This window comes from Ambystoma mexicanum, chromosome 1q, assembly GCF_040938575.1.
Source record: "Ambystoma mexicanum isolate Mex_15411 chromosome 1q, UKY_AmexF1_1, whole genome shotgun sequence".
NCBI lineage: Eukaryota > Metazoa > Chordata > Amphibia > Caudata > Ambystomatidae > Ambystoma > Ambystoma mexicanum.
This window is the reverse complement of record NC_090922.1, coordinates 1430425314-1431002029: the sequence shown is the minus strand read 5'-3', so window position 1 is coordinate 1431002029 and position 576716 is coordinate 1430425314. Positions and strand designations below refer to the sequence as shown.

General features: G+C 46.7%; 1 protein-coding gene across 1 annotated transcript; it reads right to left on the bottom strand.

Moving 5' to 3' along the window:
* Nucleotides 1-185112: 185112 nt before the first annotated feature.
* Nucleotides 185113-502123, bottom strand: ATP6V0B (ATPase H+ transporting V0 subunit b). Its single transcript, XM_069642304.1, has 8 exons — nt 501896-502123; nt 480085-480133; nt 429086-429169; nt 364036-364113; nt 346790-346859; nt 312950-313001; nt 269325-269515; nt 185113-189113 (listed from the first exon to the last, which is right to left on the bottom strand). The coding sequence occupies exons 1-8, from the start codon at nt 501960-501962 to the stop codon at nt 189087-189089; spliced, it is 618 nt and encodes a 205-aa protein (XP_069498405.1). The 5' UTR covers nt 501963-502123; the 3' UTR covers nt 185113-189086.
* Between the last annotated feature and the right edge of the window lie 74593 nt (nt 502124-576716).

Genomic DNA, 576716 nt, shown 5'->3' with positions numbered 1-576716 from the left:
CCATGGAAGCATCCAATGATAGGTCTCCTTGGAAGGGGCGCATCACAGGGGCCTCAGTCTCTGCCTTGTGGCACCAGCAGAGCTGTGCCTCTGGAGCAAACGTCCCCCATGCTGCGACCCTTGGGTAATTTCTATAATCTCAGGCTTCCTAAGTGCCAATGAAAGAGATCTGACTAAGCCGCTGACGAAATGGCACAGTTGGACAATAATGCCAAGGGGTAGGAATAATTAAGATGGGAAGAAAATGTTGTCATTAAATGCCAGTGCTTAATCGACGACAGAACGAGAAAGCGCTGGGCCTCAGTCGGCCATCTGCGTTTTGTTGGAAGACCATAGCTGATAGATGGCTAATGGCTTCAACACGCTCAGCTCCTTTACTGCATTTTTCACAATGGATTAGTATTAAAGTCTGTTTATGCAAATGGGTACATTTCTTCCTGGAGTGTAGGAACTTCCTACCTCCATAAATGCATGCAGACAAAAATGATTACAGATTGCTTCAACAGCATGAAGTTGCAATCATCACTCCTTTGAAAAGATTTTGTAATCAACATTATGGTCTATTCACTTACCTGGATTACAGAGACGAACTGTGCACATGCTCAATGATCAGTAGCATTTGGTCAGGTTTACCTTGCTGGAGCTGGAAATGTGTTCCTTCTGTTTTTTTGTTCCTTGAATGGAAATGGACAGCATCTCTGCCCACCTACATCTAATATAGTCATTTTACCACTCTTTGGAGTGCAATTTACAGAACCTGTCATCAGGATTTGTTATCTCAGCCAACACACTATATGCTCTTTGCTATGATGCCATAAAGTGCACCTCAGTCAGCCACCACACACGTATTTATTTATTTTTTCCCCATCATCAATATGCCTAAAAAAAAACTGACTGCACATTTCTACTCTCTCCACTGTGTGGCGGTAGATGCAAATTGCACTGCCAATGAACAAAGTTTAGCTATACACAATACATCATCCATTGTCCTGCAGTGTAGGCATGAATGTCATCCCCAATATGGTGCTTGGGCCATAGTGGCATACTGTGTTTAGCAGCGTAGTTAGTGTACAAATTGATTACTATGAATATGTTCATGAATCAAATATTTAACTGTGGAGGGAGAGGGTAGAGTCACTCTACTGCTAAATTCACACCACTCCACCAGTCCTTTACTGCTAGATTTTTTCATATGTCCAGTTCCTGTGCCATGCATGGTCAGTCAGTTGGATGTGTTGTCTCAGGCGTGACTGATTTTGCAGTGATGACCTTTCAGCATACATTGTAATGCTGATTATGGATCCCTATTGATAGGGAATCATGGGGGTTCCTCCTGCAGAGTGCATGGTACCTCATTGAGGATGTATGGCCTCTTGACTCTTGCAATGAGTAGATTTAAACCTTTTAGACAAGCAATTCCTGTGTACCATGGATGCAAAAGCCAAGTAACCCTGACTATTGAGGCACCAAGCCGTGGCTGCCATGCTCAAACCTGCACTCAATGAAACATACTCCAGCTTTTGGACTCATTCTGATTCCCAACCCCCACTCCACTGGGCCTTTAAAGGACCTATTCGAGAAACATTCTTTCTTTGTGCATTGTTACTCGTGAGTTACTTAACCATGCTATCCTTTCCAGTTACCTGTGGCTGCAAAATGACTAAAGGTACTGGGCCAGAAGTTAACACCAAGGGGAAGGAGCGTTTTCTGTCCTTGGTATACATTAAATAAATCCAGCAATAGCTCTTACTCTTCAGAATCTCCCTCACTCATTCTGATATCTATTACCACATTGGGGAAAGTGCACCAATAGAAGAGGAGAATTAAGCATCAAGACGAGTAAGCGCTGTAATGTAATCTAGATGTGTGAGTGCAGTAATGTACTTTATATTGGAAAAATGCCTTGCCAAGTTCTGAATGCTAACATTATCTGTTACTGTACTGTTAGACGTCTGTGATAGATCACTAATTCGCTTCTTCAAGAAAATAATGAAAGAATCGTTTGGCAGCTAAAATCTATACTATCCTCACTTTAAAGGATTACAGTACAAAATTAAGCAATATTCTGTGCTCGATGAGCTCTGGTTTGAAATGAGCATAATAACATATAACGTATAAATCAGGCTTTATTGGGTTTGTTGCACAATAAACGATGCTGTGCAGTAGGTCACTTTCTTTAGGTCAATGTACACAACAAGATAAATATAGTGTATAAGATATGGCTTATAAAAAAACAGCATATCGAATCATGGCAAACAGCACATTATGGTGGAAGGCCTGTAACGTGAGGTTTGTGTGCAGTGTACAATAAAGTAATGTTGTGTTTTTGGAATGTGCATAGTTCTCACTTATGATTTGTGACATGAACAAAAAGGAGTTTGTGCATAAAAAAAACACTGGTCCCAACAGGTGTGTAATTCACAGGCAAGAATTTTTCTCTGAACAAACATACCTCGTGTTGAGGTTTTCAGAAGGATTGTGTTTTGGAAGAGATGGTACCTGCCTAGTGAATTACAGACAAAAAGCGTCCTTGTCTGAGGGAGGGGCACTTCCAAGCATGTCCAAAACCTCTAGTCATGACACATGGATCCCCCAACTGAGAAGGTTTTGAGTTGTCCATAACTGTTCAGTGTTCTCTGATGCCCTGGGCAAGGAACCTTTTTACATGCAGCAGCAGTGCCTCACAGGCAAATGTAATTGGTTGGTTATAACGCGCTTAATACCAAGAGGTTTCTAAGCACGGACCCCGGGATTGAACCTGTGTTGCTCTGCATCATCTTGCATCCAAAGCGAGCGCCTTGCCCCTGAGCTATCCTCCTGAGACGATGTGGGCTTTGAAAGATTTTCATTTCAAAGATAATCATCTCTTAAAGGATGATGGATACAATTGGGGGTCATTACGACCCTGGCGCTAAGGGGTTAATGGCGCCGTAAAAGGCTGCGGCGCCGTTAACCCCTTAGCTCCTAATTACGAGGTCCCTTTGCGGGACCCGACCTTAACGGCTGGTCTGGACCGTAATTACCGCCTTCCCCAGTCCCATTGAGCCCTATGGGACAAAAATGGGAATGGGGAAGGGCCAATGTTCAACGGGGAATTACCGCCCCACCAACCTTGGAATGGGGGTGGTAATTCCCCATTCAACATTGGCGGACTCGTTACAATACCGGCAGCACCCATGGTGCTAATAGCGCCATGAGTTACTGCCAGTATTGTAATGAGGGCCAATGTCCTTGAAAGAGAAAATTGAATGTAAATTGCTGGTGCTGCATGTAAAACCGTTACCTGGAAAGAATCTTTCACGAAAACGTTCTCTGTCAAAAACCTCTAAAATTCACTTAGTCAAAAAGTAATTTTGATAGACACAGAGAAATGTACTGGGTTTGGTGTATTTCCCGAGAAAATAAATAATTAAACAAAGCAGAAAAGGAAGAGCATCAGACAACCCAAACAAACGAATCAAAAGTACTTATGAAGGGGGCAGATGTTAAAAATGAGTGAAAAACTCGATTATATTATAAATCAAATTATTATAAGGACATTATTTCTAAAACAAATGCATGAAATAGAAAAGGAAATTATCCAGGAAAGAAAGAAATGAATTCAACATAGAGAAAGACATTTGTTTTGTATTGACTCCTAGCAACAGAGCAATAATACTAACATCCATAAGTCATTTACAATCAGTTGTTAATGAATGATTTCAAAGCAGTAGAGTCTTGGCTCCCTCACCCCCAACTGGATTTATATTTATCTCCTGGCTTCCTTGCTGGTCAATCCTTAAATTCTGTACATTTAGCCTCTACCCCGTACCTCTGCCCATACTGTTCCCATGAGCTACAACTATACCAGTCTCCAAAACAAATCTGTCAACAGTTTATGAAAACATTGTAGCACATCTGGGCTTTCATGTGATATCCAGTCATTGGCAATTATTAACTTACCAATTGTAAATTATATTTTTCCTAATGGCCAGTCAGTCACAGCCATAACCATTCCTCTTACCAGAATACGGTTTAGCTTTACCTAAAATAGTAATGATATTTTGAAACATTTACAACAAGCACACTCATAAATCGGTACATGTTGACAACAGATGATCCTTCATGCGCTGTAGTTCGTGAAATGCATGACATCATGCCTCTTTCATGATGTAATGGCGGTGTAATCATAGCGGCATTTGAGAAATATACTGTTAAGTGACTTCAATTCAGCACTCTAACTAAGTCAATGCCTAGTCTGGGATGCCCAAGGGAAGCCCTTATTTATATATTTTTATGACAAGTTCATAGATCTGGATGATAAACCCTTGTATAACGCCCCTCTCTTTGAATCCCCCTGACCTCACTGAGCCAAGGAGTAGGTTTGTTTTGCAAATTAAATGATTTATTTGAAAAATTAAACAATATATATATCACACCTTTATGAATAAATTGATATTTGATAGCACACTTATGAATATAATGTTGATCAACAATGGTTAATGTTATAATTGCACACTCTTTTCAATCAGTGAGGGGTTAGTATAGAAAGGATAAGGTAGCAGAGAATACTTTTATGGTTTAAAGGAAAAGCAATGACAGAAAGAATGCAGCACAGAAATAAACTGATATGGTTTCAACCAGAGATAATATGATCACTTTTTCTTTTGATAATTCACTCCCCCCTATGCAATATAAGGAGATGGAAGGGGAGCACTCAGTTTTCAGGGATACAATCAAATGCAATACAAATTCCACTTCCCCCCTAGCAAGCTTGGAGCAACTGGTATGCTTAAAACAGGCCAAAATACTTTTGAATGTGATTTGCAATGAAGTGAAAAATATGCTAAAAATGGTTTTAATTCCCTATAGGAGATTCAGGGTAGGTGATAGCTACTTAAGATTGGTTCAGTTCAACACTATCAGTGATTCATGAGGGATTGTCAGGTTGAAAACGAATTTCAGCTGTTGCAGCAAAAGACAGCTATTTTTGACAGGTGGAGAAATTGAGTCAAATTGCAATTCGCTGCACTTTTTCGGAGTGCGTCGATCGCAATTACGGAAAAACTATAAGGAGAAGAAAGTTGGAAAGCTTAGGTTCTTAGCTTTAAAATGAAAGTTAAATCTCGCTCCTAGGACGTGTGGTTCAAGAGATACAGACAATTTAGTGGAGGTACATTCTCAGAAATAAAGTAAGATTCAAATGACAAATGACACTTTCACAGGTTTGAAATCACAGAATGGACACACAATTTCTACGCAGTTCTAAATAGGTTGAAATGGTTTGAATTTGATTATTTTAAACTAAGAGATTGGTTTTGCACAGCTCTGGCTGTATACTTACTCGCTCCTGATTTTGGAAGGAATGGGCCTCGTCACAGATCTGGTCAACAGGTTTAGCTGCGGTTCTCTCTGCTCTGCTGGTCTGGATCTCTGGTTCTGGCAAAAGTTCTTGGCACTGCACAGCGGTCTGGGCTGCGGTTCTGGATACAGCACTGCTCTCTGGGTCTGGTTCTGGCAAAAGTTCTTGGCTAGAATCAAACAGCACAGCCCGGCTGTTTTATTCTGATGTGCCCCTTGGAAGTCTGGGGTAAATCAGTTTGCAAAATTGTAAGGCCAGCTGAGAATACTTTTAGCTTGCAGTAGGCCTTCTATTTCAAAGTTCTGGAGTTTGAAGTCTGGTTTTCTAAGTGCTGGTCTCTGGATAGTGCCTGATTTGGATGTCGTCTGTCGCAAGAAAGTGGAAAGTGAATGTCCCTACCTGGGTCTCAGTGGCTCTTTTTATGTCTTTTGAGAGTGGGTGGGAAGGCTGACTTTCTATGCCCAACCCTCTGAGGATCCTGATAGGTTAAAGGATTTTCTGTGCTCCCACTGGGGAACCGAGCTGTGAGTCATCCCATGTCATGAGACATCATTTTTATGGCATACAGAAAGAACACTCCCCTTGTCACTTTGCACACAAATCTATTCTTGACTTAAACGCATATTTATCTATGTACAATTTTTCTAATATTATATATCCAGTTAACATATTTTCTGTAGCGCCAAAACCATCCGATCCCTGTCTTTGAAAGATGTTGTGTTCACTTCTGACAGAATTCTGCCCTTTTCATTCAGAACACAATCTCTAAACTTTTCCAGAATTTACACAAATGTGCTCAAGGAATATGGGCATCAGATGATGAAGTGTCAGATTTTTATCATACAGATATTTTGAGTAATACCCTATTTTCCGCTACTACCCCCAGAACATACCACAGAGTCCTAACACCTCTTAAAATGTGCACAGAAAAATCACAGGAATAATGATATTATTGATATACTTTTGACAATTTTGTACTATGAATTATCCATCTTCTTAAAATTATCCTCTGGCCCAGAGGGTTGTGGTTTCCCAAAGCACATGGGGGAATTTCTGGTTTGTCCACTTCCTCCAAGCTCATCTGGCTCACAGAGGCAGTGCCCCTCCCATTTCCTTCCAAGAGGAAGCCATCTACGACCCCCTGATTTAGCAATTGCTTGGAGCAAAGGGAAGTTCATTGTTGTGTTTCTCTGCGCCCAGGTACCCCTCCCCTGATTCAATCAGAGAAGTGGGATCTCCTTTTGGTGGGGCAGCAGAAGGCAGGCCAGGCCTGTGAATACAGTTGCTGGGCAAGTTTCAACTCCTGTCGGGGGCAGTTGCCGGGCAGAATTCAGTCCCTTTAAGCCAGGCTTCAGCCAAAGGTCACTTTTATTCCCACTTTTCTTCATTCAAATCAAACTTACAATTTTGACACATGCAGCTAGAACGCTGATTCTAAGTTCAAAACTATGACATTTAAACAGTTGCAACCTATGTGACACTCAAATGTAGGTCACTCATTTATTTTAAACATTATGATTTTAGTGGCTTTAAATCCCATTTCACTTAAGCTGCTGACAGCCACAGCTCAGCCAATTTTGTTATGAATATTATTTTAGGCTCTTCATCTTTCCAGATTTGGTATGCTCACAAGACTTCATTCTACCAGACGTCTGCTGGTGTTCAGTAAGATTTTTGAATATCTTGCAATGTTAAAATAGGCATTTTGAGCTTGCATTCAGAGAAACAAAGGTGATTTCAAAGTGCTTTTTGAGCTAACAGGCACTGCTGTTTTTCCTTTGGCACCACGTTTCACTCATGGCGCTTCTGACCCATCACGCTCGCACTGGTGGGTGGGGCGACCATTTTGGTGTGCGCAAAAACTGTACGGTTTTCCTGTATTCTGGCGCAAATGTGGGCATTTTGGCCATCTTGGATTTTCTAGCCCACAGGACCAAATGTTGCAGCATAATAACTTGAACGTGGGTCGACAAACCCCCCGCCCGACTGCACTTTGATTTCGAGTCGAGGGGGAGTCGGGTGCAAAGGAAGTTTTGATCCACGCGCTGGGATGTCCGCATCATCTTCTTCTGATTCCGCAGATGGCACAGTTCAGCATCTTTTCCTCCATCAGGGTGGATCGGTCGGTTCTCCTCGCCGGTCCAGATGGGAGTTTCGGGCGGTACCTCGGGCCCCTCGGATCTTTGCTCCCGGTCCCCGGGTCGGCCTCCTTGGTCAGTCTCCATGGTTTATCTCTCCTAGGATGACAAAGCAAAGCAGCAGAAACATATTCGTAGACATTTCCCCACCACTATTAATGGTGGGGCGAACATATACATTTGCATTCAAGAATCATAGAATTTTATAGGCTATATGTGGAATATTTTAGGGTTGGACTTGTATTACTCTGGAGCGGCCCCCTCTGGGATTGCAGAGGACTCCTCCAGTTACTGCAGAGTGTGCCTGGGATGGCAACACTTTAGCTGATTTATATGGACCCACTTGTCGTCCCCTTCCGCCAAACTGCCTTTGGGGATGCGGATCTTGTAGGCGACTGGTGAGATCTTGTCTACAATTTCCATGTAGGCAGAAATTTCCGCTGTTTGGCCTGGTTCCTTTTGAAATTATATAGATAGACCCGGTCTCCCACATTGAATGCTTTCCTAGTAGTCTTCAAATCATAATGAGTCTTCATGCTATCAGCATATCTTTCTAGGTTTCACTGAGCATAGGCAAAAGCATGTTGGAGGTGTTTCCTTAAATTTTCAACATACTCATGAGTTGTGGAGGCATTGATCAATGTCTGCTCTTGGGTCCTGTAGAGCAAATGCTGGGGAAGCACCATCCTGCGTCCAGTCATCAGCTCAAACGGTGACATTTTAGTTGCAGATGAAGGGGTAGATCTGATGGCCATTAGGACGAGGGGTAATCAGATATCCCAACTTGGCCCAGAATCTGCCACAAACTTTTTTAAGATGCTCACAATGGTTTGGTTGTAACGTTCTACTGCACCAGAAGATGCTGGCCGGTAAGCAATGTGTAGCTTCCTTTTGACCCCCAGTATTTCCCACATCTTAGTCATTACTTCGCTGGTAAAATGGCTACCTCTGTCTGACTCAATCCTTTGGGGTAGCCCAAAACGCGAAAAGATGTTGTTGATCATCAGGGCAGCTGCTGTTTCTGCCTTGCAGTTTGGGGCTGGGAGACATTCCACCCATTTAGTAAATAAGCATGTCACCGTCAACATGTACTTATTCCCCCTAGAGGAGCGAATCACGGGCCCTATGTAGTCGACTTGCAAATCTGACCATGGCAGTGTCATCCCTCTCTTTTGCAGAGGCGCACAGTGTGTGAGGGATGTTGGCTGAAATTGTGCACACACAAGTCACCCCTTCAAGTATTGGTCGAGGTCCTGCCCCATGTGTAGCCAGTATGCAACATCTCTTAAGATCTCAAGTGTTGTGTGAAACCCCCTATGACCGGCTTTGGCTGCATCATGGGCGTGACTTAACATCAGGCTTCGGAATGAGGTAGAAACCACCCACTGATCATGGCCAGCTTGGGATTTCCTTACCAGCAAACCGTTTTGGATCGGAACATTTTTGGACATTTCATCAACACCCTGAGGTCCTCTTTACCAATGTAATCGGTATCCATCAGGGGAAAGTTCTCAGGGTCCTCAATGTGTTGGTAAAACTTACCAATTATTGGATCCCCCTTCTGAGCCGTAATCAAATCAGCATCTGGGGTCTCCTTACTCCATTGTGCAGTTGAAAGATCATTGTGAGCATTTGCCTGGGACCTAGTGATAGCTGTGACCTGGATTTCCCCCAACAGGGAGTCAATCTCTATTAGATTTCCTTGGATGGCCCCGGTTTTGGCCAGCTGATCAGCTAAGTCATTTCTTGTTTTGTCTGGTCCCTCTACTTTGGAATGACCCTTGATCTTTTTCCAGTAGACGGTCATACCATTCGAGGTGACCAGATCATCGATATTTTGGATTAACTTCCCATGTTTCAAGGGTTTGTTATTAGCACATAACATGGCTCTGGTTTTACAATTAACCAGGTGCTCCACGAACCCGTTCCGTACATAATCCGAATCTGTGATTATGACCAGTTCGTGGAGTTGATGTTGGACAGCAGTGAAGATGGCTTGATGCACAGCCATCAACTCTGCCACCTGACTACTTCGGGGACCAATCTTGTACCCAGCGGAGGATTCTGGGGACTCATTCACCCATGCATTCCCAACACCGGCCGAAGTTCTTTTTCCCCGTTGTTGTCAACATGGTAAGAGCATCCATCCACATAGACAGTGGGCATTCCCTCACACTTGTCTTCTTCAAGGACTTTGTGGGGGTAATTAAGGTATGCCTCCATGTTGTCCTTGATTTTTAGAATAAACAAAACCAAAACTTCAGGGTCAGAGGTCACACAGTTCCAACATTATAACAAATATAACAGTCATTTCTCACTGCATTTCTTTTCACAAAATGTATTTTAATGACATCTGGATAATGTTGGTGGGGATAGAGCACCCAGAGGTATTTAGAAAAAACAATACATATAGGTATGATCCAGTAAGACAGGCTGGATCCCAATGCAATAACAACAACAGAAAACCGCTACTATTGGTTGATCATTTCAATTGTGCAATCACAGGAATAAACATAAACCCACATTAATGGACATATATACAAAAAGCACATTAACAATGCTTCAAATGTGTACTGTTTAAATGGTGATATCATCGACACAAAGGTGTTTCGGCCTAGAAGAGCTGTATAGTGCAGCTTTGTGAGCAGGCCTTCATCGGGACGTGTGATGGAATGGATGGTAGTCCCGGGGTCTCTAGCTATGAACAACAAATGGGAAATGGTAAGTGGAACAATGACCTCAAATAAAATGATAATTCACAAAGCTCCCATAGAATGCTTCATTAAAAAAGAAACTAGAAAACTCCCTTGTAGAGGAGCCTATATCTTACCAAAGACTTATCCAGTGCAAGGGTAAGTAAGATAATCCATCATGGGTATAGATATCTTTAGGGCATTCAATGCGCCATTGAGGGAACAAATGTTTACCTGTAACGACATATAAAGATCTGTAAGAGTTCTGTGCAGATTGTGGTGCCATGTGTGTGTGAATGGAAAAATGGGTATAATCTTACCTCAAATGGTAAGATGTGTCTTCTTGGTTCAAAATGGTGGAGACACCCACTAAGAATAGTGGTTCCTATCCCAGATTGTCCAAACGTGACAGTATCTGTGTACGAAAAACACAAATGGGTAAGGATGAAAAGAAACTCTTCAATGTGCAACATATTGGTGTGCAGGTATAGTGAGGGCAACGTACTGTGCTAGGCCCTATTTCATGGCCCAAAATCAGAGCGCATTAGGTTTTACTTACATTCGTACCTTAATGTGTTCGTCTGGGCTAGGCGAGGCGGCGGAGCGTCTCTGGACACGAACGCCGTGAAAGTGAAACTGTAGCCATGACGACCTTGTGTAATCAAACCCGTCGGTCATGTTGATTGGCTAGGCAGTGGCGCTCCCCTAGTAGGGCGTCATCCGCCCAGTAGCCAATCATAAACTGCCACGGGGGCTCGAGGGGGTGGACCCGCTAGACGAGTATGCCTGGGACGAGAATACTGTGTGCAGCTTGGCTAGCGTAGTGCGCGCTGGTTGCACGTCAGCTGCAGAGTTAAAGGAACAGCGTGCAAGCACCTAGACTTCACAGATGTAATGCCGTGAAGTAGGCAGAGTTTATGTGGTGCCACCAAATGTTGTACGGGCCTGCACAAACAGCAGAGGAGCCTAAAGTGTGGGTACAAAACGTGTGGAAGCAAATAGAACACATATCTGATCGTAATACAATGTGTATGGATCTTAATGTTGGCAATGAGTGCATGTGTTGTCACGATCTAATCAACATACAAGATTGAAACGCCTAATATGTATCGCAATGTTGCATATCGCAATGTTGTATACTCAAAGCCGTTACAGTAAAATCAAGTACGGCTCAGAATCTGCAATCAATCGAAACATGTGAATCAGTTGTGCATCAAATTTCAGAACAAGAATATATGCAGACAAACATATGCGCACGTTGACTAAAGTGCAAAATGAATATTATACAGTGCAACTTGTAACAACCAAATATATACATCATCATTGATACTGTTTGGTCATGTCTCATCATAAAACAAGTATGCAAAGCGGACAAGTTACGCTAAAGAACATGGTGATAGCAGATCATTGGAATGTCTCGGTATGGAGAACCTACATTGAAAATAAAAATGTATAAGTGAAGGGTTGATATTACCCAGCAACAAAACCTCATATATAGAACCCATGGTACCAAAGAGTGCAGGATCTGTGAAGGTCATCATGGAAGTTAAGCCGTTCATTTTAATTCGCTGGCTGTAAAAGTGTTTCCATTCTACAGATATATTTAAACCTGTTCTGACAGTGTCTAGTTTATGGACTAACTGTTGCTCGAGTCTCGTCAGAACTTTATCCCTGTCCCCTCCTCTTTTTTGTGGAGTGAGTTGCTGTATAATGGTCCAGGAAATGTCATCATTTATGTGTCCAAGTCGACTGAAATGGTCAACCAAGGGTTTGTCCAGTACCTTGTTTTTAATGCAGGATCTATGCACTGAAATTCGCTGTTTCACTGGTCTAGTGGTTTTTCCTATATATAGCAGGTAACAAGGGCATTGTATTGCATAGATCACAAACTTGCTGTTGCAGTTGATGTGGGTCTGTAAAATGTGATGGTAATCCTTGTAGTCAAAGGTTTTTGTGGGGCTGGTGTAGCGACATGCCACACAGGTACCACACCGGTGGTGTCCCACCACACACGGGAGGTCCCACAATGTATTTGGTGTCTTAGTTTCTTCGATGTAAGTATGAACCAAAGTATCCCTTAGATTCTTGTTCTTTTTGAATGCTAAAATTGGCTTTTTCTCCAGGGTACCCTTGTTTTTTATCAAATGTCAGTGTTTGTTGATTGTTTGTTTTGTAAGACTACTCAGAGGACTATATGTGGTGACACAGACCAATCTGTTCATTTCAATTTTCTCCTTCGGCATCAGGCATATGGTTCTGTCAGTATTCAATGCCCTTTTTCTTGCCTGTCTAATAGATTTCTTGGGGTATCCCCTCTCCTTCAGCCGATGTTGTAGGCTGTTGGCATGTTGCTCGTATTTTTCTTTGCTTGAACAGTTCCTTCTGATTCTTAGAAACTGGCCGTATGGAAGATTGTATCTAAGACCCTGGGGGTGATAACTCGAAAAATGCAGTAAACTATTGTGGTCGGTTGGTTTCCTGTAAAGTTCGGTTTGGAGATTGTTGCCTGATCTATAAATGTGCAGATCGAGGAAATCCACAGCCTGGTAGCTCCAATCGATGTTAAACCGGAAGTGATCATTACATTGATTCAGCCGTTGATGGAAAAGGCCCAAATCAGATTCTGTGCCAGTCCATTTGAGTAGGACATCGTCAATGTACTGTCGCCATAGGAGTATTTGTGATTTGAAGGGGTTGTGATCATTGTGTATATTGTCTGTTTCATACTGGGCCATACACAGGTTAGCAACATCAGGGGCGAAGGTAGCCCCCATGCTGACACCTTTAATTTGTTGGTATAATAGATCTTTGAAAAGAAAGAAATTCTCCGACATGGCAAGTCTGACGCATTCAAGGATGAAATCTGTGGGTGTTGTGGTCACATCAATCCTTTTGTTAAGACAAATTTTGAGAGCTTCTAGACCTTCTCTTTGTGGTATCAAAGTATAGAGAGCTTCAACATCCATTGTGGCCAAAATGCAATGTTGTGGTAATTCAAGGTCTTGTAGCATTAGTAAAATGTTGGTGGAGTCTTTGATGTAAGAGATCTTGCTCACAAACAGTTTCAGAAAAACCTGGAGGAGCGGCAGTGACCCCAGTCTCTCTGGAAGAAACACGTCGGGCCCACCATCACAACATCCTTCTACCACTTATTTCCCCGGGGGGACAATGAGGGCACCCCAAGAGACGGCCTCAACAACAAGGACAATATATGAGGACTCGGCAGTGGTACTCAAACCAGCCATGAGACAACAGATTCCTGTTTTCAACCTGTCATCCAGAATACTGACTCTGTCCGAAGAAACCCTTTTGGTAAAAGGCTTGTCTTTCGTACCATCAGCTCGAGCAAATCCTTTTCAAGCCGAAATTGAGATGAAGAGATTCTTCCGGAACATCAGACTCAAGTACTTTTTCGAAGTACACCTACCAAACCATCAAGAGACTACATCTGAGAGCAATGAAGCACCCGAGAATACTACTGGCTTCAAGCCCAAAACAGTTTTTATGTCACCACCACATACCTTACCGGCCGAGTTTGAAACTTTTGAGAATCTGGTCACTAAAACTCTGAAGGAAGGTTTGATACAAAGAAATTATCATCAGGACAATCTCACTCGAGATGAAAGAAAATCCCTAGCAGACCTCAACCAAGATCCCTGCATCACTCTGAAACCGGCTGATAAAGGAGGAGGGATTGTCATTATGGAGAAAGCCGACTACAACAAAGAATTCCTGCGCCTTCTGGCTGACAAAACATCATATAAGATCCTGGCGAGAAATCCTACCACCAGACTCCAGGAAGAGATTACCAATTTAACCAAACATGCAGAACAGGAAGGGTGGATTTGCGAGGGAGAACGTCAATTTCTAAACAAAACACACCCAAGAATCCCTGCATTTTATATTTTACCCAAAATTCACAAGAACCCAAGACAACCACCGGGAAGACCAATAGTCTCTGCATGTGACTCTCTACTAGAACCTTTATCCTTGTACACCGATTTTTTTCTGAAACCGTTTGTGAGCAAGATGCCCTCTCACATCAAAGACTCCACCAACATCATACTAATGCTACAAGACCTTGAATTACCACAACATTGCATTTTGGCCACAATGGACGTTGAAGCTCTCTATACTTCAATACCACAAAGAGAAGGTCTAGAAGCTCTCAAAATTTGTCTTAACAAAAGGATTGATGTGACCACAACACCCAAAGATTTCATCCTTGAATGCGTCAGACTTGCCATGTCGGAGAATTTCTTTCTTTTCAAAGATCTATTATACCAACAAATTAAAGGTGCCAGCATGGGGGCTACCTTCGCCCCTGATGTTGCTAACCTGTGTATGGCCCAGTATGAAACAGACCATATACACAATGATCACAACCCCTTCAAATCACAAATACTCCTATGGCGACAGTACATTGACAATGTCCTACTCAAATGGACTGGCACAGAATCTGATTTGGGCCTTTTCCATCAATGGCTGAATCAATGAAATGATCACATCCGGTTTACCATCGATTGGAGCTACCAGGCTGTGGATTTCCTCGATCTGCACATTTATAGATCAGGCAACAATCTCCAAACCGAACTTTACAGGAAACCAACTGACCGCAATAGTTTACTGCATTTCTTGAGTTATCACCCCCCAGGGTCTTAGATACAATCTTCCATACGGCCAGTTTCTAAGAATCAGACGGCACTGTTCAAGCAGAGAAAAATACGAGCAACATGCCAACAGCCTACAACATCGGCTGAAGGAGAGGGGATACCCCAAGAAATCTATTAGACAGGCAAGAAAAAGGGCATTGAATACTGACAGAACCATATGCCTGACATCGAAGGAGAAAACTGAAATGAACAGATTGGTCTGTGTCACTACATATAGTCCTCTGAGTAATCTTACCAAACAAACAATCAACAAACACTGGCATTTGATAAAAAACAAGGGTACCCTGGAGAAAAAGCCAATTTTTGCATTAAAAAAGAACAAGAATCTAAGGGATACTTTGGTTCATACTTACATCGAAGAAACTAAGACACCAAATACATTGTGGGACCTCCCGAGTGTGGTGGGACACCACCGGTGTGGTACCTGTGTGGCATGTCGCTACACCAGCCCCACAAAAACATTTGACTACAGGATTACCATCGCATTTTACAGACCCACACCAACTGCAACAGCAAGTTTGTGATATATGCAATACAATGCCCTTGTCACCTGCTATATATAGGAAAAACCACTAGACCAGTGAAACAGCGAATTTCGGAGCATAGATCCTGCATTAAAAACAAGTTACTGGACAAACCCTTGGTTGACCATTTCAGTCGACTTGGACACACAAATGATGACATTTCCTGGACCATTATACAGCAACTCACTCCACAAAAAAGAGGAGGGGACAGGGATAAAGCTCTGACGAGACTCGAGCAACAGCTAGTCCATAAACTAGACACTGTCAGAACAGGGTTAAATATATCTGTAGAATGGAAACACTTTTACAGTCAGTGAATTAAAATGAACGGCTTAACTTCCATGATAACCTTCACAGATCCTACACTCTTTGGTACCATGGGTTCTATATTTGAGGTTTCGTTGCTGGGGAATAACAACCCTTCACTTATACATTTTTATTTTCAAAGTATGTTCTCCATACCGAGACATTCCAATGACCTGCTATCACCATGTTCTTTAGCGTAACTTGTCCGCTTTGCATACTTGTCTTATGATGAGACATGACTAAACAGTATCAATGATGATGTATATATTTGGTTGTTGCAAGTTGCACTGTATACTATTCATTTCGCACTTTAGTCAACGTGCGCATATTTTTGTCTGCATATATTTTTGTTCTGAAATTTGATGCACAACTGATTCACATGTTTCGATTGATTGCAGATTGTAAGCCATACTTGATTTTACTGTAATGGCTTCGAGTATACAACATTGCGATATACAACATTGTGACACACATTAGGCGCTTCAATCTTGTATGTTGATTAGATCGTGACAACACATGCACTCATTGCCGACATTAACATCCGTACACATTTTATTACGATCAGATATATGTTCTATTTGCTTCCACAAGTTTTGTACCCGCACTTTAGGCTCCCCTGCCGTTTGTGTAGGCCCATACAACATTTGACGGCACCACATAAACTCTGCCTACTTCACGGCATTACATCTGTGAAGTCTAGGTGCTTGCACGCTGTTCCTTTAACTCTGCAGCTGACGTGCAACCAGCACGCACTACGCTAGCCAAGCTGCACACAGTATTCTCGCCCCAGGCGTATGCGTCTAGCGGGTCCGCCCCCTCGAGCCCTCGTGGCAGTTTACGATTGGCTACTGGGCGGATGACGCCCTACTAGGGGAGCGCCACCACCTAGCCAATCAACACGAACGACGGGTTTGATTACCCGAGGTCGTCATGGCTACAGTTTCACTTTCACGGCGTTCGTGTCCAGAGATGCTGCGCCGCCTCGCCTAGCCCAGACAAACACATTAAGGTACAAATGTAAGTAAAACCTAATGCGCTCTGATTTTGGGCCATGAAATAGGGCATAGCACAGTACGTTGCCCTCACTATACCTGCACACCAATATGTTGCACATGGAAGAGTTTCTTTTCGTCCTTACCCATGTGCGTTTTTCGTACACAGATACTGTCACGTTTGGACAATCTGGGATAGGAACCACTATTCTTAGTGGGTGTCTCCACCATTTTGAACCAAGAAGACACATCTTACCATTTGAGGTAAGATTTTACCAATTTTTCCATTCACTCACACATGGCACCACGATCTGTACAGAACTCTTACAGATCTTTATATGTCGTTACAGGTAAACAGTTGTTCCCTCAAAGGCGCATTGAATGCCCTAAAGATATCTATACCCATGATGGATTATCTTACTTACCCTTGCACTGGATAAGTCTTTGTTAAGATCTAGGCTCCTCTACAAGGGAGTTTTCTAGTTTCTTTTTTAATGAAGCATCCTATGGGAGCTTTGTGAATTATCATTTTATTTGAGGTCATTGTTCCACTTTGTTGTTCATAGATAGAGACCCCGGGACTACCATCCATTCCATCACACGTCCTGATGAAGGCCTGCTCACAAAGCTGCACTATACAGCTCTTCTAGGCCGAAACACCTTGGTGTCGACGATATCACCATTTAAACGGTGCACATTTCAAGCATTGTTAATGTGCTTTTTGTATATATGTCCTTTTATGTGGGTTTATGTTTATTCCTGTGACTGCACAATTGAAATGATCAACCAATAGTAGCAGTTTTCCGCTGTTGTTATTGCATTGAGATCCAGCCTGTCTTACTGGATCATACCTATATGTATTGTTTTTCCAAATATCTCTGGGTGCTCTATCCCCACCAACATTATCCATATGTCATTAAAATAAATTTTGTGAAAAAGAAATGCAGTAAGAAATGACTGTTATATTTGTTATAATGTTGGAACTGTGTGACCTCTCACCCTGAAGTTTTGGTTATGTTTATTCAAGAATACCCACCTGGGTTTTTCAGGGCTCTGCCAGGTGTCCTAATTTTCAATCTAGTCCTTGATTTTTAGACTTTCGTCCTCGAGACAGTTTTCTCTGGCACAATCATGCAAGTCAGCCAGACCTTGCGCAAGGGGACTCTTCTTGTTTTTGCCATATCTGACCTCCACAGGAAAGCCTTGCATTGACAGAATCCAGGAAGTAATTCGGGAATTACTCACATTTCCGGCCCGGATTCTGTCACTTTGGAGATATTGCAAATATCAGATAGGCTGGTGTGGAGTCTCCACTATGATGTGTTCCCCCTGGATAAACGGGCGGTAATTCTTCAATGCCCACACCGTTGCCAGGAGTGCCTTCTCACAATCGTTGAATTTTTCCTCCACAGAGGATAAAGCTTTGCTCGCATAGGAGATTACTTTATTGACCTTGTCATGCTTTTGATATAATACTGCAGTCACAGTCAAGCATGTATTAGAGAACCCTGTCTCCAAGAAAAACTCCTTGTATCTGACAGGGTAAGCTAGGCAAGGCGCTTGTGAGAGGCTTCTTTTGAGCTGTCTTACTGCCTCGGATTGTTCTGGACCCCATTCCCACTTGACCCCCCCCTTCAAGAGATGAATCAGGGGTCTGGTGATCTCTGCGTAGCCCGCAATGAACTTTCTGCTGTAATTAGTCAGTCCAAGGAGGCTCCTTAGTTCCCGCAGAGTTGTGGGGTCTTTGAGTTTCTGGAGTGCTTCCACTTTCTTTTCCTAGGGACAGAGACACTGAGGAGTAATCTCATGCCCCAAGAAATTCACACGGATTCTACACCACTGTGCTTTCTGAAAGGAAAGTTTTGCACCGGCGGCCCTCAACTGTGTCAGAACATAACGTATCTCCGCTATATGTTCCTCCACAGATGAACTTTTGATGAGGACATCATCTACATAAGCCAGGTTACCCCTCGCACCCAAGTCGGGCATGGCCTTATGTAGGAAAATGTTGAATTCATTGCCGGAGTTGAGATATCCGAAGGGAGTCCGGGTCCATGTGTACTGCTGGCCCCCAAAGGTAAAGGCCAGTTTTTATTAGTCCTCCCTACTGACAGGCACAGTCCAGTAACCATTGGTCAGGTCTATTACAGTGAATACCTGTGACCCCTGGATCTGGCCCAGCCCTTGGTCAATGTAGGGAAGAGGCCATAGGGAAGTATGGACCCCTTTGTTGAGCTCCCTAAGTTCGGCGCAGAGTCTCCACTGGCCGTTTGGCTTCAATATTCCCAGCACCGGATTATTGAAGGTGCTGTGAACTGGACGGATTATCCCCCGGGACTCAAGGTTCTTAATTATTCCAGTAAGGGACACCATTGATGCGAGAGGCAAGCAACATTGCTTCACAAACATTGGAGTCATGCCAGGGTTCGTGGGAATTGTTGTTGTGTGGATGTCGGTGCAACCACAGTCATATGAGTATACCGCAAAGAGATTTTGAAAATCCAAGAAAACTTGTTTCAACTTTTGCTTCTGTTCCAGAGTCACACAGGCATCATCTAGGTTGACTCTCTCTTCCACCATCTGCCTGAAGCCTGGAAAGACTTCTGGTTTTGCTATCTCAGCGGCCTCCTCCAGCTGGGTGGAGAAGTCCCTGGCCAGAGTGCTGATTTGGACTGAAGGCTTCAGGTGGGAAAGGCAGCCCTCATGGACCTGGAAAATCACCTCATCCCTTCTGAAGTCACAAGTCACATCTTCCTTACCATAAGGGCAGGAAGTGTACACTAGTAAGTAGTTTCCCTCATGCCGGGTAAAGATCCTGTCTGCTGTTGTATTGTCATCACTGTCACTGTCAAAACAGTCCTTGGGGATTGGTCCTAACAGTTCATTTCCTAAATCAATGGAGAAATGTCGGTCATCAACCGCCATTCCAATAATGGTGCCTGTGGCTAGAGTAATACTCTTTAAGTTGCTGTTATCCACCTCTATTGGAATGGTGTCATGTTCTATGTTGACTAATGGTGTTGCATTTACCCCTAACCCTTGCTGTTGGAGAAAAGCATTTAGATGAATATAAGCATCAGGGTTTTTCAATTTTTGTCCTCTTTTAACTTTCACTTCCAGGGAGAATTGTCGGGTCCTTTCCGGGATGGTGACTTCCTCTTTAATCTAAATTTCAACTGCATAAGGTAGCAATTGAGCCGACCTAAATGCTTTTTCTGGATCATCAAAGCCCATGGGATTATCCGCTTATCGGGACCAAGCTTTGAAGTTTATTAGGTCCAAACTAATGGCAAAGCGATTGAGAATATCACTGCCTAAGTAAAAGGCAGCAGTGACGTCTCGCACGACCCAACAATTATGGACTATGCTCTTGTTGCCAATGGAGATTTTGAGCATACACCTGCTTGGCAGGAGATGTTTGGAATTGGGTGTTTCCAGATCCATTTCCCATTTGTCTATCAGTTTGAATGTGAGAAGGGCTGGATCTTTTGGGAGTTGGCGGAACATGGCTTCGCTGATGAAGCTCTTACCGTTGTTCACACACACTCGGGCGAGAACAGAGTCCTTCCCATCATTTAACTGAACAGGGATGAACAACTGCTCTCCAATTTGCTGAATATCAGCCAGGCTCTGATCTGATTTCACATCTTTCTGGACTATTGGAGTGGGAATGTCTGATTGTGGATTAGTAAAGAATTTCAGAGTGTGTCCTTCCAGTGTGGAATACCACCTTAAACTGTAAGGAAGGTTGATTTTCAGAAATAATGAGGACCCCCAATCACCAGTCTGTTGTCCTACTGCTATTACTGTCACGTCTGGAGTTTGGTTGTTCTGGAAGTGAAATTCTACTTGGTCAGATTTTTGTTCAACCATGTGGCAGGTGCCGTTTAAACTAACATGGTTGACACTCTGTTTTAATTTTATTGGTCGGCTAGTCTGGTCCAGAGGACCTTGTTTATGCAATCTATTAGGGGTGACAACCTTCTCAGGAGGTCATTCCCTAGTAAACAAGGGGTTCCCTCTGGAGTCACTACTATGACCGGGTGTTTCACCTTGTGTCGCCCAATTTTAATGTCCAAATCCGCAGTCCCCTCGACGGGAATTTCCTTCCCGTCAAAGTTCTGAAGTTGTCCAGGAAGAGAGGTGAGAGGAATTCGGTAATTCTCCCCCCTTCCTGCATTTAGTTCATCAAAGGCCCTTTTGGACAGAAGGGTAGCTTGGGATCCAGTGTCCACCAGTGCCAGAATTGTACCCTGCCCCTGCACTTGTACCAGGGCATAGTATCTTCCCTCCTTCTCCTCAAGGGGGCACAGATAATGCACATGGTGGGCTGATTTTTTAGTTTTAGACATTGCGGGAGCAGAGATCTGGGCAGAATTCTGTGGAGAGTCATGGGAATATGCAAGAAAAAGTTGGCAACTGGAAATCAGAGCCATTGTGGGTTCCCCTGGTTCCGGTTCTGGGCTGCCCCCCCCTTTTTGGAGGCAGTCACCAGAATAGGTTTGAACCAGGGGATTTTGATGCTGTTGGTTCTGGGATGAGATGATGGGCGGCGCTAGCTCAGTCCCCACATCTACCCAGTCTGGATTTGGATCCCTTGGGACCCATTTTTCTTTGGGAGGAGTTCCCCCATCTCTGAAGGAGAAGATCCTTTTTTCAGGATCCTCTGAGGATCCCTCTCCCTCAAATCGGAAGATCTGTACCTCCTCCAGATAATGGGTCTGTTTGGGTCCCTTGTTTCTCCTACCTCATCTCTGCTCCTTGGGTGGCAGACTTTCAGGGGTAGGAGATTTTGTTTCTGGTTCCTGGGTTTCCAGGGGCTGTTTACAAGTGGGGAAGGAAGATTCCTCTAAGGCTTTACACCCCCCTTCCCCTTGTGGCTCCTCCCTGGGAACCGGTGGGTTATCGGGGTGCTGCCCCGTTATTGTTCTGGAGCACCAGGCCCAGAGTTTGGGGCATTCTGCGCCGGCATGCTCATCTGAGGGTTCTGTTGAGCCCTCAGCATGTGACCCAGATCCCGTTGCATATTTTGGACCTGGCGCTATAACTGTGAAACCCACTCAGGCTGATACGGGGTTCGGTTTTCTCCCCTGGGCTGATCCCGGGAAGGGTAGCTATCCCTTCCCGGGTTGGGAAGATTTGGGTACCCCTCAACCCTTAGCCTCCCCTCTCCCGGATTAAGTGGTCTGGGCTCAGGGAATTGGGGAAAGAAGGATGGATTATTTTGGGGTTGGAAATTGGGTGGATACCTGGGAAAAAAGTTCTGGCCAGTATTTGGGGAATTTCTGCCCTCCTGTGGGAAGTTAGGAGGGGAGTTCCCTGGGTTAGGTGCTTGGCTGGATCCCCCCCTTGGGCCGGAGGAGTCCACACATAACCCAGGATGGGTCGGTTTCCCTTGTAACGGGGACTTACATAATCAGGGGAATGAGGGATCCCATTTGTGGGACTACCTCCTTGACTCACTGTTTGTGACTGGCCCGAGGGCCTTCTGGGCTTAGAGTTATTCTGCACAGGCAAGTTTTTAGGCCCCCCATCTCTAAATCTAAAATGGCGGCAACCTTTACCTCTGCCACCTTAGCAGCAGCAGGGGTGCTGATCGGTTTGGGACTTTTCTGGGCGTTATTTTTATTTTGTATGGGCTTCTGCACCTCACAGATTTGGGTGGCCTGTTCAATGACCCAGTCTAGTGACCTTTTCTCATGAAAATCTCTCACTAGCTGGGTCATGATGTATTTGGGCAAGGCATGGAAAAAAGTGTTTACAAACTCTTTACTGTCCGTGCGCACCCTTTTGGTAGTCTGCGCAAAGGCACGCTTCAATTCCTGCACAAATTCTTGTGGGGCCTGATCCTCCCCACATTGCAAATTGTAGGCTGCCTTGCGAGCCTCTTGGGGATTTCGGTGAACAGAAAAATGTTTCAAGATGGCCGCCCTATATGTGGACCATCTTGAATGGTTTTGGTCCTCCAGCCCCACAAAGAACTGGAGTATTCTGGGGAGAATGTCCATTTTACATACTGGATGCACCTACTGCTGTCCTTCAAATGGAAAGTCTCCATCATTTGCTCGTAAAGCTCAAAGTGTTCCCAAATAGAATACTTGGTGTTCTTGTGATAAGGGGTGATGACACTCCTTATTGCCTTAATCTGTTTTAAGGGGTCCTTAAGCAAGGCCCTTTTTGCCTTATTGGCCTTTTTGGTTCAGGTAACCCTGGTCCATTCATCCTCTGACTCAGAAGCACTGCTCCCAGAGGTGCCCGTCTGATCTTGCAGGTTTTCCCAGATTCTGCAAGCCTAGGGATGGCTGGCAGAATGTGGGGACCTGGTCTCCTGTGTCCTGTGACGCTCAGAGGAGTCTTCAGATCCCTCCTTGCTGCCAGGATTTGATGGGTACCCCCCCCACTGACCTAACTGGGCAGAGGTCTTCAAGATGCCCTTAGTGGGCCTACTCTCCTGGCGTTCCCCACTAAATTGCATTGTACTTGGGTGCCCATACCCGGATGCCCGCCCATCCATTCCTGGGAGGTACTGGTCCATGAGCCCCATACTTCTGGCAGGATAGTAATCTGCCATCCCCATGGCTCTGGGCTCTTGTGCGCCAGGGGACATGAAGGTGGCAGAGTCCAGGGACTGGGAGAGATGGAGGCCTCTGGTACTGGGGCTCCTGAGGTTATGCTCAGGTGTTTCCCTTTCCCAGCGAACCTCGTCTCTATCAGCCCCTACTCCATGTTGCAATGCAAGAGCCTGTGCTTCCAGTTCCTCAACCAAGGCCTTACTAGACTCGATCAGTCTCTCCTGCATGGCTACCTGTTGCTGGAGCCTATCATTGTGCTGACAGAGAGCCGCATTCTCTCTCTGTGCTTCCTGGTTTGTCCTGGAATACTGGGCCAGTCTTTGCTGCAGGATGGTTACCTCCTGAGTCCCATCCCTACTGGCCTGCTCCTTTCTTGCCAGAGCATCTTCCACCCTCCTGGTGTGCTCCAACAAGTTTTGATGCTCTTTTTGGAGGTCACCCAGGCCCTGGAGGGCCAGGTGATTTTCTTCCATTTTTCTTTTTAAGTGGCAGACTTCCTGGCCTAAGGTGTCCCTTTCCTGACTAAGAGCCTGCATTTGTGCCGCCAGGTCGTCCCTCTGCCTTTGAAAGGCACCAGCTTTCTGGCGTTCTTCCTCAAATTCTGTCTGGGTATCCAGGTCTTTCAGAATCGGCTTGTTGCTCTCTGTCTTCTCCCAATCTAGGTGGCTTTGCAGGGTGACTGCCTGCTCTGTGCATGCCCTATTGAAGTCCAGTTGTTGCTCGAGCTTTTTCTGGCTCTGCAGTAGGGAGTCCAAACCTTCTTGGTACTCCTTCTGCAAAGCCAGAAATCTGGTATCCTGGTCAGACTTTTCCTGTTGTAGGATACCCATATCCTCTTTGATTTTAATGAGATACTGTCTACTCTCATTTTCAGACTCCTGGCTCCTGTGCAGCCTCTGCTCAGGAGAGACCAGGTCAGATTGGGCCTTCTCTAATGCCATCTGTTGCCTATTTGCCAGATCTTGGCCTTCAGCACATTTGTCCTGTATGGCTCCCATATATAAATATAAATATGCCGCTATCCTGACAATCTTGTCGTGCTCATCTTTGGCTTTAGGAGCCATATATAGTTCACTCAGGGCCACATGTAATGGACCCTGATCTCTCCATATGTCTGACCCTGTTGCAGTGATCTGGGGTGTGATTGCCTGCAACCACACCGTCTGGTCCTGTTCCGTCCATTCGCCTCTCACAAATAGCTTATGTAAGAGGTGCTCTCTGGCTATTTTGATATCTACAAGGTCGTCATTCTGGAAATTGTTTTCCTTCCTGACTTACAGAAGTTAGTATTTTATTTAGCAAAACAGACCGTCTCCTCAGAGCGTCCTTCTTTTGAGGGGGTGCTTTTACAGTGTAACACAGCATGGTGATCCAACAGGATTTATGTATCCTGTCAGTTAGCACACTGTATTAAGCTGCACAAGTGGTAGGTCTAATCCAGACATCCCGGACGAGCCCCCACTCTGTTAAGTGACTTCAATTCAGCACTCTAACTAAGTCAATGCCTAGTCTGGGATGCCCAAGGGAAGCCCTTATTTATGACAAGTTCATAGATCTGGATGATAAACCCTTTTATAGCGCCCCTCTCTTTGAATCACCCTGACCTCACTGAGCCAAGGAGTAGGTTTGTTTTGCAAATTAAAATATTTATTTGAAAAATTAAACAATATATATATCACACCTTTATGAATAAATTGATATTTGATAGCACACTTATGAATATAATGTTGATCAACAATGGTTAATGTTATAATTGCACACTCTTTTCAATCAGTGAGGGGTTAGTATAGAAAGGATAAGGTAGCAGAGAATACTTTTATGGTTTAAAGGAAAAGCAATGACAGAAAGAATGCAGCACAGAAATAAACTGATATGGTTTCAACCAGAGATAATATGATCACTTTTTCTTTTGACAATTCACTCCCCCCTATGCAATATAAGGAGATGGAAGGAGAGCACTCAGTTTTCAGGGATACAATCAAATGCAATACAAATTCCAGTTCCCCCCTAGCAAGCTTGGAGCAACTGGTTTGCTTAAAACAGGCAGAAATACTTTTAAATGTGATTTGCAGTGAAGTGAAAAATATGCCAAAAATGATTTTAATTCCCTATAGGAGATTCAGAGTAGGTGATAGCTACTTAAGATTGGTTCAGGTCAACACTATCAGTGATTCATGAGGGATTGTCAGGTTGAAAACGAATTTCAGCAGTTGCAGCAAAAGACAGCTATTTTTGACAGGTGGAGAAATTGAGTCAAATTGCAATTCGCTGCACTTTTTCTGAGTGCATCTATCGCGATTACGGAAAAACTATAAGAAGTAGAAAGTTGGAAAGCTTAGGTACTTAGCTTTAAAATGAAAGTTAAATCTCGCTCCTAGGACGTGCGGTTCAAAAGATACAGACAATTTAGTGGAGGTACATTCTCAGAAATAAAGTAAGATTCAAATGACAAATGACACTTTCACAGGTTTGAAATCACAGAATGGACACACAATTTCTATGCAGTTCTAAATAGGTTGAAATGGTTTGAACTTGATTATTTTAAACTAAGATATTTGTTTTGGACAGCTCTGGCTGGATACTCGCTCCTAATTTTGGAAGGAATGGGCCTCGTCACAGATTTGGTCAACAGGGGTTTAGCTGTGGTTCTCTCTGCTCTGCTGGTCTGGATCTCTGGTTCTGGCAAAAGTTCTTGGCACTGCACAGCAGTCTGGGCTGCGGTTCTGGATACAGCACTGCTCTCTGGGTCTGGTTCTGGCAAAAGTTCTTGGCTAGAATCAAACAGCACAGCCCGGCTGTTTCATTCTGATGTGCCCCTTGGAAGTCTGGGGTAAATCAGTTTGCAAAATTGTAAGGCCAGATGAGAATACTTTTAGCTTGCAGTAGGCCTTCTGTTTCAAAGTTCTGGAGTCTGGAGTCTGGTTTTCTAAGTTATGGTCTCTGGATAGTGCCTGAATTTGGATGTCGTCCGTCAAAGTGCTTCGCAAGAAAGTGGAAAGTGAATGTCCCTACCTGGGTCTCAGTGGCTCTTTTTATGTCTTTTGAAAGTGGGTGGGAAGGCTGACTTTCTATGCCCAACCCTCTGAGGATCCTGATAGGTTAAAGGATTTTCTGTGCTCTCACTGGGGAACCGAGCTGTGAGTCATCCCATGTCATGAGACATCATTTTTATGTCATACAGAAAGAACACTCCCCTTGTCACTTTGCACACAAATCTATTCTTGACTTAAATGCATATTTATCTATGTACAATTTTTCTAATATTATATGTCCAGTTAACATATTTTCTGTAGCGCCAAACCATCCAATCCCTGTCTTTGTAAGATGTTGTGTTCACTTCTGACAGAATTCTGCCCTTTTCATCCAGAACACAATCTCTAAACTTTTCCAGAATTTACACAAATGTGCGCAAGGAATATGGACATCAGATGATGAAGTGTCAGATTATTAACATACGGGCCCTCATTAGGACCTTGGCGGAGGACCATGGCGCTATTAGCACCATGGTCCATGGCGCTAAGCTGCCAACTCCGCCATGGTGGTTGGCGGATTTACCGCCCCATTCCGACCTTGGCGGGGCGGTAAATCCCCAATCCCCATTTACCCTTCCCCATTCCCATTTTTGGCCCCATAGGGCATAATGGGAGTGGGGAAGGCATTAATTACGCCACCGTAAATTACGGTGGCGTAATTAACAACAAGGTCCCTTAGCGCCATGGATTTTAACGCCTGCTAAAAGCAGGCGTTAAAATCAGCATGGTGCTAAGGGAACTCGTACTCAGGCGGTAAGGGGCGGCATGGTTTACGCCGGCGTAAACCCCTTACCGCCTGGGTCCTAATGAGGCCCACAGACATTTGGAGTAATACCCTATTTTCCGCTACTACCCCCCAGAACATACCACATAGTCCTAACACCTCTTAAGATGTGCACAGAAAAATCACAGGAATAATGATATTATTGACATACTTTTGACAATTCTGTACTATGAATTATCCATCTTCTTAAAATTATGCTCTGGCCCAGAGGGGTATCGTTTCCCAAAGCACATGGGGGAATTTATGGTTTGTCCACTTCCTCCAAGCTCAGCTGGCTCACAGAGGGTTAGGCCCCTCCCATTTCCTTCCAAGAGAAAGCCATTTACGACCCCCTGATTTAGCAATTGCTTGGAGCAAAGGGAAGTTCATTGTTCTTTTTCCCTGCTCCCAGGTACCCCTCCCCTCATTCAATCAGAGAGGTGTGATCTCCTTTTGGTGGGGCAGCAGAAGACAGGCCAGGCCTGTGAATACAGTTGCTGGGCAAGTTTCAACTCCTGTCGGGGGTAGTTGCCGGGCAGAATTCAGTCCCTTTAAGCCAGGCTTCAGCCAAAGCTCACTTTTGTTCCCACTTTTCTTCATTCAAATCGAACTTACAATTTTGACACATGCAGCTGGAACACTGATTCTAAGTTCAAAACTATGACATTTAAACAGCTGCAACCTATGTGACAATCAAAAGTAGGTGAAACATTACAATGTTAGTGTCTTTAAATCCCATTTCACTTAAGATGCTGACATCCACAGCTCAGCCAGTTTTGTTATGAACATTATTTTAGGCTCTTCATCTTTCCAGATTTGGTATGCACACAAGACTTCATTCTACCAGACGTCTGCTGGTGTTCAGTAGGATTTTTGAATATCTTGCAATGTTTGAAATAGGCATTTTGAGCTTGCATTCAGAGAAACAAAGGTGAATTCAAAGCGCTTTTTGAGCTAACAGGCACTGCTGTTTTTCCTTTGGCACCACGTTTCACTCATGGCGCTTCTGGCCCATCACGCTCGCACTGGTGGGGGGTGGGTGAGGTGACCATTTTGGTGTGCACAAAAACTGCACGGTTTTCCTGGATTCTGGCGCAAAGTGGGCTTTTCTGCCATCTTGGATTTTCTAGCCCACAGCACCAAATGTTGAAACATAATAACTTGAACGTGGGTCGATACACCTAACAATACCAAGTATTGTTTTGCATTTTTAGCCTTACAATTAGCAGGTATTAATTTATGATACATGCCATACCATTTCATACAATTGTGTGTCTTTAATTAGGATCTAAGTTCCTTGCACCATTTTTGTCTGATAATATTAGGATTAGTGAACCTCTGAGATATTTATTTATTTTATTTATCCTTTCGTAATGTGCTATAGGCCCATGGCCAAATGGAAGAAAGAGCAATCATTTTTTTACATTAAATTTTAATGTGCTTCAGTTCTAAATAACTTTTCATATAATTTATTTTTATTTATTTATACTTTAATGTGATATATAATGAAAGAAAATTCAAACTTTACACATAATAAACCGTGCAGTTTTTGTGCACACCAAAATGGTCACCTCACCCACCCCCCACCAGTGCGAGCGTGATGGACCAGAAGCGCCATGAGTGAAACGTGGTGCCAAAGGAAAAACAGCAGTGCCTGTTAGCTCAAAAAGCGCTTTGAGCACCACACACCGTGGGTAATAATAAGCAGCGCTCAGATACCTGAGGGTTCGTAGCGCTATATAAATGCCAAAAATAAATAAAATAAATAAAATAAGTATTCGTTAATAACAATAAAAGCAATAAATGGATAATATTCAACAAAATAAATTTAAAATGTTAAATAAACAGATAATAATATATCAAATATCAAATTAAGAATAAGCAGTATTATTATCATCTTTACCCCAAGTGCCGGGCAGACTTATACATATTGAACGATAATATACAGATTTACAGGACTACTCACATCAAGATCATATATTGAACAAAATGTATAGTATGCCAATAACAAGTCCCAAGATGGCATGAATTTTCTTCGCATTGTGGTGCTCAAATTATTCAAATCAATACGCCCAACTTTAATTCAATTTTTAGCCATATGTTATAGAGGGCTATAAACAAATGCATGTTGCAGGTGTTTGTGCAATATAGCCAAATTGACATTTCGCAAATGGTTTGAGGGTTCTGAACAAACTCGGCAAGGTATAGTGATATCGTGCTAGTTAATGTCTGGCATTCCGTAAGGAGATGTTTGGCTGTCTCCAAGCATCAGATAACTTACAAAGGCGACAAATTTGCTCAGGTACAGGAATATTTTCCCTGGCTCCCAAATTCCAATCTAAACAGAATGATAAAACGTCTGAGTCTTTTCGTAGTACAGGGGTTCAAATATGCTTGGGGCTTCATATAGGTGTACAATCTGTATTTGATAAATTGATAGCTCTTCAGAGTACTCAGATGTGCAAAGTTTTCAAGCCAATCCCAGAGGTCCACCCTTTTCCCAAGTGCGTTTTGAACTTCCTTAGTATAAGCTGCCCCTCTGTGTGTCCAACCTATGTGAGCAATAAATGTTGACATTCATTTGAATAGGGGTGAAGTGGTATGTTTTTTGACCACTTCCTGGTGTATCACAGACAATAAGGGATTTGAGCAACCACTAGTCATCTTGAGATAGAATCCGGCTCTCTTTTTGAGTACAATTGCTTTTAGTGATGGGAGACCCCTTTCTAGTCTTATCAAAGCCATTGACACTCCTGGGGACAATCCTAATATCCGACGCCAAAATGTACCTTCCATCACTTGGAGCCAAGCTAAATCAAAAGAGAGGAGGGCCTCAAGACCATAGGTGATCATGGGTACAAACACTTGGATGTAGAGGTGCTGTGTCCCCCAGAGCGCATAGCCGTCCCTGCTTGTTTGAGAATGCAGCAATCAGTGCAGTGACTTGCGCTGCCCTGATTTTCCATCCTTGTCTGCAGTACCAGTTATCGCCATTAGGCTCGATTTCAATTCCGAGGTAACGATAGGAGGGTGCATAAGGTATATTAATTTTACCCACCATCAAGTTAACTCGGGATGCTCTTTTCCCAGTGAATCTGAGCACTTTGTCTTGTCTAGGTTGATAGTCAGACCATTAAAACTAGCATATTCCCATAAAGTGGTAGCAGAGCGCCGGAGCCCACTAATGGTGTTATTAAACGATATATTCAGATAATACTAAAAGAACCTTACAAATATTAATTATCTGTAAAACAAATTAAGATTCATATCAAAGATCATGTTATTTACAATCAACATACATATAAATCAATATACAGCATCACAAAATATAACAAATTCATCTACATATACCGAATACCATAATGTAAAGTAGAAAAACACACTCAAAACCAAATTACTTAACTTCATACACAACCGTAGGACAAGTTTACCTGCCACCTACACTTGGTGTTCATCTACTTCCAATAGTTTGCTAGATTTTGAATAAGGCTGTATCTAATGCCGTATTTCCTGAATTAAGACAATAATGGCAGAATTCGGTGCTACAGATAGCATCATAATTATGCACAAATCCTGACAGCTTGCTCAAGTGTAGAATACACATTTCATTACTTGAGGTCAGCACACATGCTGTGTTGTTTCCTGTATGTTGGGTAATTTGCATATTCGCAGCATATATGCATGCGTGTGATGTGCAATTGAGGACCATTTACATTTAGCATAGGTAGTCTCATTAATAAGACAAATCTTCTAATGGCTCCCGATGGGCATATCATTAGACATCTTTCTGGTCTCAGGTAGGAGTAATAAACACTTCCATAATCAGAGAAGCTCCTAAGAGTTGCACTATGATCAACGTTTTAAATAAATAAAAAAGAGTAATAAGAAAACAAGGTAAAAATAAAACAGATGAAAGCACAATAGAAAACAGAATCAGGAACAATAAGAAACATATTAAAACTCTTAAAAAGACAAGAAGACTAAGAAAGAACAAGTAAAAGGTCACACAGGCACACAAGCTAAAACCCAATCAAGTAAAATAAAAGTTTTCAAGTCTTTCTTAAAGGATAAAAGTGAGGTTTCCAGTCGTTAATACAATGGCAACCCATTCCAAAGCGATGGGGCAATAAAATCAAAAGAACGTTTGCCATCCCTCTCCAATTTTATTCAGGGCGGAGTAAGATTATTGCGTTTATCGTAGCAAGCAATGTAAGATTGAGGTAAGCTGTATGGTGGTAAGGGAATACTGAATGGTGGACCGAGTGCAAATAGTGAGTATGCCTGGTTGGTACCCAGGAGTGGGGAGAAGGCTATCAGGCAACTCAGAATAAGGGATGAATCCTCTGCATTCTAAGCAAGCTGTACCTAGCACAGCTCTGGTGACATCACCACTACCCTCTCACCATCACTGTCTCCATATGGCTAACCCACATCACCTTCACAGACCTCTTCTGCCTCCTAGCACACCATGGCCACAACTTGCCGACTTACCTGTATCCATGTTTGAATCGGTGTCCAGTCAACTCGTCGAAAAAAAACTGGTCGACTGCAATTTGGTCGACGCAATTTGGTCGAAAACCAAATGGTCGAATTTTTTTTTTTATTTATATATTTATTTTTCGGGTTTTCGTTTAGTTAAAAAAGGGGTTTTTAGAGAAAAAAAGGGGGTTGGGGGGCGGACCCCCCCCCCCAAAAAAAAAAAAAGGGTTAAAATAAAAAAAATAAAAAATCGACCATTTGGTTTTCGACCAAATTGGTTCGACCATTTGTCTGGTCGACCAATTTTTTTCGACCAAATGTCTGGCAACCGTTTGAATCTGCATTTCTTGGCTGGCTATGGCCATGTACTCCCCTCTTCACCCTCCACATCACTCCTTGCCTATCATGCTCTTGCCAATCCTACTCCCTCCTCATTGTTAATTTCTCCTCTTCTGCATTCTCCGTCCACCCTCTGCCCACTCTTCTCTCCATTCACCTGGCACTTTGTCCATGGTCTCCCCATCCTAATTCTTTACTCACCTTCTAAATGCCATTCAGGCTGCTCCTCTCTCTCCTACCCCACCCACCACGACCACATCAACCCTATACGTTTGTGTTTACCTACTCCAGCAACTGCCATCTCTATCTCTGCTCCCCCTTTTTACATAACCATGGGTCTCTGGAGTCTCCAACCCCCTAGCAAAAAACCTCCTTCCTCATGAATCATTCTTATTCCTATCACCCCAAACTCTTTGTGATGGTTATCCCTGAAACCTGGATTCTCCCACATGAGCCTGCCACCCGGGCACCCGTTCACACTGGCTTTGCCTCTTTCTCGTACTCCCCTCATTTCTCCCAAAAAGGCAGCAATGTTGGTCTAATGATCATCAAGGACACACCATCCGCAGCTCTTCCCATCTCTGATTTCACTCTCACAATGTTTGACCATATCTCGGACCAGCTCCTGTCTCCAAGCCCTTTTATTATCCTCCTCATCTATGATCCACTCGACACCCTCAAACCTCTTGTTTTCTGATCTTGACCTCTTACTTGAAATGCTCTCAGCTGATGTCCTTGCCATCATCCTTGCCATTGCCTCAACCTCTTCAATATGTCTAAGGGCCAGCAGCTCCAACTTGACTTCAGTCCCTCTGACAACTCATTAGTCAACCTACATCCAATATTCCTACCATGCCCTGGTGGTCTCTATTTCCACAATTGATGCCTCCTCCTCCTACTACTTGCTCATTCACTTCACCATCTCTAGCCCACCACAGTTCTTCCATACTCCTAGTCTCAAATCCAGGCTTGCCCATCGCCGACACCTACAAAAACGCTTCTTCCAGGCAGACTGTCACTGACATCCTCTTTGTCGTTCCCTCTCTGGACCTTTGGATTCCCCACATGGTTTCAGTTCTCTCCCCCATTCTCTTCTTCGCCCATTAATGGTGGGGCCCGATGGGAAGTACTCTTGGCATACTTCCCATCCTCTAGGGGCATTATTAATCTCTACCAGAATGGCACTGTCATGGTCCAGGCTTCTCAGCCCAACTGCCTCCTTCTTGACAAGCGTCTTCCGTCTCTCATCAACTCCCTCCCTTCTCCTGCCACTCCTCCTTTGGCCACCCTTTCTGGCCTCACCACCACCACCAACAGGTCTACCACATACCTGTACCTCTCCTCAGAAGACATACAAAGGTAGCAACCAGATTCACTTAGCTACCCTCAACTCTCTCTCTCCTGTTAAACTCTTCTCTGAGATCTGTCACCTCCTTGAAGACTTCACCCTTGACATCCTTTCTCTCACTGAGACGTGGTTCACTGCCAGCTCTGTCACTGTTTTTGACACTCTCCTCCCAGAAGGCTACAAGATCCTCTCTAAGCCCAGGTCTAACTGGTAGGAGGGCGGAGTGGTTCTGATCTTCCCTTAATGGGTCCCCGCTACTATCATGCTCACTCAGACCTACTCTTTCTTTGAATGCCTCGTCTGCAGGCTTGTTGTCTCTCCAATCCTCTTGCTGAATCTTGCCACTATCTACAGGAACCCTGGTCTGGTCTCCGTCTTCATTTTGGAGTGGTCTGACCTCTCCTCTTCTCTTCTGATCTCCACCTTCAAGCTTCTCCTCCTCGGAGACTTCAATATTCACCTTGACTCTCCTGATGCAGCCTGTGGACTCTTCTGCAGAATCTGTGACTCTTATTCCCTCACCATTTTCCCCTCTGGTCTGATGCACTCAGTCTGACACACCATGGATTCTCACATTTTAGCAGACAGCCCCATCTCCAACCCTCTCACTACACCTCTCTCCTGATCTGACCATGGTCCCTTGTCCTCTCACATGGATCTCTTGAGTCCCCAGCTAAGCCTCTGCCCACATGGCCAGTCTCCTTCTCCGTCATTCGACCGATGACGTGAGTGTCCGTTGCTGCTTTTTCCACCACTTCATTCCCCCTCCCACTCCCACCACTTACTCTCACACTGACACAGACCTTCCTAACCTTCTCCTCTCCATCTCCAAACACCATAGACATCCTTGTCCCTGTCATGAGGATCCGCATGAAGTCTGCCTCCAAGTGCGACACCTGGTATGACTGCTCTGAAGGCAATACAGGCTCGCCATCCATTCGAAAAAGACCTATATAGAAGCCTTCATCTCTGGGGCCACTAAAAACATGGTTGAACTGTTCAAAGTCTGCAAGGAACACACCAATCCTACTGCCATGCCTGACCCTCTGCACTGCACTGGCCTCACACTCTCCTCTAAAACCCTCCCTTCTCTCTCACCCACTCTCAGACCTCCCTTAGCCCCACTCACACCTTCCCTCCTACTCTCCTCTTTCGAATGGAGAGTGTCCTCCTACGTATTGGTCATTTTACAATATCTCCATATCCAGCTTTAGCTGCTCGGGAAATAAAATTCCAACAGGGGGTGCTGCCCATCAATGTCTGTTGACTCAATGTCCCTCAAGGGCCTCCGTCTCAGTGTCAACATCATCAATGGTATATAGTGCTATGTGAGAAACCTGAAGTTGTCTCACCCGCTAGTCCCAGGTGATCTGTCATCGTGGTGGCCAGGACATGGCCATCGCTATTGGAACCAGTTCCTGGGGGTGGGCCAGTGCTGGAGGATCACCTGGGTGCGGAAGTGGGACACCGGAGGGTGAGACGCGGTATCCCTTCCCAATAACACCTTTTCCCCATCCTAACAACTCAACCTCAACTACGCCCCCCCATTTTTTCCAACACAAATACTTTCTCATGGACAGTTCACCAGGAGCGACAACGCACTAACACCAGAGCCGTATAGTTGACATGTCCCAACACAAGGGTCAGGCATTTACTGATAACTACACACACACCTGACTTCCCTTACACTTACCCACACGGATAAAAGGTGGAGCACGACAGCACACTCTGAGCAAGGCAAAACGCATGAGGAAGTAGCAATTCTGAGATTTCAGTTTAAATCGAGGAGGATGGTGGCAAGACCAGAGAGGGCAGAAAAACCTTGTCAGAGAAAAAACACTATTTCCATGAGGCCTCAAGGAAAAGAGCCATAAGACTAGGAATTACAGCTGAACAACAGTGCACTGTGTGTAGAATTGCAAGTCACCGGAGAAGATGTTTTTGTTTGTTGGTTTTGGTACATCAGGTCCTCCAAATCAAGAGACTTTGATCGTAAAGAGACTTGAGCATAGAAGGCTCTGTTGTTGGTATAATGAACTGTGACCTCGTGCTGAAGAAGCCCAAGAGTGTGTTAAGCTCGAGTGAACCGCCTTTTCCCATGCTAAACACGTGGGGAAGGGAGGCTAGTGGCCTGAACATCCTGACTTATCATTTTGTGAACATTGATTTCTTTTTGTGAACATTATCCCACACTATTTGTAACTTAGCAGTAAGGATTGGCAATAGTTATTTTCAGTATAGGCACTTCTTGTTGGACGAGACTCCACTACGACTGCATTATTATTATTTGATGGTCATGGCTTGCTCCCATCTTAGAGTTAGATAGGCGTTTTTGACACCGTTGATGAATTTCAAATGAACACCATTGAACTGTGATCACTTGTGTCTGTCTTACTTTGATACCATGCCTTCGTTACAGCGCGCAGCAAACTTTGGCTTCAGTTCCATTTTTCACGAGAGATATTGCTTTAAATAATCGATGCATTTAAGTTCCGTGTCATAAAACCTTTTGTATTTACTAAAAAAGATGACATTGTCATCAGCATCTTCAACTCCGAAATCGGGGTTAAAACAATGTTACGACTGTGGTGCAAAAAGGTCCCTTACAGACCCCCATCGAGTGTGTCTGTGGTGCTTTGGATCCAATCATTTAACATCGGAGTGTGGGTCTTGCCTATCGATGACAGCAAAAGCCCTGAAAGTGTGTAGAGGGAAGTTAGCTGCAGGTAGGTCTCATAAATCCCCTTCGACAACCACATCGAAAAAGTGATCCTCAGACGAGTTGAGAGACGACTCTCCTCATCGGAAGAAACCTAGAAGGTCCTGATCACGCAGTGGCACTCACCACTCGTCATCATCCTCACAACGGTCAAAGAAAAGGCACTGCAGATGGCCGTCTTTGTCATCGAGTTCCTCCCTGGAACTGGTCTCATGCCTGACCAAATCGGTCTCAACAGCTGAATGAGAGAGGTTCAGACTAAAAATGCTCAAAGTATCCGAGAATGCGGCCTTGATCTCCTTGAAGAAAGAAAAGAGCCATGCCCATGTTGACAAACATGACAAAAAGGCAAAGGACAAAACATTTGCACCATTGTGCCCGAGTGCCCAGGGGACAACTCCTCGGCAGTCCTTGAAGGTTCCCTCGAATATAAAAAAGACTCCTTCAAAGCCAAAACCATTGACGCCATTGGTGCCAAAAGACTCCAAGTCAATGCCTAAAATAGCCTTGATTCCACAGATGTCGAACCCCTCAATGGTGTTGAAAACTTCAACGCCATTGTCTACGCAATTAGCTAAACCCTTGAAAGATGTTGAGAAAACTTTCACCCTAATGCCTAAGAAAGACTTTAAGTCTCATTCCTCAATTCATGAGGATGATGAGCCATCTTCGGATGAATCATGTCCCTTTGGGTTACAGTATGGGACACAAAATGTTCCAGGGGCCTTAATCGCAGAGGACTCAAGAATAAAAGACCTTCATGAAACTCTGCAATCTGCAAGTGGGTTGGACACTTCCCGAGAGATAGAGTTTGGCAGACCAGATCCCTCAGACCATGCCGATGGATCTTACAGACAGCTGATGTCTAGGGTCATAGAATATCTGGGATGGAAAAAGCCTGTGCCATTTTTTGAGCAGAATAACCTCACTGAAATTTTAGATAAGTCACCCCAGGAGGACTCTATTCTTCCTTTCCATGTAGCTTTACAAATAGAGAGTTGATGCCAATTGGGAGATGCCGGAATTAATTTCAGTAGTGAACAAAAGGCTGACAATCAAGCAGTGACCCTTACTATCCAACAAAGCATCCAACTCCCGAAAGTTTGGTAGTTCAGGCTGCCACTTCTACATCCAAACAAAATGCATACCCCAACTATCCCCCTTCCCCCTCGGACAGAGATGACAAGCGTTATGATGCTTTGGCTAGAAAGGGTTTCTCTGGGAGTATGGTCCTTAAATCGGCAAATGCCACCTGTGGACTGGCCGAGTTCACTTTCACCTTATGGGATTGCATAGTGATGGCGGCTGAACATATTCCTGAAGGGGAAGAACGAGATGGCTTCTTAAACATTGTCAAGAATGGGAAAGATGCAATATGGAAATCCCTCCAGACTGGTCTTGACTCTGCTCAGTCTCAGCAGGTCTATGGCGGCTAGCACTGTAATGCAGATTTGCCTGTTTGAGAAAGTCTGGTTTTGCTCCAGATGTACAGTCCAGACATGCCCTTTGACGGCACTCATTTATTTGGCAGCAAGGCTGACGAGAGCCTGGAGGAGCTGCAGACCTCCAAAGCAGCAGCAAAATCCCTTGGTGCTGCAATCAGACATCCACAACCATCTCGCCCCACTGGTACAGCTTGGAGGGGCAGGTACTTTCGCTATTACTCCTCAGTTGGAAGAGGGAGACGACTGTCGAATCAGAGAGGTCAGAGATGATTCCCATGTGGTGGACGGGGAAGAGGTGCTAAGACTGCCCAGGCATCAGCTGCTTTACCCTCAGCCGCTGCATTAGTCGGCTCAAAACCTCTGAGGCCTTACTCCACAAAACCCTGGTGGGAGGCATAATCTCACAGCATCTGAAAGAATGGTGGGGTATTACTTCAGATGCATCGGCATTGGAAATAGTTTCCCAGGATTCTTGCCTTCCATTTCAAAAAAGGCCAAAGGATCATCCACCGGGGAACAGCTCTTTCAAAGTTCTGGATCCACTCCTTATGCAGGAAATGTTGCCCCTGCTCGAGAAGGGTGCTACAGAACCGGTATCTGTAGCGGAGAGGAACAAGGGTTGGTACTCTCCTTACATCCTAATCCCCAAGAAGTACAGAGGATTGAGACCCATCTTGGACTTAAGAGACTTGAACAAGTTCCTCAGGAAGGACAGGTTCCAGATGGTTACCCTTTTTCAGATCCTTCAGGCCCTCCAGTTCAGGACTCGATGGTATCAGTGGACCTTCAGGATGCTTACATTCATGTGCCAATCCATCACAGGCACAGAAAGTACCTGAGGTTCGCCATTGGCGGTTCTCATTATCGGTTTTGAGTTCTACCATTTGGGCTGAACTCTGCCCTAAGGGTTTTCACCAAGTTGATGGCGGTGGTGGCAGCGAGTCTCAGGAGAGGGGGGATTCATGTCTACCCCTACCTGGACGACGGTCTGATTAGCGCACATTCTCCCAAACATGCTCTGGAACATCTCTGCTCCACCTGTCACTCCCTTCACAAACTGGGCTTCTCCCCCAACTTCAAGAAGTCCTACATAATACCATCTCAAAGGCTCCAATTCTTCGGAGCTGTCCTAGATGCTTCCTTGGGAAAAGCCTTGCCACCTGAGGTGAGGGCTCAAGACATTCTGCAGATTGGTCACCAAATCTCATACTCAATTTTTTGAGTTTGCTCAGCCTCATGGCATCCTGCATTTTCCTGGTTCCAGAGGCCCGCCTGAGAATGAGATCACTTCAATGGGCCCTCAGGACTCAATGGTCACAATTCTAAGACAGGATGTCAGACCTCTTTCAGGTTCCAAGCAGAGTCGGACAGGACCTTCTATGGTGGGCCTGCGAGGACAACATTTTGAAAGGAGAACCTTTTGGGCAACCATGGCCGGAGATAACAGTAGTGACAGACGCCTCACTCACGGGGATGGGAGCCCACGCCAACGATCTGACAATCAGCAGTCGTTGGTCTCCATCGGAGTCCAAACTACACATCAATCTTTTGAAACTGAGGGCAATCAAACTAGCACTGAAGGTCTTTCTGCCCTTGGAACAGGGAGAGAATGTCCTGATAATGACAGACAACACAGTGGCAATGAACTACCTTAACAAGTGAGGAGGCGTAGGGTCACTACCACTGTGCAGAGAAGCAATGCAGCTCTGGTTCTGGCCAATTCCAGAAGGAATCTCTCTATCGACAGTTCACCTAGCTGGAGAGGAAAATACGGCGGCGGACGGTCTGAGCAGGCAGAGCAGTCTCCCACAAGTGGGTACTAGCTCAGGAAGCCCTTCGTGAGATCTTCACCATTTGGGGAACCCCTCAAGGGGATCTGTTTAAGACCAGTGTCATAGGTAATTGCAAACTATACAATACTGCTCCAGGGAATTTCCCCCAAGACGAGCTCTAGGAGACGTGTTCATAGTGGACCAGGAGTTGCCGCTCCTGTGCACGCTTCCTCCGGTCCCCGTCATTCCTCATGTGATCAGGAGGTTGAGAAAATTTGGTAAATCCATGATCCTAATTGGTCCGGATTGGGATGGATGACATGGTACCAGGATCCTCTGGACATGTCCATCAGCCCTCCAATACATCTTCCACAAAGAGAGAACCTTCTCTCGCGAGAGGAGGGTTGAGTTCTCCAACCAGAGGTCAAGACTCTCAACCTTCATGCATGGTTTCTGAGAGGTCGAGATAAAAGAATTGGGTCCTACCAGACAACCTCATGGAGATCTTGCTTTCGGCCAGAAGGCCAGCAACAAAATCCTTATACTGCTGACGTTAGAATAAATTCTGCAGCTTGTGCAGGGGTGCAAATGTGGACCCTTTTACATGCAGTACACCTATGGTGTTATCATTCTTGTTACACCTGGCCAATCTGGGACTCCAGGTTGGTACAATTAAAGGGTATCTGGCAGCGCTATCTATTTTGAAGCGCTCCTCTGAAGGGGTATCTTTCTTCAAGATTCCACTGGTTATACAGTTTTTGAAAGGATTGACCAATGTTTTTCATCAAGTCCCAGTTTGGGATCTAAACCTAGTTCTGAAATTCCTAATATGTGCTCCATTCGAGCCAATCCACTCCTGTCCTTTAACATAGTTAACCTTAAAGCCCATCCTTTTAGTGGCTTTTACATCAGCCCATATGGTGAGTGAACTTCAAGTCTTGGCCTGCAAGCCTCCTTACACAGTGTTCTTTAAGGATAGTAAAACCTATCTTCCTACAAAATTGTGTTTGAGTTTCATTTAACTCAAACAATCATTCTACCTTCTTTCTATCCACCACCTCATCCTGGGAAGGAATAGGAGAGGCTACACAGGCTTGACCCATGAATGTCTAAATTCAGACAAGACAATCAACTTTTTGTTGGTTACACAGGCCAGAGGTTGGGAATGGTGATCTCAAAACAATACGTAAATAAGTGGATCATCCTAGGAATCTAGGAATGGTACATATTAGCTGGAAAAGATACTCCTGAGGGTCTCAGAGCATATCCAGGCACATGGCTACTTCCTCTGCCTTACAGAAGTTAGTATTCATTCACGATATGTGTGCGGCTGCAACATGGTCCTCAGTCCACACTTTCACCAAACATTATAGTCTGGACTCTTCCTCAGGCCGGTAAGATGTTTTTGGGAAGGCAGTGTTACTGTAAATTCTGACTCCCTCCTCCCAAAGAACATAATGCTGCTTTAGGAGTCTATCATAAAATGAGTAATACATGGAAGGACACTATCCATTTGAAGAAAAAGTTACTTACCCATGGTAGCGTTCTTTCGACTGGATGGTCCTCCCACGTATTCCTCATTGCCCCTCCCAACCTACCCTGCAGTAGAATTTCCATGTCATTGCAGCTTACGCTCTTTTAGGGTAAGTAGCTGTCGGGCATAGGATAAACCAATACACGTAAAAACAGAACTGAAGCCAACGGTCGCTGCGTACATTATATACCATCGATGATGTCGAGACAGAGGCCCTCGAGGGACATCGAGTCGACAGGCATTGAAGCGCAGCACCGCCTGCTGGAAAAAAAAGTCTGGAACACCTAAAGCTGGATATGGAGACATCATAAGATGAGGAATACGTGGGAGGAACATCCAGTCGAAAAAGAATGTTACCATGGGGAAGTAACTTGTTCTTCATGCCCATAGCACCAGATGAGATTTCTAGACAAACCCCCACTATGAAATTCTCCTCCAAACAGGTGTTCCCTGGCACCTCCAGAACTATCAAGGACATCATTGCCTCCCTTGCGGCAACTTTGGCTGATTTCTGCAATCACTCTTTTGCCACTGGCTCCTTTCCGCTACCCTTCAAGCACTGCCTTGTGTACTTTTTCCTCAAAAAGCCTCCTGCCGACCCCTCCCACCCAACTTACTACCGCCCGCTCTCCATTACCCCCTTCTTGGGAAAGCTCTTGAAGAAGCTGGTCATCTCCCAGCTGATCCACAACACTGAGTCTGTTGGATGTCTCCATGACCACCAGTCTGGCTTCAGAGCAACCAGAGGCATGGAAACTGTTCTCCTGAATACCCGTGAAGAATTGCTCTCAAATCTTCATTCCGACTCCCCTTCTGTTCTCATCCTCGTTGATCTTTCCTCTGCCTTTAATACGGTCAATCATGCCACCCTTATAAATTGGCTCAGTGATACCCTTGGCACTGGACTGGTTGACCTCCTTCCTCTCTGACCCACCATCCCAGGTTCAACTGGGCCCTTTTCTCTCTTCCATCATACTCTTCACCTTCAGCATCCTTCAGGGCTCTATCCTCTTGCTGTAGCTCTTCAACATCACCCTTGCCCGTCGGGCCCTTTTGATCTCTGCCTTCTCTTCTCACTTCGTTTTATGCAGATGACATGGAGCTCTCCTTCATGCTTCCCGCCACTGCCTCCTCTTCTTCCTCTCTCATTCCAGACTGTCTGACTGCTATTCAGGCATGGTGCGCTGCTAACAATCTGAGATCCTTCTCATTGGGACCCCAGCTCCCTCCTTCTCTCTGGCCGCTCTCCATGGGTCACCTCCCATCACCCTCTTGTGAGGCACAAAACCTTGGAGTCATCTTCGACTCCTCTCTCTACTACTCTCCTCACATTGCGGATCTTGCCAAGAAAGGCCCACTTTCAGTTGCACTTCCTCAGAGGCATTCTCCCTCTCCTCACCTTCCCCCAGAAACCCAACGTCTCCAGAGCTATGATCCTCTCTAGGCTGGACTACTACAACAGCCTATTCCTCAATCTGCCTAAATCCTCTCTTCACCCCCATCAACTAATCCAGAACAGGACTGCAAGACTTATCCTTGGCCTCAAGCCCAGGAAGCGCATCTCTCCAGCCCTAAGATCTCTGCACTGGCTCCCTATTATTGTGAGGATCAAATTCAAGACACTCTGCATCATCCACAAGGCTTTCTGGGGCCTGGGGCCCCGGTACATCCACCTCTCTCTCCCTAAATACCTCCCTACTAGAGTCCTTCGGTCTTCTAGCTTCGAATTTCTGCAGATCAAATGCTATTCCAAGCAGAGAGTGGGGGGGTTAGATCTCAATCTTTGGCAGCAGCCTCCGTATGGAATGGCCTCCCTGCCCCTCTCAGGCTTGAGCCAGATCTCCTTAAATTCCAGAATCTACTCAAGACCATCCTTTTCTCTTCTTCTTCCTTCCCTCTCCCCCTCCCCTGGTAATGTCCCCTTCTACTGCATTTTGACTGGCTGCCTGGATCCCTCTGAGTCTAACAGGGCATAAGGCCCTCCTCGCCCAGTCTAGCCCAGAACCTCGGTCTCCTCTGACCCTCCCCCCATACCTGCACTTGCCCTGCTGGGCTCTATCTGCCTGCAATAGCCTGGTGGGACCTGCACCCCTACTGGCCCCGGTCGAGCCCCCATTCTAACACGTAGCATGTGGACCTTCATTCCCTGCACTCCCTGCATTCCCCTGGCACTTGTCCACATGGCCTCCCCATAGCACCCTCCTAGCCAAGGGGTCCCCATCCCTCGCAGCACTTGTGTGCTTTCCACTGCAACATTCACTTCCCACATTGCATTTCACTTTCCGCTCTGACCAGCTCTCCCTCCCCACACCCCCCACTCGCCTGCACTTCTTGTTACTGCACTTGCACGATCTGAATGACACAAGGCCTCGTAGGACCGTTCTTTGTTACACTTCATCTCTCCCCCCCTCCCTTTTTTGTCTTTGGGCGCCTTGAAACACCATTTTCTGTATAGGCGCTTATGAATACCCAATAAATAAATGTCATGTTTCCCCCCCTAAGACCTGCTCCGTTTACTCTTCTCTCTGTGCTGATGACTTTGCCTCCTATTTCTCCATTAAAACATACAAAATATGGGACACCTAGTCCAGCCATCAGTCTCTCCCATACCCTCCCTCGTTCTCCCATCTTCCCAACACTGCCCTCTTTATCTCAATTCTCCCGAACACCCCCCACCAAACGTCTACCCATCCTTTTCTCTGCCAAATCACAATCCGTACCAATTGACCCATTTGTAGCACACAATTGTTAAGGTACTTGGACCTACTAAAGAAACCAACTGTTGAACCCAACAACCTCTTACTCTACAAGTCTGTCTCTCTCCTTCCTTACCACTGTAAAATCATCGCACGGGTTTCCTTCAACTGCATAGTCAACTATCTCAGGGTAAACTCACTTGCTGATCAACTTCATTCTGTATTCCACTCCGAACACTCCACCAAGGCTGCACAGGTCCATGCACCCACCACTCTCACATCTTCATTCTCATTCTTCTGGACCTTTCGTCAGTTTTTTATACTGTGGATTATACCTCCATCCTTTTAATCCTTTTCTTTTGTTGGCTTCAAGAACACTGTACTCGACTATGTGTCCTAATATCTCTCTGACCGCTTCTTCTTCACTTCATGCAACCCCGACAACTCAACACACCTTCCCATGGATACCCCTCAAAGATGGGTCCGGGCCCACTGCTCTTCACCGTAGGTACCTTGTCTTTTGGCAATGTCATTTCCTTGTTTGGCTTTAATTATTACCTCTTTACTGACGATGCTCGGATGTTCTTCTCCCTCCCATCCTTAACCCAGGCAACCTCTGAATGCATAACCAACTATCTACCACCATCCCCCACTGGATGGCTCTACGTTGCATCATGCTAAACTCTTCACAGACAGGATTCATCTTTCTCTCTGCCTCCAATGCAAGCCCCACTCTGCCCTCTCCCATCTCTCTCCCCTGATCTTCCTCACTGCTTCACCCAGGGCTCGCAGCTCTCTTTGACGGTGAACCGATACGATACATGATCATCACAGCCACTGCCACAGCAGCCAGACTCCTAAACATTTCAAAAATCCACCTACACCTCACCACTCTACTGCAACCTTTATCTGCACTCTTGGGGACAGCAAACTGGAATCCTGAATGAGCCTACATCTTGGTCTGCCCCTCAACTTTTGTTCTCTCCTCAACAGCCCTACGCCCCTGAGCCCTTGGCTCAGCTACCTCCAACTCTGAGGGTCAGACGCTTCTACAGGCAGAGATTGTGGGGTTGATCTCTCTCTCTCCCCATAAGGTGCCTCCCTCTGGATGTGTCTAATGCTGCTCTCAAACTTGAGCTGGATCACATAAAGTTCCGGAAGCTGCTGCGCCGACGGGTTGCTTGGCTACACCCAGAGTCTCACTCTGTACCAGGCTCCTCTATGATCAGCCTCCCCTGCACTGCCTCCATGCCTACCGTGCACTTAGGGGCTGTACTTGTAACCTCTACAGCCCCCTGCCTTCTTGCACTTAACCAGAGCTGCACTGCCCTGGCTGCACTCACTCAGAGCATTATTTCCCTAAATGCACTGCCCTGGCAGTTCCCCCCTCTCCCTTCCTCCTGCACTTGTGCAATGTTGCACTTGCACGATCGGAATGACACAAGGCCCAGTAAGATTTTCGACCTTATTAACGGTAACATATTCACTCTTTGCATTGCTTGTATTGAATGTCTGCATTTTTGCTGACTACTTTTTCACATGACTACATTTTCCCGGGGCCATTTTAACATAGACCCAGTTGGGTGACTTATTAAAGGAGTATTCATTTGTTGGGCAGTGGGCAATAAGGCTTTGCTTACGATAGAACGTGTTATTAAGGGGCATGGAAGACAGCTTTCTTGGAACTACAGTGGCAAGCGTGACATAAACTATATAATTGGCCTGATGCAGGAAATGGCAATAAAGTCCAACATGCAAGTATGTGCGTTTCTGCTCCAAAGACTGCCTCTAATTAGAGTCTGAGCCAGATTGGGTCTCCGCAGGCAATTACAGCTGTTTTTCAGTTTTCATCTGTACTGAGCATTCGCTGGGGGTCTTTAAATGATGTAGAGAGACGGCAGGCAGAGAATGTAGGTCAGTGATTGAAGCGTTCGCCTCAGAGAGCTTTTGTCCAACCTGCGGATCACAGGTCCGAATCCACCAACTCAGCCTTCCATCTTTCTATGATGAATGGGTTGAAAGCACTGGGCAATAACAGTGACACCTATTCTATACAGCTATGTGAAGCAGCAGAACCTGACTGAGCCCGGGATCAATACAAATCTATCTATTATAATGATGTTATTAGTTTGGTAGGCAATGCTGCAGATTGACAACATTTACTGTAGGGAATTTCATGCGTGCTGGTGGGGCGGGGTGGATTGTCAGTAGGGTGGCTGACGCAGAGCTAGGTGTGGAATAATTCAGGTGCCCTGATGATAGGTTGCTGGCTGCTTTGCATAAAAACCAAGTGCATTTTGGGAACATAAGAGTACCACCAATTTATCAAACATGTCTGTGATAGTAATTCAAATTTGCATTCCTTCTGAGCACGCAATGCACACTGGGTATGGTGCTCGTTTCATCTGTTAAAATAATCACCCTAACAGTAAAATGTGTGCAAAGCATCAGACATATATACAGTTTGGAATGCCCACTTAACCAAAAGGCTTTTGTTAGATGCATTATGTGAAGTTGTTACACAAATGCACAGTCAAGAGCAGAGAGCTACCTCAAAGTGGGGAGTTTTGAGCCTCGTGTCTACAAGGTATGGGGTTCTGGCAAGGCAATTTTTGCGGAAGTGGTATACGTTTGGCTGCATTACTATTTAGGCGTGCGTTCGGACAGAATTATCGCACATGGTAATTGCCTTAGAGAAGACACTACCCCAGAGCAGAAAATGCTACACTGGCTACCAATAAATAAACAAAGGGGGAGAAGAGGCACCCTGTGGGACACCGAAGTGTATTTGCTCGATGTTAGAAAATACATCTCCCCAGCACACTTGTGAACTCCTGTTGCGCAGGAAAGTGTAAATCCACTTTGTAGATGCTCACGAGTACTCACCATCAGGCTCGGACTGGCGGCCTCGGCCCATCGGCCACTGGCCGATACGATCTGAGGACCTGGGCTGGTTTTTTGAGCCAGACCTGGGCCGTTTTTTTGAGCCCTGGGGCGTTTTTTTTTTTTTTACTAATGTAATTATTAAATACTCTGAGCGAGTCAGCGAGAGCTCAGAGCAGGGCCCTGGGCGTCTCCCTGCTGTTTCTGTAAGTCGCCTCGCCTCTGGCGGCTGCCTCACAGCTGTCAGAGGAAGCACCATGGCGCACTTTGCAACAGGGGGGCGGGCAGGGCTGTCACGCTGTGCCTGTACAGCATTGCATAATTATTCATCAAAGCAAGGTAACACGTGTTACCTTGCTTTGATAAATCATTTGCATGCAGCAATTAATGCATCTGCATTCATCATGCATTATGTGCATGATTACTTAGAGGCTCAGAGCTGCTGCTCAGCCCGCCCTCAGCTCAGAGGGCCGCGCCGCCGTGGCGGCCGTGCAGCCACTACACTGGTACTGAGTAATCGCCTCGGGCCCCTGCCGCCCCCGGCTCGCTCTGAAGTGCCTCCCGGCACCTTATCAAAACATGTTGCTTTCAACTTTGCAGGAAGTAGCAGCAACAAATGTGTTGCCCTCCTTTGTAAAGTTGAAAGCAACTTGTTACTTGTGCCTAGGGGGCTGGGCAGGGCCCTGGGGATGGGGGTGCAGCTAAGGCCGCACGCGCAGAATCAGCGTCGCCGCAGTGACATGACTCTCTGAGAGAGAGGATAGAGTTGGGCCTCCTCCAAACCCTGGGCATGATGATTTTGGGCTTGGCCACAGTGACACCGGCAGCAGGCAGCAGCCAGCCCAGTCACGGTCAGTGGGTCACGGACTGACAACACAACACAGCAGCAGCAGCAGACTGACCACCTGTCCTGAGAGCTGACCCAGGCTCAGAGTAAGACTCGACTGGAGACCGAAGTTCTTCTAACTGGACACACACACTGGACCCGAGGTAAGACATGCCATGCCAGATGCAGCCAGCCACAAATGCCTCTACTACTGTCATGTTTAACCCGTGTTACTCAGTACGTTTCCCTATGGGAGGAGTATAGAGAGAGAGAGAGTGGATTGATCAGCGTTTGTAGAGGGAGGTAAGGGTGTAATGCAGAGTGTTCATATGGGGCCTTGTAGAGGCGTATTGCAATGGGTCTACAGGAGGCCTCGTATAGAGGTCTGAATGGGGGATAGTGCAGGACATGTGTTTAAAGGTTGCTGCTGATACAAAGGACTTCCATGCCGGGGGGGGGGCTTCAGGGCACTAACCTTCTGCTAATGGAGGAGGGAACACAACATCCCCAGAGATGAAATATGTTATCTGAGTGGAGCAGAGCGGAGGTAATTTACCATTGTAAATTGTGCCTCCACCTGCAATGTAAGCGGTTTGCAGGCGCCCTGTAATTACTAAGAGAGAGGCAATTACTTTATTTGCAACCAAACTACACAGAGATAATAAGCTGGTGTACTGTGTGTGAGTATTCAGTTGGTTTTATTTATAAATATGCAATATGGGTCTCTTGGGTCCCCCGGCACACAGTCTTGTTTTGGGCCTGTGCCTGCTTGACTCTTACCCTCTTTCCCCACCCACGATACTTCCGAATGTGAATATGACAAGACTGTGAACATCTGTTCCACCCATCTCCACTTTATTACTTCTGTAGTGGTGCCACAGAGTGATGGTCTCAGGTTTACTATAAATCAATCTGTACCGGTGTAGCATTTCTTTTTCTCAGCATTTATAAACAATGTACCCTTATACCTCCAGTGTGCATAATGTGGGAGTACTAGGTTGTTTTTCCTCTACACCTTTACACCTTATCTGTCTTTCCCAAGGGATTGCTGTGGGGCTCGGGGTGTCCGGACCCTGCTGCTGAAGGGCTCTGCAGGGCAAGCGCTCTCTACCCCCAGTATGGTGCTGGTGAAGTAATGTGAGGAGGTAGGAGTCTGGTGGCAAATGCATGCTGAGCGGGAAGCCGCTCAACCCTTTATTGAAGTGTTCACATGGTGGCGCACTCTGTGACATTGCACGAGCCCTGGGCACAGGGCCGGGCTCACGTCACGTTACAACGTGGATGAAAACCATGACATTTTGGTTCTGCACCCTATACGCTGCTAAACTACGCCAGGCAAGAGACCTATAGGGCACTCCTCTGCATGCGCCATTGCAGTGCCTATATTGCAGCATAACACTTGTCGAGAGTGCATATGCGGGACTCCTATATGTGCAGCACTACTGCACTCACTTCACAGCTCAGTCAGCCCTTCTTACACGGCACACTCTAAAATATGCGGCATTACGACGCTCAAATTGCAGCACAATATTGTTTTGGCGCAAGCACTGTGGCACTCTTGAATGTGTTATTGAAGTGCCCACCTGCATCACAGTCCTTACAAGTGCTGTATCACTGGTTCAGCACCTGTGGGCACTCAAGCAGCATGTTGTTAGAATAGCCTCCTGTTTCGGGGCGATTTGCACAAGTAGCGTAACGTTCGTTCGATTATGGAGTCACTCGTGGGTGGTGGAAGCCGGATTTGATGCCAGTCAATAAGAGGTTGTTTTTGCAAGGTATGGGCTGGCATTCAGGGAGTTATGTACTGGGATGCATTACAGTGCAGTGCAGTCTTGTGATCCTCATCCTGGGCTGGGCAAATAATTGCACAGAGAGCCTGGTTGGTACTAGTTGGGTGTAACCTAGGAGACTGCGAGACAGCTCCGCTCCCCAGTGACTAGGTTTGCGGATGTGTGCTCTGACTGCTTTTGATTTCCACATGACATTCATACAGTAGTAATACACAGTACGGACTCACGAGGGCCTGCAGTCTTAGATTGGTGCCCAACTGCCACTGATAAAACATGCCGATTTTTCAGAAATTCTTCATGCCATGTTGTAGTGATAAGCTGCTAGGCGCTTGCAGTAACCTGCATTTGCACTAACCCACTGAGCTATCTTGTGTGTATTAGAGCCTATTCGAAGCGTGGAGGAAAATGCTGACATCAACCAGGACTCTCAAACTGGGTGAGCCTGCATGCTTGCAAGGGGTTAATTGCAAAGGCCTTTTTTGAAGACATAAAACATCGTGCTTTAGCAAGAGGCTCCATGCAGTTCGTGGGAGCCAGGCATTGCTTTGCCCGTCTTCGCTCTGCGAGTCAGGTGCACTGATAAGACAAGAATGCAAAGAAACAGTGCCCGAAGCCTGGGAGCCAAGACTGGCTGTTTCCAGTCTTGTAACTTTCCAAGCAAAAAACATGTTTACTGCCAGGAGGGAAGAGCCTAGAAGCTTCTCGAAGAGCTGACACGTCATGATGATTGACGTGCAGCTCCTAATAAGAGAACTATACTTGGACCAGGGAGGGGGGACTCATCCTGGACTGTTGGAAAGACGTGCGTATCAAGGACAGTGCCTGGACGACCAGCTGTGCGCTATCAGGGCCGAGGCTCCTAACATCACATCCCTGCTCTGGTGTAGGATTGTGGGGGCTTGGCCAGTCCTCCCCTCCTCTGCTGAGGAGTGCCGGGCACCAGATAGCGGCGAGGGTCCTGGATGTGATCAGATCGTATCTTCATCTACATTTCATTAGGAGCGTAAGACCAAATAATTGCATATTCATCTGTGATTGATAATTGGCATTATATAGCTTGCACTCTCTATTTCCACATTATTATAAATTGCTGCTTAGTTTTCATTAGTCATTGTAGATAATAAATGCAAGCATCATATTCTGTGTGATTGGCTTTTTTCCAGACTGAGTTCATCGTGCTTCTTAAACCTTATTTGTGTGGGAAGGTAATTAGGAGTGATTTACTTTGCACAAAGGGCTGGATCCCAGGGAGGTGCGGGTACTGTTTATCACTACATTTGGCGCTGTGAGCAGGGTTTTCGAGCACGATGCCCTTCTGGAAAAGAAATACAAAAGATGAATGCAATGGGGAAGATAGTGCACTCTGTCACATTCCAGGATGGCCGGCATCAAATGCTTGGTCGGGTGTGGCAGATATTTTGCATCGGTACTCGGCACCGATGGCATGGGACATGCTTGAAAATGATGTTTCCCCGGCGGTAATTAGTAAGTGCTTGGAGAGTTTACCGCTTGAGAAATGCAGAAAGGAGCTCAAGGCAGCAGGAAATATAGGCTGGTTATTCCTGCAGGCGCTCAGAAAGGTGCATGAGAATGAATTGCTTAAAGATGCTAAAATTAGTAAATTAACAGACGAGATATCCCTGCTCCAAGAGCAACAAATTATTATGAGAGAGACCCTTGAATCGTCCGTTAAACGGGCTGATCAGATGGAGGACAGGTGTGCCTCTTTAGCTGTGCGTGTAGCCACGCACAAGCGCAGACAGCAGCGGGGCAATCCATCAAAGATAAGGATTCGCGCGCTAATTAGGAAAGATAACTGGGACCCAAATTTATGGTCGGGTGAAGTCAGTGATAGTGAAACTGAGCAAGCACATGACTGGAATGAGTCTGTTGAAATTAGACTTGCTGAATTAAATTGGTCTGATGAAGAGGAGCTGGAATGTGCTCCAAAGAAATGTGTTTATCCAGCACGGCCATTAATCACTAACAAATCAAAGGGCCAAGCTGGCGGTGCAAATATTCAAAATACAAGGATTGTCCGTGATTATACACAGACAGAGCTTTTAGAGATTGCTAAGTTATTTAGACAGAAGCTAGGTGAAGCACTTTTGACTTGGTTCCTTCGCATCTGGGACACGGGTGCCGATAGTATCTTCTTAACCCCAGAGGAATTGTTAAAGATGGGTTCACTCACTACTAATGTGATGTTGGGACAGATAGTGCGCGGTGCGCTTGGACAGCAAGGTTCTCATTCCTTGTTTAATTGGCTTCAGACTGCCCTAATGAATCTGTATGGGAGTCCAATGGATATGGAAGAGAGTTGGGGCTGTTGGCAGTCACTAACTGAAGCAACAAACCAGCTTAGAGAGATGGGTCTGCAGTGTGCACTGTACAGTGCAAATTTTGCAGGGCCTGACATGGAGTTGTTTACAGCTGGCATGCGCGCACGTTTGTTAAGAAATGCACCGAGTCACATGAAGGGCGCATTGCTTTCATTGCTGGGTCCAGCGCAGGGCAAAGCCATTGGTGAAGTAGCACTTCTGTTAGGGCAACTAGAAGGGCTGGATGTACGCAAAGCAGCACGTCTAGTGGCTGCAAACAATGATTCAGAAAAAAAGCGTGGTAAAAATGTAAAGTCTAAAGAGAAAGCTGATACTGTTGAGATCACACGCAAACAAATGTGGGTGGACCTGCTAAAAGCAGGAATTCCAAGAGATGAGATAGATGGTAAACCCACATCTGAGCTGCTTGAGAAATGGAAAAAAATTAAAAGACAGGGACGGGAAAAAACTAAGCCCTCTGCACCCTCTGAAGAGGAGGTGTTAAAGCCCAAAGTGCGAGCAAAGGGTTACCCTGATTTGGCAAAGAACAAGTGGGAGGTCCCAGACCCCATTTTTGATTGAAGGGCTGGCTCTGTCTTTGAGGTACGGTTAATAAAGAGAACTAGCCCCAGAGACAGACGCCCTTTTGTGCCACTTACCTTGTACTTGGATGAGAAAGTAAAACATGTTTTGGCTCTATTAGACACAGGAGCTGAGGTAACCATTCTGAATGGCAATCCCAGTAAATTGTCTGGTCCCAGAGTTTTGGTCAATGGTTATGGGGGAGCAGAAACTGTTGCAAAAGCCTTTAATGTAAAAATGTCAATTGGTGAGGGATTGCCTTTCACAGCAAGTGTTTTGATTGCAGATATACCAGAGTACATCCTTGGCATGGATGTGTTGTTGGGCAAAAGTGTGACTACAGATTTAGGCGAATTTGTTTTTGGCAATCAAAAAATCCATGTGAGAGTTGTTAACCCTGTTGTGGTTGGGCATGCCAAATGGTCCCCCTTGCATTTACCTCCTCCTGCTGACCCAGTGTGTGTGAAACAGTACCGGTTGCCAGGAGGACATAAAGAGATTGGTGAAACTATTGAGTCATTGGTGAAAGCTGGCATAATGAGGCCGGCAGTCAGTCCATTCAACTCGCCGATCTGGCCTGTCCGCCGCCCGGATGGGGCATGGCGTCTGACAATTGATTACCGCATTTTGAACAAGAAGGTGCCGCCCTTAGCTACGGCGGTGCCAGACATCATTACTCTGATTGAAAACCTTACAAGAGAAGTGGGTGAATGGCATGTGGTCCTTGACCTGGCCAATGCATTTTTCTCCATTGATATTGACACTGAATCACAAGACCAATTTGCTATCACTTGGGGAGACAGACAGTTTACCTTTACTAAATTGCCCCAGGGGTATGTGCATAGTCCCACTCTGTGTCATGGATTGATTGCCAGGGACTTAAAGATGGTGCAATTGGATAATGTATTTATTGCTCATTACATTGATGACATCATGCTGACCAGTGTTGAGAAAGAACATGTAGAAAATGCTGCTGAAAAGTTGATCACACACATGCAAAATCGGGGGTGGGCCATAAATCCCAAAAAGGTACAGGGGCCTGCTCAAGAGGTGAAATTTCTAGGTGCAATCTGGTCTGGGTCAGTTAAGAAAATTCCCGACCCGGTAATTGATATAGTTCAGCAGATGGCTCCACCAGCAGATAAAAAAGAGGCACAAAGATTCATTGGGTTAATGGGGTTTTGGAGAAATCACATACCTCATTTAAGCCTGATACTGAAACCCATTTACAAAGTCACCAGAAAGAAACATGACTTTACATGGGGCCTAGAGCAACAGACTTCCTTCCAACAGGCTAAAGATGCATTGCAAAATTACATCACGCTGGGGCCCCTGACAAAAACTGATCCTTTTGAATTGGAAATTCTTGTCTACAATGACGTGGCTGTGTGGAGCTTGTGGCAAAAGCAAGGACATAAAAGAGTGCCACAGGGGTTCTGGTCAAGGAAACTCACAGATCCTATGACAAGATACACTCCTCTTGAGAAACAAGTTGCTGCAGTGTACTGGGCTCTAGTTGAAACTGAAAGAATCACAGGCGAGCAACCAGTGACAATTTGCACAGAAATTCCAATCATGGGCTGGGTGCGTGACACTGCTGCAAATGGGAAAAGTGGCAGAGCACAAGACGCCACTCATGTCAAATGGAAATGGTATTTACAGCAACGTGCGAAAGCTGGCCGCACAGGGGTTTCCAGACTGCAAGAACAAATGCTGGAGGCAGTAGATCTGGATGCGATGCCTGAACCAAACACCCATGTGGCGTTGCCAGAATCTCCCTTCAAAGTCGCACCAGCCTATGATACATTGACAGAAGAAGAACAAAAGTCTGCATGGTTCACGGACGGCACGGCAAAGTATGATAAAGGGCAAAGACACTGGCAAGCTGTCGCATTCCAGCCCCATCGAGAAACACTGCTAATGAGAGAAGGTGTGGGAGGATCAAGTCAGTATGCTGAACTGCAAGCAGTGGCCTCCGTGATTGAACAGGTGAAGGAAACAGAGACTGCATACATATACACAGACAGTTGGGCCACATATCAAGGCCTGACACATTGGGCACCGGCATGGAGAAGAGATGGTTGGCAAATCAAGAACACGCCGATCTGGGGAGGGCCAGACATCTGGGAAGAGATGTGGTGCAAAGGTGAGAGGTGCAAAATCTGCATTGGGCATGTCGATGCACACATGCCCCCTGACACCTCACTGGCTGCCCTGTTCAACAATGAAGTGGACCAAATGGCAAAGATTCGCCCAGTGACAACACCGCAAGAAGCTGAGGTGCTGCAAGGGATGGCGGATTGGGCACACCAAACCTCAGGGCATCTAGGGCAAACAGGAACTTACCAATGGGCAAAAAAGAGACAATTGCCCATTACCATGGATCAAGCCAGACAAGCTGCCTCCCAATGTTCCGTGTGCAGTGAAGTGAAGCACTACCCCCTGGAGAGGAAGCCTCAAGGCCCTTTGAGAAGAGGTGAAAGAGCTGCTAGCGTATGGCAAGTTGACTACATTGGCCCTTTACCGCCCGAGAATGGAAAGCATTATGTGTTGACCATGGTAGACACATACTCTGGACTGTTATTAGCTTATCCAGCTGCCCATGCAGATCAACGGGCTACCTTGCAAGGCATGGAATACCTCATCAGACACTATGGCATCCCGGATGAAATCCAATCAGACCAAGGCAGCCATTTTGCTGGACACAATGTGCAAGACTGGGCACTAGAGCAAGGCATAAAGTGGACACTGCACATCAGCCGATACCCAGAATCCTCTGCTTTGGTGGAACGTAGCAATGGGCTGCTCAAGCAACAAATAAAGAAGCTGACTAAGACTCACACTCTCAAGGGGTGGTCCAAACATCTGGCACATGCACTGTTTGAACTGAACAATCGTCCACTGGGAAATCGCCAGACACCCTTTGTGAGACTGACAAGTGAGAAAGTGGAATCTACAAAGACTCTTGCTGTGTGGAAAACTGACAAAGAAGCTAAGCTGCCTGTGCAAGCCACTGCAGGCAGCATTGGACTTGATCTATCTACCTGTGAAGATGGTGTTATACCGGCGGGGCAAACCAAATCCATCTCGCTGGGCATTGGCATCAAATTGCCGGCTGGCACTTATGGACGCATTGCTGCACGATCCAGCCTGGCAAAACAAGGCATTGACATATTAGGAGGTGTGATTGATCCTGATTATAGAGGGACTGTTTCGGTACTTTTACATAATGCTGGTGCATCTGCAGTACCATTAACCAAATATGACCGAATTGCACAATTGATTTGTGAACAAGCAGTTGTCCCCCTAGTAGTAGAAAGCAAGCAATCTCCAGACACTACATTGAGGGGGGAAGGAGGCTTCGGTAGCACAGGAAAAAAGGTGTGGGTGCACCATCCTAACAAAAAGCCTGAGGCTGGGGAAGTGTTAAGTCAAGGTGTTGGAAGTACTTATGTTGTACTTTTGCATAATTCTGATGTGCCTGTTTATATTCCCGCTACTAGGCTCACACCACGAACGTAGAGCAGTATGAAGGGGATGGGACTTGCCTTGCTGTGGGTGCTCCTGGCCTGCCAAACCAACGCTTTCTCTGTAAAGAGTGGGTTATTGCAAGACACTACATGGACTCTGAGAATCGCATGCACTACACCTGATGCTCCAGTCCTGCGTGATAACTACAACCGCACCGTAACCTGTGAGAAAAGTGTTACAAATGAGTATCCACATGGAACTGCAAGAGTTCTAGATTGGCACATTGTTGGACACCTTTTATCACTAACTCATATGACTGGCGCCTACGAGATTTTAGGTCCAAAAGTTTCAGTGAATGGATCAAATAATTTGTTTGATGTTTCATGTTTCTTTTGTCCCAAGAACTGCAACGAGTGTACTCGCCAAGATTTTCTGGACTATAACTTAGCCACATGTTCTTCATATAATTGTACGTTGAAACAGCCTATACCAGATGGTAGTATGGTGTTTGTATCAAAAACCAATATTGTACTTGGTAGGCATCCCACTTGGAGGATGGTGTTTTTCAAATCTCACAAAGAGGAGTTGGTAAAACTGCTAGATTTTCCAATAGTAAGACAACATTTAAATTGCAGACATGTGATGCACGCTTCCATTATTTCAGAGGTACACTTAGACATAGACTTGTCACGGGGCAATGTCTCCTTAGTACTACCAAGCTGCTATAAATGGAGTCAATTTCTATGGCCCATCACCAAATTGCGCGTAGCTAGGGGTTTAGATTCCTTGATTGCGGGTGCAGCGGGAGTGGGAACGGGGGCTTTAAATGCTTTTGACATAGAAACTGTGCGCAACAAGTTAGCCACTATGGGTTCTGATGCCAGCGGCGCTATAAAACTTCTGGCTCAGTGGGGCCCATTGATAAGTCCTACCCTGCGCAACACTGCTACAAGTATTGGCAACCATTGGAAGTGGCAGAATTTCAGCTATGAAGACATTTTCTCTGCCATAGGACAGGTCAACAAAACTGCTAAAGACACACGATGTATTTTATGGCAAACTTTGCTAAATCAGCAGGTGTTAGCTTTCCGCTCCGAATGGGGGCGACTATCTTCAACCCACTGGCACACAGAGCTACAGTTACCAGCAGACATATGGATTAAGCCGCTTGCTTTTGATTGCATGAATAACACCTGCCATGCGTTAATGCAAGTGAGTAGGACCGCTTATGCTCTAGAAATATGGTGCCCTTTTATAGTACTGCCTATGAAAATCAATGGTTCCTGGTGGGTTCCGCAAATACGAGGGGAATGGTTAGACAGCCAAAACTACACCATCCACAGTCACACCTGCATGCCCTGGGATCAGGGGTGGGTGTGTCCCCTAACTGGGAGGGTTCCGGACCCATGTATACATCCCGTAGCAGGGGAGTGCACCTGGATGCAATACCACATAAATGGGACTGACATCTTTCAGATAGATCAGCATACAGCTTGCGTAGTTACTAATCATTCCTTGCTTATTAACAATTATAGGTTATTAGGGAATCCTCAAGTATTTTGTGTAGATCAAGTTGTGACTATCCTAGACATTGTTACTCATACCCTATATTCTCTAACCCAGTGGTCTCACACTACTCTGCATGCTGAGCTCACGCATTTGCTTAACTGGACTCTATCCTATGGAGTGATTACTGCCCGGCTTCAAGCTATTAGACAATTTGCTCAAACTGCTTGGAAAGATTTCCAGACGCTAGCTACCTCAGTTATTTCTGCAGAGTACAAGCTAATAATAGACAGAAACCAATTAATCAAAACTGCTGACCATCTGCAATCAGTTACTACTCACCACTGGTGGGATATATTCACTGGATGGTCTCCCTCCTCCACTAAGCTGCTTAACATAATACTGCACCCATTGCTGTGGTTGCTGATTTCCCTAATATTCATACTTATCGTCTTCATTGGACTCTTGCGCAGAATGTCTTTCCTTTATACTAGAATGTCTGCGCTAGAGAAACGCTTAATTGGCCTACAGCACACTGTGCATGCTTCCAGATCATGGAACTGAGTCAGCATTTTCAGGCCTCACTTCGAAAGGGGTGGAATGTAGTGATAAGCTGCTAGGCGCTTGCAGTAACCTGCATTTGCACTAACCCACTGAGCTATCTTGTGTGTATTAGAGCCTATTCGAAGCGTGGAGGAAAATGCTGACATCAACCAGGACTCTCAAACTGGGTGAGCCTGCATGCTTGCAAGGGGTTAATTGCAAAGGCCTTTTTTGAAGACATAAAACATCGTGCTTTAGCAAGAGGCTCCATGCAGTTCGTGGGAGCCAGGCATTGCTTTGCCCGTCTTCGCTCTGCGAGTCAGGTGCACTGATAAGACAAGAATGCAAAGAAACAGTGCCCGAAGCCTGGGAGCCAAGACTGGCTGTTTCCAGTCTTGTAACTTTCCAAGCAAAAAACATGTTTACTGCCAGGAGGGAAGAGCCTAGAAGCTTCTCGAAGAGCTGACACGTCATGATGATTGACGTGCAGCTCCTAATAAGAGAACTATACTTGGACCAGGGAGGGGGGACTCATCCTGGACTGTTGGAAAGACGTGCGTATCAAGGACAGTGCCTGGACGACCAGCTGTGCGCTATCAGGGCCGAGGCTCCTAACATCACATCCCTGCTCTGGTGTAGGATTGTGGGGGCTTGGCCAGTCCTCCCCTCCTCTGCTGAGGAGTGCCGGGCACCAGATAGCGGCGAGGGTCCTGGATGTGATCAGATCGTATCTTCATCTACATTTCATTAGGAGCGTAAGACCAAATAATTGCATATTCATCTGTGATTGATAATTGGCATTATATAGCTTGCACTCTCTATTTCCACATTATTATAAATTGCTGCTTAGTTTTCATTAGTCATTGTAGATAATAAATGCAAGCATCATATTCTGTGTGATTGGCTTTTTTCCAGACTGAGTTCATCGTGCTTCTTAAACCTTATTTGTGTGGGAAGGTAATTAGGAGTGATTTACTTTGCACAAAGGGCTGGATCCCAGGGAGGTGCGGGTACTGTTTATCACTACACATGTATATTAGCTATTAGCTAACAAAAAAAAGTTCCATCCCAGACCCAGTGAGTGTGGGGGATGGGAACAGTAGCAGATCATATGTGCAATTTAGAATAATGCACAGTGAGGTGCATATACATACTATTCCCAGAGGAAGTGAAGCCCAGTCCTACATCTGTATTCCCAGATATTTTTGACAATGGCTCCCATAATCCCTCACCATTGTCTAAATGGCCTTTGGGTGATGGGAGTTGCAGTCCAAAACCCCTGGAGAGCCAAAGGTAGGGTTGCTGATACTGACAGGGACTGATTACTGATGGAGTCTCAACATGATATGATGATAACACATGATACGGCATTTATAAGTGTTTCTAGGTGCGACAAGACAAGGAGGGGGAAACTGAGGGAGGACAAAACAATGATGTTAATAGGTCCTGTGATATTCAGATCGCACAAGTGCAGGGAGGTGGAAGGGTAGACGTTCTGAGCAAGGGGTGGAGGGAGAAGTGCAGGTAACTCAAAAGTGCAGCCAGCGGGTGGCTCAGTGCACGTAAATCAAGTGCGTGCAGCCAACAAGAATTCCGAACAGGTCCAGTTCCCATTTGATGGCACAGTACCAGCATTAGTAATTTCAGCTAGCTTCATTCGCTTTTCTTAGTCTGATCTTGTCACATTATGCATGAGCAACAGGAATGAACCCTTCACACTGATGATGTTAAGAAAGGTCAATGTTTTATTACATACAAGATAGGAGTTGTTCCAGTACATAGTACTGCTTATTAAATGCAACTCTATTTTCATTACTGGTGGCAATGAGTAGACATGCTTTGAGTTTGGTTCTGCAAAATAAGTATTAAGCTATGTGATGATGATGTTTTTTAAAAAAAGAACAAAAGGAATGTTATCACTTTTTCAAGTGTTTACACAAAACATAACATGCAACAGTCACATGAACCCTCCATAAGTAGCATTTTCTATAAAGTCGTGAATTGACGCGATTCACGGATGATGGTTTGAGGGCTACTTTTGATTAGGCGAGGGGTGGGCCACTTTTTGAGGCGAGGGGTGGGCAACTTTTTTTTGGGTGTCCGGGCCTATCTCTTGTCCCAGTCCGACCCTGCTCACCATAGGTGGCTAAAAATCTAAAAGGTGCTTGTGGTCAAGCAATTCAAAACCAGATACAAGTCCAGCACAATTACCAACCCAGTTTTGCTTTTGTACTCAGGGGTCCTCCGATCCCACCATATAAAAGAGAGCTATTTAGGCGTGTGTTCAGACAGAATTATCGCACATGGTAATTGCCTTAGAGAAGACACTACCCCAGAGCTGAAAATGCTACATTGGCTACCAATAAATAAAGTGGGAGACAAAGAGGCACCCTGTGGGACACCGAAGTGTATTTGCTCGATGTTAGAAAATACATCTCCCCAGCACACTTGTGAACTCCTGTTGCACGAGAAAGTGCAAATCCACTTTGTAGATGCTCTCGAGTACTCACCATAGGTGGCTAAAAAATTGAAAAGGTGCTTGTGATCAAGCAAATCAAAAGCAGCTGATAATTCCAGCACAATTAACAGCCCAGTTCTGCTTTTGTACTCAGGGATGCTCCGGTCCCACCATATAAAACTCGTAATCAAAAGGAACACACAACGGGCAGGAAGCAATGCTGTTTATTGCAGCTGGGTGTGCACAAACCAAACAGAACAGTGGTCTGGAACTAACTGCTAAGGGCTGACATCTGATCTTACAGTGAACATTAGTTTTATACTACGAATACCATAGTCAACTGATCAGAAACAGTAGCAGTTTGTATGTACATGTTTTCAAAGTTCCCATGACAGTCATTGGCTGATCTATGTCATAAACCTAGTGCTAGGCATAAGTTAGTGAAACGTGATTGGAGCAAACATGTCAATAGTATCCCAAAACATCCCTCCCATGTGGCGCCACAGCGATTCTCACCCCTTCCTGGAACAGTTTGCAATTAGTAAAATAATATTTGGGCTGACCGCTGGGACTTTATTATACTGCCATTGGTCAGCACGAATGAGCACGAGACACCCTGCTTCTGGTGGGAAGGGAGACATTCTCACAGTATCTGCTGAATATTGGCCTCCGCAAACCTTGTAGTGGATACTCTGAAGGCTGCCCACCTCCCAGAGACACAAAAACGTACCACTTGATGGGTTCTCCCAGGATTGCCTCTCCGTTCAGCTTCCAATCACATAGCCAACTGCCGATAGGCACTCGTGGTCATGTGAACGGGTCTCTGATTCAGATCCTCCTCTCCACCACCGCCGAGTACCTGCAGGATTGGCATGCTGCCCCATGTGGTCACAGCTGGTTCGGTCCGCCTGTAATGTGCATCTAGAGCTATGTCTCCCGCCCCCATGGCCCGCGGGATGTTGATCATGTTTGTGGAGCAGGTTTTCCTAGCAAGGCCCATCCTTGGCGGTTTCCCAGCTAAATGTGTTTTATTTAGGATTGTTTTTCTCTATCATGTGCTAATTATACATGGGTCCCTTGGGCCGATGTACACACAATGCCTCCCTCCTCGCAGTATTGCCTGCGTGGCCTTCTCCCATGCTGTGAATGCAGTTTGTTAGTATTCCCATGTTTTACCCCCAAGAAGGTGCAATGTCCCTCCCTGCTTACTCTGGCAAGTGGCAGGTCCGCCCCCTATCTAGCGCTGAATAAGCACCTTTTTTTGTTTAAACTTTGTATTAAGGCTTCAAACAACAAACAACCGTACAATAAACAAAAAATGCATTGTGGCAGTGTTACATTGTGGGCATACCCACAGCGCAATCCCTGTACTATTTTCGGGTCGGGTGACTCTGTGCTTTACCAGCTGTCAAGAGTGCTCAACCCCAGGTGGCTCTCAATTTACTGTTGTCGGCCCTTCATAGCTGTCTACTATGGCGTTCTAATGCGGCTCCGAGAGGCACACCCATTGCCTCCCACAATCTGTGCACCCCATCACGGAGGTGTTGCTCCTTCGAGTCCTTTGTGTCAGTGCATTCCAATCCTCCACCCCAACACTCCTTTGAAGCAACCCACCCCGTAATGCTCGGTGTCATACCACGGTCTCAGCCAGTGACCAGCGTTTTAAGTCAGCCCATTATGCCTCTATTCTAGGACCAGTGTCCGTTTTCCATGCCATGGCGATTCTGCGCTTTGCCAGTAAACAGATCAAGCCTTTCATTGTGGCAAGATGCGAGTCGTGCCTGCTACCTCTAAGGTACCAAACCAGCAAGCCAAACTCTGGAGGCAAAGTGCACATTCAAATCTCTCCTTTAGCTACTTTGGACGCTATTTCTCTCCAGAATCTGCTAATCACCAGACATGTCCAAAACATATGCACCATGTCTGTTTTTCCTTTGGCGCATCACGGATATACATGTTCTCCTGTACCCCCCATCCTCATCGGCCTGTGCAGAGTTAAATAAGCTCTATGCGTGACATTCAATTGTGTGAGTCTGAATCTTACATTTCTAGAGACTCCCTTAATGTATAGCAGCGCTCTTTTCCATTCCACATCCGAAAGCTCTCTCCCCCAAATCTCTCTCCCGATTCTTACGTGCTGCTAATTCTGTTGAACCCAGGACATTTAAAACAAGGTCATATGTCCTGGAGGCCATGTGTCCTCCCTCGATCACATCATACCCCGGCAGCACATCATTCATTCTGGCACCATCCCGGAGGTCCGTCCATCGTTTCTTCATTCGTGCATGTATACCGTAATCCTTTACCGGGTCCTGAAATCTCTCCGTTTGTCCTCACTTAGTAGATAACCAACTGCTGCTATTTTCTTTGTCTTCTCATTGTTTCCTGAACCGGTCTACCATTTCTTCCCGATTATCGAGCACACCCACCAAGGGAACATTTTGAGAGTAGGAGTCAGAAACCCCCTGGACCCTCCATGTTCTGTGCCATATTGTCTATGCCCAGTTGCAGCAACAGCAAGGATCTTTTTGTTAGCAGGCCTTTCACCCATAGTGCTTCTTTCAGGAAGTGCCGGTGCAGTAGCGGCTGCAACAGCAGTCTGTCCTGTGAGGGTTTACCACCCAGCCAGCCAACCACGAATTGCAATTGCCCAGTTAGGTAATATAATTCGAAATTCAGGACTCGTATTCCTCCTCCATTGTAATCTCTCTGTAGGGTGCTTAGGGCTATTCTTTTCCTCCTACCCTCCCATATGAAATCTCGAGCCGTCGTACTCAGTTGCTGGAATAACGCTCTAGGTATGTTACAGGGTATGCTGATAAAATGGTATAGAAGGCGTGGGAGCACTACCATCTTTTTTCCAGAAACACATGGAGCTGGTGACTCCTTTCAGTACTTTTCTTATGTTATTCTGATGTGTAGCAGCAGGGTCATGCCATATGTTCACGCCTAGGTAACGAAAGGTATCCCTCATCCACCGTAGGCCCAGCTCTGGTAACTGTCTTACAGCCAGGTCCGTAGTCCTGCCAATGGGAGCAGGCAGGATTTTCTCTGTTGACCTGAATGCCTGACAAAATTGTGAATTGTTCTATGAAATCCATTAAATACTGTAGATTGTCTTCGGGCTGCCTCATGTGCGTATGGAGAGATCAGCTGCTTCGCTCCATCTATCAGCATCCCAGCTTCCGCATATGCCGCTCTAAGAAACACTGCTAATGGTTCCAATGCCAATATAAACAATATTGGTGACAATGGGCAGCCCTTTTTGGTACCCTTGTGTATTTCCCACTCTTCGGAAATCAGTCTGCCTGTTTTCACCCTGGCCCTAGGCATAGTGTAAATTAGCTTCACCCAACTCAAGAACCCGGTTCCTTTTTCCAAATCACTCACGTGTTTCATGCAACCACTCCCAATGGACCAAATTGAAGGCCTTTCTGCGTCAAATGCTACATGCTATTCGTGCTATCTACCATGTCGTGAAGCCTTCTCAGATTCCACATGCTGTTGCGTCCCGGGACATACCCAGTTTAGTCCCAGTATCAGGTAACTTATTACCTTCTTAAGCCTGCTTGCCAGGACTGCTGTCAGAATCTTGCAGTCCTAGTTCACCATGGAAAGCGGTCTGTACGAGCCACAGTGTTGCAGGGTTTTACCTTGTTTAAGGATAGGTATTATGATGGATTTACGCATGCTGCTAGGCAGCATCCCGCATTCATAAGCCTCTTCATATGTCCCTAAAAGTCTGGGTGGCAGAACATCATTATTGTATGTTTTAAGAAATTCCCCAGGGAGTGCGTCTGGTCCCAGGGGTTTGGCTGTTGGAAGTCTGCTATTACCTCTTTTACCTCTTCTGTCGTCAACGGGACATCCAGCATATATGCTTGTTTTGCCTCTAATTTAGGTAATTCTATTTGGGCTAGGGCTTCTTTGATGTCTCGGCCCCCGCTGTATTATCGGCAGAATACAAAGACTCATAGAATCTAGAGAAGACTTCATTTATCCCGTGTTGAGTTCTAATGAATACCCACGATTCATCTTTGATAGCACTAACATCTCTTGGTGTATCTCGCCTACACAGCCTGGCCAATAATCTCCCAGGTTTGTCACCCAATGCATGCAACCTCTGCGTGTATCTAGTGAAGTCAAACTTGCCCAGCCTTTCTCATGTTGCGATGCACGTCTGATGCAATTCCGCATGTTCCTCGGACTCCGTGGTGCCTTTCCCCTCCTCCCTTTCTTTCTGCGCTATAGTATCTTTGATATCTGAAAGTGTTCATTGCATGTCTTTTCTAAGGCCTCCCATTTTTCCAATCGCCACCCTGCGCATGACTACATTGAAAGCATCCCCGGGTGCCTACATCAGCAGAATTGCCAGTGTTTGTCTGGAAATACCCCTCTATCTCCTCGCGTACGTAACTGTTGAAGTCATCATCAAGTAGGGCTTCTGCTCGCAGTCGCTAGGTAGGAATTGGGGGTCTATGCGCTGTGCTCTGGCATGTCTCAACCAGCAGGGCGTGGTCTGAGATGACCCTGGCACAATCGTCTATTTCCACAAACTCTCACAAAGTCTCCGCACGTGAAAAAGTTGTCTATCCTTGTGTGTACCCCATGAGGGGCAGAGAAGTGAGAATAGCCACAAGATTCTCTGTGTCTCCCCAGACATCCACCAATTTCAAGTGGCCCAAAAGAGAGTGAAGAGCTTTGGCCGGCATTGCCTTTTTTAAAATTTCTGATCTGACCATGAGACTTCTAAGCGCTATAATTCAAACAAAATAGAGCATCCGAGACAGAGTTAAGGATTGCAAGTCAAATATTAATAAACACATATAATACACTTGAGCGGACTTCAGATTCAACCACAACCAGTTTTTCATGGAGAGTGGCGGAGTGAAGTACCTGAATGGTTCACTGTGTTACTTTTTAGACAAACTGAGCCTGCATCAGCATAGTTCATTTGTTATTCATTTGTAGAAGATAATTACACAAATATGTTTAAACCACATGCATAAAAATTCACCCAACCCTTATCTAATCTCAAGTGGGTAAAACAAACTGTGTATTTAGCAGATGTTCTTAGTATGTCAAGAGTCTTTACTTTGCTTACGGCTCAATCGTATAGTTCATCCACCAGTTCACGGTCTGTGACTTATGTTTGAGGTCATTAAACATAAACATGCTCACCCTCCATTCCAACAATGTTAATCCTATTTTAGAAAACTTTCAAAGATACCTTGTATGCATTTGATAAGAATGGAAAGGCTGAACACTTTGATTCAGTGTGTAATTAACCTCTGCATAGTGTGGTCAGCCTTTACATAGTATTTAACCAAGAGAATGAAACCATAATGAAACAGGTTTTCTTCCTGCACTAAATGGTAGAACCTGCCTTTAATCTTATTTAACCTACGTTTATCAGCGAAGGCCAAGGGACTAAAATATGCATTCCAAATGGATCCAGTCTTTTCTTGTAATAACACATTCTTGCAATGACTAAAGAAAAAGGCTACAAATACATTTCTATTTTGATTCGTTTGGTGAAATTGACAAATGCAACCTTTTTTAAATACTGCAAAAACTGGGGTTTTGATCAAACAAATTGATTAGCTTAGGGCTAAGCAAATGCACATATTTTTATTATATTCTAACAACCTATCTAATTGAGGGTTAAGTGTACAATTGAGGTCACCACCCAAGAACCATGTGGCCCACCGATAGGTAGATATCTTGAAGTGTAATGATCGGGAAAACGCAGTGGCATCATGGTTTGGGGCATAAGTGTTTACAAAACAGACTTCTCTGTTTTCCAGCAAACCAAGTCGGCCCTCTTCGTCTTTTTTCAAATCTATTAGCTGGAATGGCGCATGGGGGGCTATCCAAATGAGGACCCCTCTAGCTTATGCTGAAGATGGCGAGGCAAACATTTTCCCAAACCATTTCCGAGCAACCATTGCTTGTCTGTTCCCCATTAAATATGTTTCTTGTAACATTGCAACTTTCACCTTCATCCTATTCAAGCATGCATGCACTCACAGTCTTTGAATATAGTTGTTAAGCCCCCTGATGTTCCAAGTAACTACATTGAAATCATCTGCCTTTATTATCGGATGTTTCTCCTGGGCATACATTTTCCCATTGCCCCTCTGTTCCATCCCTGGGATCCTTGTCTCTGGGCTGCACTTCCTCCCTTGCTATCCACCTGCCCCTAGTGCTAAAGAGCCTACCCCCACTCCACACTTGCACACTGTTTTCTGCATCCAACTCCCCACGGCTGACCATGGCAACAACTACCGAACAACCATTCAGAGCTTCGAACCGATCTCCCTCCCCTCTTACTACAACACATATAATCTAATTATTTTCCTTGACTATTAACAACAGCCCAGCAGCGCATTACATACTCTGGCTCAGCCACTTTTCTCGTACCCTCTTCCCCTCGCTTGGGCATAACACGGCGCAGCTTGACGCCTTACAACTGGCATCTCAGTTCACAACAGGGGCCTGCACCAGTCAAGCATAGCCGCAGCTAGAGGGTCACCTTTTAACAGTGACCGCTATTCTCCATTATAGCTTCTGCCTTCACTATCGGAACCTTGAACTTCTGTGCAGGAACACGGAGGTTGCATTGTAATATTTGCTACACCAATAGTCTATAGCACATTTTTATTTCAATTTGGCAGCTGTGGTAGTCCTTGTACATCCATCCAGTAGTGTGTAGCAGCCGTGGTATCGAAGAAGTGTGATCTTTCAGTATGTATTATCTTCAGTTTGGTAAAGGTAGATCAGCATGTACGGCAGACTCACTCTCCTCTGTTATTCTTTGGTTGGGCTGAACATCGCACAGCGACGTTGAACCAGGGCGGTGTAATCAGGGTATATCGCCAGTTTAGATGAGCTTCTTGTGATGTTACCACCCTCTCTGGAGAAGTCCAGGATCCTTTCCCTTCCCTCATAGTTCATGATCTTGGCTATCACTGCCCTCAGTGGAGCTCCAGGAGGTGGACTTTTAGTCAGGGACCTGTGAGGCCTTTCTACAGTGAATCCCTGTGTCAGTGTGCCAGGGCCCACTTCCAGCAGCAGCATTTTTTCAATGTAAGCGGTGGGGTCTCTGCCTTCCTCCCACTCCGGAAGGCCCAGTATTCTTATGTTATTTAATTCGGCTCTTCCCTCCACGTCCTCTGTCCGATATACCACTGTTTTCACTCGTTCAAGTAAGTCCCCTACCCGCATCTGTGCACTGGCAATATTAGTCGTGTTGTCTCGTATCTGCTGTTCTGATGAAGACATTCGCTCTGCCAGTGCTCGTACATCTTGCGGTAGTAGGCCACAATGAACGCGTCAATTGTTTGCTCAAGCACAACTTTGAATGCCGCTATTGATGCTAGAATGGGGCCTTCTTGCTGCGGACTCACTTGCGCAGGCTTCGCTGCTGCATCCGAGCTCTCTTGTGGTACTGCCTGATTCCCTTCTTTGCAGCTATAAGCCTCCATCACTGTCTCTCTTCCTTTACTCTTGCTGCTCTTGCCTGGCATTTACTTGCTGTGGTTGTGGAATTGTTGTTATGGCACAATTACTTTCAGAATGCGGCTTTCATGTATCTCTCCCCAATCTTCTCCAATTGCATTCACATCTGCACTGTGTGACCCAGCCGCACCTTCGTTTTCAGTGCAATCTCTCGACTCTTGTATGTCATATGATGTCCACACTCTACATGTGACAGAACCACTGCCGCCGGCCTATAGGTTTGCACTCGCAAGATTAGCAGTTGTCCGCATGCCGATATCAGACCAGGGGCCTGCTGCTTTAATTGTGGGTTGCAGCAACCAAGACCTTCTACCGAGCTTGGGTGTTTCCAACTGCACAGGCCGTCATCTCCAGTTGTGTCCGTGCTGGCAGCCACTTCTTGCTGCACTTCTCTAACGCTTCTTGTCCATGCAGTGCACAGTCTTGGCAATTATCCTGCTGAATGTAGCAATGTGACACCCTGTCATGTACCTCATTCCAAATATGTGGTTACTGCCCTCCTACCAACCGGTTGTCTGCAATATAGCCCAATATGACGATTGGTGTTCAGGTTTAATGGGTGTCTGTTCTCTTCCAGCAGCGCCGCGAGCAGTGGGCATTAAGTATGTGACCCTTTTATTTAGGCGACCTTCCCCTATACTGCATGGAGTTTCAGTTGTGAGCGTAGTGTAAAAATTCAGTGACTCGTATTTGTAATGTTAGCCAGTTCGTATTGGAGTATTGTGCTGCCTTATCTGTTTTTTTGTTCTGTATGCACCCAGAATCACTGCCATCAACAGAAATATTTTTTTATTTTATTTTTTAACATGTGTAATGCGCACGACAGCCCAAAGGCATTGAGGCGCTGTTTACATGAAAGTGTACGTAGGCATGAGTACATTTAGGACATGCGGTTACTTGGTTACATCATATGTGCTAGGTTACAGAGTACAGCTGGGCATACAAGATGGTTTCAGTAGAGTACAAAGTGAGAGCAAGGACTGACATTTCATACAAATAGGCTGGTTTTGATGGCTTTGCAGAACGCCAGGTGGGGGTCGATTACCCTAATGTGTGAAGGTAGTGTGTTCCAGTGGGTGGCAGCGATAGCTGGGAAGCTGGAGCCCCCTCCACGCATTCTGCAGGTTTTGGGCTTGGTGATCATGTTGGTGTAGGCTAGCCTAGATGGCCTTGTAGAAGTGGGCAAGGCGATGCGCTGGGCGAGGTAGGGGGGTGCCAGATCATGGAGGCATTTATGAGTGATGGAGAGGATTTTAAAGATGATTCTCTGTTTAACAGGAAGCCAGTGAACCTGTCTCCTTAGGTCCGATAAGTGGTCCTTTTTAGGGAATCCAGTGGCAGCCCTAAGGGAGTTGTTCTGGACAAGTTGGAGTTTGGCAATGTTTTTGCTGGAAGTGCCTCCGAGGAGAGCATTACAGTAATCCAGTCTTGAGCCGATAGTGGCGCTAGCGATGGTAAGACAGTTCTGTGTGGTTAAGAAGGGTCTTACTGCGTTAAGCAGTTTTGAGTAGTATGCCGATGAGGAAGCAATGGCGTTAACCTGTCTATTCATGGTGAGATTAGAGTCTAGGTAGACTCCCAGAGTTTAAACTGTATGGGACACAGCGATGGGTATAATATCGATGGTGAAGGAGCGATAGTTCTTGTCGAGGTTGCCCAGGATGGTTGGTGACCCAATGAGCGGAAGCTCGGTTTTATCACTGTTTAGGCACAGCCACTTTTCAGCCATCCAGGCTTGGATGGTGCAGTAGATGGAGTTAAGGGTAATCCTATCTGCCTCATAGTCACCTGTGAGGGGGATGAGCACCTGGGTGTCATCAGCGTAGTTGGTATATGAGATACCCAGGGTGACAAGAAGGTTGAAGAGGGGCCTAGTAAATAGGTTGTAGAGGGTGGGCGCATTGCAGGAGCCCTGAGGCACCCCACATTTGATGTGACTAGGGGAGGAGCATGCTGAGTTGGAGAAGACTTTCATGGCCCTTTCCTGTAGAAACAAGGAGATTCATGCACAGGCATTAGGGGAGAAGTTGGCTGCGATGGAGAGGTGATGGCAGAGAGTACTGTGGTCCACGAGGTCAAACGCGGCCGATAGATTAAGGAGCAGAAGGAGCGCTGGTTTGCCGGCGTCTCTGATGTCGTCCATTTGATTTTTTGAAATAGTACACTTCTTTTTAGTATCAAACATTGCCAAAGCCTCAGCCATGTCAATTTCCCTCTTTATTCATGAAATTCATCCACCAGGCATCCCATTCGAACTCCACACCTTTCTTGAGCAAACTTTTCATTTTGGTAACTTTATCAGCAAAATTGTTCACAAATTTATGATAAAACTCTATCATACCAAGGAACGATCAAAGTTCCCCTTTTCCTTTATCGACCTCACCTTCTTAATACCTTCTAGCATCTCCTCCTGGGCTGCAGCCAATTCTCGGATATCTTGTGTCCGAAATACTCCACAATATTCTTCCCAAAAGTACATTTCTCTGATCTGAACATTATAATTCTCTCTCCCAAAATCCTCACCACCTTTCTCCCATTTTCTGCATGCTTCTCCCACACATCACCACACACCTAGAAAACACCACGCCCCTTCCATGCCCCTCAACAACTTGTCCATCACCTTTTGAAAGTCAGCAGGTGCAGACACCAAGCTGAAGGGCATTCTACAAATTTGACAGATACCCTCATGTGTAATAAATGCAGTACGTTCTTTTGATGACTGATCAAGTTGTATCTGGTGGTAGGGCGACACCATATCTAATTTGGTAAAAAAACTTGGCACTACCAATCGAAGCTAGCATCTCCGACATATTAGGCAAGGGATGTCTTTCCGCTACCACGCACTTATTAAACTCCCTCAGATTGACACATAATTTTAGTTCTCCACTGGACTTCTTCACGACAACTAAGGGAGATACTGTTATGTCTCATTACGGCTGCTGGTCATGGTGGCGTTGTGGCCGCATTCAATAAGCTGGTGCATTGTGGAATTCCAACATGCCCACTGGGATTCGCCGGGTCGGTGCAGCAGGTCTGTCCTCTACAGCCTTTGGGAGAACTCTGCCTACTTGGGGTCATGTGATGCATTATATTCTGCCGGTTCCAGTGTACCAGCACGTCGCTACTCTTGTATTAGACTCTCTGAAAGTTTGCTGCCTAGGAAAAGCCATCTTCCTATCCTTCGTACCTTTCCATGCTTACCTGTCTTTCTTGTTACAGATCTCTCAACTCTGCGGTTATGTCCGCTCCTGGTTCCCGTATCTCTCACTGGCCTGTCACCTCTCTCTGGTCCGCTTCTCCTACTCAGAAGTGCTTCATCTGCTTTCCGTCTTTGGTCACTCATCAAGACGTAAGGACGTGGTAGGGATATCCACAAGGATTACATCTTTCGTACACCTTGACCGTAGAGCTAACCCTTTGTATCCTGCAGGGAAACCGCGGCAGGAGTTTTTCCCTATCAGCCGACAACCATGTCGCCGGCACAGAAGCCTTTAGCTTCGGTTACACACGTAGTCCCATTAGTAGAGTAGGGAAGGGCAGGCTACAGTTCAGAATCAGGACTCTTCTCTCTTTCTCATTCTTCTATGTTTTTCCACCGTTTTTAGACCGTTGGAAAGAGGTCTATAGACTGATTCGAGACTTGCATGAACTAGTCCCAGGTGCTTTCCAGTTCTGCTCTTCACATTCTAATTTTATCTTTCCACATCCATACTCATCCTTTCATTCTTTCTGGCAGACGGAAGCATCCGCTCGACTCCTTGGGAGAATCCAGTCCAGTATATCTCCAGTCCATGATTCCGAAGACAGAAGAGCGACCACTACCCTCGCTCTCAAAATCCATCACAGAGTTTTTTCCCCCAGAGGGTTTCCCTGTGGGTTTTGCTTCTCTCTGAGTCCTGTCATAGTCAGGCGAAGGGGAGCAAAGTTCACAGGGGGATTTTCCCTTCATCAAGCAATGGCTATCTTTTAAGGTTAGTGGCAAACTGCATAATTACCATCTCACTTGTCACATATACCCATTCAACACTCTTTGCTGGCTCAATTATGCCCGCTTCCCTCAACCTCTTGAGCTCATTTCTCACCACATCCCTGAGAGTCATAGAAATAAGCAAAGCTTCGCCACTACTGCTCTGCTCCCCTCCTTCAGAACAATTTTGTGGACCATCCCCTTCACACATCCAATTTTCTGTGACATTCAACACTTACTTGTCCGTATTGGGGTCAAGTCTTATCTTTAAACCCTTCTGTTCCCTCCAATTCAGTAATGTCTCTCCACTCCTCGTGACATACACTTTTCCTTGCGTTTCCCTTCCCTTAAACTGCTACCTCGCCATAATCATACCACAATTATAATCACCTGGTCTCTTATCAGATGGTGTTAAGTCCTCCACCCTGCCACCCACAACACTCATACATCTTGCGTGACATGAGCAACAGCTTTGCTCCTGAGTCAGCCATCATGCGTACTACCTTCCCATTCACACATATATTGGCAAATGGGCTGACACAGCTATCTTTGCCACTGCGTATCACCAGGTTCACTGTAACAACTTCTACCCGCTCCTCCTCCTCACCAGATGACTGCCGCCTATCCTCACCCACATAGATCAATCTCTTTCCTCCTCCCAATGCATAACTCTTGCAGCAATTCGCGTAATGTCACCATCTCTTACATTTATTGCATGTCACCTTTCTACCCAGACATACTGGTGAATTTACAAAATGACTTTCAATGACACAGCGAAAACATAACCTCTCCTCCCTCTTACCACCTCTTGCTTTGCTATTTTGTTCATCCACTGCTTCAAAACCCTTTGATACTCTTTTCTTCCCCTTTTTCTTCACATTCCTATATTCTTTGCTATGATCATCCAGTCTCCATACTTAACTAGAAATAGCTCTATTCTCCTTCCTTGCTAACTTGGCTACACACTACATAGTGTGCTCAACCCTTTTTGCTATCACGATCTGCCAATGGCATGAACGGCCGTGAATTCTCGAAGAGCTTGAGGAATAGTCGTCCCTGCATACAACAAATCTTCAGTCAATCTAAACCCATCTTCGAATATCCCACGTCGCCGACGTATTTACACTTGATTCAAAAAAGAAAAAAAAAATGTCTGCCCCCTTGTGACTGTCTTTTTTTAATATAATGGAAAATATGGTTAAGAGACAAACTAGACTGCTCCAAGTCTGGTTTGTCTCTTAACCATATTTTCTCCCCTTCGCACCTGTTTCTCCTTACTTGTGACCTTCTTGGATGTGGCTTCCTTCTTTCTTACTGTCCGGGACTTGTATAGGCCTGGACGCGGGTCTTCGGAGTCCAGCGTGAGGTTTGTTGCTTTCCACTAGGAAGCGTTCAGTATCCAGGACGAGGAACCAGGAAGAAGATGAGCCAGCTCGGAAGGAGCCGAAGCACCGACTCCGAGCACCGGGTAATTCCAGGAATAGAACCACGAAAATAAGGGGAAAGGGAAAGGGAACGAAGGAGTACCAGGATGGAAGGAAACAAGGTATCAAAAAAAGGCAGCGCGAAGCGAACTTCGGAAACGCACGTCTAACTACACCAAGCAGTAGCGTTGAGACGCGCGGCGCCGCAGAGGCGTGGCCCTTTTCTAGGAAGCCGAATGTAGCGTGGAAAGGCTGGTGTGCAGCGTTTCGGAACCGTCGGCCATGTTGATAGAACACTGCGGTGCATCATGGACCATGAAGTCCAGAATGGGCGAATTCGGCGGTTCATGACAGCATGCCTCCTCCTAAACCCTGCACCTCTGGGTTTGCCTGGGTGGATCCGATGATATCTTTGTAATAAACTGAGGGCATTCATGTTTGAGACAGGTTCCCTGGTGCGCTCACTGGGAGGGTATCCTTTCCATTCGACCAGATACTGGAGTTGTCCTCATCTGTATCTGGAATCACATATCCTGGAGACCTCGAATTCAAGTTGTTTATTGATGAGCACTGGAGGTGGTCTTGGAGCAGTTTGGGTGGATTACACAAATGGTTTTAGCAAGGAAGTGTGGAAGACTGGATGAATCATTTTCCAAGAATCTGGAAGCTGGAGTCGGTAGGCTACAGGATTAATGATTTCTTTTATGGAGAAGGGTCCATAATACTTGGGGGCCAGTTTATTTTGTCTTAGAGGTCGAGGAAGAAGTTTTGAGGACAGCCAAAACTTGTCTCCCACCGCGTAAGAAGGGCTTGGTCTTCTTTTGGTGTCTGCATATCGTTTGACACCTTTTCTGGCCTTTTCTAGACATTGTGTGGCGTCTTTGTGGACGTTGATGAATGTTTCGATCCAGGAATCAACCGCAGGGACTGGTGTTGGATGAGGCAGAACAGACGTTAGAACTGAAGGATGAAATCCCTGGCTAAAAAAGAACCGGCTGGTTTTGATAGCTGAATGATCCGAATTGTTGTAAGCGAATTCAGCTACAGGAATCAGAAGCGACCAATCATCCTGGACTTTGGTGGAGAACCAGCGAAGATACTGCTCTAGGGTCTGGTTGACTCGTTCTGTTGCTCCATTGGTTTGTGGGTGGTATCCTGAGAACAACGCACGCTAGATCCCCAATATCTGACATAGTTGTTTCCAAAATTCGGATATGCATTGGGGGCCTCTGTCGGAGATGATTTTGGAAGGTAGTCCATGAAGCCTGAATATGTGTTCCAGGAAAATCCCAGCCAATTCAGATGAGGATGGTAACTTGAACAAAGGTGTAAAGTGAGCCATATGTGTAAACAGATCGATGGTAACCATTATGGTCGTGTATCCTCTTGATGGGGGGTAATTCCACGATAAAATCTGTGGCGATGATTTCCCAAGGTCGTGTTGGCATTGCTGGTTGGTGTAAGAAACCTACTGGTCTTCTGTTATCATGTTTATTCTGGTTACAGATTGCACAGGATTGGACATTGGTTCTTACGTCGTCTTTCATCCGTGGCCACCAGAACTGTCTCTGTAAAAGATGGAGGGTGGTGGTGATGCCTCGATGTCCTGAATGGAGGGTATCATGGCATAGTTTTGTAATCTTACGTCTCAGTTCTTGTATGGGTACTGCCAGCCGGGTTTCCTTGAAAAGATATCCGTCTTTCAGCTGGAGGTTTCTAGGATTGTTCCCTTCGTATTCCTTCCAGAGTTCGGAAGAAAGTGTTTTTGCACAAATGTCCTCCAGGAGAGATATAGCTTGAGCTACAATTACAGAGTCAGGAAACATCTTGGGAAAGGTCCGTGCTTCGAGAGGCTCGTAGTCAGGACGCCTGGACAAGGCATCCGCTATGATGTTATGTGTTCCAGGGAAGTGAAGAATTTGAAATTGATATTGGACAAAAAAGAAGGCCCAATGGGCCTGACGGCTGTTTCTGCACTCGAGGGATTGGAACAGTTGTAAGTTCCGATGGTCCGTACAAACTTGTACTGGGTGTTTGGCACCCAAAAGGAGATGACGCCAGTCAGTGAAGGCTTGTCGGATGACTAACAACTCCTTCTCCAGGACAGAATAATGAGTTTCACTGGGAGTCAAGGTGTGGGATAAATAAGCAACGGGATGTTCCGTCTTGTCCTCAAGGTCTTGTTTTAAGACTGCTCCGATGGCATAGTCGGATGCATCAGTCTCAACCAAGAAGGGTCGATCTATATCAGGTTGAGCTAGGATGGGAGCTCGAGTGAATTCCAGTTTCAGTTGTTGAAATGCCGACTCTTGAACCGAGGACCATTGAAACAGAGTGGCCCTCATTAGGACCCAGGCGGTAAGGGGTTTACGCCGGCGTAAACCATGGCGCCCCTTACCGCCTGAGTACGAGTTCCCTTAGCGCCATGGTGATTTTAACGCCTGCTTTTAGCAGGCGTTAAAATCCATGGCGCTAAGGGACCTTGTTGTTAATTACGCCACCGTAATTTACGGTGGCGTAATTAACGGCTTCCCCACTCCCATTATGCCCTATGGGGCCAGAAATGGGAATGGGGAAGGGTAAATGGGGATTGGGGACTTACCGCCCCGCCAACCTCGGAATGGGGCGGTAAGTCCGCCAACCCCCATGGCGGAGTTGGCAGCTTAGCGCCATGGACCATGGTGCTAATAGCGCCATGGTCCTCCGCCAAGGTCCTAATGAGGGCCAGTGTCTTTCTTTAAGAGTGTTACAATAGGGTGTACAATGTTAGAAAACGTGGGTATGAATTTTCTGTAAAAGTTAGCAAGTCCCAGGAAGGATTGAATGTGTTTCACAGTAGTAGGAACAGGCCAAGACAGGATGGAATCAACCTTGGAGGGATCCATTCCAATACCCTTGGAACTAAGGATGAACCCAAGATAATGAACAGTTGATACATGGAAAAGACATTTTTCAGGTTTGGCCAGGAGCTTATGTTCACATAAACGTTGTAAAACTGCTTTAACGTGTTCTTGATGGTTCCGAGGTTCCTTGGAGTAAATTAGTATATTGTCTATGTTTACAATGACGAAAAGGAACAGCATGTCAGAAAAGACCTGATCCATGAAGCGTTGGAATACTGCGGGGGCATTAGCGAGACCAAAGGGAATTATAAGATACTCAAAGTGGCCAAAGGGAGTTCTGAAGGCTGTTTTCCACTCATCGCCTTCCTTTATGCGAATGAGATGGTAGGCACCCCTGAGATCGCGTTTTGTGAAGATGACAGCACCCCTCACTGCCTCCAGAATGTCCGAAATAAGAGGTAATGGATAGCGGTCCTTGAGGGTGCATTGGTTGAGGCCACGGTAATCCAGACATGGTCGAAGTTCCTTGGAGTCTTTTTTAGGGACGAAGAAGAGAGAAGCACCAGCTGGAGACTTGGACAGTCGAATAGTCCCGTTTGTCAAATTGATATCCAAATATTCTCGGAGGGCTTTCTTTTCCAGTTCAGACAAAATGAACATTCTTCCAAAGGGAATCACCGCTGAAGGTTCTGTATCAATGGCGCAATCCTTAGGTCTGTGAGGTGGAACAGATTGAACAACAGCTGTTAAAAACACATCTGAGTATGTTTGGTATGCCTGAGGGATTTGGATAATGTTGGAGGCAGTTACGGACGGTTGCTTGGGTTCCTGGCGGTCTTCTGAAGGACTTGGCAATATGGCAAGAGATAAACAATGGGACATGCAATGTTCTGAACTGAGAAACAAGGATCCCGCTGCCCAAATGATGTAGGGATTGTGCTTCTGTAACCAAGGCATGCCCAAAACCAAGGGGTAATGAGCCGATTTAATGATGTCAAATTTGAGTATTTCCTGATGATTGTTTATTGACAGCAGTAAGTCCTTAGTTTGGTGGGTTATGGGTCTAGAAGACAAGGGTCTGCCATCAATGGCTTTGACAGGTTGTATTATCCCTTTGGTTTCTCGTGGGATTTGATGTTTGACAACCCAATCATGGTCTATGAAAATGCCCATGACACCACAGTCCACTAAAGCCAGGATCGGGTAGGATTATTTCTTGGAAGAAGATATGACTGTTTGTAGAATCACAAGAGTGTTCTGTCCTGGAGATTTCAAGGAGGGAATAGACGAGGAGCAAACATCATTCTCCCGAAGCTGTGCTCTGCCTAGGATTGGGAGCGGCGTTTCCCGAACGCCAAGGCGGCGCTATTGGGCATTCTCTTACTAGGGGTTTATCAGAGGCGCAATACATACACAGTCCTGTATTAATTCTACGGATACTTTCCTAGGGAGAAATAGGTCCTCGGAAGGCTCCTAGTGGCATAGGTTCAGGGTCTGAGGCTTGCGAAGCAGTTGCTTCTTTTGGACAGGGATAGCTTGTGGCTGACTTAGGAGATGTTGATTTAGATTTCCTCTTTTCCGCCTTTCTTTCCTGGATCCGGAAATCAATCATTAGGGAGAGGTCCATGAGGGCTTGAAAGGAGCTTGGGCAAGCTACTCTAGCTAATTCATCCTTTATCTCATCATTGAAACCTCTTCGAAAGAGAGTAAAGCTGGCTTCCCAGGACCTTCTTTAACTAGCTGTTTAAAGCGAGTGACATAAGTGAGCATATCCTGAGTCCCTTGTTGGAATTCAAGCAATCTTTCCTGAGCACTGTAAATGAGCTCAGGGCGATCAAACATGACCTTAAGGGCTTCCACAAACCCATCGTTATCATCCAGGAGAGCCTCACCAGCATTGACTAAGGGAGTTGCCCAGATTAAGGCATTGCCCGTGAGATGAGATATCATGAATCCTACCTTAGCTCGTGGGGTGGTATGGTTTGAAAGTGAAATGTACCAAACAAGAATCTAGGAAGGCATGTAGATTTTTTGATGATCCGTCGTATTTGTCCACTACTCTCCCTTACAGGACACTTTCCTTGGCAGCAGAGTCTCGAGACAAAACCAACTGCTTTAATGCAGCATTCTCAGCCTTAAGGTTTTGAACTTCAGTGGTTATTTCTTGCATACCTCTCATGAGGTCCTGGACTGCGGCTTCCATGTCTATCCTTGTATCAGGTTTGAGGTGTCTCAATCTGTCACAAGTCTCTCCCCTTCTCACCTGTTTCTCCTTACTTGTGACCTTCTTGGATGTGGCTTCCTTCTTTCTTACTGCCCGGGACTTGTATAGGCCTGGACGCGGGTCTTTGGAGTCCAGCGTGAGGTTTGTTGCTTTCCACTAGGAAGCGTTCAGTATCCAGGACGAGGAACCAGGAAGAAGATGAGCCAGCTCAGAAGAAGCCGAAGCGCTGACCCCGAGCACAAAGTAATTCCAGGAATAGAACCACGAAAAGAAGGGGAAAGGGAAAGGGAACGAAGGAGTACCAGGATGGAAGGAAACAAGGTATCAAAAAAGGGAGCGCAAAGCGAACTTCGGAAACGCACGTCTAACTACACCAAGCAGTAGCGTTGAGACACGTGGCGCCACGGAGGTGTGCCCTTTTCTAGGAAGCCGAACGTAGCGTGGGTCGTCCTTAAGAATGGTTACATGAAAATTGTTACATGAAGAAAGTTAGTGATTGGCTGAATTATGGTGTTGTCAGTGATTAGCCCCTTGTGTTCTGATTGGTTCATCCATGAGCCTCCAAGCCTGGGACCATCGTCGTTCCCAGCTTGCAATGTACCTGGTACTGGCAACAATGTCTGACTATGTGTCTATGGCGGACAATGGACAGGTCTTGTTACTGGCTGTTGGGTGCTCCTTTCCCATCACCGCCGGTGTACAACTTGTAACTTTGTTGTTGCAGTCTGGGTCCAAGACATGAGACCCCAGAGCTTCTCTAGTCCTTGGAGCTTGGCATCGTATCAGGTCGGCCTGGTCACGTGTTGAGGGACCGTGGCTGAGGCAGAATTACGGGGATTTTATTTGTATTTCTGCTCTTATGAGTGCTCAGCAGTGGCAGGTGTAACCTTGGTGCCGAAAGTGCGGCATGTTGATTGCAATTTCGCAGCCTTGGCTGTGGGGCTCCCGTCAGTGTTGTTCTGCATGGTCAGCACCTTGCAGCTCCATCTGAGCTTCTCCGGGCCTGGGGACTCTGGTTTGCGGCCTACCTTGGCCTAGTTTATGGGTGGCAGCATACAGTCCAAAATGCGAAGGTCGCAGGGTGCGACTTGGGTCCTTATTCATTAGTCCTTCTACAGGGTGTCATTTTCAGGGTTTTAGTAACATGAAGCATCTGCAAGCATATACACAAGCTCTTCTGGCGTCTGGCGTTTCTGCGATGCGGTAGTTGGCCTATGTGAAAAATAACAACGATGCATGTCTGTGTGTGTGCACGGTCCTCTACGTCATAGCACTGAGTATGTTCTTCGTGTGGGTTGGTGTGTGTCTGATCCAGGTGCTTGGCCGCACGTGTGTTCTTGTCCGTCGTAGCTATGTCGTCATGTCATCTCTAATGATGGCGATATTGGTTGGTGACGTCTAGCCGATTTGTTCCATATGGCCGGTCTCACCTCCACTTGGTGTCCCGCCACATGCTTTGTGTGGGGGCAGGGTGTGGCCACGGTGGATCTTGGCGTCCGGGGCAGCAGTGAGAGGGTAGAACTCATCCCGCGGTGGGTGCTTAGGTCGTGTCATCTTTGGCCATGGTCGGGACAGGAATCGGGAAAGGGATCGTCCCATTTTCCCTATTCAGTCCGCCCTCTGGTCGACTTGTCTACCACAAAAAAATTATCCATTCTTTCATCTCCTCTTACTCACCATACCTTCGTTATTCCTGCCAGGTGTCCGTATCGGTCCACGTGATTTTCAAATGACCCGTACATATATACACATCCACGACCGGGCTTGCAATAAACCCATTTTCCAACATAGCTCTTCGGGTTTCGTGGATTCTCAACTTTTATGGATGGCGGGTAAAGGTCTGCTCCCACTATCTGTTGGCGCAGCCATTCGCGTTCCTTGATGATTATATCTTAGCTTCTTCTTCCATCTTGGTATGCATGTTGGCCAGCTGTGCTACTGCTACAGATAATGTGCCGTTGTCCTCGTCGTTTGCAGGAATTAACGTGCAGCAGGAACTTCCAATTTTTGCGCAAACACCTCCTTCCATTGCTGTTAGAAGGACTAGCACAAACCTGTTCTGTAGGGCCACCAACCTTATTGCTCTCAGTGCCTATTTTATTGTGTTAAATCCGTTAACTGTGGTGTTAATCGTCATCATTAGCTCCCATCTTGTTATCTGTAGCCATTTTGCATTCGCATACGCCTGCATTCCTGGAGGTATCACGGAGGAAAAGAACATTGCTGCTCTGCTGAATAGTCTGTGCGCTGGTGGAATCTCACTCAGTGCTGTTTCTGACCTTCCCCAGAGGTAATTTCCGGTGAGTGGTTCTCCTTGTCTTTTCACTCTGGATAGTTGGTTGTCTTTAGTAGCGTCACTCTTGAGGTGCTCCCTGCTTCTTCCAGGGACCTTCTTTTTCTTTAGTTTCCTTCGTCCATCTTAGGGAAATTCTCAAGGTTGATGTGTTTTTGCGGCACCACCGAGGATGGTACGTTGATGTGTAACATAGTACATGCCCCATTCCATGACTGCGGTAAACTGTTATAAGCTTTTGCTCCACAGGCCCAATAGTGATCCAGCAGCACTGCTGTTCTTGCTCCCCCCTCAGGAATCTTTATTGTTCTTTTACACCCTTTATTTACTCCAACATCAACTTCACCATTGTGCTGATAACAAAGTGTAGGTGCTGCAATAGGTATTATCGTTATGGGCTCCTCCTCTTTGTCCAACCATGTGTCAAGACTGGATGAACTTTCACCCCACTCCTCCTCACCTGTGTCTTCCCAGAAACTCTCCTGCTTTTCTGTCTTCTTCTTAAGTCTGGTAGACTTAATTGGCTTTTCCTTTCTTTCTTTCTTATGGTGTAGATAAGGGCGAGCTCCCTCAGCGCCACCTTGGCCAGGAAGAAAACCTGGTTCAGGGGAAGGCCAAGGAGCAAGCCCCTAGATCAGGGAAAAAGATGCATCAGAAAAAACCCTGGATTTCAAGTCTTGGCACGAAGAAAAGCACCTGGAAATTCCTTGATAGTCCACGGTTGAAAGAACACTCCAGGAAGGCAACTTTGGACGGCTGATGAATATATATATTGAGTACAGTTCTCTCTGGAGTGTTTAACAGAGTAAAAGAAGTAGTACAATATTCAACAACTACGTAGATTAGTAGTGGAAGGATTCTTGATACAGCACCGGAGCTTAAATGGAATAGAGACGTGACTCCAAAAATGGGAAGCTGAACAAGGACATGAGGGGCTGCAGAAAATTCCTACAGCGCGAAAGGAAGATATGACAGAACTGGAAAGCGGGGAGCAATCAAGGTAAGAAAAAGGGTGGAGCTGCAAGGAAGGTGGAGACAAAGGTAAGTATAGCGGAATAATCAGATCGAAAGAAAAAAACCAAAGTGACTCGAACAACCCGAGTGGGGCGGTTAGAGTCTAGAGTTTGGACAGAATCCGAGCAGGGTCAAGGTAAATAGACGTTCGTAACGAATAGATCAGAAGAGGGTGAGAAAATTATGAGAAACAAATAAAAGAAAGGAAATAGAAAAGGTACGGGGGCTAGACACCGAGAAGGATGAAAGGAACAGACCAGGTTGTGAAAAGGGATAGATCGAAGGAAGCCAAACGTACCTTGTAAGAGATGAATCCGAATATGGTGGAAAAGAAAAGATCACGGAATAAACCTTGGAACAAAAGATAACTGACAAGGGGAAAAATATGCTGGAATGCAAAAAGTCACTGGAAGTACACAGAGACTACCGGTGCTAGAATCAAAGACGATACAATGCGCCGGCATTACAGAAAAGGACCTACTTATGGACAAGTGGCCATATTGGAAAGACATAGACCATTAAGATGGACTTCTAGCAGCCATATTAAGAGAGTCACCATCAGTTCCAATGCTTCCATGCCTGATGCATGACACCATGTTAGTAGCGCTGCACTCTTTGTCCACTCCTTGTAGCATTTGTTGTTTTCCTCTTGCACTGTCATTACTGATGATTTTGCTAATGTCAATATCTTGCTTCCTACAACTCTATCCGCCCATCCGTTCCTTCTATATAACTTGCCATAGACCAGTATTAGTGGCCTTTCCTAGCATCCTGGTTCACCTCCAACTTCTTTTGCGTTCCATTTGCATGGCAGGTAGTTCAGTGTTACCTCTTTTGTTTCCCCTTTGTCGGGTCCGTCTTTTATGTATTGTAGCCCTTCGGACAGCTGCCAATAGTTGTCATACATCGGAAGTGTCTTGATGAAGTTGTCTTCGTAGGGGTATGTTGACCTTGATTTCCATTAAAGTGTTGCTGTTGAAATCGTCCTTGTGTTTGAAATAATGCTAAATATAAGAGGCATTCTGCTGTTGTTGCTGGCACTTCAGTAGCGATGAATGTACTGGAGGCACTCATAGCGTATGGGATCAATGAACACACACAGCAGTTGCCCTTTGTCATGTCCTTACTAATTTTGAACATGTGTTTATACCACATGTTGTTAGAGACGTGTGCGGATTCTGTAAGATACGTGTCCACCCCAGGTACATCTATAGCAACACTATGCTTACCTCTTTTTACATTTGGTCCCCTGCTACTTGTACCACCCGACACAGTGATCCTTGCAGCTGGGGTAGGGGAAGTGTAAGTACTGGAAGTTGCAGTCACTCGTAAAGCATAGTAGTCCTGCCAGACAGCGGCAATTATCAGACCAGTGGTGAAGAATATCCCCAACATCTTTATTACAGTTGCTATAACCACTGGCATTTTTATCTTACCTGTGCTGCCGTCCTGCAGCTACTTTACTTCAGGTGGTAGTTCAATGCCCAGGCGAAAAGCTACTCCCACGCTTTCCTTACCGTCCTATCTCTCAAGGCAGGTAATGCTGTGTGGAGGTGTGGAAACGAACGTAATATTAGCATGAGAAACGCGTTATAATAAATGCGTATTCTCCTGGGCCTTATGTACTTTGGCCTTTTAATTGCGTATACAAATTTGTGTGACAGTGCTTCTGGGATGTCGTCGGTGGGTAGCATTTGCCCCTAGGCAGTGGCGTATGTTCTTTATCAAATATTTGCATACAACAATTACAATGCACGATACCTGCATGTGCGAGACAAAAGGGAAAATAGAGCATGCATGTGTTTATACAGTGTTGTGTATATTATAGATGTCCTTGTCACAGTTCTTCTTTTACTGTTGGTAGATGCCCTTAAGTTAAAGTTAATTTTCTAGTTCCAATATCAGCATTCTTAATTAAAATTATTTTATGGTTCTGGCATGGGGACGTTTTTAGTCTGTGACCTCGTGACCATGGGTTGGGCTATGGGTGGTTGTCCGTTTGTGTCCTTTGGGGTAGCTGGCGTTTGTACCGTGTCCTCGTTGTCGTTTGTCGTTGCTGAAGCGTTGGCCCTGTCGCTGTAGGGATGGGGCCAGGTTTGTGCTTTGTAGTGCTTGATGTCATGAATGTGTGTCCAAACGTCTTTGTCGGACAATTTAACAGCCCTAGGGGCCACTTGTTGGACAGTGTGAGGCCCCGTAAATCTAGGGGCGTTCCACTTCTTCTGATAGTTTGTAAGCAGTACTGTGTCTCCTTCTTTCACTGCCTACTGTCCATTTAGTTCCTGCTCCTTGTGATTTGCTGGTTCTCAATGGTTGTTCTCTGACCCGCCCTGCGTCCGGTGAATCTGTTGAGAGATAAAAGCGGCACTAGTAACCAGGGAAGAGACATACTCATACATTTCTTCACCAAAGACTGTGCTAGTTTTTTCACAATCGTACACTGCTCTTGTTGAGGGGCTGAGAGGCAGGTGCATTTGGCATCATGTCACCACCTCGTGTGGTGTGAGGTGTTGGTCCGAACCGGGTTTATTTCTCAATTCAAACAAACCCAGAGGAAGGCAGTAGAGCCAACTCTTTTTGGTTGTTTGCTGGATCTTTGATATTGCTTCTTTCAGGACGCCCTTGTAGCGTTCACAGATGCCATTGGCTTGTGGGTGGTACACACAGGTGAATTTATGTTTAATGCCACGCAAGGCAGTTATGTGCTGAAATAGCTCATTGGCGAAGTGGGGACCATGGTCTGATCTCAATACTTTGCAAACTCCCCACCTCAAGAAAACTTCCCTTATTAAAAATGTTGCTGCCCTAGATGCATCTGCATGGGAGCACGGACCAGCCTCAATCCACCTCGAGAAAGGACATACTACTACAATCACGTATCTGTATCCTTGACATATGTTGATCATATCCACGTAGTCAATGGGCAGGTGCAGGAATGGTCCTTCAGGCCGGGTTAGTGTACCTTTGATCACTTGTATAGTGTGATCGGCTGTAAATTGTTGGCAAGTGAGGCAATTGCTAATGAAGTTTGCAACGTGTGAGTTTAGCTAGGGACCGAACCATGATTCTTTTATTCGTGCTACAATTACTTCCTTTTCTGTATGAGTGGGGTGGTTTAGTTAGGCCAGGGCTGTTTTTAGTAGGGCCAGGGGTATCACAACTTTCCCTGTGCTATTCTGTCTCCATAGCGCATCTGTGGGGGACTTAGTGCATCCTCTTTTACCCCACAGTTCCTTTTCTGCCATTGGAGCTGCCGCCTGCAGTTCCATAATCTGTGTCTCTGGATTGTGTGTGTACCCATCCTTCATTATCATCTGTCTTACCCTCCCTTTATCTTTTTGTTTTTCTTGGAGGTCCCATGTCTCGCCAAAGTACGCAGCACATTTTGCATGTGTGTCTGCTGTTTCATTACCTCTTAAAAATGGATCCTCCCCATTCGTGTGTGCCTGAAACTTCACCAGTGTCACCTCGGCTGGGTATGTTATTACTTCTATTAGTTCAACCAGGAGGGGAGCATGTTGGACTGCAGTACCATCTGCTATCCTGAACCCTCTTCTGAGGCATTTTATCAATCCTGAGTGTACCGTTGAAGTGACGTACGCACTATCAGAATATATTGTAACTCTCTGTCCATTGCTTTCTTCTAAAGCTAATATTAGAGCTATCAATTCTGGTGCTCGTGCTGAATATTGTTGGGGTAGTTTAACACATCTCACCGGAACATACATCCAATCATCCCTCAATCGCACTACAGCTGCTCCTGTCCTCCTTATACCATCACTTTGGTCAATTGTTGATGACCTATCAATGTATAGTACCTCACCCACCTCTAGGGCATTTTCTTCCACCTTTCTGGTGGATGAGAAAAATTCAATTGCATGTGTACAGTCTTGTGCATAGTCTCCTTCAGACACTTCTTCTGCTATAAACTGTGCTGGATTGACATTACTGCACCTTACTATTTTCAACTCAGGTCTAGATAAAATTATTTCATACACAGTTGCTCTCTGGGTAGTCAATGTGGATTTTGGTTTGTTTAAGATCACGAAGAGGGTGTGTTCCACGTATAGTGTGGTGGAGCAACCCATAGTAATGGAAGATGATTTCTCTACTGCAAAAGATGCTGCAGCCAAGTGATGTCTGCACGGGAAGTGCCCCATCTTCACTGGGTCCAAGTGCCCGCTGTAAAATGCTATTGGTTTCTGTCCCATGCTAGTTTTCGCATAAGCACTGCTTTCATTACTGCACCATCGCAATGTGATAATGTGTAGAACTCATTATCATAGTTAGGGGTACCTAGAACTGGTGCCGTTGAAATGGCCTCTTTAAGTTCATTGAATGCATCAGTCATTTCTCTTGCCCACCCCAACTTTCTCGACCCCTCTGCATTTCTTTGAGAGCCTCTAATAGGGGTCCTATGTATGTGCTGTAGTCAAAAACCCATGCTCTGCAATAGTTGCACAGGCCAAGAAGTTCCCTTGTCGTTTGTGGCTGTGGGGTGTTTTTAATTGCTTGCGCCCTTTGTGGTGCAATGTTCCTTCCTTTCTGTGAGATGATCTGCCCTATGTATAGTACTTGCTCCTGAGAGTACTGCAGTATTTCTTTGTCAACCTTGTACCCTTTCTCAGCCAGCACTGTGAGCATCTTTACAGAGTCCCTCCTACACTTTTCCTCAGTGGTGCTGCAGATGATGATATCATCGACATATTGCAGCATCGTGCTCTCCATGTCGATGTTCCTTAGGTCCATCTGTATTGCTCTCTTAAAGATGGATGGCGACTCGCAGTATCCTTGGGTTAGTCTGTTGTGTTTCGATTTTGTGTTGCGATATGTGAAACTTGTCAAATCTTGTGAGTCAGGGTGCAGTGGTATTGAGAAGAACGCATTTTTGAGGTCGATCACAGTGAACCGTGATGCCTCTGCTGGTATCCCGCACAATATTGTGTCTGGGTTAGCTGCTATTGGGTACTCTGCCTCCACAATGTGGTTAAGTAGTCTCAAAACTTGTATGAAACACCAGGACCCTCCCTTAGCCTTGCGCACGGGGTATACCGCAGTGTTCCATGGGGATTCTGATGGTACCAATATTCCTCTTTTCACTAAGGCACTTCTTGTCTCATAAATCCCTTCATCAGTTTCTTTTGATAGTGGGTACTGCTTCACTCTAGGCAGCATTGCTCCCTTTTTTAGCTTTATTTTGACCCCTCCAATACTTTTTATGCATCCCATATCATAGGGACTAGTAGTCCATAGTGAGGCGGGTACAGCTGCTAAGTCTTCCTCGTACAAGTCTGATTGTGTTGGGATGGGCGCTTCTAGTGCCATTGCCATTTTCTGGGCCACCTCCTTGTATGTCACCCTCAACCAAATGTAGACGTTGATCTGGAACACCATCTCTCCATCTCCTACTTCATCTGAGAACAGTTCCTCGACTGACACCTGTGTCAGCCTGCATCCTTCAGCCAACACGATCACTGGCCCCCCATGCTTTCCCTTCCCCATCCTGGGCGTGAACTGCAATGTAATCTTTAGTCGCCACAATACTCTCGATGTCCACTGATATTATTGCCCCTTCTTCCTTACTAGTGGGCGTCTCTGGTCTGAAAAGTTATGCTGCCGGCCTCCTCCATATCTTACCCTCAATCCCCGTTAGCCATGCTGTTGCCATGTCTGTTCCGTATTGGCAGATCTCCCCGTCCACTGCTCTGCCCTTGCCAGTGTTTTGTTACAGTAAGCCTGAAGTATGTGTTGTGCGGTGAGCATGTGTATGCCTGGTGTTGAGCATACTGTCCCTTTGTCAGTGAAAGATATAGTCATATTCAACCTGCTCATAATGTCTCTCCTTAGTATATTTACTGGTGATTGTTTTTAGTATAGTAGTGGCAGAGATAGGTCGTGATCTCCAACAGATGAGGAGATGTTATCAGTAAAAGGAACCAGCCCTCTAACCCCAGAGAATCCTTGAGTGTGCATGGCATCTCCTGACAAGTTGAACTTCCCTTCCCTAATACAGGATCTAGTGGCCCCTGTGTCAACTAGGAAAGAAAATGTTCTGTCACCTATCGCCACCTTTATGCGTGGTTCCTCCGCAGGGTTAGGTGTTACCGACAGGCTGGGACACAACAAGGACGTCTGTGGGCTGTCCTATTGGGGGTATGATGATTGTACGTTCCCTGTGTAGGAATTGTTATCCAGTATGTTTATCTTCCCCATTTGTGTTTGTGGTATCGATATGTCCATTAGTTGTTGTATGTTGTCTTGTACTTGTGTGAGCTGCTGTACCGTTTGGATGTTTTGTTGTTGTGCTGCCGTCATTTGTTGTTGTGCTTGGTGTTGGGCTGGTTGGTGTGATACTTGCTGTTCGGTGGATGTCATGTATGTTTGCTGCTATGGTTGTTGTGGCAGTCCCCCTTGCTGTTCCATGTGTGTTTCGCCCGTCTGTTGCATTTGTGGGTGTTGGTAGTTGTTTGGTTCCCCATTGTAACCCTGTGCCCTTGCTCTCCCCACCCTGCTTGTGTCGGCCTTGCCCTGCATGTGCGTGACACGTGTCCCTCCAATCCACATGTCCAGCATGTGGGCGGCTCCCTAGCTTGCCATGCGTATCCTCCTGTGCGGTCCGAATAGCCCTGTTGTCCATATTGGTAGTATCCTCAAAACCCTCCCCCTGGCTGGTGTGGAGCTGGACCAAACCCCCTTCCTCTTGTTAACCCTCCCCTACCTCTGTAGTTGTTTGTGTAGCTGTTACCCATCTGCGTGTATCCTCCCCCATTGGTGGTGCGTACATATGTTGCACTGTGTATGGAGGCGGTGGTGGCAGTTGCTGTGTCATAATTGGTACTTGCTGAGACAGTGCTGCTAGTGGTTGTGGTTGTTGTGCAGTTGTTGGTGTCAGAGGGGCGGGGCTTGTTATTTTGACAGTTTCTTCTGAACCAGTTTTGCCTCATCTGCCTTCCTATCTTCTTCTTTCTGTTTCATCTTTTCTTGGCACAACCTACAGTGGTGGACTATCGTTAGCTGTATTTCTTTTGCTTCCATTCCCACCAATTTTTTCAACTGCCTCTGTACTGGTTCTGGGAGCCCCTGTATCAGTGTGTGGTAAAATATGGCTAATGTTTTGTCCCATGGCTCCCGCGTTTCCAGGTGCCACTTCTCCTGAATTTCCTGTATGCAATTAACAGGGTCCTCCTCCTCGCGCATTTTACGTGATGTTATTGCCCCCATGTCTGAGGTGTCTGAATATTGTACCCTCAACACTTGCCATAGCACGTGTCTGCAATTTGCAAATGGTGCCCGGTCGTGCAATGTGTCGCAGATGGTCACCCCCTGGAACCCTGCCCTCTTCCATATGTCATCTGCGGCATCACCCAAAATTGAAATCAATAACAACTTGACATCTCCAACAGCTAATTTGTGCCCTCCAGTTAGCTTCTCCATTTCGTATATCCATTTTCCGGCCCTCTGCTCAATGATGGTAGTCTGCATTTAATATTCTCTTTGTCTGCATGTTTCCATGGAACATATTGTGGCCTCGCCCCCCCTCTCTCTAATAATGGCATCTGTGTGTATTCTGTTATTTCCTCTGGCGTGCGTCAGTGTGGTGTGATGTGTGTGTTGTAACTCTCCTCCTCCATATCGGAAAATTCATCAATAAATTCAATAAGGTGTTGTGCAAGCCATGTGTCCCCTAAGCCCTTATGACCTTTCTGCTGACCCGCTTGGTTCTTGTGTGCTGTTGCCGATCCCTCCATACTGCATCCCAGGAGGTCTCTAGGTCTGTTGACATATGGCATGTGCTGGGCTGGTGGCATCATTGTTTAAGTGTCCCACCCTCTGTGATCTTTTGCCCTCCCGCCCTGCTGTTTCTTCTTCTTGTGTCCTACATTCCCATGGCAACCCGCAGCACGTGTGCGTGATGTACAATTTACTTAGCCCTTCTCCACTCCCATCACTCTGTCCTCCGCAAGATCCCTCCTCCTCCTCATCACTACAAAAGCCACCTGAGAATGTCAATTTTGTGCGTGGGCGTGTGTGTCCCATTGTTACTGTCTCCAAATCTATGTCTGCGTACTTACCTATATCCTCTGTGCTTGTGTCTACTTGTGACGCTGCTGGTGCTCCGCCACTGTGTGCATCGTTCTTACTACTGGTTATTTGGTGGCTTCCTCTTGGCCCTTTATTGCTTTGTTGGTCATCTTCACTTCCCAACTTCGCTCTTTACCTTCGGAGTTCGTTCATTATTGCGTCGCTTACCTGTCCTAACACCCTTGCGTCTCCCCGTATGGCGTCACTTACCTGTCCTAGCACCCTTGTGTCTCGGTCTTTGTCACTCCATATCCCGCCATCTTTTGCCAGTATACTCTCTATTATTCTCCCTTCCTCGTACTTACGTGCGCTTTCTGATATAATCTTTTTCTTCCATAGCGTCATTTCCTTGTCGTTCTCTTCCCGCTCTTCTTTCATCCTGATCTCCCATTGCTCCATACATGCTACTCTTTCTGAAATCTCTCATATGCGGTCCTCCTCCCTCTTCCTCTTCTCTTCCTCCTGCTGTTTTAATCCCGTTCGCGCTCCCCATCTCATCTCGCAACTTCATCTTCCTCTCCAGTTCCCTTTGCTCGAGCTGTCTAATCAGTGCGCTTTGCGCTTCCCTCAACTCTGCTAATTTTGCCTCCAGTGCCGCCACTTCTTCCTTCATCAGGCTTCCCTCTTCCCTAGTACTCACCTCACTCTCTCTCTGAGTGTGTCCTACCTCCTCCTTACCTACCTTCTGCATCACCTCCTCCTCTTTTCCGGTCACCGTCCCCCGAAGTTTCAATAACAACTGTGCTGCTATCCATTCATCTGGTCCTATACCCGCCAAGTCTATTTGGGTCCTCTTTAAGCCATCAGTGCACACCAGTGTCTGTTTGGAGTCTACTGTACTCCCTGCACCCAACCCCCTTTGGTAATGCTCTTCTGGTGCATATGGCGGTGAGCTGTATGCTGGGTTTGAGTATCCCTCAGTGGCTGTTAACTGTGGTCGTGCTGCTTCTCTTAATTCCCTCATTGGATACAACCCTTCAGTTTCTTTCTTCACCTCTTTAATCGTGGGTGTCTCTTCCTCACTCTCCTTTATTATTTCTGCAATGGGGTATGATCCTTCTGCCTCTTCCTCACTCTCCTCAGCGTTGGAAGGAGCTTTTGGTGCGCTACCCCTTTCCCCCTTGCACACCTCCTCTTTCTTTACTTCCTGCATGCACATCATCCCCGCTGTATACCCCTGAAACATTCTCCAGAGGTCAAAAACTTCTAGGTGGTCTGCTAACTTCTTCCCCTTGTATGTGTTATGTAGGAACGCTAACAGTGAATGTTGAGTTGTCATGTCAAAGCTGCCGTTGGGCAGCTACAGTATCCTAATCCTTTCATCTGTTCCTTGTGTTCATTCAATACTGTACTTTACTATTTTATCTCTATGCGGTAGTAGTGTTGCGCAGATGTGCTGGAGTGGTGTTGTTAATGTGCGGGCCCTGTAGCGGCCCCGATTCCATAATACGCTGACATTTTAAGATATGCAGAGTTGTGTACCACCGTTATCTGGCCCCTTAAATGGGGACTTCCGACTTTACGCTGTGAAGAAAGGTAGTTTTATCGTTACAATACTCTCGGGCTGTTCTCTACCGATCCCCTGCCCTTCACCGTGCTATCGCCATTCTGATACCCCTCCATTTGGAGCTAGGGTCCCCTTTGATTTGTGGCGCACGAGGTCCCCTTTGACGTGCTTGCTTTTAAGCCGGCCTGCCTTGTTAGTGCGGCCGCTAATCGGCGCCCTTCGTTACTCTTGTAACCTCTTCCTCCTTCCTGCTCTCCCACTGCCTGCACAGCGTATGTCTGTCTCTTCCCCCTCCCACTGATCGCACTGCTGCTCAGCGTGACCCGTTTGGTCGAGGACGTGCCGGCGTTCTCCGTTGCACGTCCGCCTGCCCCCTTGACCCGTCCTTAGACGCGTGCCACGCCTCCAAGTTCGCTGCCGGTGTACAATTTGTAACTTCTGTGTTGCAGTCTGGGTCCCAGACGTGAGACCCCAGAGCTTCTCTAGTCCTTGGAGCTTGGCATCGTATCAGGTCGGCCTGGTCACGTGTTGAGGGACCGTGGCTGAGGCAAAATTACGGGGATTTGATTTGTATTTCTGCTCCGAGGAGTGCTCAGCAGTGGCAGGTGTAACCTTGGCGCCGAGAGCGCGGTATGTTGATTGCAACTTCGCGGCCTTGGCTGTGGGGCTCCCGTCAGGGTTGTTCTGCATGGTCAAAACCTTGCAGCTCCGTCTGAGCTTCTCCGGGCCTGGGGACTCTGGTTTGTGGCCTATCTTGGCCTAGTTTATGGGTGGCGGCATACAGTCCATAATGCGAGGGTCGTGGGGTGCGACTTGGGTCCTTATACATTAGTCCATCTACAGGGTGTCATGTTCAGGGTTTTAGTAGCATGAAGCGCCTGCAAGCATATACACAAGCTCTTCAGGCATCTTGCGTTTCTGCGATGCAGTAGTTGGCCTATATGAAAAATAACAACGATGCATGTCTGTGAGCGTGCGTGGTCCTCTACGTCATAGCACTGAGTATGTTCTTTGTGTGGGTTGGTGTGTGTCTGATCCAGGTGCTTGGCAGCACATGCTTTCTTGTCCGTCGTGGCTATGTCGTCATGTCATCTCTAATGATGGCGATATTGGCTGGTGACGTCTAGTCAAGTTGGTCCATATGGTCGGCCTCACCTCCACTTGGTGTCCCGCCACGTGCTTTGTGTGGGGGCAGGGTGTGGCCACGGTGGATCTTAATGTCCGGGGCAGCAGTGAGTGGGTCGAAGTCATCCCGCGGTGGGTGCTTAGGTCATGACATCATTGGCCATGGTCTGGACGGGAATCGGGGAAAGGGATCGCCCCATTTTCCCTCTTCAGTGGCATCCGATGGTCTCACCTTTCTTTTATCTTGTGGAGCCACTCCCCTCACAGTTAACTCAGAGCAGGCATTAGCCCCTTTCCCCTCAGGACCCTGGACACACACGCTTATTCCCTGGTCCTGCTTCACGGTTGCTGCAGCGTTTCAAATCACTTGCTATGTCCGGCCCATTGGTATGGGCGTGTGTGTTGTGATTACTGTGCTCGCATTCCACAGCGAATGTTCTGCGTTTGTTATGCAATTAGATCAACGTCACAAATCAGCTGACACGCACTCTGGGCCGTTACTATGGCCGTGTGCGTCGTAGTCTCTGATGTGCTCGCGTTCCCTGCAGCCAAAGCGTTTACTTGCACGTTTTTCAAAAAACAACTTCGCTTTACGCTTCTCTCCCATAAACACAAGGCAGCTATTTTAAAAAAAAGCTGCTTTCATGCGCAGCTTCTATACTCTTCACTTCTCTTTGCCACGAGTGCACAGTACCAACAGTCTCACTCTCACTGCAATTAAACACACTGGGCTGGCACCACGCTCACTGCTCCTGGACTAAATCCGCCACATTCCTTCCTTTTCTGTCCGTACCGCCGACACGGTGTAGAGCTGTAACGGTCTTCTTTGTTCTCCAGGAGCCAGGTGCAAGCTCTGCAGCCTCTCCGCCCTCAGCTGCCGTTCAACAACGCTTGCTATGGTACATAAGCAGCTTTCCTCGCTCTCAAGTAAATGATTGTTCCATTTACACATAGCTCTCAACCATTTATGTCGTAAAAGGCGGGTGAAAACCCCCGATTTTATTTTAGGCGGGTGAGAGGCCCATTGAAATGAATGGGAGTACAGGAGGCTTGGCGGGTGAGAGAGCTGTTTGTCAAAAGCGTGTGAGTTGAGAGCTATGATTTACCTCTTGCTTCTTAGAAGTGCTGCCAGGGCCTCTACCGTTAATCCTCGTCGCCAATGTAAATATGGCCTCCACACGCTTTCTTGGTTGGCCTAAAATAAGTTTATTTACAAGTTACACAAGCAATAAAGACCCCAGCCTGTGCCCAGCAAAGCAAGCCAACTGGCCCTAAAACCATCAATAGCAGGACACTCCACATTCCACCCCAGGGTTCCAATCGTCCCAAGCACATTTATCACAATAATTTTGTTTCTCATGGCTTCATGGGATTATGGAGAGGAAACGATGCAGCCTGAAGACAGCCGGCAGTGCTGGTGGATCCGGAGCTGTGGGGGGCTAGGACTGCCCCCATACACACAGAACAAGGGGATATCACGCACATATTGTAAGGGGGTTGAGCAGTGACATTTCACTCATTGCTTCAGTGAAGTCCTTTTGGAAGTCTAGGTCCAAAATAAGCAATCGTGTCCATAAAATAGGAACCGGAAGTCAAGACTTCCAGGGTCTTCCACCCTGCTTAAAATGTGTCTTCCAGTTGTGGGAATAACCGTAAACATGCTGGTGGTATTTCCATTGTCCTGGAATGTCTAGTCCCCGAGTCCATCCCTTCATAATTTGTCCAGAGTGGGACGTCTACAAACCAAAGCGCTAATTCGTCTTTGGGTGTGTATCAGGCTGGCTTGAAAGACAGAAGGCAGGATCATTACTCCAGTATTCCAACTGAGCTATTCACCTGCATTTTCCTTGTCATAGAAGTCAATCACTCCCTAAACGATAAGCATATCAGAAACGCGTCCATATGTTAAGGCTTGGAATTGTATGGCTTCCTCCCCCATGACGCATAGTTTGAACCAGTGGTGGGTAACCTGTGGCCCGCCAGATGTTTTGGGCCTACAACTTCCATCACCTCTAGCCAGTATAGTCAATGGTGAGGGCTCATGGGAGTTGTAGGCGTAACACCTAGAGGGCCTCAGATGCCCTACCACCAGGGACGTCATTTGGGGGTCCCCAGAGGTCTCCCTTGCGACCTCTAAAAAAAAACTTTTTTTTTTTTTTGTAATTCCATCTCCTGGGCTGTGGCTCTTTACTTCTGAGGTGGCTGGCTTTCTTGTTCAGGCCCCTAAAAAAAAAAATACGAAAAATAAGAGCAGGAGTGCCACAAGTCTAACACTTTCAGCACTGACCCTAAATAAGAGAGAATAGGAATATCAAATAATGTGTCTTTCTGGAATTCTATACAATAAATGCTAGGCTCATTAAAGGTTTATTTCAGGCACACTTCAGGGGGTGAATCACTGATTTAGTCTGTTCATAAACGCCTCAACTCAGCCTCTCATCCTTCTGAGGTCGATAAATGAGTACCGACACAGGTTGGGTGATATTGGGTGTATATTATTTCTATATAAAGCGCATAACCGCTTAACCGTAAGTGCTATATAATAACACATCATTATCATTTGGTCCTGGACGTCTGCTTGCATTCAGAGTAATTTGGTAATATGGGCCTATACACACTGATCTTAACGATACATATGGCGATCCATTCTTGTATGAAATGTACATCACATTATAGTGATATCATAACCATATTTTTCGTATGTACAATGTGATGCCACTTCCTGTTTTGTCAACGGGTGAAAGGTCGTGTTCCATCGCTACCCGCGATATCACTTCAGGGTGGGGTCAAATGACATCACTTCCTGTGATGTCATCAGGGGGTCAAGGGTCATCCTTTCTGCTACCCCTGGCATTTTGGTGAAATGACGTCCATGCCTACCACTGGCACTATAGCAAAGATTTGGACACCTGGGAGAGACGTTCATGTATGCGACAGGTGATACCCGAGACAAAACATGCAGCACAAAAGGTAGAAGCATAGAGTTCAGATAATAGCCAAATAGGATCGGGCAATGACATTGAGCATTTGAGTATGGGAGGATTAGGGTGGTATGTTTCATGATCTTCTGAAGGAGGTCCTGTATGTTGGGTTACCAGGCTTTTATTCAGTGCCAAATCACCACCGTAGTGGTATCTGAATGCCTGGCTTGTCTGGAACAGCTACCCTAGCAGGGCACGTGGCAGAAGGAGAGGATCTGCTATACCAGGGACAGCAAGTGGGCACCGAGCTGCTATACCAAAGAAGAGGAGGAGGTGTGGGAGGGGGGCAGAGGCGCTGCCATATTAAGAAATAAGGGGAGGTAGAGAAGCAGATAAGCCATGGTGAAGGGAGACGAGTTGCTATACAAGGAATCGGGAAAGGAAAAGCAGCTGCTATACTAGGGAGCTAGGGTGGAAGGAAAGCTGCTATACCAGCAAGAAGGAGGAGAGGAAAGGATAGCATTGACTGAAGGAGTGGGGTGGTACGTCAGCGAGGAGGTGCACTATGGAAGAGGTAAGGACCTGCTGCGGCGGGGGGCTGTGGGGCTGGTAAAGGCAGTCCGAAAAGGGTCTAGCCGAGAAGGAGCTGCTATTCCAGGTGGCGAGGCAGAGGCTGCAATACAGAGCGTCCAGGAGTGAGTGAAGCGCGGCAGATCCAGGGCGGGTCGAGAGGCTCCGCTGCCAGGAAGATCTCAAGTGCATTATTGGTGGGGGGGCAGCAATCCATGGGGTGAGTGGGGCCAACAGAATGGGCTACAGCCAAGTCACCATCCTGGGATTGGCTGTTACAGGTGGTGAATCATTTGTCATATTGTTGGTAGAGAGAGGAACTGTGAGAGTTAAAAGAGCCTAGTTTTTAGGGCACCCCCTTGGCCTTTCTATGCACACAACACTCTTACCCCACATGCACCGCGGGGCTCTGCGCACGTGCAGCAGCAGCTATAGCCCTCTCTGCTGTATTTCTCATATTCATGCTGCCGCCTTTAAACAGGGCCCCCACTTTGCAGAGCAGCGCAGTGACATGATCCGTGTGTATCCAAGTGACCTTCAATTCTGTCAGTTTCAGCGGTGCTGCTGAATACCGCCAAATGAAATTGATCTGCACAGGGAAAAAGCTGCAATTATTCTGCTCCTCATCTTAAAATGGGTCAGCGATAAATCATCCCGCATCGTTTGTATTATTCAGCAAGAGAATGATATAAGATTATTATTCAGCTCTCTGAATAATACAAATAATAGCGCCCCATTTATCACTGACCCATTATTAAGAAAGCAGTGGAAGCAGGGTGACACTCTGCTCCCTTCTGCATCCGTTTATCCTGGCTTTCTGAAGACGAGCTGCCGCGCTGTGCATTTTTCCAGTCAGTCTGTTCACCATGAGTAATGGCCAGAGACGGGGGGACTTGCAACTTGTTCATAACCCCTGCTTGATAAAGGATTCGAAAAGCAGGCCGGCCTGCATTCCTGGAAACGGGAAAACGGACACTGCCTCGATGGGAAGCAGGCAGGCGTCCATCCTCTAGGCAGGGGGCTATCCCTTCCGCTCCCCTCTTGCTTGGAACCCCCGCATAGGGCCTTCCAGGGTTCATTAAAAGCGCTCTGCAATTAGATGTTTCAAATGCCTGGCACTTTATAAATTACCAATAAAATAAAATAACAATGAAAATATATAGGGAGCTGGGCGAGCCTAGGACACCCCTTCTTGGCGCTGGGTGGGATCCATAGATCGACACCTCCCAGGGTGTTCATCGCAGAGACGCTCTGACCCCCCCCCCCTCCCTTTCCCCCCTCCCCCAGTACAGTACTTGTTTGCGTGTTTGGCTCTCATCTCTCTTCAATGGTGGCTCGTTGCCATTGAAGGTTGGTAGAAGCACCAATGCTTGCTGGCGGGCTCTGGCCACAAATGCACTGGGATGGGTAGGAAAGTGTGCCATCGGCGGTCTTTACAACACACAGCCTCCTGCAGCAGCGATTGCTGTGGCGTTGGAAGCCTGCCTGCCTGCAGCAGCACCCGGACTAGACTGTGGACCGCAGTTCTAACCTGGCGTAAATCTCGCCAACTCTTACTGTAAATGCACACATTCAAAAGTACATTTTACAACTCTGGAAGTTATTTAGTATTTATCATTTTGTTTTACAAGAACACCCTGTATGTATTGCATGTGTTTATTATATATTCCTATGTTTGGGGTGCAGGAAATAAGCGTGGGTGAATGTGTCCTGTAACTTGTTTATTATTTATTATGTGTATGTATCCCTTCCTGGTTTTACAGTAGATGCTGTATGAATGGGGATATGGTATCCGCAGGGCAGGGCGGGCCAGGCAACCGCCCGGGGCGCCATGTCCCCCAGGGCACCATTAGCCCCCGCCCCCACACCAGCTCAGGGGAGTGTTTCGTTCCGACACGGGAGCGAGGCAGTTTTCATTGGAATGACCGCCCTATTCCAGTGATTAAATCTGTAACAGTGGTCGGAGCCGGGAGTTGGAAAAGAGAATGTGGCGCCCCCCCCTGGCCTCTCCCCCTGTTGACCAGGGCCGCGATGAGTGAGGGATGGGGGGGCACCAATTCGTCTAGGGCGCTGCTACCGCCAAGGCCGGCCCTGTGTATCTGTGTATACTACATACAACACAAACAGAAACAATCTACAGAGCACTTCTCCTTAGACTCCACACTCCACAACGGTATTCAGCCTAAAACTGCTTACCCCTTCCCCTTGCTGTCCATTCCTCCAGACGTCAAAACCTGGCAGCGACAGCATCCAATGGGAAAAGGCGAACGGGCAACCTGCAACTCTCATGAAGTTTTGGACAAAAATTTAGCACAAACATTTCCTTATTTTTTGATAACACCATACATGGAGCGGGCGGGAGGATCCACCTTTTTACCTCTGCGGTATGCCTAAATTCTGTACCTCGCTGAACTGTGTGCACGTTTTGCATATTCTAAATTTCTACCCCTATTCCAATTAAACAGTGCAATAAAAAAAGAAGGCCCTTTCCGATTAGAACTGGGTATACCCCTTTACTCAGCCACATACAGGTACTTAAGTCATACATTCACCTTCGCCAGACAATGGGCCTCATTACGACCCTGGCACCATTAGCACCATGGTCCATGCCGGATTCCGCCAGGGTGGATGGCGGATTTACCGCCCCATTCCAAGGTTGGCGGGGCGGTAAATTTCCATTCACCATGGCCCCTTCCCCATTCCCATTTTTGGCCCATAGGGCTCAATGGGAATGGGGAAGGCACTAATTACGGCACCGTAAACTACGGTGCCGTAATTAGCAGCAAGGTCGCTTAGCGCCTTGGGGCTTCATTACAACCCTGGCGTTAAGGGGTTAACGGCGCCGTAAAAGTAATTAGCACCAAGGTCGCTTAGCGCCTTGGACTTTGACGCCTGCAAAAAGCAGGCGTTAAAGTGTGAATCAGGCGTTAAGGGTTAACAGCGCTGACGGCGCCGTTAAACCCTTAACGCCTGACTTGTAATGAGGGCCATTGTGTGCAGAAGTTTACGTAGAGATGTCTGGCAAAGTAAGTGATGGCGAAGTGAATGCTGGCAAAGTAAACACAAACATACGTACGACTGGGCTACTTATTTAAAAGTGTATGAAGCAAAGTGCCAATGTTGTCCAATTTATTGTACATGATATTGGATGAGTAGGCTTATTGTAGGTGTTTCAGATTCTCTGCAGCGAGCGGTTTGGGAACATTTCCAGTTACATTTGCAAAATCTCTGTAGGTCGCATCAATTACTGTGTTGAAGCCCTTCCACATTGCTCAAGGCCTCATCACCATGACTTCGGTGATGAAAGCAAGCGTTCGCCGGCCTGCTGCGGCAGTGCCCAGCGGAGCTATGTTCGACTCACCCCAGCCAAAACAATTTTTTATGACCCTTTAAAAAAATTAGAGTGCTTTTGTTTTATCATCTTCAATCAATAAAAATACAAAAACAATAAAAGAAACTTGAGTACAAATATTAGTGTTAGCTTAGAGTATGGGTTGTACACTTAAGTACACTTGGAAGTGTATTTACCACTGCAGCCTGGTTAGCTGAGGACTTATGTACGCTGATTGATAAACTGGCCGGAGACACTCTCTGTGTATCGAGAAGCCGGGGTACAGTTTGACATAGTTCCTCCAGCAGTTACATAGCACAGATCTGGAACTGCTGGACAACCAACGATGTTTTGGGAATTTAGAGTGTGGGGGGAAATAATAATCAGCATGCTGTGGGGACATCACACGATCGCGGGAGTGTGTTCTCGCGAGATCGTTCCCGCTTCAGAGCTGGCAGCCCGCCAGATGAAGCGGTCGCACCACAGCGCTGCTCCTGATGAGGAGCTGAGAAAGTGAGAACTTGTAGCAGCCGTACAGCACAGCTTCTAGGGTGTAACACCAAAGCCACAGGAGGCTACACGGGGGCCCTAGAAGCTTACAGCGTGCCATCATAGTGCACACACTTCCCAAATTGGCGACAAGGATACCAAAAGCCCCACGGCCCCACCATGCAAGACGCCACACCGCCCCCGGCCTTTCTCCCTTCACCAGGGACACCAGCAATTCCATAGATGCAGTGGGAGCCCCTTTTCTCCACCTATCTGGAAGCAGTGGGCGGCATGCGGTATGCCCCCGTCAGGAAGAGGGCGATGCTGTTAAATGCATTGGGGGTTGAAGGTCAGCGCATTTTTGCCAGTTTGAAGGCAATACCTGCGGCCGATGATGACGACGACGACGACGTCTACAAGGAAGCGACTCGTCGCATTGTGAAGAGGTTCACCAATAAGGAGAATGTTGTACTGCACAGGCTGAGGTTCTACACCCGCAAACAAGAAGGGAGCGAACCTGTGGACGACTACATCACCAGGATGGGGGAGCTGGCTTCTCTTTGCGCTTTTGGCGAAAACGCAGAACAGGTCACCTGCGACATGCTCGTCGTTCACACTAACTCTAGGAAAGCGCAGGGCAAGTTCATACAAGAAAAGGAGGCCACCCTTGACAAGGCCATCCAGATTGCCAGGGCGGAGGAAGAAACCTCCAGCAGACGCAAAGAGGTGGGAAGTCACCTGCCCGTGCCCGAACTTGCGGCGCTACAATGGAGAGGGCGCAGAGACATGCAGTCCCGCGACGGCCCCAGAGATAAAGGTCCCAGGCAAAAGGAGGCACCCAAATGCTATAGATGCGCCAGCACCAAGCACATGGCGAATGATCGCGACTGCCCCACCAGGAATAAAGAGTGCTCCAAGTGCGGACGCATTGGTCACGTGGCTCCGGCATGCACGTGGCAGGAGAAAACTGTTTCCCGTGTCGATGGTGGATGCGCTTCAAGCGATGATGACGATCTACAGGACAGACCCATGGTCGTCATGGTCAACGCCCCCCATGCCAGGAGGGAAAAGCCCCACTGCACCATTAAGGTTGACGGAATGGAGACGCGCGTCATGGCAGACTCGGGATCTGACCTCACTATCCTCCCCATCAACACATATAAGGAGATGATGGGACAAGCAAAAGTAGAAATCAGAACGACCAGACAAAAACCGACGGTGTTCGGTGGTGCAACTGTCGACCTTTTAGGCTACATCAAAGCCCGGATCGATTTCAAAGGGAGGTCTACCACCTCTCACCCAAAGGCCCAGCCGTGCTGGGATGGGACGATCAACACAAACTCAGCATAAAACTAGATCCCAGCACTCCGGAACAGGTACTCATGGTCTCCTCAGGAGCAGCGCCTAATTTCAAGGAGTTGTTCCCGAACCTGTTTTCCGAGAACCCAGGGAAGGTGAGAAACTTTGTCCACAAGATTCGCCTGAAACCCAACGCGATCCCAGTGAAACACAAAGTCAGGGCAGTACCTGCCACAGCGAGACCCGCATTGGATGCCCACCTTCGGAAGATGGTCGAAGAAGGAACCATCGAGACCGTGGAATCCTCAGAGTGGCTGAGTCCAGTAGTTTTGGTCAAAAAGAAATCCAGCAACGACCTCAGGATCTGCATCGACCTAAGAAGCCTCAATCTAGAGGTAATCACGGATAGCTTTCCACTCCCCAGCATCAACGAAATTGTCCTCATGATGAAAGAGGCGGCAATCTTCTCTAAGCTGGACACACGGGATGCCTATCACCAGATTCCCATGCACAAATCCTCTCGCCCCCTTACAGCGTTCATCACTCCTTTCGGCACCTTTCAATATACCCGCATGCCATTTGGGTTGTCGTCGGCAGCATCCGCATTTCAGAGGATGATGAACTCCTTACTTAAAGGACTCACGAATGTTTCCTTCTTTCAAGATGATATCCTCGTGTATGCCAAAGACAACGAGACCCATGACAAGGCACTCAGGACAGTCTTGAGCAGGCTTCAAGAGGAGGGCATTTACCTACGCCACGAAAAATGCGTCTTCGGAGTGAGCAAGGTAGAATACCTTGGGTACTGCATCTCAAGTGACGGCGTCAGTCCCAAGAAGAACCTCATGCAGGCCATAACAGAAGCCCCGGCTCCGATGTCCAAAGAGGAACTACGCTCATCCTGGGCCTAGCGAAGTACTATGCCAAATTCGTCCCTAGATTCTCCGAGACCACGTCTCCCATGAGGGAGCTTCTGAAGAAGGGGGCAGCCTACTCTTGGGGCCCGGAACAGAATGAAGCTTTCTGTGAAATCAAAAAGAGAATTCTACACGCGCCGTGCCTGAAACCATACAACCCTGAATGGGACACCTGAATTACCACAGACGCCAGCGTGTATGGCCTGGGGGCCACCTTGACCCAGAAGAAGGGAGACACTGAGAATGTTGTGGCGTTTGCATCCAAAGCGCTGTCATCATCGGAGAAGAATTACTCCACGGTTGAGAAAGAAATGTTAGCATGCGCATGGGCCGTCGACTACTTCAGATCGTACGTATGGGTGATGAGATTCAAGCTGATCACCGACCACAAACCCCTCATTCACATGTTGAGCCCGGGCGGCACCAAGACTGCCACCCCGAGGCTGGCCAGGATCACCGCAAAGCTTCAAGAATATACAAACGAGATAGCCCACATTGCGGGTTGGAAAAACGCACAAGCGGACTGCATGTCCAGACTCATGAACCAAAGCGCCCCTGGTACCATATTCTTGGAAGATGAGTGTGTCGTAGCCTCCATCAGTGACTTGAGGAACGGCGAGTACATGGACCTGAGTGAGCGCCACTGGCAGGAGGAGTTCGAACAGGACGCTGCCCTACGGTACGTTAGTACCTGGGTTCACGAAGGATGGCCCAACGAGAGAGCGATCCCCGAAGGCCTGCGCCCCTACTGGAAAGTGAATGAGGAAATCACCACCATGAACGGTCTCATCCTCAGAGGCGATCAGATCATCCCGCCCAGCGGAATCCGCAAAGTGATACTGTGCAGAGCACACTCAGGCCACCTGGGATGCAATATGACCAGACGCAGGATACGCGACGCCTACTGGTGGCCAGGCATGGACCAGGACATAAGACAAATGGTCGAAAGGTGCCATGAGTGCACCAACAGTGACAAGCGCCTAGCCGTGAGGCAAGCCCCCATGCTGCCCACCGAAGTCCCAAAAGGGGTATGGCGAAAACTAGGTTTGGATTTCATTGGGCCCCTGGACAACATGCCCCCAGAACACAAATACGGGATAGTCATGGTCGACTACTTCTCCAAATGGGTGGAAGCTGACTTCCCTTCAGACATCACCACAAGCACAGTCATTGAAGCACTCACCGCCGCATTCCAGCGGGAAGGTCTACCAGAAGAACTCGTCACAGACAACGGAGTCCAGCTAGTCTCCCGAGAAATGGAGAAATTTCTCAAGCTCAGCAACATTCGACAGCGGAGAGCAAGCCTATACCACCCAAAGGCCAATGGCGTGGTTGAGCGGGCAAACCGCTTCATCAAAAGGGCGCTACAACTGGCTCATGCCTCGGGCCTAGACCCGTACAAGACAGTCAAGGAAGCTGTAGCAGCCCACCGCTTCACCCCCAACGCTGTCACAGGTGTTTCGCCATTCCATCTGCTGAGGGGGAGAAGGCCAGATTCCTCACTGGTACCACCCTGGCTCCATCAAGTGAGGGCTGACGAAGACGTGGACATGGATGACGTAGCATTTCGCATGCAGCGCAACAAAGAAGCCATGAAGACCCAAGGGGATTTGCGTCGAGCCGCTAGACGCACAGCAGCTAACAGAGGTGACCTGGTGAAAATACGCCTCCCCCACAAAGACACTTCGACTGGCTCCAAATACAGCAGTCCCATAGAAGTCATGGAGAGAGGGTCAAACCGCATTTGCACCAGCGACGGAAGGAAATGGAATCTAGAGAGAGTAGCCATGTACCGCAGGAAGGGAGACATGGAACAAGCACACTGGGATACCGGAGAAGACCAAGACCGCCAGGGGACATCCGAAAACCCTCACCTCTCAGAAAGAGATGCCTTGGAGCCACACCATGGCAACGAGTTCTCAAGCCCCAACTCTCCAACTACACCCAGGGAGTCAGAGCGAAGAACAAGACAAGGAGAACTCGAATCATCCGCACCTCCTCAAGAGTGCTCCAACAATCCTGCCCCATATATAGATCTAAGCAGACCTCAGAGAGAGAGAAGAAAACCCAGCAAGTTTGCAGACTTCGTCATGGAATGACCACCCATGGGGGCGTGGTCTGGTGCTCATGGAGTGAGGAGGCTGGAATCCCGAGCTCCGGCCGAGCCCGTAATCCGATCCTGACTAGCGAGTCCATCCACCAGCAAAACCGAATGCAAGCGGACTCACTTGAAGCTGGGACGATTCCCCTTCTTTCCCAGCCAAGCCCGACGAAAATCGGACGGTGGGGACGGAGTGGGAGCTCTGGCCCGGCATCCCCCCGTCCCCGAGTGCGACGCGCAAGATGGTGGCCGCGGCGCACTGACGCTGCGGACCTGAGCGGCGAAGGCGGAGCGCCATCAGCGGCCGCTCCCTCTCCTGTCGCCTGGAGGAGTTCGGCGGACCGGAGGGGGCGAGACCCGGCGAGACCCGGCGCGGAACTTCTGGAGCCCCGGGCGCCGACTGAGGACCGCGGCGCTGGGCGCTGCGGACCGTGCGAACCAGCGGCCCAGCGCCCTGCAACCCGGCCCATCCGGGCCGCGTAACAACCCGTGGAGCCCCCAGCGTAGGACGGATAAAGAGGCGGCCAAGACCTGGGGCTGGCGCTGGTGAGCCGCGTCCCTGGGCCTACCTGGGTTGCTGCCTCCCCCGCCCTGGGGCTAGCACACTGAAGCCGCGGATGACGCCCTCCACCACCAGCCTCCACTACTAACGGGGGTGACCCCGTGAGTCCTGCCTACCCGGACACACTGCGACACCGCCCCTGGCGAGACCCGGCACGGAACCTCTGGAGCTCCCGGTGCCGACTGAGGACCGCGGCGCTGGGCGCTACGGACAGTACGAACCAGCGGCCCAGAGCCCTACAACCTGGCCCATCCGGGCCGCGCAACAGCCCGTGGAGCCCCCAGCGGAGGACAGATGAAGAGGCGGCCAAGACTTGGGGCCAGCGCTGGTTCCCGTAGGCGGTGAGTCGCGTCCCTGGGCCTACCTGGGTTGCTGCCTCCCCCGCCCTGGGGCTAGCACACTGAGGCCGCGGATAACGCCCTCCACCACCAGCCTCCACAACTAACGGGGGTGACCCCGAGAGCCTTGCCTACCCGGACACACTGCGACGCCGCCCCCAGCCCGTCATCCTTGCGGAGAGCAGGCCCCCGGGGCCAACATCACGCCCAACACACCCAGGCAGGGCACGGCCCTGCACCTGGCGCCACTGACTCCAAGACATCAGGGACCCTGGGGCAGTACGAATCCCCCAGATCTAGAGGAGCACACCGCAGACACTCCTTACCACGACAACTAGGAACACCGCAGGTGGGGCCACCGGCGAAACGGACTGGCGGGGCTCACGCAGCAACCCAGCCAGAAGAGGCGTATCAGCCGATCGAACAACGCCACAATGTCCACCCTGAGGAGCAAGCCCAAGGTGGCCACAATGGACCCCTTCCTCACAACCAAGGTCCACCCATCCGCCCAATCCACCCCAAAGGGGACGGCGCCGCAGGACACTCAGGGGGAGAGCCCCGCAAACAGCCAAGTACTTGAGGCAATAGCGGCCCTAAAGGAATTCATAGACACCAAGATAGGGGAGGTAAAGGCCGATATTCAGCTCATCCGTCAAGATGCTCGCAACCTGACAGAACGCGTCACTAACATCGAATCCGCCCAGAAAGACACCATGGAGGATACGAAAGATCTTAAAGCCGAGGTGGCAGATCTCAGGAGGAGGGTGGACATACTAGAGGCTAGGTCGGAGGAGGCGGAGGGACGAGCCAGGCGAAATAACATCAGGATCCTTGGCGTCCCTGAGGGAACAGAGACTCCCGACCCAACCGCATATGTAGAATCCCTAATTCAGCAGGAGATCGGGGCCGAGAAGTTGTCACAGGGTTTTGCTATAGAGAGAGCCCATAGATCACTCCAGAAGAAGCCTCCCCCAGGCTCGTATCCCCGACCCATCATAGCGAAGGTTCTCAACTTCCGAGACAGGGAAGTGATCCTGAGATTCTCCAGGGAGGGCGGAGAGATCAACAGAAACAACTCCAAAATCACCATCTACCCGGACTATACACAGTCGGTGCAGAGGGCAAGGAACTCTTTTGTCCCAATCAAGGCCAGACTGAGGCAACTAAACCTGAAATACATGCTGCTGTATCCATCCAGACTAAAGGTTATCTACAAAGGGAGAGCGATTTTTCTTGAAACCCCGGACGCGGCCACCATGTGGATGGAACACAACAATCTGGCTGAGGCCCCCGAAGAGCCTATCCCTGACAACAGCGTCTCAGCCCGCAAAGCACGATAACCTGGAGCCAGCGCCTTTTCTCCTGATCCGCGCACAGAACTTCAATCTAGCACAATACAACGAGCATGCTGGACCTCAGCATGACATGAGAGTGCAACATGATTACGGGGCCAGCCGGGCCTCCCACACATGGACACGCAACGACAACCCCCGAAAGATCAGTGCTGGCCCGCTGCCAGCACGACCCTGCTCGCGCCGGAAACCCAGATGGGACCAGATCGCGCGACAGCACCTGAGCACTGCACCTCACCGGCAGGAGCTGGGTGCACCAGTTATAGTTATTTTGTATGTGTTACTGTTGAGACCGCCCCGCTACCCGAAACAACCCAAGTAACGAATGAGTACCTGACACTGAGAGAAGCACTCGGCCGATCCGCAGAACTAGAGCAAGCAACGGCACCCAACGACACGAGATCGAGCGCAGGAGATGCAAGGGACCGCCCAGGACAGAAACTGTACTCCAACAATGGCATCACCACTTAACATAATCACATGGAACGTCAGGGGGATGGGATCCTATGTAAGGAGAAATCGCGTCCACTCTTACCTGAGGCGCAAGAAGGTATCGATTGCTTGCTCCAGGAGACACACCTCCTGGCGGAAGCCACACACAAACTGGCAGACCACTGGGGAGGGCAGGGCAGCGGCGCATCCTACTCCAAATATGCACGGGGGGTATACACATGGATAAGCCCACACACACCATTCCACCAAATGGGAACAGAAGCAGATAAGGACGGAAGATATGTAATGGTGTGGGGCATGTTGGAGAACACACGGATATGTATAGTAAACTCATACTTCCCCCAGCACGGGGTCCCCTCCCACCTGAAACAACTATGCACCAGAATAGTGCACCACAGAGAAGACGCCTTCCTGTGGGGAGGCGACTTCAACTGTGTCATGAATGAAGAGATGGACAGGTCCAAGACGTCACAAACCACTAACAACTCTGTCTCAAGGGCACTTCGCAACGCAGTGGAAAACCTGGACCTGGTCGACATCTGGAGGGATATTCATCCAGCCGATAGGTCCTACTCATTCTTCTCATCCCCGCACGGCCTCCACACCAGGATAGATTACTTCTTCATCAACGGTGAACTTACCCCACAGGTGCACTCTGCGGACTACCTGGGCAGGTCAATCTCGGACCACTCTCCCCTGCTCATGCAACTACGCTTGCAGGGCCCCAGGCCCCCCATCCCGATGTGGCGCATGCCCACGGAGACCCTGACGGATCCTTCCTTCAAGGACACCCTAGGAGAAAAACTGGAAGAATACGTAAGAATCAACACTGGGTCAGTTGAGAAATGGAGCACGCTCTGGGAGGCAATGAAGGTAGTAACCAGAGGCGAGGTGATAGCAGAGGCAGGCGGAATCAGGAGGCAACTGAAGAGGGAACTTGAGGCCAAGGAAGAGGAGATCAGGCGACTGGAAAACAGCCCGACCCCATCCATCGAGAGGGAACCCAAGCTGGCAGAAATCAGGAACAAATGCCGACTCGCCTGGGACAGGCTGTCCAAATTCGACTTCTCCACACACACAGCTAAGGCACACAAGGAGGCGGACAAACCGGGCAGGATACTGGCCTGGTTGTGCAGGAAAGAGCAACCAAGACAAGCCCTCAAGGAAATCAAAGACGAACACGGAGTAACCCAGAGGACACAGCAGGCAATTAACGATGTCTTCTCAAACTTCTATGCTAAGCTCTATGCCCACGATGAACTGGTCCCAATAGAAGACATCCGAGACACCCTGGATGAAGTGGGTCTCCCCAAACTGAGCTCGGAGCAGCGAGAGATGCTGGGAGAAGCCATCACGAAGGAGGACATCTCGGAAGCAATCAGGTCCCTCTCTACATGCAAGACCCCCGGAACCGACGGCCTCACACCAGAATTCTATAAAGCCTACGAGGAGATCTTAGCCCCGGTTCTACATGGAGTATATGTAGAGGCATACGAGACCGGCATACTACCTGGCAGCATGAGAGAGACACTCATAATACCTATGCTTAAACCTGACAAGCCCATTGATGAGTGCGACTCGTACCGTCCCCTGGCAATGCTGAATTACGACAGCAAAATCCTTACAACCATACTGGCTAAGAGGCTGTCCAGGGTGATCAGGTCTATAATACACGAGGACCAAAACGGCTTTGTCCCGGGGCGCAACACCACAGCCAATCTGAGGAGGCTCCAGCATGTCATAGCACAATCCGCAGGGAGCAACGAAGACCTGGCTGTGCTCTCACTGGACGCCATAAAGGCGTTCGACTCAATATTCTGGGAATGGCTGATCGAGACTCTGAGGGAGTTCGGACTGGGCGAGCGCTTTATACGATGGATTAAGGTGCTCTACAACGCCCCAGTGGCGAGGGTGAAGACAGGGGGCGTGGTGTCTGGATCCTGGGACATCCAAAGGGGAACAAGGCAAGGATGCCCACTGTCACCAATGCTGTATGTCCTTGGCCTGGAACCGGTAGCGATCTACTTCAGGAAGCAGCTCTTCGACGCAGGGATCAGAACGGGTGAGACTGATAACATCATCTCGCTGTATGCAGACGACGTCCTCCTCTATCTGCGCAACCCCCGAATGAACGCACCCACAGCGCTGGACATCCTCGACAACTTCGCAACATACTCCGGGATAAGGTTCAGCAGGCGGAAATCATGCTCCTTCCCCCTGGCCGGGCTTCAGGGGAAGGAAACAGAAGAGCTACCGGACATAGGGATCCAATGGCAGACGGCAGCATTCCGCTATCTCGGACTCACCATCATGCACACGCCTGCCTCCACACACGAAAGCAACACGGAAGCAGCAATGCGAGGGGTACGCAAATCCACCAAATTCTGGTCCCGACTCCCACTCTCCGTGATGGGCAGAGCGGCCATCGTGAAGATGATAATATTGCCGAGATTCCTGTACTACTTCACCAACATAACGCACTATATACCCCCCCCTTCTTCAGAAAATTGGAATCTCTCATCAGGGACTTCCTGTGGGGCCCGGCCAGACACAGGCTTTCGCTGCACACCCTCACTCTCCCACACAAAGAGGGCGGAATCCAGTTGCCTGAATTCCAAAAATACTACCTCGCAGCGCAACTGACACACGTTGTTAAGTGGCTGTCCGACGAACCAACAGCTGAGACAGGTCTCCTTCGCCAGCTGATAGCCCCAATGCACCCCAAAGAAGTAGTATGGAACTCAAAGGTTGGGCCTCCCGACCCACCCATGCTGGTGAGGCTGGGGAGACAAGTCTGGAACACGGCACGCACGTCGCTCGACCTGGGCCAACCATACATGCCTGAAATCCCCATGCTCGCTAACGTCTGTAAGACACCCACCGATTTACCAGCAATGCGGAAATGGGAGAACTCTGGCTTATACACATGGGGGGACATGTATGAGGATGGAAGCTTCAGAGAATTTGACTCACTACAGATGAAAGAAGGGCTTGCTGCTGGACAATTTCTATGGTACCAAAGGGTGAAACAGGTCGCTAAGGAGACATGGAGCACATGGCCAGAGGAACCGGAAACCCACCCCCTAGTGCAAGAGATGCACAACTTAAGCGACGGCTGGAAACCCACGGCGAGGCTGTATGCCCAACTGAATGACAGGCGCAACCCGAGGAGCGCAATCCTGAAGGAAAGGTGGGAGGCGGACCTGGGGACAGACATCACGGAGAGCGAGTGGGACAGGGCCCTGATACACCCGAAGGAAGTGTCCCGCAACGCCAGGTTCAGGCTCATCCAGCTGAACGTCCTATATAGGACCTACATGACCCCACAGAGGGTATCCACATTCAGTAGGAAAACCCCACCAGTGTGCCCATGGTGCACCAGCGAGCATGCAGACCTAATCCACATGTTCTGGACCTGTCCCAAAACCAAGAAACTCTGGTCCGCTGTCGAGAGGACCTGCAGGGGAGCCGGATTGGAAGGGTACGAGTGGACGCCCAAGGAGTGCCTCCTAGGCACATATCCCAGACTGAGCAAAATCAAGCACACGGTGAAACTAATGGACATGGCGTGCATTCTAACAAAAAGAACGATAGCAATGGCCTGGAAATCCCCAGGAGGCCCCAGATACGAACCATGGAGCAGGGAAATGGAGAGATGGACCAGCGCTGAGACCAAAGCCTGGGAGGAGGGGAACAACCGGGGAGGCGAAGACGTGAGCGCAACACTGGAGTCCTGGAGAACATGATCTACCTGACGGATTTTAAGCCCCCTTGAGTGCATCCTCAGCCACGAACTGTCGCCCTGATGCAAACTTAATAGTCACATCCACAACAACCCTAACCCTGGGACTTTAGGAGACAACCGGATGGTGCCTGGAGCGAGGCCCGAAGCGGGGCCGGCAGGTACCCACGCAGTGGAGGGAGGCGGGACGGTCAAAGTTATGGTTCATTGTTTCTTTCTGGTTTCTTCTCTTTCTTTCCTCCCTTTTTTCCCTTTTCTCTTTTTTTTCTTTCTTCCTTTCTTTTGTTGCTGTTATGTAATGTTTATCGGGCGAACCCGCGACAAGCCGGATGTTGTTGTGCATCCATGTTTAACTGCTCTTTGTCAATATAAATGCCAATAAAAACATTTAAAAATAAATGGAATGACCACCCATCCTTTTTCCCAGCAAAGGAGGTGTGTGGGGACATCACACGATCGCGGGAGCGTGTTCGCGCGAGATCGCACATAACGTGATCTCGCGAGCTCACGCTCCGCGGAAAACGTTCCCGCTTCAGAGCTGGCAGCCCGCCAGATGAAGCGGTCGCACCACAGCGCTGCTCCTGATGAGGAGCTGAGAAAGTGAGAACTTGTAGCAGCCGTACAGCACAGCTTCTAGGGTGTAACACCACAGCCACAGGAGGCTACATGGGGGCCCTAGAAGCTTACAGCGTGCCATCATAGTGCACACACTTCCCACAGTGAATCAACTGGGGAAGTCCTGAAGTGAACTAAACAACTGTAAGTACGTGCTTGATTTGAGCTTGGACATATAACGGTCCACACCGGATGTCATTCAATAAAGTCGGTTAGAACTTACTACAGCGTCCTGTCGTCCCTTAAGGCCACAACACATGCTTTATTTTTATATTTGTATTATGACATCTTTACTGAAATGTGTACTACGGGCGGGAGGCCTTTTCTAATTTCAGACCTTTTTTACAGTTCCTCTAAATATTAAGGTTTTAATGGCTGTTTTGGTGGAGATGTTAACAACCTCCTCCTCCTCCTCCTCCTTCGGAGTGCTTACTACTGCCTATGGCATCACTTTGCACCTTTTCACATGGCACCTAAATGCTGTCCGGAGTGAACAGCTGGGGAAGGGAAAGGGAGCCAGAAGAGGACAGGTTGAGCACTTGAGAAGCCAACCGGATTAAGCTTGGACTTTACAACAACAAAAGCAACAAAATAACATTCGTACATGATACAAATAAGACTATTTCTTACTATAAAAAATAAAATCATCCTGGTATGGCAAGGGGGATTTTAAAGATAGCGCTTAACACACTGCAGGAATGGGTGACCCTTGTTTCTCTTCTTGCCTGGGGCCTATCCGAGCTGTGAGATTAGTTGCATACTGTATTGCCTATGGTACCAGTCTATTTGTTTTCATTCTGCAGTCTGTGACCAATCAAATAAAACAAATACAACGCCAACTCCATAAAAGATTTGAGTAGCGGTGGTATCAAACCCAGTTCTCGGGACGGCTTCTCAATCGGAGGCCCATGTCATATCTATCGACACAGTGCAAGTGAAGCCCGCAGATGCACCTCGACATCTCCCCAAAAGTCAACATGCACTTAGCCCAGGCAAAGCCTTTCACATGGGCAGCGCCATTTCCATCCAGAAAAGTGGAGAGGTGCAGTTACTTTCTCTTTAGGCATATCAGCGATGGCATAACGATTAGCCAGAGGAAACACGCCTTGCATAAGGGCAAAAGGTGTGTCGCATGTCAGCCGATAGTACAACTGTCCATGACGTGTACTATAGGTGTGTTGAAAGACAGATGTTCCTTTGACGTGCCACAATGAGCATTAACCTATGGTGTCTCCTCTTGTTTTGCATCTCACTGGAGAAAACCAGAAACATTCAACAAACCATTGTCCGCTTATGGGCCCATTGGGCCTTCATTAGATGATAACAAACATCTCCATAGGGGCTGTAAAAGCAAATAACACACATCACAATTGGTAATACAGGGAGTCCTGAAACACCACAGTAGTATAAACCTTCTCCATATAAGTAGACCGGCCCTGGAGTTGTACTAAGACTTACATATTGGATGCCCACAAAGTTGCAGCCAACCTCCAACAATTATTCACGTGTGGGGTCATTTTGTTGAGCATAGGGTCTCTCTCTACACTCCACTGACAAATAGGAGGATCCAAGCACATGGTACGGAAAAGATCTACAAACGCAGGATTATGCTCCACAAGTTGCTTGGATATATAACAAACACCCCAGGCAAGGTTGTGGACACTTTGCACTGCATCCCTCTGGGGCCTGATGCAGCAACGGATCCATTGTTTCACAGCCTACTCTCGCGTCTAAAATAAACACACATTCACATGTGCAGCAGCACGCCGGTTCTGGAGTGTAATACTGAAGCAGGCACCTTTTAGTCCAGATCCCACTCTAGGCTCCCCTTCTTGGAAGGAACTTTGTTCTCCCACAACAGATTTTCAGGTGACACCCCCCTTTTGAGAGGAAGCCAAACCATGATGCCTGCCGTTCTTATGAGAGAAATTGGTCGCATCACCTACGCCTGCTCCCTACTTGGGTTATCACCTAGGCCTGCTCCCTAAGGCGTGCTCCCTACTTGGGTTATCACCTAGGCCTGCTCCCTACTTGGGTTATCACCTAGGCCTGCTCCCTACTTGGGTTATCACCTAGGCATGCTCCCTACTTGGGTTATCACCTAGGCATGCTCCCTACTTGGGTTATCACCTAGGCCTGCTCCCTACTTGGGTCCCTGCTGAATAGAGGGGGCTCGGCACCTGGCCATATGAGCTGGGTAGAACCCAAGGAGCATTGATGATCCTGTGTAACAGCTTTCAAAGATTCTCATACTCATCCTCCTGGGGTTTAACAGTGCCTCCAACAAGATACCCTCATGTGAGCTGGTCTTTGTTCATTACAGTACTCATGGGTGCATGTATCCACTGGTGGTGCTCAGGTAAATTCTGGAGCCATGGAACAGACTTGCAAGGAGCCCCTTTGGGGATATCACCCACCAATTATTGTAGCATGCATGGCCTCAACAACTTGCCTGCTTCCACACGGGACCACTGAGATTCCATCAGCCCAGGTCAAGACTTCCTCCTCCCAGTAGTGACATGGCCTGAGTGGTCGGCCATGCCAGAGTCAGCCCTGGGCCTTGACCCATTTTCATCTTAATCACCTGGGTGACAAGCACACGTGGCCGGTGAGAATTGGTTGGCAAAGGGTACTACTTGTTCTCCAGTGTGCTGACTCATCCTCGAGTCGTAACCACTAACCCCTAAGATAACCAGGCTAATGCAGCTCTGGAGGCAAGCTCGGAAAACCCTGGGATAGTGAATAAATCGTTTACGGTCTATTGGGCACACAGGACCGCCAAGGCTGTGCCCCACCACGTGCCGCTCGCGAGTGTGTACAGGGACTGACAGGCTCGACCTCCAAGTGGATGCAAGATGCCGGTGCAGAGACACGTTAAGTGTATATTTGGTGTGAGGGGTGGGGCGTACAATGTATGTGGCTGGGCGAGACGAGGGAAAGGGGGACTGGGGTCTGAAACCCCTCCTCAATTAAAAGTAAATCCTGCCAATTCAGGAGAAGATGGGGATGGGCGAAGGGACTCAGTGTTGGGGGCATTGGAGGGTGGCCACTACCCACCCAAAACGGCAATTTTCAAGCCTGTTAAACGCCACACCAAATTGGCCTAATACACACTGCCTTTCTGGTATGGGGTCTTCAATTGGTGGAATTCAGACATAGAACCGAATAAATGTCTTCATGCTAATATGATTTCTCTAATAGGGACCACGTCACACCTGCCCTCCAAACTCTCCTGTTAGAATAGAACACACTTCAAAGCTCTTTGCATTACCAGCAGTGCCATTCCAGTTGGTGGAACTGGATTCATACAAGGGAAAAACATCACACTCTACCCACCCAATGAGAGCACTAAGATTCAGCAGTGATGGGACTCCTGCACTGTACTGTATTTTATGATTCATCAGAAAGGGTCCACTTTCAAAAACATCAAGGCCAAGCTTTGTAACTCACTCCCAAAGGAAATGTGCACACTTATGGACCGCCAATCTAAAAGACACTACTGACTTTACTATTTACCAAACCACAGGAACCTAGTTATAGGAAATTTCTCTCCACACTGCCCACAGTCCTAGGACCATTAGGCTGAAAATATGAGCAACCAAGAAGCCAAACAGTGAACACATAGACTGCATGCGGCAGAGATATTTCAGTGAACCCTGGCGTAGGCTCCACCATTTCCCCCCAATATGTATTATGTTGCTCTTCAAAAATGGTTTTTGCCCTAATGAGTGCAATTGTGTGAACACTCTAAAAAAGAACTCTTTTTGTATTCCTAGAATGTTCCATGAGATGTGTTTTATACTCACCAAGACCTGGCTCCTTAGTTTATTTCTGGGGATGTTTTGCTCCTAGTGGATGTGTTCCTCAGTGGCTGAGCTATAAATTGTCCTGCTCCCCTCCGGTTCCTGCACCTTAACTGCACCCAGGGACATTATGCCCAGGTTTGACATTGGTTACTTCAAACTGCTCCTGAACTTGGGCCGTGCAATGCAGTGCTTCCCAAGGAAGCCTGGTAAGTTCTGTCACTGCACATGTCTAGTAACTGGTGTTGGGTGTCTTGACCCACGTTCAAGTTATTATGCTGCAACATTTGGTGCTGTGGGCTTAGAAAATCCAAGATGGCCGAAAATCCCACATTTGCGCCAGAATCCAGGAAAACCGTGCAGTTTTGCGCACACCAAAATGGTTGCCTGACTTGCCACCCACCAGTGCAAAGAAAGATGGTTCTGTTCAAAATCTGTTTTTATTCATGTCAAAAATTGCTAAGATCATGGGCACGAAACCACCAAACAAAAACCCAACTCTGGTTGAGGGTTCTACTTTACTCTACTGCAGATCCACATCAATGCCATGTCAAGCAAGGATCATATACTATCAAGTAAAATCCTTTATTTTGAAATGTATTAATTCAAGACAGCTTCCAAAAATAGGTACAGTACCAGCATTGGACACTAACCGGCGCTAGCGGCCTAAACTCTGACAGGAGAACTGTATTTCAGTAGCTGACAAAGGAGCCTGAGCCAGCCTGGACTTCAAAGCCTTGCTGGTTAATGAAAATTCTTAACACCTGCTGTTCCCAGAAGACAGTCTGATTCAATTAACAGTCCAAGAGGCTGGGAAGCCTTCACACCTCAGAACTCCACACAAGAAGGTAGGAAATCACAGGTTTCTGTTAACCAAATGCAGAGTGGCCCCCTGGTCTGCTGACCTCAGTCAACATAATAGACTCTTTCCTTGAATAGAATATGCTGATTTGAGCTGTGACTGTAAACAGTGCTCTGGGGAAGGAGAGACATTTGATCTCTGAGTCAAGTCAAGCTTCTGGGGGCGGACCCAGACTCATATGTGAATTCAATTAAGGGCAAATGTATGTTTGCTTAAATTGCTTATAAAATCTTGTATTAAGCTCACAGAAATGTACAATTTGGGGGTCCTTAATATGAAAAATGCCCTCACGATTTGAGACCAAACCTCACTTTGTCCGGTGTTCTGGGACCGAACCCCGCTATTTATTAATATTGCAGACACAGGGTTTATGCTAGAGACATAGTAAATTACTGTAATATGCCTAGAAGGGGGGTGTACCTCTGTAAATTTAGGTAAAAGTCCAATATTGGAAAACCAACCAAAAAGCGCTGTTGTCATTTCTTAACCCAAGCTCTTAGAAACATCAGAGTTGGAACAGAGACCTACCTTAAGTAATATATGATGTGTACATGTAATTTCAACAAACTGTATCTGGGAAATATGTGTTTTGGGTAAAATTGATTTTTCTAAGTGAAACCAAAGGGGAGGATCCTCTGACCCATAAAACATACCTCATCACGATGACACTCCATTCCTTCCCCCAATCAAGGGAGAGAGGAGGACTTGGCCAATGATAAGTTGTGAGGAGCAGGCTTAGTTATGCCCACGCACAGACCCATTTTCAAAACACATAAAAAGAGACTGCTTTGAACAGGCAAGGCATTCACTTTCCACTTTCTTGTGAAGCATTTTGCGAAGCATTTTGCGAAGCATTTTGCCGGACGACTTCAAATCCAGACAAAATCCAGAGATCCAGAACCAAGCCAGAATTTAAAGCAGAGTGGCCTAGTCCACAAGCTTAATCCTTTTCAGAGGCCTCAGAATCCGGCAACCTAACCAAACTATTCAACAGCTGGGCGAGCTGTTGGATTCTTTGCCAAGAACTTCTGCCAGAACCGGTAGCAGACCCAGAAAGCAGTGCTGTATCCAGAGAGACCAGACCAAGACCAGACCGCTGTGCAGAACCACTAGCAGACCCAGACCAGACCGCGGTGAGCAGAACCAGTACCAGAAACCACCAGAAGTCCAGTCCAACCTGTTGACCAGATCCGTGACGAGGCCCATTCCTTCCAAAATTAGGAGTGAGTATCCTGAGGCCTGTGCAGAACCCATCTCTTAATTTAAAATAATCTGATTCAAAACATTTGAACCTGTCCAGAACTGCATCATAGGAATCGTGTGTTCATTCTGTCATTTCAAAGCTGTAAAAGTGTCATTTTGTCATTCTGAAGTTTACTTTAATTTCGAGAAACTACCTCCACAAAATTGTCTGTATCTTCTGATCCGTATATGCTAGGGACGAGATTTAACTTTCATTTTAAAGCGAAGATCCTATTCCTTATAGTTATTCCGTAATCGATGTGACTAACTTGCCACGAATTGAAAAATTAGCTTCTGTCAAAAATAGCCGTCTTTTGCTCGCAACTGCTGAAATCCGTTTTCCCTTTGATAATCATTCCTGAATCATTGCCAGTGTGACTTGAACTAATCTTAAATAGCTATCACCTACCCTGAGCCTCCTACAGGGAATTAAAATCATTTTTAGCATATTTTTTCCTTCTTTGCATACCACCTTTAAAAGTACTTTTTACTGTGTTTAAAACCATCCCTGTTTCTCTAAGCTTGCTGAGGGGGAACTGAAATTTGTATTGTATTGTGATTGTATTCCTGAAAACTGTGTGCTTTACTTCCATCTCCTTATATTGCATAGGGGGTGGGTAAATTGACACAAGGGGAAAAGTGAACATATTATCTCTTGTGAAACCCTATCAGTTTATTTCTGTACTGCATTTTTATTCATCATTGCATTTCCTTGAAATCATAAAAGTATTCTCAGCTACCTTACCCTCCCTATACTAACTCCTAAGTAATTAAATCAGTGTGCTAGTGTAACATCATCCATTGGTGATCACTGTCATATGCCTAAGTGTGATATCAAATATTAATTTATTCATAAAAGTGTGATATATATATATTGTTTACTTTCTCAATAAACCTTTTAAATTGCAAAACAAACCTACTTCTTGGCTCAGTGAGGTCAGGGGGATTCAAAGAGAGGGGCGTTATATAAGGGTTTATCATCCAGATTATAACTTGTAATAAAAATATATAAATAAGGGCTTCCCTTGGGCGTCCCAGACGAGGCACTGACTTAGTGGGATTGCTGAATTGAAGTCACTTAACACTGGTTGAATAACTGTCTCATGATTTCAACTTTTTTGCCCGATCCCCATTACAACTTACTAATTTGACTGCGCCCAGCAACATTATGGCAGTCTTTATTGTTTGGTACACAAAACTGAATCCTGCAAATTTGCCCTACGAATTTTCTCACAATCCCAGCATAATTTGGATCACATCATTTTCAACAACATGACACCCTACACCAAACACGACAATGCACCAAAAGCAGATGCCGGTATGAAAGAAGCAGCAGAAACATAACTACCAGTAATTATGACAGAATCCAGGGACCGTGACAAATTTAGTAGCTAGTGCTTGGCTACAGAACTCTGTGCATTTACCCTTTTCTCTTTTTAGAGTACTTGACTTCCCAGCTAGTTTGTCTGCCTTTCCTAGCCATCATGGCAGGTCCTGAATTACAGAGTACAGTCCCGCTTACTTGTCAGGGAACTCCACCCTCCTTCTCTTTCATACTCTACACAACTGAATCACAGCTCCAGGATAGCAAATAAGGGCAACTTTATGTTTTATTTTGAACTTCTATCCTTTTGGGGATTCAAACCTGTGTTCTGTTGGTAACTCTCCAGTATTGCCCCCCCCCCAATGGTGCACTATCTCACAGGTGATGGACTGTATTTGATTATTGTATTATGCTTGGAGCATAAACCCCATTGTCAAGCCACCACAAAGAAAGCATGTGCTTGTCATTCATATGGGATGAGCGTAGTAGTGGTCTAACTCTTTGCCGGGCCTTTTGGCATCACAAAGCCCCACAACCTGTTCTCATGAACTGGTCCTCCAAAGGGCGTTTGCCTACCTGCCATCCCTACAACTAACATTCTGTTTACACCACGTGCAAATCTTGCAACTGGATACAATTTGCGTGTATTTGTGCACCGCGGGTCTCTCAGAGCTTGTCTTCTCTCCTGAGGAATGTTAAAGGGATTTGTCTTGGGACTGAGCTGAACAGAACAACAGAACCACAGCTCCACAACAAGGCCATCGTTCTATTCTGTCCTTTGCATATTAGGCCCCAAAATCCAATATGGCTGCACTTCTGTCATGTTAACACACTGACCTCACTCCTTCCACAGTACCTTCCGGAGTCCATCTTCCACCTACGTCAGCACTTTCCTCACACCACACTAAAAGAAATAACATTGGCCTCATTAGGAGTGTGCTGGTCCAGTAACAACGGTGCCGGTGTGCCTACGGCACCGTTGTTACCGGACCGGCACACTCAGAGTCTGCGGGCGCCATCCATCCCAGCCGCCAGGTCTGACCTGGCGGGCGGAACGGCATTGCCCGCAAACAATCATGGAAGCACCGGCACCGTTATTGACCGTGCTGGTGCTTCCATCATCCCCACTGAGACCTATGGGACTCAATGGGAATGGGGATTAACGATTTTCTGGCACCTTACTTCCAGGAACACTGGGGTCGTAATCCCCCGGTGTTTCCGTGAAGCCAGGCGCCGGAAGAATTTACAAGTCCGGCATCAGCCTGCCAGTTTTACCAGCACTTCTACCGCCAGACTTGTAATGAGGCCCATTGTCCACAATTACCACAAACAGGGCCAATACACTGCCCTATCTATGGCCACTGCAACCACAACATTAATATTTTTATTGTGCCTTCTGTGATGCTACATGTGGCTATCTAATGTGTGTCAAAGCTAACTACACATGAAACATGCGCTTTCTGCTGTACCAAACTCATCCTGCTCGCACGATGGTCCACGCTAATACGTTTTTCTCAGCCTGAACCTTTTTTCATGGCTGGGATGCTGTACCTGGATACCAAATTCCCCTTTTAGATAATACTCCATTAACTAACCCTGTTGCCGCCTTTCTTCTATAGGCATCATTTTTGGGTACCCATGCCCACGCACATGACGTAAACTCCTCCCACACCACGTTGGGCATATTCTTCAGGAGTGTATGTCAAAAAACAACACCTCGGTATCTCCAGCTAAATCAACCCAGTGCTCTATGTAATACTCTGGGTTGGGTTGGGTGTGGTCAGGGTACCCAGGAGTTTTATAATCCCATCTATCAGTCTGAGTGAGAGGAGGAGCTCTACCCCTTGTTATTGACACCGCCATCGTTGCACTCTTCATCAGGGTCTTTGTGCAACCTCTCAGGAGCATCCAACACAAACAAAAAAGCACAAAAATCACAATGGGTACTAATAACTTAACTGCTATTTCCAACCACGACAGGGCCCACAAGCACATTGAATCAAACCAGTCAGTAGCATGTACTCCAGCTTCTATTTCCATGGCCATCCTCAAATTATGAAGGGGCCTTGTTGCATGGGTCAGGAACCCATTATCAGCACCATTTGAGGCGGTTGTATGTGCAACAAGACAATCCAATCTTCTTGCACACATACCCAGAAAATCCAGAATATATCTGTTCTGGAGGGTCATGAGTAACTCTGTCTTAATGGAATTAAGACCATGCTCCATCTGGTTTACCAACTGAAGCATCTCCCCACCTGGTGATCTTCAGCCACTTGGCATTTGCTGCAGTTTGGATAACTAGAATCAGGAGGGAGATTTTAAGAAAAAAAGGTTTTGGTGAATAACTTAAACTGGTCTGGGATCGCCTTCAATAGTCAGAAGAGTCTTGGATATATAATTTGATCTTTTCTGACTATGAAGCCTTGGCGAGCGGCAGGCACGCTTGGTAGATGGGGGCTTATTTGGTTCTGGGGGCAGCACATTTGTAGCAGTCAGATGGGCATCAGGAACTATCAGAACTGCAGGATGAAAGATGGTCAGTGATCATATGCCCTCCATGATGGCAGGAGGTACTAGTATGCATATTTTCCACCCACCAAATAGACATCAATTAACCTATATGTGCCTTCCATCAGATCAGTGATAAAGAGCATTTTATTATACCAAAAGTTAATTCCTACAGGTATAGTACCATTTCCTCAAAAACAAAAGGAATACTCGGCTGGCCTTTGTGCCTTTGCTGGGTTAGCACTTAACTCGATCCATTTTGGCACATCATTTCCCCATGTACTGCCACAGTTCTGATTGACACGTGCCACTAGAACTTCTGAGCACCCCAGTAGACCCCTGCAGCAGAGCTCACTACTCCTACCACCCATCTATCATCGGAAAACAGTGCTCCTTCCATTTTCAGCGATGGTCTTATATTACAGCTGGCTTTTTCTTTCTTCTTGGCACATTCTTCATCATCACTGTCCATTATTACTGCTTGCACCATGTGCCCTTGAGAAAAAGCGTTATACTCTGCACAAGGCCACGTGTACTAAACATTGGGCTATAAGAGACAGCCTTTCTTAGTGTAGAATTAACTTGGTACACCCATAGCATGAGGTATCAAAGAGTCTAGATAGCAGCTCTCATTTGACCTCTCCCTCCACACTTCGCACATGCGATTATGCCACATGTCATCCAACTCGAGGTGGTGCACATCCATTACAGTGTCCAGTATTACCCCTTTATATTGATTATATTCTATCTCTCCCTAAGTTTCCCTCTTGGTTCGTGTCATCCTCAAAGAAACATCTTTGTCATTTTCATTCGCATACCCCCCTTTTATATGTCCCAACCGTATAAAATAACCACACAGAAACACTCTACCTACTCCAAAAAGAAAACAACAAATACAACTTATATATATATTAGATGACGCTTGCAATGATGAACCTACAGAGGATAGAAAAAATGGAAAAATCCCGACTTCTCATCAAAATATAGAGATTGACCAATTGTAGCATCATAAGGAAACATGCTGCAATGTATACTTTAATATTACTCAGTAACTTGTGGAGCAGTGCCGGGTGCTTTCCAAACATCAGATAAGTGGACCCAGTAATGCAACTCCTTCACCCGAACTGCAATTGGCATAGCAAAGATTATAGTAAACGAGCCCTGGCAACGTTGGTCGTTCCAGCGCCAGCCGAAGTTCCTGATGAAGAGCTCGTCCCTGGGGTACAGTTGAGGCACTGGTAAGTTCATTGGCTCCACTGGCGATGCATCAGCTGCATCTTCTCTACTAGGAGCAATCTGTCAAGACAAAATCTTTATACTTTTGGTTAACTCCCTCAAGTACCCCTGAAACTCCTTTCCAAAAACCCCTGCTGCCTTGTGAGCATCTGATGCTGTGCAGGTAGGGGAAAAAGGTGTGGGCATTATTCTCCCCATCACTATCTCAGGCAGGGACAAGTGGTGATCTCTACTTGGCTGTGTTGTCAGGCTAAACAAAGCCAGAAGGAGGCAGTGCAGCCAGCCTCCCTAAAGTAGTACATATTTTTGACAGTTTACTCTACAACAGTACATTTAAGTTTTCTACAAAATCCGTTGGCCTGAGGATGATATATCAAGCACAGTTTGTGCCGTATCTCCCGCCCTCCTCCCAAGCCGCCCACCCCCCTGATTGGCTCACTGAGCCTAGTGTTTGTAGGGTCTTGGCTGAGCGATGTGAGTGCAGCACAACCTAATTCGAGGTAAAAGAATAATTGTGCTTCCCTCCTGGGCTTTTTTGTTGGCAGTGTACTTGGGGATATTGTGTTTATTTGTTTGGTTCCCCTACCCTCCCGTGCCTCCTGCTTTCTTTCCTGGCCTCCCTCCTCCACTATCTGTCCCTCCTTCCCACCCTCCTCCCAAATGATTGGCCTCCCCTCCCTTTTCTCTGACCTTCCCTGGGCAGCCTATGCCCGGAAGCCCCATGGCTAAGGGCCCCTAGGCAAAGGGTGGCTCCTACTTGGCGGCTCCGGTTAGTGTCCGCAGGGGACACCAGCTGCCACCCCCCTTCAACCTACATGCAGTTCTCCCCATTTTGTCTGACTAGGCCTTTCTCCCTCTATTCAGGATTCTCAAACTTAGGTGTGACTTCCCTACTGTCTTAAAATGTGCACTTTGTGAGCTCTTATCCTGAGGGTCGTCTTGTCCTATTACTCAACTTGCTGCCTCTCGCTGACCTGTCTTGTCTGCCTACTCTAGTGTCTCCTCCTCTCCCTTCCACCCCCTTCTCTCCCACCTACTCTATGGTGCTCTCTGTCTCTCCTATCTTTTCTAACTGCTTCTATATTGACTATCCTGCTCTCCTCACTAAATCTGGTAGGAAGAAGTTTAAATAGGATATCCTGGTCTCCAACGCAGGCCTCCCTATCGCTGACACCTACACCAGTGCCTCCTCCAGGGAAACTCTCACTGACATCCTCTTTGTTGTTCCTTCACCAGACCTATGGACCCTTCATATGGTCTCTGTGCTCTCTCATTTCTCTTCTTCTCCCATTAATGGTGGCACCCTCTGGCACGCCCTCCTGCCCTCCCTCCATTCCTCTAAGATCATCATTAATGTTTACTCTAATGGTACCGTCTTGGTCCAAGGCCCTCAGGCCAACCTCCACCTCTTTGATAGACGCTTCCTGTGCCTCATCAACTTCCTTTCTTCTCACGCTGTCCCCTCTCCCCTTTCCTTGACCACCTCACCTCCCTCTTCTGCCTCCTCCTCGGCTACCTTGCCTTCGCCTTCCCTCTCTGCCCCCTCTCGGGCTCCCTCTACACCTCCGAAGGGCGTACCTCTGACCTGTACCCCTGCCCAGAAGTCCTTCAAGGAAGGCAACCTTCTCCATATTGCCACTCTTAACTCTCGCTCTGCTGTCAAACACTCCTCTGATATATACCGCCTTCTGGAAGAACTTAACCTTGATGTCCTCGGTGTCATTGAGACATGCTTCACAGCCAGCTCTGTAACAAGTTTTGACACACTACCTGACGGCTATAAGATCCTCTCTGCACCTAGGTCCAACCGCTCTGGTCTGGGTGTAGCCCTGATCTTCCCTGAGTGGATTCCTGCCTCTGTCACTCCTACGCAGGCCTACTCCTCTTTTGAATGCCTCGTCTGCTCTGCAGGCTCTCTCTCCCCTAGCCATTCCCTTACTGTGGCTACTATCTATCGACCACCTGTTCAGGTCTCCTCCTTCCTCTCTGAGTGGGCGGCCCTCTCCTCCTCACTCCTGGCCTCAACCACTCAACTCCTCCTTGGAGACTTCAACATCCACCTTAATGCCTCCTGTCCTCCCTCTGGACTCTTTCGCGACCTCTGCGACTCTCTCTCACTTACTATTCTTCCCTTTTGCCCAACTCACTCTGCAGGGCACACTCTGGATGTCCTGATCTCCTCAGACCTTCCCCTCTCTGTCCCTCTCTCCACTCCTCTCTCCTGGAGTGATCACTGTCTCCTCTCCTCCCACCTCACCCTCCCTACCCGTCAGGTCAAGCCACTTCCATCACTGCCACCCACCTTCTCAGTCATCTGACCCATGAAGCGCTTGTCAGCTGAGGCTTTCGCTGCCACCTTCTCGCCCTCCCTCCCCCTCTGGCTGACTCTCACCTGACACAGCCCTCTCCACGCTCCACTCTGCTATCTCTGATACTCTTGATATCCTTGCCCCCGTCATGAGAATCTGCCTGAAGCCCAAAGCCAAGTGCAACCCTTGGTAGAACTCAGACCTCGTCACCCTAAAACGCAAGTACAGGGTGGCTGAGAGGAAATGGCGTGCTTCAGGTGCATCCACTGACAAACTGGCCTGCCGCCTGCTGCAAAAGCGATACCGGCTCTCTGTCCTAACCAAGAAGAGAGCCCATATGAGATTTCTAGATACGTCTGTTCCATGAAAGTCTCATCAAAACAGGTTCACCCCTGTTCCTCCAAAACTATCAAGGACCACATCGACGCCCTGGCTGATTTCTGCAATCACTCCTTCGCCACTGGAATTTTCCCACCCCCCCTGAAGCACTCTACTGTGCACCCTCTTCTTAAGAAACCCTCTGCCGACCGCTCCTGCCCGGCTATCTATCGCCCAATCTCCATCACTCCCTTCCTGGGCAATCTCCTGGAGAACCTGGCCATCTCCCAGCTTAATCTCCACACTGAACCTGTTGGTCGTCTTCAGGACCATCAGCCTGGCTTCAGAGCTGCCAGAAGCACGGAAACTGCTCTCCTGAACATCCGTGAAGACCTGCTCTCCAACCTTGACTCTAACACCCCTTGCATCCTCATCTTGCTTGATCTCTCTTCTGCCTTTGATACTGTCAACCAGGCCATCCTGCTCAACCGTCTCCGTAATAAACTGGGTATCACTGGTCAGGCTCTGGCATGGCTGACCTCTTTCCTCTCTGGCTGACCCTCTCAGGTCCAACTTGGGTCCTTCCTCTTCGCTATCTTTTTCTCCACCTGTGGAGTCCCTCAGAGGTCTAACCTCTCTCCCAGGCTGTTCAACCAATACCTGGCACTCCTTGCCCACCCCATAGCCACTCTCTGCCAAACCTTTCAGTGCTATGCGGATGACACCCAGCTCCTTTTCAGGCTACCCTCAGTCTCCTCCTCTCCTTCCGTCATCTCTGACTGTCTGTCTGCTATCCAGGGTGGTGTGCCGCCAATGACCTCTGCCTTAATGTCAGTAAGACTGATATCCTCCTCATCGGCACACCCGTTCCCTCCTTTCCTGTAGCTCTCTGGCCGGCCTCTCTTGGTCCTCTTCCTGCTTCCACCTGCAAGGATAAAAACCTAGGGGTCATCTTCAACTCCACACTCTCCTTCTCTCCCCACATCTCTGATGTCTCTAAGAAGTCACACTACCAGCTACACCTCCTCAGAGGTATTCTTCCTTTCCTCTCCTTCCCCAAGAAGCTCACTGTTTCTAGAGCTCTGGTTCTCTCTAGGCTGGACTATTGCAACAGCCTTTTTCTAAATCTGCCTGCTTCAACTCTCCGCCCTCTGCAACTTATCCAGAACAGGACTGCGAGACTTGTCCTTGGCCTCAAGCCCAGGGATCGTATCTCTCCAGGACTAAAATCTCTGCACTGGCTCCCAGTGGCTGCAAGGATTAAGTTCAAAACCCTTTGCATCGTCCACAAGGCATTATGGGGCCTGGGGCTTCAATACCTTCAACTCTCCCCAAATATTTTCCTTCTCGAGCTCTTTGCTCATCCGCCTCCAACTCCCTCAGGGTCAGTCGATTCTCCAAGCAACAAGTTGGTGGTAGATCTCTTTCTTCGGCTGGTGCCTCCCTCCGGAACAGCCTCCCTTAAACTTGAGGAGAACCATCTCCGGTTCCAGAAGCACCTTAAAACCTTTCTCTTTTCTTCTGCTTTATCTCCTCTGCTGACCTCCTGGCTGTAACCGGAACTGCACTGGCTACCTGGACACCCTCTGATCTCAGGCCCAGGTCCCTCCCCTGCCAAGCGTGACACCCCCGCACTTGGGGACTGTTTCTGTACCCCTACAGTCCCCCTTCCAGCTCTTGACACCTAATGTCTGTACTTAACCATGCACTTGCCACATGATGGCCGTCACATTACCTATTGTTATTATTTATTCCCATGTATTGCACTGTCCCTTCCCCAAATAGTGTGTTGATAACCTCTTTTGAACTAAAACTTCATATTCCTCATCAACACGGCACACCACTGCTGCATCTGTATCCCTCTTGCCAGTCTCTTCATCAATCGTCAATGACCCATCAATGAAGAGGACCTTCCCTTCTTCAAGTGCCAATACTGCAGTCATGACCTGACCATTAGAATGCGAGAACAAATACAATTATTTAGCGTAATCAAGGTGTGCCAGTATTGGTGAATTGCTTATGGCATTTCAGAGCTACTGGAAACCTGTTATCATTTCTTATGTCTAGGTGAGTGGCCCCTTTCTTCTCTGTGCTTCTTTGAGTCCCTGCAGTAGAGGCTTTGTTCAACTGGAATAGTAAAAAAAAAAAAACACGCTCTACAATATTTACACAAACACAAAAACTGTTGCATTTGTTTAACTGTAGTGGGCTGTGATTTGTTCTAGAGTGCATCTTTTCTTTCTGGGGTTACTCTTTTTTTTCCAAGTTGATTCTATTATTTATCCCAACTACACCACCTCCGACTGGCAGTATTGTATTTGGTCCTTTCCACTTTGTATCCTTTGTCTGCAAGTAGTGTAATTGAGTCTGCTCTACATAGGTCCTCTGTTGTGTTGCACACTAGGAGGTCATCTACATACTGAATGAAATTTTTTTGCACATGTATGTTGCCCAAATCTACTCTGTTGAATATACTGGGGGACTCACCGTACCCGTGAGGAAGTCTGGTGTGTTGGAAAATTTGCCTGCAACCGGTAAACACTGCTAGATATTGAGAATCAGGGTGCAATGGAATGAAAATAATGCATTTTTCAAATCAGTGAAGTATGTGGCCTCAGTACGTCTATTGCCGAGTATCAGCACTACTGGGAACTCAGCTTCAGCAATATTATTCAATGGGCATAAGTTCTGTATCATACTCCAATTTGACCCTTTTGCTTTTCTGACAGGACATATCGCTGTATAACACAGGGCTTCTGAGGGCACTATGATGTCTTGTTCCCATAACCCCACAATTGTTATATGTATTCCCTCATATCTTTCCCTGTACAATGGATACTGCCACACTCTGGTTAAAACTGCTCCTTGCTTTAACTGTATTTGTACTGCTGCTATACTCCTAAAGAGCCCTACATCATGGGGATTGTCTGTCCATAAGGTGCTGTGGACTTTTAGCAAGTCTTCCTGAAAATGTGCAAGCAACGAATATTGGACAAGGGACATGCCTATGCTAGCCTATGCTAGACCATTATATGACATGAGATACAAGTATCATCTCACCATCATTGTAAGTGTCTCCAAACAGCTGTCCATCTGACACCCCACTCAGTGGTTGTGTTGGGTCAATACACAAAATAGCAACACCAGTCAACTCCCTCTTCATCAGTCCCTATTAACACTATTTTGCAGTCAGTGATCAACACTCTCTCCAAACCCAGCAGTATGATTGTATGTGAAGCATGGTCTTGGGGAACTGCGGTCCTAAACAAAAATTCAGACAGCACTCTCAATGTTTTTTTAATATGACCGGTGCCCAACTCAACAACACTGGTGCGCTATTGGGCGCTTGGGGTTGCATCTGTTGCGATAATGGCGCCTGATATTGATTTCAGGCCCTTGCTCAGCCACCTGCACAGGGACTGTGACATACAGAGTGCTTGGAGGCATTACTCCGTACTGTTGTCGATAGGTAATCGGGCTGCCGGTCCCCTGGGATATGTACAGGGATCATACGCTTGGCTGCTCCTACGCAAAATTGTCCATTCTCACACATGACCAACACGGTTCTGATGTACCAAATCTTGGCCCCATCCCTCAAAATCCTCCTCCTCTACCCCCTCGTCCTCCCTGAAATCCCCCTCCTTCCTCGTAGGTAACTTCCCATATAACCTCAGGCATCCGGATAGCCTTGATATCCTTCTGTCCACTCGGGTACTAATCTCAGCTCTACCTGCCATCCACGCAGGTCCATAATAATCACTCCTATGTGGCACTTTCTTCTGTACTAACTTCGCTTCAGCCTCCTGCGCATTATACACCACTTCCTTCTCCTTCTCCTGACATTGCCGGCAATGGGGTACTATAATCGCCTGAATCTCTGCCCATCCCGTAACGTCGATCCCCACTACTTTATCCAAATCAATTTACACCTCTTTTGGAAATCCTTTCTTTAATATGTGATAGAATATTGCCATAGTCTTATCCCATGGTTCCCCTGTCTCCATCTTCCACATTTTTCTGAATCTGGAGTATATACTGTGCCAGTTATTCATCTTCTTTCATAGTTTGTGCCATAATTGTTTGCATGTCCTGTGTGTCGAAATAAACTGCCTTTAAGGCAGCCCAGACTTTAGCCCGACAATTGTTAAAATGTGCTCCATTGGGATTGTCATCAACCATGTGTACCCCCTGGTTAACCTGCTTTTTACCATATATCATCCACTTGATCTCCTAACAATGCGGCAAACAAGCTTTTCAACTCCTACCGCTAGTGTAATGCCTGTGTTTTTTTTTTCAAGTGCATATATCCATTTGCCCCCTCTTGCTGCGAGTGATGGCAGTGCCTTATAATTGTTCCTACCCATGTGTGGCCAGGGCACGTATTGTGTCCTGCCGGGACCTTTATGTAACAATGGAAACTGTGTTCCCACCTGCTAAGCCAGCAGCGTTTACCCCCCTCTCCTCCCCTTCACCAGGCCATGCGGCTTGGTCGCACTCTGTCTTGTACCCCACAAACCACATACTCTTGGTGTCACCCTGGACAGCATCTAATCTCTCAGTTCCCCATTCCTCCTCCTCTGCTACTTCTGCATCTACGGTCCCACGTTGTAGTTCCATCGTAATGGCCATAGTCCTTTGTTTCAAAATGTACATTCCTAATGATGATACTGTAAATTCAAATTAAAATATCACCTGCCCTCCATTCAACAGTACCTATTCGTGCCATTCACCCTTATCCCTGTTATTGCGTTACTCAAACAAGCTCTGTCTCTCCTTCAAAGCGATGTTTCTGAGTCTCGGGGTGCCCTAGTCTCCATTTATTTAACTAATTGGTCACGCGTGGCAGTCACTGCTGAGGGCTGTAGGACATTTTCATAGGTGGCGGTGGCTCTCTATCCAGGGCTGCAGGGGGCACATATTCTGAGGTGGTATAATCTGTGGCTGCTTACACGGTTTTACACCCCTTTGTGGGTGGCAGGGTTGTAGGTGTATCACAGGAGACGGGGTTACACAAGGTATGGGGATGACACACAACGCTGGTATTACAATTTCCCCCCTTCCAAATCCTCAACCATTCTCCAAAGCTCAAGAATACCCTTCCACTTCTGTCCCTTATATTTCACAGCTAAACAACCCACTCACGGTGGTACTTCATAATTTTCTCCCAGTACAGCCAGAGCGCAGTACACATGTATTCGAGTGGGGTAAGGGAACTCATAATTATGTCTAATTCTACACTCTTAATAATCTTTTATTTCCTGATGATTGAACCAACAGAACCAATCTACCCCACCCAACACTACCCACACACCCCATAACCCCCCCCTTTGTCCTACACCCCACACACTTATTACACCACTCCTCTCTTCACACAGCCACCACTCCACACTAAAACAATTCCAAAAACACCTTAAGTCAATAAGTCAATAAAACACAATTATATACACAATGGTTTAGACCCTTCCTCAGTCTTAAATGGATCCCAGGTCAGCAATATAATGGACATTCACAAAAAATTCACACTTATTAACACAATGATTTAGACCCTTCCTCTGTCCCCTTGCCTCTGGATGCAGGAATTTCCCCTCCTCACACTACCTTTTGCCGAAGCCATACCAGGTCCTTCATATACTGGACCTCTACTTTACTTGGTGTGCTGCCTTTCCACCACAATGGAGGCGATCCAGTTTCTTCTCTCTGCTCTTTTTCGCACACTATATTATCATGACGTCACCTTATCTCTCAGCAGGGGCGATCCCTCTGGCCGCCTCCATGTATAAAAAAACCCTCAATATACTGCCAAATGGCCTTTTACAATACACACACTCCAAATCAACTCACACGCTCCTCTCACTGTTTACTCCCACAAAGGTGCACTAACATCTATGCATTCTCCTGAGCTCCTCCAATACGGGGTCCCATCAACCACCTCCACAACTGGGAGCAGTGCCCCACTGCAAGGAGCAGGCAGGCCTTTTGGCAAAACGGCACCTGCAAGCCTCTTCAAGTTGTGCACAGGGTCTAGTCACTGCATATGAGGGCCGTGCCCCAGCAGGCACGGCAGGGACACCCCCGACCTCACTTAGAGTCTGGGATCATGTCAGGTCACCAATTTGGAAAGAGAATAGCAACCTAAAACCTGAACGATCAAAATAATCCAAGAGGCCAAAAGATCACTGTACCAATTTGCAAAGGACAACAAGGTTTATCACATGAAAAAGGTCTCAGACAGTCCAGCACGACCAAAATGACAGAGCTTGTCACACTCTAAGAAATTACAAGTTATATAGCGGAAAACCACAAAATCTGCATATTTAGGTTACAGTGTTATCCCACCACCCTCATTGGCTACCACCTATAGAACATGGTAAGTCCCTGGACCGATTAGACACACCTTATCTAAACCAAATCATCTAGACATGTGGGCCACAATGTCGCCACTATTGAATCTAGGTAAGGGATTTTGTTACTCAAATCTTCCCACACTAATAAATTGTAACCATCACGTGATGTGCACTCCTCTGATCCAAAAACATTCAAAGTGAACTGGCAAGGCTAACTCTGCTTTGATAAGACAATAGGCCTTAAAATTATCCAGGACGCTCCGGCGCATACAAACTGCACCCCAACTTTATACTGAATTTATTGGCATCACCTATGATCCTCCTATTCCGAGTCACAGAACATTGCAGACACAGCTCCCTCTTTCAAATCCCAGGTGCCCAGTAATGCCAAGACCAGGGCACCATTCTTGTGTCTGAATTTCAAGGGTTTATTTGCTTTGGTTATGCATGTGCTTGTAATTCATATGGGATGACCACTCCTGGGGTGAGGGCAGTGCTGCTTCAAATCTTTACCGGGCCTATTGGTATCACAAAACCCCATGCCCTGTTCTCATGAATTGGTCCATCAATGGGGGCATCCCTACCTGCCCTTCCTATAACTAACTTTCCGTTCACACTATATTCATGTGTTGCAGTTGGATACAATTAGCATTTATCTGTGCACCACAGGTCTCTAACCTCAGCTTCTCTCCTGGGGCAACGGGAAAGGAATTTGTCTTGGGAATGAGCTGAACAATGCCATAGCTCCACAACAAGGCTGTCGTGCTAGTTTGTTCTTTGCTTATTAGGGCTCAAAATCCAATGTGGCAGCACTTCTGTCATGTTAACACCCTGACCTCGCTCATTTCCATAATACCTTTCTGATTCCATCTTCCATCTACTTCAGCTCTTTCTTTGCGCAGCACTAAAAAATATAACTGTCTCCAAAGAACTGTTCAATATCCTAAGAGAACTGGAGAATCCTACTCCATCACCCAGCCCAACTAACATCACCAAAGAATGGTGCACTACCATTCAAGATGTCCTATCCTCTTCCCCTATTTAACTGCTGCAAAAGAAAATAACCTGCAAGAGCGCATTAATCACCAACAAAAAACATGAACGTATCACACCTCAAGTACCTTATGACCCAACCATACCCATGTTTAACTTCACACCAGTAACACAAGAACAAGTGAGTTCCACCATTGCCAAGCTGAAAGCGTCAAACTGTAAGGGTGACAACTTCCCTGCACACATAGTCAAAGATTGCGCTACCTCTCTCACCCCCATCATCGTCAACGTTTCCTTCAACACCAAACTAGTCCCAACCAGTATCAAAGAAGCCTGTGTCACACCTCGACTAAAAAAACACCCTTGACCCCACTGTACCCACTAATTATCGCCCACTAACCACTGTCCCATTTTTACTGAAGATCATTGATAAAATAGCCTACTCACAAATTCAAACACACATCGAACAATACCAACTCCTAGGAGCTCGCCAATCAGGCTTCAGACCCAACCACAGTACAGAAACGGCACTCCTAGATTTGAAATCCCAAATAGATACAATTAGGGACTCAGGGAAACTCTGCATGCTACTGCTACTTGTCCCGTCAGCCTCGTTTGATCTTGTAGACCATGACAAACTATGCACCTCTCTAACCAATGATTTTAACTTCTCAAACAACGCTACCCTCTGGGTCAAATCGTTCCTCTCTGTTGTCAGGGGTTTTGACCCATGTTCGAGTTATTATGCTGCAACATTTAGTGCTGTGGGCTTAGGAAATCCAAGATGGCGGAAAAGCCCACATTTGCGCCAGGATCCAGGAAGGAGTGGGTTGGGCATAGAAAGTTAGCATCCACACCCATTTTCAAAAGACATAAAAAGAGCCGCTGGAAGCCGGACAGGGACATTCATTTTCCAACCTTCAACTGAATTCCTGCGCAGCACGCTGACGGAGAACTCCAGAATCCAGAACTCCAGCGATCCAGACTAACTCCAGCCAAAAACTCCAAAGAGGTGAACTCTTCAGCAGGCCTCAAAATCTTTAGCAAACTATTCAACCGCCGGGCTGTGCGGTTTGCTGCTGGCTAAGAGTCCTGTGTATCCAGAACAGAACCAGTACCCAGAAAGCAGTGTGGTATCCAGAATCCACTTGATCCAGACCAGCAGAACCAGAGACCCAGACCAGACCGCTGTGAACAGAACCGGTGCCTGATTGACCCGCCGAGCAGAGAGAACCGCAGCTAATCTTGTTGACCGGATCCGTGACAAGGACCCAGCTAGAACTGTGAAGAACCCATCTCTTAGCTTAAAATAATCTGATTCAAAACATTTGAACCTGTTTAGAACTGCATCATAAGAAATCGTGTGTTCCTCCTGCTGATTCAAACCTTTCAAAGCGCATCTGTCATTCCGAAACTGTAATTTCATTTCTGAAAAACTACCTTTACAAAATCGTATGTATCTTTGGAATCGTGCATCCTAGGAACGAAATGTAACTTTTATTGTACAGCTAAGATTCCCAGCTTTCCAACAAGCTCTAAACCGACTTATAACAAGCTCCTTATAATGCCTCCGTAATTGCGCTCGACGCACTCGAAAAAAAGTGCCGCGATTTGACATTTTGCTTCATTTCAACCACGTGTAGAAAGATCTGTCCTTTGCTTCCATTACTGAAATCCGTTTTGAACCTGATAATCCCTCATTAATCATTGTTAGTGTGGACCTGAACTGATTTAAAGTATCTCTCACTCACCCTGAACCTCTAGAGGGAATTAAAATACATTTTAGCATATTTCACTCCCTTGCAAATCACCTGAAAGTCGTTCGCCTGTGTTTCAAAATCATCCCTGGCGCTATAAGCTTGCTAGGGGGGGAACTGAATTCGTATTGCACTGTGATTGTATTCCTGAAGACTGTGTGTGTTACTTCCATCTCCTTACATTGCATGGGGGGGGGGGAGTGAACTTGTCAGAGAAAAAGTGATCTTATTATCTTTTGCTGAAATCATATGAAGTTTATTTCTGTACTGCCTTTTATTCATCTTTGCATCTCCTTGAAACCATAAAGCATTCTCAGCTACCTTATCCTCTATACTACTCCTAAGTAATTAAACCAGTGTGCTAGTATAACATCATCCATTGTTGATCACTGTCATATGTCTAAGTGTGATATCAAATATTAATTTATTATAAAAGTGTGATATATATCTATTGTTTAATTTTTCAAATAAACCTTTTTAATTTGCAAAACAAACCTACTTCTTGGCTCAGTGGGGTCAGGGGGATTCTAAGAGAGGGGCGTTATACAAGGGTTCATCATCCAGATTATAACTTGTCATAAAAATATATAAATAAGGGCTTCCCTTGAGCAATCCCAGACAAGGCACTGATTTAGTGGGAATGCTGAATTGACATCATTTAACACTGTATACACATCTAGAGTCTCCATAGGTAAAGTAGCAGCAGATCCTATAGTAGTACCCAGAGGGGCACCACAAGGCTCCTGCCTCTCGCCAACATTATACAACACCTACACAAAACTCCTCTTCGCAGCACTAGATGACATGGGTGTCATCTACACAAACTTCGGAGATGACACCCAGATGCTTGTCCCCATTACCAGGGTCTACGACCAAGACCCCTTAACAATGAACAGAGTCTATTCTGTTATTCAAGACTGGATGGCCCTCAACAGTCTGTGTCTTAACGATGAGAAGACTGAAATTCTCATCGTGGGCTCTGCCTCAAAAATAGGCCTCTCTCCAGGCAGACTATTCAGCAATCAACATAGATGGCTCTATGATCCCAGTCCTCAAACATGTCAAAACATTAGGAGTCCACCTCGATGCCAACCTTTCTATGACCAAACATATCTCAGCACTCTCCTCATCCACTTCGTACACATCTAAACTCATAGCATTAAGCCGCCAATTTCTAACATCAACTAATTGCATCACCCTAGATAGAGCACTAATACTCTTGAAGCTGGATTACTGCAATGCACTACTGATAAGAACTTCAAACAACAATCTCGTCCAACTCCAACGCATGCAAAATAAAGCACTACGTGCTGCCTTAGGCATAAAAAAAAAGCTGATCACATCACTAACATCAGGAGAGAAGCACATTGGTTGCCCATCAAGGCAAGAATATTATTCAAAACACTATGTGTTACTCACAAATGCCTTACTAGCAAAGCCCCCATCTACCTTAACAATGCCATTAAGAAAAATAAGCCCTCCCGGGTGCCAAGATCCAATAATGACGAACTCCTAGAGATCCCCTGCTTTGGAACTCACTCACTACCCACATCAAAAAGGAAGATTCTTTTCCCAAATTCAAAAAAAGATTAAAAACGTGGCTCTTTAACAAATTTCAGCCTTCCTGTAGACATATCTACTTCCCCAGCTCTATTCAGCCTAATCCTTGGGAGGGATATCGCTTTACATGTACATACTTCCCTATCTACTTATTATCATTTCCATCTGCAACCTTCTCGCACTTTTCTCTCTCTGTATAACTATATCCAACTTCCATCTTATAATAATGTTCTCAATAACTATGCAAATGTAACTATGTATATTCCCAAGCCAATGTAACCACGCTGTGATACCCCAGGGTCTGGGCGTGTAATAAATGTAATAAAATAAAATAAATAAAACTACCACACACATGGCCTACAACCTTCCCTATCTATGACCTCTGCAACCACAACATTAAACCCTTAAGTGCAGAGGACAAGTATGCTCATCCTATCTGCACAGAAATGCATATAGCTCAGCATTTAAGGGGTGAGGATATTTGTTGCTCCTTCTGTGTTGCTACATGTGGGTATCTAATGTGTGTCAATACAACTACACATAATCCGTGCACCTTCTGTCCTGCACACACTGTGGTCCACGTTAATACGTTTTTCTCAGCCTGAACACTTTTGCCTGGCTGGGACGCTGTTCCTACATCCCAACAGTATTCAGAGATGAGGTGTTCGTTGAAGGTGCTTCATGGCCTTGGCGGGAATCCTGCTCTTGTCCATGGGGATAATGGTCCCCCTTTTCTAAACTGTGAGGTCTTCTCCAGATGTAGATCTTTTTTAGCTTGCTGAAGTTCTTTCTCTAGAACCTATGACTAACATGCTCCACCCTTGAAGATGGATATGTCCCTTCAATAGGATAGCACACTAGATGTCTGTTCCTATCTTTATGAGTTTTTGTGCAGAATCCTTGGCAGATGTCACAGTCTTTCATAGTAGATGCAGTCATGCACATCAACTTCATACACATTTTAAGGCCACAAGGAAAAGCAAAAGAAAAATCTGATGGGAATAAAGATTCCTTCTCTGCAGAAGATTTTCCCTGGAGATAGTCTGAGGACTCCTTTCAGCAGTACTTGCGGTTTGAATCTGTACATGGCCTTACAGGTAGGTCTCAAAACTCAACTGGACAGAAATTAACCAAAACAAGGTGGATGAGTTGTAAAAGGTACCTGGTTTTTCTTTACTGTAAAGTAGGAAGTGTTTAACTGAGCATTCCCTGACAGTCGACAGAGAAAATTAAAAGCATGCAAACCTATAGAAGATCAATTGCTGGAGAGATAGGCATATAATTTGCTGGCTGGGAGGTATTTTAAGTAACTTTCTTTAATAGGTGAAACTACCACCTCTTTTTAACATTATGGTACAGTGCCTCTCTGTAACCAATCATTGACCACAGTAGCAAGTTAATATGCAGCTGCCTCAGCATGTTCCCTCATTATAAGGGGCTAAACAAGATGGATAATTCACATTCCTGCTCCAGTGAGCAGGACAGTTAGGCCGTGTATAGGGGGTGACTTGGCAGGACCTCGAAAGGTAGATAAACAATTGACAGCGATGAATTTGTTTTTGGTAGGAGTTGAGAAATGTTAAAAATGTGTCTAGCCATGTCTAAAAATAAATCAGTTTTATGAGTCAGAAAAAAAGTGGATGCCAACTATGCTAATGTGGGCTTGGTGGGCATCAGATAAGCCATCCAATCATAGTACAATGAGTTTTGTTCTCTGGCTAAAAAGACCTATCGGATACATGCTCTAACAAAATAGTCATTTGCATGAGGACGTTGCATCATCCGAATAGCCAATATAAGCAGTTTGGAGGCTAAATGTTGCAGAGGGTTTTTCAAGAGTGTGTCGTGTAACCACACTTAATAAAGAATGCTGAAACAAACTCCCAGGCGCCTGTATTTCCTTTTGCTTCTGCCTTTGCCTCAGATACATTTACAGATGCCAGAAGTTTGATGGTATGGGAAGACTACCGCCTGTTCACTTGGCACCTACAGATGGGACCCAAGATTCAGGGACAAGGACCCAGGCTTCATGTTGATGTGCTGATGGACAGAGGGAGATGCCTGAAAGAGTTGACAAGGTGAGTGACAAAACTGCAGTATGATGTCATTTCTGTCAGGGGTGTCTCACCATGACCGTCAGCATGGCACACTTGGCATCTGTGAATTATGGTATGTATTATGAGGGACAGAGGCAACAGAAAATAAAACATGATCATGTACATATTAAGGGGACAGGGTTGTGGTAATTTTAAAGTAGCTGGAAATATTGTGTGAAGAGATAGCGCCTAACAAGTCCTGGCTCAAAGGAATTCCAAAAGAAGTCATCTTACACTCCAGTCAGAGTGTTTAGGCTACGTGTAAACAGGTTTACATAAGGAGACAAGTTAAATCCTATGACAGGATATGAATTAGGGGCAAGGTGAAAAAAGGTGATCACAGATTATTTTTAGTAAATGTGGAAAGTCGACTAGTCTGTCTGTCAGTATTTGTGTTAAGTTAAGGTGTTTAAAAGTAATACATGTTGTAAAGGAATTGAAACAAAGGGAAGTGGTTGGTACCAATCAAAAGAATAGATAGGCTATTTAAATTAGAGGCTTGAGCAAGCAATTGATGGGGCACGCTTATATTTGTTCTTTTGAAATGCTTGGAGGCTTTAAGGATCTGGTAAAAATATGCAGTCAATGGTGACCCTCCTCTATACTTTTAAACAAGTGAGTGAAATCAAGTAAAGTGTTAAAGACATATAAAAATTAAATACTCAAAGATAAGGCTCTTAATAGACTAAACGCTTTGAACAACAAAAATCCAACAAGCGGATTACATAAATGAAAACTAATTAACATGAACAGCGGGAGACTTTGCGGCCTTGAGTCTGACTAAAAAAGTGCACAGTAGAAACAAATTCCTTAAGAAGGGTGTGGCCCAGAAACCAACAGTAATTTCCTTTTCTGTTTGAACAAATAAAGACAGTTTTGTACATGACATGCTCTTAAATTAACAGAAGAAAGAAATATGTTCATTTTGAGAAAAAGCAGAAAGTGCATAACTGGTAAAAGCCACGCACTGGCATGCACAGTGAGATTTATGTTTCAAAACCGCAAGTGAAGGCTCCTCTTTCAAGGGATTTATTTCAAAGTTAAAGATAAAGGACTGACACAGAGCCAGGAGGTGATTAATAGTTTTAGAAAGCCATGGTTGCATGCATTTTTGAAAACATGAGATAGCCCTGCAAGTGAAGGCGGCTATGTATCAGTTTTGCACAGAGAATCAGCAAATATGCTGTTGACAATATCTTTTATAAAATCTAGCAAAATTATGAAAAATTTAGAAAAATGTATGCGCATTAACATTAAAACAGAAAAATAAATAAAAATTCTCTTCCATCCGGCGCTTCAGAGGTGAGCTGCTGCTGTTTTGACCCCCCTGGGCTGTTAATTCCAGGTGCCTTACTGTTGTGTGCCCCCCAAGACCCGCTTGCAGCATTGTGTTCCCGTTCCCCTTCTACCTATTTCCTTCTCCTTCCCCTCCAAGCCTGCCCTCCACCCGGGATTGGCTCTCTGTTCTCCCCCTGCCCGACTTAGTCGCTGGCATTGTGTTGGAGCACTTCTTCCATCTGGCGCTTCTGATGTGAGCTGCTGCTATTTTTGCTCCTCTTGGGCCCTTAATTCCTGGTGCCTTACTGTTGTGTACCACCCAGCCCCCACTTGCATCGTTGTGTTCCCGTTCCCCTTCGACCCATTTCCTTCTCCTTCCCCTCCTCCCCCTCAGACCCCCCCTTCCTCCTCGATCCTCCCAGCCCACCCTCCACCCATGATTGGCTATATCCCTGTTCTTAAACTTCACTCCCAGGGCAGCCCTCTGCCCGGCAGCCCCTGCGGCTAAGGGCTCTAGGCAAAGAGGGGCTCCTGCAGTGGCCGCTCCAGCTAGTGTCTGCAGGTGTCCGCAGGGCAACCAGTGGCCAACCATCAACCCTGCAGCGACTAAGGAAGGTAGGAGTGACATGGGTTAGGTTTAGAACCTGACCCTGCAAACCTGACCATATAGCAGCCTCTCAAACTTAGGTGTGTTTCTCCTGTATTTAAATTTGCATTGTGAAAGTATTTAAAATTGCATTGTGAAACCTAGGCCTTTTCCCCTCTATTCAGGACTCTCACACTTAGGTGTGTTTCTCCTGTATTCAAAATTGCATTGTGAAACCTAGGCCTTTTCCCCCCTCTTTTCAGGACTCTCAAAATTAGGTGCGTTTCTCCTGTTTTTAAAATTGCTTTGTGAAAGTAGTGCCATTCTGTGGCTTGCCTTCAGCAAAAGCACTCATCTAGCAAACCTTTCTACCACTAAGTCCTGTCATCTTGTCCAATTGTCAACTTGCCTCGCCTCTCTGCCCTGTCTGTTTGCACCCTTTCCTGTGTCCTTCGCTAGTGTTCTCCCCTACCCACTCCCTTCCTCTTCTCTTCTCCCCTGTCCCTGCCTACTCTAAAGGTGCTCTCTGTCTCTCCTATCTTTTCTAACTGCTTCTCTATCGACTATTCTGCTCTCCTCACTAACTCTGGTAGGAAGAAGTTTAAGAAGGAAATCCTTGTCTCCAACCCAGGCCTCCCCATCACCGACACCTATACCAATGCCTCCTCCTGGCTAACTTTCACCAACATCCTCTTTGTCATTCCCTCACCAGACCTATGGAGTCTACCTATCACCTTTGAGCTTTCTCCCTTCTCTTCCTCTCCCATTAATGGTGGCACCCGGTTGGAGGCCCTCCTGGCCTCCTTCCACTCCTCTAAGGTCATCATTAATGTGTACTTGAATAGTACTGTCTTGGTCCAAAGCCCTCAAGCCAGCCTTCTCTTCTTTGATAGACGCTTCCCGCGCCTTAGCAAATTTCCTTTCTTCTCTTGCGGTCCCCTCTCTACCCTCCACGGCTTTGTCACCTCCCCCTGCTGTCACCTCCTCTGACCTTGCCCTCTCCTCCTTCCTCTTCTGACCCCCCCACCTCCTCAGGCTGCTTCTACACCTCTGCAGGGCATACCTCTGATCTCCCTCCCCAGAAGTCTTTCAAGGACGGCAAGCTTCTCCATATTGCCTCTCTAAACTCTCTCTAAGCTGTCAAACACTCCTCTGACATCTGCAGCCTCCTGGAGGAACTTGAACTCAATCTCATGGAGACATGGTTCACGACCAGTTCCGTCACAAGCTTTGACACTCTCCTCCCTAATGGCTACAAGATCCTCTCTGCACCCAGATCCAACCGTTATATATATGTATATATATATATATATCTCGCTCTCCCTCTCTCCTTCTTTGAGACTTCAACATCCACTTGGATGGTTCTTGTCCTTCCACTGGACTCTTATGACCTCAGCGAATCTCTCTCTCGCTATTCTCCCCTCTGGCCCGACTCACTCTGCAGGGCACACTCGGGATGTTCTGATCTCTTCAGACTTTCCCCTTTCACCCCCTCTCACCACTCCTCTCTCCTGGAGTGACCACGTTCTCCTTTCCTCCCATCTCACCCTCTCTACACCTCAGGCCAAGGCAACCCCAGCACTGCTACCTACCTTCTCGGTTATACGACCCATGAAGTGTGTGTTAGTTGAGGCTTTTGCCCCCACTTTCTCACCCACCCCTTTGGCTGACTCACACCCTGACACAGCCCTTTCCACGCTCCACTCTGCTATATCTGATACTCTTGATGTTCTTGCCCCTGTCAAGAGGATCCGCTTGAAGCCCAATGCTAAGTGCAACTCTTGGTACGACTCAGACCTCGTCACCCTTAAACGCAAGTGGCATGTGGCCGAGAGGAAATGGCATGCTTCTGGTACATCCTCTGACAAACTGGCCTGCAGCGTGCTCCAAAGGCAATACCAGCTCTCTGTCTGCACTAAGAAGAGAGCCCACATGCAAGCCTGCGTCTCCGCAGCATCTAACAACTCAGCCAAACTCTTTAAAATCTGCAAGTAGATTACCAATCCTGCTGCAGTCTCTACCTCTCCACAGCCTTGGCTTCTCATTTCATCTCTAAAACTCAGGACATCGTGTCCTCTCTCTCTTCCTCTCCTCCTCCACCCTCTACTCCCTGCTCGTACTCTGGCCCTTCTTCAGCCACCTCTCCTCCCTCCTTCTCTGCCTTTCCCCTGTTCTCCTCAGATGAGGATTCTAGAAAAGTCCGATCTACAAACAAGTTCACCCCTGTTCCTCCAAAACCATCAAGGACTACATTGACACCCTGGCTCCTGCTGATTTCTGCAACAACCCCTTAGCCACTGGAGTCTTCTCCCATTCCCCCAAGCACTCCCTTGTGCACCCCCTTCTTAAAAAACCCTCTGCCGACACTTCCTGCCCTGCTAACTATGGTCCAATCTCCATCCCTCCTTTCCTGGGCAAACTCCTGGAAAAGCTGGCCATCTCCCAGCTTGATCTTCACTCTGAATATGTTGGTTGTCTCCATGACCATCAGTCTGGCTTCAGAGCTGCCAGAAGCACGGAAACTGCGCTCCTGAACATCCGTGAAGACCTGCTCTCCAACCTCCATTCCAGCACCCCCTGTATCCTCATCTTACTTGATCTCTCTTCTGCCTTTGACACGGTCAACCATGCCATACTGCTCAACCGTCTCTGTGATAACCTTGGTATCACCGAACAGTCCCTGGCTTGGCTGTCCTCCTTTCTCTCCGATCGACCCTCCCAGGTCCAACTTGGGTCCTTCCTCTCCTCCATCTCTACCTCTACCTGTGGTGTTCCCCAGGGGTCTGCCCTCTCTCGCTGGCTGGTCAACCAATACTTGGCACTTCTTGCCCACTGCATTGCCACTCTCTGCCCCAACTTTCAGTGCTATGCGGATGACACTCCGCTCATTTGCAGGCTCCCTTCATCCACTTCGTCTCCTTCTCTCATTTCGGACTGTCCACTATTCAGGAGTGGTGTGCCGCCAATGATCTGCCTTAATGCCAGTAAGACCAAGTTTCTCCTCTTCAGCACATCTGCTCCCTCCTTTCCTGTCACTCTCTGGCCAGCCTCTCTTGGCCCTCTCCCTGCTCCCACCTGTGAGGCTAAAAACCTTGGTCTCATCTTAGATGCCACACTTTCCTTCCCTCATCACATCTCCGACATCTCTAAGAAGTTATACTACCAGCTGCACCTCCTCAGAGGTATTCTTCCATCCCCAAGAAGCTCACCGTCTCCAGAGCTCTGGTTCTCCCTAGGCTGGACCACTGCAAGAGCGTTTTACTAAATCTGCCCGCCTCTACTCTCCGCCCTCTGCAACTCATGCAAAATAGAACTGCAAGATTTGTCCTTGACCTCAAGCCCAGGGATCGTATTTCTCCAGGACTGAAATCTCTGCACTGGCTCCCAGTGACAGCAATGATTATAAAGGGGCCCCTGAGGGACCCTCGCGTATGGAAACAAGGCACAATCACCACACACAAACTGATACGCCAGACACAAGGTTGTATTCCCAAAATCTAGGGTTTATTGCAAAGCAAATAGTCTCAGTTGGCCAACTGGTCCCATGCCCCGCGACGGGTCTACCAGACCTCGGGGGACGCAAGAGAGAGAAATTAGATAAAAAACAAGCATCTAGTAATCAGTAGTGTCACATTTTATACCGCCCCTATTGCATTTCCTTTGCACTAGGCACAATTTATACCGCCCCTATTGGATTTCCTTTGAACTAGGCACAATGATTGACAATGGTGATGAATATGACACCTTCAAACATTAATTTAGTAACAGTTTGCAATTTTGTAAGCCCACAGACATAAGTCTTTGTTTTAAAGAGACAATGCTTCGATTTCAGTCGCTTTTAAAATGGCCGCACCTTAGTCAAGCTTATGGCTATATATTTCTAATACTAAATGCATGAGACGGTTGGTCTTCGGCCTTCTGATCGAGGGGTGGCTATTTTTCTAGATCGACAAACCCTCCTTTTGGCTGTATGCCAAATGTCTCATCCGTACATTGCATCCTCTTCTGACCAAGTATCTGATTCGGATTCTGAATCTTGTGCATTTTTATTTTCCTCTTCATTGTCATCTATATTGATGCACATGCATTCTTTTACTGTTTTTGATTCGTCATGAGCATTTGTTTTAATAGTGCTTTTTTCTCTATCATCTAACAGGTAGGCAGTGTATGCAACAACAACATGTCATGAATATTCCTAGTACTGCTATCAGGAGCGCAAATAATTTCCATGCCCACGAATATAATAACTCCCAGAAGAAGGAGCCTATCTCCCATCCCACTTCTTGGGTATGGAGCTCAGAGCTCAAGACATGTAGCTTTTTTATAGCTTCAAAAATCGTGGGAGAGGAGTCGTTTACGAATACACATCACGCTGATCCCACAATTTTGCAAACACACGCCACAATCAACCAGGATTACATCAAGCGTCATTCTATTTTGTAGTGTCATTAACCTAATCCCTTTCTCCTCTAATGTCATGTTGTATAATATATCTGTTGTTCCATTTGTTGTTTTTTCTAAGATTCTGGATAGTTGTCGTATATTATAGGAGTTTATTGCTTGGGCCAAAAATGGTATAAATGATTTTGCTACGTCCTCTACTATTAATCTGTCTTCATTACTCCTTCGTGGCCTAGATCTATATAGTTTGGCTATGTCTGTTGTTTTTAAAAGAAATACTCTTGGGAACAAAAGTCCCAAATAACAAGTACCTCCCCAGTTTCTAGGCAACCAGGGATACGCTTTTTCCCCCCACATATAAAATATACAGGGTCACCTACATACACTGGTTCTACTTCCCTATAAAGAATCGCTGTATTCATACATCTAGTAAATGTGCCTACTGAGGAAAAAAAGGAACAGAACGTGGGCTGTAGATTACTGTATAGGAGGGAAGCACTGCATCTCCATTTCCTTCTGATCTCATACGAAATATGATTACAGATGACTTTTCCGGCATGAACAATCTATCGTGTGGCATCGGTTTGGGAGTAGCTTTTGGCATCATCATTCGTGCTCTATGAAATATGGAGCAACCTATGGGTCTCAATTATCTCCTCAAATTCATTCATGTTTGTGCTATCTAATTGACACGTTTCACTTTTATTCCATTTCCCATAATATAATGTACTCAGGATGCACTGCAGGCAGAACTCAATGTCAGTGGCTGTACGTACCAACCTATTCCTTTGCCACCATGCTGAATTGAATGCGTCATATTCATTATTTGCAGTAACGTGTTGCTTCCATAACCTCCCCTATGTTTTTCTTCCATTGGGCACAGAGTGCAAGTAATTACATGAACAGGGCTTTCAGTGGTGGAGATGTTTCTCATGGGCAAGAACATTTCTAATGGGTGCATTTCTTCTAAATACCATAATACCAATACTGTCATTATTGGGGCCAATATACTCAGACACATTATTAAGATCAGCATACAATATTTTCGACCATTTCCTTTCTGTGACTTTCTATGCGCTATGTTTAATGAATTATCAGCAATGGTGCAGGTGGAGGAGGCAAAAGCTGGTTCCGGCCTTTTTCTCTCACAGTCCTTCTTTTTCTGCAGTGTTCGTCGTGAATGTCTCTCGTCGTTGCATTCGTTGGAATGTCAATAAGTTTGATAAATGTCAACAGTCTGTTCTGCCAGTTCTTAGCCGCCTGGATTGCTACATATTGCTCAAAAGAACTCCAGAGCAGTTATCAATTGCTTTCGTACCATGTGCACCCCGTTCGTTCGTACGGGTTCAGGACACATGGATTTTATGTTAGCACCGAGGAGCCTTGTTTATTGGGCTGTCCGATTTGCAAAACCCTCACGCCACTCTCCTCTAGGCCTCCGATTCCTACTTCATCCGAGAATAGGAAACAGAAGCAACAAAAAGATCAACAGAAATGCAGGTTTGATCACTCCCTCTTCCTAGGCCGCAAATTGTGCCGCCTTGCTCCTGGTATCCTGTAATCAATGAATAGTGCGGATGCACTTCGAGACTCAAGCTCGGAGTCAGCCTGTGGCGCAATAGCAGATGATGGGGGGCGCCACAGTGATGATGCAGCTTTCGTTTCAGGCTGCGGCACAACGAAAGAGGGTGGGTGCCAAAGAGGTACACGTTCTGTGTTTGCCAGCAGTGATGCAGATTCTGCTGCGCAATGTTGGGGCACCCCTTGCCCTTCCTCTTTCACAGCAATCTTTTCAGGCTTTCTTTCAGTGTCAGGCAGATTTTGTGGCAAAGAACTGGCAACCATGTCTTTCGTTTCTCGGACCATTGTCTCTTTCTGGTCGTCTCGATCAGTCAGTTTTTCAGACAGTGGTGGGACCTTCTTGGCGTGTGTTGCGTGTATCCACGCCTTCCTCCCATCCACCCAAATTGCCCTTTGCTTAGTTAGAAGGATCAGATAGGGTCCACGCCATCTGGGTGCTAACGATGTCTTTCGCTCAAAATTCTTGATTAGCACCAAGTCTCCTGACTCCAGTGCGTGTCCCGGATCAGTGCATCTTACTGGCAATGCCTCCTGCACCTGCCGATGAATCAATTAATTAATAGATTATAATTAATACTGAGCACAGGGTATTCAAGTTCCTTTAGCTTTTTCGGCTGAGGTGCACACCAAACATTCGCTGGCCTCCCCATAATGATTTCAAAATCCTCTGCATTGTCCACAAGGCCTTCTGGGCCCTGGGGCCGCAATACCTTCAACTCCCTCTTCCTAAATATCTTTGTTCTCGAGCTCTTTGCTCATCCGTCTTCGATTTCCTCAGGGCTAGTCGCTTCTCTGAGCAGCGAGTTGGTGGTAGATCTCTTTCTTCTGCTGGGGCCTCCCTCCGTATAAGCCTCCCTGCCTCTTTGAAACTTGAGGAGAACCATCACCGGTTCCGGAAGCCCTTCTCAACCTTCCTCTTTGCTTCTGCTTTCTCTCCTCCTCTCCCCTGCTGATCTCTTGGCTGAATCCTTATCTGCACTGATTACCTGGCTACCCTCTGATCTCGGGCCCTGGTCCATCCACTGCCAGTTGCACACCTGCACTGCCCCCCTGGTAACTCTTGCACTCTGGGCGTGTTTCTGTATCCCTACAGCCCATACTAGCACTTGCCACCCAATGTTTGCACCTCCCTTGCACTTGCCACCAGCTGGCCCCACTCTTATTTATGGTCTTTATTTTTTATATCCTATGCACTGCACTGCTCCCTCCCCTTTACTCCCTGCACTTGCGCAATCTCAATGTCACCTGGCCTAGTAGCATCATTGTCTCGGTCTTCCCTGTTTCCCCTCCCTTGCCTTGCCTTGCCTTGAAACACTTGTGTACAGGCGCGTTATAAATGCCAGGTCATGAAGATATGATTGAAACGAGTGGCAAATGAGTAGGGGCAAAGCTGATGTATATATATATTTTTTTGGAACAAGTGGTTTATTCGTGTATTTTTTTGAAATATTCATATTTTATATACAAAGATGAAAGTGAGCCAGGGCTGACTCACACCCTTATGGAAATATAGTCCTGTTTCCAGAACTCAATTAATTGATTTTTGTTTTTTAAGGATTTTTGTTATGAACACATGTAATGCTTGTGGTTTTGAAGAGGGAAGCTCAGCTGTCGGTCCGTATGACAAACATTAGATGAAGAAACTGACAATTGAGTAGGTTTTGAGAACAGCATTTTTTGTAGCATGTGTGCATATTTATTCAATCCAGGATCCAGGTGCTAGAGAAGCACTGGATTGAATTATATGACATTATGGGAGAGTATGTAATTGAACTCTATTGTGAATTTACTGTTTTACACTAGAAGCTACCACCAATTATTGCACATATGGGAATTAAGGTGGTCCCATTAGGTCACCACTTAAAAGTCACAAGTCATTTCCCATTTTAGGGGTTTGTTAGTTATTTGTGGAGTTAATTTTACATACTTTCTCTGTGAAGAACACATCGGAGTACCACTAATTTGTTAATTTTATTTTAAACAAAATAGGCATTTTCATTAGTGATAAATAGGACATTTTGAAAGAACATAGATCATAAGGCATGCATGGGCCAATCACACAGACAATGAAAACTGCTTCGCTAAGAGGTTTCAGTGTGCTACAAAAAGGAAGAGCAGATGCACACAGTTTATTCTTAAAGAAATTGAAATAGAAGTGAATGAAGTATGTCAGCAGAAAGGGAATGAAAAAGGGACGCGGGATGTGGGAGAGCAAGGGGGAGGTAAAGATTTCAAATGGCTGCACAGGAGAGTGCTGTGGATGCTCAGAACAGTGACAATATAGGTAGTTGGAGAAAGAGGAGAAAGAGAGGAGGCATGGGGTATGCACCATAATACAATGCAGAGTGCTGGGGATGTTAAACATGCAGACTCAGTCATGTGCACCAAGGCCACAGCAAATTAGATCGGTTTCAAGGGGGGGGGGCAACATTTCTCCACTGCACAGTGTAGAGGCATTTGAGAGGAAAAAAAATGAATGTGCCTAAAATCACACAATTTGTGAAGTATGTTGCAGAGAATAAAAATGTAATTATGATTGCAAATTACATTAAAAAGTAGATTAACACAATAATGAATGATATTAAACTAAGCACAGTGAATATTTATGGGGAATAGCAAGAATGAATGAGACAAAACACCCTTTTGAGCAACAATGTTAAAAGTGCATGTATTGATGAAAACATTTGTATTTAGAATGGGGAAGCAGTAAGTAATGAGGGGAAGTACTCTCAAACACACCTAGGTTAAGGTTACACAAAATGTAGAGAAAAAAGCAGGATATATTTAACAGTTGTATTGAGAAGACATCAGGTCAAAAGAGTATTTTCTATAGAGCATAGAGCACATCCCACGATTAATATGATTTTCTGGAATAATGAGTGCATTATTTACATTTTGCAGGGTTTGTTTAAATGAAATATTTATGAACAAGTGCAAGCAGGCTGGGCACTGACAAGGAAAAACAAGGAAGGGTTGGCACAATTATTGAGCATGATATGGATTACTATTATGCATGATGAATTGATTTATTGGGAGAAGTAGAATTTGGAGATATGAACAGAGAAGACATTGTTCATCAGAATGGGTAACAATAGAGATAATAAGGTCAGAGTCCCTGTCATGATATGTTAATAAAAGGAGAGGGAGAGTGGCACATGCACGCGCATACTCACACACACCTGCACACACATAATATTGTCAAAGTACAGGGCAATAAATGGATCACAGGCTTAATTTACATAAAAACACATTTAGATAGAGAAGGAATTTAATACTGCAATGAGAAAATACACATATTTAGGATGCTTTTGCTTTACATTAGGAATACCAGTTAGGAACAATATGTCTTGCTGAAGCGAAATGTAAGAGTAGCTGGATTTTTTGGAGACTATAAATGGAAGAAAGATGGGGATACTCTGAATTTACGGGCTCAAGAAGAGACAAGAGAAGGGTTCGCCCAAGATAAGACATTATATCAGACGCAAGCGCCAAGACTGCAAACAGGTTCAACAGTCAGAGTGAGTGCAAATGAATTCACCACAAGGGCAATCGCAACAAAGCCCCCATGCAGACAAAGCAATACGCAAACAGAGGACAGGTGGCGAACACCAGAATAGGAGCTGCCACTGCGGTAGGAGGAAATCCTTTCACAGGAACGGGAATATGCCGATACCCACAATAGGGCAGCTCACAGGGTGACTTGATGTGTTCAGTACTATCTGTGACACCAGACCCCAAGGAAGAACATTGATGTGATGATAGGAGGCAAATCATTTCTTTTCTAGTATACACTGGGGCTACACATTCATGCATACAGAAGGGAAAGTATCCAATGTCAGGAATTGCCATGAATGCCTACGGGTTCAATGGAGCTACAAGTCGAGTTCCTTTTATGGATGCATTACCAGTCTCTATAGGAGAGTGTGACACGACTGTTCCTTGGTTATATTTGTGACAGACACCAGTTAATATTGTGGGAAGCGATTTGATGATAAAACTTAACATGACTATTTTATTCACTGACCAAGGAAGAGTGTTCCACTCCAGGAATACACTATTTAAACGTGGGTTAAATAATACTGGCGTTTACAGGGCAAGTAGCTTTGCGGGGCATTCCAGTAGAGCCAGGGGCTTTTTTGTATGAAGTGAGCATTCTACTGACATGGCTACCTGCCTTAGTGGGGAAAAAACTGAGAATACCTGATGAGTTTTTGTTCAGACCATAGTTACCTATGGACAAAGAGGGGGGGAAAGGCAATCCCTATAGAATTGGAAGCAGCCATAATACAAAGGGAAATGGTGATGCTTGAAGGAACAGATGAGCGTAGACCATGGAGGACAGTAATAACTCTCAAAGAAGGTTACAGGTTAGACTGACATTACTGCGGACGACATGTTTGGAGATGACCCAAAAGACAAAGTAGTGTTTTTTAAGAGCATCACATACTGGATAAAAACAAAAAAGAGAAATCTTGCAGCGTATGCCAATAATGCTGCAGCACCCAGCATCATTTCATGAAGACTTGGAGAAGGTGCCAAATGTCCTGCAGACTACAGGCCCTTAATGAGGTGGGTCTATTGAAAGGAATAGGGGAACAAAATAAAAGTACATACATGTAAGGGATTATAATATGCAAAGTATAAAAGTTCATTTGTTTGAACCAATTAATATAAGATTACCAATGAACAGTTAAAACCAAAAGTGCTGAAGAAGCTCCTAATCAAATGATTGACGTCAAACCAGCGGGTGAAATAAATAAGTAAATAAAAAATGATGAATGGATATTAAAACAGCAAAAACAGTTGATAAAAGGTGTACATAAAGGGTAAAAAATAACATTGGGAGACAAGGGTGATGGAGAAAGGAGTGGGTAAAATATTCAGATTTCATATAATGAGCACAACGGATGGTGTTTGTTTCAATTGATCAGTGTAGTACATTTGATGAAAATAAAATGCAATTAAGGCCAAGAAGGTATGGATGGACAAGATTGATGCAATAGTATGAGAGAACTTTTAGTAGCACTGCACAAAAGAACTTATGGGAGCAAGCAATATGAACATTGTTTGTGTTTGTATGAATACATTGTTTTATCGTTTATTTTTGCAAATTTTGAGAAAGAAAAAAAAAAAAAGCATACCAGAGCATTTCTTTTTTCCTCCTGCATGTTTTCCTTCTGTGCCCATGTTCCAGTCTGCTGCCCAAATGCTCATTCCGGGTGAGAGCCACTTCAGAAAGCCTTTCCTGGGGCCTCGTGGCTATTTAAACATGGCTGCTGTATTTTATTAACCCTAAAGGCTCCCTGTGGCCTCCAGCAGCTGCCTTTCCGCCTGCCTATTGGTTACCTGCATATCACATTGGCCTATGGTGGACCGGCAGGCTTCAGCCGGCCCACCCCTTCCAGGCCCACTTCTAAGGCCCCTGTCTACTACCGGGATGCTACATGAAGCTACTATCACACCCTGACCCCTCCCTGGGGTTGCAACCTCCCTCAGCTATGAATCTGGACTTCCAAGACTCTCTTACCTCACTCTCCATGCGTTAGATCCCTCTGTCTGCCTACCCTTTCTCCCCCCCCCCTTCATGGACCTTCACTCTCACCTCCGCCTGTTCCAACTGAACTCCCTGTATGCTCTCGAATGCTAATTTCCATACCTCATTTCTTTTCCCTATGGTGCCTTAGCATTTGCCTCTGATAATCAAACATGGGTGTGTTTCCGAAAGTAAAATTTGGGTGAGTTTCTGTAAATCAAATTTGCCGTGTTTTTCACTTTACTTTGACCCTCAATTCTAAGCTGCTAGCTGCTCCATACCAATGTTCTTGCATATTTCTCCCACTGCCTGCTCTCTCTCTACCTGCCCATGGCGTCCCTCCCCCCCCCCCATCTACTCTGCTTCTCTATCAACTATCCTTCCCTTCTCACTAAGTCTGGCAAGAAGACATTTAAAAAGGATATCTTGGCTTACAACCCAGGTCTCCCCATCACTGATACCTGCCAGACAAACCCTCACTGACTTCCTCTTTTTCGTTCTCCACCAGATCTCTGGACCCCTTATACGATCTCGGTGCTCTGTCCTGTCTCCTCTCCCATTAATGGTGGCAACCGCTGGGTAGTCCTCATGGATTCCTTCGACTCATCCAGAGTCATCATTAATGTCTACCTTAATGGCACAGTCATGGTGCAAGGCTCTCAGGCTAACCTCCTCCTCTTTGATAGGCAGTTCCCTCACCTCATCAACTTACTCTCATCTCAAGCTGTCCCCTACTCTCCTCCCTTTCCCTCCTTTTTCCCTCCTCAACCCAATCTCAAGCTCCCCCCACACCTCCACAGGGCGTATCTGGGTTGTACCCCTCCACGGAAGGTCTTTAAGACTGGCAACAGTCTTCATCTTGCCACTCTCAACTCTCACTTGGCTGTTAAACACTCCTCGGACATCTGCCACCTCCTCGAAGAACTTGACCTTGACGTCCTCGGTGTTACCGAGATGTGGTTCACAGCCAGCTATGTCAAGAGTTTTGACACTCTCCTCCCTGACGGCTACAAAGCCTCCCCGCCTCTAGATCCAACCAGCCAGGAAGGGGTGTTGCCCTGATCTTCCCCAAGTGAATTCCTGCCTCCATCATCCCCACTCAGACTTACTCCTCTTTGGAATGCCTCGTCTGCAGTCTCTCTCTCTCTCCTAGCCAGTCTTTTACTATTGCTACTCTCTACCGGCCCCCCTGGTCAAATCACATCTTTGCTCTCTGAGTGGGCACATCTCTCCTCCTCCCTTCTGGCCTCTCCAACTCAACTCTTTCTCCTTGGTGACCACAACAGCCATCTTGATTCTCCCCGTTCCTCATCTGCTCGCTTTTGTGACTCACTCTCCCTCTCTAGCCTCTCCTCCGGCCCGACTCATTCTGCTGGTCACACACTTGATGTCTTGATCTCCTCCGGCCTCCACCTCTCTACTCCCCTCACGACTCCTCACTCCTGGAGTGATCACTTCCTCATCTCCTCTCATCTTTCCATCTCTTGCCCTCAAGCCATGCCTACCCCAAGATTGCCACCCTTCTCAGGCATCCAGCCCATTAAGCGTGTGTCCGTCGAGGCTTTTGCTGCCACCTTCTGCCTACTACCTCCTCCCCGGGGGGACTCACACCCTGACACAGCCCTGTCCCTTCTCTACTCATCTATTTTTGCTACTCTTGATGCACTTGCCCCTGTCATGAGGATCTGCTTGAAGTCCAGAGCCAAGTGCAATTCTTGGAATGACTCTGGCCTAGCTACACTTAAACGTAAGAGTAGGGCGGCTGAGAGGAAATGGAGGGCTTCTTGTTCATCCTCTTGACAAACTGGCCTGCCGCCTGCTCCAAAACAATACAGACTCGCACCAAGAAGAGAGTCCACATTCATGATCTGTGAAGACCTGATCTTCAACCTTAACTTTAACATTCCCTCTGTCCTCATCCGACTTGATGTCTGCACTGCTTTCGACACGGTCAACCACATCACCCTGCTCAATCATGTCCGTGACAGCCTGGGTATCACTGATCAGGCTCTGGCCGGCTGACCTTTCCTTTCCTTTCTGATCGACCCTCCCAGGTACAACTTGGGTCCTTACTATCTTCTCTCTCTCTCTCTCTCTCTCTCTCTCTCTCTCTCTACCTGTGGTGTACCCCAGGGGTCTAACCTCTCACCCTGGCTTTTCAACCAATACCTGGCAACTCTTGCCTACTGCATTTCCATTTTCTGCTCAAACTTCCAGTGCTATGCTGATAACACCCCACTCATTTTCAGGCTTCCTTCAGCCACCTCTTCTCCTTCCCTCATCTTTGATTGCCTAACCGCCATTCAAAATTGGTGGGCTGCCAACGATCTTTGTCTAAATGCCAATAAGATCGAGATCCTCCTCATTGGCACACCTTCTCCATCCTTTCCCCTCACTCTCCCTTGGACCTCCTCCTACCCTTAGCTGCGGGGCTAAGAACCTCTGAGTTTCCTTCGTCGCACACATCTCTGATGTCTCTAAAGTCAAACTTCTTACTGCACCTCCTTAGAGGTACTATGCCTTTCCTCTCCTTCCCTCAGAAGCTCACTGTCTTCCAAGCTCTGGTTTTCTCTACGTTGGACTACTGCAACAGCCTCTTTCTAAATCTACCTGCCTCCACTCTCCACCCTTTACTACTTATCCAGAACAGGACTGCAAGACTTGTCCTCGGCCTCAAGCCCTGGGATCGTATCTCTCTAGCTCTGAAATCCCTTCCTTGGCTCCCTGTGGATGCAAGGATTACATTTAAAACCCTCTGCATTGTCCATGGGGCTGGGGGTATATCTGTCTTCGGCTGGGGCCTACCTTTGGAACAGCCTCCCGGCCACCTTGAAACTTGAGGAGAACCATCTCCAGTTCCAGAAGCACCTAAAGACCTTCTTCGCCTCCACCTTTGCACCTCTTCTCACCTGCTGATCTGTTTTCACTCTTGGCACTGTGTACCTGGCCACCATCTGTCCTTCAGGCCCACGTACCTGCTCACCCTACCTCCTTCCTGCACTGCCTCCAGGCTACCCCTGCACTGGGGCCTGTATCTGTACCCATTAAGTCCCCCTCCCACTTTTCTTCTGCACTTATCAGATATACCCTATCTGACTAATCTAGCACATGCCATTGCTGGCTGCACGTCTACTGAATCACTTTATTATTAGGAGTAAGAAGACCCACGTGAATACAGAAAAAAGGTAGTAAGGGATACAGTCCTTTCAAATAGATAGCATTTCTACCCCCCGCCCCCTTACACCACTCCAAAAATGGTGCGAGTGCAGGATAGTACATATATGAGAGTATGGCCATATCTAATGACGAAAATGAAGACATTTTTGGATAGATGGTGGAGTAACCATTCTGTCGTCCAGGTGATAATGAAAGACCAAATATGTACATTTGGCAAATGTGTAAACATTTAAGGATAGGCAAAACAGAGTCTGCTATATACCACACTTGTTTGCATTTAATAGGATCAGTGCTTGTTTTCAAATACCATGGATAGGTATGATTAGTGTAGAAGGGGACATTACATTTTTTAATTGTGTCTCAACAGAATAAATACAGCAAAAAAAGAAGAGACAGTGGTCCCACACCATCAGGAGGAGGAGGACTTCAAAAAGTACAGAGAAAACGTTCAGCATAACAGATTTAAACTAAAACAGGGCCATTACAACACTTATGACAACTCAACTAGAAGTGCACCTATGTTTATTTTTCATAAAAAGAAAGCCTTCATTTTTTATTTGGCTGAGAATGCCAAGAGATAACCTCAGCAACATCATGTTGAAAGAAAAAAAACAAAGGCCTACTTTAAAAAGGAAGTAACCAATCGCTTTGCTAGCTTATCATGACTTTGCCTCTATTTTCAATTGATGAAGACACTTTCTTTTTTTGAAAAAAAAATGCTTTGAATTTGTTATGCCCGTTTTGTCTTTTATTATTTTTATCCTAAAAAAGGAGACTGCATACACTCTGTGGTTGTGTCATAAGTACACTATATCATTTTTGGAATAAAAGCCCATGAAACAATTGGGCAACGAAAGGAGAAGGCAAATATGTATATGCTTTATGGTCTCCCGTCATAGCCACACCCCAGTATCAGCCAGTATATATGAAGCATAAGTGACGCCAAGATATGAAAAAAAGGGGAAAAAAGCAGTAATTTTAATATACTAGAAAAATTAATAATTCAGTAGTAATTGTTTTTAGGAGGAAGGAGTGTTTAAAGGAAAGACATGGTTATTATAAAGTTTAGGAGGCAGTACCGATGATAAAAATTCACTTATTTTTTTAAAAACCAAATTCAATTTTTGTATTGCAGATGGATGGGAGGTACCTGCACACCAGGTGATTGACGCCAACCGATCCTGCAAGCAGGGAGAAAATCCCATCGTGAAAAGGGTTTGAAGATCCAGCCAGATGCCTAGTTGCGCCTATACTTGAAAACTTTTCCCCATGAGACTCCCCCATCCTTGTGTTCCCCAAAAGCAATCAAATGCCACCCCAACTATTTTATGTGAATAAAGAAGATTGAGAGTTCAAGTCCTCTGGTCACAAAAAACTGTGAAACCAAAAAGATTGGCCTATGAATTAAGGGGCCCTTGAACTTGCGGCAAAGCATCCCAAAGGACAAATAAAACAAATATAAATGGACTAAACTGAGAAAGTCCTTGGACTTGGAAGAAGGAAAATAAGATGAATCGAGTGGAAGATGCGCCGATGGAAGACGAATAAGATGAAGACAAAATTAAATGTGCATGGGGAGAGGCAGGGTACAAGGAAGTGTTGTGAGGAAGGAAAACATGTATATGAACAGTCATATGTTGCACGTGGAAGGAACAGTAGAAAATGGCTGGTGGGGTCTCTCACGGAATGAGCTCTCCCAATTCTCGTGGTGGCTGAAATCACTAGTGCATGTTATTTTATATTTAATTGGGCAAAAGGGGTGGGATGCAGATAGGAGCACCAAAGTTATTGTTTGGGGATACGTACACACAAAGATTAAAAAGGAGCATGAAACATCTGTAATGGTCTTTGACAGAAAATAAATACATATTTTAGATTGGGGGAATACAATATGGTTGAAGACACTTGATTCTTTAGAAGAACAAGTTACTCTCTTACCTGGTAACGTTCTTTCGATGGGATGGTCCGACGACATATCCATATCTATGACAGTAATCACCACAGCTGTGCTGCTTCAGAAAATCTTCGGCGTCTGCGTCCTACGTCGATATGCCGCCCTCGAGGACCTCCTCCGGCGGCCAACGTCACTGGATGTTATAAGTAAGACGCACGACGCCCGTAACCTCAGTTGTAGTTTTTTTCCAGAACGTGTGCCACCAGTCTTCTGCCAGTCTGACGCACAAAGCCTTGTGGAAACGTAAGCTGCAATCGCATAAGAAATTCTGTAGCGGGGACAGTAGGGAGGGAGCGATATGGAATATGTCATCGGACCATCCCATCGAAAGAATGTTACCAGTTAAGAGAGTAACTTGTTCTTCGAGGGGATTGGGTCCTCCGACGTATTCCATATCTATGGCAGGCTCACAAAGCAGTACCAATGCAAGGAGGTGGGAAAAGAATTTAGAAAACAGAAATTTAGCATGCCCAATCAAATTGCGGAGTAAAGGACCGCCTTGCCAAACGCCAGATCCTGCCTCCGGATGGAATCGAGGGAATAGTGATGTACAAAAGTATGTCCCGAAGCCCAGGTGGCTGCATCACAGATGTTGTGAATAGGAACACCCCTCTGCAGGGCAGTAGAGGCAGCCATACCCCCTGGTAGAATGGGCCATAAGCCGACCGGTGGGTCCTTACCCGCCAAGCGGTAACACTCAGAGATAGCCAAAATAATCCAGCAAGACAAAGTCTGTTTCGTCACAGCATGTCCCAAACGCTTTCCAGCGTAACCAATAATGAGCTGATCGTCCACTCTGACCCGGGACATGAGTGAAATATAAAAGCTTAACGCTCTCCTAGGATCAAGCCTATGGAGCCTCTCCTCTTCCTTACCAGGATGTGGAGGAGGATAAAATGCCAGAACAACCACCTTCTGGCCTAAATGAAATTCCGACACCACCTTCGGAAGAAAAGAAGGACGAACTCTAAGGACAACCCTGTCCTTATGAAACACAGTGAAGGGTGGCTTAATTGAAAGTGCCTGTAACTCACTCACTCACTCTGCAAGCGGAAGTGACCGCAACTGAAAATACCGTTTTCAGAGTTAACAGTCTCAAAGGGCATTAATGCAAAGGCTCAAACGGAGCACCCATCAGAAACTTGAGAACAAGGTTCAAATCCCAACCGGGCACCTGGAAAGGTGACAGAGGGAACACAGTAGTGAGCCCTTTCAGAAACTGAGAAATTAAAGCAATTTTAAAATAGGAACACACTTCAGACGAGCGCTTAAATATGGACAGCGCCGTCAGGTAACCTTTAATGGTACCCACTTGAAGGCCCCTGTGGGCCAAAGAAAGCAAAAAAGACAGAACCATGGGCATTTCACACGCAAAAGGATCCACATTCTTAACCCTGCACCAATTGCAGAACTTCCTCCAACGGTAACGGTACAGGGACTTAGTTGCGGGCCTTCTGGCCGAAAGCAACACCTCCATCACGTCTTCAGGGAGGTCCCAATCCTTATACCTCAACCTTTCAGAAACCAAGCGTGAAGGTTGAGGGACCTGACCTCTGGATGGAGAACCGATTGTCTCGGTAGGGAAGACGACGTGGAGGACAGATGGACAAGTCGAGAAGGTCTGGGTACCACATCCTCCCGGCCCACGGCAGAGCAATGAGGATCATCCGGGAACCGCACCTCTGCAGTACTTGCAGGATGACGGGGACTGGAGGAAATGCCTACAGCAGTGGGAATGACCACTCCACCACAAACGCATCTCCTAAGGCTCCGTTTGGAGGAAATTCCCGCAAGCAGAACCTCTCGCACTTCCGGTTGACACTGGAGGCGAAGAGATCCACTTGAGGGGTCCCCAAAAGGGCGAAGATCTCCAGGAGAATCTCCTGAGCCAATTCCCACTCATGAGAGATCGCGCTCTGCCTGCTCAGAGTGTCCGCCGTCTCGTTTTCGTCTCCTGCCAGACGAACTGCCGAGATCGAAAGTTCCTGCTGGATTGCCCAGAACCAGAGCTGCATTGTCTCCCTGCACAGATGAAGTGATCCTGCCCCCCACTTTTTGTTGAGGCCACCGTGTTGTCCGTCAGGATCAGGACATTCTTTCTTCGCACAGTCAGCAGAAAAGCCTTTAGGGCTAGCCTGACGGCCCTCCGCTCCAACAGATTGATATGGAGTCTGGACTCCGACGGAGACCAACGACTGCTGACTGTCAGCTCGTTGGCATGAGCTCCCCATCCCGTGAGGGACGCATCCGACACGATCGTCACCTACGGCCAGGGCAGCCAAAATGGAGCCCTCCTCATCAGATTGCCTTCATCGGCCCACCACAGAAGGTCCCAGGCGACCGAAGACAGCACCTGAACAGGGTCCGACATCCTGCGGAGGACTGACCACTGGAGCTTGAGTGCCCACTGCAAAGATCTCATCCGCAACCTGGCCTCTGGCACCAGAAGAATGCAGGATGCCATGAGGCTAAGCCGTCTCAAGAACTCGAACGCTGGGAGAGTCTGGGCAAGTTGAAACTTGTGCACCATCTGCTGAATGTGATGAGCCCTCACATGAGCTCGACACGTCCCTGGGGAGGAAACCACTGCCCCAGGGACGTGTCGAGCACTGCTCCAATGTACTGGCGCCTCTGAGTTGGTGTCAAATGGGACTTCTTTAAGTTGAGAGAGAAGCCCAGCTTGTGGAGGGAGTGGCAGGTGACCGACAGATCATCCAGGACTTGCTCGGGAGAGCATGCCCTGATCAAACAATCGTCCAGGTAGGGGTAGACGTGAATCCCCCCCTTTCCTGAGGTGCGCTGCCACCACTACCATGAGCTTGGTGAAGACCCTCGGGGCGGAGGTCAATCCGAATGGCAGGACCCGAAACTGAAAGTGCGAGTCGGCAACCGCAAACCTCAGGTACTTCTTGTGCTTCAGATGGATCGGCACATGAAAATAAGCATTCTTGAGGTCTAGAGACACCAACCAGTCCTGAAGTTGAAGGGCCTGGAAGACTTGAGAAAGGGTAACCATCTTAAAGTTGTCCTTCCTGAGGAGTTTGTTCGAACCGCACAAGTCCATGATGGGTCTCAATCCTCCGTCTTTCTTGGAAATCAAAAAATAAGGGGCATACCATCCCTTGTTCCTCTCCGCTATAGGCACCATTTCTATGGCACCTTTCTCCAGCAGGGATTGAATTTCCTGTGCAAGGAGCGGATCCGGACTCTTCAAAGAGAGATTCCTCTGCCGGAAAGGAAGACATTAGCCATGGGTTATGATCTCCAGAACCCACACATCTTAAGTAATGGCGCGCCACTCTGCAAGATGCTGTGCCAGCCTTCCCCCCAACCGGCAAACCATGGGACATGGCCTCATGACTGAGCTGAATCAGCTGCAGCGTTGCCCGAGGGCAAAGATGCAACAGCCCGAGGGGCCTAGGCACATCGAGTACCTTATTTTCCACCTCTGGCACTCCTACGGTGGCCCCTTTGACTGGCAGCTCCTCTCGCTTTACCAAAGGATGAGTAATAATGAAAGGAACCTCCCCTCTATTGCTGTCCCCTAGGACGAAAAGGTGGAGGTTGTCGAACTGCAGCGCCCAACGACTTCACTGCAGCTTTGGAGGTCTGCAACCTCTCAAGGCTCTCGTCAGCCTTGCTGCCAAAAAGATGTTCCCCGTCAAAGGGCATGTTGAGGAGCCGGGCCTGCACATCAGGAGCAAACCCCGACTTCCGCAACCACGCAAACCTGCGTATCACGGTGCTCGCCGCCATGGACCGGCTGACGCAATCTGCTATGTCCAAACCCGACTGAACGGCCTCACACATAGCATCCTTGCCATCCTGAACCATGGCAAGGAAACCATCCCGTTCATCCCCTTCGGGAATATGTTCAGCCGCCAAGGAAACACAGTTCCACAGAGTGTACGTGAAACGAGACAAGGCACAAATGGAGTTGGCCACCTGAAGCGCCATACCCCCTGCAGAAAACACTTTCTTCACCCAGCCTTCAAAACGCTTGTCGTCCCTATCAGGAGGGATATTGTGACGACCACCCAAGCCCGAAGACGTGCGAGCAGCATCTCTCGGCTGATCACAACCGACCCCACTCGCAGGCGCGGACGGACCAGTGCCCTGCGATTCAAGAATAGCCAACATTTTCTTCCCGAAGGAAGCCCATTCCTCCAGTGTCGCATGCTTGGTGGGGTAAGCGACCCACCGACAGGCGGAGTCCTCGGATGAGGACGGGGAGGGCGACCGATGACGGCGCTTCCGGGAGTGCCTCGAAGAGGCAGAGGAGTGGCAAGACCGACTCCGGGACCGAGACCCACTGGACTTCTGACGACGACACAGAGTCGCCCCTCGAAAGCCCCGCAGACTTTGACTTCTGGGGCTTGGACACCTCACCTACCGATAACTTCTTCTTGCGCTCCTGCAAGGCTTTCGACGTGAGCGACTGGCAGTCAACACAGTCATCCATGTCATGGGCCTCCCCAAAGCACCAGAGGCAGGCGTTGTGCGAGTCTGTGACCGACATCTTGGACCCACAGTCCCCGCACTTCTTAAAGCCCGGACGCGGTGTGGAAGACGAGGTAGACATCTTTACGAAGAATGACTTCACAAACGAACAGGTTCGACGAACCGAGAAGAACAGAAACTCCAAAGAGTCAAGGCGTACCGAGATTCACGAAGCGAACACGTTCGCGGAAAAAACAGAACTGAGGCTACGGGCGTCGTGCATCCTACTTATAACATCCAGTGATGTCAGCCGTCGGAGGAGGTCCTCGAGGGCGGCGTATCGACATCATCGACGCAGGCGCCGAAGATTTTCCGAAGCAGCACAGCTGTGGTGATTACTGTCATAGATATGGAATACGTCGGAGGACCCAATCCCTTCTAAATGTCTTTTATGATACCTACAATGTTGAGATAAAGCACCACAATGAGGTGGGTGACTGAGATAGAGATGCATAGGTACACTGTTTATAGGGAGGGTGATCACTGCTTCTAGTGGTTGTATATTGAACAGTGGTCGAATAACCAGTGCAGGTGTATATAGGGGTGCCAACCGGTCAACCCTCGAATGAGTGCAGACAACACGATAGACTGATCAAATGGTTCTATTATTGCAGGAATCAGGAATATAGTGCCTTTATTTAAGGTAAACAGTGAACATGGCACTGCACATATTTGGGCTAAAATGACCCAGAAATTGAAGGGCGCTTTAAATAACACACACATACCATAAGTGTATAAAGACACATCACGAATAAGGGATACAAAGTGAGAAATGCTTAAATAAATAATAGCTCTGTAGATAAGATTCAATGACGGGCAAAATATATTTCAAAATGGATACCTCAAGCACAAAATGGCGTCCACTTCTAAGGCCAGGTGTCAAAACCCAGGATTCATGCCGACAAGTAACAGTGGATGATACATTAAGAGATTGTCTTTGGCAGCATATCGCAGTGAGATAATCGAGTCTGGGAGGTTAAACTTGGAACTTGGCAGGAAAAGCAGACAAGATTGATGATGAAGTTCGACAAGGGAAAGTTGGATACATTTATCTATTTTATTAATAATAACGGCGTACGGTACTTTATGAAGACCAATCTGAGAGGCCAACTGCATTATTTTGCATAATATAATAGAGATTATTTATTTCTCCACAGTGTAAAGTACTAACTGACTTGGCAGGACCTCAAAAGGCAGATAAAGAATTGACAGTGATGTGATGACGACATTTTATAAATGTGTCTAGCCAAGTCTAAAAGTAAGCTTATCAGTTTTGTGCGTCAGGAAAAATAGTGGATGCCAACTATGCTAATGTGGTATTGATGGGCATCAGATAAGCCATCCAATCACAGTACAGGGAGTTATTTTCTCTGGCTAAAAGGACCTATCAGATACATGCTCTAACAAAGTAGTCACTTGGATGAGGATGTTGCATCATCCAAATAGCCTATGTAAGCAGGTTGAAGGCAAAATGTTGCGGAGTGCTTTTGCAGAGTGTGTCGTGTAACCAGAGTTAATAAAAAATGCTGAGAAAGCTCCCAGGTGTCCATATTTCCTTTTGCTTCTGCCTTTGCCTCTAGGAAGTGTTCACAGATGCCAGAAGCTTGATGGGAAGAGGACCCCACCTGTTTAGCAGGATAATGGCAACTCCTGTCAGAGTCTCCCAGGTGATTGCCTTTGGAAAACCACACCCCTAGTGTTGATAGTCTTACAGGATAACTATAGCTATTACACTTTAAGGTCTTCTCTAGGAGTAACAAATCGCTTACCCTTCTGTAATGTTCTTTCAGATAGACGTTCCTCCTACAGATATTCTTTGATATCTACCTTCCAGCACAGATGCTCTTCCGAAACTGTTCCACCACCAGAGGGTGTAACCCCACGCTGGACATTATGTCAGGGCCAGCATGCATAGAAGTGCTGCGCCCCATGACCTCAGTTCCATCCTTTGTTCCTAGCAGGCCAATGCTCCGCAGAACCGAGGCATACTAGCTACCGATCAAGAGGCATGGGTTCCAGAACACAGGCCCTCTACTGCTTGATTGAATGCAATAAGGTCTGCTTCTCTGGCCCCTCATCCAGGATGTCAGTTAGCTCATACTGCACACTTGGATGTGAAGGGGGCAGACACCTCTAAGATGCCAAATACCTTCACTATCAGATGCTCAAAAGCAGCCTGTGGTGTGCCCGGGGTGGCAGCAGGGAGCATGCCCACCTCTACAGAAGTGTCCAGGCCACCTGCAAGTCAGCTACAAGGTCCTCCAAGTCCCCTCGTTCCCCCTAAAACTCCTGTGAAGTGTGTGACTTTCCAAGTGTGGAGGGGTTCTAGCCCAAAGGACTGGTCCCCCTCATCATAAATGTCCTCCAAATGGGACATAGGTTTCTCCCTCTCCACAGGAGAGCATACATCACAACTCCAGCATCGCTGGCAGCGGGCCATTATCTAAATCATCTTGTAAAGTAACCTTTAAGTACGTATTGTTGTCCCTTTTCATTCCACCACGTGGGTCAATGCATTGCCCCCCTCACCAGTCTATTCCAAAAGAAACCATGCAATTCTGTAAAAGCATGCTACTTTGGGAGGGCCCCAAATTGATTGCCCAATATGAAGGCACTTCTGTTAGAGGTGTTTGACCAACCTACAAAATACAAAAATAGCAGCGGCCTGGAAAGGGCTCCAGACCCACGTTCAGCCACTGTAGGGCACAAATAGAATTTAGAATGTGAACTTGTAAACGCCTTAGTAAACCACACTTTCCAACTGGTACCAAACTTAATAGTTGAAGATACTCCCCTGTACACCCAGTTTCGTGAGGGGGTGGCGGAGGAGTTCAAGGGTACCCCTTTGCTCACAAGCAGGCAAAGCCTAAGCCTGGTCTATTGTTTGGACTACATTGCATTGATGTCAGAGGTAACAACATTTAAGTGAATTGCAATTTGGGGATTGGGCAGAAGCAGGACGAAGCACAAGGGTGTGGGATAGCAGTGCCACTGTTGAGTGTAGAGGAGCGAAGTTCCCAAAGGGGGTTGAAAAAACACATTGAGCAAAATACTTATAGGCCATGAATAGCTTAGATAACAAGGAGAGGAAATGTGAAGAGGGAATAATTAAAAAGATTGGCAATCCGGGCAGTGCAAGTGGATCCTAGAAAGTTGTAGAAGGCGTGTGTGGCAAAGCATATTGTTAAGGGAGTCAAAAGAATAGAAGAGGAAGTACAAGAGCAGGCTAGAGTAGTCATCTACTTTTCCAAGGACCGCAGTGAAGATTAGGGTTTTGATAGAGGGATAGGTAGACCATCATGACTAATTCTGGCTGCAGTAGCTGTGATGACATTTTGTTTTAAGGCTGTCAAAGAGGATCCCTAGGCTGCATGCTTTGGTTAACAGAATTAAAAGGTCGGGAGGAAAGTAAATCTTGAGAATGAGGTAAGCTTTGGAAGTTGTCAGAAATAATTCTGCAAGGGAGAAGTTGAGCCTCATAGCAACTTAGGGCCATCCTGTGACAGAACATATCCCAAGTTGCCCAATTTCCATCTAAGATATCAAGGGTGAAAGAGGGAAAGGAGAAGGTCTGGGTTTACTCAGAAAAGAGGTGGAAAGGAGTAGTCAGAGAGACAAGAGGAAAGCAGGTTAACTTAAGTAACGTTAAAGGTTGTGGGGGAAAAGACTAGCGTAGGGAAGAGGACCCTTAGTATCCAAAGCAGGCAAGTGATCAAGAAAAATTAGGGTGGAGGCGTGGTATGAAAGTTTGAGACGTGGGTAACAGTGGATTCTGTGCAGCATTTACTGAAAATCACAGATTAGTGGGGGCGCAGAGGTGTGTGTGTGTGATCCTGGAGTTATTTGACAATACAATTAAAGACCACTCTTGTGAGGACTGGTTACGCAGATATGTCCTTCACTATCTTGTAGCAGATTTGGAGTATGCCAGTGAGTAGAAGGCGATTGTAGAGGGATAATAGAAGGTAACAGAAGCAATCTCTGTAATCGATTGGTTGGCAAAGGGTTCAACAGGAGCAAAACTAAAGCTGGCTAACCAGAGGAAGAAATTATGTGCAAAATGAGATGGAGAAGAGCTTGAAGGAATGATAGGGGGACTCAAGGGGGGCAGAGGACAGGGCCTCCCATATATTGGTGATCCTAGAAGAGATGTAGAAGGCAGCATGACCAGCAGAGAGAGGAGAGGAGATGTAGCAAAATTTTGGTGGGGCAAATATGGTGTGGTGCACAGTACTGGGAATACACATGCTTATTTTGGGTAAGAAAACTAATTTATTAAACTGGATTAAACATATATACAAATACAAAAGGCCCTGGGTCTTCACTTCGGTAGGCACACACACACACACACACTACACACCCCCCCTTCCTTGACATGAGTTCTCCTTTGTACTTTCCCCGACTGAGCATAGTCGTCAAGATATCTTGGCATTCAGTAGCCTCTTCCAAACCTTGATGTTGTGGGTGACATGTCTGTACCAACTGACAGGGAAAATCCATCACTGTCTCCTTTATTCCCACTGGAAACCTTTCTTCCACTCCCACTCCTCCTCATCATGCTTCGCTCTCTCAACATCACTCAGTCTAAGTTCCATTCCCTTCCATCCTTCTTTCTCACAGCATGTGTGAAAACTTCTTTCAGTTCAATTGGTCCGGACCACTGACAACCATTTCCTCTCAAAACTGCAGGTAGTTTGATTCAGACCCAACCTCCCACATGTGGGGAATTGAATACCTTGAAATGACTTATCTTGCAGCGCTTTGTTCTTCCTCCGTCTCTTCCCGATACCGCCCTTCACATCATCCAGCATCAATTCCATACTGGTCACATCACCCATCCAACCTGGAAATAACTTGGTGGTGGCCTTTCTCTATCTCTGCTATGTTCAAAAGGAGACACTCCAGTCGTGGTGTGTGGCGTGCCTCTATCAGCCACCCCCATCCTCTTCACAGCTTACTTCCAATCTCTCCCATTAGACCACACCAATCGAATGGCTTCCTTAAAATCACCCTATTATATCAGTCCACAACCCCATTTGTTTGGGGATGCTATATGACAGTATACCATGCATTGGCTCTCTCCCCAAGGTATTCTCCCTTGACTTGAATTGAGAACCATGATCGGTCAATATTAATTCAGGATAACTTTCAGAGCCACACAACTCTTCCAAAAACACAATCACTCTCCTAGTCGTAACATGCAGAGTCATCATTAACTCCGTCCATCTAGACAACCCATCAATATCCACAATACAATATGTCCGACATCCACCACTCCATAAAGGTCCAATCACATCAATCGCCAGTTTCTCCCATGACCTTCCTAGCCATTGGACGTTTCAGTCACAACACTATCACAATTGATACAAAGGATAAAACCCTTAATCCTTTCAATTTGGGTATCACACGCCAGCTACCAATAGTAGTTACTTATTCTACGCTTAGTCTTCATTATTCCTTGATGACCTACATAACCCAGATGTATCACCGTCTCCCTTATTCCTTCTGGTGGCACAATCTTGTCTACCCTCATGAGAATACCATTGTGAACACAATTCATCTCTAATGTTCCAGAAACCTTCCATTCCTAGTTTTTGCAGTTTCTTTATTTCATCCACCTTCCATTAAATCTTTGATGATGATCATCTTAAGATCATCTGCCATTTCTTCACACCATTCCTGCTTTGAAATTGATGGATCCGAAACTACACAAATTACATCTTGACCTTTACCATCACACTTGGCCTCTACGTTTTTTGTCATCCGCGATAAGCAACCTGCAGCATAGTTTCTTACTCCAGGAATGAACGTTACTGTGAAATACAAGTCCTGTAATCTGGACACCCATCGTCTTATTCTGCCCGATACTTTATCCAGGCCCATGGTAGAAAATACTTCAACCAGTGGTTTATGATCAGTATGCAACTCAAATCTTGTCCTCCAGACGAAGCTCTGAAATGTGTCTGCCGTCCACTTGATAGCCATAGCATCTTTCTTTATAGTCACATAAGCCTTCTCCGGTCCCTTCAATAGTTGCGATATAAATGCGATCACATGCTCTTTTACATCAAGACTCCTCCAAATCCATCATTACTTGCATCTGTTGCAATCTCTGTACATCTGTCCCTCTTTCAAGCTGGCAGTGCTGCTAATGCTCAATGTATTGAAATTCGCACTCACAATCACATGCACATTTTATTTATTCTCATCATTTCTCAAGGCAACATTGTGTTCAGCAAATCCTTGAATAAACTTTTAATAGTATCACTCAAAAAAAACTTTATATATGTATATAAATATAAATGTATATAAAACCGCTATATATGTATATCATAAGAAGCGATTAATTTCTAAGGAAAGTAGTGTAAGAACATGTGAGAATAGCAATATCTATAAATGTAATACCTTTTGAAAGTTACGTTTCTGACTGTCAGTAAATAAACCCACCTGGCCTACATATGGCAGTGAACAAAAACGAATGGGCAACACATGTGATGTCATCAATGACATTTGTGATGTCATCTTTGATGTCCTGGGTGTTAGTGTTAGCAGTGCACAGTGGTGCGGGCAGTTACGGTTGCTTAGCCTACCATATCTGGCGAATTTCAGGGGTTTTTCGGTTTTACTTTGAACCATAATGTCACGTTTGTAAAGATTTTTTAGTGAATTTCACAGGTTTTTATTGCTGCAATTTAACCATAACGTCCCCTTAAAGTTTTTGAGTGAATTTTGCGGGTTTTTAGTAGGTCCATTTAACTACAACGTAATATTAATAAAAACATTTTTTACTGAATGTCACAGATTTTCAGTAGGGCAACGTAACCATAACGTCCCTTTAAGAAGATTCTTTTGCTAAACAGTATACACCTTGCGAAGAATGCCACATGACAATATGCTGGCATACAGCACGGTGACGTGTCCCTGAATCAGTACACACTTAACAGTAAGAGCTATGCTTTGTGGACAGTGTGGAAATAGATTTTATATTGATGTAGGAATGTCCACCTTCAACATTTCCCTTACGCAGCGCCAACACGTATTGATATGCAGCAATTACCAATGCACTACACATTATATATTTTTTGCAAAAGTTCTACCTATCTGAAAATGACAATCAGCTAAAGCCATCCCTCCTCCCCAAGAAACAGCAGCACTGCTGTAATGAAGAAGCATGAGAAACAGTGCTGCTACCTTACAAATAAACACAATATTTTTCGCTGCACATCTACAGCCCATATTACCGTTTGTTGCCTCTTTGCTCATTGCCGTTCGCAAATTGCCTTATTACCTGTCGTACCAAAGAATAAAGCCACCCGTAAACAAAGTAAATATTCCGTTAAGAGCGACATTTCAGTGTAAATAAATGTAAACAAAAAAAATTGCATACACTCCATGTACTTCATATTTCTCAGTAAAATACATAGACGTAATAATCTTTGCCAGTAATAGTCTAGATTTGCAAAGCAGTAAAGTGTGCTACTAAAGAAATAGGATTACTGGTTATAATCCGGCGCGGCTTTGGCGGGTCAGATTACATAACAAAATCCTTTTTGAAGATGGCCACCATAGAAAGGGAAGGCGATTGTTTTATACATAGCCCCTCTTCCCTTTCCATGGTAGCCTGCAAAAAGCACAAGTACGTGACGCAGATCCTGTAAATAAACATACAGCGACGTACAACGTAGTAACTTACATTTTTAAATAATAGACTGGATTGTAAAAGAAAACGTTAACATTTTAGAGTTCATAAAATAGGTTTATTTAACATGAAACTGTCGGAGACCATCGGAGTAATCCCATTTTCAATGGAATGATAACTATGGTTCCAAGGGTGTCACTGCAAATATTAAAGATGAGGCACACGTTGGTCTTTTCCCATACAAAAATTATGCATTCTTGGTTAAAGCAGCTGCTTTGTTTCCACGGTGATTTCCAAGAAGGCTCCGTGACCTTCGACCTACAGCACCATAAATGATGTGATGTTGCTCCAAATAGAGAGTTAGCGTACGGGCCAAGCAGGCCTGGGCTGTCAGGGTGTACAGTGGCTTATAACGCCAGTGCTTATATGTTTCACATAATTGTGATGGACAGGCAACCGCCCACGAGCTATTGCATTAGGCGTTCAAAAAACCGTCTCAGCATCTGGAAACCACGGCACGGACAGTACGTCAAGATGTACCTGTGCGGAAAATGGAACAGAAAATACGTGTCAACCAACCTGTAGCAAAAAATTGCAAAAAAGATACAAAGAATGTGCAAAGTAATACACAAATGTAAGTGGTCAAAAATGACATTTTAGTGAAATGTAACTATTGACCATGTGTAAATATAGTAACAGGCTACAAACACTGAGATTCTGCATGTGCCGTAAGGTTAAAAACAAAAAATGGCAACTACACAGGAAGACAATGAGTTTTGAAGGCAAAACGAATGGACACGTAAAAAAAATTGCACGTTCTTTTGGTCTTGTTTGAAATCACGAGATGTAAAGTGATACACAAAGCTATATGGGCAAACATAACGTTTCAAACAAGAAATATTAACGCTAAAAAACGGTGAGTGTAGTCATACCCTGCAAACGCGGAAACTCTGCACTCTCCATTATTGGAGGAAAAATATAACAGCGCAGAATGATAATACTTCAGTTATACTGGCACAAGTAGAGTTTCGGTAATTTAAAATTAAAACGTAAAACGTGGATCAGTGTAGAGTGGTGAAAAGTAAACTTACATAATATGTACTGCCTCCATTCTTTTTCGCCAAGTCAGACACCAACGTATTCGCACCGAAGAATCTTCATGGACTGATATTGCATGTGCCTTACGAACGTTTTTAAAACATAACCTTATCAATTGCTATTTTTTTCTAACCTTTCATTCCTTGAATTGGTTCTACGTTTTCCCTTTCGTTCATGGTCAAATAACAATTGCCCCTTATACATTCACTCGGATGCGTGGGCCTATTGAACGTGCAACCAAAAAAAGCAACTCATGTGACCTTCACTCAGAAACTCAGAAGGCAAATACATTCTTACTTTGCAACAACATATTGAAATCCAATTATGAGAAACGCTACTCCCATACACCTCCAGAATCGCTGTATCCAACAAACCGTGCAGATGGCGGGCTTAGTTTTCTAAACTTAATACGCCAGTCTGACAGCAATATTATTCCAAAAACATTGTAACCAAGACGCCCTAATTTGTAGGGGTACAGTGAGCACCAACTTCCATTTAACCGTATGACTTTGGTGACAAGAAAACTCCACTTTTTCAGTTTGTGCTGCCACATCCCATCCCACCCTCCTTAAAGGTCACCTTCTGAAATAGTATTTCATAAGTGTGACAGTGCAATGCTGTCTTGTTTTATATGTATTACTGGCGATCTCTGCATACACCAAAACATGAATAAAAGATGCGGGGGCACCGAAGAAAGCGGACGTACTTCACGCTGTTCCATAACCAATCAGGGAAAGCGCCACATGTCAACGGACACAAAGTTTTCCCCCCATTCAGTCTATGGGGAAAAGAGATGTTTTGGACAACGCCCTATAACTTTCCACCCCCCTGGACCAAACATCACCAAACTTTCCAAAGAAATTCAGAGTGGCCCATAAACGTTTCTTACAAAGTTTGGGGAGCATTCGTCCATGGGGAAGCAGAGTTATAAGGCACCCAAAAAGTACACTTCCTATGGAATCAGCAACTTCACCTACCGTGGCTATGTATTATGCTGCAGTGGTTGTGCGCAGGGCCTAGAGTTTTGGGGGTATGGCCTTAGATATTTAAATGTATGGGTGTACAGTGGCTTATAACGCCAGTGCTTATAAGTTTGTTATAAGCCTACGGCCATGCACCCAAGACTCTAGGCCCTGGCCACAACCACTGCAGCATATCACACCCATGGCGGCGTACAAATTAGCAGCACACCCATACAAACAAAAATAGGAACTACAGCATGTACTCAACTGTAGTGTTAGCTAACACCACGCATGTCCATAGAACAGTTTGAAGTTGGCTGCTCACAGCACGGACTGAAGTACTATCCTTATGAGACCCCTCATTTTCAGTACTTACAAACATCCCGGACAAGGCGGGCATGGCAAATACATCACTAACACCTGCCGCCTAAACAAGCACAGTATTTCACCCATCTCTTACTCTCTGGACCTCCTCAAACACTAGAAGATCAAAACAGTTTCCGAAACAGCATTTCGCCTCTGGTTGCGACCGTCATGTCATCGGATCCAAGATGTCGAGTGCATCCACACATTCTGACGCACATCACGGCTCGCTGCAGCCAATCTGCGAAACATTGCGTGTCCGTGGTCATGACGCCACCCCCTAGCCAATCAGTATCTTGTCCGCGGAGCAAACAGGGAAGTGTGACCACGGAGCGGACATAGATATCACATTTTTTGAGACATTTTTTGGTCGTTTTAAAGGAAACTACTGGACGTATTGTCACCAAATTTACAAAAACACACTTTTGGGACCAAGCCCCTGCCCCTGCTGCAAATTCGGTGAAAACCTGTCCAGCGATTTGACTTGTAGGCATGCGCAAAGTTTTTCCCCATTCAGTCTATGGGAAAAAAGACGTTTTGGGACCCCCCCACCCCCTATAACGTTTGCCCCCCTGGACCAAACATCACCAAACTTTGCAAAAAAATTCAGAGTGGCCCATATACTTTTTTTTTGCAAAGTTTGGTGAGGATTTGTCCACGGGGAGCAGAGTTATAGGCTGCCCAAAAAGTGCTCTTCCTATGGAAACAGCAACTTAACCATAATTACACAGCCACTACTGTGGCTGCGTAATTCTGCCATACCTAAAAATGTTCTGACCTGTTGCTTGCAATTTGATGTGATCATGTGAATTTTTGCGCCAATCAAATCCTTTTTAGGTGAAATCCCTTCTTTTAATATCACATATCCCAAATATTCAATGTCCTTCCTATTGATGTTTGATTTCTCTGAGTCATTCCTACATCATGCAGCTTCTTGAGAACTTTCTCCAGTCTTCGATCATGATCCCCTTTGCTCTCAGTATACACTAAAACATCCTGAAAGGGGACACCCTCTTCTCCATCAAATATTCTATACATGATTTTCTGGAACACTGAAGCTGCAGATATAAGAGCAAATGGCATCCCTGCAATACTGAAATAGTCCGTATGGAGTAATAAATGCAGCCGGATGCCTGGATTCCTTGTGCAACTTGAGGGTAGGCTGATGTAAGGTTGAGTATCAAAAACACTTACCAAATATACAAGAGCTGATTTCAACAATTGGTCTGGTAACTGATGCTTTTCTGGAATCACATATTAGTTGAGTCCTTTAAGAACAATTCAAACTGACTTTTCCTGAACCCTTTCTTAGTACAACTAGAAGTGACACCCATTCAGATGCATCCATGCTCTCTACGATTACCTGCTCTACCAGCTTGAACTCCAGTTTTACTTTATTTCTCATTGATATTGGAATACTGCGTATTTCTTCGCAACTGGTTTACATACTTGGAGTATTATACGATGTGTGAACCTTTTTTCAAGCTGCCTCTTATCTTAACTCAGTTTGTATCTTTTCTTTACTCTTTTCTGGACTCTCAATCATAAAAACGGACTGCACCGCATTCAGATCCAGCCATACCTTTAACCACCTCTGGTGTGTCCAACTCAGGAGCAGAGACACCCTTTCTTTGAGAGATATATGGGCCCTTCGGCTTGTCCTTTCTTGAAGCCCAAGGTTGCTTTGAAGTAGCCAATCAGGTCATTTTTCGCTCCACCAGAAGCATTTGGATTGATGTCCACTTCATGCAAGTAATTTGGGACAAACATTTTCTATTCCACCTCTGGGATGAGTGTAAATTTAGCTCCCGAATCAACCATCATCATCATAGGTACACCATTCACATGAATGACGTATTTTGGATTATCTAAATCTCCTTCCTCATTTCCTACTACTGGAACACTCTCCTCACCCTACCATCCTCCTCGCTAATCCAATTCATTAAGGTATTCTTGTTTCAAAAGCATCTAGCCAGATGGCCCCTTCCACTGAAAATTCTGCAAATTAGCCTGCGCCCAGGACAGGTTGGACTATTGGCCCAGGGAGAGGTGCCATCGCAAATGTAGAATGCTCTTGTTGAAGACCACCCCTTATTGTCCACCTTGTTGAAATTCCATAGTAGAGACCTTTCTATTATCTCTACTTGTTGTGTATCTGTGTTCACTGTTGTATCTGAGCCCATGTTATCGCTGTTCCATTTCCTCCAGACACTGATTAATTACAACCACAACTGGATGGTGAGGTGTACTATCAGTGACAGCTTTGCACAATCTCCTTCACCCTGCCTTCACACATTTCTTGGTATGTTTACCCTCCTTAGATAATTTGTAGTACAGTCTCCAGAGGCAGATCATGCTCCACCCACAGTTTTTCTTGCGCTTCACTGCTGCTGCATTCTAACATAAATTGATCCCTCAATCTTCCCTCCAGTTGTTGATTAATCTTGCACACCCTTGCTAGTTTTCATAGAGCTGTAATGTACTGTTAGATACTTTTTGTATCCATTTGCCAAACGTGGATCGCTCTAGAATAGTGCTCAGTTTTTTTTCATATTGTTTGCTCATCTTTTTTTATAGACTTTTCATATTCATTCACATCCCCATAGCTGACAATTCCGGCAGGTCCTCAAATTTTCCAGGTCTGCTGGTCCCAAACAATGTTTAACACAGAGGTATTCCTCTCAACACTGTAATTTGTGCCACATACTACATTAGCATAATGCTTGAATGCTTTTAGCCATCTTTTCCATGGCAGAACAGGTTCACCAACTTCAGGCAAGACCACTGGAGGTGGGGGCACACCGTACATGACTATGTGTCCTACACCCTTTTGGGTAGCCATAGTGAGTGTGTTACAATAATAACTTGAATACAAAAATAAAATAGTCAAAAGATTGATGAAGGCTGGAAATGAGAAGATTATTATTTTTTTTAAACTAGACGAAGAGGCACTTGAGGCCTTACTCAGCCTGTAAAGTGAATTTAGGTGCCTGCCGGTGTAAACTGGCCACCCCTCACGCGAGTAACCCTCGCGTTGCTTGGTCCTTTCCTTTAATACAGCGACTGTCTCTGCAGCTCCAAAACCTCTGAAATGCACAGCCTTCGCGCTCACCCCTTGCTGGTGTCGAATTTACTGTTCGCCGTATTCCTTGTGCCGACGGTATGCAGGGCTCACTGCACTTACTCTGTTGTCACTGTCCTGGTGAGGCCCTCGTCGCCACTTGGTAGTGTGCTGCACGGTACTGGGAATTCACACACTTGCGCTTCTGGTGGTAAAAATACTAATTTATTAAACTGGATTAAAAACAAGTAAGTGGATGAGTAAAAGCTCTGCTTCTTCCTCCGTCTTCTCCCCCACAGTACTCGCACATGCATCATTCCATTCTAGAGTTCTCTTCTGTAGGCATGCACAACACTACACATGGTCATGGGGAGGAAGAATAGATATGGGGCAATGCATTTGTATGTGAAGCAACACCGGTCCGAATCCCAATACCGCGCTTAGAAACCACTTGTTGGTATTAAGCATGTTATAAAAGAACAATTCTATGCATTTTTCCATTTCGTTCCATTTACTAAAACGAATACCTGTGCAGCTTGAGATCCAAGGCTCTGGAAATACTTCATGAATGTAACTGCACAGAAGAGGAGCAAATACATAATCCCATGCATGTAAAGAAGTACCTGAAAAAAAAAGGACTGGATACGTACGATAACAGATGCGCACTACCAAACTACATCAGTCACTTTCTTTATATGACAAACCACAGGGTTTATTGCTGAGATACTTAAAACGTTTTCCCACCTCTAAATACAGAAATAACTTTCTCAGCTTTTGTTTGAATCTCATGCCAACTAGAGAAATTCTCTTTGCTAGACACAAGGAGCAACAGGTTAACAATGTATGCACACTGTGTAAAGACTCTAGCACTCAACGCTTCGACACATCATAGTCTAAGAAATCAGAAATTTGCTAAATTTTTTTATTTTTTCTTTTAGTTTATTAATAAACTTTTTGAAATACACAATTCTCTAATCAATTTCCTCATTCACAAGAAGAAAGAATAACACAACCGTTCTAGTGTCCGGCCCACAGGCTTAGATATCAAGCATGTCAATAAAATTTATCACCGAGCAAGTTAGACTGACAGAACTCCCACTCAAGATTCTGAACCACCATTCCTCCATATTTCCATTTATCGGTGCATATTTGCTCAGATGTATCGATCTTTTCGAGTTCAGTTTGAGACAGCCGATTACCAAATGTTTTATGGTCTCGATTTCTTTTAAACAGAATCTGCACCAGTTATCACAAATCAAAGGATCTTTTCGTTTTAGTAGGACTTCTTTTGTTCGTAACGCATTCATTCTTAGGTGAAGAAAACGGTCACGGTGATGTCTTGAGGGGAACTGAACAAGATATCTTGGCATCGTATTTAATTTGTTAGAAGTTGGCCCCAATTTAGGCGCCGACACCATGATTTCCAAACGCTCCATGTTACGTACCCAGGCCCATTCTTTTAGTTTATTCTTTGCGAGTTGAGGCCATTTTTATCAAGGTTTCTTTGCTTATACTGGCAGCTCGCATGATGTCGTGAATTTTTGTGGACCAGGAGGATAGAATCTGCTCAGACGGTCGCACATCATCCATCGCCAAGATCTCATAGGCAGGTTCTTTCTTCAGGAGTGTCATCTTTCTCAGTAATGCTAGTGACTTCCAAATTACTGTTGTATATAGATCATCTAGCGCAAGTTCATGCCTTATTACTGAGATTGGGAAGCAATTTGGTAGCTTCAGCACACGTCGCCAGAAGTGGCCTTCCAGTTTTGCCCACAGTTTGTAGTCAAGATTCCAACCTGCTTCTGTTCCATAGGTAACACATGGGATTACTTTTTGCAAATAGAATTGCCGAATCGGGGTTAGGGAAAATTTACCAAACAGGTTGTGGATTCGGGTTCCTTGGATAGCCAAGATATTCATACGGCAGCCTACATGTTTTGACCAACTCATCTCGCAAATAGATGCGGATATCATTATGCCTAGATATCTGATTTCCAGTACTTCCTCGAGTTTCCAATTTGCCACTTGAAGCAGTTTTTCTTTATTCCTTTATGCGTTCCAATTTTCATAATTTTTGTTTTCGTCGCATTTATACTCAAGTGATTTGCATTCATATACTGATATAATTTATGTAATAGATGTTGTAAGCCAATCTGCGTGGTATCTGCTGAGATTATGTCGTCCGCGTAAACTAAGCAGTTTATGTGAGATCCATTTATTTTCGGCGGAAAACAACGCACATCTTTCAGTGCTGATGGGATATCGGCGATGAATAACTTAAACAGGCATGTTGCTATGGGACAGCCTTGTTTTACGCCTCTTTTGGTCCTCATTTTCTCCGACAGAGTTCCGGCTTCATTCAATCTTATCTGAATGGACGTGTCTGTATGCAATGCAATGATCGGAAACAGAATCTCATCTGGGCACTTCCAATTGTTTAATTTTGTCCATAGGGTTTCCCGATCGATGCAGTCGAATGCTTGATGGAGATCTATGAATGCTATAAACAGATGAGTTTTTTTTTCTATAGCATTCAGCTTGAGTAAGTTTAACAGGGTCAAGTTGTTTTCCGTTCCAACGCCTTTTGTGAAACCAGTTTGTCTAGGATCTGTGATTCCTCTTTTATCGGCCCACTTAGTTTTTTTTGCAAAAAGTTCGCAAACACTTTGCCAATGGTGTCTAGTAGGGCGATCGGCCGATAGTTTGCCGGATCAGCTCGATCGCCCTTCTTAAATATGGGCACTATAATTGCCGAGGTCCACGAGGCCGGAATCTCTCTATGCTTTTTAATGTTGGCAAATAAGATCTCAATCAGTTTCGCCCATTCCAGTTTGTTTTGTTTAAGCATTACATTAGAAATGCCATCAGGGCCAGCGGCTCGGGAATTATTCAGTTTTCCAAGGGCCGATAAAATATCGTCCCTGGCTTCAGTGCAGTCCCAGTTTACAGACCTTAGATCACGCTGTTTGATGTCAGTTTCCACATCCCCTGCAAAGACCTTAGTGAAATGTTTATTCCACTCTGCCTCAGTGACCGCATTTGCCATTTTGATCACATTGTTGGTCGTGCAATTATTTAGAATTTGCCAAATATCTCTGCATTTGTGTGATTTCATCATGGTCAACATGACTTCGCCTCTTTCTTGGTCTCGTTGGAACTTAAATGCTTTAGCCCAGTTACGATATGTTTGTGTCCTCTTTTTTTATCAAGTTGGCACTATTACTACCACCTTGTGCTTTCAGCATACATATGTCACGTTTTAGACGCTTTTTTTCCATCGTATACTCTTGTGCTCCATTCATAGGTATGTTTTTTCGCAGAGTTTTTTTTCCACAAGTTCGATGAACTTTTCGAAGGTAACAGTGACACATAATCTACGTTGCAAAGGGACATTGGGTCTACTGCCTCTAGTTTCGCCGTGATACAGGATATCTGAGCGGTAGATAGTCGTAACCTGTTTTTTCCATTATTTAGTTCCAGGACTTGAGTCATTGCTGACTTTTTAGTTCCTGATGTAATCCTCAGATGTAATACCAACGGGTCATGGTCACTGTTTTTAGTGGGGATTATGTTCAGTTCATGAATTAGGTTCCATGCATGTTTTGAGACCCATATATAGTCTAGTACCTTTGCAGTACCCATGTTGTGCCACGTATATTTAGGTGGCCTATCTCCATCCGTTTGACCATTCACCATGTCACAATCATAGGCCTCCATGATATTCTCCCAGATGGTCCTTCTCTTCTGATTTAAGAGACTGTTGGAACAGCATTTGGTTAACGGCATGCCCTTTTCATTGAACCAGGTCAGGTTCATATCACCACATATTATAAGTATGATGTTAGACTTCTTATACATGTACTTTTCTAACAGGTTTATTACCGTAGCTGTTAGTTTCTTAGTGGTGATCATCGCTGGATTCCAATATATATTCAGTATTAGTAGTTGTTGAGGCTGTTTCCCATCATGATCTTTTTGTTGTAGCAGCGTACATTGCACAAATAAATTTGGATTTTCGCTGTTGAGCACCTTCCAATCACATCCGATTTTCAACATGGTTATCAAGCCGGCGAAAGGGCGTCCGTATGGATTTTTCCCTGCAGGATTCAGCATTGTAACATAGCCGTCTTTCACTGGCGGACATCTTAGCCATGTTTCTTGTAAGCAGATTATGAGATTATTATTCAACTCAATCGGAAAGCTTTCATAAAGATGTCGAAAGCCTCTCGTATTCCAAGAGACAAAGGAAATCAAGTTCTGTTCTTTATCAGGGACTAGCTACTTGGAGCCTTCATCATGTTTGTTGATTTTTCCAGAGCGATGCAAAGGCAATTCAATTCTCATATATTTTCTTAATTCGTTCCTTCGTTGTTCTTGAGGAGACTCCTTATATCCAAACCTGTTTGACAGATTCTTGCTATCCAATGATCTTTGACTGGCCGAGTCGGACAGAACTTCCCTTATCTCAAAGCCAAACTGCAGTATTTCGTCCTTTGCTGCCAGGATTACATTGCGTACTGCTTTGGAAGGTATATGAAGATAAACTTTGTCTGCGTATTTCTCGGACATGTATTCAATGATGGCTATATCATTGGACGTCACAATTCTCAATGCCGGCACCGAGTGTAAAAGGCGCATTACATTCTTTCTGTTCAAATTCACGTCAGGATCATCTTTATGAATGTTCGTAATTGCGATTCGTGGATTTCTATCAGTTGGTGACTCGTGGTCCCTTGATTTACTCTTCTCCACCTCGTTTAGTCTTTGTCGGGCTGTACATTTGGGGTTCAGGTTTCTGGTATTAGTACTGCTACCATATTTGCCACAAGTCGATGGATCCTCATTTGGCAGTTTAACTTTTGTCCGTGCGTCATGCATGTCTCCCCTGGATATTTTTTTGGTTCCACAAACCGACTGGGCCCGGTAAGCAGAGTCCATAGAGCGAGATTTGGTTTTTAGAATCCAAGGGTTTCTCGCCCTTTTTCCTTCGACGTCAAGGATTCATTTCGGTCAAGATTAATGGACTCATTTGATTCTAGACTAGCTATTGAGCTATTCAAAGTATTTGGATTAATTGTCACGCAATCATCCTCTATTGAATACGTTGATAAATTACAAAGATCAATTGATGAGGTTCTATTTAGGCTTTCTGCTGCTTCCGATTCTAACCTCTGACGTTTTTTTGGATTTCCCTTTTCATCTGCCACTTCTACGACATCTTTACTTGTTCTTTCGGTCCCTTTAGAAAGTATTGGTGCATTGTTTTTTTGGATTCTTGTGAAAAGATTCGGTTTGGCAGGAGACGTCAGGTTACGTATAAATTTTCTTGTTTTGTTGGTTTGTTGTCGAGGATCACAGTGATTTTTCTTTTCTTTTCGTTTCTTCGGAGTGTTACTATTTGAGACTTGCATCTTTTTGGGTTTCTCGATATTTTCTTTCCCTGTAGTTGGGTTTTTTCCCAGACCATTGAAGGTTTTTGCGGCTCCATTGAAAATCCTGAAAGAAGCACTTGGTCGTGATTGGTTAGCACATTTCTTGGTGTCTTGAGACTTAGATTCGGGCTCCAACACTCCTGGCTTAAGTTTAGACGACATAGAAGCTGGCTCAGCAGCCTCTATTATTTCTGCCTCGTTATTGGACACGACTGACTCTTTCGACCTCAATTCAGTTCTGTCAAAATCAGCTGTTCCAATGGTGTCTTTTTCTTTTGGAAGCGGTATTAAGGGAACAATTACCTGCATTATTTTGGTGCATTCATTAGTCAATGAATCCGCACATAAACTATTTGTTTTTTTTTTTTCTCTGATGACACCGCAGTAATAATTTCGAGATCATCTGTCTCTGGTGGGCGCATCATTCTCATTAGCGTGGTTGAGTACTTTAGGCAGGCAGCAATGGATGTTATCAAGTCTTTCTTTTCCTGATTTTCCTTTGCCATACCTTCGTTTACTTGCTTTTGCATCTGTAACAGCGCCGTTTTTTCAGTTTCAAGATTATTTTGCAGCTCTATGATGAGATGTTCTTGTTTAGTTAATTTGTTCAAAATGTGGGAAAGCAGCCCTCCATTTGATTGAAGCGCCTCATGTAAATTTTCGTATAATTTGGTAAACGGTAGTAAGGCAACCGACGAGGCGGCTAGCACATTATTATGTATTTGAAGGGCAGCTGCAGCCGATAGGTTTGATTTGAAGGCTGCTGCTACATCGCCATCTGAGTTTCCATCAACTGGTATTGGCAAATCCTTTTTCTTCCTTGTCACCGATTCTCCAGATCCCACCTTTTTATTAATCATAGGATTGAGATTTGTCGGGGTTCTCGGGGTCGAACCGGTAGATACAGACCTTGTCTGCGAGTTTTGGAAATTACTGTAGGCACTGTCCGCCCCTTGGGTCTCGAGCCGTGAAAGACTGTTTTTATGATAGCTTGAAACTTCATTCACGTTTCTCTGCGCCTCTCCTGGCGCCTGATGAAACGATTGTGGCGAAGAAACCGTTGTGGCGTTGTAAGGGCCGACGGAGCGGGCCTTCATGTTATGATTGTCAGAGGGCTCCATTCCATTTCTTGAGGAGCCCATGGACATCCGTTCTTTCATTGTTTCGAAGTCGACTTTCAGTCGTTCTGCGAGTCTAGCTTCACGTCCTGCTAGATCTAATACCTGAGTCGAAAATGTGTTGTGTGCAGGGGAGTTTATGTAGGAGTTTTGCAACTCGGCAGTAGCGCATTTCTCTTTCCGGATCGCTTTAGCTTTGTTTAGATTTTTCACAATTTCTGCACTTGATCTTGACTTGATTTTCGGGTTGTCCGAGGTATCTTTGGTCGGAGATCGCCCAGATCTCTCTCTCTCAGGGTTAGTGTATTCGCTTCTCGTTTCTGTCTCAAGTTGTTGGATATCGCGATTATTCGCAGGTTTCTTAGTTTCACACATTAGAGTCTCAACGGAGACCAGCGCCATTTCTCTCTCGTGCTCGATGAGTTCTAGGTCTGTCACATCGCACTCGTACATCGGCCTTACCCTTATTTCTTCAATCGTATGGTGAGAGACATTTATGAGGGGGGCAAAGACGTTTCTCTTCAATTCGATGTGCTCACTAATTATAGTGGTTGCACTAGTGGTTGCACTAGATTCAACAGGCAAGATTTCCTCCTGGCCGGTCACGGGATCAATCAGGACTGCCAGGGGCAACTCTATCGTCGATTGGGTAAGAAGTACATTCGACGGAGAAGTATCACCTGCTTCCAAGTCTAATGAGATTACTGTGGGATTGCTCACTAGCTCAGATGTTAGTTCGGGAGCTGAAGGCAGACCCCGTAGTGCGAGGTGCAAGGATTACAAAAAGCACTGTCAATACTGCCAGGCAGCGGTGGTTTAGATGGCGAGTATAGGCATGATGGGTGTGTGGAGAGGGTGAATCTCGAACTTAAGTTAGGAGTTGTTTTTCCCTCAGTGTATGGCTCACACAGCCTCTGCTGGTTCCTTTTATGACTCTCAGGGAATCTATCTGATAACCCTTCTTTAAACATGCAGTCTCTCGGAGAGGAAGTATCGGTCAATGAATTGGAATCTAAAGAGACAACCGCTTCCATTGGCTCAGGCTCGTCCAGACATAAGGACTGGGAGCCTTCCACTCTCGATAAGTCCAACTTTCCGTTGGCTTGTAATGTTTGCCTGGACATGGCACGGGTCAAGGGCCCTGGTTCTGACATAATGTCAGCTTTCTTACCTTCTCTCCGGCAAGTCATTAATCACTCTTTGATCAGCCTCGATTTTCAGCCTCAGCAGCGTTCAGCCGCGGACTGCCGCAGACTGAACTCTGCCCGAACTCCGCGCTTCGGGCGAGTTTTTAAAGTCAGTGGGGCTTCTTTTCCTTAAAGGAATAGTGGCTCGAAACACAGGACCTCCAGATCAAAGAGTGTAGCTGCAGCTCCTCACATCAACCAACCGCACCAGCGTCTGCCGCAGACTGAACTCTGCCCGAACCTTATTGAATGTAATGCGAATCTCCCTTTCCTTATTTCCGGGAATTAGTTTTTAGTTGAAGTGTATCACGGTAGTTCCAGCGTTAAGTCCCACCTACAAAATTCTCTTGCTCATGCCTCAAGCGTCGATCAAGAATGGTGGATTCAAACTGCCTCTTTCTGGGAAAGAATGTTCAGGACATGAAACATTGTTAACATGGACAGTTGTGAATTTGTTAATGGAGCTAAAATGTATCTGAAAACTGTACAGATCAAAGATATTCATGCTTTTTACTGTACATTTTATTTTGTAATGTGAAAAGTCAAAAGCATGGTTAACACAAAAAATAAAAACAATTATATGGCTCAGGGACAGCTTATGAGAATGCAGTAGGAGAATGGCTGACCAACATTGGAGGATTTAGCAGAGCTAAGAGACCTTTTGAAGGCAAGGAGGGAGCCTGTATAGGCAGTAGGGAGGAGAGCAAGCTTTGCGCAAGTGACATTAGTAGATCTGCATGGTAGAGCTCAGCTATTGCATTACTCGAGTCACTGATTGGGGCAGTGAGGTGGAGGAGCAGACAAGAGCGATGGTCAAAAGAGGTAGCTTGTGCTGTGTTGAACTCCGAGAAGAAGAGTTTGATAAAGTAAGCAGTCAGGGAGAGTGTTTGAAGGGTGTTCAGGATTTGGTCACGGAAAGGACAATGGACTCAAATTAAGATCTGGGCAAGCGAGAAGAGATGGTGAAATGAATGATCAGAGGTTGAAACGCACAAAGAGCAGTATAAAGAGGATAGGAAGATTAGGTCAAGAAAGTTGCCATGAGTGCCGGTAGGGAGATTGTGTAAACGGATTAGGGAAAGTTTTAGTGGAGTCAAATCGTTAATTAGCTTGTATCAAGTTAGTCTGGTTGAGGTCACCCATAATGGTGGGGACATCAGTTGGGAAGAGATTCAAGGAGTAAGTCACTGCGTATTCTAGATGCGCAGTAGTAGAGAACTTGAGTGGGGAAGGGGGTTGCGATTAGAGCAAGAGGTTTGACAGAAATGTGCTCACAGGACAATGGAATGAAGTCAGTTGAGGGGGGTGTCTTTGCTGAACAAAAGACCAACCCCTTTTTTTAGTTATTTCAGGAGTGAGTGAGTGAAAGTAGCAAAGTCGGTACAAGGAGCAATGTCATAAGGGGGATTCATGTGGTAGGGAGAGCAATCACATTTAGGAGGGATGGGAATCCTAGACGAGTGTGAGAAAGTACATTTTATTACAGAGACTATACATTAAAATGGCCCAGTGATGTCTGTTGGAGAAAGCAGTGCTGCGTTGTGGGGGGGCGGGAGGGGAGAGCATGAGGTAGCTAGAAGGCAATACGTGGGGTAGAAAAGGTTACACTAGGTAAGGGTACAATGAGAGAAATGCAAGGGTGTTGCATTGGGTGGTAAGGGGGAATAGGAAGAGAAGGGGGGACAAAATGAGAAGCAGCAGAACTGTATGCATTTACAAGCAGAGGGTCCAAAATAGAGAAAAACAAAGGACCAATAAGAAGGCAAACACAGCTACGTAGAGGTGATGGATGAAGGTGGGCGTGGAAGCCTGAGTGAAAGCTGGAGATGCCAGAAGGGGCTCTGGTCCGAACCCCTATCTAGACCTAAAAGGACACAACAGTTAAGACCCTTAACATGCCCACAATTAACATCAGACACCCTGGTGTCCTGTTTCTTCAGAGGAAAGGAGAGAAAGAGCAGCAGGGATGGACAGTGGATCGTCATACTCTCTAGGCATGGCAATGAACCTGGAATGTGGGAGTTGTTAGTGGGCATAATATGTTGTGTTGGGCATTTTCGATTAGTTTGTGATGCAGTCTTCAATGTTGAGATCCTCTCTATGTGCCTCATTAAGAGGTCGGACGGTTGTCACTGCCCTCATAACACCGTTCTGGCACCCGATATCCCAGTGCCACTGGGTTATTACAAGTCCCAACGGCCCGGTATGCGAGTCTGTTTGGACTCCACGGGAATCGGGACACACAAGCACCAGCATAGATGCTTCCGTGAAAAACATGCCTGCAGGGCACCAGCTCCTACAGGCATTCTCAGTCTGGCGGCACGTTGCTACCAGCACCCTTATTTCCAGTCTGCCAGACTCGGAATGAGGCCCGAGGTCTGTTGTTGAGACTTTGGGAATCTCAGATCCTGTGCATAGTGGTTAGGTTAATTCCCAAACCAGTTACAAAAACTGATGCAGAAAACTGCTTTCATCATCTTCTTGGAGTAGAATTCATGGCTTTATGGTGTATGTCTTGCACTTGTTTCAGGATTTGTCGGTTATATGCCCTATATTACCTTCATGCTGATAAGGGTAGGTCTATAGATCTCCCTCCTCTAGAAGTTGGGACACCTTTCCTGAAGCAGGTCAGCCTGGGAAATTGGTTGTTTCAAATGAAAAAGGTTGTAGCTACATACTTACGAATTGCCATGCCCCACTCACTCGTACACATGCACCCCTTCTTGTGCTTCCAGATTTCCCTAACTCAAGCAAAGGTTTCTTCTGCCACTTACAGCCCAGCCAGTTCATAAACCAATTTACTGTATGTACAACCATCCCTTGGCTTTGAAGCGGTCTTACAAATAGAGCTGTATCGGAGGATTCAATGAAAGAAATGCAAACTCCCCATCCCTCACTAGGACTAATCAATCCCACTAGGTGACCCTAATAGCTCTTACAATAGCCCCAGCCGCCCGTTTCTCCCCCTTTTCCGTGTCACTGCACTTGCACGCTCTGAATGTGACAAGGCCTAGTAGGACCACTGTTTCCATTTATTCATTGTTACTTCCATTGTTTATTTTTCTCCCTTGTTCCCTTCCCTTGTGGCGCTTTAGAACACTTATTATAAGCGCCTTATAAATGTCCAATAAATAAAGGTGATCAAGATGCAATTAGATTTGTCTCGATCACCTTGAGAACCATTAAGCAGCGAGTCTTGTAAACTTTAATTATTGGACTAATAATAACAGTGCAAGACATTAAGTTTGTTTTCTCACTACGAAGGTCAGACAGACTTGTCCAAGTGCAAGTTTCATCAGAGCTCCGCTTTTATGAATCCTCCGTGCTTCTGTGATGTAGAACCTCTAAAAAGGTGCTAGCAAGTTAGATCTCAGTGTTACTGCCACATTGTTTAACTCCAATATGCTCATAATATTGTGTGGTAATGTAGCATTTAATGGTGGATACCATCATGTTTCTAAGCACTGTTACAAAAAGCAGTCATTTTTAAATGTAATGGTACTCAATTTAAACGTCTTGAACTGCGATGGTTGAAGGGTTGACTGCTCTACAAGGATCCAAACTTGTGACAAGCAAGCTTTCCCTATGTTTGAGGTGCATGCTAATCCTGAGAGCTATCCAACCGACAAAGATAATTCACTTAAAAAAAATCAAAAAAAAAAATCAAAAAGGCTGACATTTCTGCTAATCCAGCAGCTCATTTACAGTAAAATAGAACCAGTGACAGGAGGGTCAGCGGCATTTTTATTTGAACAATGGAAGAAATACGTCTCTGAAGTTTTACAGACACAACAAAACCACACATTTTCATAACACATTGGTCCAGCAGTGCACACCCCCCTCTTCTCAGTAACTTGGTCTCCCTTTCCTGCCCCCCACCCCACACCCCTACAACCAAACAGAAGACAATTGCCATAGATCAATGCAGGCATTTAAAAACAGGGTCAGGACTAACAAACAGATCACGCGGATTGGTCAGCATTAATCCAAGAGCACATCTCCATTGAAAATCTGTCTGGGTCCTATAATATGTATATGGGTGGCAACCCATCTCTGTTGCTCTGGTCATTGTAAACTTCTAGCCAAGCTCGAACAGAATGTTAATGATCACTGAGAACTAAAACTACATCCAGTTGCTAAAAAACCTGATGTCTTATGCAAAATCAGGAGCACACTTTTCTCCAACTTCGGTTTATTGAACTGTAGAGTTACACAGAACGGGTCTTCTTAAGAAGCACTGTGTGCAACCACCCACATGTCCCCAGTCATTAAATATCATGTGTGTGTCTTAAAAAGAAGTGTGTAGCGTGGTCGCATCCGTGCAATTCAGCTACCATGTCATATACAGATTCCTTCCCAAACCATCTGTGCATATTGCATAAAGACAAAATTTCAAGTTTTAATTGCTTGCACTTGTCCTACCCCCAAAAGATAGCCTAAACAAACCTTAATAGTGTAATACTTCACATTTTTATTTAAAAGACATAATACATACTTTATAAAGATTTTTGTAGATTCACTTTTTAATCAAGCACACATTAATCCTCGCAGAGTTTCAACAATGAGGATCAATCAGAAAGTAGGAACGTTTGGTTAAGGCCGTCTAGCCTTTTTGCAACACAAGAGACTTCCCTGCAACAACCATACAAACAGCACACGTGCCACAGAACTATTTCTGCAGTGATTTCTTGCAGAGGCAGACATTAAAGCACCAGCAGTACCCAAAAAGGCAACCGATTTAAAAAATCAGAATCTATTCTCATCCTTCACGATATTTTCCCCCATTTACATGGAGTGAAACGACCTGCACATCCAAGATTTACTTGTTTAAAAAAGCAAGCAACTTACATTTGTGGATGGTAGAATAACCTATGACATCATGCCACCATTTTACACTATTGAACGATTTAGACTCATGCTGGCTGCAGGAGACGCTATAGTGGTGAATTGATAGCAGGGGTCAGCAAAAAACTGGAAAAAAGAGATATGCTTATAGCCTTGAATTATATGTAGCTAGGAAAGGACGCAAGCATGCATGCTTTCATTATATACCCGACCATGTAGGATCAGTTAATTGGAGTTCTGAAAAGTGTGTGTTCTACTTGAGCTGCCTGGCAGCAAGGCATATCTTGAAGTAAAAGAGAAAATAATCCTGCTGGGAATTCAAGTTGAAAATATTCTATGTTGGAGTGGACTGTAGTTCGTACGGTGTACCAAGTGCCAAGACCAAAGCGTCAGATTATTCATTAACAGCTAAAAGCAATTGGATGTAATGTAGTCCGTTCCAGTGAGAGGTTCTACAGTGTGAGAGATGGACACAGTGCTCAAGTAGAATGAAGAGTTTAAGAGGACAAGATCGCTGCCCGTGATACAAACCTTGGGCAACCCTTCCTCTGAAGCACATTACCAAATCTTTGTGTGCCAATGGTGTAGGTACAAGAGTCTGGGCAGGCCTACATCCAAAAAAAATACACGGATGCGGAATCTAAGAACAAAGCGGAGATTACATTTACAATAACACCATTTAAAAAAAAAAATTCCGAATGCAACTTAATCAAGTAAGGAAAGCAAAGAGATTGCTCAGAAATTATTCTAGGGATGATGGAGAATGACAAACCCCATTTAAAAAGAAATTGCAACAACTGTAGCAGGTAAACAGGCAGAAAGTGTATATTTGTGCTAAAATATTCACTCGAGTTACCTGATAAACTGCAATTCTTATAACCAGTTGAAAACTGATGTTGATAAAAGTCAACATAAGTGTGAAATCAAGTACAACAAAGACCACTTAGAGTATAGAGTACGACATGTTAATGCAAGAAGATTACTGAATAAGCAAAGAATAGGCTACCACTCAGTCACAGACATCTCTGAATATAAATTCAAAACAACCCTCTCGTTGCCATTGCCATGCCATCAATGCTTTTCAATGGAGGCAGGGTTGGCTTATCTTCCCACCCTGTCTGGTTCAGGGGCTCATTGACAAAAGTTAAGAATGGCAGTCTTATCGTGAGGACACAGGCCAACGAACACACAGTGAAACAGACAAACAACTGCCACAACAAGACAGCCATGGGAATAGCAAATTAAGATAAAGTGGAGCACTACAACAAAGAGGTTTGCAGTGACAAACGGATAGAAAATAGAATCCATGTGTTAGACACATCCACGAATTGGAGAGTGATCTGGCAAACCTGCATCTGACAATGTAAAACCTCCATCTATTCAAAGAAGGGTACAAAGCACGATGGAAAGTACATCTGAAAATGATATTCTTCCCAGAAAAAAAAATATTCAAAAACGTCAGCGAGAATAATGAATAATTCTACTTGCGCAAGACCTTCTAAAGTGTCATTAGCAAATCAATTTAAAAACTATGACTTATATCCAGCAATCATGGAAAGCTTTACACAAGCTCCAAAAATGGCCACTCAAATCCTTGATGGCAATCAGAAAAAGGAACACTTGCCCAAAATGTAATTTTAAATGTGCAAAAACTAGAGGGTCATATTTTGCGCTCTTTAAGAATCTAGTTTCTGCGGGAAAGGCAAGCCCACCATAGAATAACAGTATATTATTCCACTAACTGCTTTATATCCAAGGCAAAAAAGGGGCTTTTGTACCGTTAAAAAAGTAAGGGGTCTGGGGCCTTTGATTAGCGGTCTCTGCTGCCACTTGCGCAGGCTTTTAAGTCTGTCATTCAAGAGAGGAAGACAAAAGCTTTCTCTCCAAGCAGCAACACAGCACCATTCACTTTACAAAATAAAAAGAAATACAAAAAAATAATCTATCGAAGGCAACAGCGACTGCAGCATACCAAAGGCCAGGCTTTCATCCTTCCATCACAAAAGGCAAACCACGGCAGTCTGTTGGAGTGTGCCCATCTGCTGATAAACTAGGGGAACAAAAACATGGAAATGGCACGGGCATCACGTCCAGTGGCTCAACTGATCAATTGTGGTGTCTGCATGGATGTCTGGCAGATGCATACAATATAGAAACGATCAGAGTGGTTTCTGATCAAAATGTGTCACTAGAAATTTCAATCTCAAATGAAATTTCGGAATCAGCCAACACCTTAGGGTTTAAAGCTACTAACCCACCATGTCAGCGGAAACAATGGTTCAAGGTGGATATTGATAGGCTCACTAATTCAAACCTTGATCTCCCAAATGTCCTTGCGTCTTGGTTCAAGAGACCAGTACAAACAGCATAAAGAAATACAGCAAAGCGTTATTATCCATCTTCAGCTCTTTACCCAGACAGAAGAGGGCCGATTATGGTTCACACTGTTGGGGAGTGGGATCCTTCACCCATTGATTGTCCAGATGTACAAAACAGCTAATTAAAGTCACTCTTCAAGTTACACGACGCCATTCCTATTGCATCGGCAGTTTCCACACATGGAGGACTGGAAGTACTCCCAATTATGAAAATACCCAGACTTGATAGCCTGTAAAATCGGCCAGAGCAGTCAAAACGAAAGACGTACATTTGAAGTCAGGTTATGGCCCATGAAATACATTCCATAGTTGTCTAGTTAGGTAGTATTGCTGCTTTAACGTAACCAGTGATAAATAACATGTGCTTGTGAGGGTACTGCGGGTTTAGTCTGCAATGGGAAATATTCCACCAAGGTACATCAAGTATTACACACAAAACGGGGGTCCTGTGGCATGCCAAATAGCAAAACAAGCAAACATGAAGCACGCAACGGTGGGCCGTTCAATATTTAGAAAGTCAGGTTCTCGGACCACACAAGACCAGGTCTGTTTGTGGGGGTGGAGTGAATGAACTGCACCCCAGTTGCCAGGAGCAATTCTGGAATTCATCTGTGGAGAAACATGAAAGGGCTGAAGACACACGCTCTGTCCGACCCCGCCTCCCACAACTGGACAGCTTCTCTTCTTCCCTTCCCATGTGGGCTGTTTGGCACACAGATGCAAACCAGCATCTATAGGAATCCAAGGTTGCCGCACGCATTAGCCTAGGGCGATGACCACGTTTCAACTTTCAGTTCCAATCACGTCCCAGACTAACATTTCTACATCCCAACAGAAGTTCTGCATCACGTTATCAATTTAAAACTCCGCAAGAAAAGGCCCAAGACTCTTCACTTATTACAGCTGAAAAGGAAGCTAAAATTGACAGATATATACATATATATTATTTTCTTCTCATAAAGGCCACCAAAATGGTGCCACGGATCACACAGGATGAATACAATTATATACAGCATCTTTAGATCACTCTTCCACAATGGCAGGGGTTAAAACACAAAATAAACAGACTGACCAAAGGAAAAGAAAACAGTCAATAAATACAAGTCATCTTTCTTTTTCTGGCCCCCAAGACGAGAGGGAGGAGGGTGGACCAAAGCCTGAGTGTATCCAACCAATTGCGCATGGCTTTTCAAAGGTCTTTTTTAATCTCCCATTTTCACTTTGGACGTCTGAAAAACACAAAAAAACGAATATCAGCAGTGAGTCTCCAATCTTCAGTATATCCTATACAACAAGCAGAAACATTGAGTTTGGGATGGATTTAAGGCTTCGGCAAGCATATGTGGAAAGACGACGCTCAGTAGTGTCCTCAACTAAGTGTCCGCCTGACTGAACTAGGTCAATGAAGCTATATTGTCCGACTTATAGGCACAAGCAAAGGAAGGTTGCATAAGGAGGGCTTAGGGATCGTTTCCCTTGCAGTTGCGGGCAAGAAGGCTATTTAGCACACTGCCACAGGAGGCCGGGCGCTTGAAAAGAATATCAAGCACTGGCAATACCAACAGTTTTGGTTTTTCAGTAGGCATGGGAAAGGTACTTGCCAGGCAATGCCAGGGACTGGGCATTGATGGTAGCAGGTGCAAAATGGTATAATCTAAACAAATGCCTAATACCTACACACAAAACATTTGGCTTTGCCAATCCTATTTAGGACACGCATAGAGCTTATAAAGAATCTATATCATCACTGGGCCACCCTTAACTGCGTGATGATGTCTACGCCAATTGTGGCACAGTGAAAAGATAGATCTCTTTTGCCCCCCCCCCCCAACAATCCACACCCCACCCACTCACCTTTACCAATAGTGTGAGCCGCCAACTTCCTTGTACCCCTGCATCGTCGGTCCCTCCCACTTAAACAGGTGGTGCTGACCCTGCAGGGTCCTTTTTTTCCTGTTCCCCACTTATCGTAATAAGCGGAGGACATCCACCTCAGCCCCATCGCCCCCCCTCCCCCGACTCCCATTACTTGCGACCAAGGAGAGAGGGGGACACCCATGCTCCACTTGGGTGCAGTAATGGGAGTCAGCATTCTCTAAAATGCCGAAAGCACAGTCAGCATTTTAGAGTTGCAGTAATGGTGCAATTCCCCTATAAATAGAGTGGCTGAAGGCAGATCTGGTTAAGCCATTTTTATTACACCAGTAGAGAGTTTATAGCTCCAATTAAACCATTACCTCTCAGAAGTCTGCTTTGAAAACCAGCGGTAGGCACTTAAAGTGCTAAGTTCGATGGTAACGCTTGATTAAAGGGAGCTCTGAGTTTATGAAGCAGTGCTTTGGGTGGGGAGGGTAGAGACTGGGTGGGAATGGGCTTGGGAAGTCAAAGGATGGGTAAATAAGAAAACACCATCTACAAGCTGAGTCAGTCTCTTCATATGCCATTTCTCACTATATGTACTCTAATACAATAGTTTCGACTGATGTGGTGCAAGTGCCACCTATTGACCGAAACTAAACAGAAGGGCACAATTGCCACAGAGCAACCGACGGTCAGAAGCCAAGCAGAGGGAACCCTTTTTCACAGCCAAAGCCTTCAGATGAGTGACACAGAGCGCAGCGTTGAGTGTTCAGCTTTCAGGAGCAGGATACGGCCAGGCAGGATCCAGCGGTGGTCAAGCAAGGCAGCTGAAGGTAAGATGGGAGCACAGAGACTTCGCTGGTGTAGAGCATAAAGGGGGCTCACACGGGTGCATACCTGGTGTGACATTTGGAATCCTAAGAGACATCAGGATCCATGTCTACAGCTGTTCTTATTGCCCAGGAGGCCTGGATCCATTGGCTCTGGGAACATTTCATCATGATGCTAATAGATTCTTAAACTGCACCAGTTACCACCTTTGTGGTTTAACACCACCAAAGCTTGATCAAAAAGTGGCATACTGTAACCCCTTCAGGGTTATACAAACTTTAGTCTGGGGAGGAATGGCAGAGGGCATCAGGAGAGGAAGGATGAAGGGGGTGGGGACATAAACTGTGTACAGTAAGAAGAGATTGAGAATAGGGCTGGATATGTTGGCAGTTTATATGCATGGAACATCCATGAAACACATTCTGCAAGTAATTCGGTACGGAAAAGGGGATAATGCTTCAAGGAATAAGATGTAGGCTGGGGGCAGTTTCTATTACTACCAAGGGCTACTAAAATGAATCAGTAAATGGATATGTGACGGGCTTGAGTTGTGACTGACAGTACCCTTTAAATTCGGTATCATCGTAAGTGTCGACTGGGAGACAAACATCTGGATTGGTCAGCCAGTTGTCTGAAAGTGACAGAGTTCAGTGTGGACTGTGTACAAGGTGAATGCGCTATATACAAGGACCAGCCCTAAGAGTGGTATACTGACATGGACTAGGGGGTCAGGGTGTGAATATAAAAGAATTGTGACATCTATTGCTAGATAAAAAGGTCTACATCAGACATGTCAAAACGCATCAGCATTGTGCAGTTTTGAAGCTGGTTCCAGCAACAACAAAATAAAAATAGAATAATCACATGTTTTGGTAATTAGGGTCATTCGGAAAAAATACGTGCCTACAAGGATTACAATGACTGCAAATATGACGGGGGGGCGGGTGGGTAGATAGCAGCAGCAAGAGTTACCCAAGTGTACCAGAATATAAATAGTGGTCGATAGTGCCGCTCAGACTCTAGCCAATGCTCAAGCGGTGCTGGCCCCAAGCTACCCATGCAAAGGCAGCACACAATGCACTTGTTGCTCACAGAAACCACCAATATGCAAGTCTCCTCTTCACTTTATTGGAATACATAAAAGCATATACAGTCCGCATTGTAAATATGAATATATCTGAACATGGTTACGAACTGGGGATTGTGTGGAGTTCTTGTAGCAGAGGGGATAAGATTCACTTAGTTTTCACTACAACCACTTGAAACCAAACTCTGTCGCAGACCAGCCTGTCCGGTCCTTTCTGCTCTTTCACTCTTCTCTCCCATCTCCTCCATCTAGCTCCTATTCCATTTCTCCCGTCAGCCCTTTGATTCCTTACTACCATTCACCAGTTGTTCCTCTACCCACACCATGACTTCATTACAGCACCCACTCAACTCTCTACTTAGCATGGTATGGTACAGCACATACATGAGAAGCAAGCTGTGTTTTATATTAAATATAGGTTCGACTCTTGCAGTTTTTTGCCATCACAAACAAAATATAGAATAGTGCCCATACCTCTGATGTCCAATAGGGCCTGAATCCTACCACTCACAGTACTGGCAATATGTGCAGTCAATAGTGTACACAAGCCTTACTGCTAGCACTGAATGGCAAAGTGATATGCCAATGTGACCTCCTGAAGTGGTCTGTGCTTCCCTTACATGCGTTATCTTGCCTGGTGTACCCAGGTTTGGCATGGGCAAGCTGCTTACGTTATTCCTCTCAGCACCTTAAACCTACTCTGTGCATGGCATGGGGAGCCGATTACATGGTAGTCGTGCAAAGCAAGCAAACATTACCCTCTGTTAGTTAAGAATTGATGTAGTCACACTGTGCGGCTACACAACACTTATATACTTGGTATTAGGTAACCCAACTTTTGGTATAGGCCCATACTACACAAGTTGGCAGGGTGATGGAGAAGCCAGGCTTATCTCAAGAGGGGCAAATGTGAGCTGTAGAAATTAAATTCGCAAATCCAAGTAGCCAAGTGACACATACTATAAGATTTCAGTTATAAATAGTAATTTAACATCCATTTTTTAATACGCGTTCTTTAAAAAGGGCAAGATCTGTAACAATCAAATATACTTGAAAATACCTTTCCAGAATCAGCACAAGTTAGTGGATACTCTTTAGAGATGATTTTTTCACAAGTCAATTGGAATACAGTTTATGGAGCTGAGGCACTTCTTCGATAGTTAAAGTCTTGTAAAGTTAGAGTTTTGTAGAAATCACTTGTAGGGTCAAAAGCTGTTACACTTGTGAGAAGTATGAGTTGGAATCAACTCCAACAAAAGTAGCCAAAGCAAGTCTCAGCTGCGAAGAGCACTGCACTGAGGTAAGTACCCAAAGTCTAAACAGTACCTCTAGTTTGAAGAGTGGTCCAGCTGGATGCTGTCCTGTTGCAGCGATGCAGGTCCTGGGTTCCCGAGCCTCAATCATGGGAACAAGAGGGAGGACGTCTGGAGGACTCCAGCGGCAGCAATTGGTTTCACCACGTGGTAAACAGCACCACCACGGACCTCGGGGACCGGTTGGGCTTTCTCCACTCCTCGAGTCCTGCACTCTGGTGAGGGGACTCTAGCTCTGGTCGTCCAGCTTCTGGAGGGTCCTTAGGAGACTCCTTGAGTTTCTGGCTGGATTTCAGTGGTTTCACTCGACTAGGGATTTCTCGACCCCTGGCACTCGGTTCTTGCAGCAGCAAATAAGCAGAGCCAGTCAGGGAAGATGGTCCAGGGGAGTTCGTCTCTGGGTTAGTTGGTCCCACTAACCCAAAAGGAAGAAGTCGTCCCTTCTGGAGATTCTCTTATCGATCAGAAAAAGGAGTTGCAGCACAGCAGCAGGGCTTCACTGGGCAATTCAAAGATCTAGGAGGTTGGAGCAAGTTTTGTTCACGGTTTCTTCATCAGGTGTTTCTCCCAGTGGTCGACTGAATAGTCACAAAACTCTTGCCTTTTAAGCAGGATTCTCCCATTCATGCACCGCCTAGGCTGTCCCTCAAACAGCAAGTGGCAGTCCTAAAAGGACAGCAAGTCCGCCAGTCAGGACTGGTTGCATTCATGCACTCGTAGACTTTCCAGACACTGGAGTCAGAGGCGGATTTCAGAACTGAAGCCCGCCAAAGAAAACAAAAAGGGCTAAAACCTCGCTTGATGTGCAGAATAAACCCCAAGAAAGACCTCACAAACAGAAAATGGCGAAAAAAGACCGGAGCCATTTTGACAAAATGGTCACCCATGGGCGCCATGCTCCAGCTGAGGCAGTAGAAAAGCACAATGGTAGGAAAACTAAACCACTGCCACCAGCCATTAAAAGTAGCAAGGGTAACATAAGGGATACATTACTCACCATAATCGTATTTCTAATGCTTGTAGCTGCTTACATTCACATGCTATGCATAGGCCGACATCTAGTGGAAGCTGCGGAGTACTACAGTTGTTTTCGAAACTCGAAAAGGGACATCAACAGTGTATGCCAGTAATACTATCCCTAGTGTGATGTCCACTGTACCCATTGTTTTGTTTCTGAAAATGAGGTGCATGAAGTGTAGCGCGAGTACAGGTGTATCCAAGCAGATACATGTCAGAGAAGCTCAGAACATATATACAGCTTCTCTAAGGGGAGGCGGGGTGGGCGCATGTGAATCTAAGCAGATACAAGCATTAGAAATAAGATTACAGTGAGTAATGCATCCCTTCTAAAGCTTGTGGAATCTGCCGAGATCACATGCTATGCATAAATTAGCGGGCAGTGTTAGGAGAAGGTTCAACGGCAAATAGATGTTTTACAACTGCTTGTCCTACCTGTGTATCTGCTTTGGAATGAGTGTCAATGCAGTAGTACTCGGTGAAAGTGTGTACTGAGCTCCATGTAGCTGCTTTGCAAATGCTGTCTAAGGGGACATTTGCAATAAAAGCCAGAGTAGCTCATGTGCTCCTTGTGGAGTGAGCTCTTGGTGTGAAAGGCAGTGCCTTGTTTGATAATGAATAGCACAGTTGTATGCATCAGACTATCCATCTGGACATGGCATTTTTGGAAACGCAGTCTGCTTCTCTGCCTGGTGCTATGGAGACAAACAGTTGGTCTTAACGGCCTGGTCTTGGTTTACATAGTAAAGGACCACCCCTACTTATATCTAGTGTGTTGGGTTTTACCTCAGCTGAGCTAGTTGGGTTCTGGAAGAAAGCCGGTAGCTCAATGGATTGGTTCACGTGGAATTTGGAAATTAACTTAGGAGAGAACCTAGGATGTGTACGTAAAACCAGTTAGCCTTTGTGTATGACGAAGAAAGGGTCCTGCACCGACAATGCTTGCAATTCACTAACCCTTCTTATGGAAGCAATAGCCACTAAGAAGGCAGTCTTGTAAGTCAGGTGTTTTAAGACATATGCATAGGCTTGAATGCGGTCCCCATGAGGTTTGCGAGTACTACAGAGATCCCAGCTTGGCGGTGGGTTTGAAATTGGATGGGGGGGAAGGGAGGAGTGTGGGGGGGAGGGGAGTCTCTTTACTCCATGAATGCCTTGATGACTGGCATTTTCCACCACAATACTTTATTCTGGGAGGTGGTGTAAGCCGATAAGGTGGCCAGGTGGACCTTTATAGAGTTTAATACTAACCCTGTGTCTAGCAAGTGGAGCATATAACTTAGAATGTGGGTAGGAGTACAGCCTATGGGTTTTATTTGCTGAAACTGGCACCAAATTACACATTTCCCTGACCAGCTCATCCATAGGGCATTCCCCTTGGAGTCTGGTTGGGGTAACCTGGACACGAAGTCTGGGCATTGCGTGTTTTCTCTTGTAGCGAACAAGACTAGCGTGGGGTAACCCCACTGTGAGAAGTGTTGCCATTCGTGTTCCTCTGGTAGGGGATCTCTGCTCAGAGAGTCTGCTAGAGTGTTGAGCCCCCTGGAATGTGTTGGGAATGTGTTGGGATGATAGGAACATCCCCCATCAGAGTGCCCATTTCCATCTTTTCTGTGCCAACTTGGACAGATTTGGAGAGTGTGTGCCCCCCACTTGTTGACACAGAACATTGCAGTGGTGCCATCTGTTAGGATTTGAACCCACTGGTTCGTCAGCTGTGCTTCGAATACTTGAAGCGCCTTGAATACTGCTAGGAGTTCCGGCAGGTTCTGTCCAGTGATGCAAGCCCACAGACTGAGCTGTGTGGTGATGGTAGTGTGCCCCGGCCACCTCCCCCTTACGGAGAGTGATGCCTCTGTTGTAACAACCGCTTGCACTTCTGGGTTGTGGAAGGGTTTTCCCTTTAACAGGTTCTCCTTTGTCCACCAGCATAGATTTTGTACTAGTGTTGGCGAAACAACCACTAGATCGTCCCACTGACCGCTTGCCCAAGACCATTGTTTCGCCAACCACTCCTGCAGACGTGCGTGGGACAAGGTAAATGCAGGACGCCATCATGTCTAGTAATCGCAGTTGCTTTGCGTGCGCTCATCTGGCGACCGGCTTGATACAGAGGTACTTGCTGTAGCATGTTTTGAACCCTTTCCATAGATGGAAAGACTAACCCTGCTTCTGTGTTTAGGACAGCTCCTAGGAACGGTTTTGTTGTGTTTGTCACAAGGCTTGACTTTCTCGTTTATTGAGAAGCCCAATTGGAAGAGAAGGTTTATGGTTCTTTGCGTGTCATGTAGAATTTTTGTGGCTTTACATAAGTGTTTGCAGGGCGTAAATTTAACACTGAGCGCATAGATAGATCTTTTTTTGACACAAGGAAGCAGGTTGAATAGATACACTTGTCTACCTCCTTCGTTGGTATGATCTCTGGCGTCCTTGCTTAGCAGCGCGCCGACTTCTTCGAGAAGGACGAGTTAATCTTTGACGCAGGGGATGGTTTGATGATTTTTGGATGAGCTCCACACAACCTCCTGCTGTCGATAACGCCCACTTTTCCGTCGCGATTCCCTCCCATGCGTGGGTGAAGTGTGAGATGTACCCTCCTATTGAAGAGGCATGGGAGGGGACCTGTAGCAGGCTGTCATTGCTTAGGCGGTGTACCTTTAACTCTAGATGTGGAGGACTCCCCCCCCCCCCCCCCGGCCACGAGATTGGGGTTGCCCTCTTTGGTATCCCTGTGAGGCTTGGCCCTGGTTGTTATCCCAGGAAGAGCTCTGTCCGTAACCGGAGCCTCTCAGAGTTTTGGCCACAAAACCGAAGAAAATTGCTTCTGCCTCTATGGCCTGGTGGTTCGTCAGCTGGCCTAGAGATTTTACGGCGTCATTCTTCCTGGGCAGACTTAAATGCGTCTTCTACGACTTCGCCGACTAAGACTGCAGGTTCCACCGGCATATTAAGTAGTGTAGCCTGGGTCTCAGGTTTCACGCTGGATTGGCGTAGCCACGTGTGGCGGTTGATTATTGTGCCTTTGGCAATAATCCTGCCCACATTGTCTGCGGCATCTAGATTGTTCTTAAGAATGTAGCTCGATGTTGCCTTGCTGTCCGCTGCTACCAGGGCTAGTTGTGACATTAGAGGCTCAGGAGCATATGCTATCAGGGTAGTTATCTCGTCCCATTCGTTGCAATAACTTGCCTACAGCTTCGAATTATTGGTGATCCTTGTTTGGAAAGCTGCCGAAGTCACCACCTTTCTCCCCATTGCGTACTTTTTTTTGCTCTCCTTATATGAGGGTGCATCTGAAGAGGACAACGTTTTCCCTGCCCTTTTACAGCTTGCAGTAACCACAAGCGAATCTGGCTTGAGCTGGCCCCTGTAGAGTGGGTCAGATGGCGTTGGGCGGAAAAGTTTTTCAACCCGCAGGTTAACTGCCCGGGTCTGCTTTGGTGTCTCTGGGGAAGGCTGAATCCTTCTTTGGACAGATTGTAGAATAGGGATGAATTGGGTGGCGGCCTTCTTGTCCCCCATTGTATCTTCTACAAAGTCCTTGTCTAGCTGAGTTTCTTGGGTTTGTATACCAAAGTGTTCAGCTCCCTTGATTAACATGTCATTATGGAGAGGCAGATTGTCCATTGGCGAATCCTGCTCAATTAGGGATGCAAGGTTATACACCTCCTCCTCATCGTAATAATTATCAGTCTATTGATGGGTCTCATTATCATCCGTGTCTGTGTGAACATCATACAGATCACTATGCATTGGTTGGGCTGGACTTGGAATAGGGAGAGTATCAGGTTGCGCTTTCTTAGCTGGGGGCTGGGAGGTGGAAGCCTCAGCTGTAGGTGCGCTTTGAAAATTCTGGTATGCCTGTGTTTTTTTTCCCAAAGAAATTGGCCATTAAGGTCATCCTACTCATGATCCGGTCTATGTCTTCCGCAGTCCATGTAGCTTGAAAGCGAATGACACCAGGGTACTGAGGGGTAGAGTCCTGTCCTAGGTGTGTAGGCTGGTCCGAAGTCTGCAGCTGGCCTTTGTTCTTTAAGGCTTCTGCCAAAGAACCTTCCTCCTGTGGGACAGAGTGTTTCTCCCTACGAGTAGGGGTAGACCGGTCCTTATTAGGTTTACCCTTATGATTGGGGCTCTTGGAGGAGTGTTTCTTGGAGTTTTTGGAATTTAGCAGGCTCTCTGGGACATGTTCTTTCACTAGGTGTAATAAACTATTTTTTTTTGGAACTTACAGCCCGTTTCGACAGGTGATGTCGACGTCTGACCATGTGGTAGACTGCAGCCTAGTCTCCCCGCGTTCGGCCGATGTTTTGGGGACGGCGTCTTGCTGGTCTTTAGACTGTGGGCCTGTCATGGGGCAATAGAGACCTCGAGTGCCCAGAAGACAGGGATTCTGTAGCTCTCCCTCATGACGCCGTGTGGGTGTTTGGTCGACGATGTCGATTCCCTGCCCCGGGATGAGCGTTTAGTGTAGAGGGTTGTGCTAGTGCTTTCGCTGCCGGGTGTCACCCCTGTAACAGAGCCGCCTGTCTGTCTCTGGGGGCCAGGGGCCTGCACTTTGGAACCTAACAGTTCCCCATTGCCTTCACTGACTGGAAAGGCCGCGACACTGCTATCACTAGATTCTGCCTCCATGTCCATGGTGGCCTCGGACTGCATGGAGTGATGGGCCCAGCGTTTAGTTCTCTGGTCTCAAAGAGTTTTTGGTTTGAAGAGCTTGCAGGCTTGACAATGTTAATGGATATTTGTACTGCGCACTATCACCACCGGAGTGGTCCCCTGATGCTCTGGCGGCTCTGAAAGAGGGAGAGGGGGGCGAGTTAGTGGGAATAAGCTGGAAAAGTGCAAGAGAGCAGTGATTTCCTGTTGGCAGCCTCAGCCCGGTGGGTCCGTTGGCTGGGCTTGGGGTGTTTTACGGTCCGTAGTCATCGTGTGCTGTTGTGCACGTCTATGTGCGGTTTGTTTTGTTGTTGTAGTGAAGTTTGTGCAGATTGATGCGTATTAGGGTTGTGTTTGGTTAGAGTTTGAGCGGCGTATGCAGAGAGATGAGATTGTTAGTGGATTGGTTAGTTGGCCTTTCTGTCCTTGCAATTGTGTCTAGGTGTGACACTTGTTATCATTCACTATTCCTTCGGAGTGTGTGGCGCTTGCTAATTTCAAAATTATGTCTAGATGTGAGGAAGGTTAGTGATCACGATTCCATTCGGGTGTTGCACTTGTCATCATTCACTGTTTCATCTAAGTGTGGCGCATGCTTAACATTCACATTTCTATGTAGATGCGGCACAGACTAAATTCAAGAATTCCATCTAAGTCTGGTACATGCTAAAATTCATAATCCTGTCTAGATGTGATGTCATAATCCAACGCCCCTCATGATCGCGCGCTAGACACAAGTTGCACGCCCGCTGCTAGTCTATACACAGGAATTTTTTATTGCATGTTCGGCAACATTTAAATTGGGTTTTCTCCACGTTTAAGGGGAATGGCAGCCAGGTGAGAATGGGGAAAACAGGGGAAAATGCATTCTACAATGACCGCTCCCACTCTCTCTACTGTTAGGGCCTAGGCCCGGTGCGGCCTTCCAAGGCCGAAAAGGTCAGTCGAGTCTGGAATTCGTCCGACAGTCTTTTCCACCGCGTCGAATTAGTCGAGGTCGGTTTGGAAAAGGAACAGTAAGGAACAAGTTACTTACCTGTAACTGTTGTTCTCCAGCATGGGTCTGGCATGGATTCACAAGCTCATGAATATTCCCCGTCGTCAGGCTGGGAATCCTCGGTAAAGAAAAAACCAGTATCAGTTTCGTTTCTGATCTGTCTTTCGTAGTAATAACCAATCACTGGTCTCTGCGTCATACTGACCACAGCCAATGACTGCCCTCTACCTAAGCACCGCCTCTGGCAGCCATCTTCAGATTTGGAAGCACGTGAAGTGGCAGTATGACCAAGTGAAGAGCCGCAGAGGGGTAGGCGGGAGGGTTCGCATGTGAATCCATGCCAGACCCATGCTGGAGAACAACAGTTACAGGTAAGTAACTTGTTCCTTCTCCAGCATGGGGTCTGGCATGGATTCACATGCTCATGAATAAAGAATACATAGCAGTACACACATGCACAACCACGGGAGGTGGCAAAGGCTCAACATTAAGCATCACATCAAACTCAACATTAAGCATCTTACCTCCTCACCAGGCTCACGGGAAGAATACAGGCAACACCAAGGGTTCGTTGAGGTGGAAGTCCGACGGTACCTTGGGCATGAAGGAGGGGTGCGTCCTGAGCACTACCCTCGTGTCGTGAAAAGTCAAGTACGGGGCCTTGCAGGAAAGGGCCTGGATCTCTCCCACCCGTCGTGCGGAGGTGATGGCCACAAGAAACGCTGTTTTCCACAACAGAAACTTCAACGGGGCCGAGTGCAGAGGCTCGAACGGAGGTCCCATGAGCTTGGTCAGCACCACGTTGAGCTCCCACGCCGGGGCCGGAGCCTTCACCGGCGGGAACGATCTGAACAGTCCCTTCATGAACTCTTTCACCAGACGATGAGACCACAAGGACGTCCGCCCCGTGGTTCTGGTGTATCGGGAGATCGCAGCAAGATGAATCTTGATGGACGCGTGTGCCAGTCCAGCTTTGGCCAGCATCAGCAGGTACGGCAGTACTTGGGGAGCCGTAATCCGTAGAGGGTTAATCTTCTGTGCGTGGCACCAGACAGAGAACCTCTTCCATTTGTGTCCGTAGCATTTAAGAGTCGAGGACGCCCTGGCCTTTGCAAGAACCTCTCTGCAGTCGGCCGGTATGTCGTATCCTCCAAACTCTAGCGCTGCAGGAGCCAGGCCTGCAAGTTCAGCGATTTCGGGTCGTGGTGGAGGATGGCGCCTCCTTCCCTGGAGAGCAGATCCGCGTCCACCGGCAGCTTGATTGGCGGGGACGCTGACAAGTCCAGAAGGTCCGGGAACCATATCTGCCTCGGCCACGCAGGTGCGACGAGGATCATCCTGCACCGTGACCTCTTGAGCTGGTTGACGAGCCGGATTAGCAGTGGCAAAGGAGGGAACGCGTAGAGGAACAGGCCCTCCCAGGGGAACGAGAAAGCATCGCCCATGCTCCTCGCCTGGGGAAACCTGCTGGCGAACCTCCGGCACTTGGAGTTCGTCACCGTCGCGAACAGGTCGATCTGGGGAGTGCCCCACCGTCGGAAGAGGCGATCCACTAGATCCTGCCGTAGTTCCCACTCGTGGCACGAGCGCAGCTCCCTGCTGAGTGAGTCGGCGATGGTATTTTTTATCCCTGCCAGATGAAACGGCACCAGAAACATCCCTTGGGCGACTGCCCAATGCCACAGGTCCTGCGCTTCCTTGGACAGTGCTGGGGACCTGGTTCCGCCCCGTTTCCTGATGTAAAACATGGTGGTGGTGTTGTCGGTGAAGATCCTCACCACCTTGCCCTTGAGGGACGGAAGGAAGGACCTGAGGGCCCAAAACACTGCACGGAGCTCCAGGACGTTGATATGTAAGGATTTCTCCGTCGGGAGCCAAAGGCCTCTTGCATGCAGATTTTCGGTGTGCGCTCCCCACCCTTCCAGGGAGGCATCCTTGGTCACTGTCTCCTGGTGGGCTGGGGTCTGGAAGTCCATGCCCGCCGTCAGATGCGCGCAGGTGCCCCACCACCGGATCGCTCGTCGGAAGCTCTCGTCGAGTGTGATCCTTTCCTCAAAGCTGCCCGTCGTTTGGATCCAGCGCGCGTCCAGGAACTCCTGCAACGGGCGCATCCGGAGCCTGCACATGGGAATGAGGTAGATGCAGGAAGACATCATTCCGAGGAGGGACTTGATGGACCTCACCTTGGCCGCGTCGGCCACCAACATCCGCTGCACCTTGCCCAGGATGGTCCTGGTCCTCTCCTCCGACGGGGAGGCCAGAAGGGACATTGTGTTGAGCCTCGCTCCCAGAAACAGAGCGTCTTGCGCAGGTACCAGGTGGGATTTGGCGTAGTTCACGGAGAATCCCAGGTCCGTGAGAAGTTGGACGGTCCTTGCCGTGTGAACCACGGCAAGCTCACTTTTCTTGGCTCGGATGAGCCAGTCGTCCAGGTAGGGGTAGACGTGGATCCCTTCGCGGCGCAGCTGCACCGCCACCGGTGCGAGGCACTTGGTGAACACCCTGGGTGCCGACCGTAGTCCGAAGGGGAGGGCTTTGAACTGGTAATGACGCCCTTGGACCACAAACCTGAGGAATTTTCGGTCCCCCTTCAGGACGGGAATATGGAAGTAGGCATCCTCCAAATCCAACGACGACAGGAAGTCTCCTTCCTCCAGCTGACCCAGGATGTGCTGGAGGGTGACCATCCAGAACTTTTGCGCCTTGATGAACTTGTTCAGACGTCGCAGGTCCAGGATGGGGCGCCATCCCCCCGTCTTCTTCTTCACGAGGAAGTATCTCGAGTAAACTCCGGAGCCCCGAAGCCTCTTTGGGACGAGTTCGATGGCGCCCTTCCTGAGCATCGCCTTTACCTCCAGGAGAAGTTGAGGGACGTGCAGTTCTTTCCTGGCCACGGGGGGGACGCGCGGACACTCTTTGAAACTCGAGCGCGTGGCCCCGGGCCAAGGCGTCCAGCACCCAACGGTCGGTGGAGATGGACTCCCACACGCTGACGAAGCTCGCCAGCCGGCCTCCCACCGGGGTGCTTCGGTGGGGGCCCGACCCCACGGCCGGTTCAATCCTGCTTCGACAAGGCTTTGCCGCCTTGTCCTTGGCGACGACGGCGGGGTCTGCCAGACTTGCCTCGTCCTCTGTAGGCCTCCTGAGACGACGAGCGGGCCGCTTGACGGTAGGAGGAGAAACCGCCGCCGGAACCTTTGGAGGCGCCCTTGCCCCCGCTGCTCCGAAAGGCGTCCGTCGTTGTTGCAGAACTCCAAGGGCCCGGGCCGTCTCGGTGTCCGCTTTAATGGCCTGAAGGGAATCGTCCACTGTTTTCCCAAACAGGTTGTTCCCATCGAAGGGCATGTCCAGGACTCTGGTCTGAACGTCTTGACGGAAGTCCGTAGCCTTGAGCCATCCACGCCGCCTAAGGCAAACGCCGTTGCCCAACTGGCGGAACCCAGTGTCGGCGATGTCCGTCGCAACGGTAATGGCGTGGTCCGAAGCCACCTCACCATCCTGCAGGATCTCCAGGGCCTCTGCCCTCTTGTCGTCCGGCAAGAAGTCCAGCAGGGGAGCCAGTTTGTACCAGAGCTCCCTGTCGTATCGGGCCACGATAGCCAAGGCGTTGGCAGCTTTAATCGTCGTCGCTGCAGACGAGATGACTCTGCGTCCCATAGCGTCCAATTTCTTTCCCTCGCCGAGGCCGCACCCCCCCCCCCCCGCTTTTTTCCTGGCCGCCGCGGAGACGATGGAGTCCGGGGTAGGCTGCGCCGGGAGGCACAGGGGGGCCGTGTCCGGGACCCGGTACTTTTTCTCGTACCGGTCTCTTCTAGCTGGCGTCGTGGAAGGGTTCTTGAGGAGGGTGAGGCCCTCATCCCAAATGTCGTCCAATAGAGGCACTGCGAACACCGTCTTCCTCTTGGCCTCGCGCCGCTGATAAAGGAAACCTTCCTTCTACTCCTCAGGGCAGAGTTGGAAAAGCTCGGATGCCCTGGCGATCATGGAGTGGAACGATCCAATCTCGTCGGGCGGAGAAGCCCTGGTGGGAGGCGACGACGGTGCATCCTCGTCGTATACCTCGTCGTCCGTACCCGTCGCTGCCGTGTCAGTCCCCGTATCATCCCCTCGGGTGGACGGGGAGGAGGGCTGGAAGGGGCGCGACGGCTGAAAAGGAGGAGGAGGGTGGATCCTTCTTTTCTTGGTAGGGGGAACCCCAAAAGGTCCCGGTTCTGGGTCCCCCAACGGGAGAGGTTCCGTCGGCAACGGTAGTCTCGTCCTTATCTCTGAGCATAAGGACTGTATAGCCAACAAAATGGCCGCCGAGCGGTCTCGCGGCGCTGGCAGAGGGGAATCCGACGGGCGATCAGGGGCCCCGTCGGTACCCTCGACGATGTCGTCACCTGCGTCGGGATCCATCCCGACGGGCCGGTCTTCTTCCACGCCGAGGCCGTGGCTTAAGACTTCGACCAGCTCCTCCTCCGAGGTTGAGGCCGAATCTACGACGACGCCCTGCCCCCCCCTTTTTCTTCCCCACGGGGGGTTTCACGGGGGTCCTATCGATGGGCACAAAAGAGGACTCCCTCCGAGGTGGCAGGGAGACTCTGAGCCCCGAGGTCGCCACCACTGGCGTAGCCTCCACAGGCTGAGCCAGGGCCGCCGCGACAGACTCGATAGAGGGCTTGGCCGGATGGATTAAGGCCTTCACCACCTTAGGTGCGCTCACCGCCTTATCCTTGAGGGGGGGGGACAGTGCCTCGCTCCCCCTCCGCCTTCGAGCTCGACCGGGGCCTCTCTAGGAGCCTCGCCGGGTGCTCGGCCTTCCTCTTACCCGACCCAGAGCGTTGGCTCGTGGTTGATGGTGCCGGGGAGGGTGCGCCCAGCCTAGCGCCCGTAGAGCCCGACCGTTCGGCACTCCCGGTGCCAGCGGACTCGCGGTGCTTGGCCTTATGTTGGACCCCCGTCGCCGGGGCGTCCTCAAAGGTCTTAGAAGACCGCTCGGATTTCCTCTTCTTCTCGCCGGACGGGCTCCTCCCTTCCAGCCAGTTGGCGAGACGTTGATGGCGGTCCTTCATGGTCCGCTCCGACATGTTGCCGCAAAACGCACAGTCCTTCTCCACGAGCGTCTTGTCCTCATGTAGGCAGTAAAGACAAAAAGAGTGTTCGTCCTCCTTGAAGACGTTCTGCAGCTGGCATCCAGGGCAGACCCTGAACAGCTTTCCGGGCGTCGAGCTTCCCTTCTCCTGGGCCATGACCGGGCCTGAGAAACTTCTGGAGTCCTCCAAAAGCGTAGCTCGACGGAATCTTCACCCTTGAGGGGCGCAGACGAATCCGACACGGGTCCCCGTTGATCGGATGGAGAGTCGGTGGAGCTTGAGGCTCTTTTGACCGAAAAAATGAAGTTTTTAAGAAAAAACGTGAAAAAAATAGCACTAACGCTTGAGAGCAATAGCACAAGGATCCCAACACATGAACGTGCGGTAAAAATCTGAAGATGGCTGCCAGAGGCGGTGCTTAGGTAGAGGGCCAGTCATTGGCTGTGGTCAGTATGACGCAGAGACCAGTGATTGGTTATTACTACGAAAGAGATCAGAAACGAAACTGATACTGGTTTTTTCTTTACCGAGGATTCCCAGCCTGACGACGGGGAATATTCATGAGCATGTGAATCCATGCCAGACCCCATGCTGGAGAACTAGTCTTAATTTTTCATAAGCAAATGGTGTTAGCAGAAATAAACTCCGCGATAAACAACCCCCCCCCCACCCCACCCCCCGCCCGTTACCCCCAGTACTCCACACAAGATGGTATGGGCTGGAACTACTAAGAGAAAAAGTAAGTAAAGTCAATATCGCTTCATTATTCTTGGGAACAGTAGTTCTCGCAAGAAAAGGTACTTAAACCTTATCAGAAATGTAAACGATTTATCTGTGACACTGCACTGAAGGTGCTGTGTATCACCATACAAAATGTAGATGCCTATGGAGTTTGCCAGACTCCAAAAACTGTGGATACACAATCCAAATCAGGTCAAAACATGAGGCAGTGAGTAAAAGGTCTCACTCAAGGGTTAAAATTAACAAGTCCTAAGGTCCAGCAAAAGAGCTGGGGGTCTCCAAGGTGGGAGGAATTTAGCACTGAAATGAACATTCTCCCTAACACGCTCCATTTGAGAGACTCAGCCTTCAACCCAAAAGGGGGCAGGGCAGGTGGATGTGTGGGCACTGCTCGTCTGTCCTCTGGGGCACGATGCAGCAAGAGCACTTAATGAGGCCCATTGTCTTGGATCTCCACTAAGATTCTGGCGGACACTTGCAGTTGCTACCAGCGGGTTACCGTTGGACTTGTAAAGTTTAACCGGCGCATATTCCAAGTCTGGCTGCGACTTCACTTACGCGAGAGACAAGTTGCAGGCACAGGAGTCGGATGTTGCGGAATAGGGAAAGTGACCTTTGAACGAGTGAACCCTCAGCCACCTTTACCTCATCTTGGTGCTTATCCAGTGATTGGAGAACATTTTTCATTCCAAACGTACCTCAACGGAGGAGGACTTGCATCCTTTGTTAGATTTTTCAAGAACGTATGTCAAGCAAGAGATCTACATTCTCCTGCTACACTGACAGAGCTGATGCTGGAGGGGGGAGGGGTGAGGTTAATACTATGATCTATACATGTATTGTTCAGCATTCCAGTTAAGGGCACTTTTGAAATAAGGAAATGGGAGTACACTCTAGCAAGTGGACAAAGCAGGAGGAAAAATTTCAAAGTCCAACAAGACTTATGAGCAATAAAACGAACACCATGTTGTTAAAATCTTTGCAGTGGTTGGATAGAATAACCAACAACGTCACATTGTTCCATCAAACGATTTGAGTTACGCCCTCCTAACGTAACAATATAAAAAAATACTGACAACTCTGGAAGCAAAAGGAATCAATTAGGGTTATGTTGTAGGTGGAACAGACAGTTTTGTCGAACTACCACAGTATGTAGTACAACCTAATCTCAGAACAAATGAAAGCTGGTGCTAGAAATACCACTGGTGAGCTGACAGGGTCTGCCGGCAGCAACTTGTTTATCTATGTGCTCAGTAAGGTCTGCCATAACTTGCAAAACTATCCGTATACTTCGAAGGCTAAGAAAAGTCACCACAGCAAATTGACTTTAACCCATCCAGGTTGAAGTGATCTAAAAGTCACATTAAACAAAAACTGATCTTCACTTCCACTGATGCAACAGACAGTCCTGCAAGGATTCTACCTTCTAGGATGAGGAGCTCTGTAGAACTACATTTTAATAGAATTGGGCTCTTCATGCGCGTTTCATATTGTTTCTTCAACAAACACCTTTGCACAGATTGTTAGGGAAAATGTTCAGTTTCTGTGCTAATCCCGTTTAAACTTAGAGACCTTCAGCTCCGTTTAAACTTAGAGACCTTCAGCTCTTTTACCAGAATCTGGGATATTTTAGATTTTTAACCCACTGAATGTGTGGTACTTTTGGCCACTCGTGTATTTTTCTCTGATTGTTAACTGTTTAATGGAGTCTGGTAAACTCCATAGGCTTCTGCTTTTTGCATAGTGCACACTGCACCCTCTGTGCAGTGCCACTGAGCAGTCCCTTGGACTTCTGTTTGAATACAGTCTGTGTGCACTACAGCTCCCAAGAATAGTGGGATAGCTTTCATCTTACTTAGCTTTTCTTTTTGTGGGTCCAGCACACGCCACCCTATGTGCAGTGCTTGGAGGGGAGGGGGTACCTAGTAACTCCTTAGCTCACTTCTCATGTAACTTTGCTACACTAACTTGAATGGCTGGTAGCAGTGGTTACTTTTTACTACCTTCTGTGCAGGGTACTTGCAGGCTGATTTCTCAGCTGCAGTACAGCACCCATGGGTGACCATTTTTCCAAAAACGACCCCTGCCATCTTTTTTCATCATTTCCTGTTAGTTCCTTCTGGAATTTTACCCTGTGGTTTAACTAGCTCCGAGACCTTTGTGTGTTTTGCCTTTGGCAGGCTTCAGTCTGGAAGAGCAGGAAGTTAGGAGGAGCCCAAAACTCCAGACCTTTATTAGTAGGCATGCCTGGCCGAAACCAGTTCAGACTGGGCGGATGGCTGTCCTAGAGGACGACCACTCATCCCCTGTGTGATTGACAGCTGTATAGCTTTATGTGATATCCCAATGAATGGCACATCCCATAAAAGGTGAGGCTTTTGGGACTACAGGCAGAGTCGACCACTGGCACATAATATATGACAAAGAGCGAGCAGAGACACCAGCAGCACCTTCCAGGACTGCAGAAGCGCTTAAGCCTTGCAGCTGTGCTGAACCAGTTTTCATTTCGACAGGGAAGATCTGTGCATGACGACTTCCTCCATGGGCTGGTGGGACCAACTAGCCTCGAGACCTGCTTCATTTTGGCTCAACCCCAGACTTGCAACTTTCCTAGGCTGCAGAATCCCAGTGCCCGTGGACCCCTGATCATATTGAGTGCATGGTCTACCCAAGATCGAATACAGCTAAACCTTTGTGGGCACCTTCAGGATCGGCAGAAGCAGGACATCTTTGTCCAGAGTCCCTTCACCAGAGTCCAAGACCGAGGAAACTCTAACCAAAGCTATTCGTTTCTCTTTGGTGTTGAGAACAAGGCACCAAAACCACAAAGAAACGCTGAATCATGTGGAATCCATTGCTGTGGAGTCCCTCTACAGAGTGCTGCCACAGTAGCCAGCTGGATGTCTGCCCTTTCGTCAACACGACCAAGAACCAGAACAGGGGTCTGCATCAGGAAGGCATCCAACAAGGACCCCTTCAATTCTAAGGTAGTGTGGGGTTTAGGGAAGAACTACCTTTTGCCATGTGTAGTGCTCCCCTGCTTGGGAAGTACCATTTTAAACCCCTTTTGCATTGACCTCAACTCACCTTTGCAGGCCAGCTTGTGCTCCATTAAGTGGGCTTCCCTTGAGTTCCAATGAATTTTCAAGGAACTCCTGACTGTTCGATAAAATTTTTCTAAGAAAAACCACATCAGAACTGGAATTGTCCAACTGACTTTGGCTGTTCTGGTTTCCTAAAGGCTCTATATTGTTGACACCATCATTGCTGGGATTACAAAAAAAACTGCCTACATCCCTCTAGGAGAAACTACCTATTGAACCAGTTGAAAGTGTATTCTACATGTACTCTAACCATTTTCCCTCCTCAACACAATTTTGTAATGATGAACACAAAATAATTGTTAATACTGACCTTGATGTCACTCTGTGCTGGAACATATTTAGCATAGAAAATAATTGAATATCACTTTAAGTGTGCAAGTATTTACTATGTGCCTTGTGCTTACTGATTTCATTGTGCTACGCTATAGCTCACATTACACATCCTGAGATAAGCCTGCCAGCTCAGTCACTTTGCAAACGTGTGCAGTACAGTGAGTCTACCTAATACCAAGAGATACATCGTGTGAAGAACCACACCAGTTGTACTTTACAAAATCATAGCCAACAGATTTTACTAAGCTTCTGTTTGGAATTCAAGTTCCAGAAATCGAATATGCTCATAATAAAGTGTCTGGCCTTGCTGGAAAATGCAACAGCAAAAAAGGGGTGAGGAGAGGCATTTTAGCTGCAACTGGAAGGATGTTAGGAAACCAACTACTGAAGAAGGACTCCATGAGATGCAGTCTGTGGCATATAAAAAAGCAATTTATGTAAATAATTAAGGGGGCAAGAGGAGCCGCTACAACTATTTTTAAAACTTTAGTCCTACCGATCTGGTTTCAGGCCCAGATGCATCGCAGAAACTGCTACCACCAAGGTGATCAACAACGGCCAAACTTGCCTCCTGGTTCTCCAAGACCTCTCTGCAACATTCCACACAACAGACCACCAGACACTTTACACTCACCAACATTCTACATCGCTGCAAGAGGATCAACCAGACAGACCTCAGTTGGTTAAAGTCCTACCTTGCTAATGCAGCCGATTCATCGAAATGGATTCCTTCACATCACCAACTCTACTCATCACCTGTGGTATCCCGCAAGGATCCATCCTCTTCTTCTGCTAACACCACTGAGCACTCTGACATCCAGACCTAGCTCTGATATGGACCCTCGAGGGACAACCTGTGAAAACCCCCTTAGATTCTACATTGACAGACACCTCTCCTTCAAGGAGCACATAGCAAGTAAGGCACCAGATGTTTGGTAATAAACTCATCTGGCATAAAATCAACCCCTTCTTCCCAGCAAACATCAGATCAGCTGTCCACGCCTTGGTCCTCTGCCACCTGCATGGTGACAATATCCTTCTGGAAAGCCTTCCAGTGATTACCCTGGAACCCCCGAGATGGGCCCTATGCATGACTCAAAGGATTCAGCAAATCTGAATACATCGAGCATATACACCCATAATCTCTTCAAACTGGACTGGATACCACTGCAAGCTTATCACACCTCCAAATCCTGCTGCATCATCTACAAGGCTGTCACCTTCAAGGCCACATGCTACCGTGATGACAAACTCAGCATCCAGAAGTAAGGGCATGTGAACCCTGGCGGAGGGGGAGGGGGGATGACACAAGCCTGGAATCACTTGTTAACACAAGCCTTGCCTCTGATTCAGCATTTCAGGGAGGAGCTCAAGATCCTCCTCTTCAAAGAATGGCTCCTCCTGAAAACCTAGGACAACCCACAAACACACCCCATCCGAGACTGGGCGACTGCTTCCCTCCTATCCCAATTTCCTCCTCTGCTTGCTTGTAGATCCTTTCCTGCCAAATTGTCCACCCTCTACTCACGAGTTATACGCACCATGCTCTGCTACCTCTCACTGTACACTTCCCTTTACTACTTTTAAAGTGCACTGTTGCTTCCCAAGCTAGGACTGCTCTCAAACAATATAATAAATGGTTCAGTAGGGCCACAGTTGTTAAAACAATTGTGTGCAGTTTATTTTTCTAGTTAAGTTGTGTTATGGCATTCTGCTGGAATGGATAAGCAACCTGAAAGGGCTTATCCACCTGGAATGGGGTGGTTCATCAAGATGCTGCCACTGCTGCAGGTCTACAACATTCGTGCTCGTCCTTAAATGTAATTGAAGTACATCGACCTCAGATTTTCTATAGTGGTGTAGTTTATCCTCTGCAATTGACAGCAAAAATAGATATTCATTGTTTACAGGAATATGAATTTGCATTTCACTACATGTTTGGGTAATAATTTAGACAATTAACAAACAAGCAGCTGCTACTGTCCATTACTCCAGCCCTTTGAAAAATGTGGATGAACTAAAACGTACGTACTCCATAGCACATTCCACTTCAAACATTTCCCCAGCTCTACGCTGCATCAAGAAAAAGGATACAGGACCCTCAGCATCGCCCATCACCTATATCATGGAAAAAGCCCACTCACGTTCATAAAGCTGTTCAAGCACTACACCCCATTCAGGACAGTTACACCCAGTAATGCCACACTAGTCAGTAATGAACTTCAAGAAGAAACATCAAGGAGGATCCTCATTCTCTCGGACCATGAAACTCTGAAAACCCTTACCTAAACATTTCTGCATGAGAACCACCAATAATTGTAAAATCAGAAATTAATAAGAGCTACACAACCTAATGACCCACACCACACAAGTTGCAAGGTCCTACATGCAGAACCTGACTTCATCAAGCTATACAAACCGCTAAAGACTGATTCTTATGACACTTGTCGGATGGAGTTTCTCCCCTGCCATGCTACTCTTGAAGCCGAGCTCAATATCCCAATCCAAGGAAAGAAGTCCATATTCAAGACGCATTTAGCAACTAGACACCAAATCCACCCTTTGCCTTCCTTTCTCACTCGTCAACTAACTTTCACCATTAAAATCTTGAAACTTTAAAACCTCACTCCCCAATACACGACCCTCCAGGACTGACAGTAAACTATACTGCACCCGCTTTTCTTGCTATCAGGAAGCAAAATAACTCCTGCATCACAAACCAAAGGGGCTATATCCATATGGCTAACTTTCCAAGATCCACACTGTGCCTCTCAAGAATAGTCTACACATTGGCATACAGGTAATTGGTACATCCAAAACACAAACACTACCGGTTTTCTTGCATCTGCCTATCCCCTAGTCTATTAACATAACTCCCCTTCCCATCCCCTCTGACAGCCATGCACAGCAAGGCCAACATTGACAGGAGGGCACTGCTAATGAAGACCACTTCATATTACTGGAGGTAGTTTGGGTTTCTAAATTATTCCTTTTGTATAGCCATTCTGTTTTTTTGTTTAACGTTCTCACAAAGACAAACAACTACTTGCCTTTCAAGTACATGCAGTGACTCACTAAATTAGTCTGTAGTCAATGACCTGGTGTTAGGCAAGATTGTATGCAGTACCCTGTGGGAGGCTGCACCAGCCTTGCCCCCTTGGCAATAGTTAACCTAACCTTTAGTATAAGCATGTACTACACAAGTTGGTAGAGTGACTGAGCAGCCAGGCTCATCTGAATATGGGTCAGTGTGAGCTGTAGGGTTATTACACAAATTCATTCACAAGTATCCAAATAAACACTTCATTAAACAATTATTTAAGTCAGTTGAATATCACTGGCACATCTAGAGCACGGAGGTAGGTGTCAAAGGAAAAGGAGAAAATAAAACAATGGTTAATATATATTCTTTAACAGGTAAGTACTTTTGAGCCCTCCAATGGAAAGTAAGTTTACCTTTCCCCCAGGAAAGGGTTAAGCACAAAGTCAGAGGTAAGATGAGTCTTACAGGGAGCCAGGCCAGCCAATGTTCATTGAGCAAATGTCTACGTGAGCTGAAGCACTTCTGGTAGGTAAGTAAACCTCTTCCACAAACCTTTAGAAGTCTTTGAAGAAAATGAAATCACTCTAGTGTCACAAGCTGGGAGGCTTGTGATGGGCAAAGCTGCAAACAACTCTGCAAAGCAACCAAGATAAGTCTCAAATGAGAACTAGCAAGGTTACACAACTATTGGTAAGCAACCCCTTAGGTTTTACAGTACCTTTGATTTGAAGAAAATGGCTTCCAGCTTGCTTCCGTTCCTGTGTAGGTCTGCAGATCCTGTTGTTCCTGGGCTTCAGTCGTGGGGAGAAGAGGGAGGACCTCTGGACTCCTCCACTACGAATGGAAGGTTGGCGACAGCAATGGGCATACTTCAGATCAGCAGCACTTCACAGTTTCAGCTCCTCGCGGCTCTGCACCACTGCGGTTCTCAGATACCTTTATGGACTTTCCTTGCATCTGGGGTCCAGCACTATGTTGAGGTAGCTCAGGCTTAGTCAGTCCTGCTTCATAGGAGTCTGGAGGATCTTCCTGTAGCTCGGGTCTGACTTAAAAATGATGCACTCGATCTGGTGTCCTCTCCCTGCAGCAGCAATGGAAGTACAGCCAGCTCCGAGAGGATGTTCTGATGAGTTCGCTTTGGTGTTGATTGGTCCCACCAACCCAAGGGGAGAAGTCATCCGTTGAAGGGATTCTCTAGTCGAGGTGAATTAAGAGCTTGAGCAATGCAGGGCTTCACCGGCCAATCAACGGTCCAGGAGTTGCATCAAGCGTCTCTTCCGAGTTCTTCAGATTCCTTCGCCCAGTGGTCGATTGACTTCCAAGCAAAAAGACTTTCCTTCTATGCAGGTTTCTCCCATTCATTCGCAGCCTATCTCTCACTCTCACAGCAGGGTGGCAGAGGACAGCCAGTCGGCCAATCGCCTTTCGGTGCATTTCTGTAAGCAGGGGGATTAAACACTGGGATTGTCGGGCACCTCTCTCACTTCCTATCCTGCCAGACACGCTGGAGCCAGAGGCAGGCTTCACTGGTAAATCCTGCAAAAGACAAAACAAACAAAAAGGACCAAACCTGGTTTGGCGAGCAGAGTAAATCTCAAGAAGTACCTTTCCATAAAGAAATGGCGAAAAAAGACGACCAGCGCCATTTTGAGAAAATGGGTGTCTTACTGCAGCTGCAATTGCAGCCCGCTGTAAAAAACAAACATGGTAGGAAAAAGTAACCACTGCCACCAGCCTTTAATTGTAGAAAGGGTGACATACAAATAGTTACATTAGAAACTAGAGAAAGGGGACACTACTAAGTAACCCCTCCAGCACCCTATTGCAAGATAGTGTGTGCTGGGTCTAGAAAGTTACAAAATGTAAGCACAGTCAATTTCACTTCACTGCTCTTGGAAACAGTTCCATCAGAGAAGGTATATAAACCTTTGGGAAATCTGAATTCCCTGTGCCACTGCACTTGAAGGTGCTGTGTAACAATATAAAGATGATGCCTATGGAGTTTGTCAGACTCAAAAGTCAAAGAGTGTGAAGAAGGTCTCACTCTCTGCAAGTTAGACATTAAAAGTCCTAAAGTCCATCAAAAAGAGGTGGGGGTCTCTAAGGTAGAAGGGAATTAGCACATTTCTGAGAATTCTCCTCAACACTTGGGTCTCAGGCAGACATTAGAGTATGTTTTTGCTTCTGTTTGGCCCTGTTCTGGCAGCTACTCAACTACACTCATATGTAGATAGGTCCTCTGAGTGGAAAACAGTTTTTTAAAAAAACTCTTGTTCCTAATCTGCTAACCAGATTTTCTTTCTATCACCTTGCTGTATTTTGAGGGCTTTTTAAGGAGCTCTAGGATGCCCCTTCCCTCATCAAATAAATACCAAGCCCTGATTTGGGAAGCTTTCCAACATTCAAACAGGATTATAATGCGACGGCAAGCCAACGCTTTGGGCGCGTTTATATCACACAAACATCACACTACGTCAAATTGAAATTACAACGCTGCAATCAGAAAAACACCTAACTAGCTTACTTGTACCTGGGGTGATTTGAATAGATCGACTATATCATAATGACATCCGCATTAAATAGGTTTATTAATATAGCGGTTACTATTACCCAACTACATGGTACTTCTTTCGAAGACCTTGGAAGGATGATTCCGCATCCCATAATACTGTAAAGAACGGATGCATGGTGCAAAGCATCTTGGAAAGTTTCATGGATAGAATTTCCGAATCCTCATTTCATGACGCTGTGAAGTAGTGCCCTGAAACGGTACACCAAAGCCTAGGGAGCCAGGATGTGTAAAGCTAAAGAAGAATTATTGGACCTTTGAAGGTCAGCTTGCCTGGTCGACAATTTATCACAAATGCTGCGTTTCTGTACTATGTCCAGCCAGGGAAAGATCCATCCATGACATTTATTTGATATTGCAGGAGCAATTTAAGCAGCTAAAGATTAAAGTGCTGCAGGGCTATCAGCAGAGCCCTGCTGCGATGAGCCTGCGTGTGCCAGCCACAGAATAAAGGCAGGATGAAAACACATGCCTGGAAGGAGGCAGAGATCAAAACTGCAATAAGGGTCATTCAGAAAAAGCACCTGCTTAAAGAAGGATTAAAGGGGCTATACAAAAATGAAACCGCAAAACGATGCTTTTTGGAAAAAGGAGTTGCTGACCGTTAATGACCGCAAATTGGAAATAAGGGCAGGGTTTTAAAACTTACGAATGCACCCAGTGATTCCAGGGTCAAAGTACAGATGGGACCACCCGCCTCCCTCACAAGCACTTTGCTTTACCCATGCAAACCATTTGGCACACGAGTTTCAGAACATGTTTAGCTGCAGGTCAAACATCAAAATGTCCAACTCGTAGTTGTTTAACTGCACCTTGAATCAACAATGATCTACATATTGCAGGAGAGTGTTAAAACATTACACATGAAAATCCTGCATTCAAAGGGCGCACCGCTGGCAATGCTCTTATGCAAGAGTATGCCTCCGATTGCAAACATCAGCATATGCCCTGTAGGCTGGTGTGAGCAGTCTAAACCACCAACAGCTATTATCGGCACCATTCATACGTCCCTCTGCATTTGCGGCTACTGTAAGATTACGGATTTGTCCAGGAGTGGCTCACTGTATTTTTAGTCTGTACTCTCCTTTCCTCTATCCCGTCTGAAGCAGTCTGTCCATCGGGGACAGGATCATAGCACATTGCAGAACAGATGACATCAAAAGAAAGCTGCTGGAGGGCATATGCAGCAATGCCCTTACGCTGCAGCACCTCCCATGCACTCAGATGCCAACCAGTTCCTTTATTAGCGCAACCCTAATGGAGTATCTTTTTATTATGCGATGGCAGAGGCAAATAGATAAGGTACTAGGAGTACCGTTCTCCCCAGTGTAAGCAATTTTAATTTACTCCTAGATCACGTCCAAAAGGACCCACAAAATGGGAGGAGGAAAGACATTAACAGACATCGACATCAAGAGATCCAGATTTTTTTTAAAAAAAAGTTGCAGAGAAGCGGTCCTCAGCTTTAGCAGGAATGGTATTTTTTAAGTGCCGTATACAAGCAGCTCTTTCCAGCCCTGTACTCCTGTTCAAAACAGGTGCACATCTTTTCCTCGCAAGACTAGTACTGCGATGTCCGTTAACCATCTCATACATTTCATTTTGAAGTGCATACATGAGTGATTCATAAACTGCCAGTGTTTCAGCTACAATATGCCCTTGTTCAGCAATTGGGAGCACTGTTTAAACACTTCTGCAGCGCTAAAACAGCCAGCTATTTTTAAACTGCTCCACCAAAGGACCCCTTAATCTCTGGTTTTGACAGTGCTCGGTTACCCTTATGTTTAGATGTAGGACTAAAGTAAAGTAGTCACTTAACATTCCATCTTCGACCCAATTAAATCAATGGCAGTCTATAAACATGTAGTCAATGATGGAGGTATAAGAACGTATATAGTAAATGTCCTCCGAGGGGTGGTGAGGGGGCGGGTTCATCACCTACAATGCTGCCATTCAGTACTACCAGAGAAAAATCAGTGAGAAATTGTGCTAGCTCTTTTCCCTCATTATCAGCTCTGTCAAACACCCGGTTCCTCTTGGGTATGCCACAAGTCTTAGAGAACCCTCGTTTCAAGGGTAATGGCCACAGACTGACAGAGCTTGGCATTCCAGTCACCCGTCAGAACCAAGATTCCAGGATCTACACCTCCACTAAGTTTATTTAAATAGATCCTCAACTCTCCCAAAACACTTTCCTTTTTTTTCCCAGGGGAGAGTAAACAACAACGTAGAGCCTGAATTTTGCATTAACATCCCTCCACGCCATACACACAGTCAGCAAGGATTTCCCATTAAAACGCTATAGAAGAGGCGCTGTTGCGCATGATAGAAGATGGCCGCGTAGAGCTGGAGCTCCGTACTGGGCACATCCTTCAGTCTGAACAGACCCACTTCAACACTACGGTCTGTACCCATATTCAGCTGCCTGGTCCACGAATCCCGACGACTGCTGGCCAAGCTCCGGCCCAGCGGGAGTCTTCATTGCAGAGATATTGCGGTCTACATTCTTGCAGAGAAAGGTCCCTGGCCGGGCCCGTGGAGTGGCTCCACACGCAGCTCCTTTCTCACCACCGGAGGCCGGGGCGCTGCAGGCCCGTTTGGGGGAGGGGTGCTGCTGGCTCAAACGCACAGACGGATTGCGCGCTTCCCCTCAGAGGTGCCGCCTGGCTCATCATACTGCAACACCTCCTCGGCAGCTCCCTCACCGCCTGGGCCCCGGCTGGCTCCTGCTCATCGCTGGTAGCCCGACCCTGAAGACCTTGCCGGAGCTACAGACGCTCCTCATGCGTGGACGCTCAACCGAGATGGTCGTGGCGACGGCACTCACTGGGCCCAAAGCGCTTGTCCCTGGATCATGGTGCGGGGCGGCCAAGCCTCCAGCCTTACCCGACTTCTCCAGCGACTAAGGTAGGGCCTCCCACCGAGGCGACCCGTGGCTATACCCGAGCAAATAAGCGGGATCAGTTTGCCTAAAAGGGCTATACTGCAACCCGATGTGAGGAAGACATGTCACGCCCTTGGTTGTCTCCTCAGAGTGATCCCAAACTTTGTTGCTCGCACAACCTGGACATATGGTTCTCCTCTGTGATCCTCGGGCCATTAACCTCCACCCTGACGCCCCTGGGCAGACCTCAGTGAAGACGCATACTATCGATACACTCCTCTACTCGTGAGTCAGGTGTCCGGATACGGAGAGTGCGTGGTAATACACCTACATTGACCGGTACTCCTTCCGAGGGGTCTGTAACCATCATACACTCACCGATAGCCTTGGTGCTACATCTGGGTAGGCTCACACATGGGTCTGACCGCCACACGCACCCAGCATTTATGGACAGACCTCTCAACCTGCACTGATCCTTTAGACACTCAAGCATCTAACTGGAGGGATAACCATCGGGGCCGTGATAGCCCGTATCTATGAAAAGGATATGCCCAAGGTTTGTTTGTTAAACCAACGTTGGAAGCCACATCCCATTCTAAAACACTGTGTACTTTATCCACTGTCCCCAGTCATTCTCTTGACTCCGCTGCCACTCTCTGCGCTGGGTCTTGGGCTCTGGAGCACCTCGCTTTGCTCAGCACATGCTCACCAGCGGTGTCCTTGACCCAGCAACTTCTGTTTGACCCCTTGCGCCTTGTGTCACTCTTGTCGAGTCAAGAAACAAAGTACGATCAATATGTTTGCGAAGGCAGCACAAAAAGCGACTCAGTCCCAACTGGAGCCTGAGATGGCCGGAACATCACCCCCGGACAACGAATATTCATCCAAAATGGTTGAATACATGAGAGAGGGGTTCACTGCCCTCCACTCTTAAGCTGGACAACATGAGTGGGACGATCTGCTCGATCCAAGCACATATGGAAGAGAACGGATGGCCGGGTGACTGATGTCGAGAACAGAGTTGGCACTGCTGAAGACGATATTAGCACCCTCCGGTCTGAAGTGAGCGCTCGAACCAGAAGGGTCCAGGTGGTTAGTAGGAAGAATGATGACCTCGAATCGTGCTCTAGACGCAACAATATCTGCATTATTGGTATCCCGGAGAACAACATTGACAGCTCTATGGAGGAATACATAGAACAGCGCCTCCTGACCTTGCTGGACTCCCCCAAATTATCTCCACTATTTGCCATTGAAAGAGCCCACCGTGCCCTCACGGCTAAACCTAAACCAGGAGCGCCCCCTCCCCCACCCAATTATCGCAAGGGTACTGAACTACCGAGACAGGGATGCCCTGCTAAGTGCTGCGAGAGCCAAGGGTGAACTTCTCATAGGATCCTCCAGAATTCACCTCTACCCGGATTTTTCCACAGCCATCCAGCAGGAACGCAAAACCTTCCTTTCCGTAAAGAAGAAACTATGCGACCTAGGAGTGAAGTACTCCATGTTATACCCTGCTAAATTCAGCGTCGAGCACGCAAACCAGATTCTCTTATTTACTATCCCCGAATAAGCGAGCAAGTTCACTGAGGAACACTTCCACGGATGAATCTGCTATAATGAATACTTATGTGAACGCTCCAGCCCGAGCTCTCCAAACTCCTGCTCTCCACCACTGTCCGGTCCATACACTGCTCCCTTCACACGCTCCCTTCGGAGAGAGTCACTGGGGCTGATGCGCCCACCTTTTGGGCCGGCCCCCACTGGATACCCACTGTATCATTGGCCTAACTTTGGAGTGGCCTGGGTCACGTATCCTTATGGAACTTGATCCCTCCGGGCAGTGACTAGACTCCTCTGCTCTATGCTATGATACAAGACTGAAAGTTTTGTTTCAGTGCTCAAGTCACAATGACCTAGTCATTATCCCAGCATGAGTGCTCATGTTCGACTTGCGCTAAGGCCCCCAGGCAAAGTTGCCAATGTTTAAGAGTTAGTTTGACATTGGGATATGGTTCATTCTTCCGTTTGGGGGGAGGGATGTGGGCGGGCGCAGGGTTGATGTTACTTTGTTTGGGAGAGGGAAACTATAAAAATATGAGGAATATACAATATGTGGAACGACACAGTGCCAAAAAATTTTCTTCAAGAAATGCATGCCCTATCGCAAGGTTTTTTGAAATTCGCAAAGTCATGGGGCTTACAAAGATTCTACACTGATTACTCCACACAGAACAGGGGTGTCATGATTCTACTTCATGAGAGTGTTAAATTCCATCCTATTTCTTCCAACAAAAAAACCTCTGGGCCGTTACGTTCTGATAGATGGCAATCTGCATGAGAGGTTGTGCTCCTTAATGTGTATGGGCCCAACATATATGACCTGGAGTTCTATTCTCAACTCACTACCTTACTTGCCAGATTCCCCTTGGTTCCCATCCTTTGGGGGCAGTGATTTCAACACAATCCTCGATGTAGATTGGGACAGATCAGGTACCAGGTCCCGCCAACTCTCAAGGGCCGCTAGAGTCGTCAGAGTCCCCACCGCGGCTTGAGATATCCGACACATGGCAAATGGTACACCCCGACTCACGAATGTACTCCTATTCCTCCGTGCACGACTCACTCCAGGATAGACAGATGGCTCATATCCGACATACTTCTTAGAAACGTCACGCATATGTTAATCCTCCCTAGAACACACTCCAATCATTCACCGGTGACCATCTCTCTCGCCTAGGGCGCGGTACACAATGTGACTTGCTCATGAAGGCTAAAACCTCAGCCATTATCAGACGTAGCGTTCAGGACTGACCTGGAATAAGCAATTGATGACTACTTCGCACCGAACGCCGGATCAGTCCGCACACAGGCTACCCTTTAATCATTTAAGTCCTACATCAGGGTAATAGCTAGTGCCAAAGAGTCGGGATCCTCAAGCTTATTCATAGGGACATATCGCTAAGTGAATCTGCACTCTCCTTCCTCAAAGCCAAATATGCCCTGCATAAATCTCAGTCCATCCTTTAGAGCATCGGTACTGAATTGGACACATTTCGTGCCCATGCTGAAAGGGAGAGGACTTTTATAGACACTCCCGGTCTATTGAGACGATACAGAGAGGGCGAACGTCCTGGTCGCGTACTGGCCAGACTCCTTCACCAAGAAATGGGATCGCCACACATCCCAGCCTTTGAAAGGCCCGATGGCTCTTTGGTCCTCCTCCCGCAAGACATTAACGACCATTTTCAATCGTTCTACTCCTCCCTATATACAAATGTTGATACTGTCCCCGAGTCAGACAGACACATATCTAGATGGCCTCTCCCTATCTGTTCTCTCCAATGACACTAGCCTCGCCCTAGACATGCCCATCACTTCCGAAGAAACATCTGAGGCCATTGACACTGTTGCCTTGGGTAAAAACCCCGGGTCCGACGGCTTCCCAATTTAATTCTAGAACCAGTATAAATCACGTCTGATCCCCCACCTCTTAGCACTATGGGATGAATCCTGTACGACGGGTACACTCCCTCCCACCCTCCGCAAACCTATTATAACCGTATTACTTAAACCAGGCAAGCCTCCCACCCAATGCAGGTCCTATCGCCCTTTTTCGCTTATAAACTGCGATCTCAAGATCTACGCCAAGGTATTGGCCATACAGTTGACCACTTATATACCTCACATTATACACCCAGATCAGTCTGGATTTATCCCAGGCCTATCCACCTCTCTCAACTTGCATCGCCTCTCCATCATCATCAGCCGGATCGACCCTAGCACCCACGCCATGGCAGTAGCCCTAGATTTGCAGAAGGCTTTTGATTCAGTTTCTTGGAACTACCTAGGGCGGGTGCTTGGGAAATGCAACTTTGGACCCCGATTTCTCTTGTGGGTTAAACTGCTGTACTCAGACCAGGTAGCCAGGGTTCATACGGAGGATAGATGTTGGCCCCCCTTTTATATAGCCCGAGGCATGGACAGGGGTGTCCCTTTTCGTCACTGATCTTCGCCATCGCCATTGAACCCTTGGCAGACAGGATACAGCAGACACTCCGATGCGTGCGATAACTGGAACCACCCGATATTTCTTTATATGCAGATGACTCCCTACTCTTTGTCCGCTCCCCCGAACGTAACCTTGCCTCGATACTAGAGGACGTCACACACTTCGGACTAATGTCCGGCCTTAAGGTTAATTGTACAAAATCTACGCTTTTCCCGCTGACGCCACCCCCTCTACCTGATCTCATGGGATTCACATGGGCGCAATAGGAAATCAGGTATCTCGGAGCAGTGGTTGCTCGCAAGCAAGACAGGGTATTTGAAACCAATTACTTTAACTACTTGTTAAGAAGTCCCAAGGCTGGGCCAAACTCCCATTGTCTCTCGCGGACAAACTTGGTGTCTTAGAAATGGTAGTGCTCCCCAACTCCTTTATCGTTTTCTCAATCTTCCCCTGTGACCGGGCAGAGAATTTTTTCCATCACTGAACCGCACACTGAATTCTTATGGCCTTCTGGCGCCATACGTCTCAAATTCAACACGTTAGCTACCCCATGGAGAATGGTGGCTTTAGTGCCCCCAACTTCGAGAAATATTGGCTGGTTGCCCAAGCACAATTTGCAACGTATTGGTTCATCACCATGAATCCCCCTTCGCATATATGATTGGAGAGATGTGCAGTTGGCGATCGAGATATCTGCCCCCTAGCCTTCCCCCCCACCTCAATAGCAGTCCTCTCGACCCGGTATGCATCACATTTAAGGCACTCGCTAGAATATGGATACTCTCTGGCAGCCCCCATTCATTCCACAGCTGTCTACCTCTCTGGAATTTCCTTCCTGGGGTCCCCTGTATTCCCCTGTCAGAGACACGGAACTGGGCGGAGGCAGGTTTTGAGGCCAACCGGGATGTTTTTGAAAAGGACAGCTTCAAGTGGGTAGACTTGCTGATAGCCATACGGCAGAAGTCACCCGTCTGGCTCCAGTACTCCCTCCTTCGTCGAGTCCTAAAAAGGAGATTCCCCAGCTAACCAGTCATACAAACCCCCCCCCCCCCCACCACTCCAGACGACCGTATTTTGGCTGAAATAATGTAATGAACACCGTGACCACTAGAGGAAAAATCTCCAGGTTATATTCTCTATTACAATCTCAAACCTCCCCCACATTTGATGTGTTGAGACAATCTTGGGCCAGGGACTTGGAGCTGGAAGTGACTGATCAACGCTGGAACTGATGTCTGCCCGCTCTCTTGAAATTTCGTTCAATTCCAATTTTAAGCGGATTCAATTTAAAATTTTACATAGGTATCACTACACGCTGATTCAATTACATTGAATGTCATCGGACCACTCTCCCAGATGTCCCAAATGCAGGTCTAATGACAGCCTATATTCACATGATCTGGGCCTGTCCCTCTCTTACTCAATTCCGGTCTGAGATCTGCTCTACACACTCATCCGTCCTAGATCATGAGTTCACCCCTTCCTCACTGAAATGCCTCTTTCACGATTTCCGCGCCCCGCACCGCGACTCCCGGAAGCTTGCGGGCTTATGTAGGTTACTTGCAGTGCATTGCATCCTGATGTGTTGGCTGCTCCCCCGGGTACCCACATATGCACAGTGGCTGGCTGCCGTCACCTGGGCCTCCGATACTGAGGAGGCGTGGGCGTCTCAGCTGCCGCCAGCAACCAGACCTAGGGATGTGTGGCCCCGATTTCGCTCTTACCTCTCATCTATCTCCGCTGAGGCGGATGGCTCTTTAGCACAGTCCACTCCCAGCAACAATCCTACTTAAGGAATGGATCTGAATATCGTGTCATGTATGCTTAGCGACTAGCCATTGTTGTGATACTCTGTTTTCAACTGCTCACCTTGTATACAGTCTGCATCTGCCATTACTGAAGTTATCAAATGTTATCCACTGCTTACTCTTCGATTGTAACCTCAAGCATAATAAAGGTTGAAAAAATAAAAACTCTAGAAACCTCCCAGCCCACCTGAGCACGAATCATCATGGTCAGCCCACCTTTGTTTCTGCCTTTACCAACTTCCGCACTCAGATTAAATGAGTGGAATCCTGGAATAGTAAAGCCCTCAGTTAACCAGGTCTGCATACAATCATCAAACTGGGCCAGATATTCAATCCAGTCAGGATCCTCCCATTTTGATCCCACCCCAGCAACATTCCATGAGACTACTCTAAGGGATTTACTCACTGCACGGGTTTCCAGGTCTACGCAGCTATCTAGGTTGACCACTAAAGATTTGCATACCTACAGGGGCTACGGCAGTTGCAAACGTTATTCGTTGCTTGAGCTGATAATGACCAATTACACCTTTAGTCCCTCCAATAATATATAGTCCAGCTCACCTTTGTCTAGGTCTATAAGCAAGCAGCTTCCAATTCATAGTGGAGACTCCACTGTGAGGGCTAGATTCCACGATGCCCCTTGATGCAATTTGCTCAGAAGGCACTCTATCACCAATCGGCATGATCTCTTCAAACCATAAATCATGGCTATGGCACTGCGTGTGTTTTAAATCCAGGAAGACCTCCATTCCCTTCCATGCTAGAGCTTTCCTACATTGCAGTATGCATGCGGAAAAATGCGCGTTCAAACAAAATTATACACTGCACCAGCCACAAAATAATCAGATAGAATTAGTACTAACTTAAGTTCTAGAATGAAACATCAAGAGAAACCTAGCGTGTCTTGAATTGCTGCCACAAAGGCACGTTTGTAGGAGTTCACATGGGTTCTCCCTTTAAAAGGTCACAATCAAGTTCTGCCCCCTCCATTCCCAATGTGGGTCTTTATTTTCCTTGCCACTTTCTTGGAATCACTCTTGAGATCATGGGTCGCAGAATTAAAAGGGTTTCCATCTTGAGATTTCATGATGTGGACCGTACCATCCAAGCCCACTCTGACGCAGCTGAAGCCAGTCCTTGACCAGTCACCTTCTTTCTCCTCCCTCTTCAGAAAAACAGTCCAGCCCTCTGCGCTAAGAGTTCCTTATCAGTGTATAGACCTCTCCATGGCTTCTAAGATCAATCTGTGAGGTAGAATGCCCCGGCTGAGTTAGAGATGTTTTGCGCTGGCCTTCTCAGGCCTCTCATTCCACCCGGGTCACCCTTGTCCATATGCTCCACTCTCCACTCTCCCCTGGTGGATACTCTGATAGGGACCCATCAACTTGCTCCCGTTAAGGGAGCCAGACTGATTTGCTAACTGGGTAATACCTTGATTTGAAACCTCATTACCTCTTGGCAGCGGCTCTTATCTCCTTCCGCTCACAGTACATGACTGTTACCAGCTGGTAGTCAAAGATGTTCTTGGTGTTGCTTTACTGTAATTATAGGAGCCATAGTTATAGAAGCTGAAGAGAGGAACAGACTGCCAGAACGACTAGCACCCCCCTGCCCCACTGCAGGTCATTAGTAGATTGTGCCAAGTTATCTAGGGCTAAAGCCCCTGCCCTGTCCTCTGGGCAACTACTATATACCTCTCCAGATCCAGCCTTGCAGCTCCTCAGAGCCCACTTTACTGTAGGCTATTTTGGGTCCTCAGGACAAAGTCAGTTGCTTCTGGCGCCCTGTGATAACTGGTGTTTGTTTTGACTAGTTTAGTCGCCCAGCCTTCTGACCCTTCGGCACTTCTTGTCCTTAGCCAGGGAAGCAGGGAAACCAAAGAAAGGTTAGGGAGGTGGGAGTTCGACTCGAGATACATCTAGACAGCCTAGAAGCCTAACCAACCACGTACAGTTTCTCCGCCAGCCTCTCCACTCGGGGAGAGTTTTTTTTTTTACAATTATGTAGATAGGAAAACAGCTGTGGTGACTCCAATGCTGTTAGCGCTCAGCATTCAGTGCTCCTACTGGGAGAAAAGTTTGATGTTAATAGTTATGCCCTCATTACGTCCTGTGTCAACCAAGGGGGCGGCTTGATGGGGCCCACCACATCTCCCTCCAAGGCCAGTCAATACCCTGAGTGCCTGCGCAATCTAGCAGAGGTAAGGCAGGGTACTCATGGCATGAAATGCAACACGAGTAGTCGCATGGCAATCGCAGCACTGCTCTCATCAGGCTTTTCAGGGTTCAAGCACCCTCCGTGCTGTGCCTAAGACCCAGTCTTCAACATGCTGGTTACCGCTGCCTTGGTGCAAAACCTTGCGTTGCCAAACATCCTCCAAATTCACACTGCTGATACCAGTGATTATTTTTCTTGGCTAAAGGGTAAAATATATCACTCGCCAAGATAGAGCATGCATTTACAAGTTTATTTATTTTTGCATTTGTTACAACACGCTGAACCCGTGGGTATCCGGGTGCTTGTTACATTGTTCGATCAGGAGAAAGAAACAGCAGAAGATGGGGATGGGCGAGATATTAGGGGGTAGAGGATCTCGGGAGGATAGCTCAGCGGCAACGTGCTCTCCTTGGAAGCAAGACGACACGGAGCAACACAGGTTCGATCCCGGGTCCGCGCTTAGAAACCTCCAGGTATTAAGCACGCTATAAATAACCTATCATATCATACATGGAAGGTCAAGTATAATAGTTCCAAGTACACTAAAACGAAGTTGGTGGATGATCGAGTCTAGGAGCGTGGTGCAATGAACAGCCAGGTCTTTAGTTTATTTCTGAATGCCCAGTATGAAGGCTTTTTGTCAAGTCAATGGGGAGGTTGCTTCATAGTTTGGCGTCCACGACCGGGAAGCTCAAACCTCCAGCGTATTTGCATCTGAAGCTGGGGACTTTGACTAAGTGGCAGTTGGCAGATCTGAGGGGGCGCACAGGGGTGCGGGTTTCTGCACGGTGAGAGGTAGACTGCGGCAGTGTTGGAGGCATCTGTGCATGATGGATAAGGTTTTAAATATAATCCAATCGCGCATCGGAAGCCAGTGAGTATCTTTTCTAGCTTCTGTGATGTGGTCATGCTTGGAAAGACCTGTGGCAGCACGTAGAGCATTGATTTGGCATCTGTAATTTGCTTAGATTATGCTCAGAAGTTCCTGCAAATAGGGCATTGCAGTAATACTTCCTTTCTTCTATGCACTATCCGAATTGTCCCTGGACCTAGTATGATAGCAACCTGGTCTGTCTCCTCCCCCCTCACCAAACCCCTTCAGCACTATCTGAAATGTCGCCAGGCCTAGTATGATAGTCGCTTGTTTTGTTCCTCCCCTACCTTTCTGCACCCCTCTCCCTCACCACTTGTTTTTCTCCGGCTCTACCAGAAATGTCGTCGGGCCTAGTACAGTAGTCGCCCGTTTGTTTCCATTTACTTCCCACCCTTCCCCTCCCTTCATTATCTATGTCTTAGCTCTTGCACTGACTGACATGTCGTCAGGCCGAGTATGATAGTTAATTTCACATCCTTACTGTTCATGGCCTGTAAGAATGTAATAGTTTTTTTCCCTTATTCCCTCACTTGCCTTGAAGCGCTTTGAAACACATTGTGTATAGGCACTATATAAATAAATTATATCATATCAATCCAGCTTGGCTCCTGTGATGGATCTTGCTGTCGCAAGATGGTCTGGGGTGGAGAGGAAAGGCTTGCTGGCATTGAGCAGTTAAGCATTGTATGCAGCACATGAGGCAATGGAAGTCACTTGGCGAGAGAGAGAAAGTCAAGTGAAGGTAAACGCCCAGTGTTTTGGCTGCAGATGAGTTGGGTATCAGGTTACCATCAATGTTGAACTCGTTGTATGCTTGTTCCACGTTGTGGAGCGTGGGGTGGGAGCCACCAATGCGTCGTCATAGTTAAGGCATAGCAGGAAGCTTGCCATCCAGTTTTGGACGGTTTCATAGACTGCGTTTACTGCTGCAGCATCTTGGGTGTAGGAGTCCAACATGGGGATATGGAGTTTGATATCGTCCGCGTAGTTCATGTAGGATATGCCGAGGCAATCAAGGTGATCGAAGAGGGGTTTTGGATAATTGTTATACAGTGTGGGGGGAAGGCAGGAGCCTTGAGGGGACTAACATGTTACTGGCGTTGATGAGGTAGCAAGGTGATCAATGAAGACTCAGGAGGATCCGTCAGCCAGGAAGGATATGATCCACTCTGTGGCTGATGGTGAAAAGTTGGCTGTTGAGGAGAGGTGGTTCACAAGTGTTTGGTCGACAAGGTCAAATGCTGCAGAGTGGTCAAACATCAGGAGGGCTAATTTGCTGGCATCCTTAATAACAAAGTTGATTCTTCAAATGAAGCAGGGCAGATTCAGTTCTGTGTCAGGCGGAATCGCAACTGGCGGATACCCAGAATGAGATTTCTCTCAAGGTATTGTTGTACTTTGATGTATGTGGCTCGGTCAAGGATCTTGAGGATGAAGGGCACGGTTGTGAAGCGACGGTCGTTTGTGGGGAAGCTGGGATCTAGGGACCTTTTTTTCTTTTTTAGCAGGGCAGGACCCAGGCTTCTTTCAGGGAGGTAGGGACAGTTTGAGAAGGAGGAATTGATGCTGGTTGTGAGGGTCTCAGTGCAGTCTTTGATGTCTCCTTTGCATCAGGATGGCTTTAGACTTCCGATTGTGTTGCCAACCTCAAGTTCTGAGAGACTGTGGAAGTCAAAGAAGGGTATGGAGAGGGGTGGCGTGGGTACAATGGAAGAGTGATTGGGAGGTTTGGAGTGCATGGCTGGTTGTTTGAGGTGGATTCCTTCCTTGAGGGAGCCGATTTTCTCGTCTTGAATTTTGGAGCATGAGATTTCTGTAGTCAGGTCGAGGAGAGGGGCAGTGGGTGCCTCGAGCTCTCGCAGGATCGAGAAGAGCTCGCTAGAGCTGAATTTGGAATTGCTAATTCTCTCGTAGCAGTTTGCTTTGGCAGTGAGGATCTCTTTTGTACGCTTTGGGAAGGGCGCTGAATTGAATTTTGGTGGTGGAGTGGCCCTTTCGCCAGGCTGATTCTGCAGCATGCTTTTTGGCGCAGGTGGCATGGAGCTCAGGGATTGGTTGGGATTTGCACGGTTGAATATTGATATTTTATTTCTATCGCGCTCGTACACAAGTGTTTGAGCGCGACAAGGGAGGGGAACAGGGGAGAAGAAAACAACGATCTGAGTGGCCCAGTGACATTGAGAACGCCCAAGTGCATGGGAGAGGGGGAGGGGGAAAGTCCATGGAAGAGGGAGAAGTGGAGAGTGCGGAGCAAAGGAGAAATAGATGCATAATAAATGCAACAAACCGTGGTAGTGCAGCCAGCAATTGGCAAGTGCTGGGTTTAAGACAGCAGACAGGGTAAGTCTGATGTGCAGGAAGAAAAAAAAAAAAGGGGGTAGGGGACTGTGTGGGTACAAATACAGACCGCAGTGCAATGGGTGGCCCCGAGGCAGTGCGGGAGGGTGAGCAGGTACCTGGGCCAAGAGGACAGAGGGTGGCCAGGGGCACTGTGCCAAAAGAGAACAGATCAGCAGGGGAGAGGGGGAGCAAAGTCAGAAGCAAAGAGGAAGGTCTTGAGGTGCTTCAAGAACCGTATTGTTAGTTTACATAAAACCTTATACAACATTTCACACACAGGACATATACACTTCATTTTATAAAACAAATCTACAAATATATAAAATGAAGAAAATGCTAAAATGTCATACAATCAAAGAAAAAGATTTCATCAAAGTCAAACATTAGCATAAAATCTTTAAAATATCTCTCCCAGCCTTAATTTTTTACCTTTGTTTTCATTGCCGTTATTCTACTGTAACGACATTACACATTCAATTCTTTATTTTTTACCTCCAATTCCTCCGTTATATTTTGGAGCAGTAAATTCAATGCAAGAATTAAGGAAATATTTACCCCCCCACATACAGCGACTCCAAACCAAATTGATAGATATTTCAAAATCCCCATTGAATCCGTTTGAGGTAGAGAGCTTGTTTAGACCCAAAATGGGTACATGTTAAGACAAGGTGCTTAAGGGATTCTAACATGTCAGTCTCTCCACAGAAACGACATCTAAGACTAAGTTGGTTGGAATTAATCACCTTTTCTTTATGTATCCAGTGATGTATTCGTTCTAAAGTCGGCATCTGATTGAGTCTAAACCGCATAAATATTACTCTCGATCTATGGCAAGGGAATCTTTGTAAATAAAGGGGAATACATTCCCTTGCATGCCCGAAGTTAGCATATTCCTCATAAGTTGCATAGGACTCTACGCCATTTGCTGTATCCACCCAATCTGCCCTAAATAAAAGTCTCGACTAGTCCCGGTCGTTGGACCAGGTCATCTAAGCAAAAACCTAGAGTATCTAACAGAGAATTCATTCCATCACTGAATCCCCCGATAGATTTTACTGCCCCAGATTCAATGACCTTATTTAACAACTCATATAGGGTATTAATCGGTGGATCATTCTTTGTTCTAAATAAGGATAATTGTCTCCACAAATATCTAGCTTTGAGTGAGATAAGACATAGCTCATGTCGAATAATGGCATTAGGGATTGCCATAGATATGCCCATTACTTCTTTCCACATTTTCCCCTGGACCATGTTCAAATATGAGCTCATGTCATGGGTAGAGATGTCCAGACCATACAAAAGAACCGGCTCACATTTCGCAAGATAGAAACATCTTATTGGTAAGAGCGAAAATTTACATACCTTAACACTCAGAAATTTCATTTGAGTCTTTAATTTAGCCGCTTTTTCTACAAGACTCAATTTCCACATCTTTAGGCTAGATTTATTGGAAAACTTATAACCTAGGTATGTTATAGCCTGGACCTGTTCCACCAGCTCATCTCCCATCTTCCAGATATATGATTTGACAATTCTCTTCTTAGAAACTACAATCATTCGGGATTTTGATGCATTACGGGAAAGATTGTTTATCATTGCATATTAATAGAAAATATTCATCTTTCTACGAAGGCCGCCTGAGGTACGATCAAAAAGAATAAAATCATCCGCAAAGGCCATCCACTCGATAACCAAGCTCCCCAACCTTACCGGAGCCATGGAAGGACCCTGCCACATGTCCTCTACATCGCTAACGTACAGGTTGAAGAGCGTAGGTGCAAGTGAGCGGCCCAACTTGACCCCAACCTTAGTATCAATGGCATCGGAGAACCTATGTAACAGAGCCAAGAGTTGGACAATCTTACGTGGAAAATTCATAGCTAGCATTTTAGTCCACAATCTTGCTCCGATGACCCCGTCAAAAGCATTAGAAAGGTCCAATGATGCCATAAAAACTTCACTCCTGTTGGATTGAAGACTGAATCTCTTAAATGGGCCAAAATATTCCCATTCAGGTCTGTTCCTAAGCCTTCTCGAAAGCCAACCTGAAATTCGCCAAAGCAAGCATTCCTTCTAATCACTTTATTAAGATCTCTTAAAAGTAGAATTCCAAAGACCTTACTAGCTGCATCTAAAAGCGCTATTGGTCTATAATTCTGGGGGTTGAGAACGTCCTCTTTTTTGAATATAGGGACAATAATGCTTTGGGCCCAGGATTTAGGGATAATATGATATTTAAAGATATCAAATATGGGTTTGAGCAGCTCTGCCCACATTTCAGGGGCCGCCTTTATGACAAAAGGAGGAATACCATCAGGGCCCGGCGCTCTAGATGGTTTGAGTTTATTAATAGCCCACATAATATCCTCAATATCCCACAGACAATCACCGAACACTGGTGGACCCAAGTCCAAATCCTGTTCCCTAGAGAAGGCCGAAGGCAAGGCAAACTTTCTTATAGAAGGAGCACCACACCTGCGTTAGGATGGGACAATCAAGTCTGTCTTTTACAGGCGTAAATGTAGTATTGATAGTTGCCCAAAATATTACATCTCTGCCCTTGCAGAGGTTATGCATCATCAATTGGTGCGCTTCAAGATATTGATCCATTCTTAAGGACTTAATCAAATTTTTATGTTTTAGGATCATTTTTTTCTTTCTAAGCTGTAGTTCAGAAAAGGGAATGGGTAATTTCTTCAAGGCTTTAATTTCCCTATATTTAATACACTTAGAACTTTGGATTCTGTAGTCACCCACCCTCCCCCTTGGTTTCAGCATCTCCCTATCACTAGTCCTAATTTTATAAACACATGACAATATCATGTTATAGTAGGATCCCCCAAATCATTGGCCTCTCCCCTACTAATTTGATTCCACATTTCGGACAGGTTCTCCAAAACCAAAGTATTACATTTCATAATCATTTTCTTATTCCATGCAATCCTTCTCCCATTATTTTCAGCCTTTAGGCCCAAAAGCATAGGATTAATGTAGTTACCAGCATTGGGAATTGAAATCGAAAAACATAAGGGAATGTGGTCACCCAACCCTACCTCCATAAGTGTCAGTTTTCCACAGGCTTGCTTCCAAGTATTCAATACCTAGAAAAAGTCAATTCTGGAGCAATTACTTCCTCTTTTCCAGGTATATTTAGGTAGATTCCAATCCAAAGCATGATCTAAAAGACCCAAATCCAAATGATCAAGGTAGTTATCACACCACATACCTCTTTTAAGATTGGGGTGAAGAAATCTAGGAATCACCCCTCTTTCGTTTAACATAGAGCCCTCAGCACAGGCCGAGTTAAAGTCACCTCCTAAAATAATACGATTTCCTAACCCCTTCTCAAAACAACCTCCCAGAATTGCATCAAGAGAGTGTTCCACTACTTCAATGGTCACCTTTAGTGGGTTCCAATATAGATTCAACAGGAGGTCGGCTCTACGTTATTCTCTGATGAAAGAAAAATGCCCAAAAGCCACTCACTCCTAAAAATCACATCCCCATGCAACCCTAAGTTACGATCGATGGCAGTAATCAAGCCGCCACTAGGCCTGCCCGCCAGCCCCCTTGATGCCAATGAGGAAAAAGTGTAGAAACCTTCTATATACAACATCATAGTTTCCTGGAAAAAGTAAATACGGGGGCAGGTATAGTTTTCCCTTTTGTTGAAAAACGTATTCAAGTGTAATCCCCCACAAGAATTCCATGAAATCACATCAATATTAGAGCTGTTAGGAGCACCCATTACCCTGTCTAAGTGTCTCCAAAGTTTTAAGTGCTGGTTGCAACCATCACCAATCCTGACCACTATTAAGGAGGCTGGAAATTAAAGCCAACCTCGGACCAGAATTTTCTACTTCATTCTTACCTAATTGTGTGGTTTGTTGTGTTCGAGTATGATTCGGTTCCTTATATTGAATGAAATTATCGGCCTCTGTCATCTGCTAATGTAGATAGATCATAGCCCAAAGAGTTGAGGTTTTTTTCTTGAGCACGCACCATATCTGCTACCATCACTGAATAAAAACAGCTTACCATTCTATGGTTATTGTGATTAGGTAGAGAAATAGTGTCTATATCATCTGTTGTCATTGCACGTAATAAGGGAGTCTTTTTAAACAGATTTAAGAGATGTGTTCCGTTTAAACTAGCCTGAGAGTGTTTTATTATTGTTAATCCAACCCAAAATTTTCCCTGTATACATCTTTGAAAGGGGCTGGGCCAGAGTAGATTGCTTCTTGATGTTATCAGCAAAAGATTTACTCTATGTGTTACCTTGAGAATCCTGGATTTTAAAAGATTGTGTGTCTAGGGGGGTTTTCCCCCATATTAAGGGTTAAATTACTCCCGCTCTCAACCATAGCAATCGCCTATTAAGGGAGGGGATGCTAGAACATACTACCGGTGTTATTACTTCAGCAAAAGTAGGGAGCTTAGTTTGTTGTGTGCCTATAGTTGTTCTAGCATGTTTGGTACTGATTATTTTACCAAAAGCTGTCATCTTTGTTTGTTTGGTTTGTGGGCGCTCTTGCCCAATTTTAAATAAATTACTCTCATCCATGTTAGGGTCGATATTTTTTTCTCCCCTGGCTAAAGAGTCTTTATTTATGGGCTCGCCCTGGACCTGACTCTCTTCCCTGTTTGGGCCCTTTGGTACCCCACTATCCTCCAGCTCTTCCTGAACCGGAATGCTTCTGATTGCTTTGAGATTCGAATTTCTACCTTTAATTTTAGTGTTCGGCATATTTTTGGTTTTTTAAGCATCCTAACCTGTTTTTTGCCTTTTTACATCTACACACTGGGGATTGGGGCACCTCATTTATATCATAGTCAGAACTATTAACGGGGCCTGTTTCATCAGTATTCGTCATGGCACCTGTTTCTAAAGCTTGGTCTACTGATTTTTTCTCTCTATGTTTTGTCTTTCGTTTACATTTTTGCCCCTTTTTAGGTGGTCCTCAACAGCCAACTTTTCACCATCAGCCACAGAGTGGATCATATCCTTCCTGGCTGACGGATCCTCCTAAGTCTTCATGTTGAATAATGATCATGTCCTCACTACTAATATTCAAACGTTCCCCCTCCGTTGCTATTTCTCTCCCATGCTCCTGTGCACTAAGATTTCCCAAATCCTGTTCTTGAGTAAGCCCTTCTGTTGCCTTAGTAATAACATCCAAAAAGTCCAAAGGACTACCTGGACAACTCAATTCCTTTCCATAATTTCTATTAGTGGATTTATTACCTCCTTGGTCAGGGAAATCTAGATCCCCCCTATCCCTTTATTTGAATAGGTAGGGCGATTCCCTGTAAGCATAACTTCCAACAAAGTGGTGATCTTAGCATCCATAGTTGTTAACCTAGTATCTCGTTCCTTTCTATATTTATCAAATAGACTCTGGGATTTAATATTCTGTTCATTAATGGTTTTACCCTCCACTATGCCCTCCAGAAATGCCAGACGAGTCACAAGTTGGTTAAAAGCAGCTTGTTGCCCTACCATGGAGCCACAAAGAATCTCTTGGGACTCGCTCATGGTTTTCAAAGCCAAGTTCAAGCTAATATGTAAGTTAGATAGGAGTGCTAAGAGATAATCTCCTCTCTCCTCCCTACCTAAATCAGGTATTTCCTGTTTATCCTTAGCTACAGCGCGACTTTCCGGTACAATTTGATGGGGATCAGCTGCTCTATCCACTGTTTTAGGTCGAAAGTACCCATCCTTATCTGTTTGAGTACAACCTATTTTCCTTTGTGCGAGTATTTTTGGTATCTCTAAAACCGGAAAGATAGGTGGTTGTTGCCTATCCTCTTGTTGTTTTCCCATCGTGAAAGTATTTCTAAATTGTGAGAGTGCACCACTCGGCGCACCCTCTGATAAGCTCCTCGCCCCCTTACCTTTAGATGAGAATCTACCTACTGGTATCTCTAAATTAATTTCTTTTAGCAAAGCACCCGTAGCATCTGCCATAAGAAAAAAAGTCATCCAAATAACTCTGCCTAATAGGTTGATTAAGATTATGCTTAGAAGGAATAGGAGTCCCTTTAAATTATTCTCCCCCACCAGCAAGCTTAGTGTTCCCCAACTGGGTAGAATCGAATGTACACTGCGTCATATCCCGATTGTCCTTTCCAAAAATAAATATTGCTGGCGAGATATGGGTGGACTGCTTAGTTCCAAACGGGTATTTTCCCATATTATTTCCCATCATATTCAATGTTAATAAATCGGAACTTTGAATTTCCCTAGCTTGCATTCTCTCATTTATAATCATCTTCTGAAGAGGAGTGGATGCATGATAACGGACCACCCTTTTAGTACCAATTAAGCTTTGTTGAAGACATTCTTCGTCTTAAGTTCCTGCCTAGAATCCAACATGTCCCTATGAACCCCAGAAGCCTCTATATCTAATATATCTAAATTTCCCTCAGTGGGAGCTTCAACCTTCAAGGTTGCGGGATCAGTAGTAGGATATCCCTTCAAATCTATAGTTAAAAATGTCATTGTTTTCAACAGATACATATGAGGCAGCCATATTTTCTATATGATCTATATTAATGGGCGCCTCACAATGTATCGAAGAGCCCAATTGGACTTCTACTATCTTAGTCTCTTGACTCTCGCCAGTTTCAAACCCGCTCCTAAGTGCAGGCATAATAAAGTGATTTGATTGTAAAGTAACACCACCCCCTTTGGATAGAACAGAAAAAAAAGGAGAGTACGACTCGCAACCTCTTAAAAGTAAGAAGGGGAAAAAAGGGAAAGAAAAAAACATATATAAAATGGCTGGGAAAAGAAATCAATTAAAATTTGTATGACATTCAACAATTTTCTAAAATCAGTTTAGCATCAAGTTTAAAAAAATGTATGTATGATATGTTTGCACTGCCTGGGAACGCCCGATGGCTTGAGGAGCAGCCTTAGTCCGTCTCTCCTCCCCAATGTCCAACTAAGAGCAACACAAATCCAAACGTATTACCTCCTTATTAGCCAAGTCACAGTAGTATTTCCTGATATCAGGGCCACCCAGAGCCAAACAGCAGCGAAACAGTTCTGATAAAAGTAGAAAGCACCGCCCTTTACTCTGCAGTCGGGCTTAATGCTGCAAGGGTGGTTGTGGCTGCTCTTTGTGGTTGAGCAAAGTCACGTGCATGGCCATGTGATCGTCGGCTGGCTCCGCCTCCTCCAGGAAGCGAGTGAGCGTACCTCGGCAAGAGTCCTTAGTGACTCGCAGTGCCGAGTGAATACACCAACAAACAAACGTTTCTGCAGATGAAGCGATCCTCCTTAGCACAGCAAACTCCTCAAGTTTTAGAGTGGCAGGGAGGCTGTTCCAGAGGGAGGCCCCACCCGAAGATAGATCTTCCCCCAGCTTGTTTCTATGAAAAACGACTGACTGAGGGAGTTGGATGTAGAGGAGCGAAGAGCTTGAGAGGGGAAGTATTTGCGGAGGGATAGCTGAAGTTATTTTGGACCCAAGCCCCAGAAAGCATTGTGGACAATGCAGAGGGTTTTGAATTTAATCATTGCATCCACGGGGAGCCAATGGAGAGATTTCAGAGCTAGGGAGATAAGATCCCAGGGCTTGAGGTCAAGGCCAAGTCTTACAGTCCTGTTTTGGATTAGTTGCAGAGGGCGGAGGTTAGAGGCAGGTAGATTTAGAAAGAGGCTGTTACAATAGTCCAACCTAGAGAGAACCAGAGCTTGGGAGACCATGAGCTTCTGGGGAAGGAGAGGAAAGGCAGAATACCTGTGAGGAGGTGCAGTAGGAAGTTGGACTTTTTAGAGACAGATGTGGGGGGAGGAGGAAAGTGTGGAGTCAAAGATAACCCCCAAGGTTCGTAGCCTCACAGGTGGGGGTAGGACGACAGCAAAGGGAGGCCAGCCAGAGAGTGAGGGGAAAGGATGGTGAAGGTGTGCCGATGAGGAGGATCTCCGTCTTGCTGGCATTCAGACAAAGATCATTGGCAGCACACCAATCTTGAATGGCAGTTTGGCAATCAGATGGGAGAGGAGGTGGCAGAGGGCAGCCTGAAAATGAGTGGAGTGTCGTCGGCATAGCACTGGAAATATGAGCAGAAAATGGCAATGCAATGGGCGAGAGTTGCCAGGTATTGGTTGAAAAGCCAGGGCGAGAGGTTAGACCCCCTGGGGAACACCACAGTTACAGAGGAAGATCGATGATAGGAAAGACCCAAGTTGGACCTGGGAGGGTCGATCAGAGGAAAGAGGTTAGCCAGGCCAGAGCCTGATCGGTAATACCCAGGTTATCACGGAGATGGTTGAGAAGGATGGTATGGTTGACTGTGTCGAAGACAGAGGAGGGATCGAAGAGGATGAGGACATAGGGAATGTTAGAGTCAAGATTGGAGAGCAGATCTTCACAGATATTCGGGAGAGTAGTTTCCGTGCTCTGGCAGCTCTGAAGCCAGACTGGTGGTCATGTTTGAGCAATGTCAACCGCCTTTGCGATGGCATGGTTGTACAATGGCATGGTTGTACAAGTTCACTAGGGCTGCAAGGTTGGTTGCTGTGGTGGGTGGTTTCGCGAACAGTGGAGCTGGGCCAGGCTGTCATTGTTCAGGTTTTTGGTGCAGCGAGCCAGGCCTTCGGGTTTCGCGGAAGGGGCTAGGCAGTTTGTCGATGGGGATGTCGAAGGAAAGGATTTGATGATCGGACCACGGGCAGTGTGTGGTGGTAATGGTGGAGTTGGTGACACTGCAGTTGAAGTCGGCAACACAATCGATGAAACAACCTTGGGAGTGGGTGGGTTCAAGGGACCGTTGTATGAAGCCAACTTGGTTGACCAATGAGGCAAGGCTGGGGGCATGGGAGTCTGGGGTCATTGAGGTCTGGGTTAAGGTTTCCTAGGATTATGATTATGGCATTGGGCTTGATGCTTTCCAGGTGGTCTTCCTCAAAGGAGATGATGGGGCCGGTGGTGCAATAAATGAGGTTGAGGGAGATGGTGGCAGTGGGGGAGAATTTTGCAGCAGGGAATTGTGCTGTTGCTAACCGTTCTGATGGCGAGTGTTTTTGAAGATAAATGGAACACTGCCACCTTTATTGGGGGTTCTGTTGCTTCTTAGGATGGCGAGCGGTGCCGGCAGCTGGGAGGAGTCAAGTCTCTGTAATGGCTAGTAGGTCTAAGTCATTGATGTCAGGAGGCCATGAATTTCATGAGCTGGGACTGATCTGGCATTGATCAGTGTGCATTTGATGGGCTTGTGGGCTGGGTGCACCAAGGGGAGAGCGGGGGCATTGTGGCTGTTTTATGCAGAACCATGGGGTGGGTAGTGTTCACCTGGTGTGTAAACTGAGGAACTTGCTTCTGATGAGGATAGGAGGCGGGCAGTGGGGGTGATGCTCAATTCGCAGGACCGACTAGTGTGATGGTGACGAGTGTTTCGTGTGTATGTGAGGGGGCAAGCTAATGAGGGTGGTTTGTGTCGGGGCCATGGGAAGTTGGCAAGGGTTGAGATTGCGTGGAGGGAGGGTGGTAGAGGACGACGCGCTGTTGCACTTAACTGGTGGCCAAAGAGTAGCAAGCGTCCATGGAAAAGACGTCAGGCTGGGATTGAGTGGTGGAGAGCGTAGATTCACCCTTGTGAGGCGCCATCGTGCAGCGCCTAACACGTGCAACGCACAACATCGCACCATTAGCATGCGCGGGCTTTGCCGCAGAGGGTTCAATAGTCCGGTTTTAAAGGCAGGACAGCATAGGGTGCATGGCGTAGTCGTAGCAGGCAGTGTAATCTGCGGCGCACAGCACTGCACACTTGGCCTGCGCGAGCTTTGCCACAGAGGGTTCGGTAGTCCGGTTTTAAAGTCAAGACGGCATGTGCTGCTAGCAAACTCAAATTTACCACCCAGAGTGTTCACAGCAGAACAAAAAAAACAAATAAATTGAATAACCCATGGTTCAGCATGTAAGAAGGTGATCAGGAAAGCCATATCCTATAGAATGGAGGGTAATCAGTGTGGGCATATGTTAGACAATGAATTGCAACTTGTAATTGTACGTTATATAAAAGTATAACAGAGACATGGGCAGGACAAAATGCACTACGCATTGAAAAGGCAAGAGAAATAAGGTACAAGATACATCAGGTACTCAACAATGGCGTTTGCTCATGAGAACCTCCAATGAGAGCCCCCTCCGATGTCACCTCAAACTTTGAAAACCCAATTTTTCAACTGCTCTTTCATTTTGTTTTCACTGTTCCCATTCTAGATTGACCTTTCTGGCCTTTTCAACTACACCTTCCCTGAGCTGATCCTTGATTCACCTCCACATATGCATGTCCAATGTCATGCAAGCAGACCCCCCCCGGCCGCAAAAATCTTCACGGCCACCTACAATAAACAAATGCCCTCCAGGACCAGTTTACCCACTCTGGTGGAAACACTGTATGTTGTCTTTCTACATTGCTCTCCGCCTTCGACCACTATTGATCCTCATTTTATTGTTCACTTTAATCCCTCCACCCTCTGTTAGGACAGTTTTTCTGAAGTCCAACTAAGGGCTTAGTAAAACCATTCAACAGGCAGTACAAGATTCCACTCTTAGTACAAGGACGTACAACCAGAGTTCAGGGTAGTGTCGACAGAGCAGCCAGGAGTATCTTAGGAGGGACAGAGGCCTGTAGAATCAGTACAAATGACATTGTAATACCAATGGTCCAAAGAAACACAAACACTATGCATTGTAAAAATAAATGGTTCACTTAAATACAAGTAGGCCCAGATACGAAATGTCTGAATAAAAATTACCGACCCCATCAAAAGACCAAAAAAAAACCACGAAAAGTTCTAACTAACAAATGTTCCAACTTTTCGTGGTATGTGTTTAGGTGGGGTCAGTATGGGGCTACCCCTCTCACTACAGTGAGCACAGATTGCGGGGGACACCCTCCCAGCCCCATGCCAGAAGAAAAAAAAAAAAAAAAAAAAAAAGACAGGGGCTGCGGTGGTGTCCCCTCAACACCCTGCTCACTATACTATATATAGAGTATAGTGAGCGGGGGGTTGCGGGGGACACACCTGCAGCTGCCCCAACAAAAAAAAGAAAGAAAAAAAAAAGACCCTGCGGCGCCAGTTCACGATCATGGGTTGGTAGATGGATGTTGTGGGTGGTGGTGTTGTTTTGTTAGTGTATGTATGGATGGATGGATGGATGGATGGATGGATGGTTTTTGATTGGATGTTCGCATGGGAAATGTACAAACATTTGTAATGTGTACATTTCACATGCAAACATTTCCATCGCAGACTTTTCCGCGGCAGAAATATCACTCAGATCCGATAAATCTTGGGGGAAATAAGTACCATCACATTATATACAACCACAATTATAAAAAAACACTATGCTTGAAGGTACACAGACCAAAGCATAACCTTATTTGTGTCAAGGGTTTTGACCCATGTTGAATCCTTAGACTGGGTAGATGTGGGGATGAGCTGTCGCCGCCCACATTCACGCCAGAATCCAGGAGAACTGCGCAGTTGGCACAAGACCACTCGAAAGATACAACCTTCTTGTGGGGGGTTCCACATCACCCCTCTACTGTAAGGATGCCATCAAAACAATGTTAAGCAAGGGTCCTATACTATCAAGCAAAAGACCACTATTGAAATGCATTAATTCAAGACCGATCCCAAAAATGGATGCAATACCGATACTCGCCACTATTAGAAAGCCGGCATTTTAAAACCACCAGATTTTTGTGTAAAACTGAACAGAGGAACTCAAACCAGGCCAAGGAAAGACTTGCTAAGAGGTGGACACAATGTAAAACTATATTCTGAAATGACTTAAAGGAAGTAATTATTTAATGTATATGTAAAAATTGTAAGTTTGATTTAAACTGGGAACTAAAGTGACATTTAGCTGAATTCTGCCTGACAACTACCCCCGACAGGAGAAACCTGCTCAGCCACTCTTCCCAGGACTAGCTGCATCCTGCTTCCCCACCAAAAGGAGTTGACACCTCTCTGATTAGATTAGGGGAGGGGCACCTGCAGGAGGTTGAACAAAGCCTTGTCCTGGACTCAGGCAAATGTTATATTGGGGGGGCCGTAAAGTGGCTTCCTCTTGGGAGAAGTGGGAGGAGAAGTGCCTCTGGGAGCCACCCGAGCTGGAGGCGGGGGCAGACAGAAGCTCCCCCCCCCCCATGTGCTTTGGAACCTAAACCACACCCATCTGGGCCAGAGCATAATTTTAAAAAAGATGGATAATTCATAGTACGGACTTGTCAGAATTAAATAAGTAATATTATTCTTGTGATTTTTCTGTGCACATTTTAAGAGGTGTTAGGACCCTGCTGGGGGGTTGCTAGCGGAAAATAGGGTCTTACTACAAATGTCTGCATGTTAAAAATCTGACACTTCATCAATTAATGTCCATACTCCTTGCGCACATGTGTGTAATTTTTGGTCAATGTCCGATATTGGTAAACCAGTCAAAAAGAGAAAAATGTCATTTTTGAATGCAAGCCCCCAGGAAGATCAGAGGCGGACAAGCATGGACCATGAGGAATATATAATGTGTACATGTAATTTCTACTAATTGTGCATCTGGGAAGTATGTATTTGAATCAAATCTTGATTTGTGTGCAAATTGACCAGGGGAGGATCCTCTGACCCATAAACAGACCTCATCATGATGACAATCCATTTCCTTCCCCCAATCATGGGAGAGGGGAGAATTGGGCCAATGACAAGTAGAGAGGGGCAGGCTCAGTTATGCCACGCACACACCCACTTCCAAAACACATAAAGAGAGACTGGTGGGACAGGTAGAGACATTCAATTCCATTTGCTGCGGAGCATGCTGACCGACGACTTCACATCGAGAGATCCTACACTTAGACTTCCAAGCTAAACAGAGACTACAGAACTTTGAACCAAGAAAGCCCACTGCAAGCAAAAGTATTTGTCAGCAGGCCTCAAAATCTTTTGCAAACTATTCAACAGCCGGGCGAGCTGTTTGAATTCTTTGCCAAGAACTTTTGCCGGAACCGCAGACCAGACCCAGACCGCTGTGAGCAGAACCAGAGATCCGAATCGCTGTGAGCAGAACCGGTGCCTGATCGACCCGCCGAGCAGAGGGAACCGCTGCTGGACGTGTTGACCAGATCTGTGACGAGGCCCATTCATTTCAAAATTAGGAGTGAGTATCCGCCAGAACTGTGCAGAACCCAATCTTAGTTAAAATAATCTAATCCAAACTATTTTAACCTAAGTAGAACTGCCTCCTAGACATCGTGTCATCTGTCATTCTAAAGCTGCAAACTGTCACCTGTCATTGTGAGTTTACTTTAAATCCGAAAAACTACCTTTATTAAATCGTCCGTATCTCTAGAACCGTTTGTCCTAGGAACTTAGAATCCAACAAGCCTAGAACCGAATTCCTACTCCTTATACTTTTACTGCAATCGCGATTTAACGCACTTGCGAAATGTACCGCGATTTAGCTCAATTTCTCCACTTGTCAAAATAGCAGCTCCATTCCTTCCTTTGTTAAAATCCATTTGCAACCTGGTAATAACTCAGAGCATTGCTAAAGTGAGCCTGAACTAATACCAACAAGCCTCTCTCACCCTGAATCTCTAGAGGGAATTAAAATCAGTTAGCACATTTTCCCATCCATTGCCATCACATTTAAAAGCATTTTGAGCCTGTGTTTTAAAAAGCATACCTGTTGTCTAAGCTTGCTGGGGGGAGGGTGGACTGAATTCCGTATTGTATTTGATTGTATTCCTGAAGACTGTGTTACTTCCATCTCCTTGCATTGCATATAGGGGGGGGTGAATTGCCACCAGGGGAAAGTGAACATATCTCTTGTGAAACCATATCAGTTTATTTTCTGTACTGCATTTATTCCACCTTGCATTTCCTTGAAACCATAAAGCATTTCAGCTAACTCATCCTCTATACTACTTCTAAGTAACCAAATCAGTTTACCAGTAGAACATTATCCATTGTTGATCACTGTCATATTTTAAGTGTGATATCCAATATTAATTTATTATAAAAGTGTGATAGATATGACAATGCATTACTTACCGTAAAAGCATTTCTGATGGTTGTATCTGCTTAGATTCACATGCTGTGCATAGGTCCGACATCCAGTGGTCACTGCGGAGTATTGCATTTTGTTTTTCGTAGTCGAAAAAGGGGACGTCGATAAGGCGTGTCTGTAACACTATCCCTATAGTGACGTGCGTTGTACCCACAATCCCTCACGCGTCGAGGTCCCTCTGTTGGTATTTGTCTGCCCTGAGGGAGCCTTCTAGACGTGAGTGAGTACAGAAAAGAGAGAAATATAGAAAAGGATGTCTATGTTCCTTCCATCCGAGCGGGGAGGAAGGGTGGGCGCATGTGAATCTAAGCAGATACAACCATCAGAAATGCTTTTACGGTAAGTAATGCATTGTCTTCTGATGTTTGTTAATCTGCTTAGAATCACATGCTGTGCATAGACTAGCGAGCAGTACCCAGAGTTGGCGGTGGGTTATGAGAAGGAACAGTAGAGAAAAGATGTCTTAATACTGCCTGTCCCACCTGGGAATCAGATCTAGAGTGTGCATCTAGACAGTAGTGTTTTGTAAAGGTGTGCACAGAACTCCAGGTAGCCGCTTTGCAGATGGACTCAAGGGGAACATTTGCAATGAACGCTATGGAAGCCCCAGTGCCTCGAGTGGAATGTGCTCTTGGCTTGAAGGGTAGTTCTCTCTTAGCAAGAGTGTAACAGAGTGATGCATTGAACAATCCATCTAGATATAGTGGACTTTGAAACTGCATCTCCTTCTCTTCCTGCTGCCACAGAGACAAAGAACTGATTAGTCTTTCTCAGTGGTCTGGTTCTTTCCATGTAGAACATGACAGCTCTGCGTACATCTAGTGTATGCAGACTTTTTTCTCCCAAGCTGGAAGGGTTTTGAAAGAATGTTGGTAGTTTTATTGACTGGTTTACATGAAATTTCGAGATGAATTTTGGTGCAAACCTTGGGTGTGTGCGTAGAACCACCTTATCCTTGTGAACTGTTACAAAGGGGTCTAGTACAGAAAGAGCCTGTAGTTCACTTACTCTCCTAATGGAGGTGATAGCTATTAGGAAATCAGCCTTAAGAGTGAGGTCTTTAAGAGTTGCCTTGTGCATGGGTTCGAAAGGAGGGCCCATGAGTCTAGAAAGTACCACATTTAAGTCCCATCCGGGAGCTGGGTTAGCTATCGGAGGGTGTATTCTCTTTACCCCCTCCATGAAGGCCTTGATAACTGGTATCTTCCACCACGACACTTTAAGTTGGGAGGTGGTGTATGCAGAAAGTGCCGCTAGGTGGACTTTAATGGAATTGAAGACTAGACCTGAATCATGTAAATGCATCAAGTACAGAACAATGTTAGTGGGAGAGCAGTCAACCGGGTTGATGCTCTTACCTGTACACCAGATGACAAATCTTTTCCACTTGCTAGAATAGCAGTGGCGAGTATTAGGTTTTCTGGCTTCCCTGAGGATGTCCATACATCTCTGCGGGAGTTGTAAATGTCCAAATTCTATGATCTCAGGAGCCAGGCTGCTAAGTTCATGGTCTGAGGGCATGGATGCAGTGTCCTGCCCTTGTCTTGTGACAGCATGTTGTACGGGCCGGGAAGTTTCACTGGGGGAGATGGGGACATCTCCATCAAGTGAGCCAACCATGGCTGCCGGGCCCACATTGGGGCCACTAGTATCATGGTAACCTGCTCCTGGTGCATCTTGTGCACCACTCTGTTGAGAAGGGGAGTCGGGGGAAAGGCGTAAACAAATTTCCCTGACCATTGAATCAACAGACCGTTCCCCTTGGACTGGTTTTGGGGGTACCTGGAGGCGTAACTTTGGAATTGTGAGTTCTCCAGAGTTGCGAACAGGTCTATTTCCGGGAACCCCCATTGCGTGAAGACGTCTTAAGACGATGCCTTCGTGCAATTGCCATTCATACTCTTCGGGCAGGGGGAAGTCTCTGATGAGTTTGTCTGCTAGCAGATCGAGTTCCCCTGGTACATGTTGTGATAGTAGGAACATGTGTTTGAGAGCCCACTTCCATATATTCTGGGACAGCTTGGACAGTCCTGGAGAGTGAGTGCCCCCTTGCTTGTTGAGGTAGTACATGGCTGTGGTGCTGTCTGTGAGGACCATCACTGTCTTTCCTTGTAGGTGTTCCTGAAAGGCTTTCAGTGCTTTGAACACCGCTAGTAGTTCCAGCAGGTTTATATGCTTGGATGCTAAGCTCGGAGTCCACGCTCCGTGAGCAGTCTGATGGGATAGGTGAGCCCCCATCCTGTAAGGGATGCGTCTGTGGTTAGAGTGGCTTCCACTACGGGTGTGGCAAAAGTTTTCCCTAATAACAGGTTTTCTTTTGTCCACCACCGTAGCGAGAGAACCAAGGCCTGCGAGACTACCACTAGATCGTTCCATTGTCCGCTGGCCTGCACCACTGGCTGTAGAGCCACTCTTGCATTGGGCGCAGGCGCGCGTGAGGTACCAAATAAATACATGACACCCTCATCCCTAGCAAGCGCATTGCCTTGCGTACCGTCACCTCTCGACCTGCCACATAATGGGGGATCTGAAACAGCATGTTTTGGACCCTCTCGTTGGAGGGGAAGACGAGGCCGTCCTTTGTTTGAATTAGAGCCCCTAGGAATTGTTTGATTTGGCTGGGGTCTAAGCTGGACTTCTTTTCGTTGATGGAGAAGCCCAGTTGGGACAAAAGGTCTACGGTCTTTTTGGTATTGGAGAAGCATGTTTCGTAAGAATCCCCTGTTATGAGCCAGTCGTCGAGGTAAGGGTATACCGGGATGGATAACCTGCGAAGGTGGGCCGCTGCCACTGCCAGTACTTTCGTGAATACCCTTGGTGCAGATGCTATCCCGAAGGGTAGTACTCTGAACTGGTAGTGCTTGTTCTCTATCTTGAACCTGAGGTATTTTCTGTGCGCTGGCAACATTAAAATATGAAAGTATGCATCTTTCATGTCTAGTGTTGTCATGTAATCCCCTTGTGATAAGTGGGATTACTTCCTGCAAGGTCACCATACGAAACCTTTGGGGTTTGACAAACCTGTTCGCTGGGCGCAGATCTAATACAGGGCGCATGGTTAAGTCCTTTTTGGGTACAAGGAAGTACACTGAATAAATACCTTCTGTTACCTGAGATAGGGGTACAGCCTCTATAGCTTCTTTTTTCAGTAGCTCTTCTACTTCTTGAAGAAGAATGGTGAGGTGTTCCGGTGTCATGCGTCAGTTCCGTGGGGGTCTGTACTTCGGGGAACCGTTGAATTCGATGCAGTATCCGTGGGCTATGGTGGATAAAACCCAGCGGTCTGACGATATTTCCTCCCATGCTGATAGGAACGATGTTAGCCGGCCCCCGACCGGTGATGCATGGGAGGGGACCCGAATCTTCGGGTCATTTGTTGGTATTCGGCGTGGAACCTTTGGGGCTGGAGCCGCAACCTCTTCCTTTGCCACGGCGTTGGCCTCTTTGACTGAATTGGTTGTTACCCTGGTTAGAGGGCCAGTTGGTAGCAGAGTAAAATTGCTGTTGGTTTTGCTGGCGTTGGCCACGAAAGGAGCGTCTATTGCCATAGCCGCGTCTGTTAGGGGGCCTAGAAATTTGGTCAAGAGTCTTGACAAATTCCTTCTTCGCATGTTCTAGGGCCTCATCAACTGCTTTCCCAAACAGGTGTGTTTGTTCTAAGGGCTTATTTATCAGGGAAGCCTGGGTTTCCGGCTTAAATCCCGAATTGCGCAGCCAGACATGGCGTTTGAGAAGTATTCCCTGAACCAGGGAACGGCCAGCCATCTCTGCGGCATCTAAGGAGTTCTTTACGATGCCCTGGTTTACAAGAGTTCCCTCTGAGATGATATCTAACAGGCGTGAACGCAGGGGTTCTGGTGCGTCCTCTGCTTCGCTGCGCAGCTTGCTCCACTGTGCATCTGCGTAGCTAGCTAGTAGGGAATTGTTATTCGCAATCCTAGTTGAGAAGCTGCGGCGGTCGTGATTCTCTTCCCAAGTGCATAGAGCTTCTTGCCCTCTTTGTCAGGTGGTGCCTCACTAGTGGATAGTGGTGCCCCCGCTCTTTTTCTTGTATTAGTAACTACAAGGGAGTCCGGAATAGAATGTCCTCTGATGTACAAGGGGTCAGAGGACGAAGGGCTGAAGAGCTTTTCTATCCGAGGGTTGACCCCTCTGACTAATGCAGGATTGGAAAGGGAAGGAGTTATTCTTCTCTTTATGGAAGCCAGGAGCGGAATAGACTGACTAACAGGGGCTTTTTCTTTAATAACTTTTTCTACAAGTTTATGTCAGGAAGAGTTTCCCCTGTGTCTATTTCAAAATGCGCTGCTGCCTTGCGCAATAGTGCATTAAGGGAAGGTTGGTCATCTATGGGAGAGATGTTTCCAATAGGTGAATCCTTGGGAGGAGAAGGGTGAAAGGCATCAGGGTCTGAGTGCACAGATGGGGATTGCCAAGGCTGCACTGATGGGGATTGCCAGGGCTTCAAGGTGGCTGTATCTTCTTCAAAAACTCCTGCACTAGTGTAAGGACCTTCTTCAAACCCCTCTTCCTCATGTTCTTCCTCTCCACCCAAACCCTCCTCATCTTCTTGGAGATATTGCTCCTCTTCAGTGAGGTTATATACATCTGTAGAAATGGGAAACAGTCTAGGGATCTTGACCCTAGGGTCATCCTGGGGCCATTCTGGGGCCATTCTCCTGGTCTTTTGTGTGTGGGTGGGTTTTGGCTTCCCAAAAACCTTTCCATTTTCTCCATACAAGAATGGAGTCTTTCAAGGGTCGCATGGGGGACCCCTGAATAGTCTAGAGGGGGCAAATCAATGTTTATGCCTTCCAAACGCTTAGAACGCTCCCACAACGTCGACGAAAGGTTTCCCTCGCCCTCAGAAAAGCCCTCCGGTAGTTCAGAAGTGCCCTTAGATGAAGGGGGCAGTTCTTGGCTACTCTTGTGCTTTTTCGGCGTTTCTATATCTTTTGGTGCGGTATTCGACGTCCGTTTCGTCGTCCGCTTACGTTTGTCTTCGGAAACAATTCTCGCCAGGCTCTCGACAACGAGTTCGTCGGTAGAGGGCTCTGGTATCGACGTTGCCTGCGTTACGCGTTGTTTCTCGACGGCCGCTCTATGGAGCGTTACGTCGGATGTTTTTGAGGTAGCGCCCGTGTTTGATGAAAGCCCAATCGCTGGTCGCGGCTGCGTTTGCGGGTGGGGCTTGAGACCCTCACGGTCTAAGGTAGACGCCGGAGTGCCCTGCGTCCCCTTCGGCGCTGATAGATCCTTCATCTTCGACGAAGAAGAGCCGTGGGTTGTGTGCTTAGGCCTATGGGGTCTATGTGCGTCCTTGTCGCCGCGGTGTTCATCCCCATAAGCAGGGCGTGAGCCGAGCCCGTCGGGGCCGGGGACGGACGTCGAGGAGCGCGAGCGCTCCTTCTGGGGGTTAATGACTTACGTAACCGACGTCGAGTTATCACCCTCCTCCTCACTTTCTGTAACAGCGGCGGCGGGTGAGGAAACTGACTTCGACATAGCGTAGTCCCCCCACCTCTTAACTTTCCGTTCTTTAAGAGTTCTTGGTTTCAAGAGCTTACAGGCCGCGCAGCTGTCCTCCTTATGATCGAGGGGCAAGCAACGATTACAGAGCTTGTGTTTATCCTTCCAAGTGTATTTGCCCCTACAGCGTGGGCAAAACTTAAAAGGTGTCCTCTCCATAGCTGAGGCAATAATAACTGGTGATAACAACCCCAAGGGAAAGATAGGGGAGAAAGAAAGACATTCTCAAAGAGAAGATAAAAGTTCGAACCCCCACTCTCCCTACTGTATGTTGGCCGGCGAGGCCAGGCCACGTGTTCGGCAGCGCCGAAGGATCCCCTCCGTCTCTTCCCCTCCGTCGAAAACTTGTTCGGCGGAGAAACAGCTTCACAGCTAATGTCGAGTGGAGGGATCTTTAAGAATATAATAAGTATAATTAAGGACCGAGGTCCGTAGTAAGTATTTTGCAATGTCTCTCTAGGAGCTTCGCGTAAGGCGACCAGAAGATGGGCGGAAAAAAACAATCTGAGGGACCTCGACGCGTGAGGGATTGTGGGTACAATGCACGTCACTATAGGGATAGTGTTACAGACACGCCTTGTCGACGTCCCCTTTTTCGACTACGAAAAACAAAATGCAATACTCCGCAGTGACCTACTGGATGTCGGACCTATACACAGCATGTGATTCTAAGCAGATTAACAAACATCAGAAATATTGTTATATTTCTCAAATAAACCTTTTAAATTTGCAAAACAGACCTACTTCTTGGCTCAGTGGGGTCAGGGGGATTCTAAGAGAGGGGTGTTATATAAGGGTTGTCATCCAGGGTACATGAACTGGACCTAAAAATATATCAAAAAAGGGTTTCCCTCAGCATCCCAGACTAGGCATTGACTTAGCTGTAGTGTTGAAGTGAAGCCGCTTAACATTTGGAACACCTAAAAGTAATTCTAGAGAAGTAAAAACCAATAGTTACTTTTAGATTACCTTCAATAATCCCATGGGTAGTAGACCCCATCAGTTGTACCGTGACGCTGAGCAAGAAATAACCTAGTAATATCAACTGGACAATATACTTTTCGGATCTAGGGAAAAACAGACTCTAGGAACAGTATAAACCTATAACCCTGATTCAGGTTTACCAGATATTGTAGGGGAGTTGGACCTTGTGGTGTAATATTCAATTACAGTTGCTTTTCAGTTCACAGTCTAAGGGAAGCAATAACTAACTTATTTTAACAGTTATACTTAATGCAAGTAAAACATACACTTCTTACAGGAGCCACCAGCAACTTCAAGGTAATTGTAAACCTAAGACAATGTCTAAAATAGACCAGGGAAAGCTAAACCCAGTGTTACTCTTTCTGAGTGACTCAAGGTTATTCTAGGTAGGTAAAACCTAATGTAGACTTATTCAGGACAGGCTAACAGCACGTCAGAGGAAGCAAGACCCAGTTGGGAAACTTGCACGTTAATTTTCTGAAAGAAATAGTTAAGTGAAGCCAACAGCATTACTTAGGCGAAGAGGCACAACCAATTCACATGCGAGTAAAATAAGGAATACGTTACTTACCTCTAACTGTTCTCCATCATTCGTCTGGCATGGAGTCACATGCTCATGAATATTCCCCGTCAAGCCGGGAATCGGTAAAAGAAAAAAGTTTCACTTTGGTTTATAGGAGAAAGACAGTCTAAACAAATCACTGAGCTCTGGCACATACTGCCCCCATACAATGACTGCCCTCTCCCTAAGCCCCTCCCCTCCTCTGGCAGCCATCTTCAGATTTGGTAGCACGTAAAGTGGCAATCTGACCAAGAAGAGCCGCAGAGGGGGAGGAGGGAGTGTTCACATGTGACTCCATGGCAGACCCATGCTGGCAAATAACAGTTACAAGTAACTTATTCCTTTGGATTCACATGCTCATGAATAAAGAATACACAGCAGTACATACATACACAACCACAGGAGGTGGCAAGGGTCAACAGAAGCAATTACTCTCAACTCCTCACCAGGATCACCTTCAAGTGAACAGGTTGTGCAGCACTGCTTGGCTGACTCTGGACTCCTTCCTGGAATCCCTGTCGATGCAGTAGAATCTCGTGAATGTGTGTGTCAACCTCCACGTAGCAGCCGTGCAGATGTCCAGCAGGAGCACACCAGACCGCAACGCTGTAGTTGCAGCAATCGCTGTGGTCGAATGGGCTCTCGGACAGCCAGGCAACGAATGGTTCGCCAACCGGTGACAATGGGTGATGCAGCCAGAGAGCCACCTGGAAATGGAAGCCTTAGAGGGGGCCTTCCCATGGTTCACAGGGCCAAAGTTCACGAAAAGTTGTGACGTCTTCCAGAAACACTTTGTACAGTCCACGTAGAACTTCAGTGCTCTAGAAACATCCAGGGAGTGCAAAGTCCTCTCGGCCAGCGACAAAGGCACCAGAAAAACAGGCAACACCAAGGGCTTGTTTTGATGAAAGTCTGATGGCACCTTGGGCATAAGGAGGGGTGCATCCGCAGCACCACCCCAGTGCCATGAAAAGTCAAATAAGGTGGCTTACAGGACAGGGCCTGAATCTCACCCACTCGTCGTGCAGAAATGGTGGCCACGAGAAAAGTCGTCTTCCACGACAAGAACTTCAGCGGAACTGTCTGCATAGGTTTGAATGGAGGACCCATGAGCCTAGTCAGCACCACAATGAGTTCCCATGCCGGGGCTGGAGCCCTCGCCGGCGGGAATGAACGAAACTGTCCCTTGACAAACTCCTTAACCAGACGGTGGGACAACAATGACGACCGTTCCAGAGGTCTGGTGTAGCAGGCGATAGCTGTAAAGCGGGGCGTCTGTACTCCTGCTCGCTATATGGTAGAAAAGAGGCACAGATGACCCCAGCCAAGATTCTCTATTACGGTAGCAATGGACGAGCAATCAAGGCCTAGCTTCTCAGGAGGTAATGCAGGCTGGTTCTTAAGTACAGTATAGCCCCCACGCACCCACAAAGAAATGTCCACACACTATGTTAGTTAAAACACAGCTCTTTATATAAATAAGGTTCATGTTTTATACATAATCGCTATAACACTTTGTGCTCCGACAATTCTAAAATGGTAAATATATACAGTTCTAGGTGGTATCACTAGTACTCAGATTCCATTAAAATGCATCAACTGTACTCTGTTCAAATAGCATACGAATCAACACAGCAAAACAATATCAACCATAGACTTAGGAGTAAGACAAGTTGGTTAGACAATTGGCAGAATACTGGCCCCTACCACTAGACACAGTTCTGTATGAGGATTGCCCTCAACTGGGCAACCTGTACAGGAAGATGTACAACAAGCCCAGTCCATGTATTGTCTATTTGAATCTTATCTCCTATCAAAATTCTACTGCCCCAAAGTACCCGATTTCGAAGAGTTCTTCGGTGAGTAGTCGACAGGCCCTTCTTGAACACACTCCCTTTCAGGCAAGACACACGGGTCGTCGAGATTCGGTGAAGTAAAGGGTGAACATTGCGGCAGCAGCTCCAGTTCTTGCGGTGCTTGACGATCGGTCAAAAATGTCCTGCAAGCTGAGGCGTGCGGGGCACCTCGACGAGGAGTGTTCATAACCGCAAAGAGTTACTGAAGAACTTTGGCCCAGCATGGGCATCTAGTCGCCGGCGTCTGCTGTCTTCGGGTGGCGGGAAACCCACCGGTGGATTCTCCTTGGTCATCGACGACCTTTACTTTCTCCGGCAGGATGAAAGCGGTCGATGAGGATGAACAAGGAAGTCCTTGGATCAAATGTTCTTCTGTAAAGGAGCACTGCAGCTCCAGTCGGCGACGGCGGTCATCAACGGTGGACGGCTTTCCGGTGCTTCTCTTAGTTCTCCTCGGCTGCCCCTTCTCTGGTCGGCAGCCTTTTGTAGGTCGGTCCGGCTGCCCCTTCTCCGGTCGGCAGCCTTTCGTAGATCTGTCTACCAGGGAGCTTTGGCAAAGATCCTCTGGTGCACGATGGTCCATGTCCATCATAGCTCGGGAGGAGGTCTTACTCTCTTGGATCAGTTGCTTGAAGGGACAGCAGCTTTCAGATTAGGAAAGGACAGCAGCAGCCGTTCTTCCAGTGGGCTTCAAAGTTAAGCATCCGTTTCAATGTCAGTTTCTACTTCAGCTTATGAACGATTTCTAGTAGTCAGTGGGTCCCAGATATACTGCTGATCTCCCATTCACTCTGCTGGGTCACTCTCCGGCAACCAATCACTCAGAAGGGCAGTCAGGCAGCCAAGTATGTGCACAGTGCATTCAGGCCCTTCTCTATCCAGACACTCACAACAAATAATGTGGATTCAGACTGCCCTCTGCCATTCAGCACTACACACTGCATTCATACGAGTTTCAGGCAAGGCTGTCTCAGTCATTGTCAACCACCAGACACCCATAATATAGAATGTGTATTCATCACACTGCATTCACCCAGGTCCCACCCCACTGGCGTACTTACAACAGTCATTGGGAAGTCTCCAGCCGGTCTGGTCTGGACTTCCCCACAACACCATATATGGAACTTCCACCCAACAGCCAGTCAGGGGGAAGGGACAGAGTTAGTGCTTCCCGAGACTTCGGGAAAAGGAAGGTAACAGGCGATAGAAAGCAAGAGGCCACAGGGGCAATCTTGTTTCCCCATCAGGAATCCACCGATTCCAATGACAAGGCCTGGGCATCCCAAAATGTAGGATGCTTAGGAGACCTGTCAATTCAGCACGGAACTGCCACCATCCCGTACCCTGCTCTGTGCGCCACACAGATGCCCAAAAACATACACTAGGAGTACAGAGTGCCATAAGGGTATCCCAAGGGTCTGTTCACCAAACCAAAAGAGCTGCACCGCCATGAGTCCCACATGAACTCCTGCGCGGAAAACACGACAGAACCCACAATAAAAACCAATAAAGGACAAGGACAAGGACACAGAGGCCCTATCCCCTCCTATGCATTTCCAGCATCACAATAGCCGCCAGATGAACTCTGATGGAAGAATGGGCAACTCCTGCTTTGGCCAACGACAGCAAATAGGACAGTACCTGCAGAGCCATGACTCGCCGAGGGTCGATCCTCTGTGCACGACACCAAACCTCTTCCATTTATGTCCGTAGCGTTTTAGAGTAGACAAAGCTGTGGCCTTGGCAAGCACCTCCTTGCAATCCGCTTAGAGATCCTAACCCCTGAACTCTAACGGTGCAGGAGCCAGGCCTTCAGGTTCAGCTATCCTGGGTCATGGTGCAGAATTGCGCCTCCTTTGCTGGCTAGAAGATCGGCGACCACCGGAAGCTTGACTAGGAGGGGACACAGACATGCCAAGAAGGTCCGGATACCATATCTGCCTCGACCACGCTGGTGCGATGAGTATCATCCTGCACCGGGACTGTCTGAGTTGATTGACTAGTCAAAGAAGCAACGGAAGGAATGCATACAGAAACAGGCTGTCCCCTGGAATGAGAATGCGTCCCCCGTGCTGCCCGACTAAGGAAACATGCTGGCGAAATGCAGACACTTGTCGCTGTCGCAAACAGATCGATCTGGGGATAGCCCCATCTGCGGAGCAAGAGATCCACTTGGTCTTACCAAAGCTCTCATTCGTGGCAAGAGTGCAGCTCACTGCTGAGTGAGTAGGCAACTGTGCTCTTCACTCCTGCCAGATGAAACAGGATGAGGAACATTCCCTGGCCATATGTCCTGCGCTTCTTTGGAGAGCGCCGGGGATCTGGTGCCCCCCTGCTTCCTGATGTAAAACATTGTGGTGGTATTGTCCGAGAAGATCCGCACCACTTTGCCCTTGAGGGATTGAAGGAAAGACTTGAGGGCCCAAAATACTGCTCGCAACTCCAACACGATGTGCAACGTTTTCTCCTCCGGTAGCACAGAGCTCTTGCGTGAAGACTTCCGGTGTGAGCTCCCCATCATTCCAGGGAGGCGTCCATCGTGACTCTCCTGGTGTGGTGGGGTCTCGAAATCCGCGCCTCCGAACAGATGTGCGTGAACTCCCCACTACTTTAGTATAATACTGCCTCACACAGTTTTTGGTAGCGAGTTGAGCAGCCAGGCTCATTTTAAGAGGGAATGTGAGCTTGTAAGGGTGTTACACAGAGTTCTATAATTACAAGTATTCAGATAGACACTTATACGTCAGGCTTCTTGGTAAAACACTCAATTTATTACACAGTCTGTTACAAAAAACATTCACTAGGAGGCCATCAATACCACACAGAAATATTCTACAGTACTTTACACTATCAGGTTCAGAGACATTTAAATTACTTTGAAGTAGGAGCAAAATGGCATTCAGAGCATTTGAGGTAGGAGCAAAAAGGCATAAGTTAATAAAACGAATATTCCAGTTCTTAACAGTGCAAATAGGTTCAGTTCACCAGAGGAGTTGATTCAATGCAATAGGTAGACCAAAGTCAATGGATTAGTTTCTTGTATGGGGAAAAACGGTTCTGGTATTTAAATGGAAAAGTCTGCCACGGTTCTCGGAAGTAGTTCACGGCAGAAGGGTTAATATGTCGAGTCACAAGCTGACTAGGCCTGCAAGTTGCCAAAGTTGTACGCACTTTCACAGTGAGAGTTAAGTTATCTCTGTCAGGTTTTCATAGTACCTTGCATTGATGAAAAAGATGCAGCTGAAGACTTCTGTTCCTGCAGATCTTGCTGTTCATGAGCCTCAGTTGTGGGGACAAGAGAGGACGTCGGGGGACTCCTGCACTGCACGTGTAATGGTTACAAAGCTGACAAACTGGCAAACCTTCGATTCCGGTAGCTGTCTTAAAGCGCACAAACTGGTGTCCTTCTCCCTGGCTATTTGATTTCCTGCAGGACACTGAGGAAAATACAACCAGGTCTGAGAATGGTGTCCAGGTGGTTTACGAGTTGATTGGCCCACCAACTCAAAAGGGAGAAGTCGTCCTTGAAGGGCTTCTCTGTCGAGATGAACTTTTAGATTTGGACCTGCAGCAGGGCTTCACCGGGCGAACCCACGGTCCAGGAGTTGCAGCAGCCGTCCTCTTCCAGCTCGTCTTCAGTCCTTCCGTTCCAGTGGTCGACTCTACCTTTCAGTCCAAGAGACTCGCCTTTTAAACAGTTTTCTCCCATTCATGCCAGCCTAGCTGACACTCACCCAGCAGGGTAGCTGTCCTTGCCGGGCAGTCAGCCAGCCAATCATGCCAGAGTGCATTTGGGTCTCCTAGAAGACTAAGCACAGGGAGTTTCGGGCACCTCCCTCACTTCCTGCCCACCCCAGACACTCTGGCGCCAGAGGCGGTCTTCAGTCTTGAAGCCTGTCAAAGGCGTAGGAACAAAGGGACCAAACCTAGTTTGGCACGCAGAGACAGACTCTAGAAGGATTTTTCCAAAAAGAAAAACGGTGAAAAAAACACCGGGACCTGTTTAAACAAAGGGGGCTCAGATGCCATCTTGAAAAACATGTCTCCCACAATTCTTAGCTACCGGTGTTCGCAGTTGCAAAAAAATCATGGTAGTTCGTTGTAAAACCACTGCCACCAGTCATTTCGATAGGAAAGGGTAGCATTTGACTGCTACATGAGTTTCTAGACAGGTGATACTAGGTATCCCCTCCAGCAGCCTATTGGAAGATAGTGTGTGCTTTGTCTAGGAATTTAAAAAGACTAGTAAAGTCAATTTAACTTTACATTCTCTGGGAAACAGTTTATCCCAGAGAATGTGTTTAAACCTTGGAACAGCCGAATAGGCCTCCCTGTGTCACCACACTGAGGGTGCTGTGAGACACATGAAAAGATGATGTCTATGGAAGCGTCCAAAACTCCATAATCAAAGAACACAAGAGTAAAACACACATCAAAATACATGGAGTGGGAAAAAAGGCTCACTCTTCCCAGGCAAATAAATCAAGTCCTCAAAATCCAGCAAAGTTGCTGGGGGGCGGTCTCTAAGGTGAAGGGAAATAGCATATTTATGAGAATTCTCCCTAACAGACCTCACCTTGCCGATATTCAGGGCCAACAGCCATTGTACCTTGCCCAAGATGGCCCCTATACTCTCCTCCATAGACGCCAGGCACAACACTGTGTTGAGTAGGGATCTCAGAACCAGAGCGTCCTGCAATGGAGTCAAGCAGGACTTTGCAAAGTTCAGAGAACCCCAGATCCATCAGTAGGCGAATGGTCCTCGCCGTGTGGTCGGCGACGATCTCCTTCGAGCTGACCCAGATGAGCCAGTCGTCCAGATAATGGTAGACGTGAATCGCACTGGCGCCAGGCACTTGGTGAAGACTCTTGGTGCCAACTTCAATCCGAAGGGAAGGGCCTTTAATTGGTAGTGCTTTCCTTGAACCACGAAACGCAGGAACTTGCAGTGCCCCTTTTGAATGGGGAAGTATGCATCCTCCAGTCCAGCGACGACAGGAAGCCCCCTCTTCCAGCTGTCAGAGTACGTGCTGAAGAGTGACCATCCAGAACTTTTGGGACTTGATGTATTTGTTTAGTCGACGAAGGGCCTCCAGCCCCCGGTCTTTTTTTGACGAGGAAGTACCTTGAGTACACTCCGGAGCCCTAGAGCCTCTTTGGGACAAGTTCCATTGCGCCTTTCCTTAACATGGCCCAAACCTCCAGCAGCAGCTGAGGGACGTGGTTCTCTTGCCGGGCCACTGGTAGTATTCGGGGACACTTCCATTGTAATTCCAGGGTATGTCCGTGGGCGAGAGCATCCAGCACACAACGGTCGGTGGAGATGGACTCCCACACGCTGACCAACTTGGCTAGCCGGCCTCCCACCTGGGTGCCCAGGTTGGGGTCCCCGATGCCACGGCCGGTTCAATCCTGCTTGGACTTTGCGGGGCAAAGAGGTGGAGAGTGTACTCTTCTTGGCCAGGGGACGGGGGAGGAGTCAGGGGTGCCGCGGACACAGGAGGCATCCTAGTCTGGATCTCAGAGACCAGCGTATGCAGTGCCGAGAGGATGTCCACCAAGAGGTCTCTGGGAGATGCCTGAGGTGGGGGTGGCAGCCGAGGTGCAGGCGGAATAGGCCGCTGAGGCACCAGCTGTGCGCCCAGGACCCCGTGCTGCTCTTCGACAGAATCCTCGCCGTCAACTTAGTCGGTGTGCTCGTCGTAGGGTCCGCTACCTACGTTCCCCTCCTTCTGGATGGTTTGAAGAACGGTAAGCTCCTCTGAGGAGATATCCATACCCTAGAGGGCCACCGCACAACTCTTCCCCACCCCCCCGCTTTGATTCCAGTGGTGAAGGTCTCGGGGAGATGACACATCTTCTCCGGGGTCTTCTCTATGGGTCGGAATGCAACCAGCCTCCTGGGAGAAAGGGACACGCTGGACTTCGGAGTCACTCCCTGCTGGACTGTCTCGATGGCTTTTGCCAGAGACGCCACACCCTCGATGGAAGGCTGGGCCTTCGTCGGGTGCACCTGGACCTTCAGTCAGGGCCGGAGCCTTGTCCTGTTTGGCCTTCTCCTTGGGGAGAAGGACCGAGTCCCGCTCCCCTTGGACTTCTCAGGTAGGACGGACTTGGCCCTCCCCTTGAGCTTGACCGGATGATCAGATTTCCTCTTGGCCAAAGATCCTGACCGTTGACTGGAGACGGAGGCTGGAGATGTTGCATGCGTCCTTGCCTCCGAGTGGCTGGCGCAAGGGCGCTCCCGGTGGCAGTGGACAGTGCTTAGCATGCTGTTGGACCCCCCCGTCCCCCGCAGGAGGGGCACCCTCAAAGGTTTTAAAAGCCCACTCAGCCTTCTTGGAACTGGGAGAGGCATGCAGCTGGGACCCACCCAGAGAAGGGTGGGTTCGCCTGTAGCCACTTGTTCAGCCGCATGTGCCATTCATTCATCATGCGAGGGGCTATCTCCTGGCAAAACCCACAATCCTCCTTGTACGCCGGGCACAGGCAGTAAAGGCACTCGGAATACTTGTCGTCCGAAAAGACATTCCACAAACCGCAGCTGGCGCAAATCCTGAACAGGGGAGCTGAATCATTTTCCTCCGACATGGTCCACGCAGCGTAGGCCTGTGAATCTTCTGGAAGCCTCCACGAAGAAACTAGACGAAATCCGCCCTTGAGGGGCGCTGAAGAATCCGAAAACAGGTCACTGTTAATCGGAAGGTTGATCAATGGTGCACAAGGCATGATTGACTGAAATAGAGTAAACTCTTTCCATCCAAAAACCCAAAATGCACAGTTAAAAGCATGAGAGCTAAACCCGAGGACTCCCAAAACTTTAACGTGCTGCAAAAATCTTAAGATGGCTGCCAGATGAGGGGTTTAGGTAGAGGGCAGTCATTGGCTTGGGGGGGGGCGGGGGGGCAGTTTGACAGAGCTCAGTGATTGGTTGTTAGGAGAAAGACAGTTCAGAAATGAAACAAACTGATTTTTTCTTTACCAAGGATTCCCAGACTGACACGGAATATACATACGCATGTGAATTCATGCCAGACCCCACGCTGGAGAAATCTCACACCTGCGGCCCGGAGACACTCCTTGGTCAGCCAAAATTGTGCCTGCTGCTTTTGCACTAGTGCTGTATAGTCCGGATAGATGGTTATTCTGGCAGCATTTCTCGTTATCACCCACCCTTGAAAATGCCAAGATCTTCTCCCAATCCTTGAAGTTCATGATCTTTGCAATGGTCAGGCAAGATTGTATGCAGTACCCTTTGGGTGTACTACAATAACCCTGACCCCCTGGCAATAGCAACCCAACCTTTGGTAGCAGCCTGCACTACACAGGTTGGTGGCGCATTGAGCAGCCAGGCTACTCAAGAGGGGTCAATGTGATCTGTAGGGGAGTTACACAGGAGATTCCTAGTGACAAGTATTCAAATAAACTCTTCCACACAAGGTTTCTTGATTAAGCAATTATTAATTTGTCAGTTTGAGTAAGCCTTCTTGAGAAGGGGCAATATAATAGTAACACAACTGCACTCCAAAATACACACTCCGGGTTCTCTATATCAGTAAACACCCATTTGGGATGGCACCCAGAAACTTCTTACACCTTCAGGTGACTTCGATGGTTAGGACACTGTAGAGCAGGAGCAAAGTATACCCACTTCAACAAAGTCACCCATATTGCCTATATGTTGGGAGCCAGAGTGTGAGACACGTGTGGTACCAGTAAGAATACTGGAAGTAATGTTCCCATTGAGAAAACCATACCCCCATACGTGAAAATATGATGGCCATTTGAATGAAATCCCGGAAGCAGAGCAAATGAATGACCAAGACAAATGGTGACGTCAGAGTCGAGCTGACGTACATAGAAGAGATGCAGGGACAAGAGAATGCCGATATTCTATAAGGCATCAAGGATAAATGACAACTTGGACCAAGGTGAAGAAGCTCATACCACAGAAATGAAGATTTCAAGTTGTTTTACACGTTTACAGATGCAGAGAAACGCAAGCAAAGTATTCTTGAGGCTAGCTTTATAGTGAATAGATTGCAGCATTCGTCAATATATACATATATGTATAAGTGAGTAAAGGATGGATGTTTCCACTACATGTTATAGCAGAGCTGTTCAGGAGGCACGTACAAAACAAGGAAGACGTCAGGTCTATTAGAAAATAGTATTTTAATACATTAAAGGCTTGAAATCATGGTCTATAGTCACATGGACAGGACAATCACACCTACGCATGAGGGCAGAACATACCTTCACTCCCCTGAATTCTCCAGAGCTAAGAAAATTTCCAAGGACAAGTTCAAAGTCTTAATTGCCAGCAGACCACCGAGGTGAGGAGATGGTTTTGCTAATTGGTAGGAAGCTCCATTTTAGACTAGCTCACCTGCACCTGGAGGTCCAATCCGCGTGTTGCTAGATGTAGGTGGAAAAGTACTGACCAAGGTTAGAGTGCCAACCAATTGTAAGGGACCACGTAATTAAAGATACTATAGTTTGTAGAACCAATGGAACGTCGTATTTAGTGACGTTCATAGTGGTCATTTTGAAGGTAGGGCTTAGTTGCCCCACCTGATGTTAAGAAACCAATTACTTTCACTCACTGTCCCCTACTAGTATAGAACATATACTTAGATATCCCTTTAGACCCAATCACTTTCTTCAATAGGTTTTCGTAGTTTGCCACCTAGGATGACGTTAGTAATACGTAGGTTAACGTCAATGATGATTTTTTGCTCTATAAGATTGCTTTTTTTTTGTAATGCATTGAGAGAATTTGCGCTGAGACGTCCGTTGATGTTCTTTGTACTTCCAGTTTTAGATCATTGATATTAAAACAGTTATCCTTTTTGCCAACTACCTGAGTCGTTTCGATTATTGATGTACGAGTAAGGTCTGCATCCCCATCCATCTCCAGGGTATTGCTACTCATCTTAAAGGGCTGGAGATCACCTAGTTCAACACTGTGGACATTCATATATCACTGTTGCATTTAGGGCAATACTTGAGAGTATGTCAAAGAAACAGATTATTAGAATAAAAAAAGAGATCTCACAAATATTCTGAAGCCAGTAAGTACTTTTGTTAACCCCCAATGCAAAGTAAGTTAACCCCTTCCTGGAAGGAGGGCTAAACACACAATACAATCATGAATCCCGCAAAAGACAAAAAACGAACAAAGGGATCAAACCTGGTTTGGCGCGGAGTGTAAATCTCAAGAAGGACCTTTCCACAAAAATAATTGTGAAAAAAGACCAGGGCCATTTTGACAAAAATGGCAACCTTGGGTGCTTTACTGCAGCTGCAAACTCAACTCACGGTAAAAGCACACCACAGTAGTTTTAGGTAAACCACTGCCACCAGCCATTCGAGGAAAACGCAACATAAAAATGTTACATGAGACACTAGACAAAGAGGATACTAAGTAACCCTCCAGCAGACTATTGTAAAATAGTGTGTGCTGGGTCTAGAAAGTTACAAGTATAAGTGAAATCAATTTCACTTTACTGCTCTTGGAAACAGTAGTTTATCCAAGAGAAGGCATCTGAACCTTTGGGAAATCTGAAAAACATCTCTGCACTGAAGGTGCGCTGTGACACAATGTAAAAGATGACGCCTAGGGAGCTTGTCAGGCTCCACAACCAATAGAAAGTGTTCAAATCATATTAAAAATACGAGAGTGGGGGGATAAAAAGGGTCTCACTCTCCAGGTTAAAAATGCAAGTCCTCAAAATACAGCAAAGTTGCTGGAGGTCTCTAGGGTAGAACGGAATTAACACATTTCTGAGAACTCCCCAACTCTCGCCTACCCCCCGCCCCCTCCCAGACTAAGGAACAGGAGGCTTTATAATCCACCCCTGGATGAATCCCCTTACTCCAGTTGGTCATACTTTCTGGAGAGACCATCAGCATTTTGGTGATTACACCCTGACCTGTGTTCTATGGTAAAATCAAACCCCTGAAGGCTGATGGACCATCTTAATCTAGGATGTCCCCCCCCCCCCTTCATCTGCATTAACCATATCAAGGGTTAGTGGTCTGTTTGAATTACAAAAGTAGATCCATACAAGTATGGTCTAAACTTCTTCAAAGACCACACAACGGCAAAACATTCACGTTCTATGGTTGCCTACCTTGCTTCAGGGTCCTTCAGTTTTCTACTGATGAAACAGCTGGGGTGTTCCCTGCCTTTCTCATCCAGCTGACTCAGTACTGCACCTATACCTGTATTGGAAGCATCCGTTTGTACAATAAAGGATTGGTTGTAGTCAGGAGACTTGAGACTATGTACTTGTTCAGGCGGCGGAGGCCCATCCTGGCCCTCCAACCACCGGTCTTTTTGACAAGGAAGTAACAAGCGTACACTCCGGAGCCCCGGAACCTCTTTGGGACAAGCTCTATAGCACCCTTTCTTACCATGGCCTGCACCTCCAGCAGCAGCTGAGGGACTGTATTTTCCCAACAGGCTACCGGCTGTATACGGGGACACTTCCGCTAGAACTCTAGGGTGTGTCCGTGGGCGAGAGCATCGAGCGTCCAGCACCCATCGGTCAGTGGAGATGGTCTTCCACACGCTAAGTTCGCCAGCCAGCCTCCCACCGGGGTGCACAGGTGGGGGCCCAACTCCATGGGCGGTTCAGTCCTGTTGACTGAAAGGCGCCACCTTGGGGACGATGACTTCCAGCTCCAGACCTGGCACGGCCCTTGTAGGTCTCCTGGCCCGACGAGCGGGAGGGTTGACGGTAGAACGAAGCACCTCCTCTGAATCCTTTAGAAGAACCTTAGGATTTTCCTCCAGAAGTCCGAAAGGACAGCTGTTGCTGGAGCGTGCCCAAAGCACAAGCCATCTCAGTGTCCGCCTTGATGGCCTGAAGGGACTCGTCCACAGTCTTCCCAAACAAATTGTCCCCGTCGAATGGGAATGTCCAACACCCTCGACTCAACATCCTGGCGGAAATTAGTGGCCCTTAGCCAGCCCCGCCGATTTCGGCAAAAGCTGTTGCGCATTTGACAGAATCCCGCATTGGCAATATCCGTGGCCACTGTAATGGCGTGGTACGAGGCCACTTCGCCTTCCTGTAATATCTCCAATGCCTCCGCCCTCTTGTTGTCGGGAAGGAAGTCCAGGAGGGGTGCCATCTTGAACCAAAACTCCCTGTCGTAACGCGCCACAATGGTGAGGGTGTTAGCAGCCTGGATAGTCGTTGCTGCCGATGTGATAACTTCGCCCAATGGCATCCAATTTCTTCCCCTCACCGTCTGGTGGTGGGAGGAAGCCGCCAACGAGGAGGAGCCCGAAGACTTCTTGGCCGCCGCCGAAACCAAAGAGTCTGGCAACGGCTGGGACCGTAAGCACTTGGGCTCAGAGTCCAGCACCCTGTATTTTTCTGATAATGGTCCCTCCACGCCAATGAAGGGTTCTTCATGAGGGACAACCCCTTGTCCCAAATGTCATCCAATAGTGGATCGACAGCACGGTCTTCCTTTTTGCCGCTGGTATAGGGACGAGCTGGAATAGCTCAGAGGCCCTGGAAATCATGGTGTGGAACAAGCCTATTTCATCGGGCGGTGAATATCTGGGAGGTGGTGATGGGAGATTTCCCCCAAACTGCTGTCGTCCATGCCAGTGCATGTCATCGCCGTGTCCGTCTGATCCCTCGGGGGGAGGTTGAAGGATGGAACGGAGGAGGGGGGGGGTGAACTCCCCTCCGCTTGGATGGTGGTTCCTCCGATGGTGCTGGCGCAGTGGGTGGGGCCGCCGGCGTAAGGCATCCTTGTCCAGATCTCCGAGAACAGAGTATGCAGAGCCGTAAGAATGTCCCCAGGTGGTTGAGGTGGAGGCAACAGAGACGGGGGCGCTTGCGGCTTAGGTTGTTCCTCCGTGTCGGCACCACCCTGCTGCTCCTCAGTCTTCTCGTAGTCACCTTAGTCGTCGCCCTTCGTTGGGATCCCTCCCGTAGGGCCCGCTCTCGAAGCATCGTCCCTCCGGGAGGATGGTGAGCTCCTCCTTTGAGGAGATGTTGGTGCTCTGGAGGGCCACCGTCCCCCCCCCCTCTTCTCTGCGACCAAGGGAGAAATGATGGGTATCCTTCTCCAGCGGCTTTTCGATGGCCTGGAAAGAGGATTCCCTCCTGGCAGGCAGGGAGACTATCGGCTGTTGGGCTGTGCCCTGCGGATCCACCACTGCGGCCTTCGCGAGGGACGCCCCCACTCCTTCGATAGACGGTTGGGCCTTCGGCTGATGGATCTGAGCCTTCACGGTCTTGGCAGAGTCTGTGGCCTTCCCCTTAGGGGGAGGGTCGGGGACCCGCTCCCCTTGTCCTTCTCTGCAGGGCATTCTCCAAGAGCTTGCCCGGATGGTCCGACTTCCTCTTCTTCGGAGATCCTGAGCGTTGGCTCATGGTCGAAGGCACTGGAGATGCTGTATTCACCCTGGCCGCCGAGGAGACGTTGCAACGGCGCTCCCGGAGGCAGTGGACTTGCGATGCTTAGCCTTATATTAGGCCCCCGTGGGAGGGGCGCCCTCAAAAGGTCTTAGAAGACAGCTCTCCTTTCTTCTTCTGGGCAGGGGTGGCATGCTGCCGGGACTCATCCAGAGCAGGGGGCTTGGCCTGCAGCCACTTGTTGAGGCGCTTGCGATGATCAGTCTGCGCGCAGGGCACCATCTCCCAACAAGCCAGAAAGATCCTTCTGACTCCCAGGAAGCAGGACTGACCGCGCCTGAGCCACCTCAGAGTGCTGGACCCCAGATGCAAGGAAAGGCCATCTGAGCAGCCAAGAGTCTGCAGTGGTGTATTTGCTGAGACACGAGAAGGTGAAACAGCGAAGCGCCACTGAATAGAAGTTGGTCCTTTCTGTCGCCGACCGTCCCGTTGCAGTGCAGGAATCCTCCAGATGTCCTCACTCTTGACCTCATGACCGAGGCCCAGGAACACAGGATCTGCAGCAATGCACAGGAACAGAAGCCAGCTGGAACGGTTTTTCTTCTAACCAAAGGTTCTGTACAGTCTAAAAGAACTTACCTCTTGTGTAACCTCACTTGTTCTCAGTGGAGACTGGTCTAGGTTGCTTCTGTAGAGTTGCCCACAGCTTCTTTACCAATCAGCTTGTGGCCATACTTTTATTCTTTTTCTACAAAGACCTCTAAAACATTGTGCAAGACTTTTACCTACCTGCAAGAATTGCTTCAGCTCACCTTGACTTTTGCCCAATTGACTTTGGCCTGGCTCCCTGAATAACTCTTCTTCCCTCCGACTCTGTGTTTAGCCCTCCTTCCAGGAAGGGGTTAACTTGCTTTGTATTGGGGGTTACCAAGAGTGCTTGCCTGCTTCAGAATATTTCTAAGATATGTCTAATAATCTGTTTCTTTGACATACTCCCAAGCATTCCCCTAAATGCAACATTGATATATTAATGTCCACAGTGTCCTAACTATTGAAGTCACCCGAGGGTGTATAAAGTGTCTGTATGCCATACCAAATGGGCGTTTACTGATTTAGGGAAACTCAGAGTGTGTATTTTGAAGTGCATTTGTGTGTTATTATATTGCCCCTTCTGAAGGAGGCTTACTCAAACTGATTGTTAAATGAATAATTGTTTGATCAAGAAACCTTGTGTGTAAGATTTTAAATGAATACTTGTCACTGAATTTCTGTGCAACTCCCCTAAAGCTCACATTGACCCCTCTTGAAATAAGCCTGGCTGCTCAACATGCTACCAACCTGTGTAGTGCAGACTTATACCAAAGGTTGGGTTCCTACTGCCAGGAGTTCAGGGTTGTTGTAGTGCACCCAGTACTGCAATAAATCTTGCCTAACAGGCATCCACTCTGTCGGCGGAGCTTCGCTGTCCCCTCTCACCACCTATTCCGAGTTGGGGGCTGCAGTGCTGCAACAGTGCGATGTGTGCCAGTGCTTGCACAAGGGGATGCGCCCACTGGCTGCTTACTTGTGTGCATCTATGCACTCATTGTGCGTCATTCCTGGGCTAGTGCAGATGCAGAGTGCCGCACTTTATACAACTTAGTTCATGGCTGTCCCATTTTGTCCATGTTAACTTGCTTCGGGATCCCTCTTTGAGCTGGTTGCTTGCTCCGTTGAGGGTGAATGGACTGTGCGCTCCCACATGCCGGGTGATCTTTGTGTGCAGGTCAAGAGCACTCCGCCATTTGATATGGCCTACTGCTCTGTAGTGGACTTCGATGGGGAGCGGGTCTCTTCTGCCTTAGCTTTTCCACTTCACCCCCATGTTATGCCTTCTCTGTCCCAGTCCTGCCAGCAGGTTGGGAGGCCATGCAGAAGGCAACCGGCTTTTGTGCAATGGGCCTGCGGTCCGTACCCCCCTTCGTGGAGGTCTGTTGTCAAGCAGTCCAGACGCTCCCTTGTCCTAAAACATGGCCTCCGGCTGTATGGCAGCTCAGATTAATGATGCGGCCCACTGTGTTGCAGTATGTTGTGGCACTCACCTGTCGCCGCTCTGTCCTCCACTTCTTCGTAGGAATCCACTTCAGATCTGAGCGGCAAAAACCGTATGTTCTGATCAATGGACTGTGCCCTCCATCGTATGAGCCGTTATTAGATTGTGGATTGGGCGTCCCCTTGTGTGGCTCCCAACCTCGTGGTGGCTATCGATAATATGTAGTCCCTTCTGCCAGAAAACTCCAGGCCATGGCCCACTGCCCCCTCTGTCCGTTGTCACACTTCGTTGTCACTCTCTGCACCCGGGTGGGCATGCACCAGAGTCCCGATCTTGCGCACTCCCAGGCTGCTCAGGTGGATCTGCCATCAAAAGCTATGGGGCACTGCTTCACCCGCTGCAGGACTTACTCTGCACCTACTCTGGTTGTAATGCGGATTCCTCCCCCCCCCCCCGTGCTGGGGGCCGCGGGCACCTCCTGTTATCCTCTCAATCTCTGGCTCCTCACCTCCAACGTCCTTCGTAGCGGCGATCGGTCTCTCCTGCCCAGTCGCGGTGCGTCTGACTGCACCTGCCTCAGCTCTTCCCACGCGGTGGACTGGGTCTTCCCCAGCAACCCCAAGGTGTTGCAGGGTCGCTATGTCGCTGGCCGGGAGATCCGTCCTGCCATTAGTGCCCCTCTCCTGTGCTGGTGATGTGCGCCTCATGCGCATATGCCATCCCTGCAATGTCTCCGTGGGGGCCCATCTGCCAGATCAGCGAGTCGCGCCCCGCCATTTTGTATGGTGGCGCAGCGTTCACTCCCATTTCTCTCCTGGCTGCTGCAGTCCGATTCTCAGATTTACGGTAAACGGACCTTTACACACCATTCCTCTTTTCTGCGGTTATCGTTGCTTTTTCGTCCAGCTTGGAGCATCAATGTGTCGGATCATGTGGGAGCTCCTGGGTTCCACTCCCTATTGTATGAACGCCAAGCCACACCTGAGGCTACCCTAGTTATGGCGAACATGGAAACAAGAGATTAGCCAAAAACCAGTTAAGAAAGTGTGGAAAGCGGTCAAGGCTTAATGCCAGGAGAGTGAGTGTGGGCAGTGCCCCCCAATGGATCCACCCAGAATGCTACAATAATGCAGCTTAGTGATAAATAAAATATACAGTTATTTATTTAGGCCTTTAAGAACAGACCAGGAAATTCAACTAGCATGTAGTAACATCACTCTAAACCATATAACAGACATACATTCCAGCTGGTTCACTTACAATACACCACCAAAACACTGACAAACTGCAACAGGTAAGTACTCAGATGTAGGTAAAATGATTAGAACGAGGCAGTTTACTTAATTCCAGCACTGCCCGTAGATGTATGGGGCCCATTACCCAAAAGTCAGATTCCAATGCAAGGTTTCTAAAGGGAAGGTATTCTCTTGTATGAATGCAATGGGCTTGCAGTGGTGATTTAAAACCGCTCAAAACAATTTCAAATTTCAATAACAATGTGGCAAGTTCCACACTCTTCCAGACTCCAGGCTAAACCAGGGGCGGGATACTTGACCCAGGTTTGCCGACTAAAGGTAAGTAAGAGGAAGATAGACAAAGTGACTTGCACCCAATTGCATCCTATGGAAGATTTGTGGGGGGCAGGTACAGGTATGTTTACTTACCCCTCAGACTCAATTTCGCAGGGGTCATAGCTGGGAGCATGGACTACAGTCCTTTCGAGTAAGCAGTTTCAAGTGCTTCTTCTGATCGGGTGCAACTGCAAGATGCAAACCCAGTTGATGAAAAAATGTAGACTTTTAAGCGATGATTGCCATTTAAAGGCAGCTGGCATCCTTCCATCACGGTCAAAGAAGCAGCTCCAGGACAAGTTGCCTTGATGCTAGGAAGCCAAAATTCCAGGAGAAGGCGACTTTAGCACAAGCTGGCGACCAGTCTGGGCTCGAATGCGGAACAGCAATGGGTCTGGTGCATTAGCTGGTCAGCCTATCGGGTAGTCCAGGGACACTTCTGAAGGCTCTAGGGGCGTGCAACTTCAAGGAGACATCAAGGCTAGTTGGTAGCACTAGTCCAAGTGTCAAAGCACGGACAAGGGTCTGAGGAGCAGGGCTTCACTGGGTCAATAACCTGAAGATGCTGGTCCACTGCAGATATAGTCCTCAGGTCATCAACAGGCTGCTCTTCATCAAAGGATTCTTGGCTCCAACGTAAATCTGAATGGCTGCAGATGTTCTGCTCTTATCCAAAATTGCAAAAATCTTGTGCACAGCTATTTTAAGGTACTAGCCACATGCAGTAAAATAACATGTGCAGGAACTGTAAATATGTAACTGCTGTAGGCAAAAATAAAACAAATTTCAAATATGAAATGTTAAACACGTCAAGATATCCTAGCACTGCACTGTAAGGTGCTGAGTGCTATGTAAAATTGCAATAACTCCTAGGACAAACAAAGTTTCCCTGGAATGACAGTCAAGGTCTAGTCAGTTTCCCCATAACAAATAAGCAAAAGGAAGGCAAGCTGAACGCTTCACTTCCCTTCAAAAAGTCAGGTCAGGAAGAAAAAGAAAGTAAAAAGAATGGGGTTCCATAATATGGAGTGAAAGTTGCAAAAATAATCTTTCCTAACAAGCAGAAAATGCATATACACAGGTGATGGAGATTATGGGGCAATGCTGGAAAAACCAGATAGTAAAGAATGTAAAAATGAGCAACCAACAACTGTAGTGGAAGGAGGATGCACTGTCAATTACAGGGGCGAAGATGGGTGAAGGCAGATTGATGAGAGGGATGGGGCGGACATTTCCATGGGGTGGGACCAGAACCAGATGACAGATCCGTCTGGGATATTCTAGAAGGCCAAAAAGGCATCATATCTGAAGGTAACTGAAGGGTGTCTGAGCCAAAATAAAAGCTTATTCATTCAAAAAGGCCAGACGTTAGAAAGAACAGTGTTCAATAGGGGGCTTAATGTAAAGTGCATTAAGTGATCATTTAGGTTATTGAGCACATGGTCCCATCCAACATCTCCGATTCAGTTGACAGGCCAAGCAGGCATCCGGACCGGCAGATTGTTCAATCGTCTTCTGCATCTTTCACAATCTGCACATCATTCTGCCATGAAACTAGAAACTAAATGCAATTGAATACAAGTACACACAGACCAGGCAGGCAGAAGCATGTATAACAATGGATAGCAGTATGTACTAAGACAAGAAAAGATACCAGTTTGGAAAGGCATACCTGCAGAATGGACACAATGACACCAAACAAGCCGATGGCACTTCCAAAGATTTCTACAATCAGGATCTTCACAAATAGACTGGCATTCTGGGCATCAGCCAAGGCAGCGCCACTCCCCACAATACCAACGCACACCCCGCAGAAAAGGTTAGATAATCCCACAGTCAGGCCTGCTCCAAACATTGAGAAACCTAAAATAATAAATAAATAATCAGCTCATCTCATCAAAATTATCTTATATGATTAACAAATATTTTTGAATGCGTGGTTAAAAGCAAGCCTAATAGAAGTCAGTACTGGTGCATGACAGTGGTTGCCACTATGAAGAAAAATAAATGGATACACCTTAACAGTAGTTACAATCAACAGGCTCAGTACAATCCCAACTGCCAAGTCAGTGACTGTAACGGTGCTATAAAAAAGTGTTTTTTGCAATCTGAGCACTTTGCTAATTGCACTGCTTTCACAGTGGCAAAGTGGGGTGATTTTCAGACATGCATTACTTACCGTAAAAGCATTTGATGATTGTATCTGCTTAGATTCACATGCTGTGCATAGTCCGACATCCAGTGGTCACTGCGAAGTATTGCATTTTGTTTTTCGTCAACATAGGCGTCTGTAATACTATCCCTATAGTGACGTGCAGTGTACCCAAAAACCCTCACGCGTTGTGGTCCCTCTATTTTTTCCTCGCCCTGAGGGAGCCTTCTTAGGTGTGAGTGAGTACAGAAAAGAAAGAAAGTAATAAGACGTCTATGTTCCTTCCATCCGATCGGGGGAGGAAGGGTGGGCGCATGTGAATCTAAGCAGATACAATCATCAGAAATGCTTTTACGGTAAGTAATGCATGTCTTCTGATGTTTGTTAATCTGCTTAGAATCACATGCTGTGCATAGACTAGTGAGCAGTACCAAGAGTTGGAGGTGGGTTGTGAGAAGGAACAGTAGAGAAGGAACAAGTTACTTACCTGTAACTGTTGTTCTCCAGCATGGGTCTGGCATGGATTCACATGCTCATGAATATTCCCCGTCGTCAGGCTGGGAATCCTCGGTAAAGAAAAAACCAGTATCAGTTTCGTTTCTGATCTGTCTTTCGTAGTAATAACCAATCACTGGTCTCTGCGTCATACTGACCACAGCCAATGACTGCCCTCTACCTAAGCACCGCCTCTGGCAGCCATCTTCAGATTTGGAAGCACGTGAAGTGGCAGTATGACCAAGTGAAGAGCCGCAGAGGGGTAGGCGGGAGGGTTCGCATGTGAATCCATGCCAGACCCATGCTGGAGAACAACAGTTACAGGTAAGTAACTTGTTCCTTCTCCAGCATGGGGTCTGGCATGGATTCACATGCTCATGAATAAAGAATACATAGCAGTACACACATGCACAACCACGGGAGGTGGCAAAGGCTCAACATTAAGCATCACATCAACTCAACATTAAGCATCTTACCTCCTCACCAGGCTCACCTCAGGCGAACAGGTTGCGCAGCACTGCTTGGCCGACCCTGGACTCCTCCCTGGAATCCCGGTCGACGCAGTAGAATTTCGTGAAGGTGTGCGTCGACCTCCACGTAGCAGCCCTGCATATGTCCAGCAGGGGCACACCAGATAGGAACGCCGTGGTAGCTGCGATCGCTCTGGTGGAATGGGCTCTCGGACGGCCAGGCAGCGGTCGGTTTGCCAACCGGTGACAGTACATGATACAGCCGGAGAGCCATCTGGAAATGGAAGCCTTCGAGAGAGCCTTCCCCTGATTGACAGGTCCAAAGTTCACAAAGAGTTGTGACGTCTTCCGAAAACACTTCGTGCGGTCTACGTAGAACTTCAGCGCTCTAGCCACATCCAGCGAGTGCAAACTCCTCTCAGCCGGCGACGAAGGCGACGGGAAGAACACAGGCAACACCAAGGGTTCGTTGAGATGGAAGTCCGACGGCACCTTGGGCATGAAGGAGGGGTGCGTCCTGAGCACTACCCTCGTGTCGTGGAAAGTCAAGTACGGGGCCTTGCAGGAAAGGGCCTGGATCTCTCCCACTCGTCGTGCGGAGGTGATGGCCACAAGAAAAGCTGTTTTCCACGATAGAAACTTCAACGGGGCCGAGAGCAGAGGCTCGAACGGAGGTCCCATGAGCTTGGTCAGCACCACGTTGAGCTCCCACGCCGGGGCCGGAGCCTTCACCGGCGGGAACGATCTGAACAGTCCCTTCATGAACTCCTTCACCAGACGATGAGACCACAAGGACGTCCGCCCCGTGGTTCTGGTGTATCGGGAGATCGCAGCAAGATGAATCTTGATGGACGCGTGTGCCAGACCAGCTTTGGCCAGCGTCAGCAGGTACGGCAGTACTTGGGGAGCCGTAATCCGTAGAGGGTTAATCTTCTGTGCGTGGCACCAGACAGAGAACCTCTTCCATTTGTGTCCGTAGCATTTAAGAGTCGAGGACGCCCTGGCCTTTGCAAGAACCTCTCTGCAATCGGCCGGTATGTCGTATCCTCCAAACTCTAGCGCTGCAGGAGCCAGGCCTGCAAGTTCAGCGACTTCGGGTCGTGGTGGAGGATGGCGCCTCCTTCCCTGGAGAGTAGATCCGCGTCCGCCGGCAGCTTGATCGGCGGGGACGCTGACAAGTCCAGAAGGTCCGGGAACCATATCTGCCTCGGCCACGCAGGTGCGACGAGGATCATCCTGCACCGTGACCTCTTGAGCTGGTTGACGAGCCGGATTAGCAGAGGCAAGGGAGGGAACGCGTAGAGGAACAGGCCCTCCCAGGGGAACGAGAAAGCATCGCCCATGCTCCTCGTCTGGGGAAACCTGCTGGCGAACCTCCGGCACTTGGTGTTCGTCGCCGTCGCGAACAGGTCGATCTGGGGTGTGCCCCACCGTCGGAAGAGGCGATCCACCAGATCCTGCCGTAGTTCCCACTCGTGGCACGAGCGCAGCTCCCTGCTGAGTGAGTCGGCGATGGTGTTTTTTATCCCTGCCAGATGAAACGGCACCAGAAAAATCCCTTGGGCGACGGCCCAATGCCACAGGTCCTGCGCCTCCTTGGACAGCGCTGGGGACCTGGTTCCGCCCTGTTTCCTGATGTAAAACATGGTGGTGGTGTTGTCGGTGAAGATCCTCACCACCTTGCCCTTGAGGGACGGAAGGAAGGAAGGACCTGAGGGCCCAAAACACTGCACGGAGCTCCAGGACGTTGATATGCAGGGACTTCTCCGTCGGGAGCCAGAGTCCTCTTGCGTGCAGATTTTCGGTGTGCGCTCCCCACCCTTCCAGGGAGGCATCCGTGGTCACAGTCTCCTGGTGGGCTGGGGTCTGGAAGTCCATGCCCGCTGTCAGATGCGCGCGGGTGCCCCACCACCGTATCGCTCGTCGGAAACTCTCGTTGAGCTTGATCCTTTCCTCGAAGCTGCCCGTCGTCTGGATCCAGCGCGCATCCAGGAATTCTTGCAACGGGCGCATCCGGAGCCTGCACATGGGAATGAGGTAGATGCAGGAAGACATCATCCCGAGGAGGGACTTGATGGACCTCACCTTGGCCGCGTCGGCCACCAACATCCGTTGCACCTTGCCCAAGATGGTCCTGGTCCTCTCCTCCGACGGGGAGGCCAGAAGGGACACTGTGTCGAGCCTCGCTCCCAGAAACAGTGCGACTTGCGCGGGCACCAGGTGGGATTTGGCGTAGTTCACGGAGAATCCCAGGTCCGTGAGGAGTTGGACGGTCCTTGCCGTGTGGACCACGGCGAGCTCCCTCGTCTTGGCGCGGATGAGCCAGTCGTCCAGGTAGGGGTAGACGTGAATCCCCTCGCGGCGCAGCTGCGCCGCCACCGGTGCGAGGCACTTGGTGAATACCCTGGGTGCCGACCGTAGTCCGAAGGGAAGGGCTTTGAACTGGTAATGACGCCCTTGGACCACGAATCTGAGGAATTTTCGGTGCCCCTTTAGGATGGGAATGTGGAAGTAGGCATCCTCCAAATCCAACGACAATAGGAAGTCTCCTTCCTCCAGCTGACCCAGGACGTGCTGGAGGGTGACCATCCGGAACTTCTGCGCCTTGATGAACTTGTTCAGACGTCGCAGGTCTAGGATGGGGCGCCATCCTCCCGTCTTCTTCTTCACGAGGAAGTATCGCGAGTAGACTCCGGAGCCCCGAAGCCTCTTTGGGACGAGTTCGATGGCGCCCTTTCTGAGCATCGCCTTTACCTCCAGGAGAAGTTGAGGGACGTGAAGTTCTTTCCTGGCCACGGGGGGGACGCGCGGGCACCTTCTTTGAAACTCGAGCGCGTGGCCCCGGGCCAGGGCGTCCAGCACCCAACGGTCGGTGGAGATGGACTCCCACACGCTGACGAAGCCCGCCAGCCGGCCTCCCACCGGGGTGCTTCGGTGGGGGCCCGACCCCACGGCCGGTTCAATCCTGCTTGGACGCGGCCTTGCCGCCTTGACCTCCTTGGCGACGACGGCGGGGTCCGCTAGACTTGCCTCGTCCTCTGTAGGCCTCTTGCGACGACGAGCGGGCCGCTTGACGGTAGGAAGCGAAACCGCCGCCGGAACCTTTGGAGGCGCCCTTGCCTCCGCCGCTCCGAAAAGGCGTTCGTCGTTGCTGCAGGACTCCAAGGGCCCTGGCCGTCTCAGTATCCGCCTTGATGGCCTGAAGGGAATCGTCCACTGTCTTCCCAAACAGGTTGTTCCCGTCGAAGGGCATGTCCAGGACTCTGGTCTGGACGTCCTGCCGAAAGTCCGTAGCTTTGAGCCATCCACGACGTCGAAGGCAAACGCCGTTGCCCAGCTGGCGGAACCCAGTGTCGGCGATGTCCGTCGCCACGGTGATGGCGTGGTCCGAGGCCACCTCACCTTCCTGCAGGATCTCCAGGGCCTCCGCCCTTTTGTCGTCCGGCAGAAAATCCAGCAGGGGAGCTATCTTGTACCAGAGCTCCCTGTCGTAGCGGGCCACGATAGCCAAGGCGTTGGCCGCTTTAATCGTCGCTGCCGACGAGATGACTCTACGTCCCATAGCATCCAATTTCTTTCCCTCGCCGTCCGGCGGGGAAGTCGATGTGGAGGCCGCACCCCCCCCGCTTTCTTCCTGGCTGCCGCGGAGACGACGGAGTCCGGGGTAGGCTGCGCCCGGAGGCATAGGGGGGCCGTGTCCGGGACCCGGTACTTTTTCTCGTACCGGTCTCTTCTAGCTGGCGTCGTGGAAGGGTTCTTGAGGAGGGAAAGGCCCTCATCCCAAATGTCGTCCAACAGAGGCACTGCGAGGACCGTCTTCCTCTTGGCCTCGCGCCGCTGATAAAGGAAACCTTCCTTTTTCTTCTCCTCAGGGCAGAGTTGGAAAAGCTCGGAAGCCCTGGAGATCATGGAGTGGAAAGATCCGATCTCGTCGGGCGGAGAAGCCCTGGTGGGAGGCGACGACGGAAAATCCTCGTCGTATGCCTCGTCGTCCGTACCCGTCGCTGCCGTGTCAGTCCCCGTATCATCCCCTCGGGTGGACGGGGAGGAGGGCTGGACGGGGCGCGACGGTTGAAAAGGAGGTGGTGGATGGATCCTTCTTTTCTTGGTAGGGGGAACACCAGAAGGTCCCGGTTCTGGATCCCCCGACGGGAGAGGTTCCTCCGTCGGTAACGGTAGCCTCGTCCTTATCTCGGAGCATAAGGACTGTATGGCCAACAAAATGGCCGCCGAGTTGTCTTGCGGCGCTGGCAGAGGGGAATCCGACGGGCGAGCAGGGGCCCCGTCGGTATCCTCGACAATGTCGTCGTCACCTGCGTCGGGGTCCATTCCGACGGGCTGGCCTTCTTCCACGCCTAGGCCGTGGCTTAAGACCTCGATCAGCTCCTCTTCTGAGGTTGAGGCCGAATCTACGACGACGCCCTGCCCCCCCTTCTTCCCCACGGAGGGTTTCACGGGGGTCCTATCGATGGGCACAAAGGAAGACTCCCTCCGCGGAGGCAGGGAGATTCTGGGCCCTGAGGTCGCCACCACTGGTGTAGCCACCACAGGCTGAGCCAGGGCCGCCGCGACCGTTTCGATAGAGGGCTTGGTCGGATGGATCAAGGCCTTCACCACCTTAGGTGCGCTCACCGCCTTATCCTTGAGGGAGGGGGCACTGCCACGCTCCTCCTCTGCCTTAGAGCTCGACCGGGGCCTCTCCAGGAGCTTTGCCGGGTGCTCGGCCTTCCTCTTACCCGACCCAGAGCGTTGGCTCGTGGTTGATGGTGCCGGGGAGGGTGCGCCCTGCCTGGCGCCCGTAGAGCCCGACCGTTCGGCGCTCCCGGTGCCAGCGGACTCGCGGTGCTTGGCCTTATGTTGGGCCCCCGTCGCCGGGGCGCCCTCAAAGGTCTTAGAAGACCGCTCGGATTTCTTCTTCTTCTCGCCAGACGGGCTCTTACCCTCCAGCCAGTTGGCGAGACGTTGATGGCGGTCCTTCATGGTCCGTTCCGACATGTTGCCGCAAAACGCACAGTCCTTCTCCACGTGCGTCTTGTCCTCATGAAGGCAGTAAAGGCAGAAAGAGTGTTCGTCCTCCTTGAAGACGTTCTGCAGCTGGCATCCAGGGCAGACCCTGAACAGCTTTCCGGGCGTCGAGCTTCCCTTCTCCTGGGCCATCTCCGAGACCGGGCCTGAGAAGCTTCTGGAGTCCTCCGAAGCGTAGCTCGACGAAATCTTCACCCTTGAGGGGCACAGATGAATCCGACACGGGTCCCCGTTGATCGGATGTAGGATCGGTGGAGCTTGAGGCTCTTTTGACCGAAAGAATCGAAGTTTTTTTGTGAAAAAGCGCGAAAAATAGCACTAACGCTCGAGAGCAATAGCACGAGGATCCCAACACATGAACGTGCGGTAAAAATCTGAAGATGGCTGCCAGAGGCGGTGCTTAGGTAGAGGGCAGTCATTGGCTGTGGTCAGTATGACGCAGAGACCAGTGATTGGTTATTACTACGAAAGACAGATCAGAAACGAAACTGATACTGGTTTTTTCTTTACCGAGGATTCCCAGCCTGACGACGGGGAATATTCATGAGCATGTGAATCCATGCCAGACCCCATGCTGGAGAAAAGATGTAATACTACTTGTCCGACCTGTAAATCAGATCTAGAATGGGCATCTAGACAGTAGTGTTTTGTAAAGTTGTGTACAGAACTCCAGGTTGCCGCTTTGCAAATGGACTCCAGAGGAACATTTGCAATGAATGCTATGGAAGCCCCAGTGCCTCGAGAAGAATGTGCTCTTGGCTTGAAGGGTAGTTCTCTTAGCAAGAGAGAAACAGAGTGATGCATTGGACAATCCATATAGATATACTGGACTTTGAAACTGCATCTCCTTCTCTTCCTGCCACCACAGACAAAGAACTGATTAGTCTTTCTCAGTGGTCTAGTTCTTTCCATATAAAACATGACCACCCTGCGCACATCAAGTATGTGCAGGCTTTTTTTCTCTCAAGTTTGATGGGTTTTGAAAGAACGTTGGTAGTTCTATAGACTGGTTAACATGGAATTTAGAAATGAATTTTGGTGCAAACCTAGGATGTGTGTGTAGAACCACCTTATCCTTGTGAACTGTTACAAAGGGGTCTAGTATAGAGAGCGCTTGTAGTTCACTTACTCTCCTAATGGAGGTGATCGCTATTAGGAAAGCGGTTTTAAGAGTGAGGTTCTTAAGTGTTGCTTTATGCATGGGTTTGAAGGGGGAGCCCATGAGCCTGGTTGGTACCACGTTTAGATCCCATCCGGGAGCTGGGTTAGATATAGGGGGGGGATCCTTTTTACTCCCTCCATGAAGGCTTTAATAGCTGGAACTTTCACCATGAGACCTTATGTTGAGACGTGGTGTATGCAGGTGAGCCTGGAAAGCTTTAAGTGCTTTGAAGACCGCTAGTAGTTCCAGCAGATTTATGTGTTTGCACGCTACACTCTGAGTACAAACTCTGTGTGCAGTCTGATGGGATAGGTGAGCCCCCCATCCTGTAAGGGATGAGTCTGTGGTTAGAGTGTCTTCCACTGCGGGGGTGGCAAATGGTTTCCCTATTATGAGGTTTTCCTTCGACCACCACCGCAGCGAGAGAACCAATGCCTGCGAGACCACCACTAGATCGTCCCATTGTTCGCTGGCCTGACACAACTAGCTGTTGAGCCACTTGCATTGGGCGCATGCGCAGCCGCGCGTGAGGTACCAAATATATCTTGATGCCATCATTCCCAGTAAACGCATTGCTTTGCGTACCGTCACCTCCCGACCGGCTACATATTGAGGGATCTGAAACAGCATATTTTGGACCCTCTCGTTGGAGGGGAAGACGAGGAAGTCCTTTGTTCGAATTAGAGCCCCTAGGAATTGCTTGACCTGGCTGGGGTCTAGGCTGGACTTCTCGTTGATGGAGAAGCCCAGTTGGAACAAAAGGTCTATAGTCTTTTGGGTATTTGAGAAGCATGTCTCGTAAGAATCCCCTGTTATGAGCCAATCGTCGAGGTAAGGGTAAACTGGGATGGACAACCAGCGCAGGTGGGCCCCTGCCACTGCCAGTACTTAAATGAATACCCTTGGCGCTGACGCAGTGCCGAAGGGTAGCACTCTGAACTGGTAGTGTTTGCCCTCTATCATGAACCTGAGGTATTTTCTGTGCGCTGGCAACATTAAAATATGAAAGCATGCATCTTTCATGTCCAGTGTCGTCATGTAATCTCACTGTGAAAGCAGGGGGATTACCTCCTGTAAGGTGACCATGTGAAATTTGAGGTTTGACTAATTTGTTCGCTGGGCGCAGACCTAGTACAGGGCGCATGGTTAAGTCCTTTTTGGGTACAAGGAAGTACACTGAATAAATACCCTCTGTTACCTGTGATAGAGGCAGGACCTCTATTGTGCCTTTTTCTAGTAGCAGTTGGACTTCTTGAAGAAGGATGTTGAGGTGCTCTGGTGATAGGCGTCTTCCCCTTGGGGGTCTGTACGTAGGGGACCAATTGAATTCTATACAGTACCCGTGGGCTATAGTTGACAATACCCAACTGTCTGTTATACCCTCCCATGCTGGCAGAAAAGTATGTTAACCGGCCCGCAACTGGCAATGCATGGGAGGGGACGGGTCATTTGGTGTTGGTAGCTGGGGAGCCTCTAGGAGTGGGGCCCCAACCTCTTCCCTTGACACAACGTCGACCTCTCAGAGCGTATGGCTGCTTGTTCCTTAAGTAGAGGACCAGTTGCCTGCTGAGTATTGTTGTTGCTGTCTTTGGCCTCGAAAAAAAGTGTCTGTTGCCGTAACCTCGCTTATTGGGAGGCCTTGAGATCTGGTCTAGAGATTTAAGGGTATCAAAATCCTTAGCAGTCTCTTGCGCGTCGTCCACTGCTTTACCAAACAGGATGGAATCCTTGATTGGTTTATTGATGAGTGACGACTGGGTCTCTTGTTTAAAACCCGAGTTCCAGAGCCAGACATGACGCTTGAGAAGTATCCCCTGAACTAAAGACCGGCCAGCCGTCTCCGCAGCATCTAGTGTGTTCTTGATGATGCTTTGGTTAACCAGGGTACCTTCAGTCACAGTGGCTAACAAGCAAGTTCGTAATGGTTCAGGGACTTCGAGGTCTTGGCGTAATTTCCTCATTGGGCATCAGCATAGCTTGCCAGTAAGGTATTGTTATTGGCAATTCTGGTGGAAAAAGCTGCCGAGGCTGTGATCCTTTTTCCCAGGGCATAAAGCTTCTTTCCTTCTTTGTCTGGGGGTGCTTCGCTAGTAGATAGCGGAACCACTGTCCTTTTCCTTGTGGTGGTTACTACCAAGGAATCAGGTATTGAGTGACCCCTAATGTATAATGGGTCAGAGGGTAAGGGAGTAAACAGCTTCTCAATTCTAGGGTTGACCCCTCTAACCACGCAGGTGTTGATAACGATGGAATGAGTCGTCTCTTGACTGAGGCGAGAAGTGGAATGGCCTGGCTAGTAGGTGGTTTCTCCTTGATAATTTGTTCTACAAAATCTATTTCAGGAGTTATTTCCCCTGTATCAATCTCAAAATGTGCTGCTGCTTTCCGTAGTAGCGCATTGAAAGTAGGTTGGTCATCTATAGGTGACGAGTTTCTGACTGGTGTGGTTTGAGCGGAGGACAGGTCCAGGACGTCAGTGTCTGTCGACGCTCCTGGGGACTGCCAGGGCTGTGAGCCACCTCCATCTGGGTCTTCTTCGAAGCCCCCACCACCCATGTCTGGGTTTTCCTCAAAACCTTCTTCTAGGTTTTGTTGATCTTCCACATTAAGGAACTCCTCATCCTCTTGGAAGTGAGATTCTTCTTCAGTGAGGTCATATGTATTAATCCCCTCTTGAAGTGGGTTAAATAGTCGTGGGTATTTAGCCTTGGGGTCTTCAAGAAGTACCTCTCGATCTTTTGGGTGTTACATGTGCAGGGGTGGACATGAACCTATCCAGCTTATCCATACATGATTGGAATCTTTCTAAAGTTCATGGGGGTAACCCAGAACGGTCTGGAGGTCGAAAAGGGAAGCTCTTCCGCCTGTAGCCATCTAGCTCTTTCATATAACGTCGCGGATAAACTCCCTTCGCTTTCTGAGAATCCTTCTCATGGGCTAGGTCTTTTCTTCGACGTAGGAGGAGGGTCCTGCCTGCCTTCCAGTTGTCTCGGCATCTCCCTGGCCTTGTGAGCGAGGCTCGCCGAATCCTTGCCGGCCCGTCATTGAGCATCATTGGAGACTATTCAAGCCAAGCTCTCGACAACTAAACTGTCCATCGAGGGTTCATCTGGCATCGTGTTAGGAGGAGCCGAGGCCTTGTCGCCGACGGGTGCTCTCTTACGAGACGTGTCGTCTGCCGTTTTGGTGGTAGCGCCCTCATCTGTGGACAGCCCAGTCGCAGGTCACGGCTGCGGGAAGGGCTTACGACCCTTACGGTCGGCAGAGGCCGCCGGTAGGCCCGGCGTCTCCGTTGGCGCTAGGCCTTTCTTCGACTTTGACGAAGAAGTGCCATGGGTTGTGTGTTTATCCTTATGTTTCCTGTGTGCGTCAGTGTCGCCGTGGTGTTCATCCCCATAAGTAGGGCGTAAGCCGAACTTGTCGGGGCCGGGGACAGACGCGGAGGAGCGGGAGCACTCCCTAGAGAGGTCTACAACCTCCAATAAGGAGGTAGTGTGATCACTGCCCTCGTCACATTCGGCAGCGGCGGGTGAGGAATCGGCTCTAGACATAGCGTAGGCTGCCCACCTCTTGACCCTGCGGTCCTTTAAAGTCTTTGGGCAAAAAAGTTTACAGGCCGCACAGCCGTCCTCTTTGTGGTCGAGGGATAAGTAGCGGTAACAAAATTATGAAAAACGACCACGGGTCGAATAAATGTTATTTAGCAACTGTTCTCCAGCGAGCTCTGCATTAGTGCGACCAGATTCTGGGCGGGGAAAAAAATCTGAGGGACCTCGACGCGTGAGGGATTTTGGGTACACTGAGCGTCACTATAGGGATAGTTTTACAGACACGCCTATGTCGACATCCCCTTTTCGACTACAAAAGATCAACAAACATCAGAAAATATGTTCTACATTTATGGACACTTAATTATACAAAACTGTACACCTGGCAGAAATCTTCATGTGTCAATTCAGTAGGGCATGTCCAGTCCGCATTCTTAATTATACCCAGGTTATCAATAATCATTGTTAGGGAGAATTCTCAGAAATGTGCTAATTCCGGTCTACCTTAGAGACCCCCAGCTCTTTTGCTATGGAAGGAAACAATGGTTAATAAGTTTCTAAAACAGGTAAGCACACTTTTGAACCCGCACTGCAATGTAGATTAACCCTTTCCCAGCTATACAAGTAAAGAATGTATAACTTATTGGAGGGACAGATCAAAATACAAAGTCAAAGGTTAGAAGAGTATTGCTAAAACGTTAACAAAACACATGGTGGTGGCCAACTGTGCAAGTGAATATTCTTCAAAACAAAAGATATACGCTTTAGTATGAATTTCTAGTTGAATCGGCACATGCTGTGCACATGCCCCTAAGTTACCCATCAGAGGTAGATTGTCCGGGAGAATTCTCAGAAATGTGCCAATTCCCTTCTACCTTTAGAGACCCCCAGCTCTTTTGCTGGACTTAAGGACTTTTAATTTCTAACCTTGAGAGAATGAGCCATTTTTCTCACCCTCATGTATTTTTATTGTTATTTGGACTCTGTTTCTGTTGACTTTGAAGTCTGAAACTCCATAGGCATCATCTTTACATCGCAACACACAGCACCTTCAGTGCAGTGGCACAGGGAAGTCTTAGATTTCCCAAAGGATTAAATACCTTCTCTTGGTGAACCTACTGATTCCAAGAGCAGTGAAATTGACTTTACTTACATTTTGTAACTTTCTAGACTCAGCACACACACACTATCTTACCATAGGGTGCTGGAGGGGTTACATAGCATCCCTTTGTCTAGTTTTTCATGTAACATTTTTATGTTACCCTTTCTACAGTTAATGGCTGGTGACAGTGGTTTACTTTTTACTACCATTATGTGCATTTCCAGCAGCCTGCGTTTGCAGCTGCAGTAAAGCACCCGTGGGGTACCCATTTTGTCAAAATGGCCCGGTCTTTTTTCACCATTTCTTGTTGGAAAGGTCCTTCTTGAGATTTACTCTGCGCGCCAAACCAGGTTTGGTCCCTTTGTTAGTTTTGTCTTTGGTGGGATTCACCAGTATGTCTGGCAGGGGCAGGAAGTGAGTGAGGTGCCCGAAACGCCCTGTGCTTAATTCCCTTGGTTTTTGGAATACACCCAAAAGGTGATTGGCCGGCTGGCTGTCCAGCAAGGACAGCCACCCTGCTGTGTGATTGACAGCTAGGCTGAAATGAATGGGAGAAACCTGCATAAAAGTCAGGGCTTTTTGCCTTGGAGGGCAGTCTCGACCACTGGGCGAAGGAATCGGAAGAAGAGCTTGGAAGAGACCCCTGCTGCAACTCCTGGATCGTTGGTTTGCCCAGTGAAACCCTGCTGCTGTATTGAAGCTCCAAATGTGTTTCGACTAGAGAAGCCCTGCAATGGATGACTTCTGTACATAGGTTGGTGGGACCAATCAACCCCAAAGTGAACTTGTGGTCCCCACGACGGAGACCCAGGAACAACAGGATCTGCAGAGCTACACAGGAACAGAAGCCAGATGGAACAATTTCTTCTAACCAAAGGTATTGTAAAGTTAAGAGGCCTTGCCTCGGGAGGGGTAGTCTTACTTGTTCTCAGTTGAGACTTCTCTTGGTTGGCCCTGCAGAGTTGCTTGCAGGTTTGCCCCTCAGAAGCTTCCCAGCTTGTGGCACTTTTTATTTCTACAAACTTGTCCAAAAACATTGTGCAAGCCTTTTGCTTACCTGCCAACAAGATCTTCACTCCCCTAGACTTTGCGCGACTAACATTGGCTCTGCTGGCTCCCTAAGACTCCTACCTCTGACTTTGTGCTTTGACCTTTCCCCCGGGAAAGGGTCATTTTACTTTGCATTCGAGGGTTCAAAAAGTACTTACCAGTTCATGACCAAACTCAGTATTGCTCTAAATAGTGAAAAATCAATGTCCACAGTGTCCTAGCTATTTGAGTCACCCGAAAGTGTAGGAAGTGTCTGTGTGCCATCCCCAATGGGTATAATCTGATTTAGAGAAACAGTGTTTTGAAGTGTATTATAGGTGTTACATATAGAGGAAGGCTTATACAACTGATTGTGAAATAAATTGTTTTATCAGGAAACCTTGAGTGTAAGCATTTATTTGAATACTGGTCACTGAATCTCTAAAAACCCTACTGCTCACATTGACCCCTCTTGAGTTAAGCCTGGCAGCTCTGACACTACCAACTACAGACTTATACCAAAGGTTGGGTTACCTATTGCCAGGAGGATAAAGTTGCTGTAGTCTCCCAAAGGGCACTGCACACAATCTTGCCTAACACTCAAAAGCGGAGGTCGGCCAGGACTAATACCGAGGAGGTGGAGAATGTGAGAGCAGATTTTTGGTGCCATGTATGTAAATGGGTCACCCTTTTACACTGATGCATGGCCTGAATATGGATGTCCCAGATTTTTACTGTCAATTGAGTTACTGCTGAACAATGCTGACACCCCATAGTGTGGGGTGGTGACTCACTATCCTTGATATTGCACTGGACCAATCGAACACTACCCAGTGCGGCCTTACAGGCGCAATGTAAATGATTGGACTCGTCATGTCCAATTGGAATAGATACCCTGGGGTAGCGGAATATACCCATTATTCATCGGTACATGATACAATGTCCAGAATAGATCTATGGTTAACCTTAAACTGGGTGCTGCGGGTGTGAGCATGTATGATCCACCAGAGAAGTCATTAATCTATCCGCAGAATGGGAAGTCTTTTAGGTAACAGGTGTTTGTGGAGAACTGTTAAGTATGGCAGAGAGGGTTTGGCAGCTAAACAGGGAGGGAAGGGGGTGGGGGTTGTTACACTTCTGCCTAGGCCACATACCAATGATCATAGTAGAAAGTTGCAATGAGAAGCCTGCCACATTTACGCTGAAATAAAGGCCGCGGTGACAGATGCTAGCTGCCCTAAATTGGCCACAGGTGATTTAAGCATGGCCAGATCGGGCTGACCAGAGGTTCATGATGAACAGGACTAGTCAGAAAGCTTGCACATTAAGCCCTTGCGCTGTAGAAGGAAAACATTGTATTCGGATTAATGTGGTCAACTTTACAGTTTCTGCGTGCCTTCCAATGTCTTAGTTAACAGACTGATGCTTCGCTGCAGACAACTAACAGATACTCACACTGCAGCAGCACACAGTTCCAGATAATGCACCCAATTTGTCTGAAGTGTGGCAGTACCTTTGCTACAGCATTTAGTAATTTGGTAGCCTCTAATTTCAGAAAACTGTCTATTGAAGATCAAGGACCTACCCACTATGGGGGACACCCTGAAACTAGTGATGTATGCCTTGCTGGATACAATCTTCAGCTACTTTATGGCTTGCCATATTTATTTAATTTAGTAGACGTTTGCCTTCTCCAACTTATTTCCGAATTCTGGTGATGTTTGTTCCATCTGAGCTTTAGCTCATGAACTTTGTTATTATTCCTGTAAATGTTGATTTCGAGAGGGAATGAATGAAGGAAACGATTGAAGCAGTAATGAGTTAATTTTTTTCATTTTAGAATTTCATTTATTTTTAGTCTGTCTGCTTTATGAAACCAATAAAACTTTTAAAAAAAAATAAAAATATTCCTGTGAAAAGCAAAACAAGCTCCAAAGCCAAACTACTTTTAAATGATTTGTTAGGAGAGAAACATCGTGTGACACAATCGCACTTGTGCTAGGATGGTAAATGCAGATTTTAAAAAGGGACTTGAGCAAGGCTCATTTCTCACCTACTGGAACGTATCCAGTAACATGGTTACCGATTCCCTGCAAGGAAGCTTCTCTTACGTATTCAGGGAAAGGCAGAAGCTACCAAACACTAATACCGGGGCTGGCCGTCTGTGGGAGGACTACGTTGGGAGGACAAAGTCCAAGGAGACAGAAAAATACTGAATCCAAATAATCCTTCAACTATAACGCTTAATGACACCTATGTGACTTTGCAATGTTCCTGTATAGCTTATTGTGATGTAGAACAAGAATGAATGGGTTTTTGTGGCCAAGAACATTTACACCCCGCCCCCACCAAGTTGAGTACAGAGATGAGGAAACAGGATGGAGAAACAAAGTTGTCCAGAAGCGGTACGCCAACTCGGAGTTCTGTTCTTTGGAAAATGCCAACCAAAGCAGGGACATCTAAAACAGACAGTGCTGAACAGAAAGAGATTGAGACTGCTGCTGAATCCAACTTGTTCTGATGCTGGTTGGGACACCAAAGGCAAGCAGACTGCAAGACGCAGCACGTAGGCTGACTAGAACGGCATGCAGATAAACTGAGCAGAGAGAAGTTTGCAACATTATTGCCACAGGCAGCTGGCGCCGTCAAAAGTGGAGGAAGGCAAAACAGGAACCAAGCAGCTAACGGGACACACTCCTAGTCAGTGGGCCAAAAGCAAAGGAGACAGTGAGACAAGGAACACTGAAGCCGCCAGTGGGACAGCAGGGCACTTCAGGGCGAATGCCAGATACAGTTGACAGTGCGAGAGCGCCTAATTAAAAGGAACTGGAATAGTTAATACGAATATTGATAAGGGTCTTGAAAAGCATGATTTCCCAGATGCAAGAGTGTGAATGGAGAACGGAAAAGCCCTGGCAGGGAAGTAAACCAGGCAGTGTGCAAGTCTGGGAAACGAACCCATGTGTGATACCCTGGCAGGAGAGTAAACCAGGGGTGAGAAGAGAAGTGAAAAAGTCAGGTGTAAAAATTCCAGTCCAGTGATGACAAATATAAAAAGGGAAATCCATACTCCTTTTAAAAATAAGTAACAAAGTTGCAAATACCCTGGAAGGAGAGTACACCAGGTGTGGAAAAAGCATTAAGAAACTCAGGGGTCAAACACCCTCCTTGAAATTGAGGAACAGTGACAATCAATGGAAAAGTAAAGAAGCATACCCCTTTAAGGATAACAGTGGGAGATCATAACATTAAAAAAACTTTAAGTGAGGAGGAGTCCTCCTTGAAACGGTGAAGTAAGACATTGTATGAAAGAAGACACACAGGTGAAGAGTTGTCAGAACTCATGGAAACGGTCAGGCTTTATGCCTCCAGGAAATATTCTGGAATGCAGATTTCTTCAGTCAACCATATGGAGATCATTCAATAAATGCATCAGTAAAGTCTGAAGGGATGCACCCTAGGAGACTATAGAAGCTTTGTGCCTCAGGTGGCGAGACCCCAGTTTCTACAGTTAGCCCATGAGATTCTTCTGGCTGGTCCCTGCAGTTTTAATAAAACAAAAGGAGAGGATTTCTCTGTATTTCTACTGGCCCAAGATGGGGTCCGATGTAGATAAATTCTGTACAAGCTGTTACACTTGTCAGACTTCTGGCAATAGTGGAGCCAAGAATTTGGCACCCTTGGTAACTCTCCCAGTGGTGGGAGTTCCGTTTGAGAGGGTAGGAATTGACATCGTTGGCCCCCTTGACCCTCCTGCATCTTCAGGCAACCGATTTATATTGGTTGTGGTAGACCATGCTACAAGGTATCCTGAAGCCATACAACTATGAGGACTAACTGCTCGGTGAGTGGCTAAAGCCCTCCTTGGTATTTTTACCAGGGTTGGTTTTCCTAAGGAGGTCATCTCAGATAGGGGGACCAATTTTATGTCACTACATGCAGAAAAACTGGCGTGGCCTACACATTCTTAACAGCCTACCATCCCGAAACCAATGGATTTGTGGAGAGGTTAAACAGAACTATGAAGCGCATGATAGGTGCTTTAGAGGAGCCCCTTAGAAGAAAGTGGGACATTCTACTGCCATGCCTTCTCTTTGCTTATAGAGAGGTCCCTCAGGAAGGGGTTGGTTTCAGCCCTTTTCAGCTGCTTTATAGTCATCCAGTTAGAAGTCCATTGGCCCTAATCAAGGAAGAGTTGGAGTGCTCCTTCCCTCAAGCAAATAAATCACTTATGTGCTAGATCTCCAAAGGAGAATGGCACAAATCATGACAGAAGCTTCAGATAACTTGACAGCATGTCATGCTCTGGTCAAACACTGGCATGACCAGAAGGCCAAAACTCCAGACCAGCTTGTTCTAGTTATGGTACCTACAAGGCAGATGGCCTTACAGGACAAATGGATTGGACCCTTCAAGGTTGTGGGCAAATGTGGAGAGGTCAATTAATTTAGTGTACTTGGGCAATCCCAAGAATGCCCCAAGGGTCTTTCACACTAACCGCCTAAAGGCATATGTATCCAGACCAGAGCTAGGAGCTGTGCTCTTCGCATCTGATCAAGAGGAGGAAGATAAGAGTGAGCCTCTACCTGATCTCCTCAGGGAACAGCCTTTAGATGGAAAAAAATAGGAGTTATACTCTTCTGATCTGACTGTGCGACAACAGGAGAAGTGCAGAGTTCAGTTGAATCAGTTTGCCTCCCTGTTTTCACTAGCACAAGGCTTGACCCCTTGGGGACAGCTTGATATACTCACATGGGTTACAGAATGTCAGATCATGTAAGAACTCACATAAAGGAAGCGGTCAAGAAGATGCTTGTTCTTGGGGTAATAGAGCCATCTATAAGTCCATGGGCTAGTCCAGATGTAATAGTGAAAAAAGCAGGATCCAAAGAATTGAGAATCTGTGTGGACTATAGAGCTCTTAAAGCAGTCACCACGACTGATGCCCATCCTTTACCTAGGAAAGATGAGCTGGTGGACAAACTTGGTTCAGCCAAGTTCCTCAGAACATTTTACCCAACATCAGACTATTGGCAAATAGCTCTGACAGACCATGCCATGGAGAACACTGCATTTTATACCCTAGGAGGCTTCTACCAGTTTATGGTTATGCCTTTTGGATTCATAAATGCCCCTGCTGCATTCCAGAGGATGGTGAATCAAGTTCTGAATGGGATGGGGGTCCTCTGCATGGCATACTTGGATGACATTAGTGTTCAGCCCCACTTGGGAAGAGCATCTTGACCACCTTGTATATGCTTTGCAGGCTCTTGAACAGGCCCATGTGACCATAAAGGCAAGCACATGTCAAATTGGTCAGAGTAAATAGGTCTAATTTAGGCATGGGGTAGGAGGAGGTGTAATAAGGCCATTGTCTAGCAAGGTACAAACTATACAAGACTGGGCCTCCCCTACTACTCAAACCCAAATGAGAGCCTTCCTAGGTCTCGCTGATTACAATAGGAACTTCATTGAGAACTATGGGACTATAGATTCTCCCTTTAAATATGATCTCACCCAAATTCCCCTAAAAGGTCAGGTGGAATGAGGAGTGCAATCAAGCATTTGAAGGACTTAAGAAAGCCCTTTGTCAAGCTCCAGTCTTGAGAGCTCCTGACTACAACCAATCCTTTATTGTACAAACTGATGCTTCAATTACAGGAATAGGTGCAGTTCTGAGTCAGCTGGATGAGAAAGGCAGGGAACACCATATCTGCTTCATCAGTAGGAAACTGAAGGACTGAGACAAGGTGGGCAACAATTGAAACAGAATGTTTTGTCATTGTGTGGTCTTTGAAGAAGTTGAAACCATACCTGTATGGGTCTACTTTTGTAATTCAAACAGACCACTGTTAGTCAAGATTGTGTGCAGTACCCTTTGCGGGGCTACAATCACCTTGTCCTGGCAACAGGTAACCCATCCTTTGGTATAAGTCTGTACTGCACATTTTGATCGTGTGCATGAGAATCCAGGCTCATCTCCAGAGGGGTCAAAGTGAGCAGTAGGGTATTTACACAGAGATTCACAGTGACAAGTATTCAAATAAACATTCAAATAAACTTTTACACTCAAGGTTTCTTGATTAAACATTTATTAATTTAACAGTCAGTTATATAAGCCTTCTTCAGAACAGAGCAAAACATGTAAAACTTCAAAATATACTTCAAAACACACTTAGTTTATCTAATCAGAAGATAAACATTGGGGATGGCACACAGGCACTTTCTACACCCTCAGGTGACTAAAATAGATAGGACACTGGACATTGATTATCACTGGTACATTTAGAGCAATACGGAGTTTGGTGTAAAGGTTAGATTGGGGAATAAATCTAAAGTGAACAAATAATTCATAAACTGGTAAGTACTTTTTGAACCCTCCAATGTAAATTAACCTGGGGGGAAAGGTAAAAACACAAAGTCAGAGGTAAGAAGAGTCTCTCAGGGAGCCATGACAGCCAATTTTAGTTGAGCAAAGTCTAGGAGAGCTGAAGATCTTCTTTGCAGGTAAGTAACATTCTTGCACAATGTTTTTAGAAAAGTTTGTAGAAAGAAAATCAGTTCAAGGGCCACAAACTGGGAGGCTTGTGAGGGGCAAAGCTGCAAGCAACTCTGCAAGGGCACCCAAGACAAGTCTCAGAGAACAAGTAAGGCTACACAAGAGGCAAGTCCTCTTAACTTATAGTACCTTTGGTTAGAAGAAATGGTTCCAGCTGGCTTCTGTTCCTGTGTATCTCTGAAGATTCTGTTCCTGGGACTCAGTCGTGGGGACAAGAGGGATGACGTCTAGGCACACCTACACTGCAACTTGAAGGTCAGCGGCAGCAATGGGCAAACTTCAATTCAGCGGCACTTCTTCGGTTACTACAGCAGCAATGGAAGTACAGCCAGCTCCGACAGGATGTCCAAACGAGGTAACTTTGGATTTGATTGGTCCCACCAACGCAAGGGGAGAAAACATTCTTGCAGGGCTTCTCAAGTCGAAACGAATTCGGAGCTTCAGCACAGCAGCAGGGCTTCACCGGGCAAACCAACGGTCCAGGAGATGCAGAAGGAGTCTCATCCAAGTTCTTCTTTGGATTCCTTCGTCCAGTGGTCCCACTGCCTTCCAAGCCAAAAAGCCTCTCCTTTCATGCGGGCTTCTCCCATTTATTCCAGACTAGTTGTCAATCACAGGAGGGTGGATTTCCTTCAACGACAGCCAGCCGGCCAATCACCTTTGGGTGCATTCCTGAAACCAAGGGGATTAAACACAGGGAGTTTTGGGCACCTCCCTCACTTCCTGACCCTGGCAGACATGTTGGAGCCAGAGGCGGGCTTCATCAGTGAATCCCGCCAAAGACAAAACGAACAAAGGGACTAACCTGGTTTGGCACGCAGAGTAAATCTCAAGAAGGACCTTTCCAAAAAGAAATGGCAAAAAAAAAAAAAAAAAGACTGGGGCCTTTTTGGCAGAATGGGCACCCATGGGTGCTTTACTGCAGCTGTTAAAGCAGCCTGCTGTAAAAACTCCCAATGGTAGTAAAAAGTAAACCACTGCCACCAGACATTCATTTTAGAAAGGGCAACAAAAATGTTACATAAACTACACAGCGATTTCCCACCTCAGAGGGAGGGAGACCTTGTGTGCTGTGGGGGTTACCTTGATTGGATCAGCCCCTTGAGCCTTCGTGAGAGCCGCCGCCACCAGCTCTATCGTCGAAGACTTCGCCTGGGCCCATTGGGCTTTCTTGGGCAGATCGGCGGTCTTCTCCTCCGTCAGACTTTTCTGGCTTCTCCCGCAGGGTAGCCAGGTTGGACGATTTCCTTTGAGGAGGAGCTCCGTCACTGGCTAGCAATGGAGGCAGATGGTGATGTCGATCACGCCCAGATTGCGGGACCCACTGGCACAGCGACCCCAATGGAACCAAACCTGCAGTGCTTGGTCTGGTCTTGGGCCCCAAGGATGAGGTGCCCTCAAAGGCTGGTCCTGGGTGAGGCATGACCTTGCTCGGAGAACGGGGAAGAGGCCTTGGTGTTCAGCCACGCCACCAGTCTACTTTGCCTATCCTTCATAGTCTTCTTGGAGAAGCCAAGACCGATATCGTACTTGTGGTCCGAATGACGACAGAGGCATTGCTGGTGTTGGTCTTCCACAAACACGTTACGTCGCCAGCACTTGGTACAGGTTTTGAAGAGGGATCTTCCTTCATTCTCAGTCCTCGTCTGTTCAGCTGGGCCGATGGCCTTCTGGAAACTTCCAAGATCTTCACCCTTGAGGGGCGCTGAAATTCACCAACACACCGCCCGCTGTCAGCAGATCGAGAGAAGAGCACACTGGCTCTTTTGAACAAAAATTGAATCTTTTTTGCAAAAAAACTCGACAAACGTAGTGTAACGCTCACCTGACTCCCGCAGAGGCGCCGGTCTTGACTGGGCGAATACCGTATCTTCAAAGGTGATGTGTAACACACAGTTGGCTCTTTGGGCTGGACCTCTGTGCACTGTATGTCTGACTCGAAGAGTAAGATGTCTGCAGATAGAAAATATGGGATTAATGAACTGGGTTATTCGGTGTCTCTCTCTTCTTCCCTTTCTCTTCTCCTGTAGAACCCCAAAGGTTAACGCTCTCACCTTAGGTAAGTGAACGCCGTGCTCTCCATCTGCCTCGGGGCAGGGTGCCGTAACCAGTTTCTTCACTGGATAAGGGTGCAGGCCTCTTGACTTCAGAGGACTGCTGTCCGTCGTTTACTGCACGAACGGTAAGTTCCGAGTATTTCAAATGTCTTTAAGTCTTTTATAATGATGTCTCTTGTTTTGCAGGTTCCGGCGATGGCGGATGACGGGCCGAAGTGAGTTGAGGATGGAACCCGTGTGAGGAATAGAAGCGCCTGGAAGCACGTAAGTAAGCGCTTGTTGCCTGCTTCACGATGCGCACTAACTGTCCTTTTATCTTGCAGGTACAAGTTCGGAGCTGCTGAAGGGTGCCGGAATACCCACTGGGTTTGGCGTGGAAGGAGTATTGGCACGTGAGTATTAAAGTTACCCAATGTCTTTAAAAGCACCTTCTTTTGTCTTTCAGATGCGGGATGCAGCGCCGAAGGCCTCCGGAGCGTGCGAAGAGTTGGTAAGCTTCTGTCTTTCAGATGCCGGAATGCAGTGCGAAGACCTCCGGAGCACGCGAAGAGTAGGTAAGCCTTTGTCTTTCAGATGCCAGAATGCAGCGCGAGGCGTTGGTGACAGCCGATGGACCAGGTAAGAGATGCGCTGTCACTGAAGACCGTAGTGCTAACCTGTTCTTTCTTGTCTTCATAGGTGTTGCTGAAGACCGGATTCAGGATGGTAAGCCTTTTTCCCTTAGGCCCAGGATCAGATGCAGAAGACACGATGAGCGTTCTGCTGCAGAGGATGCAGAATAACGCAAAGCAAGATTCATCCATCGGGTGTGGTTTAAATAGCCTCCTGTAGTGCTTAGGTGTCTCCTTCCACAGCCTCGCCTAGGTAAGAAAAGAGTTCCTGCTTTCCAGAAGAGTTCCAGTGTTCTGAACCTAGGGAGTGGATCCTGCCCCACCCAACAGGAAAAGTAGTCCCAAACAGAAGAGGATCAGAGGCTCAACTGGCAGGTAAGTAAGCAGCATTGTCTGCTGCAGGTAAGTCCACCCAAGCATTATGAGCCCGGCGCTTCCAGCGCTGGGACTGGGCATATTTATGAGCCTGGTGCCACTGGCGCCAGGACAGGGTCCAAAAGGTCCCAATTGGGACTGATTGGCACTCGGAACCTCGGTTATGGGTCTGCTTCCAAGGGAGTTGGGTAATTCCTGACCTTTTGGAAGCAGAGATCATGACACGTAGAAGTAGCTCGCCGAGCAAACTCAAGGACTCCCAACACTGAAGCGTGATGTAAAAATCTGAACATGGCTGCCAGAAGAGAGGCTTAGGGAGAGGACTGCATGGGATGGGGCAGTATGACCCATAGGGCAGTGATTGGTTGTACTTGAAACGTTTTTTTTACCGAGGATTCCGAGCCTCACGGGGAATATTCATGAGCATGTGAATCCATGTCAGACCCCATGCTGGAGAATTTGTTTTTAATAAAGAATATATTTGATGCCTGCTCTCCTTAGCTAAGACAGCACTTGATCCCAAGAGACTAGCTAAAGCTGCTGACTTGTAGGTAGCCAACAGGGCCGCTCAAAAGGATTCTAGGACAACTCAGAAAAAGGATGAGGGGGAAAAAGCACAATCAAGATAGTAAAGAAAATTCTAATCCTCTATCACCTAAAGAGGGCCACACTAAACATAAGGGTCCATTTCACGGAAAGCTTATAGGGCTAGTGAAAACTCTGGGGCCAAACCAGAGGGAGGTTCACAGAATCCCCCATTCCACAAAAGCTTTGGTAAATGTGTGGTTTGTGGGTCTGGTGACCACGTGAAAGGGGGGTCCCAGATGTAGAGGCAAATCTTGAGGGGTCCACACTGTCCTTTGCCTTCACTCCAGAGGAGGGATCTCGATTGACAGGTGTTCACTTTCACCTACTAGCCAACAACCCCATTGGAGTTCAAGCTAGTGTTTTAGTGTTCTTGGGTCTGTGGGCACAACAGAATATAGAGGTGTATAACAATAACGGACAATATAATATTACAAGGACCGTATACTTGTAAATAGCCAGGACACTGGCCAGCATTATAGTGGTTGATGAAAGTTTCTTCAAACCAGAGGATGTAGCTAAGGCACCCAAAAGGTCCTACAAAACCTGCTCGAGGCCCTAACCAAATGGTTCCTATTTTGCCAGCAGTAACAGGACTAAGAATTCCCGTTAGTGTGCAATCTGAAATACCTGGTAAAGTTCTATTAGGTAATGACTTGAAAATTCTGGAGTAGTCTCCAGTACCCACAGGCCTCCAAGCAAAAAGACAGGCGCTGACAAAATTGGCCAGAGAGGCAACCTTAAGAGATTTTCAGTTTGATGTCAGGGAGGAATTCAATGCCTCAAACCAGCAGACAGGCCAACCTTCCACTTCTAGAAAGTGAAAAGACCAAGCAGAAATCTGGAGCCTCTGGAAAGAAAAAGGGTCTCAAACCCAAACCTGCTCTGAAAAGAAGGACTTCCGAGAGGACAGTCCCAGGTCACCCCAGTTACCCCATCCTCAGCTAAGGCCGAGTGGGTGGACGAACGAACTCCTGAAAACTCAGCTACTGGTGAAACAGAAATGGAGGAAATCCTTCCCTATGTGGAAGATCTGGATCCTTAGGCCATCCTAAGCTGCAGACGTTGCTTGCAGAAGGTGGCCCCCTCTAGGGCAGAGTGTTCCTCGCTAGAAGGTCAGACAACAGACAGCTTCCCAGCTGGAATGGCAAGAGCCAGGGAAGCAGAATCTAATGGGAGGATAAACTCTCTGTAGTGATGTTAGGCAAAGTTTGTATGCAGTACCCTCTGGGAACACAACAAATCTGACTACAGGTATAGCAAATCCAACCTTTGTGTAAGCTTGTACTACACAGTTTTGTTAGCTAGTTGAGCAGCCAGGCTTATCTCTAGACGGGTCAATGTGAGCTGTAGTGGAGTTACACAGAGATTTACAAATAAACGTACCCTCAAGGTTTCTTGAATAAACAATTATTAATTTATTTATCAGTCAGTTGGAATAGGCCTTCTTTAGAAGGGAGCAATATAATAGTAACACTCAATTGCACTTCATGAAGTACACACTATTAATCTCTCTAAATCAGTGGACGCCCTTTTGGGATGCCCCACAGACACTGCCTATACCCTCAAGTGACTTCAATTGCTAGGGTGCTGGGGACATTAACATGACATTCATTACTTACCGTAAAGTATTTCTGATGATTGTATCTGCTTAGATTCACATGCTGTGCATATAGTCTGACATCCAGTGGTCTCTGCTTAGTATTTCATCTGGTCTTTCGATAATCGAAAGGGAACATCGACATGGGCTTGCCTGTAACACTATCCCCAACATGACGTGTAGTGCAGTGTATCCAAAATCCCTCACGCGTCAAGGTCACTCTGATTGTATTTTTTCTGTCGTGAGGGAGCCTTTCACTACCGAGAGCGAGTACAGAAAAGACAGAAAGTAGCAAGACGTCTATGTTCCTTCCATCCGAGCAGGGGAGGAAGGGTGGGCGCATGTGAATCTAAGCAGATACAATTTTCAGAAATGCTTTTACGGTAAGTAATGCATGTCTTCTGATGCTTGTTAATCTGTTTAGAATCACATGCTGTGCATAGACTAGCGAGCAGTACCAGGAGTTGGAGGTGGGTTGTGAGAAGGAACAGTAGTGAAAAGATGTCTTCGTACTGCTGAGAGTCAGACCTAGAATGAGTGTCTAGGCAATAGTGTTTTGTAAAGGTGTGTACAGAACTCCAGGTTGCCGCTTTGCAATTGGACTACAGGGGAAGATATGCAATGAATGCTATAGAAGTCCCAGTTCCATGAGTAGAATGTGCTCTAGGCTTGAAGGGCAGTTCTCTCTTAGCAAGAGAAGAACAAGTTACTTATCAACTGGAACGTTCTTTCGACTGGATGTTCCTCCCACGTATTCCTCATCTTGTGATAAATCGGTATCTCCAGCTTCTCTGCTTCGGAAAAAAAAATTCTCCGCAGAGGGCGCTGTGTTCGAGGTCGTGACGTTGATTGTCCCTCGACGTACTCCGTACTCTGTCGACGTCACCGATGGTATAAGTAGTTCGAGCCGCGCCCGTTGCTTCAGTTCTGTTGTTTCGATGAAACATATATAGGAGGAACACCTAGGCGTGTCCCATGACCGATACACTTTACTTACGAAGAATGTAAGAAAACGTAAACTGTACTGTGGGGTAGGATGGGAGGGTCGATGAGGAATAGGTGGGAGAAACATCCAGTCGAAAGAACGTTACAGTTGGTAAGTAACTTGTTCTTCGAATGGATTGTGTCCTCCCACGTATTCCTCATCTTGTGATAGGCCCCATAGCAGTATCAATTTTTGGAGGTGGAAGTACTAATTTCAGTTTGTGGACAGAGTGCAGAACTGCTTTTGCAAATAAACCGTCGTTAGAGGAGGCAGTCTCCAAACAAGGTTTAACAAAAGTATGCATTGTTTTCCATGTTGCAGCAGCACAAATGTCTGCTGCCGGGACTCCTCTTTAGAGCCGCAGAAGTAGCCATTCCCCTTGTAGAATGGGCACGAAGCCCATCTGGTGGTTCTTTTCCTGCTAATCTGTACCATTCAACTATGGCTAATATGATCCAGCGGGAAATGGTCGGTTTTGTTACAGATAAGCCTAATTGTTGACCAGTATAACCCACAAACAGTTGGTCATCTTGTCTCAATTTAGCCATCCTAGAGATGTAAAAACTAAGAGCCCTCTTGGGATCTAATCTGTGTAATCTCTCCTCTTCTTTGCCCAGATGAGGAGGATAAAAAGTAGGTAGTACTATTTTTTGTGACAAATGGAAGTCCGAGACTACTTTTGGCAAAAACAAAAGGTTAACTTTAAGGACTACCTTATAGTATATGGTGGTTTGCATGAGAGAGCCTGAAGTTCGCTAACCCTGCGGGCTGATAGGGCCCACAAGGAGGACAGTTTTTAGAGTCAAAAGCCTCAATGGACTTGAGTGCAGAGGCTCAAAAGGTATGCAAGTCAAGAATTTTAATACTAAATTTAAGTACCAGGTTGGTACATGAAAAGGTACTGGAGGGTATACATTAGTGAGCCCCTTTAAGAATTGAATTATTAACGGTATTTTGAAATATGAAACCTCTTCCGAGGAGCGCTTGAAAATGGACAGCGCAGCAAGGTATCCTTTCATTGTTCCTATCTGGAGCCCCAGATTAGGTAGATGTAGCAGGAAGGAAAGCACCATTGGAGTGCCACACTGAAAAGGGTCCACATCCTTGTCTTTGTACCGATGTCGCTGGAATAGGTTTAGTAACTGGTGCAAAGACTTTGTTGCTGGTCTTCTGGCCGAAAGCAAGATTTCCATTACGTCATCCGGAAGATCCCAATCCTTGTATCTCAACCTCTCAGAAACCATGCGTGAAGGTTGAGTGTCTTGACCTCTGGATGGACAACCCGACCTTCCTCTTGCGAGAGAAGATCCTCTCTTTGCAGAAGACGTATTGGAGGGCAGATGGACATGTCTAGAAGGTCCACGTTCTCCTGGCCCAATCCGGGGCAATTAGGATCATGGTTATCCTGAACTTTCTCAACCTCCTGATTACTTGATGAATCACAGGGATTGGGGGAAACGGGTACAGCAGTGGAAACTTCCACTCCACTACGAATGCGTCTCCCAGAGCTCCTCTTTGAGGAAATTCCCTTGAGCAGTACTGATCGCACTTCCGGTTGATCGCAGTGGTGAACAGATCCTCTTGAGGGGTTCCAAAAAGGGCGAAGATCTCCAGAAGGACTTCCTGAGCCGGCTCCCACTCGTGAGAGACCGTGCTCTGCCTGCTCAGAGCGTCTGCCGCTGTGGTGTTCTCTCCGGCTAGGTGAATTGTCGACAGATTCCTTCTCGTATTGCCCAAAACCAGAGCTGCATTGCCTCTCTGCACAGTGGCAGTGACCCTACACCACCTCTCTTGTTGAGATAGTACATGGCCACTGTATTGTCTGTCATTATCAGGACATTCTTTCCCTGTACAGAGGGCAGAAAGGCCTTCAGAGCTAGTCTGATTGCCCTCAGCTCTAATAGGTTGATGTGTAGTTTGGACTCCGATGGAGACCAACGACCGCTGATTGTCAGATCGTCGGTGTGTGCTCCCCACCCCGTGAGTGAGGCGTCCGTCACTACCGTTATCTCCGGCCATGGTTGCCAAAAAGACTCTCCCTTGAGAATGTTGTCGCAAGCCCACCATAAACTTGCAGAAGATCTGACATATTCCCTGAGAACTGGGACCACTGAGTTCTGAGTGCCCATTGAAGGGATCTCATTCTCAACCTGGCCTCTGGTACTAGGAAAATGCAGGATGCCATGAGGCCGAGCAACCTGAGAAAATCGAAGGCCGGTAGATGTTGGGCATTCTGAAACTTCGTTACCATCTGCTGGATGTGGAGAGCTCTCACTTCGGGAGGCAAGGCTTTTCCCGATGAAGTATCCAAGACTGCTCCGATAAACTGGAGTTTCTGGGCTGGTATCATGTGGGACTTCTTGAAATTGAGGGAGAAGCCCAGTTTGTGGAGGAAGTGTCAGGTGATCGAAAGATGTTCCTGAGCTTGTTCTGAGAACTTGCTCTGATCAACTAGTCATCCAGGTAGGGATATATGTGAATACCTCCTCTCCTGAGACTTGCTGCCACAACCGCCAACAGTTTGGTGAAAACCCTTGGGGCGGAGGTCAACCCGAATGGCAGAACTCGAAACTGATAATGAGAATTGCCAATCGCAAACCTCAGGTACTCTGTGCTTTGGATGGATTGGCACATGAAAGTAAGCATCCTGAAGATCCAATGATACCAACCAATCTTGGAGTTGGAGAGCCTGAAGGATCTGAGAAAGAGTCACCATCTTGAACTTGTCCTTCCTGAGGAACTTGTTCAAGTTTCTCAAGTCCAAGATGGGTCTCAGTCCTCTGTCCTTTTTTGGGATGAGAAAATATGGGGAGTACCAACCCCTGTTCCTCTCCGCTACAGGTACCAGTTCTATGGCACCTTTCTCTAGCAGGATTAAAATTTCCTGCAACAGGAGCGGATCCAGAATTTTGGCAGAGTTGGCTCCCGGTGGATGATTGAGGCTTTTTTAGAAAGGGGAGACAGTAAACTTGGGCTACTGTTTCCAGTGCCCAAGCATCTGAGGTAATGCCTTGCCATTCCTTCAGATGGAGAGATCCTGCCTCCCACTGGTGTTTTGTGTAACAAGGTCTCAGAGGGATTTGGAGGCGGCTGCAGGAGTGGCTGAGGGTACAGATGCCGCTCCTGAGGCTGATTTTGCACCTCTTCCTCGTGCTCCACCAGGGAAGTTTCTTTTGCCCCTTTGAGAAGCCTGTCCTCTTCCTCTACCAAAAAAGAGGAGTAGTATTGAAGAGAGCGACCCCTCCAGGAAGATGAGCCGGAATAGGGTTTTAGAGGTTGGCGCAAAGAGGTGCTAAGTGATTTAGCTGCCGCTTTCGAGGTCTGAAGTTTTTCTAGGCTTTCATCAGCCTTTCTGCCAAAGAGCCTCGAGCCATCAAAGGGCCTGTTGAGGAGTCTAGCTTGCACGTCCGGTGCAAATCCAGACTTCCTCAACCAAGCAAATCTGCGTAGCACAACGCTTTCAGCCATGGATCTGCTGATACCATCAGCAGTATCTAGTCTAGACTGGAGGCATTCCCCCATTGCCTCCTTCCCGTCTTTGACTATATTCAGGAAGCCTTCCCTTTCCTCGCCTTCCGGAATATGATCAGCCGCCGCCGAAATACAGTCCCACAGGGTATGGGAAAACCTGGGTAGGGTAAAGGTGACATTTGCCGACTTAAGTGCCATACTGCCTGACGTGAAAACTTTAAAATTGACGCCTGTGCCCAGGCATCAATTTTTTTATCCTCTCTATCTGGAGGGATAGTTGGATAAGCAGTTTGTTTTGAAGTAGATGCTGCTTGAATGACTAAACTCTGGAGTCGGATGTTTATTCAAATATTCAGGATCCGTTCCAGCTGGTCTTTATTTTCTTGGAAAAGTGCTATCTGCAGCAGCAATAGTTTCTGGTTTCTCCCAGTTTTTCTCCACAGTCCTTTGAAGGGCCCTGTGAAAAGGGAGAACAGGATCTTTCTGAGGTCCCTTGACGATAATATCCGTCATGTCATCTTGTTCAAAAATGGGTGAAGTATTACCCCAACCCATGTATTCAACTACCCTGGTCATAAGACCCCTGTACCCAGCATCTGCATGCTCTGCAGGATCAGGTTTGGCGAACTCTAATTCCGGGGATGTCAACTCCACTGGCAGAATGTAGAGTATCACTCAGGTCTCTCATTCTAGATTCCTGGACAATAAGTTCTTCAGGAACTTGTCTTGTACCATAAGGAGTAATCTCGTCTTCTTCTGAAGCGGACTCTTCATAGATTGCTGACATAGATTTGAAAAGGTCTGATCTGGGCAAAGGAGTGAATCTCCTTTCTTCCTCTTCCATCTGCTTCGAAGGAAATGGCAAATCCCTCGAAGTTTCTGAGGGTGTCTTCAAAGTTTTCGAAGATGACTTCGATAATGGCGATGACGTCGAAATTATCGACGTCGAGGGCGTTGACGAAGTTGTCGAAGTCTTCAACGATGTGTTTCTTGGCCGGCACTGGAGAGGTGCTCGACTCTCGAAAATTCTTCGACGGTTTTACGTCGACTCGAGAATTTTTGTATTCCTCGCCGCTACTGGTCTTGGCCATAGCAGTCCTGGACTTCCCTTTGTCATCCAATGGAGCGACTTTAGGGGTATGGCTTTTGAGGTTCTTTCTAGGGGGTCGTGGTCGCATTCTCGAAAACCTCCATCTTTTTGCGGAATTCTTCCCACTTACTGGGAGAATCCGATTTAGTCGTACAACGAATTTCTTTGGTCGACTCTGAAGAAGATGGAGATCTATGTCTCCTCTTCTTTTTTTTTCGATGACGAAGAGTGTCTCGATCTACTCCTAGATCGAGATCTCTTCGAGTGCCTATGGCGATCCGATTCCTTTGAATTGGAGGCTTTCTTATGTCTTTTTGACGAAACCTTTTTTGAGGCCTCCCTCCCCACCGACAGTTTACCTCTCCTCTCACGAAGAGCTTTTTCGATCATCGATTGGCAGGACCCGCAGTCGTCGGTTCGGTGACTGGAACCGAGACACCAGAGACAAATCCGGTGGGTATCGGTGATCGACATCTTAGATACACAATCTGCACACTTTTTAAACCCAGTTCTGGGTGTCAAAGGTGTCGAAGATGATGACATTTTCTTCACAGAAAATAGAAGCGCGCCGTTCTCGATAGCGAAGCGATCAGAAAAACAGAACTGAAGCAACTGGCGCGGCTCGAGCTACTTATACCATCGGTGACGTCGACAGAGTACGGAGTACGTCGAGGGACAATTGACGCCACGACATCGAGCACAGCGCCCTCTGCCGAGAAATATTTTTTCCGAAGCAGCGAAGTTGGAGATAACGATTTTTCACAAGATGAGGAATACGTGGGAAGACACAATCCATTCAAAACAGAGTGTGATGCATTTGACAATCCATTTAGAGATAGTAGATTTGGAGACAGGGTCTCACTCTCTATCTGCTACCACCGAAATGAAAAACTGATTTGTCTTAGTGGTTGAGTTCTTTCCATGTAAAACATGACTGCTCTGCGTACATCTAGTGTGCGCAGGCTTCTTTCTCACATATTTGAGGGGTTCTGAAAGAACGTTGGTAGTTCTATGGGTTAATTCTCTTTACTCCCTCCATGAAATCTTTAATAACTGAGGTCTTACACCATAACACCTTTTATTGTGATGTAGTGTAGGCTGAAAGAGCAACTAAGTGAACTTTTAGAGAGTTAAAGACCAGACCTGAGTCAAGTAAATGAGTCGGGTACCAAACAATGTGTAGGAGAGCAAGCAATGGGGTCGATGCTCTTAGAGTTACACAAGATGACAAAATGCTTCCACTCACTGGAATAGCAATGTCATGTGTTTGGTTTCCTTGCCTCTCCGAGTATGTCCATACATCTTTGAGGGAGTTGCAGGTGCCCGAACTCTGACCTCAGGAGTCAGTCCACCAAGTTCAATGTTTGCGGGCATGGGTGAAATGTCTCCCCTTTGTCTTGCGACAACATGTTGTACAGGCAAGGCAGTTTCATTGGAGGAGATCGACACATCTCCATCAGATGAGCGAACCAGGGTTGGTGGGCCCACATGGGGGCACCAATATCATTGTGACTGGTTCCTGGTGCATCTTGTGCGCCATCTTGTTGAGCAGTGGAGTCGGGGGGCCATATCCCTGACCATATTATCCAGAGTCCGTTCCCCCTTCGAACGGTTCTGGGGGTACCTGGAGGCATACTCTTGGCATTGAGCGTTCTCCAGAGTTGCAAACAAGTCGATCTCTGGGAAGCCCCATTCTGCGAAAACGCTGGAGACTATGTCTTTGTGTAATCGCCATTTGTACTGCATGGGTAGTGGGAAATCTCTGCGGATAACGTCTGCCAGAAGATTATGTTCCCCTGGAACATGTGACAAACAGGAACATTGTGTTTGAGAGCCCATTTCCAAATGTTCTGAGACAGTTTGGACAGCCCTGGGAGCGAGTGCCCCCCTTGCTTGTTCAGATTGTACGTGGCTGTGGTGCCGTCTGTGAGGACCAGGAGCGTCTTTCCCTGCAGTTGTGTCTGGAAAGCTTTCAGTGTTTTGAATACTGCCAACAGTTCCAACAGGTTTATGTGGTCGGATGCTATGTTTCACGACCAAACTCTGCGCCGTCTGTTGAAGCAGGTGAGCTCCCCATCCTGTGAGAGATGCGTCTGTAGTTAGAGTGGCCCCCACTGCGGGGCTGGTGAAGGATTTCCCCTTCAAGAGGTTCTCCCTCGACCACCACCGTAGCGCGAGAACAAGGGCTGGCAAAACAACCACTAGATCTTCCCATTGTACGCTGGCCTGACACCACTGGCTGTTGAGCCACTGCTGCATTGGGCGCAAGCGCGTGTGAGGTACCAAATAAATGCATGACACCATAATTCCTAACAGTCGCATAGCTTTGCGCTACCATCAACTCTCGACTGGGTACATATTGAGGGATTTGAACAGCATGTTTTGGACTCTCTCGTTGGAGGGAAAGACAAGGCCGTCCTTTGTTCGAATTAGAGCCCCAAGGAACTGCTGGACGTGACTGGGGTCTAGGCTGGATTTCTTTGCGTTGGAGAATCCCAGACTGAATAAAAGATCTATAGTTCTTTGAGTATTTGACAGACCAGTTTCGTAGGAGTCCCTTGTTATGAGCCAGTCATCAAGGTAAGGATAAACTGGAATTGATTGCCTGCAGAGGTGTGCTGCTGCCACTGCCAGTACTTTTGTAAATGCCCTTGGTGCAGCCGAAGGGTAGTACGTTGAACTGATAGTGCTTGTCTTGTATCATGAATCTGAGGCATTTTCTGTGCGCCGGCAACATTGAAATATGAAAGTATGCATCTTTAATGTCCAATGTTGCCATGTAATCCCTGTGTGAGCATGGGAATTACCTCTTACAGCGTGACATATGAAACTTTTGGTGCTTCACAAATGTATTCGCTGGGTGCAAATCTAGTACAGGGCGCATGGTAAGATCCTTTTTGGGTTCAAGGAAGAACACTGAATAAATGCCCTTGTTTATCTGTAGAAGAGGTACGACCTATATGGCGCCCTTTTCCTGCAGGGCTTCGACTTCTTATAGCAGGATGCGCCAAGTTTCTGGTCTCCGGCGTCTTGCTCGTGGCGGTCTGGACTGGGGGTCCAGCAGAATTCTATACAGCACCCGTGGGCAACGGTCTTTAGCACCCAATGGTCTGTAGTTATTCCCTCCCATGCTTGAAGTAATGATGTTAGTCGGCCCCCGACTGGGAATGCATGGGAGGGGACCCGGAACTGCGGGTCATTTCTGGCCCGAGGCTGGGGAGCCTCGATGGGTAAAATTCCGGCCCCCTTGAGGGATATGGGCTGGTGTAGCTGCGGGTTCCTTGGGGAGGGGCTAGTTATTTCCTGAGCCATACTGATTTTGAGGGAAACGTTGGCCACAAAAGGAACGTCTATTCACGCTCCCAACTTTTGTGAAGGTCTCTGGGTGATCTGAGCCAGAGTCTATGCTCCTTTGCAGTTTTGAGGGCTTCATCCACTGCCTTTCCAAATAAATTAGTTTCCTCCACTGGTTTATTTACAAGTGAAGATTGTGTTTTTGGCTTGAGACCAGAGTTCCTTAGCCATGCATGCCTTTTCAGGAGTACACCCTGAGCCAAAGACCTTCCGGCCGTCTCTGCTGCATCCAAAGTATTTTTTAGCATGCTTTGGTTAACTTGTCTGCCTTCTACCACTGTTGAGAGCAGACAGGCTCGTAACGATTGAGGAACTCCTTGAAGGCCCTCCTCTAGCTTGGCCCATTGTGCATCAGCATAGCTGTCCAACAAAGTTGTACTGTTTGCCATGCAAATGCTGACGCCGCAGTGATCCTTTTCCCCAGAGCATAAAGTCTCTTACACTCCTTGTCAGGGGGTACCTCCCGAGTACATAGGGGGAACCTCTGCTCTTTTCCTGTAGTTGTCAACCAGTGAATCTGGAGTAGAATGACCCCTGATGTAGAGGTGGTCAGAGGGGGGAGGGTCGAAGTTGTTCTATCCTCGGATTCACTGCTCTAGTAAGTGCAAGTGTTAATAAAGAAGGGGCCAATCGCTTCTTCATTGAATTTAGGAGAGGAATGGCTTGGCTGGCAGGTGGTTTCTTTTAAAATGTCCTCCACAAAATCAGCCTCTGGAACGGCTTCCTGAGTAGCTGAAGTGTTCCGCGGCTTTCCTCAATATGACGTTTAAAGTCATTTGATCATCACCCGGAAGGCCTGTCGAGTGGGGGTGGTTGGAATGGAGTCAAAGCACAAGGCATCAGGTTACGGTGTTGGAGTAGGTGACTGCCAAGGGCGAGGATCAATGGGGTCTGGGTCTACTCCCCAACCCTCAGTGGGGTCCAAATGAACCTCCTCAGATTCGGCAAAAGGATCTTCATCTTGAGCCTGCTCCTCAGCGAGGTCAAATATTTTCCTCCTTTTCATCTTTTTCTCTGGTCCAAACAGATAAACCAGAGCGGTCCAGGGGTGGAAGGGGCTCTTTCTAGTGGATCTTCTGTCTGCAAACGTCGAGATTTCTTCTTTAATGCCGAAGAAATCCCTTCAAGAACTTCCGAAAAGTCCTTTCGGGGTACAGACGGTTGACGCGTGTCCGTCTGTAGGCCTTTCCGTAGGTTCCGGGAACAACCTCGGCTTATCGCTGGATTTAGACAAATCCTTGTGCTTGTCCTTGGGTTTCGATGAATCCTTGGACCGCTGCTCGTGATGAACTGCCGAAATGATCCTGGCGATGCTTTCGGTAATCACTTCACAATCTGGAAGTTCAAGTTCGGGCCTCTGGTTGCGCCACTACTTTCAGCAGAACTGGGGCCTTTTTGGCCGTGGATGCCTTCTTACGATGCGTCTCGGCGGATTCCTGAATATTGGGGGCAGCGCCCTTCGATTTAGAGGGCCCAGTCGCAAGGCGCTTCTGCGGTTGCGAGGTGGGCTGCCGATCCTGACGGGCGGCCTGAAGTTCTAGGTGTTACCGTTGGCGCTACGGGTCATTTCGACTGTTTCGTCGAAGATGTCCCTGGGGTTGTGTGATTAGTGTGTGACACGTGTGCATCTTCGTCGCCGGGTGTACATTCCCCATAGTAGGACCTGAGGCTTGCCTAGCGGGGCCGGGGACAGACAGAGCGAGAGTGCTCAGCCGAGAGGTCAATCGCATCCGAATCGGAGGCTTGTTCGCCACTCAGCCCCTCGTCACAATCGGCGGTTGTAGCAGCGGGAGAGCTATACTCTGCCTGTGACATTCCGTAGGCCGTCCACCGCTTAACAAGGCACTCCTTCAAAGTTTTCGGGCACAGGAGCTTTCAAGCCGCACAAACCGTCTCATTGCGATTAAGGGGCAAACAGATTAAATTTACGCTGTTTATCCTTCCAAGGGAATTTGGCCTCAAAAGAAGGACAAAACCTAAATGGAGTCCTCTCCATAGGTGAGGAAACAAAGTGACAGAGACCCAGGGAACAAAGAGGAAAGGGAAAGGCATTCTCAGAAAGGGAAATGTCCACCCCGACCCCACTCTCCCTTCTCCCTACTGTGCAGGTGGGCCAGAAGGGGCCAGAGACCTGGAAAACAGCCGCCGATGGAAGGGACAGTAGGGTAATATCTATAACTCTTAATATTTATACATAGGACCAAATGTCGAAGAAAACAATAGCAATTTCTCTGGACGAGCTCCGCATAAGGCGACCAGTATGCTGGCAGAAAAAACAATCTGAGGGACCTCGAGGCGTGAGGCATTTTGGGTACACTACACATCACGTTAGGGATAATGTTAAAGGCACGCCCATGTCGACGTCCCCATTCGATTCTCGAAAGACAAGATGCAATACTCTGCAGTGACCACTGGATGTCTGACTAAATGCACAGCATGTTATTCTAAGCAGATTAACAAGCATCAGAAATCACTGTTGCATTTAGAATCGTATAGTAATAAGTCAAAGGAAAAGGTTGTTAAGAACATACAAGAGACCATAATTATTCTTAAGCAGGCAAATACTTTTGGATCCCCCCAGGAAAAGTAATTCAGTACAATAGGCTAGCCAAAGTCAATGGGCAAACGTCTTATATAGGATGAAGCACTTCTGGTAAGTAAGTAGAAAAGTCTTAACACCATGTTTTAGAAGTCTTTGAAGAAAAGAAGAATCAAATGTAGGGCCACAAGCCGATTAGGAAGATAGAAGTAGAAGATGCAAGTAACTATAGTAAGAGTTAAGTTCTCAGACTTTTAACAGTACCTTTCTATTGAAGAAAAAGTGCAGCAGATGACTTCTGTTCCTGTGCAGCTATGCAGATCTCACTTTTCCTGGGCCTCAGTCGTGGGGACAAGAGGGAGTACTTCTGGGAACTCCTGCACTGCAATGGGACGGTCTCCGCTCGCAACCGGCAATCTTAAATTCAGTGGCTGTTCAGTGTTTCAGCTCCTCATGTCAACCGCAAAAAATAGCAACACCGTGGTTCCTGGCTGTTGAGGGTGCTCAGACTCGGTCAGTCCTGCTTCCTGGGAGTCCGGAGGATCTTCCTGGAACTCTAGGCCAGCTTAAAAGTAAGGCACACAATCTGGTGTTACTCTCCCTGGCTATACGGTTTCCAGCAGCAACTCTGGAAATTCAACCAGCTCCGAGATGGTTGTCCAGGTGGCTTACTTTGGAGTTGATTGGTCCCGCCAAGACGTCCTTGCAGGGGCTTCTCTGCTGATACGAATTTGGAGTTTCAGCACAGCAGCAGGGCTTCACTGGGCAAACCAACTTTCCAGCAGGCATCCTCTTAAGTTCTTTGGTTCCTTCGTCCAGTGGTCGACTGCCTTCCAAGCCAAAAGCCTTGCATTTTATTCAGTTCTCTCCCATTCATTCCAGCCTAGCTGTCAGTCACCCAGCAGGGTGGCTGTACTTGCCGGACAGTCAGCCGGCCAATCAACAGAGTGCATTTGGGTCTCCTAGGAGACTAAGCACAGAGAGTACCTCCCTCACTTCCTGCCTACCCCAGACAACCTGGAGCCAGAGGCAGGCTTCACTCGTGAATCCCACCAAAGGCAAAGCGAACAATGAGACCAAACCTGGTTTGGCACGCAGAGTAAATCTCAAGAAGGACCTCTCCACAAAGAAATGGCGAAAAAAGAAGACTGGGCCATTTTGGCTTAAATGGCACCCTTTGGTGCTTTACTGCAGCAGCGAACGCAACCCACTGTAAATTCACACCATGGTAGTTAAAACGAAACCACTGCCACCAGCCATTCAGTGAGGAAAGGGGAACATAAAAAATGTTACATGAGAAGATAGACTAAGGGTATACTAGGTAAACCCTCCAGCACCCCATTGTAAAATAGTGTGTGCTGGGTCTAGAAAGTTACAAATCTAAGTAAAGTTAATTTCACTTTACTGCTCTTGGAAACAGTAGTTTAACCAAGAGAAGGTATTCAAACCTTTGGGAAATCTGAAAGACTTCCCTGTGCCACTGCACTGAAGGTGCTGTGACACACAATGTAAAAGAAATCACACAAAAATACATGAGAGTGGGGGGAAAAAGGGTTTCGCTCTCTCCAGGTTGAGAAAAAAAATTCTAGCAAAGTTGCTGGGGGTTCCAAGGTGGAGGGAATTAGCACATTTATGAGAATACTCCCCAACAAGTGATCCAACAGAATCTACCCCATGGAACTTCTGGCGACCGGTAGTACCTCAGGAGATAAGATCTTTCTCTGTACTTTTACTGGCCCAAGATGGGTGCAGATGTTGAAAAACATTGTAGTAACTGCCAGGCATGCCAGACTTGTGGATCCAAGAACGTGGCACCTTTAGTATCCCTCCCAGAGTTCCTTTTGAGAGGGTGGGGGATTGACATTGTTAGCAATCGATTTATATTGCTTGTGGTAGACCATGCTACCAGGTAGCCCTGAGGCTTTACCTAGGAGGACCTCCACTGCCCAAGCAGTGGCTAAGGGTTTCCTTGGTATTTTTGACCAGGGTTGTGTTTCCTAAGGAAATCATCTCTGACAGGGGATCTAATTTTATGACCTACTACATGCAGACCATGTGGAACAACTGTAGAGTAAGTTCTCAACTGCCTACCACCTTCAAACAAATGGGTGGGTGGAGAGGTTTAACAGAACAATGAAGAGCATGATAGGTGCTTTAGAAGAACCTCAGAGAAGCAAGTGGGACCTTCTACTGCAATGCCTTCTATTTTCTTACAGAGAGGTGCCTCAAGCAGGAGGGAGTTTCAGCCCATTTGAGCTCCTCTATGGTCATCCATTCAGAGGCCCCTTGGCCCAGATTAAAGAGGGTTTGGCGAGTCCTCCATGCCTGAAGCCAGTCCGTGTCACTGACTGTGCTAGGCATCAATAGGAGGATGGTACTTTTGATGAAAGCAGCAACAGAAAACCTGAAAGCTGGTCAGGCTCTGGTCAAACATTGGCATGACCAGAAGGCCAACATGGTGGAGTTTACTCCAGGCCAGTTAATATTGGTTAAGGTTCCTACAAGGCAGAGGGCCTTACAGGACAAATGGATAGGACCGTTCAAGGTTGTAGGCAAACTTAAGGTTAACTATTTAGTTGACTTGGGCAACCCCAAGGAGGCCCCTAGGGTCTTTCACACCAACTGTCTGAAGGCCTATATCTCTAGACCAGAACTGGGAGCTACTCAAACCCAGGTGAGCGCCTTTCCTAGGTCTCACTGGGTACTACAGAAACGTCATTGAGAACTATGGGACCATAGCTTCTCCCCTGAATGTCAACCCCTCTCCAAAATTTCCCAAGGTGGTCAGGTGGAATGAGGAGTGTGCCAAGGCATTTGCAGGGCTGAAACAAGCCCTGTGAAAAGCTACAGTCTTAAGAGGTCCCGATTACAAACAATCCTTTATAGTACAAATGGATGCTTCCAACACAGGGATCGGTGCAGTCTTAAGTCAACTGGAGGAGCAAGGCAGAGAACAACCCATTTGCTTCATCAGTAGCAAACTGAAGGACTGTAAAACAAAATGGGCAACTATAGAACACAAGTGTTTTGCCATTGTATGGTCATTGAAGAAGTTTAGGCCATACTTGTATGGTTCTACTTTCCTTACTCAGACCACCAACTCTTGAGATGGTTAATACAAATGAAGGGGGAGGTGGGGGTCTGCAATTACTGAGATGGTCTCCAAGGGTTTGATTTTACCATTGAGCAGAGGTGAGGATGCAATCACCAAAATGCTGATGGTCTCTCCAGAAAGAATGAATGACTGGAACAAGAGATTATACGCCACTATGTTATGCTGCTTGTTTTTTACTTTTAGCCAATCTGTTGCCCCCATTCCCGTTATCATCTATACTGCTTTTAAAGTAATTGTTGCTTTAAGAACTTTTAAATTGATTATAATTATTTGATGTAGATGTGTAATCAAATTTGATTGAAACCTCTAGATTTTAATATTAACTGCCAGTGAATTTAGCACTCTTCGGTTGGACGTGGCAGTAGACTCCCTGCCCGTTTGACATTGCATTCTGCAAACACTGCTATTTGCTTTTGCAAATGAAATAAAACTCGAGAGTTTTAGTTATTGCAAGCTCTTATTTTGTTAACAGGGGTGAGAGCGCCAGCAGGACAGAGCAGCCAGTCTGTGTGGCAAATGTGGCATTTTGCGTAGTCACTTGCTCCCGGCACCTTAGAAGGCAGACTCCCTTCTCCTAAGGCTAAATACCCATGGACACCGTTTTGTGTAAGTATTTTTAACTATCCATTGTAACATGAGGTTTATTTGTTTTGCAGATAATTTATCTCATAGGGAAAAAGTCTTTGCGCGCTGCTGCGTCATGCCCTGAATAAAATCAGATTGTACAGTATAGGTACAGACAAAACGCAGCATCATACTAACACCACAATAGCACCACTGAGGTATGCTTTTATAAATGCTCGCTCAGCAATAAAGAATGCTATTGTACTAAACAAAACTACATCTTCTCTGGAGCTTGATCTACTCATAACAGAATCCCGTTTTACAGACAACTGTACAGCCAACTTTCACCTGCTAGTACCGGACTGCTGTCATATAAAATGGCACAATAGAGTTACTCAGAGACTTTGTCCATGGACTTTGGCTGTCCTTGACCCCTAAAGGATTCCTTCTAAACCTATTGCCTTTGGCATTGCTTGTTGCCTTACAGGTCTTAAATGTTGACCACTTTAATGTCGGGATAATTGACTGCCTGCATCCCTTTGCGAGAATCTAGGGGTAAGAATTGATGCAATCACACTGAGACAACACATCTGCTTGGTATTGGGTAACCCACCTTTTGGTATAGGTCAAGTTGGTAGTGTGACTGAGCAGCCAGGCCCATCTCAAAAAGAGATAAATGTGAGCTGTAGCATTGTACAAATGAAACCTGTAAATACAAGTAGCCAAGTAACACTTACACTCAAGGTTTCGGTTATAAATAGTTATTAAACTAACATCAATTTTTAAATAAGTGTTCTTTAAAAAAGGGAATTCATGCAACAATGTAAATACACTTTAAAATTACTTTACGGAATCAGAAAATGTTAGTGGATTATCTTTGGATATGCTTCTTACACAATTCCTACACCCTGAGCTGAAACCAATCACAAGGAAAGTAATGGCGTTTATATATCACACTAGTTCTACTTTGCAGATTGAGGTTGCAAAATAAAAAAATAAAAAAAAGGTTAAACAGGTTCTCGGTATATGCGAGGACACTAATCTAGACCAGCCTTTCCCAGCAGTAACAGTCTAAAACAAGCTACCACCTATGAGGGGAAAATCAATATCTAAGTCAATGGGCTAAAAGACTGCTGGGAGCCAGGCCAGCCAAAGTTAATTTGAAACAGTCTGTGGATCTGAGGCACCACTTAGAATCAAATTATTGCACAAAGTTAGAGAGTTTGTTAGAAAATAACTTGTAGGGTCACACACTTAAGCCTGTGAAGAGTTGGAATCAATTCTTAAGGTAAGCCACTCGAATTCCCAATTGAGAAAAGCACAGCTAAAGGACAATTAGGCAAGTACCCCAAGTCTAAAACAGTACCTCTGGTTTCAAGAAGAGTGGTCCAGCTGGATTCTGTCCTGCTACAGCGGTGCAGACCCAGTGTTCCTGAGCCTCAGTCATGGCGACAAGAGGGAGGACATCTGGAGGGCTCCTGCGGCGTTACTAGGGAGGTCGCCGGCAGCTACGGGCTCTTTTCGGTTCAGCTGCACTTTGCGGTTTCAGCGCTTAGCAAACAGCACCATCGCGGATCTCGGATACCGGTTGGGCTTCCTTCACTTCTTTGGTCCTGCACTCTGGTGAGGGGACTAGAGCTTTGGTTGTCCCGCTTCTGGAGGGACCCAAGACTCCTGGAGGTTCTTGCGGATTTCAGACGTTGCACTCGACTATGGATTACTCAACCCATGGCACTTGGCTCTTGCAGCAGCGAAGAAATCCAGCCAGTCGGGAAAGATGGTCCAGTGGAGTTTGTCTCGGGGTTTGTTGGTCGCACTAACCCAAAGGAGAGAAGTTGTTCTGTCCGGTGCTTCTCTGTCGAAATGAAAAAGGAGTTTCAGCACAGCAGCAGGGCTTCACCAGGCAATTCGCAAAGTCCAAGAAGATGCAGCAAGCTTCGTTCACGGTTTCCTTCATCGGGTCTTTCTCCCAGTGGTCAACTCTGCCTCTAGACCCAAAACCCCCTCGACTTTTAAGCAGGTTTCTCCCATTCATACACAGCCTAGGCTGTCAAAGACACAGCAGGGTGACTGTCCCGAAAGGAGAGCTAGCCGATCAGGGCTGATTGTATTCAGGCATTCCTAGAGAGAATGGACAGGGGAGTTTAAAGAACCTCCCTCACATCCTGCCCTTCCAGACACACTGGAGCCAGAGGCAGGCGTCAGGGCTGAAGCCCGCCAAAGGCAAGGCAAACAAAGGGCTCAAATCTGCATCAACGTACAGTAAAACCCAAGGAAGACCTCACAAATAGAAAATGGAGAAAAAGTCAGGGGCCATTTTGCCAAAATGATCACCCATGAGTGCTCTACTGCAGCTGAGGGTTCAGTCTGTGGTAGAAAAGCACAATGGTAGGAAAAATTAAACCACTGCCACCAACCATTTAAAGTAGTGAGGGTAACATACAAATGTTACATGATAATGTAGGATAAGGGGCTAATAGCTAACCCCCCCCCCCCAGCACTCCACATAAAATGGTGTGTGCTGGACCTACAAAGAGAAAAGGTAAAGCCAATTTCACTTTACCATTCTTGGGAACTGTAGTTCACACAAGAAAAAGTATTTAAACCTTATGAGAAATCTAAAAGGTTTTCTCTGTGACCCTGCACTGAAGGTGTTCTGTATCACCATACAAAAAGTAAAGGCCTACGAGTTCGTAAGACTCCAAAAACAGTAAAAACACCAAATGCATATCCGGTCAAATCACATGAGTGAGAAAAAGGTCTCTCACTCCAGTGTTAAAATGAAAAAGTCCCAAGTCCAGCAAAAGAGCTGGGGGTCTCCAAGGAGGGAGGAATTCAGCACTAGAATGAACATTCTCCCCAACCCTGTTCTTAAAACCTATCAGTCTGCTCTGATCTAACCACCTTTCCTTCCTGAAAAACTCAATATTGCTATACTGACCTCAAATGACATCTTCGCTGTGTGCTAGAACATATGTAACATATGAATGAATTACTCACCGGCTTTATGGCTCACTGTTTGAATGAATCCCAACTTGGGATTAATGTTACAGCCAATTACTGCTTATTAAAGAATGCTTTAAATATATTTGTATATAAATAATTAAATTAAAACTGTTTACCTGGATATTTGTATTTACTGGTTTCATTGCTCAGCTCTACAACTCACATACATTACCCCTATTAAGGTAAGCTGGCTGCTCAGTCACAGTACCAACTTGTGTAGTACATGCTCATTAAAAGGTCGGTCTAAAACCAAGGAGATGAGTCTTGTGTAGTCCCACACAAGTTTGACTGCACCAATTCTTACCAAACAATGCACATAAAAAGGAAGATCTAAATCAGATTGTAATCATGCGAGACTGCTCCATACTTCATGTGATTAAAAGATTTTAATAACAGTACATACCTGCCTGGTAGTTCTTCGTACCAATTGTCTCGGGAGTAGTTCCGTGAAAATTCTGTGGGATAATAAAGAAAATACCTGCATGAGTGGAGATAAACCAGCATAGTCATTGAGTAAAGGTTGCCACTGTGCTTTGTAGATGTCAAATTAACATTAAGGTTGTGGTTTGACTTTACTTCAACACCTGTAATGTGGACAACCTTCCCTCTTGAATTGATAAAGACTGACTCGTTGAACACCTTTAAACACCCAACAAGAATTACGTTCTACTGGACAATGCTACATGAGGACACTTGCCACAATATAGAAATCAGAATCTCAGGATGGATTGCGATTGCCAATGCTTATATACCTATAGACATCCTGTACTGACCCACACACCAACGTGCATCTAGATCTACTCTCAATTGATTGCTATGCAAATTCAATTTGCCTATCCTATAAATGCATATTTGTCCCTACTACTAGTTAACTGAAGTAGCCTATTCTACCAGAGTGTATCCAGACCCACTGTTTGCACCTTGAATTTGCCTACCATACCAATGCGTATTTCACACTACTGATAGCAAACGGAAGTAGCCGATTCTACCTCTCAAGGGCATTATGTATGCCACTGCCCTACAGCCAGTCTTACTGTGGGCCATACTGACACCAGTTCCAGTGTCCAATATTACAAGCCCTTCTAACATACCAGTTCGAGACTCTAAAACAACAAATATGGCTCCCATATTGATTGGTTCACCTACCCCACCGTCACCCAGTAATTTGGGCTAACGTCAACTACCACTTCACGTTAATCTCACCGAGGGTCTACTCTTCACTAATACACCCTGTCACACGTCCTCTAGAAACATCAAACTCCGCTCTAGACTGACTAAATTATTCGAACCACCTACCAACTCAATGACCAATATAGGCCTAGAAGGAAATGCACACACAATAAACAAACCATCATAACCAAAAATAACATTCCTTCTACTCTATCCATGCCCAAGACGACAGTCTTACCAACAAACAATACCAGCATAATAAACCACAGATTGTGTCACCGACTGATGAAGCAAAGAACCGTACTGCGCCCAATCCATTGACAGGGAATCTTGTTCCAGACCTCAAGAGAGCCTTAATAAACCTTAGATCCTTAGGAGCTCACGCCATAGAGGTAGCGGATTTAATTCAGGCAGAAAATTTGGACTTTTTAGCCATTACTGAATCATGGCTAAATGCAGCAGCAGGCCCTGCCCTTATGCTCGCTATACCCGACAACAATACCATTCTTATAGCAGACAGAATTGAGGCCCGTGGCGGAGGCGTAGCTCTCATAACCAAATCCAATCTAGCCATGAGACTTGTCCCTTCTCCTGATGTTAAATCCCTCGCCGCCAAATTACCCATTTCTGACTCCCAAACACGCACCATTCATCTAATATACAGACCTCGAGTTCCTATCGGCGCATTTAAAAAATACATTGCAAGTACTCCTGCTTGGGGATCTCAAGTGTTTCAACGAACCCAAAGACCAGCAAGCAGCAGCAGCCGCCGCCAATGTCCTCACTGAACTTTGCCTCACGCAAAGAGTGACACTACCAACTCACGACAAAGGCAGAACACTTGATTGGGTGGCAGATTACAACTGCAATGCCTCCATCACTGCCATAACCCCACAGTTATGGGCAGACCACAATCTGGTAGCATTTACATTAGCAGCTAAAATTCTCACTACCAAAACCTATTCGCTCCTCCTACCCTAACGAGAAATAAAAAGATCACTGCAGATAAACTTAATACTACCAACCCTCAACTCACTACCAGATACCACCAATCCCACTACCTTAGTTAATGAATACAATAAAACCATGACTGAAGCCTTAGACACCATTGCCGCTAAAAATGAGAAAAAGCAAACCCAGAGCACCCCAAGAACGGAAAGAAAATGCAAAAGGCATGTGGAGGCAGCTACAATCTGATGTAAACAAGATTAGAAGGGTTACACTTGAATTATGCTGATGTGCCCATTTTCTGAATTACGTTAAAGGATAGTTCCGGGACTTTTTTTTTATTGTCCCTACGGGTCGGCCATGTGTTTGTAAGCATAAATCGGTAGATCGTAGGAAACTTTCCTATGGACCTTACCCGACTTTTCGCCCATTATCGCACTCGAAATCAGCCTCCATTTTGTGATAATCCTATCATTCCGCCGCATCGACCTGGCTCACCTGCCTTTGCGGCACTAAATCAAATCCCCCGCCCCTGAAACAGACTATCAAAACATTCATATTCCCCGCCTCTATCCGTGACGTGACTGAGCTGCGTAGGCAAACGCGCCCAGGCGTCTTCTACGCGACTCCACACAGACCCCGGAAATCAACACAGATCAGCTCACAATACAGCGCACCACAATTCGGAATATGAAACTGTACTTTGAAATCAAACCGCAAGATTGTAAATGTGGTAAAGTACATTTATTTGACATCAAATGTTTAGAGAATATTCAGCGATTTGCATTTTTATTTGCTCATGTTCCAAAAAGTTCGTATTGAGGAACGCGATGGTCCTTTGCTGTACACAGGGTCTTAGAGCATCTCACAATACAGCACCACAATTCGGAATGTGAAACCGTGGTTTAAAAGCAAACGGCAAGATTGTACATTTGGCAAAGTACGTTTATTGGACATCAAATGTTTAGAGAATATTCAGCGATTTGCATTTTTCTTTGCTCTCGATCCAAATTAGTTCGTCTTGAGGGAAGCGATGTTCGTGTGCAGTACACAGGGTGTTGGTTTACGATAAAAATAAGCTCTTCGGTCGCACTGATAATCGCATGGCTGTTCCAACAACGAGGCACTAGGCCACCACAACGGTAGGTATGTTGCATCTAACCGTTAGTACCGCGTAAGGGCATACTTGTACTTGGCGATCGTCCCATAAAATGGTCAGGGTGGTAACGTTGTTCACGCGGAGAAGCAACTGGCGGCTGTAGAAGCCGTCCGCCGGTGTCTGGTACTCGTGACACAGACAGTAGTGAATGATGTACCTAAAAACATAAAAAATGAAATTAGTCTCACCATCAGATCCTTATTAAAATTATTCATTTCATAGCGAGGACAGCGCTACTGGGTGTACACAAGTGTTTAAAGGCGTGGCGAGGCATGGGGGGGGGGGGGGGAGTGGAGTACAAGGTAAGTAGCATAAAATAATAAATAAATAGGGCCAGCTGGTGGCAAGTGCAAGGTAAGTGCAGAACAAGTGCTGGGAAGGGGGGGCTGTCGGATACTGAGACAGTCCCCCAGTGCAGGGGTTGACAGGGAGGCAGTGCAGGTGGAGAGTGGAAGGGCCCAGGACCGAGGTCGCAGACAGTGGACCAGTTGTAGCAGGGGAGAGGGAGAGAGAAAGCAGAAGCAAAGAGGAAGGTTTTGAGGTGCTTCAGTAAAAGCAGATGTTTCTCCTCAAGATAGTGCGCGGTAGAAAACAATATGCCACATAGAACGAACAAGTACAACTGAACACGTCTTTAAAGCCACTGTATAGTAATGAAATTGCGGTATAAACTCATCAAAAGTTACTTACATTATATTTGCATTTTCCATTGTGTCTCCGTGTAGGGCAGACCCGAAACACCACTCCTTCTTTGCCGACGTTACTTCTTCTAATGAACGTGGCTCATCGTTTCGTTTCTGAAATTTTATTCATTATCTTTTCTTAGTCTTTCAGGATGGTCCCGGCCTGTCAAGGTCAAATCACAATAGAACCTTATATTGGGTCGTGGGCCGTTCCGCCACCCGAGCAAAACATCAAAGCAGCTGACCTTCACTTTGAGCGAGCACACATTTCTAGTTAGCTGCAGTTAGTGTAAGGGCATCTTGTCTGCGTGCCTTTTTTTTTTATTGTCCCTATGGGTCGGCCATGTGTTTGTAATACGGAAACATTCTATAATTTTTGTAAAAATGATTTATATTACTGTTTGGTTTAATTGCAATGGGCCTGCAACATGAGGAGACTCGAGAGAACAGACAATCAAATTACAATTATTTAAACCGTGATGTGTATTTCTCAATGAGCTCTGCTTTAGGTGGACATGGAACAGAGGCAATGTTGGGTGGCAATGCAGTTGTCCCCTGCATAGGTTCGTTCACCACTCCATGTATGTGCCTATCGAGGACATCTACGATAAGTCTCTCAATAAACTCATATTGCATATCCTCAAACACTGGTTTGATCACCCATTGTTTACTTCTTTTAGTGAAGGCCTTATTGTAGCGAAGCGTCCCTAAAGTTCCGGTCGTCCTACTTTGTTGACGGCCAACATTATGGTTATGTGCCAAGACCGCTAGAAGAGTCCGATTTATCATGCCTTCCATGCCAAAATGCAATCTTTTGGGCCTGTACTTTAGGCACATATTGTGGAACACCTCCAAATCTCCTGTGTGGCAGAATTCCGTGAGTCCCCTCAAATCTCTTGTTATAGTTTTATCAAATACAATCTTTTCAATGGCCTTGTGAGTGGGTGATGAAGGAATCAACCACTTCTTCTTCCGTGCCTCCTCTGTGGACAAATGGCCATGTTCACATTTGTGGAAATGCTCATTTGTCGACCATCGATGTACGTTGCTACAGTGCAACATTACTGACCGCCATTTTTCCAGTAGAATTTCCAACGACCCTTCACATGTTTTTGAGCTCCACCAAAGATGGTTGCTGATTGACTTGGACCACTGTGAAATACCTTGCATATCTTTTTTTTTCCTGCAGCCGACAATTTTTTATTGATTGTTTTTGCAAGATGCCATACGTCAAATTGGTGATTTATATTTTTGTACTCTTCTCTCATTGTCTTGGCAATTGAAACGTGTCTGTCCGTGGCTATCAGGTCGATCACCATTCCCCGCGATTGTAGTTCTTGCAATGATGCTACAAAGCCAACTTTCTCCATGGCCACTGAGGATGTACTTTGTGACACCTGCACGACCACCGAACTCACAATTTTCTTACTTTCCATGTCCTGAAAGTGGTAGGTGCAGTACTTGGCTGAAAATCCTGGGCTGTCGCACTGTCCATCACCGGCTAGCCTGAAGCGTTTGCCCGCGAATGTACTTTCCATTGACATTTTTTCCATTCTCCAAGCTTCGCTGATGGCTGGAAATAGATAATCGGTTTGGTATTTGTAGAACTGACTTTTCGCAATGAAATGGATTCCCACAAACTGAAAGAAATACTGTAACTTTTTAAAACTTGAACCACTAAAAAGTGCGGCCGCTGCACAAAGTAGATTGCCTGCTGGCAGTTGCCCCAGCATGGGTTGTGCAGACCATGCGAACGGATGATAGTGTGTACAGGTGGCATGTATTTTAAGGTTAGTGCCTCGAATTGCACGAGTCACATTAATCAATGGCTCCCCACATACTTCCCCACCAACCCAATGCCCACATTTCATCATCATAATAATATCCATCAAACAGCTATCGAATACAATGAATTTGGCCTCTTTCCTTATACTGTCACTCTGCATCCCAGCTGGTTCGGCCTGTAACGTTGAGGACATGTCACTCGCATGAAAGGTACAATCTCTGATATCGTCTTCCGCTATGCTGAGTGATATTGATGGTGTTTCATTGTCGTCCACTTCATTCTCTTCCATTGCAACATCTGTTCCTTGTCCGGAGATGGGAGAAAAAAACAATGTCTTCAACTTTCGCGCACTCTTAGTTTTTGCGGGTGTGGATTCTGTGAATTGATCTCCGACTGCATCCAAACTACCAGGAGGACATTCACTATCAATGGCTGGTGGTGGTATAGCTCCGTTGTCAATCACTTCATATTCTTCCCATTGGCACGATGCATCTCCAGTCTCAAGTCCCTGCCAAAAGGTTTGACAAGCAACATCTCTCGTTCGCTTCACTGTCTGTGTAGATCTAGTTCTTACACCCACTCGCAACTAGAGGACAGATTAGAAAAGGGATGTTCAGTTTAAACACAACTTACAGTATTGAACTATTGACAGTGAAAGACAACATAATATAGTGAACAGGACACTAACCTTCTTTTGCTTTCTTTTCTTTGAAACTTTCTTTCCTCGAACTTCAACATCTGGACGCTGTTGCTCCGACTCGTGTGTGCATGTCTCCACTTCCTCTCGCGCTGCAACGACTATATTTTCATGATAAGCACATCCATCACTCACTGAGGCTCCATCGACTCCCTGAAACATAGAACTTTCATTAGTATGTATAATAATATTGAAAACACAAAATGTACTTGGGGACCAATACCCATACGTACATCTCAATAGCAAAACACGAATGAACGCATTGTGTAGAACATTCAAACGACAATAGTTCACGCATTGTTGATCTAGTTAGATTGAACTGTCAAGATCCATACCTCGGGCTCCGCATAGACTTCCATTGATGATATTATTGAAGATGACGCTTCAGCAACTCCCTGAAACACAGTAATTGCATTAGTATGGTTTTCTATTTTGTTTAAAAGAACATAAACTTTCTGCAGGCGTCAACGGCTCATCTAAATAGACCTGCACAAATGATCAGTTGTCTAAAATAAATAATGGATATCTAAATATGATTCGATTTGCTCCATCGTTGGAAGTGTCACCACCCAGAGATCTGCATCAACTACTAGGGGTGATGTTCTTGTTGAAGAAGCTCCGTCAGCTCCCTGAAACATAGTACTTGCGTTAATAAAGAAGGAAGTATAGCGGATGTAATCACGTCATTTGATCTCGCATGATTGATCTGTCAGTATCCATACCTCGAAATGCATAAGAACATCAAGGGACGCTGTAACTGCGGTGCACACTTCTGCAAGCTGTTGCGCCGACCCGTAACTGCATGCTCCCCCTTCTTCTTGGACTAATGCTCCATCGACTCCCTGAAACATAGGACTTTCATTAGTAATGAACACAATATTGAAAAAAGAAGACACATAGGAGGGCGACGACAGAAGGACATACCAATGGCTAAAAACGAAAGAAACATTGTGTGTAACAATCACGCCTCAAGAATGCAAGATCTGATGATCTCCATCGATGGAACTGTCCGGAAACGTACCTCGAGCATCTGAGTGACATCTACGGTTGTCGTCAATGCGTTGGACTCCTCAGCATCTCCCTGAAAGACAGTACTTGCATTATTTTGGATAACAATAATTATAACTGAAAACAAAGACTAGAGGACGAGTACTGTGGTGTACCATTAGGTAAAATAATTACACGATCAATTAAAACTATTGATTTACATGCCTAAAACAAGTCAGTGTCAGAATAGCTAAGTAAGATTACCCGATAGGCGCTTGAAGTGGCTGATGACTGCAATAACGACACGGATGGAGAATCTTCCGCCTTCATATTGAGTGGATACATAAATGGGGAAATTATTGTTAGCTAATGCTACACACTACCGCAATGCCGAGAGATAAATACGTAAACTTGACTCACCAGTGGAGGGATGTGGACGAATAGAGTGGGAATAGCGGTTGAGAGCAATTTTCGCCTCGCTCGCGGTGTTTTCTTCTTTATTAGCAATGATGTGGAGTACATGTCTGGGCTAAAGTGCCTGCTGCAGATGCGGTATCGATCACCCCTCTTGTCCGCAAAGACTTCTAGGACTCTACTTTCTATCTCAGAGGCTGGATATCCGCAATATTGGACCCATTCTCTTATCTGATCTATTGTCTTAGGGAAAACATGCATTATAGTACCTTCAGATTTGTTATGGGTCTTCGAAGGGCAACCGCCAATGGAACAGGCAGGCATTATGGAAAGTTCTGAAAAGTAAAGATCAACAATTCTCTATGAATACCAATGTGTTAAAACATTAAATGACACATAAAAGGTTCAATGCAAGGTCCGTTTTGGTTCTTGGAACTATACACGTTATTCACATGCGGATAAGTATTTCAATAACTTTCAAAAAATAGAAAAAGTAATTTGACTAAACTCAGAACATGTGACTAGTTCCTTGCATGTACTGTCGTGAACGAAAAGAAAACATGGATGCAATTTGATGACTACTAGCAAATAGATATAAATTAAAAAATTGGACGCAAAATGATTATGGTACATGGACTTACCTTGACGAACAAACAGTTAGATGCAGGGATCAGAGTAGTTTCTTGTCGTAGAACAGGGAGCAGTTCACAGGTTGCAAACTGACGAGTTTGCTCAAAGTGGTCACGGAAGTTCACAGAGACGAAGAGCAGATAACCAGCACCTTCACGGGTTGACTAGCAAAGCGCAAAGAAGTTCTCATTAGAAATATGAAGTGGGTTATAAAGAATTCGAAACAGGGGTGTGTTTGTGAATGAATGACGTGTATATGTCGTGGCATTATGCGGTCTGCAGGGGGCCGTCCAGCGTGAGGGGGGATGCTTGGCAGGAGACACGGGGTCTGGAGGTAGACATGGGAACAACAAACCCATGCTCTATAGACCGCTTTGAAGTGTACATGGTCTTTGGCACCTCTTGGCCTTTATCGCTCCCTGACAGCTCCACTTGCCAGCAGCGCAAGTACCCCGGTGCGAACTGCCTTTGATAAGGCGGGGGGTGGATCGGGGCGGTGGTCGTGCAGACAAGACACAGGAAGACTCGTGAATGGAGACACACTTATGTGGATTGCAGGTGGCCGTCCAGCGTGAGGGGGGATGCTTGGCAGGAGACACGGGGTCTGGAGGTAGACATGGGAACAACAACCCATGCTCTATAGACCACTTTGAAGTGTACATGGTCTTTGGCACCTCTTGGCCTTTATCGCTCCCTGACAGCTCCACTTGCCAGCAGCGCAAGTACCCCGGTGCGAACTGCCTTTGATAGGGCGGGGGGTGGATCGGGGCGGTGGTCGTGCAGACAAGACCCGTTTGCCGCAGGGCCTCACCAAGGAGAGGCCATCTAACTGAATGTAAGAGGATGGCTGCAGGATCTACTACATGGAAGGCAGGGGGGTGAGTTTATAAATACCTCACCCTCCCAGGAGAATATACACTAGATTCATTTAAAAAATTTTAAAATATATGTTGGGCTTTATTTTAGATTTTAATTAAACATAAATAATAAACATTACACATTGTAAAGTTGAGGTTGCAGCACATCGAGGGAAAATCCGCGGTATTGTCCACTGTCACTGGGGAAATGTTGTCTAATGGCAAGTACCGCACAGGCAGGTATTACTCTCCGAACGCGGTGTCCGAGCCTCCCGTGAAGCCACCAAGTGAAGCAACGATAGGCCACCAGCCTGTACCACCTGTGAAAAAAAAAGATGCAAACTGTATTAAACTGACCAAACTTTCTTATCAATGTCGATTCAGGTAACACATGTCATTTTTCTTAGAAAAAAATTATATCTAGAAAATGCACTATATGGAACCAATTTACAGGCGTTCGAATGATATGTAAATGTAATTTTATATGTGGGAGACGACCATGAAATAGTGGTGGCATCACTGACATCACAAACAGAGTATACCTACTCGTTACTCGGATTACGCGGACGAACAGTGCCACGAAGTTCGTGCATAAGCACCATCATCATCCTCAACACTGTCCGTGAGAGGCAGGCTTCCCTGAACTCTGGCAGCTCGGTGATGCATTGCGGACTTTGCTCGCCTTCCTGCTGACTTTGCTCGCTTTCCGAAATGTAGGCCAAGCACCCGGAATTTTCACGGCAGCAGCAGTTCTCCTCCTCAGTTGGCATTAGCTCGCACCGATTGCACGTGCACCAGGTGGAGACGCCGTCCATGCGACATGGTCCAGGCTCTTCATCCGTTGACTGGTCCTCCCAACTGCCGTCCGAATCCCCATCGTTTTCGCGTGCTTGCCTTTCCAGTAGTTCCTCCTCGGTGTACTCGGGCTCGTACATATACGGCATTATTGTGGCCATTGTGCGGTAAAGATAGTAAAATAATTTACAGAGATGGTACAGGTGTTCACACGGGCTACAAGCGGCGAAGGTAGCTGACCAGAGCACTGAAACGAGTCACAGAATACTCAAAGTAACACAGAGAGAGGAATGGAATCGAAAATCTGCTGCTGTATGTTGTGAAACGGTCTGTTTATACTTATTGGGGAAAGAGGCGTCCTGCCATTTCCATGGCAACACGTCAATAGCTGAGGCGCAGCGATTGTTGACACGAGACGTGCTTGAAATGGGCAGTACGCGTCTGCTGATGTCAGGCTCAGGGGCGGGGGATTTGATTTAGTGCCGCAAAGGCAGGTGAGCCAGGTCGATGCGGCGGAATGATAGGATTATCACAAAATGGAGGCTGATTTCGAGTGCGATAATGGGCGAAAAGTCGGGTAAGGTCCATAGGAAAGTTTCCTACGATCTACCGATTTATGCTTACAAACACATGGCCGACCCGTAGGGACAATAAAAAAAAGTCCCGGAACTATCCTTTAATAAGAAACATACAAGTACTTTATTTACCACTAGATGAGTTTGAAATGACACATTATGGAAATCAGGGTGAATAAGGATAAAAGGGTTACACTCTCCCAAATAAGGGTTAAAAGACATGCATGATGGAAACCAATGTAGGAACATATTTTGTGTTTCAATACTTAAACATGTGTAAGTCCACTCATGCAATGTGGGGGTCTCTCCAATAGGCAAACTGGGATTATCCCATGACTGGATGGCAATGCTGTGAAGAATATGTGGTGCATCAAAAATACTGGGTAAAATGCGCAAGTATTTTGCAACTTAGTGTGATTTGTACAAATTGAAGTCATTTCAAGCCAAGGTGACCTTACATTTAAAAAATGTTCTGTATAGTGTTCACCATTGATTTATTTATTTTATTTTTTGTTGACTACCTACAACCTCCTACCCTTCCCCCTCCCTAAAATGGCCATTTCTATTCATTTTTTACTACATGTATGTACACACAACTGTTGGATTTTTCTTTATAACGCATATTGGCATACATAATGTTGATGAACATATATTTTGTTTTGTTATTCACGTTGTAATTTGGCAATGATTATAATAATTGCTACAAATCAGGTTTTATTTTGTCAAATGATTGTGATTGATTCTTTTGTATTTGGAATGTAGCCCTGATTTGAAAAAGACTTTATACGTCGAAACACGTGTCATCGCAAAAGGGCATTGAATATATATATAAATTAACACTGAATCAAACACACAAGGCGTGGGATCTTTTTCTTCTTAACGTAATTCAACAACTTAATTCAAGTGTAACCATTCTAATCTTGTCTTTCCAAATGGAGTAGAGGAACCAAAGACTCCATTGTTACCAATGTCAATGCAACCTGAAAATCAGAGTGAGTCATATCAATATAGAGGGCGCAGAGTTCGAACAAGCAAGTACCTCGAAATAGGTTCCTCATAACCCCAGTAAATCCTGATGTAAACAAGGCCACCCTTTTCAATATCACATCTCTTTATAAGAAAGAAATACTTTGTACCAAGCAGGAAACGTACAACAGAATCATGCAAGCCAACTCCAGTACAAAATAACTTATCCAAAAAGTGCTTGAAGCACCAATCCCTGTGCCTGATAATTGTGTGAAAGATAAAACTTGGTGTTCCAATATATTCAGAAGGTTCTGTCCAACAAGGTTACTACTCTCCAGGACAAGATTGCCAAAAAAAACCTAAAGGTAAACCTAACCAACGTGATCACACAGACTAGCACTGCCATGCCTCCACATAAACCAGCACAACATTTTAGTTTTGCAAAAGTTACAATTCTTGAGTTAAAAAAAAAAATCATCCTCTCCCTCAAACACTCGAACTGTCAGGGAGATAAATGCCCAGCCGAAATCATCAAAGATGCTGCTAAGACCTAGCACCCTTTATATCTAGGCTAATCAACATCTCATTTTCTACTGGCACCATCCCCATTAACCTTAAGGAGTCCTGGGTACTCCCACACCTCAAGAAACAGTCACTAGATCCAACCATACCCACCAATTATAGACCTATAACGACAGTGCCATTTTTACTAAAATGTTTAGATAGGGTGGCTTATCTCCAAATTCAGGATTACCTAGAGCATAACCAGCTACTAGGAGTTTGTCAATCAGGATTCAGGCCTCAACATGGTACGGAAACGGTGCTGATTGACTTCAAGGCCCAAATTGCTGGGTTTGGGGACAAAGGGAAATCAGCCTTTTTACTTCTTCTGGATCTATCAGCTGTGTTTGACTTGGTGGACCACAAGGTCCTATGTACCCACCTTGACTCAGCAGCTCACTTCGCCCAGGAGGCTATAGTCTGGATCCAATCCTTTCTACTCAACAGGTAATGGGAGTCTTCTCGCCATCAGCAGCAGCAGACCCTATTCCCATCACGTGTGGAGTGCCACAGGACTCCTGTGTCTCCCCCACAATGTAACATTTTTACCAAGCCCCTTTTTGATGATCTGGACCTTCTTGTAATCACCTACACCAACTACCACTTACTGGGGATTATGACAAGGATTTGGCCTTGGTAAACATTTATCTCATCATCCAGCATGGATGCTGTCCATGGTCTATGCCTGAATGATGACAAAACTGAGCTTATTATTCTGGGAACTACGCCCAACCTCAACAAACTTTGCCACAAATACACCACCTTTAATATCGATGGCAACACTATTAAGGTCGCTAAAGAGGTAAACACCTTAGGTTTTTATTTGGACTCCACCCTCACCTTTACCAAACAGGTTAATTCCATGGTCTCTGCCTCTGCATACACATGTAAGCTGATTAGAGCAGGCAAGCCATTCCATTCTTTAAAAAAAGCTGTACCGTTCTGGCCAGAGTTTTAATCTTGTCCAAATTGGACTATTGTAACTCCCTATACCTTGGTGCCAATAAGTACATCATCAGCAAAATTCAGATTCTTCAGAATAATGCCCTCAGAGTGGCATTGGGCTTAGCTAGGAAAGGGCATGTCTCGGAGGTAAGACAGCATAACTGGCTCTCCACCAGCGACAAAGTCCATCTTAAAATTGCCTCGTTAACCCACAAGTGCCCCTAAACAATGCTGCACACCGCTATCTCGGAGAGAATTAATAGAAGATCCCCAACCGGCCCACTTGAACTGCAAACACAAACCGCCTGATTTACCGAGATTCAAATTGACTAAAGCTGGGCAGGGAGGGAGGCACGGGGGTGGGTGGGGGACATGGGGGCAGGGGAGTAACTTCCCAGGCAAAGCTGCACAGCTTTGGGACTCTTTAACACCACCACCCCCCCTCACTGAGAGCAGACCAAGCATACCCAAATTTCAGACAGCACATCAACTGGCTCAAGAAAATGACCACTAATGCACTTTAATCAATGTCGCACTATCTCAACTATTCTTGCACTGTAAATAGACCCTATTATGCCCATTTGTTGTTGAACTTCTCTCGGTAATGATGTAATGCTATCCTGTTTATGCCTACTGTATGCATATACCCTTCACTTGTCCTCTTGACTGTATGATAACTGTGTAACCCTAAGCTGAAATAAATTCATGTATCCTCTGCACCCTGGCAAACCTTGGTCTGGCGCGCATTACAAATAAATAAACACCAATAATGAATTGTGTACTTCTTCCATTCTTTTATTTATTTATTGTGATATAGTTTAAATTATAAACTTTACACAAAGCAAAAGAAATAAATATCATAAAATTAGAATATACAGTAAAAAACAAACATGAAATATCATCTTCATGAATCCAATATAGACCATACAGTTATCTATAATACAGATATTAATATACAATTGTTCTGCCCCTGCCATTATTTAGAGAGTGTTATGTCCAGTCTGACTTCAATCCTCAGCCAGATAGTATACAATGCTGTCAACAAATGCATGCTGTTAGAATTAATACAATGATTCCAAAAAAGATCATCCTTAATATACTTTTTTTCAAAGACATATTTATACAACAGGGGTTTGAATGTGCTGGCCATCTCGGTGCATTCAGTTAGGAGATGCTTTGCCGTTTCCAACAAATCTAGTACTTTACATAAACGGCATGATCGCAAAGTAATAGCTATCTTGGCCTTTCTTCCCGTAACAGTCAGCGTAGGCAGTTGATCCAATCTAAGTAACAAGATAAACCGTCGAAGTCTGATTGATGGACATATGTTGAGGTATCTCTGTGGTTTCTTAAAATAATAAAGTCTATGTTGAACGAATTTGTAGCTTCTCAACTTCCCTAGATGCTCAAAATTTTCAATCCAGTCCCAGAGATCTATACATTTATACAGAGCCCTTTGAGCTTTCTCTGAGTAACCCCCCCTGCTTGTTTTGCCACCCAATTTCAGAATACAATGTAGTCATTTGGTCAATAGTTGTGGTACTCGATTTCTCCCTGGCCATTTCTTGATGGACTGCTGTTAGTAGTCCATTACTGGTATCACGAGTCATTTTTAAATAGATTGATGCTCGCTTCTTCAGTACGAGTGCCTTAAGAGAAATCAAGCCCAATTCTAATCTTATTATAGCTATTGGTATACAAGGGGCAAGGCCGAGGATACTACGCCAAAATTTCCCTTCGATCACCTGTAGCCAGCCTAGATCCATCTCCGATAGGGATTCTAAGCTATAGATTATGGCCGGAGAGAAAGCCTGTATATACAGCTGCCGAATACCCCACAGCGTAAAACCACATTGCTTAATGGTGAACCTGTGGAACAGGGCCGTCAATTGGGCCGCTCTAATTACGAGCACCTGTTTACAGGCCACATAATCGCCAGTTGTTTCAAAGTCTATACCCAAGTACCGATATTGGGGAACGTAGGTAATATTCACCAAACCTACCTTAAGTGATACACGATATACTCTCTTTTTTGTGTATCTCATAACCTTTGTTTTCCCCGAATTAATGCTCAGGTCATTCACCTCTGCATACTCCCAGAGGGCCGCCGCAGATCTGCGTATTCCACTGATGGTATAGTCGAAAATCACCAGATCGTCGGCATAAGCCAGGACAGGGCAGGAGGCTTTGCCAATTTTGGGCGGGCAATTGTTTACAGCGGCTATTACTTCGGGAATGCCAAACACATATAGATTGTATATTAGGGGCGCTGTAACACAGCCTTGCTTAACACCCTTATTTTGTGTGATGTTAGCAGTCGTGTGCCCTTTTTGATCTAGTTTCAATTTTACTGTATTATTTTGATGTAGTAGTCTCAGATAGTATAGAAGATCTTTCGGACAGCCCATTAGATTTCATTTCCACCATAGACTGCTTCTGGGAATAGATTCAAAGGCTGCCACAAAGTCTATGTATAAAGCATATAGAGGAGGGGCCCCCGTTCTTAAGGCTCTAGTTCGTAGGATAGCCATGATCATAATATTTTGGGAGGTCGAATAACCCTGTCTAAACCCACTCTGGAATTTGGACAATACACCAGAATCCTCAGCCCATGTTTGTAGTTCTTTTAATAATAATGAGGCAAATATTTTCCCTGTGGCATCTAGCATTGAGAGCAATCTGTAATTACTAGGGTCAAGTCTATTTCCCTTTTTAATCACAGGGATCAATATTGCCTTTTGCCAAGAACTAGGTATTTTACCAGATTTTAGAATATTCTCGAATAATGTACTCAATATGCTGGCCCAAAAGGCGGGATGCGATTTAATAACAATATTGGATAGTCCATTAGGTCCTGGTGCTTGTGATGATTTTATCTCTTATTTGATTAAAAATAGATTCATATGATATATCAAACAGAGCTACTGTTGGAGGACTATCCAATACTGGTAAGTTATTGTCCTCCGCCTTCCGGTTTTCCAAGAACTTTTCCCAGACTCTGGTTTCGATGGGATTGGTCAGTGTCCCCTTTTGTGGATCACGTGCCTCATTCAACAGGGACCAGATGTCACGAGTATTCCCTTCACATATGGTCTTCACATTTTTTTGCTCTTCTTTTGGCTTTAATAGCCGCTCTGTATCTGTTTTTAATCCCTCTGACTGTTACATAATTTCTTTCCCCATGATAGTCACCTCCGGCCAGGGTAGCAAAAACAGAGCCCCCTTCATCAGATTGCCTTCGACGGCCCACTACAGGTGGTCCTGGGCGACTGAGGGCGGCACCTGAATGGGGTCTGTCATCCTGCCGGAGGACTGAGACCACTGCATCTTGAGGGCCCACTGCAGAGATCTCATCCGCAACCTGGCCTCTGGCACCAGAAGAATGTAGGATGCCAAGAGGCCGAGCAACCTCAAGAACTCGAACGCCGGGAGACTCTGGGCGTGTTGAAACTTGTGCACCATCTGCTGAATGTGATGAGCCCTCACCTGGGGAGGAAAACACTGCCCCAGGGATCTGTCAAGCACTGCCCCAATGTACTGGAGCCGCTGTGTCGGCGTCAAATGGGACTTCAAGTTGAGGGAGAAGCCCAGCTTGTGAAGGCAGTGGCAGATGACTGACATATGAGCCAGGACTTGCTCGGGAGAGCGCGCCCTGATCAACCAATCGTCCAGGTAGGGGTAGATGTGAATCCCCCCTTTCCTGAGATACGCTGCCACCACCACCATGAGCTTGCTGAAGACCCCTCGGGGCGGAGGTCAATCCGAACGGCAGGACCCGAAACTGAAAGTGCGAGTCTAACCGCGAACCTCAGGTACTTCTTGTGCTTGGGATGGATCGGCACATGAAAGTAAGCATCCTTGAGGTCGAGAGACACCAACCAGTCCTGAAGTTGAAGGGCCTGGAGGATTTGAGAAAGAGTAACCATCTTCAACTTGCCCTTCCTGAGGAGCTTGTTCAAACCGCGCAAGTCCATGATGGGTCTCAATCCCCAGTCTTTCTTTGAAATCAAAAAATAAGGGGAATACCATCCCTTGTTCTTCTCCGCTACGGGCACCAGTTCTATGGCACCTTTCTCCAGCAGGGACTGAATTTCCTGTGCACTTCGGCCACTTCAAAGAGAGATTCCCTGGTGGATTGACGTGAGGCCTCTGCCGGAAAGGAAGATAGTAGCCGTGGGCTATAATCTCCAGAACCCACACATCTGAAGTACTGGCACGCCACTCTACAAGATGCTGCGCGCCAGCCTTCCCCCAACCGGCGAACCATGGGACATGGCCTCACGACTGAGCTGAAGTGGCTGCGGCAGTGCCGGAGGGCAAAGAGGCAACTGTCCGAGTGCCCTTGGCACCTCGAGTACCCCGTTTTCCACCTCTGGCACTCCTACGGTGGCCCCTTTGACTTGCAGCTCCTCTCGATTTACTAAAGGATGAGTAATATCAAAAGGAACCTCCCCTCCATTGCTGTCCCCTAGGACGAAAAGGTGGAGGTTGGTGAACTGAAGCGCTCAATGACTTTGCTGCATCTTTAGAGGTATGGAACCTCTCAACGCTCTCGTCAGCCTTGCTGCCAAAAAGATGTTCACCATCAAAGGGCATGTTGAGGAGCGGGCTTGCACATCAGGAGCAAACCCCGACTTCCGCAACCAAGCGAACCTGCGTATTACGGAGCTCGCCACCATGGACCGGCAGACACAATCCGCCATGTCCAGACCCGACTGAACAGACTCTCACATAGCAACCTTGCCATCCTGTACGATAGCAAGTAACCCATTCCGTTCCTCCCCTTCGGGAATATGTTCAGCCGCCAATGTAATACAGTTCCACAGAGCGTGCGTGAAACGTGACAAGGTACACACGGAGTTGGCTGCCTGTAAAGCCATACCCCCTGAAGAAAACACTTTCTTCTCCCAGCCATCAAAACACTTGTCGTTCCCATCAGGAGGGATGGTAGGGTACGACTCCAGCTTTGCTGGGGCCATGGCCGCCTGCACCACCTAACTCTCCGGAGTGCGGTGCGTGGTCAAGTAACAGGGGTCACTACTGGCTGGACGGTATTTTTGCGGCAAAGACTTGCTCACTGCCGGGAGACTCTCCGGAGCAGTCCAAGCTGCAGCCACCCTTCTTTGCAAAGCCATATGGAATGGCAGTACCGGGTTAGTTGGAGGTCCTTGGTCGAGGATGTCCGTCAGGTCATCCTGCAGAAAATCCACAGGTGGCGCAGACCACCCCAAGTAATCCGTGACCCTCGACATAAGGCGCCGGTACGAGGACTCGGCATGGGTGCCAGGCTCAGGCCGACAGAACTCCACCTCTGGAGAGGTGTCTAGACCACTGGCGTTGTGCAGTGACCGGCGTAGGTCTTCAATCGGGCTGTGGCCAGACAAAATCTAGTCAGGCACCTCCTCAGGCACCAAACCTTCCTCAGATCCCTCACCCCCCTCAGAAATAAAATCCAGAGGTCGGAAAAAGGGGACGAAAAAAAGGGACAAACTACTTCCTCGGAGGTACCGCAGGCGTCAATGTCTTCCTCAAAGACTTCACAGGCTCACGCGGTCTCGAGGGCGTCTAGGACCGGGACCTGGAATGGGAATGTCTAGAGCGACCATCCTTGTCCGACCGGGAACTCAAAGGTGCCCGGTGGTCGCGACGACCGCTCGAGCCCGAAGGCGTACGAGCAGTATCTCTAGCACGGTCATGGCCGGCGTCCTTCGACGGCGCGGACGGACCGGAGCCCTGCAATTGTAAATATCGCTATCATCTCCTTTCGGAAGGAATCCCATTCCTCAGGAGTGGAATGCTTGTTGGGACAAGCAACCCGCCGACGGGCGGAGTCCTCGGATGAGGACGGGGAAGGTGACCTGTGACAGCGCTTCCTTGAGTGCCTCGAAGAGGCAGAGGAATGGTGCGACCGACACCCCCCCGGACTCACAACGACGACGACGATGCAGAGAGTCGCCCCCTCGACTCGTCCGCAGAAGTCCAGTGGATCGCGACTTCCAGAGCTTGGCCACCGACAACTTCTTACGCTCCTGCAAGGCCTCCGATGTAAGCGACTGGCAGTCGACACAGTCATCCGTATCGTGGTCCTCCTCGAGGCACCAGAGGCAAGCGTTGTGCGTGTTAGTCAACGACATCTTGGACCCGCACACCCGACACTTCTTAAAACCTGTCCACGGGGTGGAAGAAGCCAAAGACATCATTTCAATACTCAAACAGGTTCAAAGAACCGAAAGAACAGGATTCAGTAGAACGGAGGCACGCCGAGATCTCCAAAGCGAACACGGTCGCGGAAAAAACAGAACTGAGGCTACGGGCGTCCTACTTATAACATCCGGTGACGTCAGCTCGACGGAGGCCCTCGAGGACAGCATATCGACGTCATTGATGCAGGACACAAAGATTTTCCAAAGCAGCACGGCTGTGGCGAATACTGTCATAGATATGAAATACGTTGGAGGACCCAATCCCCTCGAAGGAATGTTATGGCCGAGCCACAAGTCCAAAGGGTCAAATGCCTACTGGAACTTTTTGACGTATGGAGTCCTGAAAACAAGGCATCTATAAATTGGCAACAGACCAGGCAAAGCACATACACACTGTTCCTACATTTTAGAAATCTGAAAAATGTATTGCAAATGCTTCATTTTCTTGTATTTCTTTAAGATAAGCATGTGTTCTGAATGGCATGTGTGTTTCCTGCTAGGTTAATAACAGGTTAGTCATTTAAGCCATCTATTGTTCTGCCATTGCCGATCTGTGGACATGAGAACTGCTTCTCCACGAAAAAGCAAGGTTTTTACCTTCAATTACATTTGACCATTTTCACATGACGTGCAAACTAGAACACTGTTCTTTGTAGTCAGCAGTAAGTTAGTTTAATATTTATAATTGTCATTCCATTTTTAGGTTAACATGTATTCTCTCTTTTGAATTATGTATGTAATATAGTTGTGCAAAAAGACCATTTGTCGAATTTAAACATTGGCTTACAAATGTTGCTTTGGAAAAGGTTACATTATACAGGTGAACAGTTATGCACAATACATTTTGATTACTGAACATCTGATATATGTAACCGTTTTTAGAATTTTTGCAGATTTATTTATTTTTGAGGGAGGAATACACAAACAAAAATTGACAATGTCCCCCCTATGCCACGCCATCAATTCAAAAGTGTCTGGATTTTTAAACATTCTCCGAGTGATGTGTCGCTTCTCAAAATGATGCATATACACTCACCATTACTGCCCGATGCACCAATTCTCCAGTCTGCCATGCAACATTGTCCCTGGACATGACAGTCTCCAACATTCCCAGAAATGGCATCTAGGGTTGGCCTGGCCTTGTCTGGATAGGTAACCACCATCAGTACGTGATCAGGACCTACACATCACTGGGACAAGACTCTGCTTCAGACTACAATGCAGTCTGCATATGAGCGTTCCCGAGTAGACCTTGTACTACAGTTTGAACATCATTTCTGAATGGGAGAGATGGACTGGTAATACACATCCCAGTGCTGCAGGTAGTTCAGTAGGCAGGTAATTCAGAACGGCGTGTGTACCCAATGATTGCTGGATACCTCCTGCACAGACATCCCCACACCAGAATTGTCCTGCTGAATCCCTGCCATTTCCCCCCGGCGCCCCAACAACAAAAAGTAATAGGTTATTCGAAACAAATTAAGCCTTTGTTCCAATTTCTCTCAAACAAAATAAAATAGATGTGCCCCCCCCCCAAAAAAAGCCAGAATTTTGAAGAAAAACATCTTAAAAATTTCTCAAATCAAATAAAGTATTCAGTTTCACAACAAAACAATGTTCCCTAACAAACAAAATGAACTGCACAAGTTCAAGGCACACAGAATAAGAAAACAAAAAAGTATTCCAAGATAACAAAACATCAATTCACCCTAAAGAAAAGAAAATTCCTGTCCAACTTCTCAAAAACCTTATTCCAACTGCTGGGGTGGATCAGCCCTGCCTCGCCTTTCTGCAGCCAAACAAAACCCACAAAGACAACAGGAAGTTGCTGGTTCTTTATATAGGCTCCTGTTGGGATTGAGATGAGCCTATCCCCCCCATCCCCTAGGCACTTCCAAGTAAGGCGAACACCATATGAGGTGATACAACCTACAGGGGGGGGGGGGGGGAGTAATCAGCACTAACATACAGAGGCACTGTAGCACTTACAAAACCAATGGCCCTCGACTCCATTTTGTATTAGGCTCAAAAGGGATAAGCTGGAGGCTTGCGCTATTCAGGTTCTCTGTTCATTAGGACTGATTCCTGCAAAACAGACGGATTCTGCTGAGCCCCGTTCCCACAGAAGTCCACTTCCCCCTCATTCCTCTAGTGTTGTGAATATTTAGTATCTTTCAAAAGAATGCGCCATGCAAGAGCGTGAGACAACACCAGGCTGCGCACTGCACCTATTCATCTCCACCAAACTTCCATTACAAGGCATAAAATAAGCGGTATCGCATTGCAATTTGCGATACGATGCCGCTGGTTTGCGTTTCAAATGTAATATGTCGCAGAAACTGCGATATGATTTATGGCACCGAGCGCAGGGTTTAAAAGGCACAGATTACTGTGCCTGTTTATTTAAACTCTGCACTCAGTGCACTGACAGTGTGCAGGCAGCAGCTCCCGGGCTGGGCTAAATACATTGTTATCGATGTATAAGCCCAGCCCGGGAGCGGCATCGAAGTCATGCAGAGAAGACTTCAGCAGGAGAACCCCAGCTCCACTCACCACCTGGAAATAATATTTCTCCCGCCCGAACGGACGGGAGAAATATTTCTGCCACTTTCCAAGCACCCAGGCCTACAGTAATAACGTGGCTTGCTTGCAGAGGGCATTTTTAACTTTTTCAGTCTTATGCTTAAAAGTGCCACAAGCGCTTTAATCACGAGACTGAAAGAAAATTCAAAATGCCCTCTGCAAGCAGGCTATGTTATTACTGCAGGCTTGGGTGCTTAGAAAGTGGCAGTGAATAATATTTCTCCTGCCCGTACGGGCAGGAGATTTACTGCTACTTTCCAAGCACCCAGGCCAGCAGTAATAACGTAGCCTGCTTGCAGAGGCCATTTTGAATTTTCTTTCAGTCTCGTGATTAAAGCTTTAATCACGAGACTGAAAAGAAATGCTCTCTGCAAGCCGGCTATGTTATTACTGCAGGCCTGGGTGCTTAGAAAGTGGCTGGAAATAATATTTCTCTCGCCCGAACGGACGGGAGAAATATTATTTCTGCCCATCTCCGAGCACCCAGGCCTGCAGCATACTTGCCAACATTTGGTGGCCAAAAAGATGTAGGATTTTTCAAGTTTCAAAACTAATGCTTTGCATAACAATTACATCACAGGAAAATACAAAACATACATTGTTGGCACCAGTGGAGCGTTCTAAAATACACAACCCACCCAACAGCACAAGATGGAAAGATGTTCAAATGTTAAAAATGTATAATTCTGAAAGTAAGTTAACACCAATTACCTACCTCCACAGAAGGTAATCACACAGAGCTGGTAGGCAACGTTTGTCACTGCTCTGTAGCAGCAGCCCGGGCAATACATATTTATTCCTGCAGTGCAAGATAAATAACTGAACAACATGGAGACCGATAACCTCCTCAGTCTGATATGCAGATGATGTGCGATGGTGGCACGCTCTGCCACCTGCCTTCACTGGTGGTTCACCAAAGGTCTGTCCCGGCCAGAGTGGAGGGCAAAGTCATGTAGCCGTCAGGTCACTGGATTTGATTGAGCCCATCACTCTGCACAGAGCGTTGAACTGAAAAATGTATACAGAGCTTTTTTTATCAGATTTATTTATGTAGTCCATTCATGCAGTGAACCTTTACATTTTACACTCATTGCACGAATGTATAACTTCAGAGGTACATAGAAATGCTGTATTCTTGCTAATTGTATGTCTTGGGGTAAAACTAACTTCTGGTGGCATTTAAAATGGGAGTACAAAATTGCTAATCAAATAGGTTTATTTGCTAATCAAAAATATTTTAATTAGCAAATTCTGCTAATCAATTTTTTAAAACTAATTTATGCCTTGCATTAGGCCTCAACTCCCACCGCGCCCGGAGCCAACCCCACACCACTGACCTGACTCCCACACCTTTTCATTCCCCGATAAGCAAGCAACCCCCCTGTCTCAACACAAATCAAGTGTCCCCGAGCCCCCTGAAGATTCAAGTATGCGCGGCTGTATTTCTTTCAAGCATTAAAATATATTCCTTGTAACACAAGATACAGGGAGGAATACATTAAAGATCAAAACACTGGGTGGAGACCTTGAGTGCGGGTACTGCAGTATCAATGAGGCCCTGAATGCGTGGATCAGCATGACTGTATTCTATCCTCCCTTCCCCCTGGCGTAATTTCCTGTGTCCCCCAGATGCCTGCCACAATGAGTTACCATTAGCATGTTAAGTTTAGAAAGGAACAATGTATTAATGTGTGACCAGACCTTCACTGCGAGGATGACTGACCGCCGTGGATCCAAATTGACAGAAAAAGAGAACTAACCAATTACTGCATGGCATCCCCTATGGAGTAGGCTTAGGTGTAGGGTGCCTCCAATCAATGGCACCCATTAGTACTGTATATTATGACGTGTGTGGTGTTTTGAAGCCCCCGTTTGTAACTGATATTTGTATGCTGTACATTAAACCTAGTTATCCTTACAAGGCTATCTCCTGGCCTATTTTCCTAGCAGGTTGTCTTTATTCTGGAGTGTGCATAAAAAGGGACTTGCCATCACTCCCAAACGATTTTTCTGCCAAAGAACTTGCCTGAATCAATGCAGGAATACCAGAAGCAGACATCACAGACATGGACTGAAGCTGCTCACGGTGCCAGAATCCACATAGGGCTCCTCAATCGCATCCAAAAAAGAAAAAGGGAGAGTCATTTGTTGGGTGGGATTCCTCGGTTTGGCCAATGAGGGTTTTTGGGGCTGCCCAACCTTAAATCAGCCTTGGTGTGTATAGTAAGGCCGAGTCTTGCAACGCCTTCACTAACAAAGCATTGCTTTCCAGGTAAATCAGTGCATGGATAGACATAGCACACTTGCTCCGTCAGCGTGCGTGTGGCATGCAATAAACCATAATATACTCATTATGCAGCCTGCTGGCTACTTGTAGCTCTTTAGAACATTTGCTGTGTCACCTCCCCTCCCCCAAGGGCTCGCCTTGGCTGCAAAGTCAGGCATTGCAGCGACGGAGCAGATGGATCTTATTGATGAATTTAGAGCTTTACTGCTGACCCTTTGAAACCGTATTCATTTTAATAGCAACTTCAGGATTAAGGCAGAAGGTTGGTGTCAAGGTAAGGGGGAGCAACTACCAACAAAAGTAAATATATTTAGCCCACTTCAAAGAGGGAGATAAATAATGAAAAATAAGCATTGACAAAAAAGGTACAATGGTTTGGATTTAGAACTGTTTTTTGTGGTGGTGACTAGTTAGCACTTTAAATAAAGATTCAGCATTAAATGTACCCGACCACTGTCAGGCAAGTACTTTACTTCTGACCTATCGTCCAAGACAGCGCAGTGTAACAAAGTTGTTAATTCCTCATATGGATGGCACTAGCCCGATTCGCCTTGAAATACACAATCATTTTCTAAAAGGGTCCGAAGTTAAATCCAATCACGTTTTTTCATTAGTTCATATTTTGGCATACTTTCATCACAATTATTCCTTGTTTTAGAGCTCCAAAATCTCCCCCAAAGTGGATATTGTCATCCTTTCATGTATTAAAAATATTAGTTGGCAAGGTGCTTTAAAAATGTGCCATTTGTCGCTAAAGCCAACCAAAATTCCTTCGATAGAACCTCCAAATGCCTCATTATGTGGCATTTGACTCAGTTCATGTTTTATTAATATAACTTGCTGAATGGTCTTTTATGAGTAACAAATTATTTTTTGGGACCTAGAAATCCCATTAGTATTAAAAAAGGAAGTATTGGTGTTTTGTGGGCTTAAGAGTCTTGGGCAATGATCAAGACGGCCTCATTGATACAGAACAAAGCAAACATTTTAGACCCTTAAATATTTAGGAGTATCCCTACTGTAGCTAACATATACAGCACTGCTTGCTCCTGCAATACTGTGTGGTGGCACAGATGCATCGGGCCTGCCTCCGATTTACCTTGGAACCTCCTTGGAGCCTGTCCAAAGGGGAGCTAGCAATGTTTATTGAGTTGAGCGCTGTCTCGCGAAAGGTGGCCCATTACTTCAAGGCATGCTTGCCCGTGGAGCAAATTGGGTTCCTGAATTTCCAGGATGCCATGCTGCTGGCCCAGTTTGTAATAGCAAAAGGCAGCTCCTATAGCGATTTGATAACGCGGTTTTTTGGTGTTTTGCCCAGTAGACTAGGTGAAATGAGTTAGTGGTGCAAGCAAGGAATAGGTGCCCACTTTAGCAAATCGCCTTAAAGCCGGCATGAGGGGACAACTTTTTTCAATCTAGGCAGATACACAGTAAAGATCATGGCATGCTGGTGAGGCATGGCTAATGTTTTGCCTACACAACGCTAATATTTCAATTTAATTGCTTTTACAGTTCAGTTGCATGGGATGGTAATAAACAAAATTTTCCTTTACCAAGTGAGCAATATGCATAGACATTTTGCACTTCCAAAATTAAAGCTCTGCATGTGCAAATCCTTTCACTTCACATAAAAATATATGGAAATTATTCAGTAAGTGTATTTTTTCTGGCAAGGGACGACAGCTGCAGATGGCAGAAGTGACAGGGTGCAATGGGATAGGTGTGAGTGACAGATTGGGTAAGAAGCATTACCAGAGGAGTGCAACACAGCTATAGAAAACAGGGATCAAAATTCAAAAAAAGTGTTAAAGGATAAAAGCTAGTCTGGCAGGTAGGAAGAAAGAGGCGGACACTTGAGGGATATTATTACTGGTGTTTATTCCAATATTAAGGACACAGTCCATCTTTCCCTATTACTAGAGGGGCGTGCCTGCCTAAGAAAGTAACTTAAGGAGCTCTTCAGTCATCAAAAAGTTCCAAAAGAATACGTCCATAGTGCAAAACTAGTTCTAACTGACCCTTCCACCATCTACACTAACTTAACATAGACCAGGAGAATATCTCACCTCTCCTGGTTGTCTTATGGCAAAGTCTCTTCTTTACTCCAATATTCCCTTTAGTATATATTTAAATAGTCTCTAGCCACTTTCTTGATAAGTTCAAGAAACTTCCTTCACAATACACTTCGCTTTTATCCCCCCGCACGCCTCCTCACCTGGGTTTGCGCAGTTGGATTATCCCTCCTCCGATCTGATTTACATGATTTCACTTCACGTTCATATAATTATCTCTAGTTTGCTCCACTTTACTTTGTCACCCATGAGATACTTTCCCCTCTTTCCAGGGTATTTGTGCTCAGTTCTCAAAGACTTCTATTTTAAGCTTATTCAAGCATTAACAGTTCCACTTAAATGGCTTTATATTCAGTATTTTATTACTTTCACTGGGGCGGGTTTCTCCTTATCCATACCGATGCCCCGGAGGCTTCCCGGTTCGCCTGTTCCCCCTGCATCTGCAGGGGAATGCTAACGGGCCTGGCACTCGCATGGGTTCTCTTGTTTTCTCTTGTTTTCTCTTTGGATCTCGTGCTTCTCAATGTTGTCGCTGTCCTGCCCAGAGTCCATCTTTCTTTGAGACAGACTATCAGTGCGGGTAGCAGGGTGTCTCGTTGACTTCCCAGATGGGTGGTTTCAGCGCTTTTTGACAGGCGAATGGCCCACCATGGTGTCGTTGAGGTCATGCCAACATCGTGATTAGAACGTCATGCTCTGTGCCCAAAAACGTGGGGTCTCCAGAGTTTCCCTCTGGCATTTTGGACTTCTCTCAAAGTCATGAGCTCCACAACTCTCCTCGACTGCGCCTCCAGGAGTCATGCCGTCAGGTGATTCCCCTGCTTACACGCTTTTCTCTGTGCTTCGCCTCTCCTCAGCGTGCTCTCCATCCTCAGCCTACTCACCTCAGTTATATGTATGTCTCTCCTTAAAGAGACAGATCCTTTTCTTTGTACACATTCCTGTATTTCAGTTTGGTCTTCAGCCAAATCTCTAGATTTTATAATGTTCTTCACACTGGATAGTCCCAGATGAACAAGTTACTTACCAACTGGTAACGTTCTTTCGACTGGATGTTCCTCCAATATATTCCACATCTTTGACATGTAATGCCCACAGCTGTGTACTTCGGAAACTTTCGGCAGAGGGTGTCCTGCGTCGAGTCGATGTTCCTAAAAGGCCTCCGTCAAGGGCTATGTCACTGGATGTTATAAATAGGTCGCACAGCACCCGTAGCCTCAGTTTATGTTTTTTCCTCCATAACGTACGGCATGCACATATCCAATGCCAGCTTGACTGCACATAGCCTCAAGGGAACGTAAGCTGCAATAGCATAGGAAATTCTCCAGAGGGGCAGGGTGGGACGACAATGAGGAATAAGTTGGAGGAACATCCAGCCGAAAGAAAATTACCAGTTGATAAGTAACTTGTTCTTCGAATGGATTGTGTCCTCCAACGTATTCCACATCTTTGTTACTCCCAAAGCAGTACCAGAAAATTGAGGGGAAAAGAATTTAGCATACCCAATTAGATGGCAGAATAAAGAACCGCCTTACCAAAGGCCATATCTTGACCATGGAGCGTATCCAGAGAGTAATGTTTGACAAAGGTGTGGATAGAAGCCCATGTGGCTGCGTCAAATATTCCTAATAGGAACTCCCCGCTGCAGGGCTGTCGAAGTAGCCACACCCATCAGTGGAAGGTGCACGCAACCCTTCAGGAGGGCCCTTGCCCACCAATCAGTAACATTCCGTAATGGTGAGGATAATCCACCTGGACAAGTTGCGTTGGTAACAGCCTGGCCCAATCGGTTTTCAGCATACCCCACAAAGAGTTGATCATCTACTCTGACCCTGGACATCCTAGAAATATAAAAGCTCAGAGCTCTCCTAGGGTCCAACCTATGGAGTCGCTCCTCTTCCTTACCAGGATGAAGAGGAGGAAGGGGAGGATAGAAAGACGGAAGAACCACTTTCTGGCTTAAATGAAATTCAGACACTACATTAGGTAGAAAGGAAGGATGTACCCTCGGTACAACCCTATCCTTGTGGAACACAGTAAAGGGCGGCTTAGATGAAAGTGCCTGAAATTCACTCAATCTGCGAGCGGAAGTAAACGCAACCAAGAACACCGTCTTGAAAGACAGTCTCAAAGGACAAGAGTTCAAAGGTTCAAATGGAGCACCCATCAGTAATTTAAAGACCAAATTCAAATCCCAAACCGGCACCTGGAACGGGGATGGCGGGAACACATTAGTGAGTCCTTTAAGAAATCAAAGGAATCTTAAAATAAGAACTTTCTTCAGGCGAGCGCTTGAAGATAGATAGCGCCGCCAGGTAACCCTTAATGGTACCTACTTGAAGGCCCCGGTGGGCCCAAATAAAGCAAGAATGAACCATGGGAATGAAACACTGAAAAGTATCAACATTTTGTCCTCTGCACCAGTCGCAAAACTTATGCCAACGGTACAGGGATTTTGTTGCTGGCTGCCTGACCGAAAGCAACACCTCCATCACGTCATCCGGGAGGTCCCATTCCTTATACCTCAACCTTTCAGATACCAAGCGTGACAGAGTCCTGACCTCTGGATGGAGAACCTGACCCCCCCTCCCTCCTCCCTCCACCCTTCTTCCTCCTCCCACCCACCCACAAGAGAGCACAGATCCTCTCGGTACGGAATATGGCTTGGAGGGCAGATGGACATTTCTAGAAGGTCCAGGTACCACGCTTTCCTGGCCAAATCCGGAGGAATGAGGATCATGTGGGATCTGAACCTCTGCAACCTCCTTAACACTTGAGGAATGACTGGGACCGGAGGAAACGCGTACAGAAGTGGGAATGACCAATCCACAACAAAGGAGTCTAAGGCTCCTCTCAGAGGAAATTCCCTGGAGCAGAATCTCTCGCACTTCCCGTTGGCACTGGTTGCGAATAGATTCACTTGTGGGGTTCTCCAAAGGGCTAAAATCTCCAAAAGGACTTCCTGAGCCAACTCCCACTCGTAAGAGACTGCTCTGCCTGCTCAGAGCGTCCGCCGCCATATTCTCCTCGCCGGCCAGATGAACTGCCGAGAGTGATATTCCCTGCTGGATTGCCCGAGAACCAGAGCTGCATTGCCTCTCTGCACAACAGGAGTGACCCTACCACACCCCTTTTTTGTTGAGGTAAAACATGGCCACTGTATTGTCCGTCATGATCAGGACACTCTTCCCCCCCCCGCACAGACGGCGGAAAAGCCTTCACAGCCAGCCTGATGGCCCTCAGCTCTAACAGGTTGATGTGGAGTTTGGACTCCGACAGAGACCAACGACCGCTGGCAGTCAAATCTTCGGCATGAGCTCCCCTTCCTGTGAGGGAAGCGTCATTTACAACCGTCAACTCCGGCCACGGTTGCCAAAACGGTTCCCCAGTCGTCATGGTTCCCCTCGTTGGCCAATCACAGCAGATCCTGTGAGACCGAGAGTGGAATCTGAATGGGATCAGACATCTTGCCCGAGAATTGTGACCACTGCATCTTGAGAACCCATTGCAGGGATCCCATCCTCAGTCTGGCCTCTGGCACCAGAAAAATGCAAGATGCCATGAGGCCGAGCAACCTTAAGAATTCGAAAGCCGGGAGACTCTGGGCATGTTGAAACCTGTCCATCATCTGTCCAAGGACATGTCCAACACAGCCCCCCCATCTACTGAAGCTGTTGGGAAGGTGTCAGATGCGACTTCTCGAAATTTAGGGAGAAGCCAAGCTTGCGGAGGGAGCGGCAGATGAGACTGAGATGATCTATCGCTTGCTCGGGAGAACGCGCACACATCAGCCAGTTGTCCAGGTAGGGGGTAGACGTGAAACCCCCCCCCCTTTCGCCTGAGATACGCTGTCACCAACACCATTAGCTTGGTGAAGACCCTCGGGCGGAGGTCAACCTGAATGGCAGGACACGTAACTGAGAGTGTGAGTCGCCAGCCGCAAACCTCAGGTACTTTCTGTGCTTTGGATGAATCGGCACATGATAGTAAGCATCCTGTAGGCACAGACACCAACCAATCCTGAAGTTGAAGGGCCTGGAGGACTTGGAAAGAGTGACCATCTTGAACTTGTCCTTCCTGAGAAGTTTGTTCAACCAGATCAAGTCCAAGATGAGTCTCGATCCCCAGTCTTTCTTTGGAATCAAAGCAAATGGGGAATAACATCCCTTGTTCCTCTCCGCTACAAGCACCAGTTCTATAGCGCCTTTCTTCAGGGTCAACATTTCCTGCACAAGGAGCGGATCTGGAAGCTTCAAAGAGATTACCTGGTGGATTGTGGCGAGGCCGCTGTAGGAAGGGAAGGCAGTAGCCGTGGGCTATTGTATCCAGAACCTATGCATCCGAAGTAATACCTCACCATTCTTCGAGATGCTGAGACAGTCAGCCCCCAGCCGGCGGACAATGGGACATGGCCTCATGCTTGTTTTGAAGCGGCTGCGGCAGCGCCTGAAGGCAAGAGGCAGTTGCCCGAGCGGCACCTGCATCCCCATTTCCCAGACCACCACGGCTACGCTGACCCCTTTGACTGGCGGCTCCTCTCATTCTACCAAAGGAGGAGTGGTAAAGAAAAGAACCTCCCCTCCACTGCTGACCCCTAGGACGAAAAGGCGGAGGTTGACGCAAAGCTGCGCTCAAAGATTTCACTGCAGCTTTTGAGGTCTGCAACCTCTCAAGGTTTTCGTCAGCCTTGCCGCCAAACAAATGCGTGCCATCAAAGGGCATGTTCAAAAGACAGGCTTGCACATCCAGAGCAAAACCAGACTTCAGCAACCATGCAAATCTGCGTATAACGGTGCTCGCACCCATGGACCAGCTAACGCTGTCGGCTGTGTCCAAACCCGACTGAAGGGAGTCACACATGGCATCCTCGCCATCCTGCACGAGAGCAAGGAACCCATCCCTTTCTTCCCCTTTGGGAATATGCTCAGCAGCTAGAGAAAAAAATTCCACCGAGTGTGAAAATCTTGCCAAGCCACAAGCAGAGTTGGCCAACTTAAACGCCGTACTCCCCGCAGAAAACAACTTGCGTACCCAACCGTCGAAGCGTTTGGTGTCTATCAGGAGGGAAGATAGGCTACACCGCCTGCCTCGAGGTGGCTGTAGCCACCTGAACAACCAAACTCTCAGGAGAGGGTTGAGGAAAGGTAGCTGGGGTCGCTACCGGAAGGATGGTATTTGTTAGTTAACGATTTGTTAACTGCCGGAAGAGATTCCGGGGACTGCCAAGCAGACCCCACCCTTTTCTGCAACGTCAAATGAAAATGTATCACCGGGTCAGAGGACGGACCTTGATCCAAAATATCTGCCAAGGCATCCTGAACAAAAGCTTCAGGAGGACTGGACCAGCCAAGATACTCTGTGACCCTAGCCATCAGTCTCCTGTAGAACGACTCAGCATGAGCCCCAGGCTCAGGCCTGCCAAATTACACCTTAGGAGAAGTCCAAGCCACTGGCATCATGAAGGGATTTCCTCAACTTCCAATTGACTGTCTCCAGAAAAGACAGAAGCCACATCAGGCTCGGGGTCAAAATCGAAGTCTGACCCCTCCTCCTCCTCCTCCTACTCCTCCTACTCCTACTCCTCCTCCTCCTCCTCCAGAAGGAGGTAAAAGTCCTGCCTCCGGACAGAAGAGGGTCTGTAGTCCTTAACAAGCCTCTCAGACTTGGAAGTAGCCTTCCTTAGAGGATCCACAGTAGCAGGGATCTTCATCAGTAAATTTCAGCCTAAAGGCCCCAAGGTCGCCGAAGGCTTCGGCATCGAGAGCACCGATGGCATCAGCGTCATTAATGGCGCCGAGGGCTGGTGCAAAGGCAAAGCTTGGACATCCATCTCCGACAGACAGCGCTGACTGAGTCGACGCCGACCTAGAGCCCTTACCAGGTTTCTGCAGTCTTGCTGGGGACGAGGACCGAGACCTGGAAGCATGTCCAGTGCGACCATCCTGAGCCTTGCCCGAACGGGACCTCGAAGGTTTCCGATGAGTCGCGCCGAGGACCCGAGCCCAAAGGCGTGCAAGCCACGGAGCGAGACCGTTCCTTGCCGGCTTCTTCCGAAGGCGTGGATGGAACTGTGCGCTGGGATTGGAAAATCGCCAGCATCTGCTCCCTGAAGGCAGCTCATTCCTCCGGAGTCGAGGACTTAGTCGAACATGCCACTTTCCTCGCGGCTCCATCCTCCGAGGAAGGGGAAGGTGACCGGTGACAGCGCTTTCTGGAATGCCGAGACAAGGACGAATGGCGGGAACCACTGCGGTACCGAGATCCCCGGGACTCCTGACGCAGAGAGTCGCCCCTCGAATCGTCTGTGGACATCCGCTTAGAAGTTTTCCGGGACTTACTGGGTTTAGAAACCCTACCTACCTGAAGCTTCCCCCTTACGCTCCCGCAAGGCCTTAGCAGTCAGCAACTCGCATTTGGAACAGTCGTCAGTGTCATGACTCTCGCTCAGACATCACAAACAAATACGATGCAGGTCGGTAATCGATATCTTAGACTTGCAGTCCCGGCAAGTCTTGAAGCCAGACCGCGGAGTCAGAGGGGTTGAAGAAGACATTCACGAGGAATGACCGAGGTGCGCCGAGTCTCCGAAGAAAACACATTTGCGAAAAAATGGAACTGAGGCTACAGGCGCCGTGCGTCCTATTTATAACATCCGGTGACATCGCCCTCGGCGGAGGCCTTCGAGAGACATCGACCCGACGCCATCGATGCCCTCTGCCGAAAATGTTTCCGAAGTACACAGCTGTGGACATTATATGTCAAAGATGTGGAATACGTTGGAGGACACAATCCATTCGAAATGGTGGATGGTCTAGGGAGTTTCTCACAGGAAAGGGAGTCGTTGTCCCCCAAGGGTGAGTGTCTCCCAGTGAGGTCCTTGTGGAGAAGGCTCACCTCACTAGCCTCAAAGGAGGGGGCGGCGCCTCCTTGGGGAGAATGTATATATATATACACCTTTGATCCCTCACAGTAGCCTTTACTTTACCCAAAGTTCGATAACCAGCACAATGGTATTTACAGTCGAGGGAAATGATGCAGAAAAGGGAAAAGGCGCTGTATAGGAAATGCAATCGCTATGGCACGCCACATCCGCCAGTGGTACAAGCTATTACACAGATCACAAATGCAGACATTTCTGGGATTCATTGTAATGCATGCAATGCTGGTATTTGTGCTGTGTTCATTGAGCAGTCAGAAAATCTCATCCGACCACCACGCTTCGGTTCCAGGTATGCCTTACAGAGTGTGGCATTTGAGGCGCTGCTTGGCATAGGGTGCCAACACATGTATGTGTGAGGTATACCTGTTCCAATCAACCTGAGCATCCTACATTTGTCCATACTTTTTTCCATATCGTTGGAGACGCTTAGTGCTTCAGTTGCCACATTGCAGTACTGGCTTTCTCAAACTGCCTGACCGACACACCAAAGCGTCTTACATACTGCCTTTTCTAAAAGACAATTTTATTTTTAATCATAGGCCTGCCTAGACTGACAAATGTAATTCAGTGCCTTTCTGCCTGCCTCTCCCTTCTACCACTAATGGTGCAAACCATGTCCAGAAGTCCTTTGAGTGGAGACGTTCACTCCAGAGAAGAAAAGTTAGACCAAGTTAGACAAAGCCTTGGCAAACAGAAATCTATTCTGAATTTTGCACTAGAACTATATCACCACCATACTGTAGCTAATTTCACAAATGTGTGTGGGCAATATCAGAAGAGGGTTTGCACAATACTTGTTTTACAACAATCCGCCCCCAGTACCATACACCTCCACTCCCACTGACCCCTCCACCCCCACCCAGACCATCAATCTTTCAATCAGCTGCTCCTTCATATCTTCATATTTAAAAACCAAGTCCGACTTAAAAAGGTTTAATTAAAATGTTTTTACAAGCAGTGGAGTGGGGGCGCAAGTGAAACCTACCTCTGCCATGTTGCTGATAACGATAGCCATGATAATTCCATAGATGGCCACAGCCTCACAAAAAATAATACTGAGGAGAGAAAAGAAAGTGGGTTTTAAAAGGCTCGCACAATTACAGTTTGAAACAAGTAACCTCTCCTAGACTGGTGGCAATGCTATACAGTGTGCATACGATTCTGACCCACCACTAACACCAGAGGAAAATGCAATATTTTATTTATACATTTATATAGCACACAAAACCCAGATGTATCTAGGCGCCTACAGCCTACGAGACAGACATATTTCCACTTGATCTCTGGTGGTCAAGTGAAGGTTACAGGTTACATCTATGGTAAGCAGCTTTCCATAATTATTTACAATGAAGACATTTACAGGTCTTTAGTTTTTTTTCCAGAAGGACCAAAGGGTTGTGTCCAATCTTAGTGAGGGAGGCAGTGTTCCAAGATTGGGCAGCAATCACCGGGGAAGCTGACTCCGCCGGATTTCTGTCTCAAGAATCTGGGTGTGGATAAAAGGCTGATGAGGGACGATCGGGTGGGTCTACTGGATTGGGTTTTTGAGATTTGATTGCAGAGGTAGGCTGGGGCCTTGTTAGAGAGGCATTTATGGGTCAGTGATAGGACTTTGAATTTGATTCTGTCTTACTGCGAGCCAGTGAATGTTGTGTCGTGTTGAGGCAATGTGTTCATGTCTGGGTATGTCTAAAGTGGCTCAGATTGTGTTTTGCATAACTTGAAGCTTGCTGAGGTTTCTGGCATTAGATCCTGCATAGAGTGAGTTACAATAGTCGATCCTCGAGAGGTGAGTGCTCTGACCAGAGTAATGCAGCTGTCAGGTGAGGAACGGTCAGCTAGCTCCAATTAGTTTCAAGGTGTAAGCCGATGAGGAGATAATGGAATTGACCAGTCTTGTTAGGGATAGGGTTGAGTCAATATAGACGCCTAAGGTTTTTATTTCTGGCTACATCTATAATGTTACCATCAATGCTGAAGGATTTGTATTGTTGTGGGAGGATAAGTTTGGACTTGCTGCCTATGATGAGAAGTTCCGTCTTCTCATCATTCAGACATAACTCATTTTGCGCCATCCAAGCATGGATGAGGAGGTAGATTTTGTTGAGGGTGTCCAAGTCTGTCGTAGGAGCCTGTGATAGGTAGGAGTATTTGGGTGTTGTCCGCATAATTAGTATACGTGACACCCAAATTGTCTAGTTTTTCCAAGATTAGTTTGGTAAAGGCATTATATAGTGTGGGTGATGCACACAAGCCTTGGTGTACACCGCAGCAGACAAGTGCTAGCGTAGCAGCTGCAAAGGCTGAGAAGAGCCTCCTTGTGCGGTTGGAGAGAAACTATTTGATCCAATTTATCGCTTCTGGGGAGAAGTGGGAAGCTGTTTCGAGATGAGGGCACAAGGTATGGTGGTTGACCAAATCAAATTCAGCGGACAGGTCAAGCAGGAAGATGCATAGGTTCCCTCTGTCCTTGATTTGATCAATTTGTGTATTTAGGTTCAAGAAAGCTTATTCCGTACCGTGACCTCGGCAGAAGCCAGATTTAAGAGATTGTTTGATTCAAAAACTTTTGAATCTGTAGATAAGCTACTCCAACTAATATTTTTAGTAGGAATAGCACAGTGGTGATGGGGAGGAAATGGTTTGGGAAGTTTGGGTCTAGCATGTATTTATTTTTTTTAGAAGAGGTAAAACCCAAGCTTCTTTTCAGTCATCTGGTACTTTGCTTGCAGCAAATGAACTGTTGATGGGAGGGCAGATGTCACCTTTGCATCTTGAGGGTTTAAGTCCTTTGATAATTTTTATGATTTCTGAAGTGGTCAGAGGCGTGAACGCACATTTGTGTGTGTTTAGCTGCCTAATGTGCGGGGTATCTTCCTGGATCTGGTCCTGTTTAAGAGTTGCATTTTTCGATTTGATTTTGTAGGAGGGTAATCTTGTCCGCTAGTGCATTCTGGATGTTCGAGCACCATTGCTGGTCCTTGATGCAGTGCTCAGGAGTAGGGGCAGGTGATTCTAGCTCATGAAGAATGGTGAAGAGTTCTCTGGAACTAGAGTGGGCATTCTGGACTCTTAAGATTGTATGAATCTCCTTTGGCTTTAATGGTGGCTGCTTTATATTCCTTAGATAGGGCAAGGAAGTGGGCCTTATTTTCTGATGGCATTTTCCCCAATTGCATTCAGCCGATCTTTTTGCTGCCCGTAGGGTTTGATAGTCAGCTGAAAACTAGGGGTTAGCATGTGCCAGTGGTTTTGCTTTCCAGGTGGTTAAAGGAGCTACTTTGTCAATAGCTGCTAGAAGGGTTGTGTTGTAGAGGCTGACTAAGGAGGCAGGGTCCAACTGCTGGAGTGGAACATTAGTTAATGGGTGCAGGAGGGGTAGCAAATTATCTTTATTGATGTTTTTCTGACCGACAGAATTGATGACGTGAGTAGTGTGGGTTTGGCCGGTTTCAATGTTATAGCTATCGTGAAGAGGATGTTGTGGTCAGATCATGGACAGAGGGTATTGGCCAGGATGTCCTTGGCACAGGTAGGTCCTCCAGCCAGTCTAAGGTGTGCCCTTTTTCGTGGGTGGGGTTGGCTATGCGATGTTGGAATCCTTGCGCTGTCATTGAGCTGGCGAGGCACGGTGCATGTGCGTCAAGGGGGTAATTCAGGCCAGGGTTAAAGTCATCCATGATGATGATCTTAGATAGGGGTTTCGAGTTGGAGACAAGAAGGGTAGTAATGTCTTCAAAGGAAGAAATTGGGACAGGGGGGTCTATAAACTAAGTGGAGAGTGAGGGTGCAGGTGTGTGAGGGCAATTTTCATCGTAATTACTTCCCCTGACGGAAATGGGTGTTCTGCCGAGATCAAATGATTTTTTTTTGCAATGAAATCTAATCCTCCTCCTCCTTTAGACGTCATGCTATCTTTTCTGTAGAGAGTGTAGCCTTCTTGGATGGCTAGGGAGATGGCTGCATGAAGCCAAGGTTGTCCAACTGGTTGGATGTAATGAGGTCTGCAATGTCTAGAGCATGTGCTGAGAGTGATCTGGCATTGATAAGCGCTCCTTTCAGGTGAATCAAGGAGTCAATGTCATTGGTAGCAATGTTGCTAGATGTGGGGGTTTTCTGTTCTTTTAATTTGTTGGCTGAGGGAGAGACTCTGTCTTCGGGGGAGGTTTTAGCCCAGCTAGCTTGTAGGTGCTTTGAGTCCGAGGTTTGACAGAGGGTGTAGGCTTGCTGTTTCTGAAGGGTAGGGTGTGTGTCAGAAGCGCTTTGGTGTGCAGGTATGTACGTGATGATAGTCATTGGTTGCTCAGGGAACTAGTGCAGAGGGCATGGATGGGCAGGGGCTGAGTGCCGTGGTGTGCAGAGGTGGACCCTTTAGCTGAGTGCAAGGGCGAGAATGGAGGAGACTTAGGAAGTGCGTAGGTGGGATATTGAGTGAGTTGGGAAGAAAAGTGGACATTTGCATTCTTTGATGAGAATGGTAGCCAGGACTCCCTGACTGGGTTGTATCCATCTTCACCAGATGTGATGTGTAAGGTCAGGTACTTGGTTAATCATGTAGGATCAGCGTCCCCCATCTAAATGTTAGAGGTGGGCGAGAGCACAGAAATGGTATGCATACAATCAGCAGGGAGCAGAGGTTAGGCCAAGGCCTGGTGGCAAAGTATTTCTAGTGCAAACAATCAATAGTCAAGCATAGGCCTGGCGGCAAGGTATTACTGGTGCAAACAATCAATAGTCATGCATAATGGCGGCAAGTTATTTTGGTGCATGCAGACCGCAGGATGCAATGATCTGGCAATGACTTGGATCAGGAGTTAAGTGCATAGAGTTGTCAAATGGCAAAACAAGGTGTTACATAGGACAATGCTGTGCTTGGAGTAATGTACATGCACAGAAATAGGTTGGTTACACAGTGATGGTTGCCCTGGTTGATCATGGATGACATGGCCCGAGGGAGAACCACTGGGTTTTGGAATCGACTTTGATCCAAGTGTTGCGGGCGATATGAGTTGAGATTCAGGCGGGGTGAGAGGGTCCTTAAGCAGTTGGTTGTATGCCGGCAGTGTGTCTACCATAGGGAGCATATATCGCTGCAGGGTTCCGTTTCAGCATTCAAGGTCTCGGGATGGGCTGACACGCTCAAGATTGCGGGAAGGGCTGTGCCTGTCGGTAGAGCAGAGATTGATAGGGCACTCGTGCAGGCGCACAGGGTGAGAGACGGCAGTACAGACGTTACGTTCTTGGAGGCTCAAGTGGCTTCAGGGTAGAGGGGGCATTTAGACAGCACAGAGTGCGGCTATCACTCAACCTACTTCCCAGGCGAGCAGAGGTTTGTGGTCATGGTCATGCGGTCACCACGGACAGCCGGGGTCTTGAGTGTGGGCCTTTGGTAGGGGACCGGCGTTCGCCTGCCGTCACCCTTGAACGTGGGGGTGACCAATCACAGCAGCATCCTGCTGCAGCAATGGAGTTAGATGGGTACTCCAATTTACGATGGCGAGGCGGCCATCTTTGGAAGGCCACAAAAAGTTGATTCTCGTTGGCTCGAGAATTAAAACATGAAATCACATCAGCTGGAGCTCGTTCGCGGGATGAAAACAAGGACGGAGTGACGCCACTGCAATGATTTTTATCAGCGCGGATTCCTCGATATTCAGAAATTTCAGGATTAGCCTGCAATTCTATTGCATGAAGCCCCAGTGGGCTTACCTCTGGGTAGGATGATGTCAGGAACCCTCTGTGGTCCTCCCTTTCCTTCAGCACCAACATGCTGACCACAGCTTCCATGAGGGGTTGAGGAATGAACAAATCAAGGGCTTAAAATCACTGAAAGGTCGGAAGATGCTCTAAAAGCAGAGAGATCAGCATGCATAGTAAAATCCTCCCAGAGAAATCTGTGGTACAACGGGACCATCCTAACCAACAGTGTAGACACTGCAATCAGCAGGAACAATAATGTGAAAAACACAGTATGTTTAAGCCTAGTGGCCATGTGAGGTTAAAAGTACAAAACGATAGCTAGACTGGGCCAAGAAATCAATCTGTACATTTGATTACCAATATGGAGCAAGGAAAGTGGCTCACCTGGAAAATTGATCTATTATAGCTAAACCTCACTGTCCATTGAGGAACCCCTTCTGCCCTGTTGAACCCTGTGATGGGTGCATTTCAAAGTAAAGCCCAAGCCGTTTGATGTAAATTCTTTAGTGGTAGTTTTACTCATCCAACAATTAATTGTGCATTATCGCGTCTTAAGGTATGCTCCAATCTCACTTGTCCTTTTCTTGTTGCATTTTCTGGCTTCTAACGTCCCTGGTATGCTCATATGTTCTCCTATTCAATAACATTATCTCTACCGGCGTCTGGAAGGAACGTTAATATCAGATCGGAGAGCACGCACCGTCTTTAATTTCCCCTCCTGATGGTAGCCGTATGGTGTCCTCCGGCACCAATGTGGTCTTCAGGGTGTGTCCCTATGAAACCAGTTTGGCCCCGTTTCCGTCCACCAACCTTTCCTCAATCTCTGGTTGCTTGTGGTTCTTCCTTACCGATGCACCAGGTGAGTTGTCCCCAAGTGTAACTTTCTTCGGAATGTCGGCACCGCATGATTCCTAGTCCGAGGTGAAGGGCTCCACACCTCTTCATGTGGCTGGCAGTTCATCCGATTTGTGGGGGAGGCTATCCTTCATTTGCCCTGCCCTAGCCTTCTGCTCTGCCCCTTCTCCCATAGCTGGCCCACTCGCCGTTCATGTAGCCCCAGTGTTGGTGCAGAGGTCCTTGTCCTGGCCGCCCATCTGTGATGTCCATCCCTCCGTCTCACTGCAGAGATATCTCCTCGCAATGGCCGCCAGCAGCTGTTCGCAAGCTGGTGCTTCTTAACCTCCTCAAACATGGGCAGGACTGTACAGAGTGTTCCTAGCTATTGGCTCTGTGCAGAGACATGGCTGCCTATTCACTGGTGCCAGCGGTCCTTTTCGGAATCCTGACGTAAGGCTTGGGCTAAGTGTTGCAGCATGGTTCCTTACATAGACATTTACCTGTCAATTGAGGACGCCTTCTGTAAAGTGGTGCAAGGGATAGTGAGCTAAAACAAATCTGGTTGAGACTCCCCCCGCGACAGGCCAGTAGTGAGACTCCCAGAAACCCCTGTTTGGCATATTAAAAAGTAACGTTGGGTCTTACCCCAAGTTACTAGGGGAATCCAGACGTGGACCCTTTGCTCACTTTTCAAGAGACTCAGCTCCACCTCACTGATGAGGCCCAACCAGGTCGAAAACACATGTCTGGGGTTGCTGTTGGTACTCCTATCCAGAAGAGAATCGCCTAGCATTTAGGTACTGGACTGCCCTTGGGCAGGATAAGACTGATAGGTTGTGGATATTTCTCTTCTGCGAAAGTGATAGTGAGCTAAAAGGTCAGGTTGAGACTCCCCCCACGAACTGGGAAGCCGGCAATATAGTACACAAAATAAAATCAGTCTTTGGAAAAAGTAACATTAATTCCTTCATTAATCTAAATAGTGCAGTGAACTGATTCTGCAGGACAATTTTAAGCATGTTAAATGGTAACAGCAGACAGATATTGCAGTATGGGATTTGCTAAGTTTTAGGGAGAATGTATTTCTGTGCCACGTCCCTTTCACCTTAGAGACCCCCAGCTAATTTGCTGGAATCAGGGCTTTTTAATTTTTACTCCTGAGTGGGAGCTTTTTCTCCCTCACTCATTTGCTTTCTTGACTATGAGTTTCTATGTTCCTTACTGTTTTATGGAGTCTGGTTAACTCCATAAGCATCTGCTTTTGCATTGTGACAGCACCTTTTGTGCAGCGCCACTGACAAGTCCCCTAGACTTCTCTTAATGTTTAACTACATTTTCTTGAGTGAACTATTGTTCCCAAGAACAGTAAGATGACCTCTGTCTTAATTACCTTTGCTTTAGGAGTCCAGCACACAAGACCCTTTGTGGAGTGCTGTCCTTTACACAGCAATTCCTTTAACCCATTCCTCATGTAACATTTTGTTACACCAACTCACTTGAATGGCTGGTTGCAGTGGTTTCTTTCTTACTACCTAGAGACATGTATCTGCCAGCTGATACCTCAGCTGCAGTGCTGCACCCAAGGGTGACCAGTTTCTTAAAATAGCCCACACCGTCTTTTTTCACTATTTCTAGTTAGTTTCTTCTGGGCTTTTACTCTGTTGGCATCCGATTTGAGTGCTTTGCGTGATTTGCCTTTGGCAGGCTCAAGCCCTGAAGCCCGCATAGGCTCAGGTGCATCTGGAAAGGCAGGAAGTGAGGGACGGAGGGTACCGAAACTTCCCTGTCCTTTGTCTCAAAGGACCAAAATCACAAAGAGCTGCTGAATCGACAGAAATCCATTGCTGCCGCATCCCTCTCCTCTATAGAGTGCTGTTGGAGGAGCCCGTCAGACATACTCCCTTTAGTCACCACGACAAAGAACAGGACCAAGGGTCTACTGGATTGCATCGGGAAGTCAACCAGCTGGAACAACTTAATTTCAAAAAAGGTACTGTGGGGTTGGGGTCCTTTATCCTTCTGTCATTTGGGGTGCTTGCCATCTTTGGGAGTGTGATTTAACCCTACACTAAATTCACTTCAACTTACCTGCACTGGCCTTAAAGCTTGTGCTTTCTAAAGGGGACTCCTTGAGTTGTGTGATTTCCATTTTGAACACTATTTGAGAACAATGTTCTAAGAAGAGCATCAGAACTGCGACCTTGTCCATTGACTTTGGCTGCCATGGCTCTCTAAAGGCCTCCTTCTGAACCTCTTGGCTTTGGCAGTGCATGTTCCCATACAGGTTTTAAATGTTGAAGACTTTAATGCTGGGATAATGGACTTCCTGCATCTCTTTAGGAGAACCCAACTGTTCTTATAACCTATCCGTCTGTTCCGATCCAACTCTAAACTTTCCGTCCTTGACAAACTCAATATTGCAAAGGTGTGATACTACAGTAAGTGCCAACTCGCCCGCAGGCCTCGGAGCGCTGACAAACTAACATGAGGCACTGAGAAACTATGGACAACCATAGAATATGTCCATAGCAAACCGTCAAATAAGTGAGTTTTTAAATAAATAATAAATGCTATACTAACATCAAATGACGTCACTTCCGGGTGCTGGCACATGTTTAACGTGAATGAATTACTCATCTGCTTTATGGTTCACTTTTTCAATTGAACCTTGGGATTAATGTTACAGCTAATTACTGCTTTTTAAAGACTGCTTTCAATATCTTTGTGTTTAAATAATGTATTATATAACTAAGTGTCTAAGTGTTTAAGTGTTTAATTGGATACTTGCATTTCCTGATTTCATTGTACAGCTCTCCAGCTCACATTACCCTCTTAACATAAGCCTGGCTGGTCACTCACACTACCAACTTGTGTAGTACAGGCCTACATTAAATGGTGGGTTACCCAACACCAGGAGATCAGTCTTGTGTAGTCCCACACCAGTTGGACTGCACCAATTCTTACCCAACACTAAGCAAGCAGCATCATTCATTAATGGGAAATGGAGCAGCCCCTAACGAAGGAGAAAAGAGCGCTACATCCGGTGTTGCTACTTGGGGGGTCAGTATTAAAAGGTTGGTTATATTACTCTGTTGATGGCAGATTAGGAAGCTAGTAAACACTACAGAGGACAGAAAAACACAGCGTGTCTCCGAGAAACGCATGGTTTCAAATCTTTGGAGGTTTGCAATTAGCATATAAACTGCCCCTCTTTCTCTAAAGGGAGATAATTGGTCCCTTGCCGGTCATGGTTTTCTTTAGGTGCGCTAGTTGCAGAAATTGTGTAGGAGGGACAGAGTGGTGCGTCTCTGACTTTGTGATGTTGACTAAATGTGCAATCATTGAGGAGGGGCGTTAACCATACAAGAACATGTTTTTTGCACAGCTCATAATGCACAAATCGAAATGTCGAAATATTATTGTTTTGCCAAGCATTATATAATACACCTTACCAAGATTAAATGTTTGCATTTCCGTGGAAACCAGAAAAACTCAATTTTCTGTCCTATTGGCTGTATATGTTGTATGCTTTGCATCTGCTGGAATGGTTACTGGGAGAACACTAGAGAAGCGGTGGTGATTAAAAAATAAACCTACAGGGAGCACGACGCAGCTATTTTAGCCAGGTTTACAGAGCAGTTTATTTGTAGTAAAGGCAGGCCGGTTTTCTTTTGCCTTTAATGGCTTCAGGCCCTGCATCTTTTCCAGCTGATACACAAAGTGTTGCACCCACAATCCTCACCCGTTCCTTTACTATACATAATTTGTTAACTTCACTTGGCACATTCATTTCTTCAGCACAAGTTTGAGGAAAGGCTTCCCTCCAGCTTTTTCTAGTTTGGCAACTGCAAGCCAATTTGTATTGTGAAGCTAGTTTCAAATGGAAAGTTAGTCCAAAAATAAAAATGTGTGTGGAAAATATTAGTTTCAAATAAAAATGATTACATTCTCTTCACTGTTTCAACATGTCATAATGAAGTAATAGAAATAACTTGTACACAAGGAAAAACAGATTTTTAAAAGAAAATAGGAACTCTGGAAAATACTTTTGGAAGCAATGGAAATAAAGCACCAGACAACAAAAACGAAAAGAAAAAAAAAAGGCAGTCTAAATAACGAAGACCCTATGGTTCGAATGAAAAGAAAGACAAACCAAGAAAAAGTGTATGCACCGACTCTGATAATGTCTATATTATGCAAAACAACGCATACGGCTCTAGGATGCACCAAGAACCAGTTTTCTCCATCGTGCAAGCATGAAAGTAAACACTTTCACTCGATTCCATATATGCTGTGAAGTTTGGATGATGCCAGCATCCAGACTTTCGATGGACGCAGATTCAGAAGGCAGATCGGGATTTGACTGGCAATTTGCAGCCTTTATTGATCCGATCAATCTATCACCATGAGACTTTACATAGTCTCCATCACTAAATGCTTTATGTCGGTTTGCAAAGAGGGCTTCAGCTACTAGTTCATTCAGCAGCAATTTGAGACGAGCATCACTAACCACCTCCAATAATGGACAGCTGTGTGGAAAGTTTTGTCATGCATGAAGTGAGAACAACAATCTCTTGGGATTAGTTAGTAAATCCGAATTAATGGCGTCTCAGTTGCAGCAATGAAGTGCCAATGCAACTAGTGGCCACATTGGAGATTCGCTTCATACAACATCATACAACAAACTTGGCATTTGTATTGTGAACAACATAATCTGAACGGTGTTGCCCTCCAACAAAGAAATGACCTAGGATTGCAGGACTCCTTTTCTGTGCAAGGGAAATGGAGAAGGGTCGGAAAAGCAGAGGCAGTGGACATAGGAGTCTGGAGGATAAAGCATGCATTGTCCAAGGCCAGAGGTTAGAGGGTTTCTGAGAGGCAGGCGGTGAACCCAGTGGGGCTGGAGCACAGCCAAAAATGCAACACTAGAAATGTGGTTAGAATTGCTGGCTTGGTAAATCTTGGTATGGGGAAAACCTGAAAACCCAGATGGATGAAGGGAGTGCACAAGGACGAGGCTAGCCAGGAGTCATAGTCCAGGCTTTGGTAAGATCAAATGAATTGCTTACTGAAATCCAAACCAGGGAGGGCTTTTTGAGAAGCCAGAGCCTGTGATTAACTCTTGATCACAAATAGCCCAGGAGGGCCAACGTTTGCCAGAGCAGAGAGACCGCAGCCCAGGAGAGCCAACGTTTATTGGGGCTCAGTAATTACAGTCTAGGATTTAAAGCGCCTAACACAAGGCAAATGTTTTAAAGCGCTCAAGGAGCGAGGGAACAAAGGGGAGAAAACATCAGAGCCCTTGATTTTCGGAACGCTACAAGTCTGCACAGGCAGAGTAAATGCATAGAATACAATTAACAGTGTAAATAACAGCAAATGGGTCTGACAACGCTTCTGCATTTCTTTCAAGTGCATCGAGGCGCCACCATGCAAGGAGGGTCGACAGGGAAGATAGACGATCTTCAAGGCATAGTACGTTCAGATCATGCAAGTGCGCAGACAGGACAGGAAGGGGGTGGGGGCAAGTGCACCCAGTCCGTCAGAAACTGGGGTAAGTGCTGAGAGATGCCACTCTCGTGGGTCATTGACCAAGTGCAGTAGCAATGAGGCAAGTGCAGGCCCCGAGGCAGTGCGAAAGGTGACAGGCAAGGGTGACAGGGACCTGAGAGACCCTGAGGTACACCAGGCGGCCAGTCAGCAAGCTGTGTGGAAAAGGAGGGAGAATGGTATAGAGCGGAGAGAGAGGGAGAGAGAAGGAGGAGAAGAGGAATGTCTTCATGAGTTTCCAGGGAGAGCAGGCTCAAGGCAGAGGGCAGCAGGGAGACTATTCCAGAGGAAGGCCCCTGCTGAGGATAAAGATCTCACTCTAAATCTCTGCTTGGAGAACCGGCGCACACGCAGAAGGTTGAAGGTAGATGAGTGGACGGCTTGGGAAGGACAGTATTTAGGTAGGCATTTTTGCAGCTAGGAATGTCCCAGGCTCCAGAAAGCCTTGTGGACAATGCAGAGGGTCTTGAACTTGATCCTTGCAGCCATGGGGAGCCAGTGAAGGGATTTCACAACCCGAGAGATGCAGTCCCTGGGCTTGAGGCCAAGGAGAAGTCTTGCGGTTCACCATCAACAGCCACTGAGTGGATCCAGATCCATAATCCCAGGGAACCGTGTAACGACTTAAGGAATTAATTACAGTGGCTCTTTCAGGGACAGAAATCCTGAACACATCGGTTTTAGAATAAGCAATTATTGCTTATAACCACATACCTGCTTTAGAATGGTGTTTCAATAATCCGTTCACATGATTATGCTATTATCCAACATCTGCACTACTGAATCTAGTTCCAACACTCCTGTTATTCCATATTCCTCCCTATATATCTTTCAGGCGTTCAATCAAACCTCTTTTGTACAAATCACAGGAGTCAATCTCAATATTTGAGATCAGGGTTACTATGCATTCACTCAGCTGGCAAGACTGCACAGTGCGAAAACATTTGGACCCTGAATGAGGAGTATATGTAAGAACCCCCACCAAGCACCAACTGAAGCAACAGGTTTGGCGTTCATTGATGAACAACAAATGTTGGCATAACTAACAGTGGAGGTCATGTGAGGAAACCAGGACTTCAGGGTTTGTTTCCACTGAGGAATTCACCTTTGGAACACCCACTGGCTGGGATTGGGGAAACAAAGGGATCAGCGGCATCCATCCGCTAAGCGTTGCAATCCCTGGTGGTTTCAAATGGGAGAGCACCCAAAATACCAGTCAACTCTTGAGCGCCCGCATGGGTGCCAGATACACAACATTGCATAAACTGTCCATAATAGGATTTTATGAAAAGGTAATAAGGACCCAATATTATCACGATCCGTGGGGAACAATGTTAAGAAAAGAATATAGGACTGCAGGGACTATTTGGTTTTGCACAAGGCTCTGCTCGTAAAATCCATAGACCATGTGGGACTGAAACACACACTGGATAAGCAAAAAGAAAAATGGATTGCAGCACGGAGCATGGCGAGAATTTAGCAGTCGCAAGGAGAGACCAGGCATATACAAAAAGCAAGCAAACTATTTCACTACAGATTCAGCGGCCAGAACGAAGAATGGCATGGCTACCATAACTATGCAGATTCCAAGATGGTGGAGGGGGCATTTGAGGCCTTGGGCCAAAAGAGCTGGCACTAAACTTAACCAGTAAGGAACACACAATTGAAGACACAGGGGTAAGCACATTGGGAGGATAAGAATGCAGTTAACGAATGCCTATCACAAGGATCAATGGCAGGATTGCTGACTAAGCAAACATAAAATGAGACAGTAAAATGACAGAAGTATGGGTTTTATGATGGTGTTCTGAAGAGTTCGTGTTGGCATAGCATAAGAATTTAAGAGCAGGTGAAGTCTAAGCCAAGTGAATCACTATATAAAGGGGTAAAGGCTAGCCAGGACGAGAGTAGACTGCGAGTTGGTTGAGGGGGCTTAACCCCAGATACCTATGGGATCAGCAGTAAAGTAAAGTAAATAGGTTTCTTAGCTTAGAGACCCTACACTGAACCTGTAATTCAATACACCCTTGGCTTGGGAGCGTGGCAGGGAGGGTTTATTTAATTACTGCAACCTTGCAACAACCAGATTGAAGAAGGGGCAAGAAAAACATTCCAGGCCATCCAAGGCAAGAAGAGTAATTGTAAGGGGAAACACCAGCAAACAAGCACAAGGGGGACCCACAGGACAAGCTGGGGAAAGCTACAGGATCTTGCATTGGTGATGCTCATTAGGAGATCTCTAGGACAAGAGGCAATTGTAGTTTTGTAGTTTTGGATTCCCAATGGGGAAGATCTGTTCAAAGTTCAGTATGGGTTTCAGAAATCATTGTTTTAATTAATGCAATGCTAGTTATTTAAACTCTTGCATAAGGAGGATAAAAAAAATATACCAAAAACAGAAACTTTAATTGAAAGTGCTTAATCCAATATTTTTAAATAATCTATCGCCCAAAACAGAACACACCATTCCTCCAAGCATGAATAAAACATTTAAGGGGTCCAGCACATTACAAACACAAGACACACCCTATGGAACTCTTCCCCCACATAAATCTTTGATTTTGGAAGGTCTTCAGGAAATTCTGGAAACTTCGTAAAACCCACCTTTCTCAGGAAGAGTGTTTCAAACATGTTAAGCTTAACACCCTTCAAGACCCTGGTCTCACTTCAAATCCCCTTTCTATCCACCTGCCAATGCCCTGGAGCGCTAAGAAACAACCATACAGTGCTGTGTGCTAAATCAAAAAGCTATTTAAAAAGAAGAAAATTGTTGGGAACCAAAAACCTGCTTGAAATGTAAATCCTTTACAGAAATGATTTTTATGGTGGAAATATTTCAGAGGTATCAGAGAATTGAAGGCTGTTAATTCCTGTACTTTATACATGTAGAAAAAGATGTGGACCAACACTGATAAATCATGCACCTCAAGTGATACTATAGCTTGGTAACCACATATCAATAGTTAATTCTTAACGACAGAGGTGGGCCGGAAGAACACAGGGGTCTTTTGTCTTTTTTCACCAGTTCTCATTTTCTTGCTTCCTGGGTCGTCTTCTGCCATTCTAGGCGGGAACGACTTTGAAGTTTTGTCTTTGGCGGGAATCCTTTGTATTCTCCAGCGAGGCTCCAGAGTGTCTCAGTAGGCAGGAAGCATGGCAGGTGTCCAAAACTTTGTCTTTCCCCTTGCCTGAAAGTAACCAATTCCGAATGGGGTGGGCTGTCCCGAATGGACAGCCAGACCAACCCTTTCTGTAAACTGCAGGGAGAGTTTGCAGACGTTGTGCTACAGTTCCGGATAAATACTCTGTACCTGGAAGCCGCTGACAAGACCACTGAAGCTGAATCCGAAGAGGAAGAAGACCCCTGTAGCTATTTCCAGCGACCGGAGAGCCTGCTGTGTAACCGGAGCCTGATGTAAGCCTACCTTCCAATCTAGCGGTTCCGAAAACTACCCAAAGGCTGTTGAGTGCCACTAGTCTCATGTAGACCTGCATGTTTAGCCATTCGATGTGCTACGATCTTTGTGGGCTGCAAACCGCCAATACCCTGGAACCTCGAGCCAGTGTGCAGTGCATGATATTCCGAAGTCCAAAATCATCCGAAGGTTTGGTGGACTTCTGCTGGATCCCGAGAGAAACAATTAAATCCCTGAAGTCCCCGCACCAGAGTGTAGGACCGAGCGAGTGAAGAGAATCCGACGAGCGATAGTCGTTCTTCATCTGGCTTCTGTAAAAAGGTGGCAAATCACAGAGTCGCACGAATCCATGACAACTGCTGCTGCAAGTTCCTCTCCAGTGTCCAGTTCTTTCGTCTCCCGACCAAGAATCCAGGGACTGGTTGCTGCTGCACCCTGAAGGCATCCACTCAAAAGCTCATTTCTTGTAAAGGTACTTTGTTGGCTTGGGTAATACTTACTTTAAATCTTGTCTGAATCCTGTGGGGCTGGGTGGGTGATTCGTGTGGTTAGGAGTTTTCCCATAACACTTGCTCGGGACTAATGCTGGAACGTACATAGGGAGCCTTTTGTGAACTCTCTTAACACTTTAACTAACTCTAAACCTAATATTCACTTACTTGTTTACGAAGATATCCTCTGGAACCTTGACTTTCCTGCAACTGAAACTTATCCTGACCCGCCTACAGCTGGATCCTAGACCACTAGCCTCTGAGAAAACTCCTGCTACAGACTAGGGAAGGACTTTGATTATACAGATTGTCTGAAAATTGTTACAAGTGTACAAGTACTTACTGATAACTTCATGTTGTAACTTCAACAATTGCTAGTGCAAGCCACTACTGTTTAAGCAGTGGAACTGTCATTTTGGGAGCGAGCCACTACTACCCAAGCAGTCACCTTTAAAGTGTATGTTGGTACGGTTCAATTATTCTTAAATGAATGAGCGTTAAAGCTGATCCATAGTGTTTACCTACCTTGAATAACAGCTTGTCATTCTTAAAGTGTACAATTGGGCTGTGGCGCGGTAAATGATTTTGGTTTCCCTGATCTGCTTCATACAGACCTAAAACAGGAGGCGAGGTTTTACTTACCTTCAATAGCTGTGCTGCTCTTCTACACTTTTAACACTAGGGTAGTGCGTTCCCTGAATTGCATTAGTGCTATTGCAAAATTTATTTGTGCATTTGTAGAGCGCACAAAGCCCATAGGCATCTAGGCGCTGAAACTGAAGACTGTTACACGTTTTTGAAGCTTCGAGAAAAAAATTACAATTACATAGTAAGTACACAGATGATAACATTCAAGAGTTTCATGCCGATTTAGGGACCGGGATAACAATAGCGGTTATGAAACTTTAGTTTCATAAGTTCTTACTTACCTTAGAAACTGTATTGCACACTACTTAAAAGTAAACTGTGTATAACTAGCTATTAGGTAGCCGATAGTTATGTCCGAATGGGTCAATTACTTACCTGGAAATACATGGAGGCTTTCTTAAAAGATAATTGGGTTTTTGCTTTCCTTAAATTGCTTAGTGCATTCGAAAATAGTGTGTTCATACTTAGAGAGTAGTATAAGACCCCTCCAGAAAGTATGAGTTACATTACTAGCTCTGAACCGAGTTCTACAAAGTAATAACTGTTTCAAGGTGGATACTTGTTACTGGGTTGGTTTATTAAGTGATTTCTGAAACTGAGTGTCACTGCATGACTGACAGGGTCTACCACCCTTGAATTACTGACTGTATTCTAAAACGATACATAACCTGGTTTTACTCCAAGAATAGCTCACTGCGATACTGAATATGTTGTTGGGTTGACTCACCTTGACTGTGCTCTAAATAAGGTTATGAAACATATGTATGGAGTTGGATTTTTACAATTTTGTTTATGTAAAAGGTTATAGTACTTTCTTACCCAAGATTTATCTTGGCCTACTTGTATTTAAATAAATCCTTTATTATTGCCATACACAGTGCTTGTGTTTCTTTCATTGTACCGAGTTACAACCCTCTCTCCCTCCTAAAATAAGCTTGGATGCTCTGTCCATGCTACCAATATTCTCAGGTGGTACAGCCTTATACTAAGAGTGAAGCTTATATACTGTCTCAGATGTATGGTTTAATGAATCCCTTAGTTAGACTTTAGAAAAACTGTCCTAACAATCACAAAAAAGAATTGACAGGAAAATGGCCTTGCAAAATGTTGATACTGAAGAAGAAGGATGGCAGATTGCTCTAAACGGATTTTAAGTTGCCACCCACCAAATAGACTAAACAACTCACTCCAACTACAAAACGTAATTGTAGTGAGCACTAGGGTTTCAATTCAAAGCCTTCTGCGTTTGGACAGTTGTCTTTATTGACATAGGTTGGTCGTCGTTATTGACAAGGGTTATATACTTCAGAAAGTTTACAGTCAAAATATGGGTGACACCTGCATAAAAAAAGCAATATTTGCAGAAGGTATGATTTTGCAGGTCTTTGCAGATCAATAAGTCTTAAGTTCCGATAATATGGCATTTTGTGTGATGAAATTGCAAGGCCAGTGTTGGCGGTTTCACAATATATTTCCAATTTACAGGTTTGCTATGGCTCTCCTGGAAGATCACATTAAGTGCAAAGGTAGAATATTCTTGGGCTGTTCGGCACTCATAAAGTATACATTATAAAAACACAAAAACTTACCTGACAAGATTCTTGGTTTTAATCCTGGGAGCTTTCACACCACCTCCCAGGATACTGGATCCAGTTACATAAATTCCCCTGAAAGGAGAGAAAATACACCATCACAAATTACATTTTTTTTTAGAATAAGCGAAAAGTTAATTAGTTTTGGCTAAATGCCTCATTCAACTGTACTTACTGTCCAGACTATTCAAATTCTTAATCAATGAATACAATTCTTCCAAAAGGCATACCACTTAGAAGAAATTGATTTCCGTTTGATCTTACACAATTTGCTAACCTTGATCTCATCAAGCTGCAACATCTGCTAGAAACATTAGTGCAATTATACAGAAAACACCCATGGATATTGCCTTTTCAGTGACAAGTTTTAAAAAAAAGTCCTACAATCAATTCCTCCACTGGACTGTACAGGACATGCATTACTTACCATAATAGTATTTCTGATTGTATCTGCTTAGATTAACAGGCCGTGCATATAGTCTGACATCTAGTGGTAACGGCAGAGTATTGCATCTGGTCTTTCGTGGTTTGAAAGGGGACGTAGACACAGGCGTGCCTGTAACACTATCCCTACGTGACGTGTAGTGTACCCAAAATCCCTCACGGGACGTCCCTCCGATTGTATTTTTTTCTGCCGTGAGAGAGCCTTATGACTATCGCGAGTACAAAAGAGAGAAGTAGTTAGATGTCTATGTTCCTTCCATCCGAGCAGGGAAGAAGGGTGGGCGCATGTGAAACCAAGCAGATACAATCATCAGAAATGCTATTACGGCAAGTAATGCAGGTCTTCTGATGCTTGTGAATCTGCTTAGAATCACATGCTGTGCATAGACTAGCGAGCAGTACCAGGAGTTGGCGGTGGGATGTGAGAAGGTACAATAGTGAAGAGATGTCTTAATGCTGCTTGTCCCACCTGAGAATCTGACCTAGAGAGTGTGTCTAGGCAATGGTGTTTTGTAAAGGTGTGTACAGAACTCCAGGTTGCCGCTTTGCAAATGGACTCGAGAGGAACGTTTGTAATGAATGCTGTGGAAGTCCCAGTGCCTCAAGTAGAGTACGCTCTAGGCTTAAAGGGAAGATCTCTCTTGTCAAGAGTGTAGCAGAGTGTGATGCAATTGACAATCCACTTAGCGATGGAGGATTTAGAGACAGGATCCCCTTTGCTACCAGCCGCCAAGGAAACGAAAAACTGGTCAGTCTTCCTCAGTGGTTTAGTTCTTTCCAGATAGTACATGACTGCCCTGCGCACATCCAGTGTGTGTATGTGACGCTGAAAATGCATTGGAGGGACAGGGCCTCCCTGTCCTTGTTCTGTAGTCCTTTTTCATGTATGTTCTGTGTTATTTTCTGACCAGTCCATGTGGGACTCCTGGCAGTGCAGCTCTTCCTCTGTGATTTTGTGTACAGACCCTTGGGATACCCTTATGGCACCCATGGGTGGGGGTATAACCCTGTAACACTAGTTAGGTTGTTGGGCACCTGTGTGTGGCCCACAGAGCAGGGTATAGGCTGGTGGCACCTCCATGCTGAATTTGACAGGTGCTCCGAGTATCCTCCATTTTGGGATACCCAGACCCTGCCATTGGAATCAGTTGATTCCTGATAGAAGGCAAGATGTCCCCTGTGGCCTCTTCATTTCTATTGCCCGTTACCTTATTTTTCACAAAGGCCTGGGAAGCCCTGACTCTGTCACTTCCCCGTCTGGCTGTTGGGTGGAAGTTCCAAATATGGTATTGTGGGGGAAGTCCAGGCCAGACTGGCTGGAGCCTTCCCAGTGACTATGTTGTGGGTACACCCTTGGGGTGGGACCTGGGTGAATGGCCATTACTTGATTTAAACTTGCTTTCTTTCTGTGTCTATCGTTGATTCATTTTACAAATCTGATTTGTATGCTATTTTGGGGTGGTTAGCCGTGGACGCATTTAAAAGGAATCGATAGAAAGTGGTACCACAAAGACCTATATATTTGCCATTATAGTATTGCCAGAGTACAAAGTGTTATTGTGATTGTGTATATAACATGAAGCTTATTTATATTCAGATAGTTTTCACTAACCGTGTGTGGACATTCCTTTGTGGGTGCTTGGGGACTACACTGTACTTAAGAACCAGCCAGCAACACCTCCTGAGCTAAGCCTTGGTTGCTCGACCACAATACCAATATAGAGAACCTTGGCTGAAGTGCTCTGTCCCTCTACTCTGCCATACAGAAAGCAGGAGAACAGATACCCCCTCCAGTCTTTACAGTGTAGGCTTCTTTCCGTCACGTTAGGGTTCTGGAAGAACGGTGGTAGTTCTATTGACTGGTTCACATGGAACTTAGAAATAAATGTGGACGCAAAACGAGGGTGTGGGCGCAAAACAAGGGTGAGTGCGCAGAGCCACCTTCGCTCTGAATTGTGACAAAGGGGTCTAGAACAGAAAGGGCCTGTCGTTCACTGACTCCTTATGGAAGGGACTTCGACCAACTACCGACCCAGTACTACTGTCCCGTTCTTGCTAAAAATCCTAGACCGCGTGGGCATACCTGCAAATCCAAGAGTACTTGGAAGACAATCTCCTAGGTCTCAGGCAATCTGGCTTCCGCCCCAGACACGGAACTGAGACAGCTCTACTAGACTTAAAAACTCAAATTGAAGTTCTAAAGGACAACGGCAAACTGGCCCCGTTACTCCTACTCTACCTCTCCTTGGCATTCAATCTGGTCAATCACCAAATCTGATGCAAGCATCTGCACTCTGCCGCCCATTTCTCCCCGTCAGCTACAGCTTGCATCAAATCTATTTTGAGTAATAGATCTATGCAGGTCTTTTCTCAATCAGCAGCTGCTGATCCTTCCCCTATTCATTGTGGCGTCCCCCCAGGGCTCTTGCGTGTCGCCAACTCTATAAAGCCTTTACAAAACCGCTCTTTGATGTACTTGACTATCTGGGTGTCTCCTATACGAATTACGCTGACGACACGCAGATACTCATTCCCATCACTGGAGACTACTTGGCTGACCCCAAGGCCCTGAATGATGTCTACTTAAGTCATCCAAGCTTGGATGGCACAACACCAACTATGCCTCAACGATGACAAGACTGAGCTCCTCATCTTGGGCACTACGCAACGTCTTAGTAAACTTGAACCGTCTTACCAATCGTTCATCGATGGCAACACCATCCAAGTCTCGAAAGACATGAAAACCTTAGGCTTTTACCTGGACGCCACCTTATCCCTATCCCAACAAACAAATGCAGTCAGATCTGCCTCAGCATACACCTGCAAACTCATTGCAGCCTGCAGGCCATTTCTGACCACCCCAAACACGGTCACACTGGCCAGAACCCTCATCATGGCCAAAATCGACTATGGTAGCGCCCTCTACCTAGGAACTAGCCAAGAGAATCTGAACAAATTGCAAATCCCTCAGAACAACGCCATTAGAGCGGCTCTAAATATCCTGCGAAACCACATTTCGGAATCCAGATCCAATCTACACTGGCTACCTGTCAGAGAATCTCACTGAAAGCTTTAGGCCTTACCCACAAATGCCTAGCCAACCAAGCCCGCCCCTCCCGTATCTCTGCAGCCGGCTATCCCGCCACGCGCCTACCCGCCCTCAAAGAACCGCCCAGACCCACTGTCTAACTATCCCCAGGTTCAAACTACAAAAAGCGGGCAGATCAAGTTCCCCGTCCTAGCTTCCAAGCTTTGGAATGCTCTCCCCCTCACCATTAGATCGGAAGAATGCTTCAGTGCCTTCAAGGCCAAAACAAAAGCCTGGCTCTTCCATCAGTCCTGAAACCTTGACTGCTTATGTGTCTGTAATGTGCCTGCGCTAATCTCTACTCTGTAATTGATGTGTATTGCGGTATGTTCTGAATACTTTTCACTGTACCTGTAGTTTGAATATATGTATGCTTGCTATGTAACCTTGCCCAAGTTGCGCCCTGATGCCTCCGGGCCTGAGGGAGCGGGCTACAAATAAAACGAATACAAAATACAAATAGGAAGGCTTCTTGCAAGTGAGTGCCTCGAGACTTGGCTTATGCTTAGGTTCAAAGGGAGACTCCCATAAGTCTGGTTAATACCACATTTAGGTCCCATCCGGGAGCTGGGTTAGAAATGGGGGGATGAATTCTTTTAACCCCTTCCATGAAAGCTTGAATAACTGGGATCTTCCATCACAACACTTTACATTGTGACGTGGTATAGGCTGAGAGTGCAGTTAAGTGAACCTTCAGGAAATTAAAAACTAGACCAGAGTCTAGTAGGTGAGTCAGGTATAGTACAATAAGAGTAGGAGAGCAGTCAATGGGATTGATGCTCTTGGAATTTCCCCAGATGACGAAGCTTTTCCATTATTGGAGTAGCAATGTCTGGTGTTAGGTTTTCTTACTTCTCTAAGTATATCCATGCATCTCTGAGGAAGTTGGAGTTGCCTGAATTCTATGATCTCGGGAGCCAGGCTGCTAAGTTGAGAGTCTGCGGGCATGGATGACAATGCATTACTTACCGTAAAAGCATTTCTGATGGTTGTATCTGCTTAGATTCACATGCTGTGCATAGGTCCGACATCCAGTGGTCACTGCGGAGTATTGCATTTTGTTTTTCGTAGTCGAAAAGGGGACGTCGACAAGGCGTGTCTGTAACACTATCCCTATAGTGACGTGCGTTGTACCCACAATCCCTCACGCGTCGAGGTCCCTCTGTTTGTATTTTTCTGCCCTGAGGGAGCCTTTTAGCCGTGAGTGAGTACAGAAAAGAGAGAAATATATATAAAAGGATGTCTATGTTCCTTCCATCCGAGCGGGGAGGAAGGGTGGGCGCATGTGAATCTAAGCAGATACAACCATCAGAAATGCTTTTACGGTAAGTAATGCATTGTCTTCTGATGTTTGTTAATCTGCTTAGAATCACATGCTGTGCATAGACTAGCGAGCAGTACCCGGAGTTGGCGGTGGGTTATGAGAAGGAACAGTAGAAAAAAGATGTCTTAATACTGCCTGCCCAACCTGGGAATCAGATCTAGAGTGTGCATCTAGACAGTAGTGTTTTGTAAAGGTGTACACAGAACTCCAGGTTGCCGCTTTGCAGATGGACTCAAGGGGAACATTTGCAATGAATGCTATGGAAGCCCCCGTGCCTCGAGTGGAATGTGCTCTTGGCTTGAAGGGTAGTTCTCTCTTAGCAAGAGTGTAACAGAGTGATGCATTGAACAATCCATCTAGATATAGTGGATTTTGAGACCGCATCTCCTTCTCTTCCTGCTGCCACAGAGACAAAGAACTGATTAGTCTTTCTCAGTGGTCTGGTTCTTTCCATGTAGAACATGACAGCTCTGCGTACATCTAGTGTATGCAGACTTTTTTCTCCCGAGCTGGAAGGGTTTTGAAAGAAAGTTGGTAGTTCTATAGTTTGGTTTACATGAAATTTCGAGATGAATTTAGGTGCAAACCTTGGGTGTGTGCGTAGAACCACCTTATCTTTGTGAACTGTTACGAAGGGGTCTAGTACAGAAAGAGCCTGTAGTTCACTTACTCTCCTAATGGAGGTGATAGCTATTAGGAAAGCAGTCTTAAGGGTGATATCTTTAAGAGTTGCCTTGTGCATGGGTTCGAAGGGAGGGCCCATGAGTCTGGAAAGTACCACATTTAAGTCCCATCCGGGAGCTGGGTTAGCTATCGGAGGGTGTATCCTCTTTACCCCCTCCATGAAGGCTTTGATAACTGGTATCTTCCACCACGACACTTTAAGTTGGGAAGTGGTGTATGCAGAAAGTGCCGCTAGGTGGACTTTAATGGAATTGAACACTAAACCTGAATCCAGTAAATGGGTCAAGTATAGAATAATGTCAGGAGAGCAGTCAACTGGGTTGATGCTAGTACCTCTACACCAGATAACGAATCTTTTCCATTTACTAGAATAGCAGTGTCGAGTATTAGGTTTTCTGGCTTCCCTGAGGATGTCCATACATCTCTGTGGGAGTTGTAAATGTCCAAATTCTATGATCTCAGGAGCCAGGCTGCTAAGTTCATGGTCTGAGGGCATGGATGCAGTGTTCTGCCCTTGTCTTGTGACAGCATGTTGTACGGGCAGGGAAGTTTCACTGGGGGAGATAGGGACATCTCCATCAAGTGAGCGAACCATGGCTGCCGGGCCCACATTGGGGCCACTAGTATCATTGTAACCTGCTCCTGATGCATCTTGTGCACCACTTTGTTGAGAAGGGGAGTCGGGGGAAAGGCGTAAACAAATTTCCCTGACCATAGAATCGACAGACCGTTCCCCTTGGACTGGTTCTGGGGGTACCTGGAGGCGTAACTTTGGCATTGTGAGTTTTCCAGAGTTGCGAACAGGTCTATTTCCGGGAATCCCCATTGAGTGAAGACGTCTAAGACGATGTCTTTGTGTAATTGCAATTCGTACTCTCCGGGCAGGGGGAAGTCTCTGCTGAGTTTGTCTGCTAGAAGATTGAGTTCCCCTGGTACATGTTGTGATAGTAGGAACATGTTGTGTCTGAGAGCCCACTTCCATATATTCTGGGACAGTTTGGACAGTCCTGGAGAGTGAGTGCCTCCTTGCTTGTTGAGGTAGTACATGGCTGTGGTGCTGTCTGTGAGGACCATCACTGTCTTTCCTTGTAGCTGTTTCTGAAAGGCTTTCAGTGCTTTGAACACTGCTAGTAGTTCCAGCAGGTTTATATGCTTGGATGCTAAGCTCGGAGTACAAACTCCGTGGGCCGTCTGATGGGATAGGTGAGCCCCCCATCCTGTAAGGGATGCGTCTGTGGTTAGAGTGGCTGTGGGTGTGGCAAAAGTTTTCCCTAATAACAGGTTTTCTTTTGTCCACCACCGTAGCGAGAGAACCAAGGCCTGCGAGACCACCACTAGATCGTCCCATTGTCCGCTGGCCTGACACCACTGGCTGTAGAGCCACTCTTGCATTGGGCGCATGCGCAGGCGCGCGTGAGGTACCAAATAAATACATGACGCCATCATCCCTAGCAAGCGCATTGCTTTGCGTACCGTCACCTCTCGGCCTGCTACATAATGGGGAATCTGAAACAGCATGTTTTGGACCCTCTCGTTGGAGGGGAATACGAGGCCGTCCTTTGTTCGAATTAGAGCCCCTAGGAATCGTTTGATTTGGCTGGGGTCTAAGCTGGACTTCTTTACGTTGATGGAGAAGCCCAGTTGGGACAAAAAGGTCTACGGTCTTTTGGGTATTGGAGAAGCATGTTTCGTAAGAATCCCCTGTTATGAGCCAGTCGTCGAGGTAAGGGTATACCGGGATGGATAATCTGCGCAGGTGGGCCGCTGCCACTGCCAGTACTTTCGTGAATACCCTTGGTGCAGATGCTATCCCGAAGGGTAGTACTCTGAACTGGTAGTGTTTGTCCTCTATCTTGAACCGGAGGTATTTTCTGTGCGATGTCAACATTAAAATATGAAAGTATGCATCTTTCATGTCCAGTGTTGTCATGTAATCCCCTTGTGATAACAGTGGGATTACCTCCTGTAAAGTCACCATGCGAAACTTTTGGGGTTTGACAAATATGTTCGCTGGGCGCAGATCTAATACAGGGCGCATGGTTAAGTCCTTTTTGGGTACAAGGAAGTACACTGAATAAATACCTTCTGTTACCTGTGATAGGGGGACTGGCTCTATAGCTTCTTTCTTTAGTAGTTCTTCCACCTCTTGAAGAAGAATGGAGAGGTGTTGCGGTGTCATGCGTCGGTTCCGTGGGGGTTTGTACTTCGGGGAACCGTTGAACTCGATGCAGTATCCGTGGGCTATGGTGGATAATACCCAACGGTCTGACGTGATTCCCTCCCATGCTGAAAGGAACGATGTTAGCCGGCCCCAGACCGGTGTTGCATGGGAGGGGACCCAAATTTTCGGGTCATTTGCTGGTATTGGGCGTGGAACCTCTGGGGCTGGAGCCACGACCTCTTCCTCTGCCACGGCGTTGGCCTCTTTGACTGAACTGGGTGTTACCCTGGTTAGTGGGCCAGTTGGAGCCAGAGTAATATTGTTGTTGTTGGTTCTGCTGCTGTCTTTGGCCACGAAAGGAGCGTTTATTACCATAGCCTCGCCTGTTAGGGGGCCTAGAAATTTGATCAAGAGTCTTGATGGTATCAAACTCTTTTTTAGCATGTTCTAGGGCCTCATCTACTGCTTTCCCAAACAGATGCGTCTGTTCAATGGGTTTATTTATGAGGGAGGCTTGGGTTTCGGGCTTAAAACCTGAATTGCGTAGCCAAACGTGGCGTTTGAGAAGTATTCCCTGCACTAGGGAGCGGCCAGCCGTCTCAGCGGCATCTAGGGAGTTCTTAACGATGCCCTGGTTTACCAGTGTGCCCTCTGATATTATAGCTAGCAGGCGAGAACGCAGAGGTTCAGGTGCTTCCTCTGCTTCGCTGCGCAGCTTGTTCCACTGTGCATCTGCGTAGCTAGCTAAAAGTGAGTTATTAGCAATTCTAGTAGAGAAGGCGGCGGAGGTCGTGATTCTCTTCCCCAGTGCGTAGAGTTTTTTGCCTTCTTTGTCTGGAGGTGCTTCACTAGTGGATAGTGGCACCCCTGCTCTTTTTCTTGTGTTGGTAACCACAAGGGAGTCCGGAATAGAGTGTCCTCTGATGTATAAAGGGTCAGAGGATGAAGGGCTGAAGAGCTTTTCTATTCTAGGGTTGACCCCTCTTACTAAAGCTGGGTTAGTAAGGGAAGGAGAAATTCTTCTTTTAATAGAAGCAAGGAGTGGAATAGATTGGCTAACAGGGGCTTTTTCTTTGATGACTTTTTCTACAAAGTCAATGTCTGGAAGAGTTTCCCCTGTATCAATTTCAAAATGCGCTGCTGCCTTGCGCAATAGTGCATTGAGGGAAGGTTGGTCATCTATGGGAGAGGAGTTCCCATGTGAATCCTTGAGAGGAGAAGGGAGAAAGGCATCAGGGTCTGAATGTACTGATGGGGATTGCCAAGGCTGCACTGACGGTGAATGCCAGGGCTGCGAGGTAGCTGTATCCTCTTCAAAACCTGTAGCAGTGGTGTAAGGATCTTCTTCGAACCCCTCTTCCTCAAGTTCTACCTCTTCTTCTCCACCCAAACACTCCTCATCTTCTTGGAGGTATTGCTCCTCCTCAGTGAGGTCAACCAGCCTAGGAATCTTGACTCTAGGGTCATCCTGTGGCCATTCTCTTTGTCTTTTGTGAGTGGGTGGGTCTTGGTTTCCTAGAAACCTTTCCATTTTCTCCATGCAAGAATGGAGTCTTTCAAGGGTCTCATGGGGTACCCCTGAATAGTCTAGAGGGGGGAAATTAAGTGTTTTCGCCTTCGAATCGTTTCGAACGCTCCCACAATGTCGACGAGAGGTTCCAGTCTCCTTCTGAAAAGCCTTCAGGTAGTTCGGAAGCGTCCTTTGGAGAAAGGGGCAGTTCCTGGCTACTTTTATGTTTTTTCGACGCGATATTCGACGTGTTTCGTCGTCCGCGTACGTTTGTCTTCGGCGACAATTCTCGCTAGGCTCTCGACCACGATTTTGTCCGTCGAGGGCTCTGGTGTCGACGTTGTGTGCGTTGCGCGTTGTACCTAGACGGTCGCTCTATGGAGCGTTGCGTCGGATGTTTTTGGGGTAGCGCCCGTGTTAGATGGAAGCCCAATCGCTGGTCGCGGCTGCGTTTACGGGTGGGACTTGTGACCTTTACGGTCTGCGGTAGACGCCGGAGTGCCCTGCGTCCCCTTCGTCGAGAACGAAGGATCCATCAGCGCCGAAGAAGAGCCGTGGGTAGTGTGTTTAGCCTTATGGGGTTTGTGTGCGTCCTTGTCGCCGGGGTGTTCATCCCCATAAGCAGGGCGTGAACCGAGCCCGTCGGGGCCGGGGACGGACGACGAGGAGCGGGAGCGCTCCTTCTAGGGGTTCATGACTTCCGTAACGGACGTCGAGTTATCGCACTCCTCGTCACTTTCAGTAACAGCGGCAGCGGGTGAGGAAACTGACTTCGACATCGCGTAGTCCGCCCACCTCTTAACCCTACGTTCTTTAAGAGTCCTGGGTTTTAAGAGCTTGCAGGCTGCGCAGCTGTTCTCTATGTGATCAAGGGGTAAGCAACGATTACAGAGCTTGTGCTTATCTTTCCAAGTATATTTGCCCCTGCAGCGTGGGCAAAACTTAAATGGTGTCCTCTCCATAGCTGAGGCAATAATAGCTGGCGATAACAACCCCAAGGGAAAGAAAGGGGAGAAAGAAAGACATTCTCAAAGAGAAGAGACAAAGTTCTAACCCCCACTCTCCCTACTGTAAGTTGGCCGTCGAGGCCAGGCCACGTGTTCGGCAGCGCCGAAGGATCTCCTCCGCTCTTCCTCTCCGTCGAAAATCAGTTCGGCGGAGAAACAGCTTCACAGCTAACGTTGAGGGGGAAGGATCGTTATCAGTATATTAAGTTATGACAAAAGGACCGAGGTCCGTGGCAAGTATAGCAATGTCTCTCTAGGAGCTCCGCGAAAGGCGACCAGAAACTGGGCGGAAAAAAACAATCTGAGGGACCTCGACGCGTGAGGGATTGTGGGTACAACGCACGTCACTATAGGGATAGTGTTACAGACACGCCTTGTCGACGTCCCCTTTTCGACTACGAAAAACAAAATGCAATACTCCGCAGTGACCACTGGATGTCGGACCTATGCACAGCATGTGATTCTAAGCAGATTAACAAACATCAGAAAAAGTGTTTCCCCCCTTGTCCTGAGATAGCATGTTGTATGGGCAAGGTAGTTTCATCGGAGGAGAGAGCGACCTCTCCATCAGATGGAAGAACCAGGGTTGGCGTGCCCACATCGGGGCCAGCAATATCATGTTGACTGGTTCCTGGTGCATCTTGTGCACAATCTTCTTGAGTAGGGGAGTCGGGGGAGGGGGCATGGGGTAAAAACAATTCCCTGACCATGTTATCCAGAGACCGTTCCCACTTGGATCGGTTCTGAGGGTACCTGGAGGCATAATCTGGGCATTGCGAGTTCTCCAGAGTTGCAAACAAGTCTATCTCTGGGAAGCCCCATTCTGGAAAAATACGGAGACTATTGTAGTCGCCATTCATACTCCAAGGGCAATGGGAAGTCTCTGCTGAGCATGTCTGCCAGAAGATTGAGTTCCTCTGGAACGTGTTGCAATAATAGAAACATCTTGTGTTCGAGAGCCCATTTCCAAATGTTCTGTGACAGTTTGGACAGCACTGGAGAGGGAGTGCCCTCTTGCTTGTTCAGGTAGTACATGGCCGTGGTGCTGTCCATAAGGATTAGTACTGTCGCTCCCTGCAACTGTGTCTAAAAGGCCTTCATTGGTTTGAACACCGCCAACGCTGGGCACTGTCTGTTGAAGGAGGTGAGCCCCCACCCCGTGAGAGATGCATCCGTCTTGAGAGTGGCTTCTACTGCAGGGGTGGTGAAGGGTTCCCCCTTTAAGAGGTTTTTCCCTCGACTACCACTGCAGAGAGAGAACAAGGGCTGCCAAGACAACCACTAGATTGTCCCATTGTCCGCTGGCCTGACATCACTGGCTGTTGAGCCATCTTGCATGGGGAGCAGGCGAAAACGTGCATGAGGGACCAAATAAATGCAGGATGCCATATTTCCTAACAGTCGCATGGCCTTGCGTAGCGCCACCTCTCGACTAGCTACAAATTGAGGGATTTGAAACAGCATGTTTTGAACCCTCTCGTTGGAGGGGAAGACGAGGCCGTATTCTGTCTGAATTAGAGCCCCTAGAAATTGCTCGGCTTGGCTGGGGTCTAGGCTGAATTTCTTCTCGTTTATGGAGAATCCCAGATGAAGAGTAGGTTCATCGTCCGTTGAGTGTTTACCAGGCATGTTCTGCAAGAATCCACTGTTATGATCCAGTCTTGAGTTAAGGATAAACTGGGATGGATTGCCTGCGCAGGTGAGCTGCTGCTACTGCCAATACTACCTTTGTAAATAACCTTGGGGCTGAGGCAATGACAAAGAGAAGGACTTGAACTGATAAGGTTCATGATAGAGGACAAACCCTAGGCATTTCCTGTGTGCCCGCAACATTGAAATATGAAAGTATGCATCTTTCATGTCCAATGTTGCCATGTAATTCCCCCCTGCGTTAGTAGAGGAATTACTTCTTGCAGCGTTACCATACAAAACATTTGGGGTTTGACAAATTTGTTTGCTGGGTGCAAGTCTAGCACAGGGTGCGTGGTGAGATCCTTTCTGGGTACAAGAAAGTACACTGTTTACCTGTAAAACGGGGACGATTTCGATTGTTCCCTTTTCCTGCAGGATCTCAACCTCTTGCAGCAGGATCTTCAGGTGTTCAGGTATTAGACGCCTGGACTTTGAAGATCTGAATGGAGGTGGGCGGCTAAACTCTACGCAAGAACCGTGGGTGGTGGTCTTGAGCATCCACTGGTCTGTGTTAATACACTCCCATTCATGTAAGGAATGATGTTATAAATCCCCCGGGGAGGCATGGGATGGGACCCAGGTCTGAGTCATTTCTGACTGGAGGCCGGGGAGCCTCTGGCCGTGTCATTGCAACCCCTTCCTTTCCCACAGCGTTGTCCTCTGGGTGGATATGGATTGGGGCAGCAGACCCCTATCTTCAGGACCAATTGTTACCTGTGCCATATTGATCATGTGGGAAACGAGAAGAGGAATGTCCACGAAACGAGCGGCGAGAACTTCTCTCTCTGTCGAAAGGGCCTTTGAGTGATCCGATTCAAAAATTTCAAAGTCTAATGTTCTTTTTTGGCAGTTTTCATCAACAGCCTTGACAAACAGGTTAGAGTCTTCCACCGGTTTGTTGATTAGCGACTCTTGTGTCTCCAGTATGAACCCAGAGTTCTTTAACCAGGCGTGACGTTTCAAAAGGGTACAATGGGAAAGGGTTCTACCTGCTGTCTCAGCAGCATCCAAGCTATTTTTAAGGACGTTATGGTTTACTTGCTTACCCTCAGACACAATTGTAAGCAGGCAAGCACGCACTGGTTCGGGGACCTCCTGTAGGCCCTCTTGCAGCAGGTTCCATTGGACAACCGAATAGCTGGCAAACAGCGTGGTATTGTTGGCAATCCGGGTGGAATATTCAGCCGCAGTAGTGATTCTCTTCCCAAGAGCATAACGTATTTTACATTCCTTGTCCAGCAGTGCCTCGCCTGTGGACAAGGGTACCCCTGCCCCTTGTCATGAGAAAGAATCTGGCGTAGCATGACCCCTAATATAGAAGGGGAGGAGTGAAAGTTTCTCCACCCTTTGGTTTACATCCCTGCTTTGTGAAGGCGTTGGTAAGGAAGCGGCGCTGCGCCTTTTGATGGAGTTAAGTAAAGGGATAGCTTAGCTGGCAGGAGGCTTCTCCTTTAGAATGTCCTCCACGAAATCTGAATATTGGACCACCTCTTGCCTGGCTATCTGGAAATGTTCTGCAGTTTTTTTTCAGAATGGCGTTAAACGCCATCTGGCCATATATAGGAGATGCCGGACGCAGGTGGGGAAGAGGGAGGTCCATGCATATGGAATCACGATCTGGGCTATAGGTCGTGACAGCCATGGCGGGTTATCCACCGGCCGCTCGCGACCCCCCACCCCCTCTGATCCAGGATCTGATCAGTGGGATCCTCAAAGGGATCATCCTCCTGCAAATACCTCCTCCTGATCTGTAAGGTCAAAGACCTCCTCATGAAGTGGACAAGAGGTTCTTTGGAATTTGGTTATTTTATGGTAAGGGCCTTCTTCAACAGGCCTTTTAGGAGTGAGTAAATCTTTCAGAAAAGTCCACACATCTTGCCAGCCTGTTCATACACCCTTCACATTTCTCCCTGGTCCATGAAGATGAGCCAGAGGGGGAGAGGGCTCCTCCTGGGGTCCCCTTGCCTAGAACGCCGACATTTGTCAGAGAGGGTCCTAGATAAAGACTGGACTCAGAATAATCGCCCTGCCCTTCCGGCCGTGTAGACGTGTCTTTCGATGTGTGCCTTTGTTGTCCAGTTTTTCTTAGTTTTCATTGGGAGTCGATAAGGATTAGGTCTGTCTTATCATTAAGGTTCTTGTAAAATACTGTGGTCTAAATAATTGTGCCATTATGAAACCAATGCATTTTATTGCACTAGAACATATTTGACAAATCGAGCTAAACTAATAAATTACACTTTCACATGTAAACGATTAAAAAAAAAAACTAACAAGTTGTATATGATGAAGAACTTCGTTTTGTGGCATAGGCCGGTTCGCTTGCTTCATGGCCTACACTTCTGTTGTAAGAGGATATTGTTTCGAATAGCACGAATTGACCAATCTGCTTGAAATAATAGTCATTTACTAATCAATCCGAGGTCCGACAATAAAATACGCCTTTCTATACAGCTTAAAGTTGCAGGCAAGAGGATGCTGTGAACATGTACTTCATTTAAACAGCTATTTCTGTATGAGTAAAGTGGCTTCTATAAAACATGGATGGTAGTGCTTTGCACCAGAATAGCGTTATATTGGGCAGCCAAGTTTCTTCAAGTCTGGGTTTTCCAAGTTGTCGTGGATACTTTATCTTTGACTCAACCTTACAACTCTTCATTAAATATTGACATTATTGTTCACAATTTAGTCCTTCTCAGATTCACATACTTTTAGGTTCTCGGTGCCCCCCTCAGGTGCTTGTCACGGATCTCAGGAAGTAAGCTCTTGGATTAGCCTTCCACATGTTACAGCAAGGAACTTTTGAGTGTCACTGTCTCCAGCAGCCCCTCTGTACAGCAGGTCACTCTTCTTCCAACTCACTTTGTCATCCAACTCACTTTGTCATCAATCTCGCTCTTTTTGAACCCAGATTGAAAGAAAAAAGTAATGTCCCTGCCAATTTTCCTTGTTTCTGGGAGTCCCATGCCCCCGTTTCCTATAAATCTGTGCGATCCTTCAAAGGGCAAGGGGCTTTCTTGTGTGAGCCAGAGGAGGTGGTCTGACTGCCTGCTTCCACTCCACATTCTCTGGAGCCTGAAAGTCTATTGCTGGAAAGATGTGATGGTCAGTGGTTGTCATATGCCTCCTCTTTGGTGAATAATGATATCATACATTAATCGCCGTAATTATATTCTGTATTGTTATGCAAAGTTTGCATGCAGTATCACCACTAAATACAACTAGGACTACAGGTGTAAGCAAAACCAACCTTTGGTATAAGTCTGCACTACACAGTTGTGTTGTAGCGTTGCTGAGCAGCCAGGCTTATCTCAAGAGGGAATGTGAGCTGTAAGGATGTTACACAGATGTCTATAATTACAAGTATTCAAATAGACAGTTATACTCAAGGTTTCTTCGTAAAACAATTTATTTCAGTCAGTTATGAAACATTCACTAGAAGGAGGCAATATATACCACACAAAGATATTCTTCAGTACTTCACAATATCAGGTTGAAGCATTTAAACTACTTTGAAAGAAGAGCAAAATGGCATTCAGAGCATTTGAAGTAGGAGCAAAAAGTCATAAATTAATAAAAACGAATATTACAATTACTCTTAAACAGTGCAAATAGCTTGAGATCCCCAAAGGAGTTGATTCAATGCAATAGGTTAGGCCAAAGTTAATGGGCTAAAGTCTTGTATAGGATGAAACAGTTCTGGAAGTTAAACAGAAAACTCTTTGCCAAAGTTCTCAGAAGTAGTTCATAAAAGAAAGGTTCATATGTTGGATCACAAGCAGACTAGACCTGCAAGTTGCCAAAGTTTCAAGCACTTTCGCAGTGAGAGGCAAGTTCTCGCGGCCAGGTTCACAGTACCTTACAATGAAGAAAAAGATGCAGCTGAAGACAACTGTTCCTGAGCCTCAGTCCTGGGGACAAGAGGGAGGACGCCGGAGGACTCCTGCACTGGTACAGGTCAAAAAGCTGGCAAAGGCAAATCTTCAATTCCGGTAGCTGTAGTCAAGCACACAAACTGGTGTCCTTCTCGCTGACTATTCGGTTTCCTGCAGCACTATGAGGAAGAAACAAGCAGCTCTGAGACTGGTATACAGGTAGCTTACGAGTTGATTGGTCCCATCAACTCAAAGGGAGAAGTTTTCCTTAAAGGGCTTCTGTCAAGATGAACTTGGCGAGTCAGACCTGCAGCAGGGCTTCACCGGGCAAACCAACGGTCCAGGAGTTGCAGCAGCCGTCCTCTTCCAGCTAGTCTTCGGTTCTTTCTTCCAGTGGTCGACTCTGCCTTCCAAGCCAAGAGACGTGCCTTTTATCCAGTTTCCTCCCATTCATTACAGCTTAGCTGCCACTCATCCAGCAGGGTGGCTGTCCTTGCCGGACAGTCAGCCAGCCAATCACACCAGAGTGCATTTGGGTCTCCTAGGAGACTAAGCACAGGGAGTTTCGGGCACCTCCCTCACTTCCTGCCCACCCCAGACACTTGGGCGCCAGAGGCGGCCTTCAGTCCTGAAGCCCGCCAAAGGCGTAGGAACAAAGGGACCAAACCTGGTGTGGCGCGCATAGACGAACTCTAGAAGGACCTTTCCAAAAAGAAATGGCAAAAAAAGAAGACCGGGACCAGTTTAAACAGAGGGCTCAGACGCCATCTTGAATAACATGGCTCCCGCGATTTAACGCTAATGGTGTTCGCGGTAGGGAATAATCATGGTAGTTTGTTGTAAAACCACTGCCACCAGCCATTTCGAGAGGAAAGGGTAGCATTTGACTGCTACATGAGCTTCTAGGCACAGGGGATACTAAGTAACCCCTCCAGCACTCTATTGTAAGATAGGGTGTACTGAGTCTAGAAATTTGAAAAGACTAGTAAAGTCAATTTCACTTTACTTTCTCTGGGAAACAATTGATCCCAGAGAAGGTATTTAAACCATGGGACAGCCCAAAGGACTTCCCTGTGTAACTGCACTGAGGGTGCTGATTGACAAATGAAAAGATGATGCCTATAGAGTTAGCTAAAACTCCACAGTCAAAGAATCACCCTAGCAAACTATGAAGCGCCCAAGACCCGGCTGAGAGTTAATGGCCTCCTATCAGACCCAATCCCTCTCACGTGCGGAACAAGGCAGGGCTGCCCTCTGTCCCCCCCTGCTTTTCGCTCTGGCCATGGAAACCCTGGCCCAATGAATCCGTCGGAAACCCCGGATTACAGGCCCACAGATAGGCCCCGCACAACACAAGATTGCACTTTACGCAGATGGCGTGTTACGGACCATCACTGACATCACAACTTCCATGAAGGCGGCCTTAACGGAGATTCATGACTTGGGAAAGTGGCGGGGTTTGCTATCAATTTCAGGAAATCAATGGCCTTAGGAGTGGGAATAAGCACAGAGAAGGAAACCCTACAATGACAAAGCCCATTCCAATGGAATGTCCAAGCAATTCCATATCTAGGGGTTCAGATCCCTGCTCACCCAACAAATGTATACCAAATGAACTCCACCACCCTCCCCTGCCCCCCCTTCGAAGAGTTGGAAAGGGACCTCATCCGCTGGCAATCGCAAGAGATCTTTTGGGCTGCATTACGGCATGCAAAATGAAACTTCTCCCACAGTTCCTCTACGCATGCTCCTCTCTACCAGCCTCAATCCCGCACTTCCCCCTGCAGCGGCTCCAACAGAAAATAAACAACTTTATCTGGAAGGGCTATAAAGCACCTATTCCCTGAAGAACCATGCTGGGCAGTACAAAACTGGGTGGCCAGGGGGTACCAGACCTCAGCAAACACCAAATCGCAGAACAGCTGGCCCACCTGAAAGCATGGGGGATGGCCGCGGGCCGTACGAAATGGGTGGAGATCGAACAATCCTACCTTCCCCTCCTCGTCCGCTTTCTACCGTTTATCCCCCCACCCTATGCCGAGCTTGGCCAGATATACTGTCCTCCACAAAACAATCAATAAAAGCTTGGGATCGGGGCCGCAAGCACAAGGGGATTACAGGGGATCCGAGTCCCTTTCTCCCGCCCCCCGCTCTCCCATCTTTCATAACCAAGCCTTCACCCCGGGTGCGTGCCTAGCGAACTTTAGAAACAGGGTGGAGGGTGGTCTCGAGTCGCTGGGACAACTCTTTCAAGGGGGCTCTGTCTGTACCTTCGAACAATGCAAACGCACCTTCCAATTGGCAGAGACAGATAGGTTTGCTTATGTCCAGCTGAGGCATTGGTGCGCTCACCCCCAGATCCGAACGGCGGCGACCCGAGCCACCCACCCCACTGGAGATCACAAACAACCTACCGGCCAGGGGGAAGATCTCATCCCTCTACAAACTACTACAGGAGGACCCCTTCCACACCAAGCCCTCCTACATGACCCAATGGGGGGCGGACTTAGGGCACGGCATAGAGGACCACTCCTGGATAGACATCTGATCAAGGACGCACTCAGCCTCCCCCTGCATCACTAATCGGGAAGGCACCCACAAACTCGTGCTGCGTTGGTACTCATCCCCCCACACCCTCCGCCTTCACCACTTCCAACATGCCTTGGACCCTCAATGCTGGCGCTGTTGCAGCCTTCCAGGATCCTTTTTCCATATGTGGTGGACATGCCCCAAGGTGAGGATGGGGCCCAATGTCTCACCACAATTCAGGAGATTACCCAAACGACAATACCGCTGGCCCCCGAGCAGGTCCTCCCAGACTCCTACCAAAAGGATAGGACGGAGAGCTGCGCTGATAACCCAACTCCTGCTGGCACGTACCTGGAAGTCCGGAGGGCCCCCTGACAACCCCTTTGGTGGATCAAAATTTGGGACAGCCCAATTGCCGAAAAGGTCACTGCAGCCAAAGAGGGCCTGCTCCATCGCTTTATGAACATTTGGGCACCGCTATTAGACTATGACCAGAACTACCCGGCCCAGACTTATAAATCATGCCCGATACCGAGAGCCCTTCAATCAACCAGCGAACATTCAGAGCATGGCCCGACCCAAGAAAACAGATAAGACCTAGCGTGGAATAAAGGGGTGGGATAGGGGTAATGCCAACCTATATGCATGCTATGGTGTTGCATACAAATGTCAAGTTACATGTTCTCCTTAGCGCTGTGCTATAAATACACATTTCTTTTTAAAAAACTCCACAAACAAACATCACAAGAGTAAAACACATTAAAAACACAGGAGAGAGTGGGATAAAAGGCTCACACTCTCCAGGTAAATAAAATCACGTCCTCAAAATCCAGCGAAGTTGCTGGGGGTATCTAAGGTGAAGGGCATTAGCACACTTATGAGAATTCTCCCTAACCTGTATCTGCTCAGATTCACATGCTGTGATTATAGTTGACATCTGGTGGTAATCTCAGAGTATTGCATCTTCCCCACATCCCTCCAGATCGAAAAGGGTCGGTAACCTGGGCAGGTCTGTAAGACTATCCTAACTGTGATGTGTAGTGTACCCATGATCCATCATGCACCGAGGTCCACCCCGGTTATTTTTGTTCCACCATGAGGGAGCCTGAAGAGAATGCTTGAGTGAGTACCGAAGTAAAGAAGGTGTAGAGGTCTAGGTTCCCTCAACTCAGATGGGAGGAAGAGAGGACACATGTGAATCCAAGCAGATACAAGCACCAGAAACACGATTACAGTGAGTAGTGCATGTCTTTTAATGCTTGTGAATCTGCTTTGAATCACATGCTGTGCATAGGCTAGCAAGCAGTACCTGGCGATGGTGGTGAGGTGTGTGTGAAGGAACAGCAGCAAAGAGGTCTTAAAACGAATGTGTTATCTAAGCAGTTATGTAGTGTAAAGGTGTGAAGAGATGTCCAGGTAACTGCTTTGCAAATAGCATCTAGAGGAATACTTGCAATGAAAGCCATAGTAGCTCATGTGCCGAGAGTAGAATGTGCTCTAGGCGTAAAAGGTAAAGCTCTCTTTGACAAGAGTAACAGATACATTTTACTATCCATTTAAAGATTGCCGACTTAGGATCCCTCCCTCTACCAGCAGCGACAAAGACAAAGAAATTATCTGTCTTTCATAGTGGTTTTGTCTCATTAAGGCGATACATCAAAGATCTAATCATCTAGTGTATGGAGTGTATGGAAGCTTCTTTCATCTGAATTAGTAGGATTCAGAAAGAAGTAGGAAGTTCAATGGACTGGTTTACATGGAACTTATGAACAAATTTAGGTGTAAAGCGTTGATGTGTGCGCAAAAACACGTTATCCTTATGAACAACAACAAATGGGTCTTGAACTGAAAGTGCTTGCAGCTCACCAACTCTGCTTATGGAAGTAATAGTCACCAGAAAAGCAGTCTAATAAGCAAGAGCCTTAAGACTAGCTTTGTGCATTGGCTCAAGAGGAGGGCCCATAGGTTTGGCAAGGACAACATTGAAGTCCCATCCAGGAGTTGGATTGCAAATGGGTGAAGTATTCTCTCCCCTTCCATGAACGCCTTGATTATCGGGACTTTCCACTAGGAAATCTTGCTTTGAGAGTTGGTGTAAGCTGAAAGTGCAGCAAGGTGGACCTTCAGTGAGATAAAAACTAGTCCCGAGTCTAAGAGTGGTATTTGATTTCCGTGCCTCTTAAAGAATGTTCATGCATCTTTGAAGCAGTTGGAAATCACCAACCTCTGACTTTAGGAATCATGCTGCTAAATTGAGGGCATGTGTGCAGTGTTGTCCCCTGATCCTGGGACAGCATGCTGTAGGGGCAAGGCAGTTTCACCGGAGGGCCAAGTGGCATTCTCATGAGAAGCAAGAACCACAGTTGACAAGCCCACATTGGTGTGATCAGGATTAGTGTAACTTGTTCCTGGTGCATCTTATGAATGATCCTGCTAAAGAAAGGAGTTAGGGAGAGCGGGTCCAGAGATCGTAGCCCATGGACATTTTTTGGGGATACCAGAGTCCTAGTCTGGGCATTGTGCGTTCTCCAGTGCTGCAAAGATGTCAATGTCTAGATCCTGCAAAGACGTTGTACAAAATGTGTTTGTGTACACGCCACTTGTGTTCTACAGGTAGCTGAACATCTCTGCGGAGCATGTCCGCAAGAAGATGCTTTTCTCCTAGAACGAATTGTGACAGGCGGAACATGTGCCAAATGCTTTGTGGCAGTTTGGACAGCCCTGGAGAGAGTACCTCCCTTCTTGTTTAATAGCTGTGGTGCTGTCTGTTAGGACAAGAAAGGTCTTGCCTTGCAGTTGTAGTTCCCTTGCAGTTTTAGTTGAAAAGCGTCCAGGGCTTCGAACATTCCTAGCAGCTCTAACATTGCATTTGTTTGCTACTGATTATGACCACATGCCGTGCGCCGTCTGGTAGAGAAGGTGAGCTTGCCACCCTGACAGGGATGCCTCTGTGGTGAGTGTTTTGGAGAATTCTCATTTCTGTGCTAATTCCCTTCTATCTTAGAGACACCCTGCTCTTTTGCTGGACTTTAGGACTTTTATTTGTATCCTGAGTGAGAGACCTTTTTCTCACTCACTCATGTATTGTAACTGATTTGGACTCGGTTTCTTTTGGTTTTGGAGCCTGAAACTCCATGCACACCACCTTTTGTTTTGTGACACACAGAACCTTCAGTGCAGTGTCAGAAAAGTCCTTTGGATTTCTCTTAGGTTTAAATACCTTCTCTTGGGTAAACTACTTCCCCCCCCCCCCCCCAAGAGTAATAAAGTGAAATTGACTTTACTTACCCGTTTTTCCTATGTAGGTCCAGTACAGCCCATCTAATTTGGAAGTACTAGGGGGTTACTTGGCTGCCCCTTTTTCCTACTTACTTCTGTAACATGTTTTATGTTACCCTCATTACATGTAATGGCTGGTGGCAGTGGTTTATTTTTCCTACCATTGTGCCCTTTTATCGCAGGCTGATTCCGCCGCTGCAATATTGCACCCATGGGTGTCCATTTTGTCAAAATGGCCCTGGTCTTTTTGTCACCATTTCTTGCTTGTGAGGTCTTTGAGTTTTACTCTGCGCCCAAAACAAGGTTTGGTCCCTTGATTAGTTTTGTCTTTGGCGGGCTTCAGTGCTGAAACCCGCCTCTGGTTCCAGCGTGTCTGGCAGGGTAGGAAGCGAGGGAGGTTCCTGAATCTCCCTGTGTTTAGTCTCCTTGGTTACATGAATGCACCCAAAGGTGATTGGCTGGCTGGCTGTCCTTGAAGGACAGCCACCCTGTTGTGTGAGTGACAGCTAGGCTGCAAATGAAAAAGAAACCTGCATAAATCGGCGACGTCGCTTGGAGAGAAGGCAGCGTCGACCACTGGATGAAGGAACCGAAGAAAAAAAGCTTGGAGCACTGTTGTGGACCGTTCGTTTGCCTGGTGAAGCCCTGCTGCTGTGCTGAAGCTCCAAATTTAGTATAGACTAGAGAAGACCGGAACAGATGACTTCTTCCCTTGGGTTGGTGGGACCAACAGACCCCCAAGACGAACTTGACTAGAACCCCTCTCCCTGCTGGCTGTACTTCACTGCTGCTGAAACGGAGTGCCATGGGACAGGAACACCAGGAACGAGTGCATCGTCTTTAAGTCGGACCCGAGCTCCAGGAAGATCCTGAGGGCCCTTCCGAAGCAGGGTTACCCAAGCCTGAGCTATAAAGTGCTGGACCCTAGAAGCAAAGGGAGCCCACAAGGTGTCCAAGAACCGCAGTGGTGCCATTTGCCAGTAGCTGAAACCGCAAAGGGACGCTTTTCTGAAGTAAGCCTATTGCTGCCGCCGACCTTCGAAATGCAGTGCAGGAGTCCTACAGACGTCCTCCCTCTTGTCCTCACGACTGAGGCCCAGGAACACAGTAACTGCAGGACTGCAACCAGAACAGAGGCCAGCTGAATCAGTTTCTTCAGACCTAAGATACTGTTCTCACTAGGGGTACTTACCTCTGGTTGTGATTGTGTTGCTTGCATCTTTGCAACTCACAAGCCTCCCAGTTTGTGGCCCAACAGTAATTCTTTCCTACAAACTCCCTATACAACATTGTGCAAGATGTTTGTGCTATCTACAAGAAGTGCCTCGGCTCCCCTAGACTTTGTGCAACTGACATTGGCTGTCCTGGATCCCTGCAGACACTTCTGACCCTTTGACTGTGTTCATCTGACCCTCATAGGTCATACACGAGTTACTTTTATTGCTGGGAAAGGATTAACCTATACTTCATTGGAGGATTGTAAAGTACTCACCTGTCAGAGAACTTGTTAACCTTTGTTTCCTTCCCTAACCTTTTCCTTTTTCCACAACCCCAGTATTAATGTCCACAGTGTCGTACCTATTGAAGTCACCTCAGGGTGCAGGAACTGTGACACATCCCAAAAGGGCATCTACTCAACTAAAATTGGAGTGTATTTTTTAAGTGTATTTTATTGCTGCATAATGCCCTTTCTAAAGAAGGCTTATTTTAAAACTTACTGTTAAAATTAATAAATAATTATTTTAATAAGAAACCTCGAGTTTAAGTGTTATTTGAATACTTAACCGACTTCAATTCAGTACTCCAACTAAGTCAGTGTCTAGTCTGGGATGCCCAATGAAGCCCTTATTTATATATTTTTATGACAAGTTAATATATCTGGATGATAAACCCTAGTATAACACCCCTCTCTTTGAATCCCCCTGACCTCACTGAGCCAAGAAGTAGGTTGGTTTTGCAAATTAAAAGATTTATTTGAAACATTAAACGATATATACCACACTTTTATAAATAAATTAATATTTGATGGCACACTTATGAATATGACAGTGATCAACAATGGATATTATTACACTAGCACACTTTTTTGTAATTACTTAGGAGTTGGTATAGAGAGGATAAAGTAGCTGAGAATTTTTTTATGGTTGCAAGGAAATGCAATGATGGAAAAGAATGCAGGACAGAAATAACTACAATGGTTTCCACAAGAGATAATACGATCACTTTTTCTTTTGACAATTCACTCTCCCCCTATGCAATATAAGGAGATGGAAGAAGAGCACACAATTTTCAGGAAAACAATCAAATGCAATACCAATTCAGTTCCCCCCTAGCAAGCTTAGAGCAACAGGGATGATTTTAAAACACAGGCAAAAATACTTTAAATGTGATTTGCAAAGAAGTGAAAATATGCTAAAATTGATTTTAATTCCCTGTAGGAGATTCAGGGTAGGTGATAGGCACTTAAGATTGGTTCAGGTCAACACTATCAGTGATTCATGAGGGATTATCAGGTTGAAAACGGATTTCAGCAGTTGCAAGCAAAAGACAGCGATTTTGACAGGTGGAGAAATTTGATCAAAATTGCAATGCGCGGTACTTTTTCCGAGTGCGTTGAGCGCGATTACAGAAAAACTATAAGTAGAAAGTCGGTTTAGGGCTTGTTGGAAAGCTGAGGATCGTAGCTTTAAAATGAAAGTTAAATCTGCTCACAGCGATCTGGTCTGGGACTGATATCCGCACTTCACAGCGGTCTGGTCTGGGCTCTGGCAAAAGTTCTTGGCACTGCACAGCGGTCTGGTCTGGGTCTCTCTGGATACAGCACTGCTTTCTGGGTTCTGGCACAGGGTTCAAACAGCACAGCCCGGCTGTTGAAGAGTTTAATTAGGTTGCAAAAGATTTTGAGGCCTGTTGAAAAGGATTCAGCTTGTGGATCCGGCCTCTCTGCTACAAAGTTCTGGAGTCTGGTTTTCTAAGTTCTGGTCTCTGGATATTGTCTGGATTTGAAGTCCTCCGGCAAAGTGCTTCGCAAGAAAATGGAAGAGCAGTTCCTACCTGGGTTTCAGTGGGTCTTTTTATGTCTTTTGAAAGTGGGTGGGAAGGCTGACTTTCTATGCCCAACCCTCTGAGGATCCCAATAGGTTCAAGGATTTTCTGTGCTCTCTCTGGAGAACAGAGTTGTGAGTCAGAGTGTTGCTACATTTTACAATCTATTGAAGAAACGCCCCTTTGCTTTTACTGAGAACCCAATTTTTCATTATCAAACATGTTTCCAAGGTATACAGGTTGTTAATATATGTAATTTAATACAGTTCTCTGTTCAAGCCCCATGTTCCTGTGAGCTTGGGTTCAGAAACGACAACATTTTGCACTTTTAGTGGATTTTGCCAAGGTCGGTCCTGCATCAAATCTTCCACGGAGGTACACCCCCTCTCTGCACATTTTACAGTTCTTTTTTCTAGCATAAACCCGTGTCTGCAATATTGATAAATCCTGGGGTTTAGCCTCAGAACATCCCACAACGTTCAGCTTAGTCTCAAATTGTGGAGGCATTGGTTATATTCAGAATCTCCAAATTGTACATTTTGTCAGCTTCATACAATATTTTATAAGCAATTTAATAAATCATACATTTGCCCTTAATGGAATTCACATCCGAGTCTGGGTCCGCCCCTAGAAGCTTGGCGAGTTAGATGGTCACATGGCCTGTTTCTCCCAGAGCATCTGTTGACACGTCACACCCAAATCAGCATATTCTATTCAGCTGAAAGAATCCATTGTCTCTTTTTCCTGCCAGCAGAGCCCCAGGCCAGGCTGCAGGAAACTCTTCCCCTCCTAATTTAAATGTCAAGGCAATATCCTGTACTGTTGGTGGCAAGAGCAGGTGTCTAGGCTCCCCATGGACAGAGGCCTCTTGAACTTTTAATTGAATCAGACTGTCTTCTTGTGAGGAGTTCTGGGAAGAGGTGTTAAGAATTCTCATTGATCAGCAAGGCTTTGAAGTTTCCAGCTAACTCAGGTTCCTTTTTCAGCTCCTGAAATACCGGTCTCCTGTCAGAGTTTAGATCGCTAGCGCCGGTTAGTGTAAAGTGCCGGTACTGCACCCATTTTTGGGAGCTGTCTTGAATTAATACATTTCAAAAAAAGGGATTTTACTTGATAGCATTTACTAACAGTGTAGTGCTATAGATTCTGCAGTAGAGTAATTTTGTGGCCATGATTTTAGCAATTTTTGACATCAATTAAAATGGATTTTGAACAGATGGTCTCCTGTATTAACTATCTTGCAATGTTTGAAATGGGCATTTTGATCTTGCATTCAGAGAAAGGTGATTTCAAAGTGCTTTTTTTGAGCTAACAGGCACTGCTGTTTTTCCTTTGGGCCCACGTTTCACTCATGGCGCATCTGGCCCCTCACGCTCGCACTGGTGGGTGGCAGGTCAGGCGACCATTTTGGTGTGCGCAAAAACTTGCACGGTTCCCTGGATTCTGGCGCAAATGTGGGCTTTTCGGCCATCTTGGATTTTCTAAGCCCACAGCACCAAATGTTGTAGCATAATAATTCAAACGTGGGTCGATACACCTGACATCACTGAATCTCTATGTTGCATCTGTACAGGTAACATTGACCCCTCTTGAGATAAACCTGGCTGCTCAGTCACTACCAACTTGTGTAGTACAGGCCTATGCCAAATGTTGGGTTACCTATTGCCAAGAGGACCAGGCTGGTGTAGTCTCCCACAGGGTTACTAGATACAGTCTTGCCCAACAGTGAGCAGCCCTTACTATGGGGATTGTGAACTATTTCCCCTTCAGAAGGGGGAAACAACAGGGTATTTCGAGACAACCACTAGATCATCCAACTCACCGCTTGCTTGACACCATCTGCTCGAGAGTCACTTGCATAGGACGCAGACGGGTATATGAAACTAGGAAAATGCAGGATGCCATCATTCCCAACAGTCCCATGGTTCCCCGTACACTGACAGCCGGACACATTTTGAGGGATCTGGAACAAAATGTTTTGTGCCCTCTCGTTGGAGGGGGGGGGCAGAGAGGGGAGAGACAAGTCAGTCTTCTGTCCGAATTACAGCCAGACATCATTTTACTTGTCTGTGGGCAGAAATTGATTGTTTCGTTCATCGAGAACCCCAGCTGAAAGAGTAGGTCTACAGTCTTTTGGGTGTTCTCCAGACACGCCTGATGTGCATCTCCGGTTAGGAGCCAGTCGTCTAGATAACGGAACACTGGAACAGACTGTCTGCGCAAGCGAGCTGCTGCCACTGCCAGAACCTTGGTAAACCCTTGGGGCTGAGGCAATGCCGAAGAGGAGCACTTTGAATTGATGCGAGTGTCCCCCATCTTGAACCTTAGGTATTTACTTTGCGCTGGCAACATTGATATATGAAAGTATGCATCTTTCATAACCAAAAGGTGGCCAAGTAATCTCTGTGCTTTCTCAGTGGAATTAGTTTAGTTTAGTTTAGTTTAGTTTAATATTTATAATGCGCACCAGACCCAGGAGCAACAGGGCGCAGCAGTAAGGATATGTTAAACTTAGTTACATGGCCAACAGGCCGACATATATAATAACACATCAGTATATACAGAGTAAATTACATAATCACAAGAGAATGCACTGAGATTACATGGGTACAGGAAATACAGGACAAAATAGACAGTGGCATATCAATATATACAATGTAGGTTGCATGGTTAGGTGGCGTAGAGTAAGGTGGACGCAGTACATTAGGAGAGTTGTCCAGGTGGACTTGGTGCAAAATAGGTGACTCCATAGGCAGAGGATAGGAAGCAGAACGTCGAGAGGGTGTTAGTCCGAGTTTATTTGTCATTTTCTTTTAGCCAGTTGGTCAAAAGCTGTCTGAATTTGGCATAAGGCTGGGGGGCTCTAATACCTGGAGGTAGGGAGTTCCATAGTTGCGCGGCCTTGACTGGGAAGCTATGTCCCCCAATAGTGGATAGTCTAAATCGTGGAACTTGGAGGCAGTTGGAGTTAGCTATTCTCGTCGGTCTGGAGGATGTTTTTTTGCAAATTCTGTCTGTAAGGTAGGGTGGTGCATTATTATTGAGGCACTTATGGGTAAGGGAGGCAGTCTTGAGTTTGATTTTATCAAGGGTAGATAACCATTTGTATTCTCTTCTAGTAGAGGAGATATGCTCACTTCTATTGATCTTCAATGCTGCTCTCAAGGCATTGTTCTGGAGAACCTGTATTTTATGGATAGTGTGTTTATTCGCTCCGATGTAGAGTGCGTTACAATAATCCAATTTGGAAAGTATGAGGGCTCTAGCCAGCGTGAGGCAACTGTCAGTAGAGAGGAATTGTTTACTAGCTCTTATGATTTTGCATGTGTATGCAGTAGTCGATGCAAGGGAGTTAACTTGTTTAGAGAAGTTCATAGTGGCGTCGAGGTAAAAGCCTAAGGTCTTCACTTCCTTTGCTACTTTTATGTTATTACCATCAATAGCGAAATTGGCATAATCTGGGCTAAATTTGGCTAAGAGTGTCGGGGTGCCTAGGATAATGAGCTCAGTTTTGTCATCGTTCAAACATAGGCCATGAGTGGCCATCCATGCCTGAACGATACTGTAAATTCTATTCACCAAAGCCAGATCAACGGCGTAATCTCCTGAAAGCGGAAGGAGGATTTGGGTATCGTCTGCATAGTTAGTATAGGCGATACCCAAATGGTCCATTTCGTCGAAGAGGGGCTTGGTGAATACGTTGTAGAGTGTGGGTGACACACAGGATCCCTGTGGAACGCCGCAGGTTATGGGTATAGGGTCTGCTGAGGCAGAGGGAGAGAAGACTCTCATGGTCCGGTTACTCAGAAAAGACTCGATCCAGGTTATGGCCTCCTTAGAGAAATGGGCTGCGGAATCTAGGTGACTACATAGGACTTTATGGTCGACCAGGTCGAATGCAGCCGAGAGGTCTAGAAGGAGGAGTAGTGCTGCTTGGCTTTTGTCTCTAAACTCATCTATTTGGGCCTTAAGGTCAATTAAGGCCGTCTCGGTGCCATGTTGAGGGCGGAATCCAGATTGACGAGATCCTAGGAGGAGGTTAGATTCCAAGAAATTCTGAATTTGAATGTAGGCCACTTTATCTAAGATTTTTAGAAGAAATGGCACAGTCGTGATAGGTCTGAAGTTTGTGGGAATGGCAGGGTCAAGTGTTTGCTACCTGCTGCAGAGTGGTCATCCTGAATTTTTGAGGCTTGACACACTTGTGCATAGGCACGTTATAAATGCCATATATCATATACCTGTTTGCAGGGTGCAGGTCAAACACAGGGTGCATGGTTAGATTCTTTTTGGGTACAAGGAAGTATGTTTAATAAATACCCTGGTTTAGCCGATGATCTGGGATGAGTTCTATCGCTCCCATTTTGCAGCAGGGACTCACTCTTGCCTGAAGGGTGAGGAGAGGTCTGGAGATATTTTTCTGTTTTTAGAAGGGTGGTACCAGGGGTATGAAGAAACTATGCAATAAGCCTTGCCGACTATTTTGAGCACCCATTTGTCTGAAGTGATCCCTTCCGATGTGTGGGTGAAGCATGTTATCCGGCCACCTACTGGAGATGCATGGGAGGGGACTTGACCGGAGAGTCATTTGTTATCAGGAGTGTCTCTGGTGGCTGCATTACTACCCCTTCCCTTGCCAAGCATGGAGTTTTAAAAGAGTCCCATCTGCTAGCACTCAGCCAGCAGTCTCAGCAGCGCCAAGCCAGTCCTTTAAAATATTTTACGTGACCTGATGTCCATCTTGCACAATTTGAAACAGCTGCGATTTAGCTAGTTCATGAACACTCTGAAGTCAGTCTTGCACCAGACTCCACAAGAAATCACTGAAGCTGGCAAGCAAAGTGGTGTTATTGGCAAAGCAGGTACTGTAAGCCGCAGAAGACTTTCTTTTGCCCAAGGCGTAGAGCTTCTTACAGTCTGTCGGGAGGAACCTCATCAGAAGCCAAGCGAACGCCTGCACGCTCTCTGGTCTTGTGGACCACCAGAAGTCTGTAATGGAGTGTCCTCAAATAGAGGTTGAAACATTCAAGTTCACTACCCGGGTAAAGGATCGCGCAAGTAAAGGGGCAATATGCTCCTTGATGGAATTGAGAAAGGGAATAGCCTGGTTCACAGAAACCTTCCCTTTGAGGCTGTCCTCCACAAAGTCTGAGTCAGGCCTCCTCCTGACTGAGTAACACCAGCAGAGTAATCATTTCGAAATGGTCTGCTGCCTTCCTAAGAACATTATTGAAGAGCAGCTGGTCTTCAATAGGGGAAGCCTCCCTGGGCTTTGAGACAGGAGATGCGTCCCAAAAAATATTTTCAGCCTCCAACACTTGAGCAGGAGTAGTGGGCCATGCCACCTGGCCATCCGTCAATTCATGCGCCTGGGTCCAGGGAAACCGGATCGTGGGACACATCTTGGTCTGGAACATACAGATTATCCTCAAACATATCTTCCTAGGGGTCAGTTAGACTTGAAAGGCATAGGATTGTCCTCAAAGGAATAAGCCTGCTTATGAGCAACCTTGTCAAACCTTTCGGAGAAATCAATGAACTTCGAGACCTTGTACATACACTCCTCAAATCGTGCCCTAGCCCAGTAGCCTGTAGTTGGAGCCTCTGGGAGTGGGAAAGCCAAAGCTTCCTGAATATGGCCCTTAAGACCCTGCCCTGCAAGGACTGACAGGAGGAGGCCTGGATATAGCCTTTAGGCAAAGGAACTGGTGACTGGGGAGTAGAACCACGCGACTCCTGGTGTGGAAGTGCCTTGGTTGGAGTATCCCTTAATTTAGGGTGGGTTTTACTGAGAGATGCACGTTTTGGCTTTCAATGTGTCCGAAACAGGCACCAGAACTTTAGGGGGAGCTCCCTGTACAGTTAAAGGACTTGGTACCATGCTTCATATGCAAACGAAGAGGCACAAGGGTAAAGAACTAGGAGGTTATACAGACCCTGCCAAAGATTGACGGGCCTGCAGATGCCAATGGCTTTTTGTACAGTACAGTCGAAGGATGCCGAGGGGTAGTGTGCTCAGTCTTTGTGGTGTGAGCATGTGCACTTGTCACCCGTGGGCGGTCTCCGTTTAGCAGTGCGTTCGGCATGCCTAGTGGGACTGGTGCCACGGCTACTGGAGGGGGTACTCGTCACAAGCAACAGAACCGGTGAGGGAACATTCCCTCTCTCCTTAGGCACTCCCTTGTGCACCCTCTCCCCAAGAAGCAGTCTGCCGATCCTACCTGCCTGGCTAACTATCGCCCAATCTACATTACCCCTTTCCCGGGCAAACTCTTGAAAAAGCTTGCCATCTCCCAGATTACTCTCCACACTGCATCTGTTGGTTGTTTCCAAGACCATCAGCCTGGCTTCAGGACTGCCAGAGGCATGGAAACTGCTCTCCTGAACAGCTCTGAAGATCTGCTCTCTAACCTTGATTCCAGCATTCCTTCTGTCCTCATCCTCCTGGATCTTTCCTCTGCTTTCGACATTGGTCAACCACGCCATCCTGATCAATCGACTCAATGAGAACCTGGGCATCATGATCAAGCCCTGGAGTGGCCGGCCTTGATCATCTTGGACCGCCCTACCAGGTCCAACTTGTTGCCTTGCTCTCCACTACCTCTCTCCCTACCTGTGACGTACCCCAGGGCTCTATCCTCTCACCCTGGTTTTTCAACTTCTACTTGGCCTCTTTGGCCAACCTGATGTCTACCTTCTCCTCTAACTTTCAGTGTTATGCGGATGACTGCTTACCTTCAGGTTACCCCCCTGGGCCTCCTCCCCTCTCTCGCTCATTCCAGACTGTCTATCCGTAATTCAGGATTGGTGCGTCTCCAACTACCACTGCCTTAATGCAAGTAAGAAATTTCCTTTTCATTGGGGTTTCTGCCCCAGCTTTCAATCTCTCACTATGGCCGCCCGCCTCTGGCCCTCTTCCTTCGCCATTCTACAAGGCAAAAACCCTTGGTGTTTTCTTAAACTCCACTTTCTCCGCCTCCTCACATCTCTGATGTCACCAAGAAGTCCCTCTAAAAGCTGCACCTCCCAAAAGGGACTCTTCCCTGTCTTACTTTCCCCCAGAAGCTCACTGTCTCCAGAGATCTGGTTCTCTCTAGGCTGGACTACTGCAACAGCCTTTCTAAATCTGCCTGCCTCTACTCTCCACCCTCTGCAACTCATCCAGAACAGGACCGCAAGACTGGTCACTGGCCTCAAGCCCAGGGATCTAATCTCTCCAGGACTGAGAACTGGCTCCCAGTGGCTGCGAGGATCAAGTTCAAAACCCTCTGCATTGTCCACAAGGCCTTCTGGGGCCTGGAGCCTCAATACCTCCAACTCCCTCTTCTTAAATATCTGCCTTCTCAAACTCTTTACTCATACGCCTTCATCTCCCCCAGGGTCAGTCGCTTCTCTAAACAACCAGTTGGTGGTAGATCTTTCTTCAACTGGGGCCTCCCCCTGGAACAGCCTCCCTGCAACTTGAGGAGGATCATCTCCGGTTCCAGAAGCAACACAAGACCTTCCTCTTTGCTTCTGCTTTTTCTCCTCTCCCCTGCTGAACTCCTGACTGAAACTGCACTGGTCACCTGGATACCCTCTGACCTCGGGTCCAGGTCCCCTTCCCCAGTTGCTGCACTTCCTTCCCGGGCAACCCCTGCACTTGGGGGCTGTTTCTGTATCCCTACAGTCTCCCTAGCTCTCGACACGTGATGTCTGCACTTACCCCTGCACTTGCCACTAGTTGGACACCTTTGCCTATTGTTTTTATTTATTCTTTACTGTTGATCCCATCTATTGCACTTCTCCCCCACATGCTGTTCACCCCATAGGCGTGTTATAAATGCCATTTCATACCATATCAGATTCACTAGGTTAGACAAATGTAAGTGGGAGACGAAGCAGAGTGATGGCATAGCAGGGAGAGAACGGGGTAAACTAGGCAAAATATTGTAGTTGGCAGCATCTCACTTTCAGGGTAGCTTGTATAAACTGGGTGAAAATATAGGATGACATGGAGTTTGGAATCAGTTTATGGGTTGAGCACCTATTGCACAGATGGATGCAACCAGGGGTCACAGAATTGGGTTTCCCAACAAAAGGATTTGGCCATGTGATCATGTATATTTTTAAAAGTAGTGGCTCGTCAATATGACGCACCTTCCCAAACCAAATGAAATATAGTTGACACTTCAGATACACTTACTTAACCTTTACTGAAAGAAATGGAAACAATGCATATCCTTTAACAAGAATGGAATTGAAGGACTGCCTTTAAAAATATATATATAGTTAAAACCTACTGGTCATTGCCAAGCAAGATGTACTTGCCGTAAGTGTCATTCCAGTTACTACTGGTTTGAAAGTATTTGAAAAAGAAAGAACCATTCTTGGTTGGCACTTGGCTATTCATATCAGATATCTCTACCAGCTGCACCTCCTCAGAGGTATTCAACCTTGTCTCACCTTCCCCCCCAGAGGCTTACTGTCTCCAGAGCCCTGGTTCTTTCTAACTGGACTATTGTAACAGTCTCTCAATCTTCCTACTTCCACTCTCTGACCTCTACAACTCATCCAGAACAGAACAGAACCGCAAGACTTATCCTTGGCCTCAAGCCAGGGACCGCATCTCTCCGACATTGAAATCTGTTCACTGGCTCCCTGTGGCTGCAAGAATAAAGTTCAAGACCCTCTGCATAGTCCACAAGGCTTTCTCGGGCTGGGGCCTGCACTACCTACAGCTCTCCCTAAATACTCTCTCCTTCTAAAGCCCTCCGCTCGTCTGCCTCCAACTCTCTCCGGGTGATCAGTTGTTCAAAAGAGCTTTGTGGGTAGAGGTTAGGGAGAATTCTCATTTCTGTGCCAATTCCATTCAACTTTTGAGACACCCAGCTCTTTTGCTGGACTGATGACTTTAATTTTAACCCTGGAGTGCGCGAGCCCCCCCTTTGTCTCACTATCTGTTTTGACCTGATTTGGATTGCGTTTTATATTTGTTTTTGGAGTCTGACAAACTCCATAGGCATCTACTTTTTGTATGGCAACACACAGCACTTTCAGTTCAGTGTCAGAAATCCTTTAGATCTCTCAAGGTTTAAATACGTTTTCTTGTGTGAACTACTGTTCCCAGGAATAGTAAAGTGAAATTGACGTTACTTAACCTTTCTATTTGTAGGTCCAGCACACACCATTTTATGTGGAGTGCTGGGGGGTTACTTAGTAGCCCCTTATCCTACCTACTCCTTTTTTATCAAAAAGTAGTCATGGGTGCTCCTCTATGAGAACGAACAAAGCAAAAATGGCCTGTTTTTTGGGAAGGTACCCACTCTAGAGCCTGCAGCCAAACTTTAGCTCACTGTACCTTTCACAGATGGGAAATATACATTTGCATATCAGTCTTTGTCCCGCCCACATGGGCAGTCCAGCACCGAAATGCTATGGCAATTCCCCTCTGGACAAGAGTACAAACAGCAACCCCATACACGTGCTTCAGCCTTCCTGGGCATCATCAGTGAGGTGGAGCTGTGCTTCTCTGAGCACAGTGAGCAAGGGATCCACATCTGTGACCCTACAGTGATTTTTCTTCAATAAACTCTAACTTTGTGCAAGAAGTGCCTCGCCTCCATGGTCTGTGCTCCAAGTGACTTTGGCTGTCCTGGCTCCCTACAGACTCTTCTAGTCCATTTGACTTTTGATATTTACTGTCCCTCAGAGGTGATAACTTGGTTTTAAACTATTATTGCTGGGAAAGGTTTTTATCTAGATCTCATTGGAAGATTTAAGTGCTGACATGCTCTGAGAACCTGTTTAACCTTTTTCCTTCCCTTAACCTTTCCTTTACACAAACCTCAGATTCTACAAAGTGTACTAGTGATATATAAATGCCATTACTGTCCTAGTTGGTGAAGTCACCTCAGGGTGTAGGAAGTGTGTAAAAAGCACCCCTAAAGAGCATCTACTTTGTGTTGATTCCGGAAAGGTATATTTGATTGTTACATATCTTGCCCTTGTTACAGAACACAAATTAAAACATTGATGTTAAATAACTATTTATAACTGAAACCTTGAGTGTAAGTGTTAATTGGCTACTTGTATTTGTGGATTTCATTGCTACAGCTCTACAGCTCACATTTACCCCCCTTGAGAGAACCCTGGCTGCTCAATCACACTACAAACTTGTGTAGTACAGGCCTATACCAAAAGGTGGGTTACCTAATACCAAAAGGACAAGGGTGGTGTAGTCTCCCACAGGATTACTACATCAATTCCTCCCCAACAGTAGATCTTTCCTCTACAGGCGCTTCCCTCTGGAAAAGCCTCTCTGCCTCGGTCTTGAGCCTGACCACCTTAAGTTCTGGAAACTCCTCAAGACCTTCCTCTTCTCTTACTCATTCTTTCCCTCTCTCCCTCGTTAACTCACTCTCTATTCGTGCCTACTGCCCTCCTCCCTAACTCGGCTCCGTTTTCTGACTGCTCGCCTGCTGCCCCTCCAAAGCCACAGGTCTCAGGCTCCTCTGCCAGTGCTCGCACTTGCCCCCAGCCCTCTGCACTACAGCCACCACTTCTGCATTTCTTTACACATTTCCTTGAGAATGGTAACCTCTCCGCACTTAACCGAGAGCCTCGGGCAGGGCGCACTTGCACCCCCCCCCCCTTTCATTCCATGTCTGGCACTTACTTTACCTAGAATGTATTGGGCCTGATCCGCTAGGCTTAGTACAATAGTTTTTTGTTTCCATTTGTCCTTCAACCCAAACCCACCACTCCCCACCCCCCGCCAACCACCTTAGCATCTGTCATGCACTTGCACCATTTGAAATTGTGTTGGCCGAGTATGGTAACCTAAAGTCTGTATGTTCTTCTCCCCCTTCGCTCCTTGTTGTCTTACACCTGCATTTGTAGTATGGCCATCAGGCCAGGTTTGCTTGTCATTTATGCAAGATCATTCGGAAGTTTCAAGGCCTAGAAATGACTCTGGGTTCCCCATACTCTTCCTGCTTTGAAGCACTTAACCTGTGTATGAGCGCTCTATAAATAAACTCCCACTGGTTTTTGGCGCTTACAAGTGTGAAGGAGACTTACTGTTGCACTATTTATTTATTCGTATTTTTAAAGCGCACACTCAGCCCGTGGCGCTGTTACATATAAGCATTTGGCTGGTTACAGAAGGAAGGTTAAGTTTACAGGCATTTTGATTTACGGTAACCTGTTTAGATATATACGTTTACAAGGCATTTAGATTGACAGTATCATGTTTTAGTTACATACATAAGCAATGCAGACATCAGGGCATTTAAGATGCGTCGTTCATGTCAGAAGGGAAGGTGGGAGGTGATTATGTGAAGAGCATGATTTTGAGGGATTTCGGAAAGGAAAGCAGTGAGGATTCCGCTCGGAGAGAGTTAGGGAGGTTGTTCCAGAGCTTAGGTGCTATGTGTGGGAAGCCAATGCCTCCAGCTTTAGCTCTTCTTATGGTGGGAACTCGGAGTTGGTTGTCATGGGGGGTTCTTATAGGACGAAGGGAGGATTTCCTAATGATGGTTTCTGCTAGGTAGGAGGGAGCGGTGCGATTGATGCATGTGTGTGTGTAAGGGAGAGTACTTTGAAGTCAATTCTTTAACTGGGAGCCAGTGAGCATTTCTTCTGGCCTGCGACACATGGTCGAATTTGGGGATGTGCAGGGCAGCGCGGAGCGCATTGTTTTGCACTGTTTGGAGCTTGTTTAGATTTTTAGTTGAGGTGCCGGCTAAGAGGGCGTTGCAATAGTCTAGCCTGGCTCCTATGGTGGCTCTGGCGATGGAGAGGCAGTTGGGAGTGGTAAGAGGGTTTTATCCCTATTGTGATGTGTGGTGTACTCATGAATCCTCGCATTTCGAGGTCCCACAGATTGATTTTTCCACCATACTGGTTGGTAGCTTGTATGCAGAACTCGTGTTTCCAAGATTTATTGCTCGATTTTATCGCTTCAACACATCCTTTTGTTGATTTCATAGATAACCGTTCCTGTTTCCCGGCCACAAATCTCCAATGGCATTCTCGACAGTTGATGGCGGCCTTCACCATCGGGCTTCGGCCTTACAGTAGGGACCCGTTTATCGACATTACTCTTTAGAGAATGCCATTCCCTGCTTTCCCCTCTTTCCTGTGTCTGGCTGCTCTTTTTCCACTTAATAAGTCATTATAACAGACTGTACACTAGAGTTTCTAGGTGCGACAAGACAAACGATCTTACTAGAACTTGTGTCATTCGGACTGTGCGTGCAAGAACGATATGTGCAAGTGAAAAGGGAGGGGAGGGGAAAAAACAGCAGTAATTCGGAGTACAGTCTGGACAGCGTGGCTCTGGGTAGTGGTCCAAATAAAAAACTGAAACACTATGTATGTAAAAATAAAACATTTAAATACAAGTAGGCCCAGATCAATCTAGTGGGTAAGTAAGTACTAACATGAAATCACAATATAAAAACAACACTATACTTGAAGGTACACAGACCCAAGTATAGACCTTATTTGAAATACCCAACAATAGTTGTAGGAAAGTCAAAACCTTTTCATACACATTCTGTATAGGTCACACCTATTCTTGGGGAGTAACAATCCGAATGGCTGACCCAGGGGTTTTGAGAGCTCAACATTAAGGTACCAACCAGGTGGAGTGTTAGCAATGGGAGGGTATAGTCTTTACTCCCTCCATGAAAGCTTTAATAACAGGAACCTTCCACCAAGACACCTCGTTTTGGGGAATAAGCGCACAGAGCCGCCAAGTGTTCTTTGGAGTTAAATACTAGAGTCTCGTAAATTAAGCATGTAGTGTAGAATGTTGGAAGGGGAACATTAATGGCATATCACAAACCTCTTCCACTTGTTCAATAACAGCGTCTGTTGGTTTTCCGTGCTTCCCTTAGGATATCCATACACATTTGGGGAAGTTTCAAGTGCCCGAAATCTACGACCTCCGGAGCCAGGCTGCAAAGTTCATAGACTGATGATCTGGATGAAGTGTTGTCTTTCCCCCCCCCCCCCCCCGTCACCCCGCCCCGGTGCTGGGAAAGCATATTGTAGGGGCACGGGAGTTTGACTGGTTTTTACATCGCCAGTTTGAGCAGGTGTGGAAAAAATGGTCTTGCCCACGTTGATTGGAGCCATCAGGATTAGCGTGGCTTGTTCCTGGTGCATCTTGTGCAGCATTTTGCTGAGAGTTATGTCCGGGAGGGGGGTGGGGGGTGGGAGGGAAGAGGGGTCAAGTGTAAGCAGATTTCCCTAACCAACTCATCCATAGGGCGTTATCCTTGGTTGGGAAAACCTGGATGTGAAGTCTGGGCATTGTTTGTTTTAGCTTGTGTCGTCGAAAGAGGGAAGCCCACAGGGAAAATATTTTGTTTAGAAGATCTTCGTTGAGTTGCCACTCCTGTTCTTCTGGAAGAGTATTTCTGCTTAGAGTCTGTTAAAGCATTGAGTTCCTCTGGAATATGTTGAGACTAGGAACATGTTCCGCTTGAGTGCCCACTTCAAAATCTTTTGGGATAGTCTGCCCAGACGTGGAGGGTGTGTGCCTCCCTGCTTGATTTTTGGTAGAACATGGCAGTGGTGCGGTCAGTGATGACTTACTGTCTGACCTAGTAAATGGCAGTTCGCAAGGCTCTAATCTTTTCAGCGGCAGACATTTTAGAAGGTTGATGTGGTTTTGGGCTGTGGTGTGTGTCCACTATCCATGAGCTGTGTGGGGCAGGAAATTAGTTCCCCCATCCTCAGAGTGAGGTGTCCGTTGTTAGTACTGCCTGTATTGGTGGATTGCAAAAGGGTTTCCCCCTTCAATAAATTGTCCTTGGACCACCAGCGAAGAGCCTGTACTAGGGTAAGCAAAACAACCACTAGATCGTCCCATTGTCCGCAACCATTGTTATGCTAAACACTCTTGCGCAGCCGCACGTGTATAACTAAGATGCGTGAGGCCATCATCCTGAGCAGGCGCATAGCTTTGCGTACGGTTATCTGGCGATCAGGTAGATAGAGGTATTTGTAGCAGTATGTTTTGAACGCTCCGTTTGAGGGGGAAGAACAGACCTTCCCAGGTCTTTATTAATGCACCCAGGAATTGTTTGGTTTGACTTGGTACAAAACTTGACTTCTTCTCGTTGATGGTGAAACCCAATTGGAATAGGAGGTTGATCGTTCTCATGTTGAATTAGAAAATTTGAGGGTTCTCCCCGGTTCTCAGCCAGTGGTCTAGATCAGGGTACACTGGGATTGACTCTCTGCGTAGTTGTGCTGCCACTGCTGCCAGCAACTTTTTTAACACCCTTGGTGCTGAGGCTAAACCGAGGGGAGCACCTTGAATTGGCAGTGTTCTGCTATTTGGAAGCGCATGTATTTTATGTGTGCTGGGAACATTGAAATATAAAAGTAGCAATCCTTAATATCCAATGTGGCCATTTATTCCCCCTGCTTTAGAAGGGGAATTACTTTCTGAAGTTTTGTCATGCAAAATGATTGTGGCTTGACATACATGTTGGCTGGGCGCAGGTCTAGTACTGGGCGCATTGTTAGGTCGGTCTTTGACACAAGGAAGTACATTTAATACCCTTGTTTACCTGGTTTGCTGGGACGAACTCTATGGCGTCTTTCGCCAGTAAGCACTTTTCTTCCGGTGTCATTTTCTAATGCTTTGGCGGGTGGTTTTTGTACATGTTCTATACAATATCACATTTAAAACCAGATTGTCTAAAGCCAGACATTACGCTTAATTAGCGAGCCTTCAGCTAGAATACACCCTGTGTTGTCCACAGCATCCAGATTGTTTTTTAGGATGCAGTTAGCAACCAGTTTGCCTTCAGTTATAGTCTTTAGGAGCAGAGATTTTATGGGCACTGGGGCCGTTTCAATTTGTAGTAATATTTCATCCCATTTATGGCAACTGTAGCTAGCCAAAAGGGTAGTATTGTTGGCTATCCTGGTCCGATAGGCACCCGTGGAAGCCACTTTCCTGACAAGAGTATACATTTTCTTACTTTCTTTATCTGGCAGGGCCTGTGCCGGGGCTAGAGGTGTGCCTGCTCTTTTCCTAGTTGTGGTAACCACCAGGGTTTCAGGTTTTAGTTGACCCTCGAAGTAGAAGCCGGAGATGAAGGCACACGGACCCTGATGTTGAAGTCCAAATATGTATTAGGAAAATCCATGCAGGCACGAGAAAAGCCAGCAATATATGCTTAGTATGCAAGTAAAGGCCTAATAGCCCTAAACCACTCCTACACTTTCCTGAGACAAAGCCCTGACTGCTCGCCCATCTACCTTGATTGGATGTTGGTCAACCTCTCAGTGTCTTCCCAGTATACCATAAATAAGGGGATCCCAAAACTCTCCCAACATGATTGATTTTGGAAATCAATCTTAAAGCATTATGCCTTCCAGTAGGCAGGTACTGCCGATTGAAGCAGAGTACATGTAACCCAGCTCTCCATGCAACCACAAGCCAAATGCTTAGGACTTGACACTAAGAAACTTTACTAAGTCCCAGAAAGTAATTTCCAGTCTCGAGACGGTGTAAGACTTCCAGACTAATTTCCTAGCAAACGTTTTGCACCTAGCCATGGGTGCATATGGCAAGGACTTTCTGGGTGGCTGGCCCTAGGAATTTTGAGCAACCACTGTGACTAAGAGCCTGCAAAGGGGTAGAGATCTGTGCGGTCTACTGCTGTATAAATAACGCATAGTGTAGAGTGAGCCAATTTAGGATCCTCTAGCTGCAGTGATAAGAAACCATAATCCCAGAGAGCAAAAACTAAAGTCAGCATACTTTGTACTCATTAGCTTTTAATAGTGGTGCTTGATGAGTCACAATAACCACATTGTGTGTTAAATACGGAAAGAAACCGAAGTTCTACGATGCATTGTCAACAGTGGAAAATTGTTATTAAGTGGCCTATGCAGTGAAAAACTATGACCAAATTAATTTGTCAATTCTACATCAACCAAAAGGTGTGTGATAAAGTGCTAATGGTTTCAGGCATGTAATGGGGAGTTTGAATACGTTACACCATGGGCCAGGTTTTGACAGATCATACATTCGCTCACGGTCACTACCGCCCTTAAAGAAGGTTTAGTCTAGATTTGGGTCTTCAGCATACATGTGTTACCCAGTTTTTTAAGTCTGTATTAGTTAGAATGCTATTCCCTTCACACTGAGGAACAGAGGGATGCTCTTCATTTTCTTACTCCGCTGTCTTTAGTGTGTGTGCTTATTGATTACTTCTTAGTGTGTGCTTAAGCTGGCATTCTTCAGTGGCCCAAGCTGTGTATGTCCATTATTTTAGTTATAGGTTACTGTCTGCAATGACGCGTTTTAATAGTTCTTCCTTCTCTGTTAGAACTGCAATTGCCTGAAAGTAATCTTTTTTGGACAAGTTGTACGTGTACTTGTACTTGTCCAATACACTACATCCAATATAAGCATAGCATTTACGCGTGCATTAATCCCTGAATGCCAGATCTTATAGTTTATACTTCGATTATCTGTCTGGAGAGAAGGTAAATGCCACCATTGTAGTTGAATGTCCATGCAGTTAGCAGTGGTGCACAGTACGGGTTCTAATAACAAAACCTTTGCAATTTTCTTTTTTTTTAAACTCAAGCTAGAAAGTAATGAAATCTGCATCTCTTTACTATCCAGACTACGAAAGCTCGGCTGGGTCAAATTACGCTACCACGTAGATAAGGGTAAGGCAACGTAAGATCACTATGGTGGTACGAATTCTAGAACATAACTCTAGTGGTAAAGGAGGAGGGTAGTGGGGGATTGATCGATCTATATTAGACTCCAGTATGGTGCGAATCCTGCATGTTTGTAGGAGCAAGGAATTATATATTTTACCTTGGGGATTCGCACCTTGAAACACTTGTGTATGGGCATATTATAAATGCCATATCATATCAAGAAGTCAGGTAACTATTGGTGTGCTGTACAAATTGTGGTTGAAGACATCACATGGGATTTAGGCTTCTAGTAAGATGAGAGCACGGTTTGGACCTTGGTCTCTGGTGGAAAGAAGTTCCTTTTGAGTATAGTACTTTCTGATGCTGAAACAGAAATCTTCGGTATCAGGTAATATCCCATAAATAAATGTCGCCATACATATAGTCGCTGGGAAACGGCATAGGCGACATCATTTATGGGGTAAAGGAGCAGGGGGTGGGGGAGTGACGGACCCTTTAAAAAAAAAAAATGGTCGTTGCGTGGTGTCCACCGCAGGTTCCATGTGGTAATAGTGCCGCAAAAAACTGCCCCTTTCTTGTATGGCAACCATTTTGCAGTGATCACATGGAACCAAATCTTTGTGGTGGGTGTACTGAACTATGAGAACATACATCTTTGAGATCCATAGTTATACAAACTAATGACAGCATTCACAGAGTGGTCATCTAATATTGATGTATTGATGCATCTTCTGGAGTCGAGATCAGGACCTAGTGTTCGGTTTTAGGATCAAGTAACAACCTAGAATGAGATTCCCCTTTCCTTTTGAGGCATTATTGCTCCTTTCGTTAGGATAGATTCCACATGTTAGTGTAATGAGGTGGAGGTTCGTCTCTTGTAATGGATTTCTTTGATATATCTTTTTTATATATAAATTCCCTGCTTATCTGTGCTTTGCATCAATTGGTCCTTTGTGATATTCACCTCATTACGATTCAGTCCACATGGGGTGCTGTGGTTTGAGGGAATGCCTGAATGCAGGCCTGTATGACAACATGCCACCATACCCGATTGGCCTCAAAAGGACTGTTAGTTGGACTTCAGAAAAACTGCCCTAAGGGCTTTGTAAAACCATTCAACTGAGGCAGTACAAGACTCCAGTCGTAGTATAAGGCTGTACCACCCGAGTACATGGTAGCACAGACAGAGCAGCCAGGCTTATCTTAGGATGGCGATAGGACTGTAGAATCAGTACACATGAAATTGTAATGCAAATGGTCCAAAGAAACAATGAAACACTATGTATATAAAAATAAAGGATTTAAATACAAGTAGGCTCATATAAATCCAGGGGGTAAGTACTAACAAATTATATGAAATCACAATATAAAAAACACTATTCTAGAAGGCACACAGACCCAAGTATAGACCTTATTTGAAATACCCAACAGTAGTTCTGGTAAAGTCCAAATCTATTCATACATATTTAGTATAGGTCACACCCATTCTTGGGGAGTAAAAACCAATGGTTACTTTTCACAATTACACTCACTAATGCAAGGGCATTAGACCCTGCCATTTACAGACCAACTTACTACAAATCACTTAATCAGTAAACTGGACAATATACGTTTTGTGAATAGTGGAACACTTATTCTAGGTGCAGTAAAAGCCTATAACTAATTTTGCGATAAAACAGTTCTACCAGGTGAGTAAAACATAAGGATGTAAGGAACAAGTTACTTCCCTGTAACTTTTTTCCAGCATAGGTCTGGCATGGATTCACATGCTCATGAATATTCCCTGTCATCAGGCTGGGAATCCTCGGTAAAGAAAAATCAGTTTCAGTTTCTGAACTGTCTTTCTTAGTAGTAACCAATCGCTGGTCTCTGGGTCATACTGCCCCCAGCCAATGACTGCCCTCTCCCTAAGCCCCTCCCCTGACAGCCATCCTCAAATTTGGTAGCACGTAAAGTGGCAGTAGGACTAAGTGAAGAGCCGCAGAGGGGTAGGAGGGAGGGTTTGCATGTGAATCCATGCCAGACCCATGCTGGAGAATAGTTACAGGTAAGTAACTTGTTCCTTCTCCAGCATGGGGTCTGGCATGGATTCACATGCTCATGAATACAATACATAGCAGTACACACATGCACAACTAAGGGAGGTGGCAAGGCTCAACATTAAGCATCTCTTACCTCCTCACCAGGCCCACCTTCATGCGAACAGGTTGCGCAGCACTGCCTGGCCGACTCTGGACTCCTCCCTGGAATTCCGGTCGACGGAGTAGAATCTCGTGAAGGTGTGCGTCGACCTCCACATAGCAGCCCTGCAGATGTCCAGCAGAGGCACACCAGATAGGAACGCCGTGGTAGCAACGATCGCTCTGGTCGAATGGGCTCTGACGGCCGGTCAACGGCCGGTTTGCCAACCAGTGACAGTGCATGATGCAGCCGGAGAGCCATCTGGAAATGGAAGCCTTCGAGAGAGTTCACAAACAGCTGTGATGTCTTCCGAAAACTCTTTGTGCGGTCCACGTAGAACTTGAGCGCTCTAGCTACATCCAGCGAGTGCAAAGTCCTCTTGGCCGGCAACGGGAAGAAAACAGGTAACACCAAGGGCTCGTTGAGATAAAAGTCCGAAGGCACCTTGGGCATGAAGGAGGGGTGCATCCTCAGCCCCACCCTTGTCTCGTGGAAAGTCATGTACGGAGGCTTGCAGGAGAGGGCCTGGATCTCTCCCACTCGTCGTGCGGAGGTGATGGCCACAAGAAACGCTGTTTTCCACGACAGGAACTTCAACGGTGCAGAATGCAGAGGCTTGAATGGCGGCCCCATGAGCATGGTCAGCACCACATTGAGCTCCCAAGCCGGGGCCGGAGCCTTCACCAGCAAGAACGATCGGAACAGTCCCTTCATGAACTCCTTCACCAGGCAATGGGACCACAGAGACGAGCGCCCCGGAGTTCTGGTGTATCGGGGGATAGCCGCCAGATGGATCTTGATGGAGGCGTGGGCCAGCCCCGCCTTGGCCAGCGATAGCAAGTACGGCAGCACTTGAGGGGCCGTAATCCGCAGAGGGTTAATCTTCTGTGCCCACCACCAGACAGAAAACCTCTTCCATTTGTGTCCATAGCACTTGAGAGTTCAGGACGCCCTGGCCTTTGCAAACACCTCCTTGCAGTCCGCCGGGATATCGTACTCTCCAAACTCTAGTGCTGCAGAAGCCAGGCCTGCAAGTTCAGCGACCCCGGGTCTTGGTGGAGGATGGCGCCTCCTTCTCTGGCGAGGAGATCTGCGACCGTCGGCAGTTTGACTGGGGGGTGGACGCTGACATGTCCAGAAGGCCCGGGAAGCAGATCTGTCTCGCCCACGCCGGTGCGACAAGGATCATCCTGCACCAGGACCGTCCGAATTGGTTGATGAGTCGCAGCAGCAACAGAAACGGTGGGAACGCATACAGGAACAGGCCATCCCAGGGGACTGAGAAGGCATCGCCCATGCTCCCCGGCTGGGGAAACCTGCTGGCGAACCTCCGGCACTTGGTGTTCATTGCGAATAGGTCGATCTGGGGATTGCCCCATTGTTGGAAGAGTAGATCCACTTGATCCTGACGCAGCTCCCACTCGTGGCACGAGCGCAGCTCCCTGCTGAATGAGTCGGCGATGGTGTTCTTTATTCCTGCCAGATGGAAGGGTACCAGAAACATCCTTTGGGCAACGGCCCAGTGCCACAGATCCTGGGCCTACTTGGATAGGGCTGGGGATCTGGTGCCTCCCTGCTTCCGGATGTAGAACATTGTGTTGGTGTGGTCGCTGAAAATCCTAACCACCTTGCCCTTAGGGGCGGGAGTAACGACCTGATGGCCCAGAACACGGCTCAGAGCTCCAGGACATTGATGAGTAGTGACCTCTCCTCCGGGAGCCAAAGGCCTCTTGCATGGTGCGCTCCCCATCCCTCCAGGGAGGCATCCGTCGTCACCGTCTCCTGATGCACCGGGGTCTGGAAGTCCATAACCCGCCACCAGATGCGCGCAGTTGCCCCACCACCGGATCGCTTGGCGGAAGGTCTCATTGAGCGGGATCTTGTCTTCGAAGTTGCCCGCTGCCTGCATCCAACAGACCGAGGAATTCTTGCAGTGGACGCATCCGCAGCCTGCACAGGCGCACGAGGATATCATGCCGAGCAGGGACTTGATGGACCTCACCCTGGCCACGTCCATGGTCGACAGCCGTTGCACCTTGCCCAGGATGGCCTTCGTCCTTTCCTCTGATGGAATCGCGACACTGTCGAGCCTGGCTCCCAGAAACAGGACGACTTGCAACGGCTCCAAGTGAGATTTCACAAAGTTGATAGAGAATCCCAGATCTGTAAGCAGTTGGACGGTCTTTGCTGTGTGCACGACGGCGAGTTCCCTTGTCTTTGCTCGGATGAACCTGTCGTCCAAGTAGGGGTAGATGTGGATCCCCTGCAGGCGCAGCCGCGCAGCCACTGGTGCTAGGCACTTGGTGAATACCCTGGGCACCGACTTCAATCCGAAGGGAAGGGCCTTGAACTGACAGTGCCGCCCTTGGACTACGAATCTCAGGAACTTTCGATGTCCTTTTAGAATGGGGATGTGAAAGTAGGCATCTTCCAAGTTCAGCGACGACAGGAAGTCGCCTTCCTCCAGCTGTCCCAGCATGTGCTGGAGGGTGACCATCCGGAACTTCTGGGACTTCATGTACTTGTTCATACAAAGGTCCAGGATGGGTCGCCAGCCGCCGGTCTTCTTTCTTACAAGGAAATATCGCGAGTACACTCGAGCCTCTTTGGGACGAGCTTGATGGCTCCTTTCTTCAGCATCGCCCTTATTTCCAGCAGCAGTTGATGGACGTAGTTTTCCTTCCTGGCCTGGGAGGAATGCGGGGGCACTTCTTTAGAAACGAGTGTGCCCTCGAGCCAGGGCATCCAGCACCCAACGGTCGGTGGAGATGGACTCCCACACGCTGACGAACTTCACCAGGCGGCCTCCCACCAGGGTGCTGAGGTGGGGGACCGATGCCACGGCCGGTTCAGTCCTGCTTGGCAGCGGCCTTGCCGCCGACAAAAACCTCCTGATTTGCTGCCTTCTCTGTAAGCCTCCTGCGACGAGGAGCTGGGTCACCTGGCGGTACGTCGAGGAGCCGCCGCCGAATCCTTTGGAGGCACCTTGCTTGCCTCCAGAGTTCCGAAAGGGCGGCCGTCGTTGCTGTAAAACAACCAAGGCCCGAGTCGTCTCCGTGTCGGCCTTGTCGGCCTGCAGTGACTCATCCACTGTGTTGCCAAACAGGTTGTTCCCGTCGAAGGGCATGTCCAAAACTCTGGTTTGCACGTCCTGGCAGAAATTGGTCACCTTGAGCCACCCCCGAAGACAAACACTGATGCCCAGCTGGCGGAAACCGGTGTCAGCAATGTCCGTGGCCACCGTTATGGCGTGGTCCGACACCACCTCACCTTCCTGCAGGATCTCCAGGGCCTCTGCCCTCTTGTCGTCCGGGAGGAAGTCCAGCAGAGGAGCGATCTTAAACCAAAGCTCCCTGTCGTATTGGGCCACAATCGCTAGGGAGTTGGCCGCTTTAACCAGTCGTCCCTTGGCGTCCAGTTTCTTCCCCTCGCCGTCCGGCGGGGAGGTTGAAGTTGAAGCAGTCGCCCCTGCCGCTTTCTTCTTGGCCGCCGCTGAGACGACAGGATCCGGGGTCGGCTGTGCCCTAAGGCACAAAGGGTCGGAATCCGTAAACCATGACTTCTTCTCGTACCTGTCTTTCTTGCCAGATGTGGACGGGTTCTTCAGGAGCAACAGTCCCTCGTCCCAGATGTCGTCAAGTAACGGGACCGAAAGTGCCGTCTTCCTCTTGGCCTCACAGTTGACAGAGGAACCCTTCCTTCTGTTCTTCGGGGCAGAGCTGGAAGAGCTCGGATACCCTGGCGATCATGGCATGGAAGGAGCCAATTTCGTCGGGCAGGGAGGCCCGAGGAGGTGGTGATGGAAGGCCCATCCCGCCGTCACCACCGTCGTCATCCGTCCCAGTCGTGGCCGTCTGTTCCTGTGTCATCCTTCAGTTCCGGAGATGGGGATGAAGGCTGCGAAGGCCCTGAAGGCTGGAAAGGCGGGGGGGGGGGGGATAGAAACGGTGGAGCTTGAGGCTCGATTGACCAAAAAAATGATACAGTTTGAAAAATCGCGAAACGCAGTAAAAGCTTGAAATCTATAGCAAGAGGACTCCCAACACTTGAACGTGCAGTAAAAATCTGAGGATGGCTGCCAGGGGAGGGGCTTAGGGAGAGGGAAGTCATTGGCTGGGGGCAGTATGACCCAGAGACCAGTGATTGGTTACTACTAAGAAAGACAGTTCAGAAACAAAACTGAAACTGATTTTTTCTTTACCGAGGATTCCCAGCCTGACGGGGAATATTCATGAGCATGTGAATCCATGCCAGACCCCATGCTGGAGAATATACAATTCCAGGCGCTTTTGAGATCAGTGAATCACAGATAGAGATAAGCAGTAACTCTTGTAACTTATTTTTTGGAAGGCACACAGCTAACTCAAGCTAGGTAATACCCACATACTTTGTTTAACCTCACAATGAAGGGCAAAGTAAAACCCAATGTTCCACTTTACTGAATGACTCAGTTATTCTAGGTAGGCAACAACCTAGTCCAGACTTATTCTGGACAAGCTAGCAACAAGTCAGGGGAAGCAAGACCCAGTTGGGGGATACTCGTACAATTACCCTCAAAGAAACCAACACTTTACTTTTGGGAAGAGGCACAACATAATCACAGGAGAGTAAAATACCTTCACATCTACTTTCTATGGGACTGGCAAAACAGTTGCTATGGAAGAAAAGAGGTTTACCATACTTTTAATAGTGCATCACACATCCATGGTAAGTAAGAACATTTGCAACTGTTCACTCTTAGAATTATTTATTTTTTTTATTTCATTTTTTACATTTGTAAAGCGCACTACAGCACGAAGGCATTGAGGCGCTTTTACAAGAAAGTGTACGTAGGCAAGAATACAAATTAGGACATGCAGTTACTTAGTTACAACATAAGGTGGTAGGTTAGAAAGTACAGTTGGGCAAACATGGTTGGTTTCAGTAGAGTACAGAGTAAGAGCTAGGAGTAACATTTCAAACAAATAGCCTGGCTTTGATGGCTTTGCGGAACGCTAGGTGGGAGTTGATGACCCTAATGTGTGTGGGTAGTGCGTTCCAGTGGGTGGCCGCTATAGCTGGGAAGCTGGAGCCCCCTGCGCGCACTCTGCATGTTTTGGGCTTGGTGATCATGTTGGTGTAGGCTAGCCTTGATGGCCTGGTGGATGTGGGCATGGCAATGCGTTGGGCGAGGTAGGGGGGTGCCAGATCATGGAGGCCTTTGTGGGTGATGGAGGATTTTGAAGATGATTCTCTGTTTAACGGAAAGCCAGTGCACCCGTCTTCTCAGGTCCGATATGTGGTCCGTTTTAGGAAATCCTGTGGCAGCGCTAAGGGCGTTGTTCTGTACAAGTTGGAGTTTGGCAATGTTTTTGCTGGATGTACCTCAAGGAGAACATTACAGAAGTCCAGTCTTGAGCAGATAGTGGCCCTAGCAATGGTGAGGCAGTTCTGTGCGGTTAAGAAGCGTCTTACTACATTGAGCAGTTTTGAGTAGTATGCCGATGAGGAAGCAAAGGTGTTGACCTGCCTGTTCATGGTGAGGTTAGTGTCTAGGTAGACTCCCAGGGTTTTAACTGTATGGGACACAGCGATGGGTATATTATCAATGGTGAAGGAGTGATACTTCTTGTCGAGGTTACCCAGGATGGTTGGTGACCCAATGAGTAAAAGCTCGGTTTGGTCACTGTTGAGGCACAGACAATTTTCTGCCATCCAAGCTTGGATGGTGCAGTAGATGGAATTAAGGGTGATCCTGTCTGCCTCAGTCACCTGTGAGAGGGATGAGCACCAGGGTGTCATCAGCGTAGTTGTTATATGAGATGCCTAAGGTGTCAAGAAGGTTAAAAAGGGGCCTGGTAAATAGGTTGCAGAGGGTGGGCGCGATGCAGGAGCCTTGAGGCACCCCACATTTGATGTGGCTAAGAGAGGCACACGCTGAGTCGGAAAATAATTTCATGGCCCTTTCCTGTAGAAACGAGGTAATCCACGCACACGCATTAGGGGAGAAGTTGGCTGCAATGGAAAGGTGATGGCAGAGAGTATTGTGGTCCATCAGGTCAAATACGGCCGATAGTTCCCAACCAACTCTTAACAAGTTTAAACACTCATCTTTTCTAGGCAAAAGGCCCAATCCTTTCAAAGTCATTCTCTTATTCTTGGAGCATGAGTGTTCCCAGTGGCAGAAGGGGGGTCACTAGGGCTAGTGACAAACAGGCAGTGTCAGAATAGGTTTTTTAGTAGCAAAAGTCAGAGTTCCTTAGGAAAACTGGGAAAACAGGTGAGTACTTTACTTCTAGGGTAAGAAGGGGGTCCAGGGGCTTCGCAGAAGACACCGTAGCAGGATTCTAGCAGTGGGGCTGGGTGCACTGGATGAGGGACCTAGCAATCACAGAAAACACCCCACAGCTACACAGAAATCCTAACAGGCTTCAGATAAGTACATACTCAATCCAACACAGTATCTCAGCATTGAAGATTTTGCTCAGGGTCTGCAGCCAAATACCCGGTCGGTGGATTCCTTGTTGTGGTGACCGATTGCAGCAGGGATCGATTAAGAAGGCTCTAGGTAAGGCTTCCCTGGCGGCTGAATGCCGTTCTGCGGATTTGACGCCTTTTCCAGGAGAACAGAAGACAGAAAATCATGGTTGAATTCTCATCATTACAAAGGTCCAGCACTCTGTTGAGGGGACTTTTCAGACTTGATTTGCATCTCTGGAGCTCTCTGGAGATCCACCAGGACGTCCACAAAGTTTCAGCGAGATTCGGAAGACCGTGCAACGCACAGTGGCTCGAAGTCCCATGGTAAGTCCCATGGTATTGGGGTATTGCAACAACGCAAGATCGCAGCAACGCGTGGGATGGCTCAAAATGCAGGTCCTCGAGTCTAGTTGGTCTCACCAGGCTCGGGGTCGTTTTTGGAGTCTCCAGGTCGATTGGAAGGCTACAGCAGGCTCCGGTTACACAGCAGGCTCTCTGGTTGCGGAAATCGTTTCAGCCTCTTCATCTTCGGTTTCGGTGGTCGACTTTTCTTCAGATTCCAAGTTCGCAGTATTTCTCAGGAACTACAGCACAACCTCTGCATTCTCTCCCCGCATTTTACAAGGGGCTATCTGGTTGTCCACTGGGATTTGTCCCCATTCAAGCAAGGCGTAGGACAAAGGGCTGGGGAGTTTGGGACTTCACCCTCGCTTCCTGCCCTCACAGACAAACTGAAGCCTGGGTGGGGGAGTCGAGGGGACTACCGCCAAAGATAAAAATCACACAAAGGAATTTCCAGCCCTGGATGCCAGGGGAAGGAACAAAAAAAAACAAGAAACTTTGAAATGGCGAAAAAAGAAGAAGACAGTTTAGGTGCCTTTACTGCACCAAATACATACAAGGTATCACAGGCACCAGCCATTGAAGGCAAGCTTGTCCCTGTAACAGAATTGTTACAGTTTTAATGTGAAAGGGGATACATTGCATCTCCCCAGCACTCCACATAAGGTGGGGCTTGCTGGCTTCACTGAATAAAATGTAAAAGGGATCCAAAGATCCTTTCTACCCTTGGGAACCGTAGTTCGGCCAAGGTTAGCAAACGAAAGTTAAAAGGGGAGCCCCTAGGGCAACCCAGCAACAACAGGCACGTATTGCCAATAAGTTGTTAAAGAGGATAACTTTTAGACACTATGGAGAGTCTTAAAAATGACACCCATAAAAAGAGTTCAAGATTATGTGCGTGTGGAAAACGTTTCCCACTCACTGACGTATTAAGTAAAAATATCCCACTAATAAAGCAAAAAGTTCTGGGGTTAACACAGGTCAGGAAGATCTACCAGTTCTGTAAAATTCTTACCCAACAAGGACTATTCTGTAATGATATGATGTGGCATTTATAACACGCCTCTATAAAAGACAAGGAGGAGGGAAATAACGATTTTACTAGGCCTTGTGTCATTCAGATCACGCAAGAGAGAAGGGGAGAATTGCCTGGGGAGAGGGGGAAGGGGAAGTGCAGTTAACTCACAAGTGCTGCTAGCGGGTGGCTCATAAGTGCAAAGAGAAGGGACTGTAGGGTTGCAGATATAAGTGCTGGGAAGCCTAGAGGCAGTGTAAGGGCAACTGGACATGCAGGATCCTGGGACCGAGTTCAGAGGGTGACCAGTGCGCAGAGCAGTCTGGTGCATCAGCAGGGGAGGAGGAAGAGAGAAAGCGGAAGCAAAAAGGAAGGTCTTGAGTTGCTTCCAGAACCAGAGGTGGTTATGCTAAAGTTTGAGAGGGGGAGGGAGGCTGTTTCAGAGGGAAGCCCCAGCCACGGAGATGGATCTGCCCACAACTCTCTGCATGGAGAAGCGTCTAACCCTCAGAGTTGGAGGTGGATGAGTGGAGAGCATGAGATGGAAGATGGTTTGGAAGACAACGTTGGTGTTACAGTAGTCCCAGGCCCCGGAAAGCGATGTGGGTGATGCAGGGAGTCTTGAAGACGATCCTTGCAGCCACGGGGAGCCAGTGAAGAGATTCAGAGCTGGAGAAATACGATCCCTGGGCTTGAGGCCAAAGACAAGTCTTGCAGTGCTGTTCTAGGTAAGTTGTAAAGGTCAAAGAGTAGAGTCAGGAAGATTTAGAAAGAGGCTGTTGCAATAGCCCAGCCTAGAGAGGTCAGTGAGCTTCTGGGGGGGAAGTGGGGAAAAAGAAGAATACCTCTGAGGAGGTGCAGCTGATAGTTTGACTTCTTAGAGACGTCAGAGATGTGAGGAGAGAAGGAGAGGGTGGAGTCCAATATGATGTGCAGGTCTGCATCTGCAGGAATGCCAATTCATGGAAAGGCCAATGATGTCATGTGAATAAATGAGCATGGAATGCTTGGTGTGTTCTTAGTTTGCCAGCTATTAGAAAGAGTCGGTAGTAAACAAAATGGCCTAATAGGGGTCCAATAGATGCACTGTTACTTCAAGTGGTAATGCCCACCCGTAAGACCGGGGTACTAAAAGCATTTTTTAAATTCGGTCTGTTTTCCCTTTCCATGGTGCCCATTGAAAATACAAAAGTAAACACTAAAGTAACAAAAAAAATTGCTGCCATGAAAAGAACAGAAGAGACTACATGTAGTCCCTTCTTCCTTTCCACTGCGCCCTGTTGCAGATTGGGAGCGGACATGCTGGAGACAGAAGTACTTCCAGCGCGTTCGCTCCCTAAAAGCAGGTAAAAGTGAGGAGGGTTGAGGGAGGGGGAAAAGTGGGGAGGTGGGGTTAGATGACTGTCGAGGGGAGATTGCGGCCGCCAGCCCTGAGGCGGCTCAGGGCGGCGGGATTACCGCCTGGTAATGCCCACGTTCTGTGTCTCCCCATTGACTGAGAGGCTGCCACACCCCCTCGCCGGGTTCCAATTGTGCTATGCAACAACGAATAAACCTACTTGTACAACTAACTGTAAAGTCAAGTATGAATGATTACAAGGCTGTAACCATAATTACAGATTAAATTACTGTCTTTTAGTGAAGATGCTGGTCTCCGTCACCTCCTTTGGTTTAGAAGAACAAGTTGCTCTCTTACCTGGTAACTGTCTTCCGATGGGATGGTCCGACGACATATTCCATATCTGTGACAGTAATCACCAACGCTGTGCTGCTTCGGAAAGTGCCTGTAACTCACTCAGCGAGCGGAAGTGACCGCAACTAAAAAACACAGTTTTAAGTGTTAACAGTCTCAAAGGGCACGAATGCCAAGGCTCAAACGGAGCACCCATCAGAAACTTGAGGACAAGGTTCAAATCCCAACCGGGCACCTGGAAAGGTGACGGAGGGAAGACATTATGAGCCCTTTCAGAAACTGAAAAATTAAAGTGATTCTAAAATAAGAACACTTTAGACGAGCGCTTAAATATGGACAGCGCCGTCAAGTAACCTTTAATGGTACCCACTTGCAAGCCCCTGTGGGCTAAAGAAAGCAAAAAAGACAGAACCACAGGCATGTCACATGAAAACGGATCCACATTCATAACCATGCACCAGTCGCAGAACTTTCTCCAACGGCAACGGTACATGGACTTTGTTGCTGGCCTTCTGGCCGAAAGCAACACCTCCATCACGTCTTCAGGGAGGTCCCAATCCTTACACCTCAACCTTTCAGAAACCAAGCGTGAAGGTTGAGGGATCTGACCTCTGGATGGAGAATCTGACCCCTCCCACCCCCCGTGAGAGCAGATCGTCTCGTTAGGGAAGACGACGTGGAGGGCAGATAGACAAGTCGAGAAGGTCCGGGTACCACGTCCTCCGGACCCATGCTGGAGCAATGAGGATCATCCGGGAGCCGAACCTCCGTAGCACTTGCGGGATGAAGGGAAATGGAGGAAACGTGTACAGCAGTGGGAATGACCACTCCACCCCAAACGCGTCTCCTAAGGCTCCTCTTGGAGGAAATTCCCGTGAGCAGAACCTTTCGCATTTCCGGTTGACACTGAGGCGAAGAGATCCACTGGAGGGGTCCCCCAAAGGGCAAAGCTCTCCAGGAGAATCTCCTGAGCCAACTCCCACTCGTGAGAGATCGCGCTCTGCCTGCTCAGAGCGTCCGCCGTCTCGTTTTAGTCTCCGGCCAGATGAACTGCCGAGATCGAAACTTCCTGCTGGATTGCCCAGAACCAGAGCTGCATCGTCTCCCTGCACAGAGGAAGCGACCCTGCCCCACCCCCTTTTTGTTGAGGTAGTGCATGGCCACTGTGTTGTCCGTCAAGATGTCAGGTTTCTTGATCCACGTTCAAGTTATTATGCTGCAACATTTGGTGATGTGGGCTTAGAAAATCTAAGATGGCCGAAAAGCCCACATTTGTGCCAGAATCCAGGAAAACTGCGCCATTTTGCGCACACCAAAATGGTCGCCTAACCTGCCACCCACCAGTGCGAGCATGAAGGGCCAGAAGCGCCATGAGTGAAACGTGGTGCCAAAGGAAAAACAGCAGTGCTCGTTAGCTCAAAAAGCGCTTTGAAATCACCTTTGTTTCTCTGAAATGCAAGCTCAAAATGCCCATTCCAAACATCGCACTAAAATCGAAATGTTTAAAATAAATGAGTGACCTACTTTTAAGTGTCACATAGGTTGCAACTGTTTAAATGTCATAGTTTTGAACTTCGAATCAGCATTCTAGCTTTGTGTGTAAAAATTGTAAGTTTGATTTGAATGAAGAAAAACTGGGAACAAAAGTGACATTTAGCAGAAGCCTGGCTTAAGGAGACTGAATTCTGCCTGACAACTACCCCCGACAGGAGTGGAAAGTTACCCAGCAACCGCATTCCCAGGCCTGGCCTCCCTTCTGCTGCACCACCAAAAGGAGATCACACCTCTCTGATTGAATCAGAAGAGGGGCACCTGGGACTGCAAAGGAAACGGAACAATGAACCTTTCTTGGCTCAGGCAAAGGGGGGGGGGGGCGGGGGTTGTAAATGGCTTCCTCTTGGAAGAAACTGGGCGGAGCAGTGCTTCTGGGAGCCACCTGAGCTGGAGGCGGGGACAGACAGAAATCCCCATGTGCTTTGGAACCTAAACCACACCCATCAGGGCCAGAGCAGAATTTTAAAAAGATGGATAATTCATAGCACATAACTGTCAAAATTATATAAATAATATTCTTGTGATTTTTCTGTGCACATTTTAAGAGGTGTTAGGACTCTGTGGTATGTTCTGGGGGGTAGTAGCGGAAAATAAGTTATTACTCCAAATGTCTGTATGTTAAAAATCTGACACCATCATCTGATACCCATAGTCCTTGCGCATGTTTGTGTAAATTCTGGAAAAGTTTAGAGGTTGTGGTCTTGATGAAAAGGGCAGAATTCTGTCAGAAGTGGACACAACATTTTACAAAGACAGGGATCAGATGAGTTGGTGCTACAGAATATGTTAACTGGACATATTAGAAAAAATTGTACATAGATAAATATGTATTTGGATGAAAAATAGATGTGTGTGCAAATTGACAAGGGGAGGATCCTCTGACCCATAAACATACCTCATCACGATGACACTCCATTTCCTCCCTCCAATCAAGGGAGAGCGGAGACCTTGGCCAATGATAAGTTGTGAGGGGCAGGCTTAGTTATGCCCACGGACACACCCATTTTCAAAAGACATAAAAAGAGCCACTAAGACCCAGGAAGAGACATTCACTTTCCACTTCAAATTGATTTCTTGCGAAGCATTTTGCCAGACTACTTCAAATCCAGACAGATCCAGAATTTAGACTCCAGAACTTAAAGCAAAGGGGACAAACCACAAGCTGAATCCTTTTCAGCAGGCCTCAAAATCTTTTGCAACCTGATTCAACAGCCGGGCGAGCTGTTTGATTCTAGCCTAGAACCCTGTGCCAGAAACACCCAGAAAGCAGAGCTGTATCCAATGCCGAGACCAGAACCAGGGATCCAGAACCGCAGCCCAGACCCAGACCAGACCGCTGTGAGCAGAACCAGTGCCAGAGACCGTCAATCTGACCAGATCTTGACGGCCTATTTCAAATTTATAGTGCGAGTACCCAGCCAGAACTGTGCATAGTCATCTATTAGTTTAAAATAAGCTTATCCCCATCCAATTCAACCTGCCTAGAACTGCATAGAAATCGTGTGTCCATTCTGTGATTTCAAACCTGTGAAAGTGTCAAGTGCCATTCTGAACTTTAAAAAAATGTCATTTCTGAAAATCTACCTCCACTAAATAGTCTGCATCTTTGGAACCGCATGTGCTAGGAACGTAATTTCATTTTAAAGCTAAGATCCTGAGCTTTCCAACCAACCCAGAACCGACTTACTTCTAGTTTTTCCATAATCGCGCTCGACGCATTCGGAAAAAGTGCCGCAAATTGAAAACTAGCTCAAACTTCTTCACCTGTCAAAAATAGCTGTCTCTTGCTTTGCATTGCTGAAATTCGTTTTCAACCTGATAATCCCTCATGAATCATTGCTAATGTTGACCTGAACTAATTCAAAGTAGCTGTCACCTACCCTGAATCTCCTATAAGGAATTAAAATAATTTTTAGCATATTTTCACTTCTTTGCAAATCACATTTAAAGTATTTTTGCCTGTGTTTTAAAATCATCCCTGTGCTCTAAGCTTGCTAGGGGGGAACTGAATTGGTATTGCATTTGATGGTATTCCTGAAAATTGTGTGCTCTCCTTCCACCTCTTTATACTGCATAGGGGGAAGGGGGAGTGAATTGCCACAAGGGGAAAAGTGATTATATTCTCTCTTGTTGAAACCATATCAGTTTATTTCTGTGCTGCATTCTTTCCATCATTGTTTTTCCTTGAAACCATAAAAGCATTCTCAGCTACCTTATCCTTCCTATACCAACTCCTAAGTGATTACAAAAGTGTGCTAGTGTATTATCCATTGTTGATCACTGTCATATTCATAAGTGTGCGATCAAATATTAATTATAATAGTGTGATATATATTGTTTAATTTTCACATAAATCTGTTAATTTGCAAAACAAACTTACTTCTTGGCTCAGTGAGGTCAGGGGGATTCAAAGAGAGGGGCGTTATACAAGGGTTTATCATCCAGAGCCATGAACTTGTCATAAAAATATATAATTAAGGGCTTGCATTGGGCATCCCAGACTCGGCATTGACTTAGTTGGAGTGCTGAATTGAAGTCCCTTAACAAGGATCAAGTCATTCTTTCCTCGCACAGTCGGCAGAAAAGCCTTCAGGGCAAGCCTGACGGCCCTCAGCTCCAACAGATTGATATGAGTCTGGAATCCGACAGAGACCAACGACCGCTGACTGTCAACTCGTTGGCATGAGCTCCCCGTCACGATCGTCGCCTCCGGCCAGAGTAGCCAAAAAGGAGCCCCCTTCATCAGATTGCCTTTGACGGCCCACCACAGACGGTCCTGGGCAACCGAGGACAGCACCTGAACAGGGTCCGACATCCTGCCGGAGGACTGAAACCACTGGAGCTTGAGTGCCCATTGCAAAGATCTCATCCCCAACCTGGCCTCTAGCACCAGAGGAATGCAGGATGCCATGAGGCCGAGCAATCTCAAGAACTCGAACGCAAGGAGACTCCAGGCATGTTGGAACTTGTTTACCATCTGCTGAATGTGATGGGGAGGAAAACACTGCCCCAAGGACGTGTCGAGCACTGCTCCGATGTACTGGAGCCGCCGAGTTGGCGTCAAGTGGGACTTCAAGTTGAGGGAGAAGCCCAGCCTGTGAAGGGAGTGGCAGGTGACGGACAGATGATCCAGGACTTGCTCGGGAGAGTGTGCCCTGATCAACCAATCGTCCAGGTAGGGGTAGAGGTGAATCACCCGTTTCCTGAGATACGCTACCACCACCATGAGCTTGGGAAAATCCCTCGCGGCGGAGGTCAATCAGAACAGCAGGACCCGAAACTGAAAGTGCGAGTCGCCAACCCCGAACCTCAGGTACTTCTTGTGCTTGGGATGGATCGGCACATGAAAAAAGCGTCCTTGAGGTCGAGAGACACCAACCAGTCCTGAAGTTGAAGGGCATGGAGGACTTGAGAGCGAGTAACCATCTTGAACTTGTCCTTCCTGAGGAGTTTGTTCAAACCCTGCAAGTCCATGATGGGTCTCAAATCCGCCCCCCACCCAGTCTTTCTTCTAAATCAAAAAATTAGGGGGAATACCATCCCTTGTTCCTCTCCGCTACAGGCACCAGTTCTATGGTGCCTTTCTCCAGCAAGGATTGAATTTCCTGTGCAAGGAGCAGATCCGAACTCTTCAAAGAGATTCCCTGGTGGATTGTCGTGAGGCCTCTGCCGGAAAGGACAACAGTAGCCGTGGGCTATGATCTCCAGAACCCACACATCTGAAGTAATGCCATGCCATTAGACAAGATGCTGCGCCAGCCTTCCCCCAACCTGCGAACCATGGGACATGGCCTCATGACTGAGCTGAAGCAGCTGCGGCGTTGCCTGAGGGCAAAGAGGCAACTGCCCGAGCGGCCTTGGCATCTCGAGTACCCTGCTTTCCACCTCTGGCACTCCTACGGTGGCCCCTTTGACTGGCAGCTCCTCTCGCTTTACCAAAGGATGAGTAATAACCAAAGGAACCTCCCCTCCATTGCCGTCCCCTAGTACGAAAAGGCAGAGGTTGGCGAACTGCAGCGCCCAACGACTTTGCTGAAGCTTTGGAGGTCTGAAACCTCTCAAGGCTCTCGTCAGCCTTGCTGCCAAAAAGAAGTTCACCGTCAAAGGGCATGTGGAGGAGCCGGGCCTGCACATCAGGAGCAAACCCTGACTTCCGCAATCACGCAAACCTGCGTATTATGGTGCTCGCCGTCATGGACCGCCTGACGCAATCTGCCATGTCCAAACCCGACTGAACGGCCTCACACATTACATCCTTGCCATCCTGGACCATAGCAAGAAAACCATCCCGTTCGTCCCCTTCGGGAATATGTTCAGCCGCTAGGAAACAGTCCCACAGAGTGTGCGTGAAACGTGACAAACGCACATACAGAGTTGGCCGCCTGAAGAGCCATACCCCCTGAAGAAAATACTTTCTTCGCCCAACCATCAAAACGCTTGTCGTCCCCATCAGGAGGGATGGAAGGATACGACGCCTGCACCACCAAACACTCCGGAGTGGGGTGCTTGGTCAAGTAGCAGGGGTCGCTGCTGGGTGGTATTTTTGCGGCAAAGACTTGCCCACTGCTGGGAGACTCTCCGGAACAGTCCAAGCCGCTGCCACCCTCCTCGCAAGAACCACATGGAACGGCAGTACCGGGTCAGTTGGTGGACCTTGGTTGAGGATATCCGCGAGGTCATCCTGAAGAAAATCCCCTGGGGGAGCAGACCACCCCAAGTACTCGGTGAGCCTAGACATAAGACAGCGGTACAAGGAATCGGCATGGGTGCCAGGCTCAGGCCTACAAAACTCCACCTCCGGAGAGGTGTCCAGACCACTGGCGTTGTGCAGGGACTGACGCAGGTCCTCAATCTAGCCATGACCCGAGAGAATCTCATCTGGCACCGTATCAGGAACCATGCCATCATCAGAGCTCTCATCCACCTCCGAAATGTACTCAAGATGGCGGAAAGTGGGGACAGAATGGGGAACAAAGCCATGCTTGACCTTGGCCAGAGCCTTTCTAGGGGGTTCCACGGTGCCCTGGGATACCCCTGTCGAAACAGCCTAGAAAGGCGTCGAGTGAATCGGCGTCTACGCCGAATGCGACGCCGACAGCATCGACGGCGTAGACACAGGCCTCGAGGGTGGAGCCCCGAGCATGTCCATCGACATCCTGGGCGCCGATGGTGTTGACGACTTACTCGGAGGCAGAGCCTCAAGAGAGTCCCTCGACGACCTCAGCGCCACAGGCGTCGACATCTTCCTCGAAGACGTCACAGGCTCGCACGGTCTCGAGCGCGTTGAGGACCGGGACCTGGAATGGGCATGATTAGAATGATTCCCCTTGTCCGAGCGAGACCGCTCCCGCGAATCGTGCCGACCACCCGACCCTGAAGGCGAACAAGCAGTCTCTCTAGTCCAATCACGACCGACCCCACGTGGAGGCGTGGACGGACCAATGCCCTGCGATTCGAGAATTGCTAGCATTTTCTTACCGAAGGAAGACCATTCCTCTGGCGTTGCATGCTTGGTGGGATAAGCGACCTGCCAACGGGCAGAGTACTGGGAAGAGGATGGGGAAGGCGACCGATGACGGCACTTCCGGGAGTGCCTCGAAGAGGCAGAGGAGTGGCGGGACCCACTCCGGGACCGAGACCCACTGGACTTCCGACGACGATGCGGAGCGTCACCCCTCGAATCATCCGTCGAAAGCCCTGTGGACCTCGACTTCCGGTGCTTGGACACCTTACCGACCGACAGTTTCTTCTTGCGCTCCCACAAGGTTTTGGGCGTAAGCGACTGGCAGTCGACACAATCATCCGTGTTGTGGGCCTTCCCGAGGCACAAGAGGCAGGCGTCGTGAGAGTCAGTCACCGACATCTTGGGCCCGTAGTCCCCGCACTTCTTGAAGACCGGCCGCGGGGTGTAAGAAGAGGTAGACAACTCGAAGGACTTAAAATTCACGAACAGGGTTGAAGAACCGAAAGAACAGAAACTCCAAAGAGTCGAGGCGCGCCGAGATCTATGAAGCAAACACGTTTGCGGAAAAAGCGGAACTGAGGCTACAGGCGTCGTGCGTCCTACTTAGAACATCCGATGCCGGCGTCACCGGAGGAGGTCCTCGAGGGCGGCATATCGACAGACGCAGGACGCAGAAAGATTTTCCGAAGCAGCACAGCTGTGGTGATTACGGTCATAGATATGGAATATGTCGGCGGACCCAATCCCCTCGAACTTACCACTTATGAAATGGTGTTATGTTGGCGCGCCCTTTGCTCTTGCTGTTCCCTTTTATTCTTCAGTATTTCATGCTTGCCGCATCCACCTTAACCGTCATGTCCATCATATGGCACGTTATTTCTGGCTAGAGTTTCTGGTTAGAAAAATGGAAAATTCAGACATTCCATTCTAAAAGCAATGTCTGACAAACCAAGTCTTGAATCAAGTAATGCAAGGCGATCAGTCTTCTTTTTTATAATAGTTTGCACCTTTGGCCCAATGTCTGCTGATACAAGTTGGCTTCTTCCTCTAGCAGGGTCAGGTGGTGTACTGACCAATTGAACTGCTGCCACTGTATGAGGTTTGCAACTACTTCCAAATGTGGGCCACTTGAGTCAATGCAGGGTTGTCAGATTGAGGAGGGCACTTTATCCAAGTTAAACTAGTTTGCTCCTCTCTTTAGGATAATAGCAACGTACATAGTCTCATCATTTGAAGAGGTTATTGGATTTTACTTTGCCTCTGAAGTAGCCATCCCATACGCAACTCATCTACATGTTCCTCTCCTTCAGGGAACAGATGCATTTAGTCTGACTGTCCCCACTATGGCCCCCTTGTTACAACCATCTCGTAAATCCAAGAGATGGTCCTCTAGTTTGCTCATTTCTTCATGATGCTCACATTTTTGTGTGCTGTGTTTTATTAATAATGGAGCCTCAATAAATGGAGGTTGGGATTTGACTCAGAAGCATGCAATCTTTGCTCATTCTGCATTGAAGTCCAGATAGGTTTATCCATCGCCAAGGCATTTTAAGACATTTGGCCCAAAAAAGGTCCAGATATTTTTGGACAAGTGGAACCAATGTTTATTTTGAACCACTCGGCTTCTTGAGACTTTCCTCCTCAGTCGATTTAACAATTTTATGACTAGAAAGTACATGTATGTGGGCCTTGAGGGTAGTAAGCCATGCTAGGGTTAGTGGTCTTTGCCCCATTGCCCAAGATATGCAGTGGCATTGAGGTCGCCATCTCTTTAAAAAGGCCCCAGTCCATATTTTAAGCAATAGCACGATGTTTCCTCTCTCGATGGCAAGAGGTGTGGTTCTTCTACATGCTGTGCAACTAGTTTCTTCCTGATCCCATTCAAGACAACCGTATTCACAGGTACTTGCACAACATTTTAAAGTTGAGAACTTTAAAATGGTATACAAATATTCTCATTAAGGCATGGTGTCAAATTCTCTCCGATCTATCCATCGCACCTATTTTCAATGGTTTACGTCAAAATGTAAAGAAAGTTGCTCCTGCCTCTAGGTGAAAGGGCCAGATGGAACAAAACAAATCTCAAGGTTACGTGTACACAAAGGACCAAGATGGTAGGAACAAGTAAATTATATTGGCAGGTATACGCCATCTCAACACCTACTTCAAGATTTGTTAGATAAATTATGAAAGTAGAAAAAGCCATTTCAGCCAAGTGATACAGTGCCACCCAACAGTCATCACTGGATGTTCACCACCAACTGAGAGCCACAAAAGCAACGCATTGTGGGTATACAAATTAGGCCAAATGCATGCCTTTGATTTTAGACATCAGTGTAGTATGAGTCTTGTGGTTAGAGTATTGGAGCATGTGTAGTAAAACCTGCAAAGTTACAGTAAAAAGGTACAAATATTCCAGTCCACCAACTAGATGTTGGCCTACGTACAGCACGCGATTCAGAAACAAATTCACCCTGCAAAAATATATTTCAGTGACTTTTGAGGTCGCTGATGAGATGTACACTAGGTAGTTCATTATTTTTAGCACTGAACAGCATGTTGTGGCTGCTCCGATGGCTGGCCCAAAAAATGCTTATTTTGTTCAAGCATGCTTCTTTACATTTATTAAAAACAGCATAGATGTATGTACAGTGTAAGAGGGCAATAACAAAAAGTAGGACAAACATGTGAAAAGTGGGACTAATCACAGGAATTAGTCCAGTCTCGCCGAAAGGGACTCTGCACTTCTCCCGCCACCAAACCCTGCTTCGCAACAACCTACCCTACCTATGGGTTGAGGCAAGTGTGACCTCACCAAGAGAGACTCCAACTGTGGGGACAAGGACTCCCGGTTCTATGAGGAACTCCCTAAACGGTATCATGCAATAACCTTCTTAGGAATACCATACAAAGACTAGTTTGAAGAGAATACCACCATATGTTCCTGTGCATGTCACTTTAAATTGAAAGCTCTATTTAACTGGGATGAGGAGGATGGATCAGGGAAAGATGCAGCAACAAGCGGAGAGAGACACGAATGACCGCCAGTGACGCCCCATGGCAATGTAGTACCTGAGAGGGGAGAAGACAGACTGAGAAAGCCAGCAAGTTACAAAACTGCTTGCGTGCAGAGAGCTGAGAGATAAACAGATGGTGGCGGCATGACCACAGCAATTTCATGGTAGACCGTCGGCCTCCAGAACTACACCAAAACCACAACGCGGCTAAAACCGCATAACGTCCTATCCCTGAAGAGACGGACGTCTGTCCAGAAGGAGAATACGCAGTACAGGACATCGAAGCAGTAAGATAAGCCATGCGGGCAAACAGAAGAGGGGCCCCAGTGACGTTATCCCTGAGAATACCAGGGAACACAGAAAACAGACCCAGCAGACAGCCAGGTTATCGTTATGTAACTGCTCATACTCGTCCCAGTCAAGTTATCAAAAATATAACATGTAAAGTAAGAGAAATGAATGATGGTAATAAGAGAAACCTGGAAACCATACAAATTAAGAGAGAAAGGAAAACTACTACAAACACCTGGTGAGAAAGGCAGAGTGACAGGTGTCCAAGGACAGACTATAAAGAGAAAAAATATTATAAATTAAGCAGTAGAAAAGAGATTCTCAAGTAAGAATTGTAAAGGTTGGACTTCACTACCCTGAGAAAAGGAAAAAATATCCTTTTATTGTAAAAGGAAAGGGAGGGGGACATAGGCAAACGGAAACCATTAATACAAAACAAGGTCAAAGAGACCTGGTTTTGAGAAGAAACTAAAGTATAACAAATAGGGCTTGCAAAGTCTACTAGCCCACTAGCATGGGCTAGTAGTTTTTATGAAGGGTGAGTACCATTTGCATGATACTCTACCTTGCTGGCGAGTATGGGGATGTTAGAAACATATTTTTCATTTTACTGCAAACAAAGTTTGTTTGCAGTAAATGGCAAACAGGTTTCGCAGTGCATGCTCAACAGAATTGCACCAAATATGAAGTGTGCTTATGGCGCCATGCACCATTTTACAAAAAGCACAGATAAATATTTTGTCACCGGTAACGTTGGGGCAAGTGGTGTCTAGTCAAAGGATTGAATATAAAGGGTCGACAGGTCAAAGGATCGACACCAAAGGGTCGACAGGTCAAAGGATTGCATTTTTTTTTGGGGAAAAAAGTGGTTTTAGCAAAAAAGGGTGGTTGGGGGGAACCCCCCCCCCCCAAAAAAAAAAGTGAAAAAATAAAAATAATGGATCCTTTGACCCGTCGACCCTTTCGTGTTGATCCTTTGACATAGAACCGGGGCAAGTGCATTTCTCTTAGTTTGAGGACGTTAACTAAGGAACTTGACATACAAGTCTAGTGGGATTTTTAAGAATGTGAAAGGCCTGATCAAATCCTGAAAGAGTTACACTAACTGATCAAAGAAGTGAAAAGACTTGAAAAATCACCTATTAAAACGAACTTTGCAAGAGGCAAAGCTCAAGAAAAGGGTGTCATTCTCCGGTCTTTAGTTGTTAGAATAGTGGTATGGTCAGTTAAGGTTAGTTTGGACTGTAACCTTAACAGTTTCTTTGGGACATTGACAGATAACTGAAGAGCACCTTACTTTGTAGCTATGGAACACCCCCATAGCAATAGAAACATGGAGACCGTATTCTAATTTTTTAAAAATAAAAACAGCTTTGAAATGTCAAGAGTATGTCCTCATTCTGACCCGCCACAAAAGCCAATCAATTTTTTGATTATGACCAATGAAGGGGGTAGTCTCCCCATGTCTTGATTTCAAACATGAGTTGGGAGGCAGGGAAGGAAGTGTTCAGCACAAGAAAAAACACATGCAACACAAGACACAAATGGGAGACTGCCTATGCAGAAGAAAATCCCAGTTGTAAAAAATGGACAGTGTACACAAAACAATTTTTAAATGGTGTACAACAGTTGGCAAAAAGATGAATATGTTGATCATGAAATTAAAGAAATTATCCAAGGTACTCAAGACAAGGATTTGCTTACCAGGCTGCTCCAACTACAGAGAGTGAAATGGACAAGCCAATGCCAAGGCTTGCCCACATGAATGGCGAGGTTTCTGTGAGGAACCTGTAAAGAAAAAAAAAGAAAAAAAAAGAAATTCCAAATGACAGCCATCAAAACTCAACCAACATTTCAGAAAGCAAATAAAAAATTAAAGAACTAAAGTTGGAAAATGTAATCTGGTTGAGAGCATGTTTATAAGGGATTCATGGTGCCTACTTGCTAAACCAAAAGCTGCACATATGTTCCTCAAATTACCTTAAACTGGGACACCCCCCCTAAAATTGATGTGGTATGGATTGTAGACTTTTTGAACCCTTGAAACGGATAGTTCTTGCAATATTTCACTAGTTCAGACTTGTGTAGAAAAACACTTTAAAAAAAGCATTTTTCTACAAAGCTCAGAGGTAAAAATAATCAAACGGCACAAAGAAAAACATTAGCCCAGAAGACGGTTACTGAATAAAAAACATTTCAAATACGAACAGAAGAAATTAAAAAGTTCCACGTTATACGTTTTGCAGATATCTCCATTTGCACAAACTGACACATAGAGATGACTTAAAACAGTGAAATGCATACTACGCAATTCTTAAAAGGAATGCAGACAAGGACCCAGCCCCCACCAAGTCCTGGGCCACCAACAAAAGGAATCGAAGAATGTACAAACCTTTGAGTTCACACACAGTCTGGAGGAAGCCAAGGTGTGCCTACAGTTCACACTGGAGGAGATTACTCTGGCCCCCACAAAGATCGCAGTTACAAATGAAGGACTCACAACGGAGTGACATAATTAACAAGTACCCATGTTCATACATAGGTTTCTTGTCTAAGAGGGTAGCTCCCACTCATCAATAGTATCGACCACTCTGAATAAGTGACCCAAGAGTCATGGAAGTAAAAGAGCAAAACATTTTCAGAGGCCAGACTGTAGGAATATACATTTCCAAAAACAAGTGAATGACAATTGAGTAGTAATGCTGATCACATGGAATACTCCGGTCCTGTGCATACTAGTCTTCCCCAGCTTCTGTATAGGAAACACAGTCGGCCCTGCTCGCCATTTGTAGCCCACAACAGAAGAATAGTATCTAGCACACTGCTTCCTCATCTGTGGTTAGAGTGCCCCAGTGTACAGAGTCAGGGTACCCATTGCTCTCTCTCAAGAAAGGTACATTTTATACCCCGACCCCTTCAAGTTTTTTGTGTAAGGGAGATTGTTAGGAAAGATTCCTCTGTAGTGCAACTTTCCTTCCATTTCAATTGAGCCCCAAAGCTTTTGGCATCTGACCTTTTTACACCACAACACTGGCTTTTACTCGTCTGTTATGGGGAAATGACAGGTCCTTCAGGCTGTTAGTACTGGGAAACATTGTTTCCCTTAGTCGTGTTACTAATTTTAGAAACGTATCACTTTTGGTAACTTTATCATTGTACAATGCGGTACACTTTGTTTTGCCCTAGACTAACACTCAAGAGTATTTTTGGTTACTTTAGGTGTGCTAAATGTACAAGCTGGTGGCAGCAGTGACCTACCATTTTTTGGTGCATTTCATTTTAGCCTTAACACGTTTGGCTACTAACTGGCTAGCGGTCAACAGTGACAGCCAGAACTAGAGCTAGTACATTGGAAGAGAAACCCAAAAGAGAAACCCCAACAATAGTATACGTGTCAAAATGTTCGACTCAGAGTGCACGTATAAAGAAATGCATCACTAAACACTGGGCAATACTCACCAGCGATGAACGCACAACGTCTTTATTCCAAACCAAACCAGTATTTGCATATCAACGCTCAAACAATTTACGAGATTTACTGGTGAACACAAGACATTGCAAGTAAAAAACAAAAACAGAAAAAACAAGGTACCTACCCATGTCTGAACTGCAATAATTGCAACAGTAACATTAAAGGGAACACAGTATCACACCCACACGCAGGAGAAAAAAATCCTCAGAGATTTTGGGACATGTGACTGAGAACTGCATATACTGTATACTTTGTCCTTGTGGACTATGTTACGTGGGAGAAACAGGACGGAAGCTTAAAACTAGGATGAGCGTGAAACAGGACGGAAGCTTAAAACTAGGATGAGCGAACACAAGTCGTGCATACGTAACAAAAATCCAAATTCAGCTGTGGCAAGAGACTTCAATCAAAAACAGCATACAGCAGCTCAGTTGAGGTTCCAAGTATTGGAAGTACTGAGTAACCAACAACCAGGTATAGATCCACGAAAGAGACGCCAACAAAGAGGCGTACTGGATAGATCGGCTGGACAGCTTATCACCCAGGGGAATGAACGAAGAGTTCGATTTAAACTGTTTTATATTAACTGTTTCCTATGAGTTGGTCGATTTAAACTGTTTTCTATGTACTGTTTTCTATGAGGTTATTGGTTTGATATAAAAATCAGAGCACAAGTGACTTATCTAACCTGACCAGCGCATGCTGCGCATTATAACTGTGTTGAAAATATATCCTATGGACGGAATTGCATTTTTGATCGCTATAACCAACATTATTCTTATTCCAACCTCACATTGTTTATGCATGTTTAGCCACATAGCATGGTTAAGTGTTTACAGGACCAAGTTATTGTTGTAAAGCATTTTTATTTACTTTAGATGTTTTCTATTCTTAATTTTTAATTGTTTATTGTCATGGCGATATCCCTTTTTATTTTATTTATTTTAGGTTACATTTTCGGGTTGAACCATACAAGGCAAGATAAGAGTATTATTAGAGTATGCATAATGCATGTTTGCCTTTCATTTAGTCTATGTTATGTCATACAAAGCTACATGAGTTTGCGAGCAATCAGCATCGATATATGTTCACATTTCAAATCAGCCCCAAGCAAGATGGCGGCATACACATGGACAAGCCACCATCTTATAGGAGGCATTGCCGTGGTAACCGCAGCCTCACTCTGAACAGAACCGATCGTTTACTTAAAGCGGTCTGACACAGAATCGTGACTCAGCGAGACACGTATCCTGTGCTGAAACATTCCACACAAGTTTGGGGTTTGATGACAGATTATCGTGCAGACGGTCTCATAGATGTTAAGTGTACGGCGGTAAAGCGGGCTAGCAGCACGCTTTAATGAATGCTATTTTTCAACACAGGTCAACTTGTGAATTTAATGCAAAGCGGTGGAGCCGCACATTGAAAGACAAACCTTTAAGTTTGAACACGCTAGCGATTTACTGGCTAAAGTCAGCCATTTTTGACATTGACACATAAGAATTCTACATGCATGTTTAACGTGGTCACCATGGGATAAAGCACGGGGTTTGAGTGAGTTATTAGCAATTTATTTGTAAACTCACACCCTACCCGCTCAATTGGAATACTATTAACATCAGGCACCACAGCAATATCATCACTGGCCAGTATAACCGTTTACACATAAGGTGCAGTAAAACATTAAAAACAGAACGGGAAGCTGGGCACAGATAAAGTATATTAATAAGAGGCTGAAAAATGTGATGTTAAATTGTAAAATTGTTATCTATTAACTTGTTGACTCTTTCTTTTATTATTTTTTGTCGTGTTTATGTCTGTGTATGCGGGACCCGTTGATTTTCCATTTTATGTGATGTAATATGGTATGCTTTTTTGTTTTTTACTTTTGATTATGCTGTCCTTTACATAACTGGTTTAACTGTTACCAATATCTAATGTTTGGCCACAATTTATTTGATTACATAGGCACCGATGAAGGACTGTTGAGTCCGAAATGCTTTGGCCATTTTGGGTTATGTTGCCCATCAGAAAGGCGATTGCTTACAATTACTTTAAATAAACCACCAAGTTCAAAGAATTAATGAGTCGTTAATGTGAACCAACAAAATATTAAACTTTTTTTGAAATCCAATTGGGATCCAAGGGTGTGCGGCCCACATCGCAGGCAAGTTTGCCTAGGTCTTCCTTCACATACTTCACTCGTATCGTGCTGACGCATGTAGCATGATTTAGTGGGCTGCACCCCAAAATACAGTAGTATTCACATACCTGTGCTTAAAACAAGCAGAAACAAAGCGGTGCCCGGTCCAGTTCCTTGTGCCTCTCTTCTAGCGGTCAACATTGCCATGACACAAGATTATTTGCTGGTCAGTTGGCCATCTTTTCCTTTAGCCTTCTTCCTGGCCTGCGAGTCCATGAAAATACTTAAATGGACTTGCAGTGCCCGAGAAAGCAGAGGATTTTGGCGGGCTACTGTAGGGCTATGTGTGAGTTTGCTGCCAGGATGTGGGCTGGAATGTTCTGGTCCCAATCCACAGACTGGTGGGTGGGAGTGGGGGTTAACAGAAGGGGAGGGGGCGGAGCAGATCTGTCATTGGCTAGTGGGAGCTGTTGCTCTCTTCTGGCTTTTAGGATAAGAGGACCCCTGCACCCACTCGAGAGATCCTGCAAGAAACTGAAGGAGCCAAGACTGCTATCCAGCTACAAGACTTGCGAGGAGACTGTGGGCCCATGGAGACCAAATTCTGCTGCTGCCCTGGTAGAGCCCTGTCCTATGGAAGATCTCCAGCAGTCCTGAGAAGGAGCTGAAACCAGTGGATTGGAGGGAACATCCATTCTCGACGTCAGCTCGGAGCCCGGCGAAGAAGAGCCTTCGGAAGTGCCCCTGCGCTGCCCTGTGGCTGACCAACTCTGAGTTTGGGCTGCTGTGCTGCAGATGTCCCCGTTCCAATTTGATGTAAAAATACAATTTTGGATGTAAATTGAGTGGTCCTAGCATCAAGGGGACCCGAGATAGGAGGGAACGTCTGACCACAGCAAGTGAAATCCTGTGTGTTGCTGTGCATCAGTGGCCGTCGTCCAAAATGTATTACTTGCGTCCTTTCCTGTCCCGAGAGGAGACCTGCATTGAGTTTTGTAGCATTCTTAAACTGGGAGACCTTGCACCAGAATTAGACACCAACCAGAGAGCTGCTCGAACCTGCAACCACTGGAGGAGATCAAGGGCTGAGGCCGCTGGCGGGAATAGCAACCTTGCACCTTATTCAACCGACCTGCCAAGTCTCATGGAGATTCGCAATACGGTGGTGAGTTATAGTGATATTTAGCTGCAACTCTAATTGTTCACACAAGCACTCCAAAAGTTGGGAACAAGTTTGTTAGCTAGTTTAACTCGTCTCAACACTTTGAACTATTCACTGGACCCCAGATACCCTACCTTCACTTTATCCAGCTTCACAAAACTGTATGGAACTTTGCTAAACTTTTGGGAACCAGGCCCCATACATCTTAGGGGTGGACTTCTGAAGTTAGGATTGAATCTCTGTGGACTGTTCGTGCAAATACTAATCGGTCTTCCTTTTCAGGGGTTTGACGGCCCATCAGCATTGCTAAATTTGGGATCTGGCCTAAGCCCAATAGTGAAGTTCAAGGCATGTACACTCATGAACAACCTGAGCCACTTTGGATTCTCTCCCTTAACATCCACCAATCACCTCAAAGGCCAAGGGTGAGCATACACAGTGAAGCAAGTCCCATAGAGTACGGCCCTCCACTTTCTAAGGCACCATATAATGGAAAAGCAGCTCTTCTCCGCCTGGGACTTCCAGAGTTCTCCACTCCTAAACTGGTAGCTGATGTGATATATAGGTTGTTCCTCACCTTTGGCATCCAGCTGTGAAAGTAGTCCAACTATCCCAGTGTCGTAGGCATCTGTCTGCACTATGAAAAGTCTCTTCCAATCAGGTGTCCTAAAACCAGGGGCCGGACCTAAGAATTTTCTCAGGCCAGTGACGGCCTTCACAACCAAGGATCCATAATTCTTTAGGTGCCCTTGAAGTAGTGAGGGCAGTCAGAGGGACAGCTATATTTCTATAGTCTTCTACTTTACTCCTGTTACCCAGTGAGACCCAGAAGAGTCGTCCCTTGAGCTTGGGTAGTGGGGGTTGCCCAGTTCTGTACATCACGTACTTCAATGATAAGAGGTTGAATCTTGCCTCCACTTCTTCCAAGGTTATGCTGAAGGAAGGCCAAAGGCTCCTGTTCAGGTTGACGCTTTGTTTTCTCCCAGAACAAGTGGGCAGGATGAAGGTCTTAACACCAAGTCTCTTGAGTTATTCCCAGCACCTTCCAAGTGGTGGTTGAATCTGCCATGTCATCCAGACATGTATTGCCAATATCTTTTCCCCATTCAGAACAGGTCTATCTCATTTGACAGGTGTCGATCGCAGCCACCAATCCAGAGATTAATGCATTGAAGGATCTGAAAAGGTCGAAACTGCCGTCTCCTGCTTAGCATAGATTGACCAGGATATGTTTCTATACCCCGCTGAGAGATCAACAAGTCAACTGTACTTTTCAGTACAGAGCTGATTCAACAAGTTACCTCTTAGTGGGGAGTGTGAATCTTTCTTGGGGACAGCATACAGACCTCTAGTGTCCATAAAGAATCCCAATGCTTGTGAATCTGCTTAGAATCACATGCTGTGCAAGCAGTAACCGGAGATAGTGGTGGGATAGGTGAAGAAACAGTAGCAAAGAGAAGTCTTAGCATCGCTTCTCGCACCAGAGAATCAGACTTCGAGTGTGTCTCTAAGCAGTAGTGTTGGGTGAAAGTGCTGCTTTGCAAATGGAGTCTAGAGGAACGTTTGCAATGAATTCTATGGCAGCTCATATGCCCCGCATAGAGAAAGCTCTGGGCGTAAAGGGTAGATCTCTTTTGGCTAGAGAGAAACAGTGTGGTGCAATTTACAATCCATTGGAAAGCCGATTTAGAGACAGGGTCGCCTACTCTACCAGCTGCCACAGATAAAGAATTGCTACATCTTTTTCAGTGGCTTCGTCTTTAAATTACTGCCCTCCTCCGATCCAGTGTTTGGAGGCCACTTTCTGCCAAGTTAGTGGGGTTTTGGAAAAAAGTGGGAAGTTAAAGTGACCGATTCACAAGGAACTTCTAGATGAATTTAGGTGCAAATCATGGGTGTGTGCAATATTACCTTGTCTTTGTGAATACTCACAAAGGGATCTTGAACTGAAAGGTCCTGTAGTTCACCAACCCTCCATATCGTGGTAATGGCAACTAGGAAGACAGTCTTCTAGATAAGAGCCTGAAGGACAGTCTTGTGCATGGATCAAAAGGAGGCCCCATTAATGGACATTATTCAAGTCCCATCCGTGAGTTGGGTTGAAAATAGGGGGATGAAGTCTCTTCAACTTCCATGAAGGCCATAATGACAGGAATATTCCACCATGAAACCCTGCTCTTGGATGTGGTATACATAGAGACAGTTGCCAAGTGGACCTCTAGGGAATTGAAAGCAAGTCCTGGGTCGAATAGGTGTGTTAGATAAAGAACAATATCTTTAGGAGAACAGTCAATGGGATGGACGTCTTTAGTATTGCACCAGATAAAGCGCTTCCACTTGTTGGAGTAGCAATGACTGGTGTCAGAAACAACCCCCCCCCCCAACCCTCCCTCCCCAGAGTATGTCCATGCATCTCTGCGGGAGTTTTAAAGGTGTCCAAACTAGAACTTCAGGAGCCAATCTGCTAAGTTGAGTGTTTGGGGGCACGGTGTAGTGTCTCTCCCTGGTCTTGAGACAGCATATTGTACGGGCATGGCAGCTTCATGAGAGGGGAGACTGAGATTACCATGAAATGGGAGAACCAAGGTTATTGGGCCCACATTGGTGCCATCGGAACATTTTAACTTGTTCCTGGTGCATCTTGTGCACTAGCCTGTTGGGTAGGTGGACTAGGAGGTGGTGGGGGTAGGATAATCTCCAAGACCATGTTATCCAGAGACTAGCCTGTTGAGAAGGGGAATCAGACAGTCTGGGCAGCCCTCTAGAGAGTTAGTGCCTCCCCGTTTGTTCAGGTAGTACATGGTTGTGGTACTGTCTGCAAGACCCAGAACCCTCTTGCCTTGGAGGAATGTTTGGAAGGCTTTCCGGGCTTTGAACACTGCAAGCAGCTCCAACAGATTGATGTCACTGGACGCTATTGATGGGGACCACATGCCATGAGTCATCTGTTGAAGGCAGTGAGCCGCTCCCCTCAAGCCCGAGAAGAGGTTGTGGTGAGAGTGGCGTCTACTGCAGGGGTGGTGAAGGTTTTTCCCTGCAGAAGATTTTCCCTTGACCACCACTGCAGAGACTGAACGAGTGCTGCTGACACAACCACTAGATCGTCCCACTGGTCGGTGGTCTAACACCGCTGGTCTGACACCATTGGCTCCTGCATGGGTCGCATGCGCAAACTCGTGTGAGGAACTGGGAAGACGCAGCAAGCCATCATCCCAAACAGTCGCATGGCCTTGCAAACGGTAACCCGATGACTGGCTAACAGTGTGGGATCTGGAACAGCACGATTTTAACCCTCTCGTTGGAAGGGAAGACAAGACTGTCTTCTGGCTGAATCAGGCCCCCCAGAAACTGATAGACTTGGCTGGGGAGCAAGCTTGATTTCTTTTTGTTGATAGAGAATTCTAGGCTGAATAGGAGATCCACTGTCATCAGAGTATTGGCTAGGCACTTACCGTACGAGTCCCTTGTTATGAGCCAGTCGTCAAGGTAGGGATACACGGGGATGGCCTGGCTGGGCATGTGAGCCGCCGCTACTGCCAGTACCTTTGTAAACCTCAGGGCTGAAGAAATGCCAAAGGGAAGACCTTTGAACAGTGCATGCCCTCTTAAGAACCTGGGATACTTTCTGTGCGCAGACATTGAAATATGAAAGTCTGCATATTTCATGTCCAATGTGGCCATGTAGGCCCCCTGCCACATCAGTAGGATTACTTCCTGAAGAGTGGTCATCCTGAACTTTTGTGGCTTCACATACTTGTTCACAGGGCGCATGGTAAGATCCTTTTTGTGTACAAGGCAGTACACTGAATAATACTCTTGTTTACATGGATGAGGGACAACCGATTTTCCAGCAGTACCTGGACCTCTTCCAACAGGATGCGTAGTTGGTCCGATGAGTCGTCTGGCTCTGGGTAGATGGTAGAAACACTTCTGTATAGGCGTGCAATAAATATATCATATAAATGAAATCAATAGTCTATGTCACATTTAGTCCCCCTCCAGGCTGCCGTTCAGCCAACGCTATCATAAGAAGTGCTTTGGCGCAGGGGCAGGATTCCGTCACAGCTTCCTGGTTTTAACCTTACTCAAACCAGTGGACAAAGGAACATTTCCAAACCATCAAAGAGCAGATCTAAGACTCCATCCTGTACCATCCAGACAACACCTGGTGGCCCAGACACAAGCCTAACTGCACAACAACACATGCTATTGGCTGACATATCCTCATTGTTGAGGGCTCTTTCAAGAAGCACCAAAAACATCTGTGATGTGCCTCAACTCCAAAGTGAGCTGCTGCCTTTCCAAAAGGGGGAATCTTGTCAAAGGCAGTAATGTTGACACAAAACTTCAGCCAGCCGCATCCAGCTAGCATAACATAGGAGCGTAGATGATAGTCAAAGGTTTATTGCACTATCAAAGCGCCATTGCGCGGACCCCATACCTTACATGAGTGTATGCTGAGCTTGGTGGTGGTTTTGAAGCAGAAGAAAAAGGATTGACCCGAACCCAAACACAGCAGCTGTCACCATAAGGGATTGAGCAGTCATGCAAGACGCAGCAGCAACCTCTGATTGCAAAGACCAGTACCATACCTCAATCTTTGAGTTATGCAAAGTGTGATTTCCGCCAAACAGTCTTACCCTCTTGGAGAAAAGAAAAACACAAGATGAATGGCAAACCCAGTTATTCTGAAGTCCTTTAGCCAGCACTCCAGTCTTCAGAAGTGAAGCATTTTATGGAAAACCAAGAACCACAGGACATCAACACATTCTAGGACATATTGAAGCAAAGAATGGCAGATTGTGTGTTCCAAAATGTAATGGTGTTTTCTAACACCAAAAGGATAGAAGACATGCTGGAGAAGGTGCTTACCTGAAAATGTACATCTGCCTTGTTAGATGAATTCTTAATCAGAAATAAAGTGCCTTTCTGGTTCGGAACCTAGTGAAAAGAACAGCTCAGGGTTGTGGCCAACCGTTCCAATCGAGACTGAGTTGTGGGCCATCAATCCCGGAGGATATCATAGGGGAAGATCCCCTAGGAAGAGGTCATGCACTTTTACTGAATATGAGAAGACAAAAAGGATGCAGCTCATTAGGATTAAGGAATGGATCCCCAAGGACGTAGCACCCAAAGGAATCATACCTCAGAAGGGAAGACGTGGATGTGATGGAAAGAGGAGCCAATAGAGACTTTCATGATACCTGAACATCAAAGTGCAAAGGTAAAGCCAGTGCCTTTGCACTTTAACCGGGACAATCAACATGCCCACAAGACTAATTTAAATGGTCACAGAGATAGGCCGTTGGTACACAGGTTACAGAAGTTGGGACTATTGCAAGACACCTTATAGAAGCCCTACTAAAACCAGAAGTTGCTTTAATCAACCAATCCCTAAAATACTTTATTTCAGCGAAATTGCCATGAAAGCATACATAAAAACAAGTCATAAATACCATATTAGCAGGAGGAAAGCTTGTGTGGTAAAATGGGTAGTCTGCGGGACAACCATGAACTTTATAAATAAAAATACAATCAAATGACAAAATGGATAAGATGAGACAATCAAGTCACAGGTCCTATAACAGTGAGAGTAATTATAATTATTTAATAATCATAAATGTCAGATCTTGGTTTCGGGTGTTTAAAAACCCATTTCAATCATGTAATAATCACGTTTTCAGCAAAATGCAAGGCTTGTCGTACAAGAAATGTGAGGCCATGAATGTACAATGCCCTACAACAGTTCCCGATGGGTAGACATTGGGACAATAACATTTTTCTGACATGCAATACTTTACTGAGGTATAAGAGACCAACTCACTAAAGGTGCATCTGCCTAGAGCAAGTATACCAGTGCCAGATGGCACTGTCCGAGACCCATTTCTCTCAGGAACAGCTCGGGGTCATGCTCGGAGATCTGTGTAGGCCTGGCAGAAAAATATAAAGTGCATAGGACGATCCACAGTTTCAGACCAAAGTAAACAACTTTTGTATGTAAGCTGGTCTGACATACCAGCCAGAACAGCTCTTTAAATAAGAAAATGTAACCTTGCCCTTGTGATATAATTTCTTTCACAACCGTAGCTGGAACATAAAAAGTAATTCTGCATATGGCCAGAAAAAGACCACCAGATGTCAGCAGTGGACTCACACAAGGTCTGTGTGTAGGTGTACAACAGCCATCTACTCCATTGGTCTGCCAATTTTCGGTCCAGAAACGTGGGTGCAGTGAAGTGGCTACCTGCATTGATTGTAGCTGAATGAGATTATATTGTGAAGCCATGGTATGCAAACTTTACAACAACGTTAGTTAGTAAAACCTTTATAACTCTCTGCGCGAGTCCCACCTTAGGACTCAGCCACACTCAGATCTAGTGTTGAGTGGGCTAAAGTTTCTTGGAAGAAATGTAATCCTAGCGCCAAGTGGGCATCATAATTTTACACAGAACAAGGCAGACCTAACAGTTTTTTGACAACATTGTTTTCAATCACTTGTATTGGAGCCACATCAGCACACCCCAATAACGTGGCTCATACATAGCCACCACGCTTGCGTTACTATTATACGCAAGCAATATTTTTAGTGGTAAAGATGAACACGTTTCTTAAATGATCCACCGCACCCATTGCTTGCTTCATTCTGGTGTCCCGTGTGTTGGTATGCAACCCACTGGTTGCATTCTGTGAAAGTCAAATACCAAGGAAATGTACCTCTTAACACGGGGTCTAGAGAGGTTGTTGGTGCTTGCAGTTGGCAGTTTAACGTGTCGATAAACAAGGTAATTAGAGTCTGTAGTGCACAGAGGGTGTGAGCTATCAAAACAGTCATCGGTAGGCCGGGAATGGGAAATGCCCCGTTGTTGGCCCATCCGCCACTGCTAGTGTCAGGGTCTCGTGCAACTTATTTATATAAATTGAAAACAGTAAGGGTGCTAAAACGGACCCTGGTAGGGCACCTGTGTGCACTGCAAAGGACTGCGTACAATGGCCATAACTTGGTGCCTTCATGGACAGCAGTAAGAATGGATAGGATGTGGACCAGAGCACAAGCCAGAGCTTATGGTGATTACCTTTGCTGTTCTCCGGTCCATGAAGGCTAAATACATCGGCTCTTTAAATATACAGAATTCGCCACAATCAAATACCAGTTTATTGGTGGTTCACTAGTGCCCAAACCTGGGCAGAAGCCCAGCTGGATAGGCAACAGTTTATCATTATTCGACAACCAATGATACATTTTGGACAAGTACTGCTCCACATATTTTGAAGAGAGTACAGTGATGGGATTGGTCTGTAGGAGGACAGATGGCCTATGACATTTTTAAAAATGGGTTGAAATCAAGGTTCTCTTCCAAGAGGGTGGTATGCTCCATGTGGCAATTATGCCATGCCATAAAACCCCAATGTCAAGACTGGACTAATTGGTCTCAAAACAAGTCTGCCAGGATACCAACTGGAACCATGCACGCGCATCGCCTCCATTACCTTTTTCTGACAAGGCACAGGCGGGTTGAACATCTTGAATGACTGCACTAGCAATATCTGTGAAATTATAGTCTTGCTCATTTATGGAGTAAATTTCCACATATATTCAAATGAGACCAGGACTTGGTCTGGGGCTGTGGTTTCCATACCATTTAGGCTCCGTTTGTAGGCGGGCCCTTGATTTACCAACTTTTGGTTATTTTTCCTCTCTGTCGCCAAGACCAGTTCCTCCGAGATCTCGATGTCCAGCTCTTGCTTAGGATGGTCCATCACACTCTTGTAATGTGCCGATTTTATTAGCAATTGACGTATTTGTGGCCTTTAACACAGAAAGCAGGCTGCGTTTAGCAGGTCTACATTATGCATTAAACCGGGACCTCGTGGTGTACTGCCTCTGGTTGTCATGATCAATCTAAAACACTTCTGCGATGTTGGTGCATAGGGTGGTGAATTTTGCTGTCAGCAAGCAACCATCCTCATGAAGCCGAACAATCATTGATTGGCGACCACAAGTCTTTGTTGGAAGAGGAGTTTATCGACCTCACCCCCTCATCACCCCCCCTTCTTAATTCTTAATTGTAGAATGTTACTGTGGGGTTTATTCAGGTTTTAGATGCACCTGTGAGATGTTGGGACCATGACAATAAAACATGAGAACAGTGGGATGGTGATCACTAAACACAGGTTCACCAATGAAGTCTTCAATCAGTTCACCAATGGGAACTTGGGAAACAAATATTCAATAGAAGACTCACCCTGTAGGCCTAGCGAAAGTGTATTTGCCTGGGCGGTCGTGATTCTTTGATCTCAGTCCACATTCGTACCACCATGATCTAAATTTGCAACAGTTAGCACATGATTGAAAGTCTAACATGAGGGGATCTAATATGCCTTTTACAGTATCTTCAGTAGAATCAAAAAGGTCAGCTAAGGAAGAATCATACATTTTTAAATTGAAGTCTCTGCTCAGGATAAGTAGATTTTTATGTGTCATACTGTGAAAGTAATTCAATCTGTTTAAAGGTGATCCGATTGGAGCCTTCTGTGTATGGAAGCGGGTACTGTAAAAATTGAGCAACAATATTGTGAGGTGCACACCAACTTTGAGGATTTGGATACAGTCAAAGTGATCTACGTTAGGTGGCTAAAACCCAAAGATTGTTGCAATGCAGAGCAGTGTTCCCCACGGTCCTTATCCCTGTTTCATTGGTCCATGACGGGCTCCACTACGATAGACCACTCGGACTAGCTGCATAATTAAAGTGATGGATGGCACAGAACTGACCCAAGGGCCCATTGCCATGGACATGCGTACAAGCCAATTGTTCACAAGGACAACACAACAGATAAGACGGAGTGAAAAACAAATATCGCTGTTGGAGATAAAACCTGAATGATTGAAAGAAAAGTCAGTCATAAAGGCCAAGAGTGGTCCAGGCCCAAGCACAGCAACAGCCGCTTGTGTGGGTCATCTAGAGAAAAATAGCCAGTCTAGTATGGCATGACAAGCCCAAATCTGAGTGGCACAGGTTACAGAAAAAAAAGGGGAAAAAAAAGTAGTGTGATGCACATGCAGTTTCAAAGCCCCTAGGAACATCATGCACAAGCGGAGAAAAAAGGACAAAGAATCAAAGCCAGGGGAAGAAATAAAATAACTGAAAAAAGTTGAACTCAAATTCTGTAATAGAAGATTTGAGCCACTTCACAAAAGCAGAACTGTCAAAGAATAGAGTCCCATATCCTTCCATGTCAAGGTTTCCAGTACAAAAAAAATGACCACAAAAGAAAGGTTCAAACCTCATGCTATGAAAGGCAAAAATAAAGAGGGAAAAAAAACTCGTCAGAAAGTAGGAATGTATAGCAAGATGCAAAATAGAAAAAGGCAGCATAGTACTCGTGTGTTCCAAGAAGCTTGCATCGATAGATTGGGGTGGGGGGAATAAATGAGCGATATTCCCCCACCCAACATACAAGCTGTCCACGACCCCCGCCTCCACAGGCAGAGTTCCCCGTCCCCACACACACACGCTGAGCAAGACGCCGGGGAGGAAGGATAGCTCAGGGGCAACCCGTTTTTCTTGGAAGCAAGACAATGCAGCCCCACACAGGTTCGGATACCGCGCCTAAAAACCACTCGTTAGTATTAAGCGCGTTATAAAAGAATTATAATATCAGATTTGAAGGCACACACGCGTCTTCAATATATCCGTCACATTTAAATCTTAAAGGGAGTGCCAGCATGGGATCACCCTTTTCTTTCTCGCATCTAAACTTGCTTCCGTCTTCTATTTAAGGAACTATGGCAGTGCCCTTCAACAAGGCCAGAAGTACCGGCTAATGGCGGAGACAACCCGTGAGAGGCAACACCAAAAACACGACAAACCAGAACGACACAGTTTGGGAGTGAGGAGGCCGCATTAGGCTGCCTGTTGACAATGTACACAGGGAAAAGACACAAGCCGTTTATTGACGTAAACTATGAAGTCTTTAAAGGTCAAAGGATTTGGTATCCTGATGATGAACGGTAAATCATTCTTTTTTTTTTTAAAAAAAAACTGCATAAACCGAGCCTTTACTTTAGAGCAAGAAAGAACCGGTAAGCGGGGGCAATGCCCATCTACCCAAGAGTAATGCCAAAGTAAAGATCTATTTTGTATGCAAGGCAGAAGCGATTCGTATTTTATAGCAAGACACTCCACACCACCACTTTGTAATTTTCCAACACGGCAGATGGGGTTTTATATTGCAGCACAAGGGAAACACTAACGACGCAAACATCAACGTTGGAATCCGAAACCCGCACATGAATCCTACCTTTCGCACTGAACATGCCTTGCCACAGACGAACTAGTTACTCTTACCTTGTAACGTTCTTTCGATGGGATGTTCCTCCGACGTATTCCCTATCTTAGATAGAAATCCTTCAGCTTTGCTGGCCTCGGAAAATTTTTTCGCCAGAGGGCGCTGCGCGTCGATGATCGCCGAGTCGATGACCCTCGACGGCCTCCGTGCCGACGTCGACGTCATCCTGCCTATAAAGGCCGCGCGCAGCGTCCGTTGCTCAGTTCCGTTTTGTAGTCCCCAGTAATGTTTTTGGATTAGACTAATCACCTTGAAGGAGCATAGGCTGCAAACCCACAGGAAGTCATACTGCGGGGATGGATGGGAGGGTCGATAAGGAATACGTCGGAGGAACATCCCATCGAAAGAACGTTACAAGGTAAGAGTAACTAGTTCTTCGAAGGGATTGTGTCCTCCGACGTATTCCCTATCTTAGATAGACTCCCATAGCAGTGGTATTGTGACTGGAGGCGGGAGTAATAAAAGTTATGTTACCCTTCCAGAATGGACAGAGTGTAACACAGCCTTGCCGAATCTAGTTTCTTGACTAGATGAGGAATCCAGGCTATAGAATTTGGTAAATGTATGTGCGGACGACCATGTGGCAGCCGCACATATATCTCGAATTGGCACCCCTCTTTGAAGGGCTGAGGATGTTGCGATACCCCTGGTAGAATGAGCCCTTAGATTTTGAGGAGGCTCCTTTCCTGCCAATTTGTAGCACTCCAGAATGGCTAAAATAATCCATCTGGAGATGGTTTGTTTTGTTATTGGAAGGCCCAACTTATGTCCTGCATAACCTACAAAGAGTTGGTCTGCTTGTCTGATCTTAGCCAATCTGCTGATATAGAAGCTCAAGGCTCGCTTAGGGTCCAGCCTGTGCAGTCTCTCTTCCTCCTTCCCCGGATGAGGAGGAGGGTAGAAAGAAGGTAATATAATCTTCTGAGTGATGTGAAACTCCGAGACTACCTTCGGGAGGAAGTTAGGCTTCACCTGAAGAACAACTTTGTCCTTGTAAAAGATTGTATGTGGAGGTTTACACGATAAGGCTTGCAACTCGCTAACCCTTCTAGCAGATGTCAATGCTATTAGCAAAACAGTTTTGAGGGTGAGAAGCTTCAATGAACAAGAGTGTAGTGGTTCAAAAGGGGCACCCTTTAGGAAGTTTAAAATTAGGTTTAAATCCCATAAGGGAACTTGAAAAGGTTTCGGGGGATAAACATTAGTTAATCCTTTTAGGTATTGTATTACCAATGGAATTTTGAAGTATGAAGGCTCCTCTGCAGTGCGCTTAAAGATTGATAGCGCTGCGAGATAGCCCTTAATTGTGCCAACCTGTAGGCCTGAATTAGCCAGGTAAAGTAAGAATGACAACACCATAGGTGTACCACAAGAAAAGGGTTCAATATTCTTTTCTCTGCACCAGCTGCAAAATTTGTTCCAACGGCAGCGGTATAGAGTTTTAGTTGCCGGCCTTCTGGCCGAAAGCAACACCTCCATAACATCATCCGGAAGGTCCCAATCCTTGTACCTCAACCTTTCAGACACCAAGCGTGAAGGTTGAGGGTCTTGATGGCTGGATGGAGAACCTGACCTTCCTTCTGCGAGAGAAGATCCTCTCTGTATGGCAGTCGAATTGGAGGGCAGATGGACATGTCTAGAAGGTCCGGGTACCACGTTCTCCTGGCCCAATCCGGGGCAATTAGGATCATGGTCTTCCGAAACCTTCTCAACCTCCTGATCATTTGAGGAATGACAGGGACCGGAGGGAACGCGTACAGAAGTGGGAACTCCCAGTCCACTACGAACGCATCTCCTAGAGCTCCTCTCGGGGGAAATTCCCTTGAGCAAAATCTGTCGCACTTCCTGTTGATACTGGTGGCGAACAGATCCACTTGAGGGGTTCCCCAAAGGGCGAAGATCTCTTGAAGGACTTCCTGAGCTATCTCCCACTCGTGAGAGACTGTGCTCTGCCTGCTCAGAGCGTCCGCTGTCAAGTTCTTCTCTCCGGCTAGGTGAATTGCCGATAGAGAGATTCCTTCCTGAATTGCCCAAAACCAGAGCTGCATCGCCTCTCTGCACAGTGGTAGTGAGCCTACGCCTCCTCTTTTGTTGAGGTAGTGCATGGCCACTGTATTGTCCGTCATTATTAGGACGTTTCTTCCCCGTACAGACGGCAGAAAAGCCTTCAGCGCTAGTCTGATGGCTCTCAGCTCCAACAGGTTGATATGTAGTCTGGACTCCGATGGAGACCAACGACCGCTGATGGTCAAGTCGTTGGCGTGAGCTCCCCACCCCGTGAGTGAGGCATCCGTGACTACTGTTATCTCCGGCCATGGTTGCCAAAACATTTCTCCTTTCAGGATGTTCTCCCGACAGGCCCACCACTGAAGGTCTCGGGCTACTTTGACCGGGATCCGAAGGAGATCTGTCATCCTTCCTGAGAACTGTGACCACTGAGTTCTCAGTGCCCACTGGAGGGATCTCATTCTCAGGCGAGCCTCCGGCACGAGGAATATGCAGGATGCCATGAGGCCTAGCAACCTCAGAAAGTCGTAGGCTGGGAGATATTGGGCATTCTGAAATCTGATGACCATCTGCAGAATATCTCGAGCCCTCACCTCTGGTGGCAAGGCTTTTCCCAGGGAAGTGTCCAGGACTGCTCCAATGAATTGGAGTCTCTGTGATGGTATCATCTGTGACTTCTTTAAATTGAGGGAGAAGCCCAGCTTGTGAAGGAAGTGGCAAACATAATCTAGTTGTCTCTGAGCCTGTTCCGAAGATACAGCTCTGATCAACCAATCGTCTAGGTAAGGGTAGACATGAATCCCTTCCCTCCTTAGACTTGCAGCCACAACCGACATTAGCTTGGTAAAGACCCTCGGGGCGGAGGTTAGCCCAAATGGCAGAACTCGAAATTGATAATGAGAGCTGCCAATTGCGAACCTCAGGTATCTCCTGTGCCTGGGATGGATCGGCACATGGAAATAAGCGTCCTGGAGGTCTAGAGATACCAACCAGTCCTGAAGCTGGAGGGCCTGAAGGATCTGAGAGAGAGTCACCATCTTGAACTTGTCCTTTCGGAGGAATTTGTTCAATTCCCGTAAGTCTAAGATGGGTCTCAGTCCTCCGTCCTTCTTCGGTATTATGAAGTAGGGGGAGTACCAACCCTTGTTCCTTTCCGCTACAGGTACCAGTTCTATGGCACCTTTCTCTAGCAGGTCTAAAACCTCCTGCAAGAGGAGCGGATCTGGAAGCTTCAAAGGGTTGTTCCCCGGTGGATGACTCTGAGGGATATGTAGGAAGGGCAGGCAGTAACCTTGGGCCACTGTCTCCAGAGCCCAAGCATCTGACGTAATAGCCTGCCATTCCGTCAGATGGTGAGTTAACCTGCCCCCTACTGGTGTTCTGTGAGGGGAGACCTCAGAGTGGTTTTGAAGCGGCTGATGCAGTTGCCGAAGGTAAAGTGGCTCCTGCTCCTGCGGGTGCGGCTTTCTTTCCCCTACCCCGTCCACCACGGGTAAATCTTCCTTGGCCTCTTTGAGCCGGTCGTCCCCTGCCCCTTCCATATGAGGAATAGTAACGAAAGGACCGTCCTCTCCACGATGATCCCGAAGGACGAAAGGTATTCTGACGGATAGCAGCTCCCAATGACTTGGCTGCTGCCTTGGACGTTTGCAGTTTCTCCAAACTGTCATCCGCCTTCTTTCCAAAGAGGGTAGAACCGTCAAAGGGCATATTCAAAAGCCTGGTCTGCACGTCAGAGGCAAAACCAGACTTCCTCAACCACGCATGCCTGCGGATTGTGGTACTTGCCGCCATGGCCCTGCTGATACTGTCAGCAGAATCTAGGCCAGTTTGTAGGGTCTCGCACATCGCATCTTTACCATCCCTGATGATGTTTAAAAATGCGTCCCTTTCCTCTCCTTCTTGGAGGCAGTCAGCCGCTGATGAAGCGCACTCCCAAAGGGTGTGGCTGAACCTAGCGAGCGTACAGGTCGCGTTAATAGACTTTAACGCCATGCTACAGGCAGAAAAAACCTTCTTAGCCATGGCATCATACTTTTTGTCATCCCTATCCTGCGGAGCAGTGGGGTATGCAGATGTGCTGCCTGATGAGGTTGCAGCCTGTACAACCAAGCTCTCAGGAGTAGGGTGTTTTGACAAATATTCAGGGTCAGAACTAGCCACCCTGTATTTTGTTGACAGTTTTTTATTTACTGCCGGGATAATTTCTGGCGTTTCCCAGTTTGTCAAAATCCTTCTCTGTAGAGCAGAGTGAAATGGAACCACAGGATCCTCCTGTGGGCCCTTGTCCAGTATGTCAGTGAGGTCATCCTGCTGAAAGGCAGGAGAAGGTGCAGACCAACCCATAAATTCTATGATTCTAGACATCAGAGCTCTATATGGAGTCTCCGCATGTTCTCCTGGGTCTGGTTTGATAAATTCTGCTTCAGGAGAAGTGTCCAAGCCACTAGCTTCCTGAAGTGCATCCTGAAGATTTTTTAATCTTCCTTCCTCAGAGGCGAAAGTCTCTGGCTCTGGTGATGTGGTCCTCTGTAAATCAATATCTTGGTCTGAATCCTCCCTTTCCTCAAAAATCGAGGTTAAAGGGGGATACATTGGTTTTTGGAATGGTATAAACCCCATTTCCAATGCAGAAGGAGCCATCATCACAGGCCTTGAAAACGTCGATGTCGTCGACACCGACGTGAAAGTACTCGAAGGCGCCGTGAAAAGCGTCGAGAAATGTGTACTAGGCCTCGAAGAACTCGAAAGGATCGGAGTCCTGCTCGAGAACGACGTCGACGTTCTCGGCGTCGAGTCGGAGGTCTTTTGTCTAACCGTTGGCTGTGGAGTAGCCGTGGTTCTTTCCTTCACCGGCGTCGATATCGGCGTCGACGTCGGCGTCGACTCGATCGACTGATGCGCCGATGAATCCTTCGACAACGGCGTCGATGGCGCCGACCTCTGTTTCGAAGGAGTTTTCGACGATGGCGTCGATGATGCTTTATCTCCCGATGGCTCGAGGCGCTTTCGGGTTGACTTTTCCGCCGGGTACTGCGACTCGCGGCGTTTAGATTTTTTGGGTTTTTTACCCGGGGTATCACCCTCAGCTGTCTTCGAGGGGGACGAGGCCGCTTTCTCGAAGACGCTTAGCATCTTTTTCCTGAATTCCTCCCACTCAGCTTGCGAGCTGCGTTTTGTGGGGCAATGAACTCTCTCAGGAGAACTCGACGAAGATGACGAAGGGGATCTCCTACGTCTCTTCTTCGAGTGTCTCGATGTCGACGAGTGGTGGGAGCCACTTCGTGATCTAGATCGAGAGTGTTTTTTATGGTGAGGAGACGAACGTCTCGACTCTACCGAAGAAGCTTTCGAGGAAGTTAAAGTTGACCTACCTCTCTCGAGCTTCCCCCTACGCTCCTTCAAGGCTTTCGCCGTCATGGAAAGGCATTCCTCACACTCCGAACTCTGGTGCGTGATTCCCAGACACCACAAACAGACCCTGTGAGGGTCCGTCAACGACATTTTCTTCCCGCAGTCTCGGCACTTTTTGAAACCGGACCGAGGGGTCGTCGGGTCGGAGGAGGATGCCATCGATATCGAGGTAAATAGTAGTTATTATATACGTTATCTTGACGAGAACTGAGCAACGGTGTTCCGAGGCACAACGAAGCGCGGAAAAACGGAACTGAGCAACGGACGCTGCGCGCGGCCTTTATAGGCAGGATGACGTCGACGTCGGCACGGAGGCCGTCGAGGGTCATCGACTCGGCGATCATCGACGCGCAGCGCCCTCTGGCGAAAAAATTTTCCGAGGCCAGCAAAGCTGAAGGATTTCTATCTAAGATAGGGAATACGTCGGAGGACACAATCCCTTCGAACGTTCCTTTAGTCGCGATCCAGGACTGGAGCTAGAAACCGTGTCTAAACAGTGCTAGCCTGGTCTCATCTGAAGACTGAGAAGGCCGGATCATGGTTCCAGAATTAATTTATTTTCAAACTCAAGTGGGGGGTGTGCGTGGTTCCACAACCACGTACCAGTGCAGTTATTTAACACACGCAGCCCCTATACAGTTACATTTCTATCATACATACAGCCCTGTGCAGTGTGACTACTATCACCAATCTCTTAAGATCTGGTGTGTTGTCGCCATGCGATTTTGCTGGGCTATGCTTAGCCTTTACATTATATTAGGCTGTTTAGCTAGATATGGCCAGACTGTGCCACGTGGGAATACAACAGTACTTAATGCCATGTGTTGCCATTCTTAGGCACTTTTTTTGCTACGCTATGCAATGTGCAATGTGTTCCGATACAGAGGTAACTGCACTGCAACCCAATGTGCAATATATGTATGCGCTGCCACTCGTTAGGCAATGACCGTTTACGGAACTATGCATCACGGCACACCTACACACCCACAGTTCTATGACGTCCTACCAATAGTAGGAGTGCTTTATAAAGGACATTAAATAAATAGTAACCAGGAAGCACCAACTTCACCGAGTGCTTGTTACTAGCAGTTACCATTACAAAAGAAACAAGAATTCAGTGGAAGCCCATTTAGTCAATGCAGGGTCCAGACCCCACATTACAGAAAGCGAGAGTTCAGGTCTATTCTGTTCTATTAGACGAGCTATTAATCATTTCAAGAAAGAGCGATTCCTTTTGAAGGAGTCTACCTCCCATACAATCTCTGGATGACCCGATTCCAGCCAGCAGAGAATGGCACCAAAATGACCCTACACACTGGTTTAACACCAACATCAGCACTGCAGCCGTTTCAATGACAGTTCTCCACTATACAAAAAAATAAACACTGCTGACAAGAACCAACTAGAGTGGGCCCTTTACAGTGTCGCTGGTTTACCCAATTCAGATGGCAGGATCCTCAGCCCTGCACAGACGAACTGGCATGTATACCAGAGCCACCTAGCCCTCGAGAGCCAGGTGCAAAGGCTAAGAAAAAGCCCCAGCTTCACAAATCAAAGATCTACACCAGCTCTCCTGAAAAGAGAATCTCCGGATGGCCTGGGTGTCTGGAAAAGGGGGCTCGTGAAAAATATTAATGCACCGTCCACAGAGATTCGAGGGGAAGGGAGTAATTTTGTTTGTACATTTATAAAGCACTATTAATCAATCACCTGTACGCTCAAACCATGAGAAGAAAAACAAATACAACTCGCTAGGGGAAAAAAAGACCCAAGTCCCCATTTGCAAGGATAACCAGGATTTCACCAAAATACAAATGCATCAGCAAAGAACTCTGCTGCTGCTGAACGTTCTTCCAAATGGGGATTTGCAGCAAGTTTAAAAGGGTGCCTGGCGTTACAGTCATCTACATTAAGAACCTGCAAAGCTGATTGGAGAGACCCTATATATGGGCGGCTCACTTCATAGGAGATACTAGGCCTTTGGTCCCAGCCTTCTCGTCTGTCCACGTGGATGCTGCTGGGCTCGTCATCCATGATAAAAACAGGCCTAACCAGCAATTACTTATTTCAAAAACAATGTTGCTATATCACTGTAATGGTGCATCTGGCAGACAGATGGGCCCAGGGTAAGAGCCAAGGGCATACCAACTTGCAGACCTCACACACTCCCAGACACGCCAGCAGCCTCCAAGCTCCTCCAAGGTCCTCCACCCTTGCTTTGGGCTCTAATTTCATCCCTCCCTGGCAGCTCACAGCACAAAATCACGTGACCAAAATGTGAAGGCAAGATAACCTTGCATTCTGATCCATGGGGGGAGGTTGGGGTGGGAGGGGGGTCTTACAGCTTTATGGTCAGTGGTCTTGGTCAGGCTGGCACTGTTATGTGAGGGTCTTGCGATCAAAGCATAAAATGGCTGTAGCTCCAACAGGTGGGGTTTGGCGTCGAGGGGATTATGCTATCTGTATCGTGGAATTCTAACTGCCAAGAGGTCCCCCCCCCCCCTTCATCGTCTTGCAGAGGCAATTACGTTATAAAATGGCTGCCAACAACTAAGATGGTGTTTACATTTGCATCTACTGTATAGCTAGCTACTCATGCATGCACTATGCATTCATGCACTCTTGTGCATACACCTCCCCTCCCCCTGCTCCCTCGATGCACGGCCTATAGTCTCATTCAGAATCTCTTGGGCCGGGGGGAGGGGGTTGGTTGGGAAGATGGTCTCTCCTTCCCAACAGGTTTCAGAAAGTGATGTCAATGAAGTAACCTTTTTCAATTTCACAGAGCACAAATTGAACAACCGCAATATCAGGAGACTTGAAAAGCAATAGTACACACCTTTTAAAGCCATCCAAAAGCTAACAAATTAGCCTAACGAATGGATAGTGGAACGGAATTCTGGAGGGTAGAAGCAGCCACAGGGAGCAATGGGATGTACTGGAGTAGTGGAATGACCAGTATGGGGATTAATCTGCTGCATAGTGCTTAGAAATTGCCAGCAATCTTTAGTTTTGCAGTTAGATAACCTACATGATACACCGGAGTTCAAAAGTAAAACAAGTGTTTGACGGAAAATGGTAAAGGGGGACAAAACCTGTCAAGAAAACGATCACATTTCTCAGAACACCACCAAATGAAAAATACCTAACTGATCCAAATCAGAAGCAGGAAGACTTAATAATTAAACTGCTGCCAAAAAATTTAAAAAACCTCTAGTGGAGCAGAACACCAATGGGTAAGGTGTATTAGTTTGGAGACGGGGAAATGTTTGAGGAATGCAAGTGAACAGGCAGGTGAGATTCCAGCAATGAAAAAGAGATAGCCAAGACCAAGTAGGGAATTAAGAATGGAAGAAAGCAGTAGTAGCTTTTGTGGGGTTGAGTTTAAGGGAGTGAAAAATTGAAAGCTTCTTCAAGATTTCCTTCCTGACCTAGTATGCATTACAGAACCTGGTTAACAGAGGTCTCTGGCCCGGATATAGTGCAATTGCTCCACAACAGATATTCCATTCTGCATATAGATCAGAAGGAGTCTTATACTGGAGGAGGTGTTGCACTCCTCCAGGATTGACCCTCTGCACCATGGTTCTACCCTGAGCTGAGGCAATTTAGAGGGAAGGTTCGCTGAGCCGAGCGCCAGTGGCGTTTGTAGACCCGATCCGATGACCAAATCGTGTTAGAGCTACGCTAGTCTCCTATCATGCAACTATGAAGTCCTCGCCTGTTTGATATGCTAGATGCCCCTGAAGTTACTAGATTGGCTGAACAGTTTAAGACGGCATCTCCTATGGATGCTAGCCCCTTCTCCAGTTTAAAGCAATTGTGAGAGATTTGTATCGCGCACCGTCCCCAAGTGCTCTGTCAGATCTGAAAAGGAGGGGGTGAAAAAAAGGCGAAGTCAAAGGGGGGGGGGCAAGGAGGGCATAAATAGTAGGGCATAGTGGGACTAGGAAAGAGTTGCGATTTCCTGTTGGCAGCTTCAGTTTGGTTTGCACCGTTTGCTGAGCTTAAGTGCGGTTTCAGGATGGTACAATTTCTTATGTGATGTTGTGAGGGGTTGTGTTAGTGTGGTGAGGTACGTGCAGATTGCTGGGCGGAGATGAGGTTGTGCGAGTGTGTGGGAAGTGTAAGCGGAAAGTTGATGTTTTAGAGTTGGGTTAGCAGGTTTTCCTTACCTCGGTCTTTGCAGGTTTCTGCTCAACATGCATGGTTTTCTTTGCGTTTGTGCTCAACATCTATGGTTATTCTGCGAGTCTGGTATTTGTAGTTTTGCCTAGTTGGCGGGCATGTTGAGGAGTGGCAGTTTTCCTTTGTGTTACTCTAGTGGTAGGGCTACCTGGCTGATGCAGGCGCGTTACCCCGCCCTGGTTTGGCCATGTCTGGAATTGATGTTCTGGTCAGTCCCAGCCGTCCTTGCCTACCAAAGTATTCTCTGTGGACTAGTTGTATCTGGACATGAGTTGTTGGGGTGTCCCCCCCCCGCTCTTTGTTAGGAAAGATTAAGTTAGGATTATGGGCTACCCCTTAAGGTTATTGTTGGCCGTTGGGTGCGTTTACTAGTTGTTTCCTTCTGGTTCTGGAGCAAAGAGCCAATTTCAGAGTTGTTTCCTGAATTCCAAATGATCCCTTGTGTTGTGTATGTTTTTTGGTAGGTTGGTTCCATGTTATTGCTGACATGCGAGAGAAAGATGATCCTCTGAATGTTCTTTTATTGTATGGTTTTGGTTCCAAGCGAATGCCGTTGCTTGATCAGAGTGGTCTTGTCCGATGGTAGAAGGTTATTCTCCTTATTTAGGCACTCTGCTCCTTAGCCGTGGATTGTTCTGTGTGTTAGGTACATTATTTTGATCTTTATTGTCTGTTTTATTGGTAGCTAGTGTAGCATTTTCAGCATTCGGGTAGTGTGTTCTCTTCGTGGTAGTTTGAGCAGGAGACTGGCCGCAGCATTTTGGATGTACTGACGTTTCTTTAATAGTCCTGGCATTCAAGGTATAGGCTGTTGGCATAGTCTACTCTAGACAGGAGTGCATGGGGAGTGTTTTGTGGGTGCAAGAGACAGCCTGTGTCGATGGCTCGAGCGCAAACTGCACTGGTTGCCGGGTGTGGCACACATCTATTTCAAATCCCTGTACCTCATCGAGCCAAGCAGGGTTAAGGCTCCAAGGCACGCCAGGAGAAGATGAAGCCGTATTTTCCTTCTAGGTCTCAACAATCAGCCTCTCTGGCCCAGCAGGTTGTTCCTGGTTAATACTTCGAAGCAAACTGGCTTTTAGAAGTACACCAAGATTAAAAGGTCGCCAATGGCGTGGCCAAGATGGCGGTGGTGCTAGAGCGTTCCTGGTGAGCTCCGGTTCATGGATGCTAGGAAGCCAATCCCTGGGAGTCGGTCAGCATTTTGTGGCAATTGATAAGGTGGGCAAAAGGCTCTGGGGCACGACAGTGGTACCAGGAGATACTGGGGGAGGGGGGGCGAGAAGCAAACAAACCTTGTGAGGGGCAGTGCCGGCCTGTGAGATGCTGCAGAGCACTACGCTTCCCACTGGAGAAACGAAAGCCGGAGAGGCGAGTGAAGCGCACAGTGAAGCAGTAAGCCGGACAAACCTTCTGACTTACCCATGCGATGTACGAGGGCCTCAGTGTCAGTGAGATCAGTTGGTCCTTGTTAGGCAAGATATATGTAATAACCCTGTGGGAGACCTACACCAGCCTTGTCCTTTTGGCAATAGGGAACCCACCCTTTGGTTATAGGTTTGTACTACACAAGTTGGCAGAGTGACTGAGCAGCCAGACTTACGTCACAAGGGGTCAATGTGAACTGAAGCGGTGCAACAGAGATTAACAGTGACAAGTATTCCAATAACACTTAAATTAATACATGTTATGAGAACGTTGAGTTTAACAGTCAGTTTTAAAATAAGCCTTCTTTAGAAAGGGAAAGTTGCAACAATAAGATACACTTCAAAAGAACACTCAGTTAAGTAGATACCCTTTTGGGATGTCACACACACTTCCTACACCCTAAAGTGACTTCAAAAGCTAGGATACTGGACATTGATATATCACTTCAACAAGTAAAATAAATACTGAGATTGTGGAAAAAGGAAAAGGTTAGGAAATGAACCAAAGGTTAACAAGTTCTCTGAACAGGTATGTTAGTTTGCAATCCCCCAATGAAGTATAGGTTAACCCTTCCCCAGCTATACAAGTAACTTATGTATGACTTTTGGAGGGACAGATTAACTCAAAGTCAGAGTAAGAAGTCTCTGCAGGGAGCCAGGACAGCCAATGTCAATTGAACAAAGTCTATGGGAGCTGAGGCAATTCTTGAAGATAGCACAAAAGTCTTGCACAATATTATATAGAGAGCTTGTAGAAAAGAATCAATGTTGGGCCACATGCTGCGAGGCTTGTGTAAAAGCAAAGATGCAAGGAACTCTGCAAAGGGCAGCAAATGTAAGTAACCAGTGAGAGCAAGCAAGCTACACACAAGAGGTAAGTAACCCTAGTTAGACAGTACCTTAAGTCTAAACAAAATGGATCCAGTTGGCTTCTGTTGCAGTCCTGCAGATCCTGTGTTCCTCTTGTCCTCACGACCGAGTCCCAGGGAGGACATCTGGGGACTCCTGCACTGCAATTTGAAGGTCGGCGGCAGCAATGGACTTACTCCAGGTCAGCGGCACTTAGCGGTTTCAGATACCGGCAAAAAGCACCACCGCGGTTATTGGACACCTTGTGGGCTCCATTTGCTTCTGGGGTACAGGACTCTGTTGAGGTGGCTCAGGCTGGAGTTGTCCTGCTTCGAGGGAGTCCATAGGATCTTCCTGGAGCTCGGGTCTGCCTTAAAGACTATGCACTTGTTCTTGGTGTTCCTGTCTCCTGGCACTCTGTTCCAGCAGCAGCAAAGAAGTACAGCCAGCAGGGAGAGGGGTTCCAGTCAAGTTCATCTTGGGGTCAGTTGGTCCCACCAACCCAAGGGAAGAAGTTGTCCGTTCCATGCTGCTCTAGTCGATTCGGAAATTGCAGCTTCAACACTTAAGCAGGGCATCACCGTGCAAACCAACGGTCCAGGACAGTGCAGCAAGCTTCTCTTTCAATTTCTTCAGTTCCTTCGTCCAGTGGGTCGACTGACTTCCTTGCAAAAGACCGCCTTTTATGCTAGTTTCTCCAATTCACAGCCTAGCTTTCACTCACACAGCAGGGTGTCTGTCCTTAGAGGAAAGCCAGCCAGCCAATCCACCTTTGGGTGCATTCCTGTAACGAAGGAGACCAAGCACAGGGAGTTTCAGGAACCTCCATCGTTTCCTGCCCTGCACGACACGCTGGAGCCAGAGGCAGGCTTCACCAGTGAATCCCGCCAAAAACAAAACGAACAAAGGGACCAAACTTCGTTTGACACACAGAGTAAAACCCAAGAAGGACCACACAACAAGAAATGGCAAAAAAGACCGGGCCCATTTTGACAAAATGGGCCCCATGGGTGCAATACTGCAGCTGAGGATTCAGCCTGGGGTAAAAACACACAACTATAGGAAAATTAAACCACTGCCACCAGCCATTAAATGTAGTGAGGGTAAGAAAAAAGGAGGGAAAAGTGGCTACTAAGTAAACCCCAGTACTTCCACATAAGATGGTTTGTACTGGACTTTCATAGGAAAACGGATAAGTAAAGTACATTTCACTTAACTACTCTTGGGACCAGTAGTTTATGCAAGAGAAAGTATTTAAACCTGAAGAGAAATCCAAATGACTTCTCTGTGACACTGCACTGAAGGTGATGTGTATCACAATACAAAAAGGTGATGCATATGGAGTTTGCCAGACTCCTAAACCAAAAGAAACTGAGTCCAAATCAGATAAGAAAAATAAAATAAATACATGAGTGAGGAAAAAGGTCTCACTCACTCCAGGATAAAAATTAAAAGTCCTAAAATCCAGCAAAAGAGCGGGGGGTCTCCAAGGTAGAAGGGAATTATCACATAAATGAGAACTATCCCCAACAGTCCTGCAGGGGATGGTCTCATGGTCCAGCCCGGTTAAGGATAGCCATCTTTGATGTGGGCATAATCCCATCCTTCGGTGCATACGTGAAAAGAGACCACAGGTCAATGATGCAATAACAGAAAAGGGACATAGACTATCAAACATAGGCATTGTTAGTCTCAGGCAACTTGCTGGAAGGAGAGTTTCGATATATACAGCAGTGTGGCTTTATCTTTAAAGTGGAACACAACTGTGGGAGTTTTGGGGAACTGATCTAAATAAAAACATTATTAGCCAACTCTGGGCAGTGCCAAGTCAGGGAATTGGAGTGGTATGAAAAGGAGCCACCTCCCCAAACCCCAAGCTCTCCTACGCCCCCACCACTTGCCCTTGCTGGAATACCCATCCTTACGACTCCGAACCTGTGGCCAAGATAACTATGGTAAACGAGCAGTGGATCAACATAGGGGCTGTAGGGCAATTGTGTACTTTGTCGCCAATCAGGCAGCCGATTACCATATAAAGGCAGCAAAGTGCTCCTGCAATGGCTTCAACCCCATCCCAAGAAAGCCTGATGTCAGTTCTTGGGTGCATCAATACGATAGTGACACTATTGGAAGGCAAATTGGATTGCTTGAGTGGAAAGGTGGCCCAACTGGAGAACAGAACAGCAAAACTGGAGCAGAAAACCTCTGAGATAGAAAAGCAGAGTGTTAGGGAGAATTCTCAGAAATGTGCTAATTCCTCTCTACCTTAGAGGTCCCCAGCAACTTTGCTGGATTTTAGAACTTACATTTTTAACCTGGTGAGAGCGAGACCCCCCCCCCCCCGACCCACATGTATTTTTTGTGATTTGAACTCTATTTCTTTTGTTAAGTATGGAGCCTGACAAACTCCATAGGCATCTTTACATTGTGTCACACAACACCTTCAATGCAATGGCACAGGGAAGTCTTCCAGGTTTCCCCAAGGTTTTAATACCTTCTCTTGGATAAACTACTGTTTCCAAGAGCAGTGAAGTGAAATTGACTTTACTTACATTTGTAACTTTCTAGACCCAGCACACTCTTACAATAGGGTGCTGGAGGGGTTACTTAGTATCTCTTGGTCTAGTTTCTCATATAACATTTTTTATGTCACCCATTCCTCGATGAATGGCTGGTGGCAGTGATTTACCTTTAATTACCGTGGTGTGCTTTTACCGTGGGCCATGTTCGCAGCTGCAGTAAAGCACCCAAGGGTGGCATTTTTGTCAAAATGGCCCTGGTCGTCTTTTTTCTGCATTTCTTTGTGGAAAGGTCCTTCTTGAGATTTACTCTGCGAGCCAAACAAGGTTTGGTCCCTTTGTCTTTGGCGCGATTCACGAGTGAAGCCCGCCACTGGCTACAGGGTGTCTGGCGGGGGCAGGAAGAGAGGGAGGTGTTCGAAACTCCGTGCTTAAGTCTCCTAGGAGACAGGAATGCACTTAGGTGATTGGTCGGCTAGCTGTCCGGCAAGGACAGCCACCCTGCTGGGTGAATGACAGCTAGGCTGGGATGAATGGGAGAAACCTGCATAAAAGGTGAGGCTTTTTGGCTTGGAAGGCAGACTCGACCACTGGACGAAGGAATCCGAAGAAGAACTTTGAAGAGACGCCTGCTGCAACTCCTGGACCATTGGTTTGCCCGGTGAAGCCCTTCTGCTGTGCTGAAGCTCTGAATTCGCCTCAATTAGAAAAGCCCTGCAAGGACGACTTCGCCTCTTGAGTTGGTGGGACCAATCAACTCTGAAGTAAGCCTGTCTGCACATCCTCTTAAAGCTGGTAGTCTTTCCACTGCAGTTTCAAGAGCCAGGGAGACGAAAACCAGATTGTGTGCATTGCTCTTAAGTTGGCCAAGTGCTCCAGGAAGATCCTCCGGTCTCCCAGGAAGCAGGACTGACCGAGCCTGAGCCACCTCAAAGTGCTGGACCCCAGATGCAAGAATGGTCCATCTCGACAGCCAAGAACCGCAGTGATGCCATTTGCTGAGACCCGAGGAGCTGAAACCACGAAGTGCCACTAAATAGAAGTAGGTCCTTTTCTGTCACGGATCATCCCGTTGCAGTGCAGGAGTCCACCAGACGTCCTCCCTCTTGTTCCCATGACAATCCCAGAGCAGCACAGGAACAGAAGCCAGCTGGAACAGTTTTTCTTCTAACCAAAAGGTACTGTACAGTCTAAGAGAACTTGCCTCTTGTTGTGTAACCTCACTTGTTCTCAGTGGAGACTTGTCGTGGTTGCTTCTGTAGAGTTGCTAACAGCTTCTTTACCTCACAAGCCGAATCAGCTTGTGGCCCAACTCGGATTTCTTCTTTTATACAAAAACTTCTAAAACATTGTGCAAGACTTTTACTTCCCTTTAAGAAGTGCTTCAGTTCACCTAGACTTTTGCCCAATTGACATTGGCCTGGCTCCATGAATGACACTTTGTGTTTGGTCTTCCTTCCAGGAAGGGGTTAATTTACTTTGCATTGGGGGGTTTCCAAAAGTACTTAGCTGCTTCAGAATATTTGTGAGATCTCGTGTTTTGTTCTAATAACATCCCTCTTTGACATACTTCTAAGTATTGCTCTAAATGCAACAGTGATATATTAATGTCCACAGTGTCCTAGCTGTTTATGTCACCTGTGGGTGTAGGAGGTATCTGTGGGCCATCCCAAATGGGTATTTGCTGATTTATAGAAACTAAATGTGTATTTGGGAGTGTATCTGTGTGTTACTTTTATATTGCTCCTTCTGAAGAAGGCTTACTCAAACTGACTGTTAAACAAATTAATAATTGTTTAATCAAGAAACCTTGGGTGTAGGTGTTTATTTGAATACTTGTCACAGTGAATCTCTGTGGAACTCTACTACTGCTCACATTGACCCCTCTTGAGATAAGCCTGGCTCCTCAGTTATGCTACCAACCTGCGTAGTACAGCCTTATACCAAAGGTTGATTTCCTATTGCCAGAAGGTCAAGGTTGTTGTAGTGCACCCAAAGGGTCCTGCTCCAAATCTTGCCTAACAGAATATTCAGAGAGTCCCAGTGGTGAATCAGCAGATTAAGGAATTGGAGGCAGTGATACAAGGGAACAAAGCCATGGAAAGGAGAGTGGAACAACTTGAAAATGAAGTGTGCGCTAAGCAAATTAGAGTCCTTGCCCTCAAGTTGGGTGTGGAATGCGATGACCTGATATCCTTTGACTCTTTCCGGCTTCCAGAGGCATTAGGTTTTACGCTCACCACCTGGTATCCACGGGGACGCCACCCAGCCGAATTGGACGCTGGTATCCTTCTCAGTGGTTCCCAGATGTGGACCGTGGGGGAGGTTCTGCCTACAAATACAGGAGGCTATGTTCAAGACTGGCCAACTGAGGTAATTAGCCTCCCACCCCCCCCGTATGACTTCAGCCCTTCTGGGCCCTCTCCTCACCTTATTGTTGAATTAGGTGTGCTCTCCGTCCTGCCTTCTTGGCAGGGGCGCGTTATCCTTCGTGGGCGAATGCAATCTAGTTACTGCACCGACGCCGGCCCATTTGATGTCTTTCAGGTAGGTCTTATTGCCGTCTTCGTATTGTGTTATTCCTGCATGCCTTTCCCGATTTAATAAGGTCTCTTTCTCTTCCTTAGATATGCGGAGGTTCAGCGTGGCATGTTGGTTGAGTTGGGCCTCGCCAATAAATGGTGGTGCGTGATGAGCGCTATGATGCGGTAAGTAAGCGCTACGCGCAGCGCTGTGATGTCTTGCCTTTTCTAACCTGTTTTCTCTTTTCTCGTAGGTCGCGGTGTCCTCCCAGCGTGTGGAATTCCAAGACGATGCCGGCCGAGGAACGACCTGCCAGGTAAGCCTTTCGGAGCAGTTTGTAATATTGTGATGTCTCCAATACCTTGCTGCTTTCCTTTTTTCAGATCCTTCGGTCCGGAAGATGCGCTGATCCAAGGAAGCGGTTCGCAAGAGCTGTGGGCGGTTAAAGATGAAGATTGCAGGTAAGATGCTGTTGCTAATGATGTTTCTTTTATCTCCCTGCAGGTTCTCCTTCTCCGAGGTTCGCAGGTATAGCTGGACATGGTGAGCGTCACGTTGCAAGATTGCAAAGTAACGCGAAGCGCGTTATCCAATTCGGGTGTGGTTTAAATAGTTTCAAAAAGTAGTCCAGGTAATGTAGTCCCTAGGCTACCACACCCAAAACACTATACCGCATAGCTTGGTTCCTGAGAGCCAAGCTATGTGGATGCCTCCATCTTGGTTGGCAGCTTCAAAATAAAGTAGTCGTTCCTAAGCACAGGTCTTTTCACTGTGTATGAGCCTGGCGCCATAGGCGCCAGGACGGGCTCCAAGAGGGCCTAAGAAGTGGATGCCAAGGCTTATTAGAGACCCGAGCCCAGACCTCTCCTGGCCCATGGGCTTGCCAGAGGGTTCTTTGGATGTGGGTCGTGACAGCAGGCTTGGACACTGAAGACCCAGTATACATAGACAAGTGATATAGAAGTAACGCAAACTTGATATATAGTGTGATCCTGTAATGAGATCAATGCTTATTGTTAAACTTTCTGACAAAGAAAGAATTTTGAAAGCTTCTAAAGAGGGGGCACCTGGAACATCAAGAGAAGAGGATCCATCTATTGCCAGACTTGGCACCAGACATGGAAAAGAGAAGGAGACTCCTTAAAGAATCAATGTCTCCCCGGTGGAGCAAAGGCAGGCATCTGCAGCCTGCAAAACTCAGGGTAAGGTGGAAACAAAGAATACATTGTTTGGGATGCTGAGAAGGCTAAAGAGCTTCAGAGTACCTTCCAAGAAGATCTGCAGAAGGTTAGAGGTCAGACCCTTTCCATGGCACCAAGCACAGACCTTACGCCACTTGCAGCACAGATAGACATGGTATGCAGCCTCCAAGCTGAAAGAAGCATATGCAGGACCTCAACCGGTACCCCGGACAGGACACACTCATTTTACCACAGACGTTCAGCAACCAAGTAGGAAGACCGACTGCTCAGGATGGACATTTCTGTCCTCCAACTTGGAGAGCAGTTCCACTCTCTGCTAGGAGGCAGGCCAGCATACCTAGACGTTCTGGCTACAACCTCCTTCAAGCCAAGTTTAGAGAGATCAAAGGGAATCTAGTACCTTCACTGTCTACCAAGGAATTGGAGGAGAACAGGAATCGGAGGGAATGCATAGAGAAAGCCCAAGTTCCACCCTACAAGAAATGCATCCCAGATGTCCTCTGTAGGTAGACATTCCATGAAGCACGATTATTAATCACACTTTCCGTTGGTACTACAGGCAGAAAGTTACACTTGAGTGCCCACTGCCCCCAAAGGGAGAAGATCCATTCCAAATCTTCCAGACAGAGAACCCCCACTACCAAGTACCAACAAAGTTCTCCGCCCTGTAACCAATGTGCCGCCAAGTAAAAGAAGTTCCTCTCCCGAGCCCAGAAGCACACTTGCATTGCTTCCGTGCAGAGAGGCAACGAACATACAGCACCTTTCCTGTTGAGGTAATGCACGGCCAGAGTTTGGTCAGACAGAATCAGGACAGACTTGCCTTTTTGCAGATGAAGAAAGCAACCAGGGATATCCTGAAGGACTGCAGTTGCAGAATGTTGTCGAGCCATCTCGCCTTCATGAAACACTATAGGCCACTGTTGAATTATCCAGTTTATCAAGCCAGGCCCCATGACCAGCGAAGGTTGCCATAGAGGATCTCCCTTTAGCAAGTAGTCTGTGCAGTCCGCCAAGAGGAGACACTGACACAGACCTGTAAACAGTCTGTCATGATGCCCTGAAATGAGACCATCAAAATAGTAGCCACTGGTGGAACTGGCCCTCTAGTGCCAGCAAGAGGCAGGAGGCATTGAGACCCAGAAGGAGAAGAAAGCAAAAGGCCGTAAACTTGCTCTAGGATTGGATAACCTGGACAATATGCATGATGTTGATAATGTCTCCAAGAGAAAAGGCCATGCCCAAGTATGTGCCCAGAAACACAGCAACAAAGCAAGGTGTCCGAGGATGCCATCCGAGACTTTGAAAAACCTAAACTGTATAGCAGATTAAGTTGTCTCAGATCGCTGGAGCCCTGTGCATCAATGGCCAGCAGTGCTGGATGCAAACAGCCATTCTATACTCGTGGAGTTTATTAGGAAGGGCCCTGGCAAACACGAAATTAAGGAGGAGGAGGAACGCAGTCAACCGCTTCTCAATACATTTTCCTACAAGCAGTATGGACCTTGTTCCATGTACCTCAGATTCTGGCGATTTTGTTCTCCGTCTGGACTGGTCGATCTGAGCAACGCTTCACAAACAGGTGTTTTTAGATTCAGATTTTTCCTTTCGTCTTCCCGAGGTCTACTCTGCTGATATGACCAGGCATGGATTGTGGACTGGATTTTGGATTTCCCTTTGGTAGCATCTCTTGCTTCAATGCATCTTCTTCCAGAAGAGTGTTATGTACCCTGTGCAGGCTGTACGGCCCACTAACAAATATGCAACGGCTAAGGAGTCAAAGTGGCAGGCCCTGTACAGACTTGGTATTGGACCGGTTGTGCAGTTCCGTCCACCATTTCATCAATTGCGTCGGGCGGGAGCCTTCTCTATAGACAGACTCAAGAAAACTTCTCAAAAAGAAGGCTTTGCTGCTGGTCAGCTTTCATCCATTAGGTGTGTTGGTTACTACTGCTTAACTGTTACAAGGATTACTGTTTCTGATCGGTGATTGTCACCACTAATCTTCCAGCAAGGGAGAGAACCCACATTTTTGCCTCATTAAACAGCTTGGAGTGTATATTACCATTCCGGCCATAGCATCTTGAAAAAGGGATTATGACCTCCTGGGAACAAGCCATAAACCACAGAATGAGACCAGTGGACTAATACAAGCTTGAGAACGGATGCTTAAATGATCCAGTCATCCAAGTAGCAAAATGCGGGGCACCATGCCCACCACAGCTAACAGTTTGGTGAATAGCTTGGGGGCAAGACGATTGAAGAGGACAAAAGGGCAGTACGGCAAATGGATAGTGGACATTTGCAGCCAAAAAACATTGATAGTCTGAGGTTGAGATGGATTGGCACATGAAAGCAGGCATCCTGACGCTCCAGGGACACAAACCAAACCAGAATCTAAAGGCGAAATGATCCAACTGGGTGTGTTCAAAGGCGATTCTTATTTCATTTTTCAGGCAACCGTAATGCCTTTTTATTCAAACACCAGAACATACAAGACGGACAATAAATGTTTCATCAAATCAAGATAAATTAAACAGTCTATTCACAAAGACCATTTTAGTATTCCACAAAGACAAACATTACATATAAAATATAAAAATGTCATTAGTTTCGTAAGCCACAACTCAAAAATGACAGCAGGAATTGATCATAAAGTAATTTGAACCAAACAAAAAAAATATACCTAATCACATCTCAAAAATCACAGCATGAATGGATTATAAATTAATTTATATCAAACTAAAAGGTTCCTCCCTTGGTCTATGGTCTTCACTAACATTTCTGGTCATTCAATGACCACATGTCGATGTGACTGTAATGAAGAGGTTTCAGCAAAAGCTATCGACAAAGCTATCGAAAAGCCTTCATCACAGCCAACAATCAGTGCCTAATCCTTATAGACACAAGGGGTGAGTAAGTATCATATGGGTACCAACTTTGTTCTTTACAACAATAAATGTTGCCTGAATGAGGAGAAGCACGTTATGCTTGCAAGTTGCTCTCAAGTTGATAATTTGTCGAAAAGAATCATTACTAATGCAAAACATCCATTTGGGAAAGGAAAAACAAAACACACATTAGTGAAGTCCCAGTTTACTTCATTCATTGTATTGTTCTGCAAAAAAACCACGGGCTCACTCTCCTACTTCTACTGATGGAGTTGCTATGCTCCAAGTAGCTTAGTCCCGTGACAACTGAAATTTTATCTGTAGGACACAAGTATGTGTATGTAGTGAAGAAAGACGAATGCAAGTGCTTTATGCTGTAGCGACACCTTGAGCTACAATGTAAGCAGCTTTGTCCCATACCTGCATTTCAGTCGCTTATTTAAATACACACGCATCTCAGCGCCCAGTCACACAGTACAGTGGACTCATTTTAATAATTTCTCCTAGATCGCAAGTCCCTATAAGTTTAGAAGTCTGGAATACGTACTGATTACACTTTTCTGTGTTAGTGTGGCGCCGTTATTCCATGTGTGAGCTTCCAAACAGCCCTGGTCACTGTGTTCGTTTAAATGCCTGTCGTGTTGGAGGGCACATACGAACATCATCCCATAAAAGGCAGTAACATGCCCACAAGCCAAAATTCATACGTTCATGAGGACGTGCGTGATGCCCGATGTAGTACGTGAAGGCCTGTGTAACTAGCAGCCTCTCACTTCTGGACTCTTCAGGAAAGCTATTCGCAAAAATCCAAAGTAGAATGAAGGAGTGTAATTGATCACCAGCAAGCAGGTTGTAGGGACGGCATACGCACTGTGAACCAGCGTTATAAGTTGAAACCAGTTTTAAATAAATAGGTTGAGCACTCTTGTGGACGTGTACTGCATATGACACGGTACTGCGTGCCACACTCTGGGAAATTCTTAGAAGAGGGCATCCTGAACAAATTATTGGCTGTTATTTTACCGCTCTATGAAAACGATGAAGCAGTCAAAATGTGGCTCGAGAAGAGAAATTACGACCCTCATTCGAGTACTAAACGCAGTACGTTAGGGTTGCGTGCTGGCCTCTGCACTTTCTTATTGTATATTAATGGCCTAATACATAGACTTGTGAATATGCCCAAGAACGCCCCTGTTTAAGAAGAAAAAAAAAAAAAAGACTTTCTTTTTGCAGAGGATGCAATTCTGCTCTTCCAAACCTGGTTTGAGAGCAGAAACGCAGATTTCTGTTAAGATATGGGTTTGGCCATAAACGGAGAAAATTAAAACCATGATTTCTGCCAAGAGAAAGAATAAAAAGAGATGCTCTGTAGTCGTAAATGGCAAGTTGTTAGAACATGTGAACCACTATGATTATCTTGGTGTTTGATTTGTCACTGCTTGCACCTGGTAAAACAGCTTGCACATGCACAAAATACCCTGCTTAGACACTGTGGAGCCATTACACAAGTTTCTTGTAGAGTGTCGGAAGAATTCTCATAAATGTGCCAATTCCCTTCACCTTAGAGACCCCCAGCAACTTTGCTGGATTTGATTTGTTTACCTAGAGAGAGTGTGAGCCTTTTTTTCCCCACTCATGTATTTTGAATGTGTTTTCTTTAGTTATGGAGTTTTAGACAACTCCATAGGCATCATCTTTTCATGTGTCGCACAGCACCCTCAGTGCAGTGGCACAGGGAAACATTTTCAGGCTTTCCCAAGGTTTAAATACCATCTCTGGGATAAACTACAGCTTCCCAGAGTAAGTAAATGAAGTGAAATTGACTTTACTAGTCTTTTTAAATTCCTAGACCCAGCACGCCCTATCTTAATATAGAGTGCTGGAGGGGTTATCTAGTATCCCCCCTTGTCTAAAAACTCACACCCTTTCCTTTCGAAATGGCTGTTGGCAGTGGTTTTACAATGAACTACAATGGTTTTCCCGAACACCGGTAGCGTTAAATCGCGGGAGCCATGTTTTTCAAGATGGCGTCTCAGCTCCCTTTGTTTAAAACAGGTCCCGGTCTTTTTTCCACCATTTCTTTTTGGAATGGTCCTTCTAGAGTTTGTCTCTGCGCGCCAAACAATGTCTGGTCCCTTGGTTACTTCGCTTTTGGCGGGCTTCAGGACTGAAGACCGCCTCTGCCGCCAGTGTCTGGGGTGGGCAGGAAGTGAGGGAGGTGCCCAAAGCTCCCTGTGCTTAGTCTCCTAGGAGACCTGAATGCACTCTGGCATGATTGGCTGGCTGTCTGGCAAGAACCGCCACCGTGCTGGGTGAGTGACAGCTAGGCTAAAATGAATGAGAGAGAACTGAATAAAAAGGTGAGTCTCTTGGCTTGGTCGGCAGAGTCGACCACTAGAACCAAAGAACTGAAGACGAGCTTCAAGAGGACGGCTGCTGCAACTCCTGGACCATTGGTTTGCCCGGTGAAGCCCTGCTGCAGGTCCGAATCGCTAAGTTCATCTCAACAGAAGCACTGCAAGAATTCTCCCTTTGAGTTATTTGGACCAATCACCTCTACAAAGCCACCAGAATACCATTCTCGGAGCTGGTTGTATTTTCCTCGGAGTGCTGCAGGAAATTGAATAATCAGGGAGAGGGACACCGATGTGTGTGCTTTACTACAGCTACCGGAATCGAAGATTTTCCAGCTTTGTGACCAATCCCGTGCAGTGCACGAGTCCCCAAACGTCCTCCCTCTTGCTCCCAAACCTGAGGCTCAGGCACAGCGAGATCTGCAGGAACTGCCAGGAACAGAAGTCTCCAGCTACATCTTTTTCTTCATTTGAAAAGGTACTGTGAAACGAGACAGAGTACTTACCTCTCGCGGTGAAAGTGCTTGAAACTCACAACTTGCAGGCATAATCAGCTTGTGACCCAACATATGACTATTTCTTTTACAAACTACTTGGGAACTTTGGCAAAGACTTTTCGACAAGAACTGCTTTATCCTATACAAGACTTTAGCTCAGTAACTTTGCCCTGACCTATTGCATTGAATTAACTCCTCTGGTGAACTCAAAGTATTTGCACTGTCTAAGAGTAACTCATCTTTTATTAACCTATGCCTTTTTGCTCCTACTTCAAAGTACCCTGAATGCCATTTTGCTCCTCCTTCAAAGTAGTTTAAATGCCTCTGAAACATACAGTGGAAAGTACATTATTGTGTAATATAGATTGCCTCCTTCTAGTGAATGCTTTATAACTGACACTGAAATAAATTAATAAGTGTTTTACCAAGAAACCTTGGGTGTAAGTTTATTTGAATACTTGTGATTGTAGACCTCTAACATATTACAGGTCACATTCCCCTCTTGAGATAAGCCTGGCTGCTCAGCAACGCTACCAAAACTGTAGTACAGACTTATACCAAAGGTTGGTTTGCTTACACCTGTAGTCCTAGTTGTGTGTAGTGGTCCCAAAGGGTACTGCATACAAACTCTGCCTAACAGAGAGACAGTGGTTAGACAACTCATGCATGTTTATAAAGCCCAGGCGAGGCAAGCTGCCATATACGGTGCAGGATTATGGGTACACTCAAAATTGTAAAATCTTGGAAAAGTGGAGAATGGGTACCTCAAGAAAAACCTTGGACTCCCCGCAGGTACTTCTAACATTTCTGTACATGAGGAGCTCGAAGATTAAGGAATTGGTTGCCATTATGCCAGTTTTATAATGGATTAGATTGTGGGACAGTGAGTCTCCAAAAGTTTAGAGATGCCGCTGGCGATCTCCCGAGTCAACCTGGGAGTTCATCCCTGTAATGGGTTTCCGTTCATCAAAACCTGGCTACAGTCACTTGGCTTTTCTGATCTGGAGCATAATCCAATTGTTATATAGACAAGCAAACAATAAAGGCAAGGTATTGGCAGAAAATAGATTCAGAGATCTTTAGTAGAGGATGTGTCTGCGGCTCTAAGGATTTACTAAAGAAACATGAACACGAGTTCTGAAACTGGACTTGATGAGACAGCCATCGTTATGACCACTGAACCTAAAGTTCAGATTTAGTATTCTCCCTGCGGCTACAGTTCGTAATACTTGGACCTCGAATGTTTCAGATAAAATTCCCATATTGCCCGGAAAGGGCTGAATCCATTTCCTTCTTGTCTGCTCCTTGTATTTGACATAAGGACCCTTCTGAAACCAAGGTTGCTAGAAACTCCGATAATGGTTTGAATTGTTTTTGCTGCATCAAAATATATTGTAAGAGCATGGTGGCGAAGATCAGAATTTTTAAAAGAGTAACTATATTCACTGGATCTTTTAGGCTGATTTTTGGAATGAACACATCCAGGTGGGATTTTGATATTTATAAGTTATGTCATTTTTTACTGCGATTTGTATGTGTATTTTGATTTTTATGGCAGTGCGCTTTATCCAAATGGATACAAAGTTGAATATTATTTTAAATTAAAGTGCCACAACCAGCTTTCATGTGGACACATTAGTATGTTGCAAGGGGCAAAGAAAAAGTATGTGTCAGTAAAGAGTAGAACAGCTCATCTTGATGAATGTATTTTTCAGGTTCCAAAAATATTTTTAATTTAATTTTTAGTAGCCCAAAAATGTTTTCGAATCATGTGATCAGTATAGGCATAACCACATAATGTTATGTCTAAATTCAAATACGATTCACGTGAACACTGACCAGTCAAATTCTTCATTTAAACCGTGTGAATGGCTGTCCATCCTGTGCATCCAAACATGTTCTCTGTACAGTATGTGTTTCGCCAAGTTTTATGACTTAAGTAATGAGTCTACAATCGCTCATTGAAAACTGATGACAGTGTGGGCTTTCTCCAAAGAAATTTTTTGGATAATAGTCCATTAGTATTTTGACAATGAATGCGAGATCTATGCACGGCAATTCTTACATTAACTGCGCCACCCAACCAAACCTGAACAAGGATGACCATCATGAACTCATCCATGTACAAGTTAGGCAGTGGTTCGACCAGGGGATGTAGGTAGGTGGAGAGGGGGGGGGGGGGGGGGGCAAGGGAAAGTAGCCATATGAAATGACTTGAAAGGCCACAGCCTCAAGAGGCATTGATCCACTCCGGGACAGACGGGGAGACCTAGCCCTTGAAGTGAAACATGGGCAGAGTCTAAATTAAGAGGATTTTAGACAAGGGGTAGGGGACGAAATACTGTCCCGTGAAACTCCTCTGTTGCTGGCCGGCAAACATCCGACACGTACCACCATGAGCAAGCATGTTAACTGGACGAAATGAAGGAAGCAGAAAACTGCTATAGTTCAAGGGACTTTGACCTGGTTTTAGACGCTTTAGACCTCAAGTAACTGCCATTGAACCAAAAAGAGTGCCCCGTCAAAGGGCACATGGAGAGGTTTAGTCTTCACATCAGGTAGAAACCCAGATTTTTCCATCCAAGAGTGTACTTGAGTGGGTCACACAATCTGTTGTATTCAAACCAGACTGCACATTTGGTCAAGCAGACACCTTACCACTCTCCACCAAGCAGGAGAAAACAACCTTCATTTCAGGGATTAGCGAGTAGACACACATGGCTAGCCTACAAGAGGTATTAACAGCCCTCAATGGGAGGGTGTAACAAGCACAAATTATAACCCAGAGGCTTGTCCAGTTTCTTGCCCTCCGGCTGTGTGGTAAGGTGAGAAAGTGGTCTCCTCTGCCACGCTGTGGAGGTCTAGACCACGGGACTCTAGGTATGAAGGAGGAGTAGTTTCATGGCTAAATCTCGGCTGGCGCCAAGGCAGGCAAGAGCCAAACAGAGAACTGGGTCAGCAATCAGCACGTTGAAGGGGTAGAGTTTTTTCCTGAGGAATGTTTTACACCATAATAGCAGTAAGGTCATATCGTACCTCAGGAGCAGTGATCCCCAATAATCAACCACCTTAGTGACAACAGTGATTCCCCCAAACACGCAACCACCTTAGTTATGGGTCCTTTGGAAGGATTCACTAAGCTTCCCATAGATTAAAGTCAATATAAATTCAAGTTCACACCACGTTAAACCGCTAGTGTCCCAACGATCAAAAGCTAAGCAGCAAGACCTTCATCCTGGCTGGCTGTACAGCTCTCCAGGAAGTCCTCCAATCTGCCTTCTGTGACGAATCGCGGCATTCAGTCCCTTTTTTTAATTGCATTATAGTGTATTAATACTTAGAAAAACGTTACACTAGTCTTCATCCTGGTTATTTAACTCCCGTTCAGCATTTTATCACTGAGTTACCAAATGTATTGTCTTTTTTTAAAAAACATTCTTTTAGGAATGTAACTGTTGCAATCACCAGGGAGGTCTTCTACACTCTCAGCAGCAGTGTCCACCATTCGTCCGCTGATGGGGTTGAGGCGTCACCCAAGAATTGCGCAAATGCTCTCGTCCTTGCAGCGGTTAAAGCTGTACAAATCGCAAGTATATGTTGCAGGTTTTCCAGCAATCCTTCTATGTAGCAAAATCTGCAGGTTACATTTCTTGTCCCAGTCCCATTTCTCAGAGAACCTTTTTTTGTTTTGTACAGATTTAGTTGGATCCTCATGAATTGAGACCTGCAGTACGGGTCTGGCAAACCCCTTAAATAAATATGCTGGAATATTTCATAAGGCTCTGGTTTTGTTTGCTACGTTCCGAAACATTTTATATTGATTTGCCTCGTCGCAAGTTAAATTCCATTCAGTTTCCCGCAGATTCCGCTTAACCTTGTTTTGTTTGGTCTGCTCTGTAGTTCCTCGATGGAGAAGCTGAGCTGATCCAACGAGACTCTGAAGGCGGAATTTCGACACTACGTTGGCGTCTTCTTTCAGAATCTCCTTTAATTGATGCCAAAATTCGGGCTCAGTCCCCTTTCATGCTAGAGACTGTTGAGTCTGGCACCCCGTGCGTTCTGCGATGGTATCAAGAAGGACTTTTGGATAGTTGACGGAGAACACCATATCTGAAAGCAGCCGGACGGCCTGTTCCCTTGACCTGGCCCGGCTGAGCCAGTCGTCGAGGTATGGGTACATGTGTATCCCCTGTAGACGCAGTTGGGCCACCACCGGTGCCAGGCACTTCGTAACACTTTGTAAACACCCTGGGCGCCGACTTAAGCCCAAAAGAGAGGGCCTTGTATTGACATTGACATTTCCGATGTTTTTCGTGAATGGGGACATGGAATTAAGTGTCCTCCAGATTAAGCGACATCAGAAGTCCCCTTCCTTAAGTTGGCCGAGCAGGTACTGCAACGCGACCATCCTGAATTTCTGGGACTTGAGGATTTGTTGAGGTGCCGCAGATCTAGAATGGGCCTCCAACTCCCGGTCGTCTTCTTTACCAAGAAGAATCTTGAGTAGACTCCGGAGCACTGGATCCAGCTCTATCATGGCCCATACTTCCTGCAGAGCCGAGGATGTGCTGCTCCTGTTGGGCCACCGGCGACAGAGGACACTCGCTGGAATTCCGAGTGTGTCCGTGGGCGAGAGCGTCCAGCACCCATCAGTCAGTAGAGATCTTTTCCCACTCGCTGAAGAAGCCCGCCAGCCGGCCTTCTATCTGGGTGCATGGGTGGTGGCCCGACGTCCTGGCCAGTTCAATCTTGCTTCAGGGCCTTCATGCCGCCTTGGGAGAGACATTGGTCACCTCCACCGAAAGCCTTGTAACGGCCCATGTATGCCTCCTGGGTCGTGTACCTAGAGGGCTGGTGGTACAAAAAGGATCCCCCGTCAAAGCCCTTCGAAGATCTGCCGGATTTCCCTACTGAGGCACGAAAGGAAGAAAGGCGGTGCTGAAACGTGCCCAGGGCACGGGCCGTCTGTGCATCGGCCTGCAACGATTCATGAGGTTGGCTCCATCAAGGGCATGTCCAGCACCCTCGTCCGGACCTCCTGACGGAAGTTGGATGGTTTTCAACCAGCCACGACGACAGAGGCAGACACCGTTCCCCATCTGTCACCCGTGTCACAGTGATGGTATGGTCCGATGCCCCCTCACCCTCCTGGAGGAACTCCAGCACCTCGACCCGCTTGTCATCAGGCAGGAAATCCAGCGGCAGGGCCCTCTTATATACCACAGCTCCCTGTGGTATCTGGCCAGGTTTGCAAGCGCGTTAGCTTCCTGGACTGTCGTAGCTGCCGAATAGATTTCCTACCCGTGGCATCTAACTTCTTCCCTTCACCGTCCAGAGGAACGGAGGCTGAAGATGTAGAGTTCTTTCTTGCTGCCACCGAGACCAGAGTCCGGAGAAGGCTGTGAACGTAGGCACTTGGTTGCAGACTACAGCACTTTATCTCCAGCCTATTCTCTTCCCTCTTCGCCGGGGCCGAGGCTGGGTTTCTCATCAACATCAGGCCTTCGTCCCAAACGTCCTTACTGGGCCCAGCATCATCGTCATCCCCCTCAGCGCTTCCTTCTCAGGGACTGCATGAACGGACACCATGTCCTCATCAGAGGAAGAAATATCTGTGTCCTCGAGCACGGTTGAGACCTCCTCTCCTCCGGCATTTTGTCCACTGGCTTAGCCGATGCCTCCCACCTCGGCGGCAGAGATACTCTGGGCACTGCTGGGGCCCCCTGGACTCGGTCAGCCCCTCTTGCCTTCAAGAGGGCAGCCGCCACCAGCTCCAGCGTCAAGAACGACTTCACCTGGGCCGCCTGTGTCTTCAGGGGCCTGTCGGGCACCTTTCCATGCGGCTTACCTGGGTTTGCCGATTTCCTCTTCGAGGAGGAGCTGGAGGTAGATGGTGAAGATGAGCGCACCCAGTCAGTCACGGGTCCCGCTTGCGCAGCAATCCTGCCGGGAACTGAGCTGTGGTGCTTGCCGTTTTCTAGTGTCCCCACGGATGGAGCGCCCTCAAAGGACTTAGACGCCTGCTCTTCAGACCGGCCGGTCCTGGGTGAGTCATGACCTTGCTTGCCACACGGGTAGAGGTCTTGAGGTTGAGCCACGCCACCAACCTACTGCGATGATACGACGGTCGCTTGGAAAAACCACGGCAGATTTTCACAATCTGCTTTCCTGTTGTCGGGATGGAGACAGAGGCACTGGAGGGGTTTGTCCTTTACAAACACGTTGCTCAATCCACAGCTGGAGCAGAGCTTGAAGAGGGAGCCTCCCTCTTTCTTCTCCTCTGACATGATCTGGCGAGCAGTGTTGGCTCAAGGGCTGTAATCTTAAATGAAACTTCGACGATTCTTGCCCTTGAGGGGAGTTGAAAGACACAGACAAACGGATCCCCACATGTTGGTCAAAAGAGCGAAAGAGCACACAGGCTCAACTGACCAAAAGTAGAACATACAAGCACAAAAACGTAGAAAAGCTCACGAGGACTCCCAAATATCAATCGTGTAATTCCCAGTCTTCAAGTTTCCTACGCTGCTTGAAATATTTGCCACCTGCAAATTTCAATCCTTTACTCTAGACCAGCCCTTACTTGACCACACAATCAGAATTTTGGACAGGCAATTGAACAGACAGTCATTCTGATGCACTGGGACAATGGGTTGACCGCTGCAGATGAGGGGAAAAAGGCATTTTTATCAGACTCTTATTTATTTAATTATAGAGCACCACAGGGCTCAGAGCGTACAAAGAACATAAGAAGACAACAAAAAGCATAAGAAGCGTCATATCAGGGTAGTCCGTGGTAGAAAAGGATTAAATTAATCTGGGCTAAGGTTGAAGAGATGTGTTTTAGTTGTTTCTTGAAGGAAATGAAATAGCTGGCTAGACGCATAGAGGCAGGGAGGGAATTCCATAGAAGAGGTGCATGAACGTCAAAACTGGTCCCACCAAGGTGGGGCAGTTTGAATCTAGTTTGGAGAAAAGTAGACGCTATGGAGGAACGAAGGCTCCTAGTGTGGAGATCTGACACGATCTGACAAACCGGGCATGAAGGAGAGAGGCATTTAAAAGCCACTGTCAAGATTGTGTGAGTAATCCTTTGCTTGATAGGAAACCAGTGCAGAGCTTTCCTAGAAACAGAAACATGTGCGTGATGAGAGAGACAAAGTTGCTTGGACCGCATTATTTTGGGTAACTTGCAGGGCCCTGATGTTAAGCGCAGTGGTGCCTGCCAACAAGTGTCGAATTAACTTGGATCTCTCTGCTGTCTTCAAGACAATAGAACGGGAGAGCCTGATGAACTGCTTAGTCTCTGTGCTCCCTCCTCGCCCTTTGTGTGTCTGTCTGACAGAGCCAAACAGGTTTGTTAGGGTTCCCATTGCTTGGCCTCACTTATTGTTACATACTCACAATATAGGGGGGGTTAAAACCAAGATGCAAGCTACCAACTAGCCAGGCATAAAAAGTCACTCGACCCCCTTAAGCTGCCACACAAACCTTAATTAAGTTGCACAGCTTTAAAGCAACAAAATCCTTAAAATTCAGCAGATGTGGAAGTCATGACCAGCTTCTTTCGGCGTCGCCCAGTTGATGTCCCCCATAATGCCACTGTGTAGGTCATTGTGAATCATATGTATGCTCATGGGCTTTGCAACAGGAAGGCACCAAGTTAAGCTTGTCATCATGACTTCACACATCCTCTGAATTTCAAGGGTGTTGCTGCATTAAATCTGTGCACCTTAACTAAGGTATTTTCAGTGAATTTCAAGGGCTTTGTTATGCCATTAGTTTTTTTTTTATTATGGGCCACTAGCCATGTGCACTGTACCTGTTCACCCAATAGGTTTCTTTTGAACACATTAGGGGGCGTGGTCACTATACATGTCTTTCGGGCACACTAGCCTGGCATTGGGCATGGCCAAATATTTTCAAACACTACCTTTCTTACTCACTAGCCATGGCCTTCACTCATGAATAATGGCCCCAGCCTTCAGCCGTGGCATGTTACCCCAACAGCTTTCTTCTGGTCTCATTAACCATGGCCTTCGGCTATGGTCACACCACTAGGTTTCTTTTGGGCCAACTAGCCATGGCCAGTTGCCAAGGCCTTTGGCTGTGTCCACTTTCCATATTGCCCCATTCAGTTCCAGTACCCATATCCTTTGGCCACACCCATTAACCCCCCCCTCCCCACTCACTGCAGCTGTAAAATGCCATGTATGTATTAATCGAATGTAACTTTAAAAAAATAAAACCTTACATAATCACGCTTATATTAACAATGTACTACAAACACCAGATATTAGTTAACGCCAGCAAATAACTGCTGTTATTTTCACATGATGCACTTCATTCCCAAGCCAGTTTTCAACTATAACCGTGGTCATCTCCAGTATAACATGTTATGTGAAAAAGCTCTACCAAAACCCTTTAAATTCAGTCGAATATGGGTAGTGATGATAGTCTTAACTCAGCATCCCCCCCATTGATAACCGCTAGAATCTAACATTTATAAAGCGCTTACGCAGAAGCTCTTATACATAGTATATGTATACATAAAAAAACACCCAACCAGAGTGGGTACTCCTTTATCGACTTCGAAAGATAAAACAGCTGAGATGGCCTTCCCGGGATTGGAACCTGCGACTGGCAGATCACACATATCGCGGCAGCAGGCGCTCAACTCTCAGCCATCTTGCTGGCCTCTAATTTAATCTGTAATTATGAATCCCATCTGTTATGCATGTGCTCATGGGCTTTGCAGCAGGGGGACACTGAGTTAAGATCATCATCATCACTTCACTCATCTGCTGAATTGCAAGGGTTTTGTTGCGTTACACCTGATCACCTTAAGTGTCCCTTAACTAAAGTTTTTTCAGTGAATGTCAAAGGTTTTGTTATAGCAAAGTTTATTAAAAGCCATAGCCTTTGGCTGGGGCTAATGGCATGATGCATCAATATGTTTTAGGGCCCCCTAGCCATGGCCTTCGGGCATGGCAACAATAGGTTTCTTTAGGGTCCACTAGCTATAACCTTCAGCCATGGCCACTGTACCCGTTCCCCCAATAGGTTTACTTGGGGCCCACTAGCCACAGTCTTCGGCCGTGGCCACTGTGCACGTTGAACCAATAGGTTTGTTTAGGGCCCACTAGCCATAGCTATCCTTTAGTTGTGGTCACTTTACCTGTTCCAATAATAGGTACTTAGGGTCCACTAACCATTGGCCACGGACAACTGTGCATATTGCACCAATAGGTTTCTTTGGGTACCACCAAATCATTGCCTTTCGTCATAAGAAGCGTCACAGAAACCCATTACCACCCTGCTTAGTAGATGTGGTCACTGTAGATGCCAATTTTCTTTTTTAAACCCTTTGATTTTTTGCAGTATTCCTCTGACAATGTCAAACTAAACACGCAGCGGCAATGAACTACTGACAACCGCAGTATTCTCCCGCCATACAAAAACTCTGGAAAAAAAAAAAATTATATATATATATATATATATATATATATATGTCTGCCTGCCCTCACAGGCACTCACCAAGTGTCTTCACTCTTCACGTAGGCCCCACACTCCACTGTTGCTTTGCCCCCCCAGCTCTCCCTCGTTACAACCCCCTCTTGACCGCCCCATATCACTCTTCGTTTCGCGTGATGCAGTCTCATTCCCGATTGGGTCTCCATTGCAGCCGGGGTTAACATGCGAGATTCCCCGTAGTACTTCTGCGGTTATGTGGAAACGTTCGAACTGCAACTCCATTTGCCCCCAGATCACCCCAGACTCCCCCATTTCAAATAGTATGTTATTTTACCCCTCCCCCACCTCATGCAATTTCTTCCTTTTTGCTCAAACAGTTTTTTGTTCTTCACTTTTCATTTTCAGCTAACCCAGATTTAACTACAGTTATGTGAGAACTAATTTTGGAAGCAGTGAGCATCCACTTTTCTGTCGAATATTTTAACGACTACTGGATGGAATAACCCCAGACCCGCCCCAGAAATGTATTCAACGATTTGCGCCCAAGATGTTCGTATCTGGTCGAATTCCATCCAGTGCCTTTTGCGCTTCGCAAGCATTTTAACTTTCTCCCTATGGGCAGCCAAAAACTGTTTTTGTTTTGCTTCCTTAATAACTCATTCTTTGACTAATCTTTCCCAAAATGTCCAGCCAGCAGGGCAAGTGACATACTTTGTTTGGAAAATATCATCCAAATCCACACACCAAGTCAAACATTGTCAGCGGTGCAATTTTGCCTGTGGCAATCACTTTAACTATCCCCCGTTTTCCCACCTGAGAAACTCTGATAAACACATACGATAGGCATGTGTACATTCATTTAACTCACTTCCCAAGACTCCATTGCCATATAATGTTTGATAGCCAAAAAGGAAAGCAGTTTTTTTTTTCTTTTTTTAAATACAATTTCATAAGATCCTATTTTTCGGGCCACCCAAAATGCTTTGGAATCTCGCCTCCTTTGACCAGCCCATGGCATCCTTCGTTCACTTACTCATTGTCCCGGTCCACCCAGATAATCGGGGAAACTTGATGTATGGATATCTGGATGAAAACTGCAAGGAGTATCCTCCCTCATTCAAACAGTTAATTCCTCCATATGAAGAGCCTTAAATTCATAGGTTCTTCACTCCCCAAAAACGTGTGGACCTTAAATATTCTAGACTATGGACATGCGCTTATTTTGATCCATCCAAAAAAAGAACACATCTTAATATCAGAGTTCTCTTTCAACTGCCTCTCAAAGACAAATTCAAGATTGTCCAACTGGATTCATGCATCCCTTCTAAATATGGGCTCACTCGTAACGCTCTAAAAAAACATACCATGTTCCATCTCTGGGTCTTAGATTCTGACACATTGCGGTTTTCAATCCCAGGGAAGTCCTGCAGCACATGAGGTGCAGGTGCTTAGGTAGCAGGGGCCCAGTCACTAACCATCTTGCTCCCTCCCTTAAAGCAGGACCTAAATATCTTAGAATCAAATTCTCACTCACAGTGCTTTCTCTTCAGCAGCTAAGCCCCACACCACTCGATCCAGTCTGTGTATAACCCAAAGAAGCAGCTAACTCCACAGTGCTCGCTTTGCAATTTGTACCCGCACTATCATTTTGTACCAACAAAAGGTTTTACCCGAAGACCAAGCAACTTCCAATCTCCAGGACACTTTGCATTCTTCACGTCAATCCACGGCTCTGATGGTAGTAAAAATATTGCACATAATGCCAGTATTGTCCAATATACTAATATTGGCAGCTTGAGGGGAATAATGCATCGCGCTCGATCTCTAGAACAGAGGATCGACAGGTTTTAAGTCGAAGTCCTGGATGATGCTATGAAGCCAAAGAAGGGCAACGAATGGGTGACCCGTTTCAGTTAGTTTCTCGGGAATGGTTGTGCAACATTTCGGTTTCCTTCACTATGTACACTAGTAACATTATTGATCATCTGGCTAAGGAATTTAGTAGCTTGTAATATGGGACCAACAATTTTCAGTTGTCAAGAAAATAAAATATAACTAAAATGTAATCTTTGGCCATATAAGTTAATGAACAGTCAAGCACAAACAATAGATACAGTCAAGCACTAAAACAATAGATAATAGCCACGTTTTCAGAGTGAGGTGAAGAGTTGAAACAAAACAAAAAATAAAAAAATAAACCCCAATCACACAGCAATAGCATATCTTACCAAGCCACGTCAAAGCGAAATCCCAGGCCAAAAATGGTATAACATGTACCTAGAAAAGAAAAAGGAAACATTTTACACCCGTGTTTTGACCTATATATCAAATCACATTTTTGATGTATCGATTCAAATTTCTCATCTCAGAGCAGTGAAAGGGTACAAAGGCAACACAAACCAGTCGGTCTATAATAAATTAAGGCCGAGACCTGAGTGGTTGACTGAAGATACAAGAAGACTGGGCACAAATAATTTCACTGACTGGTGGGATGAGCCCAATACACCCAATCAGAGATACTTCTGAGAATTTCCCAAACACAAGTGTCTTGTCTGATTAAGATGGGCTCACAAAATATATATGGTTTAATCTGCTTCAAACACCAGCATGCATGAATCAGCGAGGCCCATTCAATGACATGTAAAACCACCAACATAACAAGAATTCTCAGTAGTACATCATGCTTGCAGCACCACACAGATAGGTGATGCTATCTTGCAGGACACCAAATTAAAGAAAAGCTTTGCAGACCTCAAAACTAGAAACTGAAGTCCTGGTTAACTGGATACAAAGACAAACTGCTTAGCGCTTCTATACTCTACGCAATGGCTACCGCCCATGAAAGAGCAAAAGCTTTTGCTTTGAGAGGTTGCTTGCAAAGCCGGAGAGAGACCAGTGATGCAGTCTCCCCTGCCCAGTAGCCCAAGAGCAACATCACCCTACTACAACCAGAGGCACTTTGCATATCCTACAAGCACTGCTGCACAACTCCTTACCTCCAATTAATGGTCTCAGTAACCACGCTTGCATGAAATCGCAAGCTACCGCAAGAGTGTGAGCGGATAGATGGGGAGAACTACAGCCATGCCATCTGCTTGCTACACACAATTAGTTTCGTCTCACAGTAGATAGTGTTGGGTCATAGGTGGAGCTTAAGCACAAAGGTCGATCATCCAACAATTCACAAAAAAGGATGCCGGGTACGCAAGACTAAGGGAGCATAACAATGCTAGTCTGAAGAAACAAAATGTAGACCATGTCGACATTACAAATGTGGAGTTAATACCAAAAACCAAGCAATGCAGTTGAGATATAATCTGTGCTCATTTAGAATTGGCTCGATAATATATTAACAAAAAAAAGGCAGGGAGTAAAGGAAGATGCAAAACAGGAATCATGGCGAGTTGCATGTGTTAAAGAAAAGAGCAAAAAAAGATGAGAACAGGAAGATGAGAACATGAAAGAGAAAAGGCCCAGAGAGCGAGAGCGAGAGAAAGAAAGAGAGAGAGAGCGCGCGCGCATGGGAACAGTTAACAATTGAAGGAAAGGGAGGCAACGACGATAAAGAATACAAAAGAAAGGCCCACTATGAGGAAGTCTTCTGCACAAGACACTCCATTTCACCTTGAGTGAGCGGCCATTCAATCTTGTATACTGGGACACCTATGCTGCTCCAGCCTGCCGCAATGGAAAATACGGTGAAGGAACCAATTCTTCCATGTGATACGTAGATCACAGTCCACAGACACGTTTAAAACTAAAAACAAATCCCTCTTCGATAACTTTCATGCTTAATGGAGTTTCAACTTCCTGGTTGGTATGCATAAGATTAAGGGCAGGTTGTAACTTGGCATGACGCCTTCCCCTAGCCTTCCTCTGGGACTAGAAACGGGTAAGACTAAGCAAGTCCCATTTCCACCTGAACCCACCAGGCGATGGGCCAGTGGCTACGAGGGAGTATCCTTATTAAGGTGTACCGTTTACGCATTAAGCCAAACGTTATAAAACGTGAACTACACTAAGCGAGATAACATACCAGATACAATGAGACTTCAACAATTCACTGGTGGAGATGACTAACCTTTACAGATCATTTCCAACATTAGTCAGACCGAGCATCTGTCTAAAAGTAGACAACTATTCCAAGAACTGCCGTGAACAAAGTGGGAATTTATTTGCAGGCCGATTAAATCATTTAATCTTTTTGAGTGTGACCATTTTCGGCCCCTGCAGAAAGCAATCTCTCCCTAGATATTCATTTACTGTTCTCGAACAGTAGCTCAATCCTTGATGACTGAATAGCACTCATGTGCTGCATTTCTACTCACCATTTCATCAGAAAGCTCACAAACATAGAAGGATATGGGATAATCAATCTACAAGGAATATAGAGAAGCATAGCAGTAGACATTGAAACAGCGCATCAGCTGAGAGACAGCGTTCATTATAACATTTCATTGGCAGTAAACACTGGTGGGTAGTTGTTGGCAAGTTTTAGTGTCCATTTCTGTGTATGGTGCGACAACCTGAGTAGAGAGGCCTATTCATGTGTCCGGGGTTAGCCACATGGTTGCGAGTCATATGGTCATTGCCTTTGGCTGGGGAGTTGGTGATGGCAGGGGAGGGTTATGGTGGGAGGGGGGCGGGGGGGAGTGTCTTAAGGGGCAGGGGAAGGGGGATGGGGTCAGTACTTTGTGCACCACCAGAGTGCAGGAGGTTGGCGGAAATTGATCAGCATAGTCTAGGTAGGGTGACCAAGGACTGTGGAATCTCCCCATGTTTCCCAGGCGAGTGGCAGTTATTTTTTATGTGACTAAGTCTTCATGAGTTATCAAGGAGTACTCCAAATGATTTGGCCCTGAAGCACACGCTGGAGGCATTATATTAAAACCGGGTTCATTGTGAAACACATGTTGGCCACACTGGGTATTTGCAATGGTAACTGGCGTGGTTGGCAGCTCTAGGCTTTTTTAATATGCTATGTAGTGATGGACTGGCTGCTCCAGCCTACAAGGAACGTTGTCAAATTACACTTTCTCCGGGATGGAAGGAATTTTAATTAGCTCAAGCTCTTGTTTTCTGTATTCTTTACAATGTACAGCATGAAAGGACGCCATTGTTATGATCTGAAAAACAGACGCAGAATACATATTTTCATAAAACATATTTGGTGGCATTGTATTTAGCAGTGCACCATATCTTTCTATTTCAACTTAAGGGCAGAGGCTTTTTGATAGACACTAAGCAGTATGTCTAATAATTGTATGTAAAAGGGCATTGGTATTTCTACAGGAGTAGCACAATGACCCCACCTGCCCCCCAGTTTGTCCACAGAATTCAACAAATCTCATACTACATATATTTGGTCCAATTTTCGAATAAATACAGGGAATTAAACTGAAGTTAGCGATTTTTAAAAGGGGGAAAGAAAAAGGCCAACCACACTAAGAGGATCGCTGAAACTGGCTGAAAATTGTTAAAAAAAAGTCACAACCATTTCTACACTGTTTCTCCTTGCCTCAAAAGGAGGAAGAAAACAAATGATGAATCTATATAAAAAGAAAATGCTGCTGGTTAAATCACTATATATAATCGACCAATCAGTTTGGGAATGGAGAGACATAATTGCTGCCAGAAAGTTAAGGCTCTCACGTGGTAAGTCTAGACTACCCTTGCAATGGAACAGATCAAGAACTCTGGCAAAATCTTGCCCAGAGCGCTATCATGACGGAAATGTAGTGGGTTTAGGGTGCCAATAGACCTCCACAAAGCACGCACAAAGTGTGAAAGTTAACCATGGAGAAAGAGCACACAATGTCACGAGAAAAATCAAAAAAAGGTGCTAATAGTTGGGCCGAATTTAAGATGAGGCGAGATCAGAATTATAGATTGGGCAGAAGGTAAGTGATCATTTATGCCTCTGGAAAAGACGGATAGGCTCTTTCTGCCATCACCACAATGCCGATTTATACTCTTTCTCCCCCCCCCTCCCCTGACCCCAGAATCTTTTTTTTTTTTTTTTTTTTTTTTTTAAATGCAACAAACGTGTGGGGTATCCATTTTCAGTAATTAAGCGTCATCATATACCATGTGTGCCAACTTAATTGTGGGTGTCACAGGGGAGGTGGACATAGAAGATCGTAGGCAGGGAAGATTGTGTTTTTTGGGTATGTGCAGGGCATGTTTGATACTCATGTAGTCTCAAACTCAAGTATTCTCCAGGTTGCCAACCACCGCATACTCAGTTATAACAAATGAAGAATCCTGTGGTGTCGTCCTTTCTCCTAAAGGGGAAACCAATTTCCATGAGGCCAGGTGAGGCGGCTACCCGATAGTTCATGGGGGTGATACTCAGCAGGTGGATCTGATAGAAAGGGATTCGTCCTCTGGATACAAGGAGGACATCCATGGCCCAACACAGTATTAGCACCATTCACCCACCTTTCTTTCCTTTTTACTCCATAGGCTCTCCCATGTACTTATGCTACACGAGTATTAAAAAATACTGGCAAGAGGAGGAATAGGGTTGACTACACCGAATACCTGTCAAGACAATGTGACAAAGAAGAGGCAAGTAACCCTAAAAAACTGCTCTGAGAACTGGATTGAACATTCTAGTCATCAGGCCAAAGCAGCTTAAAGGTGGAAGAGGGACCAACCGAACGGTCCTGCGTGGTGTCTCCCCGGAGGCACCACGGTCGGGAATCCTGCACCACAAACAGCGAAGCTGGGGTTGAAGCTGCAGAGTGGGAGGTTGGAGGTAGAGGCCTGACGCCCCTACCTGCTCTGCCGAGGAGCGGCATACTGAGACAAGCAGGACAAGGAAGTCCAAGTGAGCGAGAACACCCCGCCTCGTTGACAAGCAGTGACGCTAACAAGCAGAGACGCGCAGCCCAGCCGAAGTGCAGTAGAGCCGCTGGAAATTAAAAAGGTGGGTTCTGGGAGTCCCTCTGCCAGAGATTAGTCCTGGTTACGAGAGACTTACCCAGAGTCTTTAGCTCACCATCTTTCATGGAGAAGAAATATCCCAAACATATCAGTCTTTGTCCTGCCCTGGAGCAGTCCAGCACCGAAATGCTAGGCAATTCTCCTCTGAACAAGAGTACCAACAGCAACCCCAGACACTTGTTTCGGTCTTGTTGGACCTCATCAGTACGGGGGAGCTGTGCCCCTCTAAGAATAGTGAGCTAGGGGTCCACGTCTGGAATCCATTTTCTTATGCTATGTGGCAAGGGCTTATGCTAAGGGCTTCTTGAAAACACAATTGCTTGGTATTATGGAGGTGTATCTTCCGAAACACCAGATGATACCATAATCCACTCCCGAAGTTGCCCTGACGCCCCCTCCCCTACATTCTCCCCCACTCCCCCCCCCGCCCCCAGGTCATCCTCCCTCATACAACCACCACAAGGGTCAGGATCAGGTATTAGCCATTGTCCCCTGGCCACATGGGAGGTCATCATCGGGAAACAAGTGATTATACCAATGGATTTATCACACTACATTTTGGATCTTTGAGGAAGTATGTGGTTTCCAGTACAAAGCCTTATTCGTCCATCAACAGAGGTTTTAGGATTAATTCAATATATACAGATATGGATTCAGTTAATGTATTTCATCCATAGATTATCGGGCAGCCTGGTTTGTGAATTTTAGGAAGCATATGCTGTAGGTTGTTCATCAAAATTGCTTGAAATAGATTTGATGATTTGTTCATTTATTCTACACCATGGGGGGGTTCATCACTAGTTTCCTGGTAATTTGTGTCAAGGAGTGGTCTGTACACCAGCTTCCCTTTTGTATTTCTATGTATCCATGAACACAAGAGGGCCACCATTTTCAGCTGGTTATATTAATGATAGTGAGTTTCTGTTTAGGCCACATTTTTGTTTTTATTAGGTCAGACCATGTATGTTTTCTGAGACAGTCAGTGTAGATTTCAAGTGTTAGTATAGCCACACGAGGGTCCAATGTGAGTGTTTTGTGTGCCATCACTATCTAGGAAAGCCTTTTGCTCGTTGTTCTGCTCAGAAGTATTCTACGTAAGCATGGTGCATAGTCTTCATATTCCATGCAATTTTGTCTAGTTCTAGGCTAGGGGAAACATTCAGTTCTTTGAAGAGTACAACCTTCTCATTAACTGCAAGTTCATGCCCGTATAGGAAATTTACTGTAATTTGATTGGTGACAAGGTCTCCCAGAGCTCCTCAGTGTTGCTATTTGGTGCATCACTGTTTTAGGGGTGAGCAGTGACCATGCACTGAATAGTACCTGGTGTTATGCTTCAGACTTGATAAATAATTCAGTCTCTTTTGGTAGTTCTTTTTGAGTTCATGGCCAAGTTGTGGTGCTCAGCCATTTACGTATAATATCAGCCTGGTTGTGAGGTGGTTTACCTCCTTCCATAATCTCGTTCTTTTGGGGTAGATATGGTGCATGAGAGGACCCCTTATTTTATCTCATGGCTTCCCATATATCTGCTCAGCATGGATCATTTTATGATTAATTACATAGTGGGTTTATGAAACCGTGCTCTTTTACAAACAGATTTTGGAGGGGGTTTGGGGTTTGCAGGTAGTCAGGCAGAAAATGTCACTGTCCAGATGGGCTTCCTTTCTCCCCATTTGGCAAATGTGCACTCTCGCAAATATTGGTAATTTTCATTAGGCTAACTGAAAATATTATTCAGAGATAATTTAATAAGTGGTATCCAGTTAAAATGTCGAAAACATTTTTTCGAATGCAATGTCAAAAAAAGAATGCTGAAAAAAAAATGAAAATGTTTTTTTGGTTTTGCTAGTAAAAATAAATTGTAAATAAAAAGAAACTGGGTATTGGGGAACCCCCACCCATTTAAGAAAAAAAAACAAAAAAATAAAAGATCATTTTTTTCTCCAACATTATGGCATTCGACACAATAATAAAAATCACTATAAACATTAAGTCACAGACTTCCTCAGATGGCGCAGAGAGAAAGAAGTGGCAAAGAAACACCTACTAGTCCTTACTCAGAATAAAAAAAAAAAAAAATGTGTGTGTGTGTGTATATATATATATATATATATATATATATATATATATATATATATATACACACACACACACACACACCACATATAGAGTCTTTTCAGTTCATACTCAAATGGGTAAAAGAATAGTAAATGTGCAGTCTCTTCCCTTACCAGTATGCATGGAATACGCAGAGAGAGAACAGCAACTGCGATAGAGGCGAACGATATCAACGTTGGCGTCCCTCGTTTAGTGAGCACACAAGGGGAAAAACAGTTTTCGCCCTTAATGAGGATATAGGTATCCCCTCCATCTCTCCATGAGCGTGGACCATCATAAATCCCAAAATGATCTTCCAAGACTGATGCTGAACCGTAACAGTTGCCCAACTGTATACCCGTTTTGCTTCCTCAGTTTTATAGCTATTAGGTAAGTGGAATATGCAGTTATGACTTCTGGACATGTAATTTACATGAAATTATCTTGCGTCTACTGTTCACATAGGGAATAGTGCAGTCTTCCATCAGCAATGACCCAAGTCATTTGGGAAGGATGCCAGATACCCAAGTTGTTGGTGTGGTGTGTAAAGATGTCCTGGCAATAAGCAACGGAGGTCATAGAGCCAATTGTCCTTTTCTATCCTCAACCCTCAAGGTGCAGCAATGCTGTGGAAACCACTTGCACCAAGGCCTTAGCAAGTTGCTGCCCATCTCTCCCAAGGCTTTGACCACAATGGAAGTGTTGCATAGAGCAAGATGTATAAAGCCTTCCTTAGTGAAGTGACTATGTAGCCCATACACCAGCGAATCACCGGGGGTGAGACTACTCACATGGAACATTAGGGGCCTCGCACACCCGATTAAAGCGAGGAAAATGCTGAACTACGCGCATAGACACAAAATTGATATCCTACTATTACAGGAGACCCACGCAACAAGGAAAGTGACAGACACATTCGCCCGAACATGGAGACCAATAAAAGCCGCTACCAATTACTCCACACAAGCTAGGGGCGTGCTCACAGTGGTGCACAAGCGAACCAATTTCCACCTAACCAGATCTGAAATAGACAAGGAAAGCCGATACGTAATCATATGGGGTACATTGTGCAATGAAGAAACAATTATAATCAACACATACGGTCCTAACATTGACTCCCCAAGTTTCTACCTAAAGACCACTGCTCGAAACCTGGGAATCATAATGGCCACAGGCAAACAGACCATGTATAGGAACAACTATGAACCATACCTAATACTATTGGAACACAAACTAAGTGTATGGGACAAACTCCCAATATCCTTATACGGGCGAATAGCGCTACTCAAAATGGTAATAGTACATGTTCAGTAACATACCCATCTTGCCGGGCAAACCATTTTTTCAACAACTTCAGAGATTAGCATCTAAGCTTGTATGGGGCGGAGGAACCGTAAGAATCCAATGGCCCATGCGAGAAATACGACACTGGAGGCTTGGCAGCCCCGGACTTCCAACTATACTATCAGGCCTCCCAGGCCCACTTCGCAAAATACTGGACAGACTCCACTGAGGCATACGCACATATACAAGCTGAAAGGTGTGCGGCAGCCCCTACAATTTACAGGGAATGCCCTACTCCAAGGCTCAGAGAGACCGAGGGGAGATCGACCCAGTAGGGTCTACAGTCCGAGCATGGTCTAACCTACCATTGCCCCGAACTAATTTAAGTCTCCCCTCGGAAGAGGGCTGTATAATGTATTGCATTACTGTACTCCCTTCTTTTTAGATGTCTCAATGCTTTTTCTTTTCTTTGTTGTATTATTGATGGTGTGCTTCAGTTTTGAGCTATTGACTGCTGTGTAATTGTTTGTATGTCGGCGCCCTTAAGCCTTCGGGTCAGTGGAGCGCAATATAAATAAATTTAATTCATTCTGAACAGAGTGGGGTACGACAACCCTTAGTGGCCATACACCCCACTGTGGCACCACCCAAAGCTTGAACCCACCCTGGACACGACACTCCAGAAAAAAATGGGACCCAGGGGAAGAAATGCACATAGGAGACCTATACCCGGATGGGAAATTTGCATTCCTGAACACTGTCCAGACGAAAGTCTGGACTGGGCTGGTTACAACAATTCAATACTACAGACTAAAGGCTGCATGCAAGAAGCAATCGCCATCCCTACCAGAAGCCCTATCTACCCACCAATTCTTGACTGACATTATGACTCCAGCGGAGGAATTTCTACCCTCTACAATGCAGCACAACAGCATACCCCCTCTAAGAGCACAATGAAGGGCAAATGGGAGAGAGACCTGGGCATCACTATTGTGGACACCCAATGGGCCAAATACTGTCAGTTCACCAAAGCGATATCAATGAGCCCCAATTTCAGACTGATCCAATTCAAGATATTAAATCATCTACACATCACTCCGAACAAAATTGCCAAATTCGACCCCACGATCAAATCAGAACGCCCAAAATGTCAGACCCAAGGGGCGAACTCCTTCCACATGTACTGGGACTGTCCCCCGATTGCAAGGTTCTGGCAGCAGGTAGCAGAGACGATAAGCGACATTGTTGGGCACAGGATCCCAGCAACCCCACTGAAATACTTACTCAGAGACATCGGTAAGATCTCGATTAAAACACGGTGCCTGGTCAGTCGCCAAAAAGTGCATACTCAGAGCCTGGAAGGCCAAACACCCTCCCACACAACAGGCCTGGATGAAAGACCTCATCCACGGACAGGAAACTGAAGTAGTACATGTACAAAATGTGGTGTCTGCCTGCAGACCAAAAGATATCTGGGCCCCATTAAGGAGATATCTGAGACCGTCCTACGACTCGTCTGGAGACGAATCCTCCAGCTCAGCTAATGACCCAGTCAACGAACTCACAGGACCATTATTGATCCTAGACGATATCAAGAATAAGGAGCCACATGCATGTACAATATAATGCGGCCCCCAACTGGAAAATGCACAGCCCGCTATGTGTCAAAATGTAAAATGTCTAAACTTGCTTGTTATATGTGATGCACTTGTCATATTTCAAAATAAAGGTGTTAAAAAAATAAATAATATGTAGCCCCTGGTATTCTACTCTGACCTGCTGCTGGGTCCCTTTCTCACCAGGCAAGGGAGGCGACAATGTACCAACCCTCCCTCCCAGACTAGCTGACAAGGGGGAGGTGAATTAAGCAGCCTACAAGAACAGAGATTAAAACAAGATGTGCCACCACGTGTTTAACAATTAGTGATACTTGTGCGAAGACCAAGTTGAGGAAGCTCTATGCCCCTGATTGTACAGCCTCCTGGACGCTGCGCTTGTGAAATCCAGCGGACTGCGACAATATGCAACTGATTTATAAGATGCATCCGACAGTTGTCCTTTGATCACCCGGGCCACCCAAACGCAAACACTAAAACGGCGCAAAGCTAAATGTATGTCTTGTACTTTCCAAACATTTTACTGGTGGGGAGTTTTCCGATTAAATGAAATGCGCACAATATCAAGTTTGCATTGCCTGCTCGAAAGGAACGCGTACTTAAATTACTAGCATGTCGATAATGTTTATTCCCAAAATGCACTTAGTGTTTATGCAAAGCGCCAGCATCTGACATTCAGTGCACCCGCATTATTCGCCACTTAGCTCCGCTCCTCGATTGCGCACACAACACTGAGAATCCTGTAAAGGCCCCACCCCCCACCGCGAAGGGCAAGCGGGGCGGGCGTCCAACAGTTAAGTGTCCATTCCCAGCACTGGCCACACTGTGCATCCTGCGATGCTTGCATGGGAGTGCCGCCATCCAGGTTGCTCTGGTGACACTTTATGCTGAAACTCGTGTGCCTCACTTGGAGCCAGTTCTGGTCAGCTGGCGCCAGACACAGCTGATCTTCAAACCGGGTTGCCTCCCTCCTTGTGGTGCCCCGGTGCAATGTCCTTGCTCGGCCTTACCCGCATGACCTACGAAGCGTGGGGACCTCACTTCATTAGCTCTGCGGGGCCACCATGGCACGTCATTCTTTGCCTCTCGGCTGCCGCTTCAGGTCCAGGTGCTGAAGGTCACTGGGCTTGACTTCACAGACCCCGGGAGTCCATTAAAGAGAGCAGCCCCCTTAGGAATCGCACTTCTCTGCACCAACCCCGCTACCCCGTGGCAACCATTGCTGGTTTAACCCACCCCTTACCCTCTGGCTCAGCCGCCCACTGTCCCCGAGCACAGCATTCCAACTGCTCTCCTACTCCTGAAACGGTCCACTGCCTCAACAGCAGTAGGCACAGTAAAACAAATACAATGAACAGTTTTTCAAACAATAGATGGTCTACGTTTTGTTCCTCCTTTCTTCCCCTCTACTAGTTGTAACACCAACCCGACTGGGATCCATTAGAGCAAGGGGTTACAGAATATTTCACACCCGAATACTGTATATTGCCCGATCACAAGGGCCAAAGGCAGCTAACCCCGTTTCTCAATGAATCTAGCTAGCATAAATCCCCGTTAGTGAATTAATGTACACAAGACTGCGTGCTACGGAATCCAAAGGTTTGGTACCTTTTAGCTTCATTTGACTTTGAAAGAGCTCACTCGGTCGGTTCAGGCACTCTTAGCCATCAGGTAAGCCTTCACATCCCAGTTTTCTCTCATAGAACTAGCGGTCTGTAAAACTGGCAGCATCGGGGGCCTTCAACCGTTCAGTTGCCAAGCCTCAGAGGTACCCCAGAGCAGATATCCCCACGTTGGCGGTCGTATGGCATAGCAACGTACTCAACGGCATGTTACAGGCTGCCTTTGCCAATGCCCGCAGGGCCTCTAGCAGTATCGAGCAAGGTTCCCCATCACCAGGGGGCATGTTAAAATGGGTGCCATGAATCCCGAAGCATCTTGAGCTGGCCCCGGCTCTGTATTTATTATGTGCCAGAAGAGGTCACTGGATGGATCAGGTTTACTGCGTTTTCGAGCAGATTAGCTACACTTCTATTATCGACCTTGATCACTGGCTCTGCTCCCCTCAACTGCCCTTGGCTTATGAGGCATTCCCGCATCTTCCTATGGGCGCGAGACTAGGGTAGCAGTAATAGTAGTGAGGTGATGCATTCAGTTTACCAGAATTTCTTCACAAACAAAATGAATGCCAGACAGATGCGATAACGGGCAGGCTGAAAATAAGCAGAACGGAATAAAAAAATGTTTTACATAAGAACAATAACCAGAAACGAAAAACGTGAAAAACTATTTCTAAAATGCTCTGCGTAAATCAGAAAAGAAAAAGAAAAAAAGTCCCAAACACGTAAAGGTCAATAGATGAAAAATCTCACACGGCCTACCATCACGCCTCTGAAAAGTCTTTTTTTCCAGTTTAAACACGTGAACAGAAAGATCAGGAATAAAGTACTACTCATTTAACATAGAGGAAGTTACTGAAAAACATGCCTATTGTGTCACAAAAATGGAACTCTTGAGCAATCAGGAAGCGGCGTGGCCGAGCGGTAAAGGCAAAGTCGAGAAACAGGGTGCATCTCTCCCCGCACGATAGCCAGGCACACTATTCATCTGTGAAGGTCTATCACAGGAGCAGGGTGCTGGAATTAGTTACCCCAAACCACGGAGGCAGGCTGAACTTTTCTAATGGGGAACACCCTGTATTAAATTGCTGTGTGTGGACCATACACCTTTTCTAAACTGGCCTTACTCGTCGGATGTTCCAAAAATATAAGTGTACGTGAAAATAATCTATGGCCCTCCAGGTAAAGATACAGTAGTTATAATGGCACACGCTGGACCAATAGATCGAGGATGCAAGTATACTCCTAGATCATTTACTCATAAAATCTATGTTTATTTCGATTACAAAAGTTCAACATAATCAGTTTCATGTAAAAAATGCTCACCATTTCATTACCCCATCACACATACAAACTTTCATACCAGAAATATATGTGCTAAATCAGAACATTGTAACATCACATATGTGACCATCTGACATAATTGGCAATGTTTTTGCACCCATTCCGTGGTACAGGTGTGTCTGTATGTATAACAGCAGTTTTTCAGGTCGACACGTGTTTCGGTTGTCTATACATGACGTCACAAATCTCACCCTTTTGTTGATCCAATCTTACTCAGGACAAAAGCTAAGTGTCTTGCTTCAGAATAGATATAAATTGGAGATTATGTCTCTCACCCTAATTGTTGGAGAAAATACAGACGTTTTGGGTAATGTCCCTTACAGGCTCTGTAGTCACTGCTATACTTTCTCGCCTTGGCTCCTTCATGCACCAGTAGTCCATGTTGGACTATAGTTTTTTTATCCAGACGTTCTCCAGTTTACGGTCCGCCCGCTGGTAGTCTCAAAAGGAGAGAAGTGATAATCACAGCTTCCTCTTTCATGATCAGTCTTGTCTTTAGGATCTTAACCCATTACTCTTCAGTATAGCATCAGTCCATAGCCCGTGTGAGAGTCAACTTGCCGAGGATGTGGATTAGAGTACTTCAGCACACTATTCGTCCGACTCCATGATGAGAGATTTAAGGTCTCCATGAAGTAGAGAATCACTTAAATGAAGACAGGTGATCTGTGACCAACAGAGAGGACGCTATCCTTCTAGAACCACCAGTGGACTAATGCTATACTGAAGTGTAATGAATTAAGATCCTAAAGACAAGACCGATCATTAAAGAGGAAGCTGTGATTATCACACTTCTCTCATTTCGAGAATACCAGTGGGCCGACTGTAAACTGGAGAACGGCTGGATAAGAAACTCCGGTCCAACACAAAGTACTGGTGCATGAATGAGCCAAATCGAGAAAGAATAACAGACTACAGAGCCTGCAAGGGACATTGCCCAAAATGTCTGTACTTCTCTCCAATTTCTTATTGTTGGAGGGAGGTTTCTCACCCCAGCTATTCTTGAGCAAGACACATTTGGGACTTCGCTTTTGTCCGGAGGACGGTTGGATCAAGAAAAGGGTGTGATTTGTGACGCCCTGTATAGACAACCGAAACACGTGTCGACCTGAGAAACTGCTGTTTTACACAGACACCTGTACCTAGGAAAGGGTGCAAAAAAACATTGAGTCAATTATGTGACGTTACCATGTTCTGATTTAGCAAAGATATTTCTGGTATGAAAGTTTGAATGTTGTGATGGGGTAATGGAATGGTGAGAATTTTTGACATGAAACTGATTTTGTTGAGCTTTTGTAATCAAAATAAATATATATATTTTGAGTAAATAATCCAGTAGGAGTATACTGTCATTCTCGATCCAGCATGTGCTATTATAATTCCTGCTTTTTGGAAGAACACATCAGGCTATCACGTCAAGAACGTTTGGCCTTATAACTAAGCGAATGTGACCATTTCTATAGCACGCACCACAAACTTCACCGACCAGACAAGGGCCAAGCGCTTATCCAGTAAAAAGGTGTGCCACAAAACGTCAATTAATAGTTTCGGAGCAGGTAGTAAGAAGGTTTTTGTCCCCCAGCTGCGGCCCCAAGATACTGAAACGTCTGCCTGGCTTTCCATCACATTTGCGCCACGAGGGGAGCCTTTTTATCAGGCTATCAGGCAAAGCCATTGCTAAGTAGAGAGAAAGTGGGCGATAGGAGATGTGTTAAGAATAAGGCAGGGCCAAGAAGTGAAATCGATTTGTGGATTAAGCACAAACTCTTTAATTCTATACTTGGGAGGATGACTGTCTGAGGCGGCAGGGATGGAATGCCACGCAGAGCCGAGCCAAATCTCATGCGAATGCGTAATGTTTTGGGTGTAGTGAAGCTTCCACCGTGGAGGAGGTGGAGCTGCGAGTAGATTAAAGCACTGTGAGAAGTGGTTTGAGGCCATCCACATTTGCGCTATGTACTTTTGCTTTGACAGTTGGTTTCTCTAATAAGGCTTTCGATATCTTGATTTATAGATTGCAACAAGTGTTTGTTTTGCCGTCACACGGTTCGACCTTCAGAGGTCATTTTCAAGGTTGGTTGTCAAGGAATACAATCAATATCACATGCATCTCCAGTGTGTGGATTGTCCCATGTGTGTAATTGCAAATGTGAAACATACATTAAAGGAGAATTAAAATGTGGTAAAGAGAAGGTATGTGCGCCTGTAGCATGTGTGGTTGAGAGAAGTTGAAAAAAAAGACAAGCATGTAAGACGGCATACAGATAGGGAGTAAGAAGGAAAGGGAGAGAGGCTGGAAAATGAATGTTAGTGGCAGTAGTTGGGGAATCGCCTTGGAGGGGGGCAATGTTTGAAGTAGATATTTGGATGGTGACCTGGACTTACCAAGTTTGGTTATAAGACTTATAGATGTGAACCGGGGAGGTACCCCTATGGTTATTTTCGTGGGTAATCCCGAGTAGATGAAGAGCCTGTGTGGGACAAGGAGGCGGCAAGTATGTTAGGCGTTATATAAGTCAGATCCATGAGCTAAATACCCTCATGCAACCTTGGGGGATCAAGCATGGGGCCCTTGGGCTAGGGAAGTATAACCTGCAAGGCGAGGGTGTGTAACTTAATTAATATACATTTAACCAATGGCTGATTACCAAATTAACTGGCAGCAGTAGATAGCCAAGTGAATGCATGCCCCAAATGTGAGGTATGGTGAAAAACAGCGTTGACGCATGAAACAATGATCATACTCCCGGCGTGTACACTAGTGTCTTGAAGCCTGCGCATTACAAATATGAGTGAGATCACAGAAAGGAGAAAAGGCTGCCAAGTGCGAGAAGTGGTTCAGCTGGCGACAGTGATAGAAGGCAGTGGGTCAAGCGAGTCCGGGCAAACGCTGCTCGAGCACTCAGGAATGCACACACACAGGTGAATCCCAGCAGCGGAACGGACAAGAGCCTGGTACCGTTCGTATGGTTGCGGCACGTAAAATCAGCATGTGCCGTGATGGGTGGGCCAGACAATGGTGGAGTTAACTGTTTGGTGTTGGGATAGTTACAAGTGTCCTATGGTGCATTAAATAGGTGACCCCGGGACCGGTCTGACGGCGAGTGTTAAATGGCAAGAATGGAGCACCCATGGGGGAAGACTACTCATGAGTGACTCCATTGGCGGCTCACCCCACGTATACACAGATCATCAGACATGAAACAAAAGCATGGTTTAAAGCACTAGTTAAGGCAAAGCATTCTTACCTGATCCAACTCATACACGTTATCCGAGCGGCAGCAGTTGATAAATAGATTGTGTGGATATCCCCTTATTGTATTAATTGACACAAGCTTCTGAAATGTGCATGCTCCTTATTGAGACTCTTCCTTCACTGCTATGCCAATTGGAGATGCAGGATACTCTAAAGACGCACCCTGTAAACCAAGGTGGTTGATGTGTCCTACGCATAGGACATAAGTAAAATCTCCAAAACACCATTATCTCAGCTAAAGTAAAGTGCGCCATTGTACTGTAACTAAGTTTGCACTATATGCATTCATTCTGCCAGAAAAAGGGTAAAGCTTGCCACAGTGGCTTAGTGTGCCAATCCTCTTTAACTAGTCTGCCATGTCCTTTTTAGGATTGAAAATACCTCTGGCATTACTATCCATAGTCTTACTCCCCACCGCCCACCTCCACCACACAACTACTACCTAAAAAGAATTCAACACGCGCTGAAAAAGTAATTGGCATGTTAAAAATCTGACTGGACTTGGAAAATAAACGTCAATCAGTTGTAATGTAGTCTGTCCATTGCCTAAAATGATTAGCACACTAGCGACTGCCATACACTGAAAAGTGGTAGCAGAGTCTCCAAACGCTTACCAAAAACTGTTCGCAAAAAAAAAATCAGCAATGGGCATCAAAACTGCTGGGAGAACTCTAGCCGATTCTTGTAGCCTACAAGAGCTTTGCTAGCTTGACATCAAAAGTTACCAGTTGCTACTTTTGAGAACCTAAGCCAACTAATGCCATTGTCCGAGACATTGAGCCTCATTACGAGGTGGCCAGTAACCCACTGGTGCTACTGGTAACTTACCAGCAACCTTGCATTACCGTTACCCTGCCTGACGGCCCGGTGCTAACAGGATATCACAAGCGGCAGCAGTACGGCAAGTTCCCATTCCCATGAAGTGCCATGGGAATGGGAACCCTGATGCGCCGGCACCGTAGGGCCTGAACTACCAGCAGGTCAAGCCTGCTGGTTTTTCAGTGCCCCTAAAGGCAGACTCGAGTGAGACGATAAGAAAAAGGTGACGGTAATTTGTTACTGGCACCTTCATTTTCGGTCCGGCTGGCTTACTTATAATGAGTGCCATTCACTCTACTTGTGAAAACATGCATTGGGAAACCTTTGGAAGAAATTTTACATAATGAATGGGGCACAGGTAAAAAAAAAACAATATATATATAGTTTGCACTTCATGTCCAAATGTGGGGTGCTATGTTTTAACTCATCATTCCCGAGGTGAAGATCCCGCTCAGCAGTAGACCCGACACCGAAGCGGAAGCGCTGCCTTTAGCTAAAGCTCATCAAAACTCATTCTGATCTATGAAGCAGGATGGCAAAAGGTAAACCATTATTCTAAGGATACATTCCAGCAAAGCTTTAAAAACGTGCAACTGGTATGCTAGGCACGAACAGCGTTGTAAGGTAGCATCAGGTTAGTAGAAACAAAAATATACTACTCAGCGACAATTCGAGCATTGGTCATTGGAGCGTACAAGCTGGGAATGATCAATACCAATAGATTGATCTTTTAGCTAAAGAGATTCAAAAGCAACCATCACATTGGCACTAATCACTATAACCGGTTCATCTTGTAGTGATGTGTAAGACATGGACTACATAACGCCGGGCACAGGCGCAGCCCCAGAGCTGTCTGCACATGAAACAAAACTATGTTTACTGTTTTGCTTTCAGATCAGATGGATGGAGTGTAAACGGGAACTCAACTGGCCTCATCCGGATACAGCAAACTGGTCATGTGCCTGGGTTGTACAATGGAGAATCAGTGCTCCAATAAGAGACCGATAACAGAATGGGTGCATTTATTACGGGGGTGCCCGAGATTGGACATCAGTAGTTCGGCTCCATCCGAAAAATGTCATGCTATTCAGCTACAGCCAAATGCTCTCATTTTAACGCAATGTAACAATGCCAAGGCAAATAAGAAATGCAGACTACAAAATGCAATGTAATTAAACGTTAGGTGAAAGAATTAGTGATTAAACAGAAGACGACGGTGCATGTGTGTAATACAGAGGAGTGGCGAGGATGATTGATGGGTTAATAGGCTTTGTTTCTATAGGAAATAGTTATGAAAAAACTAATTCTAAACAGGTAGCGGAGAGCAGGAGGGCTGGTAGTCTACAATGTGTCATGCACACGCCTAAGAGGCCACAGAAGAATTCCAGGCGGGAAAATCTCTCCCGTTTTCCTTGGAGCTTGTCTGGCATGGGGAGTATTGAGAGGTCAGTGTGAGGGTCTGTACAGAACAGAGAGCTATCCTCCTTGGGAGAACTTGCGGATTTGACAATCTTTTGAATCCTATAGGTCAGTCTGACCCAACAAGAATGGTGTGAAGGATGTGGAAAAGAGAGCTGGATAACACTGTATCTAATCGTGTAGTGGGATTAAGAGTGAAAGACATATGGACAAAAAAAAGCCTTGCATGACGAAAAGGAGATGGGCTAAATTGACATGGATTGAAATTTGGTGGAATTATTTGTCAACAGGCAAACGCATTCTTGGAGCTTGCAGGATTGGAAGGTTTAGTTACATGCCAGACTTCCCTACACGCAATTACCCCTGCTCGAAACCTACTGGCCTCTCTGCAAGTCTGATCCTACATTTGATGTATGTGAAGGGAGCCCCCTCTTTAAAAATAGCAGGGAGAAGGGGGCCCACTCACCGCACATGTACCCCTGACGTGTGTCCTGCATAAGCGTACAGAAAGCAGTTCCATAGTTCTGTGTGAGCTGGAAGGAAGGTTTGAAATACACGTTCCACCCAAGTTACCTTGCAACTTGCAAGAGATTGCAATGTGTGCGAGTTGCAAATTGCAGGGTCCATTTGGTTCATTGCATCCTAGCACTTTACAGGCAGACGGAAAACGGTGGTGTGGAAGGTTGCCCAGAGAAATGCCAATGGTTCAGATTAATTCAAAATCTTCCACCCATCACTTTTTTGGTTTCAGATCCAATAGTTGAGCAAGCGACTGGTAGGGCTACACCAGGGGGAGTGGGAACTGGGGATGCAGGGGGTGGCATTGTCCGAGGGTTCCGTTGGTGCTGTGAGAGCTGAGTATTAGAGTGAATGTCAACAGGCCTCACAACCCCAAGCAGTCACCACCTGACTGGGCGACTAGGGTGCACAATTAGGGCTCAGGAACTGGAACACCCGTTTTGAGGCAGATAAATTGAGACCCCCCTTCCCAGGGCCTCCCAGGAACTGTTAGATTTAGCACTGCTGAACAAGTTTGAGGCGTCTGCAATATTAGAGGTACCTACAGTGCATGTGGAGGCCAAAGCAACGTTAGTTGCCATTTGTCCTCTTTAGTGTCCGTAGTTTCCGTTTTGAACCTACTTCTGGACCCGGGCCAAGCTCTGGCCCATAAAACAGTAGTAGAGCAGGTACATGGGTCTCCCCGTTTCTTTGGCCTGGGGCCTGCAGCATAGTAGGCAAATTAGGATAGCAGGATAACAGACTAGTGGGCCGCCTCCCAGTTAGCCAAGCAACCTGCTCCCTCCCACGGTCACACAATGATCTTCTTTATGGGGGCACAGGCAGGTCTGGGTACTTGCAGTGCTCTAGTCAAAGTTCCAACGGGATAGCAAGACAATGGCGGGACAGCAATTCTCCAATCTTTCAGACACTCTACGTTAGGGGCACAAGGCAGATACTGTTTTGGTGAACGGGCAGCAGGCCCACCCCTGCGATGGGACTTCGTGGCTCGGTAGCAGCCTACGTCCAGACTTCTGGTGGAGAGAGTAGGGTTGTTAGCGCTCAGCGCCGCGGCCAGCTTACACACTGCGGGACGCCAACACCCGCCACCCTTGTCCCCCATCAGGCTTCCGCCCAGTCAGGGAAGGAAGCTGAGTTTGTAAGTGGGGGGGGGAGGGTGCTAACAGTAAGGCATCAGCAGTGGTCATCATGGCAGTGCGGGATGCCAACACCCGCTGTCCTTTGTTCCGTTCAGGCTTCTAATAGCAAGCTCCTACTTGAGCAAGCTGAAGAAAGGTTTCCAAACAGGTTACATACACTAAAAAATTCCCCGACAAGAAACACTAACTTACAAGATGATTTTTAAGAAATGTAATCTCGCCAACAGATTAATCTCACCCCCAGCTTAATAGGGACAGCATTTAAACACCAGCATTGCCAGGCCATAACGTTTACTTCAAAACATGTATTGTTGCAAGACGATTAGAGAGCGGGGTTTGACAAAACAAGGTGCTAAAAGGGAAGTCATTTTAAAAACAAAGGAACAGTAAAAAAAAAAAAAATCTTTGAAAGGATCAAATAAGGAGAAAAGACTGGGGTCTTTATTATTTCAATATAAAAAACAAAACAAAAAAGAAACTCCAAACAATATAACCAAGGTTAGAAGGTAACATTATTGTACTTCAATTTAACACACAGTGATACATTTTACACCTGTGGTGATTATTGCAATGACGACATTTGGCAAAGTTTTGGGAATGCAAAGGAGAAGGAAGGAACTAAGAATTTTTTTTCTCCAAAATAGTATATCACAGAGTTGTTGGATTTACCATAAACTGTGGGATCTTCCCTCCTTCCTCACTCAGGAAGCAACATTGTATGGGGTCTATAAAACGACCATTAGGACACACTACATATCTATCCCAATATATGATATGGCATTTATAACGCACCTGTACGCAAGAGTGTCAAGGCAAGGGAGGGGGAACAGAGGGAAGACAGACAACAATCTTACTAGGGCAGGTGACATTGAGATTGCGAAAGTGCATTACATGGGATATACACTTTACATTGAATGCTACCATCTATCCATGCCAATGTGTTATAATTGCACTACTTGAGCACCCCTATTGTTGAGAGGCAGTGCATTGCGTCACTGCCCCATTTTCAAATAATTCGAAGAATCAGTGCAGATCTCAGCAAATCTCAAGCTCTGGTTTGATTGTCCTATGGTGGTAGTCTATGGAGAAAGAAGAAAGCACGTGACAAAGGCTTGCATTCCGGGTAGTGAAGGCTCTTACTTTGACAGGTCAGGAACAGCACAGTTTGGTCGGCATTTGAGGAACTAAAACCCTGGCTGGATTTCAAGTGGAAAATCAAAGTACGGTTGTAGCATTTTTTGAGCGGGGCAGCACCAACAGCTAATGTTTAAAAAGGTAGAAAACGAAGGATATAACAAACACCTATGGCGAAGACGAAAGAAGAGCACTTGGATGACGCTCTCCCAGTGGAAGAGAAATCAAAGCGTGGGTTGAGTTCACCTAAACATTCAAAGCGTAAAGGTGAGCAAGGCAGGGATATAGGTGTGCGTTAAGAATGAGGGGCGAAGGGGTAGCTGAAATAAAAGGGTTTATCTTGCCAATGAAAAGGTAGGGGTTTACCCCTTAAGCACGTTATATTACAGAAAACGGGGATCACTTGATATGGGGCTATGGCTAAAAGTGGAAGGAACATTCATTTCGGCACCTCCAAAAAAATAAATAAAAAAAGGTGGTCGCACGAGCACTCCACCCTAAAAAGTCTAATTGCCAGACTCACCCGGATGCAAGCAAGCAATAAGGGGAACCAGGCTCATCCACGGAAAGGAGAGGCCCACCCGACCTTGAAAACACAAGGTGGGCCTCTGGCAGCGGGACTGACAGCAGGAATTACCAGTACACAATGCGAAAGGGGCGCATTCAGTGATGAAGGGCAGTGGTGGGGGGCCCTCTCTAGCATTCCCTGGCAGCGTCATGCACGCACCTCTCGGCAGCCGCTGCCCCTCCCGCCATTCAACCTTAAACCCCGGCGCTAACCCCACCCGCCCGCTCCCCGTCCCGTGACCCTAGCCGCTGCGGCTCCAAGGCCAGCCTCTTACCCACGATGAGGAGGGTGCTCCAGAAGGCCAGGGAGATCCCCGAGTACAGCATCATGTGCCCGTTCATGGCTGCAACGGGATGGAGTAAAGGAGTGTAGTACTATGGGGTGTTCCCTGCTTTACCCCCACACGGGAGAGGTACTAGGCCAGCAGAAAGGCTTGGGGACCCCGGTCAGCTCTTTAGAGTGTCCACCGGCTGAAGCCTTCCGCAGAGTACACAGAGAAAAAAGGGGGCGAGGCCTAGAGGCCATCAGCTGATTCCCAGCAACGCCGACTCGTGACGCAGGGGCGCCGCCTGCCCGCGGCCGTTCCGCACGCCAGGCACACGCAAGGGGTAGGAGCGACGTCCTGAACGCGCTGCCACGTTAAGGTCAGGCAGAGGACACGCCTCACAGACTTGGAGAGGGCGGCTTCAAACGTGACGTTCCAACTGATGACATCTGGCCGCGTGCCCATCTCCTTTACGCGATGTGGCCCAATTCCTTCACCGTACTGAGCTATCTGAAGAAGCCCTGGCCGTTTTCATTTGTTGACCCCAAATGTGCGCGCTTTCCATATTTATATACTTACTCCAAAGCATGTCAGTCAATCTTTGTCTCTAAAAATCTTGATCTTGCGTGTCCCCAAATATTTTCAGATATAGTTGAGAGCACAACATTACATATAAAGTTAAAATACATTATCTTTGGAATGTGTGTCATTTCTTAATATGATGGGTAATTGTGAAGTTGTACATCATGGGTATCAAAGATGAGGCACGCAGTCTGTAGTCTAGATGTACATTTATTAAGGAGTAAATTGGTGAGTATTGAAGGCAAGGGAAAGGCATCCACCCATCCGGTATAAAACAAGAGCAAGCCCCAACTGATTTAAAAAAGAACGTTCCCTGCATACATTAAAATAAACATTCTAAAAGAACATTCCACATGGAACCAAGCTTACCTGCATACATTAGCAGAGAACCCAACACATCTCCCCCCTTAAGGGCATGGTCTAGTAAAAAATGTTATTGTCCCTACGGGTCGGCCATGTTTTTTTAAGCCTAAGTGGCTCAATTTTAGAAAACTTTCCTATGGACCATACCCGAGTTTTCGTCCATTAAACGCACGCGAAAACAAGCACCAGGGAGCTGCCATTTTGTGATAATCCTATCACTTGCCGCATCGCCCTGGCTGACCTGCTTCTGCGGCACTAAATCAAATCCCCCGCCCCTGAGCCTGACATCAGCAGACTCGTACCGCCCATTTCCCAACGCCAAAGCACGTCTCGTGTCAACAATCGCTGCGCCTCAGCTAATGACGTGTCGCCATGGAAATGGCAGGACGCCTCTTTCCTCAATAAGTATAAACAGACCGTTTCCCAACACACAGCAGCAGATTTTCGATTCCATTCCTCTCTCTGTGTTACTTTGAGTATTCTGTGACTCGTTTCTGTGCTCTGGTCAGCTACCTTCGCCGCTTGTAGCCCGTGTGAACACCTGTACCATCTCTGTAAATTATTTTACTTTGTTTACCACACAATGGCTACAATAATGCCCTACATGTACGAGCCCGAGTATACCGAGGAGGAACTACTGGAAAGGGAAGCACGCGAAAACGATGGGGATTCGGACGGCAGTTGGGAGGACGATTGAACAGATGAAGAGCCTGGGCCTAGTCGCATGGACGGCGTCTCCACCTGGTGCACATGCAATCGGTGGGAGCTAATGTCAACCGAGGACGAGAACTGCTGCTGCCGAGAAAACTCGGGATGCCTGGCCTACATTTCGGATGCATCACCGAGCTGCCAGACTTCAGGGCAGCCTGCCTCACACGGGCCGTGTTGAGAATAATGATGGTGCTTATGCACAAACTTCGCGCAACTGTTAGTCCTCGTAATCCGAGTAACGAGTAAGTATACTCTGCTTGTCATGCCACTCCTATTTCATGTTCTTCTGCTATATCCAAAATTATATGTTCATATTATAGTAACGCATGAAAGTCGTTCAATAGTGTGCATTATCTAGATAGCATTTGTCCGTGCAGAATGCCATTAGTTACAAGAATTGTCATTGACAACAAACGTTTATTAAACTTATCTTGGTCATTTAAAAACAGTTTATTTCATTCCATTTCACAGGTGGTACAGGCTGGTGGCCTATCTTTCCTTTACATGGTGGCTCCACGGGAGGCTTGGACACCGCGTTCGAAGAGTGATACCCGCCTGTGCCGTTCGTGCCATAAGAGAAACGTTCCCGAGTGACAGCGGTCAGTACAGGGGATTTTCTCTCGCTGTGCTGCAACCTGACCTGTATAATCTTTAAAGTCTTGTATTTTTGTGTCATGAAAATAAGATACAAAATAAAACACCACATATATTTTAACAACGGTTGTTTCGATTTTTTAAATGAATCAAGTGTGTCTCCATTCAAGGATGGACGTCAGACATCTGAGCTCCGAATGGGTGAAGGTCTGGTCGCTGTGAAGCAGGAAAGTCACTATCTATCTAAGCTAACATAAAATATTCTCGATAATGCATGCACTAAATAACACTTGTTCAAAGTCTTTCAGTAGGTTATGTCTCTATAAAAGTCACACATATATCTATACTAACAATTACCATTGGATTATACAGGCCTTAGGTTAAGGGTCTTGACCACTATAATACACCGGTTGAAGTGTGGGTCTGTCCCCACAAGAATCTCCGGTATGTGGCATTTGTTATTGATAAGCAACGATATACTATCAAAGGCAGTTCGCACCCGTGGATGAGCGCTGGCATGTGGGGCTGTCTGGGGCGCGAACGGCCAAGGTGCCAAACAACATGTACACTTCAAAAGGTATCCCACGCCAAGGGGCCATCGGTCACATGGCCTCCTCAGACCCTGTGTCTCCAGCCAGGCCTCCCCTTGAAGCAGACCGCCCCCCTGCAATCCACATAAGTGTGTCTCCATTCAGCAGTCTTCCTGTGCCTTATCTGCACGCCCCAGGCCCCTCCATCCCACCCACTCTCTATCATAGGCGGTTCGCGCCAGTGGATGCGCGGTGTCAGGGGCGCGAAAGGCCAAGGTGCCAAACTACATGTACACTTCAAAAGGTATCCCACGCCAAGGGGCCATCGGTCACATGGCCTCCTCAGACCCAGTGTCTCCAGCCAGGCCTCCCCTTCAAGCAGGCCGCCCCCCTAATACCACGACATACGTACGTCATTCATTCACAAACACACCCCTGCTTCTAATACTTTATAAACCACTTAATATTTCTCATGAGAACAGCTTTGTGCTTTGCAAGTCAACTCCTGAACGTGCTACCTGGCAACCACTGAGATCTACGCTAATCTGCTCGTCGTCGTGCTATCCGTGAACTTCTGTGACCGCTTAGAGCAAACCCATCAGTGTGCTTATTGTGGCCACCCACCTATTCTCTTGCAACATACTGCTCTGCTTGCTGAATCCAACTGTTTGTTGGTCAAGGTAAGGCCATGTATCCTAGTCATATTTCGCAGATTTTTAAATTTCTATCTATTTGCGAGTAGAGTACACAATAGTGCTATGTTCATTGGTCTCATTGCTATTGACTTGAGTTTCCATTGCTTTGCTATCCATAGATCTATTTATTTTCATCTGTGTCTATTGTCATCGAATTGCATCCCTCGGGGGTCCAGTCTATAATGTAAGCATGTTTCCTTCTCGTGCAAGACAGAACATCCAAGGGACGAGTCACATGTTCAGATTTTAGTCACATCATTTATACATTTCTGCAATTTATGCAAATACTAAGCCGCACATAATGAACTGGTATAGTTCCTGCGACCAAAACAAATCTTGCATTGATCATTGTATGATTCATTTACTTTTGTATCAAATCTTTATTCATGAAGATTTTATAATAATGTTGATATTTACTTTTCAGATTTATCAACAATGCCTGCCTGTTCGATTAACGGTTGCTCTTCGAAGACCCATGCGTAATCTGAATGCATGTATTCCCGAAAACTGTTGATCGAATAAGAGAATGGGTCAGACATTGCGGATATCCACTGGATGAGCTGGAAAGTAGAGTCCAACAAGTCTTACAGGACAAGAGCGGTGATCGATACCGCATCTGCAGCCGGCACTTTTCCTTGGACATGTACACAACATCTTGGGTAACAAAGAAGAATAAACGGCGAACAACACGGAAATTGCTCGAAAACGCTATTCCCACTCTATTCGTCCACATTCTGCCACCGGTGAGTCAAGTGTCCGGACTTAGCTTTAGGCCTTGCGGTAGTGTGTAGGTAGCCGAATGGATTAATTGATATTGTAGGTGTTCTATCCCTTGTAATAATTTCGATATTGATATGAGTGTATAGCTTTTTGAATAATTACATTTAGCAATATATTCTTTTTCGATTTCATAACCCACAAACGAAATGTATATATATGGGAACAGGGAACTGTGCTGTATTGAGCATTTTTCAAGTATTCTGTCGCCTTACATGGCTATTTGCAATATTGGCATTTCATTATCAATCATTAATTTACCTTTACAACTTCTTGACTATCCCTTGAATCTGAAGCAAGAACATTCTACATCCTTGACGTGGTCGCAGTTATCAACCACTTCTAGCGCGTATCAGGTAATCTTACTAGGCTAATCCGCTACAGACTTGTTTTATGCATGTCAAGTAATAGTTTTATTCTATCGTGTAATTATTTTACCGAATGTTTGGTTAGTGCTTTCCAATTGATATACACCTTAGTTATCGTCCACTGGTGTTTGTTTTCAGTTATAATTAGTGTTATCCATACTAATGCAAGTACTGTCTTTCAGGGAGATGCTGAAGCGTCCGCCACATCTACAACATTTCTAGATGTTCTTCACCAGCAGGAGGTATGGATACTGACAGCTCCATCGAGCGTCATCATCAGAGCTGGAACTCTTGTCGTTTGCTTGTTCTACACAATGTTTCATTCGTGGTTAGCCGTTGATATGTACCTGTGCTGTCGACCCCAGGTGTGTGTTATGTTTTCACTATTGTAATCCTCACTAATGCAAGTACTATGTTTCAGGCAGTTGATGGAGCGTCAACCCCTGCACTTGATGGGGAGCCTGACATTCAAGTAATTCCAGGGGAAGTGGAAGCGGGACCATGCGTATACGAATCGGCGCAACAGCTTTCGGACGTGCGCACTACATTTGCAACATCCATAGATATTCTTCAGCAGCACGAGGTATGGACACTGACAGCTCCATCATGCGTGATCATATAACGTGATTCCATTTGCTATACTTTCTTCCCTATTAACGCAAGTGCTGTGTTTCAGGGAGACGACTACAATCACACCATCCCATTTAGATGATGCAGATGTAAATAAATCGGAGAAATAAGTCGATGAAATGTGATCATATTTAGATTTTCCTTGATTCTTTTAGACAATGCATCATTTGTGGTTATCTCTTTATATGTACCTGTGCGTTTGACCCCAAGTGTGTGTTATGTTTCCAATATTGAAAACCATACTAATGCAAGTACTGTGTTTCAGGGAGACGACAGAGCTTCCACTACAATCACAACATCCCATTTTGATGATGCAGATGTAAAGGAATCGGAGAAATAAGTCGATGAAATCTGCATATTTATATTTTCCTTGATTGTTTTAGACAATGCATCATTTGTGGTTATCTCTTTATATGTACCTGTGCCGTCGACCCCAAGTGTGTGTTATGTTTCCAATATTGAAAACCATACTAATGCAAGTACTGTGTTTCAGGGAGATGCTGATGCCTCCTCTCCAATACAACCATTCATGGCAGTCCATGCAGAGCCAGAGGTATGGATACTGACAGTTCCATTGAAATAGATCATCACAGGTCGAATACTTGTCGTTTGATTGTTGCACACAATGTTTAAATCGTGTTTGGCTATTGAGATGTACCTGTGTGTTCCTCCTCACGTGTGTTTTATGCCAACAATATTTTGATACATAGTAATGAAAGTACTATGTTTCAGGGAGACGATGGAGCCTCATTCCGTGCTGTCTATGCGGATACAGAAAATATAGTCGTTGCAGCGCAAGAGGAAGGGAGGACATGCAGAAACGAATCGGAGCTACAGCGTGCAGATGTTGAAGGTCGAGTCAAAAAAGTTGCAAAGAAAAAAACCCAAAAAAAGGTTAGTTACAAACAGTTCATAACTTTAAAAAAATGTTTGTGCTGGGGACTATTTTATGTGTTTTTCCAGTCAATTGGACTACACTTTATCTTGTGTTTAAACTGAACATCCCTTTTCCAATCTCTCCTCTAGTTACCCGCGGGTGTCAGAACTATACATACACAGACAGTGAAGCGAATGAGAGATGTTGCTTGCCAGACCATGTACACTATGGAGGAACTATTAATTGAGGCGAGGCGTGTTCAGGCTCGAGATGCTCATCTCCAATGGCCAGAACATGAATTAACTGTGTTTGGAGAATACAGCAAAGTTGCATTGGACCATTGCTACAGTGCGACCGCACCACCACAAGAAGATGATATTGAATGTATTGAAGATAGCTCTGAAGTAGTTGCAGATCAATTCACACAATCTACACCCGCCAAAAAATTGCCACCCAAAAACCTGTCGACATTGTTGTGTTCTCCCATCAATTTTGAAGTAACAGATGTCGAAATGACAGAGAATGAACCAGCCGCAGCATCCATAAACGCATCAGAACTTGATATCAACGATATTACTTTCCAATGTGTTGAAATCTCCGCAACGTCACAGGCCGAAACAACGTTGACGCAGGATGACAGTCTAATGAAAGAGAGCAAATACATTGTATTCGACAGTTGTTTGATGGATATTATAAGTATGCTGAAATGTGTGCATTCCGTTAGAGGGAAAGTATGTGGGAAGCCATTGATTAATGTGACTTGTCAAATAAAAGGCAGTAACGTCAAAATAAATGCTGCCTGTAGATTAAATCATAGGTTCTCATGGTCTGCACAAACGATGCTGGGGAAAATGCCAGCAGGCAATCTACTGTGTGCAGCTGCATCACTTTTTAGTGGCTCCAGTTTTAGAAAGTTAGAGGCTTTCTTTCAGTTTGTGGGACTCCATTTCATTTCTAAATCGCTGTACTACATATACCAACGTGATTATCTGTTTCCGGCCATTAGTGATGCTTGGAAAATTGAACAATTGTCTCTAGCAAGTACATTGGAAGGGAAACGTTTCAGGCTAGCCGGCGATGGTCAGTGCGACAGCCCTGGATTTTCTGCTAAGTACTGCACCTACCACTTTCAGGACATGGATAGTAAGAAAATTGTGAGTTTGGTGGTCGTGCAGGTAACACAATGTACATCCTCAGTGGCCATGGAGAAACTAGGATTTATAAAATCAGTGGAATATCTACAATCAAGGGGAATGCACATCGACCTCATATCCACGGACAGACACGTTTCAATTGCCAAGACAACGAGAGAGCAGTTCCCGCTTATTAATCATCAATTTGACGTATGGCATCTTGCTAAATCAATCAGTAAGAAAATCCCGGCTGCAGGAAAAAAAAAAGGTTTTGAAAGTATTTTGCAGTGGTCCCAGTCTATCACCAACCATCTTTGGTGGAGCTCAAAAACTTGTGAAGGGTCAGTGGAAATACTACTTAAAAAATGGCGGTCACTGATGCACCACTGTACCAACGTTCACCGCTGGTCAGAAAACCTACATTTCAACCAATGTGAACATGACCCTTTGTCCCCAGAGGAGGCAAGGAAGAAGAAGTGGTTGATTCCATCTTCACCGACACACAAAGCCATTGAGAAGATTGTTTTCGACAAAACTCTATCAAGAGATTTGAGAGGACTGACAGAATTCTGTCACACAGGAGGTTTGGAGGTGTTCCACAATATGTGCCTAAAGTACAGGCCAAAGCGCTTGCATTTTAGCTTTTGGGGAATGATACATCGCACTCTACTAGCGGTCTTGGCCCATAACAGCAATGTCGGACGTGAACAATCTAGGACTAGGGGTAAAGTAAGGATGCCTCGCTACGCTAAGGTGTTTTCAAAACGAAGTAAGCAATGGGTGATCAAACCAGTCTATGATGAAATGCAGTTCGACTTTGTGAAAGGCCTTATTGCGGCTGTGTTAGAGAAGCACAGATATGGAATTTTGGACGTTTCTGTGCAGAGCAGTGATCCATTGCCACCGAACATTGCAACTGTGCCATGTCCACCCGAGGCAGAGCTGGTTGTGAAGTACAAATCCTGGTTTAAATAATTGCAATACGATTTTCTTTTTGTAAATAAATGTTATTGTACAGTGTACCTGTAACCCTAACCCCTACCTTCACCATCATGGGTGGCGACCAAGCTGGGTGTCATCTTTGAATTCTCTCTATTCACCTCATATATGTGTATGTATATATTTTTCTCATGTCTCATCTCATGTAAATGTAAATGCTGCGCACTGTTGCGCACTTTTAACGGAGGGGAGGCTTGCGTATTGCAAATAATAAAACAAACAAACAAACAATAAATCTCACTTTTAACTCAACTCCTGTGGTACTTTATACTTTCCCTGACCTTCCGCCAAAAATTAAATGTCTCCATAGTTGTGATTCTTTGGGGCTGCAAAGCTCGCAGACAACGGGGACAAAATTGGGGGCCTTAGAACGCGCCAAGTGGGCCGTGGCATTTGGGAGAGAAGCCAGTTCGCATTTGCACATTGTGGCGCACTACATAGAGGGATTCTAAACGTCAAGTTCTCACAGATGCCTTACTACGGGATGTTGCAAATAAAGAATGCGAAGGACAGCGGCTTTGATTTTCAGCTCGCGCCCAGAAGAGGCCCACAAGTCGCACTGGATGTATAAGGTTCTATTGTTTTTTGACCTTGAGACAGGGACCATGCCGAAAGAACTTCATTTGAAGGGGGTGCGCAATAACGTAAGAGACGATAAGGCAGAAAATTCAGAAACTAGACCGAGTTTCATTTTAATTCAGTATACGAAAAATCATTGTCAAGAGCACGGTCGGATTTACAGACTGCATAACGCAGAGACACAATGGAAATTTCAAATATAATGTGAGTAAATCTTTAGACGCTTTTATACCGGAATGAAGAATTAATGAATGGATGCATGAATAAATGAATGAATGAAGAGCTAGGAAAAGCAAGGAAAACGTGTTCGTAGTGGGCACATGGGCATGCAGATCCACAGGTCTCACCGATCTCGGTCCTTGGCCCAGCCACTTTTCCCTGCTTTGCCTACCTGTACTACGGGACTCTCTCTGTATCCTTCAGCCCCTTCTCCCGGGATTTACCTTGCACTTGCCACCAGCTGGCCCTATTATTTATCTTGTATTCTACTAACCATGTACAGCACTTTTACCCCCCTCTCCGCTTCCCCTTGCACGATCTGAACAACACCTGGCCTAGTAGGATCGTTGTCTGTCTGCCCTTGCCCCCCCCCCTGCCTCGTCACGCCTTGAAACACTTGTGTATAGGCGCGTTACAAATGACATATCATATATCATATCATTCCACACGCATGTAGACAAACTGTCGTTTCTCATTGTGTGTTGGCCTCGATTTATTTAGTTACTTTTCGCATTGATTTTAGAGCCGAACATACTCCATTGAACTATCCTTGCAAGCAAATAGTTTCTGATCGGCTGTAATAAATAAAATATTTTTTTTGTTTTCATAACAGGTATTTGATCCCGTTCTGCTACTGTCATCGGTTTGAGACACCGGCAGATGGTTTTTTCAACAGACACCTGCAGCTTTGTGTGAACAACTGGAGCACACTGACAATTTTATGGGACGATCGCCAAGGGCCCACATGCCCTTACGCTGTACTAGTGGCTAGAAGCAACATATCAACCTTTACAGTGGACTAGTGCCTAGTTGATGGAACAGCCTTGCGGTTCACCGTGCTTCCAAAGTGCTTCTTTTAACGAAGACCAACACCCTGTGTACCATAAAGGAACAGCGCGTGACTCAATATAAACTTTTACGGATTTGCGGATACAGATAAAAGAAAATAAATGGCTTTTGGAGTTCATATGGCAATTGCTGAATATTCTCTAAACATTTAATGTCAAATAAATGTACTTTACCAAATGTACCGTGTTGCTGTTTGATTTTAAAGTACAGTTTCATATTCCGAATTGTAGCGCGCTGTGTTGTGAGATGGTCTGTGTTGGTTTCCGGGTTCTGTGTGGAGTCGCGTAGAAGACGATTGGGCGCGTTTGCCTACGCAGCACAGAAACGTCACGGAGAGAGGCGGGGAATATGAATGTTTTCATAATGTCAAGCTCAGGGGCGGGGGATTTGATTTAGTGCCGCAGAAGCAGGTTAGCCAGGGCAATGCGGCAAGTGACAGGATTATCACAAAATGGCAGCTCCCTGGTGCCTGTTTTCGCATGCGTTTAATGGACGAAAACTCGGGTAAGGTCCATAGGAAAGTTTTCTAAAATCGACCCACTTAGGCTTAAAAAAACATGGCCGACCCGTAGGGACAATGAACATTTTTACTAGACCATGCCTTTAACCTTTGAAACAATAAATATAACTAGGCAAATATGCGAAATCTCAAAAACTGTACAATAAGAATGTTGAAGATTTCATGGACAAATAACTTATCAAGTATAGTGCAAATCATTGATAAGATGAAAAATGCATAACAATTATTAGTTGGATAAACAATTGCACCCTTCACAAAATCTCATTAGTCCTTCAGTATGAGTATCCAAAACCATCTGAGCTGTGGCAGGCCATTACCACTACATCCTCACAATACGGGAACCAGCCCCCCAAAGCAGTCCATTCTAAACCCACAACTAAACCCTGGTGCAACTCCCGGAAGAAAAACAGTCCCAAAAAGAACTACCAGAAGTAACTCAGGATCATCCCAATTCAATGTGGAGAAGAAACGGGCAACCATTGACATCCTAGAAAAAAACAACATCAAAATAGACCAAAAAAAAAATTAAGCCCGGTTGAGCACGTTACAAAGGTGTGATGCAAGAATGATACACACACGTGCGTTAAATACACTGGGCAAATACTCCCAACAAAACATTGTTAAAAATAAATTAAATTCCATCCCAGATGACCTACGCCGCAAGACGTAAAACCCGGGACACACAATCCCTCCAAGCTTGACATGAATGTCAAACTAACCACACAAAGGGTGAGAAACAAAATCTCACCACCTAAGTACTTATAAATTCAGATGGTGCGAGGAATAGTAGTCCACCCACACAACTTCAAAATGCAACATAGTGCGAAGATAACAAGTTTAAAACAAACTTGCACCTCTTACCAAAGAAACATAAAAAATGCACTTAGTGCGAAGACAACAAAACTGTTGCACCTTATCCATAACGCACCTAGTGCGAAAGTCAACGCGTTCACAAGAAAACGTTGCACCTTTTACATAGTGCACCTAGTGCGAAGGTCAACCATTCACCAACATATTTGCACCATTTACCAAAACTCAAAAATTTGCACCTAGTGCAAAGGTCAACGAGTTCATCCAACTGTTGCACCTTTTACAAAAACTCCAAAAATTGCACTTAGTGCGAAGACCAACGAGCTAATCCAACTGTTGCACCTTTTTCCAAAACTCCAAAAATTGCACCTAGTGCGAAGGTCAACCATTCACCAAAATTGTTGCACCTTTTACAAGAACTTAAAAACTGCACCTAGTGAGAAGGTCAACGAGTTCGTCCAACTGTTGCACCTTTTACCAAAACTCCAAAAATCAAAATGCACATAGTGTGAGGGACAGAATGAAGAAAAAAAAACTCACTTAGAACTTGCCCCTCTTGCTGTCACAAATTGTATAAGAAAAACCGATCTTGTAAGAAAAACACTTAGAGCAAGAAACTTAAATTCCAACAAGATAACCATAAGTTCTGAAAAGGAAGAGTTATTAGATGGAAAGCATTTTCATCATAGTGTAATTGACAACAGGTAACATTTCGTCATCAACCCCCCTTTCTTTTCCATGAGCCATGTTAGCAAAATATTTTCTTCCTCAATGGCTCCAAGTGCCCAAAGTATTCATCAACCCAATCTAATTTTGAACTTATGTTTTCCTCTGTGATGACAGGACACATTTCAGTACTTTCTAAAACGTCATCATGAACCAGTGACGACGGCTCCGTAAAGTTCCCGAACATATCATCAATCCAATTGTAATCAGATGAAGCATCGTCCAGCCGCCTCCCTGCTGGCTCTTGACATCCTTGATCTCATGCCTCCCAGTCTGTTTTATAATTAACTGCTGACACGTTATCCATCTGGGGAGTACACAACATCGTGCCCTCTCCTGTCTCCAACATTTCACTGCAAAGGAGCCTGCTAGAAGCTCTAGGCAATTTATGTGGAGATTGAATTCTTCGCCTGACCATCTGCCCCCTGTCGACAGATCTCTGCATCTGGCTCCCCATCCCCGCCTGCTGGCATCAGATTCTATCACTAGGTCTGGGGATGAGCCAAATATTGCCCTTCCATTCCAGGCATCAATGTGCTGCAACCACCGTTGCAGTTCCTCTTTCGCCTCTATAGACAGGGGTATCCTTTGTTCGTAGGATGCTCCCTCCTGAGGTGTTGGCTTTTCAGTCTCTGAATGGCCCTGTAATGCAGAAGTCCTGGGAATATCACCTGTATTAATGAAGCTAGGCGTCCCACTATTCTCGCTAGCTCTCTCAGGGATATCGTCTCTGATGTTAATCTGGTCCGAATCTCTTTATGTCGTTCACCTTGCTCAGAGGGAGATTTAACGTCCCCTGCACTGTGTCTAATCTGAAGCCCAGAAATTCCATGTTCTGTTCTGCCCTAAGGCTTGACTTCTCCCTGTTTATTAGGAAGCCCAGTTGTAACAGATCTATAGTAAGTTCTATCTGTTCCCTGATCAGCGTTCTGTCCTGGCACATTATACAAATGTCGTCCAGATAAATGATTAATCTGATCCCTCTTTCTGAGGAAAGTCTCTACCGTTTTCATCATCTTCGTGAAACACCAAGGGGCCGATGCTAGCCCGAATGGTGGGCATGTGAATTCCCAAACCTGCCCCTGCCAGCGAAACCTCAGAAATCTCTGTTGTTCCGGCTGCCATAGGTATTGTCGGGGTGATTTTCCCAGGGGCTGGCAGAGCCTTCCGTGGACCTCTGGGGCTGGGGAGGCCTCAACTCCTCCCGCATCCCAAAAGGAGTATGAGACACACCCAAGAGCAAGGTAATAACTGCTGTTTATTAGAGTAACGGCAGGGATACGCTCAGAACGTATGCATCCGGAGAGGTTCTTGTCGTTATTGGGGCTCGCAGGCCCTTTTTACAGCAGTATGACGCGCTACTTGCGTCACCTGGGAAAAATCGTCACAAAACCTAACGCCACTTCTGGTTGGTTCTCCGAGTGGTAGGGTTAGTATAGGTGCCTACGGAAGGAAATATTAGCGGATAAGGACTGGTCAATTGGTACACCTGGGCTGTCCCTAACAGTTGCTACACCGAAATTGTTACAAGGGGACACTTGGTGATTGACTAAAGGTAATGGCGTCAGTGATGAGCCCCTTGTGTTCTGATTGGTTCTCCCGCGAGCCACCAAGCCTGGGACCATCGCCGTTCCCAGCTTGCGGTGTACCTGCCGTTAGCAACAATGTGCAACTATGTGTTTGTGGTGGACAATGGACAGGTCTGCTTAAGGGCTGGTGCATATGTCATTCCCATCGCTGTTGGTGTCCAACTTGCTGCTTCGTTGTTGCAGATTGTGTCCCAGACGTGGGACCCTGGCGACTTTTCTGTCTGGCGAGCTTGGCATCTTGTCAGTTCGGCTTGGTCACGTGTGGGGAGACCGTAGCTGGAGCAGAATTATGAGCATTAGATTTGTGTTTTTCGGCTCTGAGGGCTTGGCACCGGCAGGTATAACCTTGGCGCTGGGAGCGCGGCATGTGGATTGCAACATTGCGGCCTTGGCTGTGAGCTCTCGTGGGGCGCTCGTTCTGCAGGGTCAGCACTTTGCTTTTCGTCTTGGGAGGATTTTCATCTGTGAAGCTCCTGCCTGGGGACTCTTGCTTGCGGCCTACTTGGGCCTAGTTTCTGGGTGGCGGCACATAACCCATAATATGGGCGCTGCGGGGCGACAGAGTGTCACAATTGCATTTAGGTATTGTGCCCAATAGTCTCTCTGAGGAAAATTGCATTTAGAAGTGTTCCCAATTGCATTTAGGTACTGTGCCCAATAGCCTCTCTGAGGAAAATTCGCATTTAGAAGTGTTCCCAATTGCATTTAGGTGTTGTGCCCAATAGCCTCTCTGAAGAAAGTTGCATCTAGAAGTGTTCCCAATTGCATTTAAGTATTGCGCCCATTAGCCTCTCTGAGGAAAATTGCATTTAGAAGTGTTCCCAATTGCATTTAGGTATTGTGCCCAATAGCCTCTCTGAGGAAAATTCGCATTTAAAAGTGTTCCCAATTGCATTTAGGTGTTGTGCCCAATAGCCTCTCTGAAGAAAGTTGCATTTAGAAGTGTTCTCAAGTGCATTCAATAGTGTTCCCAACTGCATTTAATAGTGTTCCCAATTGCATTTAGGTGTTGGGCCCAATAGCCTCTCTGAGGAAAACTGCATTTAGAAGTGTTCCCAATTGCATTCAGGAGTTGCGCCCAATAGCCTCTCGCAGGAAAGTTCAATTAGAAGTGTTCCCAATTGCATTTAGTAGTTGCGCCCAATAGCCTCGAGTAGTGCTCCCAATTACACTAAGTATTGTTACCAATTGCATTTAAGTGTTGCGCCCAATAGCCTCTCTCAGGAAAGTTGCATTTAGAAGATCACACAATTCCATTTAGTAGTGTTCCCAACTACATTTAATAGTGCTCCCAATTGCATTTAGGTGCTGCGCCCAATAGCCTCTCTGAGGAAAGTTGCATTTTAGAAGTGTTCCCAATACCATTTAGTAGTTTCGCAACTGCATTTAATAGTGCTCCCAATTGCATTTAGGTGTTGCGCCCAATAGCCTCTCTGTGGAAAGTTGCATTTTAGAAGTATTCCTAATACCAGTTAATAGTATTCGCAACTGCATTGAAGAGTGCTCCCAATTGCATTTAGGTGTTGCACCCAATAGCCTCTCTGAAGAAAGCTGCATTTAGAAGTGTCCCCAATTGCATTTAGTAGTCTTCCCAACTGCATTTAGGTGTTGTGCCAATTAGCCTCTCTAAGAAAAGTGTCCCCAATTGCATTTAGTAGTCTTCCCAAGTGCATTTAGGTGTTGTGCCAATTAGCGTCTCTAAGAAAACTGCATTTAGAAGTGTTCCCAATTGTATTTCTGAAGCTGCCCCCAATAGCCTCTCTAAGAAACTGGCATTTAGAATTGTTCCCCAAAATTACAATTAGAAGCTGCGCCCAATAACCTCTCTGAAAAATCTCATGCTATAGGAAGGGTCTCCGGTCTGGAATGGGAAGGAGTTGGATATCACATCTCATGTTATAGGAAGGATCTCAGGTTTGACCAGTTGAACCCTGAAGTGTTCCTAAAAGCGTGTCATCACCGACCTTAGAACTACAATCAGAAAACCCTCCTAAACCATCTTAAAACTCGCACCAATCATGAGTGCACCCACTCCACCAGAATCAGCCAGAAACACCATCTCCGATCTGTCCTCTGTCCCTTCCCACCTCTCCCAAACCCCCCCACCCTCTCTCGCACCCCCTGCTTTTCCCCTCTCCAAACACCAAGCAAGGGGGGCACGATGGCGAGCCACCCACCCCATGACCACTCATCCCCTGAACCCTACCCCCGACCCACCAGCATTACCCATACCCGCTCCCCTCTCTATCATACCTGACACACCCCACCCTGCAATCACCCAACTCCCGCCCTCCTCTTATACCCCTGCCACCATCCCCACTCGACCTCACCCCTTCCCCTCCCTAAAAACTGCACGGCTAGCCCTAGCAAGAACCGAAGCTGCCTCCAAATCACCCTCCGACCCCCCCACTCTCTCCCACACACCAGTCGCAGCAAGGAAACTAAAGAGGAAACGTTCTTGGTCCCCCTCAATCTCACAGCACTCCTCACCCCCCTATCTCGACCAATCACATCTATCCTGCAATCCCCCCTCTCCCCCGCGGCTTCCCCCCGCCTGAAACCCCTCTCCCTCGATTTCTCATCAGCTGCAACTGAAACTCCTAACCGTCAACATCCCTCTTTCAAATCCCCCTTCCAAAACCCGACCATCCTATCACACGCAGCCTCCCAACCCCTCCCGAAGCCTGCCAATCTCTCTGCTCGCCCACTATTCCCATCTATCATCACCCAACCTACCCCCCCCAAACTCTCCACCACTGCACCCTCCCCCTCCACCACAAAGATCATCCCCGACTGCCGATGTGAACTGCATCCTATTTAACGCCCGATCAATAGCAAAAAACAGACATTCCATCTTTGACCTCCTCACCTCTGACAAACCAGACCTAGTTTTCATCACTGAAACCTGGTTCTCTGACGACTTCGGCCCAATCGCCAACGAAGCCTTTCCCCCCAACTACTCCCTCATCCCACTGAACCGTCCGTCCAGGGGAGGAGGGGTAGCACTCGTCTTCAAATCTCTCTTCCGCGCCTCAATCATCGATAACCAACCCTCCATTCCATCCTGCGAATCTCTCCTTGTTAAACTATCCCTCTCACCATCGCTCTCACATAGCTTCCTAATAATCTACAGGCCCCCAGGCTACGATAGACACTTCGCAAATAACCTTTGCGACTCTATTGCCACCCTCCAACTAAACCATCCCAACCTCACCCTTCTTGGAGACTTCAACATATGGCTCGGCATCCCCACCAACCCTATGACATACTCCCTGGTTGACGGATTAGATGCAATTAACCTCCAACCCCACATAAACTGACCGACCCACTATAAAGGACACACTCTCGATGCCATCTTTAGCTCCAACAACCTGATTCAGCTAATGCCGCCCACCCCTATCATCTGGTCTGATCACTTCATTCTCTCTTTCACCATCCACTCACCCGAACCCCTCCCCTTACTCATATCCGAACCTCCGAATATAGGCAAATGCTGGAAGAAACTAATAATCACCCCAGACTTAGCCGAGGTTCTCCTCCAGTCTCCACCACCATCCTGCCCTCTCAACAACCATCTCACCCCTGAGGCCCTTGATTCATGGCTTAGCGCACCTCTGATGCGCCTCACCCCCTCCTGCAAACCATCAACCCGCCGTGGCCCTTTCCCCAGATGGTTCACCCCTGAGCTGAAGGCCACTAAACGACTATACAAACACCTAGAACGCAAATGGCATAAAGAGAAAACCCATGAGAGCAGGACCACCTGGCCCGACACCTGTATTGGTACAAAGCCGAAATCCGGAAAACAAAAAAGGCCCACTACAACTCCCGAATCCTAAACTGCAAAAACCCAAGTAAAGAACTCCACAAAATTATCTCCGAATTCACCAATCCAGCCTGTAACACAACCATCCCGACCACATCGCAATCACTCTGTGACTCACTCTCCCTCCACTTCTACTCCACGGCTATAGAAAGGACAAATACTCTAACCTCCAAACTAGCACTCTTACAGCCACTAGACAATCCTCAGCCCGTACCACCCAACCCATCAGCTGCCACCTCCACGCAACCAACGTTCGACTCCTTCAGTCCATTAACAACAGAACAGTTTCTCAAACTCCTATCTGCCCGCAAACCATCCGGATCACCATTGGATCCATGCCCAGCCACTACCCTTAAAGAAATCTTTGCCTCCACCTGCGCAGGAGAACACGCAAGATCTATCATAAATGCTTCCCTCTCTTCCGGTACCTTTCCAGACGCATTCAAATTGGCGCACGTCAAACCCCTGATTAAAAAACCCTTGCTCGATCCGCTTGAACCCAAAAACTACCGCCCCATATCAAACACCAGGTTCCTCGCCAAACTCATTGATCGAACCGCCTACTCTCAACTTAACGCCTTTGTTGAAGCCAACAAACTCCTAGACCCCGCCCAATCAGGCTTCAGAACTTGTCACGGAACTGAAACCACCCTAACCTCCATCTGGGACGACCTTAAAATGACTGCTGACTCCGCGGGATGCGCCGCACTAATCCTTCTCGACCTATCAGCCGCCTTTGACACGATCAATCACTCAATACTCCTTGATCACCTCCACTCCCTAGGAATACGTGGAACCGCCCTCAAATGGATAGCCTCATTCCTCAAGGACAGGCGCCAAATAACGACACTCTCCAACTTTACCTCCCAAGCCCGACCAGTCGACACAGGAGTCCCACAAGGAGCGTGTCTATCTGCCCTCCTCTTCAATCTCTACCTGACCACCCTCCCACCGATAATTCGTGCACACAACATCCTATGTTACAATTACGCCGATGACACACAACTAATTCTAAAATTCTTGAACACGAATCCTAACTCACGACCTGACCTGGCATCCTGCCTCCTTAACATTGAACGCTGGATGACCCAAAACCACCTCCTGTTAAACCCCTCCAAAACAGAAATCATGGTGTGCGGCAACCCAGATCTTCTCCCGCACCCTCTACCCTGGCCAACCGCCATGGGCAACTCACCGATACCCTCCAACACAGTGAAAAATCTTGGATGCACCCTAGACTCCGACCTAACACTCTCGCGCCAAGTCAACAATGTCTCAAAGTCCTGCCACTACCACCTCAAAAACCTTAGGCGCGTCTTTCCATATCTATCATTTCCTAACAGAGTCTCTGCGGTACAATCAATCGTCATCTCACGGCTGGACTACGGCAACCCCCTATACCTCGGAATCCATGCCTACCAAATGAACAAACTTCAAAGAGCACAAAATGCAGCGGCCAAAGTGTTACTTGCGCTTGGCCCAAGAGACCACGTATCCCCAGCCCTCAAGACACTGCACTGGCTTCCAGTAGCCCGTAGGGTAGCTTTCAAAACCTTATGTCTTACCCATCGAGCAGTACATAAAACTGGACCGCAATATCTTCAAGAAAAACTAATAGCTTATCACCCCACTCGCACCCTCAGATCAAGCACAGCCGGCCTCCTAGTAATTCCTAAGACCAACTCAGTCAGGTTAGGCGGAGCATCATTCTCAGCCCTTGCCCCAACCCTGTGGAACTCTCTCCCACCCCACATCAGGCTAACCGAGGAGCTAACAGCTTTCCGCAAACTACTGAAAACCTGGCTCTTTCCCTAAAACCAACCGGTTCCGTTCTAGCATCATCAAAATAACACCGACCCAGCGAAGCACCTAAAGCAATACCAAAAGCAAAAAAAAAAAAAAAAAAAACGGATTGTATCAAATGTTCACAAAAGAAATTAAAACGAGTAATGTAGATCCAAACAGTGAAGTCAATAACACGAATTGATCACTGGACAAAAGAAAAATAGAGCGTGGACGAGCTTGGAAAGCCGATGAGTGTGGTGAACGGATGAGTGAGAAGGGCGAATGAATAAAGATGATTTTAGACAAGTATAAATGAATGTGGAGGATGAAAGCGGTTGACAAGTGCGTCTGGAAGACGGTTGGGTCTGGAGACCCGATGAATAATTCGAGCAAAATCAATGGGGGTGACGGATGAGTGTGTAAACCAATTGACTGTAGAAAGCGGTCCGAGTATGGAGAGCGGCTATGTGTAGAAAGTGGAGGAAGGTGGAGAATGGAAGAGCATGCAGAGTGAAGGAGCTTGTTGAGCGAAGAGAGCATACAGAGCAGAAGAACGTGGAGAGCAGATGCGCGTAATGAGTAGAGAAAAGTATCAGCGACTGAATGGGGGAGCGACAGGGTGTGGAGAGCGGAAGAATGTGGAAAACAGAGGAATGTGGAGGGTGAGAGGCCGGAAGTGGGAGACCGACTGAGTACCGACGAGTGGAATGCGTGTGGAAGATGAACGCTGCTGACAGATGATTGTGGAGGGCGGATGACTGTGGAAGGCGGATGACTGTGAAGGGCGGATGACTGTGGAAGGCGGATGACGGTGGAGGGCGGATGACGGTGGAGGGCGGATGACTGTGGAGGGCGAATGACTGCGGAGGGCGGATGATGGCGGAGGGCGGATGATGGCGGAGGGCGGATGACTGCGGAGTGCGGATGATTGTGGAGGGCGGATGACCGTGGAGGGCGGATGACCGTGGAGGGTGGATGACCGTGGAGGGCGGATAACTGTGGAGGGCGGATAACTGTGGAGTGCGGATGACTGTGGGGGGGCGGATGACTGTGGGGGGCGAATGACTGTGGAGGGCCGATGACTGTGGAAGGCGGATGATGACTGTGGAGGACGAATGACTGTAGAGGGCGGATGACTGTGGAGAGCGGATGACTGGGCAGGGCGGATGACTGGGCAGGGCGGTTGACTGTGGAGGGTGTATGCCTGTGGAGGGTGTATGACTGTGGAGCGCGGATGACTGTGGAGGGCGGATGACTGTGGAGAGCGGATGACTGTGGAGGGCGGACGACTGGGCAGGGCGGATGAATGTGGAAGGTGGATGCCTGTGGAAGATGACTGTGGAGGGCGGATGTCTGTGGAGAGCAGATGTCTGTGGAGAGCGGATGACGGTGGAGGGCGGATGACGGTGGAGGGCGGATGACGGTGGAGGGCGGATGACGGTAGAGGGCAGATAACTGTGGAGGGCAGATAACTGTGGAGGGCGGACGACCGTGGAGGGCGAATGCCTGTGGAAGATGGGTGTGGATGGCGAAAGACTGTGGAGGGCGGATGCCTGTGGAAGATGGTTGTGGAGGGCGGATGCCTGTGTGTTCTGACTTGATGGGTCCGACTTGATGGTCGTGCAGTTATGTAATGCCTCCGTCCCCAAGTACCGCTCGAGCAGAATGTAAAACACTGCCCTAGCAATCTTTGAGGCCACAGGTAGGAGTGTTGTCGTCAGCCTGGTATTGAGAACGCCGGAAGGGCCCCTGAGTGCTGTAAGGCAAAGGATTATGATCAAGGAAACACTCTAAAAGGCAATTGGCAGTTGGCAGAGAGAGTAAACAAGATGCAGTGACACCAGCTTACCTAATAGAGGTGGCGCGTAGGTAAAAAACCTATGCAGGGGAATCCACGGCAGGCTGGGATGATGTAGTTGGCACTCCTGAAAGTACCTGGTGGAACAAGACAGGATCCGTGGCAAAGCGTGAAGCAATCCGAGAGTTGCAAAAACAGAAGGGCAATCCAAGAGCAAGTCCAGTATACAAAAGGTGTCAGATGTCCGGGAAATCAGAGAGCACGCCAGAGTCCAAGGGTAATCCAAGAGCAGTTCCAAGAGAGTTCCAAGGTCGAAGCAAACAAGAAGCAAAGGTAATGCGAGACAGTCCTCCGTAGAAGCAGCTGTGAAGCAAAGAGTCTTGTTTGCCGGCTTATTTTGAAGTGGCGAGCGATATCACGTGACGCATCACGTGACTGCTCGCGCACGTTGCGTGGAGCGCAACGCGGCCAACGATTGGGGCTGCCGGTACTTCCTGGTATCCTGACGTCGCCGGCTGTGCAGGAGGCGCCATGGCAACCGCCAACGCGGAAAAGGGCGAAAAGAGGCGGAACCGCCCAACATGGTATTCCGCCTGCCGTGTTTCCCCCGCTGGTGTAAATGGGAAATACGACGGCGAGAAGCGCCTGATGGGGGAGACAGGTGTGAGGAGGGAAGTGAGAGATGGGTTGTGTGAGAGGGCGTGACAGAGCCCCTCCTCAAAGGCCCACGACCGCGTGGGCAGGAAGGATGCTCCCGGTGAAACCGGGCCACCAGGCGAGGAGCGTGAACATCCCGGGAAGCAACCCAGGAGCGGTCCTCGGGGCCGTACCCCCGCCAGTCTACCAGATACTGCAACCCACCCCTGTGAATACGGGAACCCAGAATAGCCCGTACCTCAAAGACATCGGGGGACGAGACAGAGACCGGGGTAGGAGGGGCAGCCAATCGGGTAGGGCCAGGGCATGGCTTAAGCAGGGAGACATGAAAAACTGGGTGGATCCGCCAGGTGGGAGGCACCGCCAGGCGCATAGCCACCGGATTCAGGACTTTGACCACCTCGTAAGGACCCACAAAGCGAGGGAGAAGCTTGCGACAGCCAGGAATGTGTAAATGGCGGGAAGAGAGCCAAACCCGGTCCCCCACCTTGTACGCAGGTGCATCCGCCCTCCTCCTGTCAGCAGCGGTTTTCATGGAGGATTGGGCCTCACGCAGGTGGATCAAAGTTTGGGCATGGACTGAGACCAAATCCCTTGCACAGGCTGAAGCAGCGGGGGTATCAGAAGAGGAGAAGTCCGGTATGGGAAGAGTACGGGGATGTTGGCCATAGAGGGCGAAGAACGGTGAGAACCCAGTAGCTGAGTGCAACGTGTTGTTGTAAGCAAACTCGGCGAGATGCAAGAGATTAAGCCAAGTGTCTTGATACTGTAACGTTAAGCAGCATAGATATTGCTCTGACGACTGATTGACCCTCTCGGTTTGCCCGTCGCTCTCCGGATGGTAAGCAGAGGAATAATGAGCATCGATACCCAACAGAGAGGTGAGGGCCCGCCAAAAACGAGAGGTGAACTGTGTGCCTCGATCGGACACCAAAACATGGGGTAGGCCAAAGAGACAGAAGACGGACCTAAAGAAATGCTTGGCTAAAACCGGGGCTGAGGGTACCCCCTTGCATGGTATGAAACGGGCCAGTTTGGTATAGGAGTCGACAACGACCCAAATAGTATCGAAACCCTGTGTACGTGGCAGATCAGTAATCAGGTCCATTGAGACCGTGTGCCAGGGACGTGGAGGAACAGGGAGAGGAAGAAGAAGGCCCAAAGGTCGGCCCCTGCGTGATTTGCCCTGAGCACAGATTGAACAGGTATTGACGTAATTCTGTACGTCACGTTTCATAGCCGGCCACCAACACCAGCGTTTGAGTAGTTCTAGGGTACGATGCTGCCCGGGGTGACCATTAATGGCAGCATCATGAGACCACTCCAACGCCAGGTTCCTGGTTTCACTCGTGGGAAGAAAAAGCTTCCCGTGCACAAAGGGCAGCCCATCCTGCATAACGGGATCCCATTCTGTTAGTGACTGGGGATAGCAGGAGACCCATTGTCGTATGGTGGACTGCAATGAAGGTGATGGTGTGCAGACACAAACTACATGAGACTCACTCAACAAGGTTTCAGGGAAGGATGGGAGAACCTCCCCCCCAGGGGAACGAGACAGAGCGTCTGCTTTCCCATGCCCGACACCAGGTCTATGTTTGACCACGAAGTCGAACGCGGCAAAGAAGAGATGCCAACGTACTTGTCGGCTATTGGTACATTTCAGGGAGGCAAGGTCTTGGAGATTCCTATGGTCGGAGAACACCACCGTCTGGTGTTTTGCGCCCAGAAGGTGATGTCTCCAGGTCTGTAGGGCGTCCTTAATGGCCAATAGCTCTTTTTCTGTGACTGTGTAGTGTAATTCACTTGCCGTGAACTTGCGGGAGTGAAATGCCACCGGATGTAAACGACCAGTGGCAGGACATGGTTGGGACAGTACAGCTCCTAGTGCATAAGAGGATGCGTCTGCCTCGAGGACAAATGGGAGTTCAGGGTCGGGGTGTTGTAACACCGGAGCAGTGGTGAACATAGTTTTCAGAGCGTCAAAGGCGTTTTGTTGTTTTACGGACCAGACATAGGGGACTGAAGGACTAGTGAGCGCAGTGAGTGGTGCTACAATAGAGGAAAACCCAGCTATGAATCGTCGGTAAAAGTTGGCGAAACCCAAAAATGACTGCAGTTGCTTGAGTGTGATTGGGATTGGCCATTCGTTAATTGCCCGAACTTTGGACTGATTCATAGAGAGACCCCCGGGGGAGATATGGAACCCCAAGAACTCAACCTGGCTGGTATGGAAAATGCACTTTTCGGGTTTAGCAAATAGTGCATTGGCTTGAAGGCGCAACAACACCTCCTTGACATGCATGATGTGTTCCTCGAGAGAGGAAGAGAAAACCAATATGTCATCCAAATACACTACTACGTAAGCGTTCGAGATACCGCCAAATATGTCATCCATGAAACGCTGAAACGTAGCAGGAGCATTACAGAGGCCGAATGGCATAACTGTATACTCAAACAGCCCTTGTCGTGAGCAGAAGGCCGTCTTCCATTAATCTCCCTCCCGCATACGTACGAGATTGTACGCGCCCCGTAGATCCAACTTGGTGTAGATCGTGGCATGAGTAAGTTTGTCCAACAACGGGGTAATGAGAGGTATAGGATAGCGGTTTTTTACTGTGATGGCGTTCAAACGCCTGTAATCAATGCAAGGACGGAGATCCCCTTCCTTCTTTGGCACAAAGAAGATGGGACTTGCAGCTGGGGATGTTGATGGGCGTATATGACCCCGGCGCAGGGCCTGCTGTATGTATTCTTGCAGGACTCGCTCTTCTGTCTGGGTTAGGGAGTAGATACGCCCCTTTGGGATGGGGGCATCCGGGACTAAATCAATGGGGCAGTCGTAGGAACGGTGCGGAGGAAGACCTTCCGCAGAGCTTTTGTCAAACACAGCCCGAAATTCGTAGTACTCAGAAGGTATGCTGTTTGTGACCGCCCCTACCATGTGAGTGGCCCGGGAGTTGGATCCGTCTTCTATGGCTAATGAAGCGACTACCCCTAGGATGTCTGCGGGACTGGAAACCCGAGGTGTCTCAAGTAGGCAGTAGTATTGACACGTTTCTGATTCAAAGAAGACCTGACCCGTACCCCAGTTAATCAGAGGATTGTGCCTCTTTAGCCAAGGAATGCCCAAGATAACACCAAACTGAGGCGTGGCTATGAGATCAAATGACATGGTCTCTCTATGGACTTCCTGTATGATTAATTCCAAAGGGGCTGTCTGTTGTAAAATTGGTCCAGAGGCTAGGGATGTCCCGTCTACTGCATGAACCGGTTCGGGGCGTTTCTTTTGGACCAAGGGTAAGTTTAGCGCACTGGCTAGTGCTATATCTATAAAGCAGCCTGTAGCTCCAGAGTCGATCACTATTTGTACTGCATGGGAGACCCCTGCAGCTAGGTTCAAGGAAGCTTGCACCACCACAGGTCGGACGGGACCAAAAGCTGGGTCAGAGGTATTTGGTATAGGACTCGCCCCAACCCCTGATCTCAAGGGCGAGTCTTCGGAAAACCCGGAACTTTGTTTCTTGGCCGGCGGGGACACTCCTTTACAAAGTGCCCGTTGAGTCCGCAGTAGAAGCAAGCGTTGTCCGCCCTTCTGCGCTCTCGTTCGGCATGAGTGATAGGGCTGCGTACCCCGCCGATCTGCATGGGTTCAGGTAATGTGCCAGATGAGGCTGAAGGTGAGGTACGGGATAACCCTGCTTCCCCCTTTCGTTCTGCCCGCCTGGCGTCGATTTGCAAGGTTAAATCTACCAGGTCGATATAGAGTGAGGGAAGAGTTGGCACCACAGATAAAGCATCCTTCATGGAACCACACAGGCCCCGATAATAGATCACTGCTTTCTTGTTCTCTGGCCAGGAAGTCTCAGTAGCGAGTTGATTAAACCTGGTAATATACTCAATGAGAGTGGATCGGCCTTGAGTGAGATCTAAGAGTTCCATGTCTCTGGATTGGGCTTTATATCTAGTGTCAAAAACCTTGGCCATTTCTTGAGTCAATAACTCGAAATCGTACAGAGCAGGATGATTGCCTTCCAACAACGGGTTAGCCCATGTGGCTGCCACACCCGACAAATGGGAGAGAAGAAAAGCCGCCTTAGAGACCGGATCGGAGAAAGCCTGGGGTCGGCATAAGAAATGCAGTTTGCACTGATTTATAAAGGTGCCATATTTCAAGGGATCCCCCTGGTACCTCTCAGGGGCTGCTAGAGGAAATGGAGTCTGAACCACCACAGACGGGACTGGCAGAGTGGGTGGTGTGATGGGAATCGTGTTTTGGGATGGGGCAGCATCGCCGAATTCAGCGTCGACAGGTAAGGGATGTCGGGTGCTTTGCATGGCATCAAGACGGTGGTTCAGTGCATTGGTGGCAGAGGCTAAATCAGTGCGGAGAGCAGTGGTAGCAGCTGCCATATCTGTCCTAAGCGATGTCACTGCTTGCATTAAAGCAGTCACAGGGTCCCCGGCTGAAACATCCATAACTGGACGACCATAAGGCTTCACAGTCTGTTCTGACTTGATGGGTCCGACTTGATGGTCGTGCAGTTATGTAATGCCTCCGTCCCCAAGTACCGCTCGAGCAGAATGTAAAACACTGCCCTAGCAATCTTTGAGGCCACAGGTAGGAGTGTTGTCGTCAGCCTGGTATTGAGAACGCCGGAAGGGCCCCTGAGTGCTGTAAGGCAAAGGATTATGATCAAGGAAACACTCTAAAAGGCAATTGGCAGTTGGCAGAGAGAGTAAACAAGATGCAGTGACACCAGCTTACCTAATAGAGGTGGAGCGTAGGTAAAAAACCTATGCAGGGGAATCCACGGCAGGCTGGGATGATGTAGTTGGCACTCCTGAAAGTACCTGGTGGAACAAGACAGGATCCGTGGCAAAGCGTGAAGCAATCCGAGAGTTGCAAAAACAGAAGGGCAATCCAAGAGCAAGTCCAGTATACAAAAGGTGTCAGATGTCCGGGAAATCAGAGAGCACGCCAGAGTCCAAGGGTAATCCAAGAGCAGTTCCAAGAGAGTTCCAAGGTCGAAGCAAACAAGAAGCAAAGGTAATGCGAGACAGTCCTCCGTAGAAGCAGCTGTGAAGCAAAGAGTCTTGTTTGCCGGCTTCTTTTGAAGTGGCGAGCGATATCACGTGACGCATCACGTGACTGCTCGCGCACGTTGCGTGGAGCGGAACGCGGCCAACGATTGGGGCTGCCGGTACTTCCTGGTATCCTGACGTCGCCGGCTGTGCAGGAGGCGCCATGGCAACCGCCAACGCGGAAAAGGGCGAAAAGAGGCGGAACCGCCCAACATTGTATTCCGCCTGCCGTGTTTCCCCCGCTGGTGTAAATGGGAAATACGACGGCGAGAAGCGCCTGATGGGGGAGACAGGTGTGAGGAGGGAAGTGAGAGATGGGTTGTGTGAGAGGGCGTGACACTGTGGAAGATGAGTATGGAAGGCGGATGACCGTGGAGGGCGGATGACCGTGGAAGGCGGATGACCGTAGAAGGCGGATGACTGTGGAGGGCGGATGACTGTGGAGGGCGGATGACTGTGGAGGGCGGACAACTGTGGAGGGCGGATGACTGTGGAGGGCGGATGCCTTTGGAAGATGAGTGTGGATGGCGGATGACCGTGGAAGACGGATGACTGCGGAAGGCGGATGACTGCGGAGGGCGGATGACTGCGGAGGGCGGATGACTGCGGAAGGCGGATGACTGCGGAGGGTGGATGATTGCGGAAGGCGGATGATTGCGGAGGGCGGAGACTGCGGAGGGTGGATGACTGCGGAGGGCGGAGGACTGCGGAGGGCGGATGACTGCGGATGGCGGGTGATTGCGGAGGGCGGTTGATTGCGGAGGGCGGATGACTGCGGAGGGCGGATGACTGCGGAGGGCGGATGACTGCGGAGGGCGGATGATTGCGGAGGGCGGATGATTGCGGAGGGCGGATGACTGTGGAGGGCGGATGACTGTGGAGGGTGGTGAGCGTACAGAGCGATCGAATATGAAGAGCCAATAAATGTGGTGGACAGATGAATGTGGAGAACACATGAGTGTAGAATGCGGCTGAATGAATATGGAGAGCACATGAATGTAGAAAACGGTTGAGTGTAATGAGGGGAAGAACATGGACCGCGGAGGAGCTTAGGGAACGGCTGAGTACAGCTATCGGCTGAATCTGGCGAGCGACGGAATGTGGCGAGCGGCTGAGTATGGCAAGCAGCTGAATATGTCGGGCGACCGAGTGTAGCAAGCGGCTGAGTATGGCGAGAGAACGGGTATGCGTCGAACGAACGAGAAATAAGAGCGAGAAAACAAGTGTTCACAAAACAGATAAGTACATTGTACGGAAGAGTGAACGAAGCTGATGAATGCAGAACTGACAAGTGGCAGATGAGCATCTGATGCGAATGATCGCGTAACAGATGAGCCTGGGGAGCGGGTGAACGCACGAAACAAATGAATGAATGGACCAGAGCGCATGATTATGCTAGATGGAGGAGTACGCTATACGGAAGAATTCGCTGACCCGATGAATAGTGCATAAGAGCAGATGAGAAACAAAACACATTGCACGGACCGGACAGGACCCCTCTGAAATGCGTAATGTGCAGACTTTGATGTGGAACGCAAGGAACCGTTGTAAGAGCATACTTCATTTCACACCCCACGCTTACTCTCTCCTTACACCACCACTCACGTAGAACACAGAGATACTATGACACCATTCGGTATAACTGTTCTCATATCAACATCCGCCGCTCACTCCCCATCACTCTAAGTAAACATTGCTGGTTTCTCACCCCCAGCCAAGCGTTCTCGTCAGGCCTAACGCTGCCTCACTCGGACTGGATAACTCCTGCCAGACCGAACACATACTCCTGATTCCTCAACCACCACACCTATCGCTAGGAAGCAGCTACCACAGAAATTCCGCACCAGCTGCACACATACCTGGAGCGCACACGCACCTTTGACCCTCTCTAATCTCTCCACTGACCCGAACCTCGGTTCCCAAGGGCGTTCAACCTACCAGCGCCTTCAGACCATACAAATGGTATATAAGGCGCTATATAAATGCAAAATAACAATAACAATAACAATAACAAGCATCATTAGGTATACATGGTGGCATCTTCATAGGGATAGGTAGCGAGAAAGCATCAGCAAGCATATACACAAGCTCTTCAGGCATCTTGCGTTTCTGCGGTGCTGTAGGAGGTCTATGTGAAAAATAACAACGATGCATGTCCGTGGGTATGTCAGCCCGCTACGTCATAGCACTGAGTATGTTCTTCGTGTGGGTTGGTGTATGAGTGACCAGTGTGCATGTGGCACGTGTGTTCTAAGGAAAACCAGCTGCCATATTTCTTCACTCCCTTAGCCTCTTCTTCCATTTTCCAGTGCATCTTCGCAAGTTGTGATACTGCCTCAGTCAGTGTGCCGTTGACAGCGTCATTTGCTGGGGTGAATGTGCAACAGCTTTTCCCAATTTTTGCACAAACTCCTCCTTCCATTGTCGTAAGGAGGTCCAGCACATATCTATTCTGTAGTGCTACCATTCGCACCGCCCTCAATTCTTCTTTTATTGCATTAAATCCATTGACGTAGAGTTTATTGTCATCATGAGTTCCCATCTTGTTAACTGGAGCCATTTTGCATTTGCATATGCCTGCAGACCTGGGTGTATTATTGAGGAGAAGAACATTGCTGCTCTGCTGAACAGTCTGTGTCCTGGTGGAATGTCACTGAGCGCTGTTTCCGATCTTCCCCACAGGTAGTTTCCTGTCAGTGGTTCTCCTTGTCTTTTCACTCTTGACAATGTGTGTGTATGTGTCATTATTTTCATTACCTTCTTCAATCGTCACAGATCTTTTCCTCCTTTTATTCCCTTCATCCGTCTTAGGGAAATTCCCCAAATTGACATTTTTCTGTGGTACCACTAGGGATGGTACATTTATGTGTACCATTGTGCATAGTCCATTCCAAGATGGCGGCAAGCTGTGGTATGTCTTATCTCTGCAGGCCCAATAGTGGTCCATTAAAACCGCTGTACTGGCACCCTCCTTAGTTATCGTCACTATCCTTTTGCAATTGCTGTTCCTTCCGACATGGACGTCTCCGTTGTGTTGCAGCATAGTGTCGGTGCAGTTAGTGGAAGTATTGTTACTGGGTCTTCGTCCTTTTCCAACCATGCCACCAGTCCAGCTGTCTTTACCCATCCGTTGAAACACTTGTTGTGTATTTCATCTATTTTCGCTATATTTGCTTTCGTCAGTGTTATCATCTCACTCCCCGCAACTCCGTCTGTCCATCCATCCTTTGTGTATACATTCCCATAAATGAGCAGTAGTGGTCTTTCCCAGCACCCCATTTCTCCTGCAACTTCAATTGCGCGCCATTCACATGGTAGGTAATTCAATGTCACCTCCTTCGTCTCTCCTTTATCTGGCCCACCCGTCACGTACTGCAGCCCTTCTGTTAGCTGCCAGTAGTGATTGTACATGTGAAGTGTCTTGATTAAATTATTTTCATACAGGTATGTGTCTCTTGTCTTCCATTTTATTATTGCCATTCTCCCTTGGAAACGTCCTTTCGTTTGGAACATGGCCAGGTATATCAGGCATTCTACTGATGTCGCTGGTACTTCAGTAGCCACAAATGTTCTGGAGGCGCTCATGGCGTATAGGATCAATGAGCACACATAGTAGCTGTCCTTAGTTGTCTTCTTACCAATTTCTGACATGTGCTGATACCACATGTTGTTTGAGATGTGTGCTGAGTCTGTAACATATGTGTTAACCCCATTATCATCAACAGATGTGCTACGTTTAACCCTTCCCCTGTTTATTCTTGTTCTACTTGTACCACCTGACACCGTACCTGTTGCAGCCGTGGTGGGGGGTTCATTAGTAGGAGGTGCAGCCATCACAGAGGAAGCATAGTGTGTCTGCCAGACAAAGGCAGCGAGTAGACCAGTGATAAACAACACGCCTATTATTTTTATTACAATAGCTAATATCACCGGCATTTTCCACTTACCTTTGCTGCGGTCCTGCCGCTTATTATCCTTTACAATATAGATGCCCGCCTGAAAATTTCTAAAAATAAGCATTCATTTTATTAGTTTTGTTTATTCAAGCTCTCCCTATCAAGTAATCATTTAATGCCTAGGCAAAAAGCTGTTCCCACGCTAGTCTTAGTGACCTATCTCTCAGGGCTGGTAAGTGCTCGTGGAGATGTGGGAATGATTGTTCTATGGCCAAAATGAACGTGTTGTAGTACACACGTATTCTTCTCCTTTTTAAATATTTTGGTCTTTTTATAAAGTATACAAATTGGTGTGACAGTGATTCAGGGGTGTTGGCGTCTGTGGGCAGCTTTTACCCCTGGGCAAAACGCAATGTTAGTTACTTCACTTTTCTTTATACATGAACAGTTGTACACAATACCTACATGTGCGAGACAAAAGAGAAAGAGAACATGCACGTGTCTACAAGTGTGGTGCAATATGACAGTTTGTTAGGCAATGTCCTTTATTTGGGTAGTGGCAGGGGCGGGGCTGGCCGTGGCAGTGTTTTGTTTGCTCTGGTATCTCATGACCATGGGGTGGGCTATGGGCAATTGTCAATTTGAGTCCTTAGTAGTGTCTGTTGTTTGGGAGGGGTTAGGGGCTGGGGCTGTATCGCAGTTTTCTTTTGCTGTGTTGTCTTCTGTTGTTGTTGCTACATTGTTGGCCCTGTCGTCAACGCAAGGGTGGGTCTGATCTTTGTAGGGCTTGACGTCATACAGATGATTCCAGACGTGCTTATCTCTCAACTTTATTGCTCGCTCTAGAAGCTACTGCTTCCACCTGGTGGGGCCCAGTAAATTGTGGGCTGTTCCAACGGCGGTTGAAGTTTCGGAGGAGGACGTGATCCCCTTCCTTAACAGTCCACTTTGATGGTTGTTCCTGTTCCTCGTTTGTTTCTTCTTGTTGGGTGTTTTTCGACCCGCCCTGCGTCCGCTGAAGCTGTTGAGAGATAAAGGCGACACTAATAATCAAGGAAGACACGTATTCGTACATTTCATCACCAAAAACATTAGCGGAGGTATGGTAGTCTGACATGGCCCTTGATGGTGGAGTTAGTGGAAGGCGCATCTGATGTCCAGTCACCACGTCGTGGGGTGTGAGGTGGTGATCTGACCCTGGCTTATTCCTTAATTCAAACAGGGCCAAGGGGAGGTTGTACAACCAGTTTTTCTTAGTTGTCTGCTGAATTTTTGCAATCTCTTATTTTAGGAGGCCGTTCAGATGTTCGCAAATACCATTAGCTTGCAGGTGGTATGCACATGCAAATTTGTGTTTAATGCCAAGGAGTGTAGTTATGTGTTGGAACATTTCATTGGCAAAGTGTGGGCCATTGTCTGACCGCAGCACCTCGCACACCCCCCACCTCGGGAAGACCTCCCTCACCAGGAACCTAGCAGCTCTGAAGGCGTCTGCATGAGAGCAGGGTCCAGCCTCGATCCACCTTGAAAATGGGCATACCACCACAATCATGTATCTGTGTCCTTGACATACGTTGATCATGTCAACGTAGTCAATGTGCAGGTGCAGAAAGGGTCCTTCTGGCCGGCGTATAGTACCTTTGATCACTGCAGCGTGTGACCGGCCGTAAACTGTTGACAGGTTAGGCAATTGCTGATGAAGTTTGTAACATGTGAATTTAGCTCGGGACAGAACCAGTCCTCTTTTATCCGTGCTGCAATCACTTCCTTTCCTGTGTGTGTGGGGTGGTGTAGTTGAGCCAAGGCTGTTTTCAATAGGGCTAAGCGCATCACAACTTTGCCTGTATTATTCTGACGCCATAATGCATCTGTGGGGGACATTGTGCATCCTCTTTTGACCCATAGTTCTTTTTCTGCCATGGGTGCTGCTGCCTGTAATTCCATAATTTAAGTTTCAGGGATGCGTGTGTACCCCTCCTTCATCAACATCTGTCTTGCCCCCGCCATCCCCTTATCTTTTGCTGTTTCATTACCTTTTGAGATAGGGTCATCCCCGTTAGTGTGGGCCTGACACTTCACCAGGGACATTTCTCTAGGGTCAATAATTACTTCAATCAGTTCAGCAAGTAGAAGGGCATGTTGTACTGGGGTACCATTTGCTATTCTGAACCCCCTTCGTTGCCATTTTATTAACCCTGAGTGCACAGTCGATATGATGTATGCACTGTCCGAATATATTGTTACCCTCTTGTCATTGCTCTCTTTTAGTGCCAAAATTAGGGCCACTAGTTCTGCTGCTTGGGCTGAGTAATGTTGTGGTAGTTGAACACATTTTACTGGTATATACATCCAATCCTCTGTCAAGCGAACCACTGCTGCTCCTGACCTTCGTACCCCATCACTCTGGCCAATTGTTGAGGACCCATCAATGTACATTATCGCTCCCCCCTCTAGGGCATTCTAATCAACTTTTCTTGCGCTGGAGTATATTTCGATGGCCTGCGTGCAATCATGAGCGTAGTCACCATCTTCTACTACCTCTGCTGTGAACCTTGCTGGGTTTACATTGCTGCATTTTACAATCGTCTGTTCTGGTCTGGATAAAATTATCTCGTAACTTTATGCCCTATGGTCAATGTTGATTTGGGTTTGTTCAGTATTGCAAAGAGGGCATGTTCCACAAACAGTGTGGTGGGGCACCCCATTGTTATGGATGATGATTCTTCCACCGCAACGGCTGCGGCAGCCAGGCTCTGTTCTCAGGGAAGTGACCTAACATTACAGGGTCCAAGTGTCCGCTGTAAAATGCTACAGGCTTATGCCCCATGCTTGTTTTCTGTGTCAGTACTGCCTTCATTACTGCTGAGTCGCAATGTGAGAAGATGAGAAATTGATGTTCATAGTTTGGGGTGGCCAGTACTGGAGCTGTTGAGATGGTGTGTTTTAATTAATCAAATGCCTATTTCATTTCTCTTGTCCATCCCAACTTCTTATCCCCCTTCTGTGCTTCTCTGAGGGTCTCGAGTAGGGGTCCTATGTGTGAGCTGTAGTCAAAAACCCACGCCCTGCAGTTGTTGCATAGGCCCAGAAACTGCTCTAGTTCTCTCACTGTCTGTGGTTGTGGTGTGTTTGTTATGGCTTGTGCCCTTTGTGGTGCAATGTTCCTTCCATGTTGTGATATGAGCTGACCAATGTAGAGAACAGTTGTACCCCTTGTCAGCTAACACTGTGAGCATCTTCACTGAGTCCTTCCTACACCTCTCCTCTGTGGTGCTGCAGATGATTATGTCATCCACATATTGCAGCACCGTGCTCTCCATCTCAATGTTGCCCAAATCCATTTTTATCACTCTGTTGAAGATGGATGGTGACTCACAGTACCCTTGTGGCAGTCTTGTGTGTTTCCATTTTGTGTTGTGGTATGTGAAGCTTGTCAGGTCTTGTGAGTCAGGGTGCAGAGGTATCAAAAAGATTGCATTTCTGTGGTCAATCACAGTGAACCGTGATGCCTCTGCTGGTATTCCACACAGTATGGTGGCTGGGTTAGCTGCTATGGGGTACTCTGCTTCTAAAATGTAGTTCAAAGGTCTCAGGGCCTGGATAAAATGCCAAGACCCTCCTTTCGCTTTGCGCACAGGGTACACAGCAGTGTTGCATGGTGATTCAGATGGTACTAGTATACCATTGTTTATTAGGGCTGTTATTGTTTCATATATGCCCTCATCTGCCTCTTTTGATAGTGGGTATTGCTTCACTCTTGGTAGAATTTCTCCTTTTTTCAGATTTATTTTTACTCCTCCAATGCTTTTGATGCAGCCAACGTCATATGGACTGATGGTCCACAGAGATGTTGGTACTGCTGCCATATCTTCCTCGTAAAATGGCACTGGTGTAGGGGCAGGTGCCTCTAGTGCCATGGCCGTTTTTTGTGCCACTTGCTTGTATGTCACTTTCAACCAGATGTTAATGCTCATCCCAAACACCATCTCCCCCTCTCCATTATCGTCTGAGAAGAGCTCCTCATTGGATACCTGTGTAAGCCTGCACCCCTCTGCCAGTGCTATTACAGCTTTCCAGGCCCTCCCCTCCCTATCCTGGGCATGTACTGCGATGTAGACTGCAGTAGCCATAATGCTCTCGATGCTTACTGAAATCATTTTCCCCTCCTTTTCACTTGCTGGTGTTTCTGGTCTGAATAGGTAAGATGCTGGCCTCCTCCAAATTCTGCCCTCAATTCCATGCAACCATGCTATTGCCATGTCTGTCCCATATTGGAAGAGGTCTCCATCCACTGGCTTAGCCCGGGCCACTGTTTGGCCACAATAAGCCTGCAATATTTGCCGTGCTGTGAGCATGTTAATGCCTGGTGTAGAGCAAATTATGCCCTTCGCCGTGAAGGAGATGGTCATATTCAACCTGCTCATGATATCTCTTACAAGTATGTTTACTGGTGACTGCTTTGAATACAGAAGTGGAAGAGATATGTCGTGATCTTCTATGGATAAGGAGATGTTATCAGTGAAGGGAACCCACCCTCGAGCCCCACAAAATCCTTGAGTGTTTTGCTAGCTTTGCCTGACAATTTAAACTTCCCCTCCCTTATGCAAGGCCTAGTTGCCCCGGTGTCAACTAGGAAGGAAAACGTTTTGTCACCTATGGCCACCTGTATGCGTGGTTCCTCCGCTGTGTTAGGTGTTACTGATAGGATGGGACACATCAAAGACATCTGTGGGCTGTCCTATTTTGGGTATAGTGACTGACCGCTTCCTGTGTAAGGGTTGTGACCCAATATTGTCACCTTCCCTAGCTGTGTTTTCTGTTTAGGTGCATCTGTCGTTGATACTGCATTGTCCTGTATTTGTGTGAGCTGCTGTACTGTTTGCACTTGATGTTGTTGGGTGGCTATCGCCTGTTGCTGTGGTGGTGTGTATGTTTGTACTTGTAGCTGTGGCTGTGGTGATGCCTGCTGTACCTGTTGTTGTTGCTGTATTTTTGGTTGTTGTATGCAGGCTGGTGTTTGTGTGGGTTGTGGTTGGGGTTGTTGCAGTGGTGCCTGGTGTTGTGATAGGTATTGCTGTGTTCCTTGCTGTTGTTGGTAAAACTGCTGTTCCCCCATAGGTCCTTGCTGTCCTTGCTCCCCCCAGGCTGCTTGGGGGGTCTCATCCTGCAAGTGTGTGACATGTGTCCCACCATCCCGCATATCCAACATATCGGCGGTTCTCGGGTCTGCCATGGAAAACCCCCCGTGTTGTCTTGGTACCCCTGCTGTCCATTTGGGTTGTAGCCCCGGAACCCCCCCCCTTGTTGTTGTGCAGGTGGCCCATAACCCCTCCCTCTCATCTGGCCGCCCCTCCTCCTGTAGTTGTTTGAGTACCCATTTCCCATCTGCATATGCCCTCCTCCCGCTTATGCCGTGTATGGTGGGGGTGGGGGCATCTGTTGTGTTATTATTTGTGCTGGCTGTTGTAGCTGTGCCACCTGCTGTTGTGTTGTGTCTTGTGTGACCGTGACCTGTGGGGGGGCGGGTGTTGTAATTAGTGCTCCTGCCATGGCATATTTTGATAGTTTCTTCTGAACCAATTTTGCCTCCTCTGCCTTTCTATCTTCCTCCTTTTGTTTCATCTTTTCCTGCCACATCCTGCAGTGGTGTACTATGGTTAGTTGTATTTCCGGCCAGGCCTTAACTTCCATCCCCACTATTTTCTTCAGCTGCTTTTGTTCTTGCTCCGGGAGCCCTTGTACTAATATATGGTAGAAAATTGCTAGTGTTTTATCCCACGGTTCCTGCGTTTCCAAGCACCACTTCTCCTGAATCTCCAGGATGTAATCAACAGGATCTTCATTCTCACGCATCTTGCGTGACGTTAGTGCTCCTATGTCTGACGTGTCTGGGTACTGGACCCTCAATGCCTGCCACAGCGCATGTCTGCAGTTGGCAAATGGTGCTCCATCATGTGACGTGTCTGTTATTGTGACCCCTGGGAAGCCCGCCCTTTTCCAAATGTCATCTGCAGTATCCCCCAATATTGAGATCAGGAACCCCGTCACGTCCCCCACCGCTAGTTATTGCCCCACAGTGTGTTTTTCCATTTCATATATCCACTTCCCAGCTCCTCCACTTAGAGATGGAAGCCTGCATTTTATATTTTCTTTATCGGCATGCTTCCAGGGGACATATTGTGGTCTGGCCCCTCCCCTCTCCAGAAGTGGCATCAAATTGTACTCCCTCACCTCCCCGGGTGTTCGTGTGGTTATGTTGGTATATTCATCCTCTTCCTGTGTGTCAGGTAGCTCTTCAATGATGTCAATGTTACAGTGGTTTGTTCTTTCGTCCCCTTCATCCTTCCTCCCTCTCCTGTTACCCTCTTTTCTCACCGTAGGCGTGCTCCCCCGTTCTTCCTGCCTGCATCCTGGGAGGTCCCTAAGTCTGCCGACCTATGGGGTGTGTGTAGGGGTTGGTGTCAGTGGTCGTGTTGTCAATGGGCGTGGTGTTTGTACTGGTATCGGTGTTAGTTGTTGTGGCGTTTTTCTTGTTGCCTCCCTTGCTTGTGTTTCACCTGTGTTTACTTCTTCCCTCCTTTCGCATGCCCAGGGTGACTCGCAGTTAGTGCGCGTTATGTATAGTTTGTCTAAACCCTCCCTATTACCATCTCTTCCACTTTTTCCCGAACCTTCCTCTTCCTCGCTGCAAAATCCAGTAGGAAATGACAATCCCCACTCTGTTCTTTTTCCCCCTACTGATAGCGTCCTTAAATCTATTAAGTCCATCTCCTTGTGCTCACCTCCTTTAACAGCAATCCCCTGTGTTGACGTTGTTGCCTCCTTCAAGTCCTGGCATGTGTACTTTTTAACTCCTTGTTCCACTCACCTATCTCTTTTCTCCTCTTCCTTCTCTCCCACTACTTCACCGCCTATTTCCATTTGTTTCCTGTGTAGTTCTTCCAATACCTCCTAACTCACCTTTGCCAATATCCTCTCTTCTTCTTCCTTTCTCCCCCATATTCCCCCTTCCCTCTTTAATATGCTCTCTATTACCTTACCTTCTTCATACTTCCGGGCGCTTTCAGGTAGTATCTTCTTTTTCCACAGTTCCATTTCCCTATCCTTCTCTTCCTCCTTCCTTTTCATTTCCTGTTGCTCTGCGCGTGACACCCTCTCTACTATTGCTCTCATCCGCTCCTCCTCCTTCTTCCTTTCTTCCGCTCGTTCCTTCATCCTCCCCTGTTCATCCCTATTCTCCTTTCTTTCCTTCTTCCTTTCTTGCTCGAACTGTCTGATCAGTGCGCCTCGTACTTCCCTTAATTCAGCCAACCTTTCTTCCAGCATCTCTTCCTCTTTTTGTGACAGTCACCCTTCTCTTTCCTTACTCACCTCATGCCCTGTCTGTGTGTTTTCCACTTCTTCCTTGTCCACTCTACTCACTTTGTCCTCTTCTTCCCCTGTTAGTGTCCTCCAGAGCTTTAGGAGCACTTGTGCTGCTACCCATTCATCTGGCCCTATGTTTGCGAGTGTTTCCACAGCTCTCTTTCCGCCCCCCGTGCCTGCCTTCATTGTGCTTGAGTCTATCGTGCTCGTCGCCGCCACCCCCTCTGGTAGTTATCTATAGGGGCGTATGGCTGTACGTGGGGTTTAAGTACCCCTCAGCGCTGTCAATTGTTGTCTGGTGGCTTCTCTTAATTCGTTACTGGGTACAGTCCCCCTTCTTCCTTCTTCACTACCTTCGCCAGAGGCCCATATTCTGTGCCTTCCTTTTTCACCTTTGCTTCTGATACTGCAACCGATCCTTCTTCCTCTCTCTTGCCCTCTTCTGTGCATAGTGCGTGGCTGCGCGCCGTACCCACGCCCCCTCCGTTCTCCTTCTCCTCTTTTATTTCTTTCTTTTCCTTGCTCCCTTTCTCCTCTTTTACCCCTTCCATTGTAAACATTCCCACTGCCCCTGGCCTGGCTCCCTGGAACATCTTCCATAAGTTAAACATCTCTATATGGTGAGCTAATTTCTTTCCTTTGTATGTGTTGTGTATGTATGTCAACAGTGAGTGCTGGGTATATGAATCAAAGCTGCCATTAGGCGGCCACGGTGTTAGTATTTTGTTATATGTCCCTTGTGTCCAGTCAATGCTGTACTTTATAATTTTCTCCTTATGTGGTGATAGAGACGTGCAAATGTGCTGGAGGGGTGTAGTTAAAGCGTTCCCTCTCACTCCAGACCCTGACCCGTAGTATGTGGCCATATTACAATTTGCTTTTTCCCGATATCAACCTTTTCTACCTGGCCCCCTTAAGTTGGGGACTTCCGACTGTTCGCTGAAAAGTAATACAATTGCAAATTTACAGTTCCTTCTCTTTTATTCCTTGTTTCGCATGATGTGACGAGTAGGGCCCCCTGCGGCCGTGGCGCACGAAGCCCCTTCGGCTGCGTGCCCTGTGTGGCATGCTTTTACAGCCGCCTGACCTTCCTTTCTTCGACAGACCTCTCCCTTCCCTTTCTCAACCCTCCTTGTCGAGCGTGACCGGTGTTCTCCGTGCGCGGCCACCCCTCCCTTTTTTGCCCCTCCCTTATCTAGTGCAGCCGGCATTCTCCGTGCGCGGCCTCCTCTCCCCTTCTATCCCGCCCTTTTTCACTTCCTGCCCCCAGGCCACCCGTTGGTGACGTCACCAATTTCTGCAAGCTATTACCGGTATGAAAACTTTACAAAACTAAAGAGCGCGCGATATGTTTAACCCTTCTGTTCCCCGTAAACCCCACAGCTGTCTTCCCACCTCGTCTGGAGTGGAGGATGCAACAATCAACCAACTTTTTACAATTGGACTGTGCACGCTGCGTCGCCTCGCATGTGACACGTCTACTCATTGATCTATAACGTCAATTCATAGGAAAACCAAACCTTTCCCCTAGAGGTGCCCGCGATCTGGACAAATCAGTGCCTTCGAACAAACACACGTGGTAGCCTTGAGCTCCACCCAATTCATTTTGTGACGTGGTAGAAGATGGCCCTCGTGCCTGTCCCACTACCACTCACACGTCTGTCCCCACTTATTAATCAAATCTTTTACAACACACTGTAAATGCCTCCCGCCACCCTCATTACAATTCCTCCCCCCTGCCACACAACGTGACATTGCTGGTTGGGCGTGTCATACTCACCAAGTCCTGTGAGCCGGGGCCGCTCTACCGCGTGCACCCCTCCAAAGCAGCTTGCCACCTCCCCTCGTCTGGACCACGTCTGGACACTCGCCAACCGCGGGCGGGATACTTCTCAAGTCGGCTCCCGAGGGCCAATATCCGGATTGCGCTGTCCGGCTGTCTCGCAGTTCCGCGATGGTCCTGTAGTCCTCAAAAGGGGGCAACGGCAGAGGGGGCCGCACTGCTGGGTTGCCTCGTCGCAAGAGGCCTTGGAATGCTGCCCTCAGGTTAGGTAGACCTCAAATAGATCTCAGCAGTGCCTCCAACTTGTCGGGGTGATTTTCCGGGGGGCCGACAGAGCCGTCCGCGGGCCTCTTGGGCTGGGGAGGCCCCCACCCCTCCCGCACCCCAAAAGGAGTATGAGACACACCCAAGAGCAAGGTAATAACTGCTGTTTATTAGAGTAACGGCAGGGATACGCTCAGACCGTATGCATCCAGAGAGGCTCTTGTCATTATTGGGGCTCGCAGGCCCTTTTTACAGCAGTATGCTGCACTACTTGCGTCACCTGGGAAAAATCGTCACAAAACCTAACGCCACTTTGGGTTGGTTCTCCGAGTGGTAGGGCTAGTATAGGTGCCTATGGAAGGAAATATTAGTGGATGAGGACGGGTCAGGTGGTACACTTGGGCTGTCCCTAACAGTTGCTACACCGAAATTGTTACAAGGGGACGCTTGGTGATTGGCTAAAGGTAATGGTGTCAGTGATGAGCCCCTTGTGTTCTGATTGGTTTTCCCGCAAGCCCCCAAGCCTGGGACCTTCGCCGTTCCCAGCTTGCGGTGTACCTGGCTTTAGCAACAATGTGCAACTATGTGTTTGTGGTGGACAATGGACAGGTCTGCTTAAGGGCTGGTGCTCATGTCTTTCCCATCGCTGTAGGTGTCCAACTTGCCGCTTTGTTGTTGCAGATTGTGTCCCAGATGTGGGATCCTGGCAACTTTTCTATCAGGCGGGCTTGGCATCTTGTCAGTTCGGCTTGGTCACGTGTGGGGAGACCGTAGCTGGAGCAGAATTATGAGCATTAGATTTGTGTTTTTCGGCTCTGAGGGCTTGGCACCGGCAGGTATAACCTTGGTGCAGGGAGCGCGGCATGTGGGTTGCAACATCGCGGCCTTGGCTGTGAGCTCTCGTGGGGGGCTCGTTCTGCAGGGTCAGCACTTTGCTTTTCGTCTTGGGAGGATTTACGTCTGTGAGGATCCTGCCTGGGGGCTCTTGTTTGCGGCCTACTTGGGCCTAGTTTCTGGGTGGCGGTACACAACCCATAATAAGGGGGTTGCGTGGCGACAGAGTGTCACAAGCAGCATTAGGTATACATGGTGGCGTCTTCATAGGGATAGGTAGCGAGAAAGCATCAGCAAGCATATACACAAGCGCTTCAGGAGTCTTGCGTTTCTGCGGTGCTGTAGGAGGCCTATGTGAAAAATAACAATGATGCATGTCCGTGGGTATGTCAGTCCGCTACGTCATTGCACTGAGTATGTTCTTCATGTGGGTTGGTGTGTGAGTGACCAGTGTGCATGGTGGCACGTATGTTCTTGTCTGTTGGCTATGTCGTCATGGCATCTCTAACGATGATGATTTTCGTGGTTGGTGTCTAATCGAGCTGGTCCATGGCGCATGCGTCGGCTTGACCAGGGCGTGCTAGTGGGCATGCTCCTCGTACGTGTATGCCTTTGAAACAGGATACTTTGTCATCTGGTAAGGAAGAGGTTTGGTCGAACTCCTCTCGCGGGTGGTGCTTGGGCCGTGATCCCCTAGGCCAAGGTCTGGATGAGACTGAGGGGAGGGTATTTTCCCATTCTCCCACTTCAGTATCGTCAGATAAGCGTCTTTGAGATCTATTCTCGCAAGCCAATCCCCTTGTTGCAAAATGTCTCTCAGCAAGTTTATGTCCTACATTTAGAAATGTCTGTAAACTACGAACGTGTTTAGTTCTCTTAAGTTTATCGGCCTTGTCTTGTGATGGCCTCTCACTATAAACATGTTGCTTATGAAGCTGTCTCCTGTGTTTGTTTTATAGCATCTTTCTATGCTAGTTCTCTTATATTCTGTATCTAGTAACTCTTCGTCTGCTGTGCTGAGCTTTAATAACTTTGGCCATTTCTCTTGTTTTGGTAAACTTATCCCATCTATGTGGAAGCCCTGTACGGTGTCTAAAACCCAAGCATCTGAAGAGATCGATCTCCATTTCTCTACACATTTCGCTACTCTCCCCGCTACTGCAGGAATATACGTTTGTTTTTTCTGCACCTGTGCATTTCTTCTCACCTATAGACAGATGTTGATTTCCGGGGTGTCTCCACCCTCGCACTCTTCCTCCTGATGGGGAGAATGGATTTGGTTTTCTTTCGTCCTGTTTCCATTGGTATCTGTCACTTTGGAACCTGTTACTGGTGAAACGGCTGGCGGAGCGGCTCCTGCCTCTTCCAGCCCTGCCAAAAATCCGTCTGCCAAAAACTCTCTTCAGAGAGGCTTGTGCGTTGTCTATTGCCACATAAGAGTTGGTGAAATTCGTTAGCTCTTTTATAAAGGCATCTCCAAGGAGCTTCCCTTTCGCTGAAGCTGCTGCCTCAGATGTGACCAATTCACTCAGTTTTGGATCAAACTTGACCAGAATTGACCTTCTTTCTGCCATAATCGTGCTGTTGGCGTTATCTAGTAGGCAAATAGCCCTCTGTGCCCAACCCGCTAAAATAGATGGTTCGATAGGTACATTTTTATCTTTCGCCGCTTCCGCCATCTCCATTATCTTTGTAAGTGGTCCAACCACAACTAGAATCTTATCTTGACACGATCGCCAGGATCTGCCTAATCCTTTCTTTATGTCCTTCACGTACCTCCCCAGGAACGTGACCTTGCGGTCATCAATGTCCGAGGTCTCTGCAATCCCTTCTGGCAGGTGTGGCCTTGGGAATTCGGCCCTCAGTTTGTTTCTGGCATCTTTTGCCACCGGTGTTCATAGCCTCTTTTTTACATACGCCGCAATCTTGGACGGCGGTTCCCATTCTGAGGACGTAGTGTGTATGAGTGCATCCGGATCAAATTTGTCTCCGGCCTCCTCTTTGTCCTCTGTTTTCTTTTTCTTAGGAGCTCTCTCTTCTTCTTCTTCTGAAGATATCATTTCTACCTCTTCCTCCGATGATGGGATCCCCCAATCATCTTCGTCATACCCATCTGAGCTATCAGAGGTGTCATCACATCATTTATGTTCTGTTCTTTTCTTTTCCGGCTTATAGCCTTGCCTTTTGCTCTTACTTTTTCGTGGCGAGTCGGGGGGTTCTTGCCTTTCTCGGCCCTGCAGGATTTTTCCTTCCCCCTTTATGCATTCCTATACTCCTTATCCCCTTCAGCTCTTCCGTTGCTCTGGAGAACTTAATCCAGTCCTCCATGACTGCCAGTTGTTGATCACTGTGCCCGATGAAATGACTCTGGGCTTGTTGCAGTATCTCCCCCATGCCTGGCTGCAGTCTTTTCTGGCTCACGTGAACCCTGCCTTCTTCACTTGAGCTGGACATGCCACTGTATATATATTTTTCAGGTGTCTTGGGCCTGTACCGTCTTCGTATCTTAAGGGCAGATAGTAATCCTCTTGTGACGTGTTAAATGTCTGTATTTTTCATTTTGAGCGGCTGCTGTGTCTTATAATGCCACCAGGTGGCACTGTTGCCATTTTAATATGCTCCTTTCACTCGCTCTGGACTTGTAAGTTTGTATTCCTAGAACGCTCTGATGCCTCCATTCTTAGAATCCTTCCTCACTCGTTCGATTGAACGTTGTGAAGTATTAGAATTATCTCCTGAAATATATCCGTTGAACGTATGCTTGCTGTGTGGGCTAATCTATCTTCAGTCACAGAAGTCCTAAACGAGGAGCACCGGAACCCTGAAGAGTCTCTTTCATGCTCCTCACACTTCCGTAACTGCAGTGCCCTCTCTGTTGTATGTGTTCGCTGGAACTGTTCGTCCCGTCGCGTTTGATTGTGAAGTTTCCTTTCTTAACTAAACCCTATGGATATGCTGCACCAATATTCCTGAGCGTTTGCGTGTTATCCCTCCCTGCGCTTTATACAACATTAACAATGAATGTTAATATATAAACATCAACACTTTTATATCAAGAAGTAACGTTATGTTAAGGATTTCAATCAGGCACACACCGAAGTCTCACCCAGCATGTAGTGAGCAATGAAATACTTATTTTATTTGTGTCTATAGGTTTAATATTCTGAATAATATACCACTCATATCACACCCTTCTGAAAATACCCCCAGGTCACACTGAACCAGGAGTCAGGTTAGTTTGCAAAGGTAAATATTTATTTTATTTATTTAATATTCAAATCACACATAAGTTTTATATTACACAGCCACGCTAGTGGCTGTGTAGTTATGGTTAAGTTGCTGTTTCCATAGGAAGAGCACTTTTTGGGTGGCTTATAACTTTGCTCTCCCTGGACGAATCTTCACCAAAGTTTGCAAAAAGGTATATGACCCACTCTGAATATTGTTTGCAAAGTTTGGTGAGGTTTGATCCAGGGGGGGTAAAGTTATAGGGGGGGTCCCAAAACTGTTTTTCCCGTAGACATAATGGGAAAAAACTTTGCTCATGCCTACAGCCCAAACCGCTGGACGGATTTACACCAAATTTGCATCAGGGGCAGCAGCTTGGTCCCGAAAGCGTACATTTGTTAATTTGGTGTAAATCTGTCCAGTAGTTTTTTGACTAAAACGTAAGGCAAAAAAATGTGTGATATCTATGTCCGCTCCGCGGACACACTTCCCTGTTCGCTCCGTGGGCAGGGTCCTGATTGGCTGTGCGATCCGCGTCATGTCCGCGGACATTCGATGTGCTCGTTGATTGGGTGGTTGAGAACGTGTGGTGCGTCAGATTTTCCGGGCCCGCCCGCCATCTTGTATCCGCGGACATCCGCGTACAGCGCGGTGAAACTTGGTGGAGAAATACTATTTAGTCAAGTGTGTTGGCGTGTAAGACTGTTTGGGGAGGGTGGGGGAGTAAGAGATGGGTCAAATGTTGTATTTATTTATGTGGCAGGCACCCCTTTTGTGTTTGATGTGTCCGCGGACAGCCGCGCTGTCCTTAATGTCCGTATTTAATTAAAATGGGGTGTCCTAAGGACACGGTACCTGTCCGTATAGTTCGCATGCAAATCGAAACTGTTCTATGAATACATCAAGTGTCCTAGGATGTTCGTAAATAAACAAAATGGGGGTGTCCGGAGGACACTATGCCTGTCTGTATTGTTCGTAGGCAAGTTGAAACTGTTCTAAGAACACACGCGGTGTCCTGAAATGTTCGTAAATAAACAAAATGGGGATGTCCTGAGGACACTATACCTGTCCGTACCGTTCGCAGGCAGGTTGAAACTGTTCTAAGAACACATCAATTGTCCTGGGATGTTCATAAATAAACAAAATGGGGGTGTCCTGAGGACGGTATGCCTGTCCGTATTGTTCGTAGGCAAGTTGAAAGTGTTCTAAGAACCCACGTGGTGTCCTGAAATGTTTGTAAATAAACTAAATGGGGGGTGTCCTGAGGACACTATACCTGTCCGTACTGTTCATAGGCAAGTTGAAACTGTTCTAAGAACACATCAAGTGTCCTGGGAGGTTCGTAAATAAACAAAATGGCGGTGTCCTGAGGACACTATGCCTATCTGTATTGTTCGTAGGCAGGTTGAAACTGTCCTATGAACACATCTAGTGTCCTAGAATGTTCAGAAATAAACAAAATAGGGGTGTCCTGAGGACACTATGCCTGTCCGTATTGTTCGTAAGCAAGTTGAAACTGTTCTAAGAACACACTCGGTGCCCTGAAATGCTCGTTAATAAACAAGATGGGAATGACCTAAGGATACTATACCTATGAGTACTGTTCGTAGGCAGGTTGAAACTGTTCTATGAACACTCATATTGTTTGCGGACATAAAAAGTGCCCATATGGCATAGTTAAAATGTTTGATTCTATGGGTGTGATCTATGGGTGTGATATGCTGTGGTGGTTGTGGCCAGGGCCTAGAGTTGATTACTTGACCGTATTGTTTTATATTAGGTTGTGCATAATTAGAAATTCTAACTTATTTTAACTTTCACTAGTCAGCTAAGCTGTTCGCCCGTACCTACTTTGTTTGAGGACTGTGCATATTTTAGAAATCGACCTGTAGCATACTTCGAGTGTCTAAACGTGATTTAGAAGCTACTCGCACTCTGCTTGTATTGTTAGGTATTTAAACTACATTTCCCAGCAAGAATTGTAGTTCCGTGACGCGCATTTCTTCCCGACCCGGCGCGAATGCGCCTGCGCGCACGGTTCAAGTCTAGTCTGCGCTAGTCCAGGAGTATTTAAGGGACTGCTCGGATACAGCTCGTATTGACTACTTTTACCGTATTGTTTTTATATTAGGTTGTGCATAATTAGAAATTCAAACTTATTTTAACTTTCACTAGTCAGCTAAGCTGTTAGCTAGTACCTACTTTGTTTGAGGACTGTGCATATTTTATAAATCGACCTGTAGCATACTTCGAGTGTCTAATCGTGATTTAGAAGCTACTCGCACTCTGCTTGTATTGTTAGGTATTTAAACTACATTTCCCAGCAAGAATTGTAGTTCCGTGCCACGCATTTCTTCCCGACGCCGGCGCGAACGCGCCTGCGCGCACGGGTCAAGCCTAGTCTGTGCTAGTCCAGGAGTATTTAAGGGACTGCTCGGATTCAGCTCGTATTGACTACTTTTACCGTATTGTTTTTATATTAGGTTGTGCATAATTAGAAATTCAAACTTATTTTAACTTTCACTAGTCAGCTAAGCTGTTAGCCCGTACCTACTTTGTTTGAGGACTGTGCATATTTTAGAAATCGACCTGTAGCATACTTCGAGTGTCTAATCGTGATTTAGAAGCTACTCACACTCTGCTTGTGTTAGGTATTTAAACTACATTTCCCAGCAAGAATTTTTGTTCTGTGACGCGCATTTCTTCCCGACCCCGGCGCGAACGCACCTGCGCGCCTGCACGCACGGGCCAAGCCTAGTCTGCGCTAGTCCGCGTCTAGCTGTGTCGCGTTGTGCTGGCGCTCCCGCCGCCCTGCATTTACACGTAGACATGGGAATCCTGGAAGCACTTGCTGCAATTGAGGCAGCTGAAGGTACGTTACGGAAACAAAAAACTATTACCGATCATATTAGTGCGAAGGTTATGCATATAGAAGCAGTATTAGCAGACATTAGGAGTATGTACATACCAGAAAATCTTGTTGTCTCATCTGATGCTGAAAACACACTTAAACAAGAGTCTGATACTGCTATTATACAATACAATCCTTGTACCAATGTTCTAAATAGTACTAACTCCTACTATCTCCCTACTATCCCCCTAGATATAGATACCATTTCTCCACCCAATGAAGATATAGTTCATAAATCAGATTTCAGTAAACCAATCACTCATCATAACTGTATTAAAACCCTACTCATTAACACAAGTTCACTGGTTAAACATGCGGTGCAGATTGCTACTCACATTGAGGAGCAGAATATAGACATATGCGCCATCACCGAGACATGGGCACATTTAGCAGCTGGCCCCTCGCTCAATCTAGCTATCCCCTCTGGATATGGCATGATTAGATGCGATAGAAAGGATGGTAAGGGTGGGGATGTCGCGATTATACATTAACTAGATTTTAACATCTGGGAAAGCACTGAATTTATAATGGATGGGGTGGATTCTCTTTGCATCAAAACTACTCTGAACGCAGAAAGCACTTTAAATATCCTCCTGATATACAAACCCCCCCACATAACAAGTGACTTTGTAAAGAAACTATTATCTTATTTACTCGCCTCCATTAAAGCTAATACAAAATATTTGCTTCTGGGTGATTTCAACTTATGGTTTAACCATAAAGATGATAAAATTGTCTTCGAAATGCAAAATGTCCTACAGGAATTAGGTTTTATACAATGGATTCAAGAGGCCACACATAGTTTGGGCCATATCCTAGACTGGGTTGCGAGCCATGAAACCAATGTCAATAATATAATACTCTCACCATGTCTGTGGTCGGATCATTATTTTGTGAACTTTGACATTTTGGTAGATTTTCCTATTAAACTTAAATGTCAAAATCATATTAAAGTACTGCATCGAAATTTAAAGAACATCAAGATGAATAAGGCAGAATCAATTCTTAATACTATAACTGATCCTATATTTGATACCCCAGAAAATCTAGAAAAAAGGATTTCCTTCAATCTAGAAAATGTTGCCAAAAATCTTGCACCTATATAGATGAAAACGACCAAAACTGAAACTAAACATAATTTATGGTTTACTTCAGAGCTTCAGTCGTTGAAATCACTCGCTACCAAATCATATTATTTGTGGAAGAAGCATAGTACCCTACTGCTTCTGAACGAACATAAAGCCTCCATCTCGATCTACAATAATGCTATTATTAAAGCTAAATCTTGCTTTTTTAATGATAGAATACAAAACGCTCAGCATAATACTAAAGAGCTATTTTCCTGAAGGACCAAGAAAGGACTAACCATACCATCCCAGATAGATTTATCTCAGATGATGTCACTTGGTGCAACATTATGCAACAAGCCATGCATAAAAAATTAGATACCATCAAGGTTAATATACTAGAGAAAAGTAACAACTTAAAATGCACTAAGATTACATCTGCAGAATGGTCCTTTCAGAGAGCATCAATGATTCCTATGTTCAATATATCCCCCATAACAGACAAGGACTTAGAAACTATTATCACCCAACTAAAGCCCACAAGATGTAAAAACGACATGCACACTACTATGATAATTAAGACTTGTGCCCCTTCCCTAATTACTTCCATATGCCAATTTGCCAATACTTCTATATCTACCGGCACGGTACCTCAGGATCTTAAGAAATCCTGGGTTATGCCAATTTCGAAAAAACCTGGGCTTTCAGTTGATATGCCAAACAATTATCGCCCTATAACCAACACAGCATTCTTGCTTAAGATTCTGGACCGTGTGGCGTACATACAAATTGCAGATCACCTAAAATCATACCCCATCCTTAATGACCATCAGTCGGGATTTCGAGTTGGATATGGTACTGAAACCGCGCTTCTTGAACTTAAGTCTAAATTGATGGCAGGAATCGATAATAAGGAGGCATCTCTACTTATGCTGCTAGATCTCTCTGCGGCTTTCGACCTGGTGGACCATGATATCATGGCCACCAGGTTGTCTGAAGTGGCCAACTTCTCCCCACTAGCTTGCAAATGGGTTTTGTCATTTCTCAATAATCGAGATAGTAGAGTCTTCCAAAGCAGTGCTGAATCTGAGCCTATTGTTACAACCTGTGGTGTTGCTCAGGGTGCTTGCACTTCCCCCTGTTTTTACAATACATTCACGGCTCCTTTGTTCACAATGCTCGACCATGAGAACATTATATTTACCAACTACGCGGATGACATTCAATGTGTCATCCCGCTCCATGGGTCCCACAGATTGGATGAAATTACCATCAATAGAGTCTTTACTTTAATTGAAACCTGGATGGTTCACAATAAGCTAGCACTGAACAAATCCAAAACTAAACTATTGGTAGTTGGTTCACCACATGCTATTTCTAAACTTGGTCCACAGTATGATAACTTCCAGCTGGGAGAAGAATCCATCAAAAGTGAAAACCCTGGGAGTGACTTTCGACCAACACTTGACTATGAAACAGCATGTCAGTTGTATTGTTTCATCATGTGCATACTACATTAAACTTCTAGCACATTTAAGGCCTCTTATTTCACAGGACAATGCAGAAACTATTGCGAGAGCAATAGTAGGCTCAAAAATAGATTACTGCTCTAGCCTTTTTATGGGAATCAATAAATCTGAATGCAACAGGCTGCAAATCTGTCAAAATAGGGCTATTAGAGTCGTTATGAAACTCAAACACAGAGACCATGTTACACCAGCGAGACGTGAGCTTCACTGGTTGCCTGTGGCCTCTAGATTTCTATTCCGCACCCTGACTATTGTACATAAGTGCAGATCTGGGAAGATGCCTGGATATTTACAACAGCTATTATCCATAAGAACTAATACAAGATCACTGAGATCAAATAACTTGTTTCTCCTATCTGAACCAAAGTGCCATACTGTCAGAACAACCAATTCAGCTTTCTTCTCTAATGGGCCCAGAGCTTGGAACGCTCTTCCGCTGGAGTTAAGATCCATGTACTCCTTAGAATTATTTAAAAAAAGATTAAAGACCTACCTGTTTCACTAAACGACCTTTATGCCACTGATATAATCTCGTGCAGCCCTGCCTCATGAATACACTTCTTGTTTTTTGTTATCTTTGTCCTGTAGTGCCCTCACGCCTTCGGGTTTATGGTCGCGCTATACAAATGTATTAAAGTTAAAGTAAAGTAAAAGGCCTAGAGTGTTGGGTGCATGGCCGTAGGCCGTAGGCCATGCACCCAACACTCTAGGCCCTGGCCATAACCACTGCAGCATACCACACCCATATTGGCTTATAACTTCGGCACCCAAGACCAAATTTATAAGCAACAAAGTTATAAGATAGTATGGGTGTGATATGCTGTGGTGGTTGTGGCCAGGGCCTAGAGTTTTGGGTGCATGGCCGTAGGCCGTAGGCCATGCACCCAAGACTCTAGGCCCTGGCCACAACCACCGGAGCATATCACACCCATAGTGGTTTATAACTTCGACACCCAAGACCACATTTATAAGCAACGAAGTTATAAGCTATTATGGGTGTGATATGCTGTGGTGGTTGTGGGCAGGGCCTATAGTCTTCTAAGAACACATCAAGTGTCCTGGGATGTTCGTAAATAAACAAAATAGGGGTGTCCTGAGGACACTATACCTGTCCATATTGTTCGTAAGCAAGTTGAAACTGTTCTAAGAACACACGCGGTGTCCTGAAATGTTCGTTAATAAACGAAATGGGAATTACCTAAGGATACTATACCTGTCCGTACTGTTCGTAGGCAGGTTGAAACTGTTCTAAGAACACTCATATTGTTTGCGGACATAAAAAGTGCCCATATGGCATAGTTAAAATGTTTGATTCTATGGGTGTGATCTATGGGTGTGATATGCTAACTTCGGCACCCAAGACCACATTTATAAGCAACAAAGTTATAAGCTAGTATGGGTGTGATATGCTGCGGTGGTTGTGGCCAGGGCCTAGAGTTTTGGGTGCATGGCCGTAGGCCGTAGGCCATGCACCCAAGACTCTAGGCCCTGGCCACAACCACCTCAGCATATCACACCAATAGTGGCTTATAACTTCGGCACCCAAGACCAAATTTATAAGCAACAAAGTTATAAGCTAGTATGGGTGTGATATGCTGTGGTGGTTGTGGGCAGGGCCTATAGTCTTCTAAGAACACATCAAGTGTCCTGGGATTTTTGTAAATAAACAAAATAGGGGTGTCCTGAGGACACTATACCTGTCCATATTGTTCGTGAGAAAGTTGAAACTGTTCTAAGAACACACGCGGTGTCCTGAAATGTTCGTTAATAAACGAAATGGGAATTACCTAAGGATACTATACCTGTCCGTTCTGTTCGTAGGCAGGTTGAAACTGTTCTAAGAACACTCATATTGTTTGCGGACATAAAAAGTGTCCATATGGCATAGTTAAAATGTTTGATTCTATGGGTGTGATCTATGGGTGTGATATGCTGCGGTGGTTGTGGCCAGAGCCTAGAGTTTGGGGTGCATGGCCATAGGCCGTAGGCCGTAGGCCATGCACCCAACAATCTAGGCCCTGGCCACAACCACCGCAGCATATCAAACCCATATTGGTTTATAACTTCGGCACCCACGACCAAATTTATAAGCAACAAAGTTATAAGCTAGTATGATGGGTGTGATATGCAGAACCAGGGGAACCCAAAACATCTCCTATCTCCAGTTGACAACTTTCTCTTTCAGATTCCCAAGACTCTTCACAGAATTCTGCCCAAATCTCTTCTCTCTCCATGTCCAAAACCAGAAAATTAGCCCAACAGTAGTCCAAAAATGTGCATTATCTGTGCCCCCTTGCGGAGAAGGAGGGAAGATACTATGCCCCGGTTCAAGTACAGGGGCAGGGTACAATTTTGGCACTGGTGGACACTGGATCCCAAGCCACCGTTCTGTCCAAAAAGGCCTTTGATGAACTAAATACAGGAAGGGGGAGAATTACCAAATTCCTCTCACCTCTCTTCCTGGACAACTTCAGAACTTGGACGGAAAGGAAATTCCCGTCGAGGGGACTGCGGATTTGGACATTAAAATTGGGCGACACAAGGTGAAACACACAGTCATAGCAGTGACACCAGAGGGTACCCCTTGTTTACTGGGGAATGACCTCCTGAGAAGGTTGTCACCCCTAATAGATTGCGTAAACAAGGTCCTCTGGACCCAGACTAGCCGACCCATAAAATTGAAACAGAGTGTCAACCATGTTAGTTTAAACGGCACATGCCACATGGTTGAACAAAAATCTGACCAAGTAGAATTACACTTCCAGAATTACCAAATTCCAGACGTGATAGTAATAGCAGTAAGACGACAGACTGGTGATGGGGGGTCCTCTCTATTTCTGAAAATCAACCTTCCTTCCAGTTTAAGGTGGTATTCCACACTGGAAGGACACACTCTGAAATTCTTTACTAATCCACAATCAGACATTCCCACACCTATAGTCCAGAAAGAGGTGAAATCAGTTCAGAGCCTGGCTGATGTTCAGCAAATTGGAGAGCAGTTGTTCATCCCAATTCAGTTAAATGAAGGGAAGGACTCTGTTCTCGCCCGAGTGTGAGTGAACAACGGTAAGAGCTTCATCAGCGAAGCCATGTTCCGCCAACTCCCAAAAGATCCAGCAATTCCCACATTCAAACTGATAGACAAATGGGAAATGGATCTGGAAACACCCAATTCCAAACATCTCCTGCCAAACAGGTGTATGCCCAAAATCTCCATAGGCAACAAGAGCATAGTCCATAATTGTTGGGTCGTGTGAGACGTCACTGCCGCCTTTTACTTAGGCAGTGACATTCTCAATCGCTTTGGTATTAGTTTGGACCTAATAAACTTCAAGGCTTGGTCCCGATTAGAGGATAATCCCATGGGCTTTGATGACCAAGAGAAAGCATTTAGATCAGCCCAATTGCTACCTTATGCAGTTGAAATTCAGATTGGAGAGGAAGTCAGCATCCCAGAAAGGACCCAACAATTCTCCCTGGAAGTGAAAGTTAAAAGAGGACTGAAATTGAAAATCCCTGATGCCTATATTCATTTAAATTATTCTCTCCAACAGCAAGGGTTGGGGCTAAACGCAACACCATTAGTCAATATAGAACATGACACCATTCCAATAGAGGTGGATAACAGCGACTTAAAGAGTATCACTCTAGCCGCAGGCACCATTATTGGAACGGCGGTTGATGACCGACATTTTTCCATTGATCTAGGTAATTAACTGTTAGGACCAATCCCCAGGGACTGTTTTGACAGTGACAGTGATGACAATACAACACCAGACAGGATCTTCACCCGGCATGAGGGGAACTTCCTGGTGTATACTTCCTGCCCTTATGGCAAGGAAGATGTGACTTGTGACTTCAGAAGGGATGAGGTGATTTTCCAGGTCCATGAGGGCTGCCTTTCCCACCTGAAGCCACCAGTCCAAATCAGCACTCTGACCAGGGACTTCTCCACCCAGCTTGAGGAGGCCGCTGAGATAGCGACACCAGAAGTCTTTCCAGGCTTCAGGCAGATGGTTGAAGAGAGAGTCAACCTAGCGGATGCCTGTGAGACTCTGGAGCAGAATCAACAGTTGAAACAAGTTTTCTTGGATTTTCAGGATCTCTTTGCGGTGGACTCATATGACTGTGGTCGCACCGACATTCACACAACAACAATTCCCACGGACCCTGGCATGACTCCGGTGTTTGTGAAGCAATATCGCTTGCCTCTCGCATCCATGGAGTCCCTTACTGAAAAAATTAAGAACCTTAAGTCCCAGAGGATAACCCGTCCAGTCCACAGCACCTTCAATAATCCGGTGCTGGGGATTTTGAAGCCAAACGGCCAGTGGAGACTCTACGCTGACCTTAGGGAGCTCAACAAATGGGTCCATACTTCCCGATGGCCTCTTCCCTACATTGACCAAGGGCTGGCCCAGATCCATGGGTCACAGGTAATCACTGCAATAGACCTGACCAATTGATACTGCACTGAACCTGTCAGTATGGAGGACCAATACAAGCTGGCTTTTACCTTTGGGGGCCAGCAGTACACATGGACCCAGACTCCCTTCGGATACCTCAACTCCGGTAGTGAATTCAACATTTTCCTACATAAGGCCATGCCCGACCTGGGTGCAAGGGATAACCTGGCTTATGTAGATGATGTCCTCTACTTGATGATGAGCTCAACTGTTGAGGAACACATAGCGGAGATCTGTTATGTTCTGACACAGTTGAGGACCGCTGGAGCAAAACTTTCCTTTCAGAAAGCACAGTGGTGTAGAACCCGTGTTAATTTCTTGGGGCATGGGATTACTCCTCAGAGTCTCTGTCACCAGGAAAAGGAAGTGGAAGCACTTCAGAAACTGAAGGACCGCACAACTGTGCGGGAACTAAGGAGCCTCCTTGGACTGACTAATTACAGTAGAAAGTTCATTGAGGGCTACGCAGAGATCACCAGACCCCTGATTCATCTCTTGAAGGGGGGTTCAAGTGGGAATGGGGTCCAGAACAATCTGAGGCAGTAAAACAGCTCAAAAGAAGCCTCTCACAAGTGCCTTATTATACCAAAAGCATGACAAGGTCAATAAAGTAATCTCCTAAGAAAAACTTTATCCTCAGTGGAGGAAAAATTCAACGATTGTGAGAAGGCACTCCTGGCAACGGTGTGGGCATTGAAGAATTACCGCCCGTTCATCCAGGGGGAACAGATCATAGTGAAGACTCCACACCAGCCTCTGCAGTATCTCCAAAGTGACAGAATCCGGGCTGGAAATGTGAGTAATTCCCGAATTACTTCCTGGATTCTGTCAACGCAAGGTTTTCCTGTGGAGGTCAGATATGGCCAAAACAAGAAGAGTCCCCTTGCACAAGGTCTGGCTGACTTTCATGATTGTCTCGAGGACGAAAGTCTAAAAATCAAGGACAACATGGAGGCATACCTCAATTCCCCACACAAAGTCTTTGAAGAAGACAAGTGTGAGGGAATGCCCACTGTCTATGTGGATGGATGCTCTTCCCATGTTGACAACAACAGGGAAAAAGAACTTGTGGCTGGCGTAGGGAATGCATGGGTGAATGAGTCCCCAGAACCCTCCACTGGGTACAAGATTGGTCCCCGAAGTAGTCAAGTGGCAGAGTTGATGGCTGTGCATCAAGCCATCCTCACTGCTGTCCAACATCAACTCCACAAACTGGTCATAATCACAGATTCAGATTATGTACGGGATGGGTTCGTGGAGCACCTGGTTAACTGGAAAACCAGAGGCATGCTATGTGCTAATAACAAACCCTTGAAACATGGGAAGTTAATCCAAAATATTGATGATCTGGTCACCTTGAATGGGCTGACCATCCACTGGAAAAAGATCAAGGGTCATTCCAAAGTAGAGGGACCAGACAGAACTGGAAATGACTTAGTGATCTGTTGGCCAAAACCGGGGCCATCCAAGGGGATCTAATAGAGATCGAGTCCCTGTTGGGGGAAATCCAGGTCACTGCTATCACTAGGTCCCAGATAAATGCGCACGATGATCTTTCAACTGCACAATGGAGTAAGGAGACCCCAGATGCTGATTTGATTACGGCTCAGAAAGGGGATCCAATAATTGGTAAGTTTGATCAACCCATTGAGGACCCTGAGAACTTTCCCCTGACGGATACCGATTACATTGGGAAAGAGGACCTCAGAGTGTTGATGAAATGTTCAAAAATGTTCCGAATCCACGACTGTTTGGTGGTAAGGAAATCCCAAACTGACCATGATCAGTGGGTGGTCCCTACCTCATTCCGAAGCCTGATGTTAAGTCACGCCCATGATGCGGCCACAGCCGGTCATAGGGGGTTTCATACAACACTTGAAATCTTAAGAGAGGTTGCATACTGGCCACACATGGGGCAGGACCTCGACCAATACTTGAAGGGGTGTCTTGTGTGTGCACAATTTCAGCCAACATCCCTCACACACCGTGCGCCTCTGTGAAAAGAGAAACAAAATATTGAGGCTGAGTACCCCAAAAGGAAATACACCAAACACAGGTTTCAAAGGAACATACAAAGTACTTTATTCTCTATCGAATACAATTACAAAACAGTGCAAAGTCAGATAGCTATCGGCCATCAGTACAACACAACGAACTCCAGCGTGGTTCAGTGTGTTCAATGAGAGACTGTACATTAGAATGCGTTCACTTTTTATGCATTTTGTCAGTGCTATGGCCAACCCCTCTTTGGGTTAATATTGTACTTCATAAATCACCAATTCTAGGGTTTCGTTGCCGAGTCTCAAACAACCGCATCTAACTGATTTGTTCTTTATTAAATGTAACAATAAGCGTATGCATTAACTGTGTATTCTAAGTTTCGTATTGCATGCCTTTTTAAACATTTATACGATATAGTAAAACAGATGTTCTTTGTCCAATGTGTAAATAGATTATTATAATATATACTCATGGATTAGTTTCATTGCGCGAGCAATCCTTTTACACATAGGTCAACGTAGGACGAGGTCTCAGTTCATGACCTCAACAAGTAGCCTGCAGGCAGATTACACCTTAGCGATGTACAGAGGTCAAGACGGCCATGTTGTATTTTGCAATGACATCGTCCACCATTTTAGGTCACAGGGTAACTTTTCCACATAATCCTAAAATGGCGGTTTGACCTAAAATGGCGGCCTACATGGATTAAAGGTCAGGACCTTGCAATACAGATCTCGCAAGTGACTTTCGAGCAACTTGGCGTAGGTCAATATTAATATTTATTTACAATAGGAGGCACAATATACTTTTTATTCTGACAAACCCTCCTTTTGGCCTATGCCAAGTGCTAAAAACTATTTTGGGTCTCCTTACGAATAACTCCAAGCATCAGTATCCATGTACCCTGAATCACTATCTGAAATATCTATTGCCATTAGGTCTTTTACTAATATATCTTTTAACACATATTCTTTGGACGTTTTATCTGGGGCATACACCTCATGTCCTATTGAATTTATTGCTTGTGCACAACATCCCCCTAACATCGAACACATACCAAGAAGACACTGAATACAGCAACAAAGGAACAACAGAACTCCTAAAATAGTTTTAAAAAAAACTAAAGTACCTTCCAACCCCAAGATGGCAAGAAGTCCCAGAACCAAGTGCTTAGATCCCAGTTTCCCTCAGGAACATGCACTTCAGAACCAAGGACGTGCAGATTTTGTATTGCCTTGAAGATAGTTGGGGAGGAATCTGGAACGAAAACACAGCAAGCGGACCCCACTAGTTTGCATACTCCACCATGCTCAGCTAGAATGACATCTAATGCCATTCGATTTTGGAGTGCTACTAATCTTATTGCTTTCTGTTCTAATGTCATATTGTTGAGTATATCTGAGGTCTGGTTGATGGTTCTCTCCAATACTCTCGCTAGTCTCCTGATATCTTCTGAATTCGTTATCTGCCCCCAAAATGGCACAACTGATTTTGCTATGTCTCCCAATACTTGTGCTGTGTATCACCATTCTCATCCCGCCGTGGACGAGCCTTCGAAACTTCTTTAGTACTCGCTATGAACACCGCAGGTAACAGGATCCCTAAATAACAGGTTCCCTGCCAATCCCTGGGCAACCATGGAAACGCTATATTACCGCAAACAAAATAGACAGGTGCGCCTACATACAAAGGTCTGTCTTCCCCAGTCAAATTTGCAACGTTGGCACAACCTTTAAAATTTCCCATTGACCGCGTGCCATTCCTCTGTATGCAGAAAGAAACTGAATCGGGGCTATGGTTAACAGTGTAAGAAGGAGGCATGGCATCCTTATTGCCTATCGGAGCCATTTTAAAGGAAATCAAAGATTGAAAAGAATGAGACAGTCTATCAGAAGGCCTAATAGAAGCAGTATTCGGTCTACTTCTATTTGCAAAATGAGCGCATCCCAGGGGAGTCAAAACACATTTCTCAAAACTATTCAAATTGGTGCCATCAAAGTTTCCTGAGACGCTATCATTCCATCGGCCAAAGAATAGTGCTCTAAGAGAAGCATAACAAGCAGTTGTCAATGGTAAAGGATGAATATACCAACCTAGCCCCTTATCCCCGTGTTGCGGTAAATGTGAACAGACCCAACAATTGGATCTGTTAAAAATGGCATGCGTAGCGTTCATTTTGAGTAACAGAGTATTATTATGATACCTTTGTCTGTGCTGGGAATCTCTAGGGGACAAAGTATGCAAATGCACAAAAGGTTTATGAACAGTGGGTACATTTACAGTCGGTAGCGAAAACTCTAAAGGATAGGCTTCTTCTAAATACCAAAGGCCTACAACAGGGCCTATTATAAAACCAAATATTATTCAAAAAATACAGCAGTACGTTTTCGGGGCCCAGGCATTTTGTCCATTGTCCCGGTTGGTCACCTTCTTATTTACAAGTCCGATACGAGCGGCGGCAGTAGCAGGCATTGCAGTCTTCAAAACGGAAAACCCAATGTTCGTTGCTGGCGACCCACCGGTCGCGCGATTTCTGTGTCCTTCCAAAACCCTAGCCAACAGAATCCCCTTTCTCAAATTTGGGCAAAGGTAAGCCCTCGATGATTCTTTTCCTTCCTTGAATGCACAGTTCAACCGTGCCGTATGTCTATTTTCTCGGACGCAAGTGATATCTGGTTTTTCCTGGTACTGATTGATCCGGAAGCAATGTGTCGTCACTTCCCGTTGGAAGCAACGTATCCGGGACAAACGAAGGGGCTGCGTTTGAAACAGCCGTTCCCGGGTGCAAAATCGGTGGAGAGTGTGGAAACAAAATGGCAGCTTCCCCAAGCCTCTCGGGCTTAGAGATATTATCTGACACACTCTCTGTGCTGTTTACTGCTTTAGGATCGTTGGTTGCAGTATCAGCAAGGGGTTCTGCTTCTTCTGTAACGTGTGGCACAGGGTGAGGAAGTTTCTTGATGTGTGACGCGTGGATCCAATTCTTTCGGCCAGCTACCCGCACCGCTGTTTGGGTGACCAACAAGACCTGGAACGGCCCACGCCAGCGAGGTGGGAGGCAGGAGGTGCGCTCGAATGATTTAGCAAGCACCCAGCTACCAGGTCGTATGCCGTGACACGGGCCGTCATACCGCACAGGTAAGGCCTCTCGTACCTGGTGGTAAATCAAATACAGGTTTTTAGTCAATTGGCTACAATAATCTGAAAGTAATACATTTTCAATATCTCTTAACTTTAGACATTTTGGCAAATTCCAGATATTGGCAGGTCTCCCCATTACCACCTTAAATGGAGAGAGCCAGTCTTAGTTTGAGGGGTTGTACGCATGGCTAGTAACACGATCGGTAAGGCGTCCGGCCATTTTAGTTTGGTGCCGGCACATGTCTTAGCGAGTTTGTTCTTGATGATACCGTTGTGTCTTTCTACCAGTCCGGCACACTGAGGATGTCTGGCTGAATGGAACCGTTTGTCAATTTGTAACGCTGTACATATCTGTCGGATTACAGCGGTGACAAAGTGTGGACCATTGTCCGACCAGATAACTCTCGGCAAACCGAACCGGGGAAAATACTCCTTTAACATGGTTTTCGCAGTGGTCATAGCTGTGGCATCTTCAACAGGGAAAGCCTCAACCCACTTACTAAAGGCACAAATGACTACCAATACTTTGGTAGTCATTTGTTTGCATCGCTCCATTTCAATGAAATCAAAGTGGATTACTTCAAATGGGACAGAGGGTGGCCCAAAACTTCCCCTCGGGGTTGCTGTCCCCTTTCCCATATTATGTTGTAGGCAAATCATAAAATTCTGGACATAGTGCTGAGCAATTTTTGAAATTTTGTCGTTTACCCACACTCTTTCTAACATTTTCGTCATCTCTTGAGCACACACATGCGTAGGACCGTGTGCCATGACAACCATCATTGGCACATACGCGTCTGGGAGCAACCATTTCCCATCCACCATGTCCACCCAACACCCATCGTCATCAAGTTTTCCCAAGCCCTCAACCCACCTCTTGGTTTGTTCTACTGTGGCATCGGCTTGGATATCCCGTACAGACCCCACTCCCTCATCCATCACATTAGCATTTTCAGTCTCCATAGAAACATATATCTCCGTAAAGAGATCAGTGGCAGTTTGTCTGGCTATTTGATCAGCGAAAGCATTCCCTTTTCCAATGTTATCTATAATCTTGCAATGTGCTGCACATGTTACAACTGCTAACTGAGTAGGGAGCGTAAGTGCTGAGAGAAGTTGCACTATTAGGGTACCATGTTGGATCTTGGTGCCATGCGGGGTTAGGAATCCTCTCTCCGACCAAAGTCTTCCAAAGTTGTGAACCACCCCAAAGGCATAATGACTATCAGTATATATATTCACCACAAGCCCTTCGGAAAGTTCACAAGCTCGGGTTAAGACTATAATCTCTGCGGCCTGCGCAGAATTATGCGTAATTCTCTTTAGTTTCCACTACCGTGCTCAAGGTAGTGATTACATAAGCGGCAGTGGATGTACCATCCGGAGGTTTAAAGCAGGAGCCGTCACAAAACAGCTCTCCTTGCAGATTATCCAAAGGGGTATCTTTCAAATCAATCCTGCCCTTTGTTTCTTGCTCGGTCGTATACAAACAATCCTGTAAGTCTTCATCACCGCAAGTAATATCTTGCGGGAAAGTTAGGAGTTCAGCCGGATTAAGAACACAACACCTCTTAATTTGAATGTGAGGGGCAAACAAGATCAATTCGTATCTTGTCAACCGTGCGGAAGTGAGGTGTTGCGTTTGAGTTCGGTTTAACAGAACATCTACAGATTGAGGCACCATCAGGGTCAAATCATGGCCTAGGACCATTCCCTCACTCTGCTTTACAGACGCAGCAGCAGCAGCGACAGCGCGCAAACGTCTTGGCAAAGCACATGCTACAGGATCAAGGGCGGAGGAATAGTAACCGCACAGCCTATTCTTCCCTCCATGCTCCTGTGTTAATACAGCCAAAGCACATCCATCACGTTCATGCACAAACAATACGAAGGCCTTATCATAGTTTGGTGTGCCCAAAATTGGTGCAGAGCATAGTGCAGTCTTAAGCAAGTCAAACGATTGCTGGTGTTCCGAAGTCCATGGCAACGGCGAAGAAATGCCCTTCTTCGTCAAGGCCAACATCACTAGTGAAAAATTTGGGATCCACAACCTACAGTAAGAAGCCATACCTATCAAGGCCCTAACTTCCTTCTGCGTATTTGGGACAGACATGCCAGAAATGTGTTTTGTTCTTTCAGGTGTCAATCTTCTTCCCTCCTTTGACAGGAGATAGCCTAAATAGGCGACCTCCTGGCAACAATATTGAAACTTCTTAAGCAAAGCTTTGTGACCATGCTTAGCTAGATGAATGAGTAGTAACACGGTGCCCTCCTTACAGGCACTCTCAGAGACTGCAGCCAGAAGCAAATCGTCAACGTACTGAAGCAAAGTACAAGTAGAGGGCAATTCAAGGGTATCAAGTTGCTCTTTCAAAGCCCTACTATAAATACTAGGACTCTCTGTGTACCCTTGAGGTGCACGAGTAAATGTAAACGAGCGTCCTCCTAAGGTGAACGCAAACATACTATCCTTGTGTATAGGAATACTAAAGAACCCATTCTTTAGGTCCTCAACACTAAAGTAAGTAGCTGTAGCTGGAATCATGGTTAAGATCGTTGTCACATCAGGCACAATTGGAAAATGCGGCGTCACAACTTTATTAATGGCACGTAAATCAATTATAAAACGAAATGGAATTATATTATAGCCTTTCTTGTACACTGGTAAAATCGGACTATTACACAAACATCCTGAGATTTCTTCAATCACACCACGGTGCACAAAATCGGAAACAATACATTTCAAAGCTCGCTCGCCCTCGACCAAAATCTTATACTGGGGAATGCAAGGCAGCTCAATTCCATATTTCAAAACTATCTTAACAGGCTCAATCTGCAAAACACCAACATCATTGTCGTCAACAGCCCATAAGGTCTCTGGTAAATTAATGAATTCTGGAGGCAAAGGTCTAGTCAGAAATTGCGAGGCAGAAGATTGCTGCAGTGAAATTGTCAAGCGTACTCCATCAGAAGAACAATAAATAACTGCATTTAATTCTTTTAACAAGTTCAATCCCAGCAAGTTTTCCCCACAATCCGAGGTCAATAGAAAAGGACACTGGTCCATAAAAGGACCCAAAGAAATAGGTACTGGCATAGAGACCGGACAAACAACTGGAGTACCGGAAAACCCTACAGAAACATTGGTTTGCCCTGACAGTGAAACGTTTGGAACCCGTGAACGTTCAATGGAACACTTCTGTGCTGCAGTGTCTATCAAAAACTGATGTTTCCTATTTCACACTATCATTTCAACGTAGGGACATTTCTGATTGACGGGAATAGGTGTAGGTTCCAAACCCTGCTTCGGGCAATCCTAACGAAACAAAATATTGTCAAAAGGAAGCTCTTCAGATAAATATGCAGCGGAAGGATGATCAAATAGATTCCTAGTATCCACACTCGGAGTCTGATTGTCCTGTGAAAAAGGCTGTTGAGGGTCCTGTGTAAACTGACCTCTACCAGGGCCCCCTATGCCCGGGCGACCTCTAGATTGCCTACCGATATTATTATTCGACCTCTGTTGAAGGGCGGGGCATTGTGCTCGCCAATGACCCTCTCGTCGACAATAAGCACATTGATTAATGTTCACAGGACCCAAGGGCACATTCCTTTGTGGGACATACTGACCTCTAACCTGAGAGTTACCCCCTCTGGGGCCTCTAACAATTTGCTGCAATAGCACCTTTGTTTTTAAATCACCTTTCCGCTTTTCAATCCTATCTTTTTCATTGTAGACACGATTTTCATAATACTGAGCCATATGCAGTACTTCTGATTGCGATTTCGCATGCCAAGCTCTCTCAGAAGACATCATTTGTGACTGGATGTCAGGCAGCAATCCACGTACAAATTTGTCCACAAATAACCTTTTCTCAGACTCTGTGCCTAAGTCTTGTCCACTGAAATCCGAAAATACCTGTTCGAACTGATTAAAGAACTCGGTAGCACCCTCAGACTTTCCTTGGACACAGGCCGTAAGCTTGTCCCATATAATTCTTTTTTCGGGAATTATGCTTTTTAATTTAGCAATGATTCTATCAGGCAAGGTTAATATCACCTGTTGTGGTCTTTCACCAGCTGGCCTTTCCCCATCGAATCTAGTTAAATTCGCCCATGTATCTCCCAACCCAGGTACATCGTCAATAGCTCTAACTTGTTTCCACAAATCTACGGGCAGGAGTACTGGAAACAACAAGTCAATGTCACCCAAGGTGAACACTGAAGATTGCAAAACGGATTCCATCTCTTTATAGAACCCTTTCGGATTTTTCCTAATATCATGAATAGGCTGTCTAATGGTGTTCACTTCCTGTCGTGAAAACGGGACATGAACAAACTGTGATACATAATGTGCGGGAATGTCCACAGCGGCTATACCTCGTGCAGCATCGGCCGCAACCTCAACCTTCGGGACAAATGTCGGAGGAATCTCTCTCATAGGCAACTGAGATGTAGGCAATTCCGAACGCTTACTAAGCAACAGAGCCAAATCGAGCGCTAAAGCAGTCGAAGAAGTGTCAAACGAAAAAGCTCTCTTATAAATATTCAATAACTCTGTGGGACAACTAATCTTCCCTTTACACATTCATCTTGCAGGTGCTCTACCATTACCTGTATCACTTTTCTCTGCATTTCCAACGTATATTGACTATATGGCCCTCATTACAAGTCAGGCATTAAGGGTTTAACGGCGCCGTCGGCTTCGTTAACCCTTAACGCCTGATTCACACTTAAACGCCTGCTTTTTGCAGGCGTTAAAGTCCAAGGCGCCAAGCGACCTTGGTGCTAATTACGGCACCGTAATTTACGGTGCCGTAATTAGCGCCTTCCCCATCCCCATTATGCCCTATAGGGCAAAAATGGGAATGGGGAAGGGCAAATGGTGAATGGGGAATTACCGCCCCACTCACCTTGGAATGGGGCGGTAATTCCGCCATCCACCATGGCGGAATCCGGCATGGACCATGGTGCTAATAGCACCATGGTCCACCGCCTGACTTGTAATGAGGGCCAATGTGTCATATACCTCAACTGGAGTTATCGATATGTCTGAAATCCATCTAATCGCATCTTTCTTACAAATTCGCATTTCCTCCGATATCGGTTTACGGCACGGAAGGTACCGCTTATGTATATACATACTTTCCTCTTCATCATCCTCATTCCGTATCCTTTCTAACTTCTTTCTATATTCAAATAACCTTTCGACATGCTCGTTTACCTTACCACAGTATCTCTGGAAAGTGCTAAAGTATTTAGATCCCTTAACTCTTGCGGAACATCCGTATTATTTAATATTCCCCACATTATACATAACTGAATCCCCAAACCTTCAATAAAAACATTTTTCTCAGGAAAATTATCCGTATTAGAAAGTGTGGAAAAAACACTAGCCTGATCATCCTTCTCCATACAATATTTAGCCCATGCAATTAACTCACGTTTCTTCTCCGGTGGTACAGCACTGCGAGTGACAACCTTCGAGCCTGCACCATGATCGATTACAAGCGGCCCAAGACCACTTGGAAGAGAGAGGATAGGCAAATTCGATGGAGGAGCTATAACTGGTGCGACAGGAAGAGGCAGAGGAGCCGGTGGGAGGACAACAGTCAAAGGAATAGGAACAACAGGTTGAGCAGGAAGAGTAGGAATAACAGCAGGAAAAGGTACAGCAGCGGGAAGAGGAACATACGGAGGTGGCGCAGAGGCACCAGGCCTTCGTTCGTTTAATATTTTCTCAAAAAATTCATCAGAATCATGAAGATCTTTGGAAGGATAGATTTTCTGGATACCAAGTGAGAAGGCCCTTTCCACATTTTTAGCCACCTCAGACTGTTTATCCTGATCATACAATAATGCTTTTTCGGCAACCGTCTTATGACGGGGCGCATGTTTTTCTCTACTCTTAAGCTGTTGTAACGCACCTTTTTCCAATTCTGTAAAACATCAGTGCTGCAGGTCTAGCCTTTTTCTTTAACAATACTGACTCCAAATTTTCAATGCGAGGGATCTCGAAACTACCATTGATTGGCCACTGAAGTTCGGAGGCATGTCTGGTTTGTCTGTGCCAAATATCATTAAATACTATACTTCCAATGCCATGCTTACAGTACATAGTACATGCCGGAGACCCCTCCTGTAGTGCCGGGCGGCTAAATTCCAAAGATTGTCTATCACTGCGGAATAATGCCCTAAAGCAGGTAGACAATTTTGCAGGCATATCTCAAATTCTTGGTGTTACCTGGCCAATAATTGTGTCTGCAGGTACAATGCGCCAAAATTCAAATTGCCAGGGTTAAATTAAGAATCGGGTCACGACTCACCTGGCCAAACCTAAGGAGGACCGATCGGTACTTCTAAGAATCTTACCTAACTAATCTTACCTTGTGTATGGTGATTTCGGCAAATCTGCCCGCCTCGATAAGTGAACCCTCGTCAAGATGCCGTCTCAGACCACAGGCTAGTCGTCCAGGGATCGGATCGTGCAGCGCTGCTGAGGTGTCGCGTCTCATCCAGGGGCCCCTTACTTTTGTACACCGTCCGATCCCGGTCCGATAGCAAGTGTCAACCTTCAACAATCCGGCATCAATCTTGAGGGTCCCTATTCGGGTGTCAACTGTGAAAAGAGAAACAAAATATCGAGGCTGAGTACCCCAAAAGGAAATACACCAAACACAGGTTTCAAAGGAACATACAAAGTACTTTATTCTCTATCGAATACAATTACAAAACAGTGCAAAGTCAGAAAGCTATCGGCCCTCAGTACAACACAACGAACTCCAGCGTGGTTCAGTGTGTTCAATGAGAGACTGTACATTAGAATGCATTCGCTTTTTATACATTTTGTGAGTGCTATGGCCAACCCCTCTTCGGGTTAATATTCTACTTTATAAATCACCAATTCTAGGGTTCGTTGCCGAGTCTCAAATAACCGCATCTAGCTGGTTTGTTCTTTATTACACGTAACAATAAGCGTATGCATTAACTGTGTATTCTAAGTTTCGTATTGCAGGCCTTTTTAAACATTTATACGATATAGTAAAACAGATGTTCTTTGTCCAATGTGTAAATACATTATCATAATATATACTCATAGATTAGTTTAATTGCGCGAGTAATCCTTTTACACATAGGTCAACGTAGGACAAGGTCTCAGTTCATGACCTCAACAAGTAGCCTGCAGGCAAATTACACCTTAGCGATGTACAGATGTCAAGACGGCCATGTTGTATTTTGCAATGACATCGTCCACCATTTTAGCTCACAGGGTGACTTTTCCACATAATCCTAAAATGGCGGTTTGACCTAAAATGGCGGCCTACATGGATTAAAGGTCAGGACCTTGCAACACAGATCTCGCAAGTGACTTTCGAGCAACTTGGCGTAGGCCAATATTTATATTTATTTACAATAGGAGGCATGATATACTTTTTATTCCGACACCTTGATTTGCTCCTCTAGGGGGAATAAATACATGTTGACTGTGGCTTATTTACTAAATGGGTGGAATGTCTCCCGGCCCCAAACTGCAAGGCAGAAACAGCAGTTGCCCTGATGATCAATCACATCTTTTCGCGTTTTGGACTACCCCAAAGGATTGAGTCAGACAGAGGTAGCCATTTCACCAGCAAAGTAATGACAAAGATGTGGGAGATACTTGGGGTTAAAAGGAAGCTACATATTGCTTACCGGCTAGCCTCTAGTGGTGCAGTAGAACGTTACAACAAAACCATAGTGAGCATATTAAAAACATTCGTGGCACAGAGGGTGCTAGAAAGCCAACCAAGATGGCGGCTTCCCTGTGAGCTCTCGGCTACCTCCCACAGGAATCCTGTTTAATCGCTGCAATCCTGAGGCGAAATCACCAAATACGCAAGAATTACACTATTCCAGCACGGCACTTCATCCCTGCCGAATATCCACAGCAAATCGGCCTCGCCTTCCGCGAGATATCTGCAGCGTGGTACAGGCCGCACAATCGCAAACCCTGTGGGCCCCTGGAACACCGGGGCGCTTGGCATCAAACCTCCAAGGACCGGTAGGAGAAGCCGCGGATTTACCCGTGGTCCAGCAGCAGTGGGGAGGTGGCACTGGAGGGCAGCACTACGGGAGTTGGCCCGCTGCGTGCAGTCCTCCATGCCCGCATAGCCCCGTGGCACCGAATGGCTCCTCGGCCCCTGCCAGAGCCGCACCCAGCCCGCCTTCCAAAACGCACGGAGGAGGCGCTCGGGGCGGTGGTGGCGCTTCCCCGACCATACGGAGCAGCTGCAAGGCACACACTCAGCAGAAAGACGGTGTTGGAGCGACACCAGCAGGTGAGAGTCGGGAAGCGTGCGAAAGCACACAGAAGTACGCAAAACAAACAGGACAATTAGCCAACAACACTAAGCAGGGCTGGCAAGAAAGGGGAAGCCCCACGGAGGTCTCCGTTCCCCGTGGCACTCCCGCCGTTTCAGCTAAGAGACGGACAATAACGACACTCCACGCAGCCCGGTCCCAGCTCGTCCTTGTGTGGCACGCAGCGGCATAAATCTGCCTGTTTAACACAAGAAATCAGCGACACCCCTTAAGGGAAAAGGGAAAAGAACTTTGGGAAAAGAACTTGATCCGAAGACGGATAACTACTAAACCCCACTAGTCCTCCATGTGAGTTTGTCCCGGCACGACCGCGCTGCGGCCCACCCTCCGTGCACGCTTCGCCAGTGCCCCACAGGGCACACACAGCAACCGGGCACAGCTACTCCATCCCGCCTCACGTACAACGCAAAAATTGGGCGCTCCGACCCTGCCACCGACAGCACAGGACAACCAACCGAACGGCACCCACATATCCGCCAAGACCAAGATGGGGAAGTCTGACAAGTCCCAGAGGAAACTCAACTTTGACGTGGGCCCAGCACCCAAAACGCCCAGACCGGATCACCACCCAAAATCCCCATCTAATCCATCGAAGGAAGAACACCTGCAACAACCAGACATTATGGAAATCGTAATGGAACTAAAATCTGGGATAGGCGGCTTGGACTGCAAGATAGACTCGCTCTCGTCCAAGGTGAAGCTGCTGCAACACTGCCTCGATAAACACAGTGACAGGTTAGACTCTGTCGAACAAAGTGTATCGGATCTGGATGACGGTGCATCAGCACTCACCACCCGAGTCTCCACGCTTGAGGGCCAAATGAAAACTGTACTGGCCAAAAATGAGGACTTGGAAGGTCGTTCCAGATGAAATAATATAAGGAGAGTCAGAGTCAGAGAGCAACAACTACCAAACAAAATGAAGGAGCAATTATTTGTTTTGGAAAGAGCCCATAGGATCCATGCAACAAGACCCGTCCCGGGGACACCCCCCCACCCGATCATCGTCAAGCTCTTAAGCTATAAGGACAGGGATGCAATTTTAAGAATGGCATGAGAAAAGGGCAAACTCCACTTCGATGGGGACGACATTCAGTTCTATCTGGACTTTTCTTCGTCAGTCCAAGCCCAAAGGAGATATTCACCCATGTTAAACACAGGCTGCGCGACAACCAAATCACATATTCGATGCTCTTCCCTGCGAGACTACGCATTCAACTTCAGGGAAGTACCCACTTCTTCATCTCCCCCGAGGAAGCCACACTGTTCCTCGACAGGCAGGGATGTAAACCCGCAAACCAAAAGTCTGGATCTGCAAGCAGAGAAAGGGCGGGGAAAGTCCCGCCCTGATGAACACCCGCGCCACTGATCCAAAGCAAGAAGGAAACAAGCCATCAGGTCAATCTTTGCTATCGGGGGGTTGGGGCCTAAGTCTTGGAAGGCCACCTACGCCCCGAGCACAGCACGTTTTGTGTTCTAGTTGGAGGGGGATCCAAATGGACAAGTTAGGGGTTGTTCGTGTAAGGAAAGTTGATTTAATGTTGTTGTTGTTCAAAGTGCGCTCCATGCTCCACCACCCAGCCGCGGGCCTCGCCCCGGGCCCTGCCGCCACCCTTCACACGCCCTCCCATCTGATGTAGCTCCCATGCGACCCAGTCGGCCAAAGTGCTGGGACAGAAAGTCTACCGCTACTCCCTCAAATGGGTTCCATATAAAACACCATTGTGCCAATTCAAAGTAGCAACCTGGAACATTAGAGGGGGCAATATCCCAGCCAAGACACGTAAGATCCTGCAGTTGCTCAGACGACACAAGATAGAAGTGGCAATGATTCAAGAGACCCACCTTTTACCTCAAAATGAACACCTGTGGGCCCGTAATTGGGGATGCTACCGCTACTTCTCTTCTTATTCATCCTACGCCAGGGGATTCGCAATCCTCATTCACTCTTCGCTAGGTTTTTGTTTGATCAAAACGGAAAGGGACAACGATGGAGCACTCCTGGTTCAAGGGATTGTGGAGGGAGAGGAGGTGGTTTTCGTCAACTCCTACGCCCCTAACACAGATGGCCCAAACAACTTTGACTGGGTGCTGTCCCGCATAGCGCAAGGGCGCAATGCAACCATAATCTGGGGAGGCGACCTGAATACACATCTTGACCCACAGAAAGACAAGTCACAGCCAACAACTGCAAACCCATCCAAGGCCAGCCTACAAGTGCAGGAGATCTGCAAAGCATTCGACCTATCTGATATATGGAGGAACCAGAACTGGGAAATCAGAGACTACACATATCACTCAAGCGTCCATAATACAAACTCTTGCATCGATTATCTGCTAGTCTCTGCACACAGCAACTGGCAATGGGGCAGCTGCCAAATACTCCCCAAAACCTTCTCAGATCACGCCACGGTAATACTTGAATGCTGCTTAGCGACTACCAGACCATGGCCCCCCCAACGGCGCTTTAAACCCAGATCTCTTGCGGGTCAAGTATTTGCCACAGAACTACGCGAGGAAATCAGCACCTTTCTTGAAACTAACCAGGGCACCGTCAACTCCGCCGGGGTGCTGTGGGAATCACTCAAATGCTATGTAAGGGGCGTCTCTCTGGCCAAAGAAAACGGAATTCTGAAACTTATCAGACGAGATCTAGGGACCAGTGAAACTCACCTGAAAGACCTGGAAAAGCAGCAAGCCATTAATAACGCAGACCACATCCAGGCAATGTTGAAAGAAGAACTTCTCAACTTCAGAAACCTAGCGAAACTTGAGTTAAAATTTCTGGGCCATAATCACAGAATCAGACAATATGGCGAAGGCCAGAAGCCTGGAGCCCTCCTTGCACGTCTCATAGCTGCAGATAGGAGACCAACAAGGGTGCATAGTATTCGATCACCGCAGGGAAATATGCTGCACAAAGAAGAAGACATAGTCGAAGTGTTCAGAGCATTCTACCGAAAACTATGCAGTGCCAAGCACCCAACAGACTCCGAGGAGATTTGGAACTACCTCAATGACACAGAACTGTACTGGGTGGGGAGAGAACTCCGTGAGCCACTGAACGATCCCATTACTCTAGATGAGATCCAAGAAGCAATAAAAAGTCTACCGCCATCCAAAGCCCCAGGACCTAAGAGGTTAATCGGCGAGTTCTATAAATACTTCACCCCTCTCATAGCCCCCCTTCTCCTAAATGTCTTAGAAGAAGCGATTGAATCCGGCATTTTCCCACAAACACTAAAGGAAGCCAACGTAATTCTCCTACACAAAAAAGACAAACCTCCCGAAGAATGTAAATCCTATTGCCCAATATCATGAATCAATCTCGATAATAAAATCCTGGCAAAGGTTCTCGCAAACAGACTACTTCCGCTAATGCCCGCACTGGTACTTGCAGATGAGGCAGGATTCGTGCCTGGCCGACACACTACATTTGGGATACGTAGAATGTTCGGGGTTCTGGCAGCACTCGAACCCGACCAGCAGGCGGTGGCGGTGCTGCTGGATGCCAAAAAGGCATTTGATTCCGTCGAGTGGCCCTTCTTGTTTGCCGTGCTGCAGCAGCTCGGACTTGGGAAACAGTATATTAAGCTGGTCTCGCTTCTCTATAATCAGCCCCTATCAGCAATCACCCTCGGGTCGACTCGCTCGGCATATATAATTCTCCAACGCGGCACCAGGCAGGGATGCCCATTATCTGCCATGATATTTGCCCTCGTGATGGAGCCCCTAGCAGCGGGCCTCAGAGAACGCCAAATTCAGAGAGGGCTCAAAATAGGACCTCACCGTTTGATAATATCCCTCTATGCCGACGACATAGTCCACCCCAGCGAAAACCTCAACCCGATTATGCGTGAGATAATAAAGTTTGGGTTGGTATCAGGGTTGAAAATCAATCAATCTAAATCAATCGTATTTCCCTCAAATACCAAGACCAGAACATTTAAAGATGATTTCAACTTTCATTGGGAAAAAGCTCACGTCCAATACCTAGGAATCCTGATGTCCCTGAACCACCACGACATATTCAAAGACAACTACGAACGCACACTGAGAACACTTAGGGAAAAGGTGAACAGGTGGAAAACTCTCCCGCTCACCCTCTGGGGAAGAGCCTCATTGGTAAAAATGGTAATTCTCCCCAAACTCCTGTATCTATTTTCCAACATCCCTATCTTGTTGACACAGCGCTTCCTGGGAAATTTGAGAAGTCTGGTTCTAGACCTCATTTGGGCGGGCAAACCCGCAAGGATGGCATACACATCCCTCGTTCTCCCTGTCAGCAAGGGCGGCCTAGCACTACCCGATTTGGAACGGTACTACTGGGCAGCACAAGCCCAGTTCCTTAGTCACTGGTATGAGCCCCTGTTCGTAAGACCACACGTACAGGTCGAACGGGCATTGGCCTTACCCAACTTGCTGAGGGCCGTGATCATCTTTAAACAGTCCGTGCCACACACGGCACTGAACATAGTGCAATCTACATACACAATATGGCGGAAAATGGGCCAAAAGTATAAGATACAGTTCAGATACTCGCCTCTACTTCCCGTTAAATTCATCCCCGGGGTTCCACTCACTGCCGAGAAAGTGTTCCTAAACTCGGCAGACAAATGCAAAATAAGCACACTAGGTGACCTTTTCATACAAGAAACCTTCATAACACCCAAGCAAGCGAAGGAGAAAGGTAGCACCACCTCCCTAGATATTTTCATATATTTCAGAGTTCGTTATACCCTACAAGACCTCCTTCCATCGTTCCCACAACCACCCACTTGGCAGCTACTGCAGGGAGTAATTCAGGCACAAGGGGAGGGCAAATTGGTCTAATCTATCTACAAAGCCCTGCTCACGGACACACTACCATCAAACCCCAAAACAAAAGCAAGGTGGGAAACTTCGCTACAAATGCCCATCCCAGACTAAGACCGGGATTACATATTACAACAGACCCAAAAAGTGGCGCTTAACTCACGCTTCAAACAAATTCATTTTAACTTTCTGCACCAAACATATCACACCCCCAAAGAGAGAAACAGACATCACCCTGAGTCGAACGCATCTTGAGAAAGATGTGGGACACCTGATGCTGCCTTTCTGCACCTGGCGTGGAGCTGCCCGACGGTGGCCAAATTCTGGTTATATGTACTTGGCGAAACCGAAGCAATAATCGGCGAGGGGGTGGAGCATGCCCCAATGGTAGCCCTCCTAGGGTTGACGAAATCCTTATCATCGCCAGTTAGAAAACTAGTAAGCGTGCTATTGATAATGGCATGTAGAAGAACAGCCATGGCGTGGGGACGAGGCTCACCCTCCACACTAGCGAGCTGGAGGAAAGACATTCTCTACTGTCAAGAAACAGAAACGGAATTCATAAAGACACTGCCCCTCCACGCGAGGCCTTTGGACATTTGGGGCCCATATATTTCATACCTCCATTCCAACGCCGCTCCACTGAGTCACCTGCTCAGTCGCCACAAACTGCACCCTAGAAAACCAAAACGCAATAGAAGCTTGCTGCATAATGGGACTGTCGGAGTGGAGTGTGCGCGTCGGAGGATGCGGGGGGTGGCGGGGTGGACGCGGGGGGGGCAACGGCGGCAAGTTTGCAGCAAACTGTTTGGACTTGTTTATATGCATGTTTTACCAAAATGCAAAAATAAAGTTTAAAAAAAACCAAAAAACATTTGTGGCAGATTCTGGACCAAGTTGGGATATTCGTTTACCTCTTGTCCTAATGGCCATCAGATCTACCCCTTCATCTGCAACTAAAATGTCACCGTTTGAATTGATGACTGGACGCAGGATGGTGCTTCCCTAGAATCTGCTTACAGGACCCAAGAGCAGACATTGATCAATGCCTCCACAACTTATGAGTATGTTGAAAATTTAAGAAAACACCTTCAACATGCTTTTGCCTATGCTCAGCGAAATCTAGAAAGATCAGCCGATAGCATGAAGACCCACTATGACTAAAGAATACAGTGTAGGAGACCGGGTCTATCTATACAATTTCCAAAGGAACCAGGCCAAACAGCGGAAATTTCTGCCTACCTGGAAGGGACCTTTCGAAATTGTAGACAAGATCTCACCAGTCGCCTACAAGATCCGCCTCCCCAAAGGCAGTTTGGCAGAGAGGGAAGATAAGTGGGTCCATATTAATCAGCTAAAGTGTTGCCATCCCAGGCACACTCTGCAGCAACTGGAGCAGTCCTCTGGAACCCCAAAGGGGGCTACTCCAGATCAATAAATTCCAACTCTAAAAGCAGTCCACACATAGGGCCTCATCACGAGTTTGGCAGTAATGTGGCGGTTTTCCCGTCGACATACATAGCGCTAACACCAAGGCCCCCGGCGGATAATCCGCCAAATCACGAGTTATCGTGCACGCGCCCCGGGACATGGCGTTCGCGCAAATAGCGCAAACCCTTAATATCGGCGGACCGTGCGCTACCGCATATCGCGCTAATAGCGCGTGACATGAGCGCGCGATAGGAGCGCGCGCTATTTGTGCACGGGAAACGTGTCACCACCGGAACGGGAAACAAAGCGGCGGCCATCTTGGGAATCACAATCCGTCGGATATCAAAGCCCCTGGAAGCCATCCACACCATCTTACTCCAAAAGATGTCACAGGAGCGCACTAGGGGCAAGACTGCCCTGGACAGGGTGAGAAAGCCCAAATTCGGCGACCAGGTGCTGGCTGTACTGGTGGAGAAGGCCGAGACACACCATGAGGAGCTCCAGCAGCGCAAAACCAGTAGCCAGTGTAGAGCCCAGATTTGGCGCAACATCAGCCAAAGGGTCAGTGCTGTGGGGCGTATGCCCCGCGATGGGGAGGATTGCCTTAAGCGCCTGAACGACCTGCGTGTGCGAGTCCGTGGCATCCTCTCACAGCACAGGAGTGCAAGCAGGGGAACTGGAGGAGGCCACCACCACCCCCACCAAACTCACACCTTGGGAGGAGAAGATGAGTGCCCTGATTGATATTGGCACCATCGAGGGCATTGGTGGAGCGGAGGCAGGCACTGGCATCAATCCAACTGCAGGTGAGTCCCACCCCTAATGCATGCAGCTGAAAGAACCCAAGTGAATGAATGGGAGGAAATGTGTGTGAGTAACTGCAGACACCCATAAGTGAGCCCTACATCCTATGAACCGCAGTGCTGCCTAGACAACCTTGCACGTGCAGTGCATCAATGTTAGGGGCAGGGGATAGACATCCATAGCCATGGTACAGCTACGTAGAGTTTGAGTGTGCAGGAATACACCCCCAAGACCC

Coding starts and splice junctions, on each gene's coding strand:
- ATP6V0B (XM_069642304.1), bottom strand. CDS start 501,962: ATGAACGGGCACATGATGCTGTACTCGGGGATCTCCCTGGCCTTCTGG. Junction 313,002..346,789: donor TTATCAGCAACATGGCAGAG/GTAGGTTTCACT, acceptor ATTATCCCACAG/AATTTTCACGGAACTACTCC. Junction 269,516..312,949: donor TACGAAGAACTACCAGGCAG/GTATGTACTGTT, acceptor TTATTATTTTAG/GTTTCTCAATGTTTGGAGCA.